This window comes from Bacillus rossius, chromosome 6, assembly GCF_032445375.1.
Source record: "Bacillus rossius redtenbacheri isolate Brsri chromosome 6, Brsri_v3, whole genome shotgun sequence".
NCBI lineage: Eukaryota > Metazoa > Arthropoda > Insecta > Phasmatodea > Bacillidae > Bacillus > Bacillus rossius.
In genome coordinates, this window is record NC_086334.1 from 19,672,763 (window position 1) to 20,169,305 (window position 496,543).

The 496,543-nt window shown below is 39.1% G+C and overlaps 5 protein-coding genes across 10 annotated transcripts; 2 read left to right on the forward strand and 3 right to left on the reverse strand.

The window, feature by feature from the left end:
* The first annotated feature begins 15,458 nt into the window (after positions 1 to 15,458).
* Positions 15,459 to 444,846, forward strand: LOC134532786 (cardioacceleratory peptide receptor-like). Of its 3 annotated transcripts, XM_063369640.1 has the most exons (11): positions 15,459 to 15,528; positions 17,433 to 17,528; positions 127,841 to 128,452; positions 409,007 to 409,142; positions 431,239 to 431,342; positions 435,703 to 435,796; positions 436,893 to 436,988; positions 438,395 to 438,583; positions 439,166 to 439,285; positions 440,148 to 440,328; positions 443,052 to 444,846. In XM_063369640.1, exons 3-11 carry the CDS (start codon positions 128,264 to 128,266, stop codon positions 443,290 to 443,292), a joined length of 1,350 nt encoding a protein of 449 aa, XP_063225710.1. In that variant the 5' UTR covers positions 15,459 to 15,528; positions 17,433 to 17,528; positions 127,841 to 128,263; the 3' UTR covers positions 443,293 to 444,846. The 3 variants fall into 3 exon arrangements, with proteins under 3 accessions (XP_063225710.1, XP_063225709.1, XP_063225708.1); XM_063369639.1 differs by lacking the exons at positions 15,459 to 15,528; positions 17,433 to 17,528; positions 127,841 to 128,452; ... (5 more) ...; positions 440,148 to 440,328; positions 443,052 to 444,846 and adding exons at positions 425,032 to 426,879; positions 426,968 to 427,360 and having other exon boundaries at positions 431,239 to 431,290; XM_063369638.1 differs by lacking the exons at positions 15,459 to 15,528; positions 17,433 to 17,528; positions 127,841 to 128,452; ... (6 more) ...; positions 440,148 to 440,328; positions 443,052 to 444,846 and adding exons at positions 425,032 to 426,879; positions 426,968 to 427,360; positions 427,481 to 427,877.
* On the reverse strand, positions 413,781 to 424,476 carry LOC134532785 (uncharacterized). Its single transcript, XM_063369637.1, has 6 exons — positions 424,269 to 424,476; positions 422,909 to 423,498; positions 420,897 to 421,087; positions 419,960 to 420,203; positions 416,138 to 416,258; positions 413,781 to 415,716 (listed from the first exon to the last, which is right to left on the reverse strand). Exons 2-6 carry the CDS (start codon positions 423,454 to 423,456, stop codon positions 414,361 to 414,363), a joined length of 2,460 nt encoding a protein of 819 aa, XP_063225707.1. The 5' UTR covers positions 423,457 to 423,498; positions 424,269 to 424,476; the 3' UTR covers positions 413,781 to 414,360.
* A 1,161-nt stretch (positions 444,847 to 446,007) lies between the features above and the next one.
* On the reverse strand, positions 446,008 to 479,226 carry LOC134532787 (uncharacterized). Of its 4 annotated transcripts, none has more exons than XM_063369644.1 (10): positions 478,712 to 479,216; positions 471,798 to 474,307; positions 469,262 to 470,433; positions 464,526 to 464,804; positions 461,942 to 462,261; positions 460,728 to 460,830; positions 460,549 to 460,650; positions 456,250 to 456,783; positions 452,646 to 452,692; positions 446,008 to 446,881 (listed from the first exon to the last, which is right to left on the reverse strand). In XM_063369644.1, exons 1-8 carry the CDS (start codon positions 478,950 to 478,952, stop codon positions 456,654 to 456,656), a joined length of 4,857 nt encoding a protein of 1,618 aa, XP_063225714.1. In that variant the 5' UTR covers positions 478,953 to 479,216; the 3' UTR covers positions 446,008 to 446,881; positions 452,646 to 452,692; positions 456,250 to 456,653. The 4 variants fall into 4 exon arrangements, with proteins under 4 accessions (XP_063225714.1, XP_063225712.1, XP_063225711.1 ...); XM_063369642.1 differs by having other exon boundaries at positions 446,009 to 446,881; positions 460,549 to 460,653; XM_063369641.1 differs by having other exon boundaries at positions 446,009 to 452,692; positions 460,549 to 460,653; positions 478,712 to 479,226.
* Positions 479,227 to 479,256: 30 nt separating this feature from the next.
* LOC134532789 (uncharacterized) lies at positions 479,257 to 481,218 on the forward strand. Its single transcript, XM_063369645.1, has 2 exons — positions 479,257 to 479,759; positions 480,144 to 481,218. Exons 1-2 carry the CDS (start codon positions 479,577 to 479,579, stop codon positions 480,831 to 480,833), a joined length of 873 nt encoding a protein of 290 aa, XP_063225715.1. The 5' UTR covers positions 479,257 to 479,576; the 3' UTR covers positions 480,834 to 481,218.
* A 1,915-nt stretch (positions 481,219 to 483,133) lies between these two features.
* On the reverse strand, positions 483,134 to 486,415 carry LOC134532790 (putative nuclease HARBI1). Its single transcript, XM_063369646.1, has 4 exons — positions 485,642 to 486,415; positions 485,286 to 485,342; positions 484,521 to 484,736; positions 483,134 to 484,373 (listed from the first exon to the last, which is right to left on the reverse strand). The coding sequence occupies exons 1-4, from the start codon at positions 485,924 to 485,926 to the stop codon at positions 483,870 to 483,872; spliced, it is 1,062 nt and encodes a 353-aa protein (XP_063225716.1). The 5' UTR covers positions 485,927 to 486,415; the 3' UTR covers positions 483,134 to 483,869.
* Positions 486,416 to 496,543: the final 10,128 nt, after the last annotated feature.

Genomic DNA, 496,543 nt, shown 5'->3' on the forward strand with positions numbered 1-496,543 from the left:
ATGTGTAATAAACATTCAGGTACGAAGAATGCTTGTATAGAATCATTTTGCACCTTGGAATCCAAATTTTATTCCGGGAAAACCTCAGGCTTTATTTGTGAGATTTGTGTTCCTCAGTAACTAAATTAATATTATTTTATAAATAACTTGATTTGAAGTTATATCCCCGCACCAATGCAATCTTTCGTACGCCTCTGCACACGAATCTCTAACACCAAAAAAGCAACAAGTCCCTTGTTAAAAACATTACTTTAATTTTCATGGACTACACAGAAACATATAACAAGTGCCCACCGAGAAAGTATACTGTTACGAGGATGCTAGAGACGCGTGAGGCCCGTGTTGTAACAGGCGGGCCAGCCAGCAGAAGGTCCAGGGGAGGCCCCAACTCCCGGACACAGGTAGCGCCCGCCACCCCGTTATATTGGCGCTTTCATGTCATTCTCGAGGGTTCCCAAAGCCCCGTCCCCTTGAAGTGGCGTAGCTAGAACGACATTGTTCTCGTAGCTTCGAGTGTTAAGCCGACCTTGATGACCAGGGCGGGAGTTCGCAGGTTATAAGGCGGGTCCCTACCGCCGCGACCCTGCCTATCCCTGCAGCATGGCAGGGTTCAACATGAGCCGCACGCCGCCATGTGGAGATCGCTCAAGGGAGCGAGGCCCCGGTAAGTTCTCTGCACCGTCCACAACCTAATCTCCAGTTACCTGCTTGCTTAATGCATGTTATTTGATCCCCGCATGAACCGGCCCAGGGTTTTCCCTGTGTCTATGCAGGTTTTACCTGGGTCACATTAGCTAGCTTTTAAGCTAGGCGACCAATGGGGCGTCAGTCATGGCGCCAATCGCAGCCATGGCTGGCCAGTAAACCCCAGTAAGCACACGATGCACGCGCCCTTGTCCCGCATGGTTAAAAACCCGCATGGTAGAGTGTATAGGCTTCGGCCTGAGACACACTTAGGTCCTCCCCTAACCTGGACCCTCCCCTACACAATTAGAATTAACTTAGGCTAGGGAAAAAAAAAATCACGAAATGTTACATTCAAATTCGTCCTTGAAATTTCACTCACATCGCGCCCAAAGGAGTCTAGGTGCTCCGTGCAGACCCGCGGGGGAATGGCCGGGGGTGGGGGGCAGATGCAGATCGCGGCCGCCGGCGCCCCGACGCCTCGCCGCGTCGCGCGGGATGCCGCCGCCGATAAGCCCCGCCGCTTGCTATGCGCCGACAGACGCGCCGCGCCGCATTTGCACACAATGCCCCCCCGCGCGTCGCACGTCGCGCCTCTTTGATTTACGGTGGCGCTCGCTCGCACGCCAGGGGTGCGGGGGGAGACGCGCGAACCCGCACGCAGCCTTCTCCAGTGTCCCCGTCAGTCGAGCCCGCCCGGCCACGCTACCAGGGTCGGGTCTGTTCACGCCCAGGCCGGTTGAATAGTTCTCTTTCCGCATGTCCTTTTGACGTGACAACGTCTAATAAATCGATGAACGCCGGCTGCACGCACGAAAAAGTGCCCCGTTACGCACATTGTCCTCTTACGCTGTGTCCCGTTACGATCATTGTACGCTTGCGCCGCATCTATCTGCTCTCTTCCACTCGATTGGAACAACCATCGATTTGACTTTTTCGAGGCACATTAAACTTGAAACACTCCCATTCGTTTCCTACTTCTGGTCCTATCATCGTCCTATCCTTAACAGAATAACACAGATTGGAAGAAGTTAAATAGCAAACATGTGTAAAAGTTATAGTTAAAATAATCTCTTCGTTAAAGTAATAAACATATTTAAATTAATGAGTGCAAATAAAAGTAAATTTATCAATTAAATTGTAGATTTCATTTCACTCTTATTTGTATAAATACAAAATAGTGATAATTCAATAAAAATGTTTCAATTTTATTCATAAAATTATGCAATCATTTCATTAATCTTTTGTTATGACGTCATGTTAAACTATCGTCCGTAAACCGACTTTACAGTCAACCAATTTTTTTTTTTTAATTACACATACAGAAAAAGGGCTGAAAATGGCTGAAACGCGTGTCTTCAGGATAATGTTTTAGGAATGAAACACCTATGGTGTAGATTCTTGAAAGCTTTTAAAATTGCTTACATTACAACTGTATCTTCGTATCTACACCATATTACATTTCGGTTACCGTTGAAAAATCTCGTAGTGGCCTGATGCACGACCAGAAGACTGCGCGCCAGTTCAGAGCCATGCTAGGAACCACTTAAGCTCGGGTTCAAAGCTCAAATCAAGAAATCAACTTGACTTCCGTTCAAAACTCTGTTTTACAAACCAATACTGGATATAGAAAATAAAACAAAGACAAGGAATGCTTGAAAGTTTTTCAAGACCAGAAAGAGTTTAGCCATGAAGAGTAGTCGTTCCCATTTCTAAGAACAGCAGCAACACAAATGCAGAAATCTTATTATCATATTTGCATTTCTAAATTTCTCTTTAAGTCTAGGGAGTAACAGCATTAAAGGGCGCTAGCCTAGAAAACTAGGAGGTTTATTTGTAAGTGTGTTTGATTTGTAATCACAGGCAGTTTCAGCCGTCGATTTATTTCAAGAAATTTTATGTGACAGCATATTTCAATGGCAGTTAAAATTGTTTATTACTGATGTCAGGTAGGTATTTAAAAAAATCAATTTCATCAATATTTAAGTGCTTCAGGGGCATGTGGGTTTCCCAAAGTAAATCGTAGTTAGTTTTGTCGTCACTACCAATAAATACCCATTCATTGAACAGCTTATATAGAGACAATTGGTCCGCCACTAGCCGTACACGTATGTATGATGTGTTGCCTAACGCTCCTGGCGATTTGTTCAAATTCCACATCGTCTACTTATTGTCTATTGACTTTAGTAACCCTTGATTCGATACATATTTCTTTCTAACAGGTTACAAAAACTCAGGGAAAACTTGGAATGGTCAGGGAATTTCTAATTCGTGGAAACATTATGAAATATTTAAGTAAATATGTCAGAGAATTTAAATGAACTGTTTTTAAAAAGTCCGACTGTAACACTAATCTATCGACCATACAATGCATATTGTATTTTGGTAGAGTATTTGTTTATTGTAATGCTTGTGTGCCAAGTGTTTTTTGAATGTGAGGTTAAATTTCGGTTTTGGTGGTGCCTCGGTGTGTGACGTATAGAACATCACTTTGTTCATAGTTACCAGGATTCTGATGCTGTGTAAACAGTTTTGTCGCTGCATTGAAGAATCCTTAATTGTCTGGGTCAATGCTAGGCAGTATAGAAATAAATTTACTGGTTGTTTTCTATATAAATGTTAAATGTTTTTGTCAGCGGACAACTATGAAATACCTGGAGAAATTAGGGAATAGTCAGGGAATTCTAATGTGGGCTTTGGTGTACACTCTGTTATAAGTATGCAATTGACGCAAACCCTTCACACAAACGATGTGCCAACAGAAGAAACACGGAAATACAAACAAGTGTTTCAATTCTAGCCTGTCTGGAAAGCTAACCGCGAATGTTTCCGGTTTGTATGTTTCGTACGTGTCTAGTGTGCAAACTGGACTGCGAAAGTGCTGCATTTTTTGAAGTACATGGAGCATGCATGATGATGATGTATTTTTGTAGATAGTAATTAATTCCAAACTGAGTGCCGTGTTTACACGTTCACGAAATTATTTTTCCACACTTATTTTCTCACGTAGGAAATATTTGGCTCGCAGATTTCGATTTGGTTTCGGGGTGGTAACAATCACATTCAGACTTCCCCCGCCGTTTCACATGATATCAAATACTCCCCTGACAACGACTGTGCTATGGTGATTGAGTAGACATAATTTTCTGGCGGATTCAACACCTCGAATTCCCCCCCCCCCCTCCCCCCGGGTCATCGAACGTTGCCACGAGCCGTTGAATTTACCGGATAGTCTACAGTTCACGGGGATGATTTCCACAACCACAATCCGAACAGTTCCGAAGTTTACCGAAGTTAAATGTTAGGTTATGTTCGGCCATTGTAATAAATAATAGTTTTTTCTTTTTAATTTTATCTCGGAGGGTAGGTTAGGTTAGGTTAGCGTTGTTTTAAAAAAAACTATATAACTATATGACGGTAAAATATGTAATTCTTTGCAACATGCTGTGTTTTTTTTAAGAGAGATCTGCAAACTTTGATGGACTTCGGAAATCTTCGGGTGCGGCTCTCATCCATGTGAACTTTAGGCTTCCCTAATTTACTCCGGGTGCTCCCGTTTCCTCCAGCAGTGCATTCTGTCGTTGCTCCGACACGGAGGCTATCCCCCCTTTTTTTCTCACCAATTCTTCAGGTTACGCCCCACCCCCATCACCACCACCGCAGATTTTCGCTCACAGTTTGAGACTACCTCTATTCGTCTATTCTTTCTTTAAATGATTCATGCATAGAGAAATTCTAGTTAATACAATTTCTTGGACATACGCAATTGCTATTGTGCACTGTTTGTCGTGGGAAAAAAAATCATGAATGCAAAATAAGAATTAAAAAAAAATTGGTTGTCCGTTAAGTCGGTTTACGGATGATAGTTTAACGTGACAACGTCATAACAAAACATTGATGAAATGATTGCATACTTTTATGAACAAAATGGAATCATTTTTATTGAATTATCACTATTTTGTATGGATACAAAGAAGGAGTGAAATGAAATCTACAATTTAATTGATAAATTTACTTTTATTTGCACTCATTAATTCAAATATGCTTATTACTTTAACGAAGAGATTATTTTAACTATAACTTTTACACATGTTTGCTATTTAACTTCTTCCAATCTGTGTTATTCTGTCAAGGATAGGACGATGATAGTAAAATTAGGAAACGAATGGGAGTGTTCCAAGTTTAATGTGCCTCGAAAAAGTCAAATCGATGGTTGTTCCAATCGAGTGGAAGAGAGATAGATGCGGCGCAATCGTAAAATGAGCGTAACGGGACACAGCGCAACGGGACAATGTGCGTAACGGGACACTTTTTCGTGCGTGCAGCAGGCGTTCATCGATTTATTAGACGTTGTCACGTCCAAAAAAGAAGACGTAAACCCACATACAACAAACCTTAAATCAGCTGATGTCAAATAGATAAACCAAACGATGAAACTACACAGGCGTTATGGACACAACGACGACAGAACAGATGGACACAGTGGGTTTCATGTGACGAAACAGTTGCGACGATTCGGGAGCCGGCAGTGATGTCGGGCACTGGCGCCGCTAATTGCGAGGAAACACTCACTAGCGCGGCCAATACGTTATTGCAGTCAACTGAGCGATCAGATTATTTCGCAAAAAAAAAAAAAAAAAAAATACATGTCTTTGTTCACGTGAGATGATTAATACAATTCGAATAGCAGATCGTAAGTCGATGATGGGCGAAATCCTAAATAAACTTCTATCATTAAGCAAACGGCGGGCAAAGTGGTTCTATCCCCACTTTACCCCCCGAAATGATATTCTGCACACACTACTGCACCCAGCCTCTTTCCTAATTACTAGATACAAGATTTTATGTTGTTTTTTTTTTTCGTCCATTTTCGTTTTTAAAACTGAAGATTTCGGTGCTGTAACGAGGTGATTGGGCGTCACTAATAGTTTTCCCGTGCCCAGTGACTTGGTGGCCGGGGATTCATCGAGCCTCGGTCGGGCGTGACGTCACCTTCCTGAGTGCGGGTATGTGAACGTGACATTAAACCGGACTTAGTAAGGAAGCTTCCAGACCAATCCACCGCGCAATGGGACAGCTCGACAGCTCGCCCGGCCAGCCATATAAACTGGGGCCGGCGCGCAGCCGTTCAGTCGGCGACCAACAGCGAGTGTCAAGGGGTGCGGAACTTGCGGTCCGCGACCCACCCGCGATCAGCCGCACCGAGACGACACCCTGCTAGTCAGCCGCGTGACGTCACTCGGCTGGAAGTTGCGTCACGCGCATTCGCGTCAAAGGGAGAGGGAGCGAGTCGTGGGGAACTCGTTCGAGCCACTCGCTCGCCAGGCGAGACCGACATCGGGCGTGGAGGAGACACCGTAGAACCAGCGCCGGCTGAACCAGGACTAGCAGGAGGCCATGGTCCACAGCTGCGCGTCACGGGCGTCTCGCCGTCCCGGTGACCCGAGAGGGATACCAGGCCACACGCAGTCGGCGAGTCCGGGCCCGGAGCAGACCAGAGCGAGGCGGGGCTCCGGGAAGACGGAGCTCCGTCCGGCGAGGTGCAGCTCCGAGGCATCCCCGAAAGGCGAGTAATTATAACGGAAAATCCGCCTGCGTCACGGGCGGCGTGCATTACCACACTTGCACATCATTTTCAGTAATGATTTTTCTTGAGAAATGAAAACTGAACCATGTATGTTTTTTTTTACTTCAAATTTTTTTAAATTTTTTTTTGACGTGACGTCTAATAAATCAATGAACGCCGGCTGCACGCACGAAAAAGTGTCCCGTTACGCACATTTTCCCGTTACGCTGTGTCCCGTTACGCTCATTGTACGCTTGCGCCGCATCTATCTCTCTTCCACTCGATTGGCCTATGAATCTACTATTATATTAAATAGGTTAAGGCGGGCTTTTCAAAAGTAGCTTTTAAATTTAGTACCTTAACTAAACTAAATTATCATATCATCAATGTTTTGTTATGATGTAGTCACGTTAAACTATCGTCCGTTAACCGACTTTACAGACAACCATTTTTTTTTTTTTTAGTAATTCGTTATTAAGTCAATTGCTTGTGAAACACTCGTGTCGAGTCTGTATGAAAGATATGCTTAACGGTTAGAACGCGCGTGCAAATAAGCATTAAACGCAGACTCTTTGGAAATAAAGTTCCTGCTGCTTCTGTGTATGATGCATTTGTGGGTTGTAAAAGGGAAGGGGAGGAGAAATACATTATTGTAACACACAATAGATTACGATAGTACTTCTAAAACTAATTCCTCAGTAACCTTATGTAGCGTAGTTGATGTAATCCACGTATTCTGTCTCCGCTTGTTTTTGACGTGACGAAGTCTAATAAATCGAGGAACGCCGATTGCACGCACGAAAAAGTGTCCCGTTACGCTCATTGTACGCTTGCGCCGCATCTATCTCTCTTCCACTCGATTGGAACAACCATCGATTTGACTTTTTCGAGGCACATAAAACTTGAAACACTCCCATTCGTTTCCTACTTTTCCTATCATCGTCCTATCCTTAACAGAATAACACAGATTAGAAGAAGTTAAATAGCAAACATGTATTAAAGTTATAGTTAAAATAATGTCTTCGTTAAAGTAATAAACATATTTGAATTAATGAGTGCAAATAAAAGTAAATTTATCAATTAAATTGTAGATTTCATTTCACTCCTTATTTGTATGAATACAAAATAGTGATAATTCAATAAAAATGATTCAATTTTATTCATAAAAATATGCAATCATTTCATCAATGTTTTGTTATGACTTTGTCACGTTAAACTATCGTCCGTAAACCGACTTTACAGACAACCAATTTTTTTTTCTCTTTTAATCGTGGAAGGGAGGGGTCCTGTCCACTAGCCCCCCCCCCCCCATGCACGGGCCGCACACGGTGTCGTCGCGGTGACACTGATCCTCAGAGGCCGTGAAGGACAGAGCAGCGCCCGCATCACCTCCCTGGTGGATCGCGGCCCGCTCAGACTGCCGACTTCCGAGGTCCCGTCGCCTTCAGCTGCTGCGAACAACTGCACGGCACAGCAACAAAGAGAAATGTGCGTGTGCTTGTGCATGCGCCTCACAAGTTATACTTCTTTTTAATTTCGCACACTAAAACTATTTTTAATTTAAAGGTTACAAAAAAATTATCAAAGTCTGATAACAAAACTTTATCGAAAATAAAATATATTTTACAGCACAATGGATGCAAGAGTGTATTAAAATTGTGTAATGTGTGTGTGTGTCCATATATATATATATATATATATATATATATATATACACACATACATATACATATATATATTATATGTATGTATAATACTAGCTGCAGTACCCGGCGTTGCCCGGGCTAAACACATGGAGCTTTATTGTCTGCGAGTTAAAGCAAACTGGATAGGACAGTGTGTTTGTTGCACATAGAGAAATGTCACACAATTACTGTTTGTATGCTTATGATCTGTGATTTTTTGTTTACTCATGGCGATCGGTTATTTATTATTTATTATTAATTATTAAGACCATTAATCGAAATAAAAACTATCCTATCTCTCATAAGTTGGAAAAAATTACACATAAATGCCAATTTTCATCGAAATCGGTTGACTTGGTGAAATGTTCACTGGAAACAAACATCAGGACACTGGATTTATATATATTAAGATATATATAGACAAAAACATACATATAAGCTGAAGTACTCCGTATTGTCCGGGCTTTACGCAATGTAAAGAGGTTTTTTTTCTTTTTTCGGCAGAGTAATTCAGATACAAATAGTTATTGTTTTATTTCGGAAATTCAAACAACTAGTGTATGGAGGATGGAAGTAGCTGATTTAAATTTATTTTTATTTATGAGGTTTTTGTTTTGATATCAGATGTCTATAGTATTTTTTGTCTTACTTTGAATATAAAGTGTGCAAAAATTCATCAAGCAGTATCAAAATTTCGTTTTAAGAGTTGTGGAAGTGGGATTGGGAAGGGGGAGGGGGATATCCCAGGATTACAAAGAAATTTTAAAGTGGTTTTTTTTCTCGTGACTATTAATGTTCCCGAACTGAATTCCAGGATGCTTTTTGCTATCACAACAATTTTATTTAGCAAATTGATACGCTTGGTGAGTCCCCCGATGTCCACAGAAGTGAAGTGCGTGCATTTGGTCGGTTTGTGGGCGCAGCAGAAACCCGTTAGACATCAGCAATTTAAACTTCCGCTTCATTGTGCGCGCGGGATCGTTGCATCTCCTTTGCATACTAGCATTTTACCCTCACCGCGCCCTAAGAATCATAACTTCAAATAAAAATTGGTTGTCCGTAAAGTCGGTTTACGGACGATAGTTTAACGTGACAACGTCATAACAAAACATTGATGAAATGATTGCATACTTTTATGAATAAAATTGAATAATTTTTATTGCATTATCACGATTTTGTATAGATACAAAGAAGGAGTGAAATGAAATCTACAATTGAACTGATAAATTTACTTTTATATGCGACGTATGTCCCGTTACAGATCATTATTTTATATTTATGTTCCGCGCGGTTAAACTTACCGACATTTTGAGTGGCCGAACTTTCACCAAGTGAGAAATATATATATCATAATCAGTTAGCAAAGTTACATTTTTAACATTTTTGTACAGTTTGGATAAGGAGAATGAAATGGAATATAAAACTAGAACTTCTTAGGTTTAAAGACAATTTTACTGGCTGCTATGTAATTTGGTTTAATTTCTTTCAGAAAAAAATTATTTTATTTTAGCTAGCATTTTAAAAACCTCTGAATTATTTTGTTTTGAAAAGGTTAAATAAAATGAAATACAATTTTCCTGAAAGAAATTTGAGACATACCACACAGAAGCCACAACCATTGTTTTTGACGTGACAACGTCTAATAAATCGATGAACGCTGGCTGCACGCACGAAAAATTGTCCCACTACGGATGTCTCACTACGGATGTCCCACTACGGATGTGTCCTTTTTTGTTTTCCTAACCTAACTAAAACTAAGTGTATTTTGTTTGGGAGGGGTCTGGGTTAGGGAAGACTATAGGTGCGTCCCAGGCCGAAGCCCTTACGCTTAATCATGCTGGGTTTAAGCCATGCAGAAAGGGAAGCATGCATCGTGTGCTTTGCTCGGGGATTGGCCAGCCATGGCAGCAATTGGCGCCATGGCTGACTCCCCTATCTTAACTATAGACTAATTACTAGATAAGTTGGCCCCAGGTAAAACCTCCATAGACAGAGGGAAAACCCTGGGCACTTTCATGCGGGTTTCAAAAATATCATGCATTAATAGCAGGCAGGTTGAGTACAGGAAAAGAAGGATGGTCTTGGAAGAAGAGTTGGACAGGTAGAAAAATTCTACTAAGCAATTTGGGAGTTTGGACCTTTTGTACGCATTGGGTTTGGTTGGTACTGGTCTTTAGGGGCAACATGTTGTTGTTCTCACCAAGCTGCCAGTCAGCTCGCGTACCAAAACTAAAGGAAGAATGTAATATGTAGTGTACGCACGATGTTGTTAATTGCATTAATTAATCGCGAGTATTGGCACTGGGTCGTACTCCGGAACAGACATAGCTTCAGGTCGCCTGTCGCCAGCAAAAGGCAGTTTGCAGTTAGGGAAATTGCCTGATCCGTCATTGCAAAACCCTAGCCGTAACCCGTAACATCTACGCTATGAAGCTACGAATAATTAATTTAAATGTGTCCTGTTCTTTTCCTAGCCTAAGTTAATTCTAAGTGTGTAGGGGAGGGTCCAGGTTAGGGGAGGACCTAGGTGTGTCTCAGGCCGAAGCCTATGCACTCTACCATGCGGGTTTCGAACCATGCGGGAGAAGGGCACGTGCATTGTGTGCTTATTGGGGTTTACTGGCCAGCCATGGCTGCGATTGGCGCCATGACTGACGCCCCATTGGTCGCCTAGCTTAAAGCTAGCTAATGTGACCCAGGTAAAACCTGCATAGACACAGGGAAAACCCTGGGCCGGGTCATGCGGGGATCAATTATCATGCATTAAGCAAGCAGGTAACTACTGGACAAGAGGGAAGAAGGGTCCAGGTAAGAAGAGTTGGAGGGGCTGAAAAATCAACCATGCTGGAGTTGGGTGCTTGGGCCTTGCAGCCCGCATTTAAAGTTTGGGAACTCCTGGGTTGTTATTAACCAGGGGCGCAAGCGCCCCCAGGGCCCTGATGCTCGAAATCGTTCGACTTCATAGACCATTCGAGTCGAGTAGAGTGATGAACTCGCATACGACTTGGTGTGTTCGACATTTGCTATGCTCGAGGTGCTACTTGTCGCATGCGACTTACACAAAAGTCTTCGAGACGGAGAAGTCGAGTGGATTGTGGGAATTCGGAGAGAACTGTGAATTTGTCAGGATGGCTACTCTGCTCGTGTTCCAACTGGCCAATCAACGATCGCCGTTTCGTTTGTTGTGTTCGGTAGGAAGAAGACAAACTCTTTATCAAAACATTTTTTTTTATTTTGCCGTGTGTTCGTGAATGCCTAATTAATTAAAATTGTCGATTAGGTCAGGTCAGTTACATTATAAATACTTTCAAACTAAACTGACATTAAAAATAATATGAATTAATTTTAATGGTTGTTCAGTTTTAAAGTATTTATAATGTAGCTGACCTCACCTAACAAACCAGGACAAAGGATGAACAGTAGGAACTCACGTAATTTTTTTTTTTTTACTTATTACTTGCGCAACAATATCAAAATAACAAATAAAACATTAAAATTTGAAACGTTAAAATCTCGCCTAAGTTAGAGGCGGGTACAATTCCTTTGCCATTAGTAGAAAATGATGTAGTCGTTCACATACGTCGCGAAAAAAAAGAATTCATACTCGTAAACAAGCAACAATCATGCACGCCGCATGAAAGCACAGGTATTGTGATGAAAATTAAAAATTCGATATCTCCTAAAGTCTTTGGAATTTCTTATCTCCGCCGTGTTTAATGAAAAGAGGAAGTTAAAGAGCACAGAATAAAAGTATTTTCGGAATTTAATTTTTTTTAACAAATATCGCCCAAATATGAATATTAAAAAATTCGATATCTCCTAAAGTATTTGGAATTTCTTATCTCCGCCGGGTTTATTGAAAAGAAGAAGATAAAGAGCATATAATAAAAGTATTTTCGGATTTTTAGCATTTTTTTTTGCAAATACCGCTACTCTACATATTTACCAAAATTAAGACTAAGTAGCATTAACTAGTGTTGTGTTTACAGTATTGTAATGAACATGTAGGCCTAACCATTAATGTTCAGTTTGGCGTTAGGGAGCAGGCTACATAGGCTAATTTTAATGTGGATACACACAAGACATAGACGTTCACTTGGAACTAAATATGCCAGGCTATTACCACTGTCACAGGAACAAACCAAGCATTTTAACATAACTGAAATAGGCCTACCTATTTAAACCTGTATAATGCTTAAACAGGGGGTTTACTTATGTTTATTATATTAGCTATTTATTGTAACTGGTAACTTAATTCAGGTATGCTCCAAGGAGGGATAAACTGCCATTCTGTGTTAATGGTGCTGTAGTGTTTGACTTCAGTCAATAATTATATTAAAAATGTACTACAGGCATAACTGCCTTCTGCATAACATTGCACTCTGACAGCTAACGAACCATTTGTTTTGTCACCGAAACTACACATAAGCAAGCACATAAAGATAACAATAGGGCTTCTTTGGTTTTTATAAGGTGCTAACAATTACTTTAGTTTCAACAGAAAGTGCAGTTGTACGAGAAGGTGCCGGCATAACCTCTTCCAGACTGCTAATAAGGTCTACGGCACACCGCTTGTTAAGACGAAACATCTTAACAAATTTGTTGTCGTCCAGTTCAAACGCATCCTTCCGTTCTAGGAATCGACGAGGGTTTCTAGCTGCTTCTATTTCAGCTAATTCAAGCTCTTCAATGTCCAACACATCCAACCACTCCGCCATTTTCACTGTTTGCGTGACTTTTCGCATTCGTAATGGTTATCTCATTCGAGTTGGACCCCTCGGTTTCCATTCCGAACACTCGAGTCGCACACGAGTAAACTGGAACAGTTCGTGCATACCAAAGCATCAAACCGATCGGAAAAGACCACTCGGCTGGCAACTCGCATACGACTTAAAACTCCAGCATAGGGCCCCAGGGGCGGGCGACTTCACTCGTCAGCCCAGCCACAGCTGCCCAGGCAGCCACAGTTAAAACAGAAGTGGGCAGACGAGCCAGTAAACCGGCTCGAACTGCGGGCGCACGGAGCGAAAGGCAGGCTGACGTTGCGCCATCTTCATCTTCCTTCTTCAGGTTAACAGCAGTACTTTTCAAGCCAGGGTGGGGGGAGGCCTGTTTACGCATGCGTGACATCTCTTTGGTATGTTGCGGACGGTACAGAGAACTCGGCCGGCGCGTGGTGGCGTACTGCTCAGGTTTCACCCCGCCATGCTGCAGGGATAGGCGGGTCGCGCCGGTTGGGTCACGCCTGCGCATGTCGCCACACACGGCTTGACTTAGGGCAGTCAACACAACAGGGTTCGAGGTTATTGTTGTGCACCGCGCCACGGGATTATCTTCGCAAGGAAATGGCGTTCTTACAAGTACGTATCATTTTAATTACTAGTGTAAATCAGTATATTTAAACAGTGTTTTATGAGTATTGTTTTAGCTGTGTAACTAAATATTTATTACTGGTATGATACTGTTCACGCTTTATTTTGACATTGGTAATTATTTGTCATAAGTTATTATTTGATTAACTAAATCACACACCGTATTATAGTTATGAGTCCACGAGCGTGTAAATATTTCGAGTCCAACAGAGAATATGCTAGTTAAAATAAATTCAAACAAATATCGTGCGTGGAATATTATTAATTTATAACATCTGAAACAATTGTTTCCAATATGGCCTCGAGGCTGTGCGGTTAGAAACGCTGACTACCAATCAATAGGTTAACGGGTCAAATCCCGGCGGCTGATTTTTTTTGTACTTGTAAAAATAAATACGGCGCGCACGACACTTCAAAAATAATAAATATATTTGAATTAATGAATGCAAATAAAAGTAAATTTATTAATTAAATTGTAGATTTAATTTCACTCCTTTGTATCCATACAAAATAGTGATAATTCAATAAAAATAATTCGATTTTATTCATAAAAGTATGCAGAGGTAGATTTTACTCATACAAAAAAAAAGGAAAAATTAAAAAAAAATTCTTCCTTAAAGAATATAATATTTTTAATGCCTTAAATGGTTTGGTTGCAAAAACCTATTTCGGCTCAGTCTCAGGCCGAATATGATATTTCATTTTCTTCTGGATCAATCATTTCATCAATGTTTTGTTATGACGTTGTCACGTTAAACTATCGTCCGTAAACCGACTTTACAGACAACCAATTTTTTAGCTAGCATTAAAAAAAACCTCTGATTTATTTTGATTTGAAAAGATTAAATAAAACGAAATACAATTTTTCTGAAAGAAATTTGAGACATACCTACCACACAGAAGCCACAACCATTGTTTTTTTATTCATTTTGGTGCTCCTTGTACATTATACACAAAAATATTAGAAATTCAATTTTGTCAGCTAATTATACAAAAAGTATGCTGTATACATTTTGTTTAAGTTCGGCCTTTAAAAAAGTATACAAGTATACCCACGTTAGACGTAAAAATAAAGTAATCTGTAACAGGACGTGTTTATCCGGGAAAAGTGCGTCGCCAAATAACAGCCGCTGTTACGACGCGGCGCCTCGCTGAGGTTTTCTGCGGAAAGGGAAGCTAACCTTCTTTGGATGTTGGGGGGGGGGGGGGGGGGGGGGGACCGGATGCGCGCGCAGGTTCTCTCTCTCTCTCTCTCCCCCCCCCCCCCTTCTACAACAATACTTGCCCATGAGCGTAGGACGCCGGTGCGCGCGCAAAGAGAAAACAGTGATTCACTTACATGGAGTCAGATACCCGTTTAATCCGCGTTTGTGCATCCTCAGGATTGTGATAAAGTAAAATATGGGTTATTTTAGGCTTGTTAGACAAATAAAATTCTCGAAACAATTTCATTCTTATATATATATATATATATATTTAAGTAATACTTCTTTAGACGGGCTTTGAAAAATTATGAGAGTGAATTTTTAAAATGCGTGGTTCACGTGAAAAAAAAAAGCTGCACCCCCGCCAAAAAAAGGCTGTATACAAATAAAAATTATGTGCTTTCAAATCTTATACTTTAATGAATGAAATCAATAAAAAAATTATTATTATTTTGAATATTAATGATAGGAATTGTGTTTATAAACTTTTTCAAGTGTATTTTTATGTGAAGTTTCGTTCCCGTATTGAAAAATGTAATGTATATTGGTTATCTTATTTTTATTTAATAAAATATTATAATTAATAAAGGGGCATGCATAATCAGCATTTTTATTGATATTTATTATATATTTACTCTATTATTTTAATAAATTTTTATCCATATTAAAATTGAATCCTCGATATATATTTGAATTTTTTAATTTTATCGAATCTATACTTTACCAACGTTATTATAATATCACTCCAGTCGTTTTGCTATTTTGAGTTGTATTAATTGTTCGCTCGGAAGCTCGAAGTTGATACCGCGTCACGCCGAGTGAGCGGGACTTGCGACGCGCGCACGAGTGCTCGGGCGAGCTCGGGCGAGCTCGGGTGTGATCGGGCGGGCTCGGAGCGCGGCGGGCGCGCGCCGCCTGCTCCTCGCCGGCAGTCGGTGCTCGCGGGCGGCGGAAGGCGGTCCTGCGGTGTTGGTCTGGGCAGGCGGGGAGCGACGCCGGCGTCCCGGCGCCTGACGGTACGCGCGACGCCGCTCGGGGCGGTGCAGGGGGTCCGCGCGCCTTCCTCAACCGACTGCCGGCCTCGAACACGCTTCTGTTTATCCCCCCCCTCCCCCCTTGAAGCACGCGTTTCATACGATCTCGCATGACATCTCGGACAAAGGTCACTCTGGTTGTCACATTTGAAAAAAAAAAAACCTCATGAATGGACAACAAAAATTTATACGTAAACACAACTCATCTGATTTCAAAATGGTTCATGCTTAGACAACACTGAAATCTCCGTGTATGTAGTTATTTGCATTCATATTTGCTGTCGATTCCTGAAGGATTATTTATTTTTTATTTATGGCAACCGGCGTAATACCAGCGAAATGTCGTTTGTCCAAGACGTTGTGTCGAATCGATCTTCCCATCTGAAAGATTCGTTCAAAGAACGTGGTTAATGAACTATCGAAATGAAACACTATTCCTGTAACTGACTCATGATCGTCACGTGACAGAAAGGCGACCTCAGTACCGCCTTGTGCGTCCTTCGCAAGTGGCATTACGCCCGTGATTATTGTCATCATCAATGTCGAAGCGCGAAAAAAAAAAAAAAATGTGTTCCAAACAAGTTGCTGTAGCTTACAGAGACTTCTTCTTAGGCTTCAAATGATTATCTTATTTAATTTAACTAGCATTTAAATTCGCGGAGGTAAAGCTTGAGTAGGGAATGTCTACTAAATTGAAGACCAGTTCGTTTCGCACCTCGAAAACTTGATTTCAAACTTGTCACGTCTACAAGTTCACAATCTAGAGGATATATTTTTTTAACTGTGTGGCTTTTTTATCTTTCATGTTTATCTGAATTTTATTCATAAATAGTATAATCAACTATTTCCTAAGTCAAGAACATATAGTTTCTTCGTAGTAACATTTAATAAGAACAATATTATGGTAACCGCGTATTACAAACAAACTTACGAATGGATTAAAACACTTAATATGAAGAAATTTGATATTTTACTATTATGAAATAAAGTGGGCTACTGCTGTTTACTCAATTCATGTTATTCAAACTATAGTAGGCTACAATGACATATATAGACAGTAGGAAATACCTATAATGTAATCTACGTAATGATTCCACAGAATGTATTTAGAGAGCTTAAATTTCTTATCGATCAGAATGAACTTTAAATTAGAAAACTCTTAAATATTTATATACAAATATATATCATAACTCTAATTAAAGTAAGTATATTATTAAATCTCCAAGTAGACGTTACCACAGGCAGAATTTCTAAGAGCGTCGTAAAGAAACACTTGGGAAAAAGAACTCAATACAGAATCAAACTGTCGATTAGCAAGGCCCTTTAATTTTTTTTTCCCGTAGTTAAACTGTGCAAGATTTTAAAATGATTTCACAATACAGATCTAGACGCTTTTAAGGCAGCATGATCAGATATAATAAAAATGTTAGTATTATCTTGCCAGTCGTCTATGCGATACAATAGACTAGGACTAGCATGCGTTATTCGTTGCACGGAGGATATTTACGATAGAACATTATGGATAAGGTTAAAAAATATTTTAAATTTAGCATTACAATCTTAAGTATTGTCAAACAACTGCTCTGAAAAATGGTAGAATTTGATCACTTGAGAAAATTATGAACAGTTATGAATGCTATTTTGTTACAATAATATTGTTTTTATCAATAAAACACTTTGTCGCCCGAAATTATCGTGGAATATTTCTGTTCTAATCATTCCAACACAAACGCACACTGGACGCGTTTATAAAAATATCGCAGGCGTGCGTATGACTGCTGTGCGCACGATGTTGTTCGTTAGCTCATGACGCACATATGCTTGTCTTGTCCGCGCACTGTCGACCCCCACCCCTCCTGCCTCACACCCCACGTGGTCCCTCCCAGTGCTCTAGGTCAGGCGAGGGGGCACACGTGTCTCGGTGTCTCGGTGTCTCGGTGTCTCGGTCAAACAACACAACACGTAAGGCCGCTCGCAGTCAGGTAAGCAAAATCCAAACAAAAATTTTGTAGGTTAAATCAAATGGAAAAAAAAAAAAAATTATTTTGGGCAAATCACGACTTTGTAAGCAGGTCTTGGTTCTTACACTTTCCACAATACACGCAAATGCAGTCGAGAATACATTGGTTTTGTTCTCATCAGCTAAGGTTTTTGCACGAGGAGGCGGATTTTTAAGTTACTTTGCATTTTAGATTTTATTTACGATCTTCGTCTTGTACGTACAATTATTGTATCATACATAGTATTCCATTTGTTTCATAATTATAATTAAAATGTTAAATATATTTGGAGGTTATGTTGATAGCCTTGAAAATTATGCTAAAATTTTTTATTTTATTTTGATGTGGCTCCTAACCACAAGTATAAATTTCAGGCAGACTTAAAGCTGGAACTGTGTAGCATATAATTTTTTTTTTTTTTTTTTGGATGACATCACGTCGGTAACTTGGATTTCCGTTTGTGAAATTAGGTTGCAGTGTATAAATTACATATGGAATTTCGCAAAGGCTCTTGAAGTCGATGACATTTACAAACGTTTTCGTACACTGAGCAATAATAATAAAAAATTCAGCAGTTAACTGGTTCATGTGATCCTAGCGTACAGAAGGGCCTGGTTCTTAACACTCTTTATTTAATTGTACGTCAAAGTTTGATGTACCCATCAGAGATGTATGCCGTAGTAAAATGTACAGGATTAATGTTTGGGTTTTGGATTGTTTTAGGTTTGTGAAGTAGTACATTACATGAGAACCCCACATGCAATTTAGTACGAAACTAAACAAAATATAATACATTTTGGTAATATGTGTAACAAAAGAAACTATTTTAACGTACTTTGTTGTTAAATTACAAATTGATTAAAAATAAAAACATATTAGCGAAACCCGTGAAAAAATTAAAAAAAAAACTTTTGGAAGGTATTTGAATTCAGAAAATTATAACACAACCCCCCAAACTCTTTTTTAAAAAAAGTATTTAGGGCAATAAGCTTGTCTCGTGGTCGATTTAGGACAATGAGTGGTGGATTGTAACACAGATTTAACAACTGCTGCAGTCCGCAGAGGTAATGTTGGGTTCTCAGCTTCCCCCCAAGATTCCTGAGCCGGGCTGAATTGGGTTAGCGAGACGACAACTTTGGTATAAACTTGGATAGTTCAAGCTGCTGTCGGCGAGTTTCTACGTTCCAGTCGCGGCGAAGATTCGAGGGCAAAGAGATGCCGGAGTTGCAACGAGATGAGTGCCTCTCGTCACCACTTTACAAATACACTCCGTGTGAAGACATGGCGTCGTGTCACGTCAGTCCGATAGATGGCAGACTGTATTCCCAGGATGAAAAAATGTATCTGTTTAATACATGTGGTACAAACATTATAATAAATATAATAACGTGCTTTTATATTATAAAAAAAATTGATTGTCTGTAAAGTCGGTTTACGGACGATAGTTTAACGTGACGTCATAACAAAATATTGATGAAATTATTGCATACTTTTATGAATAAAATTGAATCATTGTTATTGAATTATCACTATTTTGTATGGATACAAAGGAGTGAAATGAAATCTACAATTTAATTGATAAATTTACTTTTATTTGCACTCATTAATTCAAATTTGTTTATTACTTTAACGAAGAGATTATTTTAATTATAACTTTTATACATGTTTGCTATTTAACTTCTTCCAATATGTGTTATTCTGTTAAGGATAGGACGATGATTGGAAAAGTAGGAAACGAATGGGAGTGTTTCAAGTTTAATGCACCTCGAAAATTTCAAATCGATTGTTGTTTCAATCGAGTGGAAGAGAGATAGATGCGGCGCAAGCGTACAATTAGCGTAACGGGACAGTGTGCGTAACGGGACACTTTTTCGTGCGTGCAGCCGGCGTTCATCGATTTATTAGACGTTGTCACGTCAAAAATGTAATATAATCATTATGCATATTTAAGGGGTTAAAATAAACCTCAAATGCTTCAAATTTCTTGAACAATCAAGTCGTGTTTGGCACCAGATAATACATTTACTTTTGTAGTCACACCTCTTACCGCTGGGTTATTTTTCCACACACTCGTCTGTGTTTTTTGTATAGAGCTGTCCGGTATCAGTCTCTAGTGTACTTGTCTCTGCCTGTTAATGTACTTAGTATCTCGCTACCATTCGGACGGAAAACCACGTGCAGACAAGAGTGTTTTAAAGGTGGAAAATAGTGTTTTCACGTCGCACGTCTGTGCACGGACGTGGCACCCGAACCAGGGTGTCCACAAAGAAAAAAAATATTTCGTACCAAATTAGGCGAGAAAAAAGTACTAGATTTGAAAAAAAAGTACTAAATTATAATTTGATATAGTTTTGACAATTTAGGAAGTTATTATGACACTGCAATGCTCGAACTTAAATATCACACACCACACAAACGTACTTTCCATAGTTTTTAAAAAAAATTACGCTTAATAATAAAACATATTGGAGTTACTGTAATATTATTATATTAAAGAAAAAAAGAAAAAAAGTACTAGATATGAGCGTAAAGGTACACTAGACCACTAAACAAATTAAGAAAATTACTAGATCTAGTCCGAAAGTACTAACTGTGGACACCCTGACCCGAACCACGCGGGGTACAGACGACCCAGTAACCGCCCACTCAAGTCACGCCAGGGGATGACATTGGAACGCGAACCCACGACCCTGTCATCAGGAGAGCGACGCTCTGGCGATGAAGGTCTCCGAAGGGCGAGAACCCAACAGGTGCGGCCAAAAATTTGATTAATGGTGATTTTTTTTTATTTTTTTTTTAGCCGACGTAACTGCTCGGTGACCACACACGTGAGTGCTTTTCATCGTTCCTTTTGAAAACCATCACCTATAGTTAGAGGCAAGATTATATGGTGAAATACCTTTTAAACCAAATTAACAGCGAAATTGAAAACAGTACATCGCCGAACACCGAAAAGGAAGGCAAAAACACACAATGCAGCGAAATTCACCTCAGTGACTTCAGTTTGTCTATCAAAATATAGAATTTATTTCATAAATTTTTAGTATATGCTTTTATTTAAAAACACAAAATATTATATACTTCATTTTTTTATTTAGAGTGTCTGTATGTTTTTTTAATGTAAAGTAAATAAAAAAAGGCTACAGTCGAGTCCATACAGTCACGGATAAAGGCCTACAGAAAAACATCAAAAGGAAATCGATAAGCACACTGATTTTGGGCTTTTAACATTGAATATTGTTTTAAAGCATATTTTAGTTTAATATAATAAACAATGATAAAATTTTAAAATTTAATTTTAAAAATGCATTGTCACCAGAAATGCATTTTCTAGTGCTTAAATAGGGATGTAGATGTATTAGTTCGAATATTACAAAAAATTTCATGTTTTGGAATTTGATTAATTTTAGATATAAATGTACAATACTTTAAACTATTTTAATTGCAGTTTCTTTAACTCATTCTTAACAGTATGTAGTATGGTTTTATGTACTCATTTTGTCTTACTATAAATTGTTAAAGCAATTGATCAGTGTAATTGTGATTGATATGTAGCCTACTTACCATTTCATGTGTTTTAATTTTTAATGACAAACTTTTCCTTTTTTACAACACCATACAATCTTGGCTCTACCTAACAAGCTGTACTGCACTTCTCGAAGACTTGTTACGACCTGAGTCGCAGAAAAATAACCCACTAAACTTAAAGATTTTATTCAACAAAAGTGGCAGTACGTTCTTTGAATGATTCTTGCGACGCGGAAGATAGACATAAATAATTTTTTGTCATAATCTATTGCGTCTGTTTGTTTGCAATGATATATGTTCAGAAAAAAAGGAGTTAAATCGGAGACACTGCTGAGGATCGTCACAACCAGACTAAGTTACGGTACCATGTTCAAGGCTAGAATTCAATGCTTTCCCATCCCCAAGCATATTTTTCATCATGTGTGTTTGATCTTGCAGAATTAATCTACTCCATTTCCAAGTGGAGCTTGGTTTTTTATTGGCTAAAGCTTAAGCCACATAGAGAGCTATGTTCACTATGTTCACTATGTTAGCGATGTTCGCTATGTTCGCTATGTTCGCTATGTTCGCTATGTTCGCTATGTTCGCTATGTTCGCTATGTTGTCGATCCTGGCGATGTCGCCGTGTGTTTGGTTCTCGGCTATTTTCTAAAGTCGCTGACTTCACTCATGCGCAGATAAAAAAAAAATGTTTTCGCGCAGAATTGGGCTGTAATTTCTGACGTGACAACGTCTAATAAATCGATGAACGCCGGCTGCACCCACGAAAAAGTGTCCCGTAACGCACATTGTCTCACTACGGATGTGTCCTGTTACGCTCATTGTACGCATGTGCGGAATGGCGGAATCTCTCTTCCACTCGATTGGAACAACCATCGATTTGACTTTTCAATCATGTTTTCATCGTTTGAATTATTAATATTATGTAATTTAACGATCGTCCACCGATTTTCAGCACAATCCGTACGGTTATTTAAAAGTAATGTTGAATTTTCAATTACGTTTTGAACTAACAATGGTGTTTTACAGTTACACATAATAATTCAAATTATACCCGGGATCTTTTGCACAATGTTTTAAAAAATATTGTAACACATTATAAATAAGTTTGGTGTATTTGGGATGCGTATTTGTTATAAAATCGTATTATAAAAACGAAATAATATTATTACCCTACCGTACTGTCATCTACGTTGATGGACGCAAGCCGAACGAATCTATCCTCTGTTTATAAAGTGAAGTGAAAAGTTAATGTGGTTTTCATTGCTTATTACAACAACAATTTCGGCAATAATTATTCTTGCATTTTAAAAATCTGATTACTAGTATAATTTCAAGTATTTATTCTTTTATTATTAAAATAAAAATGATTCAATTTTATTCATAAAAGTATGCAATCATTTCATCAATGTTTTGTTATGACGCTATCACGTTAAACTATCGTCCGTAAACCGACTTTACAGACAACAAATTTTTTTTTATGCAGTACTGTTTCTCTCAGTATCTAACTTGAAATAAATCATGACGACGGAAAAGTTGATTCAAGAAGATAATATCCATGGTTATGGATTAAATCCGCGGAAGAACTTAGAAGGATGGATATGCGGGACAACGCCTGCGATTTGATTTCCAGGAAATACTGTCTTACGGAGTTTACATAGTTTTGACTTAATCCTCACACGCAACTACCACATTAAATGATGAAATCCTTCAAATCTCTTCTTTTTAATTAACTTCATGAACCCATTTCTTTTTACGTTTACATACTATGAGAGCCAGCAGAATATCATAATCGTTGGAATCGTCACTCAAATCACACGGCATGAGTGAACTAGACAGATCCAGCGAACATAGGGAACATCGCAAACATAGCCTAGTTATCTGTGTGGCCTTACCTTAACGTTTCTCCTCTCATGGTGGTTTATTTTTTTTTGTTTGCGGTGGCAGCGTTAACATGCCTTTTAGTAAAATTTCGGACGTGGTTTGAGGGGAGAGGGAAATTGACGTTTAAAATAATATGCTCTCTCTCTCTCTCTCTCTCTCTCTCTCTACAGCTCTCAACGTCTATGACTTAGTCGCAATTCAAACCTAGATATTTTTTCCCTATTAGTTCGTTTATTTACACAAACGTTCAGATAAATATTACGGAATTTTTAATTAAAATCGAATTTTCTAGTTTTCATGTTTCACTGCAGTAAACCTTATTCCGTAAATGCGTTTGAAAAGCCCTGGGTATTTAACGGATCTGTCCCTGACAGACGTCAAATCAACAATTTTCAACTTAGACGGAAAAGAGTATAAGGAGCAAAACTTAACTCTTAGTGATGAGTATGGGCATGTATGTTTCGCGAAAAGATTTTGAGAGTAGCTGAGAGTTAAAACACTGTAACATCGTCTGTGTTTCTTTGATTGGTCGAGCTTATTTCAGGTGCATGTTTAGTGTCAGCACACCAATCGCAGTGATTCAGTGCGGTAGCGAACGCGCCCTGATTGGCTCGGTCAAAATTAGGCAAATTCTTATCTTTCTGACAACTGCCTATTGCAAGGAAGAAACCGCTGGTGCAATCATACCTAATTGCAATCAAATAGGCGTTCATATTTATTCGCGAAAAATGCCTGCTCATATTGATGAGGTATGTCTAAGAAGAAAATAAGTTTAATGTTAACTAACTCTTTCAATCTATACGACCCAATGATAAATTGAGTTTACGCAGAATTAGAAAGTGTGGGTTATGGTGTTCATTCTAATTGACGTCATTCATTATTGCTATGATAGTAAATTTTGTAATAATTAGGGACATACATTATTCGCGAAATAATCTGATCGCTCGTTCGACTGCAACAAGGCATGCCCGCTCTAATGAGTGTTTCCTTGTGATTGGCGGCCGTCTGCGAGAGAAGCCATCTCCCTGTTTGGCCGGGCCATTCAGGACGAGTTTGCTTCCGCACTGGATGGCTGTGTTAGCTGCGCTGAGAGAAGACATGTGCCTGGAATAAACTCAGCCAGCCACGAAACACAGACAATGCTACAAAGATTTAACACACTGCTGGTCTGGGAATATTTTCGCAAAAAGTACATAGGGCACTAATTATTATTTATCATTTAATTATATTGTTTTTATATGTATTACTAGCTGCAGTACCCGGCGTTGCCCGGGCTGAACACAGGGTAAATAGGGATATTTTTCGAAATCAAATGTAGACAGTAATTGTCTCCTTCGGGTCTCACTAAGTATAGAGACAGGAAGTTTCCAAACCTTACTATATGACCGAGTGGTGTACATAGAGAAATGACACACACTCACTGTTTGTATGTCTCAGATCTATGATTTTGTGTTACAAAAATTAATTTACCCATGGTGATCGGTTGAACGGTTTAGAAGCTGATGCTCTGCGGCGCCATCTAGTTGGAGAGTTAGAAAAAAAATGGATAGCATAAAAACCCTTCTCCATGAAAAAAAAAACACTTCGATGTGCCGACTATCGTGATTATCGGTCAAGCGGTTTCGGAGTTTATCAAACTTATATATATATATATATATATATATATATATATATACCAACATCCATTTATATATATATATATATATAATTATGAAAATTTATATAATTTTTATTTTAAGAAATATTAAAAAATAATTGAGTGCAGAAACCAAATATTATTTTATGTTACAAAGTTATCAATTGTGACTGAAGTGTTTAACATATACAACTAGGAGCCGCACCATGACCGCGGTGGCACAGTCGTCAGAGCCCACGTGTCTCGCCGAGGCGTCCAGGGTTCGATCACCGCAGGGGTCAAACGAATTTTTCTCAAGCGGGAAACTTGGCGGGCATTTCCATGAGCCAACGGGCTTTCTCGGGGTCACTCCCATTCCCCCTCCCCCCCCCCCCAACACTCGTTCCGTAAATGTTCCATTCTCATGTAGTGACCTCGATGTCCGAGACCTGATTCATTCCTTTATAGATCATGGTTAGAGATACGGAGATTTCATTAATTCGCAAGTTAGGATGAAAACCTTCACGCTCTCGCACTGATTGGACCGCAGTTATTTGGTCACGCCCCTCTACGACCGTGAGCCTTACGATGCCCAGCTAGAATAGAAGTGAGTGAATCAGGTAGTGCCGATTAACAATGACAACAAAGGTTCTAGCTAATAAATCAACCAATAGGAAAGCAAAACATGCTTTGAGCACAACTATGATTTTTAATTCTATCCTGAAGCCAGTCGAATCATCGCAATTTCCGGGCCTTTAATCTTTGGGGTGTTCAGTCGGCTTCTGATAAAGCTCTGCACAGATCATAGGTTCATAATCTTTGCAAGAAACTAAAGAACGGATTGCGCAACTAACGCAAAAAAAAAAAAACACAGTCGTTGCGGAAAGGTTTGACACGTCAACACTTTAACTTGAAGTTGTAAAATTGTGACAAAACTTCTTCGCCAGGCTTCTTTCTATAGTTAATGACCATCGTGAAAACAAAAGTCCTAAGCAATTTGATTTAAAATGGTTAGGCTATTTACTTTCATTAAGATAGTTTAAGCATTGAAACCGTTATGCGAGTGATGTAAAGAAAATTTTACGTAGCTTTCTATACAAATAAAGTCCGCTTTTTTCCCCGTAAATATCGGAACACCATATGTCCCCCCCCCCCCCCCCCCCCCGAAATCCTAAAAAAATTAATATCTTTCCTACCACAAAAATATAACGAATTCGAAAGCAAATCGCGGGCAAAGAGTTTCTACCCCCACCCCCTTTTTCGTGCTTTCACATTTTGTTATCTCTCTTCTCGGTATCACAGAAGCGTTCTAGAGCGCACGCTAGCCTCTCTCTCTCTCTCTCTCTCTCTCTCTCTCTCTCTCTCCCCCTCCTTACCCCTAAATTCCTTGTTCACTACCTCCCTTGATTGGTCGTGTTTTCCGGAGCTCCAAACAGCTCAAGTTATGTGGCATGGCGTGTTCACAAATGGAGCTCGTGCAGAATTTCTCTCTCTCTCTCTCTCTCTCTCTCTCTCCCCTCCTCCTACCCCCAATTTCCTTATTCGCTTGTTATCCGTGCTCCGTCCCGTCCCACCAGAGAAAATAATAAAAGAATACTCCCCTCATTTTATTCCGAAAAAAAAAAAGTACTTTTCACGTTGGAACGCCAGGGCTTCGGATGCAGAGGACGAACCCGTCTCTCCCGGATTCTATTGTGGCTTCCGGCTGGTTTCCCCTCGCTAGGCCTCCCTCCCTCCCCCCCTCCTCCACAAGCGACGTGGTGTCGGGTGGCGGTTACATTCTTCTGCCGCGGGGGCTTTGTCGCGCCGAGCGCAAAAGGACAAAAAAAAAAAAAATTGTAACAAAATGATAAGATGGCCCGTAAAAAACTTTCAACGTCCTCCGCACGTCTTTTTTTCCACACGGCTCCGTCTGTTTTTCCGTCCACGAGTATGCATATCCCGGGCCGACAGCCTCAGGTATGTGAAAAAAAGAGTGATTAATTGCCACCCGGGGCTAGAAACTACTAGAGCATGCTGTCTCGCAGGAGGATGTATCAGTGGCGAGGGAGCAACTCGGAATCCTCACGAATGCCTCCACTAGTGAAGATTACAACCTCTAAAATCAAAGAAAGTTTAATTTTAAAAAGCGCTGCCGCTGTCTTTCTTCTCCTCGGACGCATAGGTCAATCGATTGGAAGAGAGATAGATGCGGCGCAAGCGTACAATGAGCGTAGCGGGACACAGTGTAACGGAACAATGTGCGTAACCCGACACATTTTCGTGCGTGCAGCCGGCGTTAATCGATTTATTTGACGTTGTCACGTTAAAAACTCGTCACGTAAATTCATAATTAAAGCCTACTCGATAATAATCGATCTGGATTTCGACCTGAACACAGCACGTGCACAGAGCCTTTAAACGTAAGTGAAAATACGTGCAGCTATGGACCAAAAAAAAAAAAAACATGTGAGTGTTTTGGCACTAGCTGACTTCAGTAAAGCATTCGACACAGGCGACCATAATATCTTTATCAGCCAAAATGCGTAGCTTATTTAATGATTCATCGAGTGCAATTCTGTTTGCTTGAATTATTCTCGGCTGACCATCACCAATGCGCAACGATTGATGATCGCCGATCTACATGGAAAGCTAATAAAGTGGGTGTCCTCAAGGATCTACCTTGGTACTTTGCTATTTTACATTCTCGTCAACGACATAGAAAGCAAAAAAAAAAAAAAAAAAACCACACCAAATACCACTTTTATGCAGATGACTTACAATTGCTCATTAACCCTGACAAAAAAAACTGCACTGTACCTATGATTCAGAAATTGAATGGTGATCTTGAAGCAGTTAGAATGTGATGTCATATAAATCGGTTTTATTATTTATCCAGTAGATACACCTGGTACTTTAATTGGTCTTCAACCTCTAATCGTAGCGTGTAAAAATATTTCCTTCTAGACGTCTCTTTAGAAGGCACAAAAATTGATCTTTTAATTTCTATTAAGAACTTGGGCATAATAATAGTAATTTAAATAAAAAAAAACTAAGGTAAGAAGGAAAACTATACATTATCTATGCGTGTTTAGTAGAAATATTTAAGAATCCTACCTAATACGCGTGCACTGGAGAACTTTTATGAACAGTAGTAAAAATTCGGATCGTTCATTTTTTTTTACTACTTCCTTTGAGCTTAGTCATATACTACCAACTTTCCAGCCATAAAAATTAATTAAATCACTCTTAATAGTAATATGTGAAAGGGAGCTCTAATTACGACCATCCTGAATTTCCCTAAAGCATGTTTTTTTTTTACTTTCTGATAATTCCGTGACGTGAAATGGGGGGAGAGAGAGAGCACAGTTCAGGGAAACTAAAAGGGAATTTGAATGCTGGAAACTGTTCGTTTTCAATCCCGGCCAAGTAGGAGAACCGTCTTCGCCATCTGTAGCCTCTTCAACGGATAGAAAATCTGAGCTGTTCGTATAACGAGGTATCAAGTGCTAGAGCACGCCTCGTCGAGTATAGCTACGGGGAAACTATTCTAATTGCGGATCTATGCTGGCTGCTCCAGCCAAGTGGGTGAAGGTGCTTGCATGTCGGGAAAGGGGGGGGGGGGGGAGATATGCTTGTAGACAATTTCTCACGGGCGCAGTCAGGAGAGTTTATTGTCGTTTCTTCGCCCGATGCCGCGCGCTGACTTGGCGAACGCCCGCGGCGTAGAGAAGCGAGTTTATTTTGGAACAGCTCGTGGGATAACCTTCTTGGTCTCACATTTGATGGAGGAGTGCCCTGGCTGTTTTCTGGAGTACGCCCCCCTATCGAGCGCCTGGAACGCGTTTCGTTCGCGGACCTGTGCGTGGTTTGCGCCAATGACTGGGCGAGTGTTTGGTGAGGCGGGGTGGTAACTGCAACGCTCGCTTGTTGTTTATGTTTGTCCGCACGTCGCTCGCTCGCTTGCATTGGTCTGCGTACGTAGCCGCGTCACATATAACACATACCAATAAAGAGAAAGTTTAATGGAAACCTCGGTGGACGATGTAGGACGCTCATGTTGCGGCATGATGTTCCCCGAACGATGGATGGCGAATATCAACTGTAATTATATGTAGCTGCCTTGATAATATTCTAACATTATCGGTATTGGATCATTACTGGGAAGTAAGAATAAATTACTTATTCAAAGTTTTTTAGACCGAGGAATTATTCATAAACTTATTTCTTTTAAACATTATTCAGACATACCAATATTAATTTCCCTAACCGAAATTGTTACTTTCCATCGATGCATTTCACATTGGTACTTTTTTTTTCCGTCAAATAACTTACGTATGTCTAAACGAGTGTATTCTTTTGGTAGATAAAGTTTTTACCTGCATACCACACAGCAGAAAATTTCAGACACGCTTCTGTAACATTTCAAAAGTTCAATAATATCTCCGTAACGTGAGGTCACATACTGTAAAATATCTGTGATATTATGAGCTTCGTGGGATACTTGTGTACACAAGACTTTACTTGTGACCAGCGGACGTGGACTTGGACATAAGTTCTTTAGATGATTCATGCAATGGGAATTTTTTAATTAATACAATACCTTGGAAATACGCAATTGCAATATTGCACTGTCTGTAATGGGAAAAAATTCATGAATGCAAAATAATAATTAAAAACTGAAGACCTAAGACAATAAGCTTAAATCAGCTGATGTCAAACAGATTAACCCTACGATGAACCTAAACAGGTATTATATGGACGACACAACAGTGACAGCACATCGAACACATTCAATCTTAAATATCAGACACCGCAAGAATTCCGTGGAAAAAAAATTTAGTCATGAGATGATAATAATAATATAAAGAAGAACACAGGCAAACATAGTAGTCTTAAAACGGCGAGACAGTTTCAACAACAGTCAACAAAACTTGGACAACGCAGAAAATATACGAACGCAACACTGAGGACAAGCAGATATAATGGACGACACAACGACGACAATAACGACGAACGCAGTAGGCTTCCAATGACAAAACAGTTGCGACGTTTCTGGAACTGGCATCTGTTCTCATCAAGCACAAGCAGACTGTGCTGTCGTCGTTGTGTCGTCCACAATACCTGTTTAGGTTCATCGTTGGGTTTATGTGTTTGACATCAGCTTGTCTGTGGGTTTACGTCTTCATTCTTATTTTGCATTCATGGATTTTTTTTTTTCACATTGAAAAACAGCGGAAAAATGCACTGGAGCATGTCCGAGAAATGGTATTAAATGTACTTGGACGTGTTCTGCGGGCCTTGGTGACCAAGGCCGCCCCGTAATGAAGGCTGTCCGCCGGGCGCGACAAAGCTTTGTGAAACATACCGGGCACCCGGAGGCTGGTGGGGGTTGTGGGTAGGAAGGGGATACCGACCCGACCGCGACACCCCTTCCGGACTGTGAGCGCGTGGCGACACGTGACGCCGCCGCGGCCAATGGGCGCGCTAGTGGCGCAGTCGCGAGTCCTGCTGCGCACACGCACATTCCCCCCCCCCCCCCTGAACTATCTCCCTCCCCACCGAAAAAAAACCGGATAGTTACCTAGGATAGCGTCCAACCAGGTGGTCCTGGGATTCTAACCGAGAAAAATATTTTATTGAAAGTTATTTCATCAAAAATAATGTTTTGATGCAAATAAAAAACTAAAATATTAAGGGAAATTTTGCACTTTAGGAGAAATTAAATGTCAACAGATGAAATTGTGTTATGTATTGTGTTTATAATTTTTATCCTCCCACCCCCCTTGTCAAAAGTGTTAGGAATAATACCCCTGCTCCAAATTTCTCTATAGTGCTTCTCGCGCCATAAGTCCCCCCTGCATGCGGTGTTGCCACGTTCTCGGGATTATCAGCACTATGCATGCTCTAGTAAACTATATAAATTGTTTGATGGTATTGTTTATATTAACTATATCAGATTTTGAAATTAAGCCACGTCTCGGTGGTATTTTGTACCGACGTTTCACTCTGAATTGCAGTAGAGAGGGCTCTGTGTATTCTTGCCAAGGGGTCTTCTTCAGGTATAGCCAATCAGGAGAGGCTTCCTCCTATTGGCTGTGGTGCCATCCGATCAAAACAGGGCTCTCCTGACACGGGGTTTCTATTTCGGCCAATCAAACACTGCCTATTATCATTGACTGTTATCGACCAATTGGCGTTAGAGCCTGTGTGGATTATTTTTAATCTGTTGCTATAGTACGGCAGGACTGGCCGCGCGAGATTTGAGACATTTTTCAGCGGTCCGTCGTGTAGGATATTCGGCCATCCTGCTCGCTCAGTCAGTCACCCGGGGTTGTTTACATGTCGCACTAGCGTAGTGAGGTGAAACTGGAGCATTGAAGGAAAGGAAGTTGAGGGGGGAGGAGGGAAGAGAGTGCTCCGAAGAAAAAAAACCCAACCTGTTCATGACGACGTCCACCACGTTTACCACTTGTAAAAATTTCCGGGTGTGAACCCTATCGGTGTTTGATGGGTGATAGATGGATGTGTACTACGTCTAATCACTTACTATATTTTACAACAAAAAAAATATATATTAAGTACCGGAGTCAAACAAACAGTCGTGTAAGTTGTCTGTCATTACTAGAGACCTGAAAAATTCGCGGGTTCATTTCATATTCTGGTAAAATTCAAATAATTATACCTTAGTGCTGCTTCTGCCACTGGTCCACTGTTAATCTGGAGGACTGAGGGCCAATTAGAGACCCTCACTCGTGGAAGTGTCGAATCACAGGCCACCCAGTCAGACGACTCACAAGTCAACAGCCAATGAACAGTTGGCATTTGCCCGAGTGTGTAGAGGATATTGGAGTCTATCCTGGAGGTCATTGAACCCGCGAATTTTTCCGGTCTCTTGTCATTTCATTACTAGTCTGTGGCGCAGAGGCAAGACAAAGGCCTTCCTACCTTCTGGACTCAGAACTTCTCTGTTCTGCTACTAATGTTCCACGCGAACGCAAAGAACCACTTGCTCCGGGACTGCGCGGTGTAGGTAGGTGTAGGTAATGGCGGTGGTTGGCGGGGCGACCCTGGAACACCTGGGTTTGCGCCGACACCACCAAGCGCGGCTCCAGAAGGGGGTTGGTGGGGGGCGATAGCCCCACCCGAGACCAATTTTATTGATTAGTGTATAAGTATTTATGTTTACTTAAATATTTAATTTCGTATGTTAAACTTTTATCTCATCAAAAGTTGCATGGAGCTACTAAGGTTCTGTATTTGAAACCTGTAATTGGTAAATAATATTCCAAGGCCAATATCTGACCACTTTCATTTTTTTGCAACTACGACCTTTCTTTGTGCGATAGCCCCTCCCGAAAAGTCCTCCTGAAGCCGCCATTGCACACCACGCGGCGCCGGCGGCCGGAATACGGGACCAAGCGGTTAATGCAGGCCGGGTGCCAGGACACTGCGCGATGCTAGCGCCAGATCCTGCCGCGGCGCTATCAGGAACTGTGTCCGATCCTCCTCCTCCTGTTGTTGCCAGCGGCAGCCCCGCTGAGGAGAGACGCGCTTGGAGGTTATCTCCAGGCAGATGTTTGGGTGGTTGTTCCACCACAGGCCAGGGAATATCCTACCCCCTCCCCCCACAATATTTATCTTTTTTTGTGTTCGTTTGCGAGATGAAAGTTACAGTCTACGTGCTTGTTGCCACAACGTTTTCAAACAAATTTCCGTCTAGGCATATACGCAATCCTATTTTCTTTTCAACAGTTTTTTTTTTAAATCCTTCTATACTCTGAAAGAATTAAATTTTTATTCCCCTTCTGGCGGTGCTCGGCACCTCAAAGTAAAATCATAATTATAAGAGGCTCTGTCACGCACTTCATTTCGTAACTGCTCTACTTGAGGGCTTCTCCCGGGAATTTATCACGATTGCACTCTTTGCAGTTTATGTTTAGTCTCAATTTCTGCTTGCAACAGATACTAACTAACTATGACCAGATAGCTGCAGGAAATCACGTAGCTGTTCGTAATAGACAACGTCCAACAACGGTATGGTGGGAAAATCCGTGATCCAGCAACAAGATCCAATTGTTTGAAATTACGAATAACTCTTCCTTTATTTTGAAGTCGTTGAAGAGTCCGTAAATTTACCGTACTGGTTACTTCAACAGCAAGAACAGCTTCCGTACTTACGCTTGACTGTTACCTTGTTTGCAACGGAGCACACGGAACTGAAGAATTTTTAACACGGCGTAGTTTTTTGTACGTAGTTTCAGTTATTCGAAGGGGCAGGTATTTTTCGCGGAACAATCTGAACGCCTTTTCGACTGCAACAAGGTATACCCGCACCAGCTGGTTCTTCCTTGTGATTGGCGGCCGTCTTGCGAGAGAAGTCGTTGCCTTACCTGACCGAGCCACTCAGGACGCGTTTGCTTTCCGCAATGAATTGCTGTGATTGGTGTTGTCACATTCGACGTGTACCTAAAAGAAACACACCCAATCACGAAACACATACGATTCTACAGTGTTTTAACTTTTAACTAGTCTTTGAATCTTTTCGTGAAATATGCATGCCCCTAGTTATTTGTAATCACTAGAGACCCGGAAATTTCGCTGATTCATTTAGTCGCAAGCTAGAATGCAAACCTTCACACTCTCGCACTGTGTTCATGATTGGCACGCAGTTGTTTGGACACGCCCGTCTACGACCGTGAGCCAACGATGTCCAGCTAGGAGAGAAGTAAGCGAATCAGGTAGTGCCAAATAACAAGGATAAAAATGTTCTCGCTAAGAAATCAACCAATGGGAAAGTAAACATGGGTCGAGCACACCTATAACTTTGAATTCTATCCTGAGGCCAGAGGAATCCGCGAAATTTCCGGGTCTCTAGTAATCACGAAGAAGGTCAATTCTAAATTTGGGAAGTCCGCGAATCTGCTCCACTTTCGAACTCGTGACTCGAGTGGGACGGACGTCTTCCCGCGGAACCTTCATCGCGACGGTTCTCTTGCTTCGTCGCCCGCCTCGTTAGTCCTTTGTTCGGGACTCGCCGAGCGCGAGCTTATTTGTAGCGCCGGAGGTCGGCCGTTAACAAACATCGACACAGAGCCGGCTTTTCAATTCGCTCCAGTGTCGTCCTCCGTTCTCGGAACTCCCAGCACGCATTTCTTCCCTTTCCGTTCCAGTTCACTTTCAACCCCACTTCCGACGCGACGCCATCTTATTGCAGATATTTCTGATCAGCTATTCATGTTTCCGAGTGCCTCCTGACGTACCCTGAAGAATCCTACACAGAAAAATAAAAAAATTGTTTATGCTTTTTACAAAAGATTATTTGGGAAACCTGTTGCCGAGAAATAGTTTGTAATACTAGACTACTATGGTTATTTTCTGTATCTACATATGAAATACGTTTTGTTTTGCAACGCAGCGTTACACGTAAGTTTCTCTGCACGTTGTTCATGTGCTAGTACTGAACTAGACTGCAGACATGGTTTTAAAATAATTTTACTATACTATAAATAATAATGTGGTTTATCACCGAATAAACTGGCAAACGAAAAAAGACTGATTTCGCATTTGACAAAATATTTACTGTTTTTCTTGGATATGAACACTAAAATCTGCCAAACAAACGGAAACTGCATATTAACAACTAAAATTCCCCCCTGGGCAGTGCAAAGGAATGTCTTTTTTTTTTTTTTTTTTTATAATACTTTCAAAAATTACCTAGCCAGATTTTTACTCCAAGCCAAGTCAATCGACGAAAAGGAGAGGAAAAAAATTATACAATTCTTCTATTCCTATAAATTTGTTAAAATAACATAAACGCTTATTAAAGTTTTTCTTGAGAGTTTTTTAAAATTATTTTTAGATTATCATACGTTAAATAAACATTTTGTACACGTTTCTGAATTTTAAAATAAAAACGTGACATCAGATTATACATATGTTATGAGTCGTAATAAATGTTTCTTCATCGCTGAATACAGCGGTACTTGAGAATACTGAGTACAACCGCAAGGAGGATCAACCCATCTGATGGGGGAGGAACTTTAAAGATGACGCAGTGTCTCTCTTTCGTGATTACTAGAGACCTGTAAAATTCGCGATTTCAAATCCCTAAAGGATAGACTCCACGATCCTCTATGCACTCGTGCAAATTACATCTGCTGATTGGTTACCGACTCATAACACCTGTTGACTGGAATGATCGTGATTCGCTAATTCTTCTGTTAAAGATTTTTCATTGGCCCAGAGTCCTTTAGATAAACTGTGGCCAAATCACTGAAGCAAAATAATGTCAAAAGTATTTGGACTCTATCCTATCGCGAAATGAATCCGCGAATTTTACAGGTCTATAGTGATTACCTACCACCAAACAGAAACATTTTCAGAAATATTTTGTTTGATGTTTTTGTTTTTCTTTATTTATATACTTTTTTATCCCCTGGATACGCTATTGAGTACAGACCTAATTCGTTTATGCTCAAGTTCCTTGACTACTTATAAACAATATCTCTAAGTATTTATTTCCACGAAAAAAAAATCTGAAGGCTAGTTAGACTGCCATAAGGTATGCCCGCCATAGAGATTGTTCCCTTGTGATTGGCGGTCGTGTGCAAGAGAAACCATCGCCCTGTTTGACCGGGCCATTCAGGACGCGTCTGCTTCTGCACTGGACGGCTGTGATTGGTGCGCTGACAGCAGAGATGCACATGAAATAAACCCTGCCAACAACAAGATACAGAAAAATTACATTAATAAAAATCAATTCTTTTTGAGTGAATGATAAACAAAAGTGAGCAGAAGAGCTAGTTTTTTTAATCACGCTGCTGGCAATGAGGTAGGCTTCTTGGAAAAATATAACTATCATTCACTCAAAAAGTAACGATTTTTATTAATGTAATTTTATTTTTCGATAAGCTATTGAAATATACCCAGAATATTTTAACGGGACCTTATAAAGCTGTAAAATCGTGACTTTAATAATATTATTAATAATAATGAAACCTCTGTGAGAACTGCGCGCTTAAAAATAAATAAACTTTCGATACCCATGCGAAGATAAAAAAAGGATTAACTTTTCATGTGGAAATTTTGCTTGCGGTACTCTAATTTCTCAAACATTCGGATAGATGGAGTTCGTAGCGTCTCCCTGTGCTACGACGAGAATGAAACTTCCAGTAGTTTGCTTCCTACGAACAGGAGAAAGTTGAGTATCAGCAAACATAAGTTTTTAGTGAACGAAAGAGAATAGTTTCAACATGGTTAAAAGTTACTAAAATTTATATTTATCTTTGATCCAGAGATTACGCTCCTGTTATCGGGCTTACTTAGCAAACAACAATTCTGAGAATGTTCTATCAAAGTTCAGACAACCTGAAAATACACTTTCAGAAAGACACGAGGATTACACATCAAATTAATTTCACGCAAGCGTAAACCCGATTTCGCCTTTCAGAAAGACCATAAAAATTCAATACGACTGCTGGGTGTTTGATATTAAAAAAATAAGGAAACGACAAAGATCTCAAAGCGGATTGTTTGGGCTCCTGCAAGAGCGACGGTGATGCAACTAGATAGGACCAGTTAATTAATTTACGCCGCTCTATATCGCACATAAGCGCGCGGTCATGAATACAGCTCTCGGCGCAATAACAGAATGTCTTCTAGACGATAAGCGGCCTTTTGTACAAGGGACAGTCAAACGGGGCAGGAGTGAGTGCTTCTCTCTGGAAAGTCGGTAGGTTTGGGTTTTAGGTTTCACGGTTACGCCTCACCGACCTCTTTGGGTTATTTAATGCTCGTCATTACAAGCCATGTTGTTTTTTTTTCGTCATTACTTTTATTTAAGGACTATTTATGAAATTTCAACTCGATATCGCCCTTGCATTTGTTGTTATGCTACGAAAACTTTTCAACCTCAAAACACTAACAAAAACACAAAAAATGTAGCATGCTTACAGACAGGAAAAAATCGTGGTTTCATTTCGCGATAGGCTAAAATTCAAATACGTATAACTTTTACCTGCTTTTGCTATTGGCTCACTGTTAATCTGGATGACTCTGGGCCAATGAAAAATTTTCATCCAAAGAAGAATCGAATCGCAGACAAACCAATTGAGATGACTCACAAGTCAGTATTCAATGAACTGGCGTTATTTCCCCGAGTATACAGAGGACCGTGTAGTCTAAAGCCCGTATTCCACTACGCCAGAAGCTTCTAGCAAAACTGCTAGCCAAGTCACCATGGCAGCAGGTATGGATGTTTCTATGGAAGAAACCATGACACTTAGAATTATTGATGGTGTAAACCTAGCTTGTAGCTTGTGCGAGATGAGATTGTGGACAAACGCTAAATTATTTGTGCTACTCGACAGAAATTACTTTTAAGTGCGGCAGCAATAGTTATTGCAGAAGAGATAATACTGCAGAATGAATGGCTTAAAAAAACGTCGTTCAGTACGGAGGAAAGGGTGGAAATAATATATGATGGTTGATAGTTTTCGTATCGTATAGCTGAAAGTTAGAACACTGTACAATAGTCTGTGTTTCGTGATTAGGTGAATTTCACTCAGGTACATGTCGATTGTTCGACACCAGTAACAGTGGCGGAAGAATCGAGACCTGAGTGGCTCTGTCAAACAAGGCAACGACTTGTCTCGCGGACGGCCGCTAATCACAAAGCAGAAACCGCTGGTACAGGCGTACATTGTTGCAGTCTAATAAGTAGAGACCTGTAAAATTCGCGGATTCATTTCGCGATAGGATAGAGTCCAAATACTTTTGACATTATTTTGCTTCAGTGATTGGGCCACAGTTTATCTGAAGGACTCTGGGCCAACGAAAAATCTTTAACAGAAGAATTAGCGAATCACGATCATTCCAGTCAACAGGTGTTACGAGTCGGTAACCAATCAGCAGATGTAATTTGCACGAGTGCGTAGAGGATCATGGAGTCTATCCTTCAGGGATTTGAAATCGCGAATTTTACAGGTCTCTACTAATAAGCGTTCAGATTTTTTTTCTCACTAAAAATGCCTGCCTCGACTAATATTCCACCATATAATGGTAGGGTCACCGCCACAAGTCACATCGAGGAGTGTCATGGAACGCGAGGACTGCTCGCCATTTCTGCGCCTGGCGCTTAGAGGCGACGAGGCGCATGATGCGCGTGCACGTGTCGCCCCTAGCGACCTCCGGGGTTCCAGAGGTCTCGCGCGTCCAGCCAGGCGGCTGGGCTTAGCGTCAGAAGAGGGAGGGGGGTGGCAGGTCGCAGCAGACGTGTCCGGGGAAGCGTCAGTCCTTGAGGGGATCAGAGACGCCTTCCTTCCAGGAAGCGAGATGTACGTCCTTCCACCGGGGCCCAACGTCCTCCAGGATGTATCTGAAATGCTCGCATCGACTTTTGGGTACATATGTAGCACAATGAGAGGAGGCACACATCTTGGATGACATAGGTCTAGAAATACTTATGTTTACCTTTTACATGAAGATACACCCGATACCTGTTAAGGCCCCCGCCTACTCGTACACACACACGGTTTGCAGAGAGCTTCAGAAGAAACCACGAGATTTTAAAGATATCCGAGTTGCCTCTATTTACAACAATAAAATAAAATCTACATGAAAAAAAAAATGTGGGTGAATAAGAAATTCAGTTTCCGTATATTGTTTTTCAACTGGACTTTTAGAAGAGGGAAAATGGCTAGAACGTGTGTTTTCAGAATAAGTTTTAAGCCAGAATGAAACACCTGGTGGAGTTTCTTGAAAGCACTCTAAGGACTTGCAATACACCTTTCTGTTCTTTTTTTCCCGCAATACCATGTTATGGTCACTGCTCTAATCTCATAGTTCGCCCATGAACGACGAGAAGACTGCGCGTAAGTTCATTGCTTTGTGCTTAGAGCGACACAAGTAACCCAGAGAAAAAAAATCTGTTGACTCATGGCAAAGTCCGCCTCGTTCCTTACTGGAGGGGAAAAAAAATCATTTGTGGTCGACCCCGCCGGAAATCAACCCGGATCTCTTGTGGTGGGTTGGTGAGTCGTCTGAACGCTCAATTCATGCACATTGTTGCAAATATGGCATTCCACGTAACAAAGAGCCAGTGAATCTAATGGTTCACCATTAACGGCTCTAGCGATCAACACAAGGTGAGTTCGGAACTGTGTTCGTTGGCATTCCTTCCTCCTCTTTATGTCCTGCGTGCGAGCCCAGAAGTTTGGATCTGCATTATTGATAGAACCTGTCGTTCCACGATAAGAAAAAAAAAATCCGCCATTTACAAAAATAGCTTTTTTTCTCCCCTTCCTAAATCAAGAAAGTAGCTAATATGAAGAACTAATGCTAGTTTGAATGTTATACATTTATATTTCAGCACTGTGCTATTTACCATGGCAATAATTGCAAAATGCATTAGCGTGAACTACTTACAAGCAACGATCAACACTCATACCTTAAATTTACAATTGACGCTTTTTAAAAATATTAACGAGTTTTTTTAAAAGTAAGTTTATTGGGAATGAATTTACTGTCTTTGAACAACTGTCAAGAATAACATAGTAGTGGTAAACAAAAAAAAACCTCAAATGCTGTCCAAGAATACGGCCAAATAAATGGGGTGTGGCTATGTCATGGACACGGCCGTGTGTTGTACGTGAATACGTGTACGTAACAGGTAATATTTTATTTTTTATTTTAACACAGTATAATTCACTCTAACTAGTTTACACTACTTTTGACGAGAGCTGACGATTGAAACCCAAACGAACGTCGTAGCTTCTCCGAGTCAAAAGTTATACTAAATGGAAATACGGAAACTCAGCAAAATGACCTCAAAATGGTGGCGCTTCCCCCTCCACCGCGCGCGATGAGTCACATGTCCTCGCTTAGCGTACCGAATTCTTTGGTCCTTTGGCTATCCAGTGTTGAAATTAAATTTTGGATGGAGATGATAGACATGTAGCTGCAACACCGAACTATATCCCCCGATTTTTTTATCATTCGTGTTTTGAATTGGCTCCCACTACGGAAGCAATTTTAAAGACGTATTCACAGTTTTCCGCCTTCGGCACGCATGTTCGGCAACTGGACGCGCGTGACGGTGCATTGTTGGTCGACTGTAATTTCCAGCGGTGTGGTAAGACCGGCCACAGACGCACACGTGATCAATCAGCGCATGTCTCGGGCAGTTATTAGCGGGAGGAGTGGTCGAGGGGAGAAGACCAGGGGGAGGGGAAGTGACACACTTCCTCGAGGTGCGCGGCGCTCGGCCGATGGTCCCCGGAGGACGGGGGACGACGTCCATCGCGGCCAAGGACGGGCGGGCGACTCGGCGCACGCGACGGACGGACGAACGGAAGCTTCTGGACAATACGCGACGGCCACGGACAGTCGTTCGGCATACTGGCCACAAGGTTGTTCAAGGTGGTACGTCCACCCGTTCACAACCATTATTTTATATTTCCACGTTTAACGTGGTTACATTTGTAGATATAGCTTTAGTTGCAGAAATTCAACAAAATGGAGGAAAAAAATGAAGTGCATATTTTTTTTTACATAATAATCTGGCAAAGCTGAATTTTTAAATTTTTGTGCAGTATGGATAAGGAGAACCAAATGAAATTTAAAAAAAATATATATATAATTTTTGGGTTTAAAGGCAATTCTTGGTGTAAAAAAAAAATATATATTTTTTTACCTTATAATATGAGGTTATTGAAAGGCAAGCTAAAATTAAATTTTTTTTTTTCTGAAAGAAATTAAACCATATCACATAGTAGTCAGTAATGTTGACTTTAAAACCAAAAATGTTACAGTTTCATATTCTATTTAATTCTCATTATTCATGGTGCACAAAAACTTTAAAAATGCAACTTTACTAGTTAATCATGCAAAAGAATGCGATGTATGTATATTATATATTTATATTCATTTTGTGAAAGTTGGGGCAGTCAGAAAGTCGGCAAGTTTAACCACGCGGAGCGTAAATACGAAAGAATGACCTTGGGACGGGACTGTCCTCACGTTCAAGTCGGAGGGCGGCCTGCGGCTAGTAGTGTGCGGGTGGCAGAGGCAGGTGGCGACACCGGCGAGCGAGTGCGACACTAGTGAAGTGAAGAGGGCGAGCGACCCTCCCTTGGCGAGCGATAGCGGGCGACGAGTGACGCGCTGCGTGTGCGAGGATTGTTGCACCGGGACGGTGTTGTGTGTGCGACGGACGAGTGAGTGGGTTGATACAGAGGTGCGAGGTAAGAGACGAGAAGTAGATAGAGCCACTGTCGAGCAGAGCTCCAGTGGTTAGAGTAACACGTGGAGTTACGAAAGTGCTATTAATATGTGGACCGACATCTAAATTTGGTCATTTAACTAACAAAGAAAACATTTGGTGATAAATAAAAAAAAAACCTGCCAGTAATTAATAAGGTTACCTATCCTTTCAGGCTTGTTTTGTTACTCGTAACAATAATATTTACATTGTAGTGGTGTAATTTCCCATTGAAGAAGATAAATTACTTGGAAATTTTTTTACGGAAGAGAAAATTTAAGGACTTGGCGATTCTTTAAGAGCACAATTAAAGTAATATTTCTTGCTTACCCGAGTTCGTGCTTAATTTGCGCGGATGCGGCGTTCTAGCGGAAAGATTTACATCTGACATTAATTAGCTTGTTTTCGTCGGACGGCCTTGTTGGAGGATAATCCGGCAATTAACTCCGGCAAAGTCATTTTAAATATAAGTCGTTTGTTCACCGTTTCTCGTACCTGATACCTCCTAGGGCCATCTGAACAAGCCGTTCATACGACGGGAAAATTATGCTTCACAATAAGAAACATATTTGTAGAGTAGAAAAGCTAACTGATCTAAGTGCCAAAAGTATGTTTTTGAATAAAGGGAAAAAATATTAATATTATTGAAGATAATGTGAAAATAATTTATATTTAAGAATAAAAATGTTACATAACATGTGTATAAGTGCATGACAAGAAATTATTTACTTTTATTGAACACAAAACTTAAAGAAAAATGTGCAAACATGGTACTTTTGGAAATGATCTATGTGCCAGTAGAAGTGTACTTCTAAATGCACTATGTCAAGAGGGACGTCGAAAGTTAGGCACTTAAAATTTGTCGGTAAAACTGCCGGTTTTCTTCGTCAATAAATTCCAACATTGCACGAAGATCGTTCTTTTTGTATTCAGTCAGTGGATTAACATTAGGTAACCCCTCAGTTTGCGCTGACACAATGTCACCCACAGTGATTCCTTTCTTCAGCACTTTGCATGTCTCCCATTCCAGCATGTCACTGAAGCTGTTCCTCTTGTACATTACTAAACCAGGTTTATCTTTGGTCACTTTAAGGCACGAAAATTGAGTAATGCCTAGCTTTGAGACATCAATATAGCTTGATGAAGCTTTATCGAAGTTTAAAAACCTGTCAGTCATATCCAGTACCTGGAACGGTCTGGAAGTAATACCACTTTTAACATGTTCAACAGTCTGCATTTTGCAATGCTTTGCACGCTTCTCAATGATAGCAAAGTCTCTATCCGAGGAAGAGAAACTGGGGCCAGAAAGGAGGAATTTGTGTTCAATGCTGTCGAAAAAACCTGAAGCAACGAGAAAAATGTATACAAAAAGCAGCATTCTGTTTTTGATCTGCCCTGCGCAGTTGTCACTCCAAATGCAAAGCTGCCGTTTATATGATGCAAATAGTCCAGAATTTATAGCTTGCAACAGACACGATGCCATCAGGTTCCCACCTCGGCCAGATTGCCCTTCGTGCCACACGCACATTATTGCATCTGAAGTATCATTTATGTGAATTCCGAAGTTGTAGCAGGATAGTTGGCGACTGTAGTACATGCTGGTATGTGTCAGCTTTGGGAGTGGAAAAACCTTTTGCAAATCCATTGTGATTGTGCATGTATCACTGTCTGGTAAAGCGCTGCGTGTACTATCATCTTTCATAGTCTTGAAAGCCTGTTCTGCTTTTCTGTGATGTAGTTCAAGATCGATTTTGGCCTGGCGTACTTCATCGGTGTCCCTACTCTTTGTTTTCATGTGAAGTAAATCACAGTTTTTACACGTGTCCACTCGAGGTCTTTTGAACGACAAGTTGGGAAAATCTCTCAAAAAAACACTCCGATAAAACTTGTAATTCACACTACTTTCGAGGTGTTTTACTTTAAAAGCTTCAAAGAGCATATTCACATTCAGCTCAGGGTTCAAGTACTGTTTTTCTGATTTCTTACGGTTGTAATGGCTTTCATCTCTTGGGAAACTGTTAACATGGGTTTTAACCATTTCCTTGTCACGAACAGTGTACTTGAATGTTTTAACACCGCCACGTTTATCTTTGAAGACAGTATTACCTGCTTTCTTCTTCTTAACAAGTGTAGTAATTTTCTGTGGACTGACTGCAAATATTTCCATGAAAGTGTTCTTTCATACCTGCTTATGATCGCCACTTCCATCAGGAACTGTGAAGGTAACTGTACACTGCCTTCTGCTTTCCGAGGGATCATCGTAACTGCCATGACGACGTCTCGGCACAGGTACAATGTGGATGAGTCCAAAAAGGTAGCTTCCTTGTTCGTTATTCTTCCGATTATGGAATGATTCGTACAGTTTGATCTTCATGTGCTTTATCTCCTTACAGATGTACTTGCATTTACAATTCACCTGAAACAAACGAGTAGAAATAATTACTGCAGTATCAAAACAATTAGTGTTTTCAAAATACATTTGATTGACCCAAATGGATTAGGTTCACAGTAGTTGTTTTTACTTTAAAAAAATAGTCTTGTTTGGCTTGTTTCAAATGACTTAATATTAATTTTAACACTGGTAACATAATAAATATATTGTGTGATAAAATCCCTGAATGATACCACTAGACTAGTTTTTTTGGTTAAACATGCTTACTAAACATATGAAAATAAATCACACACATAAATTAACATTGAATACCAACCTCATTCGTTGGCATTCGTTTCGAATTTTTCCCTCTACAGCACTTTTTTCTAGCGCAGGGTGTCCCTCCACACATTTGCCTGTTTCCTGCGTATGTGCACCTGTATGACTTCCTTTTATCACCACTAAAAGCAGGCGATTTATTAATGTTTGAAACTTCAGTTTTATCCTCCATTCTGAGCGTTCATACTCGTCACATAAAAACAAAATAGTGTGTCTACGTTCTTCCAGCTTGTGGCACTTAGATAAATTAGCGCTGTAAGGGCCCGCGGACATACAGGTAGTGCCATCTGTTGTCGCTCGTAAAAACTATTTGAAACACGACTGGCACTTAAATCCAATAGCAGTACATTGGCGCGGGCACGTAGATTATTTTGCTGTATGAAACTCATTTTCGTAAATTTTGGCACTTAGATCAATTAGCTTTACCACTCTACATTTCTCTTGCTCGGCAGATTACAACTATACAGCGATAAGAAACTAGGAACTGTAAGGTGTCAGCACCATTGGGAAAAGACTCGACAATAGCTATACGCGTAATTAAAACGCTACGAGCATTTTGTCTGCAACATTCGGGTTTTCCCAAGATAATGTTGTGGGGGGGGGGGGGGGGACGTAGTTCGAATAATTGAAATCAAGTAGATATATGTGTATTTATGTATATGTTTATATATGTATACTTTTATATATCTGTGTGTGAGTATATGTGTGTCTAAGTGTATATATGCATATATATATGTTTTTATGTTTGTGTATATATTTGTATAAGTGTATATTAATGTGCTTCTGTATATATGTGTATATGCATATATGGATATATATTTCACAACTAGAGATTTAATGAAGTTATTTAAAGATAACTTATTTTAAGCAGAGTCATTTCTGACGTAGCATACTACTTACCGTGCCACCACATCCTCTGGGACACTGCCATTAGCACTGTAGGGTCGCCACGAGTTAACCTAAATTGTAGCAAGCTAAATACTATAGCTTATTGGCCGCGTGAGAAATCATGCCGAATAAAAACTGGGGTTTCGAACTTTGATTCCGCTCTTCATCACTCCACACTGCGAATGTAGACAGACATTCCTGGTTAAATATTTTTTTGTTGCCAGAAATGTTCTGTCGCTGTTTTCGTTCCCGATCGAGTGGAAATAATGCAGGCTCTTACATAACGTGTTTTTCCAACACGTGTAGTCTGCAGGTATAGATATTATTTATTTCATGATATTTATCCTCCAAAATCTATTCTAAGACCAAATAGGCTGGGAAATGAGAGGGCGTGCATTACGAACAAACACAGAAGTTTTTTGAAGTGGAACTTCTTTGCTGTGGAGGCTACAATTTTCCAGCGTTACAGAATTCCGATCGCATGAGGGGAATAGTTATGTACGTGTTGGGGGAACCGGTAGAGAAGGAGAGTGCGTCAGCGGCGACGCCACTCCAACGCATGCACTAGCGGTCGAATGGGAAGACGGCAAGAGGAGGGGGGATAGGTACGTAGCGTAGCATGCTGTAGGCTAGTTGTAACGGCCGGAAGGGGAGACGGCATGGCAGATGTAGAAATGACGCAGTTGTGATGCTACGGAATTCTCGAAACGCTGCTTGTGTTTGTCTACTCCTCAGTTATCTTAACGGCTGACGATTGATTCTACCATATTTATTTAATTTAAAATATTTACACTTATTTATTCGTAAGTAAAATGGTTATTGATATATGCAATTAACTTTATAAGTATAATTCATTTTTATGTGAACAGTGTGATTGAAAATGTAAGAAAATGTATATACGTACTTAAGAGGTTAGCTATATAAGTGTAATTTATTTTTGGTGTGTGAATACTATGATTTGAAATGTCAAAAAGACTTGTAGACTTGTGAGATAGACTTTATAAGTGCAATTTATGTTCGATTGGATTTTATTCAGCTGGAGAATGCGATTTAATATCATGTTCAAAACTAATAAAAGGGCAGAAGCAGATGAGAGGTATTATCAAAGGCAGCAAGGGAACAAACCGCCGAAAGAGGCATCAAAAAGTGCCAGTGAACTGATGCGAGAGTCCAGGGAGTGGAAAAATGCAGTTCTGTTTTTAATTTGAGATCATACCCGCATACTTACTATCCTTAATTAATTATCTCTGGTTCAATTAAAAAGATACTAATTATTTATCTCTATACCTAATAAGCAATTTTACTTCTGATGCACGTGGACTCAACGCTCACATTTTTAAAATTCATAAACGAGGATGTAATAATCTCACATTCAAGACCACACACCAGAACTGACTTCTGGATTCGAACCCGCTCATTACCTTAGCGCGAGTCAGAAGCACGAACAAAAATGTGCCACCTGATGATGCAGACACAACCTCTGGAGTACCTAAAGAGAGAGAGAGTGTGCTGTAGGACAGAGGATATAAATAATCGTGTTTGCGTCCGTCAATTTGGTATTTCCACGGCTGGCCGCAGTGAAATGCCACTCCGAGGGCCATAAGAGACACTTGACTGGTTTGGAGAATCTAGTTTCGGGCGAGGCGGGAACCCGCTCAGATGGCTTTCTACTGGCCGCGCGCTGCTGCCGAGGCTGCGGATGCAGTGGAAAGTCGTCTCGAATAACTTCAAGTTTTCCTGAGGGAACTCGGAGGATTCCAAGAGTTCTGATATCTCTGCTGTTCATAGGCAACGTTTAGTTCACGCATTGCACGGACAATTTCTCTCGCGATATAACATTGCGCACGATTTTTTTTTGTGACAGAATGTGAGATAACGGTGTGAGTTTTGGTTTTTTACCATTTAGATATATTTTTTTCCTTGTTGTAAATAACATAACATGAATGGAACAAGCATAAATTACTTTTGAATAGTGCTGTAATGGTAAAATTAAATTATATTCAGTCGAATTATTAAATATTTCATGTCTCGTTACGTAGTATGGAAAAATAAACAAGGCAATATTTAAGTATTATTTTATATTAGCTCAATTACCCAGCGTTTCCCGGGATAAATCACCCCTGGGAACAGATTTTCGGAAAACCACGTTTCAGTTTATGGCTATTTAATGTAGGAATATGACTGCTGAATTTCCAGTCTGTAGGACATGTACTTGAAAAACGGGAAAAATTTAATTCTCTAATTCCCCTGCAACCCCCTTGGAAGCTGCTTAAAATCTGAAAGTTGGTAAATCATGAAAATGTAAAAGACGTCGCCAGGAGCAGCAAAAGGCGTTAACAATTAAATAGCATTGCGAAATAGGGAAATTTTTATTTTTAACGCCTCCGAAACTCTTCTAGGGAATTTATTTTTGTAAAATACTTTCTTAGCCGTTGTCTATGTAGCAAAAGGAATGTACGTGCGAAAATTCAAGTCTGAAGGTCTTATAGTTTCTAAAAATTTGCAAAGAGTGAGTCATTGAGTGGTATTTCGCTTTATACCAACTTTACCACCTTTTTTTTCACTCTTTTAGTGATGGAAATTCAAAAAACCTCTCTTTAATGCACCTCGAGAGTACTCAAGGAATATTTAGTATTCCAAATTTCAAATCTCTAGGTCCACCAGATTAGGCTGGCCATAGTCAGTTAGTGTTAAGAATTTTATTAAGTAGATTCACGTCTCTTTGACAGCAATGTTGTAACAGTAAAAAAAAAAAACACAGTTCAGGAATGTTGGGAAAGGAATCGGCCATGGTTATGTTACGTGATAGCGACAAACCATGGATAACCGGAGTCAAGTCAGGTCGGTTTTGTGCGGGGACAGACCCCGGACTGTGTTAAATGCGAGTCCAGTGATTTATAGGGGGCTTAGGCTCGCCATCTTGCAATCATCCAATACTTTGATACCGCTTTAAATAAAGCTTCCGGGCTTTTTTGTTTTGTTTTGTTTGAGGACTTAGCTGTGGCTACTTGTCGAAGTTAACACTTGTTAACTGGCGTTGTCGTCGCCCGCGTGAAGTAATAGGTTATTTACTCGCTTCGCGTACAGACAAAAACCTGTTAGTAAATATGTGGTTGCAACAAGTTGTATGATTTATGCCTTGACGTGCCAAAAAATCGAGATAAACCCCCACCCCCTTTTTAAACACGCCTAGCATAAATCGGCGACACATATTTTGATTTCTAAAAAATCTTCAAACCAAAAATTAATTTTCTTTTTTTTCTTGATCAAAAATTCTAAACTGTCACAAGTTCACGGCATGAGAACAAATTATTATTTGATATCCAAGTAGTTCAGAGCTCCTCAAAATCTGGGAGGTCCTGTATTTTTAAGGGGAGGAATAGGTCCGAAAGACACCATTTTGGTTTCAATAGTTTTTTGCTTAACAATTTTTTTCATTCTTCATTATTAACAATTTTTCTTCGTTGAGACTGAGGTCAAGCATTAAGAGATTTTTCAAAGACACTAACTCAGTGTCTATCGACATTATTCTAGAAGTAGTCGTTTTCGAACATCAATTAAATAATAATCGTCAATGACTCAAAAGAGAAACTGTTTGTGGCAGCTAGTAATCATCAACTTCAGGCTTTCCATTCAATTATATAATATGCTGTGCTGTTACTATTTTCATAATGCACAGAAAGTTATGACTTATTTTAATGATACTATTATTTATAAAGTCTTATTATTTTGATTGTTATTATTATTATTATGAAATTTTATTATTTAATTTGTATATTGTTCGCCCGCAAAAGTTATTTAAATATAGTTTTTATTAATTATGTATATCTACGAGAGCTATGCTCTATGACCTGAAATGGACTTATATGGACAGTCAATTGAGTATACCCCTCTAAGGACTAATGAACTTAACGAATTAACGAGGATTTTATTCGGGGTATTACTTAAAGAAATTTTCATTGTTGGAAATTTTCGTTTTAAATTTACCGCATTTCTGTGTTTTCAATTGTATTAATGAGTGTTATTTACGGTATTTATATTGTAAATTACGCTAACCGATTTTGGTTTCGGCCAATGAGAGGCCGTGTTTTAGATGTGAGGCGTCTAGAACGTCTTAATTAATAAGAAGGTTGGTTGTATGAAGGCGTCTGATGCCGACGCAAAGGCGCGAGGCCTATTTTAAATTTGAAATATAGCTAGCTAGATTATGCCATCCGACACTCAGGATGAGCTTAAACGACGTATAAATAAATAATGTGTAAGTTTATAAGGGCATATTCTGACGGATATGTTATTAGGAGTGAAAATCTGTAAGTAAAGATCTTGCATTTTGTATCGCCCATAGACATACCCAGCTGTATGTAATTTCGTCGTAAATAACTCCGATTTGACTACAAACTGATTAGTTTTCACGTAAAAGGTGTCAATTATCCTGAACTACGTCATGAATTATTAGTTCCAAGATTTAAATTATTATTTTATTTCGTGATACCCAGAGGTGAAATGGGAGTACAAGTTTCGTGTCTCTACCATATAAACTGAGTTAAGCCAAGGCAAATACGAACCCAAATATAAACATAAACAGTAATCATACTAATTATTAATTGTGCTATGATTTCAAACATTTTCTGGTATGTAAGAATGCGTCCGTAAAAACATCATTTGATTTATTTTCTGAACATACACTAACGAACTTTTGTGAACGATTCATGTGTGCTACGTATTTTCCTGATGTTTTAATTTACATAAGCGCATATCCACGAGTCATGTTCAGTATCGTTAGGATTGTTTTTCTGTGATTTTTTTTATCTAATTATATCAATATTGATTTTTATCTCTACACATATGTTAGTTGTCCCTGATGAATAGCAATTTTTATTATTAATAAAAACCTGAATTCTATCCCTATGTGTTGATATATGTTACCTAGCTACCTGTGTCCAAGAGTGTGTGTTTTATGATAAATAACATTTTTTTTTGCATGTTTCTAAGGGTCAGAGTACAAGAGCATAACAGTACCATTGACACATATATATATGTCTATATATATATTTTGAAAAATAGTGACAGCCAGTGTATATCGTCCCGACAACACACACACAACAAAAGGGTCTATATATAAATAAACGAGTACTATTAATGGTACTGGCACCAGCAGTAAGAACACACCGAAGAAGTTTAGCAGCAGTATAGTATAATGCTTTAATAATTTTTGGAAAATGTTAGTCAAGATGGCAATTTTCGGTTCCTTTTATCCCCCTTAAGCCTATGTACATGTAACCCTTTGCCCTATTTTTATATGAGAACAGATTGCCGAAAGGTTCATTGCATTTTTTCGTTGTAAATGGAACAGAAATACGCGTGTAAAATTAGTTATTTGCAGATTTGAACATTTACATGAAAACAGCTGTATCACTACAAAATAGTGTTTGCAGTAATATTCTCTGTGTTGTCCCAGTACCTCCAATAGTTAGTTATTTGTAAACCGTTCTCTGAATTGCTTTCCAGTATTAACTGAGCACATAAAAAGCATGGCACAACAGATGAAGTCAAAATTTTGAATATTCGATTATATTTTCCATGCTTAAGAAAATTGTTCTCGAGTTAACATCGATTAATATATGTATATAATTATCCGCCAATTTTCGTAATAAATACTCTATATTATCTGGAAAAATTTTTCCCATGTATGCAAACATAGCCTTAGCCATTTGTAGTACAAATATGCAATATCTTTCTGGTTGTGTTACAAACTATTGGCAACTGGTTTCCAAAGGAATCTTTTGTGAAAGTACAGAACATATTATTTTTCCTGTGTTGAGTATATTCGGTGGAAAGGTTGCGGACGGAACCACACTCCTGCACCGCGAGATGTTCCCACGAGATAACCGCCTGTTTCTCGCTGTTTCCCGCTGTTTCCTCACCCCTGCAGACTCCCACCGCCTCCGCGCCGGCCCCGACCTACAGCGGGGCGTCCGGGTAGACTGCGCACGCGAGCTGCGCAGCTGGCGTGTCCGCGCTCCCAGCACTGGGCGACACGGTTGCCAACAGACCTGTCCAAGTTGGCATCACGGAGGTGTTAGTCTATGGACTGGTCGTTTGCCAGTGGCAAATACGTCGGTTCCTGGACTCATCCCTTCCAGGATTTAAAAGTAAACAAAACAAACTAACGAGGACAGAATATGAAAATTATAGCAACTTACTTACCGACGCTCGAAACACCCAGAACAGTGGCGTGCTATTTGCGCCACTCCACGCGGTGGTCTCTGGGAGCGGGGGGTAGCGAGGCACGCGTCAAGTCAATGGGCGGTGCGTCACCCGGGGGCCGGCGTGCCACGTGGCCGATAAAAAAAATCAATTTGCCCGACAGCACAGCCGTGCTCCCAGTAGGCTCGTAATATTACCTGTATTCATCGTGAAAAGTAATCACAATTTTAAAATACCTAAGAAAATTGGTATTATAATAGATATTCTCCTTCTAGATTACCAAGAGGATTTGAAGCGCAGCGGTAAAGTACGTGCTTAGTAAACTCAAGGGGCGAGGTTCAGATATCGTCACTGGAATTTTTTAACAATTTTTTAATAACATAATTTTATAATAATGTTAAGTAAGCTAAATAAGGTTAAGTTTTGTTTGTAGGAAGTATTTACGGATTGATTTCAGTCGTTTAAGCAAAACGCAAATGTACAATCATACATTTAGTGTGATAATGTGTTATAAAAAGTTATGGATAATAGTTTAGTAATGCCATATAAATATACGTGTGCGGGAACATCATAGTATTAATTGTTTAGTGCATTCTAACAAGACGGGCAGTTTTATAATAAAATTCCTTGCCAAAAATGGGTCCAAAGTTGGGGTTTTACCAGAGCCGTTTCTAGTAGTTTAAAATTTCCGGTTGTTTCGTGCTGCTAATTGCTATCTGCGTTTGATGGTGGCAAGCCACGTTTACGATTTAGGCAGCGATTTCTAGCGGCTGGAGCAGAAAGTATGTGTGATTCGCATCCAGAAATTTTGGTATTTGAAAAGCAACTATTATATTTATCAGTTCATTTATCACGCTCGGCATTATTAAAAAAAAATTGGTTGTCTGTAAAGCAGGTTTACGGACGATAGTTTAACGTGACGTCATAACAAAACATTGATGAAATTATTGCATACTTTTATGAATAAAATTGAATCATTTTTATTGAATTATCACTATTTTTTATGGATACAAAGGAGTGAAATGAAATCTACAATTTAATTTATAAATTTACTTTTATTTGCACTCATAAATTCAAATATGTTTATTACTTTAACGAAGAGATTATTTTAACTATAATTTTTATACATGTTTGCTATTTAACTTCTTCCAATCTGTGTTATTCTGTTAAGGATAGGACGATGATAGGAAAAGTAGGAAACGAATAGGGGTGTTTCAAGTTTAATGTGCCTCGAAAAAGTCAAATCGATGTTTGTTCCAATCGAGTGGAAGAGAGATAGATGCGGCGCAAGCGTACAATGAGCGTAACGGGACACATCGTAACGGGATAATGTGCGTAACGGGACACTTTTTCGTGCGTGCAGCCGGCGTTCATCGATTTATTAGACGTTGTCACGTCAAAAAAAAAAAATTCTACGTTAAATTTCGTGTGCCAGTTTCGCATTATAAGTTTATTTGCAACACGGAACAACTTGGGAACACGAGAGTTTGCTCCTTACCGCGTCTCCTCGCCGAGTCTGTGGAAGTGGAGATCCGTTCATGGACCGGGACGTGTCAGTGGGGGGGGTGGGGGGGGGGTGGGGGGGGGGTTGTCGTGGGCGGTAGTCCTGCAAGGTGGAGGCTATTCGCGCGGTAAACAAGTGCCCCGCGCGTGTTGGGTTGGGGAGGGGGGGGGGGGGGGGGCAGTCGTTGCCTTGTCAACGTCCGGTTCCGGTAAACAAGCAGCCTGCTCGTGGGAGGGCAGCGAGGATTTGGCCGAACGATGGTCTTCCAGGAACTGGGAGTCGGTTCCTGTCGCCGCTCTCAGGGAGTGAGGGGCCTGCATTATTCATGCGGCCGCGGCGCCAAGTCAAACAACTGATGAACCAACTGCAGCGGCCGTCAGCGACTGTGTCTCCGGGCGGCGGGCGGACCTCCCTGGCAGGGGGCGACGGAACACTACCATAATGGCAGTATTCCACCTGGCCTCTTCGAAAAAGGCGGAAAAGTACCATAACGGAAATCTGCCACATATCCCCCCAGGACGAGACGGAATTCTGCCATATTTTCTTAAACCCTCCATGGAATGAGTACATCAACTTTGTCCTCGAAGTAGTGTGTAGAATACTCGGTAGGTAGCGCAGTCACCCTCTAGCTGCTTCTCAGGTTGACATTAAAGAGCGTACAGAGATAGCGCTTCTGCAATAACAAATCACTTCCAGATCGCGGACGAGAAGAAAGAAATGTTTCCAAAAATGTATTATAGGTAGCACTGTATTCTTATTACGACGATAAAGAAATACATATACCTATATATTCTGCCATCATTTCTTATACATTCTACGGAATGAGGAAAACGGCATTACTCGTAAAATCGCAAAGTAACTAGCTTCATAGAATGTATAATTTTGCACACTGGAATAATTGACGTAATTGTAGATAATTATTTAATGAGTGCGAATCCAACGCAATTATTCAAGGGTTTTCTTGTGTAATGTTTTCATTATTAGGGTGATAGAACCCAAAAAAACTCTGATTTTAAGGTTTTAAATATCCATATTAAATTATTTAAAGTCCACAAAATCTATATTTAAGATTATTGTGTAGGGTAGTATGTTGGCACAGAGCAAACAGCACAGGCGCTCTTGGGGAGACATAGGCTCGTACATCGAATGTTGGTGGGCTTTACACAGGTTTGCAGTATTTAAAAAATTAACTCTGCTAAAATTTAAGTATTTTTTCTATTACGAAATAAAAAATATTACTATGCGTAGCATTTTATTCTGCTTCTTTAAAACTGTCAGATCAAATTAAAATTCGTTTTTTTGTGCCTTACGACACTTATAAACATTTTTAAAAAAAAGTACCATATAAGCACATAGAATAACAACCAAAAACACATGACAAACAATGATACATATTAATAACTTTACGACAAAACACGAAACAATACAACACACATATAGATAAAGTTCATAGTAACTAATTGCTTATAATTGTACAGATACTAAAATGGTGTTTACAAAATAAATATGTAGATTATAAAAGTTTTAAATAACTTTTTGCTTAAGTATTTTACTAATGAATGTTTCTAGATTATTCAAAAAGATTTAGAATTTTGACGTTACTTTATAGTTACTAATGGTTTGAAAAGTGTCACTAATTCTATCATTGAAATGGTAATAAAACGTATATAAAAATGTGTATTACTGATTGAACGTCTAGTAAATAGATCATGCAAATTAAATTTATATAGGAATGTAGCATATTTAAAAGGAATTTAAAATCCTGAACTTTTAAAATATTAATTTAAGAATTTTTTTCTGTCTACTTTCAATTCTATTACAATCAAAATGAGTCATTTAATTCCAAATTACGACACATTATTTTACTTCATAGCTAATCAATTTGAAGAACAAAGTATACAATCAGGTATTGATGCAATGAAAGTTATAAATTTAATTAGACCTAAGATCTTCAAGTGCAACTAATAGTATTATCTACATGTTGGTGGAAAAAAAAAAGCTTGGCATCCAATATAACATATATACCACGCATTGCTTGACGAGGCCTAAAATTGAAAATTTTTTTATCATTGGATTATGTTGGAAAGTATCAAAGGCTTTGCTCATGTTGAAATAAATAGAATATTTTATTTACACCCGGAGACACATATTTATAAAAAAACGCGTGTTAAAGACGATATTCGTGATTGAAAACTATGTGGTTTTACAGAAATAATATTTTTAGAAATAAAAGTCATGTGCGAATAAAAAATTTTACGCCAAAAACTGCTAAAATACTACAAAACAAAGGTTTCTGACTAGAATTTAACCGTCAATAATACTTCAAGACAATATATACCGATAAATGGTTGAACACACAACCTCTCACTAACTGATACACACTTAATTAAAATATTTTTTGTAAAAAAGGCAAATTTTTTAAAATGTTTGTTTGAGCTTTATTTACAACATGTTGGAATGATAATGCTACAGTTACTAAAAACTAAAACGCTACAAAACTACAAAAAATATTTTTGCAAAACTCCGTTCCCCCGGAGAAACCCCCGGAATGGCCACCGCATGGGGAGCCCAAGAAAAGAAACGGGCTCCCCATTTGGAAGCCACCTGGAAGGTTTTTTTCTGTTCCACCCACCGTTTCTTTGGTAGCCTGACTTGTTACAAGGGATTGTATTCCTACCAGAGAAAATGCCACCATTTAGTCTGGGCAATCCGCCTTGGAGGAGCCGGGGCGCGAACCCGGGTCCTACAAGTCACAAGGCAGGCGCTCTACCCCAGAACCAGAGTGGTAGAGCGGATACTTGCAGTCTTATTAACACTGACATAATGTTATTCCACGAGTTTACTGTAGTTTCGTGCGTCCTTAACACGTGCAGTAACATCTAACCTGGTAACGAACAAATTTGTGTGTTCTTATGTTGTTCGTTCAGCATTCATTGTGTAATTTCATAAGAGTGGAATATAAATAGTATAACTAGTCTGGACATTTTTTAGTTACTTTCCTGCAAACAAACTTACAATCCCGCTGTACAATAATTATATAGAAATATAGACTAGTAAAAACATATGTAAGAGCTTGCACCGTCGATGGTAAAGTTATTTTGAAATAAATGTTAGATATTAAAAGAGTGTGTTTAGTTAAAATATGCGTGTGCTTACAAGAATGAAGTTAATTGTATAAACTTTTATTTATTTGGTTTTAAAGCCACAGAAAAGTCAACGTTTTTATATTACTTTTGGCTTTCTTTTGTTTTACCGTGCTTAACATGCACAGCTAATCCCTGGAAAGCTATTCAAACATCTGTTTGCAAATAACTAAATATTGGAGGTACTGGGGCAACACGAAGCATAAATGGTAACACTATTTTGTAGTCATACAGTTATTTTCATGTAAATGAACAAATATGTAAATGAACGATGAACTTAACAGATAAAAATTGAAAAAACAACGGCTTTACAGAAATGCACAGGTGAACCCAGAGATGTGAAGAAACAGTGATGTCAGCACAGACAAACACCGTAAGCAACAGTTGAGCGAAAAAACAGATATTTTGAAAACTACAACGATGATAGCGCAGACTAACACAGTATATGATTCCTAAGAGAACAGTTGCGACGTTTCGGGAAAGATCTTAAGGCACAAACAGACTATGTTTCTCGTGACATACAGTTTAATTAGTAATGGCGTTTGTCCGAAACTACATCTTGAATTAATTTACCTATTATTTAAAATGTTGTTTGTCAGTTGAAATTTTATTGAAATTTTATTCAATGTACTACACTGTTTTTGAAATTCACTTAGATACTGACTTTCTTTAAACATATTTTTGTTTTGTTTGTTTTATGTGTATATTTGTTCAAACTTCTGTTAACAAGGCACACGTATAAGTGCAGAGATCCTTACTCGAAAGAGGAACCTGTTTCTGTACTTTGGTTCGCGCCATCCGCCATAGATGGCGTTCCATGCCACTTCCGTTCACGGACTTACTCCTACCAAGTGCCGTATAGCGAGAGATGAGATGTTACACGTGAATCGCAGTCAATAACATATCCAGTCGGCAAAAGAGTTAACGTCGCATCTAGCCAGGCTCAAACTAGCAGCAGCAGTTATCGCAGGCGCAGATGCTCCTGCTGGGCGGTAACACGAGCTCTAATAACGTCATTTGCTGCCTTTTTTTTCCCTGTCTGCTGACGAGCACCGCCGGAGATGTATCTTCGCGATCACGCAGTTTACGCCAGGCGGTCAGCGGAGCGAGCCGGCGGTAAACATTTACTCCTGAGTGGTCGGCCCGTGTGCGCCCGGCGCAGACAAACACGAGAACAGGGAGATGTTCGCGGTTTGCCGCGGGAAATAGATGAACAGGCAAACATCTGCCCAAGATTTATCACAAGTCCTCGAAGCACGCCCGAGCTCTAACAGCACCACGCGCATTGCTTACTTCACGGATGCGATGACTGGCTAACCGCGCGAATGATTTGATACTGCCGCGCCTCGAACTAAAAGAAAAAAAATTCTAAATCGAATTTTGAAAAATCAAATTATGAAAATAAAATCCTTAGAGCTAAGATAACAGGAAGATATCAATCTTGGATTCAAAATTTTTTAAGGACCTTCAGATTCGCATTTATTTAGCCGATACTGTGTCAATATAAAATGACTAAAATGAAATACAGAAAGACTGTATTAATATCCGAAAGTAAATAAAGCATTAACAATGTAATAGTATTTGTCAGAAAACTTAAAAAAAAAAAAAAAAAAAAAAAAAAAATCACCAATGGAATATCCGTTGCCAGGAGACTATCGGGAAAATGTGTTCTAAATCGCTATAATTTTTTTTTCTTGAGACGCAAACCGAACTATGTACCAAAGTTTCAAAGTTCTAGACCTTTCTGCCTCCGCACTACGCCAACTACAGACATATATACAGACTAATTCTCCCTTTCATTAATGTAGTACGTAGAAGAAGAATATTCGTTTGTAGAACTTCGAAAGTTGTGAATCGAACAACCAAAAATGTTCTCAAGTTCAAAATAACAATAAAAAACGTTTTGAAGTTTCGTGATGATAAAAGTAATTTGTGGAAGCATTGTTATTGGTTTGTTTTTTTCGCCATTACCTTACAATAGTTAAATACTACCTTCCCCCCCCCCCTTGTTTGGTGTTACGCAGTTGGTGTAGTTCGAGTCTATTTAAAAGCTATTTAATCTAGCGTCAACTGCTTAGTAATTCAAGCCATCGTACACGAAGCCGTCTGATTACCGCAGTCGGGGGCGAGTGACTTTACGAGAGTTATATCTGACCCTATTCGCAGAGGCAGTCGGACGAGGAGAGAATACCAACTACTGCCGCATGCCCGATTACCAAGCTACAGTGAAGACAAAACAATAAATATACGTCCCAACGTCGATAACACCAAGATTGGCTGGCTACCTGGCGTGGGAAGGTATATGCATACAGTTCACACGGATGAGAGCCACACCCGAACAGTTCCGAGGTTCTCCGAAATTTCGCGATCGCTCGTGAAAAAAAAAAAAACCACTATATTGCAAGGATTTACATATTTTAAGGTCATAGAGTATTTTAAATAATGCTAACCTAACCTTTATATTTAGTTACGATAACCTAACCTAACCTATCCTCCCGGGGGAAAAAATAAATAACTATTATTTATCACTTTGACTGAACCCAACATAACTTCGGTGAACTTCGGCAGTGTTCGGGTCGTGGTTGTGGCTTTAATACACGAGGTAGAACTGCCAGAGTATGAAATTATGGGCAAATGCAGATGCATTATCAGCCGCCATGGTTGTATTTTCCGCACGAAAGGGCGAGTTCAACTCTTTATGGGAGGACGGGTGGGTTGTGACTGGGTGGTTGTGTGGTAGCAGCAGAAATGACAGAAGCAACTCACACACGCACACTAGAAAATACTGGACAATATAGTTGTCCGGACTCGACTACCCAATTAATTATGCTTGTACGTGTACTATATTTTTTTTTTAAGAAACTTTGTTGCCGATATTTTATATTGTTAAGAGTTTTGTTATTGCTTACTCTTAAGTTCATGTTAATCACAACCTGGGTAACTGTGAATATTTGCTTATTCATATAAAGAATGATTTATATATAATATATAACGTGCATTTTAAAATTTACACAGACGTGTTTCTAGATATACAATAATTTATCATGGCAATTAGTTTCAAAGGTTTTGTAAAATTACAACAAAAAAAATTCTTCCAGTGGCTGAAACTCAACATGGTAAGGCGTATAGGCTTTCCTAACCCAGACCCCTCCCAAACAAACACGCTTAGTTTTAGTTAGGTTAGGAAAAAAATTGCCTACAACTAGAAATTTCCCGTCATCCTCATTTTTTTTTCTGCACGTAAAATAATATACATGAAATATCGCTACAAATGTTGCCTCCTCGTCTCCATCTGCTGCTGCGATGTATTGGCCCTCACGCAGACCAACACTACATCAACTGATTACCGTCCTAACTGCCTCCTCATTAGCAAGTCCCACCAGCGCCCTAACTTTCCCCGACTAGTAGGCCCACCCCTTGTTCGCCGAGAGCCGGCTGGGGAAGGGGGTGGTTTGCAATTAGGTGTGGTCTATCGCCTCTGCACGTTTCAACTTATATCATTTAAATTTTGTAGGATAATATTACCAGTTTCAAAAATATGTGATGATATCGCAGATTTATTTCACTCTAAAATGTACATAACAAGAAATAGAAAATTTTGAAACTTATTTTTTTTAAATACCAACGAAAATTATTTTCCCAAAAAAGGTTACGTTGGAAGTTATAACGTTTTTTTTATATGCAGGAGTATTAAATGGTTACGTAAATACACTGAGACTTGAAGTCTGTTGTTAAAGTAATGGCATGAGAGTTTTTTTTTTTTTTTTTTAATATTTCGCTTACGATTAGATGTATGAAAATATCACAACGTTTGTTTACCTTTGTCTCTGAAAAAAAAAAATTCTCAAAATAAGGAATTGATCACCATTATCAGACATCGTTAAAATAAAGTCTGTTAAATTGAAACTTGCCGCGATTGTTACTGACGGCACACACTTTCCTCCAGACCACGTAATGGGGGCGGTCCCCTCCCCTCCAGGGGTGTATAAATAAGGGCTTTGGAGGCCCGTCTCGAAAGGACGACGACGTCGGAGACACCGCGATTATCTTCTTTTTTTTCTCTCCTCTCTCTCTCTCTCTCTCTGAACGTATAATACTTTCCGCTCGAGTTTATTTGCCGTCCGCCCAGAGTGCCCTAATGGGATCGCTGTTATCTCGCACGTGATTTGTGCTCCCATCATGCCCCCCCCCATCCCCCCCATCCCCCGGGACCACGAGGGCCAGGTCTCGAGACGCGAACACTCGCGGAGACGGCGATAGACCAGGCGACGTGACGTCACAGCTCTCGGTCTCGGGTACACACCAGGTACAACAAACAAACAAACCTTTTTTTAGGTTATGTTCGACCTAGTGGGAGCTGGTTTTATTTTAAATATAGATACTAGCTGAAGTACACGGCGTTGCCCGAACTCCACGCGGGTTTGGAAAGAGGGATGATGATTAGTGCTTGTTTAAAATACATCGTAGACTGTAATTTATCTCTTCTTTTAATTGTAAAGTGTTCGGAAATTAATCAAGAAGTACCAAATGTAACAATGTTTAGAATTTCAAGTGTGTGAAATTTCATCAAACTCGGAGTGAAACTGTAGAATTATAAATTAAAAAAAATACGTATAAATATGCCTTTGTTAGAATTTTATTATTAGTGTTTAAGACTAACTGGCTGGTGACTTAATTGTCCCAGGTTCGATTCCTTTACCGGTTCGTAAAGTTCCCCACAGGAGGAAGGAGGGAGGAAGTGGGAGAGGCAGAGAGACTTCTCGATAATGTATGTGTAAAAACAATTTCGGGATATTTTTTTTTACAAAAGTTTAATATTTTACACTCATACAAATAATTAAAAAAAAAAAATGAAATAATGAAACAATTTTTTGAAAACTTTTGGGGCGAGTGAAATAGTGGAGAAAATTATTTTAAAATTTGCCGGGCTTCTTTTTTTTTTGTTTAGCGAAAAAAATGGGGGGGGGGGGAGTTGTTAGAGAGAGAGAGAGAAGTGTTATAAACAGTATCAAAAAATTATTTAATCGAAATTTTGAATATTTAATAATAAAAATAATAATTAAAATCTGAAGGAAAATAAGGAATAAAATTAGGAGAGACTGAGCAACAAACATAAACCTTTTTTTTTAGTGTAGTTGGTTCCCCCTGAGGTCCAGACCTAGGTGCTGTGCTGTTGTGCACTGCGGAATCCCGCCGGCAATGCAGGCTGGGGCTCGGTGGAAGGCGAGTTGAGCACCGTGGCCATTTCCTTCAGTTGGGAAGTCCTCGTCCATATACTACGCGTGCGTACATTTGTAAATCACATCCGGCTGTTTGGATCGAAGAGTGGAAGTTATATGTTTATAATTTTGTCGGTTATACCCCCAGGAGGAAACGGGAATACATAAAAAATGAAGGTTATCTTCTCAAAATGACACTTGTGTACCACGAGTGTTTTTTTTTTTCCCCCTTCATCCTGAACCACATTTTTCACGCCACCGCGCGCTGGCTTCTTGCCACGATATTTCGCATTCCAGATTATTTCAGACTGCGCTATCGCGCACACGTCAAGAGACGCGGAAACCGGTACAGGTTTGAAACAAGCTGCGAAGTTATGTGGTTGTTCAACCCCCCAGTTTGGGAAAAGGAGCAGGGGGGGAAAAGGGGAATTGTTCGCAGCTCACCAGTCCGGAATTCTCTCGTACTATTCTCGGCTTTTTTTTTGAGAACGGCCTCACCTGGATTGGATCTGGTTTTCCGGGCGGTTGTGTCGAACTCGCTGAAACAGTTTTGCGAAACAACACGCGCCTAATAGCGAGGAAAACGTGTGGGACGGTTTCATTTTGTGCTTTTTTTTTTGAATGCAGAACTGCGTACGGCGCGTGTGGCACAACCTTATGTTCTTCGTGACCAATGGTGGCCTTCTAGACTTTGCAGGGCCATAATATAATGGAGAGATGCAGAGAGGCCATGCCGGAGAAATGAGGGGGTCATACAAAAAAAAAGTTTTTTTAAGCAAAGCAGGAACTTAAAATTCCCACAACGGTTTTGCTAATTTATTCATATGTTAAAGTACAAAATAAAAATTGGAATCGGTTATTGGGATCCGAATAAAAAAGGTTTATATTATACTGTGAATGTAATACTACAATTGTACAGCACATGGCTATTTATATATTTTTTGCATGAATGAAATACTTTTTTTTCCCTCGAGATAATACTGAGCATTTCTTACGAAAATTGGCACATAATTTTATATTTTATGTCTCAGTCAAGCATATTTTTCTAAACCATGGATGAAATAATCGGACATTGAATAATTGGATTTAATATTTTTGTATTATGCTTATTAATGTGCGCAGTTAATATTGGAAAGCTATTCAGGGAACGGTTTACTAAAAACTAACTATTGGAGGTATTGAAACTACACAAGGCATAAATGCCCGGGTAATAATCCGAACCCAGTATTGTTGTGATGTAGTTATTTCATTAAATGTACTAATGTACCAATTTGTTGTAATTTTAAAAGAATATTTGTGTTCCATTAAAAAAAAACATTACATGCAACTATGTAGATTAATTTTTATTTTAAAAACCCAATTTTATAAAGTTTGAAACAATGTATAAATTTATCTTGTAACACATTTATTTTCATTTTTCAAACATTAAAAATAATATTGTAATTTTTTTATGTAATGTTACTTACACTATAGCTTGCTATTGTGTGTTTATTTCCTTCAATACATAGTGCAATTATATAAATTATGTAAAAAAGGACCTAATAATAATTTCGGTATTGACGATTTTATATAATGCAAACATTTATATTTTGCTCTCATAATGCTTTTTCACTTATTTTCTCAGAATGGTTGTAGGTAGTGATAGTAATAATATGGCTAAATGTAATTATACATTATTTGCTTAGTTGTTATGTTGGGATGATACCGACAGGGCAAAAACATCCACGCTAAACGCTGATATACCGACATATATTGTCAAATATTTTCCAGTACATTTTATGCATGCATTGTGTGTTCTCTGTATCCTGCGAAGCTCTGATAACCAAGTAACTTTTTTTTTGTAGTTGGTTGAGAAAAGTCTGATGAAACGCGAGGAGTGCGATGGGCGTTGGAAGTCTTCGCTGACTTCAAATAGCCTGTTTTATTCCTCGAACTTTTAGGGAACTGTGTCAGGTGTTTGCATCCTACTTCCGGACTCTTTTCCGTCACTCTGGAACATAAACAGGACTCTTGTTAAATATATGTTAATCAGCTGGGGATGTTATATCATATATTAACCGATAATACATAATCGTGACTGCCATACTGCCATATTGCCATACTGGAAAACGACCATAAGAGGCTAATGGCCTCTTCGAAAAAGGCGGCAAAGTACCATAACGGAAAACTGCCATAATGATACGTAATTCTGCCATATTTTCTTATACACTCCATGGAATGAGTACAGCAGCATTGATCTCGAAGTAGCGTATAGAATACGTCGCTAGGTAGCGCTGTCAACCCTCTAGCTGTTTCTCAGGTTAACTTTAAAGCTTCTGGCTGTCATTGTTGCAATAGATCGTGCACTAGTAGAAACAAAAAGTTCCAAAAATGAGTTATAGGGAGCATTCTTAATGTAACTAGCTTAATAGAATTTATATTTTTCCACAATGAAATAATTAAAATAACTGTAGATCACTATTTAATGAGTGTAAATCCAACGCAAATATTCAAGGGCTTTCTTATGTAATGTTTTCATTATTAGTGTAATAGAACTAGAATGCAAGGAAAACATTTTTGTGTAGTGTAGAAGGCACAGGTCAAACAGCACAGGCGCTCTAGTGGAGGCATAGGCTCGTACATCGAATGTTAGTGGACTTTGCATAGGCTTGCAGTCTTTCAAAAATAAACTCTGTTAATATTTAAGTAATTTTTATATTAGGAAATATAAAATTATTACTATGCGTAGAATATTATTCTGCTACATTAAATCTGTCAGATAAAATTGAAATTCAGTTTTTTGTGTCTTACAGCATCTATAAACGAGTTATGACACATAAAATAACATGCACTGATACATATAAATAACTTTGCGACAAAACACAAAACAACACAACAGAACTAAAATGGTGTATGCAAAATAAATATGTAGATTACAAAATTTTAAAATAACTTTTTGCTTAAGTTTTTTACCTATGAATGTTTCTTGATTATTCAAAAATAAATTTTTTACACATTTTATCGTTACTAATGGTTTTAAAATGGTTGCCATTTGGAATTCTTAATCCAAACCGAGAACCAACAAAAATGGTAACAAAATGTATATAATAAAAAGTGCATCATTGATTGAACATCTCATAAATAGAAAATGCAAATAGGTTATACCTATATGAATGTAGAATATTCAAAATAATTTAAAAGCCTGAAATTTTTAAATATTAATTTAAGAACCTTTTTCTGCATACTTTCAATTCTTTTCCAATTAAAAACAATTTGATGCAGAGCAAGTTTGAAATATAATAAGAACTAAAGATCTTCATGTGTTGCTAATAGTATTATCTACATGTGGGTGAAATAAAAAAACTTGGCATCAATATAACTCAAAGGTCTTAAAAGAGGACACCACGTTTAATGTCATTACTTACTATGTGATAATTCTGATTAATTAAATTAGGTTTTTAACTAAAGGTTATACAATAAATGCTATCGTAATTCAGAACCGTTTGTTAACTATAAATCAGTAGTTTGTAGAAATTTCATTTTAAAATTAGTAAGATAATTAAAATATATATAGATATATAAACCATGCATTGTTTGACGAGGTCTAAAATTGATAATATTTTAATCATAGATTGTGTTGGAAAGTATCAAATGTTGAAATAAATAAAATATTTTATTTATATCTGGATGTTATACTGGCACACACACACATATACATTCGTGTGTGTGTGTGTTAAAGACGATCCTGATTGAAAACTATGTGGTTTTTCAGAAATAATATTCATAAATATTTTGTCGTTAAAAACTTCTAAAATACTACATAACAAATATTCAATAGTTTGTGACTAAAATTTAACTGTCAGTAACAATTGAAGAAAATATATACCGATAAATGGTTGAACACACAACATCGGTATACAACCACTCACTGACTGATACATACTTAATTGAAATATTTTATGTTCAAAAGCAAAATTTTTGAAAATGTTTTAAATGTTTGTTTGAGCTACAGTTACTAAAATCTAAAACGCTACAAAACTTAAAAGAAATATTTTTGCAAAACTCCGTTCCCCCGGAGAAACCCCCGGAATGGCCACCGCATGGGGAGCCCAAGAAAAGAAACGGGCTCCCCATTTGGAAGCCAACTGGAAGGTTTTTTTCTGTTCCACCCACCGTTTCTTTGGTAGCCTGACTTGTTACAAGGGATTGTATTCCTACCAGAGAAAATGCCACCATTTTGTCTGGGCAATCCGCCTTGGAGGAGCCGGGGCGCGAACCCGGGTCCTTCAAGTCACAAGGCAGACGCTCTACCCCAGAACCAGAGTGGTAGAGCGGACACTTGCAGTCTTCTTAACACTGACATGATGTTATTCCACGAGTTTACTGTAGTTTCGTGTGTCATTAACACGTGTAGTACGTGCAGTAACATCTAACCTCGGTAACGAACAAATGATGTGTTCTTAAGTTCTTAAGTTGTTCGTTCAGCATGAATTATGTAATTTAATAACAGTGAAATATAATTTGTATAACTATTTGGCAATTTTTAGTTACTTTCCTGCAAACAAACTTACAGTCCCGTTGTACAATAATTATATAGAAATATAGACTAGTAAAAAAAAAAAATATGTAAGAGCTTGTATTGTCGATGGTAAAGTTATTTTGAAATAAATGTTAGATATTAAAAGAGATTGTTTAGTTAAAATTAGTGTGTGCTTACAAGCATGAAGTTATTGTATAAACATTTTATTTATTTGGTTTTAAAACCACGGAAATGTTAACTTTTTTATATCACTTTTGGTTTTTTTGGATTTACCGTGCTTAAAATGTGCAGCTAATCCCTGAAAAGCTATTCAAACCACTGTTTAAATATTGGTGGTACTGGGTAACACTATTTTGTGGTAAATGATAACACTATTTTTAAAGATACATATATTTTCATGTAAATGTACAAATTAACAAATATCTAAGTTTATATGAATATTTCTGTTCCATTTACAAAGAAAATTTACGGTCCACAGCTGCAAACAGAACCCAATGATAAAACTTAACAGATAAAAATTAAAAAAAAAAAACCGGTACAAAGAGACGCACATGTGAACCCAGCGACGTGAATAAAGTGACGACAGCAAAGACGAACAACGTAAGCAACAATTGAGCGAAAAAACAGATATTTTGAAAACCACGATGATAGCGCAGACTAACACAGTATATGATTCCTAAGAGAACAGTTGCGACGTTTCGGGAAAGAGATCTATTCCTTTCTTAAGGCACAAACAGACTGAGTTTTTTTTCATTACATACAGTTTAATGAGTAATGGCGTATGTCCGAAACTAGCTACATCTTGAATTAATTCACCTATTATTTAAAATGTGGTTTGTCAGTTGAAATTTTATTTAATGAACTACACTGAATTTGTTGAAATTCACAAGAGATACTGACTTTCTTTAAACAGGTTTGTATTTTGTTGGTTTTATGTGTATAATTGTTTACATTTCTGTTAAAAAGGCACAGGTTTTAGTGCAGAGAAGCTTATTCAAAAGAGGAACAAAAAGTGTCAAGAGCATAGTAAAAAAAAAGGGGGGGGGGAGTAGAGTTGCCAGATTTATTTAGACAAAGAATTTATTTTACAATAATTACAATGGCAATGGTATTGAAAATGATGTAGTAATTAAACATATTTTTTGTTAAATAATTAATGTTTAAGTTTGTTTTATCGTTCTTTTGATAGACATAACGTAAAAAAAAAATCAATGAATTGCTACCTCAGTACTATAGATGGCTATACATCTGATGGTGACAATCTGTCGTGGCATTTTAAACATATTATATAAATCATGCAATATTTTACTTACTTATCCGTCGGTTGTCAGGGAATTGTGATTTTCGGCCACTAATTTGAATTTCATTTCAACTTGTGAGCTGGAGTTAAGAGGCCGTGTCACAAATTTGCGCTCCTATCTATATCAATGTTATTTTAAAAGGCAGTTTTTCTCAAAGTCTATAAGAGGTAGGGGCCGGAAATTTTGCCTACTGAAAGTATACAATACATTTAACATAACCGCTTTTTTCAAATTTAGTTATCATATCATATATTATTTCTGTGATGAAAATAATATTATCAATATTTTGATTTGTCCAGATACATTGAAATTTTGCTTATATTTATAATTATTTAGCAAAAACTGAAAACGCCATTGAAATGTATTGCACATTACCTTCCGATCAGTGTCTTCATGATCATGATGGGTTTATAAACCTGGGTGTAATCAAGTCTTTAACAATTACATGACAACATTTATACTTAATAATTTGGAGATATGCCTTTTCTATCCTCAGCCCCTGAGCTTTTACTATCTGGTCTGGCGACGGACCTGACACTCTTCAACCACCCCAGGGGTCTCCGATTGCACATCTTATCAAAAAAAAAAAAGCTGTTCGTTCATTTGTTTTTGTGTTCGAGCGAAGGTTTACTTCTCCATAAGTGCCACAGACTTCACACATTTATGCCAAGGGAATATTCCGCTGATGTGACGCTATACGAATGTATTATTCGCGACCATACAACTTTTTTGTTTGTCATCGGGAAAATGACGCCGCAGTTTGATTTTTTGTGGTGATATAAAATAAATTTTCTTGCTAGGGAATGTTCATTTTGAATTGAGAATTTTTAAATGTCAGCGTAGAATATGCTTATCTGCCCATTTTGTTTCTTTCCATAATAATGAGTAAAGTTAACATTGTCATAGACATTTTATTATATTCGTTTGCCGTCCAAGTACAAATGTCACACTATATCGCACGTAATTCTATTTTTTACTAATTTGTTAGTTGTCATTTTATTTAAGTTATAAATAACAGTAATAAAAATTATTACTTAATAGTCCAGAATAGAGATTGAGTTATTTTTCATTTAATAGGAGTTTAAAATATGGTACTACATACATATTTATATTATCTTGTTGTCTTCTTTGTAACTTTACTGGAAGAATGGCATTTGGTATGTATGTTAACTCACAATGAAAATACTTCAGAAGTACTCAATTAACAGTGAACAACCTAGGGCCTATACTAATTTCATTATGTTCATGAAATATAATTGATATTACTAATAATGAACTGTATGTGTTTTGCGTAGAGGTATCGTACGAACTGTATGTGGTACAGACCAACATTAGCTAAGACTCTGTAAATAAGTAATTTCAGTTAATGTGTAGAGAATATTAAAAGTTAGAAATAATGATATATATATAAAACAATGCAGAGTAATCAGCATAAAAATAGAAGTTGTTTTTACGTAGCGCCTACTGGAATGTATATTTTGTGTTGAATTATGTGGTATGATTAGTATTCTCTTATTGTAAGATGTGTTTTGTTAAAATCTTATAAAACATCACTTACTGTTGAAGGATTTTCATTTTTTTGTGATGATCTTACTTAAACAAGTTTTAATTATATTACACATGTATATTTTAAAAGCATTTTAATGTATACTTATAGAATTGTAATAGGCTTTATACGGACTCTCACGATGCATGTGAGCATCTATAATTAATAGAGACCGGAAAAATTCGCGGATAATTCGGCGATAGGCTAGAAGTCAAATGCATATACCTTTTAGATGATTTTGCTATTGGCTTACTGTTCATCTGGACGAATCTCAACCAATTATAAAACACCAACCAAAGAAGGATCGAATCACAGACAAACAAGCTGAGACGACTAACAAGTCAGCAGCAAATGAACTGCCGTTATTTGCCCGAGTGTACAGGGGAATGTGCAGTCTATCCTGAAGGCCGTCGAAACCGCGAATTTTTCCGGTCCCTAATCTACATCAATATTATGGCCGTTTCACAAGATCAAATATTTATTGAATTCAATCTGTTGCATTCATTGTACATGATTTTCGATATGTACATTGAATTCAATACAAATTGAAGATGTTACTCAACTAAGCTTATTCTTATTAACTTATAAGTATTTTGTTTGTTCAGTACATAAAAGTAAAAGATTCGTTATTATTTAAATAATGAGCATCTTTAAGCAATAACGTTTTCAAAATATTTACATAAACATAATGGAATATATTTTTTAAATACTTTATATCTACGATCACATCAACGGCAGTATTATGTAATCAATGAGGTAATGAAATATCCTGAAAGGATATTTTCTTCTCTGTAAAGTAAATTTGTAATGCAGCCCTCTTAATGTTAGTCTTGTGAGTTATTTCGTCTTCTAATATGCTACAGCAATGTATAAAATTAAGTTTTGTTAGTGTTTTAGTCTTGTGTAATGTGATAAATTCAATATTTTTTTTGTATGTTCGTATTCATAAAGGTAGGCTACATATCGTATTAAGATAAATAGTAATATTTGTAAATTTAAATTCTTTGAAACAACGTCGATAAGAGGTTCACCTACCTCTGTTAAACTGTATGATGGTGCATTGTAAAAAATTAGGTAGTCTGACTTAAGTGAGATTGTATTTAGATTGTGTGTGATGCATATGCAATATCTAAGCATATGCATTTATGTTATTATCCTTTTAAAACGTTACATGATGAATTTCGTATACTTTTTAATGTCAACTAACATTATTTTTCACGGACTATTACATCCAGATAAAGAATAATTACCACATGTTTGAAGATTAATTGTATTCCGATACGTTTAAAGTATTAAAATTTTTAGTTTTAGTTTTAGATACGACTCATACTACATTTGTTAAAGTGAGGTTTCTTGATTCTGAATCCCTGCATCTGCAATTTCCTAGTGAGCCGCCGGTCAGATTGTCATCCTCTCAGATTGTCGAGGAACCAGATACATTTTTCGTCGAGTAAACTCGAGCTGTCAACCTTCCCACTAATCCTGTGATAAGGGTATAGTAGCTTTATCACGCGCTGCGGCTACAGTTCCTTCGGTTGAAAAAGCCACTAAATCTCACTGTTAAAAGAGAGAACTTCTAGAGCAGAATATTGGAAATAAACATTTACTGACACGGCCTCTTAACACATGAATTAGAATCACAAGAATTGGTATGCTGCTTATTTCTACAAATTCTTTCTAAGACAACAGTATAATTTATCATGTCGTGCGAGTATAAGGACTGTATGGTTGCGTTTTAACTTATGGTAGTTTACCATTATGGTACTTTTCCGTCGCCCCCGGCGGAATTCTTCGATTATGGTAGTTTTACAGTATGGCAGTCTTCCGTAGACCTCCGTCAAAACAGGAGGAATAGTACCACAATGTAAAACTACCATATTTATTTAAAGATCGTGTTTATAAGTATATAGTTCTGCTTCCTATAACCCATTTTTGGAAACAACTAACACTAGTGCGCGATCTGTTTAGTTGATTTATGACGAACAAAAAAAAAAAAAAAAAAAAAAAAAACACCGCCAGAAGTACTATCTGTAGCCTTTTAAGTTAACCTAAGAAACAGCTAGGGGGTTAAAAGCGCTACCTAGCGACGTATTCTATACGCTACTTCGAGAGCAAAGCAGTTGTACTCATTCCACGGAGTGTATAAATAAATATGACAGAATTCCGTTTCGTTATGGCAGTTTTCTGTTATGGTACTTTCCCGCCTTTTTCGAAGAGGCCAGGCGGAATTATGTCATTATGGTAATTTTCCATTATGGCAGTCTTCCGTCGCCCCGTTATATTTAAACTTTTAGGAGCTAATGACAATTAGGTATATTAATGGGTGTAACATTGGTCTAAAATTATTTTTTTAGAGCATTTTCGCTATCAAATAAGATAATAAAATTATTTTACATATCTTTACATTCTGAAAAGGTTTAAAAATATCGCTTTCGTTACAGCCTACAGGCGTAAGTAGATTTCGAAGTACCTATTTATTCTGGAATTAGTTTGGAAATATTTTAGAAACTTCTATAAAATTCTGGACACTTTAAGAACTTCAAGTAAATAACATATTTATGTTTTTCAATATTAAAAAATGATCTATTAAGTATTTTCCCAATTTCCATGCAGCGAAATTATTACAAATAAAAAAACAGCAATTTTATTTAAAAATAAAACTATACTTCGTAAATTCTACTCTACTACAGGAACACTTGAGAAAGTTAGCAACCTAATAAACGTTTAGCTCTACATTGGTCTAAACTGACAAATTCTCAGCTCCAATCGGTTTACTGAAGAGACAGACCAACAGTATCCTTTACTGACATACATAGTCTTCCTCTTCCCGTCAGAGTTTCTCGATGTTTCACATCGTCAGAACTGTAATTGGGCGTATTCATAGTCTTGTAAGCGCACTTCTTCACTTGGTCATCGAACGGATATGGCAGATGGTACGAGCCGAAGTTCACAAAGCCAAAGGGATACTTTAAAAGTAATAGCTGTTTAGTGAATATTAAATAGCTGTGTAGTATTTTAATAACCTTGTAAAAAATTAGATCCTAAATCGTGGTATTTTTCTAGTCTTTTTCGCTTTTATCCATGATATAGTTTAAAATTTCTGTTTGCAAGTGGAATGATTTCATAGTCAACGTAGCTCCTCTGGCAGCGAATTCTATAGAGGCGGGTGCGAAAACTATGTGCGATTCGCGTCCAAAAATGTAGCTGAAAACACAATTTGCGCATATTTATCAAGCTTGGCATTATTTTAAAGAATTATAACGTTAAATTTCGTGTCCTAGTTTCGTATTATAAGTTATAAGTTTGCAGTATTAAAACACACGAATTTGCTCGTTATCGACATTTTATGATATAAGTACACATCACTGGCGAGTACTGAATGAACTAGCTCACAATTTTTTTTTTAACAAAGCCAAAAGGTTATCTATGTTTATGCGAAAAGGTTAATAATCTGTTTTTAATTAGTTGCATAATATTCTAGGATTAAACTATAAGTGTGCAAATAAAAGTATCCCATAATTTTAAATTAAGGTGGGTGATACTGACAAAATTTTTAGACGTTCTCAAAGTATTCTTTCAATGACCCACTACCACTCCCATACTTGAGCGAAATGCGTAAATTCTTTGATGATCAATTTAGGCCAGCAGCAAGTAGTAATTTGTTAGCTATTCATTCGAAAGAGAATTCATTTCCAAAAGCCACGGAAGTGAAGTTGAGGGCGTGACCTTGGAAAGTGACAAGTCTCACCGGAGTGCGAGCGGAATCAGCGCGCAGCTCTCCCGCGGGGGCGGCAGGGAACTTTCTTCGCAGCAGTTGGCAACTAAACGGGCACGTAGTTGCGTAGTTGAGATCTACTGGCGCCGCGAACTGCTCGGAGGTCTGGACGTAATTTCCCCGGCCGTCCTTCGGGGCCCGGGACCAACTGCCGGGTCGGGATTTGTGGTCGCCGTCTCTGGAACGGAATTATAAGCAGCTTGAAGAGTCGGACTTCACTGTTCCACCGAGTTTGTCTTATCTGTTAACACGTAAACAATCGCGTTTACGTTAAGAAAACTCCCCACGACTACACGACGGAAGCGTACGGATAAGAAAATAAAGTATTTTCGAAGAACATGTTTGAACGTCATACTGTATGACTCATACATTTATTTCTTCTGACACTGAGCAAAGGCAAAAGTTTTTTTTTTAAATATTATTATTGAACGATTACACTGTTGTCAAATGTGTTTCATATTTGTAAAATCGAGTGAGAAAAGTCACAGAAACGGTGTTGCAAATTAATTGCAAGACCCGTGCAAACTTCATGTCGCGCGTGTAACGTTGCAAAAGAACATATCTCAGGAATGACGTTGTATTCCGCGGTTGGTTATTATTATTCACAGAACCGAGTAAGGGAAGCATAGCCGTACTCGTTGGACTTGCATTCGAAAGTGTACTAGTTCGAATCTCTGACAACCTATCGCTATGGAAGAGTCTGATGGTTTTCTTAAATCATTCGAAGCAAATGCTGAGACGATCGGCTACTATGTGAAACAAGTTTACTGCCTCTGTAGGTAATACATATAAGTGTATATGTATTCACTAGTCTTAAATGTAATGTAAAGTAATCGCAGGGTTGTTATGATCCTGACTGTACTACTACATCCCCTTGTTTAATTGCGTTAGGCGCCTATTTATGGATACACTAGTATTGCTTATCACAATTGTAGGGCATAGTACATAAAATCTGCAGGACTGGTACTTGCTATAATGCCTGTGTTATGTGGCGATTAATAACATCTGGATCTTACAGTAGTGTTATGTTACGTAGCATATACATATGGGACAAACGAACACACTATAATACCAGCTGTGAGGATAAAGATCTGATAATACACATTAAATAATACTGTAAATATAAGGTTTAAAAGGATTTATATACATATATAACTCACATAAAGAAAACAGGGAAAAATATGTACTGTAGGACAGCCTAGAGTATGATGACTTAAGAGTGTTTCTTGTTATGGCCCGTATCAATACTGTAGCAGGCAGAATCATAACACAGTTAAAAAAAAAACGTATGTTTATAAATACTAACATAAAATCTGTGTCATTGGTCGGCACATGACATAAAAGTACGTTTTCTCATTGCGGGTGCAATACACAACAAATAGCGTGTTATTCGCGAGTGACTGTCACCGGATATGCCTGCACGCGAAACACTGCCATGAGCACACCAGGAAGAAGAATATACTGTTTACAGAAGCCCAGGTGCATTAAAAAAAACCTTTGCGAATTATCTTTTCGTACTTAAAAATACATTCGATTAGGCCACCGAAATGATCCGGTTGTGCGAGGTGCCGCAGACAGATAAGATACTGAAAAGTCACGATGGCGATAAGAAAGTCACGCTTTCTGATCACGCGGGTATTTAGCATGCACAGAGCATGGTTATGTCCTTAAAAAAAAGCCAGTGCGTAGAGTCCACACGTGGCAGATGTGAAACTTCTTGCTTATTATATTATTAGGTTTAGGAAACATAATTCTCTTTGGCAAGTGTGAAAGAGAGCAAGTGCGCAAGTACGTAAGTGTGCAAGTGTGTGAATACGTAAGTACGCAAGTGTGCGAAAGGGTGAAATACCTCTTGTTTTATTATTAGTGCTCTTAGTGTGCAAGTATGCTGCGTCATTACCTCTCCCCTGCCGGCTCATCCTCTACCAGTTCCCCCACCACGTACCTAACTATTCCCTTCATGCTATCGGAATTTTCGTAACGCCCAACAATTGTGGGAGACTTAAGATGCACATCAAGTTCTGCCATTCCCGATTACACCCGAACAATTCACCTTCGGCCAACTTCGGGATTTTTTTTTTTTTTGCGCAGGAAAAATGAATTCAAATATTAAAAGTGGTCGGTTAGGTTAGCTACATTAAAACACTTTAAAACACTGTGGACGGTTAGTTAGGTTAGTATAGCTACATTAAAATAAACAGAGAAATCCTTACTATATATTATATATATATTTTATTAATATTATAAATGCGAAAGTAACTCTGTCTGTCTGTCTGTCTGTTTGTTACCTTTTCCCGGCTGAACGGCTGAACGGATCGTAATGAAATTTGGCAAGGAGATAGATTACATCCTGGGGATGGACATAGGCTATCTTTTGTCTAAATTAAAAAAATCTTTAAATGGGTTTAAAAAAAATATATCTTAATTTTATGTAATGTGTGTCATAGATATACAAACTGTTAGTGTCATTCCTCTATGCCTGCCGAGCAATAGCTTTCAAGCCATTACGTTACGTTTTTCTATTGTAAGGAACTAAGTAGAGAGTAAGAAAAAAATAAAGATCTTGACAGTTTGTAGTGTCGCCATATTTGTTTCAATTTTTAATACCGTTTTGTATATTACAATTTAAATTGCAGAAAAAAATCATTATTCATAGGTAGGTAATAAGTTTTTCTATTTGTCAATATTGTCATTATGGTAGATAGGAGTACAGTAAATGCCTACATTCTTATATTCCTTTATATCTCTTTCGGTTTGGAGTGTTTCCGTGCCATTCCCCCCCCCCCCCCAAGGTGGTTAAAGCCCCAGAATTTCGAAAGTTTAAAAATTTTTAAAAATCTTTCTCTTTCGATTTTAAGTGTTTTCGAGCCATTCAGGATCCTTGAACCCCCCGCCCCCCTCTGGGAAAAAGCCCCAAAATTTCGATAATTTTAGGAATTTCAAATATCATTTCTTTCGAGATGGAGTGTTCCGAAACATTCCAGGTCCTGAACCTCCAACCCTTCCCCTTCCCCAAAAGTGAAAGCCACAAAAATTCGAAAAATTGGAGGAAATTGTATTAAAATTAAGACATTACGAACTAAAGTGTCTGGGGCATGGTGGAACTTTTACCCAAAGTCGACATCCCACCCATTTTTGAGGGAGGGGGGGGGGGAGTGCAAAACCCCAAAATTACGAAAAATTTCAAAAATTTCTTAAATTTAAGTATACTTTTTTACAATTTGGAGTGTTTCCGAGCCATTCGGGGTCCTCAAACTACCCTCCCCCCACAAGGAGTCAAAGACCCAAAAATAAAAAAAATTTCCCAAAATTTCGAAAACCTATTCTCTTTCGATTTGGAGTGTTTACGAGCCATTCGGGGTCCTCAACATAACCCTCTCCCCCCTTCTCATGGGTCAAAGCCCCAAAATTTAGAAAATTTCAAAAATCATTCTCTTTCGATTTTTAGTGTTTCCCTGCCATTCAGGGTCCTCAAAATCACCCCTCCCCCTCTGGGGACAAAGCCCCAAAGTCTCGAAAATTTCAGGAATTTCAAATATAATTTATTTCGAGATGGAGTGTTCCAAACCATTCGAGGTCCTGAACATCCACTTTCCGTAAAAGTGAAAGCCCCAAAATTTCGAAATATAAGAATATATCTAGACTGTTAAGGCAAAAGAGTATAAGTCGATAAAGTGCATTTTCGATAATGTATGTTTTATTGTTTATAAAATTGCACTGTTATCAGGTATGATTGTTAATTTCACAGTGCAATTTGAAACTACATTTTTCATTATGTCATACAGATACACTTTCTGTTACGTATTAGTATAAAAGATATGTGACTTATCCTATTTAGACCCTTTCATGATATTGACTTATACTAATATGACTACAATTATTTATATAATGTTTTTGTAATTTAACAATGACATCATGTTTACAATTGAAAAATAAAATGAGAAGCTACATATACTAATTAAATGTAATTAAATTAAGAAAATGAAACTTGTATCACTAAATATGAACCATTTTGCAGATTGTTTTTGCACAAATGTTATTGAAAACCTATAATTAGGCTAATTATCTTGTCTCAAATAACTAATGAAACAATCGAAACAGTAACAATACGTTTAACTTTTCTCAAGGTTAGCATGTCCCATAAAAATCAGAGAATTTTTCAAGTTTTGTTATCGTAAATGATAATTTTAGGTAAATGTCATACATTTGAAATGCTATCTTCTGTAGACTGTGATTTAATCATCGTCCACATGTTCCTCTATATCTGGATAAACTTCCGCCAATCCAGGCGCAGTCTTCAGATTTTGGTATAACTGATGGAATACACCTGGAACTAGAGGTAGAAGATCGAGAATGTCTTTCTTTTTCTGCTTCTTTACTTGCAGCGGAGCTGTGTAGCATCTCTGAGGCTGAAGAACTGCTGTAGGCTGCCCTCTTCTACTAAAGCTAAGAGTTTTAAATTCTTCATCTTCTTTTAGACTATTTTTGAATTTGATAATTCCATACTCCTTGGTGTATCTGAACCATTTAGCATTTAACCAGCTAAAGGGTTCTCCAGTCTCATCCTTCTTCCTGAATAACAAAGGACCCTTTAGCAACCCTGCAAAGTTCAAAAAGTCACTATGAATAAGTTCTACAACTTCAAAATGTTTCTTCTTTCCAGCTGTGCGAACTAGCTGATACCAATCATGTGGATGGTAAATAGGGAGCTGAAGTTTTTTTTTCTGTTTCTCGATAAGTGCGTGGTCAACGTCGCACTCCATGTGGCTATGACCACTGACCATGAACTTATGATCCACTATTTCAAGGTTAGAATTATCTTGAAGAACAGTCAAAAACATGGAAGCCACATGCGAGTTCTTGTTTTGACCTCCGCATGTATCCGAGTACAGTATTACATGTTTCACCTCTGGTGAAAGCGAAGTCAACTCCCGGTAAATACAAGTAGCAATTTGGTTTCCTCCTCTTCCTCCTTCCCCTTCATGCCACATATAGCATTTTACATCCCTTTTACTTGTCTCGTGCATAGTGAGGTTAAATGTCCATAGTGTACGTTTGTAGAATGCAACAGATGTATTAAGGTAGGGAGTTGGGAGACACTGTTGCAAATCAAATGAATAACATCTCAATGAATTATCTTCAGCAGCAAGTAATTTATCCTGTGATTTACACAGGTATGCATGATCTGCTTCCTCATGATGTAAACTTATATCTTCGATTCCATTCTGTTCAGTTTCATCTTTCGCTAATCTTTTCTTGGTATGCAACAAATCACACTTGTGACATGTGTCCACTTTAGGTAGCTTGAAGGAAATATTTAGCTTACGGAATTCTCTCTCGTATATTGATCTAGATACAGGTTCTGCTACAGCCTCTTTGTACAGTTGGTACATCTTTGGTAAATCAAGGTAAGAAGGTAAGTACAGTTTATTACTTTTTCGACGGGTGTAGTGCGAGTTGTACAAAGGAAATGAATGTATATGCTTCCGCACTTCTTCTAGTCGTGTATCACTTGTCTTATTTGCCGGTGGTTTTCTTCCCCTCAAATCATCATGTGGCACTCCAGACATACTTCTTTTCCGGTTGTCTAATGCTAATGTCACAAACATATTAGTCTCACCAAGTGTATTCATAAAACACTGTCTGCACACTTGTTTCCTTTCCCCATTTATCTTGAAATGAAAGTAGTGAGTTGTAGATCTATTGCGTTTCTTCTGTGGATCTTCAGTTCTCTTTCTACTCGTCTTTGGTGGGTTGGAATCAACTAAGCCACACACATATGCCACTCTTTTGTTCCTGTCACCTAAGGCCCAATACTCTTTAAATAAAACGTCCTTAATGGCATCATTTTCCAGAGCATTCTCTTCCAATATAGATCGACAGTTCATTCTACATTTCGTGAGTGGCCTTGATGTTCTAGCAGCAATTGTTTTTCCTTTGCTAGTGATATACTCTTTACCCCTGTTGCGATTGTGTTTGCGTCTAAGTTTTTTCTTCACAGTAAACATACCCTTACCTTTAACACGTTTTATTTTTTCTACTACCATTTTATCCCTATCACCATTTGCATCTGATACTGGCTGATCCTTATCTGAAGTTGGTGTGTACTTATTTCTGGCTTTACTTTCACTACTATTACTTGAACGCTTTTTAGAAATCACATTAATTTCATCAAAATTTTCGTCAGCACTACTAGACTGATGACCTTCCGGGAAATAATCTTTATCCATATCGCTGTCATCGCACAGTTCTTCAAGTGTAGATGTTTCACTGTCATCCGAAACGTGTTTCACACAAGCTTCAGAACTTTCACTTGTAACCTCTGGTGATTGCAAGCCTGTAGTACGTACACTATCACCGTAGTCAAAGCAGGCATTTTCAGCATTTCGCAAACTCCCCTCTGCCACTGTAGAAGGTTCCACGTAATCGTCAATGTCGTTAAAAGATGTTGATGCATGTTCTTGTGGTAGGCCTGCTACAGGACCTGAAATAAGAAGACTGCAATAAATCTACTACATCAAAATTGGAAACATAACTAAAGAAATTTTAATGAAATGTTAATTTTGCAGACATTACTTGGGAGTTTTTCTCTGACAAAAAGAATTTACCTAACTTAACCAGTTTTTCCACAATGCCATTCTAAAGTCAAAATTTTGAGGTTGAAAAATTCCAACCCAATTTTTTTAAAACTGGAAAACAGTAACAGGTTTGATTATTTCAAGTAGTAGCCAGTGATCTGTAGTTTCTGTGTCAGTAATCATACCATTATGTGCATATTGTTGAGTCGTCTATAAAAATAATAATTGAAAATTGTGACTTTGAAATGGTATATCGGGATATGTAGTTGAGCTAACATTATTACATCTAGAAAACGAACAGCATTTTATACAAAAATAAATTATTATACTTTCTCTTCTTGAACAGCCTGAACAACAATGCCACAATACTAATAAAGAAAATGAAACAGGAATAAGTAACCATCAAAGAGATAATAAAAACTCAAATACTAGAACAGAACCAAGCTAAATTAATTTGGCGCCTTGGTATTTTTCATGTTGAGGTGTGCTATTTCTGTTAAAGCTGAATTCACAACATACAATTCTGTATGTGCGTAAGAAGCAAAGCGCAGGTCTAATCATTGTGGTTGTGGTAAGTTGAATGTGAATGCATCCACACACAGTGTTTTTACTAATTTATGTACATAAGTTACATGGATGTAAATCCAGCTTAAGCGTTTTTATATGTTTGCCATTAAGGAATATTTATAAATAAATATATTATTAGATGAATAGCATAGGTATATTAATAAAAAGTATTTTTCCGACGTTTGACTTACTGTGAAAAGCAAAAATTTCAAATGTAACTTTTCATTTCTCTTATCTAATTAAACCTATATTTTGGAAACGTCATAACTTTTAAAAAGTTGTGTTTATCTAAATCTAATATCCGAACAAACAAATTAATAACCTAACCCCAACTTACTGAAAACTGTAAGGTTATGTATTTTTCGCATTATTATTATTATTATTCATTAACAGACTTGCATTCCTATGACGATATTGTATGTAAACAAAGGTCAAATATTAATTGGTTGCTAACTTTTCGTAATAATTCCTGCCTCATCTACGAACACATTTACTAAAATTTTAAGTGTTTATTCTCGGCTCAAAAACTTATTGCAAACGGTGATACTGCTTTATTAAACTTAAATAAGTAAATTACAATGCGAAAATGGCACGTCCATAACCTTGAACGTTAGGATTATTTACTTACCATAATTGCTGTTTTGTTTATAGCCTTGCTTCGCCAGTTCTATTATCTTCAAGCTCCTAGACGCCATTCTACATTCTCTACAGTATTTGTTATTAATCACATTACTCATCTGTCATTCCCAACCACTAGTATTTTCACTTCATCAATTCAACTCCATTCGCATACTTAGAGCATGATACCTCAAACTACAGGACAAATACTCAAACAACATGACTTATTTTAACATAATTCTTTTGTTTTCTACATGTGTACCAACATTGATAATATTTAGTTCACATTAATATTTACAGATACAGCACAAACAAGTTTGTTACCATACCTAATTATTGTAACAATATATACCTAATTATTGTAACAATGTTATGGCACAAACATTAATAATTGAAATCTTGCCATGAAGTTCATTTAGTATAAGTGAACACTTCACTTTTGTAATGGAAGATGTGTCTAGTCAAAACAGTATAACTTGACATATACTCTTTTGGCATGGGTTATTAACATTCATGTGCTTAGTCAAAACAGTATAACTAGACTTATACTGTTTTTTCTAAACATCACCAACATCTGCTCACTTATTCTACTTTGACTTATGCTCATATTCTACAGTGTTTGCTACACTAGACTTATACTGTTTTTACCAAATGAAAGATTGAATTTTTTTTAATCATACTAATGACTTATCTCATTTTTGCCTATTTTTGACTTATACTCTTTTGCCTTAACAGTCTAGATATATAATTGGATGTTGGCATGTATAACGTCGATAAACTCTTACACCGTTTGACCGATCGCCATGAAAGTTGGCACATCGAAGTGTTTTTATCATGAAGAAGGTTTTTATGCTATCCATTTTTTGTAACTCGCCGCTAGATGGCGCTGTAGCGCATCAACTTCTAAACCTTTCAACCGATCGCCATGGGTAAACAGAAAATCATAGGTCACAGAAACACAAACAGTAATTATGTGTCATTTCTTAATGTCCAACACACTGAACATATCGCTATCCATTTTGCTGTAACTCGCGGACAATATATCACCCGGTGTTCAGCCCGGGCAAAGCCGGGTACTGCAGCTAGTATAAATATATATCAATAAACCCGAGGTTGGCCGAAGGTGAATTGTTCGGGAGTAATCGGGCAGGGACAGAACTTGATGGATATCTTAGGCTTCCCAACAATTGTAGCCCCCTCAGGAAAGAAGTTTCACTTAAAAAAAAAGGAACACAGCCCAAAATCATAGCATGAGGTTTTTATAAAAAAAATACTTGCTTTTTAGCGTGGAGCGTATGAGGTATGGTTTATTTGAGTCCTGAGTTATTTTATCTCAACTTAGTGTTACCGGCTGCAACCGTGCGGTTGTTAAAAAACAATTATGAACGTTTATTTAGTTTGTTTGTTATAGTGGATATGTAATTTCGTGTACAGTTAATTTTATGCAGAACACATTTTATTATATATATATAGTTACACGAAATTTGAATAATTAACTATTAATCCGTACAACGTGAACTTTTTCACCAGATCCATCGACTAGCCAGGCATACGCCCTTTGCTCCATATTCCACTTACGGCTTAGCTGCGAAGTTTCATTAGGATAGTGGCATGGAGGTTTAAGTCCTTGGAGTGAGTGTCTGGTCTAAAGTTGAAATCACTCTTGTTGGCAATTGGTTAGCAAAACAAATACACTGTAAAAGTTTTTTGTACATTTACAAGGAAAATCCTCGGAAACTCAGTTGTCAGTGATATCACTTGTAAAACTACAAGGTAGAGCTTCGTAAAATTACACATGGTTCAAAGCTCTGCTCTGCTTTTTTACAAGTTATATTGTTGGCAACTGAGTTTCCAAGGATTTTCCTTGTAAAAGTGAAGTTTTTTTTACAGTGTAGCTGTATGTGCTTACGCTATAAAATTGTTTAATAGCTTGAAATGAACACTCTAGGAAGAATCGTAAAAATGTTATCACGAAGAGAGTGTTGTTAAGGAAAGAAGTTAACACATCAGAAAGGAAATAGCCTTAAAATTAATTTTAACAAAAAAAGTTTTGCTGTCCAGAAGGTAGAGGGGAATGGGAGGGAACTTATCATTCTCACTTCAGTTATTAACATGGCAAAGACTGCACACACCGTCTTCCTAAATTCTTACCTCCATGATCCACGGGGAGTTGGAACTGAAGTTCACCTAGTTTGCCATACAATTTTAAACAGTTTTCTGTAAAACAAAAACTGAGCACTTCCAACAACCGGTTAAAATAAACATTTAAACGATTAATTTTCTGGTACAGGAATAATTCTCTTAGTTGTTCTTTTTACTACTTTTGACAGGGCTAAAAGTATCGTAAAGGGTGTAGGTATGAACTCTTTAAAATGTATTTACGCTTTATTTTTATTACTTAAAATTGAAAGTTTTTTACTAATAGTTTTTCTGGGATTGTTATATAGTGGCTGTTGAACAATATTATTACAGTTGTAGCTGTTAAACTTAATGATTTCACAGGGGAAATATGTGTCGCAGCCAATACACAACGATAATGTCCTAGGCGTTAAAGAAGTAAAGATTAAATAAATTTATAACAGCAATTAGTTTTGAACACAAAAAACACACTTAATCAAATATGGCATATTTATCTCGGAGATTCTCTGAATTTTAGCAGTTGTTTAAAAAACAAGTGACTTTGCTGCGTCACGAACTTTAAAAACAAGTAGTTTTAAAATATGTAAGACATAATAGTCGTTGGTAGCCAGTTTTCATCGTGTCCTCTGGTATCAAATTATTAGAGGTTAAGACTTATGCTCAATTTATTTTTATGTTTTGCAGAATATTGAGAAATCTGGCCTGGCTGGGGGACTCATGCGAGCTGTTGAAGACCCGTGGATTTATTTTTAAAATTCAATTCTGGTCTCCCTTTGAAGAGAGAGATACCTTTCACGCCTGCGAGCAGAGGAGTAATTGGTTCTTCGTAGTCTGACGCAATAAGCGAAGCCTGGCGGAAAGCGAGCTCCGCCATTTTGAATAAAACAACCTGGCGTTTACAACCCGGTCTCATTATTAAACGCTGCCACGGGTATTTAGAATACTGGGCTGTGAAAAAAAAAAAGCAGCGGTATAAGTCTCGCAAACAAATTTAAACAAAATTAAACCACGCTATATATTATTATATTTCACTAGTACCTAAACCATTTTAGGCTGTAACACCGAACAATGTTAAACGATAACCTTAACCATAACTGAACCATTTATTGTCAAAATAATTCTTATTTTGAAGTTTGTATTGCTTTGTAGAGCTGGTATTTCTGGACCACGACAGACAAAATTACAAAACTTTCTATTGTTTTGCGAGTACAGTAAAACACAACTAAAGCTGTTGGCTATACTATGGTTTTTACCTGTAGTAGTATAGAAGCCTAAAAATCAACAATTTTTTGATTTTACATTTTTAGCTCTTCTACTACCTTGAGGGATAACATATATATTTATAATACTTGCAACGTGCTGGATGCTTTTAAAGTGGTCTTTCGACATCTTCAGGACGACCACGGGACGTTTCTCTTCAAATCCTAGCATGAGCCCACGCCGGGCAAGATAACCATTCCAGCAACCCCGCCGGTGATAACGCTAGGCTGCGCAGTGGAGACTTAGTGTGGCTGATATCTATGGTGTCCACAAACATGTGACATTTTTCGCTTGAAAAAAATTATCATAGAAAAAGAAATGAATTAATTTTTTTTAATAAAAATAAAAGCCCATAGTGACGGTACTAAATCTACAGGTTCATTAAAACTTTTGCAATACTCATTACCACAGCTTATATACGAATTTCATGACTCAAAGAAAAGCACCCATAATCTTAAAAAAAATACGTTAATTTCTCGTACATGAGTTGGAATGTTACCTTCGCCAGAACAAAGGGAAACCAGTGAAGCAGGTGTTGGCCTGCAGCAGGCCCGCTGTGCAAATACACGGAAACTGAGTTGAATCACGGACACGGAGACAGATATCACGGAACAGCGTTTCTACGATAGCACGGAGACGGAGGCGGATCCGTACGGATTAGCTCGGCAATGCTCAGCTCTTCCGTTTCTGTTGCTCCGTGCGACCGAGTATTTGGCTGCGGTGTTTGTTTATGTTCTAAGCACGTTAAACACTGTTTCAAGTCCATCTATCAATATCTAGCGTTATATTATTACTTAATGGTTTATTTTTATTATGTATTGCTTTTTGTTATGTTTACGTCCATTGTGGAAGCAGCAGACGCGACAGTGAAATGTTACCCGCGAGATCCGTTTCCTTTTACGTGATCCGTCTCCGTTTCCTTGCCATTGTAGAGCGGGCCTAAGGGTGAAGCGCGTAGTCTCGTGGTGTCCACCCATGACGTCACTTCAGGGATCCGCACATAACTTAGAACAGTCATAACTTATAATTCTTGAAAAAAACTACATAACTTAGAATTATCATAAGTTAGAACGATTATAACTTAGGAAAAAAAAACATAACTTGGAAACACATAACGCAGAAACACACAACTAAGAAAATTCGTGACTAATAAAATCATGACACAGAACTGTCATAACTTAGAAACACACAAAGTTGAAACACATTACTTACTTACAACCACATCACTTAGAATTGTCATAACCTAGAAACACACAACCTAAAGCAGGCATAATGTAGACAATTTTATATTGTGGGTTCCTAAGTTATGAGTTTCTGAGTCGCGTGTTTCTAAGTTATGAGTTTATAAGTCACGTGTTTCTAAGTTATGAGATTCTAAGTCGTGTATTTCTAAGCTATGAGTTTCTAAGTCGTGTGTTCCTAAGTTATGAGTTTATAAGTCGTGTGTTCCTAAGTTATGAGTTTATAAGTCGTGTGTTCCTAAGTTATGAGTTTATAAGTCGTGTGTTCCTAAGCTGTGAGTTTCTAAGTCGCGTGTTTCCTAAGCTATGACAGCCACCCACTTCACCGCTCCCCCTGAGTGGAAACTGCCGGGCACGTGAAGTCACACGGCGAGCAGTCGGCAGTGACAGCGCGCTAGGCCACTTCTCCCGCCGAACCCCGCGAGCTGAAATGGCGTTCACTGTGTGTTCGCTCGTGTCGGGGGCAGATAGGCCTGCCAATTTACGGGCGGCAGGATTTAAAATTATACCAACAAAAACAAGGTTTATAAAGAGCTCCTCTTATGTTGGGCCTATATATATGTTTTTTTTGTAGTGTACGTCAGGTTAAAAAAAAGGGGGAAGGGGAAGGGAAAGAGAGAAAGAGAAGAAAATAATATTACTAAAGTTGCAGGAATAAATAGCTTTTTGTATTAATGTCAAAAAAATTAAATAAAAAATATATTCTCCAAAAGTAAGCAATGGTGGGGACATTCGGACACGGATGATAATGTTGGACACCCTCTCATGCATGTTACTGGGAAATAAATCACTAAGTGCCCCTTGTTTTTGGCTGATTGTGAACAGCGCTATCTCCGTGGCACAGTAACACTTTTTAGGAATTTTTCAAAAATATTATTTGTACAATTAATGTTTATTTGTTTTTATCGTCACCAATATGAATTATTATTTACACACACACACACACACACACACATATATATATATATATATATATATATATATATATATATAAAGAGGCACTGATTTGTTAGTCGTGAATCTTGGTATGTTGTAAAGTTTTTAGGTTCAGTTTGTAAATATGCGGTTAAGACTCTGGAATGGCATACCAGAGGACCCGATGTACGGTTATCGCGATGAAGGTTTTGCAAAGGTTTCTTGTAATCACTCCAGACAGATGCTCGGATAGTTCCTCCATCATTGAACACGGCCCATTCCTTCTACAACATCCCTGACTTGCGTCGCTGTGAGCTGCCTTGCTACCAACGAGGGGTGGAAACCTAACCAGGCAACGGCGTGGAAAAAAAAAAAAAGCGCAGGAATACCAAATTAGTTACAGCGTCTCTCGGTGATTCGTTGCCCGGACAACTGAGCTCACCGTTCCAAGAAGAGACATCATTACGAGGAGCGCCTCTGGGCGGGACTTGGACCAGACACGTTTATGGGTAGGCTGTATTTTGGACTACGGCCGCCAGGGGTGTCTTTCATGAATTTCCATCGCGCAGAACGGGAATGTTGTTTTATGCTTTATTTATTTTTGACGTGAATTCGATGAACGTCTTACTTACGGTCGGGTGGCCACGTCAGAACCTGGCCCATCGTTCACAACCACTGGCTCAACTGACTCCATATCAACATAAGAATCACGAGAAGGCATATCCACGACCATTACCAAACAATTTTCTGCATTACTCGTCGAGGCTCGCTCTAGCGCATATTTCGAGTCTCTCCCGGGGGAGCTCGTTTTGCCCCACTGGCTCATTTCCCTTCCCCCTTTTTTTGCCTCATTCGTTACACACGACACTCCTCTGCATTTTTAATTGCTTCTGGTTGGGCGATTTCGTTTGTTTTCTTCAACATAACCTGTTTTCACTGAGGTATTTTTTGCGATTAATGGCTCCAAAACCAAAGTTAATGATTTATAGCTATTAGACTCAACTAGCACCACTCAGTACTCACTCAATAGCAACTTAGTCGAAAATAACGGAAATCGGTCAAATTTCTCTCTGAGTTACAGCTCTCGCTGTCTTCGATCAGACGTTCCCAAACAACGCTCATTACGTCATCACGGCAAATTTTAACCAGATGAGTCATTTGTAGGGATCTGAAAAATTCGCGGGTTCATTTCGTGTTATGCTAAAATTCAAATAATTATACCTTAGTGATGCTTCTGCCATTGGTCCACTGTTAATCTGGAGGACTGAGGGCCAATTAGAGACCCTCACTCATTGAAGTGTCGAATCACAGGCCACCCAGTCGAGACGACTCACAAGTCAGCAGCCAATGAATATCTGGCATTTGCCCGAGTGTGTAGAGGATATTGGAGTCTATCCTGGATGTCACTGAACCCGCGAATTTGTACGGTCTCTAGTCATGGGTAACGATCACGAGCAAAGTCTTCTCTACTAAGATATATTCACTTCAGCTCTGTAGCTTTCATGGTTCACGGGTTTTAAACGGTGTCGTATCCTCAGGCGGAGTGACACCCAACTCGAGATTAAAGACATCCATATATTCCTGCCGGAAATTCACGTGAAAGGCACAGTGCAGTGGTGAAGGGACGGACAATCCCCTCCCGCGAACACTCGAACTAAAACAAAACTGTACAGACGACAAAACAATAAGCTACTCAGTAGTATTGGTGAATTGTGAAGACGTCAGAAATGCGTATAAACAGCTGTTACGGAGTCCACCTGTCGACGCGCGAGCTCTAGGAGCATCACATCACTCGCCTCGCAGCCTCTGCGCGCCGGGCACAGAACTGTAGCGCAGTCCTCGAACCTCTATGGGACTTGCAGCGGCGACACGGTCGTTTTGTGATGGAACATTAAAGATAAAGGCTGTGTGGGGAATGTTCAATGTCTAGAACTGTCCGTGAAAACACTCGTTTCAACCTTTTACACTGTCAAAAAAAAGTTATATTGAAACACGCAATGACTCTTAAATACTATTCGTAATCAGACATTCGTTATGAGTCTCGAGCGGTTTTGAAATGGCGCGACAACACATGCCGGCCACCTCAAAGGACTGGCCTACTATGTTTTTTAATATATAAATTCAGATTGTCCGTTGAACTGGCAGGTGTTCCCTCCAGCACCCCGCTCATACCGACGCAGGATCGGCCCTGGCTCGGGGAAGTGGCCTGAAGACAGGCGCTGAGGGGCGGAGGAGGTCTGTGCCCTCCCGGAAGGGGCATCGCTGAGGGGTCGTTACCACAACGCCGAAATACCATAACGCCGAATGTCAAAATTGACCACAACGCCGACAGCTAGAAAACTGCTGTGTACAACAACGCCGAAATAACAACTGAATGAATTTGTGTGTGTTTCTTAAATGTACCTTAACGCCGAAACACCACAATCAAACCTAACCTAACCTTACCTAACTTAACCTAGCCTATCCTATCCTAGCCTAGCCTAGCCTAACCTAACCTAGTCTAACCTAACCTAACCTAGTTTAACCTTTGTGGCAGTCCTGCAATGACATTTTTCGGCGTTAGTGTATTTCGGCGTTGTGGTAATTCGGCGTTGTGGTACACAGCAGTTTTCTAGCTGTCGGCGTTGTGGTATTTCGGCGTTGTGGTGCGTCCCCATCGCTGAGTCACGACCGCGACGGCGGGCCGCGCACAGGCGCAGAGACGCCAGCCGTGCGACGACCGCCGCGCCGGTTGACATCGACGTGATCAATCATGTTCCCGCTCTCCCCCCCCCCCTCCAAGCCACGCACCTGCACGCTGGCCGCCATCACTCGAGTCTCTCGCGGTCCGACCGCCGAGAAGCCACGATCACTCAACCGACTGCGGTCCTTCCCTCGCACGCTCGGTCGAGCACCAAACACCAAACACCAAACACCTTCTCGCCATGCTGGTGCGCGGTGATGTCACACGGCTCGTCGAAACACCTCGGAGGAACACCGCAGTTGTCACCAACGACTCTGTTTATTTTTACACTGACATATTAAAATTTTTCCAGACCATTAATCGAAAAAAAAAAAAAAAAAAAACCGTTTTCTCAAGAGGAAGGGATAAAAACGTTTTAGCTTTTGCAAATTTGCCTTCTTTATGGCAGACATCACACATGACGAGACTTTGAAAGAAGAAAAAATAAGTGTCTGTTGACAATAGCTGGAGACATCCCCAAAAATGAATCCACAGGGAAAACTATTTGTAGGAGCCAGCCACTATTAACTTTAGGCGTTCCACGAAACTAAATACTATGCTTGAACGAAGCCAAACATTGAAAATTGTTGTGGCCTTGAAAACTGTTGAAACCAGGTGCTGTCAAGAGCGTACGCAGAATTACATTTCGGGGCAATAGAACCCGTTTCTTTCGCCCGCTGTTTGCTTTCAAATTCTTTCCATTTGTTGGTGGGAAGGATACATATTTAATAATTTCGGTTTGCCACATAAGAAAACGAGTGCAGAAAAGCAAATACTCGTACGTTCGAAATGTGTGTCCAGTGTGAACAATATTGTGGCCGCACTGGAGCCAGGGCACAGACAGCTGCCGCTAAATATCGTTTGCCCGTTGACACGAAGGGGAACACACTTGCTGTCTCGTTGAGAGCGAGATATATTTATGTGGCCCCAACATGCTGAACATGGCCACGCGCCAAACAACTCTCTGCGCCGAGCCAAACTCTCAGACCAACCGTCACCGCAGGAGTGTATCAGGCCGCGTCCGAGCTTGCCTGAAGACTGTACTTGTACGCCCTTGTCCCCGGAAGTGTGGTTATGCAGGTACGCAAGTAAACTAATCTGTGTACTTCCAGCGTAATTCCTGGTAAAGAAACGTAACAAATTAGAAAAGCGTGTTTTAGGTTTCGAATTTCGACTGAACACTTTAGCAATTACAAGACGCGTAGGATATTTTTTGACTTTATTATTTGGCAATTTAACGTATTAAGTGGCATTGATAAACATTCTAATAGGCTTTAAAAAAACTTTTCAACACATACCGGGTGTTTTGTAGAGGGTTAGACAAACTGAACGGGCATTTTGACGGCCCATTTAGAAAACGCATATTGAGCAAAATGGCCCTAGGGGTCCAAATTTTTTTGTTCTCATATTTTTGTATTTTTCCTAAGTTTAACCAAAATTAAATTTTGAAATTTAGTACACAGTTTTAGTAGACAGTACCTAGGAAAGTTTTAAAAACATTTTTACTTCTTGAACACGATTAGTGTTTTTTTTTTTAAATTTAGTTAGACGTTTTTTCCTATTTGTTTTCTTTTTTTCTGATTTAATTCTTTGACCGTTATTTGCATCTAACTCTACCTTTTATAAATTAAGGATGTATAAAATTAAGTAAGTTGTCATAAATCCGTGTTTTTAATGAGTGTAAATATTTACTCCGAAGTGTTGAGCAGTTTATACAAATCTCGTGGTTTCTTCTCCGTGCAGTATGTCTGCCCGGGTAGACGGGGTCTTTCTGGCGGCATGTCGAGACAACAGGTTTCGCTGTGTGCTTTTATCGGAGACGTGGTTTGTCCGTGGCGAAAGCTGCGGAAATGACTACTGCACTCCAGGAAAAAATCTTGATGTTTGCTTGCAGGCTTTTAGGTGACCCGAATGAGCTCGGAAACTCGTGGCGAAGGTACTCCCAATGACATCATGGACTTCTCAACAATAAGACCACGACCCCAAAACACGCGAGCTGCACGGCCAATGGGCACCGAGTCAGGACGTGATACATTGATGTCAACTGTAAATGTTTTATTGCTGACGTGTGACATCTTAGCTCTCGGCATACCGCATTTGGTAGGACAGGAGTCGATTGTAACGGAAATGTGTAAACACGGTGCTGCCATCTGTGACGGATGGCGCAAAAAAAAAATTAACGTAGCCAAAAGGAAAGTTTATAGAATTTGCAGTTAATATATATATTTTTTTAAACAAGAAGAGCAGTATTTTAATAAAACTCCTTGTCGAAAATCGACAAAGCCGGAATTGAGTATTTTTCCCAGTCTCCCCCCCCCCCCCGCTTTTTAGGAGCAGTTTCGTTACATGGTTTAAAATTTCGGTCTACTAATCGAATGATTCGATAGTCGACGTAGCTGCTCCTGCAGCGAGTTCTAGCGGCGGATGCGGTAACTACGTGTCATTCGCAAGAAATGTAGTTGAAATCACTAAATTGCGAATATTAAACACGCTCGACGTTATTTTGAATAACATTTTACGTTATGTTTCGTATATATGCAACGTGAGAACACGCGAATTTGCTCGTCATCAAAGTTAGATGTTTACACGTGACCAGCGAGAACTTAAAGACTCGCTCACATTAAATTTATTTATATTTTATATGTCAGTAACAAACAGCTAGCATCTTGTGCACGGACGGCGGGATATTTGCCACGCGCGCGCGCGGAGTGCCGTGGAAAATGTTCGGCCTCGTAGGTAGCCGCCCCTGTACTCACTCCACCGGCGCAGCGCCTTGAGACCTTTCTTCCGCGCCGTTATTGGATTGTTCTGTCGCGGAACTCTCCCCGCCTCCCGCGTCGCAGGTCGCTGGGGGCTTACCGCCGGCGCCCGCTCGCCGACTCCCGGCCTACCAGACAATGCACTCCTGCCCGGCTAGCGCACACCTCTCGCGACGGGATCAAGCGACCCGCCCTGGTCTGGAGGGTGGGGCGGGCTCCCTGGGGCCGGCGCAGTCTTCTCCTCGTGCACAGGACAACCACGAGGCTCGAGCGGCGACCGTGATCTTATATGGCGGAGAAATGTAACTTCAATTATATTTAGACCTATTTTTTTAAAATCATATACAAAAAAAAAAGATATATCACAAGCAAAATAAATTAGGATACTACACCCTTAAGGGTGGCCAACAACCAGGGGCGCAACAACAGGAGGGGGGGGGAAGGGTATTTTGCCCCCCCCCCTCCTCTGAAACCTGAAGTGGGGGCAAACTGGGGCAAAGAAAGTGCTGTGTAATCAATTTTTAGATAGCAAAACTGCTTAAATAGTACCATTTTCCACCTTGGAATACAAATTTTCCCGGGTCCGCTTCAATATGGGGGATCGATGATTTTTTATAAAAAGGTATATTGCCCCCCCCCCCCCTTATGGAAATTTAGTTGTTGCGCCCCTGCGCAACAACCCAGTAAATCATGTGGCATACAGTTTTGTGTTAGCATTTCGTGTGTGGCCTTCATCTTCAAATACTTAATTTTTTTAGTACCATCATTCATATTCAAACCAACAATTATTGTTGCTTGGCTCTATTTTTAGTAGCGTAGATGTCCCTTCGGTTATTTGGCCAACGGATGCGTGCAAGTATCTTGATGTCTGTACTCAGAGGCTTGTGAGGAATTCTGTCGAGGTGGCCTGGTTAAAGCCCCCCGCATACCCGGGCACAGAGCTTCAGGAGAATCCACGCGATTTGAGAACTGCTCAAAAGTGGTGTCTGTTTACGCAAAGAAAATTAATACATAATAGTACGTTAATTGGTATCTTAATTCTGTGAGAAGTCACAGATACCCTCCTCGCCCATGAAAAAAAAATGTTGATTTCCGAAAAATGCCTTTTTGATCTGGATATGCACTCGCAACGCTATCCTGACAAACAACTTCAAAAGTACAGAAACAATACTAACCATCCTTGAACTGTCACTGTTGATGCGATATGGAAGAAGTGTTGCTGTATAAGTGGGTATGTCCGATGATGCCGTCGCATCTGTGAAGCTAACGCGACCACACACGCACGCGCGCGAGGGAGCGCGTCTGGAAGAGAGGCGAGGCTGCCAGGCATCTTGCTCAGAGGTTATGGATCTCCGTTACCGGAGTGAGGCTGGCTCTCCCCCTCGACTCGGTCGCGCCAGGTCGGCGGCTCGAGCCTCAGGAGCGAGATAATGGCACATCGACTTCCGATGCGGAGATGATAACGGGCCAGGACTCCGCAGGGATGTGTGCTGCGGCGCGTCGCGCTGAAATACCGATCCTTCTGTCGGCCGCCACGCGTCAATCGAACCTTCCCCGAATCCAAACCCCGATACGCGACGTGAGGCTGAATTCAACCCGCTGGCTCTCAGCGATCAGGCAAGAACGGGAGTTTGTGTGTACAATCTCTGCCATTTTAAGAACTGTATTCTGAATGAGAACGGACCCAAACCCCAAATTCCCCTTTTACTTCGAGGTAAAAAAATAGATATATATTTATGGTTAAAATAAAATTCAACCTGTATTCCTTGTTCAAGCACATTTTTTTTAGGATTCTTCCCTAGCGAGTGCCTTTAAAGCTATTGAACTAACTTTTAGTATTATCCTTTATACAGTTACGGTTTATTTTGATAATCATCAATCGCTAACCAGAGTGACTTCAACTTTACGGACGGACATCCACTCCATAGACCAATATCTCCATGACTTTGATGTGTCATTCATCTTGCAAATTCCGTGGGTACGTTATTAAGTTTGGTCACCGAATTCAGTAAGCATACTTATAGTGTTACAAATGTGGAGTTACCCCTACAAGGCAATTATCCAATGAACGTTTCGTCAGTTCACAGGATGAAATAATGCAATAAAATAACGCAGAAAGCGTGTCATTCGCCTCGAGAATGTGGGTTTTCTCGGGTGCTCCCGCTTTACATTCTCTCCTGCAAATCTCCTTTAGCATCTCTTCGCCTCTCGCCGTGCATTACTACCCCGATGCTGACGAGACATTAGGTCCTTATTATTAATTAATTAATTCTTTCTTTGATTCGCAGCCAACAGAATTTGAACCAGTGCTGCACTCACAATAGCGCGACAGATGTCTTGAAGTCAACTGTTGGTAGCTGTGTATTTACTATTCTTGTTACAACCGTCTCGTCTTTGTTAGCCCGCTGTGCTCGTCTGTGCTGTTATATTGTTTCTCAGACTAAATTCACGCACGGATTTCTCTGTACTGCATTTGACATCAGCTGACATTGGTTTGTTCTCCCTGTGTTCATGCATTCATCTTTGCTGCCTATTCTTAAGGGGTTTTTTTGAAGTATAACATCTTTGGGAGCGATGAGAGTAAAATTTCAATTACAATTTCCAGGACGAATTTTAACGCAACGTTTTCGTGAAACATTGTTGTGAAACGTTTCTGATGCAATTAGGACAGAGAATAGGTACTCGGTCAAAGAGATGTAAAGATAACAAACACTATGCTATATATGTTTCTGGGCTCGTTTTCGTTCTCCTTTTGTGCGATGATTCGTCCATCGCCAAGAAAAAAAAATTGGACCGAGCGAGATAGATGAACGAAAGAATAAGACAAGAGAGTGTGCGCATGTGCTTATTTCAGTATGTATATATACATAAACACATATATAGGTATCCTATACAGTCAGCTGTGAATACCCTGAATTCAATATTTTCTACCAGCGTGCTCGCGTTCCTCCTTGTTCAACCAGCAGCGTAGAGAGCGCTGTTGAGACAGTCCCTGCGTTTCTCGCATAGATAGCGCTGCCTGTTATGAATTTCATATTTCGTTCAGAGATTTGACGTGTTCCAAATGGCAGAATTGTTTGAAGAAACAGTAACACGCACAGTTTTTATTCGTGTCGTGATTATTTCAACAGTGAGTTATATTTATTGTTAATTAATCGTTATTGACTTATCAATAATAATTGATATCTTGAGCAGTTTTAAGAAGTGAGTATTTTGTTGATTCTTGTTTATTAATTTATTTTTATTTTAATCAAATTTCTATTAAAACTAACATTTTGTTAGACATCTGCTGATAAATTTTCTGAACCAAACACAAACGCAAGGGAGGTAATGGGATTGATTTACAGAAAAAACAATAAATAATAGTGACAGGAAAATGAAAAAAAAAACAACTCGGCGTTTCAGACCATGCCTTGAGACTCATTACAGTTTCTGCCATTGCTGTTACTAGAGGGATATTTTTTTTAAATTTTGCACGATACCTCTCATGAATTTGTTGTTCCCAACACAAATTAATTAAGTGTGATACAAAGGATGTAAAAAGTAGCGCGAGTGACGAACTTTGTGCGCCTTTTTACCCCTATTTTGTACATATTAGCTTAAGTACCTTGCGTTGCCCAGGCTAAACACATCATAATATAAGGAATATCACTATCGAGTTCCAAATCTGTAGAACATACACTTGAAATACGGGAAATTTCGATTTTAAAGTAGGCCTACCCTTGATTGCCTAATTTCGGTGCATCAAGGCTAAGCATCAGCAAAACCGGGACGCCAATATTCAGCTTCATTTTGTGGGAAGGCAGGTAACCACTAGGCAAGATGTGACGGATGGACCAAACAATAGCGCTTACACATTCAAGACAACGCCATTCATTGAGGAATTTTTTAACTAAACTGTTATTAGCGCCCTTAGTTCACTAGCAGCCGCGAGCTTCACTAAGCGGATGGGTTTCGCCAAGGAGAAGGATATGAAGTTGCCAGACCTTACTATGTGGCCGTGTGGCGGACATAGAGAAATGACACAAACTCACTGTTTGTGTGTCTATGACCTACCTCCTATGATTTTCTATTTTAAAACTGAATTTAACCTATTTTCACACACTTAGGGATGGAATTTCATAATTATATGTGGTCTATGTCTCTCTCCAGCCCATTAAATATCTATATGCAAAAAAATCATGTCGATCCGTTGTTCCGTTGCTGCGTGAAAGAAGGACAAGCAGACAAACACACTGTCGCATCTATAACATCTGTAGATATCTCTTAGTTATTAGTTATTGGAAACATTTGTGACAGGAAAACAAATGCAGGAGAGATATCGTACTAAATTTACAGAAATAGCCCTTGAATATTATAAGAGACCAAAAATCAAAATCAAAATGGCTTGTGTTAGTGATGCGGGATAAGTGCGACGCTCACTGGTACTTCAAGGCTGTAGACTCGTAGTGCGTAGAACAACTATGAGATTTGAGTGGTGGCAATAACATTACGGCGGAGAAGTGAAAGTTCCTTGAGTGTTTTAAAGCATCTGTACCGGGTGTTTAATTCCTAAATATCATTATGAAAACACGCGTTCTTGCCATTTCCTCTTCTAAAAATACAGTTTATGAACGAAATACCGGAACGGAACAGAAGTACTCTTCTGCCCTCAGCAGACGCCACTCGGAAATGTTGAATGTCAAAGTTATAAATTCTAATAGTATCAACTATAAGGTTGTAGAGTGTTGGTTCAAAGCTACAATTAAAGAGAAACTCATAACAGTTTTAGATAAGCGCGTGCGAGAGAGTAGATTTGTTATTTCTCACTTGCAGCGCCGCGTATGTTGAAAGAATGGCTCTTTACCTAGTGAAATCACGTGGTATTTCCTGAAGCTCTGCGCACCGTGTGTGTGCCCGGGTGGGCATGATCTCCGCACCTGATGGTGAGAGTGTTTGAGAGGAGTGGGAGGAGTGGATGGAGGTGGTTAGCGCCGGTGAAGCGAGCCAGGTGGGGCGGTCTGGCAAGTGTTTAATAAAGAGCTTCCGTGATGCGCAGGAAGGGACGGGGTCGCCAAGGGGTGGAGGGAGGCTACGTACCGCCTGCGCTCGCGGCGAGAATGCGTGACGCCGTGTCGCCGTGTCGCCGTGTCGTCGTCGTGTCGTCGCCGTGTCGTCGCCGTGTCGTCGCCGTGTCGACACCGTGTCGACACCGTTAGGCCGTATGGCCGTGTCGTCGGAGCCAGCTCACCGCCTCACGCGCACACACACTAGTCAGACACAGCATGTCCATAACAGAATGTCCCAGCTTCAATGGTATATTTTAACAGTTTAATTCAGACTATTTACAATAAATCACACATAAAATTGGAGGTAAATTAACCTAGTTTTTCTTTAAAATGTTCAATACGTGCACCTTTAGTTATACGTAGGGACACCTGTATTTCGCGAATACATTTCGTGTCAAGGTATTTCACAAAATACTGTAGCTTTTCTCCTGTGGTTATTGGCTGAGGTTTCGGTGAGAAGTGTCGTCCCGCTCTTGACGGGGCCAATGAAAATGCGGTCACCGTACTGCTGCACCCTCACAATTTGCCATGACTCTTAGAAAAAGCTACAGTGTTTTGTGAAATACCTTGACATGAAATGAAATCGCGAAATACAGGTGTCCCTAGTTATACGGCACACTTCATAACTTTGGTTAACAAGTCCGGAGTAATGGAAGCAAATAGCCTCTTAAATTCTGTGTCTCAATTCTTGTCCAATCATTAGGTAGTGGCCGAAAGTAGATAGGGTCTTTTTTTAAGCCCAAAAATAAAGAAAAACTCGCATGGCGTAACGTCAGGTGAACGTGGAGGCCAGCGAAAAAGAGCTCTGTCGTCTCGACCATAACGACCAATCCAACGTTCAGGGACTCCGACGTTCAAAGAGATTCCAATGGAAAGGAGCTCCATCCTGTTGCCAAGTAAAGCTTCTTAGAGGTTCACACTCTACTAATTGGGGAAAGAGCTATTCTTTCAACATAGGCGGCGCTGCAAGTGAGAAACCAAATCAGTACCTACTTGCGTATGCGCTTATCTAAAACTGTTATGAGTTACTCTTTAATTGTGACTTTGAACCTACACTCTACAACGCTTACAGTTGATACTATTACAATTTATAGCTGGGACATTCTTTTATAGATATACTGTAATAAAATCGTTCTAAAAATTATAAATCAGCGAGATTTCACTCTGAAATCATTAAAATTTCTGCAGGATGATTATCAATGGTGCAGTTTCACAATATTTTTTCCCCCAGTCAAATCACACCGATTAGTTGACTCGTTTTTATTGTATAAATGGCCTATTAAGAGTGCGTGTGTCCGAAGCGAGCAATGTCATTAGTGTAACACCATTTTTTTATTCCAGCAGTTTCAAAAATGGATTTTTACGTGACAACGTCTAATAAATTGATGAACGCCGGCTGCACGCACGGAAAAGTGTCCCGTAACGCACATTGTCCCGTTACGCTGTGTCTCGTTACGCTCATTGTACGCTTGCGCCGCATCTATCTCTCTTCCACTCCATTGGAACAACCATCGATATGACGTTTTCGAGGCACATTAAACTTGAAACACTTCCATTCGTTTCCTACTTTTCCTATCATCGTCCTATCCTTAACAGAATAACACAGATTGGAAGAAGTTAAATAGCAAACATGTATAATAGTTATAGTTAAAATAATCTCTTCGTTAAAGTAATAAACATATTTGAATTAATGAGTGCAAATAAAAGTAAATTTATCAATTAAATTGTAGATATAATTTCACTCCTTCTTTGTATCCATGCAAAATAGTGATAATTCAATAAAAATTATTCCATTTTATTCATAAAAGTATGCAATCATTTCATCAATGTTTAGTTATGATGTTGTCACGTTAAACTATCGTCCGTAAACCGACTTTACAGACAACCAATTTTTTGAAGAAAACGTCAGACCATCCTATTAACACTAAGTTCATGTTGGAAACAAACTAGAAAGAGTATGTGCATGAATTATATTCGTGATATACGGTATATAACATTAATTAAATTTTTAAATTACAATAAATCAGTTTAACAACGCGAAATGTTTCTAGTGATTCCTCAATTTAATGTGTATTCTATTTAAACAGCTCAAGTGTTTGAAAACATCTTGGTCACAATTACTGGCCAGATACAAGCATGAATTCGTGGAGGTATTTTATTCACGAAAAGTAGCTACCACCTTTTGTTTTCCACATGGTTGGAAAAAACACGCTTGAGATTATCTCTCGTCAGAAGACCTGAATCGAACACAGGACTTATCGAATCAGGAAGAAACGAGAAAAATATACCAAAAATTATTACATTACGTGGCTGAGTGCTTTTAAAGGTGTTTTCACGAAATCGATATCCACCCTATCACTCCAGAACAAATTTCTTGCTCTTCTCTGCATTAACTTTCCTATTAAATGCCCCGTAGCTAATATTAGCAGTGAATTTACGCGTAGCATTTTAAATTGTAATGTTTTTAATGCTGTCCAGAAAAAACAATTTATTTGGGTTATTGTATATTTTTGAGTCAGAATTGAAGTTAAAACCACCTGTTCTATTTCTGCTCTTTTTACAGTTCCTCACGTTATACGGAGAGATGGTATTTTATAGTCATTCAGCCCACAAGAAATTTCAACACGTAGTGATTATAGCTCTCTGGAGTGAAAAAACAAGACTAGCAGGGCTTTTTGAAAGTGCTCTTTAAGACGTGAGTGACAGAAACTTAATAAATTATACCTAAGTTTGGAGGGTTGTTGGCACACATAATTCAAACCCAAAAAGAGAGTTTTACAAGCTTGAGCCTTTAATTAGGTAAATGTCCGCTCAGTGGTTTTCTTCAAGGAAGAGGAGAGAAGAGAGCGCTATCCTAGACGGAGGTTGAAACGCTATGTGTGTCTGAATTTGCATATCCAATGAGTTATAAATTATGCCAATGAGATGTTGGAAGCTTAAATTAGGACGTCAGGATATAAAATCATAACATTGTGTTGTAATGATGACATAGTGGAACGTGCAGAGAATAGAGATAATAATCTTTTGTCACAATCCTACAGCCCTTAGGTAGGATATTTATCTTTTGTCACTAATCTGCAAAAAAAAAAAAAAATAAACGTTTGAATTAATTTAAAGTGAAACTTTTAATCTTGCAATATTACTAATATATATAGGTGTAGCCAATACGTGTTGTGCAAATGACTATTTTAATACGGACTTTGCTTCGTAGTATGTTGTTTCACGTTTGATAATTGTATAGAAGTTTTTTCTGTAAATTATACGCCTATTCTGGGAAGCAATTGCTTTTTTTTCTTCATTTGACTGAATGGCGTTTCTTCTCTCTTTTTCTTGTATTTTAAACGCTAATTATGTGATTTTATAAGATCTGTAAAAATGATCTATTGTAAATTTGATTAAGATTAACGAATTCAAAAGTGATATACCTGTAGTATAATCTCAATTCAAAAGTTTCTTGAATGTAGGTTTAGAACTATAATAATAATTTAAAGGTATCCGAAATACTTTTTATTATGTTTTGGAACACTGTAGATTGAACTGAATTAATATCAAGTGGTATTTTATGTTGGAGGAATAGTGTCAACATGGGCGAACTTTGCAGGTTCCTCATTAAAATTTTATATTTTTTTTTGTATTCCCTGGCGATTACCAAATTATCACCCAGCAATCTCTGAACATCATGTTCATATTAGTGTACATATCTTACATCTGTGTAAGAGCGAGTAGGCCTAAATGTGTAGTTATTTCAAATTTCTGTCATAAAATAAATAGTTGTATTTCACTGTAGTTGAGTGTAAGGTAAGGCATCAAAACTGGAGGTCTCCACATGTAAAATTAAGATCTAATAATAAACTAATCAATAAATACGTTAATGGTTATTATAATCAATACTAGTATAACTGTCGCTTTTTATATAGACATGTACACATTATAATATGTACGTTCTTTCACAAACTAGTTCCTTTCACTGGAATAATTTAATCATGAATATATTTCAATACTCTCATGATATATGATTTTAGATTGTCGTCGTAAAAATCTAAAAATATATTTATTTGCTTGTCATAAATTTGGGAGAACTGTAAGAAGAGTAAAGCTTGGTTGTTTTGAATTTTGTTAACGTATATGTGTCTTTTTTGTGTGTCGTGTTGTTACGCGTATTTCCACCTGATGTATCTTTTTTTTTTTTTTTTTCGTATGTTTGTGTTAAGTGTTTTATTTTGTGAGATTTATTGTGCTATATGAGACTGTAAGTTTTATGTGTTCGATTTGAGTGCGTCATTTTCTTATAGTAGCCCTCGGTTGTTGGCTGGCAAATAAAACAAATAAACAAATTGTTGTGACAACAGCTAACTGTGATTGTATACAGTTCTTTTTTTTTCCAGACGCACAGCCTAACTTTGCAACTGTGCAAGGGACAGAAGTAATCTAGACGCACTGTTGAGCAAAACCTGTGGGCTCCGTGGCTCGACGTCTAAGGCCCCAGGTTCGATTACTGTCCGATTCGAGGATTTTACAACTCACGGAGTACATATTTCTTTCGCGGATTCAGGACCAAGTGCCTGGTGTCCTTCGTATCCTCGCCGCCATCGCAGGATCATTCTACAGTTTAAAAAACACAAATATATCGTAACAAATTCCTTGAATTTTACTCTTACAAAATTTAGTCCGAAGAATGCAAAATATGGTTTATGGCTGCTTCATGTTTTCAATAAATTAGTCATGCTTGTATATTGAATAATTTATATTACTACATAAATAAAATGTGAAATAGGGACACCTGTATTTCGCGAATACATTTCGTGTCAAGGTATTTCACAAAATACTGTAGCTTTTCTCCTGTGGTTATTGGCTGAGGTCGGTGAGAGGTGTCGTCCCGCACTTGACGGGGCCAATGAGAATGTGGTCACTGTACTGCTGCTGCACCCTCACAATTTGCCATGACTCTTAGAAAAAGCTATAGTGTTTTGTAAAATACCTTGACATGAAATGAAATCGTGAAATACAGGTATCCCTAGTTATAATGTTTAATATTTTATTGTAGCTGTTCGAAGTTGCACGTTTTACGAACGCCTTAACTTCGTCGGAGATTGTGTCACCAAGGTGACGTCTCTCCAGAGGACTCTGGTCAGCTGGCACCAAGCCCTTCACGTCGTCTGCAGTTTGTTCCTTCGGCGAGCATTTGGTCAATTCTACCACGGGCGTGATCTATGGTGTGGTTCGGCGACCGATAGATGAGAATAATGTAAAAAGATCGGCCTGTCCTCACAGCACTTGTCGCGAGCCAACGCTCTGCCTTTCACGGGTAACGAGCTCCTGTGTGGTGATTCGATGGGACGCGGAATGGCGGGGAACGCGTGTCCCGTCGTCTTAACCAGGGAAAAGGTTCCTCTTAGCACACCAAGAAATGTTGTTCGATGGATCGCAGCTCCCTGGGAAACAAGTTCCAAAAGGGGTTTGGTCGCGGTCTTCTGTCCTGGCCACGGGTTTTGAACCGCGAAGGTTCTGTCATCATTCTTGACGAGGCGGGTCTTGAAGTGCTGGGGAATGGAAACATTTGGTTTGTCCGCAGGGTGGATAGTTTCATGGCGTATGGTAGGGATACTACGTCATCGCGCTCGCGGTTGTGAGAATACAGTTTTGCTGTGACTTCGCCTCCCCTGTGGAAACGTCGGACTCGCAATCCGCCAACCCGGATCTCCAGTTTTTTCGAGATCAAAGTTAAGTCCTGTAGCCATGCTACCGATCTCGAATATTTTCAAATCGATTCTCTCAGCTCTATCGCGCACCTCGGGGCTGGGCAGGCGAGATCTAAATTCGCGTGGTGTGTGTGTGTGTGTGTGGGGGGGGGGGGGGGGGGATGGTGGCCGCTAAGGTCGACACTGGCTCGCAAATCAAAAGCCTCTTCGCCTCTACGCGCCAAGAAACGAACTGGCGTGCAGTCTTTTGCGTCGGCAAGGCGCCTTTATAGAAAATAAAACGGTGACCCTATTATTTTATGACGCAATATTTAATACAAAGGTTCCAAGCACTTCGATGTATACCCCCTTACAACGTCTGTGAAAACACCCGTTTTACGCCTTCTAACTGTCCAGAAAACACACGTTAAAGACGAGACCGTGAGACGAACCTTTGAACAGACGAGTGCAATGATGGGTCGCCGTGACGTCCTGATCCAAGATGGCGGTCGGTCATTGCCTGCGCCACAGCTTGTGATAGACTCGCTGCTTACCCATCATTAGGGGCACGTTTTTTTTTTTTCGTGGAAAAAAAATCTGAACGCTTATTCGACTGCAACAAGGTATACCCGCACCAGTTGGTTCTTCCTTGTGATTGACGGCCGTCTTGCGAGAGAAGTCTTTGCCCTTGTCTGACCAAGCCACTCAGGACGCGTTTGCTCCCGCACTGGATTGCTGTGATTGATGTTGTCACACTCTACACGTACCTGGGAGAAACACGCCCAATCACGAAACACATATGATTCTACAGTTTATTATTAGAGACATGAAAAATTCGCGGGTTCATCACGTGCTATGCTAAAATTCAAATAATTATACCTTAGTGCTGCTTCTGTCATTGGTTCACTGTTAATATGGAGGTCTGAGGGCCAATTAGAGACCCTCACTCATAGAAGTGTCGAATCACAGGCCACCCAGTCGAGACGACTCACAAGTCAGCAGCCAATGAACAGTTGGCATTTGCCCGAGTGTGTAAATGATATTGGAGTCTATCCTGAAGGTCATTGAACCCGCGAATTTTTCCGGTCTCTATTTATTACTAGGGACCTCAAAAATTCGCGGGTACAATGAACTGTAGGATGAACTCCATAGTTCTACGTACACTCGGACAAATGCCACCCATTCATTGGCTGCTGTCTTGTGAGACGTTCCAGCGTAGCAGCCTGTGATTCGATAAGGCTTTGCTTGGGTGTTTCTCATTGGTCCAGAGTCATCCAGGTGAGTTGTGAGCAAATAGCAGAGGCAGCACTGTGGTATAACGATTTGTATTTTAGCCTATCACGAAATGAATTCGCGAATTTTACCGGTCTCTATTTATTACCGTTAACCAGTCTCGGGAATATTTCCGCCATGCACTTGGAATGAACGGGCGCGGTATCTGTCGGAGCGCGGACCCGGTGCTGGCGGATCTCGGACCAGCCCGGCGCGCCAGTTGCGGGTGTTTACGCCCTCTGGCAGGCGCTCAAAGCAGCCGCAGGACGCCCCGGATTTTCTTTCGGCCGGGCCCGCCACCAGCAGCCGTCGAATCCGCCCGACTCGTGCAGGACGTGGCCGCGTCTCTCGCGGACCCCTCGCGGGGGGTATGTTCCAGAACAATCCGTGAAACCCACGGAACATTTGCTATACAGACGCTTCCTCGTTAAACCAAAGACAGCCCCCCCAAATCATAAATCGTTTAGAATTAAAAAAAAAAAAACCTCGAGGCCACACCTTTCCAATTGTTTACTATTTTACAATTTATTTTAATGTTTTACTGTTCTCCACGTATTTCTTTAAACGTATGTACTTAAAAAAAATTAGATTAAACTATAATTTTGCTATGAATCACCCAAGATGTCAGAAATGCGTTTAAATAAACTTCTAAAAGGCTTTCAATTTCTTCTTTATTTCGAACGCCCCTGGGATGTATTCAATACCACCAAAAACCTTACGGTATTATCCTCCCCCCCTCCCCCCTCTTTCTTGCAGTTATAACTGGGACTACTACTGGCTAAACGTAGACAAACACCTAAAATAATAAAAAAGTTCCAGTACCTGAAAGCATTACTGCTCCCGAAACGTTTTGAATATTTTTGTGTAGTAATTAGTTGAGAATTGTTTTTTTCCCTTAAGAAGCTGCGTCATAGAAAACATATTATCCTCGCAATGTCATTGTCAAAAAAATTACCGTCTTTAAATTGTAAAATGCAAAAAAAAAAAATGTCAACCAACATTATCAACACCTGATCCATTTTTGTACGCGATGTCACCATTAAGTGTGACCAACTTCGTGGATGCAATTCTTCGGTGACGCGATGGCGAAGGTAACTGAAGGCAAATGTAAAATATTGGTGGTCGATAATACAAGGGTGACTAAGTTAAGTAATTGTTGCAACTTCAAGGTGCGGCTGAAGAAAACTTATAATTGGGTGTCATTGTTGTACCGGACAGATTCAGTGGCCCAGATTGAAGGCCCCAGTGAGAATTCAAGTTGGAAACGAAACAGTAGTGGGTAGCGAAATAGTTACTTGTTTGTGACACCACCTTCTATCCAGTTCTATTTTTTATTTTGGTGGCAAGGATTTAATCAAATTTATTGCATCATCCAACAATTTGGCAATCAAACGTTTCAGCGACAGCAATGAAAGTGGATTACTGTTCCGGTTGATAGAGAAAACAAATTAGGTGGGGATTGAGGTAGCTAACACAAAAAAAAAAATTAATTAATTTCAAAAGTTAAATTTTTCGTTCGGAAGACTTGAGGAATATGATGACACTTCTGTTTTAATTAAATACATTCTGTATTATAAAATAATTTCTTTTAAAAGTGAAGGGAAAAGAAGTGTGCTTTAGAAAAACAATATATATATTTTTGAATCAGATCCGTGGCTAAGCAAATTGAATCTTACACAAAGAGCGGTAATTGGACTTCATGTGTGTTCACGTCAAACACTGCACACAATCGGAGACAAACCACATTATTATCGTGAAGCGTGTCTAAGATAGGAATGCTGAGCAACAGTTCTGTTACTTGTAAAAGGGCTTGGAGGGGGTGGTGGTAAGTGGGTGTCTCACCGGACGTGATCATTATGGCATCCACTCTCCCGTAGTGAAGGTCGTGAGCACCGAACTGGTACTCAAGTGGTACAGAGTCCTCTATGATGTTGATATCTGCGCATAGCAATGAAACGTAAGACCCGTTATCGTAAACATATAGGGGTAGTGACTTCTAAAAAAAAAATTGGGATGAATAAATTAATGAAATACGTTTTATTGGCATCTAGATCGGATAATATGGTATTTGCCAATTCTGGCAGCCAATATTTATACTTCAAGTGTGATATCATTTTTGAAGTACCCCTGTAAATTAGTGGTGAAAACTTAAAATTTTAAGTTGTCTGCACTGTAATATACATAATTTTTTGTGAATGGAACAGAAATAAACACGTAAGATTACAGATATTTATAAATTTGTACGTGTGTTCGCAGTAATACTGGACTCGGATTCTTACCTCTAATGGTTAAAGTTAACTTTAAAAGGTTCCCTGAATAGCTTTCCAGTATTATCAGAGCGCATTAATAAGCTTGATTATCGATTATTAGATTATCCTTTCCATAGTTTAAAAAAATATATGCACGAGTAAATAAAACATGAATTGAAATACGAAATTACGCGCCGATATTTCGTAAGAAACATGTGCTGCACAGAGTTTTAATATATTTCGTGTGGTGTTACAAACAACTGCTATTTCTTGGCAACTGGTTCCCAAAGGAATCCTTCGTGAAGGTACAGAAAGTGTTTTATTTTTGACGTGACAACGTCTAATAAATCGATGAACGCCGGCTGAACGCACAACAGAGTGTCCCGTTACGCACATTGTCCCGTTACGATGTGTCCCGTTACGCTCATTGTACGCTTGCGCCGCGTCTATCTCTCTTCCACTCGATTGGAACAACCATCGATTTGACTTTTTCGAGGCACATTTAAACTTGAAACACTCCCATTCGTTTCCTACTTTTCCTATCATCGTCATATCCTTAACAGAATAACACAGATTGGAAGAAGTTAAATAGCAAACATGTGTAAAAGTTATAGTTGAAATAATCTCTTCATTTCATCAATGTTTTGTTATCACGTTGTCACGTTAAACTATCGTCCGTAAACCGACTTTACAGACAACCAATTTTTTTTTTTTTTTTTTTAATGTTCTGCGCGGGAAGTGAGGCAGCACGTGACGGCAGCGAGATTGGTTCGAAGGCCTGGTCCTTTGATGGCGGGCGGGGCCCGGGGCTGGTGCTGATGAGCCCGGGATGTCCGCGCCACCGCGTCACTGCTGCTCCCCGGCTGGAGCCGCCAGCAGTGCCGGCGGAGTCTCGGGGCTCAGGACACAGCCGACTGTGTGGCTCCGGATCAGGATTGGGGTAGGAAACGTGGTGGTAGTGGTCCTCCTACGCTTGGAGAACACTCCGAGGGGCCCCCGCCCTGCTGACGAGTGGAAGTGTTGAGCTACTTAAGGGGGCCCGCCTACCCGGTCACACAGACGGTGCGCAGAGCTTCAGGAAAAACAACGCGATTTCAAAACTACTCGAGATATCCGAGTGGGGTATGTTTACGAAAAGCATTTAAGGAGAACACTCCGATTGCATTTTTGCAATTTCAAATATTTTGATACCGCTTGAAATACAGCTTCTGTGCTAAAATATTTTACTTTCACATGGCGTAGGACGTAGCTTTGACTACTTGTTGAAGTTAACACTTGTGAACTGGTGTGATTTTCACTTTAGTTGTAGTCACCTGCTTGAAATAATAAGCTATTTCCCCGCGGCTCTTACAGATTTGAGCCTGTTAGTAAATATGTGGTTGCAGCAAGGTATGTAAGGTCAGGAAGATATGATTTATTCCCTGACATGTCCAAAAAATTGGTATAAATATTTCCAAATTTCAGTTATAGCGAAAAGATGGAAAAATTCCACTATGACAGGGCCTAATCCCCCTTAAAGGGGCCCGCATAGTCAGGGGTGTATCTGTGTCAGTGAGGCGGGATGATAAGTGCGACGCTCGCTGGTGCTTCTAGCGCGGTATCGCCTCTAAGCGTAAGGCTGTGAACTGGCGAGCAGTCTTCTCGTCGTCACAGGATAACTGTGGAACTTGAGCGTTTACCGTAACACTATATGGCGGAGAAATTAAGTTAAAAGTTTAATGCAAGGCCCTTGAGTGCTTTTAAGAATCTGTACAGGTTGTTTTACTCCTAAAAATACTTTGAAAACATGACTTTTAGCAATTTTAACTCTTCTGAAAATATATTTTAAACACATAATCCAAAATCAAAAACCTGCCCTCCTACCACTGCATACCTGCCCTCCTACCACTGCATACCTGCCCTCCCACCACTGCATACCTGCCCTCCCACCACTGCATACCTGCCCTCCCACCACTGCATACCTGCCCTCCCACCACTGCATACCTGTCCTATTCGTATTTGAAAACTACTCATGATCCCAGTGGGATCTGTTTGCGAAAAGCATTTAAGAACTCGCCGAGGGACGAAAAGTATTTTCGTTTTCCCTGAAGCTGTGCGCGCCGTAAGGGCTGGCTACACCCGCTGAGCCGGTGAAGGGAAATCCGCCGTGTCTCCCGCTCTGGCCACGTGGAGCGCTGGCGAGCATCGACCCGTGTCAGGTCGGTGACTAGGGCCGAGCGCGGCGGATGCGACCATCTTATCTGTCGGAATATAGTACAGTTTAACTACAATGGCGTCCATGAGAGGTCTGTGGGCCCGTTCAAATTTGTCTGATAAGTCCGGAAGAGGAGGGAAGTAAGGCCCAACGAGTTCCCTTCAGTTGTGATAGGCACCAATGCCCAAATTCGTTGCACGCGTGTGATTTTGCTCGTGGCTGATGTACAGAGATGTCGCTAGTGAGTTAGAGAGTTAAAGTATTTTTGGGCTTAACTTCTCGTTAATAGGTCATTATAGACGGGCGAACTCACCAACACAGTCTGCAGAAACTGTAGATGCAATCTACTTATACCGAGGAATCGCTACAGTATTTGCATGGAGTATTTCAGGAAACCATGGAAAAACAAATGTTTGGGTGGTATGACTGGGGTTCGAACTAGGGATATCTGAATCAAGCCATTTAAATTATATTCATGTGCAATAAAAGGCTGACCGTTTCGGATTCCGACAATGTTATATATAAAAGAGTGCACGCGTGTGCAAACAAATAAGCTATCCTACTGTGTTGTCTTAAGCAAATGGTTTCCTCATTTAAGAGTGTTCCGATTCTCAACAAATAGATCCGTCTCATTGTAACGCAATTGAAATCAAAAAGTTTTTCGCGAGGCACGTGTGGCGAACAGTTGAAGGTTCGAGCACAGAGCACGCACTGACACGATTTGCATAGTACGTGATATCTTAAGTATGCTCGGCAGTTATTTTCTCTGTGTACTTTGTAGTCGCATGTCACCACATCACGTGACTTGAGCTCTAACCTTCTTAACTTTCAGAACAGCAAACATATCACTCGCATGCAAGAAGAGTAACTGCGCTCTCGGCAGACTGTTTAGTAACATCGCACAAAATGCATAACTCGTTTAAAAACGCGGGAAATTAGAAGCCAAGCATTTTTATGCCTTTCAATTCCTACATAAGATATTTCCAAATATACTAGCCGTGTGTCTGATGGAAAAATATTTTATCCTCATTTTTGATGAGTTACCAAAACGATGTTACATGATACATTATTGTCTATAAACACAAGCCTAAACACCGATTTCCATATTTCTTAGATCAAAAAGGGCAAACTATCATCCTATATTAAAACATCTTAGGCGATGAATTTTCAAAAAGCCTTTCTTAATGCTTACCTGTGTTATATAAGGAACTCCTGTAAAAAAAATTCATACTTCTAGACCCAGCGGTTTAAGCTGTACGTTGTCTGTCGGTCAGTGTTAGAGCTTTATTAAGTAGAATTGAGAACGGATATTTCCTCGAACATGAACGGTAGTTTCAGCGTCTTTCTAACACTATTTATTTAGTGATAACCCGTACACGGTGAAAAAAAAAGATAAGTCCGCTAGCTTAGCCATACTCATCAATCAGTGACGTCAGATAAGGGGACTATTATAACGCTATTTCAGGAAGCCTACCACGCCACATCGTCTTGTACACATTTCTGCACATGTTCAGCTTCGTAGAATTGGTCCATTTCAGCGTTTAACCACCCACGAGACTTGAATCTCACAACCTTTCAGTGTTGGTTATCAATGGGTGCTTTTCGTATTTGCAAAATTTATCCATAGAAGATCCTTGTGATAACACGCTGCCACACGAACGTGATAATGCAGAACAAAAATACCGGTAAATAAAGAAATATGTGAAAATATAATCACGGGAAAATTCCCTGCTCAGTACAAAATGAAAGGAAAGCTTCTGTTGATCCAGAAGATACAATATTTATGGAAAATAGACTAGTATTCAACCCACATTTGTTGCGCAGTGTATATTTATTTTTCGATAAGTGAGGAATCAGTGTGAATAAAACAAAATATTTTGAATTTGCATTAATTTTTTTTTTAAACTCGTGGACTTAAAGAAAACATTTTGAAAAAAAAATTGCGAACATTTTGTACTATGTGCACATTCCACCGGGGAAGTTACTGAAAAGTAAATTAATATCCAGCACCCGTAGCTTATTATAAACCAACGCCAGTTAAGAAAACAGTGCATTTACAGTTCATTCATAGGGGCAGGAAATGCCATTATTTAAGTTTAAAAAAAAACAAAACAGAATGCTAGTTTTGTTGAAATATCGCGTGCGCTACTTTTTTTTTGTCTATTCGTTGTACATTCAACCATATTAAGGCACCGTACATCCAAAATAAATATAATCTTTAATTATCTCAAAGTTATAGTCTTTATGATAGAAAATTAAATATATATAAATATATTAATTTACACCGGCAGGCATATCGAGAGTGGAGGATAAGGATACATACACCTATGCCTTATTCGTAGGGCCATGCATTTTCGCTAAACGATTTCGAGATCAGCTGTGTGATAAAACGCCGTCTGTGTTTTGCAGTCGGTTGAGTTCATTTCAATTACAAGTCTACTGTCGGCACACGAGACAGAAAGTTCGTGCGGAAGCAAACGTGCCCTGAATGGTCTGGTGGCTTCTCTCGAGAAAGTTCGCCGATAACAAGGAATGAACTTCTGGCGCCGTCACACCTTATTGACGTTTAATGAGCGTTAATTATTATTTTTCCCCGCGAAATACACCTTCCTGCTCCCTAATTATTCGGGATTTAATCCCAGAACCTCTCGCACCGAAGTTCACTGCCGCTTCAACCGAATGAAACATGGGGGCAGTGAAATAAAAATAAATGAAAGTAAAATGAACGCATGTCCTGTGTGGGAAGGATATCTTCTCAAGGCCTGTTTCACACTATGCGGTTGTAACAGCGGTTGCTAGTGTCTACTCGGTGATGTTGGATTATTTTTAAAAAAATTATTTGGTGCTTTTTGAGAGACCTTTATCGTGAAATTTAGAGAAAGTGGTTGAAAGAATATTCAGCCAAAACACGCTGCGGAACCTTTTAGCCACAATGGCAGAAGCACATGGTATGCTCCTATCAGGGGTGTGTCTGTGTCAGTGAGGCGGGATGCTAAGTGCGACGCTCGCTGGTGCTTCTAGCGCGGTGTCGCCTCTGGACTGGCGCACAGTCTTCTCCCAGTGCATAGACAGACTATGATATTTGAGCGATGACCGGGAAATTATAAGGTGGAGAAAAGAAATTTTTAATGCAAGGCCCTTGGGTTCTTTCAATTTACTGTACCGGGCGTTTCATGTCTGAAAAATTACCTTGAAAACACGCGTTTTTACCCCTTTTCACTCTACTGAAAATACAGTTTAAACGAAATACGGAAACATAGCTACCTACCCACCCGCCCTCAGCGCATTCTTAAAGTGAAATGTTGGCAATTTTCAATGCAGTAAAACATGTTCCATTAGTCACATATGTCATATATTTTCTTTTTGACGTGACAACGTCTAATAAATCGATGAACGCCGGCTGCACGCATGAAAAAATGTCCCGTTACGCACATTGTTCCGTTACTCTGTGTCCCGTTACGCTCATTGTACGCTTTCGTCGCATCTATCTCTCTTCCACTCGACTGTTTATAAAGTGAAGTGATAAGTTAATGTGGTTTTCATTGCTTATTACAACAACAATTTCGGCAATAAAGGTTAATTATTCTTGCATTTTAAAAATATGATTACTAGTATAATTTCAAGTATTTATTATTTTATTATTACAATAAAAATGATTCAATTTTATTCATAAAGTATGCAATCATTTTATCAACGTTTTGTTATGACGTTGTCACGTTAAACTATCGTCCGTAAACCGAATTTACAGACAACCAATTTTTTTTTTTCACTTCGTTTTTAAATCTGTTATAGTTTTCCACTGGCACTTCAATTCCACATGTGGCGACATACGTCATCGACATGACAGTGCAGTGTCTGACATTGTTGGAGCTCCTGGCGTGGCATTTATACAGCTTATAGCTTATTCATTCGTCTGTTTGTTTTCTATTGCTATTCCGCGCAGAGTCATTCCTGGCTGCATTATGTATAACTCAATCTGGCGCGGATGAATATTTCAGCCACGCTGCTCAATCCGTCACTCGCAACTCGTAATCGCTTAGCCAAATCCTTCCGCGCCACTAACAGGTCCTGTCATTACCCCAGCCACGTTCCAGGTTTTTTTATTATTATTTAAAAAAAATGAGTGCAGTAATTCAATTTTTACGACCGAAGCGTGTTCGAACTGACACATTTGCACGCACGCGCGCGCGCGCACACACACATACAACACAAAACACTCTCGTACTCACTTTAGCATCCTCCTATCTCTCTCTCCCTCTCGCACTAAAACATACCAAATGGAGGGGTACGCCATTTTTATTTTTACACTTTTGAAACGACTTCCTGATCAGTTACTCTGGGGACGAGAGAAGTCAGAACCTGAATTAACGTTGTAGGGAAAGTTCCGTTTGCTAAATCAAGATAGCAAGGAAAAATAAATAAAATCCAAGTGACTGTGTTTTTCGAATTAACACTCATTAAACATGTCTCCTGTTAGTGAATTATATCCCCAAGCGAAAAAAAAAAACGTTTATAAAGTGCTATATTTCTGTCTGCACTAAAATATTTAATGAAAAAAAATTGTCAGTGCATTTGGATTTAAATTAAATTAAATTTTAGATAGTAACCCCAGGAATAATTAATTGTTTATTTTATGACATCTCAAACGGTTGCGAAGGTATGAAAGTTTATCATCCGCGTGACTTCTTATTCTTGTGATTTTGCAATGTTGTCCTTGTTTACCAGTTATACTTGTCTGTCTTGTGCGTACAAAAATCCACTTGAGCAAAGTCACGGTCACGTGTAGTTTGTATTAAAAAATAAACATTGTATTCCAAGCATGGCTCCCTGTATTGCTCCAGGCAAATGCTGGGCTGTTTACTCACAAATAGGCCATGACAGATTCCTCCTCCGCTATCCTGGGCCGTGTCGTGTGTTGCCGCCTCTAATGGTCTCGCCGTCGACGAGACGTGTAGCCCAACCGAAAAAAAATAAAAATAAAAATAAAATGTGAGCGAGTCTTTTAGTACTCGCCAGTGATGTGTAAACACCTAACCTCGGTAACGAGCGAATTCATGTGTTCTCATGTTGCAAATACACTTATAATACGAAACTCGGAAGCACTAAAAATAAAACTTTAAAATAATGCCGAGAGAGATGAATGAACGAAAAATTGTGTTTTCAAATACATTTCTTGACGCGAATCACACGTAGTTTCCGGACCCGCCGCTACAATTCGCTGCCGGAGCAGTTACGTCGACTATCGAATCATTACATTTGCAGACAGAAATGTTGAACTATATAATAAAAACGGCTACGATAAAAGCGAAAAAGACTTGAAAAAATATACGCATCTCAGGCTACAGTCATAAATTTCGACAAGTAATTTCATTAAAACACTGCCTATTATGTTAAATTTCATTAAAAAGTTATTACTGTAAAGTTTTTCTTTGGCTTTGTGAACTTTGGTTCGCGCCATACGCCACAGATGACAGCTCCGTGGTTACATATTTCCGTTCCATGCGACTTTCGCTCCATTCACGAAATCACTCCTACCAAATGCTTTATACCGAGAGCTACAATGTTGCACATCAAAAAGGAAAAAAAAAGGGGGGGGGGTTTATCGTTTGTTCGCGCAGCGCCACTACATAACAGTCTTTAACAGAAGTAAAAGGGTACCCATTCCGTCACGCACACACGGTGTTTTTTTTTATTGCCAATATCGCCACCAAATAATGCGTCACACCTTTCTACTCTTAGCTGGGAAGGGGAAAAAAAATTCCGCTCTCAACCAGAGAGCTACGTGCTGGGTCGGTAGGTGGGCATTTGGTTACGTGTCTTGCCAACAACGAGGCCATTAGATACGGACACACACACTAACCGTCAGGGAAACTGGAAAGGAATATGCCATGGCTAGGGACAAGTACTTTTCTCTCTCTAAAAAAAAATAACTGATCACTCATTATACCGCAAATTAGGTGTGCTCGTGCCAGCAATTGTTTTCTTGTAATAATTTGCGGCCGTCGCCCTGTTCGGCCGGGCCATTCAGCACGCGTTTGCTTCCGCACTGGAGGGCTGTGATTGGTTGTGCTGACAGTGGACATGTACCTGGAATAAACCCAGCCAATCACGAAACACAGACAATGTTCGAAAGTTTAAACACGCAGCTGTTCTGTCTGGATGCTAGGATTTTAATCCCCCCCCCCCTCCTTTTCTGCCCTTATACCCTCCACGCCGTGGCCAATTGTTAGAGGCATGCAAATTTCGTGAAAAGATTCCGAGTCTAGCTGAAAGTTAAAACACTGCAAAACCGCCTGTGTTTCGTGTTTGGGCGAATTTCACTCAGGTACATGTCGATCCTTCGACACCAATAACAGTAATACAGTGGCGGAAGAATCGAGACCTGAGTGATTCGGTCAAGTAAGGTACAACTTCTCTTTCAGACGGCCGCCAATCACAAGGCAGAAACCGCTGATGCGGGTGTACCTTGTTGCAGTCTAATAGGCGTTCAGATATTTTTTCTAGCGAAATTGTCTGCCCCTACCAATTGATTCTCCAAAGTATCTGCGCTGGCTTCGTTGAATGCGAGGAGATTGCCTTAAAAATTGTTGCTCGCCGGAAAAATGGCATACTGTGTTGGAGAAGGGAAAGGGTTGTGTCCGACACGTCTATTTTATTTCCTTTCGTAGTTAGTAGAATAGTTAGTCACAACTAATTTTTTTAATCAAATAACTGTATGATTTAAATTATGTAAAATATGTTAAGGCAACGTTCCAAGCAAAGCATAAGTTTATCAGATGATGTAGAATCTCTTCTTAAAAATACATTATGAACTTGAAAGAACCACGAAACCCTTCCTGCTCTTTGCGTAGAACCCTACGCAAGGTAAGAGCGAATCCAACTACCTACCTCCTCTTTGGGCAGGTATAGCGAACACCACTGTGTTGGAGCAAAGAAGCAAATAGATAAAAAAAAAAGTGCCCTCTGTACAGGAGACAACAATTTTAGGTAGACTACGAAGAAAGTCTACATATTGGTCGTTACAATGGCGCGACTTCCAGAAAATTTCTACTTAGATTTTAGTTTCATCGACTTTAGATTCCAAAATTATCGTAAAGAAAATTAATGTTATATATACACACACAAGCACACACACACAAAAGTTTTTGACGTTACTTACCCTTACTGATATGTGCGACAATCGGCTGGAAGGAACTTTTTCCCAGCTTGCAGAAAGATGCACTTCGAAGTCTGTCTGCGCTTTTAGGCCGAGCTGAAAGGAATTTCCATAGCAGAAAGATCACAAAAAAACATGTCCAGTTAACAAGTTTCAAAAGAACTGGCTAGTGAGTGCGTGGCTTCCAAGCGCGTTCGAAGTGCAAGCTCACGCTTCAGAGGTCCATTTCAACGATAAAACTTGACAGTAAGGTTGAGAATAGCGGAGTGTGCAACTGGGATAAGGCCCGAGTGCACACAGTGGACTGTGTTCACGAGGTGCGGCTCAGCCGGACGAATGTGTCAAGCAGCGTAACGGAAAAGCGCAGCACTGTAATTTTTCTTTTCCGAGAGCGAGGGAGGAGTGGTGGCTCTCAATACCCACCCCTCCCCCTCTCCGACATCGATCTCCCCAATCCTGAGCAATCCTGAGCGTTGTACTTCTCGTTACTCTCTATGGCTCATAATGGCCTGTTCCAGGACATTATTTTAATATTACGTTCCGTACGTTTGAACCTGCCGACCTTATGAGTGGCCAAACTTTCACAAAATTAATTAAATGTATATATTACATAATTTGTGCATATTTGGCATTTTTAACACTGTTGTGCAGTATGGACAGAGAGAATGAAATTGAATGTAGAACTGGAATTTTTTTTAGGTTGAAAGTTAATTTTACTGGCTTCTATGTGAAATGGTGTAATTTATTTCAGATTATATATATATATTCTTTTAAAATCCTCAAAATTTGTATGATATCAACAGGTTTAATAACATTATATGAATTTTTCTGAAAGAAATTTGAACCACTAGCTTTGCCTTTAAACCTAAGTATTTTCTGTTATTCATTCCATTTTGTTCTCAGTAAAACTGCACAAAAATGTTGAAAATTCAACTTCGGCAGTTAATTATGCAAAAAATAAACAATATTAATATATTTATAATATTGTTAAAGTTTCAATTAAGAATTTTTTTTTTGCTGTGTCGCCTGTGACGAAGTTCCCTCCCAGGTGCACTACCAGCATTTACCCCCCTCTCTAACCACATAAACACCCCCCCCCCCCCCAATAGCGGCGCGCCGCGCGGTCTGTTCGCGTCGCCGGGGCACATGTAATTATAAACTCATTAGCGGTCCGGTCCGATCAATCTCCAGCGCGGTGCTCCCTCGCTGGACGCACAAAATTTTGTTTCAATGAAAATTCCACTTTTTTTTTGTGGATTTATTTTCCCGCGGTAATGAAGTTGCGAGGCAAGACCTCATTACTGGTGCACCCGTAGCTGGGGTTTTCGGATGAAAAGAAGTAAAAAAAGGAGGGGAATTGATGTGCAGCGAACTGATACCCTAAAAAAAAAAAACTGTGGTGCTGACAACGACAGGACGCTACCCGATAAACTCAAGTTGTACTTATGTATCCCATGTAGCGAGCTTGGCTGGGCTGGCTTATTCATGTTCACTGTTAAAAGAAAACCTTAATTTTACGAAGAAGGCTGCTTACAAATTATCCAGGGATCTTCGTTAATTTACGGTTATCTTCGTAAATTACCAGGTAATGATCTCACTTGCATCGAACACGAATCAACAAGAATCTGAATAACAAAAACTTGTTTAAGTCAAAAGAACCCTCTTCTTCCTTAAACTTGTTTGTGTACTCGGCTTACAGCGAAGCACGGAGCATGGAGCACGGAAGCTTGAATACGGCGTATTCTTTTTGCGAAGATTCAGCTATCTGAAATTATGAGCAACTCTTCGTTCATCTCAGAAATTTTTTTTTCCTTTAAAAAGTCCGTTAATTTACTGAAGTTTCTACAGTGTACCATGCACGTGCAGTGAACAATATTTTTTCTATAGCTGCCTTTTGATTTTTTTTTTCGCAACACTTCACTTAAATGTAAAACATTTGTCGATGCTGTTTTTGTTTTACCAATAAAAATATATGTTTAGGGGCATGTAGTTTGATCGCTCATTAGACTGCAATATGTACCTATACCTACGCTAGCCATTACCCTATTGACTAGCCATTCGGGAAGAATTGGCTTCCGCACTGGATGGCTAGGATTAGTGTGCTGACTTGTAGGCCTACCTTAAAATAAACCCACCCAGCCACGAAACACAACCAATGCTACAAAGTTATTATACACATCTGGTTTGGAAATCTTTCTACGAAAATGTCATGGCTCTTAACTATTATTATTATTATTATTATTTCACCACTTGTTGAGACATCGTGTGAACAGTTATATTCCACGTGCTCTCACAAATGAAAAAAAGGGGCTGTTTTTAAAATATTTTTCGTTCAGTTAATACAAATATTTTCATAGAAGTTTATTAATAACTTATCAATCGTTCTAATGATTTTAGTCAAATATCACTTACCGATTGCAGTGAATTTACGGACTTATTCAACGAGGACTGCATGCCATACGTACGAAGGCTTTTTCGTAGTTCCGAACAATCGGACCGTAAGAAAAACTACGTCTGTATTTTACTTGTGAGTTCTGAATCTTCCAAACTTACGGGTGTATGTGTATTTTGTGAAAGTTCAGCCAACCATAAAGTTGGTAAGTTAAATCTTGTGGAACGTAAATATAAAACAAGGACCTGGAACGAGACACATATGTGTGTGAGTGTTTATACACATATATAAGAGGGTTGTCAATAAAGTAGTGGAAACGTAGCCCAGAAAGTCGCAGAACATCGGGCGTGCGCAAACAGGATATCGGAGCAGTGAGGTGGCGCTGTTGTCGATGTGTAGAGAACACACACACGCCGATCAAGTAGAATGGGTATTTGCTGCGTGGCGCTGAAGTGGACAGTGACGCTTCTACCGCGGTCATGTTCAGCGGTCATGGATTAAAATCGAGATTGCCCGTGACAAAAAAAAATTGCAACGTAATGATATCAATGATTATCTTAAGCCTACGGCGCGAAGGCGTCGCCGTAAAGGATGGTTTCTCGATGGGTCGAAGCTTTTCGTGCTGGTCGGACCGAGACTGCGGATCGACCATTCTTAAACATCACGTTGACATCGTGAGTGGTCTCCTTTCCGCAGACCGTCGATGGACTGTCCTCTGAAGTTGGGCTCGGTCATCAAACGGTGTGTCACACACTGAAGGAAAGACTCATCGTGAGGAAAACTGCGTCCCGCTGGGTTCCGCATCGACTTACTGACGCAGAGAAATGGCACCGGTATGCACTGGCTGGTCGCTACCTTGACAGATGCCGCAATGAAGAAGAGACGCATGTCTGCAGCGTATTGTCGCCATTGATGAGACCTGGGCTCAAAACTACGAGCCTGAATCAACGCGTCAGTTCAATGAATGGCGTCTCCCATCAGGTTCGCCACGTCCACAGAAGTTTCACCAGTCGGGTGAAGGTAATGCTGATTGTGGCATACGACTACGAGAGTGATATTCTTACGCATGCTGTGCCTCAAGGAGAAACTGTCAGCGCAGTCTACTGTTGCCGATTTCTACAGCACCATCATCGCTCGGATATACGGCGCAAACGTCCACGTTTGTTGCGGGACAGTATCCCTGTCGTGTTGCATGACAATGCTTGTTCCTTCTAATGCTGCACAAGCTGTGAATGATATTTTGCGACGGTAGTCTTGGGAGGTGTTTGAACACCTTCCGTACTCACCTGACGTGAGTCCTTGTGACCACGACCTCTTTCCCAAGTTGAAAGAACCCCTCCGAGGCATCCGATTTCCTGACGTGCCGTTGTGTGATCCGAGCAGTAGGACGCTCCGTCACCATCAACAAACACCAACACCTTGCCAACGGTATCCTACGGCTTATTTACATCTGGCAAAAGGCACAACACTGCGCTGGTGATTATAGTGAAGGAATGTAATGCTAGTTTCCTTCTACATTCATTAAAGTCTTTTTGCCAGGTACGTTGGCATTACTTTGTTTAAAACACTCACACTCACACACACTAGCAGAACCCGGCAGACGTGGTCTTGTCCGTGTATATTTATTTTATTTTTATATCTAAAAATGAATGGATTGTATTTTACCTATAATCTATAATGCGTTAAATTTGGAAAAATTGAAAGGTAACTTACAGTGATAAGATTTCGTTATATTTTATGTATAAAGATCCCTCATAATTTTGTAAAATTTGTTGCCAAAGTTGCATTTTTAATGTTTTTGTGCAACATGGATAAGGAGAATGAAATGGAATACCAAACTTGAACATTTACTGGCTACTTATTTGATATGGTTTAATTTATTTCAGAAAAAATGATATTTAATTTTAGGTACCCTTTTAAAATCTTAAGTAATTTTATAATTTTAAAAGGTTTAATAAAATCTATAAATTAAAAAAAATTGAACCATATAACTTAGTAGCCACCAGTAGGTATATCCTTTTAACCCAAAAGTGTTAAAAAAAATTATATTTCGTTTGGTTCTCCTTATCCATACTGCACAAAATTTTTAAATAATTAACTTTTCCAGCTAATTATGCAAAAAGTATGCACTACGTAATTTTTTTTCTTCATTTTGTTGAAGTTCGTCCACTATAAAAGTCTACAAGTGCAACCATGTTAAACGTAAAAATGAAATAATGACCTGGAGCGGGACATATCTTCTAAGTTCTGTTACAGCAGTATAAGTCTTGAGCACCGTTATTTATTTCTTCAATCAAGGACCCACTTCCCGGGCATAGCGGATCACGTGACCTGCCTGCATACGGCGCAGATGCGGGCGTTTACCGGCGGGTGGCAACCCTGTAATTATCACCAACAACCCCCTCCCCCCGCCCTACCCTCACCCGGCGGGTAACCTACGATTCACAAATCCTTTCGCACTTGCCCGAATGTTTGTGTCTGTGTTACTTCGGGATTTTTTTTTGAACTTCGTATGGAACGAACCGTTTTAACGTTTGCCTCTGCGTGACCTTGCGCCTACTGTGCTTGCTAACAGCTTGCCTCATTTAACACAGGGACCTTAATATCGAAACCTGTCGCGTATCAACAGGCATAAAGTGACGTAACAAAGATACTTGCTGCAACTTTCAAAACAATATGTATGCATTTGTGTTGTTTTGTTTTTAACGGGTTATGATTCTGTGTTACATTGGTTGATATATTTATGTCGTGCTTGTATACACCAGTTTTTTTTAACTTAAAAAAAGACACGTTAGCGAGCATTTCAGTACTCGCCAGATGTAAAACATCGAACCTCGGTAACAAGCAAATTTATATGTTCTCGTGTTGCAAATACACTTGTAATACGAAACTAAAACAAAAATTAAACGTAGAATTCTTTGAAAACAATGCCCAGCGTGATAAATATATACGCAAATTGTTTTAATGCAGTTTTTTATACTTACGCCATTGCAGTTTTACACTATTTGTCATGGCAACATTCCGAAAATAAAAAGTATGAGGATAAAAAATTTACATAAAACAAGAATGAATCAGCTGTTGTCAGATTAAGTTCTTCTGGTTAGAAATCAGTGACGGAAAGAGTGAAATTCGTATAAATAAAAAAAAAATTAATTTATAAAGAACATTCCAGTTTTGGTTAAGACAGCCAAAATAATGCTACATTTGTTTCCGTCAAAACGAAGACTATATACACACATCAGCGCGAGCTACGGACGAAAATGAAACACAAATGGAAAAGAGATATAGTGAAAGAATTTGATGTTCACACAAAGCACGTGCAGTAAGTCATGTTTTCATAATCAAATCAATCTTCCCGCCTCTGAGACACAAATGTGACAAAACTGGATTTAGAGTATTAGCGCGTACGGCTTGCGGCTTCCTCCGTAGTGACCTTGCTAACCGACATATCATCCAATTACTGATAAGAACAAGGTATAAAATCCTTGCACTAAATCCCACTGATAACACCAAAAAAAAAAAAGATGTGCAATTGCACGTCGTAAAACTCGACAGTTACATCAAGCAAAGTTTTAAGCATAGAACATTTATAATATTTAACTTCAGTAAGACAGAATATGGCACATTTATGACTGAGAGTACTCAAGAAAAGTAATTAAGTAGTTGAGATGAAACTAGCAGTATAAATGAAGAACGAAAAAAAAAAAAGATTGAATAAACATTTGCGGATATTTTACGAGCTAGAATATGTTCTTTAAATTATTCGTGCAATGGGGAATTTTGATTTAATGCCGTTTTTTTTATATACGCCATTTAAGTTTTGCACTGTTTGTCATGGAAAAATTCCGAAGGAAAAAAATTATGAAGATAAAAAAACTCACAGAAAACAAGACTTACATCAGTGTGGGTCCAAAGCTATACACCTTGAATTAATCTTCAAAGAACGTGACGTCCTCAGGGTTTCCCACGAACCCTCTGGGAACGAACCCAGGTCGCCTTGGTGGCAGACCGGCGTCTCACCACTCGACCATCGCAGTCCAAATCGTTCCCAACATGCAGATCGATTAGTTCCTGAACGTTTACCTGTGAGTCAGTATCGAACTCTGTATCAATCAACTGTCACATCAAATTCTAAACCCTCCTTAGCCAAAATTAAGTTTTACCAAACCGTTAAAACTGAATAATAAGTAATGATAGAAGGGCCAAGCCAGCGGCTTCAGTGAAACGTTAAGGCTAGAATTTCGCATGCTTTTCAGTTAGCCTAAAGCTGGACTTTAAATGATCCGTCACCCATCCGTCCGTCCAACAACAATCCGTCGTCATATTTTTCTTCTGGGATGCTGCCAACATCTATTAAGGCTTACATATTTTTTTTTAAGGAAATTTATCTTGTAAAGGTTTACCACTTTGACGATATTACGATAAGCAAACTCTTAAGATATTTTTTGAAACGTATTTTCTAGTTATCGTGCATTATTAATTGTGTTGTGTCTTATAGGCAAGTTAGAAACATAATACGGAAGTAACTAAACAAATAAACAAACTTTCAAATTAAGGTCAATGCCTTTAAGACATTTTTGGAGATTGTATGTTTATCCGTCCGTCCGTTAAAGCTATAAAGCTTGGCTAGGTTTTGACGGTTTTTTTCGAACCATCTGATTGGCTGCATGTCACGTGACTGGCGGACGGACAGGTGACGGACGGATAAGACGGATCAGTGCGAGTCCAGCTTAAGCGAATCTTGCCTCCGTCGCTCGGACCTTTGAATATATATACTGTATAGAAGTCGCCAGCCCAGGTTAAAATTTCTAATACGGTTTGAGGTAGTTGGTTAATTCCCCGCCGCAATCGCCACCATCTCTAGGGCATCGACTTGTGGTGGTCCCTAGCGGACAAGTCTCGAACTCTTCATTAACCCCTTCCCCCTCCCGTTGAACGACCTTGAGCTGCAGTGAATGATTGGTGGGGGGTGCGGGGGAATGACAGCGGGCGACAGTGCTGCGCTCTAACGTGTAAATAACAACCTAAGACGATACAGGGCGTTACGGCAGCGCCCTGCAGCGGTGAAGTTCCCAACCTGCTCATCATACGCTCCTGAAAAACGTAAAGTAAATCCTATCCACTCGCGACTTCTATACAGTATATATATTCAAAGCTCGGACTGACCCTTCACGAAAATCTGCTTCACACGCGTTGGTTTGTGCTGTGTGGCACGCCACGAGACACCTCAGTTTTCATTCTCGGAGCAGCAACTCTGGACGAGGGTTTGCTGGCACTAAATCATCAACTCGGTAAATTTGTACGGCGGTGAGCTTCAGGCTATAATTTGTTCCACTGCGCAATCAAACCGCAGCCGCGGGGGGAACTGAATTGTAATACACTGTGAAACGTGATATACCATTCACTGTGCGCTGCGAAGCCCCGCAACACCCCACCGTTTTAAGACGATCTTGAAACAATTTAATAAAAAAAAAACGTAAGCAAGTTTTTCAGTAATCGCCAATGATGTGTGAACATTCATCTAACCTGGGTAACGACCAAATAGGTACAACTGTTATTGTGTTGTTCATGTTGTAAATAAAATTATAATTCAAAACTCGGATACGAATTTTAAAGTGGAATTCTTTAAGGGATAAATATACTGATTTATAAAATTTTTGTTTTTCAAGTACTTTCTGCGCCCGTCACTAGAATTTGCTGCCTGAATTGTAAAATAATTTGCCACCAGCATCTGCAGATCGCAGCACGAAACAAACGGAAATTTTAAACTATTATAAACGGCTCCGATAAAGGCGAAAATGACTTGAAAAAACCCTAAACCCCTCTTTTAGACTGGATTTTCGACAAGGAATTTTATTAAAAACCTGCCCATCTTGTTAAAATTCACTAAACAGCCAGTACTATAAAGTTTACGCACATGTTAGAAGTTATAATTCTATATGACATTACTAAAATATTAACCTGAAACATTTTATAACATATCATAAAACTTAGTATATGTCGAAATATTTGTTTTTGCTTAAACGAATGAAATCAGTCTGTAAACTAAAAATGAAAATCTTAACCTTATCAAGCTAATTCAACATTATTATGATATTATATAAAAATCTTTTTGCCAGTCAAGAGATGCGAACCACGTCCCTAGAGGTTAACAACCATTGTGTTACGAACCCGCTAACATGTTATAAGGAGAATATGTACTATAAGAATTGTAATGCCAGTTTTCTTAGGTATTTTAAAACTTGAGATTACTTTTTACTGTGACTAGTTAAGTTTATCAAATAAATTCCATGATAATTTCGCTATCATAAATTTTCATTTGGCACATCAACACGCTTGGTACGTCCCCCGATGATATAAGTATATATAAAAAAATAATTCAAACGAGTTGATGGCGTCAGACGCATGTCCACCATCTGGACGAAATCGACGAAAAAGTGAGATCTGCGCATGCGCGGAATTTGGGCAACAGTCGGCAACTGATAGGACACCAAAATCCGTTCCCTAAAAGTAAGGGATCGGACGTGTCTTATAGTTAGAGACCGGAAAAATTCGCGGATTAATTTCACGATATGCTAGAATCCAAACAACTGTACCTTTATATTGCTTCTGTGATTGGCTTACAGTTTATCTGAAGGACTTCAACAAAAAAAATTATCTAATCGCAAGTGTCCCAGTTGACATGTGTCACGAGTCAGTAGCCAATGAGCAGATGGCATTTGCCTGAGTATGTAGGGGATTTTGGAGTCTATCCTAGAGGTCATCGAACGCGCGAATTTTTCCGGTCTCTACTTATCGTGCACTAGAAATACGGTTAGAGCACAGGTGTAGCATACCTGTATTCAACACGTAAACCCTTACGTCTGTGTCTAGGAATACCGGTCCTAGAGCCGAACCTCAGGCCGACGACCCCCGCGAAAGGCACTCCCGCACGCCTGGACAGTGTCGTGTGCGCTGTGACATTTGCATAGCTGATAGCAAGTGGCCAATAGCTTATTTCTTCCTGCCTCGCTCGACAGGAAGCTGCCTACGTGAAGCTCCTCGTAATGGCCACAATCACCAGGCTCTCGCCACATCGCTTTTAACTACGTTCTGTGCATGATCATTCCGGTGGGGAATACTGATTTAACAAAGTATGTTGGGCATACGTCATTGCTAGAGACCTGTAAAATTCGCGGATTCATTTCGCGATAGGATAGAGTCCAAATACTTTTGACATTATTTTGCTTCAGTAATTGGGCCACAGTTTTATCTGAAGGACTCTGGGCCAATGAAAAATCTTTAACAGAAGAATTAGCGAATCACGATCATTCCAGTCAACAGGTGTTACGAGTCGGTAACCAATCAGCAGATGTAATTTGCACGAGTGAATAGAAGATCATGGAGTCTATCCTTTAGGGATTTGAAATCGCGAATTTTACAGGTCTCTAGTCATTGCTGGTTTTTGCTGGTTGTCATATAAAAAACACTTCAGGATTGGAAAATAAATATCAATACATAAGCACATGGGAAAAAAAAGCGAATATTTGCTGATGTTAAATGTTACATGCTTCAATACTGTCGTCGATGTACATTTTCTATTTAGTATTGAGTGTGATCAGTGGGTTCGTTTGTTGTATTTAGTGATCTTTATTGTAAATGTCTCGTTTTCAACCTACTGTACACATCTGTGCTGTCATAACTACTAAAATCCTTCCACGGAATTTAATATATGACACCATCTCAACAATCATTCAAAGAAGGCCTTGACAGGCCTGTCTAGTCAGGAGCGTGTCTGTGTTGGTGAGGCGGGATGATAACTGCGTCGCTCGTTGGTGCTTCTAGCGGGGTATCAAGGCTCTGAACTAGAGCGTAGTCTTCTCGTCGCGCATAAGGGAGCTATAAAATTTGAGAGGTAACCTTAACATCATATGGCGGAGAAATTAATACAAAGGTGTAATGCTAGTTCCTTGGGTGCTTTCAAGAATCTTTACGGGACTTTTCATTTCTAAAAATTATTTTGAAAGAAAACGTGTTTAAACTTTTTTTTTTTTCACTCCTTAAAAATACAGTTTGAGCAGAGCGTGGGTTCCGAACCACGTACCTCTGGGTTATGGGCCCAGCACGCTTCCATAATGTGTCGTCGGTGGTTTATGATAAATAATTATAAACCTCTTAGAAAGTAAAGAAATTGAGGAAGGCATGCCTGGTTGTAATAAACCCGTAGGTAAATCACCAGAGGTCAACCACCAAGACACACTAATGTTTAAATTCTATACAGGCTCAACAGTACTGCCTATATAGAGCGAATCGTTATCACTACCAGGTAGTTAACTAAAAGAAAAAAAAATGTTAATATTTTGTTTTGCCGTTATTACTGTTAGCTTTGCTTTTTATATCTTGTTTTGGATAAGAGAGCCATAGAAAAAATTTAAAGATTAGTGTATTTAACAAGGCAATTGAAAAATGTTGGCCAACTTATATATAATGAATTATGATTTTATTAAATTATTGAGTTCAAGTCATAAAGCTAGCATGAACGCCAAAAATTTTAGCCATTGATTATTCGTACAGTTAATGTTTATTTGTCACCTGTTTAAAAAGTTAGTAGATCCGAAATTAGTTGTTTTAGCGCTGGACCTGAATTTTCAAGAAGGCAACATCTCTTTTCGACTAATCTTCCGTGCGGCCGCCGTGAAGATGGAGTCGTTCGGGGATGCCGAAACAACGTGCTTCGCAGGCCGTTACTGAAGCGTGCGAGCTCCTGGCAGCAGGAACTTATCCGGAAACATTGGGCCCTCAACCTGAGACACACTGCAGCAGAACTGAGCAGTAAATAAAAATTAAAATATGAACTTCAATAGAAAAAGGTCACGATCAAGGAGGGTCTGAAAATTTATGGGAAGGGGACGGGGGGAAATTCAGGTAGTCGAGTCCCACCTATCGCTTGATGGTGGACAGACCCTGACTCCAGGCAGCTAGTACCCTGGGCAGACAATACTTACCGCCCCTCTTCCTTTACTATTTACCCCAAAACATCATGAAATTGTACAATTTCAAGCCTATGTATTATTAGTTTTAAAACAGAACATGATACAACTAAATACACTAAGGTTTTTCAAATACATAGGCTGTTCGTCTTTTTTCTTATTTAAATTCAATAAATTGCTGTTGCAGTTTAACACAGCTGTTATAATTACCGAAGTACAACATGAGTTTATGTACACTGTATATTGTTAAACACGTTTTAAATCCATTTATAAAGTGTTTGGTTTAAGGCCTAATAATTTAATGCGCACTGCAATAGTGATTATAAACAAGCATTTCCCCTTGACACGTACTTTTTTTAAAAATAAAATCATCACCGTAAAATAACATCTTATTTTTTTCCGTCCCTCATGATTTTTGGTCCTCGTATGTTTTTCACACCTCAAGTTCTCCCGCTCTGGGCAAATGCCCGGTTAGGCCGTGTGTAAATCGGGGCCTGAATTGGTGGGGAGGCATATCTCTAAACCACATCCTCGCAGAATTGACGGGAGTAAGTTCCAAAAACAAAATAGCACAGGCGAACACACAAGACTAAAATAAAATAAAAACACTATAAATTACCACAAGAAATGTGGAAGGAGATTCTGGGAATAAAATTCCCAAATTGACATGACTGCATTCAGTATTTCAGGTTCCGGTACCTGGCTTGGTGTAAAGACACGCCGAAGTTAAATGTGTCTCTCGAGTGGAAGTGCCAATACAACTGCTGTGAGGTTGGTCAAGTACCGACCATAATTAATAGGGGATAAAAAGATGACCTGGGAAGGGGAATGGGTTGGAATAGTTGTAACTACGAAACCGTCCCAGGAAAGGGCGCTCCGATTGGATAGCAGGGAAGAACGGAGAAGGGAGTCCAATAAGGATGGCCTAGAGGCAGAAAGAGGGGATACTGAGAGGAGGGAGGCATCGGTCAGTGGCGCTGCCTGGGGGCGCACAGGGAAACTACAGAGACTGCTTTATTTTAGTTTCTATGGCGTCCGACAGGTGTCGCGCAGGGCAGCGCGACGTGCGCTGGCATGTGTAGATGGGGTGGGGGGAGCGAGTGCTGGTGACAAAATTGCGAGGGGCACTAGGACGTGGGGAGAGGAGAGGGAAACCATGCCGACGTCGTGGTGGGAAAAGACAAGATGCGCGGGGAGTGGGAGAAGCCGCCAGAGCAGTGAAGACCCCGGACGTGACGAAAGACGCAGCTAACTCCTAATGGCGGCCGGGGAAAATGAGGGATGATTTGTACTTACGTGTGTACCTGCTTCAAACAAATTACAAAAAAAAATATATTATTTTCTGTTTCGTTCATTTCTTTTCCATTTGACCAGACAGAACCACAGTAACGCGTGGCCAGGTACAGCTAGTAGCATTATAAAAATGAACTTTATTAACATACATTTGTCATGAATGTGTTATCTTGTTTGATCAAAAATTTGTTTGCCGGCCGAGTAGCGACTTCCTGATGACGTGGCGTGGCGGGAAGCTGTGCAGACCTCGACGGACGAGGATATCCCGTGGGTTGGTGAACAAAGACGCGAGACAAAGATCCGGACTCGTGCAGAACCATGGAGCGAGGTGCGAGGTGTTGCAGCAGTGAGGCTGAGGACTCGCGGAGGTTCCAAACCTGGTGCAGTTATCCTGAATTCGGTTTTCCCGGAGAATGGTCGGACGGTTCCTTCTCCAACGTCGCTGTTCTGTGTCGTCGTGTGCAGTGGCGGATATAGAAGGGGGTGGGGGGTCATGGGTGCACGTGCCCCCCCCCCCCAGAAGTGTAAAATGTGCATTAGACAATGCGACTTCTGAAGTAATAAGCGAGTATTATGGTAGGTCCAAACTACCGATGCCCCACCCACAAGTCAATCCTAGATCCGCCCTTGGTCGTGTGTTACCATCCGATGACCTGGATGTCATAAAACCCGCACATGATCTTTTTTTTTTATGTACTTGTATACTACAAGAAAGATATTGTTACTATGTACAACACATGGCTATGGTTATTTTTTTTACATATATGAAATAGGTTTTTTTTTTCGAGATAATACTGAGTAAAATTGGCGCATAATTACTCATGTTTCATTCAAGCATAATTATTTTTTTACAACCATGGAAAAGATAATCGAATATTCAATAATTGGACCTTGTTTCGTTTTATCATGCTTTTTAAAATGCGCAGTTAATGCTGGAAACCTATTCAAGGAACGGTTTACACATATCTATAATTAATGTTGGTACTGGGACAACTAAAAGGAATAAATTCTCGGGTAAGAATCCAAATCCAGTATTACTGCGAACAATATTTTGTAGTGATTCAGTTGTTTTCACGTATTTACAAATGTCTGTGGTTTACAAAAAAAAATTAATTTAAATGCGTACGAGTGTTTGTAAGTAAGACGCTGTGTGTTTTGCCCGCAGGTTCCGCAGTGGCAGAATGGGCTGGTGAGCTGGTGAGCCCAGAGAGAAACAGAGAGAGACAGAGAGAGAGAGAGAGAGAGAGAGAGGACTTCTTCGGCCGGACTCGGGGTCCACACGGCGCCCGCTCCGAGGTCGTCGTGGAAGGGGGGTAAGCGCGCGTGCTGTCTCCGCCGAGATCCGGGGCTGTTGTCGCCTTTCCCCGTGGCTTCTCCTGCGGGCAACGTCGTCGCGTCTCGAGAGTGCTGGTGACCGCGATCATCATCGGCGAGTGCGGTTCCCAAAGTTACCTTCCGCGCGGGGTCGAAGCGACGGAGGCCGGACTGTGTCCGCTCGCGGAGGTCGGTATGGCGGCGACGCGAGCTCGCTCCTGTCTTGGCACGACGGTCCTCGGCGCCTGAAGTCCCCCCCCCCCCCCCCCCCGCGATGGTCGACCCGGAGGAGTGGGCGACGCCCTCGGCCGCGTGGCCCACGGACCCGGGGGCGCGCTCGTACCCGTCGACCGCGAGCGACGCCGAGGCAGGCGGCACGACGTGGGACGACCCCGCCGCGACCAACTGGAGCGACCAGGTCTCCTCCACCGAATCGCCGCTCAACTCCTTCTACTTCTACGAGGTCGGTCTCACCCCCTCCCGGGCAAGCTCGAGGTTCACCCGTCGTCAGTTGCGCGCCCGAAAAAGTGATCCGCTCTCCATCAGCTTCAGAATTTCACTTTTGGGCAAGCATCGCAGCAATTTTTACCGTATGAATTCTGCTGACCTAACATAACCAAAAACTTCAGTCTAATTTTCACTACGTGGACCTGCAAGAATAAAAAGACCACGATTCCGAAATTTCAACAAATCGGGCATGTAGCTGATTATGGGTGAATCTTTGGCTACCGTTTACCCTCTGCCAGCCTGCCGTCCCATATAATAATGATGATGAAGACCAGTGGTTCCCCCAAGTTGTTTTTATTGTTCAGTGAACAGAAGTAACAAGAAACATCCATTTATGCGCAGTTATAATCACCTTAAAAAAAGCCAAGTGGTCACAATTGTAACGTTTTTATTCTTTCGGCCCTGCATATTGAGTCCACGCCGTTTCTTGTAAGTTACACTTGTCATACATTTCCCTCAATGTTTCGTAACCCTGAAATTGTTATATTATTATTTTTCAAGAACTGACCTGAGACTCTCGAGACTGGACCCCTATCCTAATTTTGTGACTGAGTTCGGGAACCACTGGTATAGATGAATGTATTTCACGCGTGTCTCTAACATTAGCCTACGACTTGCCAATAGGTTATTCCACCGTCACGTGTGGGACTCGTATTGCAGGTATATATTCTCGCATGTATTAAACACCAATGGGAATATTCTAGAAGTGTTATAATCCCAGTAATGTATATTAAAATGTAGTTTTTTTATCCAAATTAATCATTAATTTCTTCCCTAAAACAAATGCAAAAATAGACCAATATTCACGCGTGGGACATTATTTATGCACACTAACAACTTTAAAGAAATAAGTCAGCTAAACTAAAATATATTTCGTAGTTTTGTTATTTATACAAGTTTCCTCCGAGTATTCTTCATTTAAAAAGATGTAAAAATAACCAAAGTGAGAATTATTGAGGGATTATAGATTATGATTTAGTGCCACATGAGAGACAAATTTGTTACCCTTGGGGCACTGTGCATCTATTGTGAAATATTAAGTACATTAAGTGTTTCCAAGTATAAGTAGTGAAATTGACACTGCTAACAACGAGGTAGACTTTTTAAAAACATCTCGTTAATATTACTCATTGCAAGAAATTAACATTTTCTGTGGAACTACCCAATAGACTTGTCTAGATGACCGGATTTACACAGTGAAAGCACGTACGCGTATGTCTACAAATGGTACATTCGATTCACAATAATTTTAACAGTTAAGTTTTATAATTATAAACAGTCAAGTTGTATTTTCTTGCAGTGCCTATGTTTTATGTCTGAATCATGAAATGCACTGCTCAAAATAATTAGGACATATCAGAAAAAAATTACCAGGGGATCCGACACACCCAAATAGGGGATCAGACAAAAACAAAGAGGCGATCAGGCAAGATGTGTTTCCACTGGCAGTGTGAGCTTATAAGCAGCGTCTACTGACAGCCCTTCGGAACACGGGCGTAACGTAACGCTACTGCAACGTTCCTTGCAAACAACACGAGGACGCAGGGTGTCATCTCAAACTGTCTGCATGTGGTCTCTATGCACGTTACCAGGAGAGCACCGCACAGCAGAAGCTGGGCGGAGGAACATCGAGGATGGGTGCATGACGGATGGACATCATTTTAATCTCCGATGAGTCGCGCTTCAATGCGATACCTGACAGTAGACTTGTTCTCGTCTGGACAGAACGTGAAACACGAAACAACCCAGCAAGGATCTGGTATGAATCCTCTAAGTCATTTTTTGTCTGATCCCCTAGTAATTTTTGTTTGATTCCCTAACTATTTCGACCAGTTTATCTCAAACACTTACTTTGAAACCGAGGCCTATAAAAAATAAAACCAGATTTTGCAACCTCAACGACGCGCAAGGTTGCATCTGCCATGACCCAGGTTTTTTTACGGCGCTGTTGGTAAATTATCAGTTTGAAGTTCGGGCCAGTAATTCTCTCATACACGCTGTCACGTCACTCATCACGTCTCGCCTCCGGATCTGAAGTGTGCGAAAGTTCTGCAGGAGGGCACTCGGCGGTTCCCTCCACCGAGGAATGAATCATGGAGTCGTATCTCGTTGGGATATCACGGGAAGCAAGTAACGGGGGTGGTAGTTGTTTACTTTTGGCACGGAAGCCAGCACTTTGCAGACAGCTTTGGTAACATCATTAATACCAAAATTAATCTGTATTTTGCAACATAAAACCAAGAAATATAATTTTGGTAGTTGGTCTCATCTTGCATGACTTGGTGATGGGTTCGTCTGTTCGTTGCTGTGTTATCCAAGGTTGTCGTTTGTTGTTTTGTTGTTTTTCTGTTAATGTTACAAATGTCTCGTCGTTTTCCTCCCACTGTGTTCGTCTGTGCTGTGATATATTTTTTTTCCCCGACTGATTCCTTCCACGGAATTCTCTGCGCCGTCTTTGTGTTTAAAATTTGACGTAGGCTGATTTGGGCTTGTTTTTCCATGTGTTTTTTTTTGCATTCCTCTTTCTTGGCCATTCTTGTGGTGTCTCTATGACTAGAGACCGGGAAAATTCGCGGGTTCAATGACCTCCAGGATAGACTCCAATATCCTCTACACACTCGGGCAAATGCCAACTGTTCATTGGCTGCTGACTTGTGAGTCGTCTCGACTGGGTGGCCTGTGATTCGACACTTCTATGAGTGAGGGTCTCTAATTGTCCCTCAGTCCTCCAGATTAACAGTGAACCAATGACAGAAGCAGCACTAAGGTATAATTATTTTAATTTTAGCATAACACTAAATGATTAATTCTAAATGAACCAGCGAATTTTTCGGGTCTCTATCTATGACATACTGTGAAAACCAGCAATGGCGTATGTCCATAAAAACGTTTTTAATCAATCTTCTTTTCGCAAGAATCGCTCAAAGTACATGGATGTATAGCATCTTGATGTTCTATTGCCCACCTTGCTGAAGCTGCAAAGTGCTACAAATGGCGTATGTACTTTAAATTACCAACAGCTAAAGATTTGCTGTACTTACGTGTGTTGTTGTCAAATCTGACAGTTAAGACTATTTACATCAGCCTAAACAAGTTTCATTAATTTTCGTTGCATTTATAATCTGTTTGGCTTTTATTTTTAAACATTGAAAACGACTATAATCCCAATACTGGGTCAAAGATTTATAAGCTAAACGTCAGTAATCAGGGCCACGGAGTGACCATTTACAATATGGTCATTAAGTCAGACATGACGTAAGTTTCAGTTTTTCACCATTTTTGGAAAGTGCAGAAACAGGATTTCATAAAACACGTTATCTCAAGACCGCACTTCTCAAACCTGCATGACAAGCCTAAAGTTAAGTTTGGAGACTTTAGTTGAGTACCTCGTATTTTCCTAGTAGTCTATTCAACATCGGCTGTTTAAAACGTGACAAGTTTCGCTTTACGATTTAATCTCTGACACTTTATCGGATAATGACTGTGCCAGAGATTGGCTCGTCGTTGTAACTACAAAAGATTCGCAAAGTTTTTTTCTTCTTTTCACAGCAGTATTGAAAGTTCTATAGCATACTAACGAAAACTTTACTTGTGCTGACTTTTCAGGAAACTTATAACTGTGGGCTTCCAAATTTCAAAGGATAATAAATGGGAACTTTTGCCTCATGCTGTAGAAACATTTTAAGCAAGCGTTTTTGGTTGCACTGTTATGGACTGAAAGGTTTATACACAAAAGGATTCCCGAGATTTATTTTCGGGCTTAAAAAGACTATATTACAGTTCGTTTCCAGTCATTTCTCGGTCATTGATTAATCCTCGAACCACCTAAGCGGGACGCCTTAGTTCATATACCGGAAACCCCGATACAAATAATAGTACGTTGTATCGTTCTCTGAAATAGTAAAAACTGAAAAGTCTTTTTAGAAAATTCTAAGTAACATCCATCAAACCTTGATCATCATTCTGCTTCCACATTTTAATTTTTTAAAATTCATTTCTTGATTTTATGTAAATTGAATTTTTTGAGCACCTTACATGAGACAAAGGTGTTTTTTTTTACTTGCTGGTAATTTTTTATGTTATACTTTAGGCACGTTTTGAAAAAAAATGAGAATGAACTTTTACGATGCGGGCGCAGCATGCAACAAAAATTGACAAGATAAGTAAAGGCCACATTACATACAAATAAAGATTATATATGTGCTTTTAAATCACATACTTTAGTGATTGATATTGAATAAAGGTCCAAATAATTATAACTACATTTAGTTATTGTTAATAATTTTATAAAAGTATATTAATTAATAATATTGTTAATTATTTTATAACAGTATATTAATTAATAATAGTATAGTTAATAATTTTGTTTATAAAATTTAAGGTGTATTTTAAAGTGTATTTATATAAGTTAGGTTATGTTTCTGTATATATAATTTATTTTTATTATAAATTATATATTATTACATAATTATATAAAATAAAATAAATATTTCAAATTAGATTACTCATTCAGCATATCAGCATATTTATTGATTTTCATTATTAATTAATATTTATCTCGATTATTTTACTAAATTAAATAATTTTATACACGTGTTTATATTAATTTTGAATACTGAGGATGTTTCTATATATATATATTTAATTTTATAGAATTTATACTTTACCAAACGTATTTATAATATTACTCCAATCGTTTTATTTTTTATATATTAATTATTTGCATGAAAAATTAAAAATAGTATTTTTTATCATGCCAAGTAATTATAACTTCTAACACGTGCACTAATTTTTTTATTTCGCTCGTATATAACTGTAGTCTTTTTATAAACATTTATAAATGGTAGAAAGTTAAATGCAAAATTAACTTTGACATATAAATTAAATCCTTAAATTAAAACGAATTAACACGATGAGTAACCAAAGCAAATACATAGTTTAATTAAATTTTGCATACTTTCTGAATAGACTCAAAACTATTTCGTATGTATTATTTTCTCCCTATGAGGTAACATGTCTGAACTCGTTTGGAAAGCAGTATAAAATTCTTATAGACATACATTCAAGCATGAACCTTAATCTGGTTCGACTTTAACAGATAGTTCAAATGAATTTTGCATACTCTCCTTTGTAGATCAAACTTTTCCTGTGAGTAAACTATTGTTTTATTTTTTCCCCTGTGAATTCACATACCTGAAACATCTGTATCAACCACACGGCATAGTCTTACTAATTAAACTTTGTGTGAAAAGTAAACGAAATTTAACTAGCTTAGTTTAAAAAACGTTAGTTGAAATGATGTTTTTTTAATGGTTAATTCTAGTCTTTACATGTCGTTTCGGTACTTAATGCACCAATTTGTTTGACTAATTTGATCTCGTTAAAAAATAATTATTTACAGTACCCTATATTATTGAAGCTTGTTATTGCTAATCGAATGAAAAATTATTTTTGTCATATTTTCCCTTCATTTGCATGTAATTGGAGGCTCTTGGCGTCCTCCCAAGCCAACCTCAGCTCCGGGAATATTTTTTTTATGTACCGTTTCACGGTCAACCAGTGATCTGTCGCGCGTGTGACGACGGCGGTCGAAGACTGTTAACTTCGCACTAAGTATGGAGTTATTGGTAGAGACCGGAAAAATTCGCGTATTAATTTCGTGATAGGCTGAAATTCAAAAAGTTGTACAATTCTGCTGGTTCTGCTATTGGCTCGCAGTTAAACTGGAGCTTTCTGGACCAATGAGAGACTATCGACCAATGAAGCGTCGAATCACAAGCTACCCAGTGGAGACGCCTCACAATTTAGTACCCTATGAACACGAGTGTTTACTTGAGAAATGCAGAGGATAATGGAGGCTATCCTAGAGGTAATTGAATCCGCGAATTTTTCCGTTCCCTATAGTTATTGGCGACACACAAACTATTTACCAGGCAACAAGGAGTTTGCAGCTGCAATTAGGTCACGAGGTGGAACTTGCCGACATAGCTGACGACTGAATGCGGACACGGAAGTGGCCAATGGCGTGGAAGTAGTTGTCTTACTGAAGGAGGGATATCCAAATTTAATAATAATAGTGACTGTCAGACAAAAGTCGATGAGCATACTTTGACATTAGGTATCATATCTCATTTCTGTCTTATACTGCTGTGCAATAAACAATATATTCAAGTCAAATTTTTTTTTCCAGTGGAAAATATTTTCCTAATCGCGTGCCAAAATCGTCTTGTAAATGATTTTGCACCAGGACCGTATTTAAAATCCCGAAAATTCTTTTTTTTTTACATTACTTAGATGTTGACTAAATATAATTCCTACTTTTGAGACACTGATTTTCATGTTTCATATAGTTGGAGCATCATTTAACTTCGGTTTTCTGGATTCGAATTCCAAATCAAGGAATTTAAGTAGTGGTGTACTTTAAATATGGTATGATTCCATTTATTGTTATATATATATATAATTTATTGGCATTGTATTGCTATTATAGTATTTTTATGTATATTTTTTGTATTGGAGCTGCGGCGTAGAAATTACTTTTGGCGTTGTTTGTACCGGTTGTTCCCACGAGTGTGCGTGCGCGTTAGTTGGGCACTGTACCGACCGTTGGTGCTGCTCTGCGCGCATGCGCGGTGTGACGTCAGCGGGTGCCACGAACTGCGTCGAGCCGGCTACTGAGATGTTGCCGACGGGGAAACCCCATCGGGCACACCGCTAGTTTAATATAAATATACTTTATTATTTAAAATAAACCAGTTTTTTATTTACCTCGTAGCAGCATAACAAAAAGAGGTATTAAATAAATGTATGTGGTCAATTGAAAGGCCATATTTAGTTGAAAAGGCTTCCAGGAATAATTAATTTGGCAATTAATTAGGGTGTGGTGGGAACTGGTGAAATGTATATTTGACGGCAATATGGCGTATTCGCGGTAAATCATAACAATTAAATTTTAATTGGATTCTATTGGTTTAAAGCGTGATTTCCTTGTTGTTTTGCGGAACAAAAATGTTTCGGGCTGTTAAATAGCCTGGGTGTATATATTTATTTTTAGAATCGATTGCGTCGTCAGAAAAAAAAATAGAACCAGCAGGAAAAAGTCGCCCCGCAGCGGTCGTGGCGTGTTCCGGACACTGGACGCTGACGGAAGGGTTTCGACGGGAACACGCGCAGGGGGAGGGGTGGGGGAGGGGTGGGAGTGGAGCTGAAACATTCCAGGCGTCACGCCGTGGCAGGAGAGCTGGAGCCGGGCTCAGTGGTTGTTGGTGTTGCTCTTCCAGTCAGTTAACCCCCCCGTCAACTCGAGCGGGCGGACGGGGAGCAAGAAGGCTTGCCTCCGGCCTCTCTCTGCCCCGTTGTGGCTGTCAGCGGCAGGGCCGCTTGTCAATTATCCACCTCTCTCCCGCCCTAGCGCCCTAGACGGTCCCTGCGGACCGCACTTCTGGTCTCGCTCTCCGCGGCCGCGCCGTCTGCTCTTCCATCTCAGCCCGGGACCATTCCTCTTGAGGGGGCGCCTCCCATTTCAGGTCATGATTGTATATTCACAGTAATTACTAGAGACCCGGACAATTCGCGGGTTAAATGACCTCCAGGATGGACTCCAATATAATCTACACACTCGGGCAAACAAATGCCAACTGTTCATTGGCTGCTGACTTGTGAGTCGGCTCGACTGGGTGGCCTGTGATTCGACACTTCATAGAGTGATGGTCTCTAATTGTCCCTCAGTCCTCCAGATTAACAGTGAACCAATGACAGAAGCAGCTTTAAGGTATAATTATTTGAACTTTAGCATAACACGAAATGAACCCGCGAATTTTTCGGGTCTCTAGTAATTACAGATCAACTTGTAGACTTTTTCAATCGTTTAACTTTCACGAAATGAAAAAAATATATATACAGCACATACTTTTTTTTTGCATAATTAGCTGCCAAAGTTACATTTTTAAACGTTTTTGGGTTGTACAAATAAGGAGAATTACAATTTATTGCAGAATTGAAACTTTTTTTTTAGGTTTAACTGCAATGCCACTGGCTACTTCGAGAAATGGTTTGAATTTATTTCAGAAAAATATTGATTAATTTTACCTGGCATTTCAAAATTCTCAAATTTGTTACAATTTTGACGACCAAGAAACACGAAATGAGTTTTTTGTGATAGAAATGCAAACCATATCATGAAGTAGCCAGTGGCATTGCAGTTAAACCTAAAAAAGTTTCAGTTCTGAAATAAATTAAATTCTCCTTATTTGTACAACCCAAAACCGTTAAAAATATAACTTTGGCGGCTAATTATGCAAAAAAGTATGCGCTGTTTATATTGTTAATTTCATGGAATTTAAACTATTGAAAAAGTCAAAAAGTTAATCAGTGATTAATATAAATATAAAATCATGACCTGAAATGGGAGGCACCCCCCTTAACGTTGAGCCAACACACGCTTGTACCACACGATCTTAGTCCCCGTGAACTGTGCAGTTCATATACATTTACAATCTGCGACGACAACAGGCAGCAATGTTTAGATGCTTTTCTATTGTTGGGCTGGAACGATATGAAGTCGGTACAATCGATCGTGACACGGCGAGAAAATGGTTGATGCGATTGATTGTCACAAGACAATCTGCATCTCATCTTTTGAATTTTAATAACGATTGGAAACACACAGTGGTATTTAAAAGTTAATACGAAACGAAGAAGTCGAAAATATAAATAGGTATTGACAAAAATATAACTTTTATTTTGTACTGAAAATAAATACAGAAAGGCATTAAACTAAAATAACAAGTATTTCAGACATTTTAAAAAAATATGGCTTTTTCGCGTTTCGCGTGAGAAGAGGTTGTAACACTAATAAATGAAAGTTTTGATACACGCATCACAAGTTTTCTGTAATTTGGTATCCTATAATTTATATTCCTAGCATGTCAACTATAATTCCCTGATAACTTCAAATATGAATTTTTGTGTGCATTGCTGATCTTCATTTTGGTAATGGCTCTCAATGGTGGAGTACACTCTTAGAAATGACAGTAAATATCCGGGCTGTTCAACGAATGGCTCACCTTCAATGAACGAAGAGCTCTCTATAATTTCAGATAACAAGATTGTACAAGATTGACCGCCTGTCCGACGGATAACATTTCGTCCGTAACTTGGGTGTGTGGACAGTGTCGTCATGTTCAGCTGGCGTGGCTACAGGGGTTTGTGCCACACAGCCTTAGAGCTGGGTCTCACACGTGTGTGTCGATTATTTCATTGTTTTGTCTTTAACATCCTTAAAGGGCCTTTCCTGGAGATTTATCAGTATAGCTTTCTTGCAGTATGCGTTCCGTTTTCAATTATTTTAACTTGATATTTGTAAACTGTTATCTCATAGAGGTGAAAATTCACGCAAGTACTTACAATAAACTGCGTTAGGCCCCTATTTAAAAACGTGTAAACCGGGAATTTGAACAGAGCGCCAGTTTTCGAGGCGCGGGAGTATTTGAGGAGCGGAAAAAAAAAAAAAAATAGGACAGGAAAATTTGAGGAACGGGAAATTTAATTTTTTTTTAAACTTACGATAAGGATTTTATCTTCAAAAATACATGTCAAGGGGAAATGTAAGTTTATACTGACTATTGCAGTGCGGTTAAAAAATATCGGGCCTTAAATCAAACAATTATAGAAACAGATTTAAAACTCGTTTAACAATATACGGTATACTGTAACTCATGTTTTATTACGGTAGTTATAACAGCCGTATAAAACTGCAACAACCGTTTATGAAATTTAAATAAGAGAAAGGACAAACGACTAATGTCTTTTAAAAGCCTTATTACTTAGTTGCACACTGTGCTTTTTTAAAGCTGATGATAAATAAGCTTGAATTTGTAATATTGTATGAAGTTTGGGGGAAATGGGAAAGGAAGGCGGACGGTTAAAGATTATCTGCCCAGAGCGCTGGCTGTCTGAAAAAAAAAGGGCCTGCCTGCGCGACCTTTAACATCTTGAAAATACAGTTTGGTAAATATCTGGTGAGAAAATCTGTGAACCAAAAACATTTGCAAAAGAGCTTACGAAATAAATTTACGGTAAAATCCATTAGTTAATAGTAGTGGCAAGGAAATTAAATATCCAACTCAGCGTGTGAGATCGAACTTTAAGGCCGTAAGCTTTGCGATACAAACAATGGCCATGTCAGCCGAATGTTTGTTTAGCGATTTGCGTGGGTGAACCAATTAGCGCAGGGATTTACATATCTGAAGCCGTTTCCTGTCAATTTGATTTTTGATGTACTTCATCCGCGGCCTCATTAATGTAGCGTTTCCTTGGGAACTTGTCAATTTGCTTGATGATTTTATTTTTTTGTAACGATGAATTTCATATTCAAAAACATAAAGAAATGATTTAGAGTGTTCTGTGCCATTTTGGTTCTAAAAAAATTATTCACAACCGTATTTCATCTTCTACGGTGTACAAATGCGAAGTGTATGTTTATTTACGTTACTTTTATTTAATACCACTAAAACATTTATATGGCAAAAAAATATATTTTTCGATCTTAAAATGCAAGGGCGTGAATGGTTATTTAATACCTTAAGGTGGTTCTACAAAATCCATACATTGCAACGTATTTCCAGAGCACTCATGTATATAGTAATGCAGAACTAAAACGAGTACCTTGCTGCTTTTCCGAAGAACTCGAAGAAACTTAGTAGGTGCTTTTTACTTTCGAAGCAATCGGCAATAAGTAAAGCGAGAAAATTATTTCAGTTCGACTAAATAAACAACTCCCGTGATAGTACAATGTTTCGTACACCGTGAGTTTCTGAAGTCGGCGTTTTCGACTCTTTCTTCAATGTTCGGCATTACCGGAACTAAGAAAAGTTTTGCAAATTTTGTATTCCAAAAAAAAAATATATGTGGGATTTTGTTTTACAAAAAAAAAATATTTGACAGTGATTTCACATAGGAAATATGTTTCTAATCACTGTAAACTAAAAATAATTCCTCGAACTTTAATTCGAAAAGTTTCTTCTTGAACATTGCTTGCATCACTACTACTGCATCACACCATTATTTAGTCATATTTAATGTTCGTTTACAGAGTTTTCACTGCGTTCCTTTGCCAAAAAAGGTTTGTTATGTATTTATGATATTAAAGCAAACTCTTGGTGTGAAATATAGTTTAGCTACATGTAACTAAAATTCTTACCTGAGGGTTGTTAAATTTATAAGTAATTTATAAATGATAATATCAAAGTAAGATAAAGGGTAAATTTGACTAAAAACAAACGGTATTAATAATAAAATAAAATTCCGCATTTGTTATGACTTTCAAAAACTACATATATCATACTTTTCATGTAGTAGCACTATTCAAGATTGCTATTAAAATGTTAAGTTTAAATAGCTATAGTATCTTGAGAAGTATTTAGTAAACCTTATTACAAACAAGCAGGCGATTTTTTCTTCCTAAATACAATATTTTATTATTTCCAATGACACAATTTCTCTGGTACTTAACTTCTTACAAACAGTCAACATTTCTGTAACAACTTTATCTTACATCCCATAAAATATAGTAAAATAGATTAATTAGTAATTAAGATTATATACCAATTGCTAATGGGTTTTTTTTTTAGTAATCAACGATTAGAACGATAAGAGAAGAACTATTTAGTTGCTCCTTTCGAAGATACTTTTCTGCTTTAGTTACAAATAAATACTTTTAAATAAATAATTCTTATTCAGAAAGTATTTTATGTTTTAAAAAATTTTAAAACTTGTACACAAAAACGAAAAATTCTGTGATTTTACTGAATTCACGTAAAAGTTTGAAGCCATTTGGTCTTTTAATGATAATTAGTACAATAGAAAGCAGTAAAACTATATTGTGTATTTCCATCTGACAGAATACGCGTAATACTTGTGGAATTATGTACATCATGTAAAATTAATACACACTGAAAGAAATTTTTGTATATTTTACAAGGAAAATCCTTGGAAACACTGTTGCTAAGGATATTACTTGTAAAACTACAAGGCAGAGCTTTGTACCATGTGCGATTTTGCAAGGCTCTGCCTTGTAGTTTTGCAAGAAATATCCTTGGCAACAGGATTTCCAAGAATTTCCCTTGTAAAAGTACAAAAAATTTTTAGAGTGCACTGAAAGAAATTTTTGTATATTTTACAAGGAAAATCCTTGGAAACCCTGTTGCCAAGGATATTACTTGTAAAACTACAAGGCAGAGCTTTGTACCATGTGCGATTTTGCAAGGCTCTGCCTTGTAGTTTTGCAAGAAATATCCTTGGCAACAGGGTTTCCAAGAATTTCCCTTGTAAAAGTACAAAAACGTTTTAGAGTGTATATGTGCATACTTGTATTGTGTATGTGACACAAAATATTACATTATGTATATCACGCCAAAAATAGTCAGTATTAAGCTGTAATTACCAAATTGATTAAAATAGCGAAACGTACCACCCCAGCAATATTAAATAGTATTTAAATTCATATCATTTCGTGTATTCGGCTCTCTTGCAGGCAAGAGTGATATTTATTCTTTTGAAAATTCCGAAGTCGCTCTTTCTGGCATCACTTCTAATTTGTCTTCCATGCATATCACATGCAAATTTCTATACTACGACGCTCATACCAGGTAGGCATACTGTTTGAATATATAAAAAAAATGTCAGCATATTCAACTTTAAGGGCCCCGCCTACCCGGGCACACACATGGTGCGCAAAGCTTCAGGAAAAACAACGCGATTTGAAAACTACTCAAGATCTCTGAGTGGGGTCTGCTTACGAAAAGCATTTCAGAGTTCGCTGAGGGATGAATAGTACTTTTAATTTTGGATTAAGTTTTTAAACTCTATTTTTAGAAGAGTTAAAATTGCTAAAAGGCGTGGTTTCAGAGTAATTTTTAGGCGTAAAAGAGCCGGAACAGAATCTTGAACGCACTTAAGGGACTTTCATTACACCTTTTTTCTTAATTTCTATGCAGTATAATGTTGCGGTCACCACTCAGACAACGAGAAGACTGCGCGCCAGTTCAGAGCCTTGCGCTTAGAGGCGACCCCGCGCTAGAAGCACCAGCGAGCGTCGCGCTTATCATCCTGCCTCAGTAACCCACATACATCCCCTACTATACGGGCCCCTTAACGTAGATTATAATATAGCTGGAATCTAGCTGTGTTAAATCAAGCTTTTTTGTGGCGCTGTTAGGTAACCTATACGCTATACGGAAATGTACGCGTGAAGAGTTACCCCTGCTACAGTTGAGATGCTTCCCGCTCAACAGGACAGTAGCAAGTACTTGCCTACCTTACTGGCGAAGCTCGCTTTTTTACTAGGCCTAAGTGTGGACTGGCAGATCTTGAAGCTACTGGCCAGTGGGATGAAGAATTCCTCCTGCACAAAAACATGTTATTGGAAGACTACTCCTCCATGCATGGATAATTTAACGTAGCCTATGTTTTGTTTGTATGGATGGTTAAACACACCCAAGAGTGCGTTTAGAGTTATATGGTGCAATCGAAAAACATGGTTCAATATATGCATTTGTACATTTAACGCGACTTACTGGCATTCCGTATCTGGAAATTTATTTTCTTAAAATGACACATATTGTAAAGTATCCATGTTTGATTTCTTCACGTTGCTGTTAAAAAAAAGTGAGCGAGTCCATCAGTACTTGCAGAGATGTGTAACATCTAACCTCGGTAACGAGCTACATGTTATAATGTTATAATCGCGTTCCAAAATCGTCTTGTAAATGATTTTTAACCAGGACCGTATTTAAAAACCCAAAAATTATTTTGTTACATATACTTAGATGTTGACTAAATATATTTCCTACATCTAAGACACTGATTTTCATGTTTCATTTAGTTGGAGCGTCATTAAGAAATTCCTTAAAATTATGCCGAGGGTAATATATGTATATGCAAATTGAGTTTTCAACTGCGGTGCCTGACAACACTTAACCAGGCGCGACAATATAAAATTTATTTGATGTTGAAATGGTTGCACGAACAGTTAGCTCACTTTTACTTCGTTCCATTGGCGTTTCTCAGAAACTTGAAGATATTTTATTAAGTTTTTTTTTTCCACCGTGTTGCTACGATACCAACTCAAAGCCCTTTATTTTTAGAGTGGGAGTTGTCGAAGGTCCCGATTTTTTTTTAACTTGTTTCTGCATGGCTTTACGCCTCGTAGAGAAGCGTCAAGACTTGGGAAAATAATACAACATGGCACGGGAGAGAACTCAGGGAATATAAATCAGAATAATTTAAGGCATAATTGTGGTCATGTGGTATTGCTGGCAACACCGTATCTACTTAATAAGACCTAACACTGACTGACAGACAGACAACGCAAGGCCTAAACCGGCGGACCTAGAGACTTGAGAATAGGAGGAAAAATTCCTTTACTACCCTAAGGGTGCACTAAGGAGGGTCTTTTATTTGAAATTCCATCCCTAAAGAAATTAATGGGTGGTAAATTTGTATGAAGTGGAATTCCACTCCAAGACTCACTAATCATGAATTCTCAGGAACTATAAGACCTACAGACTTAAAATACGGCATGTATATTCCTTTTGCTACGTAGAATTCCGGTAAGAAAGGATTTTACATAAATGAGCTTTCAAGGGGGGTTAAAGATCAAGATTTTCCATATTTTTAAATGCTATTGCATTTTTTTTTATATCTTCTGCGTCTTCAGGCGGCTTCTTTTACATTTTAATTCTTTACCAACTTCCAGAACTTAACCAGCTACTAAGGCGGGTTGCGGGGCGTTTAAAATCAAAATTTCACGTCTTTCCACAGTCAGTTCTACAAAATTTTGCGGGGAGTTAAAGATAAAAAATTTCCGTTCTTCAAGTAATCTTGGCAATGATTTTTCATATACTTATTACATAGCCATCAACTGATAACGAGGTTTTCCGAAAATAGCTACTAAGGGGTAATTCAGCTAGTGTCATAATAAACATCAATTAAAAACATATAATATTAATATACAAAACAAATGAATGTACAAACACATATAAATCAAGCCAAAATCAGCCTTCTAAGAAGACTGTAGAATTCGAAAAACGTTAGTAATTTCCTTGTTTGTACGTATTTTTAGAATTTATGTAATAAATTATTTATTTGTAATTTTGTTGCTTTTTTTAATTCTTGAACCTGTGACTGCAATGGTAAAAAAAAAATCTTTTTGCTTGGTACATGAATCGATCGAATTTATTGGGGGCTGGTAGATGAGGAATTTATGCCCCTTTTAGGATTTTCACCATATTTTGTAAAATATGTATTCATTGCCTAAAATAAATTTTTTGCATCGAGAAAGTATTGAACCAAGGATGTAAATCAAGTTATTTAATCAGTAAATTAATAAGTGATTTTTTGATGGTTTTTTGGAATTTTTTCAGAATTTTTAGCTTAATAATTACGGATTCTCAAAATAGCGGATTCCAAGATGGCGGACGTGGCGTCATCTAAAATGGCCGCCAACCTCCCGATCATAGGCATCGAGAGGCGGACACGCCCGAACATAGTCGAATCCTTACGATTGGCAAGCCACCACTAAGTCGTCGTCCCATAAGAAATTCATTGTTCCCGAAGACCCCATTTCCATCTACTCTAAACGGATAACAGAATTTGAAACATTTTATTTTAAAATTCATTAATAGTGGCAACTTCATGCAAAATTAAAAATTCTTTCGGTGGAATGTGGCTTTATTTATGTATCGAAACGTTCAAAACAAGCATTTAATAGATCGTTTTGTTGTTTCAAGTATTTTGTGTTTCATTGTGAGTTTTCCTGTATTTAGTTGATTCTGTGCTAGTCTTCGTAGTCTTCGTTGCGTCACTGAAAGCTGTTCACCTGTTTCCAATATTTATCGTTAAATTAGTTTTTTCTAGTACTAATAGTCAAGCTATTCACGTTGTGTTCGTTTTTAGCAACTTTCAGCTTATTTATTATTGTATGCACATATCTGTACCCCAAATGTACAGAACACCATGTCCATTTATCATGCAATAGATTTGGCACAATTACATCAAACTATTATTTTGAAAATAGTATTCACACCAAAAGTTTTTATAAAGATATTACGTACTAGCGAATAAACCTGAAAATAAAGTTCATACAAATCAAAAACTTGCTGTCATTAAGAAATAAAAATTTTGTGATATTTACTTTCGGGATATGTGTATCAGTATACTTGTTTTCTACTATAAGAAAATGTTCTGCAATGAAATATACCTACCTATCATTCTTCCCTTAGAATTCCATGTGTGCTCTTCATTTGTCTCCGAGCATTACATATGACAATAGTTTTAAGAACCTATATTCATCGTAATTTCTAGTTTCTTGTCCCGGGTGGGAACTATTCTAGTCACATCCATGGACTCCCACCACACTTCCTCGGGGTGAATGATGCCATTTTTATGAGAATTCAAAAAAATGCTCGGCGTTGATATATTGCAAACGGCGTATCAAAGAATCTAGATGGATAAAAAAAAAATGGGGTGTGGCTGTGTCATGGACACGGCCGTGTGTTGTACGTGTATACGTGTACGTAACAGGTAAGTGTTTTTTTCTTTTGTTGGCTTCAATGAGCGCAGAAACCATAGACGATCACACACATCACACTTTATGTCCGAATGGATTGTTGACAAACGTAGTAGTGAAACATGCACTTGCTGCTGCCCAATGTGTCTTCATTATCGACGATCGTACACAATCGATGCCTACACAGTCCGGCGTCGATATAGAAGCAATTTCATCATCCACTTGCATAATTTAAAACCGCCCCAGCTGCAGATTTACTGGCACCGTCGTTGATCCACTCTGCCGCATTCATTCTTTTACGTTCTTGGCACTGCTTCACTCGGTCATATGGTGTTTTATTGGTATCAATTATATTGCTTTTGGGAAACCTTTTCCAACCATATACGATCTCTGTATTTGTATTTGGCTTTTTAACGTTTATAGGCCAACATTATAAATTTTTGATCATATTGTGTTTTATTTTAACACCATATATATTCACTGTAACTATTTTACACTAATGTTTTATACATGCAATCGATATATTTTGTCGAGAGATGATGATTGAAACCCAAACGAACGTCGTAGCTTCTCCGAGTCAAAAGTTATACTAAACGGAAATCTCTAAACGCAGCAAAATGACCTCAAAATGGCGGCGCTTCATCCCTCCACCGCGCGTGATGCGTCACAGTACCTCACTTGGCGTAACGAATTCTTTGATCCTTTGGCTATCCAGTGGTGTGATTTAAATTTTGGATGGAGATGATAGATATGTAGCTGCAACACCAAACTGCATCCCCCGATTTTTTTGTGAATTATCTCTCACTATGGAAGCAATTTTGAAGTTGTATTCACGTCAAAAAAAAAAAAACTCCGCCTGTTGCTGCAGCTGTCCATGTTCTCGCGGAACTGTCCCTCCAGGTGTCCTCTTCGCCGACGGACAGGTCGGTCGGCCACGCGCGCCGGTCATCACTCTGCACGCAGAGAGGCCGTCGACCCGCCATCAGTCGCGGGCTCGCGCGAGCAGATGATCCCTTCTCGAGCTTCACTGCTGTCTCATCTCGTCCGCCCAGGCCTGCGTCCCGAAGATAGTATACCTTCAGGACGCATCGTTTCCAATTCCTCAACGCCGAGCATTTCTTTGAATTCCCATGAAGACGACACATCCTTCATTCACCCCGAGGAAGTGTGGTTGGGAGTCCAGGGACGTAACTATATCACAGAGAAAAAAGGTTTGTTAGAATCAAACAAATATTTGTTTATATATGGCGAAACAAATATTTACTTGGCGGAACAAAATATTTTGTTAGTTTAACCAAACTCGGTGTGTAACAAAAACAATTTCTTACATTTAAACCAAATATACATTTGAGTTGACAAAATCATTTTGTAGGGTCGACAGAATCTTTCCTACTACAAAATATTTGTTTGAATTAACAAAATATATTTATTTCGCCATATATAAACAAATATTATGTTGAGGCAAACAAACCTTTCTCTCAGTGTAGACTAGTTTCCACCCGGGACAAAAACTCGCATTGGTGCCCACCATTTTATTTTTGAAACCAAACCTTTCCCGACAGCCCCTCATATCGGCACCCCATATTAATTCCACTATTCAAAAATAAAATATTTGATTCACCTGAGATGGTGAATATTTATTCGCAGTCATTCAAGTTGTATATGACGCGAAAAATACCAATTTTTTAAACATTTGACGATATACATGTATGTATCTTTCAATAGAAATAGTTCATTACATCTGCCCTCGACATTTTTTTTAATGTTCTAATACTACGACATTCAAGTAAATATCTATAGTAAAAATTACTCCGCCAGTATAGTCTCCCTCCCCTCCGCCCAAATGCGGCGCCCTGGGCACGAGCCCCGTCTGCCCCCCCCCCTCCTTTTTTTTTCTAGTTACGTCACTGGGTGGGACTGGGTTCGATGTGGAACAATCTGGAGAAGGTCCCAGAGCAATATATACAGGATGAGTCTGAATTCGACCGACAAACATTGGCTAAAGGTACATCACGAAAAAATAAGCTGAAAACATATATAAAACTTATGGTTAGAGACATGCAAAATTCGCGGATTCATTTCTCGATAGGCTAGCATCAAACCAGCTATACCTTCGTACCGCTTCTGCGATTGGCCCACATTTTTCCGGTGAACTGTGAGCCAATGGGAGACACTAAACCAAGAAAGTGCCGAATTACGGACAGCCTAGTTGAGACGTCTCACGCGTCAGTAGCCAATGAACAGGTGTCATTTCCGCGAGTATTTAAAGGACTGTGGAGTCTATCCTAGAGGTCAATGAATCCACGAATTTTGCAAGTCTCTACTCATGGTTTAAAGTGTTGCCCAAGGCGGATATACGTCTTTGAATTGGGACTGAACATCATTTTTACTGTAAATAACATAATTTTTTTTTAAATAGAACTATGAGCGTCTGAATTATGTTTAATTGAATGAAGTTCTACAACCACCGCGAATTTTAGCGCTGTCGTAAAATTATTTCATTGAAATAATTGGATGTCGTAAACAAGTCTCAAAAATATGAGGACAGTAATAATTTTGTGGATAGTGATAAAAAAACGCGAAACTAATCACCATAATTTATTAATGTTTACTTGTCAAAAAAAATTAATAGCTTTTAAAATAAAATTGTAAACACTTAACTATGAATTTTCATTATTTTGAGATCATATTGTCATAATTGTCGCTAGAAACCCCTATATCGACCGCATTTTCCGCACACAAACGCATTCTTGGTTTTCGCTATAGCAATCCACGTGACCTCATCAGCCAGCTTTGTGGGTGAACTCTCAGCATAATAACGGCTTTCAGCAACTTGAGGCTTCGAGTCCATTGTTACTGCCTTTAGATTGACTTTTCACGCTGTTCTGAGTTTCAAAACAAAAGGCTTTTCAAAAGCCGTGGGTTAACAGCGGTCACAGTTTTACAAGCACGTTACTATTTTTGATAATAAATGTTCATGTTGTCTGGCGTATTATGTGTCGATCAAAACATTTCTCTTGTTGTTTTTTACTTCGTTGTCTCATTAGAGATACACAACGATAAAGAGCATCCTGCAGGCTCATAAAAAGCCAGACTAAAAGCGAAGTACAATAAAGATTTTTTGTGTGTGTTAAACTCGTTTGACCGCGCCGTTAGTACCTGGAAATGATGGCCGTTTCATAAACCCCCTGTGATAACGCCGTAGCTTATGTTATTCTCAAACAGACATGTTATTCAAGAAAGCAAAATTTGCTAAACTTGTCATGAATATCTCTGACTGTACTGTTAACTTCTTTGAGGTGATTTAGTTTTCGTATGCTGTGAGTGCTGAAACATTTATAAATGCATTAAGAAAAAAAAATAAAGCAATTAAATTTAAAGATTTAAAATAATGGGTAGCTAAGTTAAAAATTATTTTTAAACAAGTACATGAAAATGAAATCTACACTCATAAGCAGAGACCTGAAGAATTCGCGTGTTCATTTCGTGTTACGCTAAAATTCAAATAATTATACCTTAGTGCTGCTTCTGTCATTGGTTCACTGTTAATCTGGAGGAATGAGGGCCAATTAGAGACCCTCACTCATAGAAGTGTCGAATCACAGGCCACCCAGTCGTGACGACTCACAAGTCAGCAGCCAATGAACAGTTGGCATTTATCCGAGTGTGTAGAGGATATTGGAGTCTATCCTGGAGGTCATTGAACCCGCGAATTTTTCCTGTCTCTACTCATAAGCATCATAACCCTGTAAAAAAATATTGTAAGAATCTCACTTACGTTTACAGTAAAAAAATTTTTTATGCCGTACATAATTATTTGGTGGTTGTAGCTTGTGCTCAGGACGCCGAGAGAAACAAAGAGCCCGGGGGAAAAAAAAATATGGACAGTCTCCCTCCCCATTCCTTGGCGAACTAAAGGCGCTAATAACAGTTTAGTTTAGAACTTCGTCAAAAAATGGCGTTGCCTCGAATTTGCAACGTGCTATCGTTTGTTGCGTCCGTCACGTCTTGCCTAGGAGTTACCTGCCTGCTCATGAATTGAAGTTAAAGATTGGCGTTCCGGTTTTACTGACGCGTAGCCCTTGATGCATCGAGATGGTGCAATCATGGGACTTTAAATACGGGAATTTTTTTATTTTATTTTAAAGTGTGTGTCCTACAGACCTGAAACTCGGTAGTTGGTGTTCCTTGTATTACGGCGTGTTTAGGCCCGGGCAACGCCGGTTACTTCAGCTAGTGGGATAATACGTGCATGGGTTCCTGCACTCAGCCGGGGACGCACCACAACGCCGAACGTACAATAACGCCGAAAACCATAACGCCGAAATGCCAAATTGACCACAACGCCGACAGTTAGAAAACTGCTGTGTACCACAACGCCGAAATACATTAACCCTGAAAAATGTCATTGCAGGACTGCCACAAAGGTTAGGTTAGGTAAGGTTAGCACACAAATTCATTCAGTTTTTTTTTATTTTGCTCCTGTGCCCCCCCCCCCCCCCCGGCAGCAACATTTTTCGGCGTTACTGTATTTCGGCGTTGTGGTACATAGCAGTTTTCTAGCTGTCGGCGTTGCGGTCAATTTGGCATTCGGCGTTGTGGTATTTCGGCGTTGTGGTAACGACCCCACTCAGCCTTGATGCTGGTTGGCGAAGCGGCTGTGGCCCACGGCGCGGCCGCCCGTGTCTCGCGCGGCGGCAGTGGCGTGAGAGAGGCGCCAGGCAGGAGGGGCGGGAAGGACATCTCGGTAATGGTGGGTTCGCCGGTCACGTGTCCTCCCGGAAAGGAAGTGCGACCTCGGCTCGCACCATGTCTCTCTCCAGAGTCGTCGTCCCACCCGCGCTGTTCTGAATTCCCACCTTCAATCTAGGAACAACTCTGGTAACAAATCATCCAGGGATCTTGGTGAATTTACGCATTTCCTCGTAAGTTTGCCGTTTTTCAGTTCACTCTATTTTGAACGTGAACTAACGTCACTAATATTATTATTCTAACGAAACACTCCGAAACATTTTGAGCCTACAGCATAAACCTTCTCTTTTCTCCCGCATGTGTGCTTATAATGAAACAAATATTTCGGAAGTCGGTATCCGACGTATATGCTACAAGAGAACCAGTTGAGATTACGCAGAATTATTCGTTGAAAATTTCGTGAATTTACTGTAATTTCTAACAGTTCATAGCGGCCAGGGCAGTGTCCAGCTTGTTCTCAAAGTTGCTTCAAGTAAAATATGCTTTTATATTCTTCAAGAGTACTAGATTGAAAGATAAACAAAGTTCTGGTAGTCTGTGTTGGGAACCGACCGCAAGTTTTTAACGTAATAACGTCTTGTAAGCACTAGGCGAGGTCCTTGGGCATTGTATGTGTGCAAAACTATGGCAATCTGGTTGTCCAGTTTCATGAACAGCCGTGCTCTCTTCGACCCTTCCAAACTGAGAGTAGCGCTATCATATTTTTAACCGGAATATTTTGGTTCATGCTTTAGTTGCTACAAATGTGGGTTAAGAGGGTTAAGATGAACTTTGTTCTTAAACCTTATTGTTCCATCCTTCGCAGGCACTGTTTGTTCGACGCTTTTTCAGATATCGATGGGAATGTTTGAAATTTTCAGCCGTTAGTGCACAAAGAAGTTGGAGAACTTTTATAGTTTCTCTCGTGGCGCCGTACTGTGGACTTGGAGCAATCCTTATTCAGCGTCCTCGCGGGGTATCGTTGCCAGAGCTGCGCATGCGAACGTGAAGCCTTGCTTCTCCGCCATTCTTGTATTCTTGCTGCGATCCCAGGTCTGTAACCTTGCGCCGTAAACACCGATTGAAGGGAAAATTGCGCCCGTTTACGGTGCTGGACGGGAAGATTGAAACAAGTGAAGAAACGCAGACGTCTTCGAAGTCGATCATGATTACTTACGAATTCCCTCCCCGTAAACAATCCTTAATTCATAAAAAAAAGTTGTACGTTTCCTTTTTTTTTTTGGTTGGCAATAAAGCGAACGGTACTAAGCGATGTTCGTATAGTCTTCTGTACTACCGAGGCAAGCATGAAATAGTGCAGAATTGGATGAACTGCTCGCTAGTTTTCAGCGTCCCGTACATAAAGTACGGTTATGACTTTGCTGCATTTCTCTGCTTTAAGGAGACGTGTCCCATTCCAGGTCAATGTTTTATATTTACGTTTAACATTGTTAAACTTGTAGACATTTTGAGCTGCTGAACTTCAACAAAATTAAATATATATATATATATATATATATATATATATATATATATATATATATATATATATATATATATGATGTGAATACTTTTTGCATAATAGGCTGGCAAAGTTGCATTGTTAACATCTTTCTGGAGTTTGGTTATGTAGAATCAAATGGTATAAATAATTGAAAGTGTTAGAGTCTAAAGGCAATGCTGGTGGCTACTACGTGGTATGGCTTGAATTTCATCCAGAATGTTAAATGTAATTTTATTTAGCCTTTCAAAAATCATACAACTTCTGAAGAATTTATAAGCTGGGGTAGAATTCTTTTGTTTCTGAAAGAAATTAAACCATATCACATAGTAGCCAGTAAAATTCACTTTAGGCCTAAACCTCAAAAAGTTGAAAAAATTTGACACTTTTTTAAAGCTAATTATGCAACAAAATGCGTTACTTTTATGTTCATTAGTTTATGAAAGTTCAGCCATTCAGAAAGTTCAAACGTGTAACAGTTTGCAACGCAAATATAAAATAGCGACCTGGAACGGGACACACGCCCTTTAAAGCTATGGAAAAAGAAAAGAGTACTTACTTTATGTTCGACTTTTTCGTCTACTGAAAGGATTTTTTTTTTGTAGATTTCAGACCAAACAACATCCTCCACAGATACCGGGTGTCGTCGATCTTGTGATTGCGTCTCACGCAATCCACGCTGCATCTAACTTATAGCTAGAGAGCCGGAAAATCTGCGGGTTCAATGACCTCCTGGATAGACTCCAATATAATCTACACACTCGGGCAAATGCCAACAGTTCATTGGCTGCTGACTTGTGAGTCGTCTCGACTGGGTGGCCTGTGATTCGACACTTCATGTTGTAAGGTGTGGCACAGCTGGCCTACCCTCCGAAGCCGTACAGAGTGCGGCCCTGCCTCTTCAAGGCGTACACGACGTCCATTGCGGTGACGGTCTTTCTCTTGGCGTGCTCTGTGTAGGTGACAGCATCGCGGATCACGTTTTCCAGGAACACTTTGAGCACGCCTCGTGTCTCCTCGTAGATGAGGCCCGAGATGCGCTTCACTCCACCGCGCCTGGCCAGCCTACGAATGGCCGGCTTGGTGATGCCCTGGATGTTGTCACGCAGCACCTTCCTGTGACGCTTAGCGCCACCTTTCCCCAGACCTTTTCCGCCCTTTCCGCGCCCGGTCATGTTTGCGTGCTCCTGTTTCAGCTGGGAATGTGCTGGGAGGGTCTCTAATTGGCCCTCAGTCCTCCAGATTAACAGTGAACCAATGACAGAAGCAGCACTAAGGTATAATTATTTTAATTTTAGCATAACACGAAATGAACCCACGAATTTTTCGGGTCTCTACTTATAGCTGAAGCACGCGGGAGGTTCTGTCGCGAGGTCTGATGGTTCATTAAGCAGGGGACACATTTCTTCCTGGTAGAGACCAGGGACAGCAACGTCCGCCACGTTTCCCCGCGGCGAGGAACCCGTGTGCGGCGCTGCATCCGCCCGATGGTGGGGGAGGGGGCCACCCGAAGCGCCGAGGTGGGAGGTCAGTGACCTCAGTGATAAAACACCGCCATCTGGGAGGCCATTGTCGATGTTTGCCACATGTTTCATCCAGCTTAACTGCCTTGGCTACCAATCTTACGTATAGATATTTCGTTTCATTAAGCAGGTTTGCGCGGGCAACGGATACGATATTGTGATAAAATCAAAAGATACATACTCTTATCTTAAAAAAACCTGTTTGTTTACGATTGAACGGAAAGTTTAAACAGCTGGTTAACACGCCATTTTGAAAACATGTTCCTGATGTGCCATCGACATTAGAAAATGTGTTTGTTTTTATCTTCACAGATAGGTTTTTCAGAAAGTATAACTTTGCTGTATTTGTTGCTCTTTAATTTTTTTTTATTTTTTGTTTATAATAAACTTTGCGGTGGGCTGGAAACTGTTTTCCACTTTTATGACGCTTAAAGTTTACCTTCGCTAACCAGCGCTCTAGTTTTGCTTTCCTCGGACGTGAAGTGTGTGAGGTCAAATTCACGGAGCAGTCTCACCTCGTGCGAAATATCGCATTGAGTAGCTACATCGTCGCCAACTAACTCTGTATAAACAGCACAACAATCTCTTTAAAAAAAATCACCAACGCTAGAAAATGTACGTACCGTGAATTTCGAATATTCAAAAAAATTTGGCTTCATTTTGTTTCACCGTGCTTCTTAATGTAGGCAGTTAATACTGGAAAGTAACCCAGGGAAATATTTTCAAAAACTTGAACTATTAGAGGTACTGGGACAACATGAAGCATAAATTCGCGTGTAATAATCCGAACCAATCATTTAACTGTTTGAAGTGACGTAGTGGTTTTCATGTAAATCCACAATACGTAGGGACCGGAAAAATTCGCGGATTCATTTCGTGATAGGCTGAAATTCAAATATGTGTATAATTCTGCTGGTTCTGCTACTGGCTCGCGGTTTAACTGGAGCTCTCTGGGCCAATGAGAGACTATCGACCAAAGAAGCGTCCGTCGAATCACAAGCTACCCAGTGGAGACGACTCACAATTTAGTAACCAATGAACACGCGTGTTTATACTTGAGAAGTGCAGAGGATAATGGAGGCTATCCTAGAGGTCATTGAATCCGCGAATTTTTCCGGTCCCTAACAATAAGTTAATATTTCTGTTCCATTTACAAAAAAAAAAAAAATTTACGGTGCAACGGCTGCCAAGAAGTTTCCCTTAAAAAACTTATGCCCGCCCGGAGATGACAGCGCGACTTTCAGCCCGCGACAGTTACCAGTCGCTGTTCCGGTTCTGAACCGGTCGCGACCTGCGTGAGACGGGAGATCCAGTTTCCACAGCACACCTGCACAATAGTTGTCCTTAATTTGTCACTGTTATGCTAATGCTGTGTGTGTTTTCGAACAACTATTTTTTTTTTTTGGTTAGAGATATCTACGCTGTTAAAAATCTTTAGCTTGAAATTTGCGTGAAACGCTGATTTACATAGTGCTAGGAAACAGGAAATTTTCGCCGATTCATTTTCGCGATAGGCTGAAATAAAAAAATACGTCTAACTGTAAGCGGCTTTCGCTACACGCTACCCTGGGCCAATGATAAACCTTCAACTAAAAGAAGTATTGGTTCACAGACAAACCAGACGAAACGACACACTCAACTGGCGTTTATTTACCCGAGTATACAGAGGACAGTTTAGTCTATCCTGAAGGTATTCGAAGCCGCGAATTATTCTTGCCCCTGAAGATTTCCCAGGAAATTTCCTAAATTTACGTCTACTAAGTTAACATACTTTGAACATGAATTCACAAGAATAATCTTGTTTAGGATACTAACCAAACATGCAACAATTGGTTATGTCATTATAATGAAACCTTTTCTTTTTTCTTCCGCGTGTCTATGTTTACCTTGTTTACACGTAACTTCGGGAGTCGATAAATATGGTAATAGTCACGCCTCCGCACCTGTGCAGTTTGTTCTGCAATTATATAGTTTTTTTACGAAGATCTAACTATATGTATTTACGGTGCACCCTACGTTTATTTGATTATACACTAGGTTATGTAAGAATGGAATGAATTCCGACATCATTTCAAGGCTAGTTTCTCACTGAAAACAGCCTTGAAACAAAAGTATACTTACTAACAGTGTATGTCTAGACAAAGAGCTTACATTTTTTTTTTCTGTATCGAAAATAAGTTGATCTCTTCAATGTTGCGGCCTGGTAATTACGGTATATATATATTTTTTTTTATGTGAGCTAAATTTCTCGTTGGGTATTTCCAAGTTCTCACCCTCTGCTTAGTGGTATTTTTGAATCCCGGCCAAATCTTATTCCGGGATCATGCTTCTTTCACCCATGACCAACCTGCGTGCTTAATGCACAATTTTGAGGAGGGTTAAGTCATAGCATCATTGGCTTTCATGGCTGACCAGTCCCCTCCTAGCTCACGATGCATGCTCTCTCTCCTCCTTCGGCCTGAGACGCACTTGGAGAGCAGGCGGAACATTCCCGCACCGCTCAGAACACACGACCTTCCTCGTAAGTGAGCCACTGCCGCGTCTAGAATGGGTTACAAAACAACAAAAAAACCAAACGATGCAATGCCCGTTGCCACGGATACGCAGAAGGCATCAACAATGCAGAAGTCCTTAGCCACGAAGACGAAGAAAGCATCAACGATGCAATGGCGAAATTTCACTAAAAATTATTAAATTCTGTTTCAAGCGGGCTGTTTTATCGAAATCTCACCCAGACATCAGTGGCCTTTCTCGTGTTTCGAAGGTCAAGCGTGCGAAATTTCAACTCAATCGGATGAAAGAATTGCGAACGCATAGAAGACGAACAAAAAATAGGTAAGGCAAACACACGAATATTAAGTTTTACATATAAAATTTTTAAATACAAATGAGTTCAGCTACAACATAAGGCGTAAACAAATCCTCGGGAGCACCTAGGTGGTACGATTAGGGGTAGGTGTTTTTTCGCGGAAATATCTGAACGCTCATTAGACTGCAAAAAAGTATTATGCCCGCGCCAAAAGTTTCTTCCTTGTGATTGGCGGACTTGTGTAAGAGAAGCCATCGCCCTATTGGCCGAGATCATTCAGGACGCATTTGCTTCCGCGCTGAGTGGCTGTGATTGGCGTAACTGCAGCAGAGACGTGCTCGAGAAAAATTCTACCAATCACGAAACATACAATTTAACAATGTTTTATCACACAGCTAGTCTCGTTATATCTTTGCGAAAAATTCGCGGATTCTTTTCGTCATTTCGTAATATGCTAAAAGTCTAATAATTAAACCTTTGGCTTGTTTTTTGCTATTGGTTCACTGCTAATCTGGAGTATTCTTGGTCCAATGAACAGACGACGTTTGCCCGAGTATGCAGAGGATCGTGGAGTCTATATTTGGAGGTCACTGAACCCGCGAATTTTTCCAGCCCCTAACCATTAGGTAGTCTAATTTATTGGCCCATGTATTTTTCAAGGAAAAAATATTCTAAAAGCTCATTAGAATGCGATATGGTATGCCCGCGTTTAAGGTTTATTTCTTGTCATCTGTGACCGTCCGCCTTATTTTACCAGACCATTTAGAACACATATGCCCGTGACTCGTGTACCAACAGTAAAAAAAATTGGTTGTCTGTAAAGTTGGTTTACGGACGATAGTTTAACGTGACAACGTCATAATAAAACATTGATGAAATGATTGCATACTTTTATGAATAAAATTGAATAATTTTTATTTAATTATCACTATTTTGTATTCATACAAATAAGGAGTGAAATGAAATCTACAATTTAATTGATAAATTTACTTTTATTTGCACTCATTAATTCAAATATGTTTATTACTTTAACGAAGAGATTATTTTTACTATAACTTTTATACATGTTTGCTATTTAACTTCTTCCAATCTGTGTTATTCTGTTAAGGATAGGACGATGATAGGAAAAGTAGGAAACGAATGGGAGTGTTTCAAGTTTAATGTGTCTCGAAAAAGTCAAATCGATGGTTGTTCCAATCGAGTGGAAGAGAGATAGATGCGGCGCAAGCGTACAATGAGCGTAACGGGACACAGCGTAACGGGATAATGTGCGTAGCGGGACAATGAGTCATCCTTTTTCGTGCGTGCAGCCAGCGTTCATCGATTTATTAGACGTTGTCACGTCAAAAAGTACTTGAAAGAAATCCAATGGAACGTAGAAGAAGTTACAGAGATTCAACACTCGGCTAGTCTCGAAATTTTTTTACACGTAAATTACGCGGTACTGTTACTGTCGTTAATGTTTTCAAGGTAATTAATTTTTTTTTTTTCGGTGTGGAACCCGCTGGCGGGGAGAATTGACTGATTGCGCATGTCACGTGTCCAGCCCCTGTTCTAATCTGCCTTAATTGCCGACTCGGGCCCGGCCATGTTCGGGCAGGAGGCGGGCCGCTCGCCGCGCTTTACGAGCGCCCCCGACTGCCGCGGCCGGCCCTACATGGCCACGTGACCCGCGCCTTCGCCGCCCGGTTGCGCGACGCGAGGCCAGACAATAAAAACTCCCAAAAACGAAGGAAATATACCATATTTTACGACCCCTTCGCGAAATTTTCGCCGGGGCGACCATCGGCTCTCTTTACGAGTAATTACCGCTGCAGCTCTGAACGAGATGAGTCCTCATATGGCGAGGCTATACGCTCAATGAGCGCAACCGCCCGTGAACGGATGACCGAACTCATTCGGCGCCGGCACAACCTGGTGAGTCAGCAGAGAAATAAGCTCTCACTTGTTGAGAGGTTACAGACGTCCCCTCAGATCATCTTCAGGTGGTTTATGACGTGATTTTTGAGAGTGCAACTACGGACGGGGAAGAAAAAAAACATTTCGTGGGTTCAATGACCTCCAGGATGGACTCGACGATCCTCTGCATACTCGGGGTAAACGTCGCCTGTTCAGTGGCTGCTGAGTTGTGAGGCGTTCTCTGATTGTTTACTTCTGATTTGATCCTTCTTTGCTTGAATACCAAGAGTCTTCCAGATAAACAGTGATCCAGGGGCATTATCAGATTTATCCTTATGTTCCATGAGCGAAGGAGCGGATTTATAAGCTTGTTTTATTATATAACCGTAATATAAGCGTGTGTCTGTTTTTTCGATCATCACGCAAAAAAAAACACTTAAAAACTGTTGTTCATTTTATCTCGCTACGATAACGGGAGCCGGAGATGTAAAAAAATATTCAATTTTTTTTTCCACAACCAAGTGAACCAATATAAGGTGGGCTCCCTTTTCAACTAAATTAACATTAAACGGGGGTCATAATTAGAGACCCGGAAAATTCGCGGGTTCATTTCGTGTTATACTAAAATTAAAATAATTATACCTTAGTGCTGCTTCTGTCATTGGTTCACTGTTAATCTGGAGGACTGAGGGCTAATTACAGACCCTAACTCATTGAAGTGTCGAATCACAGGCCACCCAGTCGAGACGACTCACAAGTCAGCAGCCAATGAACAGTTGGCATTTACCCGAGTGTGTAGAGGATACTGGAGTCTATCCTGGAGGTCATTGAACTCGCGAATTTTCCGGGTCTCTAGTCATAATACCTGTAATTTATATTTTAAATAAAAATGCGATTGTTTCAAATTTTTTTAATTAATGTAGTTAAAGGTAATAAGGTGAAATTTTTAAATATTTTAAGCTTAGGTATCTATAATCAAAATAAATTATTGTGTAAGCGTAAACGATGGCATAGTCTTAATTAAAATTAAATAGGTGCGTTTTTCTCTTTTTTTAAATTGGCTATCTTATGAGATCAAATGGAGGTGTGAATTCATCAAAGTAAAAATATATCGTCAAACATATTAAAATGGGGAATAATATAAGATACTTATTCTACACTAAACCTTAAAGATTGCTAATTTAAAAAATATATTTCTCAAAGGTTTTTGTTACGAATCGAATCTTTTATATGTACATCTGACAATTTATTGTGTCTATTTTTTGTAGTAAAAATGTTTGGAATCGAACACATAATTTTCTTACAGTGATAAAATATCAGCAATACCCTGAGATTGCGTGAGCGTAGCCGCAGGTTATTGGCTGGTAGGATATACTTATAATGGGAAAGTCTGTCGAGCTGATGTCACACATTTGTCGAATGTGATTGGTTACCCTCTCCACAAGTCCATTTCATCAAGCCTATCGCGCTATGTTACTCCAGCATCACGCTAACTCTCACTCTGTTCCTGATAGACGTGAAAAAAAAATTTTTTAAGTGAAAAGTTTCAAAGTTAGAATCTTTTTTTAGAACGTTAACTCTGGTAATATTATTTCTTGACATACTGCCAACCTGTTCGGGTTATACCAGAGTGCATACACGCTACTTCACTTTCAGTTTACGGTCTGTCACAATTTTTCAGCTGTTAATTTCAAGTGTCCAGGCAAGACTCAATGGCGCGTATTTTTGACACAACACGCAACCAGCGAAAGAAAACCACGATCATTTATAAAGTACGATAATGGCAAGACGCCACCAATCCTATTTATAACCTGAAATTGTAAAATAGTAGGAATCACATGATCAACAGGCCTCTTTTGATGATCTTTGATTAGCACAAAACCATTTGAAATGTTCAATTACTTCATATAAAAGTGTTATTTTTTCTTCTCAGCGAGAAAGTTTAACATATGATAACGTGACGTATATAATAAAACTTCGCTTAAAAAAATACGGAAGTTTAAGGTGACCGATGATCGAGTTGCGTTTTTGCGTAGTTTATTAACGGAACGGGTATTTTAAAATATCGTTATTGAACTTTTTTCTTTGCGTCCTTCCGTTTCTTGCGTATAGTAGTTTACAAAACCCCGGTCATTCGTCACGGGAGCGTATTGAACATTTATTTTCATTGGTTTGGGGGAGGGGGGGGGGGAAAGGGGTTTTGGGATGGAACCACTTTGCCCGCTGTTTTTCCTCTTTCAATTTCTTTTTTCTTTTGTTGGGAGGACATGATAGATTTTATAGATTTTTTTGGTGGAGGGGGATTTCGGGGAGGAGGGTGTAGGACATATCACAGACGTCCCCCCTTTTACGTTGGCCCTTGATTCGTCGCCGCGAGCCCCGAGTGCCCGAGTGCGACGTGCGACGTGGAAGCAGCTCCTCGTCTGGGGCCAGAGGGTGAGGGGGCAGTGCGGCCCGATCACGTGGTTGCCGGCGCCGCTAACTAGACGCGTCGTGGACGCCTGCCAGAGCAGCGGGACTAGCAGAGGGAGGTGTCTGTCTCGCCCGACTATTGATAGCCGCCCGCCACTCCCCCGGCAGGGGTGCACACGGCGCTACCAGCCCCCCTCCCCCGCCATCTTGGATTCACACATCTCACCCTGAAGATGGCGACTGCATGGTCGACCGAAACGTCGCCGCAACCCAGAAGCCAAGCAACTCATTTATGGAGTGCAACATTCTGTACGGCTAAAAGTACGCCGAAATATTTCTTTATGAGGCGTAGGTATTTCATGGATAGAGACCCGGAAAATTCGCGGGTTCATTTCGTGTTATGCTAAAATTAAAATAATTATACCTTAGTGCTGCTTTTGTCATTGGTTCACTGTTAATCTGGAGGACTGAGGGCTAATTACAGACCCTAACTCATTGAAGTGTCGAATCACAGGCCACCCAGTCGAGACGACTCACAAGTCAGCAGCCAATGAACAGTTGGCATTTACCCGAGTGTGTAGAGGATATTGGAGTCTATCCTGGAGGTCATTGAACTCGCGAATTTTCCGGGTCTCTATTCATGGTATATAATGGACTTCCTGTATCGCAGTTGACTGAGTAAAGTGCGCAACGAGTTTCTTTAGCCAGTCAGTCGATAAGGAAAGAAACGTTGCTAACATGAGCAAAGCGTAACTTATCGAACAGTCTTTAGCCACGGTCTCTTCCAGCATTTCGGTAACTTAAATCAAGCTGAATGTACCAGAATTCGAACCTCAGTTTTCTCGTATGCGAGTTTCTAAGATTGTGTTATCCTGCATGAGTGTTAATTTTACGAGTATCATTCAAATATAAACAGAATTTTTTTTCATACAGATTTATGGTGATTTATGACAATACATATTAAATGTCTTATTTTTCTACATAGTTTCTTTCAACAGGATAGGAAGATTTTTGATCCCTTCATGAAAATAAGAAGATAGTTGCCTCAGTAGTCAATTACGCACTTGATGTTCTACCACAGCGTCGTCTTCAGATCTTTCCCCTCCTAATGCCTCCTTCAGTGGATCTTCCAAAAGTTCACTGTTTTCACTGACGCTGGTTGTCGGACGCAGTTTATGGCTTTGATTTTCCACTGTATCACGACCATTCCGAAACTTTTGGGCCGAACTGTGCTTGGAGTCTCTTCACAATTTCAATCGATTCCACACCTTCGTTGGCGATAAAACGGATAATAACGCGTTCCGCAACTGACGCTGGTATACTATCATATAGACACTGACATGTCGGACGTGAGTGTGATAGTCAATATGCCTATCCCCTCTCCGTTCTCCCGCCAACGATTCCCCGTCTCACGTCACTACTTCAGTAGTTTCCGGTTTATTTTTGAATGACCCTCGTATATAAGTAACAACGAATGTACGGAACATGAATTCATGAAAATTTGTTTCTTGTGTGCAATTTAAGGAAGAACTGCTTTTGATAACTGATTCTGTACTCATTTCTAAGACAGCTAATTGAATTCTAAATGCCAAGTGGTGAATAATTTTTGCTTTAATGTGCAAGTGACCCGGACTGTACATGTCCACTTTGCGTATTGTAATTCAATTCGCACACATATCTAAATTTACGAAGAACGCTGGTTACAAATTTTCGAGGGATCTTCGTAAACTTACGGATTTATTCGTAAATTTACGGACAACGTGTTTTCTTACTTTTAACACAAATCAAAAAGAATATTCTTGGTATATTACAAAACTGGTTATGTCTGCAGTAAGAACACTCTTATTTTGTCAACGTGGCAATGTGATTTGAACGCAACATACAACTCAGAAGTAATCATACGCAGTGATTTCTACGAAGATTCAGTTATTTGAAATTACGAAAAAAACTCTTCGGTTATTCCAGTTAAAATCTTCGTTGAAAAGTCCGTAAATTTACCGGGATTTCTAACAGTGCAGGCAAGACAGACCATGTGGTTCCCGATACTCTGGTCCTAGAAGCAAGGAGACTTCTTTGTGCAGAGGTGACGCGTGTCTTTGGCAGTGGTTTCGGCAGACTGGGAAAGCCCCGACGGAAGTTTTGCGCGCATTCCTGTGAACTCGCTCGTTGGGGAAGCCGAGGCATTTCGAGCGGAACGCGTGATCGCGGCCACGCAGCTCGTTCGGCTCGTTGCCGCGGGCGCTAGTGCGTGGCTCATAAAGAGATACTTGTGATTCTACATTAGCGGTTAGCAATTTGGCACTAATGGACCTAATGATCGCACAGCATGCTGGTGTTTTCGTGCCCCAGCAGTTGAAACCACGCATTCGGTGCAAACGGAACAACGCCATGAAATTTTGTTTTGTGGAACGAATTTCTTTATTAGTAGGGGCAGACATTTTTCGCGAATACATCTGAACGCCTGTTAGACTGCAACAAGAGTACCCGCACCAGAGGTTTCTTCCTTGTGATTGGCGGCCGTCTGCGAGAGAAGTCGCTGCCTTGTTTGACCGAGCCACTCGGGACACGTTTGCTTCCGCACTGAATTACTGCGACTGGTGTTTTAACAATCGACATGCGCCTGGAAGGAATTCACCCAATCACGAAACATACGATGCTACAGTGTTTTAACTTATAACTAATCTCGGAATCTGTTCGCGAAATATGCATGGCCCTACTTATTAGTAGGAAATGGAAAAATTCGCGGGTTCAATGACCTCCAGGATGGACTCCACGATCCTCTGAGTACTCGGGCAAACGTCGCCTGTTCATCGGCTGCTGAGTTGTGAGGAGTCTCAAATTGGTTACTCGAGATTCGATTCTTCTTTGATCGAATGTCTTTAATTGGCCAAGATTCCTCCAGATTAGCAGCGAATCAATGGTAAAATAAGCAAAAAGGTATAATTATTTGAAGTTTACCATATCACGATATCATTACGCGATTTTTTCCGGTTTAAACTTGTTAGTGGAATACTTATGTTTTTAAGACTATGCATAGCAGTAGATTTAAAAAATTGTTTTTTTATTTGTGTGAGTATTCTGTTTTAGATGAAATTAGAAAGTATATAATAAAAAAGTGCATCAATTAAAAAACTATTACAAATAAACTACTTATTATGACACTCTTAACTTCTGAAAACAGTTCACTTTTTTTTGTTTCAAGATCTTTACGCTTTAACGCTCTATTCTGCCCGAATACTTCCCATCGCCCATCTTTGGTGGTTCACAGGGGTGAACAAAATGAAATTTATTATTTGGTCACAGGCTAGAACGCATATATTTGTTATTTATAAATAACTTTGCTATTGATGCACGGGTAATTTTACAGTCCCGTAAAGAGTGAGGCAATAGAGAAATTTCTTGAGAAAATACCATTGAACAATGAGCAACCCGTATTAGGAAATAAGTTACGGCAGTATCTATACAATAAAATATTTTCAAAAATTTCATCGAGTGTTAATATTATACAATCAAACATGTTGACAAAAATAATTGTGATTTTTTTTCCATCTATTGCTTATTTACGCTTAAATTAACCATTGCGGGAAACCATTTCATTTTTTTCCACTTGCAGCGAATGGAACATACAGTTATTTTATGAAATTTCTCACATAATACGTGCATGTTGTTACGAGTGGTAAAATACAGGTCCGGAAAGGATATCGCAATATAATTTTATTTATAAGATAATATATACAGTATTAAAAAATTGTAACATTTTAAACGTCTGTCCGCAAATTAATCACTCTTTCATTAAGTCCACAACTTGCTCTCTCCACTGGAGCTCGGCTCGACTATGGTTCTCTCTAATTCTTGTCCCTTACAGCGACACACATGTCACAGGTGTCAATTTTATCACAAATATATTCTCCAGTATTATATATTAAAACTTTTTAATATAATATTGCTCTGGTAGTATGGTAGATTAAGATTTTAGGGCCCTTGAATTTGTGATGAACAGATTCAGAGAACTGTCAGCTACACAGCGCACACTTCAGGCAAAGGCAGAAATGTGTGTCTGCGCGTGCGCGCGCGAATATCACGCGCGTACACTCGGTTACCCGCAGGAGGTCGCCAGGAGGCACGACCCAAGGCGCACCGAGTATAGTTTCGGCGGCGGTAATTAAATGAACGGAGCGTAGGCGAGCGCGCCTGTCGGATTAATTGATGCGCAATTATCTCCTTAGTCCAGGAGGAAGAGGGGGTGATGGGGTAAGTTGGCGCTGTTTGCGTTGGGATGGCTGTGGTTGGGAAAAGGAGGGGGGGGAGTTATTATCGGCGCGTCGATCGTCACTTTACCGCTGCAGCACGACTATCACGGAGCACATGAGCCATTATACAGGGAACAGTTAATTAAAAATAATTAATTGCTCTAATATATAAATTGGTCCTAAAGGAAAAACGGCCGTACCTAATTAAATATCATCCAAATGAGAGTGAATGCGATGTTGTAATAAATAAAAATACGGTTTCAGTGGGCGTCTTTTTAAAAGTATGAATCACTCTGGTTAGCAACTGGTTGGCAAATCAAACATTATCTGCATAACGTCTAATTGAAAATATTATTACTAGTTTAACAATGTCATCATGAAGTGAGTATAGATAAATAAAGATGTTAAAAACACATCAGCAATATTAATCAGTGTGAAAAATCAACCATCGTGCAATTTCAAATATTATTATATCGCTTCCAATAAAGCTTCCGTGCTAAATATTTTGATTTGACAAGGCGTTGGACTTAGCTTTGGCTGCTTGTTGAAGCCATCACATGGGATCTGGTGTGAATATCAAAGATGGCTGCAGTCACCCGCGTGAAATAATAAGTTATTTCCTCGCAACGCTTACAGACTATAGCTTGTTAGTAAACATGTGGCTGCAAAAAGGTAGAGAAGCTCTGGAAGATATGATCTATGCCTTGACGACCCAAACACCAAACAATTTGGATGAATAGTTAAAATTTAATAAATTAGAAAGATGTGGGGCTTAATCCCCCTTAAGGGGCCCGCCTCGTCAGGGGTGTATGTGAGTTAGTGAGGCGGGATGATAAGTGCGACGCTCACTGGTGCTTCTAGCGCGGTATCGCCTCTAAGCACAAGGCTGTGAACTGGCGCGCAGTCTTCTCGGCGTCACAGGACAACTGTGAAATTTGAGCGGTGACCGTAACATTATATGGCATGGAAATTAAGATATATTTATAATGCAAGACCCTTAAGTGAGTTCAAGAATCTGTACCGGTTGTTTTACGCCTATAAATTACTCTGAAAACACGCGTTTCAGCCATTTTAACTCTATTAGAAACACAGTTTAAAAACTTTATCCGAAATCAAAAGTACTTCTCGGCTCTCAGCTAACTCTTAAACGCTTTTCGTAAGCAGACCCCACTCGGGCATCTTAAGTAATTTTGATAAAGCGTTGTTTTTCCTGAAGCTCTGCGCACGTATATGTGCCCGGGTGGGCGGGGCCCTTGAACTCAAGCCTTGTTAGTTTATAAGCTACCCAATCCCTCAAGTCGCTCAATAAGCTCTCTGACGCAAGGCGGATACGTTAATATCCTCCAGACATAAGAAACCAGCTAACATTTTTCTTCCTGTAATTGTAATACGTGGGTGAATTTCCGCTTCAGGTTTATAAGAATGTTATTCGCTAGTTCAGCTGCCAGTTTTGTGAGTTGTGAGATTAAAGAAACAATTTTATTTTTCAGTGTCTAATATGTTCGTAGTCTAGGCGTGCAAATTATTTCCTGTCTTTAATTGATTCCAGCGCATGAAATAAAATGTATTATCCGACAAAATAGTGCTGTTTTTTTTTAAATTGAACACAAATATTCGCGTAACTTTACAGATATTTGTACATTTACATGAAAACACAACAAAATAGTTTTCACACTAATACTGTGTTTGGATTCTTACGCAAGGATCTATTCTTTATGTTGCTCCAGTACCTACCTCCAATAGTTAAAGTTATTTGTAAACCATTCCCTGAATAACTTTACGTTATAAACTACGTACATAATAAGCATGATTCAACAAAATAAAGTCAAATTGTTGAATGTTATATTATCTTTTCCGTCGTTTAAAAATATGTGCTTAAATTAAACAACAAATTTAAATATAAAAATATGCAACCTTTTTCGTAATAAATGGTCAGTATTATCTCGAAAAACGTATTTTATATAAGCAAAAATAACTTTAGCCATGTGTTGTACAAAGTTACAATATCTTTCTTTGTAGTATTTCTTGGCAACTGGTTTCCAAAGGAATCTTTTGTAAAAGTACAGAAAGTATTTTTTTTTCTGTGTGGCTGTCGTATGTATTCGCGCTGAGTAGATGAAGATATTCACGAATGCATCTCGCACACGAATTGAAAAACGACGCCCTACGCGGAGAACTGCAAGCAAGTAGCGTCGCCTCGCGCGGTGCTGTTGCAGTATTTACACAACGTGTCTCGCCCACGACGTCTGCTGATCGCACCCCCCCCCCCCCCTCAACCTCTTTTTCTTTGACCCTCAGCCGGCGCCGAGACAAAGATCCTTTCCAGCGATCCGCGCTTTTGCGAGCGTCCGTTTATTTGAAGGAGCGCGTTCCGTCTTACTTCTTTATTTTCAATTACGTCAAACCATATTTACTTGTAAGCTTTTCGACTATCTTAAACCCTCGCGAAATTAAAACAAAATATTTTGAATACTTATTACATATTTAGTTAAGTATAGTTGCATTTTAAACTTTTTGTAAAGTAGAAATAAGGAGAATTGAATTCACTACAGAACAGAAACATTTTATGTTTACAGACAACGATACATAACTACTTCATGATATGGTTTGAATTTGTTTCGGGTAAGAAAAAAATATTTGATTATACTTGCCTATTCGAATTTCTTAAATATGTGCTATTTCAAAAGCTAAGTAAAATGAAAAGAAATTACTCTTTATGAAAAAAAAATTAAAATATTTCATGAAGTCGCGAATAGCGTAGCTTTTGAACCTCTGAAAATTCAGTTTTTTAATCCTTTTAATTCTTATTAATTGTACGCTCTAAAACGTTTAAAATGTATTTTTGGTAACAAATTATGCAAAAGTATGTAATAAATGACATTATATTTTTATTTCTGTGAAATTAAATTTTACTCTTAGGTTTATAAATTTAACAATGTTTAACATAAATATGTAATTACTAGCTGAAGTACCCGGCGTTGCCCGGGCTAAACACATAATAAAATAAGGAATATCACTACCGAGATTCAAGTTTTTAGGACATTCACTTGAAAAACAGGATATTTTTTTATTTTAAAGTCCCTTTGATTGCACAATCTCGGTGCATCAAGGCTAAGCATCAGCAAAACCAGGACGCCAATCTTTGGCTTCATTTTGTGGGAAGGCAGGTAACCCCTAGGCAAGACTTGACGGACGCACCAAACGATAGCGCGTTACAAATTCAAGGCAACGCCATCTTTTGACGAAGTTCTAAACTAAACTGTTATTAGCGCCTTTAGTTCGCTAGCAGCCGCGAGCTTCAGAAAAAACGGATGGGTTTCGCCAAGGAGAAGGATAGGAAGTTTCCAGAGACCTTACTATATGGCCGTGAGGCAGACATAAACTCACAAACTCACTGTTTAAGTGTCTATGACCTATCTCCAGTGATTTTCTATTATAAAACAGAATTTAACCCTTTTTAACTTCCTTAGGGGTGGCATTTCATAAACTATTTATGTGCAAAAAATCATGTCGATCCGTTGCTCAGTTGCCGCATGGAAAGACAAAATGATAAACACTGTTTTGCAGGTACAATACTAGTAGGGGTGACCTGAAGTGGGACGCACCCCCTTGACGTGCTGCAGCGCTCTCTTGTGGTTGGTCCGCTGAGAGGAGCGGAACACGTAACACGTAACACATAAAATGCGTAAGCAACAAACTGAAAGTTCACAAAGATGTTACGGTGCCATATTTCAACGTTATCATTACCAATACCTACCTAAATAAAACTGGCTTCGTATTTTGCACGATGAATTTTTTTTTTTTACGGATTCATTGTCTGAATCTATCTTCTAGCTGATTTTTAGCATCTAACCTGAAAATTAGCAATTTTAATCTAATATGGCGAGATTTGATTTCACGTTGTACGATGTACGCACCACAATGAATTCATCAGATGGTTGGAAAATGTTTATTTGTTAATATATACGTTAATATATATATCTCGGTTTACGGCATTTGGTAGGAGTAATTTCGTTAACGGAACGGAAGTAGCAAGGAACGGAAATGTGTAACAATATGCTGCCATTTGTGGCGGATGGCGAGAAACAAAGTTCACAAAGCCAAAGTATAATCTTATAGCATTAATTGTTTAACGAATTTTAACAAAATGAACAGTATTATAATAAAATTAATTTTGGAAAATCAGATCGAAAGCTGGGATTTAGTATTTTTCTCAATTTTTTTTTTTTTTTTTTTTTTTTTTTTGCTTTTATTGGAGCCGCACCATTGTATAGTTTAAAATTTCGCTCTGCAAATCGAATGATTCGATAGTTGACGTATAGCTACTCCTATATCGGTGGCTTAGCCGTGCTTCAGAATTATGCTTTGTAATAAAGCATCTTTGACGGCATGTGAGAAATACCAGTTGTTTTCTCTTGTCACAAATCCTTAAAGTTATTTCAAAATAAAATAATATATTTAAATTTGAATTAAATATGCAATATGTGTATTTTAAAACTGTTTTAATTACTCATATTTGCTAGCCATCTTCAACTATTCGTATTATTCAAAGCTTTGATTGGCTGTGGCTCATCGCATCGGTGCGACTGAAATTTATGCTTGTCGAGTGGTTCGTAGACCATCCTTAATCTCTACGTGCTTAGTTGTGTATTTAAGCCCTACCAAACAAAAATAAAACAATGAGTACGCTCTGTACATTTAAAACATTTTTTTTACAAAATATTCTTTTGGAAGCAGTTGCCAATAAATTGTTTGCAATAACTACAGTAAATATGTTGTAACTTTGTACAACACAAGCTAAGTTCATTTTTTGCATTTGTGAAATGCGTTTTTCGAGATGATATTGATTATTTCTTGCGAAATTTGCGGATGATATTATATTTTAATTGATGTTTTATTCAAGCATAATTTTTACAAACCATGAAAATATAATCTAATATTCAATAAATGGACAATATTTTGTTTTATTGTGCTTATTAATACGCGAATTTAATACTGGAAAGCTATTCAGGGAATGGTATACATATAACATTAACTATTGGAGGTACTGGGACCACACAAAGCATAAATGGCCGGTAATAATCTGAACCCAGTATTACTGCGAACATTATTTTGTAGTTTAAGAGTTGTTTTGTTGTAAATGTGTAAATTTACATATTTCTGTAATTTTACATGAAAATTTACAATAAAACAGTGATTAGACTTTAGGTATTCCATTAAATTAATTATTATACTTAAACGAGGCTAAATTTTAAAAACAAAACTACAGAGAATTGTTAGGCTAATAAACCTGCTGAAACGAAAATAGTGGTTTTTCGGTTCCTGTCTCTTCCCCTTAACCTTCAGTCTCTCTTTATCTCTCTTTATCTCCCCCGGATACAGCGGCAAGCTTTCTTTTCTCTCGTCGCCGTTTATGTTACCAGCGCAGACCGTAACAGTTTTCGCGTTACGATCTGCAATCTGTTTACGGAGGGCAGTTCCAAGGTCATTGTCTCTGCCGTCGCCGGTCGTTTCGTCTTTCCTCCATCCTCCCTCCTCACGGAACCCCCCCTCGCCCACATGTCACGCCGGGTTGCTGGGTGTTTATTTCCAGCTCTCGGGCCCGGCGAACGTGTTGGGTAAACTGCGTTCCGAATGAAAACAGAGGCGGCGAGGTCTAATCCTGGAGGTCAGTCGCGCTCTTCAATCGAAACCTTCTTCAGTTGTTTTTGGCAGTCGCCTGGGATAGAAACAAACGGGATCGACTGCTCTCACGCTTACGTAAACGTTGTTTTAAAAAGATGTAAATATATATATTTTTAAAATATCTTAAGAATGAAAGAAAAACTCAAGCTACTAAAGTTTCAAAAAAAAATATATTTGTGGTCACCACAGAATATTTAAAATAAAAATACACCGTACGAAATATTTTAGACATAAAAATAATGTCCATACGTTTAATCAAAGAAACTTTTAAAGAGTCAGCAATAAATGGTTTTCTTCAGACGATATCGAATATCTACAAATATGTCCTGAAGAGTTCCTATATTTCTCATCCCCTTTTAATGTTTTTTTTTTTTTTGTAATATAAATTGATCTAGTGTACTTGGAAATTTTTTCATATAGAAATTTCATGAACTTTATGTGACAGGTTGAAATACAGGAATAGTAAAAGTGCAGTCATTATATTGGGAACGTCTCGTAAAATGCCACAAAGAAGTGAAGTAGGCATTGGTAAAAATAAACTGTGTTAATTCGTTTATCACTATTAAACGCCGAATATTGCTGCAATGCACACAGAAAAAAAATCCTGTTCTTTTACAAAAGATTCCTTTGGAAAATAATAAATGCCTGGGTAAGAATCCTAACCCAGTATTACTGCAAACACTTATATGTAGTGATACAGTTATTTTCATGTAATTTACAATAATATTTCTGTTCCATTTACAAAAAAAAAATCTTACAGTGCATGTTTCTGAAAGCAAAAGAATGCCATAGCGTATTAGTACAACCCAACGTCGTATTAGTACAACCCAACGTACCTATACACAGCCGAATTAAGTTTTTTTTTCAATTTCACCCTAATGGCATAAATACAGCATTGCAATTAATTGTTAACCACTGATCAGTGACTATAATTACTAATATGAAGAAAAGTCAGAAGGGTTAAAAAGTAATGATATTTAAAATTTGTACATTTTCGCATGAAAACAAAAACCGTATGTCTATAAAATAGTGTTCGCAGTAATACTGGGTTCGGATTCTTACCGGGGCATTATGCTGTATGTTCTCCCAGTAGCTCCAATAGTTAAAATTATTTGTAAACCGATCCCTGAATACCTTTCTAGTATTAACTGCGCACATAAATAATTATAATAAAAACCATATAAAACCTAATAATTGAATGTTGGATTATCTTTTCCATGGTTAAAAAATTATGCTTGAATAAAACCATAATTAAAATATACAAATATGCGCCAATTTTCGTAAGAAATACTCAGTATTATTTCGAAAAACGTATTTCATATACGTATACAAAATAACCATAACCATGCCTTGTACAAAGTTCCACAATTCTTGAGTATTACAAACTATTTCTTAGCAACTGGTTTTCAAAGGAATCTTTAGTAAAAGTACAGAGACATTTTCTATTCAGTTTGGAGCATCGAATAATGCAGTTTTGTTTCGGAATGTTTCCATTGAATATTTATTTAAGGCATTGGCGGTAAATGTTTATTTTGTTTTCGGGCATGGCTACTATTTAATAATAATCTCAGAAGATACTATGTTGGCCTTTACCTTAACGAAGGCAAATTTTCACTATTAAAGGTAAACAATTTTGTCACGGAATAAGAGCCGTTTACCCCAGTACTTCCTAACTCTCCTCATAAAACCGACCTTCTACAAGTTGAAGTGATGTGTGATTAAATGACGCCAACTTTGCTAGCTATAAATGCATCACAATTATAGAGTTGATAAAATTCCTTAACATGCTGCTATAATTATTAAATTTTATTTCCGTGAACTATAAGGACTCCTGAACCTAGATAACACGTCTACGCGGTTTTTTTTTTTTTAGGTTATTTCCTTATAGGAATGTCTGTGTCTACTCGTGGATTATTCAACCACGGGCTGGCCTGGACACTTGCGAGATGAAGGAGCGCGAACGGCCGGTTCGCCGTTAATGGCCGGTTTGAAACCAGCCCTCTCCCATTCTTCAAACCGGGCGGAGGGTATGCCACTCACTATAAAGAGGGCGTGAACGAGGCCTGCCGCCGTTCTGGGACGGGGAACGCTGCTTGAAATTCAACACATGCCGTCTCCGGGCTTTTAGACCCCGCACTTAAAAAGATAGCGCGTGTCGTTAAGCGGACTGAACGATCCAAGTGGATAAGCAATAAACCTTCGATTACAATATTTACACTCAGTGGCGTAACGACTGGGTGGAGAGAAAAAGGTGGGGGGGGGGCTGGAATAGCCCCTTTTTCTCTGTGCCCTGCTCCTGAGCTTCCAAAACAGAGGATACCCACCGCGTAACCTTCCGGGTCCCGTACTCCCGCGTGCTACGGTAACAGGCGATGTCTAGAGACCGGACAAATTCGCGGGTTCAATGACCTCCAGGATAGACTCCAATATCCTCTACACACTCGGGCAAATGCCAACTGTTCATTGGCTGCTGACTTGTGAGTCGTCTCGACTGGGTGGCCTGTGATTTGACACTTCAATGAGTGAGGGTCTCTAATTGGCCCTCAGTCCTCCAGATTAACAGTGGACCAATGGCAGAAGCAGCACTAAGGGTATAATTATTTGAATTTTGGCATAACACAAAATGAACCCGCTAATTTTTCAGGTCTCTAGCGATGTCTCGTCATAAGACCTCGCACGTAAACGGGATCCTGACCCGCCAGCACCGACAACCAACCACATGAGCCCATCCTTCGATTGGCCAAATCACCCGGCCAACCGGAAGGAAAGGATCCTCTGACTGGCCCACATCTGCAGCCAAATAGAAGACACTCACCTCTCAGGTGAAAATGTTTTAAAAGTAGGAGACTTCTTACCCTTAAAGTTGGCTACTGTAATGTCGGCCGAAACGTTGGCGAGCTATTCACTTTTGACGAGGCCACAATCCAAGTTACCTGAGCAAAATATATAGTTGGAAAAAAAATATAATTTTTATTTGCCTCCACTATCAACTGAAAAGTGAAATGAATTGTGTTTTTTTTTTTGTTTCGGGTAATTTTGTATAGTTTCTTAAAATTTTCAGAAATATTTGACAATGATTGAAGGTTTAATTTATATTACATGCGTGATTATAGTTCGGATTTATCCTAGGGTTTTTACTACCCTTAAATTGGATATGTATGCAATTAATTATGTCAATATATGGCATTCACGTCGATTTTACTCAAGCTTCACTTCTCAATATTCAAAGCTTAAACTAGCTGTTTGCATTCAGGCGAAATCGTACTATGCTACCAGAGAAACATTTTGGGCTTCTAAATTTACAGTCACCCCATTTCGTTCTCTAACAGTTAGTTGCATTTTATATTAGCTAACTTTGTCTGTTGGCAAACATTTGCAAAGCTTAGGCTACTATAGGCAGCTGTAGTCAGTAAATCACTATGCATAGCGCGCGGTTACTGGGATAAGTTGGTAACTAACGGCAACAGGTACACGCATTTTGCTGTCAACACTCGGACAAAACTGTACTTGCCAAATATTATTTCAATGTCTGAAACCTTCATAAGAAACATGCTATGCACTTCTTAACTTATTCTGGTACAAACATCGATATATTGGTTGTTACATAACCTTGTTTATTTTTACAAAACAACAGAAATCAGAAACAGAACATACAAAATTTTTTCAATAACCGCCTCAATATTTTATTCTCTGTTTGGCTCAGTTATTATGATAAAAACTGTGTCTATTACAATGCGGGAGCGTAAAACTTTTTTTTTACGTTCTTCAACTGAAACACGTAACAGTTTAAAATAATGGCCAAGGAAAACTAGTTTCAATAGCACCTTTCTGCTCAGTAATTCGCGCAATTTCTTTGTTTGTTGTTTCTTATTAGAAATTTGAACAGCATTATCTGTTCTAAGAAATTATAAACTGTCATATAAGAAATAATATTTTTTTTTGTTATTTCAGTGTTATCTTACGGCAGTCGTATAGGTAAGTGTCCAGAGACACTAGATTTCAGGATCGTCATCATTATCGTCCGCGCTGACGTCGCTAGAGAAGTCATAAACGTGCTCGGGCGCGCGTACCGATTGCAAACAGAATCGAAAAACTTGAACCGGAAATTGTTGAATACTGCTGGAACAGCGGGGACAGGGAGGACATTGCACATGGATGTTAAATGTGTCCGCTCGTGTGAGTCCATCAATGCTGATAATGTTTATCTGTCCGGAAAAACAACCTTTTTCGGTACAATTGAAATTTTTTTGTAAATAAAACTGACGTACTGATGTAAAGATTCAAATATTTGTAAATTTGTACGATTACGTGGAAAACACTGTATCATTACACAATTATGTTCGCTGTGATGCTGGGTTAGGAATCTTACCCGGGCATTTATACTTTGTGTTGTCCCAGTAACGTTCCTTGAATAGTTTTCCTGTATTAAACTGCGCACATAATAAGGACGATAAAACAAAATAAAGTCAAATGGTTGAATGTTGGATTTTTTTTTCATGGTTTAAAAACATAATGCTTGAATTAAACATCAATGAAGATATAAATTAGGCGCTTATTTTTCGTGAGAAATACTCAGTATTATCTCGAAAAACGTATTTCATATTTGCACAAATAACCATAGCCATGTGTACAAAATTACAATACATTTCGTGTAGTGTAGCAAATATTTCTTGGCAACTGGTTTCCAAAGGAATCTTTTGCAAAAGTAGGCCTACTGATTTTTTTTCCCCTTTGTAAATGTTGGACGTCACAGTAATTAGTTTTCATGTTTAGATTTTCCAAAACTTTTTTTTTTTTTTTTCGTATTTTGACAACCGCTGCTGCGAAAGTGAAGACCCTTAAGTTTCTAAACATTTTAGAAGTTTTTCTGCATATTATTTCGTGCGTTATTGAGGTAGGTTATTTCTATGCAGCCTCTTCTGTTTCTCGACATTTCCCTCTACATTGTGCCTCGCTGTGCATGTGTACTTACTTGACTCGGTCTTAACTCACGTTACTTTGGGCTTGCTGGGTAATGCAGATTAAAATTTATAAAAAATCGCATCGTTAAAATACCTGAGAGAGATTCGTAGACAAAATTTATATATATATGGCTTACATATATTAGGATCTAAGGTTCCGTTTTCTGTATATTGTAGACTACTTAGGTGGATTTATAGTAAACACAGACAATTTAAATAGCAACCTAATAAGTAATTATTATTTACGACACTGGGTACCGGACATCTCACTAAAATCACTATTTCGAAACGACTTAAAGCTTGTACTGAAGTTACTTTTTTTGTAATATTTCACGACTTACCAACAAAGGAGTTAGTAGGAGATATCAATGTCGTACGTAATTGTAAACTTAAGAGCCAGCAATTATAACAGTCTTTATAACAGTCATGAACTATTAATTTCAGACTTAACATTATGTTAAACATTTTCAACTAAAATTTACGAAGAACTCTGGTCACAAATTACCCAGGGATCTTTGTAAACTTGCAGCTATCTTCGTGCAATATGCACTAGTCAACAATATATACAGTACAGTATTGTTATTATATAACATAACATTCAAAAATATGTTGAGCCTACAGCGGAAACATTTTCTTTTCTTCCACATTGGTTAATCTTGTTTACAATTGAACTAAGAAGTTGGAACACGGTGTAATTTCTGCAGGTAGCTGAGATTACGAAGAACTATACGTTTCTTTCAAGTTTTTCGCTGTAAAGTCCTTGATCTTATTGTTATTTTTAACAGTGCGCGTCGCTGATTCGTGGAAACGTGTACTCTTCCGTGCCTCCAGTTTAAGCAGCTTATCAAGAGTCGTTCATCGACGAAGCCCTTCTGAAAGTGAACAACATCCTTGATTCTCGCGAGAGTCGCAAACGAACTCCACAACAGCGGAGAGAACTCGCTTATTATTCAAGAGGTGAAGTGAACGAGAAGAGAGAAAGGTTGGAAACATCACAAAGGTGGCGGGGGAAATAATTCCTTCCCGGACACACAGCACGAGAGTGAGAAGCTTCGCGAAGCTTGTTTGGATTTATAAGACCTCAGTGCAGGTAGTGTGCACAGCACGTTAGGTATTTCAAGGCTGACTTCCAGGTCTTTATATTCGTGTGGGACTCTCTCGAACCTCATACTTGTCTAATCTTTAAGTGGGATTTTCGACATATTCAGCAGTACAGTGCCGATTTTGTATTGCATTTTTCGGTTCGGTTAAGCATCTGGCATAGCTTAAAATATTTTTGTATGTCCAGGATGACTAGTGTCAGCGCTACCGTTATACCAACCCTGGAGAACACGAATAAGAATATTGCACACAGTATCTATATTTTACCTTTTTCTATAAACTTTAAAGGCAAAATAGACCATTCCTATGGATGCTTAGTTGCAATTTTTTTTCACCAGATATGTGCTTAAGTTTAATCAAATATTAGAAAAATTGGAACAATATTCATAATTAACATTTTTGCCTGACTAAATATGTTGCGGTGTATCTTCAAAGATCATTTTCTGTGTTTCCAGATACGGGAACTGCACAAACGTTCACCGTAATAAATAATTTATATATACATATATATATATAAAGAAAACTAAAAAATTATCAAACATGGTGGCAGAGTCGATGCTTATTGGGACACTACATCTGGGCGAAGTCAACACGTGATTATAACCTCCAGCCCACTCACTATGTTTGCTTTATTCATACTGGCTGCCATGTCTGGGAAAGCCGTAGTGTCAAACAAATGCACTACATTTTCCTCAACCCCCAGGTAGTGTTGCAAAGCAAATCTGTTGGCTAACACCTCGGTAAAGTATGAAAGTGCTCTGCGGGATTATTGGCAGTACCATGGTTCGATCCCATGAAGTGAATAATTGTCCTAATAGTCCTAGTATCACACTGGTGTTTGCAGCGGTTCACTATATATATAATAATTTATAGCCATATGTAATTTTACATTAATATTTATGTTCCATTTACAATACACACACACACACAAACATATATATATATATATACACACACACACACACACACACACACACACACACAGACGGGGTGCAGCAAGTCTGGGGAGTTTGGCCTCAGACGCCTGGTGGGCGACGTCCCGCTGCACGCTATCACTCTGCAGGTAGTCGCACTTGCTGGCGCCACACCTGCGTTTGCTTCTCGGGCAGGCTGAGATCTCGTCAGCAGCTGTCCGTTCCTGGGGCAAAAACAATACTTAACATTCCTAAAACATTACTACACTTTATTACATTCTTAAAACCATATTCAATGCAAATTATCTGTTCCATTTTCTTAAACAAATGAATAAAATAACTAATCGCCGATGGTACTCTTTTGACTGCTGACAACAAACTAAAAATCCAATATGGCTAACAATATACAGATACTTTTCATAAATTTTTACCAAAACAAAAAATAAAAAAATTGCGCGAATCTGACTAATACAACCCATTATCCCGTTATTTTTTGAACACACCTCGTAAGTCAGCGTAAGCCATGTAAGCGCCCTAAAAAAAGTCATTTTTCCCTTTTGGTTACAAAACATAGAGATTTCTCTACTATTTAAATATTTAATATGAATGTGTTAAACACAATATTTCTTCTTGAGAAATGTATCTTAATGATGGTGAAAACCGCATTAAAATCGTTTGTGTAGTTTAGAAGTAAGCGAACAGACAGTTGCGGATAACGACTTGGTTTTATACTACAATATGTCCATAAAAATATATATTTTTATAAATTTTAATATTATCAACTGCAAGCGTTATAAAGTGTTGGTTCAAGGTCACAAAGAGTAAACTCAAGCTGTTTTAAAGCATGCGCAAGTAATGCTTCTTGTTTTTTTTTTCCTGCAGCACCACCTATTTTGAAAGAATGGTTATTTTCCCAATTAGTAGAGGGTGAACTTGTAAATATTATTTGGCAACAGAATGAAGTACCTCCCTATTTGAATCTAATTTTACGAGAGTGGTTTAACGTCGAATTTCCCGATTGTTGGATTGGCCGTTATGGTCAAGATGACAGAGCTCTTATTCACTGGTCTCCAGATTCACCTGACATAACTCCATGCAATTTTTTCTACTTTTGGTGCTTTAAAAAAGATCGTATCTACGTTCCGCCGCTACCTATTGATTTGCCAGAATTGTGACACAGAATCGAAGAAGCTATTGCTTCCATTACTCCGGACGTGTTAACCCAAAATGTGGGAATAATCGAACTTTAGGTTGGATGTGTACCGTATGACAAAATTTGCATTTATTAAACATTTGCAATAAGAACTAGGTTAGAATACCTTCAATTTGATGTATAATTTGTTGTAAATAGTCTAAATTAAACTGCTGTAATATACCACTGACACTGGGACATTCGTTTATGGACAGCCTGTATTCAGAGAAGTAACTATGCACTGGCAATAAAAGCAACATGAATTGGCATCAGCTTGAATAAGTGTTTGCTATTGCAAAGGCGCGTGGTTTTGTGTTCATTGAGAATTACCGTTGTTCGTCTCCCTGCGCTGCTCACATTTCAGTCGAGCTCTGCAGCAGCCACGGTCTGGCGGCTTGTAATTCATGCACAAAGAGTCCGTAATTAATCACGTCTTATTTGTTAGCACCGGAGTGATCCATTACGGCAAAAGGTGGAGAGGGGGGGTGAATTTACATCCGGCGGCGGGAATTAGCATTTCTCGGCGGCGAAAGTAAGCGCGCCTCGGGCTGTTATCGAGGCATTCACCGCTGGCGTGCGGCCCTGGAGCGCGGCGGCGCGGTGTGTAAGGGGACGCACCGCAACGCCGAAATACCACAACGCCGAAATACCACAACGCCGAGATACCACAACGCCGAAATACCACAACGCCGAAATGCCAAATTGACCTCAACGCCGACAGCTAGAAAACTGCTGTGTACCACAACGCCGAATTACCACAACGCCGAAACACACTAACGCCGAAAAATGTCATTGCAGGACTGCCACAAAGGTTAGGTTAGACTAGGTTAGGTTAGACTAGGTTAGGTTAGGCTAGGCTAGGATATGCAAGGTTAAGTTAGGTTAGGTTATATTACGCTATGTTAGGTTAGGTTTGATTGTGGTATTTCGGCGTTAAGGTACATTTAAGAAACACACACAAATTCATTCAGTTGTTATTTCGGCGTTGTGGTACACAGCAGTTTTCTAGCTGTCGGCGTTGTGGTCAATTTTGACATTCGGCGTTATGGTATTTCGGCGTTGTGGTAATGACCCTGTGTGTAACACACGGCCGGGTGAATGCGCAGTGCTTTAGTCCGCGCAGTACAGCAGAGTTTGGTGTCAGCGTGGGTAGCAATGGGCAAGCAAAACAACTCGTAGCTGTACAATATGTAAACATTTATAAAAAAAACCACTTTCGGCACAGCCTACAGGCTTAGGTAGATCTCGAAGTACCTACTTATTCTGGAAACTTGTGCATAAACTTCTTGAACATTTCAAAAAACCTAATATACATATCATCATATTTGTCCTCAAATATCCAATATCCCAGAATGATTGATAAAATAATTTTCTCATATTCCATGCAGCGGAAATGTTTCTAATTTTTTTTAGTGCAATGCATCCAGCATTGAATTATTTAGAACAATTTTTTCGTATTATGCCTACTAAGGTTGCAGTGAATTTGTTTGGCCTTCAACGCTATTTTTTTATCGCCTGCACTAATATACTGGCGCATAAAAAATTGTTTTGGACCAAGGCTTAGGATAATGTTAACTTAACTTAAAATAAATTCTAAAAAATTTGAGGGTAGAGAAGTATGAATTTTTTAAAAATAAAACTTCCGTTCCCTGTTTTTAGTGTAATATTTCGTCTCATCAAAAATTGTTTTAGCCAAAGTTTTTAGGTAATGTTTGGGATTTTTCAATAGTTATAATGTGTTTTTACATATAACTAATAAAAATGTTGATTTTTTTTTTTTTTGTCATTCGACGAGAGCGAAAACTGAGGCAAGTAGCGAATAAGCTATTGCCATAATCATCGGTGGCGTCTTCTGCTGAGACAGCTGGGCCTTGAATCTACTTTCACGTGAATATTTGTTATTTAAAACTATAAAAATAATATTTCTTATTTAAAGAGCTTGACTGTTTCGGAACTCTTAAGACGCCATTGTGACCTGAACATGAATGACAGAGCACATGTCTTAAGCGTCATGTATTTTTTTATACATATTATTATTTAAATTCTAATTGTAGGTAAATTAGCATGTCCGAGATTAACGTAAATTTAGTGTCGCTTAGATCAGTAAATGTTATATTAGCTGGTCTCTTTACTGCTGTAAAGACTGCGAAATTGAAGTGTTCAGGCGACAACGCCGCAATTGTATTGCCAACTGTAAATCTGAAAGTAAGAAAATTAAAATTTCAATTCATCCAGAGTTAAAAAGGAGGCAGCGTAGTTACTGTTTTCTGAGTTTCAAATTTATTACTATTGTGTTATCATTTCCCTCTTCTTTTTTTTTCATTTCAGTGCCTCGTGTGAAGTAGGGGCAATAAGCTGGCATACTAGCGGCGACATGCAGCACTGCACATTGGTTTGTGAAGCACACATGAGAAATAATTTAGTTTGTGTTCAATTTTAGTATGGTAATGTGTGATAAGAGAGTGTGCTTACTTGGACCCTTGCTCGTAATGTCATTTCTTATCATCCCTACGTTGTAAGGAAGGCAGTTGAGGTGTTAGGAGGACTGTATTTTCACCGCCACACACTGAGAAAAAAAGGTTTGTTTGAATCGAACAAATATTTGTTTATATATGGCGAAACAAATATTTACTTGGTGGAACAAAATATTTTGTTAGCTTAACCGAACTCGGTAAGTAACAAAAATAATTTCTTACACCTAACCAAATATACATTTGAGTTGACAACATCATTTTGTTGGGTCGACAGAATCTTTCCTACTACAAAATATTTGTTTGAATTAACAAAATTAATTATTTCGCCACATACAAACACATGTTTTGTTGAGGCAAACAAACATTTCTCTCAGTGCAGTCCCCAACTGTCTGTCATGCTGGTTAGAGACTGTGCACGCTAGGTGCAGCATCTGTGCATGCGAGACACGCGCATGCAGAATGCAGGTCCTGACTGGTGTTCAGTGGGACTGACGCGCGGGGGGGGGGGGGGAGGAGGTTTAGAGGAATGGGGCCACAGGTGCTAAACGGATCTGCCACGCAAGGCGGGGTTGCCTCAGCTGGTAACCCAATAATCGCCGCGGCGCTTTGGTTTGACAGTCCCGACCCCCCCCCCCCTTCCTTCCCCCACCCACACCTCCGACTCGAGAGAGAGAGAGAGAGAGAGAGAGAGAGAGAGAGAGAGCAAGGGAAGCGGCTGGCTATTGACGATTTTATCGTGTGGCTAGATTGAATGTCCATGAAACCATTAAATATCTTTATTATTTCATCTTCTCGTCATTTCTTTTGGTTAAGGGTTATTTCTGGAAAAAAAAATTTGAAAAACTATACCTCTATTGCATTTGTTGTTTCAGAAAATGTTTTTCAACCGAAATTCACTAGTGTGTTATACAGAGTGAGACTGGATTCAACCGAAAAACTTCGGCTGCATGTTTTTACGTGAAAAAAAAGTAGAAAACGTATGTACGAAATATGGTCTGAAGTGCTCCCAAAGACTTGTATTCTCCTTTGAATTTGCAGCTAAACATAATTTTTTTCCAATGGAAACTATTTAGGATAACACTATTTTTTTTCTTATAAATGTTGTTGACGCGGAGAAAAATGTTTTTGTAAATGTAGATTATTAATCTAAAATGTCAAAATTAACGATAAAGTTCGCCTTGTTGTACTCACTACTCAATACCGCATCGTTTTCGCAAGAAGCTAAAATAAAAATTAGAATGAAATACGTTGACGCCTGTTGCTGTAAATATACGGGCAGTTGTTAAATACTTCCATATTTAAAACTTAAGGTTCAGCATTCACATTTATTTTTGAAATGAAACTTCTTTGGGCACAATGAGAGTAAGAATACATGGCTGAATATTAATGCTACGTTTGCGTAAAACATTGTTGTGAAACGAATTTTTTATATAAGACTACAGCCCCTCCACGCTGAAGCCAGTCCCACGCAGCCGAAGTGTTTGCGGGCCCTTGTAAAATGGGAAGTGGTTTGACTGGAGGAAATGATGCGTGCCAGGTGAAACCTATGTACGCTTTTGTAAAAAAATGTTAAAATGCCAATGCTAACTTCCCTCCCTCGGGAGGGGAGGGGGAAGTAGCTAGGCGGCGTACGTCTAAGCGCGAGCAAGACTGCAGAGGCACGGGGTTTGTGCCCCGGCGGGCAAAGGGGGCTGTCAAGAGTGGGAAGCAGTAGTAAACCAGCGATCTCACTGGAGGAATCCTGCTGCCCGGAGTTCACGCGATTAGTGCTCGCCCGATAGCCCGGAGAGGATCAGGGAGATACGACGGGGAGTGTGCCTACAGAAGCTGGGCAACAGCTACCGCAGGCGGTTGTGACTGGCTCTACGGGCCTACTGTTTCTGGCGCGAAAAGGATGGAGAATATGTCGCGGACGGTGCAGAGAACTCGTCGGGCCGCGGGCTCCAGGTTGAACCCCGCCATGCTGCAGGGATAGGCGGGTCGCGGCGGTAGGGACCCGCCTGCGCCTGACGCCACGCCGACTTGCTGGCATCTAGTAAGGGCAGAGGTCAACACAGCGGGGTTCGAGATTATATTTGCGCACCGCGCCACGGGCCACATTCGCAAGGAAAGGGTGTTCTTTATAGTACGGATTATTTAAATTACATGTGAAAATCAGTATTTTTAAACAGTGTTATATGTGTATTATTTTAGCTGTGTAACTATTTTTTTTTTTTGCTGGTATATGGCTTGTCACGCTTTAGTTTTACAGGGTAATTATTTGTCACGAATTATTATTTGATTAACTAAATCACACACCACATTATAATTATGAGCCCACAAGCGTGTAAATATGAGTCCAACTAAGAATATGCTATTAAAAAAAAAGTTTTACCTGCCAGGCGTCGAAGTATTTCGTTCTAAATTGTATTTTGGTTTCTCGCGAAAACGATGTGGAATATGGTAACACAACATTTTGGCCTTTATCGTTACATTCTAAATGTAGATAAATAATCAATTTTAAACACTACAATTTTTGTCTTTGCGTCCCCCAAATTTATGGTAAATAAGCGCGTTATCCTAAATAATTTCCATTGAATAATTTTACTTGAGCGACAGGTTTTGCAGTGTTTTTTGGAACTTGGTTTAATTAGTCATTATGAAAACGCTTGGCGTTTCATCATAAATAGTTTCTTTATTGTTAAAAAAAAGTGCCGGTTCAACTGCAATTTCAATACCATATGTCGTAATATATGTTTTGAAATAATTCTTACGTAATGAATCTGCAGCCGAAGTTATTGGTCAAATTCAGACTCACTCTGTATAATGGGTGTAAAAGTTTGCGCAATCGATAACAATTGCAAACAATTGCACGATTTATTTTTGCAATTATTCCATAGTTAGTACATATCTGTGAACAATATTTGTGACACAACAACAAATGCAAGAAAGGTGTGTTAAATTCACATAAATAGTCCTTAAGTAATGGTAATGATAAAATGAAATATTCAACATGGCACGTAACACTCACCTTAAATTTACTGTCGAAAGATTAAGCACGTTATGTTACTCACATTTTATGTCAACAAATATTTTCTAAGTAAAATTTCGCTTTTTATTATATAAGAAAACAAATATCCTGTCGATAAAAACAAATTTAACATTTTATTGAAGATTTTTCGGTGAGCAAAACGAAAGTTTTTCTAAATTTTAATGGTTTCAACAAGCGTAAAGGCTTACATGATAAACGTGGGCATTGTAACCACCAAGTAATCACAATAAAAAGAAAATATTATAGCGTATAAAAATATTCTTAAAATGTTTTAATTTTATTGTTATTGGGTTATTTGTCTGCTGTATAAATATTTGGTTATTAAATATCAATGTTGGTATGGATTTTTTTTTCAGTTTATAAGCTATTCAGAGAAAATAATCAAGCGGATATTGCGTAATGAGATTAATAAATGAGAGAGGCTCGTTCGGTTTTAGTGAGAGGATTATCTAAAAAATATATCATTTATATTTTTATGTAAGTTTTCATATCTACAAATATAAAAGTTAAAAGTTTTTTTTTTTTGTTGTTCTTTCGATTAGTCGAATGTGACAGACTGCACGCTGGTCCAAGCGGAAACTGCAAACTCGACGAGTGAACAAAGACCGCCCACTCCAGCACTATCGCAATATCCGGTGAACACGTCATCCGTGCTGAGAGAAGTTCAGATGTCATAAATCATGCTTGGGGGTAAATGGAATCCCTCGGCTGCCTCATAAATGGATTTCAAAGGGAAATATTTCATAAATTTAATATTACTCTAGGTGATGATTAATTATAAGTACATAATGCGTCGATCTGGTAACTGATTATAAAACCTTTTTTTTCTCAGATCACCCCCTCCCCCTCCACTATGAAACCTCTTTTACGATTATTTCAGGATATTGAAGTTATTTGACACGGTACGCCTCTAGAAATGTATTTATATATTTTACAATAAAGGGATATTTAATTATATAATAATATTTAAAAAATGTTATAATTTTTTTTTATTATTTCAAACTGTCATATACATACATTGTTTAATTATTTCCTTTTTTCCAAAAACATAATTTTTGTTTTGTTTTTCACAACGTTTAAATGTCTTATATTATATATTTTATCTAAAATTTCAACTATTTGACGAGTACGGACACATAATTAATTTTACTCTGGCGGAAATATAAATACAATGAAAATTTCTAGCTGAAACCAAATGCCGCAGTTTTTTAGTGGACATCAGCGATTTTTTTTTTTTTTTTTTTTTTACGCCTGCGTACACTGGCCCAGTTGGACGTCTCGAGCATATCATTGCGATGTAGTCGTTCCAAGGGACTATCAAAATATTTCCTCGAAATATATATTTTTTCAAACGTGTTCTTTCACTGTAAACATTTTTTTCATTACTTTTACAAGAATAGTCCTCGGAAACTCAGTTGCCAACAATATCACTTGTTAAATTGCAAGGCAGAGCTTTGTACCATCTGCAATGTTCACAAAGCTCTGTCTTGCAGTTTTACATGACTGTGATATATTTGGCAATTGAATTACCAAGGACTTCACCTTGAAAAAAAAAAGTACAAAAAAAAGTTTTTTTTTGCAGTTTTGGTAAATGTAAATGGTGCGCTACACCGCCCGAACAAGAGGACGGGGGTTCGGTTCCCGGAGGGGTAAAACCCCCGGGGTTCCCGGCAAGCGGCGGGCATGGCGGACGTCAGCAAGTAGAGGAGGGGGTTTTCTCGGGGTTCTCCTGTTTGCCTCCCGCCAGCGCACTCCGCCGCTTCTCCGTCCCATCCTGGTTGAACCGGGTCGGCCGCTCGGAGCTGAGGTCGTCTCAGACGTGTCGGTGCGAGCACAGGCAACAGCTGCTCTCGAGGGCGCGTGTCATTATTTTAGGTATATTTACGTTCCACGCGGTTTAACTTCACGACTTTGAAGGAAGCTGAACTTTCACAAAATAAATAAAATTATATATACATCGCAAACTTTTGGCATAATTAGCTGGCAAAGTTGCATTTCTAACATTTTTGTGCAGTATAGATAAGGATAATGAAATAGAATATAAAACTGGAACTTTTTTTAGGTTTGAAGTAAATTTTGCTGCCTGCTATGTGATAGGATTTAATTATTATAGAAAAAAAAATTATTCAATTTTACCTTGCAATTTAAAATCATTAGAATTTTTATGATTTTAAAGTGCTAAATTATATAAAATGTTTCTGAAATAATTTAAAACGATACCACGCAGTATTTATTTCAATTATTTATTCCATTTGGCTATCCTTATACACTGTACAAATATGTTAAAAATTCAACACCCAGCTAATTATGCGTAAAGGTATGCACAACCTCTGTATGTTTTTTTCCTTCATTTTTGTTGTAGTACAGCCACTCAAAAAATACTGAAAGTTTAACCGTGTCGAACGTAAAAACAAAATAATGGCCTGGAACGTCTGAGCAATTATATCTCCCGCACCGTCGCGTCTGAATGCCTGGAGCTCAGCTCGGTCGGAGAGCAGTCGCGAGTGCTTGAGAAACTTTATCCACCTCGTCGTTAGGACCACACGAATAGGGACAGAAAAAAAATCTCTGGTTTATTTATGTCTAGGGAAAATCCTCTGCTTACTGGGGAAAAATGCCACCTGTTCATTGGCTGCAGACTTTGTTAGGTGTCTTGGCTAGGTAACCTGTGGTTCGATGCTTCTTCGGTTGATAGTTAGAGACTGGAAAAATTCGCGGATTCATTTCGTGATAGGCTGAAAATCAAACATGTGTATAATTCTGCTGGTTCTGCTATTGGCTCGCAGTTTAACTGGAGCTTCTCTGGGCCAATGAGAGACCATCGACCAAAGAAGCGTCGAATCACAAGCTACCCAGTGGAGACGCCTCACAATATAGTATACCCAATGAACACGCGCTGTTTACTTGAGAAATGCAGAGGATAATGGAGGCTATCCTAGAGGTCATTTAATCCGCGAATTTTTTTCCGGTCCCTACAGATGGCTCGCGGAATGGCTCCCGCCAGAGAGCGGAGATGCAGCACATCAGCAGAACGGTCGGGCGCTGCCTCGTGGCTGGTCGCCCACCTTGGGCAGCTTATCGGCGACTCGTGTCGCCGGGAGCAGCGCCCGTCACGTCAGCGCAGGGGGTGCCACACAGAGCGGGCGGGCACGCAAAACCCTCCGCGGGCGCCACCATTCACAAAGTTGGGCGATACATTAATTACAGCCGGCAGGTGCAGAGCGGCCGACCATCAATCACCGTCTTGCGCGCGTGTATGGCGGGCGTGGCGGCAGTGATTTGAGCAGTCCTCCCCCAACCCCCCTGGGGGTGTGAGGGGATCGATCTACCCCCTCCCCCTCCCCGAGCACACCCTGAATGAATCAGGGCCTATAGCGTCGCGTCCTCAGAGACGTCACGTCCAACGATGAGGAAAGACCGCCGGGGGAAAAAAAAATCGCGGATTCATTCCGTGAGTTACACTGAAATTCAATTTTTTTTTTTCCTTTGAGCTGATTTTTGTTATTGGCTCACAGTTGATCTAGAGGACTATCAATAGGGACCGGAAAAATTCGCGGATTAAATGACCTCTAGGATAGCCTCCATTATCCTCTGCATTTCTCAAGTAAACAGCGCGTGTTCATTGGGTACTAAATTGTGAGGCGTCTCCACTGGGTAGCTTGTGATTCGACGCTTCTTTGGTGGACGGTCTCTCATTGGCCCAGAGAGCTCCAGTTAAACTGCGAGCCAATAGCAGAACCAGCAGAATTTAAATTTCAGCCTATCACGAAATGAATCCGCAAATTTTTCCGGACTCTAGCCATCTGTGGCGGATGGCGCGAACCATAGTTCACAAAGCCAAAGGTAAATTTTAAAGTTTAACTATTTGATATATCTGGACAATATGGATAGTATTTAAAAGAGAAAAAACATTTTTTTTTTTGCTATTTCGGAGCCGTTTCATTTTTAAAAGCCATTTTTTTTATCGGAGCCGTTTCATTAACCTTTTTCTCTGCAAATCGAATGATTCGATAGTCGACGTAGCTGCACCGGCAGCGAATCCCAGCGCCGGTTGCGAAAACTACGTGAGCTTCGCGTCAATAAATGTGGTAGAAAATGTAATTTGCGTTTATATTTATCACGCTCGACATTATTTTAAAAAATTAAAATTATTGTCTGAGTTTCGCATTATACGTATATTTGCAACATGAGAACACTTGAATTTTATCGTTACCGGGTACTGAAAGACTAGATCACATATTTTTTTTTTTTTTAATTTTACTTTTTCAAAAAAAATGGAAAACTGTTTGCAGTCGGTGGGGTCAAGCTGGATTCACAATGATCCGTCGCGTCTGTCCGTTTCCCATCCGTCCGTTGATCACGTGACGTCAAGCCAATCAGAAAGCCCGAAAAATTCCATCCGTCCGTCGAAAGCTTCCCAAGCTTTAACTTTCGACGGACGGAAGGATGGAATTATAACCTCCAGGATGTTAGTAAGTTAGTGCCGGCAGCCTTAACTATTTTAAAAGTTTTTAAAAGTTTGTTTTTTTGTTCAGCTGCTGCCAACTACGTACAAACGTTTGTGTTTGATACATAGATTGACAGAGACATAGAAGTAAATTAATAACGTATGGTAAACCTGAAAATATATTAATAAATAACAGTGCAAAATATGAGTTTATTTTTGAATACTTAAAATTAATGAACTTCGTTCTAATCTACAAATACAAAGGAAATTTTCACCATATTTTAAATCCTCTATTTTGTTGACAGCATCAAAATAAAAATAAAAGAAATTAATAATATTTTATGGACGTGCAGATCCCAGATGGACGACGGACGGCTGACGGGTTATTAAGAGTCCACCTTAAGTCAAGGCGATGACGCCATCAAATCGTAACGGAAAGTCACACAATAAGAAAAAATTGTAATGCTCAAAGCGTTACGAAAAGTGTAACAATCCGGAAGAGAGTTGTGTCGGTGCATTGCTATTAGGCGCCATGTTTGTTCCACTTGCACGTCTATGGCGTCACCGAGAAATTGGGTGTGGCGAGACCTTGTGACTGCGGATACGTCAATTGCACAACTTCACACATTGTTCCGAAGCATGTCAACACAACTAGGGACTGAATTCCCGAATTTATCCCTATTATTATTATTATTATTATAAATGCGAAAGTATATTTGTCTGTTTGTCCTTTCTTCACAGAACAACGGAGCAACGGATATATATATATAATATATATTATATATGCATAAAGTTAGTTTTTGGGCAGCAGAGAGACATAGACTACATATAATTATGAAATTACATCCCTAAGGGAGTGAAAAAGGGGTAAATTCAGTTTTATAATCAAAAATCGTAGGAGGTAGGTCATAGACACACAAACAGTGAGTTTGTGTCATTTCTCTATGTCCACCACACGGTCATATATAAAGGTCTGGCAACTTCTTATCCTTCTCTTTGGCGAAACAGATCCGCTAAGTGTGACTCGCGGCTGCTAGCGAACTAAAGGCGCTACACAATGTGGTCACTCAATGCACTATTGTTGATACAAGATGGTGAAATAATGGACGAAGATAGTATTTCGAGACGGAATGATTTTGCATCACGAAAGTCTCGAAAGAGAAAGATTAAATACATTAAAGACGCTTTTTATATTGAATGACATAAGGATTAAACATGCTTACGATTATTATTTAGTAGTGAAGAAGTGTACATTACGACAATTTATCTGATCATTTTCGAGTTTATACTTTCAAGAATATATCTTATGCCAGATACCAAGATATGGCAGATATATCGTGTGAGTGTGTGTGTGTATATATATATATATATATATATATATATATATATATGCCTATAATATAAATATATAAGGGATGGTTCAATATAATCCTCAAATCTTCAAATATTATCAAATTCATTCTTAGTATTCGAAGGATTCGACATTCGATGAAAAAGATTCTAAGAAAAATTATAGATAAGATAAATAAATTTAAAAAAATTAATACTGATAATCTCTGAAGTTTTCTGGTCAATTTTTTCTTCATACCTTTCCTGTTACCATTCCCCAAGATATCGTAATTTTTAATATGTAATTATATATAAAATTACTATATATATATATATATATATATATATATATATATATATATATATATATATAAACCTATAAGGTGACTGACTGACTGACATAGTGATCTATCAACGCACAGCCAAAACCACTGGACAGATCGGGATGAAATTTGTAATGCAGGTAGATGTTATGACGTAGGCATCCGCTAAGAAAGGATTTTGATTAATTCTACCCCCAATGGGATAAAATACCACTCCCTGACTCACTCATCACGAGATCTCTAAAACTATACACCCGATTGACTTGAAATTTAGCATAGTTACTCATTTTGTGATGTAGACGCTCACTAAGAACGTATTCTGCGGAAATCCGATCCCAAGGGGAGTTTCGGGGGCGTAATATATCAAAATTTCGTTTTTGGTAGGAAATCACCATGGCAACGGCTGTTGCTTTGTTGATGTTTCATTCGCCTCTATGGCAACGACTATTTCATTGTTAGTGCAGTCCTCATAACCGTTGAAATTTTGGCGGGTACTTTAAATATCAAAAATTGCCCTTTTTTTCAAGTATATATATTTTACAGACTTGAAATTTCACAGTAATGTACCTTATGTTACGCAGGATAACATTTTCCGAAAATTAGATCCCATGGGTGGTTAAAACCAGGCAACAGTGGGTACTTAGTTTGCATGATAACAGGATTTTGCATTGTTCATGCCTTCTGCGTTTCCATGGCAACGGGCATCGCGCGGCAGTGGCGTACCCACAAGGAGGGGCATGTAGAATGAGCGGCGCAAGAGTGATCTGCCTGTAGACTGCCGTAGCGAAGTACGGGTACTGTAGGGCCGCGACGTCTTGGCGTGTCTTTTTGCGGGGAAGCGGGGAAGAGTAAATGAGAGGGGAAGCGGCTGCGCGCGCACATCAGCCGCTATGCGGTTCATAGCAAAAACATCAGGCGCCACGCTCTCAGTCTGAAGTGAACAATGGAGCCCGACGCAGGACGTTCAAGATACAATAAAGTAATACATAGTGGGGAGAGGGGAATTATAAGTAGTGTAATCCACTGTTGTGATGAAGAAGCTGCCAATAAATGTCTGCTAGTGCCTCTTGCAAAAGCAACCGAATGAGCTGCGCGATACACAGGTATAAGCCAAAGATCAGTTTCGCGCATCCGAAAACACAACAGAGAGACGCCAAATAAAAAACAAACAACAACATTATAAGTTTTCAACGCATTCCCCGTAATTTCACCGGCGGTTTGCTTGTTTTGCATTTGGCAATTTTCCAAACTTTCTGCACCGCTTGTTAGAATATTTGTTAGCTACAAGTGTAGCCGATATTGCTACACATTATATTGCATTATATTACATGATATTATATTACATTATATTACATTACATACATTATACATACATATACATTATATATTTTATGATATATATTAATGTATATTATATTAATATATTATTTATTTACAACTTATATGTTTAAATTTACATATATATAACACTCCTTTATTTGACAGTGAAACAGCTTCTCATGTTTAATTATTCATTTCAAGCAAAAAAAAAAAAAAAAAACACCTGGGAAACGTTTGTTGTCAGTTGATGACTTTGATAGAAGAGTGATCAGAGACACTAGCCACGAAGTAAAAAAAGTGGTTCCCACAACAAGGAAACTACTGCCAGTTTTGAAAGAAAAAATCGGATGGAGTTGGGGAAAGACATCGCTGCGTAAAATACTCAAAGAAATGGGTTTTGTTTGAAGAAAAAGCCAAAATAAGCGAATGCTTCTTTTCGAAAGATCTGACGTTGTTGCTTGGCGATCATGGTAGCTGACTCAGATAAAACAGTGCAGGGAGGCTGGGAAGAAGATATTTGACATGGATGAATCCTGGGTTGACACTAATTTAACCTTTCAGAAATGTTGGCAAAAGAAAGGTGACGTTGAAGGTGTAATGGCAACAGGAAATGTAGCGCACAGACTGATAGTTGTAAGCGTTGGTTCTAGGCAGGGCTTCCTTCCCGGAGCCTCTCTTGTTTATAAAGCAGGCACAACAACAGGAGACTATAAAATACGCGAGGATGGTTTGTTATAAACAGTAGCGGATCCAGAGGGGGGGCTAGGGGGCTCAAGCCCCCTCCAAAAGCATCTGGGTCCACTATTGTTTTAGTGTTTGCCTTGATAAAGCCTAGCCTCAGCTGGGTCAAGCCCCTCCCAAACCAAACTCCTGGATCCGCCACTGGTTATAAATATGGTTTTCGGCCCCCTCGAAATGACTAAAATGGTTCTTTCAGAGTGCTGTTATGGAAAAAATACCAACCCGTGTGCATAAAAGTGGTAAGGTTCTTGAAGTGCGTGAAAGTGTCATGTCAATCGTCTTCACATTTCAGCCAAACCAAATGGAAAAGAAAGCATCAGCGAGGGAGTTACATGCAAGTCTTAATTAATTGTGTTTCCTACAGCAACCCACAATTACAAATTTAGTTCTTAACTTTAAAGAATTGTATAGCTATGTTTAACTATGTTTAACTAAGCTGCCCAGTCGAGCAAATGGTGCACTACCTTTAAATAATAAATTACCGTAAAGCATTATCGCATCTTTGTATCATTAAGATCTGCGCTGTGTTGCACCGTACGTGAGATTGTTCTCGACCAATGTTTTCGGAACGGCATGAAGACTTCCATGCCGTTGCTATCGGCGGAGCAGGCAAGGCGGGACGTGTCGATTACAAGGTCGCTGAGCTCTAGGGAGTCGACCCGCCAAGACGTCGCGGCCCTACAGTACATCAGTTGTACGTTGCGTGCACGAGTCGCGAAACCATCGGTGCTATTCATTTTCTCTCCGGTACATTATACAGCATTGTAAAAAAATTTTCACTGATTTTTTTTATTTACCATTACTGTAAATGGGAGATGTGGCTTAATTTTTTTCCATTAGTATAGCCGTGCGAAGCCGGGTCGGGCAGCTAGTGTATATATATATATATATATATATATATATATATATATATATATATTCTCTCAAAATTAGTTCACTAATAAAATATTTAGGTTAAATTTTTCAACAAAATAGTTAATATTTTTCATTCTCGTACACTATTTCTTTTTGAATCGTTGAGACGAAGATTCGGATTCGAGTGGTATATTCGAGGTAATCCTTGGGATTCGATTTCGAGATACGTATTCGAGTGGATTGGGATTCGACCCATTACTTTATATGTATATATTAAAATTTCGGGGCGATGGCAATCTTTAACAATCAAGGAGTGGCTACCGAAGTATAGTAGGGCCGCGACGTCTTGGCGGGTCGACTCCCTAGAGCTCAGCGACCTTGTAATCGACACGTCCCTCCTTGTCTGCTCCGCAGATAACAACAGCCTGGAAGTCTCCATGCTGTTCCGAAAACATTGGTCGAGAACAATCTCACGTACGGTGCAACAAAGCGCAGATCTTAATGATACAAAGATGCGATAATGCTTTACGGTAATTTATTATTTAAAGGTAGTGAACCATTTGCTCGACTGGGCAGCTTAGTTAAACATAGCTATACAATTCTTTAAAGTTAAGAACTAAATTTGTAATTGTGGGTTGCTGTAGGAAACACAATTAATTAAGACTTGCATGTAACTCCCTCGCTGATGCTTACTTTTCCATTTGGTTTGGCTGAAATGTGAAGACGATCGACATGACACTTTCACGCACTTCAAGAACCTTACCACTTTTATGCGCACGGGTTGGTATTTTTTCCATAACATCACTCTGAAAGAACCATTTTAGTAATTTCGAGGGGTCCGAAAACCATATTTATAACAAACCATCCTCGCGTATTTTATAGTCTCCTGTTGTTTTGCTTGCTTTATAAACAAGAGAGGCTCCAGGAAGGAAGCCCTGCCTAGAACCAACGCTTAAAACTATCAGTCTGTGCGCTGCATTTCCTGTTGCCATTACCTACACCTCAACGTCACCTTTCTTTTGCCAACATTTCTGAAAGGTTAAATTAGTGTCAACCCAGGATTCATCCATGTCAAATATATTCTTCCCAGCCTCCCTGCACTGTTTCATCTGAGTCAGCTACCGTTATCGCCAAGCAACAACGTCAGATCTTTCGAGAAGAAGCATTCGCTTATTTTGGCTTCTTCTCCACACAAAACCCATTTCTTTGAGTATTTTACGCAGCGATGTCTTTCCCTAACTCCATCCGATTTTTTCTTTCAAAACTGGCAGTAGTTTCCTTGTCTTTTTTTACTGCATAAAATTCGTGGCTAGTGTCTCTGATCACTCTTCTATCAAAGTCATCAACTGACAACAAACGTTTCCCAGTTTTTTTTTGGCTTGAAATGAATAATTAAACATGAGAGGCTGTTTAACGGTCAAATAAAGGAGTGATATATATATATATATATATGTGTGTGTAAATATAAACATATAAATTGTAAATAAATAATGTATTAATATAATATACATTAATATATATCATAAAATCATATATATCATAAAATATATAATGCAATATATAATGTATATAATGTAATATAATATCATGTAATATAATGCAATATAATGTGTAGCAATATCTGCTACACTTGTAGATAAAAAATATTCTAACAAGCGGTGCAGAAAGTTTGGAAAATTGCCAAATGCAAAACAAACAAACCGCGGGTGAAATTACGGGGAATGCATTGAAAAACTTATAATGTTGTTGTTTGTTTTTTATTTGGCGTCTCTCTGTTGTGTTTTCGGATGCGCGAAACTGATCTTTGGCTTATACCTGTGTATCGCGCAGCTCTTTCGGTTGCATTTGTTAGAGGTACTAGCAGACATTTGTTGGCAGCTTCTTCATCACAACACTGGATTACACTACTTATAATTTCCCTCTCCCCACTATGTATTACTTTATTGTATCTTGAACGTCCTGCGTCGGGCTCCATTGTTCACTTCAGACTGAGAGCGTGGCGCCTGATGTTTTTGCTATGAACCGCATAGCGGCTGATGTGCGCGCGCAGCTGCTTCCCCTCTCATTTACTCTTCCCCGCTTCCCCGCAAAACGACACGCCAAGACGTCGCGGCCCTACAGTACACGCCTATGATTTAGGGTATGTTTACTAACTTATTTTTTTTTCACCCTTATTTCCACATTGAATGTGGTGTTTTTAAAGTTTCGATGACCCTCCTGTGTTTCAGTGCTCGGTCGGAACAGAACTCGAGGGCACTAGAGGTAGCCGGAGAGCTCGGTGCTACAGTGGTTCTGTTCGCCGACGAGTAACTGCGACCGCGCGGAGTGGCTTAGTTGCCGTAGCGCGCCCAACGCGGTGATTGAGTGGCGCCGGGTTCGATACACGCTCCGACACGACGGTCGGTCGATTAGCTACTGCGTGTAGCCCGCGGGACATGTGCGGAGCCCTCGGGAACTTAATTCCAACACATTCAGACCCTGATTGTGGCTTTGCAAAAAAAAAAAATGGTTGTCTGTAAAGCCGGTTTACGGACGATAGTTTAACGTGACAACGTCATAACAAAACATTGATGAAATGATTGCATACTTTTATGAATAAAATTGAATCATTTTTATTGAATTATCTCTATTTTGTATGGATACAAAGAAGGAGTGAAATGAAATCTGCAATTTAATTGATAAATTTACTTTTATTTGCACTCATTAATTCAAATATGTATGTTTATTACTTTAACGAAGAGATTATTTTAACTATAACTTTTGTACATGTTTGCTATTCAACTTCTTCCAATCTGTGTTATTCTGTTAAGGATAGGACGATGATAGGAAAAGTAGGAAACGAATGGGAGTGTTTCAAGGATGATGTGAAGGAAAATGGCTTACCCAACACCAAAATGCAGTCAAAAATAATATATTTGCGCCACGGACTCTGCAGCAATGCTAGGAGGAACGGGTTAGCAAAGAGCAATGAAAAATGTTACATTGAAATGCATGAAAACAGAATTACGCCACGGACTCGGTCGCAATGCTAGGAGGTTCAGGTTAGCAAAGAGCAATATAAAATGAGCGTAACGGGACACAGCCAAACAGGACAATGTGCGTAACGGGACACTTTTTCGTGCGTGCAGCCGGCGTTCATCGATTTATTAGACGTAACGTCAAAAAAAAAAGCCACAGAAATGTTTATCTATACCTAGGTTATAACAATAATCCATCGCACGGTAGTCAATCACTTTCATAAATACCGTGTTTGAATGCATGATACAAGATGTCCATAAAAGAACGACCCTATATTACAGTTTAATTTCGACTATGTATTTGTAACAAAAAAAAAATTCTTTTTTTCTGTACAGGGACGAATTTTCATCTGCCGTAACGCAAACGGCTCGATTGGTACCGGATTACAGACTGTGCCGTACCACAGGAATGTATTTTTGAGAGCTGTCGAATTCGAGACACGTCTGCACGCAGCCATTGTTCTCGTGTCTCGGACGGGAAGCCTACGATTCACGCCGAGTATTTGACATGCCCGAACATTACCGAATACTTGCCTTCGGGTGACTTAGGAATTATTTTGTTTAGGTGAAAAAACGTCCGTTTTAAATGCCGGACATAAACAAATAAAGGTAGGAAGTTTCTTAACAATAATACAAATTAAGCCATTAAAACCAAGACTAATATTTGAGTTAATATACGAACATTCTTATATTTTACATTCTCCTTGGAATGTCATCAAATTAAAATACGATGTAATTAACTTAAGATTTATTTGTTGTTTGGATATTGTTGCGCAATTAAGAAGTAAAAAAAAAATTACGTGAGTTCCTACTGTTCATCCATTGTCCCGGTTTGTTAGGTCAGGTCAGTTATATTATAAATACTTTAAAACTAAACAACAATTTAAAAAATTAATAATATTTTTAATGTCCGCTTAGTTTGAAAGTATTTATAATATAACTGACCTGACCTAATCGACCATTTTCATTAATAAGGCATTCACGAACACACGGCAAAATAAAAAAAAATGCGTTTTTTTCCCACAGATATGCTTTTTTTCACCTAAACAAAAGAATTACGAAGTCACCCGAAGGTAGGTATTCGGTAATCTTCGGACATGTCGAATACTCGGCGTGAATCGTAGGCTTCCCGTGTCGGACATTGTCTCGGTACCCGGGGAGCAGTCGTGTAATGGATCTCGTCCCTGCAGGGGACGGGAGCACGGGATTGGCTGGGGGGAGGAGGGCGCCAGCCAATCACAGAGGGCGCGAGGAGAGAGTCCCCCGAGCCAAGCAGGCAAATATTAAACTGGCGGCGATGGGAAACTCGTTCTCGAGTGAATCTGCTCGCTCCTCTGTATGAGATAACAAAAAAAAAAAAAAAAACTACGTGGTCGTCATTTTCTTTATCAAGATCGACGCTGACGATGGTGGGGGGGGGGGGGGAAGACATCACGTTTAACTAGTCTGGAGTTAGCTGGGACGTAGTTACTGTGCCAGAAATGTCGCGATCGTGACTTGAACTTTTTCGGGCTGAAGGAAAAAAAAAATTATTATTCACGGACTTTAAAACTTAAAAATTTTTAATCTTTTGATTTTAATCAAGTTGATGACACTAGATAGGCATATGGATGAAAAGTAGTAATATGAGGAGAAATTTCCCACTAGGAGAATAATAGGGTTATTTGGAAATCTCCCAACAGAGTGTGAAGTGGTTGGCTGGAATAAAAAGCTATCTTGCCTATTTATGTTGCTTAAATACACTAAATTCAGTAAGTGTGTATATGATTTGACCCTTAAAGGCGCATGATTGGGGTTATTATCGAACCCGGTGACGTCATTCAATAAAAAATGGCAACACATCATTCCTCCAAGAAGCCACCGAAACGAGGATTGAAATTGATTAAGTAACCAAACATTTTAAGTAAACATTTTTTTTTTTTTTTTAAATTTTGAGAATTTTTCGGAATTTTGAGGTCAAAATGAAAGATATTCTAGTTTATGGTCAAGGCGATTTACCGGAGGCTAGTAGAAGGGTATTTCGAGCCTCTTTTAGGAATTTTATTATATTTTTTTAAGGCACATATATTTTGAGGCATTTCGAATTTTTTAATTTTACGATAGTAAAACGGGAAATTTTCTCTCAAAAGGGACTTTTTTTCCTTCGAAATAAGGACATTATTTTAGAAATTTTGAGGAAATTTCACACCAAGATGACCGCCGTGACGTCACAATCAAAGATGGTTGACTTCGGCTCCAGCTCCGTCATTTACATACTACTTACTAATGTTTCACAAGAATGTTGCATCAAAATTCGGTCTTTAAATTTTACTCTCATCGCGCCCAAAGAAGTTCATTTCGCGATATGCTAAAATACAAATCGTTAAACCTCAGTGCTGCCTCTGCTATTGGTTCACAACTCAACCTGGATGACTCTGGGCCAAGGATAAACACTCAACCGAAGCTGTATCGAATCACAGGCAACTACATTGGGACACCTTCGCAAGACAGCAGTAAATGAGAGGGTGACATTTGACCGAGTGTACGTAGAACTATAAATTTCATCCTAGAGGTCCGGTCCCTACGTATAAGAAATAGTATTCTACAGCTTAATGATAATGAATGACAAACATGTTATATTACTAGTGCGTTAGTGATAGAGGTGGCGGGGCGAGGCACTCCGCGTCGTCCAGCGAGCCTGATGGCCTGCCGGGCCCACTGTCCCGGCTGCCGTCCAACGGGCCGCGCCCATCGGGGCGCAGCGGCGGGTGAAATGACTCTCGAGGACCCGCGCGATCGCTTGCCCCGTCTCCCTGGAATCCACCCCCGCTACCCCCACCACCACCCCAACCTCGTTCCGGGGTCATCCAATCTATTCTCGATCTGGGGCCCGCGACTCTGCGGTCTGCTCGCCGCGCGACCTTGGGGTCACCCCCTCCCCTTCCTCCGCCAGTCGTCCGAGATACGGCCGTCTCGGAGTCGATCGCTTGTCCCTCTCCTCCCCCTCCTCCGAGACCCTCCAGGGGCCATCAGCTCACGTGTGTCAAGTTGGCGACCACACATTGGAATTTCAAGGTCAAAATTTGACACGAATTAGTGCTCAATTTGTGCTAATTTGTGCCGTAGAAATCAGAATTTGTGCTGCATTACGTAAAAAGTTATAGCAAATATTAAGGTGGTCGCCAACTTGACGTCAAGTTGGCGACCACCCAAAGAAAATATCAATTTTTTGGAATGAATTTTATGTCACGAATTAGTGCTCAATTTGTGCTAATTTGTGCCGTAGAAATCAGAATTTGTGCTGCATTACGTAAAAAGTTATAGCAAATATTAAGGTGGTCGCCAACTTGACGTCAAGTTGGCGACCACCCAAAGAAAATATCAATTTTTTGGAATGAATTTTATGTCACGAATTAGTGCTCAATTTGTGCTAATTTGTGCCGCAGAAATCAGAATTTGTGCTGCATTACGTACAAAGTTATAGCATATATTAAGGTGGTCGCCAACTTGACGTCAAGTTGGCGACCACCCAAGGAAAATATTAATTTTTAAGAATAAATTTTATATCACGAATTAGTGCTCAATTTGTGCTGCAAGATGCCAAAATTTTGTGCTTATCGCAACGTAAAATAAAAAGTTATAGCACTTGATATGTTTGAAGCGAATTGACAGCTGGCGACCACACATTGGAATTTCAAGGTCAAAATTTGTCACGAATTAGTGCTCCATTTGTGCTAATTTGTGCCGTAGAAATCAGAGTTTGTGCTGCATTACGTAAAAAGTTATAGCATATAGTAAGTTGGTCGCCAACTTGACGTCAAGTTGGCGACCACTTAAGGAAAATATTAATATTTTGGAATTAATTTGATATCACGAATTAGTGCTCAATTTGTGCTGCCAGATCCCAAAATTTCGAGCTTATCGCAACGTAATTTAAAAAGTTATAGCCCTTGATATGTTTGAAGCGAATTGACAGCTAGCGACCACACATTGGAATTTCAAGGTCAAAATTTGTCACGAATTAGTTCTCCATTTGTGCTAATTTGTGCCGTAGAAATCAGAGTTTGTGCTGCATTACGTAAAAAGTTATAGCATATAGTAAGTTGGTCGCCAACTTGACGTCAAGTTGGCGACCACTTAAGGAAAATATTAATATTTTGGAATGAATTTGATATCACGAATTAGTGCTCAATTTGTGCTGCCAGATGCCAAAATTTCGAGCTTATTGCAACGTAATTTAAAAAGTTATAGCCCTTGATATGTTTGAAGCGAATTGACAGCTGGCGACCACACATTGGAATTTCAAGGTCAAAATTTGTCACGAATTAGTGCTCCATTTGTGCTAATTTGTGCCGTAGAAAAAAGAGTTTGTGCTGCATTACGTAAAAAGTTATAGCATATAGTAAGTTGGTCGCCAACTTGACGTCAAGTTGGCGACCACCCAAGGAAAATATCAATTTTTTGGAATGAATTTTATATCACGAATTAGTGCTCAATTTGTGCTGCGAGATGCCAAAATTTCGTGCTTATCGCAACGTAAACTAAAAAGTTATAGCACTTGATATGTTTGAAGCGAATTGACAGCTGGCGACCACACATTGGAATTTCAAGGTCAAAATTTGTCACGAATTAGTGCTCCATTTGTGCTAATTTGTGCCGTAGAAATCAGAGTTTGTGCTGCATTACGTAAAAAGTTATAGCATATAGTAAGTTGGTCGCCAACTTGACGTCAAGTTGGCGACCACTTAAGGAAAATATTAATATTTTGGAATGAATTTGATATCACGAATTAGTGCTCAATTTGTGCTGCCAGATGCCAAAATTTCGAGCTTATCGCAACGTAATTTAAAAAGTTATAGCCCTTGATATGTTTGAAGCGAATTGACAGCTGGCGACCACACATTGGAATTTCAAGGTCAAAATTTGTCACGAATTAGTGCTCCATTTGTGCTAATTTGTGCCGTAGAAATCAGAGTTTGTGCTGCATTACGTAAAAAGTTATAGCATATAATAAGTTGGTCGCCAACTTGACGTCAAGTTGGCGACCACCCAAGGAAAATATCAATTTTTTGGAATGAATTTTATATCACGAATTAGTGCTCAATTTGTGCTGCGAGATGCCAAAATTTCGAGCTTATCGCAACGTAATTTAAAAAGGTTATAGCCTTTGATATGTTTGAAGCGAATTGACAGCTGGCGACCACACATTGGAATTTCAAGGTCAAAATTTGTCACGAATTAGTGCTCAATTTGTGCTAATTTGTGCCGTAAAAATCAGAGTTTGTGCTGCATTACGTAAAAAGTTATAGCATATAGTAAGTTGGTCGCCAACTTGACGTCAAGTTGGCGACCACTTAAGGAAAATATTCATTTGTTGGAATGAATTTTATATCACGAATTAGTGCTCAATTTGTGCTGCCAGATGCCAAAATTTCGAGCTTATCGCAACGTAATTAAAAAAGTTATAGCCCTTGATATGTTTGAAGTGAATTGACAGCTGGCGACCACACATTGGAATTTCAAGGTCAAAATTTGTGACGAATTAGTGCTCAATTTGTGCTAATTTGTGCCGTAGAAATCAGAGTTTGTGCTGCATTACGTAAAAAGTTGTAGCATATAGTAAGTTGGTCGCCAACTTGACGTCAAGTTGGCGACCACTTAAGGAAAATATTAATTTTTTGGAATGAATTTTATATCACGAATTAGTGCTCAATTTGTGCTGCCAGAAGCCAAAATTTCGAGCTTATCGCAACGTAATTTAAAAAGTTATAGCCCTTGATATGTTTGAAGCGAATTGACAGCTGGCGACCACACATTGGAATTTCAAGGTCAAAATTTGTCACGAATTAGTGCTCAATTTGTGCTAATTTGTGCCGTAGAAATCAGAGTTTGTGCTGCATTACGTAAAAAGTTGTAGCATATAGTAAGTTGGTCGCCAACTTGACGTCAAGTTGGCGACCACTTAAGGAAAATGTTAATTTTTTGGAATGAATTTTATATCACGAATTAGTGCTCAATTTGTGCTGCGAGATGCCAAAATTTCGTGCTTATCGCAACGTAAACTAAAAAGTTATAGCACTTGATATGTTTGAAGCGAATTGACAGCTGGCGACCACACATTGGAATTTCAAGGTCAAAATTTGTCACGAATTAGTGCTCAATTTGTGCTAATTTGTGCCGTAGAAATCAGAGTTTGTGCTGCATTACGTAAAAACTTATAGCATATAGTAAGTTGGTCGCCAACTTGACGTCAAGTTGGCGACCACCCAAGGAAAATATCAATTTTTTGGAATGAATTTTATATCACGAATTAGTGCTCAATTTGTGCTGCGAGATGCCAAAATTTCGTGCTTATCGCAACGTAAACTAAAAAGTTATAGCACTTGATATGTTTGAAGCGAATTGACAGCTGGCGACCACACATTGGAATTTCAAGGTCAAAATTTGTCACGAATTAGTGCTCCATTTGTGCTAATTTGTGCCGTAGAAATCAGAGTTTGTGCTGCATTACGTAAAAAGTTATAGCATATAGTAAGTTGGTCGCCAACTTGACGTCAAGTTGGCGACCACTTAAGGAAAATATTAATATTTTGGAATGAATTTGATATCACGAATTAGTGCTCAATTTGTGCTGCCAGATGCCAAAATTTCGAGCTTATCGCAACGTAATTTAAAAAGTTATAGCCCTTGATATGTTTGAAGCGAATTGACAGCTGGCGACCACACATTGGAATTTCAAGGTCAAAATTTGTCACGAATTAGTGCTCCATTTGTGCTAATTTGTGCCGTAGAAATCAGAGTTTGTGCTGCATTACGTAAAAAGTTATAGCATATAATAAGTTGGTCGCCAACTTGACGTCAAGTTGGCGACCACCCAAGGAAAATATCAATTTTTTGGAATGAATTTTATATCACGAATTAGTGCTCAATTTGTGCTGCGAGATGCCAAAATTTCGAGCTTATCGCAACGTAATTTAAAAAGGTTATAGCCTTTGATATGTTTGAAGCGAATTGACAGCTGGCGACCACACATTGGAATTTCAAGGTCAAAATTTGTGACGAATTAGTGCTCAATTTGTGCTAATTTGTGCCGTAAAAATCAGAGTTTGTGCTGCATTACGTAAAAAGTTATAGCATATAGTAAGTTGGTCGCCAACTTGACGTCAAGTTGGCGACCACTTAAGGAAAATATTCATTTGTTGGAATGAATTTTATATCACGAATTAGTGCTCAATTTGTGCTGCCAGATGCCAAAATTTCGAGCTTATCGCAACGTAATTAAAAAAGTTATAGCCCTTGATATGTTTGAAGTGAATTGACAGCTGGCGACCACACATTGGAATTTCAAGGTCAAAATTTGTGACGAATTAGTGCTCAATTTGTGCTAATTTGTGCCGTAGAAATCAGAGTTTGTGCTGCATTACGTAAAAAGTTGTAGCATATAGTAAGTTGGTCGCCAACTTGACGTCAAGTTGGCGACCACTTAAGGAAAATATTAATTTTTTGGAATGAATTTTATATCACGAATTAGTGCTCAATTTGTGCTGCCAGAAGCCAAAATTTCGAGCTTATCGCAACGTAATTTAAAAAGTTATAGCCCTTGATATGTTTGAAGCGAATTGACAGCTGGCGACCACACATTGGAATTTCAAGGTCAAAATTTGTCACGAATTAGTGCTCAATTTGTGCTAATTTGTGCCGTAGAAATCAGAGTTTGTGCTGCATTACGTAAAAAGTTGTAGCATATAGTAAGTTGGTCGCCAACTTGACGTCAAGTTGGCGACCACTTAAGGAAAATGTTAATTTTTTGGAATGAATTTTATATCACGAATTAGTGCTCAATTTGTGCTGCGAGATGCCAAAATTTCGTGCTTATCGCAACGTAAACTAAAAAGTTATAGCACTTGATATGTTTGAAGCGAATTGACAGCTGGCGACCACACATTGGAATTTCAAGGTCAAAATTTGTCACGAATTAGTGCTCAATTTGTGCTAATTTGTGCCGTAGAAATCAGAGTTTGTGCTGCATTACGTAAAAAGTTATAGCATATAGTAAGTTGGTCGCCAACTTGACGTCAAGTTGGCGACCACCCAAGGAAAATATCAATTTTTTGGAATGAATTTTATATCACGAATTAGTGCTCAATTTGTGCTGCGAGATGCCAAAATTTCGTGCTTATCGCAACGTAAACTAAAAAGTTATAGCACTTGATATGTTTGAAGCGAATTGACAGCTGGCGACCACACATTGGAATTTCAAGGTCCAAATTTGTCACGAATTAGTGCTCAATTTGTGCTAATTTGTGCCGTAGAAATCAGAGTTTGTGCTGCATTACGTAAAAAGTTATAGCATATAGTAAGTTGGTCGCCAACTTGACGTCAAGTTGGCGACCACTTAAGGAAAATATTAATATTTTGGAATGAATTTGATATCACGAATTAGTGCTCAATTTGTGCTGCCAGAAGCCAAAATTTCGAGCTTATCGCAACGTAATTTAAAAAGTTATAGCCCTTGATATGTTTGAAGTGAATTGACAGCTGGCGACCACACATTGGAATTTCAAGGTCAAAATTTGTCACGAATTAGTGCTCAATTTGTGCTAATTTGTGCCGTAGAAATCAGAGTTTGTGCTGCATTACGTAAAAAGTTATAGCATATAGTAAGTTGGTCGCCAACTTGACGTCAAGTTGGCGACCACTTAAGGAAAATATTAATATTTTGGAATGAATTTGATATCACGAATTAGTGCTCAATTTGTGCTGCCAGAAGCCAAAATTTCGAGCTTATCGCAACGTAATTTAAAAAGTTATAGCCCTTGATATGTTTGAAGTGAATTGACAGCTGGCGACCACACATTGGAATTTCAAGGTCAAAATTTGTCACGAATTAGTGCTCAATTTGTGCTAATTTGTGCCGTAGAAATCAGAGTTTGTGCTGCATTACGTAAAAAGTTATAGCATATAGTAAGTTGGTCGCCAACTTGACGTCAAGTTGGCGACCACCCAAGGAAAATATCAATTTTTCGAAATGAATTTTTATCACGAATTAGTGCTCAATTTGTGCTGCCAGATGCCAAAATTTCGAGCTTATCGCAACGTAAACCAAAAAGTTATAGCCCTTAATTCGTTTTGCACATGTGTCAAGTTGGCGACCACACATGGGAATTTAAAGTTCAAAATTTGTAAAAAACTAGTGCTCAATTAGTGCTATTTTGTGCCATAAAAAAGATAATTTGTGCTCCATTACATAAAAAGTTTTTGCGTATAGTATGTTAGTCAAGTTGGCGACCACCCATTAAAAATATCAATTTTTTTGAAAACACTCTATGCCACGAATTAGTGCTCAATTTGTGCTGCCCGACGCCAAAATTTTGAGATTTGTGCAATGTAAACCTAAACGTTATAGCCCTTAATTCGTTTTGCACATGTGTCATGTTGGCGACCACACATTGGAATTCAAAGTTAAAAATTTGTCAAAAATTAGTGCTCAATTTGTGTTAATTTGTGTCGTAAAAAAGAGAATTTGTGCTGAAATTCATATAAAGTTATAGCCTATAGTATGTTCGTCAATTTGGCGACCACCAATTAAATTATCAATTTTTTTGAAAACACGCTATGCCACTAATTCTTGCTCAATAAGTGTTGATAATTGCCAAAATTTCATTTTTTCAGCTGCATTATATAAAACGTTATAGCATATAGTACGTTCGTCAATTTGGGTACCACCCATTAAAAATTTCAGTTTTTAAAATAATTCTATGTTACGAATTAGTGCTCAATTAGAGCTTATCACATCCAAAATTTCATAATTTGTGCTGCATTACATAACAAGTAATTGCGTATAGTATGTTCGTCAAGTTGGTACCACCTAAGGAAAACCAATTTTTTGAATGAACTTCATGTCACGAATTAGTGCTCAATTTGTTCTGCCATTCACCAAAATTTTGCGATTTGTAAACAAGTAAACCTAAAAGTTATAGCCCTTAATTCTCTTTGTACATGAGTCAAGTTGGCGACCACACATAGGAATTAAATGTTCAAAATTGTCTAAATTAGTGCTCAATTTGTGCTAATTTGTGACGTAAAAAAGAGAATTTTTGATGCGTTACATAAAAAGTTATAGCATATAGTTTATTCGACAAATTGGCGACCACCCATTAAATTATCATTTTTTTTTAAACATCCTATGCCTAGAACTAGTGCTCAATTATTGCTGATCAAAGCCAATATTTCATAATTTGTGCTGCATTACATAAAATGTTATAGCATATATTATATTCGTCTAGTTGGTGACCACCCATTAAAAATATCTTATTTTACACTATTCGTAATTCAAATTTATTAAAATATATTTTCTATTTTTTTTAGTTTCGTTTTCTATATAAAGCGTGTTTTTGTTTTTGAAACTATTATTTATTACCATATCATTTAGCTGCACTAAATAGTTACTGAACGTTTTTACAGGTTTCTTATCTCGCAGCATGGCACACGTGTGTTCAATAGGCTGAGGGAGTTGTGCTTGGTGTTGGCTTTTATCTGTTTGCACCACAACACTTCTCTGACTTCTACAAAAAATGTCTACCACTGATCGTTCAGGAACTCATTTAGAATCTCCTTTTTGTCTTTAAAATGTCAGGAAAAATATTTTTGTACAGCTAGAATACCTGAACTCCACACTGTGGTTGTTTATAGTTTCATGTGAAACGTTACAGATACCAGAGCTAGGGGTGACAGCAGCAATAAACTACTTCGGTTTGGAAGATAAGGTTATAACTGTAGGGGTCTCTACCCTCACTTTAAACTCACATGTGCTGTCCAAGCTTCTGGGAATAGATGTTCGTTTCTTGCCCTAAATTCCCGTGAAAAATACAGAGTTATGGAAACGCTATCTGCTTCTTTCCCGTCAACAAAGAGCACGATAGACAAAATAACAGGGTATATTCTTTGTTTATTGTGCGCGCCGCTTGTGTGTTAACATCGCCCCATAAATAAAGCTCATTTTGTTGGTATTGGATTTATTCTATATTTGATCATATCTGCTCTGGGATGGTTGTAAAAACGATCATTATTTTATAAATATATACAAGATGTTCTTAATTTAAATACATTAACATTTTTTTTAATGTTTTTAAAGATGATTCATGTTTAAAATTGAGGGAAAGAAATATTTTTTCAAATTAGTTGTATGTAGATCATTAATTCACGGTGTTAAACAACTATGCCTTTATTAACTCCTCATACTCTTCACTGTTAGCTAAGAAATAACTATCTGATATTACGATTGTAAGTCAGTCGTACCTTAAAATCGATTAACATGTATTGTACGCTCTTTAAAGACACGACAATTGAATATACTTTCTAATAATTTTATATAGCCTACGAATTATCTATCTTTATGCACTTCCTTTAATCACACAATCATACTGGAATGCCTTAAGGAACTCCATTGAGAATATAAGAAAAGTACTTGCCACAATTATTTATCATACTTCAGTGTTCTTTAAATGTACTTGTGTAATTCGGGCAGCAATCCTGTATTCACTGCAAGTAAATTTGATTGAGATTGAATACATTACAGTAAAATTTAATCTTCTATTAGTTGTTTTTGTGACAGTTGTAAGTTAGGTTATAACTTCTAAATGTTCGTGGCCAGTGATGGTGGTGGACAGTTGTTTGTAAGTCCGGTTGACTTTCGTTTGTTGGCTATTGCTGGTAGTTAGTTTTAATGTTAAACATATTAAGTTTTGATCATCGGCTATTTCATCGTAACTGCCATTGACATATAAGATGCTGTAGGCTCTTTATGTAGAAAAAAACCACTCTGATATTCGTTTTCCCACCATATTTTGTGTGGGTTGAAATTTTTTTAGTGTTACTTGGGAAGTAAAACGAGTTAAACACTCATATACACTGAGTGAATCTTTCATTCTTTAATTATTTATAGCTTTTTCTATTTCATTATTGTTTTATATAAGTAGTATATAATAGGGGCTCCTGCGCCAGGATTCAGGATGTGGATGGTGCGGATTGTGATTGTCGGTCCGCCATCTTGGATTGTGACGTCACGTCGGCCATCTTGGACGAGCGTAACGGGACACAGCGTAACGGGACACGGTGTAACGGGACATAACATAACGGGACAAGTAGATCACGGCGGCCATTTTGGATCCGCCATCTTGGATCCGCCATCTTGGATGACGTCATTTTGTTTTCTCGAACTTTCCACCATTTTGTTTTCCGCCATCTTGGATTATGACGTCACCGTTGCAATTTCCGTTACGGCCGCCATCTTTAACTTTTTTATTTATTATCCGATTTTAATGAAATTTTTTTTAAATTTATAAAAAAAATTAAATTAATAAAATTTTAATAAAATATTTATAAATATTGAACTTTTTAGACACGGAGTTCGGAGTCCTCGGTTCGAACCCGACGAGGTCAAAAAATTAAAAATGGCGACCGATCCTTCCCCCTGTGGTGGCTGCTGACAGACTGCCCCCCACCACTTTTTTCAAAGCATATATATCGACAGTGAGCATGACGTCATGTCCGCCATCTTGTCTTCGATGTTGGAAACCATCATCATTGTATCGGCGGCGAGAGTGCGCTGACGCCTAGTTAGTTTGATTCTTACCCGCTAGAGTGCAGTAATCATTTATTACTGTGACACCCGCCATCTTGAAATTTGGCCGCCATCTTGAAAATCCGTAATTTTAATGCTAGAGATTCGGGAAAAAGTTCAAAATCCATTAAATAAATTTGTAATCTATATACTGATTGATTAGATCGACTAAGGTCCTTGGTTTGATCCCTGGCCGATACAAAACAACTTTAATTTAAAAAAATACTAAAAAAGTGACAGGATTGAGAAAATAAAAAACACCGCAAGTACTTTTAAAAACTTTTATTACATAAATTCAATACACTACTACAAGCACAAAAAATAATACACAGACATAGAACTAAAGTCTTGTGGATTTCTCGATTCAAACAGTCTTCCTATTGTATGGACTAAGTCCTTTACATGTTCGTAAATGTCTATTCAGTCTATCAGGTCGACATATTGGTACACTACAATTTTCACACAAAACCGAATTATCGACTTCATTAAAAGGACAGTGATATATTTCATGTTGTTTAGCACTTCGAATAGTTGTAAATGTTTTGTTACAAAATATACAGCTTGATTCTGATGAATGTACAGCCAGTCTATTACAATTCCTGAGGTGTCGTTTTAATCTTCCATAGTGTATAAACTTGCTTAAACACCTGTTGCACTGATATTTAATACGATCAGAGTTATTATTACAATTGTGTATTACATAATCACGTAATTTCAAGTTTTTGATCTTCTCACAGTACGTACAGTTGGGCGATGGAACACCGTTGGATGCTCCTTCCTTTATCAATGACACTGGAACTGTTGACAACCATTGTAACACTGCTGTCATGTTAACTTCGGAAGCCTTTGAGGTCTGCTCTGCAGAAGATGTTGCACGCGACGAAATCTCCTGCTGTGCTGAGAGAGCAGGTGTAGCTGTAGACGACGTAGTCATCGTGGTCTGCACTGATGATGGTAGACCTTCGATCCAGGTCGGTGTTGATACTGGTAAAGACGCCATCGAGGTCTCAAGAACAGCTAGTTTTTGGTCTATTATTCAAGTCTAACTACCCGATGCGTTCATCACCGCAGCCAGAGACGGACTAAAGTTCATATCACCAGGGTCTCACTTATATGTTCTCATCAGCTGGTACAACACATGAGTCAAAACAATAACCATGTTCATTATACTTGCACTTAACTGTCTCGGAGCATTTTATATAATGACGATGTAAGCTGTCGAGGCGTGAAATTAGTTTATTACACTTATTGCACTGAAATTGTATTGGTTTCAGTAAATTATTCGGACAACTGCTTCTTTCATGTCTGCGAGCGCTTGAAGTGCTAGTAAATGATGCGCCACAGTATTTGCACTGATGCGAAGTACGCTCTTCATTAATTGAAGTCTCCTCTGCAGTCGGTATCGGGATCTCCGCGACTGTCGACACCGCAGCCACTGAGCTCTCCGCTGTCGTGGTCTCCTCTGCATCCGGTATCGGAATCTCCGACTCCATCATCATTGCTGTCATCGAGGTCCCCGCTGCTGACGGTAAACAGTCTATCCCGGTCGACATAACTAAATCTCACGAAATTGACTGAAGAGAGCAGGTCCGTACTGCACCGCGGTCAGAGGTATATTGAGGGTCCACTCGTCTGAACTTCGCTTATATACCCGCGGTCTACTGGAATACTACATTAGTCAAAATATTGTCTGTAATTAAAATTAATTTTTATTAGGTAGCTAAAAATTGTAGAAATAAAAAACAAACACAAGTTCAGGTTTTACACATTTATTTATAAAAAAATTACACAAATGCATGTTAGGTTAAGGAATTAAGCATTTTCGCAAGCAAAGTCTTTAATGCCGCACGAACTGCCTCTTCGACTCCGGTTCCAACTGGTTCGCAGGTCACGGGATCAGGAACACAGGTTTCCAGCTGGTCATCTTCTGCGATGTCGTCATCTCGAGCGAGACTTGGTCGATGACGTCTGTGACCACGTCTGCGCCTTGGCTCTACTGCAGTGCTTGTTGGGACAGATTCACTGCCTGAACTTCGACGACGTGACGCACGCCGTTTGGAAGTCTGCGTAGAAGCATCACAGGTAGCAAAAGGTTGCAACACGCTCATGTTTGGTGTTACACGTGCAGACGAGGCAACTACCTCAGCGATGCTAGCAGGAAGGATTGTGTGCGGTCTCATGTGATAGACGGCACAGTTTCCAGGTTCGCAACAATCTAATAGCTGCTGAGTCGGTTCGTAGGACACAGGAAAGTGAGCAAACCGCCAATGCTGAGCATCTCCATCACAGGTTTCTGTATATGTACGTAGATACCCGGAATCCCAGTAGCTGTACTCGACACTGCTGAAGCTAGGTCTTGCGCTCACGTACACGTTAGCAGGATGAAACGTAAACATCTTCTTGCAGGTTGAACGTCAACTGAAGGCATGTACGTAGGTACGTCATTTATATATGCAGGCTCCTACTAACACTGTGTGTGCCATTTCTGCATTAACTGCGAGTTTGTACAGGCACAGACACATTCAAACTTGTCACGTAGCTGCACGTCGTATATTGCACTAAGCTTGCGCAGGGAAGGACAGCCATAGTCGGTCTGTAAGTCTACAATTTCAACTGTTCCGTCGTCACATAGATCTCGTAGCCATTTTTTCTGTTCAGGTCCGGCAACGTATATTGTTTCGTTTTGAACTAGTAAATCTTGAAGTGTGTTTTTCACTTGGTGGTATGGGATTTTTCCTTCGTCCCACTCTAGTCCGTGATAATATTTGCATAGCCATTCGTTCGAGCGTTTACTTTTTTCGTCTAGTAGTTTCCAAGGATACGGAGGTCGGAAGCTGCGGGTTCGAGTCTTGTCTCCAGAGGTGACTGCAATTTCTTTGAGAACAAAGCCGTTTTGGCTCTGAAAACCTTGCAGGTTGCAGTACATCTTGTCGCTAGCAATGCTCGATCGTAACTGAATTATTATCGCAAACAAAACAGTATTTAAGTCAGAATTTTCACAAGTTTGTCTCGACAATTGTACGATGCAAGCCGATCGTGAAGTATCAGACAAAAAGCATAGGTGTTTGGTGGAATATTTCCGCTAGTCGTTATCTCGATCCTACAGTCGATGATGTTTGAATTTAATCGATCATCCTGTTTGGAAACGTCAAACACCATTAACGGAGCCTTGTTCTTGAAACTGTCGGGACTCAGTATCGGTGACTGTCTCCGTCCATAGTAAGCTTGCTGAAACTTGGCATACATTTGATATGCGAGAAGAAATCTTCCACTTTCAAAGTCCATGTTCATATCAACGTACGGATAACTTTCGCTGTTTAAAAATATTTTTACATTACGTAATTGACAGTTATCGAATAAGGAACGACTTACTCCTGCATTGAGCTGTCTTCCGGTCTGAAGCCCGACGATGATGTATCTTGGTTTTTCCGTAGCGAAGCTGGACTTTACTATCCAATTGATACGCTGACTATGAGGCAAGCCAGGATAAGTTTCCAGGCTCCAGGATCGGAATGGCACATCGAAGTTCTTACCATTTTCTATGTTCTTCAACATCTTGACTCGTTCAACGGTGCTCACTTGGATGTGGGGCAGCATCCACTCGATAGACTGTAGTGTTAGCGAGACATCTTGAGGGTTTTCTGCAGCGACGACAATTGCATTAATGTGCGTGTTGGCTAGAAGCAGTACGAGCTCTTGTTTCGAATTAATGATTATATGCCTGTAGTCCTCAGCGAATCCAAGAAGCATGGACAGAGGAACACAAACTTCGAACTTTCCTTCGGCATAAATTGGAAGCTTATATTCATCCTCGAGAGCCCAACCGGCCATCTTTGCAGCAGTCAGTTCATTTGGCGTGAGCGAAAGGTAATTTTTCATAGCAGATGTTATGCCTACATCTCTTGTCTGGTCTACCTCGACGCCATTGAGTACATAAGTAATGCGCTCGATGAGGTGAAGAATACCATTGCAGGATATTGACGTCGTTGTCGGATGCGTACCATCCGCCTTTGTAAGCATGCCTCTTATACGTAGAAATGACTGTGAAGGTAAAGTACAAATATCTTGGTGCTGTACAGCAATGCGTACTTCCGATGGAAGTGCGTACGGTCCGAGCAGGAAAGGCTGGTACTCGTGCAATTCCATTTTCGTAATGCTGTCATCAAAAATTACCGGATCTTCCACGTTGAGGATTTCGTCTTCCATATTTATTCGGCACTTGTCCAATACTAAGAAGATACTTTATGTTGTCAGGTGTTAATGCACCGATGTCTGGTAGAGAACTGTTCTTATTCACGTCAATACGACTTCTTTTATAACTGTTCGGTGTTACGAACTTTATGCCCATCGCTTCAAGTGCAGCCGTAATGTAATTTCTTCGTCTTGAAAATTCATCAATCGTCCTCGCTGGTCAACGATTCTGACGACGACTTCGTGTGCACACTTCACGACGACTGGAACGTAAATGATACTTTGCGGTACTTCGACCAGTTTATATCCTGGCGGGACCATCGGCGAAAATTCGTGCAGCATGTTGCTTAGTCTTCCGTTGAGATACGTTCCACTTGCCAAATTACAGTTTATTCTTATGACATTCACAGGAAAAATGTTTACTGCGCGCGTAGATTCGTACGTTCTTCCTGCATCATACACCTTTGATTCGAATCCGAGCATAGAACCTATGGACCCAGGTTTCGTAAAGTCGACAATTTCACTGCATGTTAGAATGCTTTTTTGAGTGTTTGGATTTCCACGCAGTTGAAAGTCTACATCCTGCGGTAACATATCCCTGATGTAATTTGCAATGTCGTCAATTTCGTAAGATCCAACAGGTAACTGTATTTCATGAGCGGTCCCATCGCTTTTCAGGAAGCAGATCTTGCAGTTTTCTTCGTCGATATTCGGTATGGCATTATACGTTTGAAAATCTACGAGTCCGATACACCATTCTCCGTCTAAATCCAGAGGAGGGAAATGAACCGCCCGCAGCTCAGATGCGTGACCTGTCAAGGTAAGTGTTATCGACATGACTAATAAATTATCATCACTGCACAACCTTTAAGTAGCAATTTTTATTTGTCAGCTAAATTATTTTTTTAGTTAAAAAGCGAAGACACAAGTGACCGCAGTTTGTTTGATTAGGCTTCTGTTCCGTTTCGTAATTGTAGAACAATGTAGTGGATCGGCCCAGGTACCGCCTAAGTTCAGGCGGAGGTCTCAAATTACCGAAACTGTCGTAGTAAGTAGCTTTTTTTCCAGACTTTATGTACGCCACCCAGTGCGTGCCGCGACCTGCCGATGTGTCTAAATTAATTATGGCGCGTTCGTGCGTTTTTGGTTTGCTGGGCAAAGTGTCTCGCATAAACACGCCGCGGAAATTTGGTATTTTCAATTTGCGTGCGTACTTTATTAAATCTACGTTGGTGAGCGGACGTTTCGGCAAAGAACTTAGGATTTTCGTTTCTTTTTCATGCCTCGGCCGGCCTTGTGAGGACGTAAGTACAGTCCTGCGCCGTTTTTTTTACCGATGGCAATGGCTTCCATGCTTGCATTATGTCTACGTGCTTCTTTTAACTGCTTTCGCTCATTCTTCGAAGTGTTGACTGCCCGCACTATACCGCTCGTTGCACCGATAAGGCCTCCGAGAGCACCCAATGCAGGCAAAAGCAAAGGAAGAAATCCTCCTATAATCTTCTTGTCGAGAGTCTGTAATTTTTGCTTGGCTTTTTGTATGCCTGCTCCAGTCTTGCGTTTGGTCTTGCGTGAGTTAGTCTTTGACTTGATGGAGCTGGCTCGACGAGCACCCAGTCCTAATTTGGTCTTTGCCTTCATGATTTTAGATACGCCCCAGGCCGCGATTTTTTCTCCTAGACCCGCGTGCGACGAATTACTAATATATTCAGCTTCCTGTGCCAATGTCTCGTCGGCCTGGTGCCTGGATTCTAGATCCTTGCTGAGGGAATACGTAATATCGTGCTGCTTGCACTTTTCGTCGAGAGAATTAATGCCCACGTCACCGCGAGCTAACCTTTTCGCTAGTTTGGTGCCGGGGCCGCAAAATCTGTATCCGGGAATGTGTAGCTCGAATGGCAGATTGTTTATCAGCGAGTTCACGAGTCCTGCACCGCTGTGTTTTTTATTCTTACCTCTTCGAGTCATTACGCGCAACTGACCAGAAAGTATAAATGTGTTTGATTATATACAATTTATTTAGTACAATGCAGGTCGTCAAGCAAGATGTTTGTTTGCCCGTGCGCATTACGCAAAACGATGAAACTAGCGGTCGCGAATCGCGACATGGCTTACTGTTGCCTTCTGCTGTACGATGCATAATGACGGGACCGTCAAACTGTGGCAAGACGTGCGTTCTACTGAGTTTACTGGAGGAACCAAATGGTCTTCGGTTCGAGAACGTTTACTTGTATTCCAAGTCGTTGCAACAGCCAAAGTACCAGCGCCTAGCAACTCTTCTACGCTCGGTGGAAGGACTGGAGTATTTTCCGTTTAGCGATAATATCGATGTGGTGTCTACCGACGAAGCAAAAGCCAATTCCGTGTTTGTTTTCGACGATGTAATGTGCGAGAAGCAGGGTATTATACAAGAGTACTTTTCCATGGGCAGACACGCCAAGGTAGACTGCGTATACCTGTGTCAGACGTACAGTCGTATTCCAAAACATCTCCTACGAGATAATGCGAATGTTATAGTGCTTTTTCGCATGGACGAACTTAATTTACGTCACGCCTACGACGACCACGTAAACACCGACATGTCGTTTCAGGAATTCAAAGACATGTGTTCCTTGTGTTGGAAAGACGAGCACGGATTCATAGTCATCGTAAAGGACTGGCCTCTATATAAGGGCAGGTACAGACGAGGTTTCGATCAGTTTATCGTCAAACATGAGTCATAGCATTTCGAAATTCGGTCGTAGCAGCAGACATACTGTATGCCCCGACTCTGATATCCGCAAATACATTATACTACTGTCTCAAAAAGTAGAAAGTGTGAAAAACGAAATAATAGAGTATCTCGTTGCCATCGACCTGCGTGTGGAAGCCTCGGATTCTCGCATTCGCGACATGATCGAAGTATCGAATGCACAAAGACGTGACGATTTGAGGACTTTTCAAAGTAGTCTGAAAGCATCACTATCTCACTTGTCAACTAATTAAGATTTTGCCACACACAAGAAACAAGTTTCTGCGAATGAATAAAAAAGTATATAAAGAGGACTTGCAATACGTTTTCAGCCAGTACAATGTCAGACCTGGCCAGTGACCTTCATCGAGCTATACAGTCTGTTCGTGAAAAATATTTACTTGCTAGACGAACCAGACTTGCACGTGAGATGGAAAATGAGGAGATATTTAAACCAATCACTAGTCGCCTCGACGAACTTAAAAACATGGAAGAACCAGCTATCATTGTGAAGACAGAAGTTGAAGATGAAATGCCAACTGTAAAGAAGAGAAAGTATGAACCAGATCGAGAAGAAGAAGACTTAACAAGTACAGAGACCATGCACAAGAAAAAAATACCGAAAAAGGGACATCAAGTGAATGCAATGGTCCGACCATACCTGATATCGTTTACGAGTCGGAATAATGACACGACCTACGGAGTGTACAGAAAACATAATAAGTGGTTCCTCGGTGCTAAAGAAATAGACTTTCTACCAGGAAATATCGTTCGCGTAGAAGAGTTCAAAACGCGCGGGACTCCTGGTCTGTACGAATTGCTGTTTCGCAGGGAGCCTAAAGGATATTCTCACAAAGACTTACAAGAGTACAAAAAACTGCTAGAGCTAACCAATGCACATTTTCGCGATAACGATCCAGATAGTGGTGTATATAAAGACGTAGATCATGAAAAAATCGACATTCTCGCTAATCTCTTCAGTGAACTAACAATACATGGCGAAGGTTTAAAAAAGCTAGAAAGTGGTCAGATATTTGACTATGTATATTGGGACGATCCTAATGAATTAGTTGATCGCCTTAGAATTCTACATGCTTCGCTTAGCGTAGGAAACTATTCGCACATCAACGAAATAGTCTCCATACTTGAAGAACTGAGGGAAGCCGGCTACATACAATGAGTCGAACCGGAATCGCTCACGAACTTCATGCTCCTGCTAGACGAAAATACCTTCGTCGCAAAGTCATAGTTCGTGGAATTGATGATTTATTCCAGGCGGACCTTGTTGAGATGATACCGTATTCCCGAATGAATAAAGGTTTCAAGTACATGTTGACAGTCATCGATGTTTATAGCAAGTTCGCTTGGGCTAGACCTGTCAAATCAAAGACTGCAACTGAAGTATCCAAGGCCATGAACAATATTTTGTGTGATGGACGTGTACCGTCGCACCTGCAAACGGACCTCGGGAAAGAATTCTACAATGCAACCTTCAAGGCTTTGATGAAGAAGTATGGCATCAAACACTACTCTACATTTAGTAACGTCAAAGCCTCCGTTGTCGAAAGGTTTAACAGAACTTTGCGTTCCAAGATGTGGCGGCAGTTCACGGCTAACGGGAATTACAAGTGGCTTGACATCTTGTCGAAACTAATAAACGAGTATAATTCCGCGGTGCATTCTACCACGAAAATGAAGCCAAAGGATGTAAGGGACAATCGCCTGCTTCGAACAGTGTTTTCCAACATGAAGAAGAAAGATCCACGAAAGCGTAAAGCTAACGTCGGTGACATTGTGCGAATCTCCAAGCAGAAAGGTATCTTCGAGAAAGGTTTCACTGCGAACTGGAGTCCCGAACTTTTCCGTGTGACACATGTTCGTGAATCAGAGCCTAGGACCTACTACCTCGAAGATTTGGACCACAAACCTATCCGTGGCGGCTTCTATGCCGAAGAGATTCAGCCTACGTTGTATCCTGATATGTACTTGGTGGAGAAGATTATAAAACGAAGAAACGGACTGTCCTACGTCAAGTGGTGGGGCTTTCCACCTCGCTTTAATTCGTGGGTGGCAGATGCAGACATCGAGAAATCCACAAGACTTTAGTTCTATGTCTGTGTATTATTTTTTGTGCTTGTAGTAGTGTATTGAATTTATGTAATAAAAGTTTTTAAAAGTACTTGCGGTGTTTTTTATTTTCTCAATCCTGTCACTTTTTTAGTATTTTTTTAAATTAAAGTTGTTTTGTATCGGCCAGGGATCAAACCAAGGACCTTAGTCGATCTAATCAATCAGTATATAGATTACAAATTTATTTAATGGATTTTGAACTTTTTCCCGAATCTCTAGCATTAAAATTACGGATTTTCAAGATGGCGGCCAAATTTCAAGATGGCGGGTGTCACAGTAATAAATGATTACTGCACTCTAGCGGGTAAGAATCAAACTAACTAGGCGTCAGCGCACTCTCGCCGCCGATACAATGATGATGGTTTCCAACATCGAAGACAAGATGGCGGACATGACGTCATGCTCACTGTCGATATATATGCTTTGAAAAAAGTGGTGGGGGGCAGTCTGTCAGCAGCCACCACAGGGGGAAGGATCGGTCGCCATTTTTAATTTTTTGACCTCGTCGGGTTCGAACCGAGGACTCCGAACTCCGTGTCTAAAAAGTTCAATATTTATAAATATTTTATTAAAATTTTATTAATTTAATTTTTTTTATAAATTTAAAAAAAATTTCATTAAAATCGGATAATAAATAAAAAAGTTAAAGATGGCGGCCGTAACGGAAATTGCAACGGTGACGTCATAATCCAAGATGGCGGAAAACAAAATGGTGGAAAGTTCGAGAAAACAAAATGACGTCATCCAAGATGGCGGATCCAAGATGGCGGATCCAAAATGGCCGCCGTGATCTACTTGTCCCGTTACGTTATGTCCCGTTACACCGTGTCCCGTTACGCTGTGTCCCGTTACGCTCGTCCAAGATGGCCGACGTGACGTCACAATCCAAGATGGCGGACCGACAATCACAATCCGCACCATCCACATCCTGAATCCTGGCTCAGGAGCCCCTATTATATACTACTTATATACATATATATGTATGCAAAGTGCGTAATATATTTAGCTATTATTTTTCCAGCGCCATTCAAATGTGCAACGACACCCTTCTCACATCAATAAACATCCGCCAACATACACTTATATCAACATAAAAACCTTCTATGACTTGTGCCGTAGGTTAATGACTTCTAGCCGGAAGAAAATATTATTCTGTTGTTCGTGAGAAACAAAAATGGTTGGAATTATATATCTATAAAATTATTATGCCACATGAACTTATTTTACTTATTACGAAACTACATTCAAAATACTTTTACGAGAAGGAAATGATTATCAGATAAATATTCATATCAGTTGTCTTTATTATATTTACGGAGGCATTTCAGTGGATCTCCGCGCTTGTTGGTACTGAGATAGGCGAGGCTGTTAGTCTTCAGTACGTGGAATCATATTCGTGTCTGTAGAGGCGAGTCCTTAAGGGCCCCGCCTACCTGGGCACACATACGGTGTGCAGAGCTTCAGGAAAAACAACGCGATTTCAAAACTACTCAAGATATCCGAGTGGGGCCTGTTTACGAATAGCATTTAAGAGTTCGCTGAGGCCCGAAAAGTACTTTTAAGTTCGGATTAAGTTTTTAAACTGTATTTTTAGAAGCGTTAAAATGCCTAAAACGCGTGTTTTCAGAGTAATTTTTAGGCATAAAACAATCAGTACAAATTCTTGAAAGCACTTAAGGGGCTTGCATAACACCTTTATCTTCATTTCTCCGCCATATAATGTTACGGTCACCGCTCAAATTTCATAGTTATCCTGTGACGACGAGACGAATGCGCGCCAGTTCAGAGCCTTGCGCTTAGAGGCTATACCGCGCTGGAAGCACCAGCGAGCGTCGCGCTTATCATCCCGCCTCACTAACACACATACACCCCTGACGAGGCGGGCCCCTTAATAAGGCAGTTGCTTCGCTTGCAGGCGGCTACCAATATTACAAGGGAACAGTCCAGTGGCGATATGTGGGTTGATTGAATGTGTAAGCAATGCATTAAACCATTTTAACTTAAATTACTAAATCATTACGAACTTACTACTAGGAGACAGTTCAGAAAACCAACATGCCTAAGGAATAGAGAATTTTGTTTTAGTAAAATGTTTATAATGTTTATTTACTAATTTATCACGAGTGGATGTAAATCCCTGCCATAGTAGATTAAACTCACCCTCAGATTTGATGAGCCTGGTACTGGTGGTGACTCGCTCCGCCAAGATGGACGACGCTCATGTACTTCATTCTCTGTGTCATGAAAGGAAAGCTATGCACTAATGTTTTTAGTTCTAAAAATACCAAACGTAACCCAAGTGTTCAGTCACTACTTATATATAAGCTGATTTCGACGGCCCTGCTTCGCAAACATGTTGATCACATCGTCGTAAAACGTATTATTTTTGTTAGGTCTTACAATACCTTTTTTTTCTTCAATTGATAACAAAGACAATGCTGAGACCCTCGATTGCCCTTGAGAGTTACGGAAATACCTGTATATGTTATTATCTTCAGGACAGAAGGATCTTTCTGCAGATGAAATAGTGGTCGGAATCGTCAACACCAAACAAATGTTTCTATGCATCGGGAAGAGTTTCGTGCAAATCATTCAAGTACAAATATTTATGTAACTCGGCCACGCTGTTCTTGTGAAATTCTTTTGAAGAATAAACCACGGAAAGTTCGCTTCTCAGTCTGGCATAATCGAAGAATTTTCCATAAGAAAATTTTAAGGACTGGAATAGTTTTTCGGGAAATGATCGTGAATAAACAGAAAACTCAATGAAATTGAGCAAACCAATGAAGAAGAGACTGCCAATATCACCAAATCTTTACTTATTTTTTCTTTAATTGTGTCTATGATTTCAAAATATAATCGTCTGTAACAAGTATTCTTGTCATCCGAAATGTCATCTATCTATTCTTTTTTTGGGCTGACTATCTTCTGTCAAGCTACCAAATTATCCTCAATTTTGCACCAGAAATCATCGAAACTATCACGTAGTTTCTCAAGATATTGCTGAAATTGTTCTACCCTTTCAATGCATTTTTAACACCACATAAAATTAAAAAAAAATGTCTAAACCTTGTTCCTGATGCGTTTATAATATCTCGCACTTTAACCACGTTTCAATTATTGACAATCGCTGTACGTTACATGATTAAAACAAGAAAGCTGTTGACAGGACAATCATGGTGCTAAGATCGTCGTAGAGGAGAGTTTCCCCTTTCCCCGCTTCGATAAGCGGTGTCTGAATTTCCAGTCGGCTGATAGTGGCTGCAAGCAGGAAGCTATCTGCTTACAGCGTGCACGGCTGGGTTGACAACTTACAGGCGGATGGTAACGGGATGCCCAGCTGAGCGGACCTCCGCCCTCCCTCTGGCACGCACATTCGAGGGAGGGGGTGACGGTCTGGCCAATAAGAGCTCACAGCTGCCTGTATTCAAGAGGAGAAGTGCTTACAGAGGGGTGTCGCGCTGCTGTAGAGGGGTGAGGGCGAGTAGGCAGCTCGGCCGGCTTCAGCCAGCCTGTAGGGATGCCGTGCGGTTAGGGAGGGGTGTCCACGGTCTAACAATTACAAACAGCGAGGCGTCAATGAGGCGGTATGATAACAGACTGTGTTTTAGCTATTCCAGCATTTATCATTGATAGATGCCACTTCAGAATGCATTACCACATATGTAGGACATTTTCAAACTGTAAGCGCTGCTTACAATGCTTATGTAGAATATTCGCCCCTGAAACAGTCGCTAGTGCAGGCATACCTTATTGCAGTCTAATGAGCGATGAGATATTTTTTTTTATGTGAAAATGCATGCACGTTTGTATAACTTAGCTGTTAATAACATAGTCTGTGTAAATTACATAGACTACGAAGATATATAGATATGAAGTCTCATTCCCAGATTTTATTGGGATGGTGTATTGAAATTTCCGGTGCCCTTCCCACAAGTGAACCCTGTAACCGCTCCTGCGTATCTGAGGTCTAAACTAGTGACAGCGCTAAGAGCCCTTTCACGCTGGATCACTAGTGTCCCATACCGGCGCCATCACCAGTGTCCGGTCCTGCAGGTACATCGCTTGTAATCGGAGCGTTCGCGCTGAGAGACTACAGCTCCCACAGTTCCGACAGCGACGGGCAGTCGCTGATCCAGTTGCATAGTAGTCTCTTGGAGCGTTCGTACTGGTACACACGTGATTCACAGGTGAACTTTGTCTTTCGGGAAAATTTGACTGCCTCTAAGAAGACTCACACCATTAAAGTGATATATGTATATAATGTGTACGTGTGTGAACTGAGATCGTTGTTAAGACCGTTGCATGATTGTATTTTGTTACACAAGCTCGTTTATTTACTTTTTTATATCTCAGTGAATTGACCGATTGGTCCAATCAATGCTGTTTGATGGAGGTTTTATTTTAATGTAAAAATTGGCATCTTTGTTTTGCACAATCAATTGTATCACATTGTAAAAATATCTATAGTTTACCTAATATGTTTGAGTGTAGAGTGGGTAGAGTAAAAATAGTGGACTTAAGAAAGTGTGATTACTTTTTGGACATACATTAAAACTATTGTAATTACATAAAAAGTGTAAATATTAACTTATAAATATATATACATTAAAATAATCTACTCATCCTGTCCGGATCTGTACTTTACACACTCTTAGCAAAAAGTAACATTATTCAGTGGAGAGAAAAAATCCTGTGCATCAAGTTACTTTGCTACTGTTCTGGCACTGTGAAAATATATCAAACTTGTAGAGATTCTTTTATTTCTGGCTATGGTTGGTGAGATGTGCTTTTTCACGCTTCACTGGAGCAATGATAATGAAGCCAATGCTCTACCGAACGTCTATTATTCGCCACATAAACCGAAGTAAAATTGCTGTACCAAACATAAAGGTGAGAAAAATAGCTTGGCATAAAACATTTTTCTGCAAAATATGTGTGCCTCTACTCATAACCTATAGGAGCAAGTTACATAGTGGCATTAATTTTTTTTAAGTGGCCTTCATTAAAATGATGTGGCACAGTGATAACTTAAAATTTATAAATTCCTATATATCATATAAAATTAAAAATCACATGAATATGAACACTTAAAATGATTGTACAACGCTCATATTTCCTATTTTCAAATGAATAAATACATAAACATAAAAAAAATTAATTCTGAACAACACATGATTAATGTTTCTTTAAAACAATTTTTTTACTTTTACTCAATTCTGAAACATTCACTTTTATTCATACCTTACATGATATATGGTTACATAAATTCAAGTCTGTAAAACAAAGCAAAAGAAGCGTGAAAAACAAGTATAATTAAACGTTCTACTTATTTAAAGAAAAGAACTTGACTCATAAAGCTTCTTTTTAACAAGAAAGGTTGTAAAACCTTTCCATGGCCTTTTACCAAGTATTCGAGGTATACTATTTTATAGTATGAAATATTGAATCATATACGTTTTATTTCAGTTTTAATTATTCTTCACTTTAGCGGAATGTGTTAAGTTTCCTCGTAAGTTACATACTTACTAGAAGTATAAATATGTAGGCATGGCGAGATCATAAGTGTAGGCCTATTCAAAAAACTTAAATTTCTTAGGAAAATAGAGATGGCTACCTAGGAAAGATAGTCTTAACAATAAATCGTTAGCCAAGTTTTCATCGGTGTTATTTAAAAGGGCTAGTTAAAGTTATACAAATTAACACATCACTACACATGTAGTATTTTATTTTTAAAAAAGTAATAGCAGTTTCCTTATAAAAAGTAAAATGTATAAAGAGTTTTTCTGTTACATCTTTTGAAATAATAATGTTGCTTAAAATGTTATCAAAAGAAAATCGTTGTTCTTTTTTTTAAGGAAATAAATAGCTGACTTCCTTGCTAGGAGTGCGAATTTTAAATTTTTTACTTCATATTTCAGAACACTTTATGTTCTAAATCATACATTGGGTGTTCAGTGTCCCACACATGACATTGAAAAATAATCTGTAACTTCTCAAAAACCTTTTTACTTTGGTTTTTTTCGTACACTTCATGAAAAAGCAAACCATTTTGAAGATAATTGTAAAAATATCAGATGTTACCGATCTCTTTTAAAATTGCTTATTTATATCCGTTATAAGTTAGAATAAATTGTAGTTAATGCATGTCACGCACGAGATTATTTTTATTTTCCTTATAAAGAAAATAAGGTATTTTATAAAAATCCTTTTATGAAATTACTGCATTGTGAAATATTCCTGTTGGTATTTGATGCTCTAGATAAAATGTAACTAAAAATAGTTCGACTGTCAAAGACGTGACGGTGTCGTTACATTGGCGATTACTACTATCTTCAGTGAACAGTAAGATAATAGCAATAACATTATACTGCCTAAAGTTGTAAGCTAATCTTTTTTCTAATTCTTAATAATAGTTTTCCATTTCTTAAATAAATAGCATTTAAAAGCGAATGATGGAAATGGGCGTATAATAGAAACGTTGATTAATTTGATTAATAAAGATAACAATAATATATAGAGTTACATATAATTTTTTGACGTGACACCGTCTAATAAATCGATGAACGCTGGCTGCACGCACGAAATTGTCCCACTACGGATGTCCCTCCCGCCGCGCGCCGCTTGTCATCACTGGGGCGAAGCCCCTCAGCGCGGGGGAGGTACAAGTCCTGTGAGGGGCTCTTGTCCTCCCTTTTAGTCATCTTACAAGTGCGTGAGGGGTTAGAGGAATATTCCCCCTCCCCCTCTCGTCAGTCAGTGGTTTTTCTGGGTAGCGAGCACACTCCCAGCAGTTATCTAACAGGAGAAAAGTGTTGGCAATTTTCCCCCGGGTTACTTTTTGTTTTTCTCCCCCCCCCCCCCCCCCCGCACAATGAGGATGAGGGAGAGTGCAGGATTACCCTCCTGCACATTTTCCCTAAAACAGTCGTAATTTGGAATATTGTGGGTCTTTCGTACGTGAGTTTAAGCATTTAGCCGAAATTATTTGTTGCAAGTTAGTCTGTGATCGTGGAATACGACCATGTCTCCTATATAATAATAAAATTTGGTAGTTAATTTTTAATTAAATAATATATGAATTAATTAATTTGTGTGGAATTTAATTAGTTATTAATGGCCGGACGTTTGTCGAAGTCGGTGCTTCGTCAGGTGTGAAAGGGAATTGGTTCTGGCCAATTATTTGCTCAGTTTTTCTGACTTAACATTAATTTAAACTGCGTGCGGATTTTTAATAAATTTTTAATTCCTGTGTATTTATTACTATAAGTATTAATATTGTGTATGCGAGAAGTACCGCGTGTTTTTGAGTTGAAAAAACTGGCTAGAATTCGTCGAAGTCGGTGCTTCGCTCTGATTGGCTGTGTGTATTTGGCTCCAGCCAATCACAGCTCAGTCCGCTCTGCGGGCTGGCCGCGGTGTTTTCCGTGGATTGATACGCGGTGCGGGATTCCCGTGGCGTAGGAGTAGGTATTTACGGTTATTTCAGGGAATTCACGACCTTACTCGCAGCCCGTGAAGGTTGCCAGGGCCTGAACCAGCAGGAGAGTTTTCATGGAAGGATCAGCGACAGTATTGGCGAGGAGCATGAATGGTTTTAGGTGTGCCATGAAGGAAGCAAAATTGGTTTCGCGAAGGAATTTTAGCAGGTCTTGGAGATCGGAGAGTGCGGACGGAATGCCACCACAGTCGCCGAGAGAGGATGGCCCGGGGGAGTGGCAGGGAGTTTGGGGGGGGGGGGGGGGGCGGTGTGATCGCCAGTTTTCGTACTATTGTTAGCCACCTGTGCGTAATAAACTGTGGGCCGAACTGGTTTTGTAGGTGGTACTGTTGCGAAAAGTGGGAAGCTGGCTGGCGTGATCTGAGGGACACTGCTTAAGTTTTTCAGCTCGCGAGTTCGCGGAATCCTGTCTGGCCTGGACATGTTTGAGGTACACTGGGCAAAGTTTACAGTTTCCCTCATGTATTCCTTTCCCTTTGCAATTGGCGCAATTTGGGTTTTTGTCAATATTTAGGCAGGCGGCGTGAGTGTGGGGCCCGGCGCAGTGTTTGCATCGTGTCGCCAGGCGGCAGAAGTGCAAAAACTGCCAGCATTTATTGCATTGGGCGACATCAGAAACTCGTTTTTTGTATTGTGTGACAACGACTTTCGTCATATTGATGACAGATAGTGTCGTGAGTGGCGGCAGTGTGTCATTTTTACTTGCAGTTACACAGAAGCGGGGAAGGGGCTCCTCCCAGGAGTGAGTGGGATCGACAGGGTGTGTGGTTCGAGCCTTGAACTGGTATACATCGAGGACTGAGTACCCGCCCGCCTCGAGGTCCTCTTTGATAGCAGCTGTGGGTGTTTGTTTGGCCATTTTTATTACCACTTTTTGTGGCAGCTCTGATGCCGTGCTGAACGTGTAGTACGAAATGGGGGCAGAGTCGAGAAATAGTTTGATCAGTTGGTAGGCCTGCTCGTGCTCGCAAGCGATCTGAAGTCCCTCCCGCACAAGAGCGATTTGTGCGCCGCCAGGGGCCAAGGCTCGCACGCGAGTGACGAGCTGGTTGTAGAGAATGGTATCGGGGATGACCAGCCTCAGAGCATGTTTGTTAATTTTCTTGGCGCGCGGGGTGGCAGGCTGTGCTGCAACGCCCTGTATGCCAGGGGAGGCTGCTGTGTTTTGTGTTGTCACTGTCTGGGTGGTCGATGCAGCTGACACAGGCTCGCGTGTGATAGCGCTGTGTGTGCGAGGCGCTGACTCAAGTACTGACCCTGTCGTGGGGGGGGGGGGGGGGCGCTGTGTCAGCAAGTGGCGCGTAGCGGTTCGAGTTCGAGACCGTGGTCGCCTGCGGAAGTTTCCGCTGCCTTTTTGTTTGCTGTTGCCAGTCTTGGGTTTTCTCGTGTTGCTCCCTCTCCCACCTTGCACGATCCCGCAAAGATGCGCTGTACGATTCAGCTGACACTGTGATGGATTTTACAGAGGACCTAGAAGACCTAGATGCAACAGATTCGCAGTCTGAGTCTGGGTAGTTTGCCGTATCCATGGTTGTATCTGTATTGTCCTGGGAGGAAACGAGTAGAGTCAATGTGCTGAGCTTGTCGGGCTGGAAACTGCCGCCAGGATAGGCTGCACCGGGCGGTATTTGTTCTGGCATGGACCTAGCTGGGAGTCCCTGCTCGTTCATTCCGCTGACCCCCCTCAGGGCCGGTCCAGAGGCTCGGTCGTGGGAGGGGTGGGAAGCCATGGGAGAGTCCTGTGTTCGGTGTTTGCTAGGGGCAGTCTGAAGTAAATGTTGTAGTGCTATCTCGGTGTAAGAGGACTCGCCGCTGATCTAAACGGGCTAGGCTCGAGGTGACCTTTTGGGATTTATAACCTCTTCAGGCCGGCTGTAACTCTTGTGTCCGCGGAGCTAACGAGGCGAAGCGACGCGCAGAGAGGAGGCAGGGCCGCACTCCGACGATGCTCACGACTCGGTAGCTAGGATGGAAGTGGGATGTCCCGCCCACGATTTTTTATTTTTTTTTATTTTTCCTAACCTAAATTAAATCTAAGTGTGTTGGGGAGGGTTCCGGGTTAGGGAGGGAGACAAAGTGCGTCTCAGGACGAAGCCCATACGCTCTAATCATGCAGGGTATTAGCCATGCAGGAGGGGTAGCATGCATCGTGTGCTAGGAGGGGATTGGCCAGCCATGGCAGCGATTGGCGCTATAGCTAACTCCCCTCACTGACTATACTAGGCTAAAACTAGATAAGTTGGGCCCAGGCAAAACCTGCATAGACACAGGGAAAACCCTGGGCTCTGACATGCGGGATGCAAAATTTCATGCATTAATATCAAGCAGGAGGCTTACGGGAAAACAGAAGGATGGATCTGGAAGATGAGTTGGACAGAGTATAAAAGAGTCTACCATGTGGGGGGGTTGGGGGCTTGGACATTGCTGTCCGCATTGTTTTGGGTGGCGCTGGTTGTTTCGGGGGCGACTTTAGTCGTTTCCCGCCAGGCTGCCAGCCAGCCCAAAAATTACGAAGAAGGAAAAATTTAAGTTAATTAATTAATTTAAGCTGTAATTCAAAATCTCATGCCTTTCAGAACACAGCCGGCACTGGAGGTGAGGTCTGCCAGGCGAGCTGTGCCATCAGACATGAGGGTCAGCACTAACACAACAGGTAGAGAACCCCAGGGGGTCAACCATTCACCTGTGTGCTTCGCACTGTTTTGAATTGGCACTGTGTGTCCTTATCGCTGGTGGTGTTGTGGTGTGTTGATTTCGCATGTTTAACGCAAAATGTTGTGTACTTAAAGCTAGATGCCAAAAAAACTAATTTTTTTTGACACCTATAATCTAGATTGTGTGTGTTGTTCAGGGGGCAGGGGAGGAGTTTCGCATGTTTAACGCGAAATTTTTAGTGTGATAAAAGCTAGTAACTAAATCTATCTATGACGAACAGCCAGCAATACAAGTGTATGTGCGAAATTTTCCCACCAGTCCGCACCCACGTAGTTGGGGTCCGGCCTCGGCCGCCGCAGGCAGCAGTGATTGGCCGGCTGCTCGGCCAATCGCGCATCGCTACGGGGGGCGATGCGCGAGGATTGATTTCGGACCGTTTGTATTTTTGTGTTATGTCTGGATCATAATTCCCAAGTGATGAAACATGCGGATTTAAACTGTTAAAACATTTATCGTAAAATGTTTGTGTTGTACGAATGTAAAAGTCTTGCAAAGTTTCCGTTTCCGTTTCGCGATGCAAAGCTTCTACAGGACAATACACTGGGGCGTCTGTAGCGATTCGAAAACATTTGTTTTGAATTCGCTGTAGTTTCGGCAAGTGTGTGCGAGCTGCGGTTGCCCAGACAGGGGCTGCATATGTTATGATGGGGCGGATAAGGGCTTTGTAAAGCAGCAAGCCATTTTTGACTGTGCTGCCGCGTCGCCTACTCATGACTGGGTATAGGGCACTGATTCTAGCCTGCGCTTGCGTTCGTTTGGCGTCTGTGATTGCGCCAAAGCAGTTTCCTGTCCATTTATACGCCTTAATATTTGACTACATCTTTGTGAGGGATGTTTTCGTCAAACAAACTAATGTGTGGCCTGTTTTCGACAGGAGTAATGCGTTTGCGGGTAAACACAATTGCTTCAGACTTAGTTGTATTTACTTTGATTCGCCAGGTCGTGCACCAGTGTTGGAACTCGGTCAGTGCGACTTGTAGTCTGTCTGTGGCTAGCTGGAGGTTGTGAGACCTGCTATACAGCACCGTATCGTCTGCGTAGCAGCCTAGTTTGACGAGGCGGTGTGTGGGGCGTGGCATATCGCTTACGTATATGTTAAATAAGACAGGGCCTAGGATGCTACCTTCTGGTACTCCTGCTCGTATTTGTTTGATGTCTGATAGAGCTCCTTCTGTGAATACTCTGAATGTTCTGTCTGCTAGGTAGGACGCGACTAGCTTGATGTAGCAGTCTGGAAATCCTGTTTGATAGAGTTTACAAATCAGCCCCGCATGAAAAACTCTGTCGAAGGCTTATTCTACATCTATAAACGTTGCGACTACATAATCGTGTGCGTTAAATGCACTTGTTATCTCTTCTGTGAGACGCACTAATTGGTGTACTGTTGAGTGAGTACTGCGGAAGCCGAACTGTTCATTAGGCAGTATGTTGTTATCGCAAATGTATCTGTTGAGACGATTTAGTATAATGCATTCTGCGACTTTCGACACAGTGCTTAAAAGGCTGATTGGTCTGTAGTTTTGTGGTAGTGTTTTGTCTTTACCCGGTTTGTGGAAGACTATAACTTGTGCTTCTTTCCACTGAGAGGGGAAAATATTTAATCGAAACATTGCATTTATGCATTCCGCTAAGTATTCAAGTGTTTCGTTTGTGAGTTGTTTAAGAACAACAGCTTGTATGCCATCGTTTCCAGGAGCTTTGCGCGGCTTCATTTTTCTGATTAGATTGCTCGCTTTATTTCTTGTGCTTGTGTTCGCAAGGGCTCAGAGACTGTGGGCTGTCGCAATTTAACACGAAGTTCGCGGTAAATTTGTGCGGTGAATTGCCTGTCGCAGGGCTGCATATTAGGCTGGAAAGCTGTTTCCAGTGTGTCGGCGAAGGCCTGTGCCTTGTGTTGGGGCTGAAAAACTACGCCGTTGTTTGTTTGTAGGGGCGGGATTTTATCCGTTTTGTTTAGAATTCGTTTAGTCAGGGCCCAGGCACTGTCGTCCTGGGTCTTGAGTTTTGATATTTTTGTTTCCCACTGGCTGCTGCGCCAGACTGAGATTTCGTCGGATATGACTGTTTTGAGTTCATTGATTCGGCGTTTCGTCTGTTGTGTACGGCGCCGCGTGTATTCGCGCCGCAGTCGATTCTTTTGTGCGATCAAGCTGCGGTTGTACTCTGGCAGTTCGTCATGCGCTAATCTAGCCTCCTTTTCAGGGATGCACTGGCTGATACCCTCCTGGATTTTTACAGTTAATTCAGTTATCGCAGAGTCTAGATTTTCACAATTTTCAATATTAATTTCGGCCGCGTCAGGGAGATTAATCATTAAGTAATGTTTAAATCGTTGCAATCTGCGTTCTTGTAATCCCTAACTTTGCGCGGTGGATTTTTATCTACAGTTGCGTCATCGAAGATTAAGTGAACAGGGAAATGATCTGATGACATGTCGTGTACAACCTCGAGTTCGAATCCCGTGTTGACACGCTTATTTAGGGCGATATCTAATATATCGGGTATGCTATTTAGTCTGCCAGAGTCATGTGTTGGCTCTGAGGGAGCATGTACATGATAGTTTTTACTAAGCTGGTGAGTGTAGAGTAATCTGCCGTTCGCTGTAGCGCGCCTGCAGCTCCACTTTATGTGTTTAGCATTTATGTCGCCTACAGCGAGGAAGCTCGGGGCCGCACCATACAGAGCGTCCAGATCCGCCACGCTGAGGGACCTACCAGGGATCGCATACATTGAAATGAGGTTTATTTGTTGGCGGTTAATAGTCAAATTAATACCTATTGCTTCTAAATTTTGAAAATCGGGGAGCTGGCAGGCAGAGTGCCTGATACTGTTGTGTACTGCCAGGGCGACTCCGCCGCCTCTGGCATCGCGGTCGCGCCTGTAGATGACATAATTTAAAATGGTTAGCCTATCAGTCGGTTTTAAGTGCGTTTCACTTATCGCTGCTATTTTTATTTGATATGTATACAGGTGGTTTATTAATTCCGTTAATTTATTTTTAATGCCACGTGCATTCCAGAATAGGAGGGAATTTAACTTAAAATTACTGGCCGAGTTTGTGTTGTGAACCGGGGCCGCATTATTCATCGCCGCCATGGATGGTGTCGGCGAGCGCACACACGCAATCCATGGTTGCACGGATTTTATCGGCCATGGATTTCGCTGGGTCGAGCCAGATTGCCATCAGTTGGCAAAGTGGGCCGATGGCACCGCGCAATTGAGTGTTGGCCCTTAAGGACTTATTGTTCAGGAGGAAGGATTGGACATCCTCCAGGAGTGGCACCTGCGTGTCGGTGGCGGGTGAGGGTGGGGGAGGTGGTGACACAGGTGCTGTGTCAACAACCATGGTCTGGGCAGCTGCTGGTGGCGTCACTCGTCGCGGGGCCGCGGCGGGTTTTTCCTTGGCCGGGGCAGCTGGGGCAGCTGGGGCAGCTGGGGTCGGTTGTTGGTGTTGTTGTTTTTGCTGTTGTTTGCCATTGCCCTTCTTGTGGTCCGTCCAGTTTTTCGTTGGCTGCTTTTGTCGCGGCCTGCGCTGCCAGGGATTGTTGGCGACGACAGGGAAGTCCAGCTCGTTGTAGCTGGGTACACCGTGGTGTGTCAGTGCCTCGAACCTGTTGTTGGTGAACTGCGTGAAGCCCGGAGGCGGGTGGTGCCTCGGGGGGCCCCATGGTTGGGGGCCTGGGGGACCGAAGAAGCCCGGTGGGGGTTGTTGCTGGGGCGCGGGCTGTGTCGCGGCTCGTCTGTTCTCGCGGATGTCGCGGCGAGACTGCTGTTCGCGCGCTTTGCGGACCTGGGGGGGAAGGTGCCTGCGGCTTTCCTCTTTGTAGGCACTGCAGCCCTTGTAGTTGGCGCAGTGCTGCTGCTGGCAGTGTGTTCCTGTTGCCCGGCCAGAGGGCAGTCGGGGGCGCGGTGCGGGCCACTGCACCACCTGCAGACTGGGGCGGCTCTACAGCCCTTGCCGACGTGGTTGAATCGCTGGCAAACACTGCATTGACTAGGGCCTGAGGGGCGGTGGTAGTCGTCGACGCGGATCTGCATGCCAGCAAATTCTGTCAGGGCGCGGATTTTCTCGGCGTCGTACGTCTGCGGCACCTCTATTACGAGCACGTCACATTTTTCGCGTTTCTGCCGGTTTTCAAGAAACCAGAAGTTTTGTACCGGCAAGTTGGCTGCAGCGAATTCCTGCTGTAGGGAGTCGTTGGGCGTGTGGCGGTGCACGCCACGCAACACGAACTTCTGGGGCGTCTCCTCCCGCTGGAGCAGGACGGAGTGCTGAGCGCCGATGACCTGAAGGGCCTTAATGGCGCGGTGGTACTCCGTGATATTGGCCGTATGGACCATGAGCTCATCGCGGCCGCGGTTCTGGCAGACAAACTTCTCTGCCAGGGCTGATTTCAGGGCGTGATAGACCCTCGGATATTGATGCCCGGCATCCAGGAACACAAATAATGGCTTCATTTTGGGAACCTTGGTCGCTGGCGCTGAAGGCGCTTGGGGGGCGGGAGTAGGGGCGGGGCCCTCCTCGTCGCTGTTGTCCGCACTTCTATCGCCGTGGGCACGCTTTGCCCTCTTGTTGGACACTGTGGTCCAGCCTGGCTGCTCGCCACTGCCTGAAGGGCCTTCGTCCATGTCGCTGATGTCACTCAGTCCTAATCGCTCAGTTGCACCCACTGACCACTGCCCGGGGCTAGTTAGCCGTGTTCGTGGCTAGGCTACAGGGGTTCTAACACCCCGTGTGTCGCTGAGTTCGTCGGTCGTCAATACCTTTACCTGTACAGCTACAACTGTTACCGCCTGTGCGCACTAGGCACACAGGCACCTTTATAGACTGTCTGCTGTCGGCTGTGATAGCACTGAGAAGTGCTATCAACAACTAAACAAGCGAGACTGCAGGAGCTGCTCCGGGACACGTCCGTCCACCTCCGCAGCGCAGGTACGCATGCGTGGCATCTCTCTGGTATGTGGCGGACGGTACAGAGAACTCGGCCGGCACGTGGCGGCAAACCAAGGTTATTGTTGTACACCACGCCTCGGGAGTATATTCGCAAGGAAATGACGTTGTTACAAGTACGTATTATTTTAATTACTAGTGTAAATCAGTATATTTAAACAATTTTGTATGAGTATTGTTTTAGCTGTGTAACTAAATATTTATTGCTGGTGTGATACTTTTCACGCTTTAGTTTGACATTGGTAATTATTTGTCATGAGTTATTATTTGATCAACTAAATCACACACCGTATTATAGTTATGAGCCCACGAGCGTGTAAATATTTCGAGTCCAACAGAGAATATGCTAGTTAAAAGAAATTCAAACAAATATCGTGCGTGGAATGATTTAAATTTATACTATCTGTAATCGATATCTCAACATGGCTTCGTGGCCGTGAGGTTAGAATGGCTAATTTACAATCCAAATATTGTCGGTTCGAATCCCGGCAGCTGCGAATTTTTTTTTGTACTTGTAAAATAAATACGGCGCACGCAACATTTCAAAAGTAATAAATATATTTCAATTAATTAATGCAAAAAAGTTAATTTATTAATTAAATTGTAGATTTCATTTCACTCCTTTGTATCCATACAAAATAGTGATAATAGAATAAAAATGATTCAATTTTATTCATAAAAGGTATGCATAGGTAGATTTTATCATACAAAACATAGAAAAATTAAAAAAAATTCTTCCTCAAAGAATATAATATTTTTAATGCCTAAATGGTTTGGTTGCAAAAACCTATTACGGCTCAGTCTCAGGCCGAATATATTTCCTTTTCTTCTGGATCAATCATTTCATCAATGTTTTGTTATAACGTTGTCACGTTAAACTATCGTCCGTAAACCGACTTTACAGACAACCAATTTTTTTTTGGCGCGAAAATTTATAGTTCATACTTGTTCACGTATTTTAGGCATCACGTAAAATATACGTTACACAAAAACTAACAAAATGTTGAAGTTTACTTCGCGTATGACGTCACATCACGACCACCGCCGTCCTACCCCCCCCCCCTCTTACCTTCTCCTCCCTTGGTTCTCGCCGCCCTTCTCCTTTCTTCCCCCCTCCTGATCAATGCGCTTGCGCGGTGAACCGGGTGATAAGGTATTTAAGCCCCGGAGAGCTTCGAGTTGTCCATAAATAAATAACAAAAAATACTGGACGAGGGCATCTCTCTGCTCGAATAATAATAGAATAGGACGACATTCATTTATTAATTTCATTTTCTATTTTTCAGTTATAGAAGACAACAGCCTGGGGGCTAGCTACAGCAATACTGGTTTAGCCTAACTTTGACCGAACTATATTGGAACGCAATAGTTCGGTCCTTAAGGCGGCCAGTTGTTTACTAATCTATGTATTTTCTTTTACCGTATCACCAACACGACCACACGATGATATGCCTGTGCGAGTGACGGCCTGAACTACCTTGTTACATGCAATAATGGGCTAACTACCCTAGCATGTTTCTGTGTTCCCAGCTTTACACTACACGCCACACCCGAATTTAACTAGGTCACTTGAAATTACAGCACACAGACAAGCCTTATTGCACACCAACACGACACTACATCACGCCAGCTAGCCGATCTAGCTGATGGGGAGCTTCTCTCCCCCGCCGAATTAGGTACACGTAACTTTTCTAGCATTACACAACATACCAGCGCACACACAGGCCCGTGGCCAAACTTATCCAACAAGACACGCGCCCCGCCCGTTGATCCAAGTGATTCTATAAAAGTGTGGGGTGCACCTGATTTACAATGCACTAAGCGAGTTATAGAAACTTCGGTTTCTGGTCTCGCACACACTAACTGCCCCGGATGGCAATGTGATGGATCGGCGGCGAGTCGTCCATGTTAATATTTAAATTTCTTGGGTACGATGCAATATCTTAAAACAATTTGAACTAAAAGTTTCAAACTAGCAATAGTTATAATAAAGGAATAGCCCAGTCAAAATTTGCTAAAATTTCGCTCGTAGTCGAATTAAATCTGATATTTTTGTTACACTTTACACGTATTTAGTAGTGTCCAGGGGAATTAAAACAAAAAGTCCTGATGAATAGGAAGTGAGGTAGAGTCAGAAACTAGAAAGAATTATAGAAAAAAGGCATTTCTTTTTATTTTTAAAGAAATATCTCGTAAATGATTAACCTTAAAAGAACACTTTATTAATAAAAAATGAAAGAGCATTAAAAATCCTATAAAAGATTATTTCACTTTTTTCATATCTCCAAAATTGTTTGAAATGGTCTCACTTAATTTTTTTTTTTTTTTTTTAAATTTTATCTCAAACATTTTTCCTATAGCCACTGACCTATTTATTTCTGAACCGTGCCTCTCGTATGCCAAATGCTGTCACTTGACTTTATAAGACATGTTTAAGCTAGAGTCCATGATGACCCCAGAATTCAAAATTGTTGCATATCAGGGTCTTTTCTCAAAGAAAAGAACTGATAGTGTTTGGTCAGACAGACCAAAGAACCGACTTAAATTTGTAACATGAAAATTGTTGGGAGCCTCACACGAGGACGAGGATTCACTGATAATTTCTTGAGCGAGTGGACCTTGGGTATGACTGCAACTGCATCTGCTCATCATTGAAGAGTTATGCGGTATTCATTTTATATCTTTGAACAACTTGATTTCTGACAATCTCGAAGAAGTAGGGATGCCACAGATCAATATAAGATCTCTGCTTAGCTAAATAATCACCCACCATTTCCTGGATCACAACAAATCATGTCTATAGCAACTGGACTAGTAGGGGATGCCACAGTTACCTTTTTCAATGCTATAGTAATTGGCAAGCAATCAATACAGAGTAATGTTGGAAAAATTCTAATCAAGTATTGTCACGAAAAGATCAAGCTCTCACTCTGGCGAATATTAGCTACACTATTACTTTCAATTGTAATAGCTCATTTATTTATAATTTGTTAGTTTTCCAGAGGATAACGATAAGTTAAGAAAAATAGGATGACTTGATCATGTATATGCAGTATGAGTTGGCTCCATTTCATTTAGCTCTCTTTGACGAAGCTGGGATACGCAAAACCAAGAAAGCAACCCCGTACATGTTTCATGTGACAAGGGAGAATTTGGACTTGGAGAACGCTGACTTTGTTCTTAATGGTGGATTCTTACTACACAGTCATAGCCGACAAGTGGTACTGATTCATCTATTTGCCCAAAATATGTCAATTACATTATCATTTCCTATTTATCATGACTGTTGATGTGACATTCCGTGCAGACCACTGAACAACTGTAACACAAAATCATAAACATCGGATTGAATTTGAGCACATGATTTACTTTGACTGGGCTAGTGTCTTCCATGCTAATTTTTTTTCTGTATACATAATAAAATATTTTGGAATTTAAATTGTTCATAACTTAGGTAACAACAGTAGAATTAAGCATTTTAAACAGTTTTAGCTACTTAAAAAAAGTACTATGGTGGTTGTGTCGACCAATTTTTACCACGTTTTTGTTTTTATTTTTGTATAAAACTAAAGTTCGAATTTATGTTTTTCTTACACTAATCCACTTACAAAGTACGTTCTGTGGTAAATAAACGCAAAATTTTTCACCTGACCTTTTTTAACAGCGATCATTAAGCTACTATAATCTTAATATTGTAAAGTAATAAACAAAAAAATACTAATGCAGCTGCAGTCTATCTACTCACAAATAATTATTGTTTAGTTATTTATTAAGTACATTTTGCAATCAATCTTAAAATTTTATTTGAAACGCTTGCCAAACAAATGCATTTTATGTGAAACAGACGACGTGTGTAATACTTGGCTAAAACTTTGCGCTTATTGAAATTTACATCGAAAATTAACTAGCGTTCACTCGGTTTTAGTCAAAATGATGAAATTAAAATTATGTGTTTGTTGTAATCTAATTAGTTTTTTTAAGTAATTAAAACGTGGATATTTTAAATATAAAAGAAAAGAAATCTATACTAATTCATATTAAATAATTAGGACCTTCCTCGCATACTCGCGTCAACTTTTTCTTTACACAGTATCTAACTGATACATAATGTAAAACAAAATTGGCAAGTTATAATTAACAACTTCCCTGTCCTTATTCTTAACTGGAAAACGGAACATTAATGTGCCTCGTGAACTGATCCTCGTATTCTGACAGCCCGTGTACGCACATTTCTTACCCGTCAAAATGTTTGGCACTATAAAATTATCAATGCGAAATAAAGTTAAAATAAGTATGTATTTAACTTTTTAATTAAATAATATTTTAAACTCAACACTGACTGTAGGCCTGATACAAAGTTCTTAGCAGCTAATTTTCATGTTACTAGGGTACACAATCCCTCCATACAGTGATCCCAGTAGTGATGGGTCGTTCGTGAACGATTCGTTCGAAAAGAACGAATCTTTGAGAGAACGAAATCTTGCGATTCGTTCGCGATGTAAAGAACCGGCTCACAGACTGGTATTTGAGCTGAAAAGCTGGTCAAAAGTCAAAAATGTCAACTTGAATGATTAGCTTTGGCCTTGGGTCCCAAAACAGGCAGATAAATATGACATCATGTGGCAGTGTCCCCAACTCAGTAGGACTAACCAGACTTCTGTACAAGCAGTTGGAACCCAGCACTCGCGTGGCATGGTTGTCTTTGTTCGCGGCATTACAGTATGCTAACGAAACTGTTTTGTGTTGTTTTCGTGTTATGAGTGGTTTTGGTGAAATAATTTACTATGGATGTGTTTGAGTAAGGTATTTACCTTTTTACTGACCATTTTTTATTTATTTAAAACTGTTATTTTTAATGTTCATGCCATTCTACAAACCTCACAAAAATTACGTAAATTTGTTTCGTGATTTTTACATAAGTGAATGTTTTTAAACATGTTGTACTCATTTATACTACTTCAAAGTTATACTTTATGATACTTCAGAATGTCTATTTTCAGATTGAGAAGTCAAAGTTGTCCCCAATTTTCACAAAAAATAATAATGACCATTAATAGATAAGATTGCGGTTATTCATTTATTTTTATTTTTTGATTATTTTCAGGTTCTCAGGCTTCAGTGATGTCTATGACTCGAAAACAACTACACGAGCTTATAAGAGGAAGTGCAGAAAGGCTCTTTGATGCAAAGCTCAAATAATTAGAAAAAAAATAGCTGAAATTATAAAGTGCCCTTCTGAGAAATTATCGGAATTGACAAACATCATTAACAGTTTTAAGATTGTTTACAGGCGAAAATGGACTGCATGTAACAGTACAGAAAGTCGTTTCTTGGAAAAGGATCGAGACTGGTTAAATGAAGAAGTTTATTTACCTACTGCCGCAGATCCTTTATTAAAAGGGCGACCGAATAAATAATTCGGGGAATCAAGTGATCGATCAAAGCGCCGAAAAACAATAGAACTTAGAAATAATGTTCCTGTAGATGAATTGACTTACGCAGCGCAAATGAGTAATCGTGCGGCAGGCAATAAAGATGTGGTTAAAGTACTTAAACACATAACAAAGTCTCCAACCAGAGCAACAAAGTTTCGTAAAGCAGTCGCTGCTGGTAGTCAATGTACTACTACCAAAAAACACTCGCCGGAAGAGGCTTTGGCAATATTTGTGGAAGCTAACTTATCAACGAGTCAGTACGAAGTTACACATCATGCTAACAAAGATGTGTACCCCTGTTATAAATATGTTCAAAAAGCAAAACAACATTGCTACCCGAAAAAAGATTGTCGGTGAAACGTGTGCTGAAGTAAAATTGCAAGATTTGGTGGATCACACAACAATTATTAGATGCCTAAAGTCATGAAGTAACTAAAGATTTTGTGCTAGTCTTTAAGTGGGGATGTGATGGATCTCAGCAAAGCCAATACAAACAAAAAATTAAACATAATGAAGACAGTTCCCTTGTGCCTTTAAGATTAATGTCTGGTAAAAAGGTCATCTGGCAGAATCCGTGTCCATCGTCACCTAGATTCTGCAGGCCTATTAGAATTAGATTTATTAAAGAGAACAAGGACATCACAAACGAAGAGATTGAATACATAGAAAATCAATCAAAAAATTTGATAGCAACAAATATCAGCAAAAAAATAAAAATAAAACTCTTGTTACTTCCCACAATGGTGGACGGAAAAGTGTGCAACGCAGCCACTCACACTGCTATATATGTGGTAGCACGTCAAAAACTTTTAATGATTTATCAATAAGAAGCACGGAAGATCCGGAGACTTTCAAATTCGGATTATCCATTTTGCACGCTAAGATTCGATTCTTTGAATTCCTTTTACATTTATCGTGTAAGATAAAAGCAGAAGTACACAAAGGTCACGTCACAACTAAAAATGACAAAGAAAAAATAAAAGTCGCCAAAGAATAAATCCAAAAACAATTTAAGGAAAAAATGGGATTGCTGGTTGACGTACTTCAAGTTGGTTATGGCAATACAAATGACGGCAATACATCCCGTAGATTTTTCGGTGACGTTAATGTAGCAGCTGCCATTACAGGGATAGATCTCGAAGTGATTCTCCGATTTAAAATAATATCGGAGGTGATATCTTCGGGTTACGACACAAATGTCGAAAAATTTGGTACATACACAATGGATACTGCAAAGCATTATGTATAATTTTATGCCTGGCAACCTATGACAGTCCACAAGATATTAACTCATGCTCCGAGTATTATATCGCATGCTTTGTTACCAATTGGTCAGTTGTCGGAAGAGGCTGCGAGGAACAAACATTTTCGCCAGTACAGAGAAAGCTTCTCCAGAAAATTTTCCAGAATAGATTGTAATGAGGACGTTTTAAATAGGCTCTTGTTAACTTCGGACCTATTTTTGAGTGGGATTAGATCTAACTTAAAAAGAAAAAGGCAGACAATATAAAAGGAAGCCTTCGTTTTTTTACAACCATCAGCCGGTTCTTTTGATGATAGTGATAATGATGATGAAATGTTGTAAGTTGTATTATTACTTTTGATAACCTGCGTCTGTTTAATATCTATTAATTTATGTACTTTAAAATTATTTCATTAATTTTTTTGGTATACACCCAATCAAACATGAAAGCAGTTTAATTTATATGGGTTTTGCTTGAGTAATCAGCCAAGAGTATCTATATAACTATAACTATCGTGAGTTTATTGATATACATAAAGTTGTATTGTAACTTTTGTTAACCCGTGTCTATTTAATATATATTAGTTTTGCACTTAAAAATTATTTCATTATATATTTTTGTTATACACCCAATCAAGACTGTAGCCAGTATAATTTATATGGTTTGCGCTTGAGTAAACAACTGGGCTATATGTATGTATATAACTATAACTTTATTGATATAAATCGTTTTTAATTGAATAATTAACACCTGGGCACAAAAACCCAAAAAAATATTTTTGGCCAGCTTTTTAGCTCAAATACCAGTCTGTGCGGCTCTTTGAGAGCCGGTACCTTGAAAGATTCGGAAGAAAGAAAACGCGGAGAGAACGAGAGAACGAGAGAACGAGATTAGAGAACCGGCCACGCGCCCGGTCTGATTCGTTCGTGAAATGATTCATGACGTCAAGAGTCTGAAGAATTAGTAATCACAACGTGCGCATGTTCACAAGAGCAAACGATAACTGATAAAATAAAACAGGGTAACATGAAAAGTATCTATACCTGAAAATGTCAACTGTTAAGTAGTGGTTTAAAATTGCTTTTTCATATTCACATACACAAGTTTGGAAATAAAAAACTAAAAAAAACCGTATGAATTAAAAAATAACAGGGAAAGTAACTACAAATGATCACACTTACCATTTTTGGGTTAATTAATGTACTTCATTTGTTTCTCTTCATACTGAATCGCAGTAGTAGTATTGAATTTTTATCTTTTTTCCCTAAATGTGTTGGTCTACATGTAAACACTTTACTGTCACTAGAGTGTAAATAGCCTATATATTAATATTTGTAACTTAAAAAGTAATAAAATATAAATAATCTTGTTTCATATACGCAACTGTGATTCACTGGCTACGGAAAGCAATGTTCAAATTCAAATACAAAAACACGTACGTAATACTCTAAAGGATGAACGAGTTACGACACCTGATAAAAGAGCCAGATCCCATACACAGAAAAGAACGAATTGACCGAGATGAACGAATCGTTCTGGACGAATCATTTCACGGAACTGATCCAAAAGAACCGATTCGGTCAAAAGATCCGTTCTGCCCATAACTAAAAGACAGTGGTAAGGAATACTTATCGTCAAGGTCGCCGAACTGTGCTGATACCAGCTTCCCGTATATGGGAGGGAGAATGGCTGGTTAACCTAGTACGCCCTAAGACCGCTAGGGGCGTGCGCTGTCGATACCCAGCGATTGAAGCGATCGCAGCGGTGGAGCTTGGAACTACAACAATTCTTCTGAGAAACCAGGCAGAAAAATTAACCTGGGCTCGCGACTTCTATACGTTACATATATTCAATGCTAAAGCTCAAATACCCCTATCAGCACAGAGTTGTTTCTTCTTCTCGTACCGACATAGAAAACATAATACCCAGCTGTTTTACTCGTGGGAAAATAATGGGAATATGGCCTTTATCAAATATACGCTTATTGTTTTTGCACAATAATTATAATTAAACTTATAATAATCTTGCTGTATATAAAGTTTACGTTAAGTTTAATTTTGGCTGTGATTAGCATTAATTGAGCACTAACTCGTTACATTGAATTTTTACAAAATAATTGATATTTTTAACGGGTGGTCCCAAATTGACGAACGTACTATACACTATAACGTTTTAAATAATGCAGCTGAAATTATGAAATTTTTGCTATTATCAGCAACGATTGAGCACTAATTCGAGATATAAAATTGATTTCAGAATATTGATATTTTTAAGAGTGCCGCCAAATTGAAGTTAAGTTGGATAGTTACATACTATATGCTATAACTTTTTATGTAGTGTTGCACAAATTCTGTTAATTACAGCACAAATTAACACAATTGAGCACTATTTTTTGACAAATTTTGAACATTTAATTCCAATGTGTGGTCGCCAACTAGACACATGTGCAAAACGAATTAAGGGCTATAACTTTTTAGTTTACGGTGATATAAACTTACTATATGCTATAACTTTTTACATAATGCAGCACAAACTCTGATTTCTACGGCACAAATTAGCACAAATTGAGCACTAATTCGTGACAAATTTTGACCTTGAAATTCCAAAGTGTGGTCGCCAGCTGTCAATTCGCTTCAAACATATCAAGGGCTATAACTTTTTAAATTACGTTGCGATAAGCTCGAAATTTTGGCATCTGGCAGCACAAATTGAGCACTAATTCGTGATATCAAATTCATTCCAAAATATTAATATTTTCCTTAAGTGGTCGCCAACTTGACGTCAAGTTGGCGACCAACTTACTATATGCTATAACTTTTTACGTAATGCAGCACAAACTCTGATTTCTACGGCACAAATTAGCACAAATTGAGCACTAATTCGTGACAAATTTTGACCTTGAAATTCCAATGTGTGGTCGCCAGCTGTCAATTCGCTTCAAACATATCAAGGGCTATAACTTTTTAAATTACGTTGCGATAAGCTCGAAATTTTGGCATCTGGCAGCACAAATTGAGCACTAATTCGTGATATCAAATTCATTCCAAAATATTAATATTTTCCTTAAGTGGTCGCCAACTTGACGTCAAGTTGGCGACCAACTTACTATATGCTATAACTTTTTACGTAATGCAGCACAAACTCTGATTTCTACGGCACAAATTAGCACAAATTGAGCACTAATTCGTGACAAATTTTGACCTTGAAATTCCAATGTGTGGTCGCCAGCTGTCAATTCGCTTCAAACATATCAAGGGCTATAACTTTTTAAATTACGTTGCGATAAGCTCGAAATTTTGGCATCTGGCAGCACAAATTGAGCACTAATTCGTGATATCAAATTCATTCCAAAATATTAATATTTTCCTTAAGTGGTCGCCAACTTGACGTCAAGTTGGCGACCAACTTACTATATGCTATAACTTTTTACGTAATGCAGCACAAACTCTGATTTCTACGGCACAAATTAGCACAAATTGAGCACTAATTCGTGACAAATTTTGACCTTGAAATTCCAATGTGTGGTCGCCAGCTGTCAATTCGCTTCAAACATATCAAGGGCTATAACTTTTTAAATTACGTTGCGATAAGCTCGAAATTTTGGCATCTGGCAGCACAAATTGAGCACTAATTCGTGATATCAAATTCATTCCAAAATATTAATATTTTCCTTAAGTGGTCGCCAACTTGACGTCAAGTTGGCGACCAACTTACTATATGCTATAACTTTTTACATAATGCAGCACAAACTCTGATTTCTACGGCACAAATTAGCACAAATTGAGCACTAATTCGTGACAAATTTTGACCTTGAAATTCCAATGTGTGGTCGCCAGCTGTCAATTCGCTTCAAACATATCAAGGGCTATAACTTTTTAAATTACGTTGCGATAAGCTCGAAATTTTGGCATCTGGCAGCACAAATTGAGCACTAATTCGTGATATCAAATTCATTCCAAAATATTAATATTTTCCTTAAGTGGTCGCCAACTTGACGTCAAGTTGGCGACCAACTTACTATATGCTATAACTTTTTACGTAATGCAGCACAAACTCTGATTTCTACGGCACAAATTAGCACAAATTGAGCACTAATTCGTGACAAATTTTGACCTTGAAATTCCAATGTGTGGTCGCCAGCTGTCAATTCGCTTCAAACATATCAAGTGCTATAACTTCTTAGTTTACGTTGCGATAAGCACGAAATTTTGGCATCTCGCAGCACAAATTGAGCACTAATTCGTGATAAAAAATTCATTCCAAAAAATTGATATTTTCCTTGGGTGGTCGCCAACTTGACGTCAAGTTGGCGACCAACATACTATATGCTATAACTTTTTACGTAATGCAGCACAAACTCTTTTTTCTACGGCACAAATTAGCACAAATGGAGCACTCATTCGTGACAAATTTTGACCTTGAAATTCCAATGTGTGGTCGCCAGCTGTCAATTCGCTTCAAACATATCAAGGGCTATAACTTTTTAAATTACGTTGCGATAAGCTCGAAATTTTGGCATCTGGCAGCACAAATTGAGCACTAATTCGTGATATCAAATTCATTCCAAAATATTAATATTTTCCTTAAGTGGTCGCCAACTTGACGTCAATTTGGCGACCAACTTACTATATGCTATAACTTTTTACGTAATGCAGCACAAACTCTGATTTCTACGGCACAAATTAGCACAAATTGAGCACTAATTCGTGACAAATTTTGACCTTGAAATTCCAATGTGTGGTCGCCAGCTGTCAATTCGCTTCAAACATATCAAGTGCTATAACTTTTTAGTTTACGTTGCGATAAGCACGAAATTTTGGCATCTCGCAGCACAAATTGAGCACTAATTCGTGATTTAAAATTCATTCCAAAAAATTGATATTTTCCTTGGGTGGTCGCCAACTTGACGTCAAGTTGGCGACCAACATACTATATGCTATAACTTTTTACGTAATGCAGCACAAACTCTGATTTCTACGGCACAAATTAGCACAAATTGAGCACTAATTCGTGACAAATTTTGACCTTGAAATTCCAATGTGTGGTCGCCAGCTGTCAATTCGCTTCAAACATATCAAGGGCTATAACTTTTTAAATTACGTTGCGATAAGCTCGAAATTTTGGCATCTGGCAGCACAAATTGAGCACTAATTCGTGATATCAAATTCATTCCAAAATATTAATATTTTCCTTAAGTGGTCGCCAACTTGACGTCAAGTTGGCGACCAACTTACTATATGCTATAACTTTTTACATAATGCAGCACAAACTCTGATTTCTACGGCACAAATTAGCACAAATTGAGCACTAATTCGTGACAAATTTTGACCTTGAAATTCCAATGTGTGGTCGCCAGCTGTCAATTCGCTTCAAACATATCAAGGGCTATAACTTTTTAAATTACGTTGCGATAAGCTCGAAATTTTGGCATCTGGCAGCACAAATTGAGCACTAATTCGTGATATCAAATTCATTCCAAAATATTAATATTTTCCTTAAGTGGTCGCCAACTTGACGTCAAGTTGGCGACCAACTTACTATATGCTATAACTTTTTACGTAATGCAGCACAAACTCTGATTTCTACGGCACAAATTAGCACAAATTGAGCACTAATTCGTGACAAATTTTGACCTTGAAATTCCAATGTGTGGTCGCCAGCTGTCAATTCGCTTCAAACATATCAAGTGCTATAACTTCTTAGTTTACGTTGCGATAAGCACGAAATTTTGGCATCTCGCAGCACAAATTGAGCACTAATTCGTGATAAAAAATTCATTCCAAAAAATTGATATTTTCCTTGGGTGGTCGCCAACTTGACGTCAAGTTGGCGACCAACATACTATATGCTATAACTTTTTACGTAATGCAGCACAAACTCTTTTTTCTACGGCACAAATTAGCACAAATGGAGCACTCATTCGTGACAAATTTTGACCTTGAAATTCCAATGTGTGGTCGCCAGCTGTCAATTCGCTTCAAACATATCAAGGGCTATAACTTTTTAAATTACGTTGCGATAAGCTCGAAATTTTGGCATCTGGCAGCACAAATTGAGCACTAATTCGTGATATCAAATTCATTCCAAAATATTAATATTTTCCTTAAGTGGTCGCCAACTTGACGTCAATTTGGCGACCAACTTACTATATGCTATAACTTTTTACGTAATGCAGCACAAACTCTGATTTCTACGGCACAAATTAGCACAAATTGAGCACTAATTCGTGACAAATTTTGACCTTGAAATTCCAATGTGTGGTCGCCAGCTGTCAATTCGCTTCAAACATATCAAGTGCTATAACTTTTTAGTTTACGTTGCGATAAGCACGAAATTTTGGCATCTCGCAGCACAAATTGAGCACTAATTCGTGATTTAAAATTCATTCCAAAAAATTGATATTTTCCTTGGGTGGTCGCCAACTTGACGTCAAGTTGGCGACCAACATACTATATGCTATAACTTTTTACGTAATGCAGCACAAACTCTGATTTCTACGGCAGAAATTAGCACAAATTGAGCACTAATTCGTGACAAATTTTGACCTTGAAATTCCAATGTGTGGTCGCCAGCTGTCAATTCGTTTCAAACATATCAAGGGCTATAACTTTTTAAATTACGTTGCGATAAGCTCGAAATTTTGGCTTCTGGCAGCACAAATTGAGCACTAATTCGTGATATAAAATTCATTCCAAAAAATTCATATTTTCCTTGGGTGGTCGCCAACTTGACGTCAAGTTGGCGACCAACTTACTATATGCTATAACTTTTTACGTAATGCAGCACAAACTCTGATTTCTACGGCACAAATTAGCACAAATTGAGCACTAATTCGTGATATAAAATTCATTCCAAAAAATTGATATTTTCATTGGGTGGTCGCCAACTTGACGTCAAGTTGGCGACCACCTTAATATTTGCTATAACTTTTTACGTAATGCAGCACAAATTCTGATTTCGACGGCACAAATTAGCACAAATTGAGCACTAATTCGTGACATAAAATTCATTCCAAAAAATTGATATTTTCTTTGGGTGGTCGCCAACTTGACGTCAAGTTGGCGACCACCTTAATATATGCTATAACTTTTTACGTAATGCAGCACAAACTCTGATTTCTACGGCACAAATTAGCACAAATGGAGCACTAATTTTTGACAAATTTTGACCTTGAAATTCCAATGTGTGGTCGCCAGCTGTCAATTCGCTTCAAACATATCAAGGGCTATAACTTTTTAGTTTACGTTGCGATAAGCTCGAATTTTTGGCTTCTGGCAGCACAAATTGAGCACTAATTCGTGACATAAAATTCATTTCAAAAAATTGATATTTTCTTTGGGTGGTCGCCAACTTGACGTCAAGTTGGCGACCACCTTAATAAATGCTATAACTTTTTACGTAATGCAGCACAAATTCTGATTTCTACGGCACAAATTAGCACAAATTGAGCACTAATTCGTGACAAATTTTGACCTTGAAATTCCAATGTGTGGTCGCCAACTTGACACACGTCATCAGCTCTGGTGGCGCGCTCGGGGCTGATGGGCGATAGGGACCGGGAACACACGCGGATTCAATGACCTCTAGGATAGCCTCCATTATCCTCTGCATTTCTCAAGTAAACACGCGTGTTAATTGGGTACTAAATTGTGAGCCGTCTCCCATTGGGTAGCTTGTGATTCGACGCTTCTTTGGTCGATAGTCTCTCATTGGCCCAGAGAGCTCCATTTGAACTGCGAGCCAATAGCAGAACCAGCAGAATTGTTCACATGTTTGAATTTCAGCCTATCACGAAATGAATCCGCGAATTTTTCCGGTCTCTATAAATAACTAACTTTAATCCTGCCTGCGAATAATCAATGGAATTAAAATAATAAGACAGGAGTTGCATTATAAATACGGTTGGTAAAATAGGAATTCTATCAAATTACCTAATCAATTTTATTAATTTCTCAGTGGTGAATATTAATATAAAAAATTAATTATTTAATTTAGTAAAATAATTTGGATGAATTTTAATTTGTAATGTATATCAATAAATATGCAAAATGTTTATTCTAATTTATTAATTTTAGTTATTAATTAAATAACTATGTAATAATTTATAATGCAAATAAATTATGCATATCTCCTTCAACTGAATTTTTTCAGGATATGAAAAGAGACAGTTTCTCCGGAGATGTGGCCGTTTAAAAGGACCGGTGATCTGCCTGCCACATATTGGAGCGATGTACTGTAGAAGCGATATAGAAATTGTATTAACACAAGAAATCCGATTTGGCCACACAAGAGTGTGTTTACACAATAAAGAGAATTATCAAAAGAAAAGTGGAGAAATGTTTTTGTTTTTTCCAACAGACAAATTCAATTAAAGACCCTCAATCAGTGGAGAATCGAATCGCGAGTAAGCAATCCGAGACGCCTCAGCAGCCAACGAACAGGCGACGTCTGTCCGAGACTACAGAGGATCTGGGAGTCCGTCCTGAAGGTTGCTGGACAACCGAATTGCCTCAGTCCCTCGCCATCGCATTCCTCCGCCTGGAGTCGGCAGCTGTGATTGGTCCCTCTCTCGGCAAGGCTGCCGACAACATGTCGCATCCATCTCTATAACTCGACAACTGCCACGTGCATTTTCAATACGCATTTAATTGGTCATAGCTATAGAGACCTGCAAAATTCGCGGATTCATTGACCTCTAGGATAGACTCCACAGTCCTTTAAATACTCGCGTAAATGACACCTGTTCATTGGCTACTGACGTGTGAGACGTCTCAACTAGGCTGTCCGTAATTCGGCACTTTCTTGGTTTAGTGTTTCTCATTGGGGCACAGTTCCCCGGATAAAATTTGGGCCAATCGCAGAAGCGGTACGAAGGTATACTTGTTTTGATGCTAGCCTATCGCAAAATGTATCCGCGAATTTTGCATGTCTCTACACTCATAGGTATTACTTTAATAACTTATTTTTGTACTCACAATTCAAAATATTTACGTTTTCTCCTACACACAGGCTTGTTTAAATGTTTGTTATATTGGCTGTGTTATACAGTTTTTTTGTGAAAATATTGTAATTAAAAAAATTTAATAAAACAGATATTCGAAAGATAAAACAATCTTTTGGTTACGCGTATCTGATGGCGTTTTTAAGAAGGGCTAGTATGTATTTATTTGTATTACTGTGAAGTAGTAAAGTATTCCACTATTTAACTTCATAATACAGTTATATGTCATGAGTAGAGACATGCAAAATTCGCGGATTCATTTCGCGATAGGCTAGCATCAAAACAACTATACCTTCGTACCGCTTCTGCGATTGGCCCACATTTTATCCGGGGAACTGTAAGTCAATGGGAAACACTAAACCAAGAAAGTGTCGAATTACGGACAGCCTAGTTGAGACGTCTCACGCGTCAGTAGCCAATGAACAGGTGTCATTTCCACGAGTATTTAAAGGACTGTGGAGTCTATCCTAGAGGTCAATGAATCCGCGAATTTTGCAGGTCTCTAGTTATGAGGACGCAGGCTCCGTGCGTGTCTACTGAAGGAGTCGTGAGCGTCTGTGGACCACGTGTCACAGCGCCAGGGTAAACACGGCCGGACGCGGTGTCACCTGGGAGCCTGTCACTCCTCGGCTGTATATACCTACCCGGCGAGCGGTCTAACACGAGACGGAGACTTCGCAGCTCCCTCGATATTGCGCGCCGCCCGCAAAAACAACCCCTGGCTCTCTGCGCGCCATTCCAGCGTTGGGTCAACAGGGCTGGCACGTTACTTTGGGTCAGTATCACTGGCACTTTGGGTCAGTATCACTGGCACTTTGGGTCAATAGGACTGGCACGTTACTTTGGGTCAGCATCACTGGCACTTTGGGTCAGTATCACTGGCACTTTGGGTCAGTATCACTGGCACTTTGGTTCAGTATCACTGGCACTTTGGGTCAGTATCACTGGCACTTTGGGTCAGTATCACTGGCACTTTGGGTCAATAGGACTGGCACGTTACTTTGGGTCAGCATCACTGGCACTTTGGGTCAGTATCACTGGCACTTTGGGTCAGTATCACTGGCACTTTGGGTCAGTATCACTGGCACTTTGGGTCAATAGGACTGGCACGTTACTTTGGGTCAGCATCACTGGCACTTTGGGTCAGTATCACTGGCACTTTGGGTCAGTATCACTGGCACTTTGGGTCAGCATCACTGGCACTTTGGGTCAGTATCACTGGCACTTTGGGTCAATAGGACTGGCACGTTACTTTGGGTCAGCATCACTGGCACTTTGGGTCAGTATCACTGGCACTTTGGGTCAGTATCACTGGCACTTTGGTTCAGTATCACTGGCACTTTGAGACAATAGGACTGAGACGTTGGTACAATAGGACTGGCACTTGGAGACATTAGGACTGACACATTGGGTCAGTAGGATTGGCACTTTGGGTCAGTAGGACTGGTACTTTGGTTCAGTATCACTGGCACTTTGAGACAATAGGACTGAGACGTTGGTACAATAGGACTGGCACTTGGAGACATTAGGACTGACACATTGGGTCAGTAGGATTGGCACTTTGGGTCAGTATCACTGGCACTTTGGTTCAGTATCACTGGCACTTTGAGACAATAGGACTGAGACGTTGGTACAATAGGACTGGCACTTGGAGACATTAGGACTGACACATTGGGTCAGTAGGATTGGCACTTTGGGTCAGTAGGACTGGTACTTTGGGTCAGTGGGACTGGCATTTTGGGTCAGTAAGACAGGTACGGTCGGCAGATATGAGGAACGACACATGCGCTTTCTTCACAAAGGGTACTCATGTTTTTTTGGATCGAATTATCAAATTAAAGTTGTATTTCGACGCAGTTAAAAATGATAAATTTTATAAAATCATTAATACGAATACTTTAAAATATATATTTTTTAATTTTACTAATTGTTGATTTTTCTAAGACAGTATTTTAATGGCTATTGACAGTGTTATTCAAACTGTAATAATTCTGAATGAGAAAAAATAATCAATACTTAAAACAAATTATTATTTCACAAGAGAAAATATTTGTAGCAGTCAGTCACTTTATTAAAACTTCATTCCAATAATCGATTGCTATGTTCTAACAGAGCCTATATTTTTAATATTAAATAATATAGAATTATTTGTTGACTACAATGTTTGAAAGAAATGTGGCGCCTTTCAACTACGTCATCTTAGAAATAAAATTTGACGATAACTACAGTATCAGATGATTTTCTTAATAAAATAAAACAAAATTTATTTCAAAAATTTTTAAATGCACTTTTAAAAAATTGTCATTGCACTATAAAGTTGTGTCTAAAACTTTTGCGCTCTATGACATAAATCGTGCATTGGAAAGAGAGAGCAAATGCCCATCAAAATGCACATAGCAAACTAAGTATGAGACACGCTATAGTCTCAGTCACTCGGCACTTATGTTGGATAGGTCTCCCCCTCCTCCCTATTCCTACTACCCATTAAAAAAAACATTATAATTGATTTGCTTGGTAAAGAAATCAATTTTTGATACACGTTTAGATTTACACATCTAGTTGAATGGCATTCCTTGTTAAATAATATTTGAGGAAACAATGAGTGTAAGTAAATATCGATTTGTTGTATTTGTTTTTTGTTTTGTTTGAAAGCGCTTTGAAATATGTATAAGATATTAAGGTCGCATTTTGTTACGTTAAAATTCCAGTAATGGTTATTAAACAATTCTAAAAGATTTTAAGCTAACCAAAATAACACTTTGATCATTAGTAAAGGTTTTTGCAATGTTTCGTGCAAGATAACTGTTTAAATCTGACTTGCATGTTGGACTATTAATGTAAAAAAATAAATTTCATGATGTGTGAAAAAAAAAATTGTTTTCTGATACGTTATTCATGTTGAAGAAAGTTCACTTAACCACAGTGTAGTCACAACTTGTATGAATTGAAAAATCCGTGGGTAGTTCTGAACACGGCGTGTCTGAATATTTCATGAACCGCAACAAAGGACGGGGGGTTTTTACGAGGGTTTTGATTTATGGCGGCCGGTGCAGTGATTTACGCGTCGGCGAATAGAAGGTGCAGGTGACTCGTAAAGCCGTGCTTTTGCGTCTGCCCCGACACGGCGCCTCGCTTGTGTGCACAAGCGCGCGTGATGAACGTGCGGGAGGAGTCGTCTCACTGAGTCGGCGTCCGCACAAGCAAACAGCCTCGGCTCGCAATAAGCTGTGCGTGTGATTACGTCGTCGGCGCGTCCAATTGGCGATTCCTTGCTGGTTAGAAAAAGAAACATGTGAGCAGGTCTCTCTTTATGTCTAACATCTAACCTCGGTTACGAGCAAATTCACGAGTATCCATGTCGTCAAATACACTTACCACACGGAAATCGTACAGGAGATTGAACGAATAATTCTTCAAAATAATGCCAAGAGAAATAAATATACAAAAAACTGGTTTTTCAACTACATTTCTGTACGCGAATAACAAGTAGTTTTCGCACCCGCCGTTAGAATTCGCTGCGTTGACTATCGAATCATTCCATTAGCAAACCGAAATTTTAAACTATGTAACGAAACTGCTCCGATAAAAGCGATAAAGACTTGAAAAAAATAATAATAAACCCGGGCTTTGGACCTAATTTTCGACAAGAAATTATACTAAAATACTTCTCATCCTGTTAAAATTCATTAAAAAGTTAATGCCATAAAGTTTCCCTTTGTCCGTTTAGACTTAGGTTCGCGCCATACGGCACAGATGGCAGCACCGTGGTTACATATTTCCGTTCCATGTGACATCCGTTTCATTGAAGACATTACTCCTACCAAATGCCTTATACCGATAGCTAAGATGTTACACATCACAAAGTCTCAAAAGTAGCAATCCAGAATCTCCTTTAACAAAGTCGGTTTTCATTTATTTTATACACTTGGATTTTCAAGTGCACTAAGCCATAAGTAGTATGTATAAATATATTATTTTCTGTAGTTACAAAATACACGAAGAATTAAAATACACTCTGTTCTTATAACTTACGTTGCACATATAGGTAACAAACTTTAAATGCTTTAAACGTAATCACGTGAGGTAGGAGCGTAATCTTAACTTTCATTTTCATTCCATGAAAATGGCATGCAATTGGTTCAAAACCAAAATAATTTAAATGCATGTAGATACTGTTTTTATGAAACAATGTTTTTCCACCTCAAGACAAAACTGTAATATATATAATTTATAACGAATTTGTAGCAACTGGTACAAAACATTGTGTTTTTATACGTAATTGATCTAATGTGATGGTTAAGATACACAGATGTCACAGCCGTATAAATACACTATCAGGTTTATTGTAGGTCACACAAATAAAATGTGACCAAAACAGACGTGAAACAATGACATTTAAGGCAGTCAAACATGATATATAATGTACAGCTTTGCATGAATTTAACTAGAACTACTATTATGCTATAACTGTATTGTTTACGGCATTTGTTTAGTGATGAATGCAATCATTTTCAATAAAGTTTTTCGACACTGCTTTGATGTATAATAAATTATCGTGAATGCCAATAAATAACTCGCAAATTTAATTGCTTTACTGAAAACCATATATATTTTTGTTCCTCTTCTAGTATTGTCTTTTTTAAATTATAAATATAAAAGGAAAGAGGGAATAACTGGAAATAAAAGAGAGAGGCTAGGAGTGCCTGTAACATAGAGGAGATAAAACCAGCAACTTGGAAGCACACAAAAAAATTTCACAGACAAGCTTTATAGAGTCGGATGCTGGCAGGACTTTATTTTCGGATTGGGCGGATGAGCGGATACATGATTTCTATAAATTCTAAAAAAAAAACAGGGAACGGAATGAATATATTTGGATTATTTTGCCGCGAACTGTAGGAGCGCAAAAACCATTCCATGTGCAGAGGATGTGTGCGCTTTGTTTTATTTAGCTAAGAGTCCCACCCAGCTTAAATATATTGTTTATTATGCCACACATCGTAATACTGGTAGAGTGCTCATGTTACCATTGGTATGTGTACTATCTTCATAAATGTTTTGTGTTTAGGATTGCTAAAAAAAAAAATTCAGCTAAGATTTCATGTTGAAATATCATTAGCATTTTTATTAACTATTCTGATTTTGGAGAAAATAATTATATTGTATGTTATAGCGATATTTTTTTATTTGGGTTGGTAATATAAAACTGATGCCGGCTTGACGAAAGAATGATACTGAACGAGTGTGATTCAAAAGTTTAGTGTAAAAATAGGACGAAAAACTGTAACTTTCAAAGCAACACAACAATTCACTGCACACTAAATGAAACGTCCCCGTCCCCCCCCCCCCCCCCAAAAAAAATCATATTTTGACCATGAGGTTTTTAAGTGTAACTTTTGTTGTTTGAAGGGGGGTGGGGGGGTTGCATACATACAGTTAAAAGCAAGAAATGGCGCATGTACAGTGAAATATTTAAAAAAAAAAAAAAAGCTTTCCCAGCTTGAGAATCATACAAAGAACGAAGCTTTGTAAGTAACAAAAAATACATCAAATATTCAAGATTCGTGCATAAATCCCGTCTTTAACTTCACATAATTACATTTTTTCTTCATGTTTGATGATTAAACTGAGTTTAATCAACAGTGTCCACAGAACGAGTCATAAATGTCCGTATAGTTATTGATTTTCAGGTAAATGTTTAGACGAGTTTTTCACTATACATTGGGCATATATTTAAATGTTAAATACAGTTTTGAAATTTAAAAAAAAACATTAAAAAGTGCCCTATTTTTGAGTTATAGACTTTTTTCATAAATTTAAAATACCCCACTTACAACTAAATGTTTGAATACTGTGACTACAAATTTTTACTACACGATAATTAATAACCCTTCTATGTATAACAATCCAAAATAAAACCATACATTTTATATCCTGGAAAAAATTATTTGTGTGACTTACATGGCAAAAACCTTTTATCGAGTTGATTTGACTATTCATAACGTAAAAAAATATCTGTCACTCTGTTTACTTAGCAAAGTTATGTGAAAATATGACACATTTAATGCCTGTAACTCATAAACTACATTTTTTTTTAAATTTTATTTAGAGCCGTAATTAATTGGCCTCTCAACTGTTCTTGGCTGGACGTTGAGTTGTAGGACACGATGTACGAGGGATATTTGTAAAGTAAGCTCCGTTCGGTCATTGAAAAAAAAAAGGTTGTCTGTAAAGTCGGTTTACGGACAACAGTTTAACGTGGCAACGTCATAACAAAACATTGATGAAATGATTGCATACTTTTATTAATAAAATTGAATCATTTTATTGAATTATCACTATTTTGTATGGATACAAAGAAGGAGTGAAATGAAATCTACAATTTAATTGATAAATTTACTTTTATTTGCGCTCATTAATTCAAATATGTTTATTACTTTAACGAAGAGATTATTTTAACTATAACTTTTATACATGTTTGCTATTTAACTTGTTCCAATCTGTGTTATTCTGTTAAGGATATGACGATGATAGGAAAAGTAGGAAACGAATGGGAGTGTTTCAAGTTTAATGTGCCTCGAAAAAGTCAAATCGATGGTTGTTCTAATCGAGTGGAAGAGATATAGATGCGGCGCAACGGGACAAAGCGTAACGGGACAATGTGCGTAACGGGACAATGTGCGTAACGGGACAATGCGCCATCCTTTTTCGTGCGTGCAGCCGGCGTTCATCGATTTATTAGACGTTGTCACGTCAAAAATATAAATTCGTGTGAAAAGGTTTTTATTGGCAGTTTTAGTTTACTACATATCTACTTCACATTTTCACATAATCTCCATTCAATTCCAAACACTTTGCGTAACGCTGCACCAGTTTCTGCAACCCTCTGCAAGGAAGTAGTCGCCTGGGAATGGAACGGACGCCTCGGTCATACGCATCATGGACTTCGAATACGCAATGCGTGTAGCAGGCGCTTAGTAAATATCTTCAAAAAACGTATTAGAATCGAAAAATGATGGCTATAGTTTTTTGAGGACCAAAAGGGCGTCGTTTTGGTTGATTTAATGAAACATGGGTCAACAACTACAGAAAAAAATGTACAAAATTACGAATTTCAACTGGTTTCATTTCCAGACGGTTAACTTCCGTGCAGATGGGTTAAAGAAACTGGTGAAGCGTTGCGAAAAGTGCTTGGAACTAAATGGTAAAGCAAGTCTGTAGTAAACTAAAAATGCCAATAAAAGCCAAACGGAGCTTACTTTAAGAATAGCCCTCGTATATGCGGGCAGCTGGATGTTAGTATCATGAAGCAATGTTTCGTCGCTCACAAAGGTTCATATTGCCTAACTATCGATATATTTGCTTACACAACTATTGAGGAAAGGAGAAAAAAGAAATATACCATCGTCGGATACAAAAACTCCAAAATTGGGCTTCGTTAAAACATAGTACGTAATTTGATGGAATGCCTAAAGATAATAGTGACTTTCTGTTGCAAATATTATCCCCTGTAAAGTCATTGCTGTTTAATATTGAATTTATTTATGGTACAGACAAAAACAGTAATAAATATTCTCAATGGACACTTTTTTAGAGTCTCTTCAAACCTTTTAAGGTGGATTAGACCCCACCATTTTGGATTTTTTTCATCTTTTTACTATACTTCTAATTCTGAACTATTTATTTATCCTATTTTCTTGAGTACGTCAAGGCACAAATCATATCTCCCTTGTTGCAGTCACATATTTACTTACAGGCTGTAGTCTGCAAACGCTGCGAGGAAATAACTTATTTTTCCACGTTGGCGACTCGAACTATCATAATATTCAACACCAGTTCACAAGTGCCGACTTGAACAAGAAGCCTATGCCATGTCAACCCAAAACATTTAGTACTGAAGCTTTATTGCAAGCGGTATCAAGATATTTGAAGTTGCAATATCGCGAGGCCTAATGCCTTGACGAAGTCAATTTTTTTTATATTGAACGATAAAAATAATTGTTATAACAAAAAAACGGTAGTAACCAAAATGGTGGCTTTTGATTCGTTTTTCTCCGCCTTAATAGCCAAGTAAAGGCTTAAATGTTCGGCCAAACTCAATTAAACGACTCACATTTGTACTTACGGCGTTCTTACGAAAAAATTAAAATTCATCAACGTGTCCCGGCGGATTACTCTAAACGTCATTGGTTGGCTCTAGTAGCGCAACCAATTAGCGAAGGCCGGATTACGATATCAATTATGCAGTTGCAATGCCGGGTGGCCTCGCTGGGCGGTCACATTGTCCGCCGATATCGATATCGACTATCGATCATCCCAGGGATGCGAGCGGCTTTGCGATGCGCGATTCGTCGACGGGTTTGGAACCTGCGCCATCGAGCCCGGCGTGTGTGTGGTTCATTTGCGGGGAGGGGTGAGGAAGGGGGGGGGGGGGGTCCGTGAGTAGCTCGGTAAGTGATCGATGTTGGCGATCACCGACCAGGACTTAAACGATCAGCTGTAAACACCAGCGGCTTATAGCTTCTGCGCTACCAGTGGACTTTGAAAACGCCAGGTTCCAAGCAATCGTCATTCTGAACTTGTCCACACACTAACATTTACTTATCATTTACCATTTGTTTTTCACATGCTCTAACGTGCCATCTTAAGTAAAAAAAAAAAAAAAAAAAAAAGTACCGTGGTTTTTCCTTGTGATTACTTCGACGCTATTGTTGATATAACGCATTTTTTTTCGAACAAAAAATACTAGTATTAATTGAACTGTTGTTAATTATTTTTATCAAAGCTATACTAAGTATTTTTTTTTAATTATGAAAACATCAGACTTGAAAAAAAAATGAGCGCGTGTAACTCAGTATATTTGAAAGAAGTAAAACTTCTTTGGCAATTCAAACCTCGACTTGTAAGTAAAACGATGAGAGAAAAAGAGAGAAAGAAGACCATTTTTATAAATAAACATTAATTAAAATATTTATTACTCGTTTCAAAATTAATGTTCAGGATATTATTGATCAATCGATAATGATTAATTAAAATACATAAATATCACTCACTGTTGAAATAATTACGTCATAAAATGTGTTAATATTTTCAGGTCCCTAACTACATATAGCACGAAAACAATTCTAATTTCAATTTATATACATTTTAAAAAGTAACTCAAATTAGATAAATTCTATTCTTAATTATAATATAACTCAGCAATACCATTTATACAATTTATTAACACGATAACAAAGCACGGGAATTTTGGCTTTCATTTCTTTTTCGCAGCGCTAAATATTGTTTTTCCCACCTGAACAAAGAAATTGTGTACTATTTAACAAAATGTCAAGAGAATTATTAACTGACATCGGTCGGACTTCATTGAACATCTTGACCCCTACGGTGCCACACGGAAGAACATGAATATTTAAACAAAACAAAAAAAGAGGGTCATTCCAGGAACAAAAGCAGGCGCAGGTGTGCGAAATTTCGCGCCGTCTGCGGTGAGCCCGTGGCTCGCAGGGTTACCAACGGTGCAGTCCTGATGTCCCTCCAATCGCTCAGAGTGATTGATGCTGTCGCAACCACCAAAGGTTTTTTTTTAAGTGGAAACGCAAAAATACACATATTCGGGTTCCCCAGCAAGCCTATTTTAATGCTACAATAACAAAAGTCAATCACGAGGCAGATATATCATGAAAGGGTGGGAAAAAAAACCACAATGAATTAAAAGAGAAGGAAATTCCTTTATTTATACTGGATTCAATATAAAATACAAAATCTATGTATTATAAAAAATAGTTTACCATATTAAAAACAATAGCAGTCGCTATAGTGTGTTATTACTTTTACATACCATTTAATTCTTTATGGCGTTTACATGGTGAAAGTTGTTTGAGATGGTGGTTCAGTGGTCAGACCTCGCGCAACGCTCTGCAGCGGGTTCGAACCAGTGATTCTTCTGCAAGTGGGAAACGTGGCGGGCGTTGCTGTGGACTGCTTCAGTTTCTACCACTTGTGAACGGACTGAAGGAATGAATATCACTCCATACCTCGAGGTCCCTCGTGGCCTCGATGTGGACAGGACTTTAGGGTACATTTAGGGCGTGTTTTACAAGCATTCTCGTGTTAATTAAGTACCTACGTAGGCTTTCACGACAATTGTCTAGAGTTTCCTCGGCTTCTGGTATGTAGCCACATCGAAGACGAAGATGTAACCAACTTTTCGGTCAACATTACAGTTGCCATCTTCAGGATAGCAGTTACCTAGTTGGTAGGTAACTGCTACCCTGAGGATGGAGACTCAAATGTTAACCTTTAGTTCGGTAACTGCTACCCTGAAGATGGCGACTCCTATGTTACCTAGTAGTTAGGTAACTGCTACCCTGAAGATGGAGACTCCAATTTTACCTAGTAGTTAGGTAACTGCTAACATGAAGATGGTGACTCCAATGTTACCCAGTAGTTAGGTAACTGCTACCCTGAAGATGGCGACTGCAACGTCGACCGAAACGTAGGTGATATCTTCGCCTTGGACGCGGCTACAACCCAGAAGCCAAGAAACTCCAGACAGTGGCCGCGAAAGCGTGCGATCTTTATTAATACGAGACTGCTTGGGAAACACGCCCTAAATGTATCTTCGCGTAGCTACGACGCTCAGCGCAATATCTTCGCGGGCGATGATGTCGACGGCAGTTTCCTAAGGCGCTGGGGTGGGGGGGGGGGGGGGGGCATCACGGAGAGGAACTCATTTGGGGCTCGCGGCAGTTCGCGACGACGAGGACGCTACAAGCGGCCGATGATGGCGACTCGCCCGCGAGATACGGGGGAGTTTCGGAAGAGCGAGGGAAAAAGAAAATATTCTGCCAGCACGCATTTACATCCCCTAAGAGAGAGAGCGTCACAAAGAAGCACTTAGTGGTCTTTGGAGCTTCTCGCTGTCTCTCTCTCTCTCTCTCTCTCCCTCGCTCTGCATTCACTTATAGCCTCTCGCCCCCTTTTCATCCTTTCGCCAGCGCGAGGAAGAAAAAAAAAACATGTAATGGGGATTAATTAAAAGCACAAGCTTCGCACGAAATTAACGTCGAGGGGATCAAAACCCACGGTCCGTACATTATAATTTCCCCCCCCCCTCCTTAACTGTTTTCTAACTTTAAAAAAAAAATGAAAACTGTCAGCAAGAGCCCAACTTCTTTTTTTTTCTCCTCGCATTTCTAGTGCACAATCCCACGAATATGTTACAAATTAAAAATTTAGCTTGCAACAAACTCGAGTAAGTTTAACGTGAGTGTTGACGATGGTAATTATAAAAAAAATGCGACTTATAAAAAGGTCGGTGTTGGATGACTTTATATAATTATAAGTAGAGCCACGGAAATTTCGCGGATTCATTTAGTCGCAAGCTAGAATGCAAACCTCTACACTGTCGCACTGTGTTCATGATTGGACCGCTGTTATATGGACACGCCCCTCTACGACCGTGAGCCAACGATGTCCAGCTAGGAGAGAAGTAAGCGAATCAGGTAGTGCCAAATAACAAGGATAAAAATGTTCTCGTTAAGAAATCAACCAATGGGAAAGTAAACATGGGTCGAGCACACCTATAACATTGAATTTTATCCTGAGGCCAGAGGAATCCGCGAAATTTCCGGGACTCTAATTATAAGCTACATCCCAAGAAACCAGTGGCGTAGCCAGGATTTGTGTATGGGGGGTGTTAAGAAGCATGCCCCTCCCCCCCCCCCCGTATTAAAGCAGGGGGTCCGGGGGCCCTCCCCAGGGAAAATTTGGATTTTAAGGTGTAATGTAGTGCTATTTAAGCAGTTTTCGGTTCTTAAATTTAAATATTGTAATGGTAATTTTTTTATTAATTTAATATGAAATTTGTTTGAGTGATGAATAAGAAATTAATTAAAGATTTGGGGCTAAGGGGGGGGGGGGGCGTTGAACCCCTAAAACCCCCTCCTGGCTACGCCCCTGCAAGAAACAGGTTTTTTTTTGTTGTGGTGGTATTGGAACGTCGTTGTGGCCGTGGTCGCCAATGTGGGGGAGGGTTGGGGGTTCGCTATCAGCCCTCAAGGGCCCGCCTAGTGTAAGCGAGGCGGGATGATAAGCGCGACGCTCGCTGGTGCTTCTAGCGCGGCGGTGTCTCCTCTGGACTGGCGCGCAGTCTTCTCCCAGTGCATGGGGGCGCCGCCGCGTGCCCCCCACATTCGATTACGGGCCTTGGACCCAGGATCGGAGACGGGTAAACCCCCCCTTTCCATCCGCCCCCTGCCACAGAATTTTACAATCACGTGCTACATTATAATTGCATGGTTATTTCATACCTACACTCTTTTTTACAATGTTAGTTAACCTAAATACAGGGTATACTTATGGTTACTATTTCTAAAGTCCATACTAAGCTTTATTTATAAAATATCCATTATGTTTTTTTCCTAGTTTGTAAAAAAAAATTCTGATAGTTAAATATTTAAAAATAAACAGAGCTGGACCCGGGGTCCCCTCCAGGCCCAGGCCCGGGACCCAGGGGTCCACCCAGCCCCACCATTGTGGGGGCCTTGGGGGGCGGGCAACTATGTATGAGATTTGAGAGGTAAACATGACATTGTAAGGCGGGTAAATATGAAGATGAATGTGTAATGCAAGTCTCTTGACTGCTTTCAAGTATCTGTGCCTGATTTCTTATGCCTAAAAAATATTCTGGAAAAAAAAAAAGCGTTTTAGCACTTTTCACTCTTCTAAAGTACCGTTTAAAATACGGAAACAGGACTATGCATCGTCCTCAGCGTATTCTTAAATGCTTTTAGTAAGCAGACACCACTTTCACATCTCGACCAGTTTTTCATTTCGCGTTGATTTTTCCTGGGGCACTGCGCACCGTAGATGTGTCCAGGTAGGAGGGGCCCTTAATTGTTCATCCAGTTCACAAGCACCTGAATGATTCGGAGTCCACTGTTATCTGTAAGGCCCGTCGCAAAGCCTCTGGGTTATGACCGTGTGACGTAAGCCCATGCCTTCGTCATTATATAGTGTAAAGTCACAGATAACTCTCTTACGAATAAGGAAAGTACCCAGGCTGAAGAAAAAATTGTCTGTTCGGTCTGGTGTCTTTCTGTCAACTGCCTGTTTCCAGGGTTAAATTCCCAGCGGTCTAGTGCCTTTCTGTCTAGTGATTTTCAGTCTAATGCCACGTCCCCTCTCCCCCCCCCCCACCCCAAATCAATTATCACATTACGAGAAGCAACCCTAAGTTAAAACACGTTTATCGACCCAAAATATTCCACCAGAGCTCTTGAAAAAGTACAATTTTAACTCATCGTTTATTTAAAGTATGTCAAAGGAAATTTTGAATGTTGGATTTTTTTTTTTTTTAGTTGGATCGTCAAAATGTGTGTATAATATGTTTTTAAGACATTACTTACTCAAATATCTGCTCCTTTGATCCCTTTATATTTATGTGAAAAAAATTTCAAGTGGACTACTTTGAACTTCTAGAGGTAACTGAAAATGTATTTCACATGATATCGGACATTTACAGTACTCTTTAAGAGTGTTAAAGGGCTGAAGGTGGGACTGGCGCAAAACATAAGATGAACCCCTCCACAGGGGAGACGCACGCGAAATATACCAAAAGCTTTCTATAAACTGAACGAAATTCAGTGCTCTGACTATTCTTGTTTTGACTTTTTTTTTTTAGATTTACAAAACTATGCTTTTATTTATTGTGGTTCCCCCCCCCCCGGCCTAACTGAAAATCATGCTGAAAGTTGGGTGTTGTCATCATTTACATACAAAAAAAATCGAGATAGATTCTATTAATAATGGAAATCAATAAACATGATCAATGTTTGGCCTAATTTAATAATTTGTAATGTGTATTAAATAATATTGTAATAATTTGTAATGAAATATATATATACGGGAACATAACCTCACTTATATAAATACAACAGAAAAAGTTTATAAACACAATTTCTATCACATATTCAAAATAAATAATTTTTTTTATTTACAACGACCAGTATTTAATATTAGTCACTAAAATATATGATTTCAAAGAACATTTATAATTCTTATTTGTAAGTATATTGTTACGAACGTGATCAAGGCCGGTACACGTGCAGGTGCAGAGCTGGCTGGCGACTGCCGCAATATGATATGCGCCGCGCGCGCCTGGAAGATAACAAGGATTGTCGCTTTTCCCCCCCTCCTTCCCACCACTCCCCGCGCGGCGCCCTGCCTTTGACACGTAACTGACACCAGACAGCTGGGAGTTACGCGAGGCGCCGACACGTGTTTCGAGAGATTTCTACCATCGTGTCGGCGCGGATTGACGCGACTGGCCCCGGCCGCTCTCGTGAGTTCTGGGATTGCGCCGAGGCCTATATATATGCCCGAGGACGCCGGCCGGAGTGATTGAGTCGGAGTTCAGAGTGAGAGAGTTCAGGCGGGAGCCTTCCCGCGGCGGAGCTTCCGGGGCGATAGTGCCGCGGGTGCGGCAGAGTGGCGAAGTCCTTGGACGAAGGTTCCAGGGCAGAGAGTAGAGAGGGAGTGGATTCGGGAGTTATCCCGCGGCGGAGTTTCCGGGCGATAGAGCGGCGAAGTCCCTGGACGGAGGTTCCAGGGCGAAGAGTTCAGTTCCGGGCGATAGTGTCGCGGGCGCGGCGGAGTTCCGAGCGAAGTTCCGAGCGAGGCGTCGAGTGGGATCTCGGCGAAGGGGAAGTGCGACGGCGGCGGTGGAGTGCGGCGATGAAGTTCCGTGACGGAGGACCACGCGGGTTGCTGCGGCGAGAGTTGCGCCAGAAGTGCGGCCCAGCGAGGTGTGTGGATTGTGAGAAACGAGTGACTGAAGGAAGCAACTTTTTTTTAAGTACAATTGATTAATTGGCATTTTTAGATTATTAGTTAGTAATGTAAATAGTGGCAATAAATAAAACTGTGTGTGATAAAAATCTTTAATTGGGCTATCCTTTACGAACCCGCAGTAAATCATAACAATATGATTTTTTTCATAATGTCAATTTTTGTTGCATGCTGCGCGCGCATCATAAAAATTCATTGTCATCATTTTTCTCACAACGCGCCTGAAGAAGTGTAAATTCTAAAATTTTCGCAGTTTAAAATGTGTTAGGGGGGCTCGAGGATGTCTGCGCACAGAGTGGCGAGTCGCGGAGCAGCAGAGCGCCCTGTCGGCGACCGCCGCAAGCAAGCAGGTAGTTAGGGTGAGTGCGGGAACGGCTCTTGCGCGAATTGAGGTCGGCCATCGCCCACCCTCTCTTTTCCCGTACAACAGGCCGTGCCGTCCTCTGCTCTCGCCCCGCTCCCAGCGTGCATTTGGTCCGCTGCAATCTCACCCCTCCCTCCCTCCCTCCGGACCTAGATGGCCGGGCACGTGAGAGGATTGCAGAGGTTAGGGTGATGGTTTCATCGCGCACACGTCTACGCAACGAGGCGAGGCTGAGACACGTCAGCTTGAAGGCAGACGCCAAGATAGTAACTCGCGTTCGTTCGTGCATCTTCGGATTGTTGACGTTTTAACAGCATTTAGTGGCAGTAATTTCGTGAATGTAACGGAAGTTACCTGTGACGGAAACGCGTAATAACCGCGATGTGTAACCTCGTAGTTTAAACTGTTTTAACAAGATGGACAGTATTTAAATAAAATCCCTTGTATGAAAATCAGATCCAAAGCCGCAGTTAAATTAACGAACGCTGCTTTAGGGTTTGGATCAGCGATTTTTAAATTACTTTTAAATCGTAAAAAAAAGTATCATTGCAATTTTTGAAATTCTTAATTGCGAAGTTGCTCGAACGTGCGCAGAAATTAAGATATTTTAGGAACTGTTCGGGCGTCTGACACTATTTAAATGAACCTTAGGCTTCCCCAGGGTTACAACATATTTCTGCATTCTTCTCACAATTGGCCATTTATCGCACGATGGCGAACAGAGGTACACATAGCTAAACGACACAATCATTCGCAAGTTGCTAGCTTCGAAAAGCTAACGCCAGTAAAAATCACGTCAATATCAATTTAACTGCTTCGCTGCATGCTGTGTGACAACGTCAACACGCAGTTGACTGTCGCAGGCCAACACTGACACACTACAGTTTCGAAGTTTGTTAGCACACTGTCACCACACGTGGGGTTCAGTAGGCAGTCGCTGTGAGCCTGTCATCTCGTGCACAGCAGATTAGTCAGGCCTGTAGATCGGAATCTTCGGAATGATTTCTATGAGCAGTACCTGGAACAAGAGACCATCTACCATCACTGCAAGATCTCACCCACCCGCTTTAGTTACCCACCCTGCTTGAGTTACTGCTTCAGAAAATCAGGAAGCATATGAAGGCAAGTACGTATCATAACCTCAGCTGTAGGAAAGTGCTATCCTGAAGATGTCGACAGAGGCGGCTGGAAGAAATCCCACGCACCAAGCCCCTAGAAGCTCACAATTATATGACGGGACGGCCGTTTGTGAGTGGATATAACCCTGTAGCTACAAGCGTATCACGTGTCAGAGATTGTAAGATGGAATGAGGTGCCGCGTGGCAGCACGCGCCACTTTGATATACCGTCTGCACCACTTCGCAAGGGAACCAGTTAATTCGAACATTCTGTTACATTCAGGGTTCTTGACGTGTAGCATTTTAGCTTTCTGGCAAGAATAATTTCGTGAGTGCGACGTAAGTCAATGCCCGGAAAAATGCAACCACTGTGCTGCCATCTGTGGCGGATGGTGCGATCCTAAGTTCACAAAGCCAAAGGGAAACTTTATAGTATTAACTGTTTGGTGAGTGTTAACAAAATTGTCAGTATTTTAATAACATTCCTTTTCAAAAATCAGGTCCCAAGCCGAGTTTAGTTAGTTTATTTTTAGTCTTATTCGCTTATATCGAAGCCGTTTCAGTATATATAGTTAAAATTTTGCTCTGCAAATAGAATTTTTCGATATTCGACGTAGCTGCTTTTGGCAACGAATTCTAGCGGTGGTTGCGGGAACTTCATGTGATTCGTGTCTATAAATGGAGGTTGAAACATAATTTGCGCGTATTTATCACGCTCGGAATTATTTTAAAGAAATCTACATTGAACTTTGTGTTCGAGTTTCGTATTTTAAGTGTATTTTCAACATGAGAAAACATGAATTTGCTCTTTACCGAGGTTAGATGTTACAGGTAAAAACTGAATATCAGTTCTTGAATCCTGCTCTTGTTGTGTTTTCCATTGATTAATTAATCTACCAAGTTACTAACAGCAACTTCAAAGAATTTCATTTGAAACGCTAACATTTCTTTCACAGGCGTTAGAAACCTGAACGCTCATTACATTTGATCTAAATGCGTGCATTATCAACTAAATTTAAAAGAAAACAAAATAAAGCTTCTAAAATAGTTGTGGTTCATGATTTTAACTTATGTTTATTTTTTTTATTTTACTAGCACAGAGGTAAACTTAAAATTATAGATTTCTCATATTTTCTATGGGTGTTTTCATAGAAAACTTACCTAGAAGTAAAATTTATACTAGTCATGATACAATTTTAGAGTTTTTCTTTTTATTTTATAAATTCTAATACTTTTGTTATCAAGTTAAAGCCACATTCGTAAATCTCAAAAAATAATCTACCAACATGAAATGAAGGAAACCCCTAAAAGATTACCCTTAAAAATGTATGAGTCTAAAATGGAATATTTTCACGTTCTCAATCCCTTGGGAAATTCTCAGGCTCTCACTGCAGACTGCAATTGTAAGACTAAAAATAAATAATGAGACTTCTCCAAAATCGATACTCGCAGGTGGCTGGAATTTACAGGAATGGTTTCAACCATGAGACCATAACGCCGTACAACTGGCCAAAGAAGTTAGGTAATTTTTAAGAAAATTATATAGTTTCCGTAATAATAGATTTTATCTCTACACATAATACAATTGTGACGAGACTTTCGTATGTAATTATATAATATTTTCCAAATATAAAACCCTATTTTTTGCAGTTGTCTTACGTTATCAAATGAGTATAAATATACTATCGTAGAAAAATTAACAGTGTTAATCTGGTTGTCTGCAACTTGTTACAAATAACGCATAGTTATTCAGACACGTAGTAATTCAGGCGTGAATCTGTAATTTTTAGTTCAACGTGTGTTTCGTTTGCACGAGAGTGGTTGAACGTCGAAGTCCCCCGACCGTTTGACTGGTCGTAATGGTCGAGACGACAGAGCTCTTTTTCGCTGGCCTCCACGTTCACCTGACATAACTCCATGCTAATTTTTTTTTTTTACTTTGGGGCTTTATAAAAGATCGTATCTACGTTCCGCCACTACCTAATGATTTGCCAGAGTTGAGACACAGCATTAAAGAGGCTATTGCTTCCATTCATCCGGATGTGTCAATTAAAATGTGGGAAAATCTAGGTTATTTTACCATCAATTTGATGTATCATTTGTTGTAAATAGTCAAAATTAAACTGTTATAATATACCATTGAAACTGGGACAATCTTTTATCAAAACCTCGAAAGTGACTTAAACTACGTTACAGCATGCCGTCTCCTGACAGTTCCTAACCACGTGGTTTTATTGACAGCAGTTACATAAATAATACATAAAGTCGTTGTTAGAGTATTAAAATCCTTTCAAAAAATTGTTTATAAATATTTTTTCCCGGGGAGTTTAGTCTTTTATGCGTCTAGGTCATCGTAACTATAATGAAAAGTTGTTTAGGTTAAGTCAGAAACATTTAAAATACTCTAAAATCAAAAAATGTTATGAATTTTCGAAACAAAAAAAAATTTTTTTTTGTTATTTTTTTTTTTTAATTTCGAGGACGAAATTTCACGGGCGAGCGGTGAGCTTCGGACACATTCGGAACTGTTCGGGCGTGCGACTCCATTCTAGTTGTCGTCAGTTGTCCGCGAAGGGTCCCGCATTGGATCTCCGGTGACACACAACCCTCCCCGGGGCTGTTTACGGGCAGGGAAGGATCCAGGCTTTCCTTCGCCCAGGGTGGAAATTGTGAATTGCTTTTCCCCGCCTCGCCAATTTCACAACAGCAATAAACGAATCAGGCGTATTTTTTTTTTATTCGTGTACATTATATGCAACATTTTAATTTACTTTTTTTTTCATCCCCGGGTACTTACTCGTGTTTAAGTGTAAGTTTAGTTTCACGTACTGTATTCAGATAAATAATACAGTGTTCAGAATTCAACGGCCACACTGAAACATAAAAAAGCACATAGTTTTGATGATGTTATACACTTGTTTTTAATTACAATTATGAAAAATTTCTTCACAAAGTACAGTAAATAAACTTTCGTATAACCTAAATCCAATACGTTTTCAACGTCCAATTAAAAAGTTCTTATAAGAATATATACGTATATAATTCGGTTATTAGGACATATATGGCCTACTAGCTGTGCCCGTGACTTCATCCGCGTGAAATAGTGTCTTTAGGTAGCATTTTTAATTATTTAGGCTAATTATTTTACAAATAAAACACATACGTATAAATACTTTAATGAGCTATTTGCAGTGTTCCACTAAAGAAAAAAAAAATTTAATAACCTAACCCACAAACTTAAAGTTATTTGTATTTCATGAAGAACATTAATTAAATAAACAAAAAATCGTGTAAGCAAATCGAATTGTAATCAATTTGCAGTGAATAAGAATGAATTTGCAGCGGAAAAAATCAGTATTCGCATGCGTGTGACACAGTCGTCTGCCCTCACGTGTCTGCCCGTTCGGGTAAGCACACTTAGGCATATTTCCCCATCTACACTGCGCCGTATCACGCCAGGCTCCCCCCCCCCCCCCCCCCCATCCACCCGCCAACCGACGTGGCTGCACAGCGCTCATTGTGACGGCGTGGTGCTTGGCAAGTTTCTTACTCGCGTTAACTTCAGTTTCACATTTTGTAATGACTCCGTAAATGTTACATCAGAATAACTCTAATATTTTGTCTCTTGTAGCAAACTTATAAAACATTCAGATAAACCTTACATATTTCCCTACAAACTTTCTTCCCTTATTCCCTATTGTTATTTTACACCCTTGAGGGTAAAACGTTTACAAACTTTGAATGTCATATTTATTTATATCGAATCAACAGCCTAAAAAATAAGTTTGAAGCTTCTAGCTCTAAAAATGACGATACTTCCATACAACTTTTCATCCCTCTCTTTTAACCTTTTTTTTCGCATTAAAAAAGTAGCCTATTTCCTTTCTCAGGCTCTAGACTATCTGTGTACCAAATTTGATTTAAATCGGTTCAGTAGTTTTGTTGTGAAAGCGCGACAGACAGACAGACAGACAGACAGACAGACAGAGTTACTTTCGCATTTATAATATTAGTAAGGATACAGTACCATTTTCAGTCACTTAGTAGATTTCGTCTAGTTTTCCCTTGTTGTATTCACCTTGTATTTCACGCTGGTTGTAGTCTGCAAACATTTTTCGGCACATACTGCGCCCCCTTCACCATCAGCTGCAAGGATAGGCTGCCTGCCCCCCTACCCCCCGGTTCCCCCTTGGCCCCTTTAGAACCGCCCCTGTTTACGAGATCGTCTTTTCAGTCGAATCATCCCGCACTCCCACGATGCAAATTCAGCTCGTAAATGGAACGACAGATGGAAAGGTCACTCCTCCCTTTTTTATTTTTTTTACTCTTCGTCTTCCCCATTTTCCTTCCGTTGTCCCTCCCCAACTGGCTTGCCAGCGGACACGACGCACAAGAGATCAGCGCTCGTAAACACAACACACGCGCACACATTTTCAAACGACGTATCCTGGTAAGTGTACCTACACATGTCGCTGTCGTAAAGTTAATTTACATAATTAGGGGTAGTAACACATCACATTAATATATATAGAAAAAGAAGTTGGTACCCGCAATTTAATGCAAATAAATAATTTTGTACCACAGCAACAAGTCTTGATGTGGTTGTATAACTTTGTTCAAATAAACATAATTTAAACGCTCAGTGGTTACCTTAAATACTTTCTCTATCATTTACATTAAAAATTTTGTTCATCCCTAACTTCGAACTTCAGCCTAGGAAAGCCCTTTATATCATAAATCTTATAGAATCTTTCTACCTATTTTTCCTTGAATCTGCAGCCAAAGTTTGTTGATAGAATTCAGACTCGCCCTGGTATATAGTTGCTACATGACGATTCTGAGACACATTTAATATACTTTATCAGTCCAATTCGATCAATAAATTAAAAAAAAACTGAACAAAAATCGGGTTTTTTAAAGTGAGATTGGCCAAGTAAATAAAGACACATTGAAAATAAGGAACCAATAGTGGTTGAGTTTACTTCCGCAGCGCAGTCATATGCACACCAGCTTAGGTTCGGTAGGTTCGTGTTCCGAGTAGGGCATGAGTGTAAAATATTTCAACCTATAATATTAGTCACGAAAAAGGTCTCAATGACTCTGAAATTTACCAAATAAATCACGAAACTGTCAATAACGGTTTGAAAGCTCTTTTGGGGACAAGAATTACCAACCGTGTCAAGCGTTAAAAAAATAATTGATTGGATCGAAAGAATCCTGTAAGATCACTCGTCGCGCACCGAGGACGGGCGAGAGCCTTGAGTGAGGTGTCGGAACACAGCCTGTGCGCCCGAGATCTCGAGGGTGCTGTCTTGTTGCGTTCTGCGGCGTCTCCCACCTCGCGACACCCCCGCGCGCAGCCCGTGGTCTCGTGGTCCAGGCCATCAGAGACGACCACCGCTGGGAAACGCAGCGAACTTGCGGACTCCTCGACGAAGACTCAACCTTAAATATGTAGTTCTTCGCAATCTCGCGCAGCTGGATCTTCGATAGAAAGAACTCCGGGTATCGACTTCCTAGTCCTGCGCTTCCTAATCAGCAAGACGAACACACACGTAGAAGAAATAAGAAGGTTCTAACTGTAGAGTCGTGGACTCAACAAGTCGGTAAATGTTTTGTTGGTATGGTAAGATTATTGCCGTTGATTCACGTTCAGAGGAAGTGAAATCAACACCGGTAAACTTACTAAGTCAACAGTAAATATACGGAAGATCACCGAATAATATGTAGCCATTTTCTTCGTAAATTTAAGGTGAAAATTTTTTAACAGTTTTGTCTTGTACTTGACATGCTCTCAAGAAATCGGTTCAGGTGATACCCATTTGACCAAACTGCCACTTTTTATCAGTACCACGTGATGTTTGTTTACGGGAAGCCTACGATTCACTCGTCCTTCTGGACATACCCAAATACTCACGTTGGCAAGCCTTCTTTCAACAGACGAGAGAGCCAAACGCCCGATCGTGCATCTTCGGGTTTTTTTTTTGTTCATTGTAAATAAATATACATCTCATGATAACTAATGGTCAATTAGGTTAGGTTAGCTACATTATAAATACTTTAAAACATTGTGGACGGTTGATTTGGTTAGGATAGCTACATTAAAGATACTGTGAAATCATGTAAACGGCTTCCCTCAAATAAATACACCTGTTGTGGTACGGAAAAAAAAAGCGAGCATGAACTTCGAGTTTGGCTCTCTCGTCTGTGAAAAGAAGGCTTGCCAACGTGAGTATTCGGGTATGTCCAGAAGGACGAGTGAATCGTAGGCTTCCCTTTGTTTACGAACACAGACGATCACATGACGTTGTTTACAAGTACAGTCGACAGAGCAACAGCGGCACGAAGATACGCGGACCATTGGTACTAGTGTTTGATGTTTAGCATCTTAGCTACACCATTTGGTGGGAGTAATTTCACGAATGGAACGGAAGTCACAAGGAACGGAAATGTGTATCCTCAGTGCTGCAATCTGTGGCGGATGGCACGAACCAAAGTTCACAAGGACAAAGAGGAACTTTGGGCAATGATTTTAATAAAATTCCTGGTCGAAAATCAGGCCCAAACACGGTTTAGTATTTTTTTCAAGCCTGTTTTGCTTTGATCGGAGTTGATTCATTATATAGTTTAAATTTTCTCTCTGCAATTTGAATGTTTCTGTAATCGAGGAAGCTAACCCAGGCAGCGAAATATAGCGGTGGGTGCGGAAACTACGTGTGATTTGCTTCAAGAAATGTAGTTGAAGACACCAATTTCCTAAATTGATTACGCTTGGGATATTTTTTTTTTAATTAACTTTCGTTTTCGTGACCTAGTTTCGTACTATAAGTGTATTTGCAACATGAGAACACATACATTTGCTCGTTGCCGAGGTTAGATGTTACACATCTCTGACGAATACTAAAAGACTCGCTCACGTGTCTTTTCCCCCCCAGAAATATCGAATTTGAGACAGATTCACAGTGATACGGACTGTGGTGCGGATGTATTCGCAGGGATAAGAACCCACGTGTTCCCGAGTGCGACTCTAGCGTGTTACCACTGCGCGACCTTCGCTCAGTCGGGCTCTTCGTGGGCTGCAGCTAGCAGACATGTGCGAATTTCACGCACGCACGCACGCTGATGTCAGGTTTTTCCCGCGGGGGACAGAAGGGGTGCGAAACGGCGGTCGGAAAAGGGGGGGGGGGGGTGATTTTAAACCAAAACACACTCGGCGACTTCCGCTCGACTGGTAAACTAGCGCGCGTGCCAAAACAAACTCAGCGCGCGGCCGACCGCCTCCGTCACAGAAGGGTTTGTCCATCTCGCTTTGTTGCCTCCTATCGTCCCGACAGGTTCCGCGCCACAGGCGTCCAAGAAAAAACTCTCTCCAAGTGATACAATTGCTATCATACATCGGTGAAAACAAAAATTTATACCCTTTAAACAGAAAAAAAAAATTATCAGTCAAACAATGATCAGTACTACTAATTTAGAGTCTCTTTAATTCAATCCAAAAACATAAACAGTAACCTTAGATTAATAAATAGTTTTCAGTATTTGATTTTGACTAAACACAACTGTATATTACAAAACAAATTCCGTATTTTAAACACAAAAAAACAGGTAAGTATTATGGCCAACACAAACGACTACAGCACCGAAGAACACAGTATATAGGTTAAAACAGTTGCGATGTTTCTGGAACGTTTTTTTATTATTTTGCACCGTTGAATTTTATCATGATAAACAGCGCAAAACTTCAATGGCGTATGTCCAAAAATCGTTTTAATTGAAATTACTTTTATAATGTTATTTATTGTTAATATTTTTTTCATTAAGATTTTATCGTGCTTGTATTTTACGGTGAGCAATTAAATATATGGATAGATTTTTATTTTCTTTCAACCTGTTATAATTATCTTACTATTACAACCATGGATTTAGTAATTAGTACATGACAAGACGTGACGTAATTGAGTTCCTTTCTGCCTCATCATCGCCATATTGCAACCCCCAACACATTCCGGGCAGGGCGCTTGATCACTCCTGATCCAGGTAACGAGTCTGAACCAGAATTTCGGTCGCTAAACTCATTCACTGCCGTAAATTAAAGTATTTTGTAAATGCTTCCACAATGCAAACACTGCACTTTAGCCAATGTTTTTGGTGTATTTCAAACATGGCGTGGCTTCGCATAGTATCCGTGCAAGTCCACGCCTCTGATAGCAACCGTCGATTGTTTGCGCCAAACTATTAGTTAGTTGTCAACATGGGCTATTTATAGAGTATGTTAATAAAAGAATGTCCCAGCTATAAATTGTAATAGTATCAACTGTAAGCGTTGTAGAGTGTTGGTTCAAGGTCACAATTAAAAATAAACTCGAACTGTTTTAGATAAGCGCATGCGTGATTACTGATTGTTGTTTTCTCGTTTGCAGCGCCAACTACACGAAATGGCTACTCCTGAGCGTAAAGCGTTTTGTGTTCTGAATTTTCTACGAGTGAATATGTAATTTCAATTCATCTTGCGTTCCTCCAACGGTATCTCTTTGCACGAGAGTGGTTGAACGTCGTAGTACCTGACCGTTGGACTGGTCGTAACGGTCGAGACGACAGAGCTCTTTTTCGCTGGCCTCCACGTTCACCTGACATAAAGCCATGCGATTTTTTTTTCTTTGTGCTTTATGAAATATCGTGTGTACTTTCCGCCACTACCTAATGATTTGACAGAGCTGAGACACAGAATTTAAGAGGCTGTTGCTTCCATTACTCCGGACGTGTTAACCGAAGTGTGGGAAGAATTGGACTTTAGGTTGGATGTGTGCCGTATAACTAAAAGGTGCACATGTTGAACATTTGTAAGGAAAACTATGCTGTTTTACCTTTTATTTGATGTATGATTTTTAGAGACCGGAAAAATTCGCGGATTCATTTCGTGATGAGCTGAAATTCAAACATGTGTACAATTCTGCTGGTTCTGCTATTGGCTCGCAGTTTAACTGGAGCTCTCTGAGCCAATGAGAGACTATCGACCAAAGAAGCGTCGAATCACAAGCTACCCAGTGGAGACGCCTCACAATTTAGTACCCAATGAACACGCGTGTTTACTTGAGAAATGCAGAGGATAATGGAGGCTATCCTAGAGGTCATTGAATCCGCGAATTTTTCCGGTCCCTAATGATTTGTTGTAAATAGTTAGAATTAAACTGTTACAATATACCAGTGAAACTGGGACGTTCCTTTATGGACACTCTGTACACTGCGGTCTCCCGAATGGGATCTTCCAGTGCGGATCTGAGTCCGAAGGCGGGGCACTTGCCTCTGACGGGGAGACCTGTGTTCGCGGCCAACACAAGCACGCCGCCCGCTGTGGGGCCAAACACTTAGGTCTGTTGGCGATCGCAAACATCTGCAACTAGCTCCAAGACGTCTGAGCCGTCGGAGCGGAGAGGGCGTTCTCATTACAAAATTCCGCATCAAACAACGTGTAAATACCATTCTATGTGTGCGTCTACAGTGAAGATACAAAATGCCTGTTTACAGTTTTTTTTTATAATGACCACTGAGAACTTTATTGGATAAGCTTTAAAGGCCAAACACCAAGGAACTAATTTGATGTGTAGTTTTAAAAACAAACCTTTGTTGTACAGCATACAACTTCGATTCCTACTTAGACAAGGGATCTTAAACTACACATCTGGAGAAGTGCCGTTATCATGAGTAAGTATTTTGGTTTATCATGTTACCAGTCTTGCTGATAGCTGAGAAAGACTAATGTAAAGAGATTAAAAATCGCGGTTTGTAGTATTTAAAACGATTGGGAAATTTTCAAGGATCTCTTGCTAGCCAAATAGAACTAACGTTGGCTTAAATCTTTAAAAAACAATTACATAAACCAGTGTGCCAGCCCCCTCAAGTTTATTTGGCATGGAATATAATTAAAGTTCTTATGTTTTGTTTTTTTCTCTTCCTCAAAGAGAGTCACAAATATGTTTACTTTTGACTCTAAATATTACAGTTTTTAACTTGTTACTTTTGCGAGTACTTTTTTGTCGGTTTAACGTGAACGAAACAATTTTTATGTGAAATTTATTTTTTTAATAATTTTTGGACCCGTAAAGTGTTATTTTCCGACTTACATTATTAGTTATTCCTCTCCCAGAAGGTACTTGAAGTTGCTTTGTTTGAAATGTTTTCATTTGTTTGAGTTACTTAGAAGCACGTTAGTCACGAAAAATTCCGTTATGTTATAATACCAACGCGTATAAGTTTGAAATGGATGTCTGTGCATGACACGAGATAGCAAGAAAAACAAATTTTCGAAATATGGGAAAAAAATACGAGCAAGTGTTTTCTGGTTATATGGTCTATGCGCTTGCATTCCACGGTGCATATCACTTCCGGGGAGTTCGTGCGCTCATAAAACTCGTGGTTATTCGTATCTAGTCGTCCTCGCGGTCGTTTCCGGTTATGTAGTGGTTGCAGCGTATTCCAAAGTTGCTCGCAAGTTGTTCTTAAAACAATTCTAACTGTGCTTGCTCCCACGATTTATTCAACGGGAAGGTCATAAAAACTTGTGTAGGATGCGATGTGCCTGAAGAAAATAAGATGAACTATACTATTCCTATGATTCCACTAGTGTAAACGCAAAGTAAAATCGAGAAAACGTTACAACTTGCTTTGCCAAGATACTGTCTCTAGCCAAGCAGCAGTGAAGGGGGGGGGGGGGGGAAATAAAAAAAGACTACTATTTTTTCTCACATCGTCAAAACAACGTCGGCCTGCTGAAAGTATTGCGTATACGGAAACTGATGATAAAAGTGAAAAACTTGACATTCCTGAACATTCTCAGTTATATTCTTGGTTGCGAGGGGTACTTTCAACTTGCTTGCAAGCGTCCCTTGAAGTACCCAACTCGTACTGTATACATTTCCACTTCAGCCTCTTTCAGATCACCTGAAGATAGGTCACGAAATGAACTGAAATATTTACTCCTGATAACGGCACAGATGAGAACTTCTTCCGAGTGTAGTTTGAAACCCACTTCACGCGTAGTAAACTAAGCAAGAGCGTAGTGTGCTGCACGAATGAAGTATGTTTTCCAAACTGCACACATAAACTTAGTGTACAAAGATCATGCAGACACTGTATTTTTTTTTTGTAAACTGAATAGAAATATTCATGTAAAATTACAGATATTTGTAACAGGTTACATTTACATGAAAACAACTGTATCACTACAAAATAGTGTTCGCAGTAAAAAAATAAAAAACCGCGCCATCATGGTAACCATCCAATTAGAACACCTAACATACTTGGAGGATATAACTGAAAATGCCAAATTTAAGATTAAAAATCCACATTAAATATACAATTTCAAATTAATGTTGTCAATAACAATGTTAACAACCGCTTTTAAACATAAAGTTAATCATTTCAAAACAATAAACTAAATAAAATACATAGATAATGAGTCCAAAGATAAGGTCTGCATATAGTACACTAGTCTCTGTCGTGAAAATACAATCATTCTTGTGGTGACGGTAAAATTAACATTTAAAATACTTGATTCAACATGTTCTGTACAGTAAGTTATTTTACATCAGTTCTTGAGGTTTCTCTACGACATACAGTGTAGACTAACAATGGCTTATGTAAAAAAAAATTAAACAATATTCCCCATTAAATAATCATTAAAAAAACGTGACACACACATATTTACAAAGCAATTAATAATAACTACCTCAGGATAAGCCAATCGAATAAATTCCTTGGCTCAATGTTGAACATTACTTTATACCGAATATAAAAATCAATAATATCATTCCAAAACTCATATACAAAATGAGTCTGTATTCGGCGACAAACTTAGACGACGTATGGTCTAAAGTGCTTCCCAGGGTTGGTATATTACATTAAAAACAAAAAAAAAAAAAGTTTTAAGGTCTAACACTCAGTGTCTGGATAATTTTTAATTAAACAAATTTCTACAACCACCAACAAACTTGTCGTGGGGTAAATGATTTCATTGAAATAATTGGCAGTAACACCTTTATTTTTCGGACGTTTTTCTGGCGTGTTTTGCCTCCAATTATTTGAGTGAAATAATTTTACTACAGCGACAAGTTATGCAGTGATTGTTAAAACTAAATTTCTCAGTTAAAAATCGTCACGACATTCAGTGTTCCATCTTTAATACTTTCACTTTATAATAAAAATCTCATTCACCTTCAACTTCAAAAAAGGTATACCACCTCAGGAATCACCTTAGACTGTAAGTCATATACTTAAACGGTTTTCAGCTTATTTTATCGTGGTGAACATGTAGATGATGGTTGTTGGTCTAATTCAGACCGAACATGCATGTATATGTATATGTTTATACATATCGCTGCCGACGAGACCTAAAGCCGAAATAAAATAATTAAGAAAATAGACACAGGTAGACGAAGTCTTAAAGGAGAATTAGGTCTTGTCTTTGATTTCTCCACCTCTTTTTGCTATAAATCTATTTCCGAACTATTATTACCAATTTTTTAGGCATTTCAAGACATAAATCATGTCTCCCAGACCTTCTGTAACTTGTTGCGACCACATATTTACCAACAGGCTCCGGTCTGTGAGCGCCGCGAGGATATAACTTACTGCTTCACGCGCGGGCGACCACAACTGTCACGACAACCACACGCCAGTTCACGAGTTGTTGGCTTCGACGAGCAGCCGAAGCTAAGGTCCCGAGTCACGTGGAACCAAAACGCATGATCGAAATGTTCGGAGACTGCAAGATGGCAACGTCGTCGCCAGCGGTCATTGTCTCTCTCTCCCGACGACCCTGAGAAACCCTTTCCATCCTCGTCCCTCTTCCCACAGACGCTAATAGCTTCACCCGCACATAAATACCACCACGCCGGTTTTCCTCCCCCCCCCCCCCCCCCACCAACACCACCCCGCAGCCTCTAATCCCGCTGATTAATATCAGGGTCCTCGGAGGCCGGTGTTTGCGCCCGGCGCGCGCCATTAGCGGCTCAAAGATGCCGGGGGGGAAGCGGTTCCGGCTGTGCTTGGCACGGACTCGGGCGCCTGCGGCGTTGCCTTGCTTCCGCAACGTGAAGCGCGACGCAGCGCGGTTTCCCTCCCCCCTGCCACCCCCTCACCCACTTGTTTCCGAACAGCAAACAAGTGACGTTCGTTCACAGGTGCGGCTGTAATAGTCCGGCAGAATTGAGGTATGGGTTGGAAAAGTGGTCTATAGTTCTGTTTTTGGTCTTAAATGAAAGATTATTATGTATAGTAACAGGAAATGCCGGGTAACATCGGCTATATGTTGAGCATTTTAAGATATTCAAGATGGCGGCCAATATGGTGTTATATTTTCAAAAATTGCAATACAAACATATTATGGTAATGTTTGGTAACAAAAAACATGTTTTCAAGGGTGCTGAATCAAAATATGTGTTTAGATATCTTGTAAAATTTTATTTAATTGCATATTGAATATGTATGCAGGAATTTTTTTAATTTATGCCTAATGACATGTGAATATTAGTATAAAATGTAACTCTTCCAGTTGCTGTGGCATGAACATTGTTTTTTTGTGGATCATGCATGATGGAAGGAATTGACTGATACTTTATTGTTGCAGGTGTAATTTGAAGTAATATAGAGAAGAAAATGGCAGAAAAATGCCTGTTTGACTGTAAATTTAATTGTGAAAACTAAAATGAAAGACTTATTGAAAGTGGTGATAAAAGAATTCAGACTATTATAAAATGCAGTAATGCACACTTGGATGTCCTTTAGTGGCTCAATAGGTACTTTGATGGAAGGAAGTGGGCTTTTAGAAATCTTAAGTGATGTTTTCGCTGGTGTACCAAAATGCGGATGGACTGTTAAATATAGTGAGTGGAAAAGTTGCCCGAGCAGAGTTGAATGTAGATTATTCTCTAGAAATATGACTTGCACAGATGAGAGTTCGAAAAAGGTTTACCTGAAAATTTTCACAAGACAATTGCAAAGAAAGTGGTTTCCATGGCTGATAAAAAAAATGTGTTGTGAAAAATTCAAAAGGCATACCAGATCCTAACGTTATCTATTCAAGGATTATTGGAATACAGGCAAGTTCTCGTGAATTAGATATTGGCAAAACACTTGATCATGAGCTTTCACATGTTCCAACATCAATGTTTACCGAGGAAGGATAAATGTGCATAGGTAAAGCAAAATCAATGCTTAAAAAAGTGCTACAAGTAAGTGTGTCTACTAGAACGATACCCAAACGGGATATAATCATTATAGATGGAATGGATCTTTTGTTGACTGTTCACTGGCCAAACCAAGGAACAGTCACAACACTTATCTCAAATCTCAAGCATCTACTTAAATTAAAGTTGGAAGTGAGGTGTACCTAATATTCGATCGGTACTATGACTACAGTATAAAATCCGCAACTAGGGGGACAAGATCTTCATCTGCTAGTCGAGTGTATAAACTCACAGAAAATACACCACTTCCAACCCAAAAAGTTGTTCTAACAGTTACTGAAACAAAAAGCAGTTGGTTGGACTGATTTGTGAAGATCTCTGTAAAGACAAATTATTTCACAAAGATGTGATAAACAATCTTTATCATAACTGGCTTGGACAAAACACCTTATCAAATATCTCCTGGTGGTGTCATCCAGAATCGAGACGATTTGTACACAGCACACGAAAAAGCTGACACAATTATCATTCAGCAAATTATAGTAGTTTCAAGAGAGAACCCTAAAGTTATATCCATTGTATCAGATGACACTGATGTATTTGTTCTTCTATTGCATTACTATCAACAGTACAATGTCTCCACTTGCATGTTAATGGATTCACCAATTCCAGAAAGGACTGTTGTGGATATTGGAGAAACAGTAAAAAAAAAAACATTCTTCAATCATTTCAGAACTTTTAGCTGCTCATGCACTTTCGGAATGTGACACTGTGGCTTACTACTTTGGGATAGGTAAAGGCAAAGTTGTAAAGGTACTTCGATCAGGGTTATCGCTCTCCTTGCTTGGAGATGAGAGAGCAGAAATGAATGATGTTACAGATCAGGCAACAAGCTTCATATCAACGTGCTATGGTCAACGTGGATGTAAAACAATGTCAGAAACCCGTCTAAAAGTTTGGGCGAGCAAAGCTAGTACAGGTTCTGTCAGTAGAATATGGCTGGTCAAAGGATGTGGCGAACAAATCACTCGTTCCTGTTGCAGTTCCAGACGGGATTGCTTACGCCCCTGAATCTATTTTGAAGTTGGTGAAATGTGGCTGTAAAAACCTGACTCCTTGCAAATCTTCAAACTGTACTTGCTATTCTTCAAGACTAACTTGCACATTATTCTTTGCCTGCAGAGATTTGGAATGCAATAACCCATCTTAAGTTATTGTAAGAATATACTTGCGTAGTATATATGTTTTAATGGTCTTATAGTGTTAATATGTATTTGTTAATTTCTTTGTTGTGAGAATACTTTTAGGTATATTACCGATGATATATCTAAGTTATTTAAATCATGTTCAATAATTCAATATCCTATTCATTAATGTAATATCTGAAAGACATGACATGTTTGTAAGAATATTATTAAGTATATCACTAATGTTTATTTTTTGAGCTTTAGAATTATTGAATCACACTTTTTCAAGTTTCTTCCCCTTTCTGACATACGCCTGAAATATGATGTACAGCCAAGTTTCAAGTATGGAGCCACTAAACATGTTTATTTATACAAAAAAAATTAACAACACAAATATAAATTGAGGAATTACGAAATTGTACACATTTATTTTCGCAAATATGTTGCTTATCTGCTAATATTTTTTTTACACAGTGTATAGGCTAGTATTTCGATTTAGTGCCCCTAAAACATATATTTTGATACCAAATTTGACATACATATAATTTGATTACAATTTCTGAACATATTACACCCTATTGGCCACCATTTTGAATATCTTAAAATGCTCAACAGATAGCTGATGTCACCCAGCTTTTTCTGTTACAAGACACACATATCTTTCATTTGACACCTAAAACAAAACTATAGAAGTAGGTGTATTTGGTTCATATGGGGACAGGGGAGGGGGGAGGGGGATTCGGGGATTCGAGGCGACCATCTTGGATGACGTCACTTCCAGCGGCCATCTTGGATGACGTCACTTCCGGCGGCCATCTTGGATTACTTCACTTCCGGCGGCCATCTTAGATTGCGTCACTTCCGGCGGCCATCTTAGATTGCGTCCCTTACTGCGACCATCTTGGATTACGTCACTTCCGGCGACCATCTTGGATTACATCAAGTCCGGTGGCCATTTTGTTTTCTACAACATTCCTCTATTTTGAGTTTCGTCCGCCATCTTGAAAATCTTTATTTATTATCCGATTTTAATGAAAACAAATTTAAATTTTAAAAAATTAAATAATCAAAATTTTAAAATAAAATTAAAAAAATATTATTTAATAAAATTTTAATTAAAAACCTACGTATCGAACACCCCACTACTCTAAATTACAAGTACATCATCTAGCACCCCCACCCCTCTGTTACAATGGCATCGTCATCGAACACCCCACTCATTCATGTTACAATTTTTCGTTACATCCACCATCTTGGAAAATCATAATTATTAACTTAGAAAATCAGGGAAAAAAATATATACCATCGTTGTCTGCTGGAGGGACCATCTTATTTAGTGGAGACTGCCATCTTGATTTCATCTGATGGATGTCGTCATCGGCTGTAGGTTTATAAAGTATGTTAGTGTATGTAAGGTCGAGTTACAATTCTCTACCAACATTGTTATGAACCTTATAGACCAAAATCCACAGAATCCAAAAAATCCACAAAATCCACAGTCATTTTGTTGTTGTAACCGACAGTTTTTTCTTAAAGTCTTATCACTTATAGGTTTTAACTAAAATATATGTTATCAATACTATCGTTGTGGATGCGTTAGTTAAAGTAATGATAATTTAAAAAAACATTTATTACTCCATCTTAGCTGGCCAAAAAATTTTCAGAGTCCTAACTCACAAGTAATAATCTCTTCTCATGTTTGCGTACACGTGTTTTAAAGCTGCATGGAAGCAGATATTTTTAATGTCTGCGTTCAATTTCACTTTTATAAACAAGTTCATGTTTGCGTACATGTGTTTAAAAGCTGCATGGAAGCAGATATTTTTAATGTCTGCGTTCAATTTCACTTTTATAAACAAGTTCATGTTTGCGTACTCGTGTTTTAAAGCTGCACGGAAGCAGATATTTGTAATGTCTGCGTTCAATTTCACTTTTATAAACAAGTTCATGTTTGCGTACTCGTGTTTTAAAAGCTGCATGGAAGCAGATATTTTAATGTTTGTGTATAATTACATTTCACCATTCTGTAAGACATTTATAAGTATCAGTACCTCGTGGGATATAGGTTCTATATTAAAAATAATAAACAATATGTAGGTAAAATTGTATTTATTAAATTAAGAACATATTTTACACAACAAAAATGGAGCAAAAACAAAAACTACACATAAAAAAACTGAAACTTTACAACAAAAATGGAAACTATAAATCAAAAACATAAACTGTACAGCAAAAACAGAAAAACTATACAACAAATGGAAACAACTACCAAACTGCCAAACTATTTAAATCAAAAACTATTTACAGAAAAAAAATTATTCGCCGCCTCCAACATATCCGTGGGGTACTGTGTGGATGCCATCTTCGCAGATCAGCCGTTTGTCGTCCTCCCACGTTATGGCCAGCTTATTGCTGTACTCAGTATAGAGTATGTGCTGATGGGAGCGAATTGCTCTAACACCTGCCCTCATTGTGCGGTGGTCTTGCAGGGCTTCCAGGTAGTCATCGAATGTTATGTGGTTTTTGACCACACATCGCTGGATGCCCTTGGCCTTTTTCTCGCTCTTACCACCACACCTGTAGGCGTAGAGTTTGGCCCGTAGGCTTACAAACTCCTCCATAACTTCTCCCCCACATTCATCTTTGAATTTACCGACAACTTTCTTGTTGATGGGGGAGAAGCATGGGTGGTCGGAAGGGTAGCAGCTGGTGTCGAATTTAGCCATCAGTGTAGGGTCGGCTTTGAGGTCTGAGTAAAAGTCTGTTGTCTGGATCTCATACACAAAACTGTCTGTATCCATATACATCAGGTGAATATTGTCATGGTAACGGGGTTTCATGGTATTGTAGTGGAAGTCGTACATGAGAGTCTTTGAAAGATCTAGTACGGCCAGTCCGGCATAGATCGGCTTGTCGAAAATGATGGTCTCGTGATTAAGGTGGACTAGAGACAAATTCGGTTCGTACATTGTACGGTCCTTGAAGGACGGACGACACACCAACTTCTTGAACCTCTTCTCAGAGCACACCAACTCCATTTTGAGCCTCCGCCTTTTATTTTCCATCAGTTTACCAAATGTCGAGTTCACAGCGAGCTTAAAGAACTCCTTCTCGAACTCGTTGGCTGCTGCTTTCCGCTTGTTGGTATTCAGCCGAATATAGGGCTCCAACCATGCCGACTGCTCAAACTGCAGGACTCGATGTATCTTAGTCACTCCCAGCCCATGAGATACCGCTTGCTGGAGGTTTTTGTAGTGGACAATGTAGTGCTCTTTATTTTCAAGTGTTGTCATCAACTTTGATTGATTTGAGCCGGGCGGACACTGATTTATGGGGAGAAATGGCAGGTCTTTATGACTTTCATGGAGCTCGGGAGGGTACTCCACATCACACTCAATAATGTAGCCTGTAGGAGAATCATCTGGGACAGACACGACATCAATTGATGTGTCTGCCCATTGGAAATGCCGAATTGGAAGCTGCAGAGACATCGCCCACCCGTACAAATTATTTGCATCAATGTACTCCAGGAATGTGGATGGCTTGGATGCATCATATGTCTCAGGTATGTAGGAGTTATTGGCTACGCAATGACGTTTAATGCTTTGCGCTACTCCCCCCCTAATACCAGCCTCCACAAACATGTACATATCATAATCGGTAAGAAGCTCTAGCTGTACGCCTGTGGTTCGAAGCATCGCATCGAAAGCGAACCCTGGACAAGAAACATAGTGAGACGGATCTAGGCTGTATGTCTCCAAACATATGGAACAGAAATTCTCGAATACATCCGCCAAAATCAGGACATCTGTCTTTAGATACAAGTCAGCGTACTCCCCCAAAGTAGCACACTGAAACTTGTCCCAGACTTTCACTGCATGAGCGTACTCCATCTCTGAAATCATGGAATCAGTCAGACTATTGTAGAAATCATCGATGGATGGAAGACGAGTATCATCTAGTCGAGCAAAAGAATCCACAAAATCATACGGGAAGACACCCTTGCGGGTAACCAACTCCAACTCATCAGGCGCGAAAAACTCAGTAGTACTTATAAACTTGTCTGCAGGCAAGAACTCAGCGAGCGAAGCAAGACCCCGACTCATAAAACGGAACGTATCGACAAACTGAATGCTGAACTTATCATGTAACTTCTTGGAAAAAGTTATCAGCTTCTCCTCTGAATTCGGAATGATGAAGATGTCTTTACTATCATACCCCAACTTCCTGATAATGAAGTTCTGATCGTATGCCAGGTTGTGGAAGAACACAATCAACTTTTTCGGTCTGCGCCTGAGAAGGTTGCAGTCATTACATGCAGGCCCAATAAATTCGCCGGTGAAGTGATTGTGGTCACGAACTTTCTTTACAGTTCCTCCGAACTTTCCTCCACAGTAGCAACAACACCTTGCTTGCAGAAAAGCAGTGTTTTGTGCATGTGTGAGCGGAGTCATAGGAACAGACGTAGAAAATATTTTCTGTACATCATGTCCAATCTCCACAATGCGGGATATGAACTTATCCTCTGCGTCACAACCGCGATACAATTCAGGCTCTGATGGAAGTGCTGAAGTGAGGTGTGCAGGAATGATGGTATTATCAGCTTTCACGTAAATACAGTAGCTGTATGCTTTATGCTTTTGGTACTGCAGCGTGTATGACTCATCAGTATTCGGGTGACATGTATGGATTTTCTCTAGAATAGCTTCAAAGTCGCAATATACCACGATGGGCATCTTATCACTGTGATGGAAGTTTTTGAACTTCAGAACAGGTGGCTGGCCGTTTTGATCGGGCGATGGCATCTCCATCCTAACAGCAGCATGCTGTTTGCAGAGCTCACGGTGTTTTTCCAAACACTGAAGACCAGTGAGCCCGCTAACCCTACCCCGATCATCGTAATGCTTGAAGCATCTTTTACAAACATGAATAGCATCATGATGTGTAGTGATTTGGGACCGAACCAGAGCAGAAAAATTAGTGATGTAGGTGAAATGGGATGAATCGTCATTGACCAAGAGCAGAAGATCGAAATGATGTTCTTTTTCTTCAGGAGCGACTCGTGCAGGAACAACATTCAGATTCTCGTCGATACTGTAGATGTTGATGGAGACTCCGGGGTTCTGTTTTTCAAACAGTGGTATTTGCTTGATTGGAGTAGGGAAGTCAGTGTTGTTGAAGTTGAACTTCCCCTCCAAGTCATGGTAGCGCTGGTTGACACGTTCAGGATGCTCACCTTCCACGTACTTCACAAGAATCGACCACTTAAAGCACATGTGGTCTTCGAGGTTTTGCGGATTTATCACTGCGTATTTGTCTTTGATGGAAGTAGGTAATTCGATGTAGGAGCTGGCACGGAGTGGATCGAGCTTGTTGATTCTCAACTGTAGTCGCTTAACGGCCGACAAAGTCCATCCGGACCCCTTACCCATGTAGTCTTCCTCCTCCTTGCAGATCTTAGAGATGGACTCGGTAACTGCCTCCTCCACCTCATGAACTGCGTAGAGGGGGACATTCATGGTTTTGAAGGCCCTCTTGTCTTCACAGGCATCTACGGGTTTTTTGTAGGCGCACTCGAGCACGATATTGAATTTGAGAGGTCCGTTCTCTTCAATCTCCTCCACAAGTTGGTTGATTATTTTGTTCTTGATGGAGTCCAGGTACGTACAAATATCCTTGGCAGAACTTGACGTATTTTCTGCCACGTACGTCTTCAAGTTACCCTTGAAACCCACTTCGGCGGTGATGAAGCCGTGGGTATTGGCCAAACCAGTCCCGGTCACCACCTTTGTTCGGCTGGTCGAAGGCTTGGGCGTAACTGCAGGCTTAACTGCTACCATCCTCTGCTTCTTTGTTGGAGGCGGAGCAGGCCCCTTGCATACCTTGATGTGGGCTTTTAACTTATCAGCTCTGGCGAACTCCTTAGCACAGTTGTCGCAGGTATGTGATATGCGGTTTGGGTTAAGACCGCAAGCCGACTTCTCATGGCGTCTTGCAAAATCAGCACGGGCGAAGGCCTTGTAGCAGAAGCTACACCGCATGCCTGATGTCGTAGCGACAGCTCCAGCACATGATGCAAGGTGCTGCTGCATCTTATCGCTGCGTGCGACCATCTTTCCACATAGGTGGCACTGTTGGTGGTCACGATGCTGGTTCTCAGCACACTGATGCTCGTGCCGGTAGCGGTTGTGGCCTGCCGTGAATGTAGCAGAGCAGAAACGGCATTTCTGAACGGTAGACGCCATCATCACGACACTCGGTAGACTGGTCTCAACGTACGGAACACACAACGGTAGCTCGACGCACGGAGAACTATAACAAAAGAATTAAGAATACAATGTAGCTAGATGTTAACACGAAAAAGTTGCAATCATAACCTCAAAACTCTATCCCTCAAGCTTATTAACCTAAACTGATAGCAATGTAACTAAATAAAAAAGTTACAAACATAACCTTAAAGCTCTAGCACTCAAGCTTACTAACCTAAACTACTAGTAATGTTACTAAATAAAAAAAGTTGCAAACATAACCTCAAAGCTATTCCTTCATGTACAATCTTAAAAATGGTAGAATATTTAAAGTACCGACTCATAAAAGTTAAAGCTGAAAAAGTATTCAATGTTAACTCAAAATGATTGATTACATAACCTCAAAACTACACTAATGCACAACTCAAAAATGCTAGAATATTTAAAGTACTGTTAAAAGTTTAAGCTAAACAATTCCTGGTTACCCATACATAAGTGTACAGAGAAAAAACTAGCTATCAGATAACCTACGAAAAAGCTGAGAAACATAAAAATATTAACGAAACATGTAGCATACCTCAGAAAACGATGAAGTGGAGCTGCAGAAGATGATGTATCGGTGGCGGTAGGAATCGTGGTAGCAGCGAAACTCACACACGAACTAGCTCACTCAAACTCCAAGAACACAATGAAGCTCCGACAGTTAATCCTGGCCTTTTATAGCCTCGGACCTGCCTGTTCTTGGAAAAACATTAGGAACAGAGTATTTCTGTTGTATCCGCCAATAGGAATGTAGTACATGGAAGTACCATTGTCTTCGGAAAAACCCAGCATGACTCATGTGCATGTCGTAGCAGGTCTGTGAGTGGTGGTGGTAGAAATGTAACCTGACAGCCAAACATGGGAAACCACACTCGGGTAAAACTACGAATGACCTAGGTGATTAGAGATTAGGGCGCGAGGCACTGCCTGCATCGTGACTCATCACTCAGGAATGTCATCTCACAGTGTCCAGGGGACCCAAACAATAGACTTGACCGTGCATGTCACAACTGGTACATTAGTCCACGACTTTGTGGCGCCATGAGGCGCTCAGGAATGTCTGAGCCTGCCACAAACAGCTCATCAAAGTGTCATCACGAAGCACTCGAGCTGCAGTCATGACGCGCATGCTACAACAGGCCCGTTAGTCACCGACTTCGTGGCGCCAATCTGACACTCGGGTAGACAGGTAGCTAAATGGTAATACTAGTAATGCAAGGAAATAAAAAAAATCGGGTATGTTTAATACATTTATTAAAAGTAAGAACACATTACAAAACTAAAACATTAACAATTTATTCCACATTTATTATGACCAACATTCGTTTATAAATTTTCAGCATTTCATTGCGAACAATCAGTTGAACATCCACAGAATGACACATTTTGCTGATGTTCCAGGAACAAACCCTTTTCACAAACATTTAAGGAGACTTACCTTAAGCTTTCTTTTCATTGGTCAAATAAAACATCTCCCTCTCTTCCCCTTTTACAATGATGCTGCTTCACCATTACGCTAAAATTCTGTAAGACCAAAAAAAAATATACTTCCCTTAAACCTTACGGTAGAAATTTCATCCTAGGATGCTGTTACTGCATCTAGAAATTAAAAATTATATTATCTCATACAGGTTTTATTTACATGTTAGGCTTAACCATCCTACCACACACACACACACACACACATGCGTGCGCATGCGTGCACTGAGATGAAATACATACTTGCCCAAATAATGTACTTTTATTTACAAAGGCAACATATTAAAACACATAATATTTAAATTTAGTGTAGATTGGATGGTACCAGAAACCATACTACAAAACGAGCGGACAACACTTGATTCTTTACTATGATTGGGCTGACGGATTGCCTCTGGAATGCCCTTGTTACCTTCAACGACTCAGAATTAATACTTTTATCCATCAAAAAACAGCAACAGTTTAACTAAGCAAACATACACCCCACACCCCTCAAAAAATTGTTATTACACAAGGCATTATTTACATGGTAGGAGACCGCACATACGAAGTGCGAAGCTTCAGGTTAGAAATATTGATTAAAATAACTACTAAAGATGCTAATTTGTTTATGAAAAAATTGCACATGAAATACAGACACTTGCTTATTTACACACACATACATACATACATACACCCTGCATGGCTTCAGAAGTAAGTACGATATTTTGAAAACCACTCAAGACTTACATCTGTTTATGAAAAGGAGCTAAATATTAAAAAAAATTCAAAGTTAATTTTAGAGATGAAATATCATGTGCAAGTCCTTGCATGCGAGAAGATTTTATTACGCAATTATCTTCATTTTCCCCAAACCATAGGTCTGATGTCTGGATACCACGCAAATCCCACACCTAACATATGCAATACGAGATGACTGCACGCCAGTCCAAGCCCCTGCGCTTAGAGACGAATCTGCACTAGAAGCGTTAGCAAGCATTGCAATTATCTCGCTTCACTAATGCAGATTCACCTCTGACTAGGTAGACCTCCTGAAACAGTAAACATAGGACGGTGAAACACATTAAAATAATGCATTTCAAAATAATTGAATAATATAAAACACTGCATATTTCACGAAAATCACCACGCAATTGACAGCCCTTTCAGTCACAATTCTGCGAATGCTATCACAGAATGCTAGATTTTGAAAGAAAGGATCATTCATTCCTTCATTATGGAACAAAGTAATACATCACATGAAGAGAAACAAAAAAGACACACACTTCGTTCTTAGACTCGTGCCGCCTCCTTGACAGAGAGAAAAGATTGTACACATAAAATAGTATATATTTCATTTCCAGCGATGAAGCTGTACTAATATCACATTGACAAGCTTAGATGATCTAGGGAGAGATAAAGTAAATATATTAACAAAAAAAGTCGACTAAAATTCATTTACAAACAAAATACTTAACATTCCTTCGGTTACATATTTTTCTCAATTTAATAAATGAGAGAACACAAACATTTGCTTAAATCACTATTTATCAATTTTAAACTCTCTTGTACATCAGGAAAAAATATATTGTATCATTCATTATTAGTTGTAATGTAAAAAATGCAAAACAGTTTCTTTGTGGGATGTGGAATTCTCACTCACGATCGAAAAAAGAGGGGCTTCGCTGTAACTCAAGGGGAGGGGGGGAAACCATTTTGAAAGTTGAAGTTTCTCATATATTTGGATGTATAGTAATCAAGTAAGTAATAACATTTGGTGGTATAATATCCGTCTGATTAAAGTTTATTTGCTAACATGAATTCACAAATTAAACGAATCTCTGAGTACATTTGCTTATCTTTTTTAAAAAAAAATGCACAGATTGATTGTTTTATCATGAATAACCAGGAGCACACTAAAAAAACAAACGAAATTCTCGCCAATAATAACCAACAGCACACAAACAATAAAAAAAACCATGTGTCAGTAATAACATGCAGCATGCGGAGAAAATCACCAAAATATTGTCAAGAATAACCATCAGTACATGTAGAATACCAATAAAGTCTTGACATGAAAAAGGCTGAAGTGCACGGAGAAAATCATCAAATTCTCGTCAGGTAAAAAAAGCAGAAGCACATGAAAAAAAACCAACAATATTATAACACAGTAATGTTGTAGCACACGTAGAAATCTATCGAAATTTCATGTGAAAAAATAGGAGCACTCAGAGAAAACTATCAGGGAGAAGATTAAAAACTCATAAATTATCAATTTTTTTAAAAAAGTTCAATTTAAATCCTGCTAGAACTCTCATGTTGCTTAAGCAAAGAGTTCACAAGCCGAATTGTGCCAGAACTCTCATGTTGCTTAAGCAAAGAGTTCACAAGTTGACTTGTGCTAGAACTCTTTGCTTAAGCAACATGAGAGTTCTAGCAGGATTTAAATTGAACTTTTTTAAAAAAATTGATAATTTATGAGTTTTTAATCTTCTCCCTGATAGTTTTCTCTGAGTGCTCCTATTTTTTCACATGAAATTTCGATAGATTTCTAAGTGTGCTTCAACATTACTGTGTTATAATATTGTTGGTTTTTTTTCATGTGCTTTTGCTTTTTTTACCTGACGAGAATTTGATGATTTTCTCCGTGCACTTCAGCCTTTTTCATGTCAAGACTTTATTGGTATTCTACATGTACTGATGGTTATTCTTGACAATATTTTGGTGATTTTCTCCGCATGCTGCATGTTATTACTGACACATGGTTTTTTTTTATTGTTTGTGTGCTGTTGGTTATTATTGGCGAGAATTTCGTTTGTTTTTTTAGTGTGCTCCTGGTTATTCATGATAAAACAATCAATCTGTGCATTTTTTTTTTTTAAAAGATAAGCAAATGTACTCAGAGATTCGTTTAATTTGTGAATTCATGTTAGCAAATAAACTTTAATCAGACGGATATTATACCACCAAATGTTATTACTTACTTGATTACTATACATCCAAATATATGAGAAACTTCAACTTTCAAGATGGTTTCCCCCCCTCCCCTTGAGTTACAGCGAAGCCCCTCTTTTTTCGATCGTGAGTGAGAATTCCACATCCCACAAAGAAACTGTTTTGCATTTTTTACATTACAACTAATAATGAATGATACAATATATTTTTTCCTGATGTACAAGAGAGTTTAAAATTGATAAATAGTGATTTAAGCAAATGTTTGTGTTCTCTCATTTATTAAATTGAGAAAAATATGTAATCGAAGGAATGTTAAGTATTTTGTTTGTAAATGAATTTTAGTCGACTTTTTTTGTTAATATATTTACTTTATCTCTCCCTAGATCATCTAAGCTTGTCAATGTGATATTAGTACAGCTTCATCGCTGGAAATGAAATATATACTATTTTATGTGTACAATCTTTTCTCTCTGTCAAGGAGGCGGCACGAGTCTAAGAACGAAGTGTGTGTCTTTTTTGTTTCTCTTCATGTGATGTATTACTTTGTTCCATAATGAAGGAATGAATGATCCTTTCTTTCAAAATCTAGCATTCTGTGATAGCATTCGCAGAATTGTGACTGAAAGGGCTGTCAATTGCGTGGTGATTTTCGTGAAATATGCAGTGTTTTATATTATTCAATTATTTTGAAATGCATTATTTTAATGTGTTTCACCGTCCTATGTTTACTGTTTCAGGAGGTCTACCTAGTCAGAGGTGAATCTGCATTAGTGAAGCGAGATAATTGCAATGCTTGCTAACGCTTCTAGTGCAGATTCGTCTCTAAGCGCAGGGGCTTGGACTGGCGTGCAGTCATCTCGTATTGCATATGTTAGGTGTGGGATTTGCGTGGTATCCAGACATCAGACCTATGGTTTGGGGAAAATGAAGATAATTGCGTAATAAAATCTTCTCGCATGCAAGGACTTGCACATGATATTTCATCTCTAAAATTAACTTTGAATTTTTTTTAATATTTAGCTCCTTTTCATAAACAGATGTAAGTCTTGAGTGGTTTTCAAAATATCGTACTTACTTCTGAAGCCATGCAGGGTGTATGTATGTATGTATGTGTGTGTAAATAAGCAAGTGTCTGTATTTCATGTGCAATTTTTTCATAAACAAATTAGCATCTTTAGTAGTTATTTTAATCAATATTTCTAACCTGAAGCTTCGCACTTCGTATGTGCGGTCTCCTACCATGTAAATAATGCCTTGTGTAATAACAATTTTTTGAGGGGTGTGGGGTGTATGTTTGCTTAGTTAAACTGTTGCTGTTTTTTGATGGATAAAAGTATTAATTCTGAGTCGTTGAAGGTAACAAGGGCATTCCAGAGGCAATCCGTCAGCCCAATCATAGTAAAGAATCAAGTGTTGTCCGCTCGTTTTGTAGTATGGTTTCTGGTACCATCCAATCTACACTAAATTTAAATATTATGTGTTTTAATATGTTGCCTTTGTAAATAAAAGTACATTATTTGGGCAAGTATGTATTTCATCTCAGTGCACGCATGCGCACGCATGTGTGTGTGTGTGTGTGTGGTAGGATGGTTAAGCCTAACATGTAAATAAAACCTGTATGAGATAATATAATTTTTAATTTCTAGATGCAGTAACAGCATCCTAGGATGAAATTTCTACCGTAAGGTTTAAGGGAAGTATATTTTTTTTTTGGTCTTACAGAATTTTAGCGTAATGGTGAAGCAGCATCATTGTAAAAGGGGAAGAGAGGGAGATGTTTTATTTGACCAATGAAAAGAAAGCTTAAGGTAAGTCTCCTTAAATGTTTGTGAAAAGGGTTTGTTCCTGGAACATCAGCAAAATGTGTCATTCTGTGGATGTTCAACTGATTGTTCGCAATGAAATGCTAAAAATTTATAAACGAATGTTGGTCATAATAAATGTGGAATAAATTGTTAATGTTTTAGTTTTGTAATGTGTTCTTACTTTTAATAAATGTATTAAACATACCCGATTTTTTTTATTTCCTTGCATTACTAGTATTACCATTTAGCTACCTGTCTACCCGAGTGTCAGATTGGCGCCACGAAGTCGGTGACTAACGGGCCTGTTGTAGCATGCGCGTCATGACTGCAGCTCGAGTGCTTCGTGATGACACTTTGATGAGCTGTTTGTGGCAGGCTCAGACATTCATGAGCGCCTCATGGCGCCACAAAGTCGTGGACTAATGTACCAGTTGTGACATGCACGGTCAAGTCTATTGTTTGGGTCCCCTGGACACTGTGAGATGACATTCCTGAGTGATGAGTCACGATGCAGGCAGTGCCTCGCGCCCTAATCTCTAATCACCTAGGTCATTCGTAGTTTTACCCGAGTGTGGTTTCCCATGTTTGGCTGTCAGGTTACATTTCTACCACCACCACTCACAGACCTGCTACGACATGCACATGAGTCATGCTGGGTTTTTCCGAAGACAATGGTACTTCCATGTACTACATTCCTATTGGCGGATACAACAGAAATACTCTGTTCCTAATGTTTTTCCAAGAACAGGCAGGTCCGAGGCTATAAAAGGCCAGGATTAACTGTCGGAGCTTCATTGTGTTCTTGGAGTTTGAGTGAGCTAGTTCGTGTGTGAGTTTCGCTGCTACCACGATTCCTACCGCCACCGATACATCATCTTCTGCAGCTCCACTTCATCGTTTTCTGAGGTATGCTACATGTTTCGTTAATATTTTTATGTTTCTCAGCTTTTTCGTAGGTTATCTGATAGCTAGTTTTTTCTCTGTACACTTATGTATGGGTAACCAGGAATTGTTTAGCTTAAACTTTTAACAGTACTTTAAATATTCTAGCATTTTTGAGTTGTGCATTAGTGTAGTTTTGAGGTTATGTAATCAATCATTTTGAGTTAACATTGAATACTTTTTCAGCTTTAACTTTTATGAGTCGGTACTTTAAATATTCTACCATTTTTAGGATTGTACATGAAGGAATAGCTTTGAGGTTATGTTTGCAACTTTTTTTATTTAGTAACATTACTAGTAGTTTAGGTTAGTAAGCTTGAGTGCTAGAGCTTTAAGGTTATGTTTGTAACTTTTTTATTTAGTTACATTGCTATCAGTTTAGGTTAATAAGCTTGAGGGATAGAGTTTTGAGGTTATGTTTGCAACTTTTTCGTGTTAACATCTAGCTACATTGTATTCTTAATTCTTTTGTTATAGTTCTCCGTGCGTCGAGCTACCGTTGTGTGTTCCGTACGTTGAGACCAGTCTACCGAGTGTCGTGATGATGGCGTCTACCGTTCAGAAATGCCGTTTCTGCTCTGCTACATTCACGGCAGGCCACAACCGCTACCGGCACGAGCATCAGTGTGCTGAGAACCAGCATCGTGACCACCAACAGTGCCACCTATGTGGAAAGATGGTCGCACGCAGCGATAAGATGCAGCAGCACCTTGCATCATGTGCTGGAGCTGTCGCTACGACATCAGGCATGCGGTGTAGCTTCTGCTACAAGGCCTTCGCCCGTGCTGATTTTGCAAGACGCCATGAGAAGTCGGCTTGCGGTCTTAACCCAAACCGCATATCACATACCTGCGACAACTGTGCTAAGGAGTTCGCCAGGGCTGATAAGTTAAAAGCCCACATCAAGGTATGCAAGGGGCCTGCTCCGCCTCCAACAAAGAAGCAGAGGATGGTAGCAGTTAAGCCTGCAGTTACGCCCAAGCCTTCGACCAGCCGAACAAAGGTGGTGACCGGGACTGGTTTGGCCAATACCCACGGCTTCATCACCGCCGAAGTGGGTTTCAAGGGTAACTTGAAGACGTACGTGGCAGAAAATACGTCAAGTTCTGCCAAGGATATTTGTACGTACCTGGACTCCATCAAGAACAAAATAATCAACCAACTTGTGGAGGAGATTGAAGAGAACGGACCTCTCAAATTCAATATCGTGCTCGAGTGCGCCTACAAAAAACCCGTAGATGCCTGTGAAGACAAGAGGGCCTTCAAAACCATGAATGTCCCCCTCTACGCAGTTCATGAGGTGGAGGAGGCAGTTACCGAGTCCATCTCTAAGATCTGCAAGGAGGAGGAAGACTACATGGGTAAGGGGTCCGGATGGACTTTGTCGGCCGTTAAGCGACTACAGTTGAGAATCAACAAGCTCGATCCACTCCGTGCCAGCTCCTACATCGAATTACCTACTTCCATCAAAGACAAATACGCAGTGATAAATCCGCAAAACCTCGAAGACCACATGTGCTTTAAGTGGTCGATTCTTGTGAAGTACGTGGAAGGTGAGCATCCTGAACGTGTCAACCAGCGCTACCATGACTTGGAGGGGAAGTTCAACTTCAACAACACTGACTTCCCTACTCCAATCAAGCAAATACCACTGTTTGAAAAACAGAACCCCGGAGTCTCCATCAACATCTACAGTATCGACGAGAATCTGAATGTTGTTCCTGCACGAGTCGCTCCTGAAGAAAAAGAACATCATTTCGATCTTCTGCTCTTGGTCAATGACGATTCATCCCATTTCACCTACATCACTAATTTTTCTGCTCTGGTTCGGTCCCAAATCACTACACATCATGATGCTATTCATGTTTGTAAAAGATGCTTCAAGCATTACGATGATCGGGGTAGGGTTAGCGGGCTCACTGGTCTTCAGTGTTTGGAAAAACACCGTGAGCTCTGCAAACAGCATGCTGCTGTTAGGATGGAGATGCCATCGCCCGATCAAAACGGCCAGCCACCTGTTCTGAAGTTCAAAAACTTCCATCACAGTGATAAGATGCCCATCGTGGTATATTGCGACTTTGAAGCTATTCTAGAGAAAATCCATACATGTCACCCGAATACTGATGAGTCATACACGCTGCAGTACCAAAAGCATAAAGCATACAGCTACTGTATTTACGTGAAAGCTGATAATACCATCATTCCTGCACACCTCACTTCAGCACTTCCATCAGAGCCTGAATTGTATCGCGGTTGTGACGCAGAGGATAAGTTCATATCCCGCATTGTGGAGATTGGACATGATGTACAGAAAATATTTTCTACGTCTGTTCCTATGACTCCGCTCACACATGCACAAAACACTGCTTTTCTGCAAGCAAGGTGTTGTTGCTACTATGGAGGAAAGTTCGGAGGAACTGTAAAGAAAGTTCGTGACCACAATCACTTCACCGGCGAATTTATTGGGCCTGCATGTAATGACTGCAACCTTCTCAGGCGCAGACCGAAAAAGTTGATTGTGTTCTTCCACAACCTGGCATACGATCAGAACTTCATTATCAGGAAGTTGGGGTATGATAGTAAAGACATCTTCATCATTCCGAATTCAGAGGAGAAGCTGATAACTTTTTCCAAGAAGTTACATGATAAGTTCAGCATTCAGTTTGTCGATACGTTCCGTTTTATGAGTCGGGGTCTTGCTTCGCTCGCTGAGTTCTTGCCTGCAGACAAGTTTATAAGTACTACTGAGTTTTTCGCGCCTGATGAGTTGGAGTTGGTTACCCGCAAGGGTGTCTTCCCGTATGATTTTGTGGATTCTTTTGCTCGACTAGATGATACTCGTCTTCCATCCATCGATGATTTCTACAATAGTCTGACTGATTCCATGATTTCAGAGATGGAGTACGCTCATGCAGTGAAAGTCTGGGACAAGTTTCAGTGTGCTACTTTGGGGGAGTACGCTGACTTGTATCTAAAGACAGATGTCCTGATTTTGGCGGATGTATTCGAGAATTTCCGTTCCATATGTTTGGAGACATACAGCCTAGATCCGTCTCACTATGTTTCTTGTCCAGGGTTCGCTTTCGATGCGATGCTTCGAACCACAGGCGTACAGCTAGAGCTTCTTACCGATTATGATATGTACATGTTTGTGGAGGCTGGTATTAGGGGGGGAGTAGCGCAAAGCATTAAACGTCATTGCGTAGCCAATAACTCCTACATACCTGAGACATATGATGCATCCAAGCCATCCACATTCCTGGAGTACATTGATGCAAATAATTTGTACGGGTGGGCGATGTCTCTGCCGCTTCCAATTCGGCATTTCCAATGGGCAGACACATCAATTGATGTCGTGTCTGTCCCAGATGATTCTCCTACAGGCTACATTATTGAGTGTGATGTGGAGTACCCTCCCGAGCTCCATGAAAGTCATAAAGACCTGCCATTTCTCCCCATAAATCAGTGTCCGCCCGGCTCAAATCAATCAAAGTTGATGACAACACTTGAAAATAAAGAGCACTACATTGTCCACTACAAAAACCTCCAGCAAGCGGTATCTCATGGGCTGAGAGTGACTAAGATACATCGAGTCCTGCAGTTTGAGCAGTCGGCATGGTTGGAGCCCTATATTCGGCTGAATACCAACAAGCGGAAAGCAGCAGCCAACGAGTTCGAGAAGGAGTTCTTTAAGCTCGCTGTGAACTCGACATTTGGTAAACTGATGGAAAATAAAAGGCGGAGGCTCAAAATGGAGTTGGTGTGCTCTGAGAAGAGGTTCAAGAAGTTGGTGTGTCGTCCGTCCTTCAAGGACCGTACAATGTACGAACCGAATTTGTCTCTAGTCCACCTTAATCACGAGACCATCATTTTCGACAAGCCGATCTATGCCGGACTGGCCGTACTAGATCTTTCAAAGACTCTCATGTACGACTTCCACTACAATACCATGAAACCCCGTTACCATGACAATATTCACCTGATGTATATTGATACAGACAGTTTTGTGTATGAGATCCAGACAACAGACTTTTACTCAGACCTCAAAGCCGACCCTACACTGATGGCTAAATTCGACACCAGCTGCTACCCTTCCGACCACCCATGCTTCTCCCCCATCAACAAGAAAGTTGTCGGTAAATTCAAAGATGAATGTGGGGGAGAAGTTATGGAGGAGTTTGTAAGCCTACGGGCCAAACTCTACGCCTACAGGTGTGGTGGTAAGAGCGAGAAAAAGGCCAAGGGCATCCAGCGATGTGTGGTCAAAAACCACATAACATTCGATGACTACCTGGAAGCCCTGCAAGACCACCGCACAATGAGGGCAGGTGTTAGAGCAATTCGCTCCCATCAGCACATACTCTATACTGAGTACAGCAATAAGCTGGCCATAACGTGGGAGGACGACAAACGGCTGATCTGCGAAGATGGCATCCACACAGTACCCCACGGATATGTTGGAGGCGGCGAATAATTTTTTTTCTGTAAATAGTTTTTGATTTAAATAGTTTGGCAGTTTGGTAGTTGTTTCCATTTGTTGTATAGTTTTTCTGTTTTTGCTGTACAGTTTATGTTTTTGATTTATAGTTTCCATTTTTGTTGTAAAGTTTCAGTTTTTTTATGTGTAGTTTTTGTTTTTGCTCCATTTTTGTTGTGTAAAATATGTTCTTAATTTAATAAATACAATTTTACCTACATATTGTTTATTATTTTTAATATAGAACCTATATCCCACGAGGTACTGATACTTATAAATGTCTTACAGAATGGTGAAATGTAATTATACACAAACATTAAAATATCTGCTTCCATGCAGCTTTTAAAACACGAGTACGCAAACATGAACTTGTTTATAAAAGTGAAATTGAACGCAGACATTACAAATATCTGCTTCCGTGCAGCTTTAAAACACGAGTACGCAAACATGAACTTGTTTATAAAAGTGAAATTGAACGCAGACATTAAAAATATCTGCTTCCATGCAGCTTTTAAACACATGTACGCAAACATGAACTTGTTTATAAAAGTGAAATTGAACGCAGACATTAAAAATATCTGCTTCCATGCAGCTTTAAAACACGTGTACGCAAACATGAGAAGAGATTATTACTTGTGAGTTAGGACTCTGAAAATTTTTTGGCCAGCTAAGATGGAGTAATAAATGTTTTTTTAAATTATCATTACTTTAACTAACGCATCCACAACGATAGTATTGATAACATATATTTTAGTTAAAACCTATAAGTGATAAGACTTTAAGAAAAAACTGTCGGTTACAACAACAAAATGACTGTGGATTTTGTGGATTTTTTGGATTCTGTGGATTTGGGTCTATAAGGTTCATAACAATGTTGGTAGAGAATTGTAACTCGACCTTACATACACTAACATACTTTATAAACCTACAGCCGATGACGACATCCATCAGATGAAATCAAGATGGCAGTCTCCACTAAATAAGATGGTCCCTCCAGCAGACAACGATGGTATATATTTTTTTCCCTGATTTTCTAAGTTAATAATTATGATTTTCCAAGATGGTGGATGTAACGAAAAATTGTAACATGAATGAGTGGGGTGTTCGATGACGATGCCATTGTAACAGAGGGGTGGGGGTGCTAGATGATGTACTTGTAATTTAGAGGAGTGGGGTGTTCGATACGTAGGTTTTTAATTAAAATTTTATCAAATAATATTTTTTTAATTTTATTTTAAAATTTTGATTATTTAATTTTTTAAAATTTAAATTTGTTTTCATTAAAATCGGATAATAAATAAAGATTTTCAAGATGGCGGACGAAACTCAAAATAGAGGAATGTTGTAGAAAACAAAATGGCCACCGGACTTGATGTAATCCAAGATGGTCGCCGGAAGTGACGTAATCCAAGATGGTCGCAGTAAGGGACGCAATCTAAGATGGCCGCCGGAAGTGACGCAATCTAAGATGGCCGCCGGAAGTGAAGTAATCCAAGATGGCCGCCGGAAGTGACGTCATCCAAGATGGCCGCTGGAAGTGACGCCATCCAAGATGGTCGCCTCGAATCCCCGAATCCCCCTCCCCCCTCCCCTGTCCCCATATGAACCAAATACACCTACTTATAGACTCCAAATTTCACTTCATGCAAAAATGGCCAATTTCTGCCGGACTATAAGCGAAGGAACCTTCAACTCCGGACAGCCTGCAGTTGTTCACAGGGGTGAAACCAAAATTAAAAGGACTTTTAGGTTAGGTTCGGTTAATTTAAAAAAAAATACACCATGACCGTGAAATGTATAAATCCTTGCAACATGGTGTTTTTTTTTTTTGCACGAGCGATCGGCAAACTTGCTGCTAAAATTATCGGTAAATAGCACGGATGCACTTTATAAGTATAATTTTTGTCAAGTTTTTTTATTATACATCAGAAGTTATTTTTATTTGCAAACTATTAATATAAATCGAATCTTTAATAAAAATTTATAATTAAATTAAAGTGTTTTGTTATATTCATTTTTTTTTTTTTAAGGGGAGGGTCTTAGACACCTGACAACCTCCTACAACGAAATATTTTCGCTGCATGGAATATGAGAAAATGTTAAATATATCATTTTGGAATAATGGAGAACATATTCGATGTTATCTAGATTGGGTTCTCAAAATTTTCCAGGAGTTTATAGAAGTTTCCAAAACATTTCCAGAATGAATAGGTACTTCGAAATCTACCTAGGACTGTAGGCTGTGCCGAAAGGGATTATTTTTTTCATACTTATATGGTTCCGTTTTAAAAATATTTATCCATTTATAATATCCTAAAATAACTGAATTTAAAAAAAACTGTGGGGAAGCCTTAAAATTATATCTTTTTTTGTTTGTTTTTTATTTTGAAATTAATTCTACTTTCCAGTACACATTAAATTTTTCGCTTTGGAGGAAGAGATTTTGCGTCTCTCGCAGAGAAGTTGTAACAAAATAGTGTTCGCGTGTTACCTTTCTGGCTGGACTGAGTATAACCAGGTCGGGCCATGCTACACCCGCGGGGGGTCGAACCCGCGCCGTCTAGATGGCCTGCTCGTGGCAACAGTATCACGTATATAGGCATATAACAGGCGTTTAAAGGACGATTTTAGTAATTGATGATTACTTTACTTGAGCTGTTTATTCTCGCACTCATTAGTCAATCATTCTCGCTGAAATAAATGTGTACGGACAAATTGTTACTGATTTTAAAATAATACTTTGCAGGTTGATGAACAGGATGTCACTGTAGATTTGAAATAGAAATAGTGACCACACAGTTGACATGGTCCATGCCAACGCCTTGCATTTAATTCGAATTGCTATTTGTTTCGTACTGAAACTGTTACCAGATAACATGAAAGTCAAAAACGATAGCCGGACGTCCGATGACGCCGGTACCAGACGAACCACTGAGTCTTTCCTGATGGCCACCAGGATCGCTTGAGTTAATGGCAGCGAAATGGCGCCATATTTGAATTTTGAAGCGTCCAACACTTGAATTAGTTAACATAAATCTAGGGTAAGCACTATTTACAAATCCAACATACCGCCCACCAAAATGCATATTTTAAACATTTATTGGGCGGGCAACGGGCACAGCTTCACCACAGGCCGTAGAAAGGTGCCTTGTTGGGTCTTCACCTCAGCCACTCTCACGACACCATCTGAGCCAGGAAAAGTCTTCACAATACGGCCTAACTTCCAGCACAATGGTGGTAGATTCGGATCTTTGATGAGAACCAAGATGCCAACACTGAGGATGTCTTGGTCAGTTAGGCTCTTGGGTCGTTGCTGCAGCTGTTGTAGATAATCTTGGTGCCAGCGCTTCCAGAATGACTGATGCGCTTGCTGGATGAGTTGCCATCGAGACAAACGATTTAGCTTGAGGTGGGACAAATCTGGTTCGGGCACTAGTGCAGGAGGCCCCAAGACTAAAAAATGACTGGGTGTCAGAGCAGCCATGTCGTTTGGATTATTTGAGAGAGCACACAGAGGCCGTGAGTTGAGAATGGCCTCCACTTGTGTCATGAGAGTGTATAATTCCTCATAAGTGAGTACCTGAGCACCTACACTCTTTATGAGGAGAGACTTCACAGACTTTACACCTGCCTCCCACAGGCCTCCAAAATGTGGTGCTGATGGGGGATTGAAATGCCAGGTAACTTGGTGTTCAACCAGCGACTGAGCAAAGGAGTCATGTGTATCCTTGCTTGACATGAAGGCTCTTAGTCCAGTCAACAAGCGACTGGCACCGACAAAGTTAGTCCCGCAATCGCTGTGAAGGTCAGAGCATCGCCCCCGACGAGACAAGAAACGGCGAAAGGCAGCTATGAAAGCATCTGTCGTCAGATCAGAGGCCAGCTCCAAGTGGATTGCCTTGGTGGCAAAGCATACAAACAGGCACAAGTAGGCATCCTGGATGCGGGCCTTCCGCAGTCGGGACATGGTGATTTTAAAGGGTCCAGCATAGTCGACTCCTGTCTTGAGAAATGGCTTGGCTTGTGTGACACGATCGACTGGAAGATTACCCATGGGTGGGTTTCGAGGCACAGGGCGAACTCGAAAGCATAAAGTACACTTCTTCAGCCGTTGACGAATGAGGCCCCGAGCACCTACAATCCAGAAGTCACGTTGCACAGCAGACTGTAGTATGGTGGGACCACAGTGCATCAGATGGATGTGAAGGTGGTCAATTACAAGGTCTGTCAATCTGTGGTGTTTGGGCAGTAGAATTGGATGTCGTTGGTTGTAAGCCAAGTCTGATAGTTCCAAACGTCCGCCCACCCTGAGAATGCCAGCAGGATCCAAGAAGGGAGACAGCTTGAAGAGTGGACCCCGATATGGTTGGTTAGCTTGCAGAGCTTTGATATCAGATGCGAATGCTGAAGCCTGGGCTAAACGAACCCATACCATCATGGCATCTTTAAGCTCATTAGCATCGGGTGGACTACGGGGGGGAAGTTTCTTGAAGCGCAAACGTTGCACAAAGCGGAGACAATAGGCCGTAATGCGTTTGACCTTGCTTAAAGATGAGAACCTTTCCAGCAGCGTAGTGTCTGCCAGAGGGTTGACACTATGCAAGGTAAAGATCCGTTGTTCCATCACTGTTTCGTCCATGCTGTCCATCAAGCCGGTGAGTTGTGGCCATTCCTCTGGTGGCTTATACAGCCATGATGGACCGGTCCACCACAGCGAGTGGTCAGCTATCTCACTTGGAAACAAGCCCCTAGAGGCACAATCAGCCGGGTTGCTGTCTGACAACACATGATTCCAGTGCTTTGCTGGGACAAGGTCATGGATTTGGCCGACACGATTTGCAACAAAAGTTTTCCATTTATGAGGTGATCCACGGATCCAGTGGAGGACAACTGTAGAGTCTGTCCAGGCAAATATTTGGTCTAGGTTCACATGAGGTCCATAATTTTGCAAGATTCTATGCATTGTGCGAGCAAGCAGCAAAGCACCACAGAGTTCCAGGCGAGGCAATGACACTCTTTTAATTGGGGCTACCTTTGACCTTCCAATCAGAAGGTATACAGATACTGAGCCATCAGGTGAAGTGGCTCTGAGATAAACAACTGCCGCATAACCTTGCTCCGAACTATCAGAGAATCCATGGATCTCTAGTAAGAGTTCTCTTTGGGTCACTGGGACAAATCTTGAAATAGTGATGCTAGCCAGACTAGGAAGCTCTCGCTGGAACCGCTGCCACGTTGCAAGGATGTCGGCAGGAGGAGGGTCATCCCAATCTATGCATCGAATCCACAAGTGCTGAATGAGGCATTTTGCAAGCAGGACCACAGGTGACAGCCAACCTAGAGGGTCAAATATTCGCGCCAAGTCGGACAGTATGCTCCGCTTCGTAGCTGTCGAGGAAGTAGGTTGAACATTGTAAGCGAATGCATCCACTTCAGATTGCCACTGCAGACCCAATATTTTGACGGTGGGAAGTCCACAAGTGTTGTCCAAGGGGAGAGCCTTGCTGCCCTGCACCAAGTCTTCGGAAAGCCAAGAGAGCAGAGATAAATCATTACTGGCAAATTTTCGCAACTGAAAACCACCAGCCTTGAGGAGGTCAATTAACTCTCTTTGCAATGAGATAGCATCACGTGCATTGGGTGCTCCAGTTACAACATCATCAACATACGTGTCTTTTAGGAGGACTGATGATGCCCGAGGGAATCTATCTTTCTCATCTGCAGCCAGTTGATGGAGTGTGCGGATAGCAAGGTAGGGTGCAGATGACACGCCATAGGTAACAGTGTTGAGCCTGTACTCACAAACTGGACCATCATCAGATGGTCGCCACAGAATTCGTTGACAGTCGCGGAATTCCTCTTGAACTAGAATCTGACGGTACATCTGTCGTATGTCAGCAGTAAATGCAACTGCATGATCTCGAAATGAGAGAAGAATGTCAGCTATGTCTCTCTGCAGTTTGGGTCCCGTAAGTAATTGATCATTCAGAGAAGTTCCTTTGCTGTCCTTGGCCGATGCATCAAAGACCACACGTAACTTTGTTGTACTACTGTCTGGTTTCGAAACTCCGTGATGCGGAATATAAAACGACGGTGTAGTCAACTGGGGTTCTTGAACCATTGACATATGACCCTGGTCAATGTAATCTGACATAAATTCTACATAGGATGCCTTAAAATGAGGGTTTTTGTTCATCTTGCGTTCAAGGTAGTGAAAACGTTTTAGTGCTTGAACACGTGATTCCTCAAAATGAGGTGAAGGCTCCTTGAAAGGTAAGGCAACACTATATCTACCATTCTCATCTCTTCTGCAAGTCTCGAGAAAGATCTGTTCACATCGAATGTCCTCAGAGGAAGGCTTTGGGGGTACAATAACCTCTTCCACCTCCCAAAACTGCCGAACTGTGTCGTCAAGTGTTGGTGTAATAGAATGAAGTGATACACAACTGAGCGATACTGCAGATGTGGGTACTCTCCCCATCACTACCCATCCAAAGACAGTGTCAATCGCTACAGGGACCTGGGTACTGAGACTTAGTGTGCGTCCGCTCAGCACATAGGGAAACAGATCTGCCCCAATTAGCACATCAATAGGCCCAGGCTGTGCATAGTGAGGGTCAGCTAGTTGCAAATGGGAAAGATGATCCCATGAATGAGGGTTCAGTTGTGTTGTAGGCAGTGAGCCAGTGATCTTAGGCAAAATGAAGGCAGTGAGTGACAATCGCGGACCCTCCTGACCAACTGGTTTCACTAAACAGTCAACTACTCCCCTAGCGACATGCACTGGTACCTGGGAAACACCGTAGACTGGCAGAGCTGCCTTTCGACGTATTAAGCCTAGCCTCTTCACACAACCTTCTGTCATGAAGCTGGATTGGCTGGCAGAGTCCAAGAGTGCTCGAACTGTGTGAGTCCTGCCAGAGCTGACTGGAATTTCTATGAGTGCAGTGGACAGCAAAATCGTAGATGGACTATCTTGATTATGCAGTTCGGATGCAGCCAAATATTGTCCAGGAGTTGAAGCACACAACGCATTCACACCATCATGGTCTGGTGACTGTGGTCGCATGTCACTAAAATGAAGTAGTGTGTGATGTCGAGAGTCACAAGACCGACAATGAGAAGACGAAAGGCATGCACTTGCATGATGAGACGTTCGCAAGCAGTTCAAACAGAGGTTTCCTGACCTCACCATCTGATACCTTTCCTTTGGGGATGACTCAAGGAACTTGGGGCACTGGTAGATTTCGTGAGGTCCACTGCATATGACACACTTCACTGACTTGGAAACAGTGTTTCCTGCGAATGACTGATGTTGCACATATCTAGAAGCTGGCTTAGAATAAGTAGACGACTTGCTCTTAAAGGTTTTCCCAGACGTCACTAGCTGTGACTCAGCTGCACGGCGATAACCCTCTAAAAATAACAAAAACTCGGTAAGCTTGGGTAACTCTGCTCCCTTGTCATTAATAAACAGCTCCCACTGGTTACGCAAAACCTTATCCAGCTTAGCTTCAATGATATGCAGCAACAGCGGGTCCCATTTTTCAACATTGACATCCAGCACTCGTAATGCCGCAATGTGCTCTGCCAGAAGAGACATCATCTTATTCACTGATGCTGGGGCCTCTAATGACACAGATGGTATTTGCATAATTGCTTCAATGTGCAATGAAACAATCAAGCGCTTGTTACTGTACCTCTTAGACAGTAGTTCCCAAGCAATACTATAGTTCGAATCAGTCAAGGGTAATGCCTGAATTACTGCCAACGCGTCACCAGACAAAGATGACTTTAGGTAAGATAGTCTCTCTACATTGGTGAGACTTCTGTTGTCTACAACTAGAGCCTCAAACAGATTTGAGAAGCTGAGCCATTCTGTTGGATTACCCTGAAAGTGGGGTAAATCAATAGCTGGCAGACGGGGTGACGACCCAGCTGCACATTGATTACGTGTTTCCTTGTTCCGGTTCTTAGAATCCTGCACTAATGTGTCCCAGATTGCATTAACTTCATAATAAAGATCGTCGAAGTGATTTAGCCTACTTGTATGCCTTGTGTCATCAAAATCAACTTGCTCCTTGCATGCCAATTCATAAGCCAAATGGTCATCTTCAAACCCATTACGAAGCTGAGATAAGTCCCGACAGGTTGCAAAGAATAATGACTGCTTGGAAGTGTCTGTAGTAACCCTTTTGGCCAGATCCGCGGCACGCTGTAATCGGTTTTCGGCACGCTCCAGACGTCGCTCCAGAGCTGAAACACTGTCAGTCATGGTTGTGTTTATTCTACTTAAGTACACTCAGTCAAAAATGGAAGCACCAACTAAAAATTTAAATGTAAACGATTTTTCAGCAAAAAATCGATTCTGAACCGAGTGGTGTTTATAAAATCGATTTTATAACTAAAATCGATTCTAAACCGAGTAGTGTTCAAATAATCGATTTTCAATGTCCTGCGAATCGATTTTGTATCGATATGTGTAGTAATGCCGAACAAAGACTTGGCAAAATCTATGTTAACGGTCTACTTAATAATTCAAAGTCATATTTCACCGCCAGTCTTAGAAAACACGCAATCTTATAGCAGACTGGTCATTATCAGTATCTGGTTACCGTGGAAAGATAAGAAATAATAGTGCGGCACGACACAAAAGGCTTCGTCAGCACCAACACCGTCAGTGTGATAAAGGCAATTTTTATCTTCCCTTACGCACTCAGTTCTTATCTTCCCTTACGCACTCAGTTGTTATCTTCCCTTCCACGGGAAGCTAATAGCACATTAAGATGATAACCCGTTCACGTTTTTATGGCGGGGCAACGACGGACAAAGGAGACTCGGTACAATGAACGACGCAAACAAACACTCCGAATCTCTCAACGTAACTAGAACTGAGCCCGATAGCTCAGTAATCGCGGTTAGCGGATTGATCCGGCCCGGAGGACCAAATGTTTCGTACTGAAACTGTTACCAGATAACATGAAAGTCAAAAACGATAGCCGGACGTCCGATGACGCCGGTACCAGACGAACCACTGAGTCTTTCCTGATGGCCACCAGGATCGCTTGAGTTAATGGCAGCGAAATGGCGCCATATTTGAATTTTGAAGCGTCCAACACTTGAATTAGTTAACATAAATCTAGGGTAAGCACTATTTACAAATCCAACACTATTTTTAATGAAAAGACGTATTCTACGTGATTGAATTCGTGGGCCAAATATAGTGATTGGTATATGTAGTAGAAAATCTATGTCTACTTGAATAACAATCATACATCAAACAATTTATCAGTCAGCAACGATACCGTATAAAAGTGTTTGTCAAAAATGCAGACGACTCCTACATACAATTTGGCGATAATTTAACTTTTCGGTTTCCTTGGCATCAATTCTGATGCATTTTTTTCTTTCATTGTACGATTTAAATCTCAACTTTAAATAAATAGCTTTCTGGTATTTTCCAGAGCTATAATGAGTGAAAGATGGTTTTATAAAACCATGATATGCCCAGTAATTTCATATCAAGGCCCAATCTCCTTACTTCCCTGGTTGGGAAATTCTAATACGTTAGCATCAAGTTGATATACAGGTTTCACAGAACAATCAACATAAAAATCACTTTGGGGCATTGTTTTTTTTTTCTCTGCCAGGATCCTGCTGATATTTCTTGGAAATCATGTCCATTACTGCCCTATGCAAAATTTTAACTTTAAATTTTGGCTTAAATTTTTCTGGACCAACCCGAACTTCAGACTGTTAAGATATTTTTACAATTTTTTTATGAGTTTAACCACTTAGCTCTCGGTATACGTCATTTAGTATAATTAATTTCATGAATGCGACGGAAGTCGCATGGAACGATAATGTGTATCAACCACGATGCTGCAATCTGTGGCGGATGGCGCCAACCAAAGTTCACAAATACAAAGGTAAACTTTGAAGTATTAACGGTTTAATGATGTTTAACAAGACGGGCAGTATATGAAAATCAGGTCCAAAGCAGGGGTTTAGTATTTTTTTTTTCAAGTGATTTTCGCTCTTCTCCAAGCCGTTTCATTACATAGTTTAAAATTTCGCTATGCGAATGGAATTATTGAATAGTCGACGTAGCTGCTCCGGCAACGAATTCTAGCGGCGGGTGCGGAAACTGCGTGTGATTCGCGTAAATAAATGTAGTTGAAAACACAGTTTGCGTATACACCACACTAGGGATTATTTAAAAAAAAAAATTCTACTACGTTGAATTTCGTGTCCGAGTTTCGTATTATAAGTGTATTTGGAACATGAGAACACACGAATGTGCTCGTTAACGAAGTTAGATGTTACACATCTCTGGCGAGTACTAAAATACTCGCTGACTATTTTTTTTTCGTCATCGCTTTCAGGCTTTGTCGAAGTAGCGACGAGGAAATGAAACTGATCACTCCTTTCACGGCGCTAATAACACGCTGCGTCGCTTTCCAATCGGCAAAGGATTGGTCCGATGTACGCTCTACTTCGTTATTCTCTCGCGGGATCTCGTATCGAGACCACCAGCGACCCATTCACAGTAACATCACCGGTATTTAATATCCCGCGCGCCTGGCTGCAGATGTACCTGCCTCTCTGTGTGTGTCTGCTCTTTGTCCTGATTCACTCCGCGCAGGGCGCAGCCATTTCTGCGCGACTACGTGGTAACTGGGTGAAGCCTTTTTTTTTTTTTATTCTTCGTCTGAATGTTGCGCCATGTTGGTTAGACGCCCAAAACATTGGCTGAAGTGTGGTGTTTGCATTGTGGAAACAGTTTTAAATGAATTTGTTTTATGAACGTGCCTGTGTTTAACGACGGAGTTTCCATTTCACACTTATTACCCATTTGTGAAACACCATTTCCTTAACACAATGTTTTTTTGGGCGGAACAATATGGCAATGGCGTCACCGCATGCTGTCCATGACTCCACGTATAGAGTCAATCAACGCGACAGAAGATGTGTGTCTCATGCATGAGAATCCCCCGGTTCATTAACTGAGAACGTGCTTCGAGTTAGTCCATAGAACAAGGAGGGAGACATGGAAGTACGACTATTACAATGGAAACTGAAACCATGTTCTGCGCGATATGTGACGCTATATGTTGTGTGGGCCCGTGGCTGTATTTTAGAAAGAAAAAAAACCTTGGGCGGAAGTTTCGAATCCAAAGTTTTAGCTTTATAATGATAACTTTTATAACTTCTTGACAACTGTCAGTATATGAAGATTAAAATGTGCAAAAAACACTTAATACTGTTTCATAATAAAAAAAGCATGTTTTCTATAAATGATTAGGAGATACAGTATTTCCAGTATGTCACCTCACAAAATATGTGACTACCAAAAAAAAAGTGAATTGATTTTCTCCGGTCTGTTTGTGTGGTAATAACTTATGCATTACTTCTCACAACCAATGTAGCTATGAAATCTATCATCCCGCAGGTGGGCCCAAAAACTATGTCTCAGTCTCGGCAATAAGAGTGTCTCTCCCGAGAGTTAGTCAACCTCCGTTGCTGGGGTTGCTGTGCGGATGACCAATCCGTAGGGGCAGGCATTTTTCGCGAATAAATCTAAACGCCTATTAGATTGCAGTTAGGTATGCTTGCGCCAGCAGTTTCTTCCTTGCGATTGGCGGCTGTCAGCAAGAGAAGCGTTTGCCCTATTTGACCGAGCCATTCAGGGCGCGTTTGTTTCCGCAATGAAGTACTGTGATTGGTGTGCTGACAGCAGACGTGCACCTGAAAGAAACTCGACCAATCACGAATCACAGACGATGTTACAGCGTTTTAACTCTCAGCTAGTCGCAAAATCCTTTCGCGAAAAATACATGCCCCTACTACCAATCCAGAATAAGCAGACCTTAAGGAAGTTCTTACGCAACATCTTCTTCTTCAGCACTGAGGCATAACTTAGATATGAATGAGATAAATTTTAAATGAAATCGTGATTTTTCTGTAAACGGTGCAATATATTTTAACGAAAATTTAAGATTTTGCTGCAAGACGGCGGCAGCTTCATTTTTTTTGGGGGGCAAATATTTAAATTAAACTAAAGACATGTCTTTCAAACAAACCACTTTGATTGTTATAGAAAAAAAAGTCACCTCATATGATTATTGCCAAACGTAATTTATTAAATTTTATTATTTATTTAATAATGATGTAATTATTAATCATTTATAATGCAAATAAATTATACACACGGGAAAATAACCTCACTTACATAAATAAACTTTTTAATACGCTTGAAAAATGTTTATAAACACAATTAATATCACTAATATTCACAATAAATAAATTTGATTGAATTTTGATGGAACATTACTTAATATCAGCCACTTAAAAATATTATTTAAAAGCACAGTTTTAATTTTCATTTTGTATGTAGTTTTTTTTTTTTCATCCTGTCAACTTATGTCATACTGCGTGCGCATCGTAAAAATTCATTATATTTCTTCTTTCTTTTTCATAACGCGTCTAAAGAAGTATGACAAAAAAAAGATTTAGAATTTAAAAAAAAAAAATCCTATAGTAGCGGATTCGGAGGCGACAATATCCTTGCCACGGACTCCTTTGTTCCGGATGAGAAGTTACCGTCTTTGCGACCGGGTAGAGGGTTGGTCAGGGGGAGGGGGAGTGCGAAGGGATAAGCGGCGCGGATTTATCGCGCGCCGCGGGGCCTAATCCTGACGCATCGCGCGCGGCCCGGAGAGAGACGCAAGGTCGTGTGCGCCCTGACCAAGGTCGGCGGGCCTTGTCCGCGGGTGTCGTGGCGGTTGTTAGTGGGGGGTGACCCCACCCTCCCTCGCCCCTCCCCGGTGCTCTCGCGCCATTAGCGGTCCGGCTAATGGACCGGCCGCACACCGTTATTCGCCGCGCGTCGCCCGTCCGTCAGCGGCTGTCGGGCGGACAGTGAGCAGGCGTCGTCGCCCCTGCCTGCCCCAACCCCCGCCCCGGGTAGCGCGTCCCTGCGCGTCAATGAACCGACCCACGCCACAAGCCGAACACCCAGCTTTGAATATATATATATACTGTATAGAAGTCGCGAGTGGATAGGATTTACTCTACGTTTTTCAGAAGCGCATGATGGGCAGCTTGGGAACTTCACCGCTGCAGTGCGCTGCCGTAAAGCCCTGTATCGTCTTAGTTGTTATTTACACTTTAGAGCGCAGCACTGTCGCCCGCTGTCATTCCCCGCACCAACCCACCCATCATTCACTGCAGCTCAAGGTCGTTCAACGGGAGGGGGAAGGGGTGTTTGAAGAGTTCGACACTTGTCCGCTAGGGACCACCACAAGTCGATGCCCTAGAGATGGTGGCGATTGCGGCGGTGAATTAACCAACTACCTCAAAACCGTATTATAAATTTTAACCTGGGCTGGTGACTTCTATACAGTATATATATTCAAAGCACCCAGCTTGCCACAGCGTCTTAAGGACACAGCCAACCGTCTGCGGTAGAGGGACTGAGGCGGTGACCATGCTGGGTTGGTGGCCCCAGCCGCTGGTCATTGCCGAAGCTCTAATACCCTCCCGATCAACAAAAGGGAGCGATCCCTAACAGTTATGTTTTTATTAAAAACTCTGGAATGTTTAAGTATAAAAAGCGAACTGGAATGCTACTCCCACCCTACCCCGATGGGGCGCATATGTGGGAGGGGAACGTGAGAATGCCGGCCTGATTTTATTATTTTTTTTCAGTTTTTTTTCGGTTTTTACTTTTCTGTTCAAGGGCTATTTATAAAAATGAAGTAGCTTGCAGCAGCGTCCAAGACGAATATATCACCGACGTTTCGGTCGACATTGAAATCGCCATTATCAGGTTAGAGTTACCTATTAGTAGGTTTGCCAGCAGGTACCAGCACCGATCAGTACCCTGATGATGGCGACTGCAATGTCGACCGAAACGTCGGTGATGTATTCGCCTTGAACGAAGCTACGACCCAGAAGCCAGGCTACTTCAGGCATTGACCCCGAAAGCCTGCGACCTTTATTTATGACAATTTCAACTCGGTGCCTTCCTTGCATTAGTTTTTCTGCTGCAGATATTTTCAACACGTATTCACTAAGTGTAATGTAATGGTTGTAAAAAATGGGGGGAAAAAGGCGCGCAAGTTTTCGTAACTATCATAATATTGCATGCATTTTATTTTACAAATGGTTATTTATAATAGTTCTGTGTTGAAAGAGTATTCAGATGAGCCGGGTGAATTGATGTCACACGCAGAAAGTGGCCTGCGGATACACACAGACACGCCACTGGTATATTTATCATCACTTACCTATTGATAATGTTTATCATGGGTTTGTCCAAAAAAAATTTAAACGAAACAGTTAATATTAATAAAACTAATTTTTTTACCATGGAATCCTAAATACTGAATTCAAAGACAATGAAAAAAAAAAGATTAAAAGAAGATGCCTGAAGGGGGAAAAGCGCTGAGTGAATATATCTGCGGACCAAAGTCGCGCAGTTATCCTCACGCGAAGACATGACTGACTGCCGGTGGTCGACGGTTGGTTAGTTCGTTTCCTGTGGATCGATGGAAGTTGGTTGCGAAGATAATTTCAACAAATGGTTCGCGAGCGTCTCGCAAATGTATTCGCATTAAAAATGATAATTTAAAACACCTGACTTCAAGAAACTGGACTTACCAACATTCTCCAATAATACCACAATATTTTAATTGATATATTTTTTTTATGTATCGAGTTGGTATATGACTTCTCGTAGACCTCGATGTATTTAAGAACGGGTAATGGGAAGGAAACGGCCATGACCTTAGTTGAATTTTCAGTCCTTATCCCATAAGTGTATTATGCTAAAGACACATTTATTGGCACTACTCAAAAAAAATATTGGAATATTTCCACGCAAAGTCCGAGAATACTTACTTTTCTCGTCTTCTTTTTTTTTTGCGTCTTATTTACTTATTTGAACTTCATAAAATATTCCTAAGATTCTGAGTATATAACTGGCACTAGCTTTGTTGTGCGAAATTTGTGTGTCAGCAGTTATCTGCAATAAAAGTGGGCGGATATTCGCGGTGGACTTTACGGCCATTGAACCTCGTAACTTACGGCGGGGATTTTATGTGTTATTTTATTTTTTAACAGCTTGGCAGTTGACTCAGGTGGCGCTCGCGGACTTGCTGGCTTCCGGCCAAGCACACATCCGCGAGCTCTGCTTTTATTTATTAAGGTGTGTAGCGCATCGAGCCCTATCGTTGTAACCAATATGTTTGTATTCGCGCTTTTTAAAAAAATGCACCATGTCCATAAAAGAATGTTCCAGTTTCAATGGTATATTATAACAGTTTAGTTTAGCCTATTTACAACAAATCATACAACAATTTAAAGGTAAACTCACCTAATTTTTTTTTTTTACAAATGTTCAACACGTGCACTCTTACAAGGGAACCACCAAGTATGGTACAAACGGATTTTAATGGGTCATATATGTTGTGGAGGGAGGCCCCCAGAGTACTAAGCTAAAATGTTTTTGTCCAATGCGCCTTAGTTTTCGCGAAAATTGCAGTTAAAGTTTTATACGAACGTTTTATACCGGTACATTTTCCGTCGCGCCAGGCGAGCCAGCCTAGCCTAGTTGGTAAGGCTCTTGCCTTTTTTTTTTTATTGTAACATATATATTTATTTTAAGCACGAAAGAGCTGAGTTAGCTGGAGCGTGCTCTTTTATTTTCTGTAATGTTCGTTTTAATGTGTATTTATGTGTTGAATAAAATCAATATAAATCTAAAAAATCTAATCTTGCCTAGCAGCCAGCCGGTCAGGGTTCGCTTCCTGCTCATAGAAATTCTATTTTGATTATTTCATAATTTTATAATAATTCTTATTTTAACGCTAGCGACGATGTATTAAATTCGGAATAGAAGTGTATTAAAATCACATTGAATAGCATTAAATATAATAATGAGTGAATGATGTGTTATAGTTCATTACTTCCTGACCATTTATTTCCCTTTTAAAAGATTAGCATCCCATTAGGACTCGCCTACCGTAACTACAGCATAAGAGCGATTATTAAAAGAAAGGTTGGGAACGGCAAAATCAGGTAGCAATCGTTGCCCAAGTATGATTGGAAAAAAAATACATCACGCAAAAATAAAATATTTTTTGACTATTTATTTCAGCGTTAAAATCAGGACTGATTTTATTTTTACTAACATTTACTTAGTATTAACTGTTGAATGAATTTTATCAAGATCAAACCCTACAAATTAATTAAAGTCAAATGCATAAAGTTAAAATGACGATACAAATAAATTACTGCTATTATTTAACATATATTGGAATTGAAGTAGCACGAACCTGTACAAATAAAGAAAACTCCAAAAAAAATTGGGTCATATATCTATTAACAACTAATGATCTTTTTTTTTGTTTTCGTTTAAGCAATAACGATAAATAATACTACATATATATATATATTTATAGGTATTTTACTTAGTCTGTATATTTGAAATACAGAGTATTTTATGCATTTAAATATATGGTATCCAAATGACACAAATACTAAATCTACCAAACCAAAATCTATTGAAGATAAATACATCTCTTTCTTATTTTTTAAATTACCTACGGCATTAACATGTTGCATACATGGTAAATATTACAGAATGATTTAATAAAACTAATTTAAAACGTATCGTACAAAATCTGGAATATTTTTTTTAATATTATTTGATAACTTACTTTGTAGATATAAAAAAACTCTTATGCTTGGTTTCAATTATTAAATTTATTACAAATTATTAAAGTAACCCGTAGAGATTTATAAAATACAAAAATTATAATTATTTGTGTCGACACGAATGTAAAAAAAAAAATATCATAGTTTTCTGTCCGATGCTCACTTCATTGACACAGGCTCTTTTTTTTACTTAAACTTATGTTTCATAGTTATCTACTTAAGCATTCATATTGCCCGTTATTCCAAGAGACAGTTATTTTATTTTATTTTCTGCCCGTAACTTCTACTTTGCATAGCCTCAAGGATATTCAAATGCGTTTGTTTGCGAGCTTCGCGGATAACCAAAGAGCAACTTCTTCACAGACACACATGGAAATTATTCACTGGAAAAGCTTTCCACGTAGAAGCGCTCGTTCATCAAGCTGCATTTGCTAGACCGCGCACACGACTATTTGTCTTGACTGCATACAAACTCCTCGCACATAATATAAATGAGTTGCTTCTTCTAAGGAGGAAAGCAGAGCTGAAGTTTTGTGGCGTAAACGAAGTGGTTTCTTGTTTCAAATCAAGTGATAAAAACTCGTGACGCTAAAGCGGAACCACTTTCGATTATGTTGACGATCGTGTATACACAGTTAACGCAGTTAACGAACTCTCTGTTCCAGCGTGTGATATAATTTCATAAAGGTAAACTTGTACTACACATAATGTTAAAGTATATGCGCTATGATTTCTTTGACTGCACGTGTTTCACGAACACGTCGTCAACAAACCGAACATTTTTGAATATCAAGCACAAACAGGGTAAATAAAAAATATTTTCTAAACCTTGCGTGTTTAGGTAAAATACCTAAAGCTAATTCCAAATATTTAATATCAAATTCTTTTGTTTTTAATTTTTTTGCTTCTGATTTTCAAAGTTTGAAATAAATGTTTTATGAGTGTTTTAAGTGAACAGTAATGTAATGTTTGATAATTTTTATCGCAGAGCTTTAAAGAAAGATTAATTAATAATGATCATTAATTTTTTAGGTGTTTGTACATTTACCTACGTAAATAATATTAAGGAAAGGATAACATTAACTGCCTACTTGTAGTTACGAAAGGGGTTTGGGGAGTTGTAATTTGTGTTAATCACACAAAAAGACGTACTTGATGTGTATTAGTGCGTCAGGCGTATTTCCAGAATTAAGTTGTGAAGTGCTGTATAGTAGCGACCAATAATTTGAGTGTGCGGATTGCAATTTGTCTGCCAGCCTCGCGATGTGGCCTCGCGGCTGTGATCGTTCTGAGGCGAGGATGAAGACCACGTCCCCAACCGCCAGGGGCGCGAGGACAACAGTCTGGTGTCTCCCGTCGCATTGGGCCTCTGTGGGTGCCCGTGAGTCGCGACCCTGTTTTAGACGTGACAACGTCTAATAAATCGATGAACGCCGGCTGCACGCACGAAGAAGTGTCCCGTTACGCACATTGTCCCGTTACGCTGTGACCCGTTACGCTCATTGTACGCTTGCGCCGCACCGACAGAAGTGAAAACTTAAAACTTTGTTTATCAATGTGTTTCTACGTCAAATGTACGTAAGAAAATGAATCTGATTACTAGTATAATTTCAAGTAATATTTATTCTTTTATTATTAAAATAAAAATGATTCAATTTTATTCATAAAAGTATGCAATCATTTCATCAATGTTTTGTTATGACGTTGTCGCGTTAAACTATCGTCCGTAAACCGACTTTACAGACAACCAATTTTTTTTTTATGTGTAACATCTCAGCTGTCGGTGTACGGCATTTGTTTGGAGTCATTTCGTCAATGGAACGGAAATGTGTAACGACCACGGTGCTGACATCTTGTAGCGGATGACGTGAACCAAAAAAGTTCACAAAACTAAAGGTTAACTTCAAAGTATTAAAACTGTTTAATTAATTTGAACCCAAAACTGGGTTTTAGTTGTTTTTTTTTCTTTTCGTTTTTATTGCATTCGTTTCATTACATCGTTTTAAACCTTTTGCTCTGCAAATTCGAATGATTAAATAGTCGACGTAGCTGCTCGGTGTGATTCGCGTTCTCCCCTGCCGTCTCCCCTTCCGACCGTTACAACTAGCATACAGCATGCTCCGCTGCGTACCTATCCCCCCTCCCCTTCTCGTCATCCCATTCGACCGCTAGCGCATGCGTTGGAGTGGGGGAAGCCTACAACTCACGTAGTTTCGGTTCCCTACCACGTTCGTGCAACTTCGGATTTCTCTCAAAAATTGAAATTTAAAAAAAAAAATCGAAGGGTTAGGATAGGTTAGGTCAGTCACAACATGTTTGTTTTCACTGGAAACTTCTGATTTAGCGGCTGAAGTGGCGTTAATACCAAAAAGCAAAACTTCGGAAATCTTCGGAAATTCTGGCAGGGAACCGAAACAATGTGAGTTGTAGGCTTCCCGTTGGAGTGGCGTCGCCGCTGACGCACTCTCCTCCTCTACCGGTTCCCCCACCACGTTCCTAACTATTCTCCTCATGGGATCGGAATTTTCGTAACGCTTGAAAATTTTAGCCTCCTTAGCAAAGAAGTTCCACTTGTGTACACTTAACAAGAGATTCATTTACGTACCATTTTCCAAAAAATAGTCTCCAACACCACAAGGAAATAAAGCGTTACTTTGTACAACACATGACTATGGTTATCTTCGCATGTACGTTTTCCGAGATAATACTAGTATTCCTTACGAAAATTGGCGCATAATATTATATTTTGATAGATGTTTCATTCACACATAATTTATTTAACCATGGAAATCGGGCTTTATTTTGTTTTATTGTGCTTATCCATTTGCGCAGTTAATACTGGAAATCTATTCAAGGAACGGTTTACAAATAATTTACTTTTTGGAGGCACTTGGTCAACACAAAGCATAAATACCCGGGTAATAATCCCAACCACGTGTTACTTCGCACACTATTTTGTAGTGATACAGTTGTTTTCGTGTAAATGTACAAATATTTGTAATTTTACATGAATATTTTTTCCATTTACAAAAAAATATATATAGTTTACACTTGTCACTTAATCCGGTCTTTCCTTGCTACTACCATTATTTAAGCCTTATTTCTGTAAGTCCTTAACAATAGCTCTCTTCATTTTTGCATTATGTCGCGGATTTTATTTTTCTCCAGATATTCAACCAGTGTTATCTAATGGTGGTGAAGAATCGCGCAAGCGTTAGTATCTGCTATCAATTTAGTAACATTTTTCGTCTTGCAATTTACGTCCAATCAACATCTGCTGACACACTTCGTGACCAGACAACTAATGTTAAAAGAGCTATCAGTGATAAATCCACAGGAATAGCCCTTGAATCAAGGTAATTTCATAAAAATACTCACCAGAGATATGTCTAACCTCGGTAACGAGAAAATGCATGTGTGCACACGTAATGTAATGTAAAATTCTTTAAAATAATGCCCGATCATTATATATATATATATAGTGTGTGTGTGTGTGTGTGTGTGTGTAGGTGTGTGTGTGTAGCCTATGTATGTATGAATTTTGATTTTCAACTACATTTCTTGACGCGAATCACACTTAGTTTTCGCACTCGCCGCTAGAATTCGTTGCCGGAGCAGCTACATCACCTATTGAATAATTATTCCATTCGCAGAGAGAAATTTTAACTATAAAATGAAACGGCTTCGATAAATGTGAAAAAGACGGGGGGGGGGGAAATTATATATATATATATATATATATATATATATATATATATCTGCTATTGACCTGATTTTCGCTAAGAAATTTTATTGCAATATTTTCTTATTAAATTTCAATAAACAGTTAATACTTTAAAGTTTCACTTTGTATTTGCGAACTTTGGCTCACGCACCGTGGTTGCTACACATTTCCGTCCCTTTTCTTCCGTCGTATTCACGTACTCCAAACTAATGCTGTGTGCAGAGAACTAAGATGTTACACATCAAAAATGAAATGAAGTAATTGGGCGTGAGAGACCTCGTGTCTGCCTCGCATCACTCGAGGACCGTGAACTCAGCATACGTCGCCCTCCGGGACTGAGGCGTAGCCACCACGTCATCAGTGGCGTAGCCAGGATTTGTGTATGGGGGGTGTTAAGAAGCATGCCCCCCCCCCCCGTATTAAAGCGGGTTCGGGGGTCCTCCCCCGGGTAAATTAGGATTTTAAGGTGTAAAATAGTGCTATTTTAGCAGTTTTCGGTACTTAAATTTAAATATTGTAATGGTAAAAATTTTATTAATTTTAATATGAAATTTGTTTGAGTGATGAATAAGAAATTAATTAAAGATTTGGTGCTAGGGGGGGGGGTTGAACCCTTAACCCCCCCCCCCCCCCTGGCTACGCCCCTGCACGTCATGCCTGTTGTCTCGCGGCTGTTGAGACTGTCGCCGGGTCGAGCAGGTGACAGCCCCGCAGGAAACCTCCCTCGCTAATAACCGCAGTTCGGAGACAGCTGGCCGAACTACCCCCCTGGGGGGGGAAACTGATTCAGGGCAGCCAACTGCGCGCGCCCCGCTCGTAATGGATCACGTAGTTGGCATTCCAGGTGCCGCTAGCTGCACTTCCCGCGAGGGGTAGTTCCCGGCCAGGGAGGATAAAGAGGCAGGAGTGGAGCTGCTCCACCTGATGGCGCTGGTTGAAGCCGATGAGCAGAACATCGCTCTTATTTTATTATCTATGCCAATTTCCATGAATGCAACACCAAATGGTAAATTAAATGAGAATATCACTGCAAGAATTTGGATGTTTATTTTTACCAAAAAAAAAATCCCTGCATTCAGTTACTATAAATCCTATGTACTACGCTTAAGTTTTTTTTTTTTTTTCGGTAACGAAAATAACGCAACTTCTCGGCTAATTACATCAAAACAGTTTGAAAAGAAGTTGGAATTAAGCCATCAACTACAACGTATGACTTCTAGCTTATGATGAAATATTTGAAAACTGTTTTTTAATAACCTAGCAACGTTTATTTCTACGAGTGTAATTAATTATTTACTTGTATTTATTTGTTGCCTTCTGAATTCTCAATGAGCTGGGCATAAGAGTGTCGAAAAAGGAAATATTGAAATATATGTATATATCATTTAGCCTGTGTCTTGAAGGATTAAAAATTAATTGAAAGTTTTGTCAGATGCACGTTAGGAAGAAATATATAAATTTATTTTAATTATTATTCGTTTATTCACTTTTATCTTGCCAGCCCCTGTGCCAGGAACACGAACTTTAATTAAACTACGTTGAAAATTAAACTTAGGTTTTAAAAATATTATTTGAAAATTCGGGTTTATAATTGTTTTTCATAAAAGTGAATTAACGCTTGGAATTTAAACGTGGTTTTATATATTATAATTGGTTGTAAAGAGTTACTTCATACAGGAAGGAAAAATTACATCTTGGCCTAAATTCCACGCGTAAAAATATTTTATTTTCATTTTATTATTTTCGTTTAGCGGATGTGTGACCGGGCATTCAATTGCCTATTGTTTTTAATTGCAAATTTATTTGTTAAATATACACGCTATCTTATATATTTAAAAAGACAAAAATTATTTATATAAAAATAATAAATTTTCCTGACTAATTCCTTCAAAGTCACTCTTAAAAGTTGATTTTCCGTGTGTCCAGACATTTCAGACAATTGAGCTAATATAGTCAATTATATATATATCTTCGTTTATTTTTCAAATAACAAAAAAAAAAATCTAAAATTAATTTTGCAATACACGCGCTGATTACAGTTTTCTTTTTATTGTTATTACTGTTATTCAAGGTATATTCCATCAATTAATTCCGATAGCTCTCTTTTGCGTTTGTTGTTGGGAACGCAATTTCCTATCCAGATATATATCTACTAAATGTTATTTTCGAGCTGGTAAACTTCAGGCAAGGGGTCATTATCGTGACCAATTGCGTGACTTTTCTTTAACGCTATTGGGTTAAATACGTTAAATTCGTATTGAGATAATTTTGAGACTAAACATGAAATGCAAAGATACTATCGTGAAGAATATACAGGAGATAGACAACCCTCCCCCCCCCCTAAAATAATAGTCATGACAAAAAAAATAAAATAAAATATTTGGTAGTTGAGGCCAACGTTTGCATTACTTTGAACAGTTTCAAAAATGTTAATAGAATTCATAGGTAACCTTACAAGTGATGCGATACTCAAAGATGACATTCACAGTAATGGACACAATGAGTTGAAGAGGTTTCAGATTTTTTACGTGTAACATCTTAGTTCTCGGTGTACGGCATGTGGTAGGAGAGATTTCGTGAGTGGGACGGAAGTCGCACGGAACGGAAACGCTGCCGTCTGTGGCGGATGACGCGTTCTCAAAGACAATTTTAACAAGATAGGCAGAATTTTAATAAAATACCTTGTCAAAAATTAGGTCCAAAGCCGGGGTTTAGTGTTATTTATTTAAAGTTTTTTTTTTCGCTTTGGCGTGAGCCGTTTTATTATAGGTATATTTGAAAAGTGGACTTTGTAAATCGATTTCTGGCGGCGCGGCGGGTACAGTAACTACGTGTGATTCACGTCCATACATGTAATTGAAAACACAATTTTCGTAGATTCATCACGCTCGGCATTGTTTTTAGGAATTCCTACGTTGAGTTGCGTGCGAGAGTTTTCGTATTGCGAGTGTGTTTGCGACGAGAGAACACGTGAATGTGTTCGCCACCGCGGCTAGGTGTCTCAGGTCTGTGGCGAGCACTGGGAGACCGAGGTGTCGACACGCGAGTGTGGAATCTGGCGAGTCTTTTACGGGTATTACACGCTCGGTCTGGCGACAGTTCAGTACACGACCTTAGTCGTGTTGATGTACCTTCCTCCATGCTGGTCGAGTTGTGACTGAAGCGAGACTGACGGTATGTGTGGTTACACGATCAGTCTGGCATCAGTCTTGCTTGGACTGACGAAAAAAATATCAATACATTTAAATATCCATCAGTCTGGTCCGTCAGTCCTTCAGCCAATTCATTACGCGCTCAGTCTGACGTCAGTCTGACCACAGTCATGGACTGAACTGACGCCAGACTGAGCGTGCAATACCCGTCTAAGAGGGGGCCCGACTGCCCTGGGGCGTGCAGCTGGAAGAAGCACCCTCGCCCCGGCCCCAGCCCCGCTGAAGACCTGAGGTGGGGCGACCCGGGGCTGTGGGACAGTCCCCGGTGCGCGGAAATAGCGCGCTTCACGTGCTTCTCGTTTCATGTTCTTCCCCGCAGGGGGAAGAGGGTTCCTTTTTTTTTAGTGCAGAGACTAGACTTCTGGCGCGGACGGTTTTCAGATGACGCCGAACCCGTGTGTGTGGGCGGGCGTGTTAGCTCCGTGACCTCTGGCTGCGATGGAGCAACTTCCCTGGCTTCGAGTCAAATCCTCATGATCGAAGCAGCTTTAAATTATCTACTCTTTAACACTGACTGAAAGACAACGCACAGATTAAACCGGCGAGTCCAGAAACATGTCATTTTGCATTGTGGTTCCTTAAATAACTAAGAAAAAAAATTTTTTTTTAACTCATCACCTAAGGGGGTTAAATAAGGGATGAATGTTTGTATGGAAGATTGTCGTTTTTGAAGTTAGAAATATGGAAGCTTCTGTTTGTAAATAAAAGTTGGCTGTATCACCGTTTTTTTGTAATTCATCAAAAATGAGGCTCAAATACTTTCTCATCGGGCACACGGCTAGTATTATATTAAATCCCTTCATTGTGTGTGAGAATTTTCATCAGTATGTAGTTGGAAGTTGAGCGGAGAAAAAATAATTTAACCAGGGTACACACAATATTTTGAAAAATTCCTCTGACTTGCATACATAAAAATTACCAATTTCCATCACGAATTTTATTTAATATACGTATTTTACGATTTTCTGAAATAAATAAATACTAACCAGCCTCCACCATCCCTATAGCTGTACTAGTTCAAACAGCTTGCATACACCACTTTACAGTGTATGACTATTAACTAAAACAACATCTGGAAAAAAATTGTTCAAAGTCTGAGAGATGGCATACCAGAGCCTGGCATTTCCCCCTGAAATTACTATTGCGGAGAGATTTCCATGACTTTTCCAGGTTTTATAGTAAATTCCCAGACTTTACCTGACCAATTTTAACTTCCCTGACTTTTCTTTGACTTTCTCTGACTTTTCAGAACGTAGACAACCTGTATAAATATTTTTCGCACATTTTGCTATGTGAATTTTTCATATATTCGAGAACAACGCAAATTTTATTTGCCAAAAATATATATGTGTTTCTTGATATGTTCAATGAAAGCGTTTTGACTAATCTATAAAAAAATATGAAAGGTGTTAAAAAGTGCAAAATCTTTCCAGCAAGAGAGCCAAACATAAATGGACCTCAATATCGCCATTTCCGTGTAAAGCGTTTCTGATGCGGCGTGTATAGCGCGCGATTTGCGCTCGGAGCACAGTCGCCTAAATGCCTCATTATTAGCCAATAACAGCACGTTTCCATAACCATCGAGACCTGCTCAGACTTGAAAACTGGGCTTGGCGTTCTACTGTTCCCATAATTAATTAGCAATGAAAGCCATATTGCTCGTGTTTATCAAAAAGAGATTTTAATTACGCTTCATTCAATGCTGGTGAATACTTTTCAGGGAAAAGTGATTAGGTAGTCAAACGTTTAAAACACGTTTCCCAAAGGATTTCAAGAAATTGATGTGAAATACTCGTTAATGCATTTTGTTCGAGGCAGCTTTTAGTAACTCAGTGCAATACGTGGATTAAGCTGATGAGTATAATTATGGATGAATAGAGGCAGGTATTAAAATTTCATTAGAAATATTGATTGGTTATGGTTCAAAATACCAGAGTTGTGTGTCACAGTGTATTTTTTTTTGTCTAATGTATGACGAAACAGCTATATTTGACAACATTTCTCTCCAGTTTACAAGCTCCTGGGTCGTTTGACAAACTCTTTTCTACGAGATATTTATAGCACACCAAGCTTGCTTGTAACTGATCAGATTTTATGTATGTAATCCATAACGTTTTTCTCGGTGGTTTTTCTCTTCAGTAAACTGCTCCTTCGTTTTTCTACCAACCAATCCTCTCTGCTTACAGAAGTGCTTCAAGGCACAGTTCAGCGGTGAAAAAATTCTCAGTTCCTGCAGTTTCCATTATTTTTGTTCTGGAACGGATTTTTTTTGTACTTTGTAAAACATGACAAGTATTCTTCCTATTCGTAAAATTATTTTATTTGACCTTCTGTTATTGTTTGTCTGGCAGAGTTGGATCTTGTACCTAACATTTTTAACTCTTATTCCCACGCACCCGATTTTCCTTCGATATTGAGCACGACCTCAGTATTGAAGCTTAAATGATAGTTTAACCTTTGAATATATATACTGTATAGAAGTCGCGAGTGGATAGGATTTACTCTACGTTTTTCAGAAGCGTATGATGAAAAGCTTGGGAACTTCACCGCTGTAGTGCGCTGCCGTAACGCCCTGTATCGTCTTAGTTGTTATTTACACGTTAGAGCGCAGCGTTGTCGCCCGCTGTCATTCCCCGCACCCCCCACCCATCATTCACTGCAGCTCAACGTCGTTCAACAGGAGGGGGAAGGGGTGTTTGAAGAGTACGACACTTGTCCGCTAGGGACCACCAGAAGTCGATGCCCTAGAGATGGTGGCGATTGCGGCGGTGAATTAACCAACTACCTCAAAACCGTATTAGAAATTTTAACCTGGGCTGGCGACTTCTATACAGTATATATATTCAAAGGTTTAACGCACTCGCCCATTTTTGTTCGTGTGATTCATACAAGATAACCCGCATATTTTCATACTTCCGGTTAATTCTGACGCGGTGCCTGTGGTAGTTCAAGAAGCACCCAAACATAAAATTTAACAACAAAAAATGGACTAACATTATTTGTGCGCTAAACCATTACGTTAATGATTTTTTTTTAAAAAAAAAAAATAATTATTTTTGTTTGAATTTATTTGGTTGTTTAAAAAAAAAAACTAAATGAGTAGGGGATTAGAAAAATTCGCGAGTTCAATGACCTCCAGGAGCGACTCCGTGATCTTCTGCATACTCGTGCAAACGTCGCGTGTTCATTGGCTGCTGGCTCGCGCGAGGGCTTCTCAGATTGGTTGCTTGTGATATCGAGGGTCTCCAATTGGCCAGGAGTCCCCCAGACTCGCAATGGTGAACAAATAGCAACAGCATATCACGAAATGAACCCGCGAATATTTTTTTTTCTTTTCCTGTCCCCAGTAACGAGTTCGTGCACAGTTGAGTTGCGTCCAGCATCTCTTCACGTCCTTGTTGCGCGCTTCGGGCCGGCGGGACTCGCAAGTTTAATAACGCCCGGATGTTTAACTCGCTGCGAGCGACGGTGAACTGAGCCTCGCCACAAACCTCCCGCGCGCCGCCATGATGGCTTTCAGCAGTCCCCCCTCTCCCCAAGGTTCCAACTACGAGTTCCGAACTGTTATTAAACACTTCCGCCGTTCGTGCCGCCCGGCCGGTGATGGGATGTGCGACTGTGCTGCGGCCCCCCATTGTGCGCGGCGCTCGCGGCGGCTGTTCGGCGAACTAGCCGTCGGGAAGCGCGGCGCTTTGACGGAGAAGCGAGGCGCGGCTGACTCACCGCCGACTGCGACAAACCAAACTCCGGAAGCATACACCGCAGGACATTAGCAGGTTTCGTTCCTCGAAGCTGCAAACTAGCCACAATATTCAGAAACATTATTATTCATCAGAAATCTGGCTTTCCAAATACATATGTATATTTCTTTTGTAAATTGAACAATTTCACAATGAAAACAACTGTATCACTACAAGATATTGTTCGCAGCAACACTGGGTTCGAATTCTTACCCGGGCAGTCTTGCATTGTGTTGTCCCAGTACCTGCAATAGTCAAAGATATTTTTTAACCGTTTCCTGAATAGCTTCCCAGTATTAACTGCACACGTTAATAAGCATAATAATATGAAATAAAGTCCGATTATTGAATATTCTATTATATTTTCCATGGTTTTGGAAAATTATGCTTGAATAAAACATCAATTTAAAAATACAATAATAAGCCAATTTTCGTTAATAATATTCAGCGTTATCTTGAAAAACATATTTAATGTATGCAAAAATAAGAATAGTCACAAAGTGACCATATATTTCGTGTAGTAGTACAAATTATTTCTAAGCAACTGGTTTTCCAAAAGAATCTTTTGTAAAAGTACAGAAAATTTGTTTCTGTGTGTACCTACTGCGTGACTACAACTGAAGATTTTATTACATGTATGGGACCAATAACTTCTTTACCTTTGAATTACTCGAAGAATTTAAATAAATAAATCATACGAGTTAATCTATGATATTAACTTATTCCTACATTTCGTTTAGTAAATAAATTAAAATAATCCTGGGAATTTATGTGACAGTAATGTTATATTCCAGCTTTATAATTTTTTCCGTCTTTATTTCTTACTCCCATTTCTCCCTTTATTAGTTCACTCAGCCCCATAATGTCCTCTTTTACGTTATCTTAAGTTGCACGAACAATACTTACTCAGTTCTCGACGGTAAAAGTACAACAAGCGGACAAAACGTCGTGAAACATTTAAAGTACCGCTTTTTAGACTTATCCTATTAAAGGTAATCCTAAAACATAGTATATATTATTAATAAATTTTCTCAAACTTCTCTCAAATCATAAGATTCTGAAAAGTCAAAATACCTTCATTTCACTCTGAAAGCATTCAAATAAAATAACCACATTTCTTGCAAGTAGCTCTTTATACAGATGTATGCCGATCAGGTATTCCCTGCTGGTATTTTACGATTTTTATCAGATTTATTTAGTTTTAGGCTTATACGTAGACACTCACATATGCACAGTTTTCCCTAAAGACACAATATCCGAAAGAAGACTAGCTTATTTAATTTTTTTGAAGTTACCGATTATTTATTGTAATTGAATAAAGGCATAGCATTGTCCAGCCAATGGACGTATTAATGAGGTGTCTGAAACACTATCAAATCTAATAAAATTTTAATATGCATATTTAATTTCACTCTTTTAATTGGACTTATTTGACAGTTATAAATTTTTGATAAATGTTCTTGATTGTTATGTTAGGTGTGTTTCATTCATAAACAATTTTTTAATGGGTGATGTTTCATAGTTTGTACTGAGGAAAACGAGGCTACCAAAAAATGTCCATTAACATAATTTCATCGTGTTCCATCAGTCTATATGTCTTCATGTTTACAACGACGGGTTACATTTTGTGAGTCACTGGGTGGGATGACTGGATGTAAAAAAATTCTCTCCATTATGGTCTAAATGTAATATTCACCACACTCGCAGCAGGAGTATTGAAGACAACAGCAGACAGTATAACGTCATAATAAAAATGAACGTTGAGTTACTGAATATTGTTCGAAAAAGGGTAGTTCCGGAGCAAAGGAAAACGTTTCCTTTTATGGTTTCTCTCTTCTTTTTTTATTTTCCTGTTATTGGGAAGTATATTTGTTCCGCTCTCTGTTTTCCTTTTCCCTGCCAATAATATGATTTCGTTGTATTTTCTTTTAACATAATTTTACTTTGTTCCTCGTGTCCCGTTCTTTGCGCACAAATACTACACGATCATGAACGTATCATTTTTAAAAGTTGTAAAAATAAATGTGGCGATAGCATATTTATGAGTGTTTGTTCTGGTAGGTAAGCAAAGGAAATATTTGCACTGTATACATAAATTAAGATAAATAATTTTAACAAAACCAATTGAATCGATTGCGTAAACCACATATCACAAAAAGTACATTTTTCAGGAAATGCAACTTATACTTGATCAATTATTTAGATAATAATGTGCCTTTTAATATTTGTATTACAAAGTACATATTACGCTGGGGTTGTTTCCGATCATAATATAAAGTCATTAAAGTTGTCCATTTTAATTCAATGTTTTGAATTTTTTTTTTACTTTTGTAGTTAATGAATGATGAAACTTTGAGCAACATCATTTTGTTCTGTTGACATTCATTTTTTTTCAGTTAAGTTGAGTTTATTTATTCTAAATTAATATTTGCTTACCTTTATATATTATACAGCTGCATGAATATAATGCAGATATGCATTAGCATTACAAACTATAAGCTTGAGGTTATTAGTAATATATAATGGTTATTTCAGTAAAAATTAAAATTTGACAATTTTTAATAATATTTTTTATTAGTCATTACCATATACATATCTTTATATAAAACCAGTTAGCCTAATACTCGTAGAACGACCTCATTCTGTTATTCTGATAAGTACTGCATCAGTTTTCCTAGTCTTGAAGGTTTTATAAATTTATTGCAATCTTTATACTATGTACTCTTTCTGTGGGGAGATATATGTTTGGCAAGCGTTTAATTTTAAAATCGATATTTCACAAAAATTATTTATAGACCCACGGAATTCAACTTTTCTTACAAGCATTACACTGTGGTGAAGACGCACGGGCGTTGACACTAAAGCTGACTTAACTTTCTCTGGCCACAAACTACCATAGCCGTAGTTAGTTTAACAGGTCTGCCTGAAACATTTGGGTCATTTCTTGAAATCAAAAACCTTCTGAGCAAGCAAGTTGCGCTGGAATATTCTGCTGCTTGGATGACCAAACCTCTGACTTGAAGTACTCATACGTAGTGTGTGTTCTGTCCTTTTTCGTATTATAATTTCGCACAAGTGTATCTGTACGATCACACAGCAGAAATAGACGTCCAAACAAGGAAAATGTTGGAAAACAGAACTGAATCTTCCACTACTAACAAGGCAGTACGTAATCCTAACCACTTCTTGTAGCCGCGACATCCATCGTAGAACGGTAGTGATGTTATTTTTACCATTTATTGCAAAGCAACACGAGTGAAGGAACTAATGATGTTCATGCAAAAGAAAACAAGAGAAAATCAGAGTGCAAGTAAGGCCAATTTGAATTGTAGAACTCGTGTGGTATTTCTACAAAAGAGAAATCTACCTTTAGGTATAACTAAATTTCCACAAAAAAGTGGAATCATTTATGTACATATATGCAAACATTGATTCAGTTTAAGATAATGCTTATAAAATCATGCATGAAATCATTATTGAAATAAAAAAAGGTATTTAATATACCACGTTTTTATAAACTGAACAAGAAGTATAAAATAATTTCTCCTAGCCCCATATAGATTCCTAACCCCATGAAAATTGTCCTAAAAATTTGTGATTGTGAACTTGTAATACCCATGAAAATACTTTTAAGATTTAAAAATAAAAACGAGGGATGATGCAATAGATAATTAATGCATCAATAATTGCACTGCAAATTATGTGAAATGTTTTGTGACTTTTCTTAACGGCAGCTGCTACTTACTAATACATATTTTTAATTTTTTTTTCTGATAGAAATCAAACCATACCACATAACAGCCAGTAAAATTTACTTTAAATCTAAAAAGTCCCTGTCTTGTATTCCATTACATTCTCCTTATTCATACTGCACAGAAACGTTAAAAATGCAATTTTGCCAGCTAATTTATGCGATTTTTTTTCTCTTTTTTTTCCTTCTCATTTTGTGAAAGTCCAGCCACTCAAAAAGGCGGCATGTTTAGCCGTTTTCAATGTGAATATATAAAAAAAAATTACCTTGCAACGGGGCATACACCCTCAATCAAGCTTTTCTGTACAACTACGGTTTATTCTGCTAACCGAATTGAAATGAGTGACTTCGAATTCAGATCAGACACTCGCTCCGCAGACGTCCGCAGTTTTCCCGCGGTGGTCTGGCAAGCTAGGCTGCTATCCGGGAAAAGCTTGGCCTGGTTGGGGGGGGGGGGGAGGCCTCGCTTGCAAGCGAGCGCGGTGTATTTCTCCAGCTGTCTGCGATAGGAGCGGGGGGCGGCGCCGCGGAACGAAATGGAGAGACTTCCCCGCAAATCCCACACCTCGTTTCCCATATACGCGGTGGCTTCCTTGGGGGTCGAAATGGTGAGACCTATTTACATGCGACACCCGGTGCACGCCATTTCTCATGGAAGCCGATATTGCACATTCCCGTTTGAAAATGGGCTTTGGAAACTTACACCGGCAGAAAAAGTATATTGTGATCACACACACGCTTATATTATATGTATTTATATATAAATCACAAAATACTTGGTAGTTTTCATACTATATATAAAGTATGTATAATATATTCAAGATATTGCAGATTGGAGATTGGGGGTACTCTGTTCACACTCGAAAGTGAAGATGATTTAATGAAAGAGTTCTTAACTTTGTTAATTTATATATTCTTCCCCACACCGGGCAGTTTTACTACATACCAATGCAGTTCCACATGTTTCGTCTTAAAGAATTTATCAAACCCAATGATGAAATTCCTCGGTTTATTTCTTTAACTGGGTAAATGAGACATTTTTTTGTGTGAAGTGTATTCGTAGTAACAAAAATATTTTGCTACAGCTAGTATTTGGTCTTGTTGAATCTAAAAAAAAAATTTTAAAAAAAATTGGAAAATAAGAGACTTCGACTGCCCATTAAATAGGTTATTGCTTCCTGCCTCGTTCGATCATCATTTGGTAGTATTACATGAAGTTTTTTGATTAATTAAATTTAATCTGTTTTCAGCTTATCCGCTACACAAATTTGATCAAACAAATGTTTCCTTTGATCAACTATGGTTTATTGAATAACGATGGTAAGCAGTACATCAAAAATAACTTTACATTATATTTGTTTAATCATAGATATTTTTTAATCCGTAACCATTGATAATATATAGTCCATCAATTATTTTTAACGTGTGTGCTTAAATGCAAAGTTAGCACTCCCCTCTCTAATATTAAAAACGAGAGAGAGAGAGAGAGAGAGAGAGACTGCATGCTGTATGGTGAAGACGGGTGCTCTACCAGAGACATGGGCGTAATTCGGGGGTGGCAAGGAGTGGCATGCCACCCCAGAATCGTCTAACACAGTATTTAGCCACCCCGTTTTGAAGTAAAAATATCAATAATTCACAAACAATTAATTGTAAAAATAAAATTTTACAAGCACGGAACTTTCTTGATTCAGTATTAATCAAGCCTTATTCAGCGCAGAAAATTAAATGTAAATTATAATGTTAAATAGAAAAATGTTGGATAATGGAAAAAAGTCTAGGGAAAAAAGCTTTAAAAAAAACCTAACAATTTAATGCTAGTATTTTTTTTTAATTTCCCGGGGCATTTCATATACCCCCCCCCCTCCTCCCCCACCGCCACGGTACGCCTTGTCACTCCGGTGAAAAGTTGAGGTCACGCCTCTAACCAGAGCTTCCAGCCGCCCACTGACGAGTCTGGAGCTCGCTGGAGTGGCGCCGCCCAGGCATGTGTGTGTGTGTGTATGTGGGGGGGGGGGGGGGAAGGTCAGCACGGCGAGCGGCCGTTGCGAGGGACGAGTCGAGTGGTGTTTGACACGTCACTGACACAACCCTCGGTGTGGAAAATAAATCGAATAAAATCGGTCACATCAAACGAGTGACGTCAAACGAGTGCTCGGAGTTGACTCGGATCTCCGGAACAGACGGTAGGTACTCGCGAATTTCTGGGTGCGATTGGAGACTGAAAAATCCTCAGAAATTCGAAACTTTAACTACTACTCGGCTGCTTTTTTTTTTTTTGTTGTTGACTAGAATATCGCATTTTATTAATTAACATTTCAAATCTGAAAATCGAAGCAGAAAATATTGATTTTTAGACCTAAAAGTTGTCGGAGCAGAAACAGCTTTCATTTATTTGGTTGTTCACGAATTTAGCACTTACTGACAATAACGTGTTCAACTCTAGCTATAAAGCAAGCCAAGCTAAAAATGATTGCGTCACTTGAAAACACAAACGAGATTCGTGACTTAATGACACCGTACTTGTAGGTACCATAAACTATAACTGTCGAAACTTTTATAAGCGTGTCGTCTCTGTGTTGGGGAGTTGATGGACCCATAAAAGGGACGTTCCCTTTTCTCTCCAACAAAAGAGAATTGTAATAGTTAGTGAGCAAGAATGTTGAACTTTTAGCAGCCACATTTTTTTGACGTCGCTGAAGCGTCCCACTTTGTTTGCAAACTTCCGGATTTATGTCCCGAGACAAGCCGTTATGTGCCACGGAGACGTGTGTAATTTTCCTGTGTCATCAAGCCCAGATGAAAAATTAAGATTCCTGAAACAATCAATGCAACCCACTTTTTTTTATTTTCTGATAAATTTATCATCATGGCATTTCTTATGTTCGCGAATCTATCCTACTGGGCTTAACAATGCCCGTTTTTTTGCGGTTTAGAATAATCAAGAAGGGAGAAGTCTTACAAACTAAACTTAACGTAATGGTACAATTTAAAATGCCACGTACAACCATTCCTTATCAAGGCTTTTTAACCCAAGGCTCCCTCGCACCGTACTTGGATCTTGAACCAACTGCACTATGAAGGTAGGTAGGGCCATGCATATTTCGCGAAAAGATTCTGAGACTAGCTGAAAGTTAAAACACTGTAGCATCGTCTGTGTTTCGTGATTGGGTGCAATTCTTTCAGGCGCAGGTCGATTGTTACAACACCAATCACAGTGATTCAGTGCGAAAGCAAACACGTCCTGAACGGCTCGGTCGAAAAGGGTAACGACTTCTCTCGCAGACGGCCGCCAATCACAGGGAAGAAACCTCTGGTGCGGGTATACCTAGTTGCAGTCTAATAGGCGTTCAGATTTATTCGCGAAAACTACCTGCCCCTAAAGGAAGGCTGTCGCCAGTTTGGAGCGTGGTTACCTTACCTAATTATTTTGCTTCTACAATTTCTTGTTTTTGCCCAATGATTTCAGTTCATTTTGTGATATAACTACAGCTGGGTCAAAGAGTGTTTATTTAAAAGAATAAAAACTTCACAGGCCAATTAAAATTTGATTCCCAGAGCACGAAGGCTGCACACTGTTAGAAAATACAGAAAATTTGCGGACATTTTAACGAAGAAACCATCTCAAATAAACGAGAAGAGTTTTTTTTTTTTAATTTCAAATAGCTGAATGTTCGTGAAAACTGCGGAGTATTTCGACTACTCAGTTCCGAGCGTCGCTGTATGGTAAACAGTCGAGTGCAAGAGCGAATGGCGTTCTTCCTGTTGACTTAACAAGTTCTTGAATGTTTTTTTTTGGCATACTAATATTATTCTTGTGGATCCATGTTAAGTGAAAATTCCGTAAATTGACTAATATAGCCGTAAATTAACGAAGACCTTCTGGATAATTAGTAAATTTTAGGTGAACATTTTTAACAGCGCACCTCAAATGATTGCCGAATGTTTGCAATGCGTTCTAAACTGGAAAACCGTACGTGGAAGTGATTTTTGTACAGACGTAAGTTTTGTTTTTTGAAGGATTATGTTGTACTCCAAGATGGCTCTTTGTGATTTCGTGTTCAAAGTAAGTAAAGTAACTCTGTACGAAGATATCCGTAAGTTGATGAAATCCCAGTATAATGTGTAATCAGCGTTCTTCGTAAATTTACTCGGGAATTTTTAACAGTGTGGCTTTGTGAAAGAAAATTTTCCAATTAGGTTTTACTGTAATGTATTAATCCAGAATAATTTATAACCGACTCTCCACCAAAGTGGCGTAATCCAGGCTTTGGTTGATATGCACTGCAACATTGTTGTGTGTCGAAATAGTAAGTGGCAGAACAATCTTCTCCTTGAGATAATTTTCGGTCCGAGTTTAGTCATTTAAAATATCCGCTCCGCTTGAATCGCACCTTCCGGCCCTGTCATCCATCACCTCACAGACGTTAGAAAGATTATTATTACCCACGCTACTCTTAATTCGCGTCCGCCAATCAGATCTCAGCGCGCTCCACGGTGCTTCGGGGTCGCGTATGCGTCATGTCCCCGCCCCCTTGACACGGGAGAGGGGGGGGGGATAGAGAGGTAAGATGACGTCGTAACAACGGTCATTAAACTGTCCCATCGTGAAAATATATAGGTGTGCTTTTGCGCACCTTTTCTCTGTCTCTGTCTAACAATTTGTGACGTCACTCTGGAGGTATTTTTCTGTAGTAGGTATGAGAAAGGTACGTTCAAAATCTGTTTATATTTGGTTCAAAAGGCGAATATCAACAAATGTTGAAGTTTATGGCAGATTGGTTTCCATTAAAGTAAATTAGGAGAGACATGTGATACCTATAGTTAGTTTACTAGCCTAATTTATGTCTAAATAAGATTTTTTTTTCGGTGGTATTTCTCTTCTCCGTCCAACCTAGAATTCAATTGGGCGAAAGCTACGTGAGCATTATGAACACACGAGGAATGGACCCAAACCACATCCCCTGCGGCTTTTTAAAATTGCACAAAGGCGAGCCTTCTGATAGGCCCGCGCCTTGGTCTAAGTTGTGTGCGTCTAAAACAGTGTTTGCGTCAGGTTGAAACCAGCTTAAGGTAAACCACTTGAAATATCTCAATGCCAGTTTACGTAAACATAAAATATCATGAAGGGATCTTAAAAATACCACTCCACATGGCTGCCGTGCCGCGCCACGCGCGGGCTCCGCGGCCATTTTGTGCAACGTCTGGTCAGGAGTGTACCTGTGTCAGTGAGGCGGTATGATAGGAGCGACGCTCGCTGGTGCTTCTAGCGCGGTGTCGCCTCTAGGCGCAGGACTCTGAACTGGCGCGCATTTTACTTGTCGTACATAACTTAGAAATCTGATCAGTAAACATAACATCATGAATGGCGGAGAAATGAAGATAAAGGTGCAATGCAAGGCCCTTGGGTGCTTTCAAGAATCTTTACCGGGTGTTTCAAGCCTAAAAATTATTTTGAAAACACGCGTTTTTGCCTTTTTAACCCCCCTTAAATTACAGTTTAAAAACTAAATACGGAAATAGTACTACTCATCCGCCCTCAGAGTACATATTCTTAAGTGTTTTTCGTAAACAGACACCACACGGATATCTTGAGAGGTTTTCAAATCGAGTGGTGTTTTCTGAAGCTCTGAACACCGTGTGTGTGCCCGGGTAGGCGGGGGCCTTAAAAACGGCCGTTTTCTTATCTGCATCTCCGAGAGGCTCGTGTAGTTTTCCAATCGTTACACTATTTGACAGCTGCCGCGAGGCAACGTTTCGTGGGATACAATGTATCAACTGGTTTCACAGGTCTCCTCAGTGTCTAGATAAAGACGTTTACGCTCCAAGGCTGGTACATTAGGAAACGCATTGGCATCATTAGCAGTGTTTTCTTGCGTACTTTCCTCGCGGGTGTAATTTTTTACAAATGGTTATAACTACTGTGTTTTTAAGACAGGGAAACAGGGGGAACAAGTGATTGATAGTTGTTTTTTTTTATTTGACATGGTTCGTTTACGTGACTCTATGCACAAAGACCTTAGACTACGTTTGCAGTGTTCTGACGAAAATGAGTTCGTCAGAATAGCTACATAAGATTTGTTCGTCAGAACATAGTGAATTCATTGCACGCTTGTTCAGATATCCGTTTGTTTGAACACCTTAGGCGATGCGTATTTCCTTGATAGTTCAATTTTATAGTATTTAATTTATTAATGAGTATCGAAAAATTAAAATATGTATGTTGAGTTCAATACAGTATATTCTAAGAAATATAGAATTTTTTAAAAAATTATAAGTTTTAAACTAAAGTTTTAAGGTAAAAAAATGATAAACGTGTGCCTACTAGAACAATATAAAATATAATAAAAATTATACTTACTACTTGTGCCGATTTCTGTAGCAATTATATCCCACTTCTGCCTAGAAAGTGATCTGTTGTGGTAATTTTTTTTTCTTGCATATCCCACAGATACCTGTTTTGAAATTCAATACTAATATATCTACGTCCATTGTTATGACCTATTGTTTAATATACAAGCACGTGGACGTCACAACTAAATGCGAAAAATCGAACTGTTCTGAACGACAGACAAGTTCTGACGTGTTCGTGCGTAATCTGCAGAGTCGCGGTTGCAGGCAGCGTAAACACTTCCATTTCATTCGCGTTGTTTGATCGTTCTGGCGAACTCGGCGGAACACGCGTCCACTTCAACCGTAGCCTAAGGTTTGACTCACAATTATTATCCGTGACGCCCCTTCGTCACCCGTCCATCCGCTGTTCGTTAGTCCGGCAACAGGCCGAGCAGTTCCTACATGGATGATACCAACTTGCCATTACGGCTTAAGGTTTTGAGAAAAATTTCTCTTGTAAATGTTTACCAGTTTGCCGTTTTAAGAACGTCAAGCACTTATAAAAATGAATAAACATGCTCTAATTTATCTATTTAAACGTAATTTTGAGTTACCACGCATCATAATTAATTTTGTGTCTCAAGACAATTTTTTTTTTCGTTTCGAACATCCAGCTTGAAGCGTGTTCATGGGCAATTTAAAAACCGAAGAAAACCTTTTAATATAATGACAGTGCTTTCCAGGCAGTATTTGAGGTTATAATTTGATCGTAATGCGGACAGTTGAAGCCTGGCGAGGTTTTTGACGGACGGGCGGACGAGAGTCCAGCTTCGGACGACGGCAGCTCCGAGGTGTTGGACCACCGGCTCGGTGTTCTGGGGGTAGGGGGTGGTATGCAACCCACGGTCTTGACCGCACGAGCGGCCAGGGAGCAGGCTACCCCTCGCGGGCTGGCGAACCCGGCGCCTCAGGGATGAATATTCATCGCTCTCGCATGTGCCGCACGACGAGGGCCTTCATCGGAGGTTGAAGCCATCGCCTGGCCTCGCCGGAGCCCGAGCACGAGGGGAGGGTGAAGGGGGGGAGGTTTAAACAAGTGGCATCGGCTATAATAATGAATACATCCAACTGTGGGCTCAGATCACAGCCAACTGTCTGGTCAGCTGAGTGAGGTTACGGGGTTGAGGCGGCGACTATGCTGGGTTGGTGGCCCCAGCCGCTGGTCATTGCCGAAGCTCAAGCTCTAATACCTTCCCGATCAAACAGCAGGGAGTGATCCCTAACAGTTATGTTTAAATTATGCTCTGGAATGTAAAAAAAAAAAACTGGAAATTTCTTTCACCCTACCCTGATGGGGCGTATATGTTGGAGGGGAACGTGAGAATGCCGGCCGTAGGTCAGAACAATCTGTGAGCTTAGATCCCTGAGGGGGTGGCTAACTAGGGGGGCCCGGCACCCCTGGAATCTAATAGCTCCTCTCTGAAGGGGGCCCGCTTGCGCTAGCGCAGTCGTAACTGTGAAACGTAAATGATACGCGTACGTCATCCTTCCCTGGGAATCCTACATATTTCCACCCGTGCGTTCAACTGAACACAAGTGTATCATCATAGTGACAGTTCTTTTGATTAATTGCCCTGCAGATACGGGTGGTAAAATTTTTTTGAAAGAGTTTTTAATTCACCCGGCAACTGTGTTTTTTTTTTACGCAAATGTTGAGTTTTTAGAATATGTGCTTATATTTGGAGTAAAATATCACGATTCTGTGGCCATTTTGCACATCGATTGTTGCCTGGTGGGCACACATGGATGAAAGCGAATACATTTAAACTTGCTAACAGTGCTTTAAAATGTGTACTGTTTGTGTGAAATTCCAGACACCTTGTTGTTGTATTATTATCAAAACATAACGTGCTACATTATGAAAGTTAAAATTTACTAGGACAGTATTTGAGCTATAAGAATTCTCGTAAATTTACACGGAAACTGTGTATTTTTACATCAATGTTGAGTTTCGAAAATATCAACTTATATTTAATGTAATAGGTATTACAGGATGCAGTATTAAATTTTTTTCAGAAGTAATGTGTAAAATTATACAAACTCTGTGTGTTTTTCTGAATTACACTACAAAAAATATAAAAATACACCATCATCGAATAAGTAAATTTACATAATTTTTGCAGTGTAGTTTAACGATTTCTGTATAAAATGCGGCATTTGTAAAATGGACCCAAGCTGTGCCTTTATCTGTTCCCCCTTCCTTTTTAAGTCATCTCAGCGATATTATTTATAATTATTTAATATTTAAAGTATCAAAGCTTGTTTTACTTTACTTATTACTGATTCTTAAAAATAAGTAAATTTTCCAAAGATTGCCGTGAAAATAATTCACTACATATTTAGGTTATTATTTTACTAGAAGTTCTCATTATCTGCGTATTTACTCCAAACACTGCCTCCCTCCCATGCGCATGACCGCCCTGTGCGTTGTAGTGAATCAGTAGGTTCGACATCACACGACCCATGTTACGTGTTAATTTTATTATTCTTGACTTGTAGTTTTCGGTTGAGTCAGGTGCGTCTTTATATTATAGTGTCTTTGTTATTTCTGTGGTTAAATGCGTAATGCACGTACGCAAGTTGACCAAACGCAAATTATAAACTCTAAATAATGTGCATGGTATGAATTTCAATGTTTTTTATGTAAGGGAAGAAAATTGACATATTGATTTTATTTTTTAAAAAAAAATTGTCGCTCAAGATGCAGTATAGTGGTTCTGGAAAACTTTTCATCTTTTCTTTCGGGTGATAAGGAATTTTCACTGTGACATTGCTCTTAAATTCATTTTTGTTTGCTTTTAAGATTTCGGTTTTGAGTCTCGCGGTGGTGGAAAAAGTATGAGATGCTTCCCGAGTGAACGACCGCTTGTGATAAAATCTGGAAGGAAGGAACAGAGGGTTGGTTCATGGTCTCGTCCGACGTCGATGACGTTCCCATCGTGTGTTGGCGGGCAAACAGCGTCCCTGGAGGACTGCGACTGTGGCGCAGAGCTGGGGGAGTTCAAGCGGAGTGACGTGATCCCCGACGGAAGTCTGCGCTGCAGGGGCCAGGGGAGCTTCCGGGCTGATCCCCGAGAGCAGCGACGAGATCAGGGTGAGGGGTGAGGGGCGAGGGGCGGCAGCGGGGAGTGCTTCAATTGAGTTACTGCTCGCTGGAACGCACGGGCCGGGCCGGGCTGACAGACAGACAGACAGATGGCGGAAGTTCGAGTCGGGTCTTGCTTGTTTTCGCTGCCCCCACGGCCCGGTGGAGAGGGGGTGAGGGGAAGGATTGGAACGGATCTGATTCGGTCATCTGGACGGGGAGGAGAGGGACTTGTTCCTCCAGAAGTTTCCTCGCCGCTGGCCTTGGAAAGTCGGGCTCTTCAGCGGCCGTGACCCTAAGGGTCGCTCCGCAGCACGCCAAGGAGGAACTATCTCTCCCCCCCCCCTCCCACACACCCCCTTCGCCCTACGTCGTATGCACACAATGTGACTCGTGACGGAGCTAATAACTGACGTCACATTAACGGTTACCAAACTATGCAGTGCATTCCACCGCACTTGTGTGAACTGCGCGCGTCAGATCGTTCACCCGTGTGTTGTCTGCGGCGGCTCAAGTCTCATTCTGTACAGAATTAATGGAGCATATCTACTGTTGTTATCATTAAAGATATTATTGACGTGACAACGTCTAATAAATCGATTAACGCCGGCTGCACGCACGAAAAAATGTCCCGTAACGCACATTGTCCAGTTACGCTCATTGCACGCTTGCGCCGCATCTATCTCTCTTCCACTCGATTGGAACAACCATCGATTTGACTTTTTCGAGGCACATTAAACTTGAAACACTCCCATTCGTTTCCTAATTTTCCTATCATCGTCATATCCTTAACATAGATTGGAAGAAGTTAAATAGCAAACATTTTTAAAAGTTATAGTTAAAATAATCTCTTCGTTAAAGTAATAAACATATTTGAATTAAATAGTGCAAATAAAAGTAAATTTATCATTTAAATTGTAGATTTCATTTCACTCCTTCTTTGTATCCATACAAAATAGTGATAATTCAATAAAAATGATTCAATTTTATTCATAAAAGTATGCAATCATTTCATCAATGTTTTGTTATGACGTTGTCACGTTAAACTACCGTCCGTAAACCGACTTTACAGACAACCATTTTTTTTATTTATGTTTGGATGTTATAGACTATGTGTGTGTATTAAATCTTCCTGTGGTTTTCCAGAAATAATATTTTTAGGAATAAAACTCAAGTGCCTATATATATTTTTTATCGTCGAAAACTTCTAAAATACTACATAACAAAGGTATCGGTCAAAAGTCTATCACTAAAATTTAACTGTCAATAATACTTCAAGAAAATATATGCCGATAAATGGTTGAACACACAACATCGGTATACAACCACTCACTGACTGATACACACTTACGAAAGCAAAAACATTTTAAATGTTTGTTTGGTTATTTTTATAACATATACAGTTACTAAAAACTAAAACGCTAAAAAACATTTTTGCAAAACTCCGTTCCCCCGGAGAAACCCCCGGAATGGCCGCCGCATGGGGAGCCCAAGAAAAGAAACGGGCTCCCCATTTGGAAGCCACCTGGAAGGTTTTTTTCTGTTCCACCCACCGTTTCTTTGGTAGCCTGACTTGTTACAAGGGATTGTATTCCTACCAGAGAAAATGCCACCATTTCGTCTGGGCAATCCGCCTTGGAGGAGCCGGGGCGCGAACCCGGGTCCTACAAGTCACAAGGCAGGCGCTCTACCCCAGAACCAGAGTGGTAGAGCGGACACTTGGAGTCTTCTTAACACCGACATGATGTGACTCCACGAGTTTATTGTAGTTTCGTGTGTCATTAAAACGTGCAGTACGTGCAGTAACATCTAACCTCGGTAACGAACAAATTTATATGTTCTTATGTTGTTCGTTCAGTGAAGTGTGACAATGGTCGCCAAGCTCACTGACCTGAGACAAAACCGGCATTGAACTCACGACACCCAACATAGCAATGCCTCAGAAACACGGATTTTTTTTTAAGCAATGGTTAATTGTAATGTTATACTTTATTTTTGATTGTTCTGTTTGTTGATTTAAAAAAGTGTATATTGCCAAGTATTGTACCAGTTGAAGTCGTTGTGAAGCTAAAACGTAGTTCCATTATGACCACCAATTACCATTTCATAGTATAAAATACGTTTAGCTGTCAGTCACTAATCGTAACAATGTGTTTCGCTCAAAACAAAGCCAAAATTTCTAACAATAAATGCTGTAAAAAATTTGTTGACAAAAACGACGTATATTTCAGTTACGTCAGATTAGAAGTACAATTTGAATATTATCAGTTAATGAAAAAAAAAATTATTTCTAAAATTTTTATTACAATTTTTTTTATAAATTACAATGTTTTAGATACGTTTAAGAAAAATGTTGATTACATTATAAATATGTGTCCAAAACATTTTTGCTCTATGGTGAATACCTGGCAACAATGGACACTAAATCCAGAACAGCGTTAGTGGCAGAAATCGTACATTGGAAAAAGTGAGTTAATGCCCATTAAAAGACGCTCTGCACTATAAGGATGAGACGTGCTATATACCACCGGGCAATGTTGCGAGCGTGCGCCCTCCTAGTCAGGGGGTGTATTTGTGTAGCGAGGTTCGATGATAAGTGCGACGCTCGCTGGTGCTTCTAGCGCGGTATCGCCTCTAGGCGCAAGGCTCTGAACTGGCGCGCAGTCTTCTCGCCGGACATAGGACAACTATGAAATTTTAGCGATGACCGTATCATTAAATGGCGGAGAAATATAGATAAAGATGATAAGTGTTTTCAAGAACTATACCGGTTGTTTTATGCCTAAAAATTACTCTGAAAACACACCTTTTTGGCCATTTTAACTCTTCTGAAAATACCATTTAAAAATTTAATCCGAAAACCAATCTACTTATCAAACTCTTAAATGCTTTTCGTAAACTTACCCCACTCGGATATCTAGAGTAGTTTTGAAATCACGTTGTTTTTCCTGAAGCTTTGCGCACCGTATGCGTGCTCAGTTAGGTGTTACTACATACGCACTGCAACTACGTGGCATGTTAACATAATATTTTTTCCCCTCCAAATAACGTTAGCGATTAGCTATTTCGTTTATCCCACTTCTTCACGAATAAATTTGTATGTTATAAGTCCGTGAGTTCTTTAAGCTAGTCTTTGACTCACTAGCTGTGAACAGTTGGAACAAAGAGTGGATTCGCAGATATTACTGGGTGGTTCGGGCGTGTATCTCCGCACTGGGGTGGTTTTTGCCGTGTGCGTTCATTCCGTGGCGCGGGTCCTCTCGTGCGAAGATGATATCACCTGATCAAATATTGGACTTCGGGGAATTACCGTTAAAGGTGATTACTAGAGCAACTGTTTACGTGGATTACGGTTTGTGCGCCCTTTCAGTGTGTGCTTTTGCAACCGACTACACCCAATCAGCGGTTCTGAAGGTATGTTTGACACGCGGGAAGGGAATGTAATTAATCTGTTCGCTCACGATCCACGGAAATCTGGCAGAGCGTGTGGCCATGCGTGTTAGACGGTCGTGAACATAGAGCACGTGATTTTACGGCCAGACACACTTTGAGGAGGAGAGGTGGGAACCGAAGGACGCCATATTGGTTTCAAAAGTTGTCAAATTATAGAATCTTTCATCGTTGAATATTTGCAATCTTTTTGGCTGTAATTCTAATTTTGAACTTTTAATCCCAATTATTGGCATGTCAAGGCAAAAATAATATCTCCCGGACCTTCTGCGCCATGTTGCAACCACATATTTACGAACAGGCTCTAGGTATGTAAGCCCCCGCGAAGAAATAACTTATTATTTAACGCGGGCGACTACAAACCCCAGTTTACATGTGTTGGCTTCAAAAAGCAGCCAAAACTAATTCCTGCGCCATGTCAAAACCATAATATTCAGCACAGAAGCTTTTTTTCAAGGGTTATCCATTATATATTGGCATTGCAAGATGGTGAGGCTTGTGCTCCTTAGAGACCTGGTATTTAGTAAACTGTTAGTACTATAGAGTTTCCCTTTGACTTTGTGAACTTTGGTTCGCGCCATCCGCCACAGATGGCAGCACCGTGGTTCCGTCGAATCCACGAAATGACTGCTACCAAAATGCCGCACACCGAGAGATGAGATGCTACACGTCGGCAATAAAGGCGCCAGATCGCGGGCGGGTTCGACACGTGTCGTCGGTCTGGCCACGAGGACAGCGAGGTGACCGCCGTCGAGACCCCCAGCTGGAAGAAGGCCCGCCGGGAAGAAGAGGGTAATTACCGAAACATTACATTCTTGGTGCTGGAATGTGATCAGCGCGGCGGCGAATTAGAGGGGCCGCGCGCCGGGTATTAGACCTTTGCTGAGGGGGGGAGGAGGGTCGCGTCCATTAGTGTCTGCGTGATGACTCATTACGTCGACGCCGGGGCCCCCCCGCAGTTCGCCCCGGTAGCTCCATGAATAAAAGATGACCTCGTGATTGTTGCCGTCAACCTCCGCCCTCGGAACACCGCGTCCGGAAGCACCGTGTGGAGACGCGGTGGCGCTGCAGTCGCAGCCACTCGGGTTCGATCCCCGGGATGTCTGGGCCGTGGTCGGTCGACGTCCACCCGTCTTCCTGGAGCCGTCCGTCCCCCTCTCCTTGCACAGGCTGCTCGCAGTCGGGGACGCGCCTCAACGCCGAAATACCACAACGCCGAACGTACAATAACACCGAAAACCATAACGACGAATACCAAATTGACTACAACGCCGACAGCTAGAAAACTGCTGTGTACCACAACGCCGAAATACATTAACGCCGAAAAATGTCATTGCAGGACTGCCACAAAGGTTAAGTTAGTTAAGGTTAGCACACAAATTCATTCAGTTTTTTTTTTTTTTTTCATTTTGCTCCTGTGCCACCCCCCCCCCCCCCCCCCCCCCCCACTTCCCCGCAGCAACATTTTTCGGCGTTGCTGTATTTCGGCGTTGTGGTACACAGCAGTTTTCTAGCTGTCGGCGTTGCGGTCAATTTGGCAGTCGGCGTTGTGATAACGACCCCTCGCAGTCTCGGGATTAGGGAGGGCCGGGCAAGTCTGGCCACAGATACGAAGAGCCGAGTATACCCGACGACCGTTGGGGGGGGGGGGGGGGGTCCCCGGGTCACTGGACGGACCTCCTCAAGGAAACACGAAGTCTCGGTACTGCCTGGAAGGCGTGCTGAAGTCGACGACCTTCGAAGGGTCACGACCACCGTTTGGCATTGTAACCAGTTCTGGGACCCGAGGCGTGAAATGCCAACCCCAGGGAGTTGTATCGGCCTGCGGATGGTGCGAGAAGGTTTGACTCATTGAATCATAAGACCATCCGTGATTTGCAATAGAATCATAACAGTAGATGTAAAATTGCAATGTTAAATAATTCGTAAATTGGACCTCCCGTGACCAAGCTTAATGAGCGGCCACAGTTGAATTCAATTTGTCGTTTCGTTTATCTTATCTCGCGACCACAGTCTTGTGAATCTACCCTGAGCCTAGCTGTGGCAAGGACAAGAACAGTTCAAAGGACATGAACATCGGCATTCCATACAACTTTTTTACAATGTACAATTTTTTTGAAGTTGGTAACTACTAAAAGTACCTACTAAAAATTTAAATAATCTACTATATGACAAATTTTTTCGAATGATGTGAAAGTAACGTAAATTTCGGATGGTGTAGGAATTATTTTACCTAAGTTTCGAACTTTAAAAAGCATTATAAAATTTAAAGAAAGGTTCAGTCATTCTTCCCTTATCAGCTCAAAAAAAACATGATGGTTTTGTCTATTATGGGAAGCTGTAAATTTTCTCCTAAACAAGAGGCCCCCACAATCACGTCCTGAAGACAATGGAATGGTTAAAAATAACTTTTAACTATTGTAGGTAACACTATTCTGTACATTAATATTTCCGTTCCATTTATTTACAAAATTTAAAAAAAAAATTACAGAATGCGCACGTTGTGTGTGCTCGGGTAGGCAGGAGGGGTGAACGAGGTGCCCCACGTAAACACTCGCCGCGCATGCGCGCGACGCCCTCGTGTGGATCGCGAGTGGCTGGTGGAGGGGGGGGGGGAGGGGGGGGGCGACATCGTCGAAGCTCCCGACACGTCAGGACCTGCTTGTTTGCTCAGCTCTCCGTTTCTCCGTTTGAGATGAATCGATCGCCCGGTGTTTCGTATCCGGGCCTCGTCTGGCTGCTCTTGGGTTTGTTTACCGTTATTTTTTTTATAAATGGAACATAATAGTAAAATTACAGACGTGTGCACATTTACATGAAAACAATTCCATTACTACAAAAAAGTGGGAATAAATAAATCCGTATAAGTTTATTTACGTATTACATCATTGTGCTTATATTTATGAAACCAAGAAATTTTAAACATTTCAAAAATAGAACAAAATATTTTGATTATTGCCACCACCTTTAACTCTATTAATTATAAGCAGTACAGTTGAAGAGGAACAGTATGAACACTATACCCACCTTTAGCATCATTAACAGGACATAGAGGAATATCTGTAGATCTTACTATTTTTTCATTACATATAGAAGGCATCTCATCAATTCCTGGAGCAGTAAATTTCATTTCAACAACAATTAATTAATATAAAATCACCAGGAATAAGATCTGAACCAATTCCTCTATTTGTATGTTCAGTAGTAATCACTGCTACCTTATTATTATTATTATTATTATTATTATTATTATTATTATTATTATTATTATTATTATCGTTACCAGTATTAGCGGGAGCAATCACTATATTACTATTGTTAACATCTTATCGCAGTTGCTGTTGCCCGTGGTTAAAGCGAGGTACTGCAGTAAATCAAAATTTCGTATTGTTCAAAAGCAATGTTTAGTAAGTAGTACAAGCAATACTCGTCAAGTCTAGTTTCCGACGTAGTGCGTTCCTTCATCGCGGACTTGCGATTCGCAAGTCACGGACCGCTCATTTCCGCCCACCACAACAAGGCGTGCTGGCTACAAGTGAAAACAAAAATTGTATCGTGCGTGTTGCCTATGGTACTGCATTAGTAGTAATGTTTCAAGGAGCTGTTTCTCTCTCTCTCTCTCTCTCTCTCTCTCTCTCTTTCTTTGCATACCTGCCTCGTAGCTCCTGTCGCGTCAGACCAATACTTTAGTGCATAAATCGATTACACCAAATTTACTATACCCACCCATAGATAATCGGTTTTTTTTTCCATAATTTAGTTTCAAACTCTGTAACCGTCGCCATATTACACAGCAGCGCGTTTATCTAGCTCCTAATCAATACTGCAGATGTGGTGACATCTTCATGATGTTTTCAGGCTGAGTGTAACTAAAAAAATGTGCAAGTAAAATTTTAAGATCTAGGTATCTCTAACTGACGTCATTCGGTCTGTATTATTTCCGTTAGCCATTCTAAAATAAAATCATAGGACCAACACTTCAGAGAAAGGCAGATGGTTTTCATTTCACTACAGTGTTTCCTGTCGCGTTTCTCGGGTAAATTTCCGAAAGTTTTTTTTATTAATGTTTAACAACTTAGCTCTCGGTATACAACTTTCGGTAGGCGTAATTTCGTGAATGTAACGAAAGTAACTTGGAACGGAAATGTGTAACCACCATGGTGCTGCCATCTGTGGCGGATGCCACGAACCAAAGAGTTCACAAAGACAACAAAGCATTGACTCTTTAGTAAATTTTAATAAGATGGTCAGTGTTTTAATAAAATAACTTGTCGAAAAACAGGTAAAAGCCGGAGTTTTCATTTCTTTTCCGCTTTTATCGGAGCCGCTTCATTATATAGTTTGAAATTTTTTCCTCTACAAATCGATTGATTTGATAGTCGACGTAGCCACTCCGGCAACGAATTCTAGCGGTGGGTGCGAAAAAATACTTGTGATTCGCATCAACAAATGTAGTTGGAAACTCAATTTGCGTATATATTTATCACGCTCGGGATTGTTAAAAAAAAATTCTACGTTGGATTTCCTATTCGAGTTTCGTATTATAATTGTGTTTGCAACACGATAACACATGGATTCGCCCGTTACCGAGGTTAGATGTTACACATTTCTGGCGAGTGCTGAAAGACTCTCTCGCAATTTTTTTTTCCTCCTCTCTTTTGTGTTCCCGTTCAAAGCCAAATTGATGCTCGGCGAACCGGAAACTTACCTGAGAATATAAAAGGCAGATACGTGGGGGCATGCATATTTCGCGAAAAGATTCCGCGACTAGCTGAAAGTTAAAACACTTTAGCATCATCTGAGTTTCGTGGTCGGGTGAGTTTCTGTCAGTTCCGCGTCGATTGTTACAACACCAATAACTAGAGACCCGTGAAATTCGCGATTTCATTTTGTGTTATGCTAAAATTCAAATAATTATAGCTTCTGTCATTGGTTCACTGTTAATCTGGAGGACTGAGGGCCAATCAGAGACCCTCACTCATAGAAGTGTCGAATCACAGGTCGAGCAGTCGAGACGACTCACAAGTCAGCAGCCAATGAACAGTTGGCATTTGCCCGAGTGTGTAGAGGATATTAGAGTCTATCCTAGAATTCATTGAACCCGCGAATTTCACGGATCTCTACCAATAACAGAAGTTGAGTGCGGAAGCAAATGCGTTCTGAGTGGCCAGGTCAAATAAGACAACTTCTCTCACAGACGACCGCCAATCACAAGGAAGAAACCGCTGGTGCGGGTATACCTTGTTGCAGTCTAATAGGCGTTCAGATTGATTCGCGAAAAATGCCTGCCCCTACGAGATTCGTTACGAGCACACCCGTGCAGTGCCACTAGCAGCTGATGTAACGGGTGTACTATCTGCAACCACTGGAGTCTAAAGGGTCTGAGCGATTGTCGGCTGGAGGGCGGGTCCCTTGGAGGGTGGCCGGGGGCCGGGGGGCGTGTTTACGGCCCGGAAAGGGCGTGCGGTCGTAGGGCCGAGGAGCCCAGGACGCGCGAAGGGCTGGCACCCAATCTGCATGCTAATGCCGCCGCGTACAAAACGATCGTCTTACATTCGAGCAGCACGTCAACTCTGTTTGGTTTCTCCCTAAAGACGCCTTGTCGCGGTTCAGATTGCTCGAGCTGCCAGACCCACGCTGGGGCGTAACTACAAAAAAGGGGGGTGGGAGGGGCAGACAGGGCCTGTGCCCCGGTCGTCGCATTTCGGAGGGCGCTGAACCAGAATTTACTATAGATATTTACTTGGATATCGTACTTTTAGAACACAAAAATAAAATGTTTGAGGACAGATGAACAGAACTGGTTTGTATTGAAAGATACCCACGTGTGTATTTAAAAGTTTTTTTTTATTTCGCATTCTATACAAATTTTTGATGTGTTAAAAATTAAATTACTAGCGATAGAATCTGGGTGTTTATTTACCATCTACGTTTAACCAAAAAAATTTGGATTAGTGGAATTAATATGTGTTGTGGCTAAAAGAGGTGTTATCGGGAAAGGTTTATGTTTGGTTGGTCTGAAGAAGAAAAAAAAGGGAGGTGCCTCGGGTGGAAAATAGTCTAGTAACGTTCCTGGTCTCTGCTCTCTGGAGCTTGCGGTATCCGTCGAAAGGCTTCAGATACAATCAAAGTAATGCAATTGAACAAACACAAAAAAATAATCGGAATTGAATTGTCTTTAATAAGTTTGAAGTTCAGTGATACTTCATTTTAATACTATTTGTGCTCATGACCTTGTTCGCGAGGAAGTTAGGAATTCCGTTGGATAGTTTTGAGGCGATTCGTGCAAAACAATGGTGTTTGTCCTGCTGAAACAATGCAACTTATCGCATTAAAAAACCAAGTGACCTAAATGATGAGTTTATGACATTACCATCATGATAAATTTCGTCAAAATACATCAGATAGATTTTTTGCGTGCCGTAACAAGCTATCAGACAGACAAATCTTTAAAAAAATATATATCCTTTTTTGGCCTCTGTAGCATTTATTTCTATCAAATCTACATCAATCAAAAAAATAATTTTATGTATGAACATGACTTTGTTTAAGTGTTATTGTATGTGTATTTAATTTTAAAACAATTTAATTTTTCTTTTGGTTTATAGATTACTGTTTTGTGAAGATTTTTTTTGGTTAAAGATAATTTTATAATTAAATTGTTTTTGTTCGGTTATATTTAAACAGTTTTTGTAAATAATTTTTGACCATTTTTTAAGATGATTTCTAAGAATTAAATAATTATTTTTTTCATTTAATTGGAATCTGAGCGCATGCCAACTCGAAGCCTTTAAGAGGCAGGCACTTGACAATTAATACACTAAATACATGTAGGGGGAAAAAACCAAAACAAACATTACACAGGTTATAAAACAACAAAAAAACCACAGAAAAACATCGACATAAAGATTATAATAAACACAAGACATACATTCACTTAGCGTTCTACAGCTGAGTAGATTCTTAAGTCATTAGTATAATGAAAAATCTTTGAATTGCCGGAGTACATTGACTACGTAGTTAATAAATTTTCCAAATAGAGATGGTAGGGTTCCCCACCTTATATCTGCGTGTGATCAATTTTGCATTTAGTTTACAATAGTGGGGCAACCACGTTTTAAATATATATATATATATATATATATATATATATAATACAGCTTGTCCAAATATCAATTAAAACTGATTTTAAAAAAAATTGTCTTGTTTGACGCTTATATGTGAATAGAGTTGTGTTGACAATTCGTGAATTTCACGTAAACACATGTTTTGCGAAATTCTCAAAACCCGTACACCGATGAAAAAAGCTTAGCAATTACGTTCATAAAATTGGTCATAATGAAAAACCTAACAGCGACCTGTGGCGTCAGTTAAGAACAGCAGTTGTAAGTATATGGCAGTTTCGGCTGCTGACTTCAAAATCACGCCAAACAAATTTACAGAGAAATGTTTATTTTTAATTGGTTCCTCGTTAAATGAAAAAGAAACAATAAAGGTTTTTGTTAAACGCCCGTGACAGAGTTTTATTACTTTTATTTTCCGTGAAGTGAATATCCCTGCGTTTGCTCGTTACTTGCTCACAGAACAGAGGAGAATGTTTTCCGACTTCGTCGTTTACTTTTTCCGTTGCTGTTTTTAGAATTAAGAGGTCCTGTTTTTTTTCGAATGGGGAGGGGGAGACGATAGTCTTACCATCGGAAAGTAACAGCCAATCAAAATGCAAATTCTGTTCCCCTTTCAGATGAGTTTGCAACACGGCGTGGAAGATGAAAATGCGTGTTTCATTCCTGATTCAAGAGACCCTGTTTACCTCCAAAGGTTTTACCATTGCGGCAACGGTATACAAAAAAGGTTCTGCAAAACTTTTACCAAACTGATTCTTGCAGGGGCGGTTTTTTTTTTGGTTTTTTTAGTAGCCAAACAACATCAAAATCAAAAGTGGTTGGTGTATGAAATTATTCTGTGAGTGATTTTCTATATACCTTTAAATGATGAGAAACATTAGAGGTAAGAAACTCTATTAATATTCGAGACAGACAGATGGATTTTCTTTATGTTTTGTTCGTCAGGTACTTGCAGTGATTTCAAAGTACACTTGTCTTTGGGTTTATTGATAATTGCATCTTGTCGAAAGCGAGATCATATTTGCAGGCGGGCATACACAGTGACAACGTAGAGGCATCTTGTAAGTAATATTCTACTGTCTACTGTCAAGGCATTTGCCTGAAAGAATTTAAGGAAAACGAGAAAAATTTTAAATTCCTGTTGGCTTGACTGACATTTGAAATGAAAGTGATTTTTCATCCGTGATGGCGTAAATAAAAGACTTTGTGTTGAAACATCCAGGTTTCCGCACCCCCTGATTGGTCAGATCTTTCTCCAATCATGGCTAAACACAGGGACCAATCACGACTACCCACAGGGACCAATCACAGCTTGGCTGTGGATGGCATATTTATATATAAACATGATGTGTAGAACTTAAATTTCAACGATTTTGTGGCTCATTTATCTAGAGAAATTTTTGTATTCTTTCATGATAAATTATCATCGGGTTGGTTTTTAACAATTCTTACGATCAAAATCCTGCAAAATCGCGTTATTAAATGAGGAAATAAAATATAAGAAATATTTTCTTATAGGAAATCATTAATTAAAAATGAATTTACCACCACTTTAAATTGCACGCTAGAAAAAAAAATTCCTTTTCCCAATAACGTCCATATTTTTAACATCGGAAATAAAAATGAGCTGGGTCGGCGTGGGGGCCTAATGCAGTCTGTCCACTATTGTTGGTCGTCCCTGAAGCTGGCTGCCACAAGGCCGCAGAAACAAGGCACAGCATCGTCTCGACGGGCACAGCTCGCGCCAGAAGTCAGGAAGCCATTTGCAATTATTATATTGTGTTTATTTCAACATCTTATTTTTACATTTTGGCGAAGTTAGGGCGTGGGCACCGCCTTGTCTTGCACTTAACCTAAGATTAAAAATATATTTTTTTTACAAAAAAAAACATTAAATAGTAAATCCAAGAAGTGATCACTTACAAAATGAATAAAATAAGAAAATAGTTCACACATAAACTATGGGGGGAAATGGTTAGATAAATAATTAATTTACTCATGAATCCATAGTAATTTAAATTAAAACAAAAGCAATGGAGTAGAAATGCAACAACTTTAGCCGGGAGAGCGAGGAAGGAGAATAGTAAGGATCGCAGGATTTCTGATGTTTCTTGGCTCGGTAGGGGGGGGGGGGGAGGTTTAGCCACGGTCAAAAGTGATTTAAGATGTGTTATTTTCTTTCGCTGAGCGAAAGTTTAAAAAGTCTTTTCGTTTTGTTGTGTTTTTGTCTCGTTTCAAGTGTTGTGCTGGCTTGTTTCTGCGTTTGTTTCGTCTTTTCGTTTTGTTGTGTTTTTGTCTCGTTTCATGTATCTATATAACAGAAAGAACGTCATGGGCTTCTACGCACATAACGCCTGCAACTGTAAAAGTTTTCGCAACACCCTACGGAAGGTGGGAACGCAAACGCAAGAATTTGAAATTTGGTCGACAATTGCATTGCGTTTTTTTTTTTATGTCTTGCGTAGTTTATAAAGGATTATCTGGTAACATGATCATTGAAAATTTCGCGTGTTGCGTTTCTTGCGCGGTTCATGAACCCGGCCTCAGCAGCTACGAGCGACGCCGGAGCTGACACAGCAGAGCGAGCGAGACGGAGGTGCAGAAGAATCCTGCCCAGTCTGGAATGCGGGCTAGTGTCGGCGAGACCGAGTGGAGAATAAGTCCGAGTGACAGAACGCCATGCGGGGATGCGAGGTTTGCAGCTCGGAGATTTCGCCGCGTCGACTTCAGTGCATGAGAGAAGGGAGGGAGGGAGGGAGGGGGAGAGTATAGATTTACGAGTCACAAAAACCTCTCTTTAAAAACCTCCATCATTCTGTTAATCTGATTCAATTTTTTTTTTTTTTTTTGTAAAATATGATATTAAATTGGGGCGGTAAACATGGAAAAAAATTTCAGTTCTTTCATCTTCGTGTGAGTTTGAGTTGTGATAATACTTTACGAATTATATTCTTTTTTGAAGTTATACTTCTTTAGGCGCGTAATGAAAAAATGATGAGAGCGAAATTTTAAAATGCGCGCGCATCACTGTAACACAAAATTAACAGGTTGAAGCTGCCCGCTAAATCGTTCATTAAGTCTCGGGAAAAAAAGGTTCCTACAAAATAGAAATAGAACCTCTATTAGTCGCGCATGTTGGCACGCTCGTCGCCTCTGATCACTGTTTTCATATTTATAATATTTATCCACGTGTTTCTATTTTCTACATTCACAACACGTGTTTTAGTTTCATACAAGTGCGAATTATGTATGTGCTAATAAATTATATTTAGTAGTGATTTAAATTGAATATTTTGATTAATATTAATTACTATTCGTAAATATTAGTAAAAAAAATTGTGCTTATATACTTTTTCAAGTGCTCCAATATAATTGAGGTTAACTATCCGTATGTATTATTTATTGATATAAATTAAAATATTATTTAATATTTACAAAATAAATAAATTAAATAAAACATTTTTATAAAAAATGGTGATTTAAATTAAAATCAAACATAAAATTAAAATATTAATTTTTAATATTTATTATTAAATTGAATAAATTATAAATATTTATAAAAATAAATGAACAAATTTAATGAAAACTTTTTGATAAAAATGAAAAGTGAATATTAAATTAAAAAAATAATAAATATTTAAAAAATGAATAAACTTAAAAAAAATTGAATTTATTATTAAATTTATTTATTTTCTTTTAAAATATTAAATAATAAATATTTAAAATTAAGAATCTTATAATATTTAGTACAAATTATGTCATATATATTTATTATTCTCTAAATTTTATTTTTTTTTTTTTTCAAATTTAAACTGTACTTTAGTGACTGTGTTGACTATCTTTTTCCAGCCCTTTTATTATTTTATTGTAATTAATTATTTGCATGCAATTAAAAACTATTTTTAATGATGCCAAAGAATTATAACTACTCACGCGCGTACATAAGTACACGCGCCCTTTTTTTTTTTTTTTTAATATATCACGTTCACTTTAGATCTAAAACCCAATTTCGTACTGTTTACGGGGCTACGTTTTAGCAGAAGCGTAGGTTGGATAAAGCAATAGATTGGTTCTGTTTTTTTTTTAACAGATAAAAAAACCCTATACTATTCTCAAACATAGCTTTGCGTTCCCTTTCCAAAAATTAAGGTAAACAATATAATCTAAACTACCACAGCCAGAAGCCAATCCTCGGAGCCTCATTTATGTACTTCTAGAAGTTTTAGATGAAAATTATACAATTTTAACGGATAGTATAGTGTGCCTACTAAGGGAGTTATGCATATTTATGTTCTCTATTCCTTGTTTTTTTCCACCCTTGTAGTTATGGTTGGTCGTATCAAAAATGTATTTAGACAAACGTTTTTTGGTATTACTCTTACGAGTTATAATACGTTAAAACGGATGCGATATTTGTCATGTTATGAGAGGTGTAGCGATTTTTCTGTTTTTTAATAAACCTTCTCCATTTCTACACCTTTAATGAAATTTTTCCTTCCCATTAACGAAATCGACTGAGATTTTTCATAACTATATTTAATGTATTAGTCTCGAAGTGATTTATGCAAAATTACGGCCGTTATTGTGTCCATAAAAATGTGATTGATATATGTCTATAATTTTTTTTAATTTTGCTAACCAAGGCTGAAAAGCCTTTAACTAGTTGTAGTTATTAAAAGATTATTGCCGTTTAGAGACAATTTCAACTAGAACTACAAAACTAATTATTTAATATTACATTTTCTAATGGTACGCTTTTGGTTGGTTCGGTACACCAAAATGGTACGTAAGTTAAATATTATCATAGTTTCAGGGCCAAGGTAAAGGGGCAGAGAGGTCAAAATCCCCTTGGTCCGGGCTCTGATTATCGACAATTTGTTTTGTGCGTGAGTTTTCCTTGATACTAGGGCAAACATTACAAGTCTATTGCTAAAAGAATTCATTTTGAAACATTACAAGGTATGACTTGATGTAAGTTTTTGGACATACGCCATTAGCAATGGCGTATGTCCAAAAACTTAGATCAAGTCATGCACTCCCATTGCACAAATCTTTCAAAGATAATTACAAGGTAGTTATGGCCACAGTAATTTTTAACAGTCGTATATATATTTAACTGTTGGGTTTGGATAGTTGTTAATTAAGAAATGGGGTGGGGGTAGAAAAAAAAGTAACTTCCCCGGTCCTTGGTTTGTTTTGACGGCCCTGCATAAGTTTAACGTAGTTATATTAGACGCTATATTTTGGAATGTTTGCATGTATTTCGTGTTGTCTGCGTCACGCCAAAAAAAAATAGTGGTTGTCTGTAAAGTCGGTTTCGGACGATAGTTTAAAGTGACGTCATTACAAAACATTGATGAAATGATTGCATACTTTTATGAATAAAATTGAATCATTATTATTGAATTATCACTATTTTGTATAGATACAAAGAAGGGGTGAAATGAAATATACAATTTAATTGATAAATTTACTTTTATTTGCACTCATTAATTCAAATATGTTTATTACTTTAACGAACAGAATATTTTAACTATAACTTTTATACATGTTTGCTATTTATCTTCTTCCAATCTGTGTTATTCTGTTAAGGATAGGACGATGATATGTAAAGTAGGAAACGAATGGGAGTGTTTAAAGTTTAATGTGCCTCGAAAAAGTCAAATCGATGGTTGTTCCAATCGAGTGGAAGAGAAATAGATGCGGCGCAAGCGTACAATGAGCGTAACGGGACACGGTGCGTAATGGGACAATGAGTCATCCTTTTTCGTGCGTGCAGCCGGCGTTCATCGATTTATTAGACGTTGTCACGTCAAAAAAAAAAATCCGCTGCGCAGCAAGTGACAGAACAAGTTGCGCGGGTTCGCGCGTCATAGCGAGGAAGACGGGACCCGGGGCCCTCTGCCTCCAAGTCGGCCAAAGAGGATTGTCGAGCGCGGGCGGTGAGAGATGGCGCCTCTCCGTCAGGCTCACGGGGTGGCGAAGTGGCGCCGCGCGCGTGCAGCGGCGACCCGGTGATTTACACCCGTCGTGTTGTCGCTGCCTGCAAGACCCGAGTTCCTCAGTGAGGCGTACACAGAAGAATACTTTTACAAAAGATGCCTTTCGGAAACCAGTTACCAAGAAATTACAATAAAGTTATTCTAACTTTGTACACCACTTACGCTATGGTTATTTTTACATAAATGAAATACGTTTTTCAAGGTAATACTGAGTGCTTCTAAGGAAAAATTGGCGCGTAGTTTTATGTTATGTATAAGTAACATCTTAGCTCTCTGTATACCGCATTTGGTAGGATTAATTTTGTTGAATGGAACGGAAGTCGGATTAAACTGAAATTCACAAAGCCAAAGGAAATCTTTTATACTATTAACTGTTTGATGAATTTTAAATAGATGGGTAGTATTTTAATCAAATTTATTGTAGAAAATAAGATCCACAGCCGAGGTTTACTATTTCTTTTAAGTCTTTTTTCGCTTTTATCGGAGCCGTTTTATTATTTCGCTTAAAAACTTCGGTCTGCTGATCAAATGATCCAATACTTGACGTAGCTACTGCAGCAAAGAATCCTAGCGGCGGGTGCGGAAACTGCGTGGTATTCGCTCAAGAAACGTAGTTGAATATACAGTTTTCGTATGTTAATCATGCTCAGCATTATTTCAAAGAATTCTGCGTTAAATTTAGTGTCCGAGTTTCGTGTTATAAGTGTATTTTTCAACATGAATTTTGCCCTGGATAACATATTTCTGATATTGTATGAATAAATTATATTTTAAAAAAAAAACACGATAAGTAACAGTATTACCAACGCACCAGTCTAACCATATTTCGGAAACAAAATTCTGACGCTCACTCAGTAACGTCGCTCTCGGGACAGTATTGGGGGAGAGGGAGAGAGAGAGAGAGAGAGAGAGAGAGAGAGAGAAGGAAAAACAGAGAAGTCGGTCGCTTCCGCCAATTATGTCGCCGCCGACGTCACGTTACGTTGTTTATGAACACGTCCGCTTGCAGCGCCACTGCCCACCCTGGAGCTGACGGACCGAGGTCAGGTCTAGTCCCCACCCCTCATCCCCCCCCAACCCCCAAACACGGTCGTGTGGAGGCGGGGCTGTCCGTGATGGATGGGCCGGCGGACACAGGCGCCGGAATTAACGAGGCGCGCGCAATTGAATCACGGGGCGTGCGACCTCGGGGTGAGCTGTCGTCGAGGTACCCTCCCCCCCCCCCCACCCCACCCCCCGCCCTGTCGCTTTGCTCGGACCACGGCCGATAACACCGGATGCCAGGTGTCCCGAAACGTCGAAAATGTTTCGTCATGGGATGATATCTGTTTTATCTTCGTTTGCTGCGTTGTCCAGGTTTTTGATGTCCGTCTGCACTTACCGTTATTGTTCAAACTGTCTCGTTGTTAGCCCACCGTGTTCATCTGTGTTGTTATAATTATTGTTTTCGTGACTGAATTCCTTCCGCGGGATTCTTGTGCTGTCAGATATTCAAGTTTTAACGTGTTCGTCCGAGCCTCGTCCTGGAACTACAGCCAGTCACCTGGGTCCTCAGGTCTTCTCCCTGGGCTGGGATGCCACCTAGAGTTTACCTTATAAGGACCATTCCCTTTTTTGGTATGACTATACATTGTTTGGAAAGAATTTAATTTTCAGGATCATTGGTTTTTTTAAATCATTATTGTGCCTATCACTGTACAGTTTCCGGGATTGTCGTTAAATTTAGTTGAGTATGCTAGTACAGCTTTTTGCGCGCACTTGCCAATAGTTAAGTCAGTCTATGCGCGTCTGTTAAGCTTAAATCCATTAGAAACTCGGGATGTTATTAGTGACGCGCACACGGGACTGTCGTGGTGGGTGCGGACGTGTACAACTACCCCGGCATAAGGGGAGTTGGCCACAGCTGGGAACCGTTGACTCGAACCAGCCACCACCTCGCTCTGACTAGGCGTGTAACTCGTTCCTTCAACTCGACTCGCCGAGCGAGCATTCACTCGTTCGACTCTGGACTTGAACCCCAAGACCCTCGGTGTTGGTGACGTCATGCCGTCTGTCACGGTACCCTCCGGCGGTGACATCGTCCTTTGGACGGTGGGCAGCGCTTTGCTAGGTGCCCGACCCTCTTGTTCCCGTGTGAACTGGGGTTTGTATACCCTCCCAGGCGCTAAAGTGGTTGTTAATCAGAATGTTTTGACGTGAATTAATCATTAAAATAGCTTCAATAGGCGGAGGCAATTAAAAAAATCAATGATAACAAAATCGAGGGATACAGTTTTGGTGTTGCAGCTACATATCTATCATCTCCATCCAAAATTTAATTGCACCACTGGATATCTAAAGGTTCAAAGAACTCGTTACGCTAATGACGCATCGCGCGCGGTGGAGGAGGAAGCGCCGCCATTTTGAGGTCATTTTGCTCCGTTTCGAGATTTCCATTTAGTATAACTTTTGACTCGTAGAAGCTACGACGTTCGTTTGGGTTTCAATCGTCAGTTCTCGTCAAAATCTATCGATTGCATATATAAAATATGTGTAAAATAGTTACAGTGAACATATATGGTGTTAAAATAAAAAATATATAATCAAATATATGTAATGTCTGCCTATACGCGACTTCTTGGTGTTCAAAATGATTATAACATACATAATATAGCGTACTTTATATTTTGTACAGAAAATATTAGCTGTTACGTTCACGTATTCACGTACAACACACGGCCGTGTCCACGACACAGCCACATCCCATTATTATTTTTTTCACTCCGCTCGCCGAAGCTGTTCAGAAAGAACAAGCAGCGGGCAGTAAAACGAACGAGAACCTTCTCCCTTTGACGTCGCTCAAGCTCCGCGGGTTGTCTGGCCAGCAGGCTCTCGCAGTTTCCGAAGCACAGCTGCGTCGGGGGACGCGAAGTGGACGCGTAGAACACCCGTTGCCACGTAGTCCCGAGAAGATGAGTGGCTGCGGGAACCACACATAACTTAGAAACACGTAACTTAGAAACACGCAACGCAGAACTACACAACTTAGAAACGTCATAACTTAGAAACACACAACTTAGGACAGGCATAACTTAGAATATTCTATCTTATGTGTTTCTAAGTTGTGTGTTTCTAAGTTGTGACAGCACCCCAGTGGCTGCACCAGTACTCGAACCCTCGTCACTCCGAGAGCGAGGCCAGTGTCCCAACTATGAACCGCTGCTCGGTAATGGGGCGTCCCAACCGTCTCGCACCTCGCACTCGCCAGGCGGTAAACAAACCAGCACGCTCATAGCTCAACAGCCGCCAACCCGAGAGCAGAAGGCTCAGCTATTATCTTTATCCAGCAACGGAGATCAACGAACTATTTGATTCGAGGGGTAGGCAGGTCCATCTAAGGGTGCGTTTAATTTAAATATTCATTGGCGATGAATTTTACTTTATTATATATAATAAAGGGAATTTTTGATTGAGTAAATTATCATGGAGGAACTAAGGAAATATCATCGGAAATAAACACGAGAATACGAACAACCAAGAAGGGGAAATTCAAAAAGGTAAAGAAGATAGGTAATGTTAAATTGCGCGTATAGATGCACGACGTAAAATCTGATCTTTACGTTTTATTTTAAGTTACATTCGAAAGGAAAATTCTGAGAATTGTATCCAAAGAAACTGGTATTCTGAACAGCCCCAATCAGCCGTGAAATGAGCGATCTACATGGGCGAAGCGGTACTTGGAGCAGTTCTGTTTTTTTTTTGACGTGACACCGTCTAATAAATCGATGAACGCCGGCTACACGCACGAAAAAGTGTCCCGTTACACATGTTGTCCCGTTACGATGTGTCCCGTTACGATGTGTTCCGTTACGATGTGTCCCGTTACGCTCATGGTACGCTTGCGCCGCATCTATCTCTCTTCCACTCGATTGTAACAACCATCGATTTGACTTTTTCGAGGCACATTAAACTTGAAACACTCCCATTCGTTTCCTACTTTTCCTATAATCGTCCTATCCTTAACAGAATAACACAGATTGGAAGAAGTTAAATAGCAAACATGTATAAAAGTTATAGTTAAAATATTCTCTTCGTTAAAGTAATAAACATATTTGAATTAATGAGTGTAAAAAAAAGTAAATTTATCAATTACATTGTAGATTTCATTTCACTCCTTCTTTGTAACCATACAAAATGATTCAATTTTATTCATAAAAGTATGCAATCATTTCCTCAATGTTTTGTTATGACGTTGTCACGTTAAACTATCGTCCGTAAACCGACTTTACAGACATCCAATTTTTTTTTTTTTTTTTTTTTTTTTAACGATGGAAACGTGCGGGGGGGAGTTGCGCCAGCGAGCGAGAAGCGCGCTAGCAACAGCGGGTCGTTTGTCAGGCGGCTGCGCGGACACAGACGCGGCGGCGGAGGGAAGGGGGAGACAGACGCGCAGACCAGTCCGCCTGTCGTCGGCGGCTCGACGCGCGCTTGGCAAAGGCACAGACGGCTGTCTCCACCGGGTGTCGCGCGCGACGGAGTGACGGGAGTCACCCCCCCCCCCCCCCCCCGCATCCAGCGTCCACGTCTCTCCGGCGTCGCTGTGACATCACGACCGCAGCCAGCGTGGCACTGGAGGACGGGACAACCGGGAATTTTGCTTTCAAAAATTGTAGCTGATCTTCCTAAAAAAAAAAAAAAATGATAAAGATCGCGAGCTTTCGCGGCCATTGTCTGAAGTTTCTTGGCTTGTGGGATCTAGCAGCTTCGAGGACGAACATTTCGCCGACGTTTTCGGTCCAGTTTGCAGTTTCCATCATCGGGGTAACATCTTACCTATCATCAGTGGCGTAGCCAGGATTCGTGTATGGGGGGTGTTAAGAAGCATCCCCCCCCCTCCCGTATTAAAGCGGTGGGGTCCGGGGGTCCTCCCCCGGGAAATTTTGAATTTTAAGGTGTAAAATAGTGCTATTTTAGCAGTTTTCGGTTCTTAAATTTAAATATTGTAATGTTAAAAATTTTATTAATATTAATATGAATTTTGTTTGAGTGATGAATAAGAAATTAATTAAAGATTTGGTGCTAAGAGGGGGGGGGGTTTAACCCCTAACCCCCCCCTCCCTGGCTACGCCCCTGCCTATCATGGCTAAATCCCACCAACCAAAAAAAATTCAATGAAAAATTTATAAAAATAGTTTTAAAATTAAAAAAATCTTTAAAACTATGGCTGAATAATTTAACTGATGTTGAGAAACCACCTAATATTTATTTCTGGTAGAATGTATAATTTTTATTTAATTCAGATTTTAAGTATTTTAATTAAATCATAACTTATATTATATTTAAATCACTTACATTTCACATTCATCCGGCATTAAAAAGATTTATATAATGTTTGTGGTGATTTTTTTCTTCTATTTAATGGGATCTACAGTAAAAGGTACCGCTCATAGACATAAAGTAGACTTGTAGCACTTACACACAAGCTAGCTTTTGTGTGTTGTATTTCCAGTAAAACATTGGGTATTGGTGCACGTTATAAAAAAACAGTTAAATAAATAACAATAAATGTAATAATAAAATGTTCAGCATGGAAAATGACACGAGCCAAAAAAATTTCAATACCTAAATTAAATTTTCATCGGTATAAGTGTTATGAATTTCAAGAGTTCTCTGGTTGCATAATGTTAGCAATAAGTGATAGTTTATTTACTTTAAGTTTAAAAATACAGCAAAGGTTTGCTGTTATTCGTACAAGTGGAGGCTGGGCGCGAAAATATTTTGAGGCGGTCGCTCTCCTAGCTCGTCAAACTGCAGCCGAGGCAACTATCCAGGGCGCTGAATAATTCATGACTCTCGTTTGCAAAACACGCAGGTTGCAAAAACACGGCGCAAGCATCGGCCGACTTTCAACTTCTAAGCACTTCGACTTCCATCATTCCCGCAGTCTACATTTGTTATGAATAATTCCCTTAAATGGTTTGCGAACATGCTTTTGATGAGAGGGGGAATTGCCTTTTTTTTTTCTGTTTCGGGTCTTCGTTTTTTATAATAAAAAAATATTACTGTGAAAACAGTCTATATAAATAAAAATGTAAATGTTCCTTTGCAGAATATAGCTAATCACCGAAAGTTTTTTTGCCGATTGCTTTGAAATTTTGACAGAGCGTTGCATTCGTAAACGCGCGTGTTTCTATAAAATTAAAAAAAAAATTTAAAAAAAATATTTGAAATTTTGACATGATATCGTATTCGTATTCGCACGTGTTTTATATAATAAACAATTTTTAAAACTAATAAAGAGCGCGTGTAATTCAGTGTATGTGATAGAAGTGAAACTTCTGTATCAATTCAAACCTTGGCTCGTAATTGCTGGGGACTGGAAAAATTCGCGATTTCAATGACCTCTAGGATAGACTCTAAGATCCTCTATGTACTAGGACAATTTGCTCCTGCTCATTGGATAATGACTCGTGACACGTGTTACCTGGGATGCTTGTAATTTGTTACTTCTTTTGTTGAAGGTTTTTCACTGACTTAGAGTCCTTCAGGTAAACGGTGGTCCAATCACTGACTCAGAATGAAGGTGAACGAGTTTGGAGTCTAGCCTACCGCGAAATGAATCCGCGAATTTTTCCGGTCTCTATTAATTGCTCTCTTTATATCTCGTTGGCGTCAGAAACCTTTCAAAACAATGTTTCACGAAAAAGTTGCATTAAAATTCGGCCTTGAAATTGTAATTTAAATTTTACTCTCATTGCATGCAAATAAGTTTGTAAAGATAAAGTTATGGGTAGGAAGATAGAGACAGAGAAAGTTATACTGAGGTGTGTGTGTGTGTGTGTGTGTGTGTATATATATATATATATATATATATATATATATAATAGCTGCCCGACCCGGCTTCGCACGGCTATACTAATGGAAAAAAATTAAGCCACATCTCCCATTTACAGTAATAGTAAATTTAAAAAATTCAGTTAAAATTTATTACAATGTTGTATAATGAATGTACCGGAGAGAAAATGAATAGCACCGACGGTTTCCCGACTCGTGCACGCAACGTACGTACAACTGATGTACCCGTACTTCGATACGGCAGTCTACAGGCAGATCACTCTTGCGCCACTCATTATACATGCCCCTTCTTGTGGGTACGCCACTGCCGCGCGATGCCCGATGCCATGGAGACGCAGAAGGCATGAACAATGCAAAATCCTGTTCTCATGCAGAAAAAGTGCCCACTGTTGCCTGGTTTTAACCACCCATGGGATCTAATTTTCGGAAAATGTCATCCTGCGTAACATAAGGAACATTACTGTGAAGTTTCAAGTCTGTAAAATATATATACTTGAAAAAAATGGCAATAAAAAACAAATGTAACACAGAGAGAGGGAAAAAACAATAGTTTAGGTTTGCGATTTAAAATGATAAAAAGTATTTAAATACTAATTTAACTCTTATGAGGGTACTGATTGTTTCGTTGTTTATATCACACGGGTGTTTTTTACTTGTATGGGAAAATTAAGAATGATAAGTCGTCTAATGCGTGGCAACAATGTTAATAGGCAATAGGAAATAAACTTCTAGCGCCTGCGGCATTGTAAACACACACTTCGTACGTGTACTGCATGATGTATCTAACCCCCTCCAACGCATTTGATTCTAAATTGTACTTTTAGTAAGAATCCCTAATGTTATTGATAATATAATATAGCCTATAGCCTTCCTCGATAAATGTACTATCCAACACTGAAAGAATTTTTCAAATCGGACCTGTGGTTCCTGAGATTAGCGCGTTCAAACAAACAAATAAGCAAACAAACTCTTCAGCTTTATAATATTAGTATATATATATATATATATATATATATATATATATATATATATAGGAAGATGAATTGAGATATAGATAGAAACATAAATACATAGAGATATAGAGAGAGATAGTGTGATATGGATAAATATGAATTGAGATATATAGATATGTATGGAGAGATTTATATATAGAGATATAGTGAGATTTATAGAGGGACATATATAGAGAGATAGAAAGAGATAGAGAGAGGCTTTGTATGTGTGTACCTACTTCAAACAAATTACAACAAAAAAAGTGTGCGTTCTCTTTTCTTTATTTTCTATTTAATCAGACTAACTGAGCCACAGGCCGGTACAGTTTTATATATATATATATATATATATATATATATATGTGTGTGTGTGTGTGTGTGTTTGTTTGTTTGTTTAGAAACCTAGGGAAGAACTATTTTTTTCCTGCAGATTCATGATTTCAAGTTGCCGTGCTGCGCTTGTTACGTAGTATATAAACGAGGCGTTTGGCTCATCCCAATGTCCCGTCCACGCCTACCAGTACGAAAAGACGACCTGGCTGGCCTACGGAAATGCCTCCGGCCTTATTGCGGCCTGCTCGGGGTTATGCTGGAATCACAAGAGCGCGTCGGACGTGACACGAAACACGCAATGCGTCCCTAGGCTCGTATTAGCCTTTGAGGTCGGAGCTGGGCAATTATTATATGGACGGCTGAGCGTCTGGACTATCTTTAATCATAAAAAGTTCTACACTCATCAAAAAAAATTTCGTTGTCATAAAATTATTTTATTGAGGTAATTGTACTCACACCTTTATTTTCCACATTTTTTTTTAATTTACGATTTTCAGTTATACGTTTAGTTAATGAAAACATTTTATCAGAGCTCTAAATTTTGCAGTGGTTGTAGGAATTTGATCCTTCGAACAATGTTCTTGAGTTCCAAATCCAAATGCGTATACCAACCTTGGAAAATGCCTTAAACAGCCGTAGTTTGTCAGTTGCATCATGACTCATTCTGTACATAACTAAGGTTCTTGGATAAATTATTTTTTCGTAACGCAACCATGACGGAAAGTGTGCTGCTAGTTTTGCCTAGCTACTGAGGCGTTCGTCTATGTCATTTAAATTTGACTTCAAAGGTAAGCCGCAAAATCCTAGAGTTAGGACAAAACGTCGATGACATAACATCCTTCGCTTTATAATAAAATATAAATCCAAACCAGGTAGCAACAGGTAGGAAATAAAGCTAGTTATTAAATTTAAGAAGTGTTCTATCAGCTTATATTTTTTATTATAATTTGATTTAAATTAAAAACTTATTCTACCCCATGTAGTTAGGATACATCCAATTTAAGTTGTTAATTTTTCGGAGCTTAATTTACTTTAAATATGGGATTATAGATGCAATCTGAAGTTTAAGATCAATTCACGTGCACTGAACTGCAATGAAGTATAGACGGCCAACTCTTCAGGTATAAAGGAGGTTGTGAAAGAAAGTGAGATATAACTTATACGTTGCATATTTTATGATAACACAATAAATTAACATTCGTCTTCAACCCCGTCCTGAGGGGGTCCATGAAAAAAAAAGGGGGGGGGAAGGGAGGATTTCAATTAACTGGTCGCCACGACGAAGGAAACTGGCAGCCAACTAATCTTCATTAAAATGCTTCCACCTCTCGATAATTCCCGCGGCAGGGAAGAAGACGAGTCGAAAGTTTTCTCGCAATTTGTTATTCCAGTACCTTGGTGACGGGAGGCGGATTTCCCCTTCGCCCCTTCTTCGAGGTGCGTTTCTTATCGGCCGTCAACCCTGCAGTCGCTTCCCTCCCACCCCTATCCCCCCTTGGCTCCTCCCCTCCCCCCTCTCATACACTCTTCCCACGCGACAACCTACCCAGGCATTGCGGGTCGCGGGCGAACCCAGCGCTGCGTGAGGCGACGTTAACTTTCAATTCCACTTCTCCCTCCCCTCACTACCTCCCCTCCTTCCCGCCCCGGCAACCCCCACCAACACACCTCCTTCCCGCCCCGACAAACACAACCCCCCCCCCCCCAACCCAACACTGGGTGCGATCAACCCTCCCCTCCTCCCAGCCCTCCTGGTACAGCCGCCAGGGGCGATAGCGGCGGAGACTGGGGTAGGCGGCGTCCTCTTCCTCCCCTTCCTCCCCCCCCTGACCCTTCTTGTGCCAGCACATTTGCGCTGCTGCTCATCTGCTGCGCTCTGTGGAGCGGGCCGCGAACTTGCCTGGCGGTGTGTACGTGTCTTAAAGGGACAACCTCAGAGGCACGCGTGAAATTCTCGGCTACACAGCCCGAATCCCGTAATCTCAAAATTTTTTAAGTTAATTTTTTTCTTTTGACGTGGTAACGTCTTAAAAATCGATAAACGCCGGCTGCACGCACTGAAAAGCATGACTCATTGCCTGAGCCGAGCGTGCAAGAACCGGCCAACCACCGTGCGAGAAAATCTTCTATAATATCAAACAGGTTAATGCGGGCTTTTTAAAAGCAGCAATTTAAAAAAAAAATGATTTCGTTGTCCAGTTTCGTCATTTCAAATTAACAATATATTGACATTGATTTGATTTCAGTTTATTTCTATAACTAATTGTTCGTGATTATATTTAAACAAATTATTTAAATTAAATTTGCAAAAACTGTAAATAATGTTTGTCAATTAAAAAGTATTCAAGTTTTCATAAATTTTTTTATGACGTTATCACGTAAAATTATCGTCCGTAAACCGACTTTACAGACAATACCCTTTTTTTATTTTATTTCTGTTAAAGACTCATGACGCAACATACGATTAGAGCAGAGTCGGGTGGCTTTTTTTTTTGTTTGTTTTACAGCCTATATACAGCATGTCCATACAAGAATGTTCCCAGTTATAATATTTTAATAGTATCACCTGTAGCTACGCATTGTAGTGTGTTGGTTCAAGGTCACAATTAAAGGGTAACTGAGACCGTTTTAGATAAGCGCATGCGGGAATACTGGTTTGTTGTTTTCTCGCTTGCAGCGCGAAAGAATGGCTCATTTCCCAATGAATAGGAGTTGAACCTGTAAACTGTATTTGGCAACAGGATGGAGCTCCTCCCCATTGGACAACAGTGCCCATGTAGGTAATCTTAAATATTATTGCAACGTTAGATATGTTAAAAAAAATTAATTTGAACTATCAAAATTTTAATTAGGTATATTAGAGCACTAAGTTTCAATTCTGACCACAGATGTCAGTTTAACGATAAAATAATTTTAGAACTTTTTTCTCATGTTAACTAGAAGCCGATAGTAAGTTAGCTCCACTTTACTCTCATCTCTCTCTCTCTCTCTAAGTTAAGCGATGTCAAAAACCACGCATGTAAAGCAAACTAAGGTAGTCGTTCGTGAAAGCATTTGTAGTTCACTCAGCGGCGCTGGTTTACATTTGTAAGTTTTGAATGATTTCACTACGGAAGTTGCGTAACGAGTTTTCGTTGGAGCTTCCCGTCGCTGAAAAGCTGGCGCATTACTCGCCAAACCGCACAGTCCGCGGGCCGTGTCTGCTTTTGCACAGGCCTCCTTCTTTTTTATTGTCTGTATCATCGCACCTTACCACCAAATCTCCGCCCCTTGTGGAGAGGGGGGGGTGTTTTAGAGGAGAGGGGGGAGAGAGGGTACCCGAGAGTCGGGCGGACGAGCAATAAAAAATTAATGTTTTATGCATCGGGGTGAAATTACGTCGTTGCCATTTCGCGCGCTGCGCGTGCTTAAAGGCCGTGCGACGAGATGAGAGCCCGTGTCGCAAATTTCCCTTAAATTAGTCCGCGAAGATTCAATTTGGCCCAGCACTCAGCAGAGTTAAAAAAAAAAAAAAAAAAAAGTGTATGGGGTGTTTGGATGGTGGGTTTTCGTTACCACCCCCCCCCCCTCCTCCTCCTCCATCGGATAACGAAGAATTATTTTCGAAGGTACTCCATTTTTCCTGATAAAACCAAGGAAAAATTTTAAGTGACGTATCTCGTGCTACTGAACAATTTTTAATGCTCGATTTTGACTTCTGAAAATCACCATTTATGCAAGTTTTTTTATAATGTTTGTTTTTATCTGTATTTTCTTTGGGTGGTATTTATTTTATTTCTTTAATTAAAAAAACTATTATTTAAAGTATTTATGAGCACATTTAAAGTAAAAAAATAATACATTTTTATCAACTATAAAAAATTAAATATGTTTAATAATTAGGTAAAAATCTGAAATAAAAATCCATCAGAAGAATATTAAAAAAATATATTTTATGTATTGTCGTAGTAATTATTTTTTCCAGTTTGGCTATTAATGAAAAAATTTGTAATATATTATTAGGTTTGGAACCTTGGAAAAGTCAATTAATGAATGCCTGAGTACTGTGCGTTGATTAAATAGCAGTCGATTAATTTTACTGAACGTGCAAGTGACTGCAGGTCTCTAATGAGGAGGAATTTTCAAGTTTAATTGAGGAGTTACTTGCAAGGCATTCGCGCTGACCTAAATAATTAATTGATCATCAACCTTTGAAAGAACTCCCTGCCGGCATGTTAAATACTTGATGTCCCATGAACATTGTTGGGTGTAGAAAGCTGATGTGAAGCATTTTCACAAGCGAAGATGGTATCTACTTTAAACGAGTGAGATATATTAGATTGGCGCCATTGTAAGCGCTAATTAAAAGCCATTATAAACAATGTCTCGTGAAATAATTACAGCAAACGATAATCTCAACATTGATTAGTAAACTAAAGGACTGAGTTAATCGTTACGCTATTGTTTCATTTAAATACTATGTATTTATATAAATGTGTATGAGCTGAACGACTCTTTCTGTTGGCTGCAAAGATGCGGCCTAAAAGTGTCCAAAGGTTTATAGTTTAATTGATTAATTGTTCTGCATATCAAACTTCAGACATATTTTGAGAAACTTTTAATGCATTATGAAAATAATTTTCATAGGTTATTTTTAACTTCTCTTTATTTTCGCTTTTATCAATTTTTTTGTCCTTGACATCAGTTTGTAGGTTTCCTATAAGCACACAAGTTAATTATTCTGTTTGTAGGTATGGGCTTAAAGTGCGTACGTAATATTTATTTCATCTGTATTTCCACGTCAACCATACATAAGTAGACTTGCCATACGTCCCGGTTTCGCCGGTACAGTCCCGGATATACTGGGTTGTCCCGGTGTCCCGCCCGGTTGTTGAAATTGTTCCGGTTTAGATTCAGGGCACAGTTTCTTGGAAATAATTGAGCAAAATTATTAGATCAGAGAATGATTAATCTGCTCTTGTGTGATCAGTAACATTTTGGTAAGTAACACAGTAATACAAATTTACAGAAGTCGGCAGCAGAGAAGTCCGTTGGAGGCGAAGCCTGCAGTCGACGTAACCTTGAATCAACCAATACGCATCCCGTCCCCGCGTGATTGTCATTGTCAATATGTTTCCCCACTCTAGCAGCGCCAAAATATACCTACCACTTACGAAACTGCCCGACTTGTACCGAGCACTAACGGAATCTCGCGGTAGTCGCCATCTCCAACAGTCCATCAGTCACGTACTACAATAGCGTGTACACGTGTGCAGTATTAGTTATTAATTTATTATTAATATTAAGTATTAACTATTCATCGTCATTTCAGTGTGTTTTACAGGAGTTAAATATATAGCCTTAATCGATTTAATAACTATTTGTACAGTTTTCCTTGCATCAAGTAGGCAAAACAATGTAACAGTTTGTGTGACAGTGTGACTTTGTGTTTTTCATCGAGTAATCTAACCTCAAAACCATGCCGAAAAGAGTCTGCAAATTTAGTGAAAGCCTTCAGAGTAAATTTCCGTTTTTAAAAAAGGTATGTACACATGATGATAGAGTCAAATGTGAACAATGTGGCTCTGACTTTTCCGTTGCTCACGGAGGACAATCTGATATTAACGACCATTTAAACTCAAAGAAACACAAAAATAGCTTACTAAGCCTTGCTGGATCGTCAAAAATATCAACTTTTTTCAAAAATACAAATCCTCTTGATTCTGAATATGAAATAGCTGCTAAAGAAGCGACATTCGCCTATCATACATCAAATCACAACATAAGCTTCAATTCCAACACATGTTCCTCTAGATTGATTTCCAAATTTTTTGAACCAAAATTTTCATTGGGAAAAACCAAATGTGAGGCTATAATATTAAATGTAATAGCACCTTTAGCGCTGGAAGAATTAAAGAATGATTTAATAAATGCAAATTTTGTTGCGCTAAGTATGGATGCTTCCAACAGAAAAGAGGTTAAACTTGTCCCCATAGTTGTGCGTTATTTTAAACAGGAATCTGGAGTGCAAGTCAAACTACTAGAATTTAAATCTGTACTTGGTGAAACTGCAGACATATTAACAAGTCATCTTATGACAGTCATCAAGGAAAATAAAATGTAAGATAAATTAGTGGGCTTTTGTGGTGACAATTGCAACACAAACTTTGGTGGAGTCAAGAGGGCAGGGAAAAACAATGTTTTTACTCTTGTAAAGAATGAACTGGGGAGAACAATAAATGGTATCGGTTGTGGAGCTCACATTGTCCACAACGCAGTCCAGACTGCAGTAGATGTGCTTCCCATTGAAGTCGAAGCCCTTGTAGTAAAGATTTACAAGTATTTTCACATCTATACAGTAAGGGTCACTCAGCTCAAAGAGTTCTGTGAGTTTGCAGATGTTGAATATCGTAAATTATTAAAACACGGTAATACAAGATTCCTCTCTCTCATGCCTGCAATTGAACGAATTATACAAATATTTCCTGGTTTGAAGGAGTACTTCTTATCTCAAGAAATGTGTCCAGCTCTGATAAAAAACTTTTTTGATGATGAATGTGGTGAAATGTTTCTTTGGTTTGTGCATGGCCAGCTAACATTCTTTAATAAAACATTTTCAGCCTTGGAAAAAAGTAAGTCCAGTGCTACTGATGTTGCTCATTTATTTCAGTTGTTGAAGGAGGATTTAAAAGAAAGAAAAGAGTCAAACTTCGTTCCCCAGGGGGCTAAATGTCTCTTAAAATCATTTCAAGGGAAAGACAATGTAGACTGCAACCGCATTGCCAGTGACTTCAAAGAATTTTACAGTCGGTGTATCTCTTATCTTGACCTGTGGGAAGACAGTTTCGGTGAAGCACGAGACTTTGTCTGGATCAATGAAAACATCATTTCATGGGAAAACGTTGAAAGAACAGCAGAGTTGATAAACAAGAATCTCGGAAAACCTAAGGTTAACACTGACGAGCTTTTTGATGAGGTTGTTCTTGCCAAGAAATTTTGGGCTTCTAAATTAGGTGATTGGGAAAGAGAAGAAAAGGAAAACTATCGTAAAAAATCAAGCGAAGAAAAATGGATGGAGCTACTCTCTTCCTTTAAGCAACAAAACATCGCAATGTCTAATCTTGGAATGGTTGTTGAGTATGTGTTCTGTTTTCCTGGAACGTCCGCCCCAGTTGAGCGGGTTTTTTCGATGATGAACAGTGCCTGGAGTGATGAACGGGGTTTGATGCATAGTCCACAGTCCGTGGTTTGATGGTGTGCAAAGTTAACGTCGGACTTAGCTGCAATGAATTTTATGAAAAAATTAAAGAGAAGAAGGACTTATTGAGAAAGGTTCACTCAAGTGAAAAATACGAGTGGTACAACAAGTAGAAAACTGTTTTGTTCTGTAAAAATATCATGTTTGTGTACCATTATGAATAAAATAACAAAGATTATATATTCTATATTTTAAGTGTTTTTTACATTACTGTTTTCATAACCCCCTCCCCCCCCCCCCCCGAAACCGACATCCCTAAAACCTAAAGTAAAAAAGACAGAACTGTCCCGGTTGGTCCGTGAAAAAATATGGCAACCCTATACATAAGTGAATGGTTGTAATAATCGCGTGGAAAAATTACTTTTTTTTTTTTTAAATCGTTTAATCTGGTGAAGCCGCGCGAACGGTAGTCTGTTCCGAATTTCGCTGGGAAACGCTTTTCCACGTAGTTCGTCCTTGCGGCGCGGGGAGGGGTGGGGGAGGAGAAAACAGCTAATTGCAGTCTCATCCGCCACTGGCTGCTGCGACGCTGAGCCGCCGTGGGGGTGACTGGAGGGGGGGGGGATAAGGCCACTGTCCTATCGCGACGAGATTGGCGACTGATTACAGAGGATCCAATTACGTGGAGCGGCCCCGCGGTAATGCCCGCAGCGTAGATTCTCTGCAGCCCTGTGACTATCGAGTGACAATTTTCTATCATTTTTTCCCCTCTTGTAAGGATTTTTTTTTATGTTTATCATCTTAGCTCTCAATGTACGGAATTTGGTTGGAGTAATTTTTGTGAAAAAAGGGGAACAGGGGACCAATTTTTCCACGACATTCTTCTGCCATAAAAAATTACAAATTAAAGAGATGGGGTAGCAAAAACACGAAAATACGTTATTACAAGTGTACTGAGGCTTTATAACAGCTGACAAACATAGCGATCTCTGCGGTACCTAGTGAAGTAAATCATGGTAAGAATACCTATAGCAAGCTAAATTACCAAAGAAAGCCAGGCAAACATTTTGGTGTTGGTAGCCAAAAGAGAAAATCTACAAAACTTTTAAAAAAATCTAAAGTATGCCTACACGGTGCGACCACCACGAACCCAGGTGTTGCCATGGCTTACCTCAGAGTGCTGTAGCGACGCAGGAACAACTAATAACATGAAGGCGATTCAACCAGAACAGGACCGAGGATACTGTCGTAAGCACTATTTATGCACAAATGTAGCCTGCGCTACACCTGAGAGGGGAGGAAGCGAAGGAAAGAGAGTGTGGTGGGGGAAAGGAAGAAGCATAAGGAAGACACCTATGCACCACGGAGGATGGAGTGGACGTCTTCCGATATTGAAGGCGACGAACATCCGGCACAGGCTCCAGACGCATACTACGAATTACGCGAATTACGTCGGTTAAAACACTTTTATTTTACTGACATTTTTAACGAAACCAACACAAAGAAAAAAAAGTGGTTCCAACGGGCTAAGTGAATATCATAGTGATAGCAAACTAATAAAACAGAAATTACTTCGGAGTACATTACGTAAATTTATTTCGAGACTTTTGACTGAATAACTGAAGAAATAAGATCCCAAAGATCAGCAGTTAACTATTACCTCGTAAGGTGAAAGTAAAGGGAGGCAAGCTATGATTTTTATTGCTCGGTGTATAGTTTTATACTTTTGTAACAGATTAATTTTTTGAATAGATAGTGTGATTAAGTTCTTTAAATGATTCTCGCAATGAATAATATTGATTTTTAATAATTTCATGGACTTGCGTCATTGCTAATTACACTGGTTATCAGAGAAAAACATTCAAGAATGGACAGCAAAGATTTATACATAAACACACGGAGATAAGGCCAACATCAGGTGTTGTCAAATACTACATGCCTATACAGCACAGATAATTCCATGGAATAGATTTATTCAGAACAATTCACAGACGAACACAAAGTGCTCACAACGACGAGAAATTTGAAACAATAACAGGAAATACATACAATAAACAACCTTATACAACACAGCGACCCACAGACGAACCCAACGATGATGATGATCGTCGATAGGCTGCTATACTATGTATAGAGAGAGAGAGAATTTGTTTGTAATAAGTAAATTAAAAAACTATTTTAACCAGTTTCACATACCATATAACTGTTATAAAGCTACGCCTAATTTCAGAAAATAATATTCTTTAATTTAATAATCATACTAATATTATATATATATTTCGGTTTGTGTTGTTAGCAAGTCCATCTATATTGTTAACATTGTCATGTGTCAAGCCACTTGAAGATAATTTCTTTTTCTGCAATTTGGTCGATGGCTTGGTAAAGAAGCTAAGCTGCTTTAGAACCTTCAAAATTTCGGGCGAGGTATAGCATTCAAACAAATAAAAAAAAAATTCCAGTCGATGACGAAATTTCCAACAAACCGATGGCAATTGTGTAGTATTTTAACTCGCCCCTTGCAGAGACCACGGGTAGTTCAGCGATCTCGCCCACGGATGGCGCACAGCACACCGGTTAACTACTTGGCGGCTGTTTGGTCTTCGAGGCGGGAAGCCTAAGATGTATAGCAAGTTCTGTCCCTGACTGAACACGCCCGAATATTCACCTTCGGTCAACCTCGGGTTTATTTATATATATTTATATTTCTCTGTTTATTTTAATGTAGCTATACTAACCTAACTAACCGTCCATAGTGTTTTAAAGTGTTTTAATGTAGCTAACCTAACCTACCACTTTTGATATTTGAATTCATTTTTCCTGCGCAAAAATAAAACAAATCCCGAGGTTGGCCGAAGGTGAATATTCGGGCGTGTTCGGGCAGGGACAGAGCTTGATGTACATCTTAGGCTTCTCCTTCGAGGCAGCCTGCTTCTGCGTCGTGTACAGTAACGAGACAGATGACTGCGCATTGTCTGCACCCGGCCTGCCTCCCGGCCGTGCGGGCTTGTTGTGAGTCGCCGAGTGCGCCACTTGCCCCCGGCCCCTGCGGGGTATGCGCCCGGCTCGCCTGGATGCTCGGAGGGACTGCATACCAGCGATGTTGCAGGCGTCTGGGGGAATCCACACTTTTTACAAACGCACAACTTGGAACAGTCATAAACATAGCACCCTTCCCTTCGCATAACGTAATTCTGACATAATTTAAAACGATAGTATTTTAGAAACACGTAACTTAGAAACACACATTCTTAGAAACTTCGTAACTTAGAAATATCTTAACTTGGAAACACACATCATAGAACTTTCATAACTTAGAAACACGCAACGACAAATAGCATGAATTAGAACAGGCAAAATGAATAAAATTCTATCGTTTGTGTTTATAAGGTGTGTATTTCTAAGTTATGTATTTTTAAGTTGTTTAGAAACACGCAGCTTATAAATGCATACTTATAAACAGGGGCGGACCGAGGATTGACTTCTGGGTGGTACCTAGTTCATCTAGTTCATCTGTACAGGTTCATTACTTCAGTAGTCATATTATCCAATTCATATTTTACCCTTCTGGGGAGGGGGGCCGCACGTGTCATCGCGCCCCCTTCTAAATCCACCACTGCTTATAAACCCACGCGATAGAATTTTCTACGTTTTTTTTTTTTCTGTTCAAAGTCATGTGGTTTGAGGTTATGTGTTTCTAAGTTACGTGTTTCTAGGTTCTGAAAGTTTTAAGTTGTGATGGTTATGATTGCGACGTTTATAAGACGTGTTTTTTTTTCGTGAATTACGACAGTTCAAAATGGCGTGGATCCCCCAGACGCCTGCAACATCGCTGGTGCGCAGTCCCGCCGAGCAAACGAGGCAACCCGGGCGCATACACCCCGCGCCTTTAGAATGTTCAAATCATCCAGGTGAATATTTTGTAAGAGGTTTAAATGAGCGAGTGGTGTTAAGTGAATGCAGGACTATCCGCGGAGGATGGAGTGACGAGGTGTGCGACAAGCGAGGGGGCGCGCGACCAGCCAGAGCAGGCGGGTGGCCCGGTGTTCGGCGGCGCGTCGTCTGGACACTCGCCGCCCGATGGCTCTTGTATTCCACTGCCCCTCTCTGTCTCTCTCGCTCGTACACCCGTTATCTCTCTCCGGTACCTGCTCCGACCTCTCCAGCCTCGTCTGTTTGCTCCTCGCTCGGGGACACTGCCGGCGCCAGGCGACCTCTGACCCGTCCGAGGGGCTCGAGGGCTCGCCGGCTGGTGATTGGCTGTTGCTTCCGTCCACTCCTCTCCCTCGCCATTGGAGCGCGCGGCGGGAGACACACAACACACAGACATACGTAATTTGATTTTATACTTATATCCTTTTCCTACATCGATACGTATGTGGTACTGTGGATTATTTTAAAACATGTTTCACAAAAAATATAAACAAAAATGAAGGTTTTTTTTACAAACAATTTCCGGCTAATTTCATACACTTTTTATTAATAAATATATTTATTCCCACTTTTCTTTAGAGGAAGAAAAAGCTGAAACTCAAAAATTGCCGTGTTATATTTATATTTGATTTCTAAATTTAATTCGAGGTAGAAAGAATAGTTATTGAGGTACCTTTTTTCTTCTACGTTATCGTTTCTTTAAGGCATATGCGCGGTATGAGTTGAGTTTAGGAATTAAGTTTTTTCTGCTACAGAAACCCAAAGCCGGTTAGTTCTTAGGTGTCATAAAAATGTTATCTCGGCGAGTCGAGTCTTCTGGAATCTCCTCGCGAGGGTTGGTCGTTTGGAGGGGGAGAAGAGCGGCTCCTGGTTGGCGCGCGTTATCTCATTTCCGTTCGCGCGTCTCTGCGCGAACAGCTCGCAGATAAGAGGCTCGTCGTCACAGCGGTATGGTCCAGCGGCGCGGTCCTGGAGCAGTTTGCCAGCCGTAGCACACGCAGTTTGGATACACTCACCTCTACTCTTTGGGGCGACTGAAATGCTGCCCCTTGGAAGGGCAGCCCTTCAGGATTTTTCTGACAGTAGTGTTTTTGAAAGGTTGTCTGAATTGTGGCCCCTTTGGATGGGTAGCCCTTCAGGATTTTTCTAACAGTGGTTAGTTTAGGTTAGGTTAGGTTAGGTTAGGTCACTTTACAAACTAACCACTGTCAGAAAATCCTGAAGGGCTACCCATCCAAGGGGCCACAATTCAGACCTTTCAAAAACTTTACTGTCAGAAAAATCCTGAAGGTCTGCCCTTCCAAGGGACAAAAATTCAGACAACCTTTCAAAAACACCACTGTCAGAAAAATCCTGAAGGGCTGCCCTTCCAGAAGGCAACAATTCAGACAATCTTTCAAAAACACCACTGTCAGAAAAATCCTGATGGGCTGCCCTTCCAAGGGGCAACAATTCAGGATTATAAAATTACGAAAATAGACACATTTTAAGATACTGGAAGGGCTGCCCTTCCAGTCGCTGTACAAACAAACCATTGCAAGAAAAATCCTGAAGGGCACTAATATTCCAGTCACATTTGATAAATGTTATTTTTCTGGTTTAAGGTTGGTGTAAAATTATTGTAAATATTACCTGTAATATAAATATGGTTACTTAAATGTGTGCTTGCTTGAGTAGTGTAGTCGAGACTGCTTTCAAAGAGAGATTTCCCCGATCCTGATGTCGCCGCACAACTGTTTGCTTGATACTAGCTGCAACTTGATCCTGTGGTTCTACCAGAGATGCTTAGGAGTATAAAGTAGCCGAGGATGTTTTCAAACAGGCGGGGGTGTTTAATGTCAATTCGTTACGGCCAGGACAAAGACTGTTTTCCACCGTAATTGGTTTTCCATTCCAAATAAATATTGGTCAATATGTTTCGAATATTGGCCAAATTTTTCGAATATTATTTTTTTGTTTTTTTTTTGTCCTTAATTCGGTACATTTGCGTACCCGTGCGGATGTTCTCTGGTACAGGGTACAAACATAGTAATTAGGGTATGTGTACCCGAATTCGGGTACATCTGGCAACACTGTCCTGGAGGAATATCCCGGAAATCGGTGGTCTTCCAGCGGTAAGGGGGAGGGGGCAGTTTCGCGAACACTTCCGGGTGTCTGGAGGGGGCGGGGGTGACGCACTTCGACTCGCGCTTCGAGAGAGAGACAGAGAGATATACAAGGGCGAAGGGAAGGGAATTTCTAGCGAGCAAGTTGGAACAAAGATTTAGGTATTTCACGCTGAAAACTTTTTACTCATTAAAAAAATTTTTCTCCCGCGTTAACGAAGCTGCTGCTGACTTCTAAGTGACTTCTAACTTTTATTTTTCATGAGAAAGGTAAAAAAAAATTTAGGTCGGAAGATAAGGAATCAAAACCTTCCTCGTAATGGAACCTTTTTGGAAATTGCACTTCCTTTAGTTTTTCCTAACCAGGTAATTCGCCATTGAGAACCCATACCTGCCATTGTCTTCCATAAACATTACCTGTTATTTCAGACACGATACCACAAACTCGCCGACCTAACATAACGCATTCACCGGCAGAGTCTAAGCCAATCCTGGGTGACGTCACCACTAGACGAGTTGGAGCGATTCGTGTGCTCAAGCCGGTGCACGAAGATTGGTCAGCCCAAGGCCGTGTGCTCAGTCACAGAACATCACGCGAGATAGCAACAGGCTGCGCAAACGTCTGTGCGCAATCGGTTCAGAGTTAAACTGTTATGCGTTAATTATAGTCAATGAAATTTCGCGATGAATATAACCTATGTTTTTAGTATTAGTAAATAAATTTTTAAGTATTAATCTCCCGTGAAAGTTGACCCGTAGCCTGTCAACACCCATAAATTATATTCGAAAAATTATGAAGTTATGAAGAATCAAAAATAAAAATCCGAAACATGTCAAAATACCATCGGGTACGTCACATTTATATGTGTGTTTGTGTGGGTTGGGGAAGGGGGGGGGTGGTGTAAATCAAATTTCTATAAAGAAATTGGCTATTCCCCAGGAGTAATAAAAAAATTAGAAAATATATATAAATAAAAATTATATAATTAAAACTATCGTCGGTTAAAACTCTAATGATAACTATGACATGTATTACAATCTTTACATACGAGTGGACTGTAAATCTGAGATGACGTCAAAAAATCAAACCAGAAAATATGACTGAAGTTCAGTCGAAAATGCTCCTCGGAAGCAATGAATCCCTGCTGCCGATTATTTCAGTGACGCAAGTGTGCTGGTTTTCTCCGATTTTTCAGTATTTCCACGGTTATTGAAGTACATTTCATAAAATCTGCGAAGTTCAATAATTCTTTAATTAGGAAGAGCTTGATAAATTAAGATAATTTTATGCGTGTATTTTTATTTATTTATTTATTTATTTATTTATGGGAGTAAGAAACCTAGAAATTTACCATGAGTACTGTCAGTATTACTTTTACTATTTTACTATCAATATATTCAGTTCCATCAATTGTTTCTTGAAGACGTAATTTTTAAAAGTTTTACAGTGAAGTGGAAACAATTTATCGGTTAAAAAAATTAGTAATCTAGTATAGAACAGCCATAGAATGTTAATTGACGTATGCAGAGTGGCTTAGATGCTTCAGAAAATGTTACTACGCTTAGTTTTCGAATAAAAAATATATATATAAATAACTGTGTTACGGGTTTAATATTTAAGCTCAGGTTCACTTTCACTCATCTTAGTTTACTTCTTCATTTGTTTCTTTTATTAAATATTAAGTCACTCGATACCGTAATTTAAAAATTGTTAGAACTTTGAAATAAACAACGTGTGTGTATGTGTCTGTGTGTGTGAGCGAGAGAGACGGTCTTATTTTGCCGTCATCGCTCACGTGGCACACTCGTGTGGACAGGAGCAAACACAAAAAAAAAATATTGGGTATTTTGCCCCCCCCCCCCTTCTGAAACCTTGAAGTGGGGGCAAACGGGGGCAAATAAAGTGCTGTGTAATCAATTTTTAGATAATAAAAATGTTTAAATAGCACAATTTTCCACCTTGAAATACAAATTTTCCCGGGGGAGGACCCCCGGACCCCCCGCTTCAATAGGGGGGATCGATGATTCTTTATAAAAAGGTATATTCCCCCCCCCCTTTGGAAATTTAGTTGTTGCGCCCCTGGGGGTAATAGAGCCTATTTTCCTGCTGTTTGCTTTCAAATCATATCCTTTTGTTGGTGGATGTGAAAGATTATTTAGTAATTCTGGGTATATCCCTGCGGTTCGGTGTGGAGACGGTATTGGGTTCGATCCGGAATCGATGAGCACCGATTCGGTGCCCGAGCGGCCCGTCACCTTCATCCTCCGGACGCAACAGCAGGACGAGATACAGCACGCGTGCTTGTTGTTTGCTCGCGCCACTGGTCGGGGAGGGGTGGTGGGGGGGGGAGGGATAGTCTCGCTGGTCACGCGAGCGTGTTGTGTCTGGCGGGCGAGGGGGCGGGGAAGCGCTGTCGCCCCAGCTGCCGGCTTGCGTCGCCGGCGAGGAAGAGGCGCAGATCCGCGCCGGGAGACGCGTCTGTACCCCCTCCTCCGTGGCCGCCGACCAATCAGGCTAACAGCTCGTGCACACTGGGCGGCCAGGGGCGACACCCGCGCAAGACAACCTGCCTTCCCCCGCCTCCCCTGGACGTTACAAGAACACGGGCAGGCGACAACACCTTCACTCCCACCGAGCCCTGCGGACCACGGGGCAATTAAAAAAAAAATTGGTTGTCTGTAAAGTCGGTTTACGGGCGATAGTTTAACGTGACAACGTCATAACAAAACATCGATGAAATGATTGCATACTTTTATGAATAAAATTGAATCATTTTTATTGAATTATCACTATTTTGTATGGATACAAAGAAGGAGTGAAATGACATCTACAATTTAATTGATAAATTTAGTTTTATTTGCACTCATTAATTCAAATATGTTTATTACTTTAACGAACAGATTATTTTAACTATAACTTTTCTACATATTTGATATTTAACTTCTTCCAATCTGTGTTATTCTGTTAAGGATAGGACGATGATAGGAAAAGTAGGAAACGAATGGGAGTGTTTCAAGTTTAATGTGCCTCGAAAAAGTCAAATCGATGGTTGTTCCAATCGAGTGGAAGAGAGATAGATGCGGCGCAAGCGTACAATGAGCGTAACGGGACAATGAGTCATCCTTTTTCGTGCGTGCAGCCGGCGTTGATCGATTTATTAGACGTCACGTCAAAATGTTAATTCTGATTTTTAAAAATATATATAATTTCAAGCGAACTTAAAATTATATATTTTACTGCTACTATTCGCGCAAATTTTTGGACCATGAAACTTTCTGTAAGTGCAAGAATGATCTGCATTTACATAGGATTGCAACATAAGGTGACGGTACCTTTGTATTGACCAAACAATTTGTGTTTTAACAAGCCTTCATTTCACAAATAATTCTAAATATATCCTCAAAATTAAATGAAAAAAATGGGTTGTGGCTGTGGCATGGACACGGCCGTGTGTTGTACGTGAATACGTGTACGTAACAGATAATATTTTATACACAAAATATATTTTATGAAAATGTGTAATATTTTCGAGAAAAAAAACCAACAATGTTAAAAGAATAGTTTTGAAATTAAAAAAAAAAAGCTTATATTGGATGCAAGTTTCGATGATTACGAAAACCCACGTTCTTCACTAACGCAAGGCTAATTCAAAATATTTGCTCCAATCTGATATTTTCTTTAATAACTTTAATGAACCGAAAAAGTTCATATTTCAGATTATCTACCTAGTTATATAATAATAAATATGGACTTTTAAGAAGAGCTGTTTCTTAAGTTTGAAGTTTGAGTGGGCATAACTTTCATAATGACGTGCAGTATTGAAGCGAACCACGCATATAGTTTCCAATAAAGTTCGTAACTAATGAGCAGATACTGGGTCGTGTTCGTGGTACACTTAATTACGTTTCAGGAGAAACTAAACTTTAGTCCGTGAGATCATGAAACTAGACCCGACTGTGATGCTTTGTCTGTTACAAACCAGAATTTCGAGTCATTAAACTTTCAGTTTGTTGCGCCCGATGCGGGCTTCCTTCCCTTCTAGCGCTTGTCTTGTGGTTATTTACTGAGATCTGTTACGCGACGCCTGCGGGGTGTAGAACGTATTTAAAATTTAAATAAAAATAGTTTTGACGAGGAACTAAATGAGATTTCAGAAACAATTAATGATGGTTTCCTGAGCTCGTAGTGTGAGTGAAACTACCAGATAAACGCCTAGGCTCGTTTTGATTCATGTTATGGATCCATTGCTCTTGCAGAATATATCTTGGAGCATGGTTGAACGGCACTTTGAGTGAAAATGTTTGGGTAGCCTTCGTTAAAAATTTTACTTTTTTGAGAAGAAAGTGCTTTTCATGTTGCTGGAATTGACTGATTACAAATCGAAACTATTGCAATGTTTATGTTTCATTGTTTATTATTACGTATGTTTAATTGCACAATTATTTATAATTTCTGTTCCCGTACACAAAACTATTTAGTCCAATTTTTTTTTCCTGTAGATTTTTCTGCACATGCACGATTCGGCCCTTTTTTTTATTTTTTAGCTATGTTAACTGACGTTAAACCAGCCAATCACAATCAAGCATGTAAGATATTTATTCTGAAGTCTTACCAAATATGTTTAGTTTGAATGAGAACTAACACATGTTGGGACGTGTTCAGGATACATGTAACCAGTTGCTGAGTTCGACATATTCTAATAAAGTAGTTCAGAGTGCTTGTAACCGTGTGCCTTAATTGCTCATTCGTACACTTTTTTTTTGTAAATGAAACAAATATTCATGTAAAATTACCAATATTCGTAAATTTGTACATTTACACGAAAACAACTGTACCACTACAAAATTGTGATCGCAGTAACACTGGGTCCGGATTCTTACCAGCTTTGTGTTGTCCCAGTAACTCCAGTAGTGGGTTATTCACAAACCGGTTCCTGAAACAGCTTTCCAGTATCAACTGCGCACATTAATAAGCATAATAACACAAAATAAGGTCCCATTATTGAATATATTGTTAATGGTTTTTAAAAAATCATGCTTGAATGGAAAACCAATTATTCGCCAATTTTCGTAAGAAATACTCCGTAATATCTCGAATAAACGTATTTCATGTATGCAAAAATAACAATAGCCATGTGTTGTACAAAGATAGGTACAATATCTTTCTTGTGGTGTTGCAAACTGGTTTCCAAAGGAATCTTTTGTAAAAGCACAGGAACTTGTGTGTGTGTATGAGAGTGTAGCTGTGTGCACAGCATGCTCGGGTGTGATCTCGTGTTGCTTGCCTGATCCGCTCGTGGCACTGAGCAGCTGCGGGCGGACACGTGTCCGGTACGACCTGTCACGACCTGTCACGACAGCAGACTCGGTCGCTCCGTCACCCAGAACACTGCCACGTCTCGGGCGGAGCGAATGGACATCCAGAGGAGCCGCGTTCCAATATCGATTCATCCGTCATGGCGTCAGTTTGCCGAGATCACCCCCAGGCGAATCAATATTTCAAACTTTAGAAAAAATATATATGTAGTGTTTAAAATTTCTCATATGAATGTGTTTATTCCTGAAATATTGATATCTATGCTGCATTGTTTTGTTCTAGTGCTTCAAATCGGGTATTTTCAGTCGTGTGTATCCGAAATAGATCTCAGAACACTCTGGACACGTAAACAACGCGTGCAAGTGTATTTAAGATAAAGGAAAGTTTTCGTTCACTGCGCTCGTATCACGTGCGAGAATCGTCCTTACGTGTTGGCTGTGTTCAGAGCGTCAGAAGATATCCGAGTGGGCTCTGATTACGAAATGCATTTAATAATATAATGAAGGAGGATGAATAGTTCTGTTTCCGTATGTCCTTCTTAAAAAAAATAAACTTTGCTAAAATTTAAGTATTTTTTATATTAGGAAATAGAAAATATTACTATGCGTAGCATAGCCTATTATTCTGCTTCATTAAAACTGTCAGAAATTCAGTTTTTTTGTGCCTTACAACACATATAAATGAATTATGGCACATAAAATAACAACAAAAACACATTACCACAAGACATACACTGATACATATCAATAACTTTGCGACAAAAAACAGATAGATAAAGTTCATGTTAACTAATTGGTTACTTTGGTTTTCACAAAAATCTTAAACCGAAACTAAAATGGTATATACAAAATAAATATGTAGATTACAAAAGTTAAAAATAACCTTTTGCTTAAGTTTTTTACCAATGAATGTTTCTAGATTATTAAAAAAAATAGTTATAATTTTTTACACATTTTATAGTTACAAGTGTCACTAATTCTGTAACTATAAATTGGAATTCTTAATCCAAACCGAGATATCATGTCTGAACCAACAAAAATAGTAATAAAATGTATATAATAAAAAGTACATCACTGAACGTATAATAAATAGAAAATGCAAATAGTTAATATAGGAATGTAGTATATTCAAAATAATTTAAATGTCTGAAATTTTTAAATATTATTTTAAGAACTTTTTCTGTATACTTTCAATCCTATTCTAATAAAAATTAGTTGATGCAGTAATGAGACCTAAAGATCTTTATGTGTTGCTGGTGAAAAAAAAGCTTGGCATCCAATATAACTCTAAGGTCTTAAAACAGGACACCACGTTTAAAGTCAACACTTACTATGTGATAATTCTGATTAATCGAATTACTAAAGGTCATACAATAAATTCTATCGTAATTCAGAGACGTTTGTTAGCTTGACAGCTGAAATATCTTCACAAACTTATTTCCTAATCTTGATCAATTCTGATTACAGTTGGAATATTATTTATTAAATATTAAAGAGTAGTTGAGATAAACTATTACTTTGCGGAACACCTAATACCATGAAATTGAATTTGCAAATTTAAATGAAAAGGGGCTATTTGCAAAATAATTAAAACATATATACGACGCATTGCTTGACGAGGCCTAAAATTGATAATTTTTTAATCATAAGATTATGTTGGAAAGTATGAGGGGCTTTGCACATGTTGAAATAAATAGAATATTTTATTTATATCTGGAATTATACATATATAAAGCGTGTGTTAAAGACGATATTCCTGACTGAAAACTATGTGGTTTTACAGAAATAATATTTTTAGGAATAAAATTACCTATAAATATTAAAACTTCTAAAATACTACGTAACAAAGGTTTTTGACTAAAATTTTACCGTCAATAATACTTCAAACAAAATATATACCTATAAATGGTTGAAAACACAACATCGGTATACAACCGCTCACTGACTGATACACACTTAACACAAATATTTTATGTACAAAAGCAAAAAAAAATTAAATGTTTGTTTGAGCTTTATTTATAACACGGTGGAATTATAATGCTACAGTTACTAACAACTAAAACGCTAAAAAACTTTAAAAAAATATATTTTTGCAAAACTCCGTTCCCCCGGAGAAACCCCCGGAATGGCCACCGCATGGGGAGCCCAAGAAAAGAAACGGGCTCCCCATTTGGAAGCCACCTGGAAGGTTTTTTTCTGTTCCACCCACCGTTTCTTTGGTAGCCTGACTTGTTACAAGGGATTGTTTTCCTACCAGAGAAAATGCCACCATTTTGTCTGGGCAATCCGCCTTGGAGGAGCCGGGGCGCGAACCCGGGTCCTACAAGTCACAAGGCAGGCGCTCTACCCCAGAACCAGAGTGGTAGAGCGGATGCTTGCAGTCTTCTTAACACTAACATGATGTTATCCCACGAGTTTACTAAAGTTACGTGTGTCATTAACAATTACAGTAACATCTAACCTCGGTAACGAACAAATTTGTGTGATCTTATGTTGTTCGTTCAGCATGAATTGTGCAATTTCATAAGAGTGGAATATAATTTGTATACTAAGTCTGGCAATTTTTTTGTTTATTTCCTGCGAGCAAACTTACAGTCCCGTTGTACAATAATTATATAGAAATATAGACTAGTAAAAAAATATGTAAGAGCTTCCACTGTCGGCGGTAAAGTTATTTTGAAATAAATGTTAGATATTAAAAGAGTGTGTTTAGTTAAACTATGTGTGTGCTTACAAGAATGAAGTTATTGTATAAACATTTAATTTATTTGGTTTTAAAGCCACAGAAAAGTTAATTTTTTATATCACTTTTGGCTTTCTCTTGTTTTACCGTGCTTAATATGCGCAACTAATACTGGAAAGCTATTCAAACAACTGTTTGTTTACAAATATCTTTAAATATTGGAAGTACTGGAGCAACACAAAGCATAAATGGTAACACTATTATGTAGTGATACAGTTATTTTCATGTAAATGTACAACTATGTAAGTTTACATGAATATTTCTGTTACATTTACAAAGAAAATTTACGGTGCAAAACGGCAAACAGAATAACTCAACGATGAAACTTAACAGATAAAAATTGAAAGAAAAAAAATTGGTTGTCTGTAAAGTCAGTTTACGGACGATAATTTAACGTGACAACGTCATAACAAAACATTGATGAAATGATTGCATACTTTTATGAATAAAATTGAATAATTTTTATTTTAAGAATAAAAGAATAAATACTTGAAATTATACTAGTAAAAATATTTTTAAAATGCAAGAATAATTAACCTTTATTGCCTAAATTGTTGTTGTAATAAGCAATGAAAACCACGTTAACTTTTCACTTCACTTTATAACCAGTCGACGAAACAGTTCACGTGTAGATGTAAGTTGTGTGCTGCCGCTGTCTTTCTTCTCCTCGGACGCATAGGCCAATCGAGTGGAAGAGAGATAGATGCGGCGCAAGCGTAAAATGAGCGTAACGGGACACAGCGTAACGGAACAATGTGCGTAACGGGACACTTTTTCGTGCGTGCAGCCGGCGTTCATCGATTTATTAGACGTTGTCACGTCAAAAAAATTAATAGAAGAGTGAAAATGGCTAAAACGCATGTTTTCAGAATAATTATTTTATTAATTGTCTAAAGCTCTCGAGGGACTTGTATTACAGATTCGTCTTAATTTGTCATCCATCTAATGTTACGGTTACCACTCAAATCTCACGGTCGCCCTGTGCACGAAGGAAAGGAAGCACCGGTGGGCGTCGCACCTATCATCCCGCCCCGCCAGCACAGATACGCCCCTGATTAGGCAGGCCTCAGTGTCCTCGGGTCGTGTCGCTGGGCGTGGCTGTGTCTGATGACCTCTCTGACGTACAGGACGCGAACAGCGGGGAAAGTCACGATCCAGCCTCGCCGACTCACGGCCGTTGCGTGGTTCTTCCAGTTCGCCCATGTTTCAAAACAAAAAAATTACGCAATAAAGAGAAATTTAAAATTCGCGGGTTCGCGGTTATAGGAATTACGGTAAATTGTTTCCGGCATTTTCGACGAAGAATACACCTCACGCAAGATTTATTCCTAGTTTCATGCAACTCATTCTTCGTAAACTCTACTACAGTGTTCTCTTGAGTAACTCTTTTGAGTTTCGTCAAAAACACAACCAATAACGTGCACATTAAAGGAAAAAGATTATGTTCGCTACAAACTTCAAACGTTTTTTTTTTTTAGTTTCTTTAATGCTCTAATATAATTCTTGTTGGTATATAGATCATGTTCAGTGAAAGTAACCTTGGTACACGTAAATCTACAAAGATATCCATAAATACGAACATTCCTCGGATAACTTGTGAACAGTGTTGTTCATAAGTTAAAAAGTGAACAATTTTTGACAGTGTACATGCTTTAGGGGTGGTGAGGCTAATCTGGACAAGCACTGACCAGGGTACGATGTAAGCTCGGAACTCAACAGGCGACGAGCTTTAAAGAGCTTCTCGACGCGCTCGCCCGGTTTCACGTCTCGACATATTCCACCACCGGGCTCACGCGAGTCGTGTGGAAGTGTCGTCGACACGGAGGAAGGCCTTGTTGCCAGTTTTCTCGTCGTGCCGGCAGCACACTGCATAGACGGCGTGAAGCCTGCGTCGCTTCGAGCAGTTGTCTGTCGGTAGTGGTAGTATTTGAATAAAACATTACCCTCCCCTCCTCCCCCAAACCAAAAAAAAAAATCATCACACTCCTTGTTATTTCTTCTATTTCTCTTCTGTTTCTCAACATTACGTTACACAGCCCTAACGTATGTACCATTTTGTATGCGGCGAGCTGTGGAAATAAACACCGGTACGTGTGAATAAAACATGGAATTATTTTAACGGGTTTATTTTTCGTTTAAAAGTTTTTTTTTTTTATTACAGAAACTAAAAATATAATTTTGAATTTGTGACCCATTACGCATCGTTCTTTATGACTATGACAGTTTTGTTTTTCAATTTTGGACGTTGTCACGGTCGAGGTCATGCATGACCTTGGTCATTAATTCGCGAGCGCGCCTTTAATCACCGTGTCTCTTTAACCGAACGGAGAAGAGGGCGCAGGAAGTGTGGGTTAATTATTGTGGTCGCGGCTCATTTTCACAACCGCCGGGGTTAATTTAAATTGTGAGCTCCCCCCCCCCCCCCCCGAACAGGGATAAACGCGGTTCGCTCCCACCCCGAACCCCCCCCCCCCCTTTCCCCCTTTACCATTGATTCGCTCGCCCAACCGGACCCATGCCGACTGACCGGCTAAATTACGGGCGCACCAGACGGGAGTGTGTTTTGATTGCGGCCATGTCTCTCGTCGGACCAGCGACATGATTGGGTTCGCAGCGGGACCCTTCCCCCCTCCTCCCCCCGCCCTGCAGCTGGTGCAGTGACGGCATTCCCACGTGCAGCCGTGTTCAGGGGACAGGCTTATGCCGGTGTTACTCTTTGCGTTTCTGGCGCTGCGGCCTAAACTTACACAGCTTTTTCTTCTTTTTTTTAAGCGAAACTTAGTTTGCTTAAGGGGCTACAATTTTCGAGTGCTACGAAAATTCCCTATCGCTTGAGGGGAATAGTTAGGTAGGTACGTGGTGGAGGAACCGGAAGAGGAGGAGAGGTAATGACACAGCATACTTGCACAGTTACATCTTGAACACTTGCATGGTTACACTTGCATACTTAACACTCGCATACTTTCACGCCTGCATACTTGCGCAATAGCATAAGTTAGCTGTCGCATACTTAATTTTTTTTTTCATCTGCGACCTCTGACAAAGATAGTTTTTGTTCCTTATACCTAATAATGTAATAAGTAAGAAGTTTCATTTCTGTTTCCACGCACACTTTTATTTTTAATGTGTAACATCTTAGCTCTCGGTATACGGCATTTGGTGGGAGTAATGTCGTGAATGCTGTGGAAGTCAAGGAACGGAGATGTGTAACAGGAATGCCTGCAGTTGTCGCTTGTGCTGCAGCGTGTCAGCGAGTGCAGACATTTCCACGACGTTCGAAAAGACATAGAGAAAGAGAAATAAGATACCGTTCGCTCTGCTAACAGTAGTCTCGGACAGCGCAGCGCATTGCCATGTGCCTTTTTTTAATACGTTGTGAAATAATAATGTATAATATTTAATATAAATACAATAATTTTATAAAAATTGTGTTGAAATAACGTGTTTTATTAATACAGATTATGTGATATGATAGGTTAGTTGTTACACATTACTGGCTAGTGCTGAAAAACTAGCTCACCTTTTTTTTTTATTGCTGAATACTCTTTCCACCTTTCATCTTGGAGTGCACGAATGAAGATCTCTCATGAAAGCACCAAGTAAATTTATCAAAATCGACCATGTGAAAAAGTGGCCTAGGGAAAAAATTCCCGAATAGAAACTGGAAACCGTTCCTGTTCAACCGCACAGTGTGGCACCAGCCTTAGGTTCTACTTTCAGGATCCTTCCACCGCAGGCACCTTGGGGTCTAGTGATTTGTGTGCATGCGCCAAGCTAGAAGAAACTGTGACTTTTTTTTTAGAATTGTATTAATTGTGCTATTGCGTCTTATATTATTCGAACATTGATCGTATGGACCAAAACAACGCCAATAAAAATTGTAATAAACTAAAAAAAAATATTAGTCGTTAAGTTGGAGGGCTACTCAGGTGGGATAATAATTCCAATCCAGTTTACAAGCTGTGGTATTTTTTCAAAGGCTGATTTAAAGAGTTCGTGTTAGTTTTAATGAACAGAATAAATTCGCATGACGTAACAGACTTTGCTGCAAATGTACGAGATTAAAAGTCTAGTTGATTTTAGAAGTGTAAAGAGTTCAAGCACAAATCTCCGACGTTTTGGTCGAAATTGCAGGCACCATTTTCACGGTAGCAGTTAGTTGCCAACTTATAAGACAGACGATACTACTTAAAGCCACGTTTAAATCGTCGCCATGTTGAAATTTTCCGTTTGATAAATGTGATCTCAGGCCTAATTCCCTCCGTAATTATATTTCAGTGTGATTTTTTTTTCTCATTCACTCAAGGCAGAGAGAGAAGTGTGAAACTAAAGCTAAGCGTGTAAACGTCTTTACAACGAAGAAGTAGAAAAGTTTAAATGGAATTAATATTTGTCGAGTTTCTATTCGTTGCCCGATGAACTGAGGAACTAATTACATTTGCATTGCGGTGCCAACCCCCCCTCCCCCCTCTTTATTTTCTCAAGTTCCTCTTCCACCGTCTGCGCTTGACAGCGTCATAGTAACCTCAGTCCATGACTCTGAGGGAAACCACGTCAGAGTGGCTTTTTTCGTGTTACTACTGGGCTCGTTCTCATCCCCACACTTGCCTCTTTGCTGATATTAGGTGGCTCACACACACGCCACGAACATGGAACGTCTTCTGCCCATTTTTTTTGTTGTGTGTTACATCTCAGCTCTTGGTATACGGCTTTCGTGGAAGTAATTTCTTTAATGAAACGTAAGTCACGCGGAACAAAAAAAAAAATGTAACCACGGTGCTGCCATCTGTGGTGGATGGTGCGAACCAAAGTTCACAAGGACAAATGGAAACTTTGTAGTATTAACTGTTTGATGATTTTTAACAAGATGGGCAGTAATTTAGTAAAATTCCTTGTCGAAAATCAGGTCCAAAGCCGGGGTTTAGGATTGGTTTTTTTTCAGTTCTTTTTTCGTTTTTACCGGAGCCGTTTCAATATATAATTTAACATTTCACTCTGCATAGAGAATGATCGATAGTCGACGTTATGATTACCACTGTAATAAGACTGACAATCGACAATATTTATAGTCAGAAAATATCTCAGTGCGTGATGTCTGCCAATTTGCAATATTACAAGATAAGCAACTGTTGTGGCCTAAAAATTGTTGAAAGCAATATGGCGTCTGTCCGTACCTATCTCCTCTCCTCACGTAATGTCTGCAAGCTTTGGACTTTCCAGAATTTACTGGCAGGTACTGAAAATGAATGAACTGATGTACAACTGACGTGTTATGGAAGTGTTGTTTAGTGGTTATTGAGCATCATTGTAAGTGTGATCGGTGCGGAGGATCGCCGACGCAGCTGAGGCGAGACAGCGGGGTCCTGCCGAGAGGACGCGGCGGAAGTCACGTGCGCGGGAGGGAGGGAGGGCGGCGGGTTGACGCAGGTCGCGCGCGGTGTGAAGGGGGGGGGGGGGTCGAACTCCCGACCTGGCCCCGCACATGTGCAGTGACACGCGGACTTCACGCCGCGGTGACGAAGTGCCGGCCCGCCCGCCTCTGGGTGAACAACAACAACCAACCACCCGGCGAGGCCAACTCCAGTCGCTTCTGGTCCGTTCTGCACCGGTGAGTGACGCCTTTTATAGGAACCATCACAATGTGTTCTTTCTTCAAACCGTCGTTCCTTGCCATTTCAATTGAATAAATTCACCATATGCCTTGACATTGTAATTTTTTCACACTATTTATTTATCGTCTTTATTGTTGGAAAATTCTAGGCGATACGTCTTTTCTCACACTTGACCAAATTAATCATTTCTCCAAATAAAAATTCATTTAAAAAAAAAAATCAAGCATAACAAAAAAATGATATACTTGATAAAATGTTGCCTATGATAGAAAACCAACTTGAATGTTAACTTAATACACAAGGATTAAAGGTAAACAGAAAACTAGCTCACGTGCGAACTCTAAATGAGCATATACCTGCTGGAATGTAATTAAAGGTTGAACGTCATTAGTACCAAACTAAAGATTACAAGAGACAGATAGACTAATACCATTCACTCACGCATTCTTACAGTAGATAAGTCACGAGGTGATAATGATGAGTAGTTGTTCCGTATATGCTTTAAGGAGAGTCTGCTACTCGTGACTGCTACAGATCCTGATGAACACTGGGACGAATGTACGGGGATTTCTAGCATGGAGTTATTGTGATCGAGGCTATGGTAGCTGTGCTGGTGATTTAAATGGGCCGACAGATAGCGAGGAGATCCAGGCTGCAGTCCATTATAAGTTAAAATAAGTTTGTGTATATTACGCCTTAGTGAAGTTTGAACCATTTCAAATGCTGATAATACCGAGTTGAGATGGTCTCGTGATTTAATGTTGAAAATAAATGTTACACTGCAATTTTAGAGCTTCTGAAGCCGCTTTGCCAGTTTATGTGTCATTTGAGAAAGCAAAATATCGCTGTAATCAAAAACAGGCATAATTAATGCCTTAACAAGGATGGTTTTAATACTGGGAGAGAGAAAATATTTTAAGTATCGTAAGCAATGAATGAATAACTGGATATTCTTGCTAATTTGCAATACCTTCTCATTCCAAAGTAAGGTCAAGTTTATAACATCCAGGTTTATTATAACTGAATATCATCTCATCCAAGTGATAATTTGTTACACTTGTAAGAAATTTATTTAGATATAATAAGGGCAGAACCAACTATTATAGCCCGTGTTTTATCTGTATTCAACATGAGGTTATTTACCTCGAACTGGGAGCGAGATCATCATTAACATAACTAATTGACTCATTAATAACAGTTGCTTCGGTGTGTACATCGTCAGCATAAATGTGATATTGACAATTTCGGAGGCATGTAGGTAAATAATTAATGAATATAGCAAATAAAGAGGGACCAAGAGTCGAACCCTAAGGGACACCCGCTGTTATTGGGAGCCACGTGGTTGGTAATGGCCGCTCAGATAGGATTTCGTCCCTCAATTGTTGTATCGTAAACATTTTCAAAACTTTTCAAATGTGATTTAAATAGTTCACTATTTTCGGTACAACGTGAATTTTATTTTATCCAAATTGGTTAACGCGTGTGTAAAAATCTCTGCTCTCAAAGTATATGAGTCGCCAGAAATTGAACAATCGAGAAGAGAAACGTACCTTTTACTCATAGTGGCCTGTAAATCTAACAAAACTGTTCATAACCGCGCATGCGCAATTCCTTACCTTAATTATATACAGTATGAGTCTGAATTCGACCTACACACTTCGGCTGCAGGTTCTTCGCGACAAATTAAGTTGAAAATATTTATACGACTTACGGTCTAAAGTGCTTCTCAAGGCTGTTGTGCGTATTTGAAGTTGGAACTGAACTGAACAACTGGCATTCCGATTCATAACACGTATTCATGTCACAAATTTTCTAACTACAACTCCTAACTCCTTTTTTGCAAAAACTCATAACGGGTAAACCATTTAACAATTTATCTGTTTTTTTTATCCAACTCCCCTTGACCCAACCCATTAATACGCTATTGGATGTGCCAAATTATATGTAATGCTAAATGTGATACTAGTCGCTTAGAGAAGAAGTATGATATCACACACCAATTATGACGATATGTTACGGTGAAACGCGAACATTGGTGACGTCGTAGCATTGATAGATTAATATCAAAGTGTTCCTGTTTAGAGCATTTGATTTATATCACATGGCTGGCGATTAAGCAATCTTTCCGAGAACTTATTTACCTTGGAAAAAAAGGGGGGAAAAAGAACGCGCTTTCTGAAATAATCAAAAGGCTAAATTCATTTCATCTCATGTGTTGGAATTTTATCACAAAATTCAAGTGAAAGTATGTGTAATTTAAATCTAATTGTCATAAATCCGATCTTGTTGTTTTTAGTTTAGGTAAGCATTGATGTTCATAAAATTAATGCTAATATAAAAGTATGGAATAAAAAGGTCTCACCTGCTGAAGTTTTGCCTCAGCGGACATAAACCAGTAATGGTGTGTGTCTAGAATATTATTTTTAATGCAATCCGACTGGTCTCTTTTGCAGTGTATTCGTAACGAGCGCAAAGTTTCGTCTTGCGGGCGACCTTTCGGAGACGTGTTTGCGGGGTGAAACAAACTAGACCCCTCCCCGCTCCCGCGACATCGCGGCGGGAGAGGGCGTGTGCGCTTGAACGAGGAGTTACGACTGCGGGGTCGACCTTCGCGCGGGGGACAGATACACGTCCACACGCCCCCGGCCATGTCAGGAGACGGCACATGCTGTGACGCAGTTGAAGTCACTTTTATAACCTCGCCATGGCCACGCTGTTCCGCGCGAAACATAGCGGGAATGCTGCTTGGTGATGTCGTGTGATGGTTAGTAATTATGAACTAGAAACTACGTCGTTGAAAACAGTCACTTTTCATAAAATAAAATTTTCTTTCTAAATGGTTTTGTAAAAGGCACAGGTATTTAGGCCTTTGTACGCATTAACAGAATCTTTACGTTTGTAAGCCCGCTCCAGCGCCGCATATTACATTGTTTACATTTTGAAATTCCTCGGTTTTGCAGTTATTTTGTGAAGTTGGAAAATTATTTATTTGTGTTTTGGACTGTGCGTAACTTATATTGTGATTCAGATTATATGTAGTAATCTTTGTTGCTAGCGTTTCCGGTCCGCGTCGTGATATCGGCCGCCTGGCAACGACGCCGGCCTCCGCGACAGTTCCGCGAGTACCGAGAGTTCCGAGAGTTCGGAGAGTGACATCGGCGAAGAGGGTGAGAGATCCTCCCCTCCCCTGAGAGTGGCGCGACGCGGAGTGGCGGGATCCAGAAAGAGAGACTGAGTGGCGCGAGACGGTGTGTGGACAGGCGCGTGGTAAGGGGGGAACCACTGTCGAGCCTAGCTCCAGTGAGTAGTGTGCGAACTTTCAGAACTTGACAGACATTGAGTTACTTGTAGATAAACATTTTTAAGTGTGTGATTAGTGATCGGACGTTTTTAAGTACAATTATTTATTAGTAATGTAAATATTGGTAATTAATAAAACTTAATTGGGCTATCCCTCACGAACTCAGTTCTCCCCACATTATGTCGTAACTATATATATAAAGCGTTAGAAATGGTGTTCCATTTTAACCTCTCTCGCCAATTACTAATCACAGTCACAATCACTATTTGTTGATATTGAGGATTAAAGACAGTAAAAATAACAATATTCAAAATTGCATAGCGATTGGTTGAATGGAATAGAAGTTCGTGAGCTGCAGCGTTATTTAGTGTCGAGTTATAGCAAAATGGATAGCATAAAAACCTCCGTCAAAAAAGGAAAAAAAAAAAAAAACTCAGAAGTGCTAACTTTCATGGTGATCGGTCAAACGGTGTCGGAGTTTATCAACGTCATATATCAACATCAATATATTTATTAGGGTGGTCCTTATTGATAAGGGTGAAAAAAACTTCGTAATTCCGGGTTGCCCACCCCTCATTTTTTTTTCCTTTCCCTTTAAAATGACGATATACAAAAGATCTTTTGAAAATTTTAACGTTAACCCGTGCCGCATCGCCTTTAAATATAGCAATGTAGAGTTAAAATTTAAACTTGCTAATAAATTAAAAATGATGTTATATTAATTTTATTATTTTTCAATGAATATTTTTTTAGTAAAATAAATACAGATTTGGAATGTTTTTAAAAAACGTCTTAATTAAAACTTAAACAAATTTACGTCTTAATGATTTTTCCTTGCATTCCAGGAATTTCTTCCTATAATCTTCGACACAGCCTTTTTGGTGGGGGGGGGGGGGGGTAATAACTTCTTAATTCTAGGTAACCCATCCCTTATTTTTTTTCCCCTTTTCCGTTAAATGACAATATACAAAATTCCTTTAGTAAATTTATTTAGCCCGTGCAACATCGGCCTTGAATATGGGGGAAAAAAGGGTAACAAATTAAAACATTCAAATAAATTAAAGATGCTAATTTATATCACTTTATTTTCAAAATACATTTTAAATGAACATTTAGCTGCTTAATAAAATAATAATTCCAACTTAAACAAATTTTCGTTTTAATGAAGTTTTTTGCAATCAGGGAATTTCTTCCTGTGGTCTTCAACACTGTGAAAAAGGAATTGTCTTTATTCTTCATTAGCTGTGAACAGTCCGTTAAAATCTTGTATTAATTTCACGCCCCTCTCTGTCGTGTCATTTACTACTCTTAAATTACTAATTGTTTTTTGACTCTCTAAATAATCATCGTCTGCGTCCCAAAAGTCTGGCCTATGATTCAAAAAGTTATTGTTGATTTCTAATTTTTTCAGGAAAAATAAACTTTTTTGAGAAATGAATTCTTCTATATTTTTATCTGAAACAAAAAGAAAAAACTCTCTAACCATTTTTTACTATACTCAATAATAATAATATTTTATGTATATGCCATATAAAAATGGTTTTTGAGCCAAGCATGGTTAATAATTAAAGGTTTCCGTTATGTTTACAATATTTTCATAAATTTCATAAGCAAAAATAAATACAGAAATTATGTTACCTGTAAGGTGAAAAGTATCGCTTGGAGAAACGGAATACTTTCTTTCCGTGTTGAGATTTTCCCGTTTTAAGTTTTCAACCATTTTTATTTTTGATGATACAGCAACATTTTTATAAAAAAAAGTGCTAAACTAGCCAAATCTTCTGATTAATACCATAAGTGACTGCAAAATTTCTCCAGTGCAGCAGACGAAATACCTTTATTTATGGTTTCATATTTTTTCAATTGTTTTATAAATAGTAAGTCATTCAATGGCGCCTGTACAATTAACGAACACTCCAGCCAGGCTTTTACATAAAGTTTCACTAAGAACAGACATATATTTCTTAAACTGTTAACTTCAGACACATTCAAGGCTAACTGACGACTGCAAAAAAAAATTTAAAGGAATACAAAGCTTTCGCCATCCATTGGACATGATGGAGAGCTCCTGGAGGTTTAATTTTGTTGTTCTGTTCCGGATCCTTTCCAATAAAAACTATGCACAATTCAGTCAGTTCACGGTAATCATGTTTTTAATTTTGGTTTTGCAGCGCATCATGCAAATAATCAGTGATTTTCGCATGTTCTTGTTCATCCAATATTTCTTTTAGGTAAGTTTTCCCCGTGATATAATTTTCGTGATCCAATGTATTCCATTGTTCTCTATTTTTTTTTTTTTTTTTTTTTTTTTAATAAACTATATCTGGACTGCACGAAGCCTTTTGAAAACTCCTGTTCGAAGACACTCCGCAAAACTAGCTCGTACATGTGATGTCTACAGGGGAAGTATATTAGCTCTCTTTCGGCATATTTCTCTAAATACGTTACAGCGCCACTGAAACGTCCTGTATTAGACGCAGTAGTGTTGGAGCACGAAATTTGAACTTTTTCTTGCAATCCCCAGTCTCCCAGAACAGTCCAAATAGCTGAGTCCTGCTCTCTTCCTGAACTATTTTCTAATTTTGGTACCCCAACAATTTTTCTTTGTTACCATCATAGGAAACTATAACTGACAGCCTTTTTTGCTTTGGATCTTGCACATTCAATGCTGGAAGTAGCTTACCGTCCCAATGCACAGTTACAAACTTAGGCACATCCTCTTGAAATAGTTGTTTAGTTTTCAGATAGTTATTTTTCCTAAACCTTTCTCTAAATATTTGTAGAGAAGTCCTATTGAGAGTTATATCTGTTATATTAAGGCCTAGTGCTTCAACTGCTGCTTCTAAAATGAATACTGCATTCCGTTGACTTATTTGGCAACGATCCAAGGCTGCCATTAACTTCGGTATGAAAATGCATTTCCGACCGCGCATTACTTTATCCTGTTCATCGGAATTTTCTTCGGCGGGTCCTGTTATTTGGGTGAGACAAGGTAGGGACAAACTAGATGAAGGTATGTCGGATGAATCAGACTCTTCAGAACTACTTTCTGCGTCAAAGTGAAATTTAATATTACCCTCGCGGTGTGCCTGTTCTTTGGCCCTCCTTTCATCTAATTTATTGGCTCTCTCGATTGACCGTTCCTCCCGTTTTGTCGTCTTCTTTTCAATCCCGGCAAGACACCCTTTCCGTCCAGGTTCTCTTTGGAGCTGCAAAAATATTTTATCTTCTATTTTAATTAACTCCAAAGGATTTGCATACCCGACATCAAATAAATTATTTAAATATAATATAAATTCATTCTCACGCTCACGCTGCGTTTCCGATGACCGATGAGAACTCCTTTGTAGGTTACGCCAATGAGAATGTAATTTAATGAGTTTTTCGTGGCAATGTTGCAGTGATCTCGTAGGGAACCTTGCCTTCTCCCAAAAAATTAAACACTCCCTTATCACTAAATTAGCACTTTCGGCAAGAAGACAACTTCACTTCCCGTAAATTATAAAATAAAACTGAAAGTACTTCCTTGTTTGAGGGTAGCTTAGAATTTGGTGAGACACCGAACCCACTAAATAAACGTTTTTTATCGGCACTTCTCAAATTGGAACACATACTTGCTTCATAGCGGGGACTTGTAACACGCACAACAGCTCGAGACGAACTGAGAAATATATGTGAGAAGTGCGGGAGGACCCAGGTACGGACATGTCGAGGCTTGCACGGACACGCCCGCGCGTGTCGCGGCTCGCGCCGGGAAGCGCTTCGTCCTCCCGACTTCAGGCTCGACCTCTCATCCTAATGAGTGAGGGCTCGTTTCTTATATTTTTACAAAAGAAACAAAATTGGGGGGTGGGCGATTTGAAATTAAGACTTTGAAAATTAAGGTCCACCCATATATATATATATGTGTGTGTGTGTGTGTGTGTGTGTGTATATATATATATATATATATATATATATATATATATATATATATATATATATAGGCTTGCCATACGTCCCGGTTCGACCGGGACAGTCCCGGTTTTGAAGCTGTTGTCCCGGTGTCCAGGCCGGTTTTGTGCGTGTCCCGGTCAGCGGTAATTAACAGCCAAAAAATTGTATAAAAAAAATGAAAACAGGTTGACCAGAACTGCCAGCCAATATACGCAGCTCTTTAATCACTTCTCTGTTCAAGGGGTCAACTTTCCAAATCTTGGCAGGGTTTTAGAATATATGTTTTGTTTGCCAGGTACATCGGCAATTGTAGAAATAAAATTTTTCGTTAATGAACAACGCTTTGGGGAGACGACAGGGATTTTTTTTTGACATGCAAAGTAAATTTGCATCCCTATTGCTCAGACTTTTATGAACTAATTAAAAGTAAAAAGTACATGTTAAAAGAATTACATTCAAGCCAATTAATTGCATGAACTGTTTGGAATGGGGAAATAACTTTTTGTTTGTTTCACATATTAACATATTAATAGGTACTAATTATAATGTAAATAATTTTAATGTAAAACATGATACAAAAAAGTTGCCCGAAAAATGTGTTTATCTTTATGGGAATTTCAAGGTTTAATTTTTAACATAATTTTTTCCAGGGGCTGTCCTCCCCCCCCCCCCCCCCCCCCCTCTGTCAATCCGCTGTCCCGGTTTGGCTCGGAGAAGTTATGGCAAGCCTATATATATCAGTGTTTCAGCGTAACATTTATAAAGTTTGTTGCATGCATTTACGAAGCGACTACTGATATGTGCCTCCGCAACATCCAGCATTGGCGACCCAGCTTGTAGCTTTGAGCTTGGAGCTTGGAGCTCTGAGGAGGCCGTTCGGCCGTAGAGTTTTAAGTGATGTGGAATACCGTCCAGTCAAATGGGTAGTCCATAAGTTTGAACAGTAATAGTCCTTTGAAGTTGTATTTTATCTCATTTCTGACTTCTTGAAAAGTCGTTATCCAAACTATGATTTTCTAATTTTTTTGGTCATAAAGTTAAAAAATATATGTATTACATATAGCATAGTAACACCAAGGAAATGTAAAATAAAAATATTTAAAAAAAAAAACGCACACACTGAACCGACTTCAAAGGCCAGTTGCAGATTGGAGTGGATATTTTTTTTAACGTTCCAATTTTTTTTATTTCTACTGTTGATGAGGGGAGCCGGGGGGGGGGGGGGGGTTACCCCAACACTCCTGCTATACGACCGCCACAGATATTCAGTAGCGCTTTGTCCTTCCGTTCACATTTTTATTGCTAGCCTCGAACAGTGCTGCATTCAGTAATTAATAATTTAAAAAAAAATGGATGCTGGGTCCTCCCGACTTGTGCTGGCACGCAGCATATTTAATATTCAATCAATTGGCAGCCTTCTGCTCTGCAGGGCGGCCGACGTCGGGGGGGGGGGGGGGAAAGCAAAATGGCGGGCGTGTGGACGGCACAGTACGGCGGTAGAGAATGCGCCCTGTCGCGCTGCATTGTTAACGAGAGCTCGACCCGTCGAGGCCCCTGTCACCAGAGTGTGGGGAGGGGGAGGGAGGGGGTGACTTCACCCCTCCCACCCGCCCTTCCCTTGACAACGCCAGGTGGGCCTAGTCCCGGGAGACACCTCAGTTCTCACCTGCCAGGCACGCCAGGGTGTCCACAGTTAGTACTTTCGTACTAGATCTAGTACTGTTAGTGGTATAGTACATTTTTATTTAATATAATAATATTATAGTAACTCCAATATGTTTTATTATTAAGCGTAATTATTTTTAAAAACTATGGAATGTATTATTGTGTGGTGTGATAATTAAGTTCGAGCATTGCAATGTCATAATAACTTCCTAAATTGTTAAAAACCATAAAACATTATGATTTAGTACTTTTTTTTTTCAAATCTAGTACTTTTTTCTCGCCTAAGTTGGTACGAAATATTTTTTCCTTGTGGACACCCTGAGGCACGCCAGAGGAGGCAACAAGTCAGGGAGTGTGTGTCTGTGCGCGGAATATTTGCCGTCCTCTAAAATGATTCACGCAGTGGGCAAATTTCGATGCCATGCAATATTTTTGGACATGCGCGATTGCAGTTTCACGCTGTTCCGTCAACGAAAAGAAAAAAAAAAATCAACGTGGTTTCTGTTTTGAAACTGTCTCGTCGTTGTTGGCCCACTGTGTTCGTCACACATTAATAGTCGCTTCGTAAATTCGTGCAAAGTTAGTGAATGTCACGCTTAAACCTATGTTAGATATATGTGTGTGTGTGTAGGTGTATATGAATATCTAAAATCGGTGTTTTAGCATATATATATATATATATATATATCTTTATAAAACTCTTAACCTAGTTTTAGGAATAAATAAATTTTACAGGCAAAAATGCCCATGTATGCGATGAGACCAATTTCCGAAAATGTGTTTGATAAGGAGTTAGCACAATTTATTCACACTCGACTTCCAGGGCCTGATATTCCTGCTCGTCTGCAACTACTAAAAAAATCTTTTAGTTTGACTAAATTCCTTTAAGTATGAATGTGTTCGTCTGTGCTGTCATCATTTGGTTGTACATAATACCTGTTTAGGTTCATTGTTGAGTCTATCTGTTCGACATCAGCTGATTTAGGCTTGTTCTCTGTGGGTTTGTTTTCATTTTTTATTTCTTATTTTGCATTGTGGTTTTTTCCATTACTTTTATTCATGAAACAGCGTATGACTAAAAATTGTTTTAATTAAATCTTTGCCGTGTTGAAAGTTCAAGTCAAAATGAGAAAAACCCTTTCCCATCTGGATAGCCAAACTTGTTTGTGTTATATTGAAGTTTAACGCCGATTCCTTGCTGGTGTGTTGTTAACATTCGTGAGGTTTCCTGGCCTATGGGATTTAGTCGTGTCGAGAGCGTAGGTTTGACCGAAGTTTCGGTCAACATTGAAGTTGCCATCATCAGCGTAGCATCCTAAGTAGGCCTAATCCCACAAGCCAAGAATCTTCAGACAATATGCGTTTAACGATACTCGCTTGGTGATGAGATTTAAACAATATTTTCCTTGCGAGTTCCTTTCAAGCTAATAAAAAAAAACATTCTAGCATTAGACTTTTAAACAGCTACGGTTTGTTTTGCTAACCAATCTGTAATTCGTGCGGCTAAACGTGGGCACAGATCAACAGGTCAACCGTAATCCTAAAATTAAAAAAAAAAAAAAATTCACCAACAAAAGAAAAAAAATTTGAAATCAAACAGCGGGGAAAATGTTTCTATCTCTCTCTCTCTCTCTCTCTCCCCCTCCCCTCCGGAAAATAAAATTCTGCGTGCGCTTTCGAACATTTGGCCACAAGATGGCGCCCTTCCGTGTGCGCCAATCCCCATTGCCGACATGCAGGGGCGACTCCAGGCAACTGCCCGGGGCCCCGCACTGGCTCTTTTGGTTTTCATTTTTCTTATTTGTATAGTTTTCTGTGTAAAATATGGACATTAATGAGTAAAAATAAAGCATTCAATTGTTATTAGCGTGTAATTCAAAGTGCTGGTCAATACATTTTAGATTTCAATTGACGTTTCATGATTTCTTACTATAAAAAAATTTCAATGTAATGTAATGACGCAACTTCGCCGGAATTCGATCATTAGCATTTATAAAACCAACTCGAGTAAAATATTAGGAAAGAATATCATGATTTCTTAGTACAAATTAGAAGGAGAGAAAAAAATTCGCCGAAATTTAAGTTCGAGTTCGATTTAAGAACGTTGTTTCATGTATAGTTTATTGATCAAGTTTTCAGGGGGAGGGGCATTCCATACATGACCCCCCCCCCCCTTCCCGATAAGGCCACGGCAGTCTAGGCCCGCCGCTGCTAACACGCTCCGGGCGAAGAGCGGCAGTGGTGAGACCACACCTGGCTTCTTCGAGAGTCGCCATTCTGAGCACCTGATTTAGGTTAGCGTAGCTGGACGTGTAGAAGCGCACCCTAAGAACGTGTGCACACTTGCTATCACCACTGCCCGCTGCTCACTGGGTGGCTGTTGCGAGCAGAGCTGACAGCCAGTGTGGCGGGTGTGTCGCGTGTTGAGCTACAGGGCGAACACCCGGTCGCTGCGGTTACCCTGCCGTCCAGTTCCGTGGCTCGGACCCCGCCCTGCTACAGGGTGCGCCAGAGCGAGCAGCGCCTGTTCGGAGGATACCTTCCCTGCTAACACCTTGTTTGTCCGTGGCATCGAGCTGCGACGTGTTCAAAATGGTTTTGAGTTCTATTTCTTCGGGTATAGAAAACTAACTTCCCCCCCCCCCCCGAAAGTCGCCCTCAAAATCGGAAAATCCATTTGCATGTAAATATGCATAGTTTAAAGGTCCCGCACTTCAGAAATAACTCAGTTATCCGTGGCATAGTTTTTTTTATGTTAAAAAAAAACACAACTGTGCTGTCGGTTGCAGCAAGACTAGGACTGTGTATGCTGTAGACTGAACATCAATTACAAAAGATTTTTAAGTAGCCTACTATGTTTTTCTATATTACTGTGCACACAAACATTTCAAATCACTAGGTATCACATGCCGGGTTGATTATTTTGTTCTTTTGTGTTTACTATTACTTGGGTGTTATTGTTGTTTTATCACGATAGCTATTTTACATGTCATGTTTCGTCACGCAGGTGTTCAATGTTAGTAAATAGTCGGTGGCAACATTTTTGACCAAAAAAACAAATGCAAATATCTTTAATGTCTTTAATAACATGTTTACAGGAATAGCCCTTAAATTGAAAGTAATGACGGCAAAATGAAATAACTAACATCGCGTATGAAACAGAGCCTTAAGAAAAAATGAAAGTAGACCAAGCGTGGATGCTAGAGCGATAATTTATGAGACGCTCCTGCTTAAAGTTCTACTGTAGTGAAAGTTGATAATGAAATGAAAAAGTGTACTTATTCGAGCGGTATAATTAAATGGGACATTGTTATGTCAATTCTAAAGGACAAGACTAATTTCTAATATTAAGTTTTCAGAAGTTATTTTCACCGGAAATAAATATCTATTACGGCGAATTTCAAAGCCAGCTGCGAATTTGTTGAGCACGTTGTTGAGCATGAAGTTTTTTTGAACGAATTCTGAGCTTCAAGTCGTAAACATAGGCGTGCCTACAGGGGGGGCCAGGTGGGCCATGGCCCCCCCTAATGTAATCACTCAGATCGGCATTTTCTCTAATGCGTTCGTTAATATTCGTATATTCCTGGCACTGTGACACTCAAACTGTTTTTCAGTGTTGCAGTGTGGTAATTATCAATATTTCTAAACATTTTATCGTTCTGGAAATACAGCCGCCTTAGTTTATTTAAAACACGAGGTCCCTTAAAATGGCCAAGCAAAAAAAAAATTAAGAGGTTTGTTAAAGTTCCGTTGTCTGAATTGCTGTGTTTGCATTCACTAAAAAGAAGTTAATTTCAAGGTAGATCTGGACCAAGCTATTGGAAAATTCGAGAGGGAAAAATGTGTAAGTACCCTTTAAACATTATCTATGGAAAAAAAAACATATTTTCAAGATTGCTAAAATTATACGGATATAAATATTAACTAGTAAACATTCATATCTCGTCGATACAGCACAAAAATATAAACACGCAATGAGTGAATGTATTTAGGATATTTAACATTCTAAATTCAGCTTCTGATTTAAGGATTTAGCAGGGCCCCCCCTAATGGAAATGTCTGGGCACGCCTATGGTCGTAAATTAAAAAAAAAAATAGTATACTGCATCTCTGGTCCTTGCGTTATGCGGAGACACGCCCCCACTCTGTAGTCTGCAACCGACTCGCCCCTGGAGGTAGAAATATGACTCCATTCTTCCCACGCCGATCTGCCGTCTCCGTTCTCGGCGACTGTGCTTTGATCTCGTGCGGACCGCCTCCTCGCGTCTAACGGCTGCAGCGCTTCTCATCCTTAGACGGGCACTTGCTTCCACTTCCAGTGCACGAATTCTGCCATTAGCGCTGGCCTTGTTTCGGTGTGCTCTATTGCCAGACATACGCCGGAGAGCGAAAACGTTTCAGACACAACGTCGTAATGTTATGATGATTTGTTACAATGTATCTGAAAAATTGTATTGTGTGAAGTAAAATTTGGAATACTGCTGTATTTCATCTAAATCATCATCATACTATTATTTTTTTACTTATTTCTAAGGAATCATCGTTGCAAGACGTAATCTTGGTTTCAATTGTTTTTGTCAACATTTTTTTTATATAACACTTATATCAAACATATTTGCTCTTTTGGTGATAGCACGTAATTTTATGGCATGTCTTGTTAGTATGTATTAGTGACCGACTGCTAAAAATAGTTTCTCCTGTGAAACCATGATTGGTGTTAAGCATTGAATTTTTGTCAGAATTGCTACAACTGTGAGAATACTGTCAATAGACACTAATTTAGAGTCTTAAAAAATTAACAATTAGTAAAGTTTCAAAAAATTCAAAGTTATTCTAATTAAAAATGATATACAAAGTAAGATTTTTAATATTAACAATCAGGGTAGCTACAATCTTGCAACAGTGTGTGCTCTTTACTTTAAGGTGCAATGTAAGCGTGAAACATACTATAGCTGCTGGGCGGGCGGTAATTGCGTGTTACTATGGCCGGACTCACTGCAAGAACATCAAATAAATTATTCCACTATGAACATAATATTATATAAGCACATTTTTTGACGTGACAACGTGTAATAAATCGATGAACGCCGGCTGCACGCACGAAAAAGTGTCCCCTTACGCACATTGCCCCGTTACGCTGTGTCCCGTTACGCTCATTGTACGCTTGCGCCGCATCTATCTCTCTTCCACTCGATTGGAACAACCATCGATTTGACTTTTTCGAGGCACATTAAACTTGAAACACTCCCATTCGTTTCCTACTTTTCCTATAATCATCCTATCCTTAACAGAATAACACAGACTGGAAGAAGTTAAATAGCAAACATGTATAAAAGTTATAGTTAAAATAATCTCTTCGTTAAAGTAATAAACATATTTGAATTAATGAGTGCAAATAAAAGTACATTTTTCAATTAAATTGTAGATTTCATTTCACTCCTTCTTTGTATCCATACAAAATAGTGATAATTCAATAAAAATGATTCAATTTTATTCATAAAATTATGCAATCATTTCATCAATGTTTTGTTATGACGTTTTCATGTTAAACTATCGTCCGTAAACCGACTTTACAGACAACCAATTTTTTTTTTCATCCGACAGAATCGCTGAAAATTAAATACCGGGTTTTTACCCTCCTCAAGTCGTAAATTTTTCGTCGCGTTAATTTGATTCATGTATGGGCCCCGCCTACCTGCGCACACATGCCGTGTGCACAGCTTCAGAATAAAACACGTAATTTAAACTGCTCGAGATATCTGAGTGGCGTCTGTTTACGAAAAGCAATATGGATTATTTTAGAGTGTATGAGTAGTTCTGTTTCCGTGGTTCGTTTTTACTGTATTTTTATTATAAGAGTGAATTCATAAGGAGAAACGCTATTTTCAAAAAAAATCTAGATATTCATTTATACAGCACAAGAAACTCCAATAATTTGAGGATAACAGTTCATAATACCAGTCAGTATGAAAAGAACACAAATTACATAGGCATAAAAATTTACATCTTATTGCCACAAAATGTCACAAATATAACCGATTTATCTATATTCAAAAAAACAATCGACAAGTTCTGTTAGAACATCCTTCCTACTCTCTGATAGAATTCTTTGACCTAATAACAGATTAGAAAATTAAACTCTGGTAAATCCTATTTAAATCCATCACAAAACGAGGAGAAAAATATTGAGTTTTGTAAACTAACTCTTCGCTCTAAGCCTTAGACTTGAGTTTATACCATTTATTATGTACCCATATTTTTTTTTCTCTTTCTTACTATTGAAATGTAAAAGTACTCTGTAATATTTAGTTTTTGTGGTTGTACAGTATGTTTGTAGATATGTATATGTTTGTATTAATTGACTTGTTCTATATCCCGGAGTCCTTACCTCCATATGGGATCTACAGATCAAAAACTGAATAAATAAATAAATAAATGGTTAAAACGCGTTTTTTTAGAATAGTTTTTAGTCATGATACATTTGGTGCAGATTCTTGAAACACGCCGGCAAATATTCAGAATGCTATGCATATGAGGAAGACTGTCTTTTTTTAAAATACAACGATACAACACAGACGTTTCCGAACTGGAAAATGTTAAGCTCTTGATAGTAAATTTAATAAAAATACCTTCTATTTTTAGCAGTCGGAGTGTAAAATATGCGAGTTAGGTCACTTTATTTTTAAGTCCTCCACTTAAATATAAATGTAGGCATCACTCCATTATCATAGAAACCTCGGAAGGTTTTTTTTTAAATTATTTTGCTTTGCTGTATCCAAAAAAAATAACATTTTTTATTTTAGTTAAAGGTCTAAAATACTTAATAATGCAGTATAACAAATATATTTCTGTGATGCAAGAGACAATAATCAGCAGGTACCGATATTTTCAGGTTTCACTGGCCAGAAAGTAATAACACTGCCAAGCGTTCCGGAACGACTAATAAAAGCAAAAGAAGTAAGTAGTTTACGAATTATTATTGTTCTATTGACGATTTATCAATATTCTCAGCGCCTAATTAATACACAGTAACGGAACTGACTCGTTAAAATAAAAAGAAGCCTTGGAGCGAGCCGCATAATTTGATAGTAGGTATCAGGCTATTAGTGCAGAAAGAAGGTGTACATCCCAAACACTTATTATGCACCAAAATGCCTTAACCCTGCAACGTATAATCTCCCGATATCAGCTGAAATATAACTGCAATCAGGTAATATTTAGAGACTATTTTTAAACAATTTTTTTTTTTGCAATATACTAGGCTGTTGGGACTAGAGAATAAATGATTTGTAACCCCAATACTACCACAAGTGTCCATAAAAAACGCCACCACTCGTTTTATGTCTGCTTGTGTGTCTGATTATTTCTGCATTACGCGAAAATAACTGAGAGAGTTTAAATATCTGTAAGAATTTTGGCTAACTTACTCGGGGCTATAAATGTATAATTATGAAATTCCACCCCTAAGGAAGTGAAAATAGGGTAAATATAGTTTCATGATAAAAAAACATATATCCGAAGTTTATAAGTTGGAAGTTAAGATATTGAATTAGAATAGTTAGAAAACGAATACCTCCAAATACATGTTAACATTTTCCTAAATTTAAACCCCAAGAGGAGTAAAGAGGGGAAATTTTTGGTTTTATTAAAAATAGTTTCTTTTAATCTTTGAGCCACGGACTCGGCAGCAATGCCAGGATGAACAGATTAACAAAGAGCAATGAAAATGTTACACTGTTAGCGCATTAAAACAGAATTCATACCGCGTTTCATAGTCAGTCAGTGAGTCAGTGATGAACGTATTTATACATTCATTATATATTAAACCGTCATGGCCCAACTGGAAAGACGGTAGAGAAAATATAGCCTATTGAGGCATCTTTGTGAGGATGTTGCGAGACTTCATGTTTGCCATGGGTTGGAGGTTTTTTTTTTTCCTTTCTTTCTAACGCAGAAAAAAAAAGTATATAAATTACGTGCAGTGGGAACGGAAAGTCAATTACGTATGTTCTAAACGTAGGTATATACACAGTGATCAAAGAGTGCGAATTGTCAGAGAGAAACCTCTTATTTTTTTCTTCTCCCTTTTATTCTCGTATCCTCCTTTCCCCACGTCACCCGTGCTGCAGGCGTAGTGTTAAGTGTAATTATTACTCCGTGTTGCCGTCTCGTCTGAAAAGGCTGCGATCACGCATCCGTACGTCCCCAGCGTCCAGCGAGACAGGTATAAGTGATGCCGGCACGAAAGGTCCCCCCCCCCTCAAACACTCCTAGTGAGGCAGCAAGGAAGCGTGCAGCGTCGCGCCCCGCTCAGCACGCGAGCTGACGGCCGCTAGGGGCGCTAGTTTCGCGGGCTTCCAGCGTGGGAAGACCGCCTTCGCTCGTTCCCAGGCGGCCGATCGCGGAGGGAAATGACTTTCGATATTACACACACACAGATATATATATATTTAATATAATATATGTATATATTAGCTACAGCACCCCCTTTGCCTGCACCGAATCGCTAGACATGCACAGATGCACAGTCAGTGCAGGAAAGTGTCATGAAAATGTAGATACCTACACAAAATTGTTTCGAATTATATTTTTACAATGTTGCATTTATGAAATGTGCCATAAACATTACGAACTCACAGGCAATGGCGGCCCTACACTTTTAAGGGGGCCTAATCGGGGGTCCAAACGAAAAAAAATGAAAAAAAAAAAAAAAAGGAGGATTCCAAGGCCCTCCCTCGAAAAATTATAAAATTGAAATCTTGGAAACAGTGTCTTTAAGCCCAATTGAAACTTAAACTCCAAAGTGGTTTTCTAACTGATCTAAAGAAATGTTGATACTCGTGGCCCCCACAAGGGTGGGGCTGGGTGGACCCCCGGGCCTGGAGGGGGCCCGGGACAAGCCACGTTTACTTTTATCTCAGTGTGTGAAATAAATATACGTCCTCGCTTTCGTTATTTTAAAGTAAAATAACTTTATAAATATAGCTTAGTAACCATAATTATACCCTGTATTGTACGGTTAAATAAATTTCTAAAAAGAGTGTAAGTAAGAAATGACCATGCAATTATAATGTAGCACGTGACTGTAAAATTGTACCCACCCCCCCCCCCCCCAAACACCGTCTCCGATCCTAGGTCCAGGGCACGTAATCGAATGTGGGGGAACATGTTGATACTGCAAATACGTGGCAAATAAAAGGGTTGGCGCGGGGCCCTAATTGCGCCTGCGCAGAGGTCAGCAGAGAGCACCCTCGCAGCAGCACACGGCTCTCTGGACCTCGTCACAATCAACAAGATAACCTGAGCAGTTAAGCAGTTAAGGCCAGCTGCTCAGCTGAATATTAAATCACCCCCCCCCCTCCTTCCCAAATCCAAGGAAAGCTGGACAACAAACGAGTTTAACGTAAAAATAAAATTAATTTCCCTCGAAAATTAAATAAAAATTTAACTCGGGCCGTTAGTAGTCAAAGTCAGTTATTTCACAATCCCCGTCAAAACTTATTGTTTATAAGCACAAGACAGGAGGTTAAGGGCCGCACTCAGCGGCCCTGGGACTCCTTGCGGGCCTCGGGTTTCGATGCCGAGTTCGGGTAGGTACTCGGCCCCCTGGGGTCCGCTACTGGCGATGATGACATCCCTGTTTGTCAGTCAGCAATGGCTGCTCGCAGGGGCCTACCCGGGGGGGGGGGGTGTTTTGGGTGTTCAAACACCCCCCGAAATATTAAAAATATGTATATATATATATATGTACTTATGACAAAATTTACACTTGTCTAGCTGTTGCTAATGCACTTAGATGAAACTAAGAAAGAACCCTTGAGCCGATACGATAACGCTTAATATTCAGCAACGAGTTTTCAACAGTGTCTCTTTAAAAATATCATAAAGTCGGGACACAATTTATGTTATTTAAATCTAATATTTTAATTACGAAAGTGCTTAAATAGCACCAATATGCACATTAAAATCAAAAATTTTCCGGGGGAGAGCCCCCGGACCCCCTCCCTAGTACGAGGGCAGGATGTAAGTAAACACCACCCGAAAAGAAATCCTGGCTACGCCCCTGCGTGCTCGGGGTTGATCTGAGCCGGTGTCGGGCTGTCGGCGCGGATATGCCTGAGACGCGGCTGCGCCGTGGTGTTGTTGCAGACGGAGCAGTTCACGGTGCTGTGGATCCTGTTCGCTCTCATCGTGCTGGGCAACCTGGCCGTGCTGGTGGCCTTGCTGCTCAACAAGTCCCGCAAGTCGCGCATGAACTTCTTCATCATGCAGCTCGCGCTCGCAGGTAACCGCATCTCGCAGCTGACTGCTCTCGGACATGTTTCAACCGGTTTTCATTTTGGATGCTTCTTGTGAATTAACCTCGTACAATCAACTTATTTTACAGTTAGTAAACCCAGGGCCGGTGCAAGGTAAATTGGCGCCCTAGGCAAAAAAAACCCTAATGACCCCCCCCCCCGCCCCCCTCAGGGCCGGACACCCAAAAAAAAAATTCCTTGCCTCAAAATACATCACGTAAGCCTAAGATTTTGTCAACAATCAAATGTAAGCAGGCTTGTGTTTTTTTTTTTTTTACTTTTTTACTTATTACAAATCATAAACAGGTCACCGTAGACTTTAAATAATTACTTATATCAATATAAACATTCCAAACTATTACAAAAATCCATTTTCATCTAGTTTCAATAATCGTTAAACATATTATATGAGCTGTTATGTGTCGTGCTGCGCCGCCCCCAGCTACTTGGCGCCCTAGGCGGTTGCCTAGTTCGCCCATATGGACACGCCGGCCCTGAGTAAACCAATACACATAAATGGTAAAACTTACACCTGGCCTAGATCATCCCGAAATCTGAACCAGATGTGAACAGATCTGTATTAAAATGGATCGGATGTCTTCATCCGTATGGATGGCTTAGCCATACTTGGTGTGGATGGATCAAATCGGTGGGTGATCCAACCAGTCTGTGTAAGCTGCTGGGCCATAAGTGAATATCTTGATTTGAAAGTTTCATATTTTGGTTTTTTTTTTTTTGGCATTAGTGTCATGACTATAGCTGCATTATGTAAACTAAGTGATTTTACGTGAAGCGTAAACCTGTTACTGTGATAGGTCTATAATTCAATACATTCTGTAATATGGCTCAAATCAAGCAACTCATATTGTTTTATTTGGGTGGACCTTGGCTGTTGACCTTGGTTGCACTGTCTCATTACTGCATTTCTAGTTACCACCGGTATTACGTATAGGCAGTGTTTACGGTTTTCTAGTGAGTTGGCTTTCTGCAATCGTAACCAAAGATGCAACACAATATCAAAGACTTGTTTTAAGACCAGTGGACATCTGTTCATTTTTCTCTAGAGCAGCATATTACAATTGTATTATAAGCCATTGTACTGTTCTTAATTTTTACTTTGGTATTCCAGTTGAAAATACATTGACATTTGATAATCCAGCCAGACCATAGTCCCGCAGGGTCGGACTAAAGACCTTTCGTTGAATTTTAATTTCCTTACAGATTTTCTATGCTCCACATAATGAATCCATTGATAATCAGCATTTTGTTTACAAAATCGTATGCAAGTTTCTAGTCATAATTATATTTTAACTGTTTCGAGCCCTTTAAGCATTTCAATGAATGATTTATAAATACAGCTCAATATCCATCACTGGTTCAAAACTAAGATAGTTGAACTTATAAATTGCTTGTATAGTGCATTTCATGGCATAATTTGAATTACTGTCAAGTCAAACATATTGCATAGCATCCAAGCCTCCCACCACAATAAGTAGTGTAAGTAGATTCTCTTAGCCCAGAATCAGCTGATTTAAATACGAGTCAAATACCAGTTTTCACGAATTCAAATTTGAATCCCAGAGAGTACCTCAAATATATCCCTCGTATCCGAATCTAGGTGTTGAATGTAAAATTAAATTGAAGTATGATAAATGAAAAATATTAACTATGGTGTTGATACATTGTACCCTTTAAATGGTTGTTTCACAACCTAAGTTTCCAGAATTAATATATATTGTATCTTTATTTTTATAATTACACGTGAAAAGTGTAATATATTGTGTAATGGTACCAGGATAGGTATGAAGAAAAAAATTTACCTAGAAAACTTTATAGGTTATCAGGGTTGAAATTTTTTAATTTATTTTATTTCCTCTGATATTTTTCTTTGAAACTTGTTCCTCGAATATTGGATTCTGTGAATAATAAGGCTTTGATGGAATTTGAGGATTTTATTGGCCCATCCCTACTCTAAAATCAATAATCACACAAAAAATTTTGATAGCCAACTATTTATACTCTAATGCCCAAGAACTCGGGGCAACAATGGACGACTTGATATGGGGTGGAGCCAAGCTGTCCAAGTAACAGCCGGTTGAAGTGCCAATATCAAGTGTGGGGACACAGAATGTAACCAAAAAGTCACTGATAATCAAATAAGCTATGTTGAAAGAGTTGTAGACAAAATAAGAAATTTGAATTCATTCAAAGTCGGTTTAAGGATTTAGCTTCATTGAGGTCTTGGCAAGCACGAGGTTTAAAACAATAGTTTACTGCATAATAAATCACCAGTAAAAATATCAGAAAACCAGTATGCCTCTACAATTAAGTTATCGTTAAAACTAAAATATGTTGTATTTTATTCTAAAGTACATATTAAGCCAAAATAGATTTATAATGGCTTGAAAAAATCCCATCCCACATAGGTATTTGAATGTCATTTTAATCTTTCATATATTATATAAGTATTTCCTTCTTCACTTCCAGTGTTAACGTCTGATAACTCAAAAATGTTGTCTGCTCTAATTTTGTTTACTGAGAAGCGCATGTTACTACAAAATATAGATTTTTTTCCCCATCCATTTGAATTTGCAGGCACTCATATAATTTGATAAGGTAATTCAGAAGTGTCATAGAATCTCTATATGAAAAAAAATTTGGAAAGTTCTTCTAATGTTCTGCATTTGAAATACTACTTAATAGTGTGGAGGGCGATGAAGTTCCATAAATGGTAAGGTAAAAACATTAAAAATAAGAACTATTGAAAAATAATATACCGTATATACTCGTGTATAGCGCGCCCTTTTTTCCCCTCAAGTAAAGGAAAAAAATAAGGATGCGCGCTATACACGGGAAAAAAATTTTTTGGGGGGGGGGGGGGGGAGGCGGGGAGGAGTGGAAGTCGTTAACTGCCGGGTGACGGGTGACGTTTCTGGCCAGCCCCCACACATACGCACAAGCAACAAGGCCTCTGTTTCACACTCACACACACACACACACACACACACACACACACACACACACACACACACACACACACACACACACACACACACACACGTGCGCGCGCAAGCTCGCACATCATTGTCTCTTGTTTATTTTTAGACCTCCCCCCTTTACAGAAAGCCAGCTCAGAAGCTAGTAAAAAGAGAGAGAGAGAAAGAGAGAATGTTGTCACCAGTTCCCCCCCCCCCCCTGCAACTTCTTCGCTTCCTCCATTCCTCACCGGTGAGTCATCAAGTTCTCCGCGCCAGCTTAGCAACGTAGCGCGGCACGCCTCCCTCCCTTCCTTCCTTCCACGTACCAGTTGTGACGATATAGCGCTTCATTATCTTCCGTTTAGACAGCAGAGTTTATGTATTTTCCTGACGCATCACCACACATCAATTTAAATAATCAGGTACCACAAAATGTTAGTAAAATTTATTTATGGGGGAAAAAAAAATTTCAATTTTTTTTTCCTTTGGAATTAGTTGCAAAAATCGTGGTGCGCGCTATACACGAGGGCGCGCTATACACGAGTAAATACGGTAATTATAATCATTTAACATTGAACTCAGAAATTCCATTTCCAGGCCGTGCTGTAGGTGTTGACATGTACAATTTTCACGATGTACCTAGCTGTGTTTTCTTACAGCTTATGCACTGTACAATTATAGGATCTATAAAATGAATATCTACAAATCTTTAAGTCTTATTTTTAAACTTGTTTCGTATATTACCAAGTTGTGTTATATCAAATTAGATAGTAAGTATAGACACAACTGTGCGAATGTGGTAGGCCCTTTATGCTGTCCATAAAGGCAAATATATGGTTTTAATCTTACTTGTAGTGTTTGGTTTTGATTGATCTAAATGTTAATATCCCATAAAAACATGAACCTGTCTTTGTTTAGTAAATAGTTATCAGACATTAGCACTTTTCTTTTCATGTTCTAGGCCTACTTACATCTTTTGATTTGTTTCAAAGTTTTCTGCGTCGGGGAAGAGAGGAATTTAGTTTTCTAGGCGATGTGAATATAAAAGTACTGGGAAAGGTGGTATTCTTTAAAATTTAACACAGAGGTCAACTTATTTTGTAATATGTATCAATTAAGTGTTTTGATTACACATACATGTTCACTAAGAATTGTACTATAGCAATCTTCCCTGTGAACTAAGTTTCATCATTTAAAACGTGCTCTAAAGGTATGAAATGCTATTTCAGGTGTAAGAACAAGAACTCTTGCAATGAGGAGGAAACAATATTGTACCATTATTTAAACGCTTAAACGGAAAAACATTAAATCCTTCCTTGCTGCCATACGCAGCATTTGGCGACGAATGCCTTGTATCCCCTCTTCACGCGTGTTACGTGCCTGCGTGACATCAGAGGGTGGGTACCTCAAGTCTTCCATTCTTAAAAAAAAAGCTTGTAACCATTGCAAGTCACTCCAAGCCAGCCAACAGACTGTCAAAGATAAAACCAAATTATTGTGATAATGATGAAATACCTACAGAAAGTCACTCTAGTAAAAAGTAAAACTTGGTGTACGTTATATCCACAACAGTAAACACATCGCCTGGCCACTTAAAACCTTGCCAAACTTCAATGTTGAATGGAAGTTTGCAGCAATTTGGGTAACAAAAAAATAAAACAAGATTTTGGTTAATGTTACCAAATCAATGCCTATATTGACAATATGGACAAACTGCAATACAGTTAAATATGTTTGACAAAGTGTGGATGGGTAGAGAGGATAAAGCAGATATTTTTAACACTGTATGCGTATTGCACTGTAAACATTAAAATGACAGAAATATTAATAAGCTGTCATAACATTTTGGTGTTGAAAACAGTTATACCACTGCATTCACTTCCTACATGTGCTATTACTTTACTGTTAAACAATACTATGTAGACAACACAAATCATAATATACACAATACATTGAATTCAATATATATATTTTTTAATTTTTTTATTATAGAGCTTAAAACATATTTTTTTTAAGCTAAACGAATACTATTAACTGTAAACATAAATGAGTTATAAACATCATAATAGTATAAACCAAAACTGTCTACCAAGAATGCACGTCAAATCCAGCAGACTAAAGAGTTTTCTATCTCTAGTGGTAACTTTTATCCTACACAAACACTTAAGAAACTGTGTTTGCTCACAGTTATAAAACATGTGGTGTAAGTGAATACACCAGGCATGTACTAGCGATAGAAGGACGACTCGGACGAAGACTGGGGCGGTGGTGGGGGTGAACGCAGCCTCAGCACGTCGAACTGCAACAAAGCGGGCTGTCCCGGGGCAAGTGGCTGGTCGCAGGTCTGCCACACCGGCGGCCGGGCCGTGCCAGGCGGCCTCCAAGACGTGCTAGGAACCTGCCATGTAGGGCACGACGGCGTGCCAGGAGCTCGGGGCTGCCACACATCGCCGGGCAGCCGAGACCACACTCCGCTAGGGCGGGGAGCGGTGCCGGGAGTGTGCCAAGGGTCCCGCGACCAAGGAGCTGCGAACACAGGCGGTGACGACTGCTGCGGTACAGGAGGGCGCCGAGCGGGGTTGAACGGCAAAGCAGCACGACTCTGCTGCTGGCACGGAACACCCCTTGCCAGGGAGTTGCTGGTGTTCGAAGCGGGATTCAGAACCACTCTTGACACCGGGCTGAATGACCGAGGACTGGAACCACTGAAATTCTTACCAGTAGCAGAAGAGTTGAAGGGCAGGTTGGGAGGGGGGTGCGAAGGATTGAACACCATCTGCTTCGAAGTAGTAGCAGCATCCGCATACTCTCTTCGTTGGCTTCCCATACCAGTCATGCAGTTTGGTGGCACGAACGGCCTGGTCATCGCTAGCCGTCCGGCCGAAAGATCGGGCGGATGTTGGACCACATTGAAGGAGATACCGAGTGGTGGGGGAGGACTCGTCAAGACACCAGGCGGACACTGCATGGGCCGGAACGAAATGGCCACGGGGCTACCGAAAGGTCGTGGCTGGACAGCTGTAACCTCCGGCGGACGGGGCGTACCCACTGCCATGCTCGGAGGACGCTGCGACGTGACGAACGGGAAGCCACCAGACCCTGGGAAGGTCCTTACTGGTGGCTGACCGGAAGGTGGAGGCTGGACGAAGGTGAGCATGTCGGATGACTGGCTCTGCAAAACACCGAACAAGCTCTTGCCGGCAGCAAAGGGCGGAGGCACGGAGAAACCAGCGGCAGCGAAGGGAAACTGTGGAGGCCGACATACACCGAACAGTGGAGAACTTGCTGCGGGGGATGAAGACGGTGGGGGGAATCTGGGTTTGACGTCCGGCTGGCTGTTCTGAGGTGCTGGCTGCCAGTTTGTACTGAAGGAAAAGGAGGAAGGCTTGATGATGAAATCGTCAGGATTTGGGGCTACCCAGCCTCGACCTCTGGCTTGTCGCTTGCCATGCTGTGAAGAGCTGCTGTAGGTTGCATTGAGGAGGAGATTGCGTCGATTATTCCTCTCTTCCATCAAGTTCAGTCGCTTTGGCTTTGGCTCTTGTGTTGCTGGTGATCCATCCCCACTTTCTCCTGTGCGCAGCTGAAATCAAATTTTAAAAAAATATTAACAGTTTTCTGAATATTTTCTTTTCACAACTACATCAAAAAGTTACATAATTCAATTTGGTATGGAGGGAATGCTTTAATGAGGATAAAGTCTACTTGGTTATACAAATGTCTCTTCCCCATTATGCAAATACAAAAGCAGATATCTGCATGTATGTGTGTAATAATAATTATATGTCTGTAAAAACTGTTCAAAATGTTCCTGTTGAATTTATTGCTGTTACTTAAACATGTGTGACTCGGCTAGCAACCCCCGTACTACTTGCAATCTAACCTGCCAGCCCGCTCTAAGCTGCGGCACTCTTTCTCACTTCACACAAATGATGGTCACCAGTGGGCTATTAGGGCATCCACTAGTATTTTCACGAGCGCTGTGTGAAGCAGGGAGAACTTACCTTCGACTTCTCATGTTGCGACTTCCGACGAGCCTCCCTCTCTTCCTCATCGTCCGAGTAGAACACGACAGACGATGGTGGCTCATTGTCCTGCTCCCATGAGGCATCGGAACCTCGCAAGCTACCAGACAGAACGACAGTCCACAAGGCTGTTACCTGAACATTTGAGCAACAACTCAACTAAAATTAAACAAGTCAGTGCTAACTTTATAATACTACAAAACCAAACATATTTTTTTGTGAATGCTCAAAGCATACTGATCAAATAAATTCTTATAATTTGTAACACTATGCTCACACTTTTAAACTAAATATCAAATTTCAAGAAACTAATTAACGTTATAAATAATAATTATGGTCTATAGAATTACATTTTCACTACCTAAACACAGAAATATGAGAGGCTTATCCAGCAATCGTTAGACACCAGCATAGGAAGTATTGATATTTTTTTAATTCCTTGCACGAGACATAAGAATTAAATGGATAAAAGTTTTTAAAATAAACAAAAAAAAATTTTTTAAAAAAATTAACACTTTCCTTATTACAATTTATACTAGCAGACTGCTACTTCAAAATAATGACACCAATCCCTCGCATAGCACGTCTTCACTTAATGCGAATTCAGTTAGCACGATGTAAATTTTACTGCCCTAGTCTCGACTAGCACGTCTGTAAATTTCAGTTATCACGAAATCGCCACAGGCTAAAAAAAATCTCGGAAACGACGCGACGTCAGGTATGGAATTCGAGGGGGGAAGAGTGGTTTGGAATGCGAGGGGAAAGAGATGCGCACGCAGATAAACAAACACCGGGCCGTACTGTTGATGCCCGGCCGCAGACCAGGCCCTACCGTTGATGCCCGGCTGCAGACCAGGCCGTACCGTACAGAAACCAAAGCAGATGAAATTGGACACGTTTTTTAAAAAAAAGCAAGATGATAGTGTTAATTTCACCCCAGAAAATATTTAACTAACTTTTATGTTTTGTATATGTACATATTGTACATACAGTAAACTCCCGGTATATCGCGCCCCGATTGATCGCAGAATCGGGTATATCGCGGGTCAAACCATGTCCCCCAGTCAGAAATGAATAATAATAATGGAATAAATGGTTGACAGCCGATTAGGATAATTTTCGTTGTAACTAACAAACTAAGCATCGGGCAGAAAAAAGCCTAGGCGTAGAAAATGTCCGCAGTAAAATTCTAAACAAGATATCTCCGTACATTATTCCTCTATCTTGTAGGGTTTTCAAATTATGGCCAATCCAGCCCAGTGATATTTTCTGAAACACTAGTTCTTAACGTCGCTTTATCTCACAAATGAAGCATCGGACAGGGGACCTGATAAAGCCCACCATCCAGCGACATTATCCAGCGTGACTCGGCTGGGGATTGATGTTGGATAGGCTTGGTTGTCGGCAAGCGCTGGGTAGGGAGAGGCGAGCCGAGAACATGGAGAGAGGTAGAGATTAGAGTGGGCAGAAACACGTCGAGGGGGAGTGGGGGAGGGAATGTGTTCACGCAGCACACAGGCAGAGCATGAGTCACTTGACTGAGCAGCGTTCCTGCGTACAAGGCAAAATCAGGTAGTCCGGTGTTTAAAATTCCACTCCAGAATCTTAATTGGTACTTTACTGGACATCTGTATATAAATGTTTTGTTACAACTTAAACCTACAGACGTAATATTATTGGGTAATTCATTGTATTATACAAGTTCATCTTTTTACTTTGGTATAATGTTTTAACATTAAATAGTAAAGTAAATCGGCTAGCGTATTTTTAATCTTTGCCCAGGAATTCCCAGTGGTCCAATATTTACGTGAACCATACTGTACCACTTTTGCCGTGAGGTAGTAAACAAGTCCCGGAAATGTTTATGTGTAGTGGTCTCCCGACCTTTAAACAGAGGCTGGGGAATATAACACTTGCCGATCCGAGCCACACACACTCAGCAACTCGACACAGCGTTTGGTGAAATAAGTAAAGACAAAGTTTAACACGGTTTTTAATACGGCGTCACTGATTGCGCTAAAATTAAATTGGCGCAATTTTTGTTTCCCACATGTGACCATTTATAATTTACTGTAAGCATGGATAATAAAGTTTAACCACTTGACACGATAGACGATTCTTTATTTTTTATTGTACGAATGCTAGAATCGTTTTTTTCCTGTATCTGCGGCCTGCTTCTACAAAAGACAAGCTATCTGTAAGTAAATCTAGAATTTTTATTTTGTCAATCAAACTCGGTACTTTGCGATTCATATTCGGTTTGAAGTATCACTACGGCCTTTCTTTTTAGAAGACTTTGACCACAGAATCGTGTGTAACCGCACACACTGCACTTTTTTACGGACACTGACGAAGCAGATACTGTGGCTAACACCACGAGACTGGCAGCAGCAGCTTGTGTGCCGCACATGTGTATGGCGGCGTGTGGCGCGCTCGTAGGCCGTGCGACAAACTGTGCGCGGCACGCGGAAAAATAAAAACAATTCAACATTTAATATTTATCTTTAAAATTTATTATTTTTATTTTTTCACCCGTGTTTAGTGGAAACTGCGGATGCAAAGTCCGCACAAAGGCGGGCCGTCTATACTGTGCGTGCTTGCCGACCTATTAGAACACAGGCGGTGTTTTATGCTTTTTGACCTTGGTCACATCGAAACATCGCGATTATGCAACAACGCGGGTAAAAGTTACGTCCCCGACAACCGCGTTAAATAGGGAGTGTACCCGTATTTTAATGTTATGTTTGTGCTCTAGGGAAAATCTAAATCTGTTTATCTGTTAACTGATTTGTTTACATAGCCGCTTTTATAAGAGGTGTGCATAACAAATTAAATGTTTACATATGGCTGTGTGTTTTAAAGTTATATAAAACCGGTTCTTAATTTCATAAAAGTGTTTTAATTTTGTTAAGTTTTAAACGTAATAACAAAGGATCCAGCTGCTTGCAATAGCAGGCAGACAGACGCGCGCGCGTGTTGAAGGTCACGCCTGGGCGGGCAAGCCAACCTGCTGACTGACGGTAAATATGTTACCACTTATCTCCCGTTACACTGTGCCATGTTTTCTTTATCTAACGTATTCGGTGGTAGGCTTAAAAAGATAAATGATATGACATATGCATTTTCAAGTATTATTCTACGCATTTATATTATGTAAAGATTACTTCCCTACACATCTTGGAACACATTAAATAATTTAGCCTTATATTTATGGGGACTAATGCTTCAGAATACGCGATTTCGATTAACACAAACATTTTTAGGAACGAATTAGTCGTGCTAAGTGAGGGATTGGTGTATAGAGTTTCATAGTCATATTTGGATTCAGCACACTTAAAAATATAAAGTTCAGCCACCAAATGTGAGACAATTTTCAAAAATTCGAAAAATGCAGGCCTGTGTAATTAATTAAACTTTTTTTAGCGATAATTTAAAAACTATTTTTATATCTCAAAATACTCTCCACCAATACCGGGTTTAATAGCATAATTGTTTCACATTTTATATTAAAATCAAGTTTGAAAAGAAGGGGAAAACTTTTATGCGAAAAAAAAATTTTTGTTAGGTAAAGTTATTAATAAAAACATGACCTATTCATGAAAGTACATTTATTTAGAAAGTATAGTATACAAAAGCATGCCAAACAATTTAAATTAATAAGTCATGCAACAAGAACATTCTGTTTAACTTTAAATAGAAAAATTAAACCGTGAACCAAACGCGAGCCGGAACTAACGCATAGCTATCATCGTAGTACAGACTTCCCACGGAAGAGTGCAGGCTATCGACAAGCACACTCACCTCAGCAGCTGATTGACGAACACGTAGTTTGTGTACGGAGTGTCGGGCGCGCAGTAGACCTTTGTGCCAACGGAGACGCCCGTGTCCCGGATGTGGTCCACCGAGTTGAAGCGCACACAGTAGAGGGGCTCCTTCACCCGCCCGAACACGTCGAACACGTGGCCCATGGCACGCTTGCCGTGGTCCAGGAACAGCACGCTGTCCAGGTTTAGCGTGGGCAGGTCCCGGTGGGGCTCCACCACCACTGCAAGCAGCACGCACGCACACACGCTCGCTCTAGTCCCGCACGGCAGCAATCCCCTAACCTTTCAAAATCAACCATCAAAAACTACCACGGCCCGTGGAATACACTTTAGTGTACACCCAGTTAGGTGGTCAGCACATCAAGGAAAAGAGTTCAACTCACTGTCACTTGCATGACTTTTTACATCCATATATTATGCTTAGTGAATATGTGTTGAAAATATTTATGACAGAACAACAAATGCACGAGAGGTATCGTTATTATTTAATAAATAGTATATTTAATACACAGAATAGATGTCATGTATATTTACTGATTTTCTATATGAAAATTTATCTCTATTTTACTAAATTAAATTTATAATTTTATACAAGTGTTTATATTGATATTGAATACTGAGTTATTATTATATTTTTTTTATTTCATTGCATTTGTACTTCACCAACCGTATTTATAATTCCACTCCAGTCCTTTTATTATTATTATTATTTTTATTATTATTATTATTATGCATGCAAAATTAAAGTAAGGTTTTTATTACGCCAAGTAAGTATAACTACTAATGTGCGTACATTAAGTACATACACCTTTTTTTTCTTTTACTAATGTTTAAATGTCACAACTACTTGATCTCTAATACCACGGTAAGTTTCACCGATACAGGCCGACACGGTCGCCGGCCCTGGCACGCACCCAGCTGGTCGACGATGCTGACCACGGCGCCCAGCTCCTTGCACTCGCCCTCGGGCAGGCTGATGTGCAGGTCCTCGATGGGCGGCAGGTCGTCCAGGGTGAACTCCCCCTTCGTCTTGACCGAGGGCAGCACGGCCCTGCGGGGCTTGGCGCTGGCGGCGGGCGCCGGCGGGCCCCTCACGCTGTCGTCGCTGCCGACACACGCCCTCACTCTGCCTACCGCTGTTCGCACCGCATCAACCACTATACCACGCACCGGAGCTCAAGGCGAAGAAACATCCAATATTGTGACAGGCACATGACCGCTCCAGCATCAATTCGGCACCGAGGACATTTATTACCGAACGTGCCACATGGGCACGACATTTCACAGCCACCGAGGACCGCAACGTACGACTCGGTGCGCCCAATACTGCCATCTTAACAAGTCATTTTATCCCCCCATTAACTTACACGGGAAAGAAAATATGCCACACACAGATGCTATCACGAATGATATGCAACTATGTAAACTATTTAACAATTTTTGCCTTCAGTACACGTAAATTAGATGGTGATTTGGTAATTGTAAACACTATTGTAATCAAGCCATTTAAGTGTAGAGCAATGCTATTACATATTAGTTAGGTGGCCTTGCCATAGCCTGTAGCATTTAACTATGTGAATAATTTGTTTGGTAACGAAAAAATGCTTAATACTTATACAAATGTGTATATTAATATTTATTAAAAAATTTTATTGTAGGTATACTAAGCATTTTATGTGCGATAACGAAAGTCTATGATTCTTTCTACATTTAAGTTAAAATTCAAGTTAAACGCACCGAAAGATCCTGGACATAACAAAAATATTACAATACAAACCATGTCAGGAAGTAAAAAAAATTCATTTTCTGATTTTTATTTAATCTGATAATACAATCATAATTCATTATTACATCACAATTTTTGTTGTATTCAGGATCTTTCGATGTATTAAATTAAATCAGTAATCATCATATGTACAAGATCAATGTATTCAGGATCATGCCATTAGGCTTCGATACGCAATACGAAATTTTTACCATGCAAAGTTTATTTCAACCTCAAACTTCCCAGTAATGGTTGGCAACAATTTTAATCTCAACTATCGCTCACCCTTTTAGTAACTTACGTTCATACTAGGCATCTGCAAATCAAAAACATTGCACCAGTTCAGTTAAATTTTTAGGACATACGTTTCAGTAGTGAAGTTTTTTCGAAGAGTTTAGGTGGTAAAAGATTGGTTATGTTAGGTCAGTGACATTTAAAATATCATACAATTGTTAAAAAGTACGAATTCTCGCAAAATCAATTTTTGTTTCAGATTAGATTATGCAAAATTTATTAGTTGTGAAGAGCTTTTGAGTCAAAGGAAATTATTATATTATTACTGTTTTAATCATTTGTTATAGCAATGTTAATATTTTTCACATATTATTTTTAGAGCCTTTAATGATATTTCATACTCAATTTCCCTGGACTTCATCGGCATTACTATCATCAAGTTTACAAGCTAAGCAGACATATGTAGTGCTGAATCTTTCTAATAATTTTTGGTCAATCATTTGACATTCATTAATGTGTAAATTTTTTGATATATATGTATAAGTTAGTACATTTTTGTATAGTGGTGACTGGGGGCATGTAGGCCTAGTCTTACTCATGTTGGAGAAGCTACCTATTTAAAATAGCCCTAAACCTCAAAACTCACTTAGATGTGTACATACAACCTAGGTTGGTTAAATTTCACTACAGTTAACTTAAGACAAAAAAGTCTTTTAATAAGCCTAGAAAAATTATAAAGAGGTTTTTATTTCTTTGATGATAATATCTAATCATACAAAATTAAGCTGAGTTGAGGGCTATCAATATTAACATTTCTTTGATATATTTGTACTTTTGCATTGATATTATTCTCATGATACAATCTCTACTGATGCACTGATGCGAGACCATACATTTGACTGCATGTTACTCCCCAGTGAGGCTTACCTGACATGTGCAGTATCCGACGAACTGTCCCAGTCAGACGAACTACTGCTGCTACTGCTCTCCGAGTCAACAGAATCCGAACTGCTGTCCCGACGACGAGTAAACATAGACGCATCGCCCAAGTCTGAGGGTTCGTGCCCCCATGTCCCGCTGTTCATGCTCGTGTCTTGCACCGCCCTAGCCTTGTTCTCATCGTCCGACTCACTCACACACAGCTGTGGGTTGCTGCTGGCCCCATCCTGGTTCTCTGAGCTCTCGACATCAATGACTTTGGCAGAGAGCTGAACTTCAGCATTGTTCAAACCATTCTCTGTTGGTTCCTCAGCACTAGCCCCTTCAAGGCTCTCATTTTCTATCATTTCGGCATAACTATCAGGTTTTTCACCACTCAACACTGCAAAATCATTGCTAACAACTATTGTATCTGTGGAGTGTCTGGTAGCTATATTTTTAAGAGAAACTGAGTTGCTGTCAACACTATTAGAATCACATATCACATTATCATCCCCACTGTACTGCAAATGAGTCTCATCTTCGTTGCAACTCATTATGTCATTCTTTTGATAAGTCTTTTACACTTGAGTGTTATACTGTAACAATATTCATATAACTCACCTTTTTCATTTTCAACCACTAACTTACAAATTTATTAAATTTAATTTATGATTAGGTCCCATAAAACATGGTCTACTTTTTACTTAAAATGTCCAAAGTTTTAATTTCTATTTGCAACCAAGAACTAAATACAACATAATATATATAAATATAAAAACTGATCCATTAAGCATACAAGCTGCTTAAAATTTGAACACATACAGCAAATAAACTGCCTGAAACCAATCCAGTTATGCACTGTACATTAAACAGTGTTCAAACTCACTGCCACGTCCCATAAAAAAGCGTGAAATTAACTTCACTAAAATTTATCTTTGACAATGCGTGCACTAATTCGTCCAAAATAGCTATCAAAAAGTCATATCATCTCCACCTCAACATATACGGCAAACACCTATCAATGTCAATGTTTGACCCCATGTAGGTACCTACTGTCGTAACACAGTCATTAAATGGAAATATTTAAGTTTTGCCCACTTTGACTAATTGCAGCTTCATAAATACAGCTAATAATCATTACTTAGCTTGTACCACTTGCAAATCAAACTCATTTATACTAAAATCACTAGTCATGAGCGTGAAGGTTAAGCCTTCGCGACACGCCTCACCAAACGTTTCAAACGTCTAAAACACACCAGGCAAAAAAGAGAAAAACATTTTTTCCACGCTGGTTTCACGGCATTATAATATTCAACCTGAAAATTATTTTCGTATAAAGCATGTATTACAGAAATTATTTGGTTACATTTACACGATGCACGCCAAATACCACAGCACTCTAAACACCCGGTGCCATTACGGACCGAGAGAAAACACTAAACATATAAATACTTTATTCAATACTCTTGTCAACACGAACACAAGGAATAACAATTCAACGTCATACGAAACGCATTCCTTCCTTGCTATGTCAACGCATTGCAGAGCAGAATACGCAACCTAGTTTGCAAGACTTGTTTGCTGTGACGTAGAAAGAAACGATTGATCGATATAAACCAGGCGTCCTTCTGACGACATTCGTTGTCGATCAGAGTGGTGGTTTTCAAACCGCGGCCCGCGAGTTATTTACGATTTTTCTTATATTTCACATAATATGTTATTTTTTCTTACAATCTCCAAGTCTATGTGATCCGCTGTCACGAGGGTGGGAATAGCATCAACCATATGCCAGGTTGAAAAAATAAAGCTAACAGTAAAATTATTTTTTGAGAAAATACCATTTCACAAATAAACTATGATAGCACGCTAATTCTACTGCCAATGATTTAATAACAAATAAAGAAATATTATATGTATACATAAGAATTTATGTTTGTTTCTTATTGTAGTCGTCCCGCCGAAGGCTGTAAAGCCCGGCCTCTACCCGCCAGTACTGAACCCCGCTAGCGGAATGCACCCCTAGCCCACCCCCACGCAAGGAGATGTGGAGAGGGCCGGAAGCAGGGTTGCCAGACGTACGACTATAGTCGTACATGTACGACTATTTCGTAGCTCGGTATGACGTACGTCTGAACATAGGGTCGTACACCTATTTGTACGACTATTTTGAAATTTTGGTGGTTAAGATGTTATGGTTAAATATTTTGGTCTCATAAACACAATATATGCAGTTCTAAAGAAGCCAAAATCGAAAATTGTAATGAAATCGATCTGAATGTTAATCCAATTCAAGAAACAATCGATAGCTTCATTATAATAGTTGAGAGGAATGACAACAGAATGCACATAAATCAATATCATATTGGATACATTATTAAAATATGTGTGATATTCTGTAAGTACCTATCATCTTTGGAACAGTACGAACAATTTAAGAATTTAACAGTTGTTTACATTGTTTGGTAAATATGAGTGACGCAGAAGATGGGCTAAGTTCGCCACCAAAAAAGGTGTGTATTCAGCAAAGTGCAGGTAAACACAGGGCTCAAAAATTTAGAAAAGAGTGGTTGTCTGAAACAGAATTTAAAGAGTGGCTGTTACCTGTACATGGAGACGAATACAAGGCTAAGTGTAAATTTTGTGGGATAACACTTGTTACCGAAATAAGTAACTTAAAGCGGCATGCAACCGGTGGGAAACATACAGCACTTAGAATGTCTGCTACTGTTAGACAAACATCGATTTCTAGATTTATTGCAGCACCTAAAGTTGATTTAGACAAAGAAGTTGCATCTGCTGAAATAAAACTTTCGGCATTCATTGCGGAGCACAATGTTGCTTTTTCTGTTGCAGACCATCTCACAGCTGTCATAAAAGATATCTTTTCTGACCATAAAATTGCACAGAAATTGACTCTTAAACGAACAAAAACATGCAGTATTGTAAATAATGTAATAGCTGCCGATCATAATGAGAAGTTGGCGAATAAATTAAAGAACACCAAATTCAGCATCCTTACAGATGAATCAACAGACATAGGGACAATAAAAATGTCGTGCATAGTGGTAAGGTACCATGATTTCCAGTCTGGAAGGATAGAGAGCAAATTCTGGGAACTAAGAGAAATTTTTGACTCTTCAAATAAAGTTGTGTGCGCCAGTGCAGAAAACCTGTTTCGTGGCTTGGTTGCTTCAATCACAGAGTTTGGAATTCCGTTGGAAAATGTGATCGGATTTGGAGCAGATGGATGTAATATGATGATGGGTGAACATAATTCAGTATCATCTTGTCTCAAAGAAGCTTGTCCTGGGATCGTGGTGGTTAAGTGCATTTGTCATTCGGCACATCTGTGTGCTAGTGAAGCATGTAAAGTGCTTCCTCGGTCTTGTGAAGATATGGCTCGTGAAATATACAATTTCTTGAAGAGCAGTGCTAAACGACAGAGTGAGCTGAAAGAGTTTCAAACATTTCTTGACATGGAACCTTTGAAAATGCTTCATCCCTCGCAGACCAGGTGGTTGTCTTTGGTGGCAGTTGTTCAACGCATTTTGGAGCAGTGGGATGCTTTGAAATTGTATTTTACAGACTGTTGGTTGTCACAGAGACTCTTAAGTGCAGAAAACATCTTCAATGCACTTCACGATCCTTTTTTGAAACTGTATTTCATGTTCCTTTCATGGGTTCTTCCGAAATTCACAAAATTCAACGAATTTTTCCAGACGAAGAATGTTGTTATTACAGAACTACATACCCAATTAAGAGATCTCTATACTGACATTCTCCTTAGTTTCATGAAAAGGGACTATGTCATGAAAACACCACTCGAGGAAGTCGATCCTGCCCTGGAGAAGTATCATCTTCCAGACACTGAGATGTATTTAGGAGTTAAAGTCCTGCAGCACATTGATAAACCAGAAATCACTTCCAAGCCCGATATTCGCTGTCATTTCTTTCACAGGTGTAGAACTTTCCTCACGGTGAGTTGAATCACTTGCAAGCCTCATTGTTATTTAATTTTAATTTTTGTAACTGAAATAATGATAAATGTTTGTCATAATTTTTCAGGTTGCTGCGCAAGAAATAAGAAAAAGATATAATATGAATGATCCGGTTCTGTCGAAACTTAGCTACCTGCAACCTAAAGCAGCTCTTTCACCAGTATTCAGGGTTAACTGCCCTTCCCTTCTTCCACTAGTAAAAGTAGTCCCAAGAATTGTTTCTTGTGATGATGATGCAATTTTACAGCGTCTTGATGATCAGTGGAGGGAGCTTCCATTTTCAAGGGCAAGGCTTCCAGAAGATATTGATGATGTAAACAGTCCTGACATTTTCTGGAATATGCTTCTTAAACCAAGCTGTGACACACAAGAAGCTCATTTCAAAGAATTGGCTACATTTGCACTTCATGTGCTTAGTCTCCCGCACTCTAATGCAGACTGTGAAAGAGTCTTCAGTCAGGTATGAAAATATATGCATCATAAATAACTATTTTGTTACCTACTGTTCTTATTTTAAAATTTGAGTTTTTGTTAACTGCAATATTGTTAGAAAAATATAGCATGTGTATTTACTTTACAGGTAAATCTAGTGAAAACCAAAGTACGAAATCGCCTCCTTCCAAAAACAGTGAACGGAGCTTTGCTTGCTTCCGAGTGTGTGAAGGAAAGTGGTACCTGTGCATTGTTTCGCCCTACAGCTGAAATGTTATCGCGCATGACATCAGCAAACTTGTATGCATCCAGTGCACCAGAAAACGATATTGTGGATATTCTCTTCGAAAAGGATGACTGAGTTGTTAAGAAAATTGTTTCTTTTTTTTTTAACTTAACATGTGTTAATTTTGGTGTAGTTTTTTTCCTTAGTGTAATTGTTTCCATGTAATTTTTTTCCTTCACGATTGTGTCATGCCAATAAAATACTACCAAAATGAATAGCAAAAAAATCGCCGGATAAAATAAAAGTTGGTACTCATTAACGTTTTATTTTAAAAATTATAGTATGTACGACTATTTGCTCCAATGTACGACTATTTCTAGTCTTCGGTACGACTTTTGGAATGTTGCAATCTGGCAACACTGGCCGGAAGGCAGTTCTCATCCACCCTTCGTCGCGTCAACCCGCGCTCCACGGGAGCTCCGGCTACGCCATCGTGAGCCATACACAGAGCTGCAGATGGGACAAGAGTGAGCGTGCGAATAGGGAATGTGCAAGGAGTGAACAGTGACTCCAGTGAACCAGTGCTTAGTGAGTATTGTTTTCTGCCGACATAAGCAGGACCACCCATTCACCACTAGTTGTGGTCCGTACACGTGCACCACCGCCGACGACCCTAGTGGAACACGCGGGGGCGAAGCACCCACGACCCACGACGACGAGCTAGCCTGGCGCCCTCTGGGAACACTCAAGCCACCAGTCCCCACTAGGATCCACCGGGTCTCGTACTCATAGACTGCAGGTGACGGCATTATATATACAGTATTTCCCTGATCTCAATGAAATTTTGCACACTTGAACTTAGAAACACATGGAAGGTCACTGTTTACTTTAGATTTAGAGTAAACCACCCTTTAAAATATATTTTTGATACTTCTTGATGAAACTTCACGATTGCATTGTTGAAGCTACATAACTATTGCATTAAAATTTTTCATTTGATGTGCGACTGGGGTATACTCACAAAAGGGGTTGTATAATGAGCTGTATGATAGTGATGATGTAGACTGTCGCATTGAAGCATGGTTATGACAACTAGTAATGTATAAATATCACTGATGAAGTGGGCACTGTCTGCCAACGAGGCTGGCTACTGCTGTGGTTGAGCCGTCGGCCGGGGTCTAGGGTTTGAGTCCCGCGGCGAGTCTAAGGGGCTGGTGGTGTTTTACAGTGTGTTTTCCAGGAGGGTGCCAGGTTAGCTCGTATGTGTAACCAATGGGGTGGGTCGATCGGCCCCAGCGTGCTTCCCTAGACTCGGTGGCTGTATCTTTGGTGGTATTAACTGCTAGTAGACAATGGTGACACTCCCTGTTCAGCATAAGGTGGCTGATGCCTAACTACAGATGTAATATACACACTGGAACTGAAAACGTGTGGTACACGTATTTCTTAACAGACATATTTGGGTACATGATATTGCACGACACTACTCTTGGTTGATAATTTGGACATAATTGGTACACAATATTACACGACACTGACGTCGTCCAGCCGACGACCACTCCAGAGCCCGACCTGCACCCGCCAGTATACGCTCCCGCTAACGGAACACACCCCTGGCCATGGCCCACCCGAGTCAGGCGAGCCGAACAGCGATAAAAGGCAGATAAAGGGCAGCAGAGTGGGCCATGGGTATGTAGAGGAGGAAGAGAAAATGCATAGGTCATCAGCAATGGTGTGGGACTTGGGGTGCAGAATGTAATTGGGGAAGAGGCGGGTAAAAATTCTGGTAAGGTGGTCAAAGAAAAGGGGCTCGGAAAGTTGAGGAACAAAGTGACACAGCCAAGGGAGATATCATGAGTGGAAGATACATAGTGAAGGAAGGGAAACAGAAAGGAAGAAGCGTTCTTTTCTGGTGAAGACAGAGTGAGGGTGGAATTTGTTGAGGCAGAGACATTGGAAGTGAGAGGGGCAAGAAAATCAAAGAGTCAGCTTAAAAGTGTAGGGGAGTGAAGTAAAGGAAGGACTCCTTTTCACTGGTTAGAAGACCAGTTGCAGTTTGTAAGATCAAATAAAATCAGACAGAAACTTCTGAATTGCTTTTGATGACACATTTTTGTAAACATTTTTTATTTGACGTGACGTCTAATAAATCGATGAACGCCGGCTGCACGCACGAGAAAGTGTCCCACTACGGATGTCCCACTACGGATGTGCCCTGTTCGCTCATTGTACGCATGCGTGGCATCTCTATTCATGCACATTGTATGCACGCGTGGCATCTCTCTTCCACTCGATTGGAACAACCATCGATTTGACTTTTCAACCATATTTTCATCGTTTGAATTATTAATATTACGTAATTTAACGATCGTCTACCAATTTTCAGCACAATCGGTACGGTTATTTAAAAGTAATGTTGAATATTCAAATACGTTTTGAACCAACAATGGTGTTTTACAGTTACACATAATAATTCAAATTACACCCGGGATCTTTTGCACAATGTTTTAAAAAATATTGTAACACATTATAAATAAGTTTAGTGTATTTGGGATGCGTATTTGTTATGAAATTGTGTTATAAACACGAAATAATATTATTCCCCTACCGTGAACAAATTTTTTATTACGAGTATATACCATCTGAAACTATCAATTTTTCAATATTAGCCTTGTGGTCTTGTGGTTAGTGTGGTTAATTTCTGTTCTTGAAAGTTGTTGGTTCAAATCCCGGCAGCTGCAAAAAAATTTTTTTGTTCTTGTACAAATAAATATGACGTACGCAACATTTCAAAAGTGTGTATTATTTTTTTAATTTCCAGGGCTTAAGGGGGGGGGGCAGTTGCCCCCCTCCCCCTGGCGATGCCCTTGTTGACAAGGTAGCACTACATGAATTTGTCATTCAGTTACAAAGGTGATTCTGCTCTTATCCTTAAATGACTGAGACAGTACCTAACCCAAAGAATTTTATTGAGAAAGTATTGGTTTAGGATCACTGAAAAAAAAAAAAAAAAAAAAAACATTGGGATGAGATCATTTTGAAACATAAAAGTAATTTTTAAGTGATATAACTTTTTTTTTTTAATAATACTTGTGACGTACCTACTTAATGACATATTATGACAATGAAAAAGGAAATTGTTTGGATATAGAAGTCTGGTAATAAAAATTTTAATGAGGAAAGTATTTAGTCTAGTTTTAAGTTTTTCTTAATATTTTCTCATTTGAAGAACATTTTACTCATTTAAATTTTTTTGTTTCATGCAAGGAATCATATGAATATTAACAATTGATATGCCAATGTCTTATCATTAATAGATAAGCATAAGTGTAAGTCATATTTTGTATTGAGGTCATTAAAATTTAAAAAATATTCATAACTCATAGCAACAAGTTAATTATTGTTTGTAATATATGTTAATAAATAAAAACTTGTTAAAATGCATTATTTGCACACCAATTTATAATTGTATTAAAATTAATATCACACTTTTTAACATACTGTACTTTTATTCATAACTTTTTATGTTAATGTTTTTTCCCCAAATTGTAGATGTTTTGACAGTGTATCAGGATGGGAGAGGCAAATATCTTGACTTCAGCCAAGGTTGTGCATATTTGCTGGCTGTGATGTACTTCCGTCAGGCCAGAGAGAGAACAGTTGCTGTCTCCTGGTTGCAGATCTGACGGTGGGGCTGATCAGTGTGCTGACAGACATCGTGTGGAGGATCACCGTCACTTGGCACGCTGGCAACCTGGCGTGCAAGTTCATTCGCTTCGCACAAGTATGTGTTGTCGATGCCTGGTGCCCACTAACTGTGTTAAAGCAACTACAAAGCGTTTAGTAGAAGCTTGCCCTCGATGCAGATATTTCTAGTGGGAGGGGAGTGGTTTCCTTGTAGTAATAAAAACTTTTTTTTTGTATGTTGAAGAAGTAGGGCATAACTTGTGAGCTTCTGAAAATTAATTTTTACAAAATTTATTGTAGAAGCAGCAAAAAAGACTTAGGACTGTGTGATTGATATGTGTGCACAGATATATGTTTTATTTGTTAACAGTTACTTTCGAGCAACAGCTTCATAATGCTTCTTAAGAGGCCGTGTCACAAATTTGCGCTCCTATCTATATCAATGTTATTTTAAAAGGCAGTTTTTCTCAAAGTCTATAAGAGGTAGGGGCCAGAAATTTTGCCTACTGAAAGTATACAATACATTTAACATAACCGCTTTTTTCAAATTTAGCTATCATATCATATATTATTTCTGTGATGAAAAAAATATAATCAATATTTTGATTTGTCCAGATACAGTGAAATTTTGCTTATATTTATAATTATTTAGCAAAAACTGAAAAAGCCATTGAAATGTATTGTACATTACCTTCCGATCAGTGTCTTCATGATCATGATGGGTTTAAAAACCTGGTTGTAATCAAGTCTTTAACTATTTCATGACAACATTTATACTTAATAATTTGGAGATAGGCCTTTTCTATCCTCAGCCCCGAGCTTTTACTATCTGGTCTGGCGACCGACCTGACACTCTTCAACCACCCCAAGGGTCTCCGATTGCACATCCGATAAAAAAAAAGCTGTTCGTTCATTTGTTTTTGTGTCACAGACTTCACACATTTATGCCAAGGGAATATTCCGCTGATGTGACGCCATACGAATGTATTATTCGCGACCATACAACTTTTTTGTTTGTCATCGGGAAGAAATGTTCATTTTGAATTGAGCATTTTTAAATGTCAGCGTAGAATATGCTTATCTGCCCATTTTGCTTCTTTCTATAATAATGAGTAAAGTTAACATTGTCATAGACATTTTATTATATTCGTTTGCCGTCCAAGTAAAACTGTCACACTATATCGCACGTAATTATATATTTGACTAATTTGTTAGTTGTCATTTTATTTAAGTTACAAATAACAGTAATCAAAAACTATTACTTAATAGTCCAGAAAAAAGATTGAGTTATTATTCATTTAATAGGGGTTTAAAATATGGTACTACATACATATTATATATATTATACATATATATTATACATATATTATCTTGTTGTCTTCTTTGTAACTTTACTGGAAGAATGGCATTTGGTATGTATGTTAACTCACAATGAAAATACTTCAGAAGTACTCAACAGTGAACAACCTAGGCCCTATACTAATTTCATTATGTTCATGGAAATATAATTGAAATTACTAATAATGAACTGTATGTGTTTCACGTAGAGATATCGTACGAACTGTATGTGGTACAGACCAACATTTGCTAAGGCTCTGAAAATACTTAATTTCAGTTAATGTGTGGAGAATATTAAAAGTTAGAAATAATGATATATATAAAACAATGCAAAGTTATCAGCATAAAAATAGAAGTTATTTTTACGTAGCGCCTATTGGAATGAATATTTTGTGTTGAATTATGTGGCATGATTAATATTCTTTAATGGTATGTGTATTTTGTTAAAATCTTATAAAACATAACTTACTGTTGAAGGATTTTCATTTATTTATTTTTGTTATGATCTTATTTAAACAAGTTTTCATTATATTACACATGTCTATTTTAAAAGCATTTTAATTTATACTTATAGAATTGTAATTGGCTTTATACGGACTCTCAAAATGCATGTGAGTATCTATAATTATCTACATCACCACTATGGCCGTTTCACAAGATCAAATATTTATTGAATTCAATCAGTTGCATTCATTGTACATGATTTTCAATTTGTACATTGAATTCAATACAAATTGAAGATGTTATTCAACTAAGCTTATTAACTTATAAGTATTTTGTTTGTCCAGTACATAAAAGTAAAAGATTCTTTATTATTTAAATAATGAGCATCTATAAGCAATAACGTTTTCTAAATATTTACATAAACATAATGAAATCTAATTTTTCAATACTTTATATCTACGATCACATCAACGGCAGTATTATGTAATCAATGAGGTAATGAAATATCTTTAAAAGATATTTTCTCCTCTGTAAAGTAAATTTGTGATACAGCCCTCTTAATGTTAGTCTAGTGAGTTATTTCGTCTTCTAATATGCTACAGCAATATATAAAACTAAGTTTTGTTAGTGTTTTAGTCTTTTGTAATGTTAAAGTGTAATGTAATCAATTCATTTTTTTTTGTAAATTCTTATTCATAAAGATACATATCATAATAAGATAAATAGTAATATTTGTAAATTTAGATTCTTTGAAACAACATCGATAAGAGGTTCTCCTACCTCTGTTAAACTGTATGATGGTGCATTGTAAAAAATTAGGTAGTCTGACTTCAGTGAGATTGTATTTAGATTGTGTGTAATGCATATGCAATATCTAAGCATAAGAATTTATGTTATTATACTTTTAAAACGTTACACTATGAATTTCGTATACTTTTTAATGTCAACTAACATTATTTTTCACGGAATATTACATCCAGATAAAGAATAATTACCACATGTTTGAAGATTAATTGTATTCCGATACATTTAAAGTATTAAAATTTTTAGATACGACTCATACTACAGTTGTAAATGTGAGATTTCTTGATTCTGAATCCCTGCATCCGCAATTTCCTAGTGAGCCGCCGGTCATATTGTCATCCTCTCAGATTGTCGAGGAACCAGATACATTTTTCGTCGAGTAATCTGGCGGTATAGTAGCTTTATCACGCGCTGCGGTTACAGTTACTTCGGTTGAATAAGCCACTAAATCTCACTGTTAAAAGAGAGAACTGCTCGACCAGAATATTGGAAATAAAAATTTACTGACACGGCCTCTTAAGTGTGCCTCCTTTCCACTCATTTGCTTGATGTATGTGCTTAGAAAGCAAGTAGGCTAACAACATCAATTTCTGGTCATTTTGAATCAGTTAAACTGCTTTTTCGATTCACACACAGCAGACGTATCTTGTAATAAGTTGGTAGGGACAGTATTTTATGGGTTATTGTGATAAAATTGAAATAACACCTAACTGTAAGTTTATGGAATATACTACAGAAAGGGGGAAGGCATTTTGGGGAAACCACCACTGAACGTGGATATTAAGTTTGTAAAGCAGATTTTGGTACATAATGACAGCGGGATAATACTATTTGAGGTTTGCTTAATGTGGATTTACACTGCGTACTGAGGCAATAGCAATATCGTAAGTCCTGCTCAGTTTTCTAAAGCATGTAAGTACATAGTAATTATATCATATTTGTTTTAGTGTGTGTGTGTGTTAATCTAAAAAACTAAACTTTAGACAATTCTTAAATTGTTATCTTTCAAAGCTATTTATGTATTATTTTCTTGTAAATGTATATTTCAGTGAATCAATCAATAACTTTAGATTGTAAACTTTAAATATGCAAATGACATGTTCCATAGTCTTATGGCATCAACCAAAATTAAGGCACAACAGACTGTATAAATAAATAGATATACACCTTATAACACCAAAATGCAAGATAAGGTATAAAATAAATTAACAGACTTTACAGAAAACTTTACTCCAACCACCATTATTTCATTCTCTACCATTCAAAATCAATGACTAGTATTTATTTAATATGTATATCTCTTGTAACAAAGTTACAGACCAAAACACCTCTAGTGACTTTATTTTCCTTAGAAAGTCATTAATCCAATATTTTATTTTTAAATTACTGCTTCTATCACTATCAGAATGATGATGTTACTGTGAAAATAAGTAGTGTGTACATTATAATAAAATATTCTTACTGTTGTGCAATACTGCACCATCTTCATGTAAAGAGTACTATTTATAAGAAAAAACATAAATCAAAATGAAATATTTTATTTTAAAAACTAAACTAAGCTTTGAATAAAACTATTAGTAAATCTTTTATCCCATTGGACATAAAAAATCGACCTTTACTTAACGTATAGAAATTTTCTACTTAAATGAATGTGCCAAGTAGAGACAGTTTAAATGTTACAATCACCAAGCCGTAAGGGAAGATTCTTCTTGTTTCATATTTATTTATTTACTCTTATTGTCTCTTGAAGATATTTTATTTGAACTGTTTCCTCAGTTACATTTGTCTGACGCAGTACCACTGTCAACGTGACAATAATGAAACCCTTAGTTGTCGGTATTCATATAAACAATGGCTGTGTGATCTTGCAGGCAGTGGTGACTTATTCGTCCACGTATGTGCTCGTTGCACTCAGCATCGACCGCTATGATGCCATCACCCATCCTATGAACTTTTCTGGCAGCTGTGAGTATCGTCATCGCAACTAAAGGTACAACTGCAAAGTAAATGAACAAGCACAAGCTTTTTAAATTCAATATCTGTATTAGTTTCTTGAAAGTGAAGCCAATTTAACTATCAATATTTCATGTTAGATAAGTCTTTTAAAAATTAATATAAATATATTTTTAGTTGGTGTGTATAGTAAATGATGAATATTTCTTGTCTTAATCATGGAAAACTTTATATTTTAAAGGAATAAGCTTATGTAAGGTGTTAATTTTAAATGTATTGTTAGGTAAAGTAAGGCTACGACTAGTTGAATGAGTAGGCCAAATCCACACTTAGTAGTTTTGAACTTGCTCATTAAATTGTGATAATTGTTATTGCTTGTCTTCCCTTCAAGAACTGCTTTGTGTTGTTGACCAATGTAAAAATTTACAAACATCACCATCAATCATTATCAGGTATCAACTGGAGTTTAAGTAGATAGTTGGTTCTGCTTTAATTTGTTAATATGTTTGCATTGCCTATTAAATGTTCTGATATAATTGATTAAAATCATATAGAATAAAATACACAGTTTTTATTATGGACAGTGGACATGTGTAATTTGTGTGTATGTATAGAGTGATGTGGTCAGGAGATGCATTTTGAGTTATTAAATGAGGAAAGATGGGCGCTACGGTATTTAGTGAACATAGACCCGACGGAGACTCAGTCCTCGGGGCGTGGCATTGCCTGTGTGAAAGTGTGATTCGTATCTCCCTAGCGCAATTACCTCGAGGTACCAGGACCTGGTCCACTCTCGGCTTAAGTGGGCCCTTATGTGTCCCACATAACACTGGGCTTGCTGTAAGTGGTCTGCACGTAGCCTCTCTGCTTGGAACAGTTTGTAAATGGCCTTTCAATATCGTTTAAAATATATTTACTTAATCCAATATTTAAAGTGCACTCGAGCTTCTAGAACTCAGTACATTCAATCAGCTTGGTTGAATCCAGCACGGCCGAGTGCACAGCGACCCTGTGGACGGCGAGGGACGCAGGCGTGAGCAGGGTGACGTGCAGGGTGACGTGTGGGGTGACGTGCGGGGTGACGTGTGGGGTGACGTGTGGGTTGCAGGGCGGCGAGCTCGGGCTCTGGTTGCCGCTGCGTGGATTCTCAGCGCCATCTTCTCCATCCCCATCATAATACTCTATGAAGAGAAGTACGTGCAAGGTGAGTGCAAATGTCCGCCGTGGTTTCGCCACTTGTTCACGAACTAGCTACTAGGGTTTTTTTTTTTTTTTTTTTTCCATTTATGAAGTTATTATGTATGTGTGAAGTAAAATCTCGATACAGTAACTTATTTTCAAAAATGGAACATTATTTTGAATTACTTAAATAATAAAACATTTAAAGTTAAAGTGGTTCAAGTGGTATTTAAGTTTAGTGATGTTTGATAGGGTTCTTCCCATTAAGTGTGCTTTAGGCAGAAGCTTTTCCACTCTTGGTTGTGGAATGATTTTTTTTTTCTCTCCTTGGGCTTTATGTCGTGTTGGCAGCAAAGTAACCGCAACAACACAGTTCATGGAACTAATGGGGAAGCTAGACACCATTCCAGCATTTGTGTGCAGCGATCTGGGAAAACTGGAAAACCGCAATCAGGAGAGCCGAACCAGAATTCTAATCCGGGTTGTCTGGAATGAGTCCACGTGTCACACCATTCCATTTGTGGGACCATCTCTGCATTTTGTGCTTTGTCTGGTGTTGGCCAGCCGTGGGAGAAACTCATCATGACCAATTACTAGAGACAAGTCCAATTTCATTTTTGAAACAGATTTTGGTGTTATTGTTTTTATTTTTATAAATACTGTTTTGTAATACTTTCTCCACAAAAATAAAGTATTTATGTGCCTCATTTTTCAATAAAATAAATTGTAATAAATTTATCTGAAACAGATACATTCAGGATAATAAAAATAAATTGCAAAAATTTGTGGTTCAAAAGTTTAAAAAATGCACAATTATTAAAACACATTAAATAAATTTTTTTCTTGATCTATGCACATTGGTACATTTTTGTCCGGAAATAATGACGTTCCTTGAATTTCATACGTTAAAAGATTATTTTTGCAATTTGAATTCAGTTTTGTTTAAGTGCTGCTTAATCCCATGATATAACTTGCATTTCAGTTCTTTAAGTGTATTAACTAACATTTGGGTGTTTTGCGGTGTATTGAAATGTGTTTTGGTGTTATTTCGGTTTTATCACAATTCACCATATAATCTTGTCCCAACCATTTAACCTATCTTATATCTAGGTAGGTCGGACCAGAAAATATAAGCATAAGCTAATGAGGAAAACCTTGCCATAGTCGTGTTGTGTTGCAATTATGTAATGCTTGTGTGTAGCAACAGCCGTTGGGCTGGGCGAAAATAGCTATTCTACAGGATGATGAGTCAGAATTTATTTTATTATTTTTTTTTTTTGTGATTCACCAATGTCGCCACCCACCTGGCTACCGACAAGCACCTGATAGTGTGGAAGGAACTTGGGACGAGTGTCCAGAGCTGTGACGTGTGACACGAAGGCAGGAGAGGGGGGACCGGAGACCGAGCGGGCGGAATGTGGGCTGACGCAGGCAAGCTGCAGTGCTGGATCGACTTCCCCGAGCCGTGGCAGTGGCAGCTGTACATGACCAGCGTGGCGGTGGCCCTGTTCATCGTGCCGGCCATCATCATCTCCGCCTGCTACACCATCATCGTGCTGACCATCTGGAGCAAGAGCAAGGTGCTGACGCCCACCGGCCGCCCCCGCTTCTCCACCCGCAGTACGTAGCCTGGTTGCGCGCCTCTGTGCCTCTCTGTCCCGGGCGCTGGGAGCCAGTTAGCCGTGTGGCTGGTTAGCTTTGTTTGGCCACCTGGGACATCAACACTTTTTTAAGATGGTCTTGTATGTGTTGCGAGCACAATGTTTATTGTCGGACATTCGACACTCTTTAAGTTATACAGGCCACACCTGTCCTTTATCTGGAATACAATTGTTTTGCGCTGCACATGATTGCAGACTATTCTGATGTGTATTTTGTGATATATGTCTCGAAAGAACTAATTACAAGCACTCTACGTAATATACAAGAACCATAAAATTTTGAAAATAAGTTTTGTAGAAAATGGTGATAAATGTCAGTCTGTCTCGGTAAAAACTGCACAGATTACTAGTATTAATGTAACGTAATGTAATGAATAATTATTTACTATTCAAAAATGAAGTAATAATAAACAGATTAATGATGGAGTCTATCTTTAGGTGAGGTGATGTACGTGGACAGAGTAAAATTTATTTTGTTTTTCCTGCTAAGATATCAAAAAAACAGTTATCGGAACGTAAACTGGTACTCTTGTGTGTTTAGACAATCTCCGCTCCACCCGGAGACCTTCGGATGACCAGGATTCTCGCAGAGCCAGCTCTCGTGGAATCATTCCTCGAGCCAAGATCAAGACAGTCAAGATGACGTTCGTCATTGTGTTCGGTGAGGTGGAATATCAATACTGCATTTTGCTAACTTAACTATGCAGAAAATTTTCTTGAGGGTTTTACTGAAGGTAATGCAAGTTGGTTTACATAAAATGTTTCAACATACACAAAATATTTTGCTTGGAGAATAGAAGGTTAAGTCTTTTATGGTCATGATGTTGGTGTGCATAAATTTTTAATAAATAAAAAGTTATGACTGGAAATATGCTAAACCATCTTGCATCTTCATGTGTCCTGGATTCAAAGCAATGTTCTGGGTGCCACAGACAAGGGTGCAGAAACACGGACATCTTGCCCTTACCGGGCCATCAGGACGTTCCAATGTATGTGCAACCAAAAGACGAGCTCGGAGTCCACTGGTTGCTGTGCACGCTCACTGAGACTCCAGCCCACGGGTATCGTTACCATGCCTGGTGGCTAACGTAGGCGCCCATCCCCGGTCTCAGGGGTATACACGACAGTGCCAAACCACTGGGTAGGGAGATGCACGGGGTGGATGAAAAACCTATAGGTTAGATGTGAAAACAACGGGGTAATTCTCGAAGAAAAAATAACTTAAAAGCAGTCTTTTATTTGTATATAGTAGTGTATTTTAGACACTTATTTGAATAGATACCTGTGCTAGTTTCTGTCTAGTTAAAACCATCTCACTCAGATGTGATTAGTGTCTTTCCACAAGTTCACGCATGGGCACGACGAGGATGTGACAACTGCAAATGTTTCACTTGTTGCAACTTCTCCCCCCTTGCAGCTATCACAATCGATTCCCAGCGAGGTCAGACCAGGATTTTTCACAAGTGCAGTGTGGTGGTGGGGTGTACTCGCTCACGAGCGCCTCCGGTCGTGCGTTGTCGCAGTGTTCATCTTGTGCTGGAGCCCGTACATCGTGTTCGACCTGCTGCAAGTGTACGGCCACGTGCCGACGACGCAGACCAACATCGCCATGGCAACCTTCATCCAGAGCCTGGCGCCCCTCAACTCCGCAGCCAACCCGGTCATCTACTGCCTCTTCTCCACCCACATCTGCCGCACGCTGAGGTACCGTGCGACCACGTTCGTGTTAGAGATTACCATTTGTCATACTGAAACCACAAAGCCATCGGAGGGGTGTGCAGGAGGGGGAGGGGGAGGGCGGGGCAAACCCCCAGGGCCTAGCACCAAGGTGGGCCAGCGTGAGTACACTCTGATAGCACAAAAATTACAATTATATTGCTTATAAAATTCATCAGAAACCTTAAAAGCCAGGAAGTTATTTTTCGTTCACGTTTACAAATGTAGCCACAATAACTTCTAGTGTTTAGTTTTTTTTTTTTTTTGTGAGGTTTGAACAATTGTATATTGTTTTCCTCGATGGCCCTGGCAAAACCACAGCCTTGGTAATGCTGTCTCAAACATATGTCAGTTGTACTCAGTTTTTCATGAGCTTCCCTTGCTGTAAATCATAGCAATTTTAAATTATGTACATATTTTTTTCAAATCACACTAACCTGGAATATTCTTTTTGGGAGCTGAGCATCTTTTTTTTTGACTATCAGTTTAACTATCCAGGAAATGCATCCACAAATCATGACCACTCACTGGATTGCTGATCATAAAGCTTAATAGTTCAGCATGGCATTAATAAATTTTCACCTACAAAATCTTACACCCCCATCCACACTGAGAATTCCATAATATCTATGATGCAAGACCACAGTCACCCTGACACCAGATCCAATTTTTCTGGCATTCATTTAGGTGCACTTATAAAAAAAACACTTTGGAGTCAGTAGCGGATCCAATGGGGGCACCAGGGGAAAGTGCCCCCCCCCCCCCCCCCCCCCCCCACCACCGAAAAACCAGCTGTCTGCTACATTAATATTGCCGACAAAAATGATTGTTTCTGAAACCAATAAAATATTTTAATATAATTAATGAATTTCTTGTAGAATCATAAAATGTGGTGGTTGGATGTTATGTGTAGTGTGAGTAGATTAAATACAAATTTAGTAATTTTAAGACATTTTTTCTCTGGCTATTCTGAAATCCTAGTGCCCCCTCCGAGGTGAACCTCTCAATCCGCCACGGTTTGGAGTATTAACTTATTTTTTGTAGTGGTAACTGCAATAATGATACCAGGAAATGTGGTTTCCAATACTGAGAACGTATCAGATTTCAAAAGTCACAAGTACAAGGGTCATTCAATAAGTAATGAGACAAATAGATGTAGCTAAAAAACTGTTTATTTAATCAAAATTAAAATTTACCTATTTTTCAACATAATCCTCCTCCCTCTTCCAACACTTGCATTTGTCTCATCATTCTCTTAAGTTGCATATGCCCCTGGCATAAAATTCTTTTGGCTGCTTTCGGAGCCCAATTTGCACCTGAATCTTGACTTCTTCATTGGAGCCAAAATTTTTGCTGCGTATAGCTTCGTTAAGGGGACTAAAAATATGAGTCTGATGGGAAGATATCTGGACTGTAAGGAGGGTGTGAAAGAATCTCCCAGCCCAGTTTTTGAATGCATTCTTGTTATCCGTGCTGTATGTAGCCGTGCATTGTCGTGAAGCAAAATCACACCTTTTTTCAAAAGTCCACTACGTTTAGTACGAATTGCAGGCTTTAATTTATTTTCTAGCGTATCAGTGTAATACTGACTGTTGATTGTTTGTTGGTCTTCAAGAAAATTGCATAAAATAGGGCCTTGTGAGTACCAGAAAAGCGTAAGGATCAATTTTTCAGCAAATGGCTGGGTCTTAAATTTTTTCTGCGTTGGAAAACTTGTATGTTTCCACTCAAGGCTTTGTATCTTCGACTCAGGCTCGTAATAGTGAATCCATGTCTCATTGCCCGCTACAATTCTTTCAAAAAAAGCTTCTTTCTCAGTGGAGCAATCTTTCAACCGTTTACTGATTTGAAGCCTCATTTCTTTGTGGGTGTCCATAAGTTGTCTCGGCACTCAACTCGCACAGGTTTTCTTGTATTGCAGTTTATTTTCAATGATGTTATGGACAGTTCCAACACTTGCAGACACTTTTGCAGCTATAATTTTAACAGTGATTATGTATTCTGTGTTCTCGGATTATTACGTCAATGTGAGATTCAAAGGAGGAAGTGACAACTTCGACTGGTCGGCCACTTCGCTGCTCATCACAGAAACTTTTGTGACTACTTTTAAATTGTTCTAACCACTTGTAAATGTTCAAATGGTTTAAACAAATGTTCCCATACACTTTTAACATCCTTGCATGGATATCACTACCTTTAACACCTTCCGCGACTAAAAATTGAATCATGACATGTTGTTCTTCCATGGTGCAATTCTCAATCAGACTTGACATCTTGAACTGGTTATGTTTACAATATCTTATCAAACAGCTGATCAGAAGTCATTGCAAGGATGTCAACTTAAACTTTTGAAAGTTTCACATTTATTAAATACACAATTTTGAGCTACATCGATTTGTCTTTTTACTTATTGAATGACCCCCATACATATACTGATTTCAAAGCAGGCGGGAAATATTATTCTCCACTGTCATGGATGCGTGAGGATTGTAGTAGTGTTTAGCATTACAGTTTAGTATTTTTTACTTCACTGTCTGGTGTATGGACTTAGGTCAGCTGCTAAATTGGTTCCTTTTCAAAGGTTGTAAAGTATTTTTTGATGACTTATTATGTAAGCGAATGAATGAAAAGTTGATATGAACATCTAATGATTCTCCGATGGTTTTTGTGTTGGACTTCAGCATAACAGCGTTAATGTGGGCTGTCCCCAGGAAAGTGCCGCCCTTCAGCTGGGTCGCCATGGGATTGTCCCTGTGCTTCCCCAGCATGCAGTCCCGGGACGGACGCTGCTTGCGCTACGGGACGGACACCAGCTCCACGGTGACGGAAACGCTGACCCAGCAGTCGTCCCGGCGCTCCGCATCCAACAGCACGTCTTTGCGCCACGTGCTGGTGCGAGCCCCTAAAGACACCACGCCTCGGCACGCCAACATCGCCATGTCCGTCGTGTAGCAACCACACCAAAGATACTGCTTGGGCACAACCAAGTCACAAGTTCATCAATGCTAAAAGATATTTGTAAAAACTTCCTCGAAATGACATTCCTACGTTACATGCCACACAACTTAAAATATTAAGTTTAGTGAACGGCTGCGTTTATCAAGTTAAGGTGACAGTGACAGTACACCAGTATTATTTTAGCTGTTGCATTTCCATGCAGGCGTGTACTCACTGTACCTAATAGCTGGTTGTCTTTGAAATACCAAATGTAAAGTTACTCATTGTTAAGTGTAGCTGAAGTTGATGAAATGATACAACTAATCTCACAGCATCTCACAGATGAGCGTACGTACATAATCTCAAGTTGTCACGGACCAAGGCCGGGGCCCAATTTGGATAACCTACAGTGTGTGCAGTGTGCTGACCACGCTAACAGCGTAAAAGCTTCAAGAAAGCATTTTGCCCGAACAACACTAGTACAGACCATGTACAGTTGCTGCTATTTATTAATGTTGCTGTTAAAGGCGATCAGGCCCTGCTGTCTTGGATTTTTCTTAAGTTCAATTTTTTTGAGTTATTTATTCAAAGTTCAGGCATGACAGGGCATAAAAAAATACTTTGCCTATATAACTTATTGTATCCTGATGGTTACAAACACGTTACAGCCTGATACTGCTAAAATAAAAATTACTGATTACTTTGCAGAGCATAGTGATTACATCAGTCCACAATTATTGAAATGAATACTGTATTTACCTGAATAAAATATGCACAAGTAGTCGTATAATGTGTGTTGATAGAGCATTGTGCACGACGTATTCAAAACTAGACAATGCCGCATGAAAACACTGCGTAGCACAAGTTTTGTCACACTCCAAGGTTGGTGAACCTGCTATTGCTTAATGGACGATGAACATCTTACACATGGTTTGTGAGTGTGTTTGTGAGTAAGATGTTGCTATGTTACAGAAGGTACAAGGTTTTGATCATTTATGGTTGCTGAAAAACCAAAAATGCTCAGGAAATGGGAAATTTTGCTGTGGGAAAAGAAGTATGTTGTCAGGGAAAGTTTTATAAGTGACTGGAAAGAGGAAAAAAAAAGGAGGGGGGGGGGGGGGGGGGATTTTTTTGAGTGACATTGGTATTGCAATTATTAATTTTATTTGAAGGGTAAGAATTTGTGTGTGTGTGTTTCTTCAACAATTTTACAATTTATTTAATTTACTATCCTTGTAATATAGCATTAATTTTGATAATTTGTGACAAGATATATTAATGTAGCTTCACTACAGTAAAAAAAATCAGCTGCGGACATAGTCTTTTTAGATCCTTCTTAAATACGGTAAGTGCACAAAGCTAGGCCCCTTGTCATGTGACACAATATTGTAAAAACCAAGATAGCAGGGCCTGAGTGAAACCTCTTCATAATGCCAACTTGATTTGGGACCTGAATAGGCTTAAATCAAATGTAAAAACTGTACTTAAATGTGTAAAGTAAATACAATATATAACTGCATTTCTCATGTGAATATTGTGTGTAAATAAATGTATAGAAGTCCATAAAAATTGTTTTATTTTATAGGTATCACTTTTATTTCATTCTTATACAATTTTATGGTCATTGGAGGTTCTAAAATAATTTTAAGTAGTTTGAAATGTATTAAACACTTTAAATAACTAAACATGATTAATTTTGAATTTTGGTGTTATTTCAATAAATAAAAATGTTTTGAAATCAAACATATAAAGTGTTTTAGCACATTCACGCACATTATATACCTTAAAAAAAAAAAAAAAAAAAAAAAAAAAAAAAAAAAAAAAATGCTAACAAAATATATTTAAAGTACACCTACTGTTACGATACACTAGCTGGTAAAATGTCTGGGTGAAAATACATTTACTTAAGATACCAAGCTATGAAACTTGGTCTTTTTAACATAAACCATTATATTTACATGTTTTTTGGTTTAAGTTTGACTTTTTCACTTTCCAAATGTTTTTTTAGTGTATCCATTCTTTCATGTTCTAACAGGCAATTATAGAAATTTTCCATGAGAATACTAATCCTAAAGGTGTAAAGTTCTAACGCAACACAGTATTTACACATGGACAGTTATTGCGATAAGCACTTGTTATTGTAGCCTGGCTACAACGGACATAAACTTAATCCCATTCCTTTGTTTATAGCCCCTGGGAAATAAATGTTTCTGTAGTAGGTAGTGTGCAATCATAAGAAAAAAAAACCCATATATAAAAAATAAAATCTATAATAGCTTAGATACCTCGAAATTAACACAAATAAATTTTATCTCCTTTGCACTGTCATGTCTATAGCAGAACTCCATTGTGGGAACATTAGAAATAAGAGAAAATAATATTTGGCACAATCTAGTCAACACATGCAATTCCTTATTTATTAAATAAAGTTCTCAAATGAAAACATTGTGGCTAGAAGGGCATTCCGTGTAATGATTAGCCAAAAAACGTATCCCGGTTTTAGCATTGACGTATTAAGCAACAGTTAAACCCAGAGAAAACTTTACTTAATATTAACCTGGGCTTGTGTAATGTTCCTGGCATGAGAGGGAGGGGGGGGGGGGGGGGGGGGGAGAGACAAAGGAGGAAAAAACCTTTCGTAAGGATATATTGATTCAGAAAATTTTGAGGGGCATGTAGCTAGAAAAAAAAAACCAAATGAAAACCAAATTGTAGGTACAGTTTGAAAATATAACTTGCACGATACACAGCACTCATATCTGGATACCTATAGAATTATTGAGCAGTTCTCGAGTAGACTAGGATTCGGTACAAACGTAACAATTGATGTGATGATTTTATTTTTTCCCTTAAGTCTTCTAGTTTAACACATTATTTAATAGTATAAAACTAAAATATATAAACTGCACATTCAAAGAAAACTAGCATTTCACAGGGAAAATTTATGTTTTTCTTTATCCCTTCTCCCCATTGATAAACAAATACTATAGTGTGTTTTCTACGAATGTAGCGAAAACATGGTAAAACATAACACACAGGAGACCTTCTTTGAAAATTATTAATAAACTTAGGTGTATACAGTGTGACAACTTTCGATTTACTTTTTTGTCACTTGGTAGATTACATAATATTACCAAGTGACATAATACAATACAATTTGAGGTATATTTAGTGATATTTAGATAAATTTATGTGCCACTATTAATGTAATTCTAGCCCATGTGATTACTATAGGTCAGTTCAAGTTTTTTTTAGAATGTATACTAATCAATTTCCACGATTACTATATCAATTCTTTATGATCTCAATCAGTGGATTCCAAACTTCTAAAAGCGGTACTAGGTTTGGAACAAAATTACAATTTCATTTTTTTTAATCAAATTCTTTATTTAAAAAATATACAATCCTGCACTATTTGACCAATAATGCTCTGAATATTTAAACAAGTGTCTTATTTAAAAGTTTCTTATTTAAACATCACAAATTTTTTTGTAGATTCCCTGCTGGCAGGCAAAATTACTCTCCCAAATATGCACAGCAGTTGGACTTCTCAGTGCCCGCATGTGGCACACGCAAAGAGAGAGACAGAGTGATCACATGCACCCTGAACACATGAAACACACACACAGTACGTGGCAAACAGCAGATCTGAAAGAGAGAGTTGTATGTGAAAACCTATCATCAGGAGCAGAATCACTACAGTCTGATGTATGCAGAAATAACACATCCCCCCCTTTCCCTGGAAAATGAGTGCAAATGTATTTCCATGACAGATTGCTACGAGCCACGATGGTTGCTATCTCAGTTACATTTTTCTAAACTTTTTTTTTAAAACCTCACAACCAAGCCTAGTTAGAATTAATGTAAGGCATGTTAGAAAACCACGCTCTGAAGTTCAATGCAAAATTTTGGGAAAAACCAAACTATAGGGAATTTTATAATTTTGACAAATAGGGCACAACCACCTCCATAAGTAACACCCTAAATTGTTCGAGAAAAATAAAAATAATACTTTTTTTTTCATAGAAATTATTAAAAACAAAATAATATTTTCAATAAGTGTGTATGTGAAGTGTGCTTCCTGACTACCATAAGAAAACCCATTTACAGTATTAATGATGTATCTAAATACAATTCAAGTATATTTATGTAAATGTCTTGAAAAAAACTTGGACACAAAAAATTGTAAAATAAAAGTACAGTGTAAAAAATGTATGCGCTAATTTTTTCAAAATATGCCTCAAGCACATTTCCTTACTAAGAAACATAAACTTTGAGTTACCAACTAAAAAGAAAGATTATTTAACCTGTTGGTGTAATTCCGGAAACTTGTTTACTAAATACATGTCTACCATGAATCACTATTGCCACTGGCACATCCTGGTACACGTGAGGTGAACTAGTCCTGAAAGTTTCTAGTCTTTCTCACCAGAGCTACTGCTGAGTACTGACTTGTGGGATTATATAATATAGACACTGGCTGAACACGGGCATCTGAAATATTTCTGCGCGATAATAATCATTGTACAATTTTAATTGGACTCTGGCAAATAGGCTATTAAAGGTAAGCTTATCATTTTTTTGTTTGGTTGTATTAATTTGTCAATTTAATTTAATGTTACGCAAGTGCTGTGGCCATTGTGCCCGCAATGTAATTAAAAAATCGTACATATGAAAAAGAGCCCTACTTAAAATCATACTCAAATTCATTGGAGTTGTTACAATTGAACAGGGTTACATTGAGGGGTGGGTGTACGGGGAACTGCTACATAAATAAAAGATAAATAATAAGAAAACACAAATGGTAAAAGCTTCTTTTTTTTGTGTTGCAAATTTTAAAACACAAAGTTAGGCTGTCACATTTCTAAAAGAAATATCAGTTGTGTGGCCAGTGAATTGTGCACGTGACAATTTAAATTTCATAGCATAGCATGAATCATAAGGGTGTTGAGTTTTACAATCTAACATGGAAGTACAGTACAATGAATACAAATCTACACACAAAGAAACTGCAGAGATAAGAAAACACAACAAAGAAACTGCAAAATTAAATAATAAAATGGAAATGACCAGAAGCTACAATAATATGGAAAACCATAACACCAGTGTATTGATGCCAATCTTGTTTTACGCATTCATTGACAATCATTGCAAATGGCGTACAGGAACTACCTGAATATTTGCAAGATTTTATTTTTTTATGGCAGATATAACTTTCAATACTTACTTGACATCAACATTAATTACCAAGTACTCTTATTAAAAGCCTTCATCCAAACATTGTCACAGTAATTCAGTAATTCCAAGTCTTTTTATCAAAAGTAAGAACATCTTCGTATAGCACACATAAAAAAATACTTCTAATATTTGCAGTTATTAATCCATTTTCATGGTAAAACGTTGATAATGATTGCACTTGTAAAATGCTTCCAATTTGCTGATAGACTTGCAGAGCTTCAACAATTACACTTTAAAACTTTGATACAGGAAGCACTTGAAACACGCACATTATAGTCTGCACAGTACGTAGACTCAGACGATAGTATAACCACTGAATTGTACATTAGATCACAATCCTGCCAATTATTGAAGTATTTCATAGCATTAGCTAGCATTTGCACAATTTGAGACAGTAGAATTCATCGCTTGTGTTTGTCTATCACACTACAATTTAAAGAAAAATATTCTCTGCAATTTCTCTGCAACTTATAAAATAACAGAAACCAAAAACAAAACTTTTTACAGTGCAAAACCATAAAGCCCATTCCTCGGGATTTTTAATAAACACCAATATTATTCACTTTAGGGGGAAAAATATCATACATGTTATCTCTAAATACATGCCAACCATATACCTGCAAAATGGTAAGAATTTTTTTTTCTGTAATTTAAATCACCTAGGATTAGGGATGGGGCGACCGAATCCAATATCCGCCGAATCCGCCGAATCCTAGGGATTCGAAGATTCGGCGGGTCTGATATAGGATTCGTCAAAGGATTCGGTTTTTTACTATTTACGGAAAAAAAATACAGTAAAACTCGCTTACGAGGTTCCGCATGGTAGGTTTTTCCGTATAAAGCGTTTAAATTGCCCGAGGTCTCATTATTTACGCCATTAAATGTGTGATATAAAGTCCGTTAAAATTTTTTCTGAAACTTCCTGTCTCGAATAATGGCGCACGTAAATATTAAGAAAAGACAAATGAACAACAACATACGAAGAAATATGGGTGATGTACCATAACTACAGTACAAACCCAATAGTTATTTTAAGATAATTACCATAATAAGAACTAAAGATTCTTTGTAGAATACCATAATTACTTCAGAAGCATGATAGCTACCATATTTGCACTATAGTTACCGTAACAACCGAGATGTATATTTACCGTGATAGTAATGTATTATTTATTTATGACATATTGAATTAAAGAACATTGTTAAAAAAAAAAAAAAGGATGTTAAACTTTGATATGTACGGTTGGCACGTGTTGCTAAGAAATAATGCGATGTGAAAGAATGCAGTACTACTACGAAAAGTGAAAATGGTACTCGTGGATTTTTAGGTTATGGCAGTCTCTTTCGTTTTTCAGTAATATCGGCCAAAAATTAACAAGCGTACTGTATCGGAAGTCGGCAGAAATGCCGATTCAACTAAATATTGGCAAAATCGGCTTCTTCAATACAGCTCTACATTTAATGACATGAGTAAACATATTTCAGACTTAAGGATATTGAAAAAGACTTTAATTTCCATGTAGGTTTATGTGTGTATGTTTTTTTTTGCAAGTGTAATTTGAATGAAGTAAAATGCTTTTATTTTATTACTTTCAATTGATTAAACTTTAATGACCAGTTAGAGATATTTATGACACTAATTTTGAGGTTAAGCAATTTTACTAAAGCATTCCAGCCAAGCAGGTTGCCAGCGAGAGACACTTCTCTTCTGCTGGAAACACTATCTTCAATCGTAGAGCTAATTTAACTCCTGAACGTGCAGAACAAATTATTGTTCTGCATGATAGATTAAAGAACAGAATTTAATAAGACTCTGTGAAAATCTCTCTCAGAATTATTGTGCTGAAAAGTGGAAATGCTGAAACAATGTGAATGTACTTTTCAAACAACATGATTTTTGGTGCTAAGTTTGTTGAAGCTCAGTAAGGACTCCAGAAAAATTGGCAAGGATGAAATTTTCCCAAAGATATGTTACATTTACACAAACATATACTGGGTTATGTTAGTTGGATGATATCAGTTACTAATGAACCAATGGAAACAGGTAAGATTCAATGGAAAAAAAATGTTATTTTTTTCTAGCAGTCCAAAATGTAAACACACACTGTAAATAGTTACCCAAAATTAATAAGCCCACTTCATTTTAATACTTTATTCAAACATTATACTAAGTTTAAGATAAAAATAATTTCCCAAAAGTGTAACTGTACCACAAAAGCTCGAGCTCGGCTCAAAGTAAAATTCTTAGGCTCGCAGACCTCTAGCTTATTTATAGAAAAAATCCTAACAGCTAATCTGTACGAAAACTGAAATTTCTCAAAAAAAAATTTTTGTCTTTATATACACTTAGGCTATACCAGAAATGTACCAAACTACATGTGATAAAGTCAAGGGACTTTTAGTGCAAGCAGAATACATCTCACTTAACATTAGATACGTGGACATCATCTGTTAAAAGATTAGGGTTTGGGTTCGAGATTCGGCAATTCCAGTCGAGGATTTGAGTTAGGATTCGGATTCGAGGAAATCAGGATTCGCCCCATCCCTACCTAGGATGTATCCTTTTAACCTGTAACGCAACTGACTACCCACTGAAAATGATAAGTAGAAATAAACACACATGTTTGTGCCTCTCAAAAAATCGATAATGTAATGAGTCAATTAGGTTGCACTCTGGTGCATTACAGAATGCACTACGTATATGGTTTCATGCTTGGCATGGGTGATACAGCACACAGAACCTACTTGTGAGATACAAAACTGACCTCTAAAAACTTGCTTTAAAACAATGAGAATTGATTATAAGGGTAGTGCAAGAGAGAAATATAAAAATGGAAAGGGGAGAGTCAAATATGTACCAAGAGAAAATGTAACGTCCACAAAGAGGAGAAATAGAAATAATGTATTTTAGCACAAAAAAAACAGCCTAATTTGCACGTCAGTTAGTTCAACTTAGCAAGACTCAAATGTGCACTCAATTCTAGCCAAGTATAGCTATACTGGCCGCTGTACGATGTCGAAATTGCTATGGAAAGCCAACTAAAAGAATGAATTAAGAAAATGAACCATGAAGAGTCCAATTCTTAATACAAAGATCAATAAATAATAGAACTGCCAAAATATATTTTAAAAATACATATGTATTTCAGTGACATTTCTAATCAATCATGATTGATTATAGATTTGTTTCATAACTACAGCTGCATCACACAAAACCATCACCAAGAACCATGAGTAGAGAATATTTCAGTTAAACATTAACTTCAAAAGAAATTATTCATTTTCAACCAATAGTTTGGCAAACTTGTGCAAGTTGCATACAAGCTAACTAGTATACACTGCATACAGGAAATTTGGGTAGCGAAAAAAACTTTTCACAGCACGTGATATCTTCAAAATTTTTCTTACAAATGTTATACAATATACGTATTTAAAATTTGGAATTAATTTTTTTTAACAAATTTATTCAGTTAATTCCACAAAGTTTATTTTGGTTAATTTTTATCAATAAAATAAATGGTAAAAAAAAATCAAAACTACTAGTATAACCGTTTTAACAACAAATGTATCAGTTATGTAAAAAAAAATTTTTAAGTCGAAACAAAAATCAATTTCAAACCATTCACGAAGTATGACTGCAAGTTTAAACACGAACAGATGTCTGTAGTCATTATGATGCATTTTTGGTGCAAAATAAAGAAAGTGTGTCTATGTACATTATGTTCTTCGTATTAGTTCATGTCACAATAACTTTTACTGATTATATATATATAGATGAAAATTCAATTCAAATATATACCACCCTTTAACGTTTATGGTGTCTTCATCCTCTTTATTAAAAATTCCTTATAAAATATTTTTTTTGGCATAGTAAGTCATAAATGCAAGCATAAAGTATTATTTATTTGTACGGTGATTTCCAGAACCAAAAAGAAAGTGTACAAAAAACACAAAGGAGAAGAAAAATAATTTTTTTTTTTCGAGGAAATGGCTTTGCCTTGAGAGTTATCGTCCAGGAAGAAGTAAAGCAACACCCAGTTCAGTGCCACACGCCTGGTGCTTTGCCGTGCAAGTAAGCCTAGCCCCACGACACGGACAACCAACCGGCAGACCGCAGGAATCTCACTTACCACGAGAGCCAGCCTGACGAGCCAGTTCCGAGCAAGAGGTCCACGACCTGAAACAACACCCGCCGACGGCAACACTAGTGGCCTGCCCACCGCGCGGCTGCAGTCACGCACTGACAACAGGTGTTGCACAGAAGCAGAGCTGCGTGGATCAATGAATTACAGCTTAACACACATTATATTTATTCGGTCATTACCACTTACTTAATAAATTAACGGAAAAATAGAAGTTGTCTGACATGTAAATTTTCTTATAAAGACGTTTTTAAACGTTATTTCTAGTGATGGGTCGATTCCGATTCCGGAATCGGTCGGTTCCACCGATTCCACTGGAATCGTGGGATTCAGAATACAATGGTTTTGGAATCGACCATGACCGATTCCTGCATTGTTTTTAAGTTTGCAAAATACATAATCTACGCAACGTAAGAAAATATTAAAATGCATGCAAATATAATTTTTAAAACTACATAATACAATCTTTTTTTACGGAACTGATTTACGAATTACGGTGATTAACGTATTTATTTACTTGCACCGCCATTTTCCCTACTGTACAAATGCAGTATCTACTTTCCCACTTTAAGCGAAAGCATTTTTAGGAAATTACGTTGCAGCAGCACTGCATTTAATAGCAAACCTTCAAAAATAATTAGACAAAACCATAAATGTTTAAAGAAAATTATGTAAATGTAAACGGCAAATAATGTAAACGTTAACTATTTGATCATGGCAGCTACATTTGCCATTGTAAACAATCTAATTTTTTTTTTGTGCTACCTGCCATGGTAAACCATACGGCCATGAACAAAATCTTTGGTGACGTGAACGTGAACATCTCTACACATTAAACTTTAAAGAATTAAAATGAAATAATTTTTGAATAAAATTTTACCCAAATTCACAGTGGATTATTGCAACCATATTAAAATAAGTTTAAAAGCAACATAACCAAATTGCTTTAAATCAGCGTTCTTGTGCGTGTTAAGCGATGCTCGTTTTACGTTAGATATATTTTGGAAAGGCAGTTGGCAAGTCTGAATTTCCAAACATTGCTGCGGAAACGTTCGTAAATTTTTATTACCAAACGGCAAACATAAACAATCTTTTGAAAGTAGTTGTGTTAGTTTAACAGAATTGTTTCCGATAAATTTCTGAAATGAATTAAATGTTAACACGCGATTATTTGAAGAGTTTAAATATTTTGTGTAAGAAAATCTCACCATAAAATGTGAAAATTTTGAGATGCTAAAAATTGCACAGAACTTTCTTACTCAAGAACCGAAAATTTATTTTCTCTTTACGATTGTGAGGAACTGCAAGACTGGATGGATTTATTCTTTTCACCAAGTGAGATAATTAAGTTCTAGATAATATATTAAAACGTAAGCATCTCTGACATTTTATTTTAGTGTGGTGCATATTTGTTTTATTTCCATCATAATGAGATAATAAAGTATTATTTTTACATTTCCCTTTTTTATTTTTTTTTCGCCATGGTCCCTTGAAATATGTATAAACGAGGTTATATTGACATTTTATTTGGATCATAATTTAGTTGTGCTTGAAAATAAAATTCTTAACCTAACCGTACAAACCCTCTTTTTTACAATTAATTAATTGAGTTGATAATGTAAGGTATCTAAAGTTTGTTAAGTTATAACATTATTTACAATTTAAGTCATTAGACATCTTTGATTATTGGCAGTGTTTGAACACGTGTTTCGTCTAACTATATGCAAGGTTAAAAGGCCAAATTGTGCTAGAAATACAAGGTAGCGTAACTTGATGGTAATGAACATACTTTTTAACATTATATAAGCTGTATATAATGTTAATTTCTGCACAGAAAATGAAACACAACATAATTACATTTTTAAAATCATAAACAACCTTTTTTTTCTTAGTATATTACTCTGTTAAACATTGTCAGATAAAAATTAAGGAATCGGAATCGGATTCGAAGAATCAACCCTTTAATTTAAGAATCGAAAATGGAATCGGAATCGGTATATTTTAGGAATCGGCCCAACACTAGTTATTTCTATATCTGATCGTCTGCGTCGCCGCGATGTAGGTATGTATCTTTTCCGTATAAAACGATGTATTTTAAAGTAGAAATCTAAAATTTAATTTCGGTCATTACCACTTATTTATTTAATTAACGGAAACACAAAGTTGTCCGACGTGTAATTTTTCTTTTAAAGACTTTTTAAACGTTATTTCCTTTATCTGATTGTTCCCGTTGCCACGGCGTACCGCTTATAAAAATGTAGCCAGCGCATCATTCATGATTGGTTATGTTGCTTCACGTATAGAGCGAGCACACGTAGTCGAATATTGATATCTCGCAGATTGGATGCAACGCACGCTCTCTGTCAGGTACCGAGTTAACTACATTTGATAGCCCGCATTCTTTCATGGCAAGTGTGTACTACGACAAATTAGTTCACGTCAGATTCAAGTGGCTTGCGTTCGCGTTAGAGTTTTGGTTTTTCTATTTAAAGTTGAAGAAAGGTTTATGTTTAAGGAATTATTAATATAGATTGTTTGGCGAGCTATTGTATACTCCACCTTTTTTTTAAATAAACGTACTTTCCATGAACGGGTTTTGTCTTTATGAATAACTTTACCTAACAAAAAAATTTTTTTTCCCTGCATAATCATCACAACTACTTTTCAAACTTGATTTTAGAATAAAATGTGCAACGATTATGCGAGAAAACACTGAATAAGCGCTTCAAAACTGCTGCCATCTCACAAAGGGTGACGTGCAATAAGCACCAATGGACTGAAAAAATAGGAAGACACTGAGACAGACACTATTTTTACTAATTAAAAAAAAATCTATCATGTGTCAATTATAACATACATATGGTATGTACACAGACAGATTTCTACAATACGAGCTACTTCCTGTAATGTACATGTGCATGCTTGCATCATTGCATCTGTCACCTATGTGAGAAATTTTCCCAGTGAAGCAGTGGTTATCAACTTCATTCCACATTCCTGATAACTGCCTAATTAGTTAAAACTGCAGTGCAGGCAATTACAATCCCTAATAGTATAAACATTAAGCCAAATTTTGTAAATAAAAATTACCTGAAAAATGTTTTAAAATACAAACATAACAGTTAAGTCGGTTTTACATCTATACTTTACTTAGCACTGAAAAAGAGAATCACATCTACGAACGGAAATATTTAATTTCACTTCAATTTGTAGATTCCCCCACTCCTCCCCTAATTAATTTTCATGCTAATACTTGACAATGTTAGGGTAAGATTAAAAAAAAAAAAAGCAAATTAAAATTTTTACAAGACTGCCACCATTTTTTAAAGAGAAAAGCAGTACTTTATAAAAGACTTGCAAAAGAACTTGAAAAAAGTAAGTAAATAGCATAGTCTCTCATGCTCTGGCATTACTTCAGAGAATGCTCATTCACTGAGTCAACTGTAGAGTGAGTGAGTGAGAGAAAGAATTATAACAAATGAAAAATAGTAAATTCACGAGAGATTACAAGAGAGCAAAAATCAAACATAAAAAAATAGTGTTTTTGTTTATAGAACACAAATAAATGAAATAATTCATGAGCATTACTCACCTCAAATATGCCCAGGCAATTCCAGTTATCAACCTTCCTCCCTGTGAGCAACTCTGTAACTAAAATCTCTCACAAAAAAAACACAAATACCACGTACAAGACATATAGACACAACTATATTGACTACATTTTTGTGGCATGTAAGCATAATAGTGTAACATACACTTCATAATATAACAATTTTAACAATACTTCTGTCACAGAGACGTATTAAAATATTTGGCATCATTGTAAAAAAAAAATAACTATCATATGATACAAAAGAAGCTATGGCTTTACAGCTACAAATTCTGTTATCTTAAATAACTGTTACTATAAACATTTACGATAGGAAGTTGCAACCTGATTCTAAATTGCTCTAAGAATCACAGCCATATTTCGTAAAGGCAAACAGTCTGCAAGAGTCAGGGACTTGCCGTGGCTGCTACGCCCCACACGTGCTGGTACGAACACTCCTGGTCACGACAAGACCCGCGCAGTTCGTACGGGCACAGCGGTCGTCCGGGGTCAATCTTACCAGCCCACTTGCTGTCGCTGGAAACAGATACAGTTTGTTCCTGCCAACTCTGGCCTGCTTTCTACCAGCAAAACTGAGATAGATGCCCATGGTTCCAACAGAACACGAACCAGCATGCAGACCAATTCTCCAATGTACACTCACGTGCATAGCCTTTCACTCTAACCCTACCTCTTACATGTCATTTCATTGTAAGGATGCAATATTCATCAAAAACTTGTATTTCAACATCCGAAAAACAAAGCTTTGTACAGCATAATGGCTCATATGAACACAAAAAGAAAAGTTAAAACTTGAAGTTCACGAAATACAAAGAAATTTGGCGATTTGTGCGAGAAAGAGGAAATTCATTCATAACAAATTTTAAAATTATGTATGTTTACTGGGTGTTGTAAACAGAAAACACAACATTATTGCCATAGTACCGTATTTACTCGCATATAGATCGCCATCGCATATAGGTCGCACCCATAATTTGAGGTCTACAACGGTTTTCGTTATGGATTCCGATAAATACTCACGCTAAGTGAATTCACGTCACGCGAGTTCGGCTATGCTAGCTGGCTGGCTGTTATTTTCGTTCAAAACATGGCGAAGGAACTTGTGTGGATCAGGTAGAAAACATTCGGCTATAAACGAAAGATATAAGAACAGTGCTATCCTAAAATGCTGTGACATGTTTTTGGAGTAGATAATCACAGCGACAGACCGACAGGATGCACTCCCGCCCTTGCCGTCAGAGATGTTTATTTTGACAGCTCAAGCAATTATCTTTTCCACGACCCTTCACAGCGTAAAAAAAAAAGAAAAAAAAACACGTTCAAATGCAGATGGAAAAGTAACTATGCAGTAAAATAAATATATTTACGGCCCTGCTAAATTTTTCTATTCAATAAAATTTGAGGTATTAGTGATTTTTCAGCAGAAACTGCTGTGTGACTAATAAACAAATTGTATCATAATAACTTAAACTTATAAAGTATTCATTAACGGCGAAGGACAGTCGTATAAGCCCATAAAAATATTTATTTTACCGATAATGGACTATACAATCTGGCTTTTGTCGCAAGCGGTGTGGGAGGGGAGGAGGATGCTGACAGTTTCTCACGCAGAAGGTTGAAATAAGGGAGGGAATGTGTTGAAATGTTAGTTGAAAAAGGGGGGGGAGGGTGTTTTTACATGGTTTGTGGCTCTGGGAGGGATGAGCCTTGAAGAATTAGCAGGGGATGGGAGAGGTAAGCGTCACGTCACGTATGACGTCAAGCCGCCAGCCTGGCCGGACGAATTTCTTATGCTCTCGCAGAAGCTACCACAGTGGTTTTTCATGCGATAGTGGATGCGCCGAGCTCGGCTAGACACTGCCGCGTGGACAGTCTAGAGGGGTGGTATCTATTTTTAGCCGCCTTTTGTATGCCTGCCTGCTTACAGTACAGCTCTCGCCAAGATAAACGTGAACACACAGCGCCCAACAAAGTGTAACAGACTTGTTTTTCAGCAGATTTTACTCAAATTTTCGACTTTCTCTGCTCAAATTTTTCACGGTTTCTCAAAAAACGGTCGTATAAACGGAATGGACGCATCAGAGGGGGGTCGCATCGGCGGGATTCTACTGTATTGCAAAAAAAAATTTTTTTAAATTTTAAAAAATTTTTCTTCACATATAGGTTGCACTTCATTTTTTCTCCATAAAATCTGGTAAAATTGCCGCGACCTATATGCGAGTAAATACGGTATTTCAGAATTTTCACATCAATCTGTTTTAAAGATATTTTAGGAGTTGCTTAGTTATTCAATAATTGTTTTGAATTGACATTTAAAATCTACTTCAACAGTTAATCATAATTTTACATACATCATTTTTTTGTTTGTTTTAAAATTTTTATTTTTATTTACAAGCAGTGGTAGTTTGATAAAGCTGTCCTACAGTGAGTGTGGTATGCAAGATGTGTTGATTAAACACCAAAAAAGCATTCAAAATTGTACCTATGTATTTTTCTTAAATTATTAAAATATTTTAGTGATCTTCGACTTCAACTTGAATTAAAAAAAGGTTTTCACACACCCCTAGTGTTTTATGTACAATTTCTCCTGACCCTTTCTTTATGTAGAAGTAATTTATTTGATTTTATAACATCTAGAAACATACACATTGTGTACATTCTGCCCTAGATTGTTGGTTTAATTTTATGAAGACTATATAAACAATCACAAGTAGATGTGGACAAATTTTTTTAAAGAGATCTTTGGGAATAAATTTAAAATATGTATCTTACGTTTAGATGCATTAGTTATGGAATATAAATTTTAAGGGAAAACAAAATGCTAATATGAACAATTAGTATAAAATTTTAGAACATTAATATTGAGATCAAATATTCACATCGCTTCTATTTTTAACCTGAAATTTTGCTTACATTTTGCTTTATTTTCACACTAGTTTGTCAGTTTTACTAACCATTCTTTGGGGTCTCTATCCATAAAAGCAAATAGTCCCCATTATATATTATACACTTATGCCAGTGCTTCTAATCCCTGAAACACTTCTGGAACTCAATCTTTGGGACAGTGTTTAGCTCTTTTAGCTATGAGCTTTTAAACTAAATCTATGCTTGTAAAATGATGGCACTTTAAGGTTCCTTTATATTTGAGAATATTTGAGAAACAGAAAAATGTCACATGGGGCCATGTCTGGCGAATGGAGGCAGAGGCATCATAACAGAGTTGCTTTCGGCGAAAAATTTATGAACAAGCAATGAAGTTTGAGCAGTGCATCATCGTGCTGCAAAAGCCATGAATTGTTTCGCCACAAATCAGGGTTTTTTTTTTAGATTCCTTCACGCAACCTGTGACTGTTTTCACCTTGTGCCAAGAACTCATGACACATTATGCCGTTAAAATCCAAGAACAGTGAGTATAACCTTCACTTTCGACTGCACTTGTCAAGTTTTTTTTTGTTTTGTTTTGGCGATTCAGAATGCCTCCACTGAGATGATGGAGCCTCAGTTTCGATGTCATATCCATAAACCCATGTTTCATCAGCTGTTATGACATGTTTCAATAGTTCTGCATCATTGTTGACTTCATTCAGCAACTCCTGAGCGCAATTTCCATTCGCCGCTGTTTTTTTTTGGTTCGAAATTAAACAATTCTGGAACAAATTTTGCTGTCACATGTTCCATATCCAAAACACCCAAAAAAATTTCATGGCATGAGCCAACTGATATGCCATCATCATCAGCAACTTCTCAGATTGTGATTCGGTGGTCGTTCATAATCATTTCTTTGACTTTTCCACATTTTCATCTTTTGTTGATGTGTTGGGGCATCCACGGCACTTGTCATCTTCAACGTCTTCACAGCTTTCTTGGAAACGCTTATAACTTATTTTATTCACAGCAGACTCACAAAAGGCAATATTTAACATTTCTAAAACATTGCTCCACTTTATTCCATTCTTGTAACAAAATTTAATGCAAATTCTCTGATCCACGTCTATAAAAAAATAAAAAATCTCTCATAGTACCAAAACACATTTATCCTTTTTGACAGCTGACAACAGATTAAACATCTGAAATGGCTAACAAGATCACATACTTTTCAGAATTGTTTACTAACACAACAACGAAAATATTGTGTGAATTGGACTAATACAACTACAAAATTACAAAACTCCTGTTACTTAAATAGTAAATAATCCTCCAGTCTCTGTTGCAACAAAACTAATGATTATAAAATTAAATGAATTCAGAAACTGCATGTAAGATTCCACAGGCTGGACCTACCTGGGCCAGAAGTGGGATGCGGGCTGCCTCCAGCCACCCGACGTGCGCTGCTCCGCTCCGGGGTGATCGCCCTCCAGCCCCAGCACGGAGCCCCGATGCTCCCTGCTGCAACACCCCGCCAGCCCGTTCAGCACCGCCCCAGCGCCCCCCCGCCCAGCACACCACTCCGCGACACCTACCTCGCCGCCGTCGCCTGGGGCACAGTCCCTCCCGCACAGCCGCCCGCGTCTGCTGCTGCGGGCTCCGAGGACGCGTCTCCCTGCTCCAGCCTCGGAGCTTTGGCTACACAGTTCACAAGAGTCAGCACTGTTCCCCGCTGCAACTTCCACGAAGCACCATCCTTTACAAACACTACAAAACTAATTATTTTACTTTATAACTGAACCTTCATATAACATATACCAACATCCCTTACAAGGAATATTATAAGAACTGAACCTTCTTAAAACAATTTTAAGCACCAATAAAAAATACTTGTTCCAAAAAAAAATTGTCCAACCATCAGCGTGATATATTACATTTAAGCTACCAAAGAACATAAGAATAAGTGTCTACATACAATGGTACTACTGCAATAAATTAATGAGTATGAATTTGCCATTAAAACAATTTAACTTGCAAAATCGCATAGGAAAAAAATTTGACAATAGAATATTTCAGCACAAAATACTGTAAATCAAGTCACCTATTTATCTATATGCTTATCAAATTTCTCTTATGTAAAGAATGAAATTATTTAACTTTATAATACCATGCTTTGAAATCTCCCTCAAATACAATAAAATCCAATGGCCTTCTTTGTACAGAAAAATTTTCATAAATTTCCCTTTTCTTACAAAGAATGGGTGCCCAAATTATATTTTCAGCAATAATACATTCACAACACAATAACAGATAGCAATGAAGTGTTTACAAATTATGAAGAACAACATTAAGCCTGTGTGAATATAATTTTTTTTTAAATTTGAATAAAATTCAAATACACATGAAAACACTCTCAAATACAAGCATCTACTACTATCATTTCGTATTTTGTAAAGTACTTTATTGCCTGCAACTTAAATGAATGGTTGGTTTGGATTGATTTGGTTAGCTACATTTTAAATACTATGAAATTATTTTAATGGTTGGTTAGGTTATGTTTAAGGGATAATCAAAAAATATAATTGTAAAATATAACGTTTCCAATTTTTTTTCCCATGGAATAGTAGCTAAACCCCCAAACTCACCCAGAAAAATCTGAATGTGAGCGGCTCAATTGGTCCTGGATTAGAATTTGCCCAACCGAAGAAAACCGGATTAAATAGCGTCAGTTATTCCAACATAATAAATAAGAATATGCAAAGTGGGCAACGCAGTATCTGAAAAGTGTGTAATAAAGACGATGGCCTACCGTTTGGCGAGTCCTCCTGTGACTCGGTTGACGGCTCACCGCCGGGCGTCGTATCTGGCCCGGGACAAGGATCCGAGCACGAGGGTGCCGAAGGTCCCTCGGCCTGCACTTGTGGTTCATCGCACACAACAGGACGCGTGTTCAGGCCGTTGGTATCCGGAGATGGCTCCGTACGAGAGCTTCGCTCAGATGACGGTTCTGCGTCAACTTGGGCTTGAGACGAGAAAGTACTAAGGATTCTTTTCTTGGAGATCCGCCGAGTGTACTCAGAAATCTGACGAAGCTTCACTACCATCAGTTCTTCCCTTGCTGTTGGTACTCTGAAACACAATGAGTTATCAAAAGACTTCTAAATTTTGTTAAAATATGGCAAAAGCTAAGCACACAGAATATTACCACAAAGTGATGAGAACACACATACAACAGGCGATTGAGAATACAGTTATACTTAAAAAAGGACATGCTGAGTTCTTCCAGTGTAATTTTTCATAATGATTAAATCACTAGCAAACCTATGATCTTTTGATAGCTCTAACTAAAAAAAAAAAGATGTTACATAAACAACAGACAACCTGGCTTCTGATACACACACTGTTAATAACAACATACATAGTCATATTCATAAAATAAATACATTCTTTGTATTGTGAAATAGCAAACACATTGTGTATGGAACATTAACAAGCCAACAAGAAAACTGGCTTGCAAAACCTGCTTGCTACACTGGAAATAAATAGGGAAAAACAAGTTTGGGTAAGAGATCGAATCAAAAGAAATTCTAAGTTTCAGTTCCCGGCCATTTCATTTTAAACTAGGATATGAAATCTTTTAATAAATGGTGAGACTGATCTACTGTGCAACTGATATCACGACACCAATTCGTTAGATTAACCACACTGTGTGAGTGAAGAGATACGCAGAAAAAAAAAAAGCCTAAAAAACCAGGTGGTCGGAGAAGGTGAGTGCTAGAAGTGTTCAAACGTCTGACTCCCTGACGGAACTACTCAATTTTCCATAGAGTCCACACTTTTAGACTTAACAGTACTACGCTCTTTTATTGCACAATCATTGCACGAGCATAATCGTCGCACCTATATTTTCAGCCGTCAAAATTGGGATAAAAAAAATTCTCGCTTAAAAGTCGAATTATGTTTTTGGTCCCGCTATTAGATGCCGAGCGCTTTGTGTAGGTATCTTTTCCGTATAAAACTATGTATTTTAAAGTAGAAATCTATTATTTATTCGGAAATTACCACATACTTATTTAATTAACAGAAATACGAAGTTGTCTAATGTGTAAATTTTTTTTAAAGACATTTTTAAACATTATTATCTTTATCTGATCGTCTGTGTCGCCGCGGTGTACCGGTGTAGATATCTTTTCCGTATAAAACAATGTATTTTATAGTATAAATCTAATATTTATTCGGACATTACAACTTACTTATTTAATTAACGGAAATACGAAGTTGTCTGACGTGTAAATTTTCTTTTAAAGAAGTTTTTAAATGTTATTTCCTTTATCTGATTGTCTGCGTCGCCACGGTGTACCGCTTATGAACATGCAGCCAGCGCTAGTTGGCATCATTAATGTTTGATTATGTTGCTTCCCATATAGAACATGCACATGTAGTCGAATATTGATATCTCGCCTATTGCATGCAGCGCGCTCTCTCTGTTGAGTGCCGAGTTAACTACATTTGATGGCCCGCATTCTTTCGTGGTAAATGTGTACTACGGCAATAGTTACGCGTTAATTCACGTCGCAGATTCAAGTGGCTTGCGTTCGCGTTACAGTTTGGGTTTTCTATTTAAAGTTGCAGAAAGGTTTTTGTTTAATGAATTATTAATATAAATTGTTTGGCGTGCTCTTGTATACTACACTTTCTTTTTCTTTTTTTTTTAAATAAACGTACTTTCCATGAACGGGGTTTTTTATGAATAACTTCACCTAACAAAAATTTTTTTTCCCGCATAATCGTCGCACCCCTACTTTTCAAACTTGATTTTAGAATAAAATATGTGACGATTATGCGAGAAAACACGGTAACTTGCTTTTCTAATTGCCCTCCAACTCGACTAACATAAACCAGCCTGAAGCAAGAGATCTTAACCATCACAACCACCATAGCCAATAAAAGGCTCTGTACAAGTATGTTTTAAAATTTCAATTTTATTCTTAAAACCATTATCACAAAGCATATGGAAACATGTCTTCACCCTATTAAAATTGATAGTTACGCAAGGTCAGCTCGTGTTAATTATGAGCATAATACATGTAACTATTCCCCATCCCTTTAAAGGCTTTTTTTTATTCCTCACTAGATTATGGAAAACTTGCTAGTTCAGGAGGGCTGTAAGAAGGAAAATATATAGATTTATTAAAGACAAGTAAATATTAATTATGAATTAATTAAAATATAAATAATTAAAACTCTGCACTCACTATGCTTAAACTCTGGAAAGCAGTGTGGCAAAGATTTGCGATTAGAAAACCAGACAGAAATAGAGTGAAATATGAAAAAGTGGTTTTGGGGTAATGACGAAGGAATAAAACGTCATCTGCGCGATGTCGGAAAGGCACCTGTAGCCGGGGCCACGCAGGGAGCTGCCGACGGAGAGGCAGCGAGCGGCCAGCTCCTTGCAGGCCTCCTTGCCCTTCTTGACACGGCCGTAGGACTGCCTGACCAGGGCGCGCATGCCCGCCACACCCTCGCGCTGGGCCCGCAGGCACTGCTCGGCACGCCTCAGCTCCGCCCTCAGCCGGGCCACCTCGGCCGCGCTCGCCTCCTCCTGCTCCTGGCTCAGCTCCATGCGACGCAGCAGGTCCCAGGTGTCCGTCATCCCGTCCAGCACACGGCACCTGCGCACCGCCACGCTCGCTTCACGCACACTCCACGGGTCTACGCATCAAACTGCTACTTCCACCATATCTTATTCCAATGCCGATGAACAAAATCAGCAGCCAGCCGTTCTTAATTCAGCACGTTCAATGCGAATTACTACTGGTTCAGATAAAAACCTGCATGGATCTGTGGGTTCAAAGTTTTGTAAACATCACTGCAGATGATAAGAGGGTTAAGCGATGATGCTGAGTCGATGGGGGAAAACAGAAGCATCTCGAATAAAAACACGCAGGCTCACCGAATCGTCCATTATATCTTCCGCTTAACAAAAAAAAATTTGGGTCAGACCCCGCAAAAAAATTGAACCTGAAATATTTATTCTCTCTGTCATTCTTGCTTCACATCAGTTTTGGCCCGAAAATTATCTCAGCACTGTCATCTAAAATTGCTACATGTAAAAGATGTAAATTAATCATGTTATAAACATTTATTGATTACAGTGACTATTATATCAAGCATTTTCACATGTTACGTGTAAGGATTAATATCAGCTCCACAACTTTTAACTTTGGATGCATCATAAGATTACAAAACTTCTAATGTGCAAGTCAAATAATCAACTCCTTGGCTGCCTGTCATTTCTCTTTTTGTGTCATGTTCGCTGCCTCTCTTCCCCATGTCAATTATTAGTATACATCAACACATGCATGGTAGCATTTCCTCTTGTGATTTAAAGCCTTCCAGAATCCAACATGATCATTTACCAGATTTTGCTTGTTTATAATTTCCTTGTGGAAATTTATTTTCTAATCTTTACTATGGCTTTTAAAACACTTTGTGTCTGGTGTATGTGTGTCCGTGTTAAGTCTTAAGCTCGGTCTTAAATGTCAAGTAATTTTTTTTTTCATTAAAATTTTAACTCAATACATTTCTCGCATTTGTTGTTACTCTGTGAAAGTATAAATTTCATAGAAGCTTCACAGAAGTCTTATGCTTTGCCATTACAATATATATTTTAATTTTGTGGTTCTTGCAATGTTCTTAGCTAGTGGCATAATATTGCTATGTTATATGTAAGTAATTTATGCATGCCAAATTAGGTGGTCCCACTGAAGAGGCATACATTAGTGAAGGTTGGCTGCTGATGAGGGACATCCTGCCTCATAGAAGACAAAACTTAAGACGTAAACTACAGCCATACCACACACACTGCAGAGTCGACAGAGAAAGCAGCTATTGAAAACGACTCATGATGATAGACAACTTCTTTAATCCCACCTCTACAATAAAGCGCTAAATAGTGCCACCAGACTGTCTCCCATCGTGCTCATTCACCATATCTTTTTAAACATTTGTACCAAGTACTGTATGTCGTTTACTGTCAAAATTGTTTATGTAAATTCTTATTCTGTATCTGCTGAACTATAAAAATAGTTTCTCTTTTAACATCCATTGCCATTAGACCTAGCTTCTGTGCTTCAAACATGGAAACAGCTCTACATGGACAGTAACACACATTAATTTTTACTGAGAGGTGGTAGGTAATCCTGGACTTCTCATGAACACTCATTTTTTGATACTAGATGTGGTGAACAATGAAAATCATAAGATATTACCATAGGAAGAAACCATGTGAGTATGAACACAACATTTTCAATTAAACTCAGACTATTTATGATGATGAGATGGTATAAAATAATATCACCAAATCATTTTGGCTTTTTAAAAGGGAAATCAACAGAACAAGCAATATATCACTTTATAAACAAAGTAGTTGACTCTTTCGATAAACAAAACCATGTCTTAGGTATTTTTGCTGATCTCTCTAAGGCTTTTGATTGTGTAGATCATAAGTTGTTAATTACAAAATTAGAATCATATGGGGTAAGAGGAGTACCACTTAAAATATTTCAATCATATTTACATAACCGTTATCAAGTTACAGCACTTACTCATAGAAATAACAATGGAAGATTAATAGAATACATTTCGCAAAAAAACCCAGTAACCATTGGTGTACCTCAAGGCTCGATATTGGGGCCAATATTATTTATACTATTTATCAATGACCTTCCACAAACAGTAAGATTAATTAAAGGTGAAACAACTATGTTTGCTGATGATACAAGTGTAATAATATCAGGAACTGAAAAAACAGATTTTATAAACATAACAAATACAGTGATAAGTGAACTCAATAAATGGTTCCAAAAAAATAAACTTGTCCTCAACATTTCTAAATCCACTATAATGAAATTTTCACGGTCAAAACATTTAATTCTGGAAGACGAAATTAAGCCTATTGGAAACAGAAAATTGGAAATTAAAAATGAAATAAAATTTCTTGGTTTAGTAATTGATAAAAATCTATCCTGGAATGTGCACATAAACACTATTTCTAAAAAATTAAGCACTATGTGTTATGCTATGCAAACCATTAAAAATATTTGTTCGACTCAAGCTGTCCGAGCTCTATATTTCTCAAACGTTCAATCTATCCTTGAGTATGGTATTATTTTTTGGGGAAACTCAAGTAAAGCAATTAAATTATTTCGCCTTCAAAAAAAAATACTAAGAATAATAAAAGGTAAAAATAAAAAGTACCATTGCAAACCTCTCTTCAAGGAGCTAAACTTTCTTACACTCCCCTCCTTGTACATATATCATACCATATTGTTTGTAACTCAACATATAAATTTTAAACAAAATAGTGATATACATGAATATAATACCAGGGGTCAAAATAAGTTACAGATAGTAGGGCATAGAACAAATATATTTGCACAAGGCCCGTACTATTGTGGCATAAAATTAATTAACAAACTTCCAAGACAGATGATAAATACTAGAAATGATAAGAAATTTAAAGGAATTAAAAGAGTATTTAACTAAAAAAGCGTTCTACTCTGTTAAAGAGTTTTTAGATGGGTGATTCATATTTTTTGCAAAGTGATTATATTAAATGCTCTGCAAATATAGTTATTGTATCTGTTTTGTATATTAAATGCTCTGTAAACATTGACTATGATTTGTATCTGTCTTGTCTTGTATCTATCTACATATGTATATAAGTCCCACTTTTGTTTTTATTTTTTAATATATGTTATATAATTTAATGTATCAATACTGTATATTAATTGCTACTGTATATGATTTGCTGGTAGCACCATGACAAAATATCCGCTGTACTGAATTTGAGTTCTGTATGTGAGTGTCCTATGTGTTTTGTATTGACAACTCCCCTTCAGGCTGCCTGGAGAAATGGAGGCTTATAAATAAATAAATAAAAAAAAAAAAAAAAAAATACCATAACCTTTGATTATGATGGTATTTATTGCACTGGTGCTACGTGGCTGATATAAATCATATAAAAGGTTAGCAATTTAATTTATAATATGTATGAAATGGTGTAAGATTTTGGTGGCACAATTTTAACAAGTTGAGGAATGGAAAAAAAAATTAAAAGAAAATTTATTTGTAAGTAATAATTGAGGTTACGAACTGTCCTTATATGTAAATATTGGTTTTACATTTCCTATGGTAATGCACAGAGAAAGAAAATTATCATTAAATTTATTTAAACAATTAAAATAATCACACACCAAATGCTTGAAAGAAGAAAGTAAATACCTACCAAAAACAAATATTTTGGTAATCAAACTAATTAAGTTTTGATTTATGGACAAAATAGTTTATTCAACATATCATGAAACACATTACCTATTCAGTGGGCGCTTGCTTTTTGACATTACCAATTCATACTGTGCACAAGTCTCACGGCTTACAAATAACACACACCACATGTTGATTTAATGTGATACATGTTTCATTAGTGCAGCTCCACGAATGTTAATAATGAGCCAGAACTTTCAGAATTTTATGATGCACCTTCGTACAGTAAACAATAGCAACAGACAGAGGGCGATGCGAAGGAAGGGTGGTACACACGGACTGACACACACAAATGTATGATTCCGAGCGATAAATGACATAGAGCCTGAAAGGAAGGATAACAAGGGCGGAAACGTGAATCCATGCGTATACACACACGCATACACTAAACTGCTACGGCAACCTTGGTGCAACTCAGCAGCCAGGCATCTACGCCACTTGAAATGTTCTGCCAAGTATATTTCCAGACACATATTTAAAAGAATAAAATCAAACCATACTTGTCATTGCCAGTATCCATGGGAGCCACGACAAAACAACTAGGACAGCACTATCCCCCCTTCTTTTACCAGTTTACACAAAGCTACAGCCAGATAGCTGACGTAGGTATACAGTGTTACTAAACACTTATTTATAAAATGGTGTTAATTAAATGTGAATTAAAAGCATACATTTTTGTACATTTCTTGGGAGTGAGGGAGGGAAATGGAAAGAAGTGGTCAGGATAGTAAAACTGTAGCCAACATGCTAAATAAACTTCTCTTGAAAATGAAAGAAAAAAGCCAAGCAGTTGGAAACTCACCTTTGTGCGTGAAGGCTGCGCTCCAAGTTAAGGAGAAACTCCTGATTGGTGTCGGTGACTGTCTGCAATGTTTCCGCCAGAGCTGGCGCGACCTTGGCAGTGGTTTCCTGTCTAAGATTTCTTACCATGCTTTGACCTCCACTATTTTCAGTTAAATAACTGTCCTCTTTCTGTTCTTTAATTTTTTCTGCAGTCTTGGGAATAACTACACTTGCATCAGGTTTCGTGGTTTCCACGTGAGTTGACAACTCTTTGCCGGCCAACGACTGTACAGGCTCTGTGATAAGTTCTGATGACTTCTGAGCTACCTGCAGCTTATGAACATTATCCACCACTCTCTTTTCAACCCGCACATTAGCATCAGCACCATCTGTCTCTGCAAGACCTGAGCTGCCCGCAACCTTCTCATTCAGGTGTCTGTTAAGAGGGACAGAAGTATTAGTCAATGATGATTTCAATGGACTTTTAATAACACTTCCATTAATCAACTCTTTATTTGGACTACTAGTACTGCTGCTGCTGCTACTAGACATTTGCTTTAAATTGTTTCCAACAACACTAATCTTTGTATTACCCTTGACTTGCTTGGGTACAGTTCCCAATTGTGAAGCGACAGAACTACTGCCATGTGGTAGCTGCTGAAACTGCTTCTTCGGAGATATATTTGGAGAAATTACTCTGGTGGTTCCAAACGATGGTTGCCTTGGCTGAGCCTTCACCACACGCGATTCTTTGTTGGTGATCTTTTCAAACAAAGTCTTTCTGGCACTAACATTTTTGGAAGTGATGCTTTTTGAAACCCCCAAGGATGATTCTCGTCCTAAAGTGTGGGGTTTCTTCGGCACAATGCTATTATTGGCTATTGCGTTGCTCGATGCAGGAACCACACCGGGCCTCGGCTGAGATATGGTCACGGTCAGCTTGTTCGTCGCAGTCACCATGCGCTCCGCCCCACTCTGCCGAGCAGCCTTCTCGCTGGCACCAGTGCCGGTCACTGTCCCATCTGGCGGCTTCACAACTCTCCCAGCTACAGGACGAACTGGTGACAAAGACTTAGTCGATGCTGAAATCAGCTGAAGGCGGCGAAGTTTGTTCATTTCCTCCAGCTTCATAACCTGGTCTTTCAGGCGCCTGTATTCTTCCTGTTGTGACTGTGGGAGGTGTCGAACCGCCTAAAATTTAGAGAGAAAAAACGTTAAGAGCAAGCAGATTATGGTCAACATTTTGAATACAACAAATATCTTATTTAAATAGTGCATGAATTCAAGTAAGCATTTTTATAGCAATGACAAAAATGGTATTGCAATGTGACAAAATACTGATAATTATTAGCACCATATGACTGGCATTATGTAATTAAAGAACAAATGTATGCAACTGGAAAGTTTGTGGCAAATTCTAATGTTTTGCATGTTTTTGGCCCACCATTTTGATGAATAACCCTAACAAAAAAATTGAAACCACAAAATTATTTTATTTATAACTACGTATATCTGAAATACCCTACATTGTCCTGGTTTTAAGCAAGGCTTCATTTATGGGAAAAAGGGGATAATTTTTTTTAAATCTCGAACATAGATTGTAATTTTCCTCTTTTACGGTCAAAAGTCAATTGTGTACAGGTTTGTAGCAACCCAGTTATTGCCCTCCAGACTTTATAAATGAGTTTACGAAAGATTTATAGTTTTTCTATAATCATAAATACTACTTAGTTAGGTTTTCTATAATTATGTAAAAAAACACTATATATAATTTGTTTACAAGGGATTAGTGCATTTGTAAGATGTTTTATTAACATAGTTTACATTTATTTAATGGTTATTTAAATATTTCTAATGGTTGGTTTACTTTGATATGAGATATATTTCCTTAATTTCTACTTACATAATTTTTTATGTGCTTTCATTTTTTCTTTTGTATGTTGTGTTATTGTTTTTAGTATGAAAACAAAATTATGCAACATCTCAGTTATAAGGAAGTCAATTATTCTCGGCACCCATCAAAATTCTTGAAGTGTTTAATTATGTGCCTCCAGACCAATTGTGAGCTAGCTGCAGGTCTGGATTGTCACTGGTTTATCAGGCTTGAATAAACATGTATATTTTATTTAGACAGAAAACAAACAGTCTTATTTTATTTGCATTTAGAACCTTTTACTGCAAAGTTCACGAGTACTCAATGTTTTTCATTTGTCCATCCAAAGCATCTGGAAATAATGCAATAACTTTTCTCTTATTTTGAAGGTCAAATGTGCAAAATTTCATCACGCTCAAGTAAAAATGTAGATTAATATTAAAAAACATACATATGAATTTAATTTTTTGTACTAATTTCAGAAAAATCTAACACATCCACTTACTATTTTCTGATTTTAAGACCATTTTGTCTACATTAACATTCAAGTGTCAAACATTACAAATTTCTACTTTACAAAACTACACATTAAGCAAAAAGCAGTTCATAAAGGTTCATCAGGTGGTTTAAAAGCCAGCACCTATAAAAAACACTGTTGTGACTCACAAGGAGCGAGACTCACCAACGGTGTCTTGTTTGTGGTCGGCTCCAACTTCTGCGCTGCCTCCTGGCTCATGCGAGCCTGCTTCAAGAACATGTTGATCCGCTCCTCCAGCTCCGGCATCGGCTCGGAAACCATGCTTGCGGTAGCAGCCTCATCTGCACTATCATCAGACTCCTCGTCATCCTTGAGACAGATCACGAATCGCTGCGAGGAGTGTGATGTGGCCTTCATGGGCACTGTCACTTTCAGTGACTGTGACTTATTGGGAACTACAAGATTCACTTTCTTCCTAGTGTATCTCAGTGCTCTGGCCAACTGCTTCTTGGAGTACTGCATCCTGTCGCCTCTACGAGCCTGCATGGCACGATGTTGTATGCTGTGAAATGATCTCTGAACAGTCGGGATTGGTGCTCCGGCCACTGGTACTGACATTACGATGGGATTGGTTGGCACATTTGCTCTGGCTGTTGTATCCTCGATGATAGGCACACCTGTATCTGAACTTGACATTACAATAGGATTGGTTGGCACATTTCCTCTGGCTGCTGTATCCTTGATGACAGGCACACATGTGTCTGTACTCAAAACTGTTTGATTGATCTCTATCCATGATCCATCAACTAGTGAGAGTGGGTTGGAATTCTCCGATGGAATATGCTCTGTAGGGTTGTAACCATCTTGTACTGCACTGATTTCATGCGAAATAGATTCCGGAATACTTCTTTTTTGTTTTGAATTTAACATTGTGTGAAGAAGTTTGGCTCTGAGTAGTTCTTCATCTTCTTCATCCTGCACTTCCTGCACGTCACTAATGTTTGCTTGCCCATCTTCTTCTGGCCCCACCTCATCTATTACTATCATGGATGCCATATCTATCGCGGTGACATCATCTACCTCATCCTCTGGTCTCCAATCGCTACTGGCCTGACCCACCAATTGCTCATCAAGATGGTCCATAGTCTTGCATGTTTGGGGCACTGAAATACAATTAGCAGAGATGCTACTTGATGATGTGCCTGATCTTGCCATGTAAAAAGGTCCCTCAAAATTTTCTTTGCCATCAGTGCAAGTGAAATTCTCATTTGATTCTGCAACAGGAACACCATTATATAATTCTATCCCAATGGGCTGAGCACAATATGGAACCATACCACAATCATCATATCCTACGTATGAGGCAGGCAATGGATACGGTTGTGGACCAAACACAGCACACGACTGATCCCAAGTTAACGGAGCATTTGCATCAGGTGCTGCCAGAGGTACATTGACACTAATTCCGTGTTCTTCACTGGGTTCCTTCTCTTCATCTGTGTCAGCCAATTCCATATCAACAAGCGTGGTGATTTCATCAGGTTCTTCACTAGACACATTTTCAGTACTGGTCAAATGGGGGTCAGGGCTTTTTGGACTGAAATCTTGTTGATTATGCTTTGCAGGAACTCTCCTTTTTTGCCGATTTTGATGCTTCTTCAAAATCGCAGACCGCAAAGCAATAAGACGGAGTTGCAACACCTCCTCATCTTCCACAGGGGCACCACAGTCTGCTTCTTTTGCTGATTTATCAGTCACATCGTTGTTTTCAGGCACACCTGTATCAGTTTTTTCTTCATTCTCTACAGCTACCTGCACATGAACTTCCTCGCTGATGCTACTCGGATACACAGGTTCAAGAGAATTGCTATCTTCAACTTCTGGGGAGCTTGCGATGTCAATAACTTCCACAGGTGGCTTTTCTGGAATTGGGAGTACAATGATGTCATTGTCAATATCTGCACAGGTAGTATTTGTACACAAGTGTTCTAGTGAAGAAGTTATCAGTGGTGATGGTAGTGGCGGTGGTGATGACAGCAACTCAGGTGGTGGTGTCTGCGGTGGAGGTTGAGGTAAGAGTGGAGGTTGTGGCGAGAGAGGAGGATGTGGCAAGAGTTGAAGTTGAGGTAAGAGAGGAGGTTGTGGCGAGAGAGGAGGTTGTGGCGAAAGTGGAGGTTGAGGTAAGAGTGGAGGTTGTGGTGGTGAAGGTGGCAGTAGTTGTGTAGATGATGATTCAGATATGGTGCTGAGGTCCAGGGTGGGCAAAGTTACACCCATATTTTGTAATCTTCTCCTAAGACTGGTGCTGGCAGAGACAAAATGTTGTCCTACAAGACCAGCTATTTTGTGAGATCTTCTTACTTTAACACGTTTCTCACTCACTCCATCATTTTCATTGAAGTTAGACTCCTTGTGCCGCTTCTTCAATTTTGCTGCCTGGCCATCTATTGACTTCATCTTGTGGTGCGACACAGAATTATGCTTCTTTTTCGTATGTGTTCGTTCTGCAACATCTGACACACATCGCTGGAGTTGCCTACCATCTGTGTTATTGTGGCGTCTTCGCTTGATCTTGTCAAATAAACTGTGATGTCTACGAGGGGACTCCTGGAAGAAAGCATAATGGCTTCGCTTCCTCATGTTGATATACGGAACTAGTTTCGATGTTACAATGCTTACCGGAGAATCTCTGTTTTCCTTCTCTTGGACTAACTCTGAAAAATAAACATCACAGAATTAATACTTACTTTTAAAACTTCAAAAATTGCTATTTAAGGTTACACTTGTGAAGTGGCCTCATAGCAGCCTGTACTATTTCATAAATAGAAAAATTAAAAACTCCACTCGTGTCCATACACAATTTGAACAAGGTAGAACAACAATCAATTAAGGAATTATGCCAGGATTTAAAAAAATCATTATTCAGATTATTTGTTCCATAAGCCTTTTTCAATGTTCAATTTGCAGGACTACTCAGAGGTAAGAAAGTCGAACTGAAGGTTGTTGATTTCATACAGATCATTGTATTCTGAACATCACAAGATAAGATGAGACTGAGATAGCTATTAAAATAACTTCTATGTTTAATATGTTACTCTACAAGCAAAAATATAATTTTCATTAATATAAAATTACTGTTCACATAAAATACCTAAGCAGAAAAATACTAAGAAATTTTTTTTTCAATTAATTCGAAAGAAATGAAGGTAAACTTAAAAACAATTATCTAGGTTGTTGGCAATTATATTGGCCATTAAAAAATAATGTAAAATTTCCAACTTAACAGTGGCTGATCTTAGTCCAATAAAAATCCAGACAGCACTACGAAGGTTTTTGTAACTTTTGTACATGTCATATTTGTCCATAAACGCAAGAACAGTTAGGGGCAAATTATAATGATTAGATAACATAACTAGCAAACAATCTATCTCTGTAGATCGAAAATTGCTGGCAACAGTTATAAAATTCTCTGAAAAGTTTTCTTGGTTTACCCATCAAATTCTTTTCTGGGCCTTACTGTATTCTTAAATGCTTTTCGTAAACAAGACACCACTGGAAAATCTTGGGCAGTTTTCAAATCATTAAGTTTTTTCTAAAGCCCACATGTGTGCCCAGGTAGTCTGACATCTTAACACTATATACAGTTAGTTTCAAATAAATCTAATAGAAAAAGAATTAAAATGATACATTAACTGGTTGATTTGACCTGGAACAGTAATTAAATAAAAGCAATATTAGTGGAGAATATAGTATTTAATTTTCTAGGGATGAAATTTATGGGTGGCTAAAAAAAATATGATTCTGAAAAATTAATTGAATGATTCTGTAAAGGTGATAATGTAATAGTACTTCATAAACACAAGAAGATTTAATTTTCCAGGTGTGTATTTATTTAAAAGTCATGCAAAAGGTTTTCAATAACAAGGGACCATTATTTATGTCATTTAAATATTATTTCTTGTCAATCCATTTTTTTTTCTCAATTTGATTCCTGAAAAGTTTATATTTGTGAAGGACCTTGGATATGAGAAAATTAGTGCAGTTTTAAGATTTAAAAAAAGCTTAATATTGATATAAAATTATTAAAAAAATATGTAACTTAGATTATTTAACAATTTTAATACTTTTTGTTTCATTTTATTTTATTTTGCTTTCTACCCCACATTTTCCCTGAACTTCATTTGCCTTCCCACTACAGAGTATTTCAGAATTCAGTCTGAATTAAAAATGCTGAAACATTTGATTTATGTTAATGTGGTGTGATCATAGGTTTCATGCTCACCGTTACTTCTAGAGCAGTATCGTCTCTAAGCACAAGGCTGTGGACTTGTCGTGCATAGGGCAACTATAAGATTTGAGTGGTAACCGTAACATTATGACAGACAATTGGTAATTCTGAAGGAAAATGACTTTTTTATAACTATTATAATAAAAAATCCCAAAATTGTTTTTTTTTTATTGACATGTTTTCCATTCATTAAATATCAAAGATGGTGTTTTGATACTGTGAGTAGTTGACCAGTAATTTACCATTAACAGTGGTTATGTAAGGTTAGGTAAATTAAAAATAGCATAAAATCATGAACGGTTGGTTAGGCAGGTTAGCTACATTAAAAATACTTCGGTAAATATGTAGTTGAGCGGTATTTGCGAAAAAAAAATGTTAAAAATCCAAAAATACCTTTATTAGACGCTTTTCAACTTCCTCTTTTCATTAAAAGCGGCGGAGGTAAGAAATTTCAAATACTTTAGAAGATATCGAAAATTTATATTTCATCATATGTAGTTGAGCGGTATTTGCGAAAAAAAATTGTTAAAAGTCTGAAAATACCTTTATTAGATACTCGTCAACTTCCTCTTTTCATTAAAAATGGCGGAGATAAGAAATTCCAAATACTTTAGGAGATATCACAGTTCTTATTTTGCATACAAGACCTGTGTTTATTATTCGACCGTCGCCATTTTTTTTATTTTGCCGTGTGTTTGTGAATGCCTAATTAATGAAAATGGTTGATTAGGTCAGGTCAGTTACATTATAAATACTTTGAAACTAAGCGTACATTAAAAATAATATGAAATTATTTCAATGGTTCTTTAGTTTTAAAGTATTTATAATGTAACTGACCTGACCTAACAAACCGGGAAAAAGGATGAACAGTAACAACACACGTAAAATTATTTTGTTACTTATTGTTATTACTTGCACAACAATAAAAAATAAGACTTTAAAATTAGAAACGTTAAAAACTCGCCTAAGTTGGAGGCGTTAATTAAACACCGTTTTAAAACAATAAATGAACTAAATAATCACGTATTGGTTCATTTGAATTCTGGCCTATCACGATCAATCACGTGACATCATTATCCAATAAAAAAAATAGATACTCGTAAACAAGAAACAATGCAGAATGCCACATGAATGCACTGGTATAATTGTGATGAAATTTAAAAATTCCATATCTCCTAAAGTATTTGGAATTTCTTATCTCCGCCATTTTTAATGAAAAGAGGAAGTTAAAGAGCATAGAATAAAAGTATTTTCGGATTTTTAACATTTTTTTCGCAAATACCGCCCAACTATGGCGGTAAATATGTATTGTATGGATTAGCGCCAAAAAAAATCGTACAAATATGAAATAACTTTCATTATATGCTCTTTTACGTCCTCTTTTCAAAACCGCCTGCGGAGATTAAAAATTCCAATTACTTTTGGAGATATTGCCGTTCTTATTTTGCAATACAAGCCCTATGTAATCATTCAACAGGCACCATTTTATATTTTGCCGTGTGTGCCTGAATGCCTAAATAACAGAAATTTTCCATTACGTAAGGTTAGTTACATGATAAATACTTCAAAATAAACGGAAATTAAAAATAATATCAATTAATTTTACTTGTTATAATGTAACTGACCTGAACTAACAAAACGGGACAAAGGTAGATTAGTTCAGGTCAGCTACAGTATAAATACTTTGAAACTGAACGGACATTAAAAATAATAAAAATTAATTTTAATGGTTGTTTAGTTTTAAAGTATTTATAATGTAGCTGACCTGACCTAACAAACCGGGAAAAAGGATGAACAGTAGGAACTCACGTAATTTTCTTTTTACGTGATGTAGTCGTTCAACTACGTCGCGAAAAAAAAAAAAAAAAAAATCATACTTGTAAACAAGCAACAATGGTGAAATGGTATTCGGGTATGTCCAGAAGGATGCGTGAATCGTAGGCTTCCCGCTGAAACACCGCATCAGTGCACATCATGAAAATTAAAAAATTCCATATCTCCTAAAGTATTTGGAATTTCTGATCTCCGCCGGGTTTAATGAAAAGAGGAAGTTAAAGAGCACAGAATAAAGATATTTTCGGATTTTTAACATTTTTTTTTAAAAAAATCGCCAAAAAATGAATATTAAAAAATTCGATATCTCCAAAAGTAATTGGAATTTTTTATCTCTGCAGGCGGTACTGAAAAGAGGACGTAAGATAGCATATAATGAAAGTTATTTTATATTTGTACGATTTTTTTTGACGCTAATCCGTACAATACATATTTACCAAAATGGCTCTCCTTCAGAATCACCAAACATTATTCTAAAACCACACATTTCTGCAATTTCCAAACTGCAAAAATACAGTTTAAAACAAAATTCAGAGACAGAAAATGTTTTTTTTATGGATGTCTGGAGTAGTTTTTAAATTGCATGTTTTTTTCTGAATTTCTAAAAACTGTATTTTCACAAAGGCAGGGCCCTTAATCGCCGTGTGATCACAAATGTGCAAATTTATGCCTCTGGACCACAAAAGGATAAGAGCATGCCACACCCATCTACCAGCAGCAGTATTAACACAGATTACAACTCATTTACTGATCATTTTATATTCGTAACTTATTTAACTGTAAGAAGAGCTTTCAATAAGGCCTATACCTTTTTTTGAGAACTTTTCCATTTAGGTAACTACAAAAATCAGTTGATATTAGGCACCATTAACTCCCAACTTCCGAACAGGCAACAAAAAATATTGTTCGCCTGTTCTGTCATAAAAAAAATTTGTAAAATATACGTGCCTACATACACTCAGTAAAAGATAGCAAATACTTTATATTATGCACTCACCAATGTGGGAAGATATTTTCCTCGCCCTCGGATTCAAGGTCCGTGGTGAACGCGATGCAGCAGAACTATGGTTAGTACATCCACTTCTGTCAATATCTGCACATGCATATTTTTCTTCATTTAAAGTGAAAATATCATCTGAACTCAAATCCTCATATGAACTGTCGTCCTTGATTTCCCCTTCTTCAAATTCGTCATCTACACTATTGCTCTCTGCTAACATTCTTTCTTTTGATGCCATTTTATTTTAACTCATAAAAAAATTGTTATTTATAGAGTTCAAACGAACTTTATCATCTCAACAGTGTACAGAATCAGTCAAAAACTTAACACAAACGCAAATTCACGAACCTGTCTCACATCGATTCACACCAAAGCATTCTCAAGTCATGGTTTTCTGTACTAGATTTATGTGCCATTTAAAAGTGTATCTAATACACGTACGAAAAATTTACCTCAATGGAAACATTTCTGTGACCCTAAAACTTCCCTACTATAAAACAAAGACCCATTCCCTTTGATTCTGAAACCATACAGCCATATGCAGAGGTCATCCTTTACTTTAACTTTAAGGGATACTTCATGAAGGGAGGCGCCGTCCTTATAGTTTAAGTATCGTGCAGAGTCGCTTGAAGTACAGCCCGTTCCTTTACTTTATAAAGTGAAGGTTCGCCTCTTACTAAATTGCGAGTGAGGCCGATCGTGTCCGAAGTTAACCGAACTTCCGTGACGTCACGAATACGTCATGGTTAACAGCCAATAGGAACTGACCCACGATTGACTTGTTTACTTTTTTGATAACACGTTGATTGTAGTTGGTTTGTATTTGTTAGATTTATATTCAAATCTACCTTGAGAATACATCATGACGTCCTCTCAAAAATCCGAGCGATTTTCATCTATCGAACGAAGCATTTTGTTAGGGCTTGTTCGTTCCTGGGCACATGTCATCGAATGTAAGAAGACAGACTTCAGCAACTTGGCTGCCAAGAAAGATGCCTGGGCGCGAATTGAATGCGAGTTCAATTCCCAACCTGATGTCATCAAGGTACGTTATTTGCATTATCATATTGAAGTAAATCCATGTGATAGTTATTCTTATATATATATTACAATATAATTTGGTTTAGATATATATTAGGAAAAAAAAGATCGCTAAATGATTGTTCTTAACCATCAGTGACAGGTTATTTGTTATACAAAATAAGTAGTTTTCTCTATTGGTGTGCAGAACAAACTATGGACTCAACAGCTGGCTGAGCACCTAAATAAATACAAGTTGTTTTAATTTTGATTATTTTCTTACCACCAAACATTGATTTATACTTTATAGACAGAACTATCTTTTTAACTTAATGTGTGTACATTTAGCACTACATTTGTAATTCGCATATAATAATTATATCACAGCTAAATTAATTTTAACTTGCAGCGCTCCAGTGCCCAGCTGAAGAAATGCTGGGAAAATGTCAAGACCAAGCAGAAGAAAGCCCTTGCTCTTGCCACAAGACAGCGAATGGCAACTGGTGGAGGACCTTTTGTTAAAGATCCTCCCACAGATCCTGAGCTGGAAATAGCATTGGGCGGTGTGTTGCATTGTGTGGATGATGCTGTAGACTGTGACATGACTTTTCCTTCAGAAGCTTCAGCTTCTGTAGAAATTGTGATGCCACAGTCTAACAATACTGGCTCTGGTGCACTCAGTACTGGCAGCTTACTTGTGAATGCATCACAAGAAGAACCTCATAGTATTGTTCTACCAACACCTGTTTCTGGTTTTCGTGCTAGAAATAAACCAGCAATTGATGTGGAGGTGGAGCGCAGGTTTTTAAACCTTGAGCGAGCCGACAAGCGTGCACGGAGAGTTCTCGCAATGCAACAGGCTGAGCACAGGCTTAAGTTGAGAGCAAGTAAGGCAATGGCAGAGGCAGAAGAGCAGCGCCTTGCAAACGAGCAGGCAGAAGCGGCTCGAGCAGTGGAAGCTGAGAAACGAGCTATTAAATTTGAGCTCATGGCAGAACAGCGTAGGGCTGAGCTGCACGCACAGCAAATGCGACACGCTGACGAGCTACATAAGCTGCGCATCAAGATCCTCACGGAAGCAAATGATGTAGTGTTTTAAAAACAATTTTTTTTTTTTGTTTTTAAGATACTGCATTGTTTGCTTCGCATTAACATGGTAATAGGCCTCCTGGGGAACTCGCCATTTAAAATAAAGAGTAACGAGTTGAGTGTTATACCTCCAGATGTTTACCACACGTGGTAGACATCTAAGGTGATTTGGAAACTGGCACAGTCAGGTAAGTATCGTCTTGTTCCAATTATGCTAAATGTGCATGCCAATATTTTTTAATGGTAAAAAAGTGTCCTTTAGCTTCTCTTACTGATCTATTTCAATTAAAGTTATCTGTGACACTACTTGCAATGTGTGGTTGCAAATGTCTCCTGTACACCTTATAAATTGGGTATTGTTCTTATTTATTACAAAGTGAAATTTTTGGTGTCTATATAATTCATTTTATTTACCAAATTAGGTCAATTTGTAGCATCATTGCTACTAAATATTAATCTGGGGTAAATCTGGGTCATATTCTTTATTCCAGAAATGATTTCCAATTATATTCTAAGCACACTACTTATTTTTAATAAAGATAATCAAATATAACTAACCATCAATACAAATTGTTTATGCATAAATAAACTTAGTTTTTACTTTCTCTCCAATTACGTAGCATTTAGTGTGTAGTCAAAATCACCCTTGCAACAATTTACCTAAGTGATGACTGCATAATATCCAAAAACATCCTTACAATTGTTTTTCTACAGTAAAACAAGGTTGCTGGTAAAACAATAAGCTATTCACAATAACTGGTTATACAGTTAAGACATATCCTATTAAAATTCATAACACAGTTTACAAGGAATAGTAAACCTAGCCATACAGAAAATGTAGTACTCATAGGTGAACTTATGGGCATTGAATTAGGATTCATAAATGGTTCACAAGGAGTATGAAGCTAAATTGGATGACATAATTTAGGACTGGTTCACAATATGGTAATTTTTGTAGAGAAGCAGCTTCTGGGAAATAAGGGTAATACCTACTTATGTAAAAGGTTTATAAAGTTAAGTCAGAAACATTAATAATAAGTATTTAATATGTAAGTAATACTTTAATATGTAATAATATGAGTAACCTAATCAACCTTTCACTTATTACTTGTCTTACTTCCCAGAAGCCACTTTTCTGTAAATTTCATTTAAAACATTGTGATGTGGCATATGGAATGTTTTGAAAAATGTTAATTTTAAATGCATACTAGTGAGAACTTATTAGACATTATATATACACAACAAAATACTCTACTCTGGGTTAAGAACTCATCTGATGTGTAGAAGGAATTAAATTATTATTTTTTTTATAATTTATCATCAGCTGAATTACTTGATGGTACTGTATGCATTAATGTCAGTAAATATTCTGCATGTTCAGTTTCATAACTAAACAAAGGCTTTAGCTCATTCCAATTTTATTAAAAGTTTAAACACAAAAAACAACAAAATACATAATAGTTCCAAATTTTATTTAAGAATTTTACTTTCTACACATTACTCTTTGTAAAAGTGAATGATTTAAAATGAAATTTTAATTCCTGAATATATCTTGTGAGACAATAAGCTAATACAGAGAAGTATCGAAAGATAATCATGTAACTTCCATATTCAGGTATTATTGTGTAAATGTAGGAATTAACAAGACTGATCATGTTTTAAAGCATCTTTGAATGTATAATGCAGCAAGGTTAAAATTCCTTGTGCTACAAACACATTCATTCTAGGAATACCTTTAAGAAGCATAGATACACAATAAGTAGCAAAAATGAAACAAAAAAGGCACTACTTACCTGTCTGTGCCAGTTTCCAAATCACCTTGGATATCTACCACAAGTGTTAGACCCTAGAGGTCTACCATGGGTGGTAAACATCCGGAGGTACAGCACTCAACTCGTTACTCTTTATTTTACATGGCGAGTTCCCCAGGAGGCCTATTACCATGTCACTACAAAGCAAACAACGCATTATATTAAAAATAACTTAAGGAATTATGTTTAAAACTAGCTGCCCGACCCGGCTTCGCACGGCTATACTAATGGAAAAAAATTAAGCCACAGCTCCCATTTACAGTAATTGTAAAAAAAATTCAGTGAAAATTTATTACAATGCTGTATAATGTACCGGAGAGAAAATGAATAGCACCGATGGTTTCCCGACTCGTGCACGCAACGTACAACTGATGTACCCGTACTTCGCTACGGCAGTCTACAGGCAGATCACTCTTGCGCCACTCATTATACATGCCCCTCCTTGTGGGTACACCACTGCCGCGCGATGCCCGTTGCCATGGAGATGCAGTAGGCATCAACAATGCAAAATCTTGTTCTCATGCAGACAAAGTACCCACTGTTTCCTGGTTTTAACCACCCATGGGATCTAATTTTCGGAAAATGTCATCCTGCGTAACATAAGGAACATTACTGTGAAGTTTCAAGTCTGTAAAATGTATATACTTGAAAAAAAAATGTTAATAAAAAAATCAAATTAAACACAGAGAGAGGAAAAAAAACAATAGTTTAGGTTTGTGATTTAAAGTGATAAAAAGTATTTAAATACTAAAAAACTCTTATGACGGTACTGATTGCTTCGTTGTTAATATCACACGGGTGTTTTTTACTTGTATGGGAAAATTAAGAATGATAAGGCATCTAGTGCGTGGCAACAATGTTAATATGCAATAGGAAATAAACTTCTAGCGCCTGCGGCATTGTCAACACACACTTCGTACGTGTACTGCATGTTGTATCTAACCCCCTCCAACACATTTGATTCTAAATTGGACTTTTAGTAAGAATCCCTAATGTTATTGATAATATAATATAGCCTATAGCCTTCCTCAATAAATGTACTATCCAACACTGAAATAATTTTTCAATTCGGACCAGTGGTTCCTGAGATTAGCGCGTCCAAACAAACAAACTCTTCAGTTTTATAATATTAGTATAGATTCTACGCCGTTTGCTTTTGTGATTACATGTTGATTAAAAAATAACATTGGTGGTAAGACAGGGTTTTCAATCTACTCAAAATAAATCAACGAAATTCAGAAAAAGTTTCGCTGAATAAAATCTGCACGCACTTCAACTCCACGATTATTTCGTGGTGCCGCATTTGCAACAGGAACAGCAGGCATGAAGTGCTCCTCGTCAGCTGGAGGAGGTGGCAGTGGCTCACCACGTGCAACAGCTATATTATGCAAAACAGCACCTGCAGCGATGACCCTGCTGGTAGTATGGAGACTTGAGCGTAGCTTGTGTCCCAAGCATGAGAACCTCCGCTTCCATACTCCAAACAGTCTTTCTACTGTATTCCGGGTCCGCTTGTGGGCTACATTGTAGCGAGTTTCCTCAACTGTATTTGGCACCAGTATTGGAGTAAAAAGAAAATGCAGTTGAGGATAGCCATTGTCTCCCAGCAGTACTCCTGGCAGAACTCTATTTTCAAAACGAGTCATCACCCGGCTGTTGCTGAAAATCCTTGAGTCATGTGTACTGCCAGGCCACCTTGTCACAATATCAAGAATCTCAAGGTTAGGACCTGAGACAACCTATAAAAAAAATGGACAAACACCATATTTGCATACTGTTAAAATTGCAAGTAAATACCAGTTTCAAAAAACTGTCATAGATATTTATTATCATCGTTCCATCTTTTTTCAATAACAGTACTATAATAAATATCTCAGAAAACATACCTGAACATTGAGAGACATGTAACCCTTCCTATTACGGTAGAGTTCTGCAAACTGGCCACCAGGGCTTCTAATGCCAATGTGAGTGCAGTCTATGCACCCAGTTACACCAGGAAAGCCACCATTTACATAGAACTGCCTATGGTATTCTTGAAGTTGCTGCCGTCCAGGAAAATAAACATACTCCAAAAGGTGCTCGGCCAATTGTGCAGAAACAACCTATTACAAAGTTACCAGATTAGTCAGTTTTTTTTCAAAAAGTAGGTATATATATTCCACTACTTAAATATAGGTAAAACTTAAGTCCCTGCAAAAATAAAATAATAAAATAAAGGCTGAGTAAGAAACTAACTTAGGTTAGGTACGATATGTTACAAATGCTTTGAAATTGAAATAAGAGATAATGGCAGTCTAGGCTAGGTAGGCTTTATTATAAATACAATTAGTAGGTTAGGTTAGCTAATTTAAATATACTATAAACTACTGAGGATGGTTATTTAAGTCTAGCAAGATATTGTTTAAATCAGTAATCAACTAGGCTTTCTAATGTAAACAATTAACGGTAATTTCTCTGAAACTATTAGGTATTTCTTATGTCAGGATTTTGAAAAATATAGAGGAGTTTTAATAGCACTAAATTACATTTGTTTGACATTTTAATCTTTTTTTTTTTTTTTTTTTAAAGAAAACGGGGTTAAACTAGAATTTTACCAAAATTCATTAAACTACTCACATAAAATTATCTTACATGTGTTAACATTGCATTACCTTTACAATCCTTGACACTGTTGCTTGATTGACATGGCATAGGTCACCACATACATTCTGCAAGGGAAACACATGAGATTACTCATACTGTACATAAAAAAAAAGTAATTGTACAAAGTAGTGGCTTCAGGAAAACTAGATGAACAATAAGGTTTTTTGGAATTAATAAATCACATCGATTAAATTAATATATCTTTCACTACTTTTTAAAAATATTATTACAATAGCTGACACAACCTACCTTTTATTAATATACATAATTATTATCCAGCAAATCTACTCCGCCAAATTACCCATTGAGTTAAAATTTAATTGGGCAATTAAACACACACTAAAATAATGTTGTATGTACATACCTGAAAACTATTGCTGCCATAAAATCGCAAGGCTATTACAACTTTAAGAACTGGTGGCAATGGCAATCCTCTCCTATCATTGTTGTCGGCAGCAACAAGAGGCACAATAGTGTCCATCACAATCTGTTTAGAAAATCGAAAACGTTTGACGAATTCGATGTCGGAGAAGAATTCGCAAGGATTTTGACCATCACGTAAATACCGTCGGGGATGATGGTTTTCTCTATTTTCGACCCGTTGAATAAAATCTAAATATTCTTCGTCAAACAATCTCGGGTCATCCATCAGAGCAAATATAAACTCACACAGTACTTTATTTACTCTAAGAACACACAATAATGTTTAGAAATCACTTACGAAACGGCTATTTTCTAGTAAATAAAGTAAGCACTTCAAAATGTAAACAAAGATGGTCTGGGTGGATATGGGATAAGTTGTTTTAACACTAGAATATTTAAAAGAGTCGCATATGCAACAAAACTCTTCCTACACATTCATTTTAAATAATTATCATTATTTACAAGCAGCGCAAGCCCAATTCCTCTTTATATTACAGTAGAAGTTTAATTAAATGAGTTATTTTTTTCAAATAATGACCGCCATCTTAATTTAGGGTCCCTTAAGGCTCGGATCGGGCGGCCTAAAGTATGACAGCTTCCTTCACTTGAAATCTAGGGTGCCGTGATGAAGTGAAGTAGAAGGGAGGTTCTTGCACGGTACTTAGGGCCACTTTTTGCGTTTGAGGGACCCTTAAAGATAAAGTGAGATCTCTGCATATGGCTGATAGAGTAAATAAAGTACTAGCTTTGAATATATATACTGTATAGAAGTCGCGAGTAGATAGGATTTACTCTACGTTTTTCAAAAGTGTATGATGAGCAGCTTGGGAACTTCACCGCTGCAGTGCGCTGCCGTAACGCCCTGTATCGTCTTAGTTGTTATTTACACGTTAGAGCGCAGCTCTATCGCCCGCTGTCATTCCCCGCACCAATCACCAATCATTCACTGCAGCTCAAGTTCGTTCAACGTGAGGGGGAACGGGTGTTTGAAGAGTTCGACACTTGTCCACCAGGGACCACCACGAGTCGATGCCCTAGAGATGGTGGCGATAGCGGCGGTGAATTAACCAACTACCTCAAAACCGTATTAGAAATTTTAACCTGGGCTGGCGACTTCTATACAGTATATATATTCAAAGGTACTAGTCTGAAACCATAGTTTAAAAAAAAAAAATTCACCATCAAATTCTGTTTTAAAATTACTTTTTAAAAAAAACATCCTTTTGAATAGCACACTTATCGTTTATGGACAGCATTGTTTAAGAGATGCTGAAAGTTTATGCCAGTATCAAATATATGCTAGCATTGTTATCTGAGTAGGGTTTGGCCCCATGATAATGATTAGGCATCGTAAATTAAGATGTCGAAAAGAAAAATGCGATTATTGATCTCTTTCGACGCCCTAGGCCTGGTTTATAAACTATGCAAGAGAGTAAAGCGTAAAATGTTTAGCAATCACTTTAAAAAACAGGTTGATAAACTACAATGGCATAATAATGCTACACAAGTGTTGTTCAACTTCCAACATTCTTGCGTTTCGACTTGCGTTTCCGACGTCCATAAATGACCAGAAGTGTTCCGAAAGCTTTTAAAGACACAAGCTTTAATGTATAAAAGCCCGGGATCATCGGGTTGTTCGTGTATTTCCGTGATATAATGTAGTTAGAACAAAATCTATCATCCAGATAATACTTTTCTTTTGTTTTTTCGTACAGTTAATGTATAAATACTAGCACCCTATATGACTGTGACCAGGGTTTTCCCAGTGTCTATGCATGTTTTACCTGGGCACTACCTATCTCTAATTATAGTCTAGAATTAAGAGTGAGGGGAGTTAGTCATGGCACCAATGCTGCCATGGCTGGCCAATCCCATACTAGTACACAATGCAAGTGACCCATCCTTGAATGGTTAATCCTATCATGACAATGTGTATAGGCTTCGGCCCAAGAGCCCATTTTGTTTTAGTTAGGATAGGAAAAAAAAATTTAGAGTTTGCTTTGAGTAACCGTAGAGAATGGATTTGTCTACAGGAGCTCTGCTGAGGTTACAGATAAGTATTGCTTGTGAGCTTACACACAGGCCCGTGTGTATCGGTGCTCCACTATAAGGTGATGACGAAATTTTCGGGGCGGGAAAATGTCAGAAGCAGGTAAAATGTGAAATCGTAAGGCCGAAGGCCACCCCAAAGCTCGACCTGCACCCGCCAGTACTCGGCTCCGCTAACGGAAGGCACCTCTAGCCATGGCCCACCTGAGTCGAGTGAGCGGACTGCAGCCCAAGGTAGAGAATAGCGAACCATTTTAATTACGTATGCAACGCACTCTTCGTGCCTACAAAATTCCCCACACAATAATAAAGTAATCAGAAACAAACAAAATCCCCTAATTAATAGAGTGCGACGTAGGAGTGCCCGGGTCACTCACGTGTAGCTTTCTACTAAAACAGCTGTGAGTGCAACCCTTGCGGCCTTCAGTCTAAATTCAGTAGTGAAACATGTGACGTAACACAAACCGCCCCAAATTAGCATTATCATTCGCCACTGGAGTAGTAATCAAGAAACAGACAGTCTCTAGGTTGACTCTAATATTCAAACTTATGTTAGACAAACTTATTAAATGTCAATTTTAAAACATATATAGATATTAAGTTAATCAGTAAGTTTTATTGTATGAATTTAGAGCCACTTGCTTTTTATTATTAATGTAATTTTTTACGAATAACGGAACTTTAGAAACTCTGGTGCGACAGGGAGCTCACCCCTCCCCTCTCGCCAGGGCCAGACGCCAGTACAGCGTGACTCGCGGACCGGGGCGGACGCACATCCCACGGGGAGCCAGCATTTCTTTGTTTCACCGAACGTCCATCTGGTAATTATAGTCACAACCAAAACCTTTTTTTAAATACTCCCTGTGTGCGCCCGGTCCTTTTCCGGTGTAGGGCCTAACTCAGCCGCGTCAATTTAACACGCCCCACACAAAGCTTTACGTGGGGCCGTGCAGTATATGGTATGGGCCGTCTCCCGTCACCCCAGAACTTTAGTTAATCGCCCAGTGCACAGGCACAGGCTACATCCAAGCTTAAACGTTTTTTAATTTAGTAGTGAGCCGCGGTCCACACAGGTGGGCCCGCGCGTCGCAATTTACCGATTACGAGGTTAGCCGATGCTAATCGAACACTCCCCCTCAACTGCGACTGGCGTGAGGGCTTAATAAGTAAACACACGTAGAGGCACGCAGGTGTCCCTCTCAGATAACGTGTGGAGTGTAATCGTGTACGTAAGAGCACCACAGGGTGCCGTTTTGTCAAGTGTAATTGTAATAATAGTGTAATCAAAACTTCTACGTGTTCCGACGCCTCATTGGCAGTCATGTACCACCGAGTAGGTCTCGCGCCCAATGTAATGAACCAGTGTAAATCGTGAACAATAAAACGTCCACCCCGGACCTCCCGTGCGCGGTTTGCGACCCGTAGAACAACCAGAACAGTGTATGTAAATTAACCTTAACAACCCAACCTAATCAGGAAAAAAATTGCATCACCGCCGACGGTTCTAGCGGGCCACGCTGGGGCAACGAACCCACGACCATCACACGGTTAGACACCGAGCTAGCCTGGCGCCCTCCCGGAACAGAAATCTCTAAGAAAGCCAGCCACCCCGCTAGGACCTGCGCCCGATTTCGAACACGAGACCGCGGCGGACGGCAAATGTAGTAAAAGGTGGGAGGGGGAAAAAGCGAGACAGTCTGCATCCTCTGCTGAATAACTCAGCGATCGTCTGGCAACAGGCCACGCAGATGTCTAGCTAGCAGGTAGTGCACACGAGCACAGGTGCAACCTCCACTGCCCTCAGAATCATATTTTAAACAAAAAATAAATTTTCAGCTGATAGCTGAAGTACTAGTTACATTATGTTTAAAATTTGGATAGTAAGATAATGCTTGAAACAAAAGTGTATTAATTTGGACTAAAAACAGCCTGGTAATGTTATGTATTGATGTCGTAATGCCGGAGGCCATCCGAGCCCGGTTTCAGCCCACTAGTATTGGCTCCCGCTGGTGGAACGCACCCCTAGCAAACCCATCCCAGGTCAAGCGCGGAGCTGTGACGCAAGTACTCATGTTACAATTTTGCCACAGAACGCCACCTAGCGCGAACAACCGTCAATTAATCGTTGAGCACACTCGTAAAACAATCCCATTTAATCAACACGTAATTCGAAAAGTGCATCGTAGCACACGAGTGCAAGCCCCCTCAGGGCACAGTAATTAACAAACACCCTTAAGTTTCATCACGGCCCAAGGGTTTAAATTAAGTGTAAGGTAAAGTGCTGAAGCAACATCCAGAACAAACCGCAAACATAAACAGAACCAGGGTGGTTTTTGAACATTTAATTGTGAGTCTTTCCATTGACTCATTTTTTCAAATAATAAAGTTTCAATGTTAGCAATTAAAACTTTAGTCAATGTTTAGAAATGAAATTATCACCGGAATAATTAATCACACAAGGGTCATGTACATTTAGTGAGTAAGTGATCAAATATTAAACAGAATAACGGTAATCTCTTTCTTGACTCGTGGCTTGGCGCGCGGCAGAACTGTTCCCCCCCCCCCCCCCCCTCAAGGGTCCAGAAAATCCCAAAAAACCCGCGCGTCGGCCAGCTCAGTAGTGATGGGCAGAACGGATCTTTTGGATCAGTTCCGTGAGATGATTCGTTCATCTCGGTCAATTCGTTCTTTTCTGTGTATGGTAGTGATGGGCAGAACGGATCTTTTGACCGTATCAGTTCTTTTGGATCAGTTCCGTGAGATGATTCGTTCATCTCGGTCAATTCGTTCTTTTCTGTGTATGGGATCTGGCTCTTTTATCAGGTGTCGTAACTCGTTCATCTTTTAGAGTATTACGTACGTGTTTTTGTATTTGAATTTGAACATTGCTTTCCGTAGCCAGTGAATCACAGTTGCGTATATGAAACAAGATTATTTATATTTTATTACTTTTTAAGTTACAAATATTAATATATAGGCTATTTACACTCTAGTGACAGTAAAGTGTTTACATGTAGACCAACACATTTAGAGAAAAAAGACAAAAATTTAATACTACTGCAATTCAGTATGAAGAGAAACAAATGAAGTACATTAATTAACCCAAAAATGGTAAGTGTGAACATTTGTAGTTACTTTCCCTGTTATTTTTTAATTCATACGGTTTTTTTTTGTTTCTTTAGTTTTTTATTTCCAAATTTGTGTATGTGAATGTGAAAAAGCAATTTTAAACCACTACTTAACAGTTGACATTTTCAGGTATAGATACTTTTCATGTTACCCTATTTTATTTGATCAGTTATCGTTTGCTCTTGTGAACATGCGCACACTGTGATTACTAATTCTTCAGACTCCTGACGTCATGAATCATTTTACGAACGAATCAGACTGGGCGCGTGACCGGTTCTCTCATCTCGTTCTCTCGTTCTCTCCGCGTTTTCGTTCTTCCGAATCTTTCAAGGTACCGGCTCTCAAAGAGCCGGTTCTTTACATCGCGAACGAATCGCAAGATTTCGTTCTCTCAAAGATTCGTTCTTTTTGAACGAATCGTTAACGAACGACCCATCACTACAGCTCAGGCAGTTCTGATCAGCTCGCGGCCTGGGGCGAAAGTATTCGTTACGTGGGGAGCCTTCAACTTGCAATTCTCTGATTCTTCACACTGGTAATTATAATCATGTATCAAACCTTCTTTAACGTCAACTCCCCACGCGACCCTGGGTCGGTTTTTACGGTGCAGGGATTAACCCGGCCGTCGTAATTTTCTGCCTTAAGGCCACGGGCCACAGGGCCGCCTTAAGGACAGCCATTATCCGGACCAGGCCGGCTCCAGGAGACAGCGCTTTAGTTAACACAGCCGAGAATACGTCTGCCGGCTTCAACCACATCCCCTCGGGATTAATTTAATGTGAATAATTCGCACACGCCTGTTATCTTTAATATACAGACGTGGCCTACTCAAGACGAACTGCCCTAGGGAGTGATATTCGTAACACAATCAAGAGTATAGTGTCGTGTAATTCCAAGTGTAATTCTCGTGTATCCATTTCTGTCCAAAGAACTAATCAAGTCTAGTGCCGTGTACAATCCATGTTCGTCGATAAATACGTGTAACCCACGTTCACAAGTGGAAATGAGTGTTTCTGTTGCGTAGATAGGCACCAGCCATCTATGCTGAATAGGAAGTGCCATCATGTTTCATTAGCATCTAGATTACATTATTAGGTAAATCCAAGCCACCCAGTCTAGGGAAGCACGCTGGGGCCGATCGACCCACACAAATGGTTAGAAGCACGAGGTAGCCTGGCGCCCTCCCGGAAAATGAAACCATAATTCACAACCAGCCCCTTAGACTCGCCATGGGAATCGAGCCTGAGACCCCGGCTGACGGCAGTATATATAAGATAACCAAGATTTTCTTCATACAATTTTTATGTACATATTGTTTTGTGTAATAGATATATGTATTTTATTGTAATATATTTTAATAACAAAGACTAGTTTTTTTCCTATATTTGTATGTATTTTAAATTTAAGTTAATAGTAATTATTCATTTTTGTACGTACATATGTATATATTAAACATTCTATGTCCTGGAGTATTCAACTACTATGGGCTCCGATCCACAGAACAAAAATAAAAAAATAAATAAAAAATAACACTTTTTCATTATCTCCAGTCCTTCAGTTCCATAGTTTGCCTAGAACTTGAATGTGGTGGAAATGTATGTCCTTCTAAATGCATTTTAAATAATTAAGAATATTAATATGCTTTAGTTTGTGTTTCAGCATAATGTTATTTCATAGCTGTACTTTAGTGGCCATGTATTTATTGGTCATGCACACACAGTTGCAGAATTAAACAATCATTAATGACTTAACTCAAAAATCCCTGCATTAACCCATCATTGGTTGTGTGTTACACTATTACACCATTGGTAAAGCGTAAAAATTTTTCTCACATTCACTTCTTCTGTTATAAAAGCATATTCGCGGATTAAGGCAAAGTGGCTGACATCTGGTGGTTTGATTTTGAATCACCGAAGACGGTATAAACAAAGGGAGCGTATGCTTGGTTTCAAGGAGCGTTAAAGGATGGCAAGATGTTTTGGATTCGTGGTTTGAGTAAATTTTTTTGAATTAAGCAGTGTATGAGATATGTTTTAAGTTCGGAAGATACAAGAAATTTGTGTAATGTATTGCTCAGTTCCGGACTGTAGAGTTTATTCAGGAAAAAATGTTTCAATGCATCGTTTTCCTAAGGACGCGAAGTTGAGAAGACGATGGGCGCATGTTTTAAGAATAGGCAAACCAGTAACCAACTATATGTATGTATGTCAACATCATTTTACGAAAGAGGATATCTTTTATAGAGGTAGGTAATTGTTGTTTTTCTTCTTACTTACTAGGCTCTTATCAATAGTGGGTACTATAAACAGCAATTTCACCAAAATGGTAAGGAATTCCTTATCTCCGCCTTTTGCAATAAATTCAGAAAGGTTTATATTAATAACTAAAATTTTTACAGAATTTTTTACTTTTGTTTTAAAGAAGAGGGGCAAAACTAAATAATTACCATACTACAGCTCGTAACCTATAATTCATACTCAAATCATAAAAATGAGATATTTAACTTGAATATAGGTACATATATAAAATAGAAAGTAGTTTTTAAATGATAATATCATCTAATCCAGGCCACCATAAAATGGCTATACATTTAAAAACTGTAAGCATTCATGACATTTTAAATATATTTTTTTAAAGACTCGTATAAAAGCGAACTTAAAACACTTAAGAATAATCTATATAGGAAATTTAATACTAAAGATGTTTATTAATTTTTAATTATTTTAATTTTTTGTAGGAACATGTTTTATTCTCAAGTATCTTCTCATTTCTCACAGGATACTAATAATTCTGTATTTTGAACTCCTTTTGCACTACATTGTAACCTGTTTTCCCAGCAAATCATTTTTCACACCAACACCACCTTCTACTGTGCTCTATTAGCACTTATCATAAGTCTTAAGGAAAAATATAAAATATAACCATTTCTGTTAAATCTTAAGTCATCATGTGGTTTGCACACGACCCGTCAAAATTCCTACACAAAAATCATACAACCCCACATTCCATCAAATGTTTTGCTTTTAATATTGCCGAACCTTCAATAAATGGGCGCTTGAAATCCCCCACATAGTTCATGATTTCGTGCATTTCAACTGCGGGTTCAAACATTTTATAATTATCACCTACAGACACACGATAACACAAATATCCATTACAAATCAACAATCTCAATGCCGTCTTTGCCCTCCATTTTGTTATATGCAGTGCTGCGCTCTAGAAGTGCTAAATCCGCGAATTTAAGTAAATAAAAGAATACCTATTGACCACTTGTTATTTGTACTGTAATTATTGTGTGCTTGAAAATTATTTTGTGATACATTAACATTAACATAAGTGTTAAAAAGCAACAAAGCGTATATTAATATTAGTAATTTGCTTTTAACTTTTCAGAATTGTGCCTAAGAATTTATTTAATCCCTTAAAAAAATTAGATTGTACAAACTAGTTAAGTATGATTATATGTCATGTTTTTAAGCCACACAGAATTTTTGTGTTTGTTGGTTGGGCATATAGGTATAAGTAGAAACTTCTAGGCAGATGAGCGCACACATGATGTGAACACTTTTGTAATTTTTCAGTTTTTTCCTCTAAGAGAGATTTTAACAACTCTAATTTAAGGAAATATGTTACAGCACCACTGCAAAAAAAAACTAACTAAACTCAATCTGCAGTGTTGCAGTGATAATATTCATAACTGTTTTCTCAAGTTTTACAAACAGGGCTGGTCATCAAATGAGAAATGTTCTCACAACTATGGACACAGATCTCTATGAAGGTTAACAATGCATCATTCATCACAACCAATATGGTTTTTGGCCAATGAAAGTTGGAAACTCAGCTATACGAGAGCACAGGGTTGCTCTGAATAGTTTACAACAAAAAAAAAATTAAATGTAAGATAAATGCTCATAGCATGACCAATTATTGGTTAAGTTGATAAGTGATCAAAAAATAAAATATTTTCACTGGTGTAGCACTCAAGTCTACAAAAGGCATCTAATACATATCTATTTGGAAGGAATCATAAAACAGAAAATGTCTTTGGTTTAAGACACTGAAAATAGTTACCTTGACACTTTATAAGGGAGTACAGTCAACTCTCAATTATCCGCGGTAATGAAAGGGGCCGAGGCCGCCGATAACCCAAAACGCCGGTTAATACACTTTAACCATTTTTTTACCACACAATGTAAACAAAAACGGTCAGTCCCCACCCCCCTTATCGTTTAAACGACCACGGCCGCGACGGAAGGCAATCTGAAGTACGGTATTATGTTACAGTGAATAATACTAGTAACTTATGTACTATTATGTGCCATTATACATACGTACAGTATTAGTATATCATTATATGAAATTGTACTTACTAATTTATGCACTTGTTCAATATCTTTGTAGTTATGTAAGAAAAAAATATAACAGATGCAATAAAACAAACGAACAAACTGTGTGGGGTAGATACATAATGCACTTTCACATCTCATTACTGTCAAATAAACATTACATAGACAATCATTTAACTTATGTTTGGTGCACACACTGTAATCTTCTGTTGACTTTCCGGCCGTTTGGAATAAGAAATGAGGTACAGTCGAGTGCATTTAAGTAAAATGCTTCAGGCGAAAAAATCTCGGCCTATTAGCCCACGTGTTTGTCTTGAGTTTGTTTATACATAACGTATGGTCGTATACATATGTCGGTATGTGCATATGAATATGTAATGTAAACAAGAATTGAGGAAAGATAGAATGTTAATTTATAGACATTTTAAAGCATTAAAAAACACGCAAAAATACTCACACATCTTAAACACGCAAAAATTCTTTAGGCTTACACAAATACAATAGGCAAATATGTAAACATAAATGCATGCACATAGGTGCAGTAGGAGTACATTCTACTGTATAGCTGTTATGTACTCTAAACAATACAGCTCCTTCGATTGAAAAAAATCTGTAATAGACTTTTGTTTTTGCGATGTGCTTTCTTTTCTTCTAATCGCGCTAGGTAAGTTTGTCTGACAATAGTGTATCATCTTCCTGCTCTAAATAATCCAGCAAATTATCAGCCCATTCCAGAGCTGCTGAGTGTGTAATACGCTTCTGTGGAATCAGGTCACCATCACTATCATCAGGAGCAATGTCATCTGTTCCTCCCGTGTGACCTTGGGCGCGTCGCACTATCTCTGTGTCGCTCAACATCTCGTAGCCTAGGCAGAGTACAGTCAAATTCAAACCATTCGGTGATGCAATCACTGTCAACATTCTCGCACCCTTCCATGCGATGTAAAGAAGCCGCTAACTTCTCTGCGGAAAATTCGTCATCAAACCCTGTGAAATCTTCAATTTCAATGTCAGAAAAATTTTCTTTCATGATTTAGTGATGGTTGTACACTTGATTAAGTTCCATGCTTTGAAATTTCATAAATATCATCCAGTACAGTTAACTTCTTCCAGAATGTCTTGAGATCAGCACCCTCGTTGATGTGTCGCCTAAGAAGACTGCCCCATGTACAGTTTCTTCATTGTTGTAATAACCCCTTGATCCATGGGTTGAATGAGAGACGTCACATTAGGTGGCATATATTTAACGAATATTTGCCCATTGTCTGATTTCAAAACTTCTGCACTAGGATGTGATGGCACATTGTCTAGTAGCAACA

Excerpts from the sequence above, each read along its gene's own strand:
- LOC134532785 (XM_063369637.1), bottom strand. The coding sequence starts at position 423,456 with ATGAGTTGCAACGAAGATGAGACTCATTTGCAGTACAGTGGGGATGAT. Across the intron at positions 420,204-420,896 it reads CAGCATCGTCGACCAGCTGG|TGGTGGTGGAGCCCCACCGG; the intron begins GTGCGTGCCAGG and ends TGCTGCTTGCAG. Across the intron at positions 415,717-416,137 it reads CGCAACATGAGAAGTCGAAG|CTGCGCACAGGAGAAAGTGG; the intron begins GTAAGTTCTCCC and ends ATTTGATTTCAG.
- LOC134532789 (XM_063369645.1), top strand. The coding sequence starts at position 479,577 with ATGACGTCCTCTCAAAAATCCGAGCGATTTTCATCTATCGAACGAAGC. Across the intron at positions 479,760-480,143 it reads CCCAACCTGATGTCATCAAG|CGCTCCAGTGCCCAGCTGAA; the intron begins GTACGTTATTTG and ends TTTAACTTGCAG.
- LOC134532787 (XM_063369641.1), bottom strand. The coding sequence starts at position 478,952 with ATGGCATCAAAAGAAAGAATGTTAGCAGAGAGCAATAGTGTAGATGAC. Across the intron at positions 470,434-471,797 it reads CCACAAACAAGACACCGTTG|GCGGTTCGACACCTCCCACA; the intron begins GTGAGTCTCGCT and ends TCTAAATTTTAG. Across the intron at positions 460,831-461,941 it reads ACAGGAGGACTCGCCAAACG|CCAAAGCTCCGAGGCTGGAG; the intron begins GTAGGCCATCGT and ends TGAACTGTGTAG.
- LOC134532790 (XM_063369646.1), bottom strand. The coding sequence starts at position 485,926 with ATGGATGACCCGAGATTGTTTGACGAAGAATATTTAGATTTTATTCAA. Across the intron at positions 484,737-485,285 it reads CAGTGTCAAGGATTGTAAAG|GTTGTTTCTGCACAATTGGC; the intron begins GTAATGCAATGT and ends ACTTTGTAATAG. Across the intron at positions 484,374-484,520 it reads ACATGTCTCTCAATGTTCAG|GTTGTCTCAGGTCCTAACCT; the intron begins GTATGTTTTCTG and ends TTTTTTTTATAG.
- LOC134532786 (XM_063369638.1), top strand. The coding sequence starts at position 425,371 with ATGAGTGACGCAGAAGATGGGCTAAGTTCGCCACCAAAAAAGGTGTGT. Across the intron at positions 426,880-426,967 it reads GGTGTAGAACTTTCCTCACG|GTTGCTGCGCAAGAAATAAG; the intron begins GTGAGTTGAATC and ends ATAATTTTTCAG. Across the intron at positions 427,361-427,480 it reads GTGAAAGAGTCTTCAGTCAG|GTAAATCTAGTGAAAACCAA; the intron begins GTATGAAAATAT and ends TTTACTTTACAG.